The 476,830-nt window shown below is 45.3% G+C and overlaps 7 protein-coding genes across 14 annotated transcripts; 3 read left to right on the top strand and 4 right to left on the bottom strand.

Annotated features, from left to right (window-relative positions):
* Positions 1 to 28,898: 28,898 nt before the first annotated feature.
* LOC137353658 (cyclin-dependent kinase inhibitor 1B-like) lies at positions 28,899 to 34,453 on the bottom strand. The gene is made up of 3 exons (XM_068020011.1): positions 33,993 to 34,453; positions 33,375 to 33,508; positions 28,899 to 30,659 (listed from the first exon to the last, which is right to left on the bottom strand). The coding sequence occupies exons 1-2, from the start codon at positions 34,426 to 34,428 to the stop codon at positions 33,408 to 33,410; spliced, it is 537 nt and encodes a 178-aa protein (XP_067876112.1). The 5' UTR covers positions 34,429 to 34,453; the 3' UTR covers positions 28,899 to 30,659; positions 33,375 to 33,407.
* A 24,354-nt stretch (positions 34,454 to 58,807) lies between these two features.
* LOC137353657 (dual specificity protein phosphatase 8-like) lies at positions 58,808 to 71,826 on the top strand. The gene is made up of 7 exons (XM_068020010.1): positions 58,808 to 58,885; positions 61,989 to 62,210; positions 62,830 to 62,959; positions 64,998 to 65,164; positions 66,214 to 66,373; positions 68,632 to 68,755; positions 69,967 to 71,826. Exons 2-7 carry the CDS (start codon positions 61,995 to 61,997, stop codon positions 70,904 to 70,906), a joined length of 1,737 nt encoding a protein of 578 aa, XP_067876111.1. The 5' UTR covers positions 58,808 to 58,885; positions 61,989 to 61,994; the 3' UTR covers positions 70,907 to 71,826.
* Positions 71,827 to 78,490: 6,664 nt separating this feature from the next.
* On the top strand, positions 78,491 to 135,587 carry LOC137353390 (MOB kinase activator 2-like). 2 transcript variants are annotated; one of them, XM_068019613.1, is made up of 5 exons: positions 78,491 to 78,733; positions 125,697 to 125,860; positions 128,790 to 128,883; positions 130,513 to 130,637; positions 133,090 to 135,587. In XM_068019613.1, the coding sequence occupies exons 1-5, from the start codon at positions 78,717 to 78,719 to the stop codon at positions 133,356 to 133,358; spliced, it is 669 nt and encodes a 222-aa protein (XP_067875714.1). In that variant the 5' UTR covers positions 78,491 to 78,716; the 3' UTR covers positions 133,359 to 135,587. The 2 variants fall into 2 exon arrangements, with proteins under 2 accessions (XP_067875714.1, XP_067875713.1); XM_068019612.1 differs by lacking the exon at positions 78,491 to 78,733 and adding an exon at positions 112,409 to 112,604.
* Positions 135,588 to 145,796: 10,209 nt separating this feature from the next.
* LOC137353656 (serine/threonine-protein kinase BRSK2-like) lies at positions 145,797 to 332,385 on the bottom strand. Its single transcript, XM_068020009.1, has 19 exons — positions 332,301 to 332,385; positions 191,991 to 192,085; positions 187,706 to 187,791; positions 184,944 to 185,084; positions 177,330 to 177,446; positions 176,053 to 176,086; positions 174,736 to 174,804; positions 171,357 to 171,503; positions 170,773 to 170,804; positions 168,673 to 168,837; positions 165,638 to 165,735; positions 164,570 to 164,720; positions 162,403 to 162,463; positions 157,871 to 158,468; positions 154,423 to 154,468; positions 152,418 to 152,541; positions 151,232 to 151,412; positions 150,357 to 150,446; positions 145,797 to 145,981 (listed from the first exon to the last, which is right to left on the bottom strand). Exons 1-19 carry the CDS (start codon positions 332,383 to 332,385, stop codon positions 145,797 to 145,799), a joined length of 2,505 nt encoding a protein of 834 aa, XP_067876110.1.
* Positions 332,386 to 348,222: 15,837 nt separating this feature from the next.
* LOC137353386 (serine/threonine-protein phosphatase 6 regulatory subunit 3-like) lies at positions 348,223 to 447,255 on the bottom strand. Of its 3 annotated transcripts, none has more exons than XM_068019603.1 (23): positions 446,759 to 447,254; positions 430,905 to 431,137; positions 415,979 to 416,165; positions 410,066 to 410,203; positions 409,225 to 409,290; positions 402,681 to 402,793; positions 399,821 to 399,934; positions 394,815 to 394,980; positions 393,612 to 393,764; positions 392,896 to 393,063; positions 391,541 to 391,605; positions 389,511 to 389,626; positions 388,263 to 388,348; positions 387,081 to 387,170; positions 386,445 to 386,542; positions 384,178 to 384,235; positions 383,100 to 383,233; positions 382,525 to 382,643; positions 381,455 to 381,620; positions 379,346 to 379,458; positions 374,537 to 374,726; positions 372,181 to 372,303; positions 348,223 to 352,374 (listed from the first exon to the last, which is right to left on the bottom strand). In XM_068019603.1, the coding sequence occupies exons 2-23, from the start codon at positions 431,129 to 431,131 to the stop codon at positions 352,371 to 352,373; spliced, it is 2,694 nt and encodes an 897-aa protein (XP_067875704.1). In that variant the 5' UTR covers positions 431,132 to 431,137; positions 446,759 to 447,254; the 3' UTR covers positions 348,223 to 352,370. The 3 variants fall into 3 exon arrangements, with proteins under 3 accessions (XP_067875704.1, XP_067875705.1, XP_067875706.1); XM_068019604.1 differs by having other exon boundaries at positions 447,190 to 447,229; XM_068019605.1 differs by lacking the exon at positions 348,223 to 352,374 and having other exon boundaries at positions 372,279 to 372,362; positions 446,759 to 447,255.
* Positions 447,064 to 455,826, top strand: LOC137353387 (uncharacterized). 2 transcript variants are annotated; one of them, XR_010969845.1, is made up of 3 exons: positions 447,064 to 449,527; positions 453,429 to 453,572; positions 454,246 to 455,826. XR_010969845.1 is itself a non-coding variant. In XM_068019606.1 (2 exons), the coding sequence occupies exon 1, from the start codon at positions 447,522 to 447,524 to the stop codon at positions 449,520 to 449,522; it is 2,001 nt and encodes a 666-aa protein (XP_067875707.1). In that variant the 5' UTR covers positions 447,064 to 447,521; the 3' UTR covers positions 449,523 to 449,527; positions 453,429 to 455,826. The 2 variants fall into 2 exon arrangements, 1 of the variants encoding a protein (XP_067875707.1); XM_068019606.1 differs by having other exon boundaries at positions 453,429 to 455,826.
* On the bottom strand, positions 454,318 to 472,657 carry hspbp1 (HSPA (heat shock 70kDa) binding protein, cytoplasmic cochaperone 1). Of its 4 annotated transcripts, none has more exons than XM_068019607.1 (9): positions 472,528 to 472,657; positions 468,251 to 468,393; positions 465,332 to 465,518; positions 464,848 to 465,072; positions 462,535 to 462,690; positions 462,350 to 462,397; positions 460,402 to 460,498; positions 458,073 to 458,184; positions 454,318 to 455,687 (listed from the first exon to the last, which is right to left on the bottom strand). In XM_068019607.1, the coding sequence occupies exons 2-9, from the start codon at positions 468,374 to 468,376 to the stop codon at positions 455,613 to 455,615; spliced, it is 1,026 nt and encodes a 341-aa protein (XP_067875708.1). In that variant the 5' UTR covers positions 468,377 to 468,393; positions 472,528 to 472,657; the 3' UTR covers positions 454,318 to 455,612. The 4 variants fall into 4 exon arrangements, with proteins under 4 accessions (XP_067875708.1, XP_067875709.1, XP_067875710.1 ...); XM_068019608.1 differs by having other exon boundaries at positions 472,563 to 472,657; XM_068019609.1 differs by lacking the exon at positions 472,528 to 472,657 and adding an exon at positions 472,377 to 472,396.
* Positions 472,658 to 476,830: the final 4,173 nt, after the last annotated feature.

Below are 476,830 nucleotides of genomic sequence, written 5' to 3'. Positions count from 1 at the left end.
GTGTTACAATTACACGTAACACGCCTGCAATCAGCTGGAACCTCATTCCCTCTCAGTCTGACTCTGACTCTATCTCATTTTCCTCTGCTGACTCTGTCTAGTTTCCTGCTGCTGTCTTTATCCCCATCAAGCTCTTCATTGTCCTTTTATAGTTCCTTCAGTCTCTCTCTCTCTTTCTTTCTTTCTTTCTTCGCTTTCTGTCTGTTTTTCTCAGGCCCCTTGCTCACACATTTTCTCTCCTCTGTGTAAATCTTCCTTCTATCTCTCTTTCTGTTTCCCTGTTTTTCTCTCAGTCTTACTCTTTATATCTCCAGCCTTCTCTTTCTCTCTCTCTCTGTCTCATTTCATCTCTGCCCCTCTCGCTCTACCTCTCTCTCCTGATCACCCTTTCTGGAGCCTCTATCTCTAGCTCCCTGTCTATCTTTCTGCCTCAGTGTCTTTGTGTCTCTCGCTCTCTATCTCTCTCCTTTGTTTTTCTGACTCCCGCTCTCTGTGCTTTCAGTTCCTCTATGTCTGTCTCTCAGTCTGCCTGTTTCTCTGTAGTAATTGCTGCCAGTGTCCTTTCTTCAACAGATTGAGAGCAAGTTGCCTTCAAATGTCAGAGCTACTCCTGTCACTGCTGCTTCATCTGAAACCACAAGGTGGCAGCAGTGTACAACAGATCCCTGGCATTAACTCCTTACTGCCCCATCCAGAAACCTGTCGCCTCAGTGACTGAGGGAGTCGATGTTAACTGCAGAACACGCAGGGAATTTCTGAACTAAAGCAATAAGTCTTTTGAAATTAGTGCACAAATGTTTAATTCCCAAGCAGTTTTAAGTGCTGGCCTTTCATCTGAACTGATGCCTGAAGCTTTCCCTCTCTCTGCAAACACTGCCAAAGTTTTCCCAGCATTTTCAGTTTTTGTTTCGGATTTCTCGCCGTCTGCAGCATTTTGTTTCTCAGAGGAGTGGAGGGTCTGAGAGGGTGCACATGCCCCGAGAATGTGACTGAGCTGGGACAGGGGGAGGGTAGATCTGGGCCAGATTTTAACCTGGAGGTGTTAGGGTGCGTAAATATGTATGAGGGCAGCTGACATTAACCAGGGTGCTCGAGTTGGCCTCAGTACCCTAGTTAGGAAAAGTGGGGGCAGGGGGAGAAAAATTAGCCAGCGGCACCTGTGGGGAAGTGTGTGCAGGAGTCAGGATGAGGACAGGAATAGATAACTTCCCTCGTGACACCAGCTCAGTGAGAAATCTGTGAGTTCAAGTCCCACTCCATGTAGACTGACATATCCAGTGCCGCACTGAGGGAGTGCTGCACTGTTGGAGGTGCCTTCTTTTGGATGAGACGTTAAACCAAGGCCCCGTCTGCCCTCTCAGGTGGGCGTAAAGGATCTCACGGTACAATTTTGGAGTTTTCCCGGGGGCCCTGGCCAACGTTCATCCCTCAACCGACATCCCTATTATTGAGTAATTGTCACGCAGCTGTTTGTGGGATCTTGCTGTGCAGCAGCCGCATTTCCCACATTCCAACAGTGGACGTCAAAAGTACCTCATTGGCTTTGGGATGTCTTGAGGTTGTGAAAGGCACTATAGAAATGCAAGACTCTCTTGGCCACGAGCCCTGACTGTCTCCGTTCACCCACCATGTGCTGGGGGGGGGGGGGGGGGGGTGACACATGAGCGAGAGGGAACCACAAGAGGGTACATTCACAAGACATCGCCAAGGCACTGATAACAGACACTGTGGCGGGGTGGGGGGGGGGTAACGGGAGAGGATTTAACTGCAGGCGTCAGAGGCCGTTGTTGATGGAGTAGGTTTTATTGGAGGTTTTTGAAGGTCGGGAGGTAAAGAGAGAGAGAGGGGGGGAAAGGGTTTGGGAAAACAATTCCGGATATGTAGAAACAGGAAGCTGTAGACCATGCAACTAAAGGCAAAGAAGGGTATGAAGGGGAGGGAATGCACCAAGTTAGACTCACAGCGGGGGGGTGTAGGCTGGCAAGTAGGGCTGGAGGAAGTTGCAAGGGGAGGGGGGAGGGGGTGAGGCCATGGAGGGATTTGCAAACAACAAGAAGTTGCATTTATGTAGCTCCTTTAGCTTAGTTAACCGTCCCAAGATGCTTCACAGACAAAATTTGACAGCAAGTCACATAAGGAGATATCAGGTGATCGTCAAAGAGGTAGGTTTCAATAAATGCTGTAAAGGAGAGAGAGAGAGAGAGGTTTAGGGAGAGAATTCCAGAGCTTAGGGCCCAGGCAGCTGAAAGCACAGCCGCCAATGGTGAAGTGAAGGGAGAAGTTGATGAGCAAGGGGCCAGAGTTGGAGGGACGAGGCAAGAACAGGAACCTGCATTAGATATACCTTTTTTAAAAGTAATTTTTTTTAAATCAGTGCGGATGGAACAGGTTCTTGGAAAACAGAAGTGTGGTTTTCAGACATTGCTGTTGCTGTTGTCCGGGGAGGTGTAGTGGGAACGTCGCTGGACTAGTAATCTAGAGGCCTAGGATAATGCTCTGGGGTACAGGCCCTGTTCGGGGATAAAGTTCGAACCCGACCCGAATATCGCAATGAATTTAATGATATCAAACGTTATTGTGTTCCACCTTTTGTCCAAATGATTATTCCTGTTCATCCGTTCCGGCAGCAGATGGAGTTGTGGGGAAATCATGGGCAAGTCTGATCCCGTGAGTTCCCCGAGGCAGCGCTGTACAGCCCGACCCAACCCGAACCCGACACATGTCGTCTGGTCTAGTCGGGTTCGGGTCGGGTCGCCAGGCTTTACACTGGGGACATGGGTTCGAATCCCACCACGGCGGATGGTGAGATTTGAATTTCATTAATAAATCTGGAATTAAAAAGCTGGTCTAATAATGACCGTGAAACCATTGTCGATTGTTGTATAAACCCATCTGATTCACAAATGTCCTTTAGGGAAGGGAATATGCCGTCCTTACCTGGTCTGACCTTCAGCAATAAATGGCTTAGCAAAGCACTCAATTCCTTCACTGTCGCTGGGTCAAAATCCTGGAACTCCCTTCCTGACAGCACTGTGGGTGTACCTACCCCACACGGACTGCAGCTATTCAAGAAGGTGGCTCACCACCACCTTCTCAAGGGCATTTAGGGATGGGCAATAAATGCTGGCCTGGCCAGCGATGCCCATATGCCGTGAATGAATAAGAAAACAGAATACAGAGGCTGCAGCTGCCCATTGTATGTGGGGTGGGGTGGGGGGGGGGGGGGGGGGGGTGTGTAATGGTGAGGAGTGGCCACAGGAGGGTGACAGAGACTGCGACATGTTTAATGCCAATGGCAATGGTCACAGAGATGGGGAGCGAGTGAGGTTAAACAGGAGACAATGAATGGCACTTAGTGCGAGAGAGGATACAGGCTGCAAGGGTTTAGTTGAGCTGAAGCTTGTGGAAGGTGGGAGAGTGGCGAGGGGGGAATTGGAATAATCGAGACTGGAGGTAATATTGGCAGCATTTGGGGTTTCCGATATGCCTCAGAGTCCGAGCCCAGACGGTGTTATACTGAGGACACACAGCTCTCCTGCGACTAAACTGTTAGCGGAATAACCTGTTGCTACAGTGCAATGGATTAAATAACTCGTCTACAAAGGGAGATTCCCTACCTCTCAGCTACAGGTACTCAGTTAGATCCAAGAAAGGCCCAGATGGGGAGTTGAATGTCACCCAGAGTCTATGGGATGCCCCGCTCCCTGTGACAGCTGGTTGATGCACACTCAGTAATAGGCACAGCTCTCCAGGAGTCATAGAGTCTTTCAGCACAGAAGGAGGCCATTTGGCCCATCGTGCCCGTGCTGGCTGTTTGAAAGAGCTGCCCCGTTAGCAGCCTGGGCCCTAACTTCCCTCCCTAAACCTCTCCAGCTCTCTCTCTCCTCCTTAAAACCTCCCTCTTTGACCCAAGCTTTTGGTCACCGGTCCGAATATCTCCTTATGTGGCTCGGTGTCAAGTTTTGTTTGGTACCGCTGCTGCGAAGCGCCCTTGGGATGTTTCTGCGGCATTCCAGGCGCTATATGAATGCAGGTTGTTGCTGTCGCCCTGTAAATTTTTCCTTTTCGAGTGTTTATCCAATTCCCTTTTAAAAGTTATTGTTGAATCCGCTTTCAAGCAGCGAATTCCAGATCATTGTAACTTGCTGTGTAAAACAAAATGCCAAGGCATCTGCCCCTAGTCCTTTTACCAGTTACCTTCAGTCCATGTCCTCTGGTTTCTCACGCTCCTGTCGGTCGGAACATGTTTTTCCTTATTTCCTCTATCTAAAAAATAAATTAACCATTTCACACTATATCGCAACATCTGAAGAAAACGGTTAGGGCTCTTTTTATCTATATTAGGATTCCTGGTCTACAAACAGTGCTGGGGGATCTATAGATCAGCCCTCGGTTTAATGTCTCGTTCCAAAGACAGCACCTCTGACAGTGCAGCACTGCCTCAGTATTGTACTGGAGACTCAGCCTGATTTCCAATTTAAATCTCTGGTATGACACTTGAACCCACAACCTCCAGACTCCAAGCTGGGAGGGTACCCACTGAATCAAACCAGGGCCTCCGCAGGATTTACAACTGCCTAATCCAGAGGGTACTGAGGCCAAATGTAGACTCTCCTTCCGACTTGCTCCCAACCCCAGTTGAGATCTTAACCCGGTATTACGCTCGTGATCGTCGGCGAGCTGCTACTCCCTAAGCAGGCAGAAGGGGAGCCCTTGTCGGAGTTTTGAGCCATGCCCTAGATTTGCCATCTGGTCAGTGGGCGTTTTCACAGCTGTTTTAGGGAGTGGGTGGGGGTGTCGCTCGACCCCGCCCCCCCCCCGGTGCTTTTTCAGCTCCTCCACGGACCCCCTGCCCGGGTGCCACTATGAGGCGATGCTGGGGTGGTGATGGGATTTCACAGCTGATGGGGCAAATCTGTGCAGTTCCTCTGTCAACAACCAGCTCAAAACCACAAACATCCCGGTGAATATTGTTACGCTGGAGGGCTGGTGTTTATACTTAAATAAATAGCTGCCAAGTTCTGTCTGTGTTCACCATGTGTGTATTGTGTATGTTGTGTGAGTGTGTGCGCACACGTGTGCGTGTGTGTGTGAGTGAGTGAGTTAATGTTAGTGTGAGGGTGAATGAATGTGAGAGTGTGTGAGTGTGTTAGAGTGAGTATGTGTGTGAGTTTGTTAGTGTGCGTGAATGTACTGGTGTTAGTGTGAGGGTGAGTGAATCCAGGAATGTCTGAGTGTGTTAGTGTGACTGTCTGTGTGAAAATGTTTGGCAGCTCATCCAGTTTCATCCCGCCTATTCCTGCTCCCTGACTCCGAGCTGGAATACTCCGAGCTGGAATACCGCTGTCCCCCACCTACAGGAGGTCCCTGGACAGGTTTTTACAGTGAGCGTTGCTGCCTGTTCAACCATGGGGCTGTGGGGGAGGGGGTGCGCGTGAGGGCCAGAATCACTAACCCTCATTCTAGTCAAAATGCCAGAACTGAATATCCACCCTTTGTTCGAATGTGTCAGTAACGTGTGACCATCGCCAGGTCCCTCCCTCCCAAACCCCAGGGTGAGAACGTGCTCCGGTCCGAGGTATGCATGTTACACAGTCCGGCAATGCCTCGATTTTCAAATTCTCCATCCTTGTTTTCAAATCCCTCCCTGGCCTCGCCCCTCCCTATCTCTGTAACCTCCTCCAGCCCTACGACCCTCCGAGATCTCTGTGCTCCTCTCATTCTGGCCTCGTGCCAAACCCTGATTCCCATCGTTCCACCATTGGCGGCCGTGCCTTCAGCTGCCTGGGCCCTAAGCTCTGGAATTCCCTCCCTAAACCTCTCTCTCTCTCTCCTCGTTAAGACCGACCTCTTTGACCAAGCTTTTGATCCCCTGTCCGAATATCTCCTTATGTGGCTCGGTGTCAAACTTTTGTTTGATAACACTCCTGTGAAGCATCTTGGGACGTTATACGACGTTAAAGGTGCTATATAAATGCAAGTTATTGGCATTGTGTGTCTGCCTGAATATGTGTTACTCATGTTTGTGTGTGTGTTATATATGTGTTACCGATGTATGTATCTGGATACGTTATGTGTGCATCCCTTTTCCAGTCTCTTCCTTAGTGAATCCCAACAAAGTCAGAAGGGGCACTGAGCAGGTCCCACTCAGTATAATATCCTGGGTCCCAAAAACCTTCTCTAAAACAGCTGCAAGCGGAGGGGACCCAGGCGTAACCGAAACCTCCTCAGTGTCTCCGCTCGGGATTTGAAAAATTAGCATACAATCGGATCCCTGGCTGGAAAAGTGATTCAGTGCAGGTTTAGGTTCTGGCAGGCAAGTGCAGAAAGGCTGGGGGCGTCGATACTGACACATGCTTGGTCAAGGCTGGGTGGAGGTGTGAAAATGTCTTTGCATCCCAAATCCCCTCCCTCAAAACACGGCAAGGTTGCCTGAGCCTAGTTTAACAGCGTGAGGTAAACCCCACTGAATTTCACACATTTGCACAGTTCTTCTTTCTTTCTTTCTTTCGGGCCTCCTTATCTCGAGAGACAATGGATACGCGCCTGGAGGTGGTCAGTGGACATTTGCACAGTATCCATGGAAAAATTGCAGGTCCCCGTCTCCAGCTGTATAAAGTCCACAGCTGACTATAGCCAGCCTCTCTCACCTTCCACACACTCGAGCTCATCCAAAACTCTGTTAGCCGTATCCTAAATCGTACCAGGTCCCGGTCGTTCATCACCACCCCCACCCCCCCTCCCCCGCCACCACTGCGCTCGCTGACCTACACTGGCTCCCAGCCCAGCAACAGCTTGATTTTAACATTCTTAGCCGAGTGCTCAACACGGTCTCACCACCTATCTCTATAACTTCCTCCAGCCCGTCAACACTCCAGGATATCTGCACTCCACCAAATCGAGCCTCATGTGCATCCCTGCTTTTCATTGCTCCACCATCGGAGCTGCCGAGACCCTAACATCTGGAATTCCCTCCCTGAACCTCTTATCCACACTCTCACATCCTTTAAGACATTCCTTAAAACCTATCTCACCTGTCCTGTCCGTGGTTCTGTGTTGCAGGTTGCCTGATTTTCAATGGGTCAATGGCCTCCTTCTGGGAATTACTCTTGAACCCTCCTGTCTTGGGACATTTTACAATGTTAAGAACGTTTATTAATGTCTGTTGCTGTAATGCACCTTTTTTTTCCAAAAATATATTTTATTCATAAAATTTGTAAAAATACATAACAATAATTCAAATTGGGCATTTCATAAAGTGCAATAAAAATCGGTTTCTTTCAATACAATACCCAGGTTATGTTTGCAATTTATATTTGCATGACATACCAAAAACAGTCCCTGGTGCATACAGCCCAAGTGGATTTACACAGGTTGTATCCCCTCCGTATACCCTTTCCATTAGCACATCACTCCCTAGGACCCTGTAGGGTCACCAAGTTTGGTTGGACATATTCCTGGAAGTTTTATCACATGACCTCATGCCTCCAAGTGTCCTGCCATTGGTCGCCCAACTTGTCCATCCTCACATTGCCTTGCCTTCTCACAGCCAATTGGAAACCGAACAGATTCTGCATTATCCAATTGGATGATTTTTGACAGTCAATCAAACAGCTCTTCTCCCCACACCTCTTTCCCCCTCTCCCTTCCCCCTCCCCTTCCGCCTCCCCCTTCCGCCTTCCCTCTCCCCCTCCCTTCCACTTCTCCCTCCCCTACCCCTTTCCCTCACCCCCTCCCCCTCCCAATTCTCCCTACCCCTTCTCCCTCCCCTTCCCCTCCTCTTCCCCCTCCATCTCCCACTATCCCCTTCTCCCTTTCTCCCTCCCCTCCCCCACTTCCCTCTCCCCCTTCTCCTTCCCTTCCCTCTCCGTCTCCCCCTTCCCCCTTCTCCCTCCCCTCCCCCTTCTCCCTCCCCTTCCCTCTTCCCCTCCCTTTCTCCCTCCCCCTGCCCCTCCCTTTCTCCCCCACTTCCCTCTCCCCCTCCTCCTTCCCCTCCCCGTTCCGCCTACCCCCTCCTCTTCTCCCTCCCCTTCCCCCTCTCCCTCACCCCCTCCCCCTTCTCCCTACCCCTTCCCCCTCCCTTTCTCCCTCCCCTGCCCCTTCCCCCTCCCCTTCCCCCTCCTCCTTTTCCCCTCCTCTCCCCTTCCCCCTCCCTCTCCCCCGTCCCCCTCCCCCTTCCTCCTTCCCCTTCCCTCTCCTCCTACCCCCTTTCCCTCCCTCTCCCCTCCCTCCTTCCTCCTCCCCTCCCCTTCCCTGCCCCCTCCCTCTCCCCCCTTATCGCCAATATTTTTATTATAATAAGAAACAAAAGTGTTTAAAGAAAATTAAATGTGTCCAATGTCATTTTTCCCTTGGATGTTGTTCAGAGGTTAATGTCCTGGGGATTGATCTTTCACGGGAAGAAAGATTTGCATTTACATAGCAATTTTCACGACCACTGGACACCCAGACACATTTTTGCAGCCAATGAAGTACTTTTGAAGTGTAGTCACTGTTGTAATTTTGGGAAACGCAGCAGCCAATTTGTGCACAGCAAGATCCCATGAACGGCAATATTACAATGACCAGATAATTGGCCATTGGTTGCTAATTTAAGTGATACGTATTGGCCAGGGCACTGGGGAGAATTCCCCTGCTCTTCTTTGATATAGTGGGATGGTATCATTGACATCCACCCGCACAGGCAGATGGGACTTTATTTTAACATCTCATCGGAAAGACGGCGCCTCCGACAGTGCAGCACTCCCTCAGTACCGTAGTGGAATGGCAACCTTGATGTTTGTGTTTCAGCCCTGGAGTGGGACTTAAATTTGGAACCTTAGGACTCAGAGTGCTACCAACTGAGCCATGGTCGATACTCCCTGAATTCCTGGAGATTCCAGGGCAATCCTGGAGTGGGTCGGCAGCAGCAGACACGATGGGCTGAATAGCTTCTTTCTGCTGTGGTGACTGCCCTCGTGACTAAACTGCTATTTTTAACAGCAGGTTGCCTTTGCCCCAACAGCATTGTCAGCGGTTCAAAACCAGTCACGTCCTAACCTGAATCTGCAAGGCTCAGTTTGCAGAGTTAGGCCTGAGGGGATAGTTTATCTTCAAACTCTCTCTCTCTCTCTCTCTCGCGCTGCCAAACAGTGTCCTAAGAAATATGAACCAGCCTCTTTTGTACCCTAGAGGTTACACATCAGGGGCGGGGAGTGAGGGGGAGGGAGGGGGGGGGTGGGGGGTGGGGGGAAGGGAGCACAGGAAAGTACATAAACATCAGATTTCTTTCTCGATCTCATTTTTACTCTCTCAGCAAAAACAAGTTTGTTAACTCTAAGAGCTGGTGTGTTGCTTCAAGCTGTTTGGACTGCTGCCAACGTGTTTCTGGAATTTACTGTTACGCTGAATTGAGAACATTAATTCTCTCCACCCGCACTCCTCACCTCTGCTCCCCCCTCCCCAACCTCAACCTCATCCCCCCTCCCTAAAACATCCCATTGCACAGAATTTGTTTTTTCAACGTATTATATTTGGGAATAGTTTGCAGTCGTGACTCAGTCAGAAGGCTGTGGATTCAAATCCCACGCCACAAAATCCACTCCAATGCAGTACCGAGGGAGTGCTGCACTGTGTTACCAGAGTGCTACTAAGTTTTGTAAAATATGTTTTAAGGACTTATAGTTGAATTATAGACATTGAGTCATCTGGAAGCTTGAAGAGATGCTGAACTTTGTGTTTTTTTAAGAAGAGGTCACCAGAAGGCTTCGTTGACTTGGCTTGTAAACAAGCCCTTACTGGAAGGCACCTGTTTTCAGATAAAACACCAGCAGGGAGCTTGTTGTTTTGGAGAAGATGTTTACAGAGAAGTGACAGGTCAAGATTTATAGAAGTCAGGAGGCTTGATTTCTGGAATGATTTTGCTTTCACTTTGAATTGTTAAAAAAGAAGTTGGTTTTTGCCTGCCAAGAAAACATAGCTCATCTTTTTCTCTCTCTTGGAAAGAAACCCTGCATATCCAGTGTGTCAGTCTCCTCTTTCCTCCTGTATTGGAAGAAACCCTGCATATCGATTGTGTGGAAACTAAAACCCCTGTTGTTGCATTTCTGCTGTAAGGCCTATCTGAAACCTCTGTTGCTGCATTTCTTGGAAAGCCTACCCAAACTGATCTTCAACATCGCCTGGAAAGAATTGTTCTAGGAAGATTCCAGTGACAGCCATCTACACGCAATTGGGACGGCAAACTAAAACAAAAGACATCTTTCTATAGTGGGACTGGAATAAACAGTGCACTCCTCCCGCCTCAGTCGTAACAACTGTCAGAGGTGCTGTCTTTCGGATGAGATGTTAAACCAAGGCTGCTCTCTCAGGTGGGTGTAAAAGATCCCATGGCACTATTTTTGAAGAAGAGCAGTGGGTGTTATCCCTGGTGCCCAGGCCAATATTTATCCCTCAATCAACGCAACAAAAAAAACAGAATATCTGGTCATTGCTGTTTGTGGGAGCTTGCTGTGCGCAAATAGGCGGCCGTGTTTCCTACATTTTAACAGTGACTACACTTCAAAAAGTACCTCATTGGCAGCAAAGTGCCTTGGGACGTATTGAGGTTGTGAAAGGGGCTATATAAATGCAAGTCTTCCTTTTCTTTCTGAAATTGTTGATTGTTCTGCAGCTCAGCCTGGCGACAATACGTTGTTTTATAAGGGTAAGGTAATACCACGTGACATATAATGTGTTGATCTGTGTGAGTGGCCATGTCCTCTTAAGACCAGTTGACTAATTGCTGTTCCTTGCTGAGGTCAATTAATGCTTGATGGTTTTTAGATACGTGTTGGCTCTTTTCACCTGGGGATAATGGTCTCAGAAGGTGGGAGACCTCACCTCCCTATTAATACCTGCATTGTGGCTGGCGCCATTTTGAAAGGGGACTATCCCATCGGGTGTCCAAATAGTGACAGGACCCTTTTAATGTGCAAATCGGTGTCCTGCGACGTAAAAGGGAAGCCCCCCAACCATTTTAGTTCAGAAGCATTCATGACCAAAGAAGCAAGAGTGCATGTCTGGGCAGGGGGGGTCACAAAAATAATCTGGGCTTCTGCTGGTGACAGGACCCCCACCCTCTGTGATTGCACCCCAACCCATGATTAGCCTTGTCTCCAACACAATTTACTGTGTTCTGGCGAGTTCCCAAGACGCCTGCTTGGAAATCACAGAGAGGGCCTCAGGTGAACTTTAACCCTGTTAATTTGCACATAGCTCAGGTGAGCGATACAGACAGATTTGATGTGAAACTTATCCACCAATGAGATGACAGCAGTAGAAAAGAAACCCTCCAGCCACACAAAAAAAAAAATTCAAAGCAGGACTAGCTAAAGCTTAAGAAATAAATGCGTGAGTAGAATTCAATGGCCTGGGGGGGTCAAGGGTCAAACAGCCAGGGCTCAAGAGGTCATGAGGCCTAGGTGCCACTGTTTGGACACTCCTGAGCTTAATATCACTCAGAGTTTCTGACTTCACGCATTGAAATTATTTGCATGTCATTATCCTGTTATAAAAGCTGGCATTGATCTCTGTACCTCATTCTTGTGAATGAATTTGAGCTCTGTATTTGTGCTCACTCCTTATTTTGGGAGGAGGGGCCCGAGCTTAAAGTTTCTGTTTTCGGTGTCTGCTAATTCTCACTGGCTATTTCTCCCGGGCTTTCAAATCCATTGAAGCGTTCTCAGTTTTTTTTTAACTTGATGGTTTACTTAATTTCGGGTGGGGAGCCTAGGAAGGCATTTTGAAAATTCGGATGCAAGTAGTGCCTGGTTTTTTTTTGAACCAGACACCTCAACGAGTCAGAAAATTAAGGACTTAAACATAGAACAACATAGTATTTGCAGCACAGAAAAAGGCCATTCGGCCCAACTGGTCCATGCTGGTGTTTATGCTCCACACGAGCCTCCTCCCATCCCTACTTCATCTCACTCTATCAGCATATCCCTCTACTCCTTTCTCCCTCATGTGTTTATCCAGCTTCCCCTTAAATGAATCAACACTATAAAGCATCAACTACTCCCTGTGGTAGTGAGTTCCACATTCTCATCACTCTCTGGGTAGAGAGGTTTCTCCTGAATTCTCTGTTGGATTTATTAGTGACGATCTCATATTTAAGCCCAGATTGGGCCAGAACTCCCTTCCCCCCATTACCCCCAATTCTAGGATACTCCAGGACAGTCTGGGAGGATTGGGAGCCCAATCGCTCCCCCCATCGCTGCCCCCGCCACCCCCAGCCCCCTGAGAAATCTTGGGACGGATTGGCATTTTGCAGTGGTTGGAATATGAATTATGAGCCACAGTTTGAACATCCCCTTCTGATCTAAATTTCACCTCTACACTACCTGGTGTAATTCGAGGCAGAAATTCACGCAAATCCCTCTCTCCCTTCTCCCTCCCCGACTGCATGATCAGCTCACTGAACCAGTACGAGAAAACAGCTCTGTAAAATTAAAATATGAAAGCACACAAGATGGCCGCCTTCCCATGAAGGCTTCTCTATCTGCAGTAGGATTAACTGTCATGCACTGTGACCAACCACCACCCCTCTGCCCAACAAAAGAACTTCCTGCTAAGTCAAAATAAAACAGCTGCTGGCTTCGGTGCTCGTTACTATAGCAACCCAGATCTTCAGGCGCTACAGGGCCTACTAAAGCCCCAAAATGGTGGGCATCAAGTTGACCTCTGACTTCACAGGCTCTACTCCCACCCCCCACCTCCCCCCCTTGCCGTAACTACGAATACAAGACTTTAGTTACATGAATAGACTGGAGAAGCCAAGATTGTTCTCCTTACAGCAGAGAAGGCTAAGCGGAGATTTAATTGAGGCGTTCAAAATCATGCTTACTAAGATATCAGTAGGATGGGTGCCACATATCTAGGAAGGATTGCACATGTACTTCCTGTTCCCCATTTTGGGGCCTTAGCAGGTTGTGCACCGCCTGAAGAAGGGGCATTGCGTGGCCCATTCTAGGCCTACATCAGGCTTTTTTTCGTTAAGGTGAACTCCTTGCTGCCAGGTACCAAGTTCTTCCACTTAGGACGAAGGAGGCAAAAAGCTCCAACCTATTCAAGGAATAGTTGAATGGCCTGTTGAGAGGTAAGTTATGACATCATCTGGCCCTATCTAACGATCTTATCTTTTAACCCACAAACCCTATTAATCCTCCAGTAGCTCAGAAGGAACATATAACTGGGCTGTACAGATCAACAGGTCCCAGGTCCCGCTCCCATCAGTGTTATTCTCAGTAATGGCCTCAGAACTCATGTGTGCATGTGTGTGTGTGTGTGTGGTAGAGTAGGGTGGTCAGCCAGCTCTCCTATTCAGTGAGAACATGCTGGGGAGTTAGAATTGCCGGGCCAGGACAGTGTCAGGCTCTGCTGTGATGCCCCCCACCCCCCACCAAGGATGAATAAGCCGCTGATCCTCACTGTTGTTAAGAATGGGCCGATGGACGAGGTAATGGATGCCGACTGCACCCAGGGATCTGACCCTAGTGGGAGTCACTGCCTTCAGGACCCGTGCTCTTGTTGTCAGTACACTGGCCTTCTTCATACAAGGCTGTTGAGTGGGCAGGAAAGTTTTGGCAGGTAAGCCACAGAGACAGGCCATCAAGCCACTATAGTTGGGCTTTTCTCTTGCCCACACGTCCAGGCCTATCTTTTTTCAGTAGAAATCTCGGTGTATGTAATTACACAGGAAAAGAGCCCCTTCTGTGACATACAAAGGGTAGGAGAATGAACCATAGGTGTTGAGGCCTAGCAATGAATAAGCCTAATTCTGTTGTCACCATGGTTACCAGGCTTTCCAACCCCTCCCCCGCCCCTCACCACTCAGTACTTCCAATGGATGGGTATTTGATTGGCAGGATCTGTGTCATACACCAGATGGTCGTGTGGTGTATAGAGAGATTTACATTTGTTTAATTAACATCACTCCTGCTCTGTCCCCACATACACAATACCTTGTCCTAACCCTTTCAACAAGGCGACCCAACAATGATCCCATTTACGGGATATTTAGGAAGGCGGGAAGGATAAAACAATTCTTACCAAAAAATGTAATTTTCTTTCGATAAGAATGGAATGGTTTACAGCTTAAACCACAGCCGACGCTTGTAATTCTGTTCTGTGGAGCCCAGATTGTGGTTTTGTTATACAGCAATCCACCTTTGAACTAAAAGCCAACTCACATGAAAACCACTTTTGATAAACACATGGGGGAGGAGTTCCTTTGTGCATAAAGTGTATTGTAATCATGGAAAGAAAGAATTTCCATTTATATTTTACATACATTATGTGGAGTTACATGGAGTGTTCAGCACAGAAACAGGCTATTCGGCCCACTAGGCCCCGGCTGGTGTTTATTCGCCACACGAGCCTCCTCTCACCCCTCTTCATCTCAGCTTATCAACATATCCTTCTATTCCTTTCTCCCTCATGCATCTATGCTATTCGCCTCAACTACTCTGTCTGTTAATGAGTTCCACATTCTCACCACTTTCTGGGTAAAGAAGTTTCTCCCGAATTCCCTATTGGATTTATTACTGACTATCTTATGTTGATGGCCCCTAGTTCTGGTCTTGCCTGCAAGTGGAAGCACTTTCTCTATGTCTACCCTACTCTCTCAGTTATCATCCTTGTGAATCTCTTCTGCATATTCTATATTCCTTTTTACAATAGGGAGAGCAGACCTCCAAAGTAAAACATACAGTATCCTGGCCTTTATTAATAGGAGCATACAGTGCAAGAGCAAGGAGGTTATGTTGAACTTGTATAAGGCACTAGTTCGGCCTCATCTGGAGTATTGCGTCTAGTTCCGGGTGCCACGCTTTAGGAAGGACGTGAGGGCATTGGAGAGAGCACCGAAAAGATTCACGAGAATGGTTCCAGGGATGAGGAACTTTAGTTTTGAAGATAGATTGGAGAAGTTGGGACTGTTTTCCTTGGAGAAGAGAAGGCTGAGAGGTGATTTGATAGAAGTATTCAAAATCATGAGGGGTCTGGACAGAGTAGATAGAGGGGGACTGTTCCCACTCGTGAAAGGATTGAGAATGAGAGGGCACAGATTGGTGAAAGAAGCAAAAGTGACAGGAGGAAAAACTTTTTCACGCAGCGAGTGGTTAAGGTCTGGAATGCGCTGCCTGAGAACGTGGTGGAGGCAGGTTCAACTGAAGCATTCAAAAGGGAATTAGACAGTTATATGAAAAGGAAGAATGTGCAGTGTAATGGGGAGAAGGCAGGGGAATGGTACTAGGTGAATTGCTCAGAGAGCCGGTGCAGACATGATGGGCCGAATGGCCTCCTTCTGCACTGTAACAATTCTGTGATTCTGTGATATTGTTGTGTATCTGTACCTCCCAGATCTGTGCATTTTAGCACCTGCACAAATGCTTCACATTTCACTGAATTTCAATTGTATAGCAAAGAAGGCAATTATTTGCCACAAAGAATGATCCCAAAGACAGCAAATGAGATGAATTTTTTTTTTTCTGTCTGAGGGCGGAATGTTGGCCAGAACACCAGGAGGACCACTCGCTCCTTGAATCCTTCCCATGACATTTTCAGTAGCCTCTCGGACTGGTTAATTTGCCTCCACATTTCATCCAAAAGATGCCGCATGCAAGCTTTTGCTTTGAATGCCTTGGGCTATTTGACTGTAGAAGGCGTCACAGCCCAGCCAACGCTCGCCCATTTTCCCACTGGATTGCATTGGGTGAGGGTGTGTGGGAGTGAGGGAGCGTTGGGTCAAACCTCGGACCTTCTACTGGTCTCCAGTTCCTTGCAGACGCATTTGTTCTTCATGTGTGGATCGTCAGGCTATTTTGTTCCATGTAGAACATCACATTGCTCCTTTCCTGGGTCTGCTTCAGCACCAGTTGAGCTATTAGCCGAATATTTAATGCATCACTAGTCAGTCTCTGAGCCGCTCCTGCTTTCCACGTTGGAAAACTCACACTTGTCAAAAGGACCAAAAACGGAGCGAAGGTACATTTTTACAAAGTGTTCCATTTTGGGAACATTCTAAGACCCCTATTATCAAACGTTCAGCTTTCTGTCATTGAGACACGTAGAAGAACCCAACCTCAAAGGGCAGGAAACCATCCATGGTGAGAGAGAAAATGGGAACAATGAAGAGAGGGAAAGAAAGACTGACAGTCCTGCATTTATATAGCGGCTTTCATGACCTTGGGATATCCCAAAGCATTTTGCAACCAAAATAATTTTGAAATGTAGTCACTATTGTCATGTAGACAGAGGCAAGTCAGGTGAAGCACCATATCGTCTAGACTTCTAGTGCAGAGCTGGTTGTGTCTGGATCTGAGGGTTATCAAAGGTTCCCTCTGTATGGGACTGGGAGTGCCAGATACTCCTGCAGTGTCCAGGACTGGTACTGATTAGCAGTCCCTCTGTTTGATGGTCAGGGATCTCCCAGTGCAATCAGTACCTTTTTCTTTTGAGTTTTCTTGTCGTTTAGCCTCCCGCGAAATGGCGGGAAGATTATCGGCTTGTGTCCTGGACTCTGACACAGGGTAGAGGCACGTGCCACAGTGACACGTTGGCTTGGTGACGCAGGCATTGCGTATACCTCACCTGTTGAAAAGGTCACCAGCCGACGTAGGAAACGCGGCAGGCAATTTGCGCACAGCAAGATTCCACAGTCAGCTAAGTGATCAATTAAATTGTTTTGGGTGTTTGTTTGAGGGATCAACATTGAGGAGAACTCCCCCCCTCCCCTTCCACTTCAAAATGGTTGGTGCAGGATCTTTAGTGGCCACCTGAGAGGGCAGACGGGGGCCTGGGTTAACATCTCATCTGAAAGACGGCACCTCCAACACTGCAGCACTCCCTCAACAGTCAGCCTGGATTATGTATCAATCCAATTGTCTAAGCAACTGTATTCAGTGAATGAGGCGAGGTTTCTTGCTGTCAAACGCACGCATTGGGAACCGTGGGCACCATTCTCTCATCAAAGGCCGAAAGGAGTTCAAACACGCCAAGGTTTCTGGGCCTAATACTCTGGACCAGATGTCCAATGCAATTCTTTCAATCACCGCCCATCTGCTTGCTTAAATTAGATTAAGGGGAGGAGGGAAACAGCCCAGGAACATCCAACAAGGCTCCTTGTATGACTGGGGCCTGACCAGACAAGACAGCAATAACTTCACTCCTGCAACTGTGTAGATATTTCACCGAGGCCTCATGGAACAATCGCAAATGTGCACATGCATTTTCATGAGCGCACTGGGAGAATGCAATGGATTCTTCCTTTGTGCCTGTCACTGTGAGCTGGCTAAGGTCTCAATTTTACAGTTAAAACCTTTTTCTCTCTCTCGCTGTCTTTACACGATGGGTCCTTGCTCTTCTACACTCCTAAGATCTCAGGTAACAGCTGCAGCGATTCAGTCAGGTGCTAAAAATCTACCTGCACAAACCCTTCCCATCCCCCCCCCGGTGATCCAACTTGTTAAACATGCTGTCTGAAAAGATAAAAAGAAATAACTTGCATTTATATAGCGCCTTTCCCGACCTCAGGATGTCCCAAAGTGTTTGGCAGCCAACAAAGTACTTTTGAATTGTAGTCACTGTTGTACTGTGGGACGCATGGCGGCCAATTTGCATCAGGCAACATCTTAAGCACAAAATCTAGGCCGATGCTCCCGTGCAGTACGGAGGGAGTGCTGCACTGTCTTTCAGATGACACATTAAACAGAGGCCTCATCTGAGCTGTCAGGCCTGCGCGAAAGATTCTATGGCGCTATTTTGAAGAGAGGCAGGCCAATATGCATTCCTCATTCAACATTCACTAAAACAGATTATTTGGCTGGTATCACATTGCTGCTTGTGGGATCTTGCTGTGCCCAAATTGGCTGCCGTGTGTTTCCCTACATTGCAACAGTGACTAGGTTTCTTAAACGCACATCATTGGTTGTGAAGGACTCTGACACATACTGAGATGTGAAAAATGCCATATAATAGTCTTTCTTTCATTGTCAAGACTATAATATCTGTACAGAAAGACGATTTGCAATATTAATACGGTTAAATCACCTTTCCACTGCATTTCTCTAGGGTCTTTAACATAGTAATATCTCCCAAAACGCTTCACAGGAACGTTATCAAACAAAAATTGACACTAAGCTACATGTGGAGCTATCAGGACAGCACAGGTAGGTTTTAAGGAGCAACCGAAAGGAGAGGCAGGTAGAGAGGTGGAGAGGTTTAGGGAGAAAATTCCAGAGGTTGAGGCAGCTGATTAAAGCCTAAGGTGGAGTGATGAAAATCAGGGATGCGCAAGAGGCCAGAATTGCAGGAGCGCAGCCATCTCGGAGGGTTGTCGGGCTGGAGGAGGCTACAGAGGGGCCGAGGCCATGGAGAGAGAGAGATCTGAAAACAAGGATTAGATTTTTAAAATTGAGGCATGGCCAGACCAGGAGCTAGGTTAGTGAGTACTGGGTGAACAGGACTCAGTGCGAGTTAAGACGTGGGCAGTAGAGTTTTGGATGAGTTTCAGATTACCTCAGTATGAGTCCGTACCCTCACAAGCAACAGAGAGAGAGAGAGAGAGGGAATTTTTTTGTTGCATCCTGGAAGAAAGGGAAGGGCCCACGAAGACCTTGGAGGTTACCCAGCCATCTGTGCAACAAAGAGCGAATACTAACAAGCAGCATTGAACACTTTATGGTGTCTAAAGGAATGACAGCAAAAATGTTTGGAGGGAGGGAAAGGGCGACCAACATGCCATTTTGTTTGGTTCAATCCCCTTCTGTCTCAACAGAGCCTATTCTCCAATTCTATTGTCCCCCCTGTTTGCTTGGCCACTCGAAGGAATTTCGCGTTAAATAGATACAGCTCTGAAATCATTATTGCTGAGCGGAGTGCCTTTGTTATGAGTGATTTTATCCTGCTGTCTATTGTCCCTGTCTCCCTTTCTTTACCGTGACAGCATTCTCGGCCTACAAGAACAGGCCAAGTGATTGATAAACACTTTCTGAGGGACAATGCAACTTTTTTTGGGGGGGGGGAGGGAGCGGGGAAGTGGTGGTGGTGTTGGGCCGACGGATTGCTTCAGAGTATTCCGATGTTTTGGATATGTGGGGTCAGTGCACGTTGAGTGGCGGTGTCTTTTCTCTTGCTGTTGGCAGTGCCAGCCTGTTTCTTTCTTGTTCATCCGCTGTATCGCTTCACGGGCTGGCCTCAGTGATGTGAGAAATGGGTTGGGGAGGAGGTCGGTGGGGAGCGGGGGGTGCCGGGGGAATGACAGATCATTGACAACACTGACAGAACGGGACATATCTGCTCTGGCCCACTCGCGCGCTCCAAGACTGCTGAAGAAATGAGGTCAAACAGCAGCTAAGCAAGTGGTTCATTTGGTTAAAAAAAACTTACCCACCAGGAGACACTCATCCATTTCTTTCTCTCACTCTTTCCTGTTCCCGTTCTATCTTTCCTCAGTTTTTCACCCTCCCTCGTGTTTGCTGTCTCTCACATTCTGTCTTATCCACACTACCTCGCATTCTCAGTTTTCTGTTCTTTCTTTCATTCTATCCTTTCTCTCGTTCCCTTCTCCTTTGTGCCCTGTCTTTTACTCTCGTTTCTATTTTTTTTCCCTTTTGCTCCATTTCTTTCTGGGCCTTTTTTTCTCTCCTATCGTTTTTTCCTTCTGTACCAATTTCTCTTGTTTTCCCTCTGGCTCTCATCCTTTCCTTCTCTTTGTCTCTCTCTGTCATTTCCCTCTGCGTTTTGCCCTCTCTCTCTCTCTCACTTCCTCTCTCTTGCCTTCAGAGCCAGAGGGCTGCGTCATGTCTGATTGATTGCAGTCTCAAGTGGAACGCTCCTGAAACCCTTGCCTTACTTTCTGGAAATCTGGAAAAGACAAGCCATGAGCTGCTTTTCAATTTGGCCTCCCTGACTGCCGGTGCCTGTCAGAGACAGGAAAAGCACAAAGAGCACGGGGGTGGGGGGTGCGAGGCAGCATCTGTCCCATCTACACGCAACAAAGCACAGGGTTTACTACCTTGTGTTAAAGAACATCACTCCACCCAATGGAACAGGCTCAGTCAGGGCTTTCAGTTAATAGAGAAAGCCAAATGAAGAATAATTCAGAAAACAGAAACTTTACGAACCAAAGGCTTTCCAAGGAAGGTTCACAAATGATCAATTTAGGAAAGAGGACTGATATTTAGGAGGCTGGTTCTGAGAGATAGATAGATAGATAGATAGATAGATAGATAGATAGATAGATAGATGGATGGATAGATAATTGTTGATAGATGGATATATAGATAGATAGATAGATGGATAGAGAGATAAATAATTGATGATAGATATATAGATAGATCAGTTTAGGAAAGAGGACTGATACTTAGGAGGCTGGTTCTGAGGGATAGATAGATAGATAGACAGATAGGTAGATAGATGGACAGACAGAGAGACAGACAGACAGATAGATAGATAGATAGATAGATAGATAGATAGATAGATAATTGTTAATAGATGAATATATGGATGGATAGAGAGATAAATAATTGATGATAGATACATGGATAGATAGCTGATAGGTGGATAGATAATAGATTGATGATTGATAGAGATATTTAGTTATACAGAAGTAATTATCTAGAAATATAGATATTCACTGATAAAGATTGTTGGATATATCGAGATACAGAGCTAGGTACAGACATACTTATAGCGAGAAATGGAGATATAGGTCGCTCGACGATATATTAATGTATAAACTAGCCGGTACTGATTAGTGGAGCATGAGCAGGTGATTATCTCTCTCTTTCTCCGATTCCCTGTAAGTGGTGAAGCAGGTATTGTCCGAGGCCTCCTTTATTACCCCTTCTCTCCTCTGCCGTCCCTTTGTGCTCTCTCTAAAGTCCCCAGCATGGGTCCTGCTATTAGGGGCTGTGTCAGTGATCAGGGCTAATCTCAGTCAGACTAATTCATTTACAAACCCCTCATTTCCAAATGAAAGGCCTGGCACACTCTCTGCCACTAACCCTCGCTCAGCTATTGTCCTGCCTCTAAGAATGAGTCCGCTTAAAGAGAAAGCCTCTCCAGCCAGCTGCAGCCTCTCGGAATTGCTAATCCTCCTGATTTTCCCATTTGCGCCCTCCCCCACCCCCCCCCCACAACCTCCACCCCTTTAATCGCCAGCTCCTTCTTTTGACTGGGAGCAGGTGTAAGGAGATTCCCCCCCCCCCCCCCTCCCCCTCCTGCCTCTCCACAACCTCATCCCCCCTCTAGCCACACCCTGCCCCCACCCGAACACATCTCCCACATCAATAATTTCTTTATGGCAGTTAATGGGATGGAAATAAAGCATTCCAGCTGTGTGCATTCTCTAGACACACTTCTGGTTTTCCTTTGCATTTTTAAGGTGTGAGGGCTGAAATTCTAATCATCATTTGTCATTTTGAAGCTGGCTCGAGACATTTGGGGTTACATCCCCTTTAAAATTGCCATTGCAATTTTCTCCCCTCTTCAGTATTGACGTCTCGGGCACAAATTCTAGGCGGGCACCCCGCCCCCCACCCAGTGCAGTAATGAGGAAGTGCTGCACTGTCGCAGGTGCCGTCTGTTAGACAAGAATGTCCTCTCAAATGGATGTAAAAGATCGCATGGATCTATTTTGAAGAGCAGAGCAGTTCTTCCTGGTGTCCTGGCCAATATTTATCCCTCAGCTGACAACATTAAATAACAGATTATTATCTCATTGTTGTTCGTGGGAGCTTGCTGTGCGCAAATGGGCTGTTGTGTTTCCTACATTACAACAGTGACTTCAAAAGTACTTCATTGACTGTAAACCACTTTGGGATGTCCTGAGGCCGTGAAAGGCGCTATATAAATGCACAGTGCTGACCCATTGTGGGATATGGTTCCTGAGGCACTGGGTATCAAACATTTTCCGCTACCTTCATGCGCGAACCCAGACAGTGGGCTATCAATGAAAGAACGTGCATATTCCCAGCACCATATAGAACCTTCAGGACACGCCAAACATCAGGAGACATGACTACAAGCTCAGTCGAAAAGATGGGTTTTGATAGAGAGAGGAGAGAGAGAGTTTACCACCTAAGCCCTTGTGCTCGCTGACCTACATTAGCTGACAGCCTGGCAACACCTTGATTTCAAACTTCTCATCCTTATTTCCAGGTCCCTCCATAGCCTTGCCCCTCTCTACTTCTGCAATCTCCTCCAACCCTCTGCAGTCCTCCAATTCTAGCCTCTTGCGCATCCCTGGCTTTAATGGCTCCATCCTTGATGGCCGTGCCTCACCAGTTGAGGCCTCTCAACCTTTCTCCTCCTTGAAGATGCTCCTTGTAACTTACCTCATCAACTGCCCTAATATTGATCGGTGCCAATGATGTTTGATTCAGCTCCTGTGAGACGCCTTGGGAGTATGATAAAGGTGCTTTATAAGTGCAAGTTGCAGGTGCCGAAGGAGGCTGAGAGGTGTCACAGGTTTTGGTAACAGTGGAAGGGTAAAGGAGGACTGGGTATGGGCAGAGGTCAGAGACCCAAGGAGGAAACATCAGGCTGGAGGAGATGGCAAAGGAAGAGTGGGAAAGGTCATAGAGACCAATGAGCTAGGGTAGGTGAGTGAGGGAGAAGAGGACAAGTAGTACTTAGAGACAGCAAAGGACTTTGGTTTAACATTTATAGAGCATGGGAAGCGGGCAAGGATGATGTTGGTGAAATCAAGTCTAGAGTTAACAAAGGTTCAGCTAAGGGTTTCAGTTCTGGCAGCAGTGAGCTAAAGGCAGCACAATAAGCAATGTTCCCATATGGAAGTAAGCTGTGTCAGTGATGATATGGGGTTTGAAACTCTCACCTCAGTATTGAGGAGGGACAGTAAGTACTGATTTAACCTGACTGAGGGTGAGGATGCAGTCTTTTTGCAACAGTGCCATGGGATGTTTCCATCCACCACAGACAGGGCCTCAGTTTAACATTGCACCTGAAAGACAGCACCTCTGACAGTGCAGCACTCCCTCAGTACTACATTGGGACGTTCAGCCTAGATTTTGTACTCAGGTTGCTGGAGTGGGACTTGAACCCACAACCTTCTGGCTCAAAGAGGGCGAGTGCTACCCATTGAGCTATGAGTGACAGCATTCTGCCACTGGGCTGGCTGATGTCGGAGGGCTGAATGACATGGGAAGAGAGCAAGAAGATTCATAAACGTGTAAGGGGACAAAACCCCGAAACGCGGCAGCTTGCTTTTTGAGCCCTGGACTGACCTCACGTATTGAATGTTTGTCAACAAGTATTTCATGCTTGCAAGCAAACTAATTCCCGACAACACAAGAGGCATTAAAGGTATTATAAATGGGGTGCCCCGCTCTTTCAGGCATTGAGCTGGAGTAGTTCAATCAGCTCTGGCTCTAAGCCATCTGTCCATTTGCTTTCTAAATTAGCTGTATAGATAGATTGAGGCACACTTGAGTGATTCCTTTCTCACCCAAAGAGGTCTGTTCAGGATATGACAAGCCAGTAACAGTGGATAATGAAAGACTTTACCCATCTGCCCTGGCTTCCCGGGATGGGGGAGGGGCGCAAGAGAGCAGCCATCACCTGACTTGGCTTTTCTCAAAGTTGTATAGCTGTTGAAACTTTCAGCCCCAACCATGCGCCGTTGCCAGGGATACCGTGAATCCCCGTTCAGACTAAACACTCAAAAGCCCTCAGAGGCCAAAATTCGAAAACAGGCTGTGAATCTTTAAGACTGGTTTCACCCAGAGCCCTATCTCAAAGTGCTCCATGGACAGCGAGTGACTTTGGAGTGGAGGGAGTACTCTTATGCAGGTAAAGGAGGCAGCCATTTTATGCATGGGAAGCTCCCACAAACAGCAATGACCTGAATTATTAATGTCCATATTTGTGTTCAACCATGATAACTTCATCAATGACCTTCCCTCCATCTTAAGGTCAGAAATGGAGATGTTCAATGATAATCGCACAGTGTTCAGGATCACTTGTAACTCCTCAGATACTGAAGCAGTCCATGCCCGCACGCAGCAAGGCCTGGACAGCATTCAGGCTTGGGCTGATAAGAAGCAAGTAACATTTGCTCCACACAAGTGCCAGGCGATGACCATCTCCAGCAAGAAAGAGTCTAACCACCTCTCCTGACATTCAACCACATTACCATCACTGCATCCCCCACTACCAACAACCCGGGAGAGGGTCACCATTGAGCAGAAACTTACTGGACCAGCCACAAATTTACTGTGGTTACAAGAGTAGGTCAGAGACTGGGAACTCTGCAGTAACTCATCTCCTGACTCCCCAAAGCCTGTCCACCATCTACAAGGCACAAGTCAGGAGTGTGATGGAATACTCTCCACTTGCCTGGATGGGTGCAGCTCCAACAACACTCAAGAAGCTCGACACCATCCAGGACAAAGCGGCCCGCTTGATTGGCACCCCATCTACCACATTAAACATTCACTCCTTCCACCACCAGCACACAGTGGCAGCAGTGTGTATCATATACCAGAAACTCACCAAGCCTCCTTCGACAGCACCTTCCAAACGTGTAACCCCTATCACCTGGAAGGACAAGGGCAGCAGATGCACGGGAACACCACCACCCTCCAAGCCACACACCATCCTGACTTGGAACTATATCGCCGTTCCTTCACTGTCGCTGGGTCAAAACCCTGGAACTCCCTTCCTAATAACACTGTTGGTGTACCTACACTCCAAGGACTGCAGCCGTTCAAGAAGGCAGCTCACCACCACCTTCTCAAGTGATGGGCAATAAAAGCAAAATACTGCAGGTGCTGGAAATCTGAAATAAAAACAAGAAATGCTGGAAATACTCAGCAGGTCTGGCAGCATCTAACGGGCAATAAATGCCAGCCTAGCCAGCAATGCCGACATCCCATAAATGAATAATAAAGAAGTGGAAATCATGAAGGAAAGATAAATCTTTCCTCAAATTCACCTAGGTTTCAGTTGTGTCTCACTGGCTCTGAATCAGAAAGTTCACTCTAGCAACTTGAACACAAAAATCAAGGCTGACACTCCAGTGCAAACTGAGGGAGTGCTGCACTGTCAGCGGCGCTGTCTTTTGGATGAGAAACACGAACAAGGCCCTTCTGCTCCCTCAGTCGGATGTAAACGATCCCATGGTATTATTTGAAGAAAAGCAGTGGAGTTCTCCTTGGTGTCCTGGTCAACATTTGTCCCTCAACCCACTCAAACAGATGATCTGGTCATTTACAACATTGCTGTCTGTGGGATCTTGCTCTGCAGATTGGCTGCTGCATTTTTACATAAAAACATTGGGTATAACGTGCACACACACACACACATACCCACACACACATATACTGACCCAATTGCACTCTGGGCTGTAGCCTCACTTCAGAGCAATGGTGTGGGCTGATGGGCTGACACTTTAGTGCAGCACTGAGCTGAGTGCTACATTGTTGGAGGTGCCATCCTTCAGATGAGATGGTTAACCAAGCTGTTTTCACTCTGGGGGAATGTTAACGATCCCATCCCACTTTTCAAAGCAGAGCACGGAGTTCTCCTGGTGCCTCGGTTGTTGTTCACTGTTCAACCAATCCTGCCAGGAAGCGGACAAACTAACCATTTTGGTGTCTGTGAAATTTATTTACAGCCACCCAGTTAAGCAATTAAGGGGAGACCCATAAGTTCTGCTTTCAAGGTTCTTCAAGAGTTGGGGTAAAGTTCTTTTTCCCAAAATATACTTTATTCATAAAAATCTGTAAAAAAAATACATTACAAAACATTTCCAAACAGCATCAAGTCGACAATACAAACAGTGCAGAGGAGATCAGTTTCCTTCAATACAGGAGTGAGTTGCCTCACAGCCCTTCCATTTCATTTTACCTGCCATGTACATTTTACAGCAAATAAATATTTTCCCGATCCAGTTCGAGGGGTTTCCCATGGATCCAGCCCCTCAGTTCAGCTTGGTGGGGGGGGACCTTACACTGTGGTCTTTCCCCATTGAGCCTTTGCTGCGGCTGCCCCAAGCTTTAGTGCGTCCCTCAGCACGTAGTCCTGGACCTTGGAATGTGCCAGTCTGCAACATTCGGTGGTGGACAACTCTTTGCGCTGGAAAACCAGCAGGTTTCGGGCAGACCAAAGGGCGTCTTTCACTGAATTGATAGTCCTCCAGCAGCAGTTGATGTTTGTCTCGGTGTGCGTCCCTGGGAACAGCCCGTAGAGCACAGACTCCTGTGTTACAGAGCTGCTTGGGATGAACCTCGACAAAAACCACTGCATCTCTTTCCACACCTGCTTTGCAAAGACACATTCCAGGAGGAGGTGGGCAACCGTCTCTTCCCCACCACAGCCACCACGAGGGCATTGTGCGGAGGGGGCGAGACTTCGGGTGTGCAGGAAGGATCTGACGGGGGGGGGCCCTTCTCACCACCAGCCAAGCTACATCTTGGTGCTTGTTTGAAAGTTCTGGTGATGAGGCATTCCGCCAAATGACTTTGACGGTCTGCTCGGGGAACCATCCGACAGGATCCACCATCTCCTTTTCCCGTAGGGCCTTGAGGACATTCCATGTAGACCACTGCCTGATGAATTTGTGGTCAAAGGTGTTTTAGTGCAGAAACCTTTCCACGAAGGATAGGTGGTACGGCACGGTCCAACTGGATGGAGCATTCCGCGGCAATGTGACCAGACCCATCCTTTGCAACACTGAGGACAGATAGAACCTCAGTACGTAGTGACACTTGGAGTTTGCGTACTGGAGGTCTACACACAGCTTGATGCAGCCGCACACGATGGTAGTCATCAGGATGAGGGCGATGTTGGGTAAATTTTTCCCGCCCTTATCCAGAGGTTTGAACATCGTGTTCCTCTGGACCCGGTCCATTTTGGATCCCCAGATGAAGCAGAAAATGGCTCGGGTGACTGCCACAGCGTAGGAGTGGGGTATGGGCCGGACCTGCGCCACGTACAGCAACAACATGAGCGCCTCGCACCTGATGACCAGGTTCTTACCCACAATGGAGAGAGATCGCTGCTCCCACATGCTCAGCTTGTGTTGTACCTTGGCTACTCGCTCCTCCCAGGTTTTGGTGCACGCCCCGGCCCTTCCGAAACATATCCCCAGCACCTTCAGGTAGTCTGATCTGACGGTGAAGGGGACAAAGGATCGGTCAGCCCAGTTCCCAAAGAACATGGCCTCGCTCTTGCCGTGGTTAACTTTGGCTCCCGAGGCCAGTTCGAACTGGTCGCAGATACTCATCAGTCTGCGCACAGACAGAGGATCTGAGCAGAAGACGGCGACGTCATCCATGTACAGGGAGGTTTTACCTGGTTGCCTCCACTGCCTGGGATTGTCACCCCTCTTATGCTCGCATCCTTCCTAATGGACTCAGCAAAGTGTTCAATACAGCAAACAAACAAGACCGGGGACAGAGGACAGCCCTGTCTGACTCCAGATTGGATCGGGAAACTTTCTGATTCCCACCCATTGATTGAGACTGCGCTACTGATGTTTGTGTAAAGCAGTTTGATCCAATTGCAGATACCCGCCCCAAACCCCATTTTGGAAAGCATGTCCATCATGTAGGTGTGTGATATCCTGTCAAAAGCCTTCTCCTGGTCCAGGCTGATGAGGCAGGTGTTCACCCTCCTGTCCCGTACATAGGTAAGTACTGTGTATTCTTCTTCTTTGGCCTCCTTGTCTTGGGAGACAATGGGTAAGCACCTGGAGGTGGTCAGTGGTTTGTGGAGCAGCACCTGGAATGGCGATAAAGGCCAATACTACAGTGGCAGACTCTTCCACAGGTGCTGCAGAGAAAATTGGTTGTCAGGGCTGTTACACAGTTGGCTCTCCCCTTGCACTTCTGTCTTTTCTCCTGCCAACTGCTAAGTCTCTTTGACTCGCCATGCTTTAGCCCCGCCTTTATGGCTGCCTGCCAGCTCTGGCGATCGCTGGCAACTGACTCCCACGACTTGTGATCAATATCACAGGACTTCATGTCGCGTTTACAGACGTCTTTAAAGCGGAGACATGGACGGCCGGTGGGTCTGATACCAGTGGCGAGCTCGCTGTACAATGTGTCCTTGGGGATCCTGCCATCTTCCATGCTGCTCACATGGCCAAGCCATCTCAAGCGCCGCTGACTCAGTAGGGTGTTTAAGCTGGGGATGTTGGCCGCCTCGAGGACTTCTGTGTTGGAGGTACAGTCCTGCCACCTGATGCCAAGGATTCTCCAGAGGCAGCGAAGATGGAATGAATTGAGACGTCGCTCTTGGCTGACATACGTTGTCCAGGCCTCGCTGCCATAGAGCAGGGTACTGAGGACACAGGCTTGATACACTCGGTCTTTTGTGTTCCGTGTCAGTGCGCCATTTTCCCACACTCTCTTGGCCAGTCTGGACATAGCAGTGGAAGCCTTTCCCATGCGCTTTCCCATGGATAGTGAAGCTATTTTGACCAGGAAGGTCTTGGCTTTAATCCTGAGTCAACGCTGAGTTGGGTTAAGAATTAAGCAGTCAGTGTGATACTGAGCTATGTAGGACAAGAAGAAGTAAGGTTCAATCCTGGATGGGTACCATTAACTAATTTAATTAACTTATTTACTAACTGTGGTGTACTTTGTGCAGTGCCCCTGAGCTGAGGAAAAGGTTAGATGGGTGGGGTTACAAACAAAAGTTATTGGCAGGGTTTTGATTCCTGATTGTTATCCTGTGGCTCCTGGCAGGAAAGCCTGTGTGTATGCATATGTTGGGATTGGAGGACAAGATGGTGCCCGGCTAGCACTATTAAGCAATGGACACTTGGGTAAGTGTTCCGGAGGGCATCACTGATAAATGGGGAAGGATAAGAAAGCTCTACAAAAGCACCGTAGACAACTGGAGCAAGTTTAAAAAATGAATTTGTTTTATTTAATTACAATCCCATGCTAAACAAATTCTGTACAGGTTCAGCGATCCATTACCCTATCAATCCACATGCAAATAAAAAATAATCTAAATTATGCACAATTTCTTTAAACATTCTGCAACATCAGTTATTGTAGTTTTTAAATGAACTGTATGCAACTTTACACATAATATAACTTATAAAATCTTTTTTATCCCTATTTTACAGGAGTTTGTACAAAGATTCCTAATTGCTGAGGTTTAATTGTTGCTGAATTCTGGTGGTTTGGTGGTTTAAAAGGGTCTTTTTAATGTCATAGGGTTCATTATTTTTGGCTAATGTATTTTGCAAGGTCCATTGTCCCTCATTATCTGTAGGCCATGTCCCAAGTGGAACCTCGAGGGCTTTTAACATTGTTGCAGTCACAGAAATACCCAGCCTGATTTTGGTACCTGCAGAAGCAGTGCTGGGGCCTGTTGGGATTTTCCCAATGCTGTGGTGCTGCGGCCTGTTGGGATTTTACCAATGCTCTGGTGCTGGGGCCTGTTGGGATTTTCCCAATGCTCTGGTGCTGAGGTCTGTTGGGATTTTCCCAATGCTCTGGTGCTGGGGCCTGTCGGGATTTTCCCAATGCTCTGGTGCTGGGGCCTGTTGGGATTTTCCCAATGCTCTGGTGCTGAGGTCTGTTGGGATTTTCCCAATGCTTTGGTGCTGGGGCCTGTTGGGATTTTCCCAATGCTTTGGTGCTGGGATCTGTTGGAATTTGCCCAATGCTCTGTTGCTGGAGCCTGTTGGGATTTTCCCAATGCTGTGGTGCTGGGGCCTGTTGGGATTTTCCCAATAATTTGGTGCTGAGGCCTGTTGGGATTTGTCCAATGATCTGGTTCTGGGGCCTGTTGGGATGACCGAGTGGACTAAAGGCGAGGACCACAAGACCACCCCCCCCCCACCCACCTCCCAGCAAGCTAACTCACACAACTTGAAGCTCACAGTAGCTGCAGTATAACTCCAGTCCCAAGCAAAGTTCCATGCCTTGGGCATTTTTTTTGGGAACAATTTGACGTGGAACCTCTCTAACGTAGGACAAAACAGATGTAGCCTGGGGAGTGGAACACAGTTTGTGTCGTTAAGCACTCCTGCATAATGCTACTTAAGACTGAGGTTAGTCTGCCGACATATATTGCACCTGCCACATACCAATCACTACCTGCAGTATAACTGCAGCCCAGGATTCTCAGGTCAGGTACAGCATCAGGTGAGATGCAGAGTGATGCTCCCTCAATGTTAACTCTATGAGGTGCATCCCCTATTGCAGCATCTCTCCATTCCCCCCACACTAGCCATCTTGGAATATAGGTTCCCAATAGTTTTGTCCTGACATGTCAAGCTAACTTTCTGATTCCCAATTGCACAAAGGCCTGTTAATGGCCTCTTGGGTGTATTCATTGTGGACGCTGTAGTTAGGAGTTTCTCTGTGCCCTATACTTTGTGATAAAAAATGAATAGACAGGTAATTGTTATACAGTTTGAGTGCACACAGCATGTCCTGGATGTTTCTCTATACATGTACAGCACAGATGGAATGAATCCAGAATCCAGCAGCCTTATCAACTCCCAATACATTGGATCTGAAGCTGTCCTTTGCTTTTGGAGACTCCATTCGAGCTTTATCACATTCAGGATCTGATTAACTTTGATCTGGGTAGAAGGTGTCCAATTCTCAAAGCCGAGAGTTTATTGAAAAACCCAGTGCAAAAAGCATCTGAAAGACAGAAATGGAATGCCATTATTTACAAGCCCGAAAGTAGATTCTCCTGGTTTGTAGCTAGCAATACGCCACTGGGGAAGTCATGTAAGCCAACACGCTTTGATACTGTGCCATACACTTCTTGTGTGATGCTCATCCTTGTGTTCAAATCCCTTCATGGCCTCGTTCTCCACTGTCTCTGTAACATCCTCCAGCCCTACAACCCTCTGAGATCTCTTCGCTCCTCCAATTCTGGCCTCTTGCTCATCCCTGACTTCCTTCACCCCAGTATTAGTGGCCGTGTGTTCAGTCTTCTAAGTCCTAAGCTCTGGAATTCCCTCCCTAAACCTTTTCACCACCACCCACCGCCCCCCCCCACCTCCTCCCCACCCACTGCACTTCAAGTTGCTGCTTAAAACCTACCCCATTGACCTATCCTAATATCTTCTTCTTTAGTGTCAAATTTGTGTCTGGATTACATTCCTGTGAAGCACATCGGGATGTTTTATTACTAAATGCAGGTTGCTGCTTTTAATACATCCCCGATAATTGATTGCATCATCACCTCCAGCGGCCCATCTGTAACCACTAGAAAACTCAGACTCGTATTACACAACTCTCTCCGCGAACAGCCCACGTCAGATGGACAATGTGAGGCCTAGAACAAATATTCACACTGCTGCCCCTGCTCTCCATCCCCAGGCCAGTGACTGTGGGAGTCCGGGTAGCATCGAAGGCTATAACAGACCAAAAACAAATCCGCACCGGAATTTTCGGTTTGAATTTCACGTTTTAGTTTGAAGGCCCTCTATCCAAAGTTCTGCACCCTGGGTGCTGAGCTGTTTGCTCAGGATACTTTGATCGAGGTCAATTCTGGAGGTTTTTGCTACTGCCCATCACTGTTACCAATCATTCAGAGCCTGATCAGAGGGGGCAAGAGATTACTGACCAGTGACACTAGTGACTGTCTCACCAATGAGCAGGAAGGGAATGGGCAGCAGTCTGGGCAGGAACCAGTGAGGGACACATATCCCCCGCAAAATTAAATCATTTTCACTCATATTGGTGACAGAAAGCGAGAGTGTGTTTTTTGCAGTCTTTTGAATTTAAGAAACTCTGTCTTATCTTGTAGATGCAATACGGTCAAACTCTGGGTAACAGGAGAACAGCTGGGTGCTGTAAGGAGAGATGTTCTTTATTTAATCCTTTTTATTAAAATGTGCCTCCCTTCCTCACTGGGCTGCAGTTCCAGCCTCCATTCACCCCCTCCCCGCCCATACCTCACTCCAGCAGACGTGCATAAGTCTGGACGACTGACTATTTAACCATGGGGGGAGAACATTGCCACTTTACCTTATCCTCAACCCTCTGCCCACACCAGAGGGAGAACCTGTACAAAGAGTTTGGGGAGGGGGTTAATGAAGGGTCAGTTGCAGAATTTGAAGTGGGTACGGGGGTGAAATATTGAATAGTGGAGCAGGCTCGATGGGCTGAATGGCCTACTCCTGCTCCTATGTTCTTACGAAAGATAAACTGGGGAAAGGCGGAAAACGTCTATCCCCATTCCCCCACCACAAGTGGTCCCTACGCACATTCCAGTGGGAGATTGGGACTTGGGGTTGGCAGAGAGGATATTGGATAGGGATCAGGGGCAGGAACACCAGCTGCTCTCTCTCATTCATTTTGATGGCGGCCCGTCTCCCTCAATCCCAGGAACAGAACTATTGTCGGGTTTATCACAGCGCCGGTGGTCAGCTCCCAGATACCTGGGAGTCCACATGGAAACAGCCCAAGCGGACTTAAGAACAGCTGTTGGAGGTCGGAGGAGGGTGGGGGATGTCAGATGAGATACCTTTCAGAGCATTTTGACCGTCACAACTTTCCTGAACAAAATAAGTTGCCAAACTGTTTAAGGTGAAGCCACTTTAAAACAGGCAGACTTGGCTCAATAGGAAATATTGTATTTGGCAAACAAAGTGTCCTTTACAAAACACACGTGCACAAATGGGAGTACTGGTCTTGGGAGTAATGAGAACCTCAATAGCAAAAGCTCAGGATCCACTCCTGCCTGAATTCCTTAAAGACCCTGCCGTCCTCCCTCTCTCTCACTGACATTCCCCCCCACCCCAGACACCCCTATTTCCCCTCTTCCTGGAATTAGGCTGATTATTCCTGCCACTTTCCACCACTTTGAGAGCAAATCCCCAGAAAGGGGAGGAGGGATGACAATCTGATACCCGGGCGGACGGGGGTGGTGACCCAAACCACAACCTGATCTGGGGAGAGCGGGATATTAAATAACAGGTGATGTCAGGGGGCACAGCCCAGAATCAACCAGAGTTCAACCCAGAGGGCAGGGAAAAAACCACAGCTTCCAACACACTCAGAAAACACCCAGAAACCGACACTTAACAACAGAGATGTCTCAGTTTCAACCACTGTGGGAAAGGAATAATTCAGTCAGTTACTCTTTATTGCTGTAAAGTTGTTATTAATGAAGATAATTGAACTTTGCAAACCTGTTTCTTTTTTAATAAAGTCAAATTCAAACAGATTACCCCGGGGAAAAGGGGTTCACGTAATGAAGTTTGAAATAGATAAATTCATGTCTGAAAAATTTAAATTTTGCCCATGTCCCAGTGTCATCTGATGACAATTAGATTTGACATGAGCACTCCTCCAACATTTGTCACTTAATTTTGGATTTCTAGATTTTAAATCCACACCGACCTCTCTCACGTCCCAGCTGATCCTTGTTGATTTTTACCGAATCCTTTTCCTTGGAGTTCTCTCCCCGGGAATCACTGATGCTGTTTCCACACAGGACTTAGAACCCATAATGGTCTTGCGTTTTGGAAAGAAATCTGCAGCAAATAGAGGGAAGAGGTGGGTTGAAGGTACAGCAAATCTGTACACAAATACACACACGCATACAAAGAGCTGCACTGCAATTTTTCTTAAGGGGGTTTTAAAGGGTGGGGAGCTTTAAAAGGAGCAAAACAAGGCGTGTGAGTGGCAGCGTCATCTGCTGAATGTGAGGGAGTCACACCGCAAAAACTTCCAACTCACTCCCTCAAACACAAGTACTTTTTACAAATTGCAACTTCACTGGGCAAAAAAAGTTTGCAAACTGCAGATTCTTTAGGGGCCAAAAAAAAAACTTTTACAAAACTTTTCAAACTCTCAAGTGCAAAAAAAAAACTTTTCCACACCCTAAACCGGGGCAATACTTTGGACATATTGATCTAGATAAATATATATAGCCTGGGACTGTTTAGCACTAACTACTGTAAACACCATTCACGCTGACTGTTATTTTTTTTGAACTGGACTGATTTCACAATCTACCTGTTATGGGCGCTGGGCTTTCTCGCTTTCTCTCCCTGGAGGATTTGGATCCGCTTTTTTTGTTGTTTTCCCCGTTTTCCTTCGCCTTGCCGCTGTTCTCCGTGCCCTGTTTAAGGTTGGAGGTCTGCGGGTCGCTCCTGTTGTCGGCGACCGGGACGGGGAGGGAGGACGAGCCATCCCTGTAGAAACTGGGAAAATCCCGAGTGTCCAAAGCTTCCCAGATGTAATTGCCAGCGAGGGGGCTATGGTTCTCGAAATCAAAGTTCCACCTCTGGCAGTGAGAGTTTTTGATTTCCCGAAGCTGGTTTTTCAGGTCTCTCCTCAACTCTTCGTGATCCACTCTTCCAAATAAACTTCTACACACCGCCTTGTTCAGGTACCTCGGCTGCCTTCTTCGCTCAGACTCTACCATCGCCGAGCTGGACAAATCAGACATTGCAACAAACACACACAAAAGAAAAACAATCCCACCCCCCACCCCCCCCTCTCCCTCCCTCCTCCCCAAAATAATCTTCAATATTTGTGGGAAACGAGTGACAAAGATTATCTGCCCGAGCAGGGGATTCAGAATTCTGCGAAGACTCCCAAAACTTTACAAGAAAGTTTTTGTTCTTGCATCAGCAGATTGAAAATTCCTCCACACCAAGTTCCAGGAATCTCTCCTGCCTCTGGCACAGCTCTGTCGTGTTTTTCTCCACTTCTGTACGTATCCGAACTGAGCGCTGTCTATTTATTCAGCAGCGATTGAAAAACACAGCGGGATTCGAATCACAGGGCAAGCTCTGACGTTTGCACGGGGCTGTGTTTGTATGTAAATGTTGCAGGGGTGGGAGAGAGAAAAACAGAGAGGGAGAGAGAGAGACAAATACAGAAACAGAGACACACATAGAGACAGATAGAGACACAGAAACACAGAGAGGGAGAGAGATGCACAGAGACTACACACACATATTGAAACTGAGAGAGACACAGAGAGGGAGAGAGAGACACACAAACACAGGCAGAAAGACACAGAGTTACAGATAGAGACACAGAAACACAGAGAGGGAGACACAGAGACTACACACACATATTGAAACTGAGAGAGACACAGAGAGGGAGAGAGAGACACACAAACACAGGCAGAAAGACACAGAGTTACAGATAGAGACACAGAAACACAGAGAGGGAGAGGGAGACACAGAGACTACACACACATATTGAAACTGAGAGAGACACAGAGAGGGAGAGAGAGAGAGACACACACACAAAAACAGGCAGAAAGACACAGAGTGAGAGAGAGAGAGACGCACAGAGAAGGACACACACACGCACACAAAGAGAGACAGACAGATACACACACACAGAAACAGAGAGAGACACACAGAGAGAGAGAGAGAGAGAGAAGCAAGAAGAAAAATAAGGAAGTTATGACAAACCTGTATAAAACCCTGGTTTAGTCTCAACTGAAGTATTGTGTCCAGTTCTGGGCACCACACTTTAGGAAAGATGTTAAGGCAGACAGGGTGCAGAAAAGATTCACGAAAATGGTTCCCGGAATGAGGGACTTCAGTTATGTGGATAGGTTGGAGAAACTGGGAATGTTCTCCTTGGAGAAGAGAAGATTAAGAGGAGATTTGATAGAGGTGTTCAAAATCATGAAGGATCTGGGAAGAGTAGATAGGGAGAAACTGTTCCCATTGGTCGAAGGATCCAGAACCAGAGGACGCTGATTTAAGGTGATTGACAAAAGAAGCAATGGTGACATGAGGAAAAACCTCTTTCTGCAGCCAGCTGTTAGGATCTGGAATGCACTGACTGTGAGTGTGTTGGAAGCAGATTCAATAGAGGCCTTCAAAAGAGAACTGGATAATTATCTGAAGCAAAAAAATTGCAGGGCTACAGGGAAAAGGCAGGGGAGTGGGGCTGGGTGAGTTGTTCTTGCAGGGAGCCAGCATGGACACGAATGGCCAAACGGCCTCCTTTTCTGCTGTAACCATTGTATGATGCTATGAAAGAGAGAAACACAGAGACAGAGAGACATACACAGAGCGAGACAAAGACACAGAAAGAGTCAGACACACACACGGACACACACACACACACATACAGAGACACAGAGAGGGAGACAGTATTATTTTTCAATTAAGCAGGATTGTTGTTATCAATCAGTCAATCAGGATGATCGACTGCAACCAATATAGTGAATATGTTCAGTTTAATCAGAGTGTCAGATGGGATACAACACACTAGTTATTCAGCAAAAACATACAACCATGGTATGTAACAAGTACCGGTCCAGGTCGGGCAGGACAGCTTGTATGTGCAAGCAGCTCTTTTCTTTCTTTTCTTCTTGGCGCCTTGCTTCTTCTCGAAGACCCCATGAATAACCCAATAGCGTTAGACTGAAGTCAGCATAGATCCACTATTGGGAGTTCCTCACCACCGTCTACTGCATTGGAGCCTTCCAAAACTCTTTGCTTTATACCCTTTTTCAGAGTGCACCCTGTGCGTTATATTGGCCGGACATAATAGCCCTGTAAAAGTTCCCCTTTAATACAAGGTGCTCAATGGTATGTCAAGTTCTTTGTTTAAGCCATGAAGATGAGACCCCCCCCCCCCTTCCACTTAAGTTATCTTCCACCTTTCATCGATCTCTACAGCTCTTATATATATTTTCTGTTCTTAACCAACCAGGTTGCTACAGAAACCTCAGGACTGCTTTCTTTATCTCATTCTGTGCTGTTTTCCATGATCAAATTCATAACTCCCTGGAATACCGTCCTCAGCCTTCAAACCTACTTTCAGTCGTGGGCCTTATTGTTCAAATTTGCCTGTTGCCAGTTGTTCATGCTCAGAGCTGTTCATAAAGTCAGCCATCTAGGCTAACTGTTCTAAGTTCTTATCAGAATATTGAACCATAGGGTGATTCACTAAAGTAACTTCTATTCTACTTCAGCATACTAATTAACTTTCGCAGTTCAGCAAGCATCTTAATTAGGCAGGGCTAAGTGAAACACCAACACAAGTTTGTAATATGTTTATCTATTCATGCATCTACCCAGCAGTGGTTCCTTTTCTGGGCTAGGTGTTATCACTTAAGCATAATCATTCTACTAGTTTGTTTCTGGAGAAAATAAACTTAAGCAGTTTTTAGTAAAACAAAAAATGACAACACTAACCTAATCCTCTACCTGTTTCAGGCTGTTTATGTATACTATACATACTAGGCATTTTGCTAATTTCTAACAACAGAGAAGAGGGAGAAAGACAGAGAGAAACACACACAGAGGAACAGAAATAGACACACAGAGACAGAGACAGAGCGAGACAAACTGAGAGACAGAGACAGACAGCAAGAAACAGACACACAGAGACAGAGCGAGACAAACTCAGAGACAGAGACAGACAGCAAGAAACAGACACACACACATACACACACAGAAGGTTTGGGTTTTCCAAATTCCACTTTCCGCATATACACTCAGATACAAATACAGTCACATAAGCACACATACATAGATAGAGTCATACACACAAACACTCACACACAGACAGGTAAATAGGTTAACATTTAAAAACAACAATAAGCCCAAAGGTAATCAAGGAATGATCAGCCCTTGGGTCAGTCTGACATCCCATATCCTGTGTGTGGAATCATATTCCTAGCGAAAATTCAACTTTGCAGTAAAGAATAACAACAGCTTGCATTTCTATAGCCCCTTTAATGTAGTAAAATGTCCCAAGGCACCTCACAGGAGCTTAACTGAACTAAATTTGACACCAAGTCACAAAAGGAAAGATTAGGGCAGATGACCAAAAACTTGGTCAAAGAGGTAGATTTTAAGGCTCGCCCTAAAGGAGGAGAGAGAGAGGCAGAGAGGTTTAGGGAGGGAATTTCAGAGTTTAGGGCTTTGGCAACTGAAGGCACGGCTGCCAATAGTGGAGCGATTAAAATCAGGGATTGGCAGGAGGTCAGAATTGGAGGAGTGCAGACATTTCAGAGGGTTATAGGGCGGGAGGATACAGAGATAGGGAGGGGTGAGGCCATGGAGGGACTTGAAAACGAGGATGAGAATTTTAAAATCGAGGCATTGCTCAACCGGTAACCAGTAGGTCAGTGAGCACTGCGGTGCTTGGTGAACATAGGACCATCGGAGCAGGAGTAGGCCATTCAGCCCATCGAGCCTGCTCTGCCATTCAATACGATCATGGCTGATCATCCACTTCAATGCCTTTCTCCCACTCTATCCCCATATCCCTTTATGTCATTTGTATTTAGAAATCTGTCAATCTCTGCTTTAAAGATACTCAATGACTGAGCTCCCACAGCCCCCTGGGGTAGAGGATTACAAAGATTCACAACCCTCTGAGTAAAGACATTTCTCCTCAATGGCAAGTTGGGAGACAGGCAGCAGAGTTTTAGATGAGGTCAAGTTTATAGAGGTTGGAAGATTTGAGTCTAGCCAGGACTGCCTTGGAATGGTCAAGTCTAGAGACATATATGAGGGTATCAGCAGCAGAAAAGCTGAGGTAGGGGCACAGTTGGGCGATGTTACAGAGGTGCAAATAGGGGACCATGGTGATGGGTACAGATGTACGGTCAGAAGCTCATCTTTCAGTCAAATATGATACTGAGGTTGTGAACCGTCCAGATCAGCCTCAGACAGTTGCCAGGGAGAGACATGGATGTTTTACTCTGTCGCAGGCGCTATGTAAAGTTGTTGTTAGAATATTACAGAGCTAGGGAGGGTTGCGGCCACGGAGAGAGATTTGAATGCAAGGATGAGAATTTTGAAATCGAGGCATTGATGAACCAGGAGCCAATATAGGTCAGTGAGCGCCGGGGTGATGGGTGAACAGGACTTTGTGTGAGTTGGTATCTGCAGCAGCAGAGTTTTGGGTGAGCTGATGTTTACGATGGGAGAGGAGGTTGACCAGGAGTTCAGAGGTAAGAAAAGCATGGAAGGGAGTTGCAGCAGCAGATGAGCCGAGGCCTGCAGGGAGGTAGAAGTGGGTGGTGTTGGAAATGAAGAGGATATGGGGCCGGTAGCTAATCTCGGGTCAAATGGGACACCGTAGTTTCATATAATCTGGGTCAGCCTCAGAGAATAATAAAGCAAATCGTATCACAATTAGAACACGTTTAAATTAAACTGATCCAGCGGCCTTATGCAGTTGTTGCTGCGTTGTGGGGCGTTTTGTTAGCGTGGGGGCACTAGATTTGGTTGAGAACCCCAAGCACGAGTCTTGCAGACCCGTGCGATAATCTGTGTCCGATAGTGAGAAGCAGTCAGGGTCCAAATAGTCACGGAGAGCTTCATATGAGAAGGTCTCTCAAGGCCATTGAACTGGATTCCGTCCGTTCAATCCAGTTTCTCTGAGCAGCCTGGTTTGACCCGTGACAGCAGGAGACGTACAAGGGGACCTGCCACAATGTGTGGGACAAACAGGTGCTGCTTCAAGATACTGAGCACACAAAGCTGTATTTAACAAGCTCTCAACACGATGTATCAAACCAGTGGTGTGTCTCTGAACTGCACCTTTGAATAAATACCTTTACAGGCTCTGCCTCGGGCACTAGTCTGAGGACAGTGCTGTTTATTTTGGTAACTTAGTTTTAGTTTAGAGATACAGCACTGAAACAGGCCCTTCGGCCCACCGAGTCTGTGCCGACCATCAACCACCCACTTACACTAACCCGACACTAATTCCATATTCCTACCACATCCCCACCTGTCCCTGTATTTCCCTACCACCTACCTATACTGGGGGCAATTTATAATGGCCAATTAACCTATCAACCTGCAAGTCTTTGGCATGTGGGAGGAAACCGCAGCACCCGGAGGAAACCCACGCAGACACAGGGAGAACTTGCAAACTCCACACAGGCAGGACCCGGAATCGAACCCGGGTCGCTGGAGCTGTGAGGCCGCGGTGCTAACCACTGCGCCACTGTGCCGCCCTGCTCAGAGTCTTTGACTCTGCAGACCTTAAGAATAGCAATAGGCCCATCTCCCCCACCAACACCACCTCCCCAACCCCCCCCCCACCACACACACAGCTTCCTGAGACTGCTCCGCATATCAATACGATCATGGCTGTTCTTCTACTTCATCTTCGCTTTCCACCCAATCTCCGTTTCCCCTCGGGTTCTTATTGCCTAAAAACCTATCGATCTCATTCTTGAATATACTCAGCAACTCTGCGGTAGAGAATTCCAAAGATCCGTAGCCCTCTGAGCGAAGAAATTTCTCCTCACCTCAGTCCTAAATGGCCTGCCCCTTATTCTGAGACTGTGACCCCGGGTTCTAGACTCTACAGCCAGGGGGAAACAGGCCTCTTGGTATCTAACCTGTCAGGCCCTCTCAGAATTTTATACGTTTCAATTAGATCACATCTAATTCTTCGAAACGCCAGAGAATTGGGGCCCATTCTACTCCATATCTCTTCACAGGACAGCCCCGGATGATCCCGGGGATCTCGAAGCAAAGGAAACGGGGAGTGAGCCCCGCTTTGTGTGCGTCATCCATGCTCATGGCCCATTATAACGAGCCTGGAACTTTAGGGAGCAGCTGCAGCTCAGTCAGCACCACTCTAGAGCATAAAGGTCACGAGTTCAAGACCCCCACCAGTAGACTTGAGTGTAAAATCCAGGCTGACGCTGCCAATGCAGCACTGAGGGAGTGCTGCGCTGTTAGTGGGTGGTATCTTTTACGTGAGATGACAAGCTGTACATCATTCCATGCACTGGTCACTCCAGACCCACTGTGTAATATAACTCCCTGATTGTGGGTGCTCAGTGTTTAACCCTTTCCCAATAATTTCAGCTTATTTGCCTAGATAACAGCCCTCCATTCAATAAAGAGGCAGATGCAAGTTCTCTAGAATGATATCAGTGATGAAAGAGCTCATTGAAACATATAAAATTACGGGTTAGATACCGAGAAGCTGTTTCCCCCTTGGCTGTAGCGTCTGGAACTAGGGGTCACTGTCTCAGGATAAGGGGTTGGCCCTTTAGGACTGAGATGAGGAGAAATTTCTTCACTCAGAGAGTTGTGAATCTTCGGAATTCTCTACCCCAAAGCTGTTGAGTATATTCAAGAGTGAGATCGATAGAATGAGATCAAGGGGATTGGGTGGGAAAGTGGAGTTGAGATGGAAATCAACCATGATTGTATTGACAGGTGGGGTGAGGGTGAGGGTGAGGGGTCTGTTCATATTTCTTATGGTCTGCAGAGTAAAAGACTCTGAGATGTTACCAAAGTAAACAGCACTGTCCTCAGACTAGTGCCCGAGGCAGTGTCTGTAAAGGTATTTATTCAAGAAGTGCAGTCAGAGACACACCACTGGTTTGATACCACGAGATAAGAGCTTGTTAAAGAGAGCTTTGTGTGCTCAGTGTTTTTAAGTAGCACCTGTCTGTCCCACACATTGCAGGGCTATTGTGACAGGTCCTCTTGTACGTCTGGTGCTGTACATTGCAACAGGCGGGGGTCTCTCCAGACCCACTGTGTAATATAACACCCTTGATTGCATGTGTTCAGGGTTTAACCCTTTCCCAATTCAAAATCACAGCTCATTTTTATTCATTTCAGCTTATTTGCCTGGATAGCAACACTCCAAAGTAATTAAAGGGGTGATGCATATGCAACACAAAAGAGGTAACACTAAACACTTGCAAATCATTGGTTAGGTTGCAGTTAGAATAATGTGTCCAGTTTTGGAACCTTGTTTTAGGAAGGGTGTCAAGGCCATGGTGTATGTGCAAAAGGAATTCTCTAGAAGGATACCAGGGACGAGGGGATTTAGTCACAAGAAGAGCATGGGGCTCTTTTCATTACAAGGACAGGAAAGGAAATTTGATCGAGGTGTTCAGGGATTATAAAGAAAGATTTGTATTAATATCGCACTTTTCACAACCTCAGGATAACCCAACATGCTGCACAGTCAATGAATTACTTTTGGAGCGTAGTCACTGTTATAACGTAGGAAGTGCCGCAGCCAATTTGCGCACAGCAAGATCCCACCATAGTGGTGAGCTAATGAGCAGATAATATGTTTTTATTAGTGATGCTGGTTGAGAGACAGGATACTGGGGAGACGATTCCCCCCTGCTCTCCTTCAGAAATGATGTGATTTTTTTGACATGGATGTGTGCGTGAATGGTACAGAAGCAAGATAATCCCGACTCAGTGCATTTAGCTCGGTGCCAAACGAGTCAGAAATTCATAAACTTACCATGTGATGCATTTAAGGGAGCGCTCAATAAGTGCAGGAGCGAGAATGGAATAGAAGGTTATACTGATAGGGTGAGATGACGTCAGGTGGGAGGAGGCTCGTGTAGAGCATAAAAACGGTACAGTCTAGTGGGGCTGAAAGGCCTCGTCCTGTAAATCCGATGTAATTCTCTGCATTGGTCGGTGAGAGGACCACACGTCTACATGCCTGATGCACAGCTTTGATATAAAAAGCATGTTTACTTGTAGTCTCTGTGTTGCAAGATTATTTCTTGGTCATTAGGCGCTGGAGGGCTATTAATGTCTTTGAAAGAAGCACCAAACCCTTTTCTCATAAGCATGCATGAAGTCAACAGTGGTAGGATGCCATCTATACTGTGTGGTAATTGTGACATCTGCTGGCCAATTGGAGAAGTACAGCAGGAAGGTTGTGATGAGGATGAAAAAGGCACCTCCGGGCACTTGAGAATTTCAGCCAGTGGTGTCCCTGCAGGATACTCAAAGTCAAGTGGGATAACAGGTGAACCAACTCCAGCATCCTCACCGAAGCCAATTCTTCCAGCATCACAACCATGATTATGCGAAATCAGCTCCACCGGTCTGGACACTGCATCCACATGCCAAATAATGGGTTTCCAACACACAACTTAAGGATGGCACCCGATCTCCAGGCGGACAGAGAAAATGTTTTAAGGACACTCTGAACACCTCATCGAAAAGGGAACAAATTGACAACTGTACGTGGGAGGAACTTGCCACAAACCGTGCCGTGTGGTGATATCTCATTCAACAAGCTTCAACGTGGTCAGAAACTGACAGCGTAAACTCTGCTGCAGAGAAGTGACGAAAGTGGAAGGGGATAGAGCAGAAACCTTTATTGCAAGGGGACTGGAGTATGGGAATAAAGAAGTCTCGCTAAAATAGTACAGGGCTTTGGTGAGACCATACCTGGAATACTGTGTGCAGTTTTGGTCTGCACATTTAAGAAAAGATATACTTGCACTGGAGGCAGTGCAGTGAAGATTTACTAAATTGGTCCCTGGGATGAGGGGTTTGTCCTATGATGAGAGGCTGAGTAAATTGAGCCTGTATTCTCTGGAGTTTAGAAGAATGAGAGACGATCTAATTGAGACATACAAGATTCTGAAAGGGTTTGATAGGGTAGAAGCTGAGAGATTGTTCCCACTGGTCAGGGAATCTAGAACACAGGGACACAGTCTCAGGATAAGGGACCAATCATTCAGGACTGAGATGAGGAGAAATTACTTCACTCAAAGGATGGTGAATCTTTGGAATTCTCTACTCCAGAGGGTTGTGGATGCTCCATCGTTGAATATATTTACGGCTGGGATAGATAGATTTTTGGTCTCTCAGGGAATCAAGGGATATGGGAAATGGGCAGGAAAGTGGAATTAAAGCTCAAGGTCAACCATGATTGTATTGAATGGTGGAGCAGGCTCGATGGGCCGAATGGTCTACTCCTACTCCTATTTCTTGTGTTCTTGAGAACCTCCCATCCCACCACCCCGGTCTTCTCTGCATAAAGACCCGTGGCTCCAGGACTGGCCTGTTGAATCACCTGAGCACACAGACGTCACGCACATTTCGAGAGATTGACAACAGCAACAGCAACAAGTTGTGACACCCGCTGGCCAACCAGAGAAGTAATGGAGGAAGGTTGTGAAAAGGATTAAAAGGGCAGGTTTGCAGATCACAGGTTGGGCATGAGTATTACCCTGCAAAAAAAAAAAGTACGGGGCGTCCCACGACAGCTGGGAAACAACGTTGAAGAATTCGCCTCAGATATCCTGAGTTATGAAAAAATAATCAGCCAGTGCTCATAACCGTCAACTGGAAATTCCTTCCAGAAGTTACATGTATGTGGGCAGGGACAAATGTGGCCACAAATATGATGCCAATCATGGTTAAATAACCCCTTGCCATTCACTGTGTAGGGTCACACATGAAGACTTGTTGCTTGGGTAAGTTATTGAAACATAGAAACTGTACAGTACGGGAGGCCATTTGATCCATCGTCCCTGTGCCAGCCGAAAACGAGTTATCCAGGCTAATCCCACTTTCCCAGCTCTTTGTCCGTAGCTCTATAGGTTATGACACTTCAAATGCTTATCCAAGCATTTTTTAAATGTGATGAGGGTTTCTGCCTCTACCACCTGTATCAGCAGTGATTTCCAGACCCCCACTGGGTGAAAAGATTACTCCTCAACTCCCCTCTGATCTTTCCATCAATTGCTTTAAATCTATTCTCCCTGGTTATTGACCTCTCTGCTAAGGGGAATAGGTCCCTCCAATCCACTCTATCTAGGCCCCTCATAATTTTATACACCTCAGTTAAATCTCCCCTCAGCTTCCTCTGTTCCAAAAAAAAACTGAAGAGTGACTGACACCTGTGAAACAATACTCGAGCACATTCAGGAGACAAGCGGAAAAATGAGGAGGAATTTACTCTTGGGAGTCGAAGCAGGATCACAAATCTTGACAGCGATGTTCAAATATGAAAACTCCTTGATTAATCTGTGATCTCACATCGTTTAATATCACAAAGACTTGTTGGAACAAAAGCGTCTCTCGGAGACAGGCTCCATATTTCTGATAACACTGGAGATGCAAATGACTGTTTTTATGTAGGCAAATGAAGCAGCCATTTTCTGCCTAGCAACATGGTCCACGGTCCATTAATTTGTTTCTTTGATGGCAGCGGCTGAGGAAGGAAATTCGGCCTCAACTCACTGATCTTCTTCAAATAGTGCCTTCAGATTGGATCTTTAGTTGTCACATGACCTTTGTTTGCCTCTGACCTGAGAGACAGCACCTCCAACAATGCAGCAACTCCTCAGGGCTGCACTGAAATGTCAGCTCAGACTGGGCACTCAAGTCCAGCGGCAAGGCTTGAAGCTATAACCTTCTGAGTAACTCAACCGCATCCTCACCTCCACCTTTGATTCCATAGTTCCCATTACTCTCTCTCACTCTGCCCATTCACCCAGTACGGCCTTCAACTCCACTCACTTACGCCCAAGGGATACAAGGCTTGAATGCATATGGTTTAGCCATTCAAGGCCACATCTGGCTGGTCCACATAAAGTATTTTTGGATGCTGCCAAAACTCACCGGGCCAAACTTCCTCTAAAGCTCCCCCCCCCCACCCCTCCCCCACCGTGCTAGTCCTGAACCCACAACATTCTCTAGTTTCTCTCCTCTCCCCTCATGGCCTCTCCGAGCTCATCTTATCCATCAGACCCACCTCCTCTTCCCTTGACCCTATTCCAACACAGAAGTCCTCGAGGCGGCCAACATCCCCAGCTTGTACACACTACTGAGTCAGCGGCACTTGAGATGGCTTGGCCATGTGAGCCGCATGGAAGATGGCAGGATCCCCAAAGACACATTGTACAGCGAGCTCGCCACTGGTATCAGACCCACCAGCCGTCCATGTCTCCGCTTTAAAGATGTCTGCAAACGCGACATGAAATCCTGTGACATTGATCACAAGTCGTGGGAGTCAGTTACCAGCGTTCGCCAGAGCTGGCGGGCAGCCATAAAGACGGGGCTAAAATGTGGCGAGTCGAAGAGACTTAGTAGTTGGCAGGAAAAAAGACAGAGGCGCAAGGGGAGAGCCAACTGTGCAACAGCCCCGACAAACAAATTTCTCTGCAGCACCTGTGGAAGAGCCTGTCACTCCAGAATTGGCCTTTATAGCCACTCCAGACGCTGCTTCACAAACCACTGACCACCTCCAGGCGCTTACCCATTGTCTCTCGAGATAAGGAGGCCCAAAGGAATTCCCACTAACCTGCTGACCAACATACCCCCTAAATTATTTTTGGAGTATGCGGGCATTTTTTTCTGAGTGCGCAGCCCATCTAAATTTTTTTGTGCAGCCCTCACAATGCGGTAACTTAAGGGGGCCTCCGCAGAAAAGTTTGGATTGCTGCACGGCCGCACAGCTTAGAGAGAACATTACTACTGACCTAGTTCCCAAGTTAGCTGATATTGTTAACGGTTCTCTCTTCAGGTACTTGGGCGGCACAGTGGCACAGTGGCCTCCCAGCTCCAGCAACCCGGGTTTGGTTCTGGGTACTGTCTGTGCGGAGTTTGCAAGTTCTCCCTGTGACCGCGTGGGTTTCCTCCGGGTGCTCCAGTTTCCTCCCACAAGCCAAAGACTTGTGGGTTGATAGGTAAATTGCCCCCAGTGTAGGTAGGTGGTAGGAGAATTGAGGGAAGGTGGGATGTGAGAGGGAAAAATAGGATTAGTATAAATGGGTGGTTGATGGTCAGCACGGACTCGTTGGGCTGAAGGGCCTGTTTCGGTGCTGTATCTCTCTATGACTAACTCTGCCCTCTTCAAAAAAATCAACGCTTGACTCAATTGTCCTTGCAAACCACCGCCCACCTCCAAACTCCTTTTCCTCTCCAAAGTCCTTGAACATGTTGCTGTCTCCCACCTTTCCCGAAATTCCCTATTTTAATCCCTCCAGTCAGGTTTCTGCCACTGCAACAGCTCTTACCAAAATCACAAATGACATTCTATGTTACTGTGACAAAAGTAAACTTCCCCTCCCCGTCCTCCTCGACCTGTCTGCACCCTTTGACATGGTTGACCACACCATCCTCCTCCAACACCTCTCCACTGTCGTCCAGCTGGGTGGGACTGCTCTCACCTGGTTCCATTCTTATCTATCCAATTGTAGCTAGAGAATCACCTGCAATGGCTTCTCTCTCTGTTCCCGCACCTTTACCTCTGGTGTTCCCCAAGGATCTATCCTTGGCCCCCTGGTTACAACCGAGGTGGGAAGAATGCACTGTTAATTCAGTCCCACCTCTCCACGGTCACAACATATAATTAAATTTTCCCACTTACCGAAACAGTCAATCATACACTCTATTTTTTCCCAGAATAAAGCACGCCAACCAGGTTTCTTTAATAAGCAACAGAATTATCAGTTTATTATAAACCAAGTTTTAACCAGTAATGAAGTGAAACATATACACAAATTGAAATATTAAAGCTCCTTATTTATCCTAGCCCTCACACACACACATACATACACAACTGGTTAAGCAGGAAAAAATAAAAGGGATTTTTCTTTACCGCTGTTACAAAGAAATAGAAGGAGTTTAAAAAACATTTAGGCTGAAAAGAAGGTCTGGAAAGATGTCCTTTGTTTTGGTTTGGCGTCCCAAATGCGAATAGGCGGCTGTCACTAGGATCTTCGTTGCAGTCACAATGTTGGGGGTTTACTCCAGGCCTCCCAACAGCCAGCGGGAGACAGAGAAGCAGATATGTAGACAGATTTTGGAAAGATGTAAAAGCAACAGTGGTGGGTGATTTTAACTTCCCCTATATTGACTGGGACTCACTTAGTGCTCGGGGCTTGGATGGGGCAGAATTTGTAAGGAGCATCCAGGAGGGCTTCTTGAAACAATATGTAGATAGGCCAACCAGGGAAGGGGCCGTACTGGACCTGGTATTGGGGAATGAGCCCGGCCAGGTGGTCGAAGTTCCAGTAGGGGAGCATTTCGGGAACAGTGACCATAATTCCATAAGTTTTAAGGTACTTGTGGATAAGGATAAGAGTAGTCCTCGGGTGAAGGTGCTAAATTGGGGGAAGGCTAATTATAACAATATTAGGCAGGAACTGAAGAATTTAGACTGGGGGCGGCTGTTTGAGGGTAAATCAACATCTGAAATGTGGGAGACTTTCAAACGTCAGTTGATTAGAATCCAGGACCAGCATGTTCCTGTGAGGAAGAAGGATAGGTTTTGCAAATTTTGGGAACCTTGGATAACGAGGGATATTGTGAGCCTAGTCAAAAAGAAAAAGGAAGCATTCATAAGGGCTGGAAGGCTGGGAACAGACGAAGCCCTTGAAGAATATAAAGAAAGTAGGAAGGAACCTAAGCAAGGAGTCAGGAGGGCTAAAAGGGGTCATGAAAAGTCATTGGCAAACAGGATTAAGGAGAATCCCAAGGCTTTTTATACGTATATAAGGAGCAAGAGGGTAGCAGGAAAAGGGTTGGCCCGCTCAAGGACAGAGGAGGGAATCTATGCGTGGGGCCAGAGGAAATGGGTGAGGTACTAAATGAATACTTTGCATCAGTATTCACCAAAGAGAAGGACTTGGTGAATGATGAGTCTAGAGAAGGGAGTGTAGATAGTCTGGGTCATGTCGATATCAAAAAGGAGGAGGTGTTGGGCGTCTTGAAAAACATTAAGGTAGATAAGTCCCCAGGGCCTGTTAGGATCTACCCTAGAATACTGAGGGAGGCAAGGGAGGAAATTGCTGGGGCCTTGACAGAAATCTTTGTATCCTCATTGGCTACAGGTGAGGTCCCAGAGGACTGGAGAATAGCCTATGTTGTTCCTTTGTTTAAGAAGGGTAGCAAGGATAATCCAAGAAATTATAGGCCGGTGAACCTTACGTCAGTGGTAGGGAAATTATTGGAGAGGATTCTTCGGGACAGGATTTACTCCCATTTGGAAACAAATGAACTTATTAGCGAGAGGTAGCATGGTTTTGTGAAGGGGAGGTCGTGTCTCACTAACTTGATTGAAATTTTTGAGGAAGTGACGAAGATGATTGATGAAGGAAGGGCAGTGGATGTTGTCTACATGGACTTCAGTAAAACCTTTGACAAGGTCCCTCATGGCAGACTGGTACAAAAGGTGAAGTCACACGGGATCCGAGGTGAGCTGGCAAAACTGGCTCGGTCATAGAAGACAGAGGGTAGCAGTGAAAGGGTGCTTTTCTGAATGGAGGGATGTGACTAGTGGTGTTCCGCAGGGATCAGTGCTGGGACTTTTGCTGTTTGTAGTATATATAAATGATTTGGAGGAAAATGTAGCTGGTCTGATTAGTAAGTTTGCAGACGACACAAAGGTTGATGGAGTTGCGGATAGTGATGAGGATTGTCAGAGGATACAGCAGGATATAGATCGATTGGAGACTTGGACGGAGAAATGGCAGATGGAGTTTAATCCGGACAAATGTGAGGTAATGCATTTTGGAAGGTCTAATGCAGGTGGGAGGTATACAGTAAATGGCAGAACCCTTAGGAGTATTGACAGGCAGAGAGATCTGGGCGTACAGGTCCACAGATCACTGAAAGTGGCAACGCAGGTGGATAAGGTAGTCAAGAAGGCATACGGCATGCTTGCCTTCATTGGTCGGGGCATAGAGTATAAAAATTGGCAAGTCATGTTGCAGCTGTACAGAACCTTAGTTAGGCCACATTTAGAATATTGCGTGCAATTCTGGTCGCCACACTACCAGAAGGATGTGGAGGCTTTGGAGAGGGTACAGAAGAGGTTTACCAGGATGTTGCCTGGTCTGGAGGGCATTAGCTATGAGGAGAGGTTGGATAAACTCAGATTGTTTTCACTGGAATGACGGAGGTGGAGGGGCAACATGATAGAGGTTTACAAAGTTATGAGTGGCATGGACAGAGTGGATAGTCAGAAGCTTTTTCCCAGGGTGGAAGAGTCAGTTACTAGGGGACATAGGTTTAAGGTGAGAGGGGCAAAGTTTAGAGGGGATGTGCGAGACAAGTTCTTTACACAGAGGGTGGTGAGTACCTGGAACTTACTGCTGGGAGAGGTGGTGGAAGCAGGTACGATAGCGACGTTTAAGAGCCATCTTGACAAATACGTGAATAGGATGGGAGTAGAGGGATACAGACCTCGGAAGTGCAGAGATTTTAGTTTAGGCAGGCGTCAAGATCAGCGCAGGCTTGGAGGGCCGAAAATGACCTGGTCCTGTGGTGTACTGTTCTTTGTTCCCAACAGTTCCTCCCAAGTGATGTTGAAGATCTGTTTGGGTAGGCTTTCCAAGAGATGTGGTTACAGACTCCAAATTAGGTCTTACAGAAGGAATGCAGCAACAAGGATTTAGTTCCCACACACTCGATGCAAGATTTCTTCAGAGATGCAGGATTTCTTTTCAAGAGAAAGAGATGGGCTGTCTTTTCCTGGCAGGTTAATAAGAAAACTGGCTTTTTTAGCAGTCCAAATTGAAACTAATTTTTTTTTCAGAAACAAGTCTCCTGACAACCATAAATCTTGGCTTGTCACTTCTTTTGTAAACATCTCTCCAAGTCAAAAACAACCCCTGCTGAGATATTTGAAAATAGGTGCCTTCTAGTAACTGTTTTCAGGTCAAGCTCAGTCCTAACTTTCTGGTAACTTCTTTTTAAAAAAACCCCACAAAGTTCAGCCATCTCTTCCAGATGAATCAATGTTCATAAGTCAAATATAAGTCCTTAACAGATATTTTACAAAAGAAATAGAAGCAATCTCGTAACACCCTGCTATTTCTCATGTACGTTCTGCCCCTCAGCGACACCATCCAAAAGCACAGCTTTTGTTTTCACATGTACACTGATAATACCCAACTCTACTTCACCACCACCTTTCTTGACTCTTCCACTGTCTCTAACTTGTAAGGCTGTTTGTCTGACATCCAGTCCTGAGTGAGCAGAAATTTCCTACAATTAAATTTTGGGAAGACCGAAGCCATTATCTTCTGACCTTGTTACAAACTCCATTCCCTCGCCACCAACTCCATCCCCTTCCCTGGCAACTGTCTGAGGCTGAACCAGTTGTCTGCAACCTTGGTGTCATATTCAACACTGAGATGAGCTTCCGACCACATACACAATCCATCACTAAGACTGCCTATTTCCACCTCTGTAACATTGTCTGATTCCACCCCTGCCTCAGCTCATCTGCTGCTGAAATTCTCATCCATGCCTTTGTTCCTCTAAACTTGATTATTCCTACGCATTCCTGGCTGGTCTCCCACATTCTACCCTCTGTAAACTTGAGGTCATCCAAAACTCTGCTGCCCGTGTCCTAACTCGCACCAGGTGCTCTTCACCATCACCCCTGGGATCTCTGATCTACATTGGCTCCTTGCATGGCAACACCTTGATTTTAAAATTCTCATCCTTGTTTACAAATCCCTCCATGGCCTCGCCCCCTCCCTATCTCTGTAATCTTCTCCAACACCACAACCCTCCGAGATATCTGCACTCATCTAATTCTGGCCTCTTGAGCATCCCTGATTTTAATCGCTCCACCATTGGTGGCTGTGCCTTCAGTTGTCTAGGCCCCAAGCTCTGGAATTCCCTCCCTAAACCTTTCTACATCGCTTTCCTCCTTTAAGATGCTCCTTAAAACCAACCTCTTTGACCAAACGTTTAGAATATGGTGGTATAGTAATAATGCCACTGGATTGGCAAACTGGAAGTCCAGGCTAAAGTTCAAATCCCACCATAGCAGCTAATGGAATTTAACTTCAATTAATAAATTCAAAGAAAACAAAGACAACAAAGAACAGTACAGCACAGGAACAGGCCATTTGGCCCTCCAAGCCTGCGCCGATCTTGATGCCTGCCTAAACTAACACCTTCTGCACTTCCAGGGACCGTATCCCTCTATTCCCATCCTATTCATGTATTTGTCAAGATGCCTCTTAAATGTCTCTATGGCACCTGCTTCCACCACCTCCCCGGCAACAAGTTCCAGGCACTCACCACCTCTGTGTAAAGAACTTGCCTCGCACATCCCCTCTAAACTTTGCCTCTCGCACCTTAAACCTATGTCCCCTAGTAACTGACTCTTCCACCCTGGGAAAAAGCTTCTGACTATCCACTCTGTCCATGCCGCTTATAACTTTGTAAACCTCTATCATATCGCCCCCCCCACCTCCGTCGTTCCAGTGAAAACAATCCGAGTTTATCCAACCTCTCCTCATAGCTAATGCCCTCCAGACCAGGCAACATCCTGGTAAACCTCTTCTGTACCCGCTCCAAAGCCTCCACGTCCTTCTGGTAGTGTGGCGACCAGAATTGTACGCAATATTCTAAGTGTGGCCTAACTAAGGTTCTGTACAGCTGCAACATGACTTGCCAATTTTTATTCTCTATGCCCCGACCGATGAAGGCAAGCATGCCGTATGCCTTCTTGACTACCTTATCCACCTGCGTTGCCACTTTTAGTGACCTGTGGACCTGTACGTCCAGATCTCTCTGCCTGTCAATACTCCTAAGGGTTCTGCCATTTACTGTATACTTCCCACCTGTATTAGATCTTCCAAAATGCATTACCTCACATTTGTCCGGATTAAACTCCATCTGCCATTTTTCCGCCCAAGTCTCCAATCGATCTATATCCTGCTGTATCCTCTGACAATCCTCCTCACTATCCGCAACTCCACCAACCTTTGTGTCATCCGCAAACTTACTAATCAGACCAGCTACATTTACCTCCAAATCATTTATATATAATACAAACAGCAAAAGTCCCAGCACTGATCCCTGTGGAACACCACTAGTCACAGCCCTCCATTCAGAAAAGCACCCTTCCACTGCTACCCTCTGTCTTCTATGACCGAGCCAGTTCTGTATCCATCTTGCCAGCTCACCTCTGATTCCATATGACTTCACCTTTTGTACCAGTCTGCCATGAGGGACCTTGTCAAAGGCTTTACTGAAGTCCATATAGACAACATCCACTGCCCTTCCTTCATCAATCATCTTTGTCACTTCCTCAAAAAACTCAATCAAGTTAGCGAGACACGACTTCCCCTTCACAAAACCATGCTACCTTTGCTAATAAGTTCATTTGTTTCCAAATGGGAGTAAATCCTGTCCCGAAGAATCCTCTCTAATAATTTCCCTACCACTGACGTAAGGCTTAATGAAGTAATTCAATTAAGTAACAGAAATGTGGAATTGAAAGCTCATCTCGGTAATGGTGTTATGAAACTACCATTGATTGTTGTAAAAAAAACGCATCTGGTTCACTAATGTCCTTTAGGGAAGGAAATCTGCTGTCCTTACCTGGTCTGGCCTACATGTGACTCCAATCCCACAGAAATGTGGTTGATTCTTAACTGCCCTCTGAAATGGGCTAGCAAGCACTCAGTTGTCAAGGGCAGTTAGGGATGGGTGACAAATGCTGGCCTTCCCAGCGTTGCCCACATCCCATGAAAGCATTAAAAAACTGCCCGAATATCTCCCCATGTGGCTTGGTGTCAGATTTTGTTTTATATTGCTCCTGTGAAGCGCCCTGGGATGTTTTATTATGTTAAAGGCGCTATATAAATACCCAAGTTGTTGGTGTTTATTCACAAGCCAGACTATGACCAGCTGAGGCAAACTGGGACTAAAGGTTAAGGAGCGTTTTATGAGGATATTGCAGGATGTGGAGTTGGAAGTTCAGTCCCGGATCAAAAAGATGGAGATCCAGGAATCTGCTGCCAGGATAAGGGAGACAGATTGGAGCTGGGGATGCCGCTCTCTTGGAATCTGAACTACAGGAGCATTAGTGTAAGAGCAGAGATCATGTAGGCCGAAGGCCCTCAGTCATCCAAACCTACTTTGTAGCATCCTACACAAAACAAGCCACACAACCAAACACTCCAATGAGTGGGTCAATAACCAGATGGCACAAAATTATTGGCTATTATTAGAGAGGAGTTGAAGAGAAGTTATTTTAACTCAGAGAGTTGTTGGGATCTGGAACACTTGACCTGAAAAGGCGGTGGAAGCTGATTGCGTAAATAATTTTAAAACGGAGCTGGACAGGGTTACGGGGAAAAGAGAGGGGAAGTGGGACAAAGCACAACTGCTCTTTCGCAGAGCCAGCACAGGCACGACAGGACAAATGGCCTCCTTCTGTGCTGTAGGTTTCTACCATTCTAACCAGAAACTTGGCAATTTAACAAGCGGACTGTTTTCGGAACAATGTATAAAACACAAGATTGTAAGTGCACAAACTCATGGAAGTGCAGAATATTATCAAATAGCAAACTCAATTATTGGCATGGATGAACCATTACTGTGGTAATATAAATTTTAGGGAAAATTAATCTTGGGTGTGTTATAAAAAACACTGTTGACTTAACAACCCCCTTCAGTACTTTGAAAGTACCTACGTTACCTGCTGCTCATTCAAATTGGCAATATCGAACTCTTAGCAGGTGTGGAGAGCTTACAGTCCCACTCCAGCAAAAGCAAAACACAGCTCATGCTGCTGCCAGTTCTGACGAAAGGTCACTGACCTGAAACGTTAACTCCCTTTCTTTCTCCACAGAGGCTGCCAGACCTGCTGAGTATTTCCAGCGCTTTTTTGTTTTTATTTCAGCTTTCCAGCATCCGCAGTGTTTTGCTTTTATTTTAGCGCTACAAAACAAAATTAGACACCGAGCCATGTAAAGTGATATTAGGGCAGACGGCCAAAAGCTTGGTCAAAGAGGTAGGTTTTAAGGAGCATCTTAAAGGAAGAAAGAGAGGTAGAGAGGCGGAGAGGTGTAGGGAGGGAATTCCAGAGCTTTCCTCTCAGGAATTCATCCAATCCTTTTTAAGCAAGCAACCCAAAATCCCCCTGCTGATCTGTTCCACATTTCAATCACTCGCTTATTAGATTTCCTATTTTCCTTTGACCCCTTAACTTTAAACTGTCCTTGAATCCTTTGGCTGACAAAAATACTTCTTCCTGGATCTCCGTATTCTCCATAAACCTCTAGCAGGTCCCCACATCCTCCTTCTGGACAACATAATTCCTCATAATTCAGCCCTCCAAGTTCAGGAATCAGTCTTCTTCTGTAAACTCTATATTTTTTTTTGCAAACTGGAACTTCTTCTGCAAATGGCAATTGATGCTAGATCGACTGTTCATTTTAAATCTGAAATTGATAGCTTTTAGTTAACCAAAGGTACGAAGGGATATAGGGCAGAGACAGATATAAGGAGTTAGGTCACAGACCAGCCACGATCTCATTGAATGGCAGTGGAACAGGCAGGAGGGGCTGAATGGCCTCCTCTTGCTCCTATATTTCTGTAATATGAAGACCAAAATTGAATAAATGTATTTTTCAGATCCCAGCACAGTCACTTCCCAATCCCTTCGTGGGATTACGTCACTGATCCTAGCACAGTGCTGGGATTAGATACATGACACTCTGCTGGGATTGGATATGTGACACTCTGCTGGGATTCGATACATGACACTGTGCTGGGATTGCATACGTGACACTGTACTGGGTTTGGATGCATGACACCGTGCTGGGTTTGATACATGACACTGTGCTGGGATTGGATACATGATACTGTGCTGGGATTGCATACGTGACACTGTACTGGGTTTGGATGCATGACACTGTGCTGGGTTTGATACATGACACTGTGCTGGGATTGGATACATGACGTTGTGCTGGGATTGGTTACCTGACACTGTGCAGGGATTAGATACATGACACTGTATCCAATCCCAGCACAGTGTCATGTATCTAATCCAAGCACAGTGTCACGTATCCAATCCCAGCACAGTGTCATGTATCTAATCCCAGCACAGTGTCATGTATCCAATCCCAGCACAGTGCCATATCCTGAATCCCAGCAGAGTGCCATGTATCCAATCCCAGCACAGTGCCATACATCCAATCCCAGCACAGTGTCATGTATCCAATCCCAGCACAGTGCCATGCATCTAATCCCAGCACAGTGTAATGTATCTAATCCCATGACACAGTGTCACGTAGACAATCCCATGACACAGTGTCACGCATACAATCCCAGCACAGCGTCAGGTATCTAATCCCAGCACAGTGTCATGTATACAATCCCAGCACAGTGTCATATATCCAATCCCAGCACAGTGCTGTGTATCTAATCCCAGCAAAGGGCCATGTCCCGAAACCCAGCAGGATGTCATGTATCCAATCCCAACACAATGCTGTGTATCCAATCCCAGCACGGTGTCATGTATCCAATCCCAGCACGGTGTCATGTATCCAATCCCAGCACAGTGTCATGTATCCAATCCCAGCACAGTGCCAGGTATCTAATTCCAGCACAGCACCATGTGTCTAATCCCAGCACAGTGTTGTGTATCCAATCCCAAAACAATACCGTGTATCCAATCCCAGCACAGTGCCATATCCTGAATCCAAGCACAGTGCCATGTATCCAATCCCAGCACAGTGCCAGGATCCAATCCCAGCACAATGTTATGTACCCAATACCAGCACAATGTCACATATCTAATCCCAACAGAATGCCATATCCCGAATCCCAGAACAGTGTCAGGTATCCAATTCCAGCACAGTGTCATGTATCCAACCCCAGCACAGTGCCATGTATCTAATCCCAGCACAGTGCCACATATCCAATCCCAGCACAGTGCCATGTCCCGAATTTCAGCACAGGGTCATGTATCCAATCCCAGCACAGTGTAATATATCCAATCCCAGCACAGCACCAGTACCCAATCCCAGCACAGTGTCATGAATCCAATACCTGCACAGTATCATGTATCCAGTCCCAGCACAGTGTCATATATCTAATCCCAGCACAGTGTCATATATCCAATCCCAGCACAGCGCCACGTATCCAATCCCAGCACAGTGCCATGTATCCAATCCCAGCACAGCGCCATGTATCCAATCCCAGCACAGCGCCATGTAGCCAATCCCAGCACAGTACCACATATCCAATCCTAGCACAGTGCCATGTATTCAATACCAGCACAGTGTCATGTCCCGAATCCCAGCACAGTGTCGTGTATTCAATCCCAGCACAGTGCCATGTATCCAATCCCAGCACAGTGCCATGTCCCGAATCCCAGCACAGTGCCATGTATTCAATCCCAGCACAGGGCCACGTATCCAATCCCAGCACAGTGCCATGTATACAGTCTTGGTGGGGGGGTTTCCATGTTTGCCAGAGTTTATCATTTGCCCTGCACTGTGTAAACAGCCAGAGGGATCTGACATCATTCTGTGTGTTTGCTACAGAATATTACTTGTGAAAGCAGACTGTTAATTGTGAGCTGGTGATTTACTCAATGACCTAGTTTTTCTGTTTTCTTGACAACACTGCATGAGATAGGACCTTGGGGACATGGGATGCATGAAGTATTACCAGGATACTTTTCATAGTAAATTACACAATACAGGAATCGCTTTCTAAATACTCGCCTTAATGCCCACTGGGTAAAGGCACCATTACCTTGTACTAAAACACACAGATTAGGGGGAGTAATTTTAAACTATGTCACTAGGCAGGAATCCCATGGATCAGGTGCAATCCTGGTTTTACAATATTGCTCACCGCTGACATCATATACATGAGGTTAAAATTGCACCCCCCCCCCACCCCCCCCATTGCACTCTGGAGCTCTAAGTGTTAGTTTGTCCTGTGCTGCTCCTGGGCAGCACTTGGGATGCTCCTATTAATCTCAGCACCCAGGCCAGGTAGAAAGGGAAGAATCAGCCAGGACTCCCACTTGTGTTGGTCTGCTTCGAAATACGGACATCACCCAGACTGGAGGGAGCTGCTAGACCTCATCTTCAGCTTCATATCTTAAGATAAGTGAGGTCACAAAGGGCTGATGACACCTTGTAGGCTCAAACGCAGGCAAAGATTCATATAGCACAGAGGGAGGCCATTCAGCCCATCGTGCCTGTGCCAGCTGTCAATGAGCTATCCAATTAGTCCCACTCCCCTGCTCTTTCCTCATAGCCCTGAAAATTTTACCTTTGCATGTCATATTTCACACGTTGAAGGTGTAAAAAAAAACACAAAGCGAAAGCCTGTCATGTCCTACTGCCTTTTCTGATGATGATTATGAAGAAGAGAGAACTTGCATTTATATAGCACCTTTCACAACCCCACAGTGCTTCATGGCCAATGGAGTGTTTTTGAAGCCTAGTCTGACTCCAGAGCCTTGAGGCCAAATTTTAGGTGCTGCACTGTCAGGAGGGCCGTCTTTCAGATGAGACGTTAAACTGAGGCCCCCCGTCTGCTCTCTCAGGTAGATGTTAAAGATCCCACGGCACTGTTTTGAAGAAGAGCAGGGGAGTTCTCCCCGGTGTCCTGTCAACCGACATCATTAAAAAACAGACTATCTGGCCATTATCTCATTCCTGTTTGTGGGAGCTTGCTGTGCACAAATTGACTGCCACGTTTCCTACATTACAGCAGTCGGCTAAACATCAAAAGCTCTTCATTGGCTGGAAAGCATTTTGTGAACAGCCTGTGAGACCCATGAAGAGGCACAATCAAGATGGTCGGGTATCACTATTTAAACGATGCTTCGCAGACAATGAGAGGCAAGAACAGTCTTTTATAATTCAGAAAAGTGAATGAAAAATAGATCAGCCAGTAGTCACCACCCCCCACCCCAGCTTAAAGACTGATGTGAAATAAATGGTGAAGGGAAAATATGAGATGTATCCATTTTTTGGTACATTTTTCTTTTCTGATTGTGAATCTGCTGGATTGTGTTTTAAATCCATGTCTCTGTGGATGTCCCAGAGAGAGGAATCGACATTATAAAAACCCCTGACATCAGTGAGATAAAAAAAAAACAACCACAAGGGAAAGCCTGCCATTGGTCAGAGATGACATATTTTCTGTACCTGAACTATTTTTAACCGCATTACCTCATCGGGTTGAGAGAGGGAGGGGGGAATTGAGGCTATTTCACTGTGAGTTACAGAGAGAGACAGAGAGTGTGTGTGCATCCTGCATGCATGGTGCAGGAACCTGCAGACAGCGTCTGGATACACATCAAAGCAATTGCCGCCTGCAAGATTTTTTTTTCTCTCTATAAAAGCCAGCAACAATAGAGAAAGGTTTTAAACAAAGGTAAGTTTATCTTTGCAAGAGAAAGCATCTTATGATGGCACGTGTGGAAATGCATAAAAAAAAATGTGGATGCGTTTGTTTCAAGCCGAGGAAATTCTGTTAACCCTGGTGGACATGAAAGCAACACAATTAATTTGAGGATTGCATTAATTATGTGAGATGCAAATCCTAACAGTGAGATGGGGAGACACGCATTTTTGTTGTTGTTGCAGGGATTGTGGTATCAGCTGGTTTTTGAAACATGATCAATTGCCATGGCAACTCCTAAAATAATAATTCAGTCATAAATAATAAAACTTACGCGCATCAGTTTATTTTGTGAAATCAGCTCTGCAGGTAACCTCCGTGTTTTGAATATTTGATCGATTTGATGCAACTTACCCAGAGATCTTTAAGGTGTTTTGAGGCGATGAGGTGGGATCTGCATTTTGGAAAGTCTGCTTTAAGGGTTTATCCTTCCACTAATGCAGTCAAGGTAAGATCCAGGTAACAGCAGAAAACATTTTCATCTCTGAGTCGTTTAAAGGCGGACTGCAGGTGGAACAAGCAATCCAAAATAGTGGGATTTTTTTTTTATTGTTTGGGGGAGGGTCCCTGAATACAAAAGCAAGGAGATGGTGGTCCATTTGTGCAAGATATTGGTTTGACCATAGTTGCAATACTGCCTGCAAGGTTGAGGACCCCACTGCACAAAGGATGTCGAAAAGGTAAATTACAAGCGACACCATAGTTAAGAAGTTAAGAGACCAGATTTAAAATGCAAGGGCTGGATTCGCTGGAGTGGAGCAGGCTAAGGGCGAATGTTCGAAATCACGCAGGGGTCTGAGCAGGTTAGTGGTGAATGGGTAACAAGGGCACTTTAATTTAGGATTAGTACGCAAAGGGGAGATTAGAAGTCTTCTTGCACGGGGAATTATTATCTGTCTCGAGAGACATGTGCACATAATCCCGGCTGACACTTCAGTGCAGTACTGAGATGTTAATCCAAGACCCTGTCTGCCCTCGCAGGTGAACATAAAAGATCCCATGGCAGCTTTTTCGAAGAAGAGCTGGGGAGTTTCTCCCCGGTAGCCTGGCCAATATTTATTCTTCAGCCAGTATCACTGATACAGATTATCTAGTCATTACCACATTGCTGTTTGTGGGAGCTTACTGTGCGCAAATTGTTCGCCGAGTTTCCTTCAGAAGTACTGCAAAGGGCTTTCATCGTGAAAGGTGACAAATAAGTGCTTTTGCCTTATAAATATGGAGCAAGTGATCACAAGGGACCATTGAAGCCATCAATCAGACAGCATTTAAGAGGAAAATAGAGGAACACTTGGAGAGGGGAGATATTAAAAGGTGCGGGAAAACAGGAGGGGAAACTTGATTGAAACTGGAATGACGGAGTGAATTTTGTGCTGCATTTTCTGATCTGTAAAAGCCCAGGTCAGTCTCCTGTTTAAAATCACTACATTAATTTAAAAAATAAATAAATGTTTAACCTGGATAGAACTAGGCAGTGGGAGAATCCAGGTTTCTGAGGAGATTCTCATGGTAAGGAATGGAAGGTAGAGATACTATGGGTAGGGAGTTTCTGGAGTTCATATAATCATTCCACGCAGAGTAATGCACAGCGGGGAGTGTATTATGTACATATTATGTACATCACAACATCTGCACACGGGATGGTTTGTTTAACAGACCCCGGGGAGAACTCCCCTGCTCTTCTTCAAAATAGTGGCCATGGGATCTTTTACGTCCACCTGAGAGGGCAGACGGAGCCTCAGTTTAACATCTCATCCCAAAAGATGGCACCTCCAACAGTGCAGCACCCCCTCAGTACTGCACTGGGAGTGCCAGTCCACTACAGAGTGGGTCTTGAGTGCACGAGCTTCTGACTCAGAGATGAGGTTGCTACCCTTTGAGCCACAGCTAACCGCGGACCAGCGTATATTCAGGAGAACCAGCACAGGGTACGGGAGTGTTACACATCCTTGCGGTGACTGGAATAGCAATATCGTCCATTGTTGGAACATTCAACTCACTTTTGTTGGTGTTTATTTTAGCTTTCATTTTTTTTAATAGCCAAAAGCCACAGATAACAGTACCATGATCTACCCTGCCTGGACCGGCAGACCAGTGCTTTCTTGATGTGCAGTGTTGTCAGCACTTGTGATTCTCAAAGGAGGCTAAAATAAGGCATTCATGTGGGACTTATTCTCTTTGCTCCACTTTGACATCACCTTGAGATATCCACAAGGGGGATTTGAGTTGGGACTCCCTCTGTGAACTGCTGGTGTTAGCAGTGTGTCAGATGCAAGAGTACCTGTCAATCAAAAGCCAATGGTGTCCCCATCCCAGCTGGGAGTGCTCCCCAGTCAGCTGCAAAACAACCTGGCTGTTGTGCAGGAGAGTCGCTGAATCTTCAAGACAATAACAACAATTTGTACTTATATAGCACCTTTAAAACAACCTTAGGTGCGTCACAGGAGCATTATCAAACAAAATTTGATACCAAGCCAAATAAGGAGATATTAGGGCAGATGATCAAAAGCTCGGTCAAAGAGGTAGGTTTGAAAAAGCATCTCAAAGGAGAAAAGAGAGGTAGCGAGGCGGAGAGGATTAGAGAGGGAATTCCAGAGCTTAGGGCCGAAGGCACAGGCACTAATGGTGGAGTGGTGAAAATTGGGGATGTGCAAGAGCCCGGTATTGGAGGAAGATCTTGCGGGGGGGCAGGGATTGGTGGTTGTAGGGCTGAGTTTCCACTGCCGAGCCTTGAGCCAAAACCAGACAGGACACAGGAGGCAACTGCACAGCCAAGATACAGCCAGTCCCATCCTCTTAGCTGCAGCCGACATGTATCCATGCCTTCCAGTAGGGGGCGGGACTCTGGCTGTGTTGACATGCTCTAGCGAGGACAGAAGTGAGCTTGACGGTGATGCCCCACACAGTCGAATAGCCTGCCAGTGTTTTCTGCCTCGACTCACACGTGATGAATGAGTCAAGCTCTTCAGGAAAGGATGACGTGATAACTAGAAGTGGGCCAAGGGGTGGGGGGGGGGGTGGGTGGTGGCTGGGATAAAGAATTAATAAAACTATGCTTTTTTTCATTCTTCCCCAGAATCACATGGCAGGAGACAAGAAACCAGTGAAAGCCATCAAGGCCAATCAGTTGGCCGCGATGTTGCAAGGCCAGAAGGAGAAGGTGTTGATTATTGACTGTCGCCCTCTTGTTGACTACCACATTCTACACGTGTTAAACGCAGCCAGTGTCTGCACGTCGAAGATCATGGCTGAGAGAGAGTCACTCACTGAACCCCTGAAGCCTAGCCCGACAGTAATGGTTTGTTCTGGCCGATTTTCTCCATCTATTTTTGTCTCTTTCATTTCCTTTTTTGTTCTCTCTCTTTTCTTGATGGGGCTGCCTGTTGCAATGAACAAGACGTGTAAATGGTTGGGGTATAATTCATGGTAAAGTAATTCTTAGCATTGCCAATCCTCCAGTAGTTGCAGGAATTAAAGATTAATCTCCTCATCACTGCTCCAAGGCCACAGAAAAATCCAACAGGCATTAAAGAAATTATTCCCATTTACGTTGAGCGTTTCCATTTATGACCTGTATAAAATATTGGACATGGGGCAGAAAGGGGGAAAAGGCTGACTGACAGACAAGAATCGTCCAATCGCGTAATGGAAGAGTCTGTTCGCTTTCCGATTGGCTGTGAAGGTGGGGCATGGTGAGGAGGAGCCTGTTGGGTGACCAATGATGGGAGTATGGGGGCGGGGCTTATGGAGGCAGGAGGTCATGCGATGAAACCTCCAGGAATATGTCTGACCAATCCTAATGGGAGAGGTGCGGAGCAGTGACTAAATTGGGAAGGAGAGAATCAGGGTAGGTTAATAGGAAGAAAAAGGAAACTCTTAAGTTTGAGCCTTATTAATTGTCTTTCATGACTCCTCAGATAAAGGGCCTAGAGGCAAAGGAGCTGGTGCTGTATGACCAAGAAGCAAAGGATCCTCCAGCCAGTGACATCATTGCCATCCTCCTGCAAAAACTGGAGAAACAGTTCAACAATGTATATTTTCTTAAAGGTACAGTGTATGATTTAAAGGGAAAGTCTCAGTGTTGATACCTGTTTTATCACTGTTAAACAGGTCTGGTAGTGTAGTGGTTATGTTACTGGACTAGTAACCCAGAGGTGTTGACTAATAATGCAGAGACAGGAGTTCAAATTCCACCATGGTAGCTGGGGAATTTAAATTCAACTAAATAAGTCATACAGCATAGAAACAGGCCCTTCGGCCCACTGCGTCCATGCCGACCATAATGCCTATCTATACTAATCCCACCTGCCTGCATTAATTCCATATCCCTCTATGCCTTGCTCATTCAAGTACCTGTCCAGATGCCTCTTAAATGTCACTACTGTTCCTGCCTCCACCACCACCTCAGGCAGCTCATTCCCGATACCCACTATTCTTTCAGTGAAAAATTTACCCCTTTGATCCCCTTTAAACCTTCTCCCTCTCACCTTAAATCTATGCTCTCTAGTTTTAGTCACCCCTACCATGGGAAACAGACTCTGGCTATCTACCCGATATATGACTCTCATAATTTTATATACCTTTATCATGTCCCCTCTCAGCCTCCTTCGCTCCAGGGAAAACAGACCCAGCCTATCCAATCTCTCTTTATAACTCAAGCCCTCCAAACCAGGCAACATCCTTGTGAATCTTTTCTGCACCCTCTCTAGCTTAATCACATCTTTCCTGTTGTGCGGTGACCAGAACTGCACACAGTACTCCAAATGCAGCCTAACCATCGATATGTACAACTGTAACATGACATCCCAACTCTTGTACTCAGTGCCTCGGCCGATGAAGGCAAGCATGCCATACGCCTTCTTCACCACCCTGTCTACATGCGTTGCCACTTTCAGGGAACTATGTACTTGCACCCCAAAGTCTCTCTGCTCAACAACACTCCCCAGGGCCCTGCCATTCACTGTATATGTCCTGCCCTGGTTTAACTTCCCAAAATGCATCACTTCACACTTGTCTGCATTAAATTCCATTTGCCACTCCCTTGCCCACTTTCCCAGTTGATCTATATCCTGTTGTAAACTTAGACAACCTTCTTCACTGAAATTAAAAAGCCACTATCAGTAATAATGACTATGAAAGTCAGGATTGTTGTAAAAACCCAGCTGGTTCACTAATACCAAGGAAATCTGCTGTCCTTACCTGGTCTGGCCTGTATGTGACTCCAGACCCACAGTAATGTGGTTGACTCTTAACTACATTCTAAAGTGGCCTAGAAAGCCATTCAGTTGTATCAAGAAAGCAGCCCAGCACCACCTTCTCAAGAGAAATTAGGTATGGGTAATAAATGCTGGCCTTGTCAGCAATGCCCACAGGCTGTGAATGAGTATTAAAAAAAAAAGTCCCAAACTATCTTTCGTTCTTTCTTTTCCATCCCTACTTTCCAGCAGGTCTCACTGGAAGGTGATTAGGAGATGGGCCTATAGTTGAATTCCGCTTCAGCATGTAGCCCAGAGGTGTAAATCTCAACTGTAGTGCCCCTTACTGCCAGCCCAGTAGGATAAAATGTTAGCAATCCTTTTATAATAAGTTGCACCAGTTGGCCTCAGTGATCTTGGGCTAGAGGAGAAAAAGCAGCTAGGATTCCATCCCCTGACCTTGATCCCGTGACTCCCTGATTGGAAACTGCTTGTGCGTGGACGCAAACTGAGGACAGGATTGGGCTGAGTTGTGATGATTGCCATGGTGGAATAGCCTCTGGGGAGTTGCCGTTTAGGCTCAAAAGAAGAATCCCAGGGATACTGCTGGGCAGCATGGCACCTGTTGAACTGTACCGCAGCAAGGAGCCAACATCTTCGGTGTGGAGCGGGTGATGGTGGGGCAAATTTGGGCAAATAGAAACCATACTACCTTGCTTTGGGTTGACTGATTATAAAGGAGTCTTGGTTCTTTGCTTGTGGGTTTCGGGGGCATTGGCTTTCATGGGGAAGGGCTGTTTGAGAGCTTTGGGAGTGTAAAGTGTCCTTATCCTACCCTTCTGGTTCCACCCTGTGTTCCCTAAAACCCTATAATCCTTTTCTCTTTCCAGGGGGCTTTGTGGAGTTTTCCTCTTGCTTCCCGAGCTTGTGTGAAGGAAAGTCACACAGCTCCCTCCCCAACAGTATCTCACAGCCGTGCCTCTCCACCTGTGACATGGGACCCACTCAGATCCTCCCGTATTTCTACTTGGGCTCTCAGAATGATGTTCTAAATAAGGTTAGTATGGCACAGAGTTAGAGGTCATGGGCTTACAATGACCAGCCTCAGATGAGACCAGAGACTGGGAAAAACCCCTCCTCCCATCCCAACCACCTTCAAAAAGCATCTGGGAATAGAACCTCTGTGGGGTTCTCCTGGAACTTCAGCAGACGATTGGTGGAATTCTCGGAGAAAGGACGTGTGTTTATCCCACTTCTCTTGGGATTCTGCCAATCGTCTGCTGACAATACAGTGGGAGATCAGTTGGAGAAATCCTACCTCCAGCTGGAAATGGGATTGATACTGAATAATGGAGATCTTGGAGTTTTGTTTATTTACTCTTGGAGATTAAAGGAGCGTCTGTTGAGAATTTTCCCCAAGGAGATTAAACTGTTGCATTAGAGTCCACGTTAGGTCCTATTGCGCAGGTTCCGTGGAAGGTGATCGGTCTTGAGGAATCTTTTAAAGGCAGCGAGTGGAGTGGACCGCACAGGAGATTGCAGGGGCAACGTCAGTTGTGACTGAGAGACTGGAGGACACTCAAGACCGTCAAGCCTTATGTGTTATTCCAACAGAATCACCGACTTGAGGAATGGATCTCCTTTCGAGTTATTGAGCTTTAGGAAGGGATGATATGATTATCTGACAAGTAATGGGAATGGAAGTTATAGAGGTCGATGTAGGTATAGATGATTAAAAAACTCATGGAACACTTTGTTATTCAGTACATGACAAGAGTAGTTGATAGGAAACTTTGTTTGACCTGGTTTAAATTGCAGGGATCTTTTGGATTGAGGTAAAAACAGTGCAATGGTGCAGTGCATGGGACATTGGAAGAAATGTTTTTGATAAAGAGGAGGTGCTTAGTTGGGTTTTTAAAAGCCCGTAGATTAGAGGGGGAAGGTAAGGCTAAGAGAGTTGAGGAGCTCGGCAGTTTTGAACCTCTCGGAAAGAATGGTTTTGAGCAGGAGATGAATCTTCATTTCAGCGCGGTGATGGTACAAGGAGGAAGAAGGTAGCACAGGATGGTGGATGACTGTTGATTGCTGTGGGATTTTCTCTTGCAGGAAGTGATGGTTCAGAATGGGATCTCACACATCCTGAACGTGAGCAGTAACTGCCCAAAGCCTGCTTTCATCCCTGACAGTCATTTCCTGCGGATCCCAGTCAATGATAGCTACTGTGACAGTCTCTTACCTTGGCTGAACAAGTCCGTGGAATTCATAGGTATGGAGTTGACCTCACATTCAATGAGTGAAACGTAGACTAAGAGATGGAGGGTGCATATACATTCAGTAATCCACCCTGGGATCAGTGGATATCATAAACCACAGTTTACTCCCCCGGACTCACACTAAGTCCCATTCACATTGATCCACATTGACTCCCGGTCTAGCAATGGCTGAGATTTAAAGTTTTCATCTTTATGTTCAGATCCCTCTATGTAACCTCTGCAACCTACTCAAGCACTATAACCCTGCAAGAACTCTGTGCTCCTCCAATTTGGGCTTTTGCACAACCCCGATTCCCATTGCTTCACCATTGGTGGCCGTGCCCTCAGCTCCGAGGGCCTGCATTTAGGAATTCTCTCGCTGAACCTCTCCACCTTTCTACCTCACTTTCCTCTTTTAAGATACTCCTTAAAGCAACCTCTTCGGCCAAGCTTTTCGTCATCAGCTCTAATATCTCCTAACGTGGCTCAGTGTCAAATTTAGTCTGATAACTCACTTGTGAAGCACCTTGGGATGTTTTACTACATTAAAGGTGCTATATAAATGCAAGTTTTGTGCTTATTCTGCGCCCCCTCCCCAACCAAAGGAGCTGATCCTTCTTGGGTACCATGCCACAAGTACCCAGCAGCCATCCCATGCTTCACCCAAGTGGAAGTTATACTGTCATAGAGTTATACAGCACAGAAACAGGCCTTTTGGCCCAATGCGTTTGCTCCGACCATCGAGCACCCATCCAATCTAATCCCATTTTCCCATACTTGGCCCGTAACCTTATATGCTGTGGCGTTTCAAGTGCTCATCTAAATACTTCTTAAATGTGTTGAGGATTCCCACCTCTACAACCCCTTCAGGCAGATTCCAACCACCCTCTGGGTGAAAAGGTTTTTCCTCAAATCCTCTCTAACCTCCTGCTCCTTACCTTAAATCTATGCTCCCTGGTTATTGACACCTTCGCTAAGGGAAAAAGTTTCTTCCTATCTATCCTATCAATGCCCCTCATAATATTGTATACCTCAATCAGGTCCCGCCTCAGCCTTCTCCGTTCCAAGGAATACAACCCCAGCCTATCCAGTCTCTCTTCATAGCTGAAATGCTCCAGCCCAGGCAACATCTTGGTGAATCTCCTCTGCACCCTCTCCAGTGCAATCACATTCTTCCTATAGTGTGGTGACCAGAACTGTACACAGTACTCCAGCTGTGGCCTAACTAGCGTTTTATACAGCTCCATCATAACCTCCCTGTTCATAAATTCTGTGCCTTGGCTAATAAAGGCAAGTATCCCATATGCCTTCCTAACCACCTTATCTACCTGTGCTGCTGCCTTCAGTGATCTATGGACAAGTACACCAAGGTCCCTCTGACCCTCTGTACTTCCTAGGGTCCTACCATCCATTGTATATTCCCTTGCTATGTTAGTCCTCCCAAAATGCATCACCTCATTCTTCTACGGATTGAATTCCATCTGCCATTGCTCCGCCCATCTTACCAGCCCAACTGTATCGTCCTACAATCTAAGGCTTTCCTCCTCACTATTTACGACACCACCAATTTTTGTGTCATCTGCGAACTTATTGATCATACCTCCTATATTCACGCCTAAATCATTAATGTACACTACAAACAGTAAGGGTCCCAGCACCGATCCCTGTGGTACACCACTGTACAAGTTCTTCATGTCTGGTCCTGGATAGTGAGTGTCAGCTGTCTGTTCAGTAATGTAGGACGTCAGAGCTGAGCCTTGACAGAAATATTTCCTCTCCCTTGCTCAAAAGGGACGTGGCCAATTCTAGCACACCTCTTGCTGCCCACTGCTGAGGCCAGACTGGGAATCAAACCTGGGACTGCCTTTCTGTAGGATTCAGTACCACACCAGGGAGTCTTAACCAACTAGGTCATCAGACGAACAACAAACATCCTGACAGTCAAAGATTTTGCAGGTTCTCTCAGTGGTCTGGCGGATGGGAGAGAACCCATTGGACTTTTCAGAGATGAGTAGAGATTTATACCGGTGTGTCAACCAATGTCTGTCAGTCAACAGCACCAACACAGCCTTTTATCCCATTGTTGTTTGTGAGAGCTTGCTGTGCACAGAATTGCTGCCACTCTTCCCTAAATTTACAACTGTGACTGTCCTCTAAGAGTACTTGATTGTCTATGAAGCACTTTGGGACGTCTTGAGGACCTGAACGTCGTTATATAAACGCAAGTTAGTTCTTCCTTAATTATATTCCTGTTATTTTCTGTTCTATGCAGACACGGTGCGGTCAATGAAGTGTCGGGTTTTGGTTCACTGCTTGGCTGGGATCTCACGGTCTGCAGCGATCGCTATAGCTTATATCATGAGGACAATGGATTTCTCTTTGGATGATGCGTACAGGTACGATGGTGCATGTTCTAGGGGGATTCGGGAAAGAAAAGCTGCAAACATGGGTGTGGATTCTGAGCGACAAGAACAAGGCTTAGGGACTGAGCTGAGTGTGCGAAGTTTGCATCAGATCAGCTTTTGAAAAGTTAACTGAAAAGCAGCTGAAATTGTACCCAAGTAATTCAGAGGAGAGAGGGAGAGATGGGGAGAAAGAGTGACCAAGAGGGAGGGAGAAAGTTAAAGACTGGGAGATGGGGAATGAGAAAGGTGTAAAGGGAAGAGAGAGAGAGAGAGAGAGAAAGAAACAGGGATACAGATAGCCTGACAGGAAAATAAGATTAACAGAGACACACAGAGAAAAGAAACAATAGTGAGAGAGAGGGATGGAGAGATATATAATGAAGAGGAATGAGAGAGAGATAGAGGAAAAATAGTTGAGAGAGATGAAGAAACCGATAGAGGGAGAAAAAGGAAATGGAAAGACAATCAGGAGAAAAATCAGGAAGCATTTCCTCACAAACAAAAATAGTAGAAATCTGGAATTCTTTCTCCTAACAGATTCTGAGTCGAGTGGGAGCTTTCACAACTGAGATCAGTAGATTTTTTTTGTTAGTTAAGGGTATCCATGGTCAGAGGTGGTTGAATGGAGTTGTAGAGTCATAACTGCAGAAGGTGGCCATTTGGCCCATCATGTCCATGCCAGCTCTCTGCAGAGCAATCCAATAAGTCCCATCCCCTGGCTCTGGTGCAGATCAGCTGTGATCTAATTAAATGACGGAATAGGCCTGAGAGGCCGAATGGCCTTCCCTGTTTCTAATATTCCTGAAGGAACAGGCTTGATGGGCTGAATGGAATCTCTCCAATCTGTGTCTTTCCCCTCCCACACCCCCCCCACCCCCAAACATTCAGCATTCCGTCCTCAAGATGCTAACTCTTGTGGTGTGGTTACTTCTACCCCCCGGTACCTGACCCGTGTGAAAATGACTGTTCTCAGGCTGTTTGACTGAGATGGGTGTCACAGCCAAGTTGACTCTTGCCCTTCCCCAATATTCAGACTTCTGCACCAAGCAGGAGGAGTCCCTGGATAAAGATCAGGAATAGAAACCCTGGCTGCTTCCGCTCCACCTCCCAGTTTTGAAGGCCTAAATACTGTGGACAATTGGCTCTGCAGTTCTGATGCTTTTTTTTGGCTTGTGTAGAATAATATTGTTTGTCTCGATCAGGTTTGTAAAAGACCGAAGACCCTCAATATCTCCAAACTTCAACTTCCTGGGTCAGTTAGTGGAGTATGAAAAAGCCATCCGACGGATCCCGGCTTCGGCCTACCTGAAGCAAAGCCTCCTTCACCCTGAGAACACCCCAACAAAAGAAGGAATCTCCCAGCCAGAGAATTGTGAAGAGTCTGATGAAGATGTAGAAATATTTATCCCTCGTTTTTCCACACAGACCTTTCCAGAACATCCAGGTCTCCTGGATAAAGGAACTGGCAATGACACAGGCAGCATTCCCAGGAATCTTGGGAAGGGCCCTCCAGAGTTGGCAGACTTACAGCGCGGGCTTACCGATCTCCGCCTGTCACCTGAGCGAACATCGCACACCAGCTGCATGAAACGCTCTTTCTCGCTGGACGTGAAGTCGGCCTATTCTTCTACCCCGCGCTTCAGCTGCTGCCAGGCAGCGCAACCGGCGGAAACAGGGCCCGTCCCGAAGCTGCTGGGTTTCCAGAGCAAGTTAGTCGCCGGCACCTTCAACCCATTCACCCTCTTGTTCGGGAACGCCAGGAAAGGTCACTGGAAAGACGGTGCCACGTCCAACGGAGCCACGCGGACACTCAATTCCCAGCAGAAATGCAGCTGCCTCAAAACCGCTTCCCCTGTCGTTGGGATTGACCAAGGACCAATTCGTTCACCTTGCGTGATTGACAAAGAGGACAGCGTTCAGAACCATTCCACCACGGGGCTGACGCTGAGCCTGCCCGTTCCCAGGCAGCCATCATCGCCACTGCTTGATTACAGCGCGTGCCTCATAACGATGCATGGAAAGAGGACAGAATTATCGCTGTTTGAACACCCGTACAGTGGCCCCGCGGATTGCAAGTCCATCAAGCCCAGTCACGTAACGAGAAATGTGGGCCTCTACACTGACAACATGGTGAAATCGTAATCCTAGTTATGAAAATGAACAAAAGCATACTACGATCTGTTCAGATCAGATTTGCTCCTTTAAAGAGGAAGAGTAAACAGGCCAAAGGGCTGCCCTTTGACCTCTTAGCTTGTTCTTTCTCTCTTCGGCCACAGTGGCCTCTGCAGTAGGCCTCAGGCTGGTTACCTATTCCTCAGGCACAGGACATATTTCTCAGGCCTTTTATTGTCACACCCAACTTCAGGCCTTTCCTTAATCAATGAAACAATGCTAATACCGGAGCGCAGTTACACTCACAAACGGATGAACACCTCCGTAAAAATATTGCACACAGGAATATAATGAACGTGCGTTTAAGAATTCATAAATGAACTTCACTGGACGCTCGAATATTTTTGTTCCCCAAATGAAAATTTAAAACTTGGGAACAAAAGAGTAGATTGGAATTAAGACTGAATTTCTTAGAAAAACAGTTTTATTTTTTAGGATCAAGGTGACACTAATCCCTACTAATCTATGTTACATAGAGGTTCATGGTGCTAGGGGTTTATTAATAATGAAGGGTTTGCAGTTAGAGGTATGTGCGGATGCAAGTGATGCTGCATGGAATACGACGGTTTCTGTGCTGCTAAGGCCATCAGAATATTATGTGTGGCATTGGAATGGCTGTGAGTGAACAGTGGAAGTGGATATATATTCTTGAGTTTTAGGTGATTACTGTGTGTATGTGTGTATGTGTTGTGGAGGGAAGGGTTGGGAAGGAAGCTTTGCAGTAAGTCCCCTCCAGATATAAATAGAGTGGTTGATGTCCGTAGTAGGTTAGATTGCACGTGCTCTTTGGAGGGAAGAGGCTTGATGGGCCGAGTGGTCTTGTCTTGGTTCATGCTTTTATATAGGAGGAAACCTCTATCTGGTTTGTGTGTTACTGGTTGATGTGTGTTCTGAGTGGTCTGGGCAGTGATTATCAAATACCAGTTGCTTCAGATGATGCATTCTTATTTTGAGGTCTTGGTACCTCTGGTGTTTGGTCCTGAGTCCAGGATAGCACTCCTATTCAGAGGACCCTCGGCATGCTAACTCAACTTAGCTCTATAACTCAAAGCAGGAGTGCCACACGGAATGCTTTGGAGCCAGAGGGTATGCTGCTGTCTGACAGCTGTCAGAATGAAGGCCAAAAAAAAAGGAGAGAAAAACACATTTCCTTTTTAACACACAATGTTTCTTGACCACCCATATTTAAGTATATATACTTATATCATCAAACATTACCTGAGAGGACATGGGGGCCTCATTTTAACAGTCCAGCTGTAAGACATCACCTCTGACAGTGCAGCACTCCACCAGAGTGTCAGCCTAGATTTTATGCTCAAGTCTCTGTCGTGGGACTTGGACCCACAACCTTCTGACTCACAGGTGAGAAGCTACCAGCTGAGTTACAGCTGACATGTAGATAGCATGATGGCTAAGAAGATATCTAAGCTGTATGTCACATTGTACCATGGCAAAATACCCCCAAATCAGATACATTAAAAACAAAATGATCAATACCGTGGCTTGAGATTGAGACCAGGGTTATTGGAGGTGCACTGGATTAGCAACTGATGCTGTCACTTCTGGGACCTGGAGTTAAATTAACTTAGACCCGAAGCATGAACATCTCTCACTGAAGTGAAATGAATAATGACAGTCGCGCATTATTAAAATGCCCTCAAATAAATACTGTCAGGCTTGCTCAGGGAATTAAGAAGCTGGCTGATAAGGGAAATGGAAAATTCACATTGTTACTCTTCTGAAGGCACTTTATCAGGGCAGCGTAGAGGGAGCATAACTCCGCATCTAACCCTCGCTGTACCTGGCCTGAGAATGCTTGATGTGCCAGCGTAGAGTGAGCTTTACCCTGTATATGTTTTAAAGCAGCATGTTACCAGGCCTATGTTTTTTTTGCATGTAGATTGTTGACATGGTTTCTTACCTCAATGTTGATTAAAGATATTCTTGTTTAGTATTAATGTGTTTTCTTTGCGTTTTGGAGTGACACACTTGAATGAAAATCAGAACCATGAAACTACTTTCTCATGAAAAAATGTAATATATGGAGCTATTTCCTTGATGTGTTTTCTCCACGTTCACAGATAATAAAAGGGACGGTATACTTTATTATCCGCTACTCTAACTTGCCATTTTCCCAAAACCTCAAATCCGTGGAGCTCCTCACGTACTTCCCTTCCGCTCGCAGTCTACAGGCTTTTAAAACCTCTTGATCTTTCCTGTCTTTCTGAGTCGCTTTGAACCTTGCTGGGGTCCTCTGCTATGGGCTTTTCACCTGTTTCCTTACTTAAAAAAGCATACAGAGCCACTTCACTGCACAGGATGAATGTTTCACATTTAACGTTCGGTTCAAACAGAGTAAAAACAGTGAGGTTTATCCCCGCAGTAGAGAATGTGTTTTTTTTTTGTTGATAATTTGTATTTTGGCATTGAAGGTCTCCAATAGCTATTTTTAACTTCTTTTTAAGGATTATTCAAATAAAGTGGGCTTGTTTGAATTTGTGTCGTTCTCTTCATATTTTGTTATACCACACATCCCCAGGTGACACACAGAGAGGGATACAGTGATATCTACCTAAATTATGTGGAGAATTGCCCAGATATATCTTGTCCATAAAAAAAGCAGTACAAATCCAGCCCAGCCAATTACTGCCCCATTGCCCTAGACCCAATCAGCTGCAAAGTGCTTGAAGGAATTCATCTGCAGTTCTGTCAAGTGGCAATTACTCGTTGAAAACCTTCTCAGTTTGGGTTCCCCCAGATCACTTGGCTCCAGATCATGGGACATCATTGGTAATTGCATTCTCCCACCAAGTGGTGGAGCTGCAGCACCTCTGCTGGCAGGAGAAAGCAGTTACAGTGTGATGTTTACATAGGCAGTTTCCATTATAAGCATGGACATAGGAATTAATAATGGGAAACGTTGGCAGGAAGTACGCACAAATGTAAGATTTTTAAGATATAGTGAGGTTATGTCCATGCAATTCAAAAATGCCCTGCTGGTGTTTAGAGATTAGAGTCTCTCTCAGTTACCCTGTGCTCTGTACTTAGGTGTATTATTTTGCAGATTTACAGTCAAGCTTCATCCCTACATGGCTCAGAGGTAGCACTGAGACGTCAGAAGGCTGTAGACTCAAGTCACACTCCAAAATCTAGGCTGACCTTCCAGTGGAGTGCTGAAGGAGTGCTGCATTGTCAGAGGTGCCAACTATCAAATGAGACATTAAAGTGAGGCCCTCGCAGATGTATGTAAAAATCCTCCGGGATTGTTTTGAATAAGAGCAAGTTTGAAATGTTCCCTGTAAAATGTTGCTGTGCCTGGCCATGCGCACACAGTATTTAGCCCGGAACAAGGCCTGCTGACACCTTCTAGGCACAGCCGTACGCGCACACCTCAGCGGAAGCATTGAAGGAGAGTTATCTCCGGTGTCCTGGCCAATATTTATCCCTCACTCAACACCACTTAAAAGACGATCTGCTCATTATCACATTGCTGTCTCTAAAAGCTTGCTGTGTGTAAATTGGGTGCCTCATTTCCTACAAAACAACAGTGACTACATTTTAAAATACTCTGAAGTGACCTAAAGCCATGAATGGCATTGTATAAATGCAAATCTTTCTACTTTGAAAATGTAGAAACATGGGCGGATGATTTTGCATAGGCTTCCTTGCATTCAAAAATGCCCTCATCTCATGTCTGTGACCACAGGAAACGTCACTCTGCAGATTTTAGACTATGCCCACATGATCATGCACCCGCAATGTATCATACATCACAAATTGTCACACTCACACAGGAAGCTGCCCAATCCATGGGAGGATCTGTGGCTATTAAAGGAAGAGTGGTGACAGTTCGATGAAGATGGGGGAGAGGGAAATATGCCAGCGTCTGTTGCTTTGCAGTTAACGAGAACAAAGCCGCATTTAGGTAGAACCTTTAATGCCATAAAGCTTCCTGAAACATTTAGCACAGCGAGAAAGTGAACGGACAATGAGCCTTTGTAGGAGAGTGAAGAGGGGATCAAAAAGGTTTGTCCAAAAGATCTGCTTTGAGAAGCCTTTTAAAGATTGGAAGACAGAGGGGTTTAGGGAGAGTGATCCAGAGAGCAGAATTGGGAGAAGCTATGCCAATAATTGGCAGTGTAGAGGGAGGTGGAATGTACAGAGGACTAGAGTCACAGGAGAGAAGATTACAGGGGTGTGTAGGCCAAGTAATTTGTAGATGGGGGACAAAGATTTTAAATTCAATATTTAGAGCAAGAGAGAGCCTGTATAGACCAATGAAGACCAGGATGATGAGCAAGTGGAGTTTAGTGACAGACAGGTTAAAGGCAGAAGAGTTTTGTATGGAGTTTAATTAGGGTGGAGATTAGGACACCAGTGAGGAGACATTGGAAAAATTACGTCCGGACAGATAGAAGTATAGACAGGGATTGCAGGGTGATGAGGGAGGAGGTGTGTGAAGATGTGGAGGTTAAAGTGAGCAGTCTTGGTGTTGTAAGATGACAAGTTTAAAGGTCAGCTTGGGGTCAAGCAAGAAGGATGACAAGTAGAACAACCAAAAAGAGGGATTGAGGCAGTGGCAAAGAGTGGAAATTTGGTCGGGGTCAATTATATTAACTTCAAAAAGCACATATATAATTTTCACAATAGACAAACTATCTTAAGTGCTTTAAGCATAGAGATGTTCAGACTGAGCTCTGCCTGCAGATAATCTATCTGAAGCATCGTTCAATAACTTGCTGATATTCAATTTTGACCCAGCCACAGCTTATTGCCAAGCTGAGGTAGTTGTGGGACATTGGTGCAGAGGCAGAAATGCACGTTTCTCACATTAATGGAATTGTTGCACATATTCCAGGAGTATAATCCCCAAAACACCTGGAACACCTGGAAAATCCCATAATCAGCTTTAATCAAAAAAGATAAAAAGAAAAACACAGCTGGTGCTGGAAATCCGACACAAAGCCGGAAAATGCTGGAAGCGCATTGCAGGTCAGGCAGCATCTATCGCACATCAATATTTTGGGAAGTGAGCACTTCCTCAGAACTTGAAGATGTTACAGAAGGAACAGCATTTAATATGGAGTAAAACATTGGCAAGGGGAGTGAACAAAAATGAAAAACAACTATACGCACAGGGAAGGAAATAGAACAGTAACACAGTTGTTATGGTACTGGACTAGTAATCTAGAGGCCTGAACTAATGATCCAGAGACAGAGTTTAAATCCCACCACAGCTGCTGGGGAATTTAAATTCAGTTAATTTAATAAATCTGGAATAAAAAGCAAGTATCAGTAATCACCATACACTCTAATTTTTTTATTGGCGTCTGCGAAAGATTAAGTTTTGCGTGCGCAGAACTTCATGGGCCAAATTGTGCGTGGTCTGCGTGGAAACCTCGGAAACCTCCTGGTTGCTGTGCAGCCTTGCGGCTGTGCAGCTTAGAGGGAACGTTGGTGACCATGTAACTACTGGATTGTTGCAAAAATCCATCTGATTCACTATTATCCTTTAGGGAAGGAAATCTGCCATCCTTACCTGGTCTGGCCTATATGTGATTCCAGACCCACAGCAATGTTGGTTGACTCTTAGCTGCCTAGAAATGGCCTAGCAAGCCTCTCCGTTGTCAAGAAGGGGGCTCAGGACCACTCTCTCAAGGGCAATTATGGATGGGCAATAGATTCCGGCTGGCTTTGCCAGCAATGCCCACATCCCATGAATTAATAAAAAATACAACTGAAGGGGAACGAATACGGTAGAATGGGAAGCAGGAAAAACTGGCAGTTTTCCAGGGGCCCAGGAGTCTGGTAGAAGAAAAAAAAAACAGGTTTGCACTAAGGGTACAAACCACCCCATCAACAGTTCCAACATGGATCCCCACCACGATCTTCAGTCCCATCCCTGTCTTCCATCCCACCGGCACACCCATCCTATTTTGCCAGCACTGAATGCCAGAGAGAAATGGGAGTTGTGGTTAAAGTCTAAAGTTTTCCAAGTGAACATTAAAGCTAGTGAACGGCAAGGTGCCAAATTGGAAGAGGAGGTTCTGTTCCTTGAGATGGAGTTGAGCTTCATTAGAACAGTATAGGAGGCCAAGGTCAGAGTGGGGATTGGTAGAAAATTATATGGCAAGCAATGGCAAGCTTGGGATTGCATTTGCAGACAGAATAAAGGCACTTGGCGTTTGATCTCTCCGATGTAGAGGAGATTGCGCTGTGAGCGGCAAATACAAGTAAATTGCTATCACACTTGGGGACAGTGTTGGGGACCTGGACTGCGGCACGGAAGGATTTGATTGCTTTGTTGCTACATCTCCTGCACTTGCATGGAAGGCTGCTGGAGAAGAGGAATGCTGATGGAAGAGTGAACCAGGGTGCTATAGAGAAATTGGTCACTTTGAAATGCTGAAAGGAGAAAGGTGGGAAAGATGTATTTGAGAATTTAAAAATTCTCACACTAGTGTTCAAATCCCTCCATGGTCTTGCTCCTCCCCATCTTTGCAACCTCCTCCAGCTCCACAACCCTCCAAGATCTCTGCACTTCTCTAATTCGGGTCTCTTGCTAATCCCCTGTTTTAATCATTCCAGCGCGTCAACCCACATCGCTAAAACATCTAGTGATTATCTCACTTTCAGGTGAACTGTTAAACTGAGGCCCCATCAACCCTCTCAGTTGGACATAAAAGATCCCATGACACTATTTCAAAGAAAAGCACAGGAGTTATCCCTGGTGTCCTGGCTAATTTTTATCTCCCAATCAACATCGCAAAAATACAGATTATTGGGCTGTTAACCCATTGCCAAAATGTGGGCGCTTGCTGCTACATTTCCTACAACAGTCACTACACCTCAAAAGTACTTATTGGCTGTAAAGTGCTTTGAGACATCCTGAGGTTGTGAAAAGTGCTACACAAATGCAAGTCTTTCTTTTTTGCCTTGTTGTTTGTAGGACCATACTGTGGTCAAATTGGCAGCTGTATTTTTACAATAATAACTGCGACTATACTTCAAAAGTACTTCATCCAATAATGCTTTGTGCCATTCTGAAGTTGTGATAGGTGCTACAGAAATACATACAACATAGGGAATTGAGAGGCACAAAGCTTGTCTATCAAATCTTACCCACATAATGCAAGTCTTTTTTTCATAAGCCATTGCACGTAATGATAAACTGATAGAATGGTGGAATATGATCTCCAAAGCATTATTAAAAACCAGGAATCCATGCAACTAAAGCAAATTTGACTTGTTGGGCCATGGTAATATGTTGGACCTAATTTCCCCAAATGTTTGTTTTGGCCTATCTTTAATTCCCTGTGTTTGTGTATAAATAATAACTATGTATTCATGTAGTAAGTTGGGAAATGTCGGGGGGGGGGGAAGGGGGTAAATTGCAGTATCCCCAATTAACATAGAAAGCAGCAAGCAAAGAGGGGACCATGATCACGTGACAGTGGATGCCCTGGGACGCACGCCGGCTCCTGGCGCCGTCATGACATCACCGTACGTAACGCACGCCGGCGACACCTATAAAAGTCACGCCCAATGACGTCACGTGGCAGTGTTTACTTCCGGTCAGTTAGGGGGAAAAACTCCGATTAAATGTCAGATTTGAGCCTCCGATGCGTTTCCCCTTCAGCCTTGCGATCCATATAATTAAAGAAAACTAACGGTGTCACTTTTACTTTTAACAAACTGAGCCATATTTAAGTATTTGGTTGTCTTTGACGAGGTTTTATATATATATATATACAAGAGGCCACGAGGAGGTGCAGCGCAAATGGATTGGCTAATGGGGTAAGTCGAGGGATTCTTGGCTAATTTACTCCGTTTTGGCTTTTATTGAATTTAACAAGAAAATGTGTATATACTTAAATCGATATCAGGTGAGGGATTTATTACCGAGTGCGCATTCTCGCTGTCCGCGGTGTGTTGTGGGAGCTGTAGTTCACGGGTAAGCGGATGGACGGGAGGACGCGGGCAGAGGGACAACAGGTCCCAGTGTGCACCGCGCCAGCCCCGTGCGGGAGCTGTCAGCAGTCCGGCTGCGCGCGCGGCCTCTTTTCCCCCGCGAGCGTTACCCCGCCTCCCCGCCCCTCCCGCCCCTTCCCCCACCCTCCCGCCCCTCCCGCCCCTTCCCCCGCCCCCCCGCCCCTCCCCCCGCCCCTCCCCCCGCCCCTCCCGCCCCTTCCCCCGCCCCCCCGCCCCTCCCCCCGCCCCCCGCCCCTCCCCCCGCCCCCCGCCCCTCCCGCCCCTTCCCCCGCCCCCCCCGCCCCTTCCCCCGCGCCCCCCCGCCCCTTCCCCCGCGCCCCCCCGCCCCTTCCCCCGCGCCCCCCCGCCCCTTCCCCCGCGCCCCCCCGCCCCTTCCCCCGCGCCCCCCCGCCCCTTCCCCCGCGCCCCCCGCCCCTTCCCCCGCGCCCCCCTGCCCCTTCCCCCGCGCCCCCCCGCCCCTTCCCCCGCCCCTTCCCCCGCCCCTTCCCCCGCCCCTTCCCCCGCCCCTTCCCGCGCCTCCCCCGCCCCTTCCCGCGCCCTCCCCGCCCCTTCCCCCGCCCCTTCCCCCGCCCTCCCCGCCCCTTCCCCCGCCCTCCCCCGCCCCTTCCCCCGCCCCTTCCCCCGCCCTCCCCGCCCCTTCCCCCGCCCTCCCCCGCCCCCTCCCCCTCCCCCGCCCCCTCCCCCGCCCCCTCCCCCGCCCCTTCCCCCGCCCCTTCCCCCGCCCCTTCCCCCGCCCCTTCCCCCGCCCCTTCCCCCCGCCCTCCCCCGCCCCTTCCCCCCCCCCCCTTTCCCCGGCCCCTTCCCCCCCCCCCCCTTTCCCCGGCCCCATCCCCCCCCCCCCTTTCCCCGGCCCCTTCCCCCCCCCCCCTTCCCCCGGCCCCTTCCCCCCCCCCCCTTCCCCCGGCCCCTTCCCCCGGCCCCTTCCCCCGCTCCGCCCCCGGCCCCTTCCCCCGCTCCGCACCCGCCCCCCCCGCTCCGCACCCGCCCCCCCGCTCCGCACCCGCCCCCTCCCCCGCCCTCTCCCGCCCCCCCTCCTCTGCCCCCTCCCCCTCCTCTGCCCCCTCCCCCTCCTCTGCCCCGCCCCCCTCCTCTGCCCCCTCCCCCGCTCCCCCTCCTCTGCCCCCTCCCCCGCTCCCCCTCCTCTGCCCCCTCCCCCGCCCCCCCTCCTCTGCCCCCTCCCCCGCCCCCCCTCCTCTGCCCCCTCCCCCGCCCCCCCTCCTCTGCCCCCTCCCCCGCCCCCCCTCCTCTGCCCCCTCCCCCGCCCCCCCTCCTCTGCCCCCTCCCCCGCCCCCCCTCCTCTGCCCCCTCCCCCGCCCCCCCTCCTCTGCCCCCTCCCCCGCCCCCCCTCCTCTGCCCCCACCCCCGCCCCCCCCTCTGCCCCCACCCCCGCCCCCCCCCTCTGCCCCCACCCCCGCCCCCCCCCTCTGCCCCCACCCCCGCCCCCCCCCTCTGCCCCCTCCCCCGCCCCCCCCTCTGCCCCCTCCCCCGCCCCCCCCTCTGCCCCCTCCCCCGCCCCTCCCACTCTGCCCCCTCCCCCGCCCCTCCCACTCTGCCCCCTCCCCCATCCCCCCACTCTGCCCCCTCCCCCATCCCCCCACTCTGCCCCCCCCACTCTGCCCCCTCCCCCACCCCCCCACTCTGCCCACCCCCCCCCACTCTGCCCACCCCCCCCCACTCTGCCCACCCCCCCCCACTCTGCCCACCCCCCCCCACTCTGCCCACCCCCCCCCACTCTGCCCACCCCCCCCCACTCTGCCCACCCCCCCCCACTCTGCCCACCCCCCCCCACTCTGCCCACCCCCCCCACTCTGCCCACCCCCCCCACTCTGCCCACCCCCCCCACTCTGCCCACCCCCCCCCACTCTGCCCACCCCCCCCCACTCTGCCCACCCCCCCCCACTCTGCCCACCCCCCCCCACTCTGCCCACCCCCCCCCACTCTGCCCACCCCCCCCACTCTGCCCACCCCCCCCCCCACTCTGCCCACCCCCCCCCCCACTCTGCCCACCCCCCCCCCACTCTGCCCACCCCCCCCCACTCTGCCCACCCCCCCCCCACTCTGCCCACCCCCCCCCACTCTGCCCACCCCCCCCCACTCTGCCCACCCCCCCCCACTCTGCCCACCCCCCCCCCCACTCTGCCCACCCCCCCCCCACTCTGCCCACCCCCCCCCCACTCTGCCCACCCCCCCCCCACTCTGCCCACCCCCCCCCCCACTCTGCCCACCCCCCCCCCCACTCTGCCCACCCCCCCCCCACTCTGCCCACCCCCCCACTCTGCCCACCCCCCCACTCTGCCCACCCCCCCCACTCTGCCCACCCCCCCCAATCCCCCCCCCCCCACTCTGCCCACCCCCCCACTCTGCCCACCCCCCCCCACTCTGCCCACCCCCCCTCCTCTGCCCCCTCCTCTGCCCCCTCCCCCGCCCCCCCTCCTCTGCCCCCTCCTCTGCCCCCCCCTCCTCTGCCCCCTCCCCGCCCCCCTCCCCCGCCCCCCCCTCCTCTTCCCCCGCCCCCCCCTCCTCTTCCCCCGCCCCCCCCTCCTCTTCCCCCGCCCCCCCCTGCAGCCTACCAACCTCCCTTCCACCCCCCACCAACCATTGGGGTGTTGTGGGTCAGGATTATACCACAAGACGGCCAGTGGTGAGCCAGTGGCCAACTAGGGATAATCACTCATTTCGGCCATTGGGTGGGGAAAGAGCTAATAGTGCCCAAACCAACCAGGTGTATGTAGGATTGTGGCAAGCTTATCCAACCCAAACCTGAGTATGGGTGGGTGCAGATCAACCAAACCAGGGTATATAGGACATGGAGATCCCACTGCAATTGAAATCAAGATGTATCGGATGGGAGTAATCTAAACCCAATTTGAGTGATTGGGAGGCTCCACCTTACCTGGGAGCATAGCATAGGGCTTGACCCAAACCAATTTATGTGGAGGAGATCAAGCCAACCTGAATGCAAAATCATGGTACAGTGTAAAGTGTTCAGCCAAGCTGGGCACACAATACAGAAGTTAATCCAACCTGTTACTGGGCTCCAAGTTGTTAACATGCTAATAGGAGGAAAATGATTCAGACATGGTCAGTGGAAATGTCAATGCATTCTTCCCCCATGAGCTCATTAATTCCTTTGGGATTTTTTCTGTCTATAAATCTGCATTTCTGGCTCTGATCTTTTACCTAGGTTTTCAATTTAAGAAAAAAAAATTCAGATCCACGTGATGTGTAATGGGAGAGGGTCTAAGCAAACATATGCAGAGGGGATTGTGTAAAACCAATCCAGTGAGGTTTATGAGGGTTGTCAGAGAGACGAGCCTGGGCAAAGAGTGTATGTTTGATGATGAAATTCAATCTGAGGGAGAATTGTGTATAGTCAGTAATTTTAAAGGCGATAATCAAATGTTGCACTTATCAGAAAAGTTGAAGAGTAGAGGTTAGGAGAAAATCTTTGCTTCTGTATCTTTCATATCAAGGACCTGCTAAAACCCAGTGTCCATAAAATGGGCTCAGTATACTGAACTTGCGTAGGTGGATTAGTGGAGCTGACCCAGTTTTCAGTAGATGTCCTTGACAAGGCAGCTCACTTAGAACTGTGTTTTTCTGTTGCCTGCACACAGTTGGACACATGCACCTCAATAAAATAAAATTACATTATGGGCAAGTGTAAGAGAAGCCAAATCTAACATGGGTTAGATTGTGCGAAAATCAACATTGATTCAGATAATATTACACATTAGTATCATTACTGGTAGGAAACCAAGCCCTGAGGTAGATCTGGCCTAAAACATCAAAGATTCAGCATCTGTGTATCAGGCAGGTTATAAATAATGTTGGAAGTCAGAGCATGGTTGATTTCAAAATGTAATCAGAGAAAAGAAAAGGGGCTGTGCCTGTTTCTGAAAGACTGTCTGAAGAAATGGTCTCAGTATTTAAACACTAGTATGGGAGGTGAGGAGTGTAATATTTCCCAAAATTAGGCAGTATCTTCACAGTTTAATACACTATTTGTGCTTCTGTGCAATTGTCTCTAAGACAGTACCATCATCTGGAACTTTGTCCCATGTCTGGAGAAAGATCCAAGCTTATCTCTAGGCATCGGTGCTTATTGCTTGTTGCACTCTGCCTCGTATTCCAATCTTGACATTTCAAAGATTTCTCCACATCAGGAGGGACTTAACTGATCTTTTTCAGTTGATAGTTTTGTGTGTTGCTTACTTCTTATCTGCAAGTGCTTCTTGTCTGTGTTGATCAGGATTTCACATGTTTACAGCTGCAAGAATTTTGAAGAAAAATATGCTGGGGATGCATCATGGGCATCTGAAAGGAGGGAAAAAAGACAGGTTAACATTTTGGGTAGAACCCTTCATCAGAACCTGTGTGTGCTTACTACTGAACGATGCAGGCAGAAAAAAAAAACAACTGGGTGTTTATGGGTAGTTTTAGGGCCAAGTGGGAGAAAGAAAATCATTATATGGGAGATATAAGTTTATGGGTGTGTCATGCTAGGCCCCCACCTGCCAAGAATGAGGCACATTAATTTTGTCATGAACATTGGTTTTAAACTGTTGCTGGAGCGAGAAAATGACTTGTTAAACAGATTAGCCATGGCTGGAAAAGACATTTGCATATTGACAGTGCCTGGAAGGACAAAGGACCATTCTCTGACACATTCAACCCTCAATGGACCTTGATCACCAGGGATTGTGTGTAAGAAGAGAATTCCATAGACTAACTGGCTGCTCCAGAGTTTTCTGAACCGGTCACTGAGAGTTTGAACTCAGAGTGTCTGTTTGCTCCTGGACTGAGAAGATCTCTCCTGTCTGCTCCCATCTCTTTCTCAGAAGCCTCTGAATCCACTGAAGACACATGAACCCCATGAGAGAAAAGACTCCAACAGCAAACAAAGTTTAAGAAGAATACTGGGCCCCAACGAAAAACAAGATCTACCTACTAGGGCGTCACAGTGGTTAGTACCGCAGCCTCACAGCTCCAGCAACCCAGGTTCAGTTCTGGGTACTGCCTGTGCGGAGTTTGCAAGCTCTCCCTGTGACCACGTGGGTTTCCGCCAGGTGCTCTGGTTTCCTCCCACAGCCAAAGACTCGCAGGTTGATAGGTAAATTGGCCATTGTAAATTGCCCCTAGTGTAGGTAGGTGGTAGGAGAATTGAGGGAAGGTGGGGATGTGGTAGGGAATATGGGATTAATGTAGGATTAGTATAAATGGGTGGTTGATGGTTGGCACAGACTCAGTGGGCTGAAGGGCCTGTTTCAGTGCTGTATCTCTCTATATCTGTATCTACAATCAAGGACTCTACAGTGAGCTCGAAGAACCATAACAAAAACTCTTCAGATATTGCCTCAAACTTTTCCACTTTATTTTTCTTCTCTTTTCTGTCTCTATTTGCTTGTGTGTATCACATATGCATGCTTGCGTGGGCGCGTCGTGTATCCATAGGTGTCAACCGAATTGGAGTTTAAGTTCAAGTTTAGTAACTTTCAACTTTTCTTCTTTAAACCTAAGAAAACTTATTGGTGCTGGATTTTATAATTGAAAAGCGGTGGACAAGGATTCACTAAGGGGGACTCCCTGGTCCACTCCTCCATTAACCCCAGCACCTCGTCTCCTTCCCACGGCACCTTCCCATGCAATCGCAGGAGGTGTAATACCTGCCCTTTTACCTCCTCTCTCCTCACTATCCAAGGCCCCAAACCCTCCTTTCAGGTAAAGCAGTGATTTACTTGTACTTTCAATTTTGCATACTCTATTCGCTGCTCACAATGTGGTCTTTACTACATTGGGGAGACCAAATGCAGATTGGGTGACGCTTTGCAGAACACCACCTCATTCTGAAAACAGGACCCCAAGCTTCCGGTCGCTTGCCATTTCAACACATCCCCCTGCTCTCATGCCCACATCTCTGTCCTGGGCCTGCTGCAGTGTTCCAGTGAACATCAACGCAAGCTCGAGGAACAGCACCTTATTTTCCAATTAGGCACGCTACAGCCTATTGGACTGAACATTGAGTTCAATAATTTCAGACCATGACTGGCCCATTTTTTTATTTTATTTTATTTTGTTCCATCTTTTTCTTTCCATGTGCCTGCCTACTTTTTTTTTAATGTTTGTGCTTTTGGTTAGTGCTGCTCATTATTTTGTCAGTAATACTTCCTCTGCACTAATGCTTTTCTTTCATCACACCATTAGCACACTCTCTTTGCCTTTGTCCCATGACCCTGTCAGTTAATCTCTCTGGCTCTCTGTCCAATCACACATCTTCCCTTTTGTTCTCTTTCCCCCCCCCCCACCCCAACTTTAGTTGTTTAAAATCTATTACATTTCTAGCCTTTGCCAGTTGATGAAAGGCCACTGACCTGAAACGTTAACTCTGCTTCTCTCGCCACAGATGCTGCCAGACCTGCTGAGTTTTTCCAGTGCTTTCTGTTTTTATTTCAGATTTCTAGAATCCACAGTATTTTGCTCTTATATAAGAGAAGATTTGAGTAGTTTATGGTTATCATTGGAACACAAAAGCTGACTTTTTTTTATTCATTCATGGGATGTGGGCGCCATTGGCTAGGACAGCATTTATTGCCCATCCCTAATTACCCTCGAGAAGGTGGTGGTGAGCCACCTCTTGAGCCACTGCAGTCCACGTGGGGTAGGTACACCCACAGTGCTGTTAGGAAGGGAGTTCCAGGCTTTTGACCCAATGACAGTGAAGGAACAGCGATCTAGTTCCAGGTCTGGATGGTGTGTGGCTTAGAGGGGAACCTGCAGGTGGTGGTGTTCCTGTGCAACTGCTGCCCTTGTCCTTGTAGGTGGTAGAGGTCATGGGTTTGAAAGGTGCTGTCGAAGGAGTCTTGGTGTAGAGCATGGCTACCCGACGGGACCCGATAACGTGTTACGTTCGGGTCGGGTCGCTCTTCCAGGTCCGGCATTCGGGCTCGTGTCGGGTGGGCCAGGTCGGACACACTCTATCACCACCTCTGGTATGTGGCTCCAATGTTAATGTACTTTTTGGACTTGAAAGGTTGTTCAGTTACAGTTTTTTAAAGCTTGTGCAGATAAGCAACAAAGTGAAAAACGGAAGCTAGGTTAACTGATAGTCGGGTCGGGCGTGGGAAAAAATGAAAGGGCTTGGGTCGGGTGCGGTTCTGTCGGGCTCGGGTCAGGTTTAATTTGCAGACCCTAGCCGGCCTTTACCTTGGTGTATTGCTGCAGTGCATCTTGTAGATGGTACACACTGCTGCCACTGTGCATCGGTGGTGGTGGGAGTGAATATTTGTGGATGGGATGTCAATCAAGCGGGCTGCTTTGTCCTGGATGGTGTTGAGCTTCTTGAATGTTGGAGCTGCACCCATCCAGGCAATTGGAGAGTATTCCATCACACTCCTGACTTGTGCCTTGTAGATGGTGGACAGGCTTTGGGGAGTCAGGAGGTGAGTTACTCGCCACAGAATTCCTAGCTTCTGACCTGCTCTTGTAGCCACGGTATTTATATGACTACTCCAGTTCAGCTTCTGGTCAATGGTAAGCCCCCAGAATATTGATAGTGGTGGATTCAGCGATCATAATGCCATCGAATGTTAAGAGGAGATGGTTAGATTCTCTTTTGTTGAAGATAGTCATTGCCTGGAACTTGTGTGGTGTGCATGTTACTTGCTACTTATTAGCCCAAGCATGGATATTGTCCAGGTCTTGTTGCATTTCTACACGGACTGCTTCAGTGCCTGAGGAGTCGCGAATGGTGCTGAACGTTGTGCAATCATCAGCGAACATCCCCACTTCTGACCTTATGATTGAAGGAAGGTCATTGATGAAGCAGCTGAAGATGGTTGGGGCTAGGACACTACCCTGAGGAACTCCTGCAGTGATGTCCTGGAGCTGAATTATTGACCTCCAACAACCACAACCATCTTCCTTTGCACTAGGTATGACTCCAATCAGCAGAATGTTTTCCCCCGATTCCCATTGACTCCAGTTTTGCTAGGGCTCCTTGATGCCATACTCGGTCAAGTGCTGCCTTGTTGTCAAGGGCATTCACTCTCCCCATTCTTCTGGAGTTCAGCTCTTTTGTCCATTTTTGAACAAAGGCTGTAATGAGGTCAGGAGCTGAGTGGCCCAGGCGGAACCCCAACTGAGCGTCACTCAGCAGGTTATTGCTGAGCAGGTGCCGCTTGAAAGCATCGTCGACGACACTTTCCATCACTTTGCTGAAGTTCGAGAGTAGACTGATGGAGTGGTAATTGGCCAGGTTGGATTTATCCTGCTTTTTGTGTACAGGACATGCCTGGGTAATTTTCCATATTGTCGGGTAGATGCCAGCGTTGTAGCTGTACTGGAACAGCTTGATTAGGGACGCGGCAAATTCTGGAGCACAGATCTTCAGTACTATTGCCTGAATGTAACTACACCACCGGAGATATTTATGCTGTTATTGGGGTATGCTGTTTCTACTAGGGCAGTTTGGAGTGAACTTAACTCATATCTAATCAGAGACAGAGTGAGAGAGAGAGAGGAGTACGGCGGGAGCCGAGGTTTAAAAAGCGCGCCAAAAGCCCAGATTCGGAGACCGGAGACAGCGAGAGAGAGGAGCACGGTGGAAGCGGAGGTTTAAAAAGCATGCCAAAAACCCAGAGTCGGAGACCGGAGATAGAGACCGAGCGAGAGAGAGAGAGGCGCACGGCGGGAGTGGAGAGAGAGCGAGGAGCAGCAGGAGTGAAGCAGGGAAAAAAAAAATCGAAGAGTGACATCAGAGTGACGTCACAATCTACAGTGAGAGCAGGGAAACAGAGAGCCGCCAGGGTGACTATACAGGTAAGCTTTTAATTTAATTTAAATGAAACGTAACATCAAACATCAAAGGCAAGCAGGTAGGTGATTGGTTGGGAAGAAGCTACCTGTTTGGTGAGTATCTGGTAAGTGATTAAGGTCCATTCTAATCCTAACATTTAAAATAGTAAAGGAACTATTCAATTATTTATTTTATTTTCCTTTTTTATATATATTTTATTAAGTAGTTAATTAAAACACATTAAGGATGGCAGGACAGGTGATGTGTCATGGCTGCAGCATGTGGGAGCTCCTGGATGTCAGTGTGATCCGGGGCAACCACGTCTGCAGTAAGTGTTTGTGGCTCAAAGAGCTTCGGCTCAGAGTCATTGAACTGGAGTCCAAGCTCCTGGCACTGTGACACATCAGGGAGGGGGAACGTTACCTGGACATTTTGTACCAGGAGGCAGTCACACCCCTTAGGATAGGGTCTTCTGATTTGGTCAGTGGTCAGGGACAGGAGAGCGTGGCTGCGGCAGGTAAGGGGACCCAGAGGGCAGGAATGCAGGAGCCTCAGCCTTTGTGATTGTCCAACAGGTTTGAGGTTTTTTCCAGCTTGTTTGGATGAGAGTGGGGGCTGCAGGGTGGATGATCATGGCGCCATGGTTCAAAAAGCCATCAAGTGGAGGGAGAAAAACGGAATGTAGTGGTAGTAGGGGAAGTATAGATAGGGGGATTGACACTGTTCTCTGCAGCAAAGAGCGAGAGTCCAGATGACTGTTGCCTGCCCGGTGCCAGGGTTCTGGACATCTGTTCTGGGCTGGAGAGGAACTTACAGTGGGAGGGGGAGAATCTAATCGTCATAGTCCATGTAGGTACCAACGACATAGACAGGACAAGGAAAGAGGTTCTGTATAGTCAGTATGAGGAACTAGGTGCCAAATTAAGAAGCAGAACCTCAGACGTAATAATCTCTGGATTATTACCTGAGCCAAGTGCAAATTGGCATAGTGCAAATAAGATTAGAGAAATTAATGCGTGGCTCAAAGACTGGTGTGGTAGAAGTGAGTTCCGGTTCATGGGGCACTGGCACCAGTACTGGGGAAAGTGGTGGCTGTACCGTTGCGACAGTCTACACCTGAACTGTGCTGGCAGTGTTCCAGCAAACCACATAATTAGGGAAGCAGAGAGGGTTTTAAACTTGAATAGTGGGGACAAGGGATCAAATTTGTGAAGATATGGAAAATCAAGGAGTAGAGACAAGGCAAGAGAGAAAGGATAATATGGGAAATGATAAACAGACTGTGACATGAAGGGACAGAGCATACAAATCTAAGAGTAAATCAACAGATAAGACTAGAGATTACAAAAATAATAAAAGGACAAAACTAAAGGCTCTGCATCTGAATGCATGTAGCATTTGAAACAAAACAGATGAACTGAGCGCAAATAGAAATAAATAAGTACGATCTGATACCCATTACAGAGACATGGCTGCAGGACAACATAGATTGGGACCTGATATTGAAGGGTATATGGCATTTAGGAAGGACAGGAAACTAGGAAAAGGTGGAGGGGTAGCTTTGTTAATTAATGATGGTATTAGTGCAATAGAGAGGGATAACCTAAGTTCAGGAGATCAGAACGTAGAAGTAGTTTGGGTAGAGATGAGAAATCATAAAGGCAAGAACTCATTTGTGGGAGTGGTCTATAGGCCACCCAACATTAACCACACTGTAGGATGGGTATAAAGGAAGAAATAAAGGCAGCTTGTCAGAAAGGTACAGCGATAATTATTGGGGATTTTAACTTACATATAGACTGGAAAACTCAGATGGGCAGAGGTAGCCTAGATGAGGAGTACATAGAATGTTTTCGGGATAATTTCTTGGAACAGTACAATTTGGAGCCAACCTGAGAGCAGGCTATCAAAGACCTGGAATTGTGCGACGAGATAGGATTAATTAATGACCTCATAGTTAAGGCGCCCCTAGGTTGCAGCGATCATAAATTTACATTCAGTTTGAGGGAGAGAAGAGTGGGTCCAAGACTAGTATTTTAAACTTAAATAAGGGCAATTATGAGGGCATGAAAGCAGAGCTAGCTAAAGTGAACTGGCAAATCAGGTTAAGGAATGGGTCAATAGAGATGCAGTGGAAGACATTTAAGGGGATATTTCAGAATACACAGAATAGATACATTTCAACGAGAAAGAAAAATTCCAAGGGTGGGACCCGCCATCCGTGGTTAACTAAAACAGTTAAAGATAGTATCAAACTTAAAGAAAAAGCCTATAATTGCGCAAAGATGGGAGGCAGGTCAGAAGATTGGACACAATATAAAAAACAGCAAAGAATGAATAAACGATTGATAAGGAAGGCAAAATTAGAGTACGAGAGAAAGAGTTTCTATAGATATTTTAAAAAGAAAAGAGTTAAAGTGAGCGTTGGTCCTCTAGAAAGTGAGTCTGGGGAATTAATAATGGATAATACGGAGAAGGCAGGTGAACTGAACAGATACACAGCATCGGTCTGCACTGTTGAGGATACAAGTAACATCCCAGTATTAGCTGTAAGTTAGGAAATGAAAGAGAAGGAGGAGATTGCAGAGCCTTTGTCCTTGACCTTTATGTCGTCATTGTCGACAGGAATAGTGCCGGAAGACTGGAGGATAGCAAATGTTGTCCCCTTGTTCAAGAAGGGGAGTAGAGACAGCCCTGGTAATTATAGACCTGTGAGCCTTACTTCGGTTGTGGGTAAAATGTTGGAAAAGGTTATAAGAGACAGGATTTATAATCATCTTGAAAAGAATAAGTCCATTAGCGATAGTCAGCACGGTTTTGTGAAGGGTAGGTCGTGCCTCACAAACCTTATTGAGTTTTTCGAGAAGGTGACCAAACAGGTGGATGAGGGTAAAGCAGTGGATGTGGTGTATATGGATTTCAGTAAGGCGTTTGATAAGGTTCCCCACGGTAGGCTATTGCAGAAAATACGGAAGTATGGGGTTGAAGGTGATTTAGAGCTTTGGATCAGAAATTGGCTAGCTGAAAGAAGACAGAGGGTGGTGGTTGATGGCAAATGTTCATCCTGGAGTTTAGTTACTAGTGGTGTACCGCAAGGATCTGTTTTGGGGCCACTGCTGTTTGTCATTTTTATAAATGACCTGGAAGAGGGTGTAGAAGGGTGGGTTAGTAAATTTGCAGATGACACGAAGGTCGGTGGAGTTGTGGATAGTGCCGAAGGATGTTGTAGGTTACAGAGGGACATAGATAGGCTGCGGAGCTGGGCTGAGAGATGGCAAATGGAGTTTAATGCGGAAAAGTGTGAGGTGATTCACTTTGGAAGGAGTAACAGGAATGCAGAGTACTGGGCTAATGGGAAGATTCTTGGTAGTGTAGATGAACAGAGAGATCTTGGTGTCCAGGTACATAAATCCCTGAAAGTTGCTACCCAGGTTAATAGGGCTGTTAAGAAGGCATATGGTGTGTTAGCTTTTATTAGTAGGGGGATCGAGTTTCGGAGCCACGAGGTCATGCTGCAGCTGTACAAAACTCTGGTGAGGCCGCACCTGGAGTATTGCGTGCAGTTCTGGCCACCGCATTATAGGAAGGATGTGGAAGCTTTGGAAAGGGTGCAGAGGAGATTTACTAGGATGTTGCTGGTGAGATAGTTGATGCGTTAGTTTTAATTTTGCAAAATTCCCTGGATTCGGGGAAGGTTCTGTTAAATTGGAAAATAGCAAATGTAACTCCTTGATTCAAAAAGGGAGGAAGATAGAAAGCAGGAAACTAGAGGCCAGTTACCTTGACATCTGTCTTAGGGAAAATGTTAGAAGCTATTATTAAAGACGTTATAGCAGGGCATTTAGAAAAATTCAAGGTAATCGGGCATAGTCAACATGGTTTTGTGAAAGGGAAATCATGTTAACTAATTTACTGGAGTTCTTTGAGGGAGTTACATGTGCTGTGGATAAAGGGGAACTGGTGGATGTATTGTACTTGGATTTCCAGAAAGCATTTGATTAGGTCCCATATCAAAGGTTATTGCAGAAGATAGAAGTTCATGGTGTAGGTGGTAACATATTGGCATGGATAGAAGATTGGCTAGCTGACGGGAAACAGTAGGCATAAATGGGCCATTTTCTGGTTGGCAAGATGTAACGAGTGGTGTGCCACAGGGATGTGCTGCGGCCTTAACCTGTTACAATTTATATAAGCAACTTAGATGAAGTGACCGAAGGTATGGTTGCTAAGTTTGCTGTTGACACAAAGATAGATAGGAAAGTAACTTGTGAAGAGGACATAAGGAGGCTACAAAGGTTACTTAGGTTAAGTGAGTAGGCAAAGACCTGGCTAATGTGGGACAGTGGGAAATTGTCCACTTTGGCAGGAAGAATAAAAAAGAAGCATATTATCTAAATAGTGAGAGATTGCAGAGCGCTGAGATGCAGAGCATTCTGGCGTCCTAGTGCATGAATTGCAAAAGGTTAGTATGCAGGTACAGCACGTACTCAGGAAAGATAATAGAATGTTATCGTTTATCGTGAGGGGAATTGAATACAAAAGTAGGGAGGTTATGCTTCAGCTATACAGGGCATTGGTGAGACCACATCTGGAGTACTGTGTACAGTACTGGTCTCCTTATTTAAGGAAGGTTGTAAATGTGTTGGAGGCAGTACAGAGAAGGTTTACTAGACTAATATCTGGAATGGGCAGGCTGTCTTACGAGGAAAGACTGGACAGGCTAGGCATGTATCCGCTGGAGTTTAGAAGAGTAAGAGATGACTTGATTGAAACATCTAAGATCCTGAGGGGTCTTGACAAGTGGATGTAGAAAGGATGTTTCCCTTTGTGAGAGAATCTAGAACTAGGGGTCACCGTTTAAAAATAAGGGGTCGCCCATTTAAGACAGAGATGAGGAGAAATTTATTCTCAGAGAGTCGTGAGTCTTTGGAATTCTCTTCCTCAAAAGGCAGTGAAAGCGGAGTCTTTGAATATTTTTAAGGCAGAGGTAAATAGATTCTTCATAAGCAAGTGGGTGGAAGGTTATCGGGAGGGGTGGGGGGGGAAGGTGGAAATGGGGAGTAATCAGTTCAGCCATGAACTTATTGAATGACGGAGCAGACTCGAAGGGCCGAGTGGCCTACTCCTGCTTCTAATTCATATGTTCGTAACCTATATTATGCCTTCTTAGCTTAATTGGTAAATATAGAGATAGTTTGACTTGGCATCGAACCTGCCTTGATTGAACATTGTCTGAGAGTGCTTGCTGTGGATATTTATTACATGAGGTAGGTGATTCTGTTTCTCGGCACTGTTTCCACAATGAGCACAAAACACAAAGATCGCCCATGGTATAACTAATACATTTAAATTGTTTTTAACCTACGCAGTACTTGCTGCAAGTCTCTCGTTTGATGCAGTACTGTCTAGAGGCGATGCCTTTTGGATGAGATGAGGCATCCTATTCACCCTCACTGGGCATAAAAGATTCTCTGGCACTATTGAAAGAAAAGCAGGCAAATTCTCCCATTGTTCTGGTCGTTTATCTCTGATGTATACAAATTAGCTGTTGCGCTAACCTACAACAGCAACTACACCTCAAAAGTACTTCATCGGCTGCAAAGCACTTTGAGTCTTCCTGAGATTGTGGAAGATGCTATATAAATGCAAGTTACTTTTCTTTCTATACAAACTTGTCAGTACCTATTTGAACTTGTTTAGTACAGGATGTCCATGGGATTAAGTAACTAGCATTTTCATTTTTAAGGTAGCTCTTTTGGGCCTCCTTATCTCGAGAGACAATGGATACGCGCCTGGAGGTGGTCAGTGGTTTGTGAAGCAGCGCCTGGAGTGGCTATAAAGGCCAATTCTGGAGTGACAGGCTCTTCCACAGGTGCTGCAGAGAAATTTGTTTGTTGGGGCTGTTGCACAGTTGGCTCTCCCCTTGCGCCTCTGTCTTTTTTCCTGCCAACTACTAAGTCTCTTCGACTCGCCACAATTTAGCCCTGTCTTTATGGCTGCCCGCCAGCTCTGGCGAATGCTGGCAACTGACTCCCACGACTTGTGATCAATGTCACACGATTTCATGTCACGTTTGCAGACGTCTTTATAACGGAGACATGGACGGCCGGTGGGTCTGATACCAGTGGCGAGCTCGCTGTACAATGTGTCTTTGGGGATCCTGCCATCTTCCATGCGGCTCACATGGCCAAGCCATCTCAAGCGCCGCTGACTCAGTAGTGTGTATAAGCTGGGGGTGTTGGCCGCTTCAAGGACTTCTGTGTTGGAGATATAGTCCTGCCACCTGATGCCAAGTATTCTCCGAAGGCAGCGAAGATGGAATGAATTGAGACGTCGCTCTTGGCTGGCGTACGTTGTCCAGGCCTCGCTGCCGTAGAGCAAGGTACTGAGGACACAGGCCTGATACACTCGGACTTTTGTGTTCCGTGTCAGTGCGCCATTTTCCCACACTCTCTTGGCCAGTCTGAACATAGCAGTGGAAGCCTTACCCATGCGCTTGTTGATTTCTGCATCTAGAGACAGGTTACTGGTGATAGTTGAGCCTAGGTAGGTGAACTCTTGAACCACTTCCAGAGCGTGGTCGCCAATATTGATGGATGGAGCATTTCTGACATCCTGCCCCATGATGTTCGTTTTCTTGAGGCTGATGGTTAGGCCAAATTCATTGCAGGCAGACGCAAACCTGTCGATGAGACTCTGCAGGCATTCTTCAGTGTGAGATGTTAAAGCAGCATCGTCAGCAAAGAGGAGTTCTCTGATGAGGACTTTCCGTACTTTGGACTTCGCTCTTAGACGGGCAAGGTTGAACAACCTGCCCCCTGATCTTGTGTGGAGGAAAATTCCTTCTTCAGAGGATTTGAACGCATGTGAAAGCAGCAGGGAGAAGAAAATCCCAAAAAGTGTGGGTGCGAGAACACAGCCCTGTTTCACACCACTCAGGATAGGAAAGGGCTCTGATGAGGAGCCACCATGTTGAATTGTGCCTTTCATATTGTCATGGAATGAGGTGATGATACTAAGTAGCTTTGGTGGACATCCGATCTTTTCTAGTAGTCTGAAGAGACCACGTCTGCTGACGAGGTCAAAGGCTTTGGTGAGATCAATGAAAGCAATGTAGAGGGGCATCTGTTGTTCACGGCATTTCTCCTGTATCTGACGAAGGGAGAACAGCATGTCAATAGTCGATCTCTCTGCACGAAAGCCACACTGTGCCTCAGGGTAGACGCGCTCGGCCAGCTTCTGGAGCCTGTTCAGAGCGACTCGAGCAAAGACTTTCCCCACTATGCTGAGCAGGGAGATTCCACGGTAGTTGTTGCAGTCACCGCGGTCACCTTTGTTTTTATAGAGGGTGATGATGTTGGCATCGCGCATGTCCTGGGGTACTGCTCCCTCGTCCCAGCACAGGCATAGCAGTTCATGTAGTGCTGAGAGTATAGCAGGCTTGGCACTCTTGATTATTTCAGGGGTAATGCTGTCCTTCCCAGGGGCTTTTCCGCTGGCTAGGGAATCAATGGCATCACTGAGTTCCGATTTGGTTGGCTGTATGTCCAGCTCATCCATGACTGGTAGAGGCTGGGCTGCATTGAGGGCAGTCTCAGTGACAGCATTCTCCCTGGAGTACAGTTCTAGGTAGTGCTCAACCCAGCGGTCCATCTGTTTGCGTTGGTCAGTGATTATGTCCCCCGATTTAGATTTGAGGGGGGTGATCTTCTTGATGGTTGGCCCAAGAGCTCTCTTCATGCCATCATACATTCCTCTGATGTTTCCAGTGTCTGAGGCCAGCTGAATATGACTGCATAGGTGTTGCCAGTAGTCGTTTGCGCAACGCCTAGCTGTTCTTTGTGCAGTACTTCTGGCTGCTTTAAGTGCTGCGGATGTTAAATCGCTGGGGGCTTTCTTGTAGTTCAAAAGTGCAATGCGCTTAGCGGCTATGACAGGTTCCAGCTCTTCATTATGAGATTGAAACCAGTCTGCATTTCTCTTCGCACTTTTGCCGTAGGTGGTCAAAGCTGACTCATAGATGGCGTCTCTGATGTGGGCCCACTTGGTCTCAGCATCCCCTGTGGGAGTGTTTTGAAGGGCTGTTACAAGTGAATTTAGAAATTTTTGTAACAGCTGTGGGTGAGAAATTCTGCTCGTGTTGATGCGCGGGTGGCCCTTCTGCTTGGAATGATGCAACTTCTTTGGTCTGAGTCTAACCTTGCTGCACACCAGGGAGTGGTCGGTGTCGCAGTCCGCACTGTGGAAGCTGCGTGTGATTTGAACACTGTTTAAGGTGGCTCGCCTTGTGACAATGAGGTCTAGCTGGTGCCAACGACGTGATCTTGGGTGCCTCCATGAAACCTGGTGACAGGGTTTAGTGTGAAAGAACGAGTTGGTGATGCAGAGGTTATGATAGGTACACAACTCAAGCAGTCTCTGCCCGTTCTCATTCATCCTTCCAACGCCATAGCGCCCAAGGCAGGAGGGCCATGAGTCATGGTCGGCCCCAACCCTGGCATTAAAGTCCCCCAGCAGGAATAGGTGTTCGGTGTTGGGGATGCTGCTAATGATGTTATGGAGTTGTTCATAGAACTGGTCTTTAGCTTCAGGTGCGGAGCAGAGCGTTGGAGCATAGATGCTGAGTAGGTGTACTGGACCAGAGGTGGTGAGCAGTCGGATGGACAGTATGCGTTCCGAGCCATTTGAGGGAGGCTCTATCATGCTGAGCAAGGAGTTTCTGATGGCAAAGCCCACTCCATGCTGTCTTGGTTCTTCAGGATCCCTGCCCTGCCAGAAGAAGGTGTAGTCTTGCTCTGCTAGAGAGCCACTCGCGGGGAGGCGAGTCTCCTGAAGTGCTGCAATGTCCACATTGAATCTACTGAGCTCGTTGTTAATGATGGCGGTCTTCCGAGAATCGTTGATTTGTGTAAGGTCTTCCGACAGGCCAGGACACATAGTTCTGACGTTCCAGCTTGCAAAGCGAAGGGCTGGTACCTTCTTTCCTTTTTTCATGTTGTTTGGTGCGGTGTATCAGTCCACCTTTCGGGCAATGACCCTGAGCTCCAAGCACCCATTGAAGCAGGCAGACTGTGGCGGGACAGAACCTTAGCAGTTCAGTAACATTGATGTGCCAACTGGAAGGAAGCAAATTGCGGTCAGCTCCTCACCATTTGTTCCTTATTTGTCAGAGAGTAGAAATTTTCACAAAATTTTCCCCATCTTCCTTTAGATCTCAACCAGAAAACATTATGTGGAGACCTCAAACAAGGCTGCATTATTCCAGCTTTTGCCAGTAATACACTGAAGCTGCTTGTTAGCAGCTGCATGTGATCCCAGAGTAACCTTTCATCCTTTCCCTTCGTTTCAAGTTTTTATTCCTTCCACAATCTGGAACTTATTACTTAGGGACATAGGAACAGGAGTAGGCCATTCAGCCCATCGAGCCTGCTCTGCCATTCAATACAATCAATGCCTTTTTCCCACTCTATCCCCATATCCCTTTGTCATTGGCATTTAGAAATCTGTCAATCTCTGCTTTAAACATAATCAATGACTGAGCTTCCACAGCCCTCTGGGTCGAGAATTCCAAAGATTCACAATCCTCTGAGTAAAGAAATTTCTCCTCATCTCGGTCCTAAGTGACTTCTCCCTTATTTTGAAATGGTGTCCCCTGGTTCTAGACTTCCCAACCAGGGGAAACATCTTACCTGTATCTACCCTGTTTATCCCTTTAAGTATTTTGTAGGTTTCAATGAGATCACCTATCATTCTTCGAAACACTAGGGAATACAGGCCCAGTTTCCCCAATCTCTCTTCATTGGACAGTCCCGCCATCCCGGGAACAAGTCTGGTGAACCTTCGTTGCATTCCCTCTGTGATAATAATATCAGAGGGGGAACTGTTGGGGAGAAACTTGAGTCTTTTCACTCCACGGTACTAAGCATTAGTTTAGCCAAAATAACATCATATCCAAAGTGAAGACGAACCTAGTTATCTGTTCCTCCCCGCCCCAAAAATTTGTCTATCCACTTTTTCCTGTCTTATGAAGCTGTCTTGCATGGAGCAGTTTAGTTATAAAAACTTCCAAACCAAGATGCAAAACTTGCTTGTAACCAAATGCAGTACCTGAGTGCCAGCTTGACCCAGTGGTAGCACTCTCGGCTTTGAGTTGCAGGTTGTGTATTCAAGCTCACTGCAAGGACTTTAGGTAATTTAGGTTATGGGAGTACTCAATTGCTGGAAGGTGCCGACTTTTGGATGAGACATTAAACTGAGGCCTCATCTTCTTGTTCAACTGGACGTAAAGGATCCCACAACATGATTGAAAGAGCACAGCAGTTATTTCGGCGTAATAGGTAAAATTTATCTCTGAATCAACACCACTGAAAATGGATTAACTGGTTATTTATCTCCTTACTGTCTTTGGAACCTTGTTGTGCATAAATTGGCTGCCATACCTGCCTATCTAGCAACTTTACACTTCAAAAATAGCTTATGTGAAGTGCTTTGGGATGTCCTGAAGATGTGAAGACACTATATTAAAAAATGGCATGTTTCTGTGCTGTAGGTTCCATGTAAATCAATGTAAACACCAGCACCAGCCAATGTTCTGACCTTTCTGAATGATATTGCTGGTTAGTTTGAAATTGGAGACAGTTTTGTGCCTGTTAGAACTTGAGTTGAGACTGGCCAAACTCATTTCCCCTAGAAAAGAAAGTCTTGCATTTATATAGTCTTAACACATCTCTTGTAAACATTCCAAGCTCTGTACAGTTAGTGAGTTATTTGCGATGGAGTGCTTATGTACGCAAAATGCAGCAGTCATTTTGCACACAGCGAAATCCCACAAACAGTAGTGAAATTAATGGCCAATTATTTGACAATTGATTATGTTGAGTCAAGGAAGAATGTTGGCCATCATTAGGGTGGGCTAGATTTGAATCCAGGTCCCAGATTTGAAAGGACAGAGCGATTAAAAAAAAAACTGATTGCTAAAAGGTGTCATGGTACTGTATGTAATGCTGCAAAACATACTGTGCCATGGATTTGTGCTTGTGAGCTCCTAATCTCAGTTGTACGATGGTGCTGAGCTGGGTTCTTTTACATCTTCCCCTTGTTCCCAGAGGCATATTCAAAGGATGAATTGGCCTAATTGGTTGATTTTCATCCAGTCAGGCAGCTCAAAAAGAGAGGCCACCTGTCTGTTCTCTAACTGGTGAATGATACGTGGTGTGGAAGCTTGAGTGAAGAAAAATTCATTTTTGTTTATAACAAGATGAGCTTTTTCAAGCTGCCGTCTGGTGTGGTACTACGTCATACACGCCAGAAAGTCCTAAGTTGGATCCATGATCTATACAGGGTTAGCTCATCTCTTCAGGGCCAGCAATTAGTGAGCTACAGGTTTCCTTCGTAACCTGGGCTGGGAAGGGAAACCAGCCAAGGTTCACCCTACTGATTGTTGTCGAGTGACCCCTGTTGGAATGTACGTACATGTCGAATCATAGAAAGTTTAAGTCACAGAAAGAGGCCAATTGGCTCATTGTGTCTGTGCCGGCTGAAAAACGATCCACCTATTCTAATCCCACCTTCCAGCATTTGGTCCGTAGCCCTGCGGGTTGCAGCACTTGAGGTGCATATCCAGACTCCTTTTGAATGAAGTATTCAGTGAATGGCCTGACACTGGGAAGTTCCAAGGAACAAAGGGACCTTGGCGTGTTTGTCCATAGATCTCTGAAGGCAGAAGGGCAGGTTAATAGGGTGGCAAAAAAGGCATATGGGACACTTGCCTTTATCAATCGAGGTATAGATTACAAAAGCAGGGAGGTCATGTTGGAGTTGTATAGAACTTTGGTAAGACCACAGCTGTGTGCAATTCTGGTCGCCACATTATAGGAAGGATGTGATTGCACTGGAGGGGGTGCAGAGGCGATTCACCAGGATGTTGCCTGGGATGGAACATTTAAGCTATGAAGAGAGGTTGGATAGGCTTGGGTTGTTTTCACTGGAGCAGAGAAGACTGCAGGGTGACCTGATTGAAGTGTACAAGATTATGAGGGGCATGAACAGGGTGGATAAGGAGCGGCTGTTCCCCTTAGTTGAAGGGTCAGTTATGAGGGGACACAAGTTTAAGGTGAGGGGCAGGAGGTTTAAGGGGGATTTGAGGAAGAAATTTTTTACCCAGAGGGTGGTGACGGTCTGGAATGCACTGCCTGGGAGGGTGGTAGAGGCGGGTTGCCTCACATCCTTTAAAAAGTACCTGGATGAGCACTTGGCACGTCATAACATTCAAGGCTATGGGCCAAGTGCTGGCAAATGGGATTAGGTAGACAGGTCAGGTGTCTTTAATGCATCGGTGCAGACTCGATTTGCCGAAGGGCCTCTTCTGCACTGTATTATTCTGTGATTCTGTGAATGAGTTGAGGGTCTCTGCCTCAACTACCCTTTCAGGCAGTGAGTTCCAGACCTCCACCACCCTCTGGGTGAAAAAGCTTTTCCTCATCTCCCCTCTAATCTTTCTACCAATCACTTTAAATCTATGCCCCCTCGTCACAGACCTCTCTGCTAAGGTGAATGGATGCTTCACCTCCATTCTATCCAGGCCCCTCAAAATTTTGCACGTTTCAATCAGATCTCCCCTTGGTCTTCTCTGTTCCAAGAAAAACAACCCCATTCTATCCAATCTTTCCTCATATCTGCATTTTTCCTGCCCTGGCCTGTGGGGACTTTGTCAAAAGCCTTGCTAAAATCCATGTAGACCACATCAACTGCACTACACTCATCTATCTTCCTTGTTAGTACTTCAGAAAATTTGATCAAGTTGGTCAAATAATATCTTCCCTTAACAAATCAGCGCTGACTATCCTTGATTAACCTGTGCCAGTTTATCCTGACTCTCAGAATAAATTCCAATAATTTGTGTAGATGTTGGATGAATACAGGGTTGGGCTTGGCTGTGATTCTACCCACCCTCCTTCCTCTGCCCTTTCACAAATAGCCTGCTGTTGGACACTGTCTAGATTCGCATGTGAAAATGGCCACCGAGACTGGTGTCATGTTAGGCCCCCACCTGCCAAGAATGAGGCACATTAATTTTGTCATAAACATTGATTTTAAACTGTTACTGGAGTGAAAAAGACTTGTTAAACAGATCAGCTGTGGCTGGAAAAGACACTTGCATATTAACAGACAGTGTTTGGAAGGACAAAGCAGCCATTACCTGACATTCAACCCACAATGGACTTTTGATCACCAGGCATTGAAGGTGGGGGTGCTCGCATTCCAGGTTGACTGCTAAGATGGCCGATTACACAAACGGACATAACCTGCTGGGCAACTTGAGTTTTTTGAATTTGTACAAACAGTTTGGGCAGAAAGCTGTTTGCTCCTGGACTGAGAAAATCGCTCTCCTGTTTTCTCCCATCTCTTTCTCACAAGCCTCTGAAGACACGTGAACCCCAAGAGAGAAAAGTCTCCTACAGCGAACAAGGTTTAAGAAGAATACTGGGCCCCAATGAAAAGCAAGATCTATCTACAATCAAGGACTCTACAGTGAGCTCGAAGAACCGTAACAACAACTCTTCAGATATTGACTCAAACCTTTCCACTTTATTTTTCTTCTCTTTTCTGTCTCTATGTGCATGTGTGTATCGCGTATGCATGCTAGCGTGGGCGCGTTGTGTATCGGTAGGCCATAACCGAATTAGAGTTTAAGTTTAATAAATTTCAACTTTTCTTCTTTAAACCTGAGAAGGCCTGTTTGTGCTGGTTTCTTTGCCTTATAATTGGAAAGTGGTGAACAAGGATCTACCAAGGAGGAGCTAAAAAAACACGGTGTGTTTAAAATTAAACCTTGTTACAGTAAGACCAGGTGAAGGCTGAAAGGGACCCCAGATCTCTTTCTCACCTGGTCGTAACACTGGTATCCGTGGCATGACAGCACCCAAGAAACTATTCCTCAACAGGAAACAAAATGTTTGGCAGGTAAGGGACAGAAAATTATCAAATAATGTTATATATTCCGTATTAAAAGTTGAATTCCTTGAGAGAAGGTTTGGCTGTTGGGTTAAAAATAAAGTTTTTTCTTAGTGATGAGTCCAGGTAACATTTATCTAAGGGGAGCCCTTTCCTATCCTGAGTGGTGTGAAACAGGGCTGTGTTCTCGCACCCACACTTTTTGGGATTTTCTTCTCCCTGCTGCTTTCACATGCGTTCAAATCCTCTGAAGAAGGAATTTTCCTCCACACAAGATCAGGGGGCAGGTTGTTCAACCTTGCCCGTCTAAGAGCGAAGTCCAAAGTACGGAAAGTCCTCATCAGAGAACTCCTCTTTGCTGACGATGCTGCTTTAACATCTCACACTGAAGAATGCCTGCAGAGTCTCATCGACAGGTTTGCGTCTGCCTGCAATGAATTTGGCCTAACCATCAGCCTCAAGAAAACGAACATCATGGGGCAGGATGTCAGAAATGCTCCATCCATCAATATTGGCGACCACGCTCTGGAAGTGGTTCAAGAGTTCACCTACCTAGGCTCAACTATCACCAGTAACCTGTCTCTAGATGCAGAAATCAACAAGCGCATGGGTAAGGCTTCCACTGCTATGTTCAGACTGGCCAAGAGAGTGTGGGAAAATGGCGCACTGACACGGAACACAAAAGTCCGAGTGTATCAGGCCTGTGTCCTCAGTACCTTGCTCTACGGCAGCGAGGCCTGGACAACGTATGCCAGCCAAGAGCGACGTCTCAATTCATTCCATCTTCGCTGCCTTCGGAGAATACTTGGCATCAGGTGGCAGGACTATATCTCCAACACAGAAGTCCTTGAAGCGGCCAACATCCCCAGCTTATACACACTACTGAGTCAGCGGCGCTTGAGATGGCTTGGCCATGTGAGCCGCATGGAAGATGGCAGGATCCCCAAAGACACATTGTACAGCGAGCTCGCCACTGGTATCAGACCCACCGGCCGTCCATGTCTCCGTTATAAAGACGTCTGCAAACGCGACATGAAATCGTGTGACATTGATCACAAGTCGTGGGAGTCAGTTGCCAGCATTCACCAGAGCTGGCGGGCAGCCATAAAGACAGGGCTAAATTGTGGCGAGTCGAAGAGACTTAGTAGTTGGCAGGAAAAAAGACAGAGGCGCAAGGGGAGAGCCAACTGTGCAACAGCCCCAACAAACAAATTTCTCTGCAGCACCTGTGGAAGAGCCTGTCACTCCAGAATTGGCCTTTATAGCCACTCCAGGCGCTGCTTCACAAACCACTGACCACCTCCAGGCGCGTATCCATTGTCTCTCGAGATAAGGAGGCCCAAAAGAAAGAAAAGAAAGCCACCAACAGAATTTTAACACTTTAGTTTATGTAACCTGTGCCTCCTGCCTTCTGTAGAAAATCCAGATTATAGACCTATGATTTGAAGTTAGAAAAGTGTACAGAAAAAGTCTGATTCTATAGTAGTCTTTGAATAAATGTTTTATTTTTAAAGCGTGGTTTTCTTTGTTGTTCCAGCATTCACAGGGTTAATGCCTTGTATTTTTTTTTAAATTACAGAGCCTGCTCAGGCTTGTTGCATTGCAGTTTGTTTCAGTGAGATCATTTTCTTTTTTAGTTTACAGCACAGTTTTATCTACAGCTTTCACAACGTCTCCACCCTTTTACCCATCCCTGCGGACATCTTCCAAAAGAAAATTCCCATCTTACTCTTTACCTAGCAATCTGTCCATAAACAATTCCAATTGCAGCATCTCAACTGCTGTTCAGTTCAGATTAGCTGAAATAGAGTGCAGCTGATGTAAACGTGCTGCTTTCTTGCCATCGGCTAAATTGGTAATAAATATGACTTTATTGTTCCCGTAGCAGCGATGACCTTTTTTTTTCCCTGCATGTTGCAAACTTTAGCTGGACCAACAACAACACCAACTTATATTTATATAGTGCCTTTAACGTAATAAAACATCCCAAGGCGCTTCACAGGAGCATTGTAAAACAAGTATGACACAGATCCATATAAGGAGATATTAGGTCAGATGACCAAAGGCTTGGTCAAAGAGGTAGGTTTTAAGGAGTGTCTTAAAGGAAGAAAGTGAGGTAGACAGGTTGATGAGCTTAGGGAGGGTATTCCAGAATTTGGGGCATACCACCAATGGTGGAGTGATTAAAATCGGGGATGCTCAAGAGGCCAGAATTAGATGAGCGCAGATATCTCAGAGGGTTGTAGGGCTGGAGGAGATTACAGAGATAGGGAGGGATAGGCCATAGAGGGATTTGAAAACCAGGATGATAAATTCAAAATCAAGACATTGCTTGACTGGAACCTCCGTTTAGAATTAAAGTGTGGAGCTAGATCCCTCACTTTCAGTGTTAGGGATTGAGAGTCCCTGGCTCTCACCAGGCCTTTAATACTGTTCAACTCAATTTGTCCAATGTTTTTACAAAAGCAAATACTTTGGCTGCTGGAAATCTGAAATAAAAACAGAAAATGCTGGAAATACTCAGCAGGTCTGGCAGCATCTGTGGAGAGAGAAACTGTGTTAATGGCTGGGATTTTATTCTGACGGCGAGGATCTCGACGTCCGGAAAAAGTGATGCCGAGATACCCATATTGCATCTTCTCCAGAAGGCACACCGAATCTATAAGGCACTTAAGTAGACAGCGGCGGACCTTCCACAGGATCAAGAACCCTGTAGCCGGAAGTCCCGCCCTTGGATAGCTGCCAACCAATCAGAGGCCGTGAGCTTTTTTTTTTATTCATAAAAATCTGTTTAAAAAAAAAAATTGATTACCAAACAGTTTCAAACAGCACCAAGTCAAAATATACAAACAGTGCCAGGGAGATCAGTTTCCTTCAATACAATCATGCTTTGCTGCGGCTGCCCCAAGCTTTAGTGCGTCCCTCAGCACGTAGTCGTGGACCTTGGAATGTGCCAGTCTGCAACATTCGGTGATGGACAACTCTTTGCGCTGGAAGACCAGCAAGTTTCGGGCAGACCAAAGGGCGTCTTTCACCGAATTGACAGTCCTCCAGCACCAGTTGATGTTTGTCTCGGTGTGCGTCCCTGGGAACAGCCTGTAGAGCACAGACTCCTGTGTTACAGAGCTGCTTGGGATGAACCTCGACAAAAACCACTGCATCTCTTTCCACACCTGCTTTGCAAAGACACATTCCAGAAGGAGGTGGGCAACTGTCTCTTCCCCACCACAGCCACCGCGGGGGCATTGTGCGGAGGGGGTGAGACTTCAGGCGTGCAGGAAGGATCTGACGGGGAGGGCTCTTCTCACCACCAGCCAAGCTACATCTTGGTGCTTGTTTGAAAGTTCTGGTGATGAGGCATTCCGCCAAATGACTTTGACGGTCTGCTCGGGGAACCATCCAACAGGATCCACCGTCTCCTTTACCCATAGGGCCTTGAGGACATTCTGTGCAGACCACTGCCTGATGGATCGGTGGTCAAAGGTGTTTCCCCGCAGAAACTGCTCCGCGAAGGATAGGTGGTATGGCACGGTCCAACTGGATGGAGCGTTCCGCGGCAATGTGACCAGAGGCCGTGAGCTGCAGTGCCACCGCGGAGGTGGTGGCTGTTGCTGGAGGAGCACCTACCGGAGGCGACAGGACTGCCCGCTGCACAATTAATTGCAACTGCGGCAGGAAAAGGCCCTTAATTGGCGTTAATTGCCCACTTAAGGGCCTCAATTGGCCTTCCTGCCCCGGACTAAATTTTGGCTGAGGCAGGATGGTAGTGGGAACCCACCCTCCCTGCCTCCAATGTCTCCAAACCGCCGCGGGGGAGAGCATAAAATTCTGCCCCCCCCGCCCACCCCTTTCATCAGAATTTCTGGCCTCTGGCCAGCCTTCTGGACTCAACATTGAGTTTAACAATTTTAGATCATAACCTCTGCCCACATTTAGTTTAGTGTTTCTTTGCACGTTGATTTTTTTCCCCCTCTCATTTCTCTCATCTCCTTTTAATTTATGTTTGGACAGCAGCTATCCTGCCATTCAGATCTCCTCTAGACAAATCTTTTGTTTCTTTATTTGTCCCATTACCACTCCCTTTGGCCTTCCACCATGAAAACTTTTGTTATTTCATCTCTCCTGCCTCCACCCTATCACGGACCTTTTTGTTGTTCTTCCCATCCTCCCCCTTTTCACTTGCTCAAAACCTAGTCCAGTTCTGATTAAAAAGTCACGGACTTAAAATGTTAACTCTGTTTCTCTCTCCATAGATACTGCCTGACCGGAGTATTTCCAGCATTTTCTGTTTTATACCTTGTCCCTTCCACACCCAACAAACTGCAACTTATCCAGAAAGCCACAGCCAGTGCTACCAGCCACGTAGAGGCTCTTTGTCTTTGCCAACCTCTGCTGAATCCCTGTGCCCCACATAGTGGCAGTTTTGGGTAAAGTTGCAGTGCAAAAAATGATGGGTCTCTGAGTGCTGCTCCACCAAAGACCCTTAGCAAGTATTAAAGGAACCTTAACTCAGCACAGAGGAGAATCAAGTCTGGTACCTGCTGTCCTGTGAGCCTCAATGCTACAGAGGCAGTGTCTTTACCCACTATCCCATGGGGAAAGCTGTCGATTCCTCTTGTAAAATCTATAATTCATGCAGCAATCTTCTGGTGTATCCTGCCATTCAAACTATTCTATCAAAGAAGTGATAGGATTATGTCTGAATCCATTTCACAATGTTAGCTTTCTCGTCTAAATACAGTACATCATGCATTCAGTTCTGTTTGTAGCGGGATGGATAATTTCCAGCTCCTAGGCTGAACATCTGGTTTAAGCATTTACTGTAAGCTGCCCCCTACCTGGGGGATTACTAAAAAACTTAATGTTCTAAATCTGTTAAGAAAAAGGTAATCTTGGTACTATGAGTTCTTGCTGGTAACTGCCTCTTTGCTGGCCCATCCCCAGTGACATCCTCCTGTAACAGCAAAATAATTCATCAAGAACCTCATTAAAAAAAACCATGCTGGAAATACACAGCAGGTCTGTCAGTGACTGAAAAGAGAAAAGGCACATTTGTGTTTCAGGTGGAGACTCCCTTGTCAGAAAGTTGTGTATGTTGGGGAAGGATCTACCTCTGAAACGTTAATCTCCCACCTGCTGTGAATTTCTAGCAATTCTTTCTTTTATTTCCGATTTCCAGCATGTTCAAGTATTTCTTTTTACAAAGGCCGTTGGACCATTTTTCTTGCACGTCATAGTCATAGAGAGATACAGTACTGAAACAGGCCCTTCGGCCCACCGAGTCTGTGCCAACCATTTATACTAATCCTACATTAATCCCATGTCCCCTACCACATCCCGACCTTCCTTCAATTCTCCTACCACCTACCTACACTAGGGGCAATTTACCTATCAGCCTGCAAGTCTTTGGCTGTGGGAGGAAACCAGAGCATCCGACAAAAAACCACGCGGCCACAGGGAGAACTTGCAAACTCCACACAGGCAGTACCCAGAACCGAGCCCGGGTGGCTGGAGCTGTGAGGCTGCGGTGCTAACCACTGCGCCATCTCACCTTTGTTCTGATGCTGCTCTTAATATTGGCCTTCAACAGAATGAATGGCATTTTTCTGATTGAGCATTCTTTTGTAGCGCTGTTACTGTATCTTCTAACCTGCTTAAACCACATCAAACATTAGAGTTAGATGAACACTGAGTGACTCAGGTCTGGACCACACTGTGATTTATGTCATAATGTCCTGGATCACATTTGCCACCAATCGTCACGTAATTACTGCATGATGTTGCCACCACTTTTTGTATATGGCTGTAAAATACACTCTCTCGACAGATTATACTGCAGGTTACATCTGCTGTGTAATCCATTAAGAGACTGTTTTCTGCCAAGACTAATCTGTAGCTTTAGGAAAAATGGGGAATATGTGGCTTAGGTAGGATTGAATGCATTTAAGTTTTTAAGTGCTATCTCTCTTTCTCTCTTTAGGTCTCTAGTGCCCCATGTCAGTCTCCAGCTGAGCTGGCAGGTGGCCTCTGACAATTCTTTGTGACTAACCATTATGAAATTATGAATTTGGCTCAAAATCACTCACCTGCTTTCCCTGTGCAAAAACCACCTTACACACTCCCAGTGTAATTGTGGTACTGATTGAAGCCAGGATTCGGTGGCTCGCCTAGTGACACAGCTGGACAGAATTCACCTGGAAAAATTCGGGGAAGGGTGCCTGCTAATGTCACCAGTCTGCAGTGCACTGTATTGGAGTTCCACCACAATGCCCATAGGAAAACACTTTATGCAGGCTGCAGTAGGTTTACAGATGTAGGAGGAGTTAACTCTGAAGAGCTAATGTTCGTTTATTGAGATTTTTAGTACATGTATACTAGTATTAATTATTTTCTACCCCTTCCGCCCCAACATTTCAAATTTAAAGCAGTCTTGCAACTAATGTTATCCCTTAATCCTGCCAACAGTGTCCTTGTACACAAACTGAATGGCGTGTCTTCCTTTACTCCTGGTACTTGTAGTAATACTGTGCTTGGTTGTTACCATGTCAGATATGTAAAGATGCTTCAAGTTGTTCCTTAATTGGGGCACAGCTAGGGCAGCTACGATCAATCTCAGCATCACCGGGCTGAGAAGGGGTAACTCACTCACATCTCCTCATCAACTACTCAAGTGACTCTTGCGGAAGGGGCATGTGTGGAGGTCAGCTGACAACGAGATTGGGCGTGGCTGTGATGTCTCCCATATTCAACTGACCTGCTAAAACTCACTGTCAAGCTTTGCATCAAAAATGGCCACTTGAATGAGGTAGCAGAGCACTGCCAGTGCCTGAACTATCTCACCCCAGCAAGGGTTATCATCTTCAGCAGAGGAAAGGCTGAAATTCTGGAGAAAAATGCTGCTAATGTCAGCTGTCGTAGCTGGAGACATTCCCTAGTGGTTGAACTACTTTCTCCGATCCATGTTCACAACAAAGTTGGATTCTAAAGGCACAACCTCACCACGATTCTATTTTAAAAAGTTACAAAAAATAATGGTTAATTTTAGAATCCTTTTAGTGTTTACCTTTTCTATATTAAAAGTCACTGATGGTATCGTTGAGGAAACCTCGCTGTTAATGCAAAAGTCACATGGGCAGCATTATAGTTTTGGTGGGTTAGTTTGTCCAGAGCATTGGGTCACGGAAAGCTAAAACATCAGTTCCTGCCTATGCCTTTTGAGATGTGGCTCGAGGAGAAAATGAAATAGTGCTTTGAATAGCAGGCTCAAGTAAATGAAAAATCAGATTTAAAAAGATTCCTGTTACAACCTTGTGCATGTTGTTTTCCACAATTGGAAGGAAGTTAACTTGGAGTGCTCCCACTTGCCTGGTCTCAGCTTCCCCACATCTGATCTCCCCACACGAGGTGCAATTAAGTTGCTCTTTGCCGATGCTTCCCAAATGAGCAGACTCCCACAACAACATAAATGTACACTTGTCTGGAATGCTGTTTTCATCGAAGAGGAGAGAAAAAAGCTCTCTGCTGGGGCCAGAGGTGATCTGAGATGAGAATTAATTAAAGTTAGCTTTTTTTTTTAAAAAAAAGACTTTTGGCTTGTATCTGATTTTCAATCACTTTCCATGACCCATCCTACCAAAAGTACTGCAGCTCTTTATGTTTTTTGATTCTGTTTTTTTTTTAAAAAATGCTGTCTGACAAGCAATGTCTTTCAGAGAATTCAGAAAAATGTCCAAGCCCTTCAAGGCTTCCCACTTTTTTTTTGTTGTCTGTTGGCATGTTTGTCTGAAGCCCTGACATGCCCAGAGCTGTTCAATCATTGTTAGGTTTGAAGTTTTCAGTCTGTAATCGAGGATCTAGTCTCGTGCAAAATTGTTTGTTTTGGCTGGGATATCAAACATTATCTGATAAAGTTCAGGGCGTTCTATTTTTTTAGAAAATTCTGACCTGTTAAAAGCAACAGGAAAGTCTTGTTAGATAGCCATGGAAGAGAAGAGTAGTATGTTAACCGTCCCTTAGAAAATAAAAAATATTGGTACAAACTACTCTGCATATGTATGGATGGAAGCTGGCATTCATTCTTGTATGAACGCTAGTGCAAACTGAATCTACTATATTGTGTTGGCTGAACAATCAGTCGTCATTACCAGATAGTTGTGTCAAGACTTCGCCATCTTGTGGACCTCTGCACGTTTCTTCAGCTGCTTGCCTGCTGGAATCCTTACTCTCAGATCTTGTTGTATAAAGTTTCACCGCCTTGACATTAGCTTTCCATATCATCTTGTCTAGTCATTCCATTCTTTAAATACACTGAATTTAAGCCGTGTGTCATACAAGACCTGCCTATTACAATCTTCTCTCACTCATATTGTCTATGCGCAGACCGCTGCTCATCACTTCAGCATTAGTCACTTTGTCCTCCTAATATCCTTGTTGTTTAATTCATTCCAAAAGCAACCGGCCCCACTTCCAACATCATACAGATATCAAACTCTTTCTCTTGCTCTCTGTTTTAAATTTCATGCATTTAATCTTAAGTTTATGACTCTTAAACTACTGGAAATAGTCTGCCTCTACCAACACATTTTTATTTTTAAATACTTTAAATTCGCCCCATAATCTGAATTGTTCTAACAGAATAAACCCCAATTTTTCACATCCGTCTTCATTTTTGTACATATTCATACAGGCTGGGATCCAAGTGAATCTGTGTCGTACCCTCTATAAAGCCTCCATGTCCTTAATTATAAGTGTGGAGTCTAATACTGCATACAGTACTTTAACTGGGGTCTTGTTAAGATTTCATGTGGGCGGATCATTAATTTTTGGCTTTTATATCCTATCCCTCTTGTGATGAGGTCTAGAATTCCATTAGTTTTTTTTTACAGCCTTTGCTGCTTTTACTGTCCTGTAAATCTGTATCCCCATTCTTCTGCCCTTCCACAGCACCGAGCATACTTCTGTTAAGAATATAATTACTGTTTCTTTTAAGCAAAATGCATCACCTTGCATTTACAGGCATGGATTCCAGCTGCCGTTTAAAACAAAAAATTCTCCTTCTTAACAATATTCCGTTCCACTTCCTCCGATCCTCTAAAGAATGAACTATACCTCTTTTACTTTGGTATCCTCTGCAAATTTCAATGCTGATCCCTCTGGGCCTGTATCCAAATCATTGATAAACACAGCGAACAGAACGCTCTTTCTCTCTCCCTGTTCTTTTCTTCGTAAATGTGATGGCTACAACCAAAGATAAAGAAAATGACTAAATGATTACCTGAGTTTTTAATAAATAAAAGCAAAATACTGCGGATGCTGGAAATATGAAATAAAAATAGAAAGTGCTGGAAATACTCAGCAGGTCAGACAGAATCTGTGGAGAGAGAAACAGAGTTAACTTTTCAGGTCTGGGACCTTTCATCAGAACTAACCTGAGTATTTTATTTAAGCTCACTTTTGTATAGAGCTACAATTATAGTGACTTCCTTGAGGTTACTTTGAGCAGTGCTTCATTATGTACAGCGAGGGTTTTAAATTCAATAACGCCATAGTGAAGAGATACTTTTTCATTTGTTTGTGGATGTTTGTTTGGAAAGTCCTGCCTCTTAAGAGCATTCCCTTGCCTTCTCTCACCTGAGGAGAGTGTATTGAATCCCCAGTTGTCTCAAAAATGAGTTGAACATCATATTTACATATGGAAAGATTACAGATAAGCAAAGACTTAATGGTCCATCCAGCCTGTCCCATACAGTTCTCACTATCCTTTCCAGAGCCATAGAATCACCTGGGAGAGCTAGGAGAAAAACAGATTAAAAATCCAGGCCAATTAGGGAAGAGAGGGAACTGAAAATTTCTCCAGCCCTTTTAAGCAATCCAAGCTAATTCAAGATAACATTACAGGATGTATGAGGTGATCTCTACCCACGTCAGAAACTCTGCGAGTCAGCAATCTGTTCCACAGGCCCAGTATTCTCTGGGAAAAGAATAATTTCCAAACATCTCACATAGTTCCGGCCTTGCATAACTTCCAAGAGTGACCGCCCCCCTCCACCCTCCATCTTGGTTGTCTCGCTTTGGAGGAGAAATCCTGCAGCATGGTGAAGATTTGTTGACTCACAGTAGATTATTATTTGAGTTACATCAAATTGGTTCTTGCAGGTTTTGTGTCCTGGTTTTAGTCTCATCACTCGAGTTTCAGTAAAGCATAACAACGTGTTAAATTTTCACACAGCCATAGTGTAGGTGTTTTAACACCCAACAGTGCAATCTCTTCCCTTCCAAATTGGAGATTATTTTGAGTTGTATAGGATGAAGTGCTGGCGGGAGAAACCTATTGCTCTTTGTCGTGGTGCAAGCAATTTGAGCAGATGAACTAACACACAAGTGTTTAGCGCAACATTAAAGTATATTGGTTTAAGTGCAGTTTTTGTTCTCTTGTATTGGTACCAGTATGTTTAAAAAAAAAAGTTAGGTGGCAGCACTCAATTTTGTAACCGGAGAGAGGAGTGTGTCTCTGACACAATTGTTACTACTATATTGGTTCACTTTCTTTGCAGAGAGACCCTATGGAGATTAGGATCACTCCTTTGTGTTGGGTTCAACTTACAGACGCTCCCTAAGGTCTTTGCTTTGTGTTGTCGTGGCAGCAGCAACAGCTTGTCTTCCGATTGGCTCTCTTTGTAGCGAGCCCGGGGAGCCAGTCCTATAAGCACATCAAATGCAGTCAAACTAGTTTGCAGAGTGGCTTGAGCTTGCTGTGTTACAGAGTGGGGGGGAAACACTTTACGCATGCTATTGTGCGGTGTGGGGGTTTTTTTTTGGGTTTGTCTCAATTTCCTCCAGTCTGGCGGTTGAGTGAAATAACAGGGGGGCCCTGGAGCAGTGCAGGATGGTCCTACAGGCTGTAGGGAAGGCACTTGGCTACAAGAAAAGGTAAGAAAGTAAAATCGAAACGAAGGCATTGTTCCGGGGAGTGTAGAGCCGAGTTGGAAAGGGCAAGCGCACGATGTTGCGAACTTTGAATCGGACCGCAGATCTTTGGCGATCCAAATTTCTACCCCAACAACACCCCCCCCCCCCCCCCCCACTCATGCCTCAATATCTCTGTATTACAGTCTCCTAACCTTGAAATCTCAGTCATTTGATGTATAAATTATTTGTGTTCTCAGTTTTTTTTTAAACTACTTCAGCAAAAGGGAAGTATAATGAGGGGGTGGAGATAGTCCATTTCATTTCTGGCCATTTAACTGTAACATGCTGAATAAAACTTGCAATTTGGGGATAATCTGTTGAAAATGCAGTTTGAAAATTTGTGTAATGCTGGAAGAAGTGGTTAAATGGTCTGAGGTGTGTTTGCTGGTGGGTATTTTGAAATGGTTAACTATCAGGACAGCCCAAACAACAAGACCACGTCTTTTAGGTATGCAGAATGTGCTCGCTGATGCAGTAATGCTGACACCAGGTGAGTGCACCGTCTCACTGAGCATTTCATAGTCGTCTTTCAGCCATCTGAGTAAAGTTTGTTTTTTTTAAAAAAACAAGTTATTTTACCTGGGTGGGAGAAATCGTCTGGGGTGCTTGTTCCTGATCAACACTAAAGGTGTATGTATGTGCAAGGATGTCAGCTAAAGACTAAATTGGGCTGAATAGTTTTCTGACAGTCACTTTCAAGAATAACGCAAGTAGTGGCCACTTGGGCAAATACTGAAAGGTGGTCAGGACATCAAGAGTGGAGGGGACAACACTGTTTAAAATAATAATAAAATGTTCAGCGTTATGTCTGTAGGTTCACAGCTTCAGTTAGTGACTGGATTTGTGGCCGTTTGACACACAAAGATTATTTGAGCATTTTTCTTTTACCAGTCCAGTTTTCCCTGGTCTCCTGAAAACAGAAATTCTTGTAAGAATATAGATCCCATGGACATTAAGCCACTCTTCATTTATGAGCCTAGACAGCAAGTGTAGTCATGCTTTTTAACTATGCAGGGCATTGCAGCTTAGCCTCATTCTATCCTAATGTCCAATTACTAGACTTTTCGGCAAGTGGGGGTGGTCAATGGATAGGGACGAGGAATGGAAGCCTTAGCCAGCTATCCTGTTCCTAGACCAGAATTGCTGGGATCCAGCTGTAGGATCCACACTGCTATCCTGGCTGATATCAACTCAGACTTGCAGTGGAACCTGAGACCTTCTTGGTTTGTATGGCTCAGCTATTCTCCATAGTCACTAACTGAGTGTTGGAACATCTGGAAAAATGACTATTAATTGGCACTTTTTGAAGTATGCCAAATAGTTTTTAACGGGATATTTGTATACTGTTTCATATTGTACACAGTACTTCCTTTCTGCTGCCAATACTCCATTGTATGCTGTATGATATTGAATATTAGTTTGTAAAGTGCATGACATTGACCAGAGTCTGTGTTTCCAGAGTATACTATCCTGTGTTTTGTTGCTCTGCTCAAAGACATGAATTATTTTAGTAAAATTACAGGTTTACAAAGGGTGGGGAAAAGATAGTGAACAACTTTGGCAAATCTATGAGCATGTTGCTATGTGTAAGTAACATTTTAACAAGATTTTTATTAAATGATACTGTACACACTTTTTAAAAGAAGTTGCTAAGTGCAGGTCACATACCTTGTCGTATTGCTGAAAGTAATTTCTTACTTGATAGACACGTCTCTTTTATTCTAAAACTATTCTGCAAAACTCTCTTTTCCTGTTGGATAACTCAGTTAAACTGGCCGAATAAGGCCTTACATAAGAAATGGGAAAACCATTGGGCCCAATAAGCCTATCATTTTTTCAGTGATCAATCCCATCTACCTGCAATCTCACTATATCTGTCTGTCCCTTTGCTTTCCAGAACTTATCTAACTGTCTATGTTATCTACTGCAATGACCTTCCCTGGTAACTTATTCAATAATGCCATTATCTGTTGGCTGAAAAGTTCCACGTGATTTCCTTTCTTATTGTTCATTCGTGTTGTCTGGTATTTACTTCCTTCACCATAACTTGCCAGGATCAATTTCCTAATCATCTATTGGTTTAAAGCAGCTTAGCCATCCAGATTTTGTTCCTCCTAAGATGATAATGATGGTGGTAAAGAAAAATTGTAATGCCAGCTTGAATACTTGAAAATTTTGGAGGGATTCTGTTTGTGCTTCAATGCATTCACCAGCTTTACAACATAGACTAATCCCCTCCAGTGTGTTACATCTGTATAATGTATTTCATATGGGCTGTTAACCCAATAAAATGTGGAGTATATAAATCCCAAAATGAATATATTTCAAATCGCATGATACAATACTAACTTTTATTTGAAGTTATAGGATCCTGTCTGCTATGACATCTGCCAGAGGCAAAGAACAAATGTCCAAAACAACAGATTAAACCACCCTCCATTTTCAAATTTTACTCCGTATTACCAGTCTTATTTAACATATAGGAAAATGCAATATACGTTGTGTAATGTGCTTCTTCTGTGATATTCTCATCTTAGATTGTTCCCAACATCCATAATCACCAGTATGACACCCTAGTGTTATACAGCTCAAATACTCTCTCCACCCACAGCCTGCATTTGAATTGACTGAATCTATAATTGGTTACGTTTCCACAGTTGAAGAGGGCATATTGTGAATATTTCACACACCCTGTTATGCTTTAATGAAATCCTAGTGACGACAGGCCGTAATTTACCTATATTTAACTTATAAAGGATGACACAAACTGGAATATCTACCTCTTACGTTCCAGATATTTTGAGAAACTACTCAAACTAATTTATGTCAGCCTCCTTCCTCAAATGCAGTGTTGCCACCTAACATGCTGCAGCCAGCCTAGCTTGTATGTTCTCGAACCCATTGGAAACTATTTTTTAAAAACAGTTACAAAACTCCCTATTCTTCACCCTTTCTTCTGGTAGTTTATTTGTGACTTTTAATTTCTTCACTAATTTTCTTCCCTCTTTTCCTCTACTGAAATATTTTCTAGCTGCAGCCACTTGGGAATAGAAAATGTGTGTTGAATCCATCTTTCAGGCATAAAACCAGCACAAAGCGTATCTTTTTAGCTATGGGATGGCCAGTGCCTGATCTGCACAGGTGCTGATTCCACTGCTAAATTTGTGGGTCCATTTTTAGGTGCTCCTACGGCTGCCAACTAAAGGTCCGTTTTAATTTAAAAACCAATTAACGTAAAAGCATTTTCTTCGGAGCCAGTTGGGTTGTCTAAAATGAGCCTGTTTTCTTTGAAGTTTAGAAGAATGAGAGGTGATCTCCTTGAAACATATAAAATTCTAAGTGCTTGACAGGGTAGATGCTGAGTGACTGTTTCCCCTGCCTGAAGAGTCTAGGACTAGGGATCATAGTCTCAGGATGCAGGCCAGTTATGACTGCAATGGCAAGAAATTTCTTCACTCAGAGGGTTGTGAATTTTTGGAATTTTCTACTCCAGAAGGCTGTGGATGCTCAGTCGTTGAGTATATTGAAGATAGAGATTGATAAGTTCTTGGGCAGTAAGGGAATCAAAGGGATATGGGGATAGGGTGGGAATGTGGAGTTGATATAGAAGATCAGCCATGATCTTATTGAATGGTGGAACAGGCTCAAGAAACCGTATGGCCTACTCCTGCTTCTATTTCTTATGTCCATAGTTCTTGCGATCACCAACTGTCCCAGCTGTTGCCGCGCCAGCCCATTTCAGAACATATCCAGACGGCCCAAAATTGATTTTTCCCCTAGGGTGAGCTGCCTGTAGAAGTGCGGCATCTGCCAGCAACTTGCCCTGAACATTTAGTGGGCCTGGTGATCATCAGCCCATTTTTGGTCCTGGACTTGGAGTGGGCCATCCTGTCCATATAGACTTACCTTCAGCACAGAGTTACTGGACAGTAATCAGAAGCAGCAACCCTGGTTAATTCTCCCCTTCCTAGCCCAGCGGTACTGAGGCTAATTGTAATGTCTCTATCGTCATCCTAACTGAAATCAATTAACTCAGTGTAGACTGTGGCATCTCTGGCCGATATAGTTCAGCTACTTGCTGAGTTGTTTGTTTACCAGTGATTTCTGATGACATAATGAGGGAAACTAGCTGTGAGCTGGTGACCACATCTGGTATCCTCAATGCACGCAATTATCCCTTTCGACTGGACTGTTTTGTGTACAGCACCAACTTCTTCTTTGGCCTCCTTGTCTCGGGAGACGATGGGTAAGCACCTGGAGGTGGTCAGTGGTTTGTGGAGCAGCGCCTGGAGTGGCTATAAAGGCCAATACTAGAGTGACAGACTCTTCCACAGGTGCTGCAGATAAGATTGTTTGTCGGGGCTGTTACACAGTTGGCTCTCTCCTTGCGCCTCTGTCTTTTTTCCTGCCAACTGCTAAGTCTCTTCGACTCGCCACACTTTAGCCCCGCCTTTATGGCTGCCCGCCAGCTCTGGCGATCGCTGGCAACTGACTCCCACGACTTGTGATCAATGTCACAGGACTTCATGTCGCGTTTGCAGACGTCTTTAAAGCGGAGACATGGACGGCTGGTGGGTCTGATACCAGTGGCGAGCTCGCTGTACAATGTGTCCTTGGGGATCCTGCCATCTTCCATGCGGCTCACATGGCCAAGCCATCTCAAGCGCCGCTGACTCAGTAGGGTGTATAAACTGGGGATGTTGGCCGCCTCGAGGACCAACTAGTTTGCCAGATACTGCATTTTAAAAAAAATTTATGTCTCGATGCTTTAAAATGGTCCAGAGGCATACATGTACTTCTGTGTAATCTTCAGAATCGCTGAAGTAAGCAAAGTGTAAGACTCGGCATAGGATAGAATTTAGAATTAATGCTCTCATACGACTTCTCATCTTGTTCCCTCTTGCGTTATTTTAACACCAGTGTCAATCTGCTCTTCAGACATGCTTTATAATTCGATCCCCGTCTTTTCAGATGGCTGATCTCATTTGTGGTGGGGTTACAATTATCTCCCTCAACATTCTGAGTCAAGAGAAAAATCTGCCAGGGTTCCTACCCCTTATCATTATCTAGAAAGGCCTGGTAACAAGACAGAGTCTCACAGTGAAGCCTCCCCTCCCCCCCCCCACAACCCCTACCCCCCCACTCCCCTATATATGAACATACGAATTAGGAGCAGGAGTAGGCCACATGGCCCTTCGAGCCTACACCGCCATTCAATAATATTCAAGGCTGAACTGATTACTCCACATTTCCACCTATCCCCGATAACCTTCCACCCCTTTGCTTATGAAGAATCTATCTACCTCTGCCTTAAAAATATTCAAAGACTCTGCTTCCACCGCCTTCTGAGGAAGAGAATTCCAAAGACTCACGACCGCCTGAGAGAAAAAATTTCTCCTCATCTCTGTCTTAAATAAGCAACCCCTAATTTTTAAACAGTGACCCCTAGTTCTAGATTTTGCCACAAGGGGAAATATCCTTTCCACATCCACCCTGTCAAGACCCCTCAGGATCTTTTATGTTTCAATCAAGTTGCCTCTTACTATTCTAAACTCCAGCTGATACTGGCCTAGCCTGTCCAATCTTTCCTCGTAAGAAAGCCTACCCATTCCAGATATTAATCTAGTAAACCTTCTCTGTACTGCCTCCAATGCATTTACATCCTTCCTTAAATAAGGAGACCAGTACTGTACACAGTGCTCCAGATGTGGTCTCATCAATGCCCTGTATAGCTGAAGCATAACCTCCCTACTTTTGCATTCAATTCCCCTCGCGATAAACGATAACATTCTATTATCTTTCCTAATTACGTGCTGTATCCGCATACTAACCTTTTGCAATTCATGCACTAGGACACCCAGAACGCTCTGCATCTCACCATTTAGATAAGTGGACAATTTCCCACTGTCCCACATTATACTCCATTTGCCAGGTCCTTGCCCACTCACTTAACCTATCTATATCCCTTTGTAGCCTCGTTATGTCCTCTTCACAACTTACTTTCCTACCTATCTTTGTGTCATTAACAAATTTGGCAACCATACCTTTGATCCCTTCATCTAAGTCACTTATATAAATTGTAAAAAGTTGAGGCCCCAGCACAGATCCCTGTGGCACACCACTCGTTACATCTTGCCAACCAGAAAATGACCCATTATGCTCACTCTCTATTTCCTGTTAGCTAGCCAATCTTCTATCCATGCCAATATGTTACCACCTACACCATGAGCTTTAATTTTCTGCAATAACCTTTGATATGGCACCTTAGCAAATGCCTTCTGGAAATCTAAGTACAGTACATCCACCGGTTCTCCTTTATCCACAGCACATGTTACTCCCTCAAAAAACTCCAATAAATTGGTTTAACATGATTTCCCTTTCACAAAACCATGTTGGCTCTGCCTGATTACCTTGAATTATTCTAGATACCCTGCTGTAACATTTTCCCTTTGACAGATGTTAAGCTAACTGGCCTGTAGTTTCCTGCTTTCTGCCTCCCTCGCTTTTTGAATAAAGGAGTTACATTTGCTATTTTCCAATCTTCCCCCAAATCTAGGGAATTTTGGAAAATTACAATGAATGCATCAACTATCTCATTAGCTGCTTCTTTTAACACCCTAGGATGAAGTCCATCAGGACCCGGGGACTTGTCAGCCCACAGCTCCAACAATTTGTTCAGTACCACTTCCCTGGCGATTTAAATTTTCTTGACTTCCTCCCGCCCTTTCATTTCCTGGCTCACAGCTAATACAGGGATGTTACTTGTATCCTCAATAGTGAAGACCGATGCAAAATATCTGTTCCGTTCATCTGCCATCTCCTTCTTATCCATTATTAATTCCCCAGACACATTGTTAACTTTTCTTTTTTAACAATAGAAACTCTTACTATCCCTCTTTATATTTCTAGCTAGCTTTCTCTCGTACTCTAATTACCTTCCTTATTAATTTTCTTTGTCTACTTTACTGTTTTTTATATTCTGTCCAGTCTTCTGACCTTCCTCCCATCTTTGCGCAATTATAGGCTTTTTCTTTAAGTTTGATACTATCTTTAACTGTTTTAGTTTACCACGGATGGTGGGTCCCACCCTTGGAATTTTTCTTTCTCGTTGAAATGTATCTATTCTGTGTATTCTGAAATATCCCCTTAAATGTCTTCCACTGCATCTCTATTGACCTATTCCTTAACCTGATTTGCTAGTTTACTTTATCTAGCTCTGCTTTTATGCCCTCATAATTGCCCTTGCACCCACTCTTCTCTCCCTCAAACTGAAGGTAAAATTCAATCATATTATGGTTGCTACTACCTAGGGACACCTTAACTATGAGGTCATTAATTATTCCTATTTCATTGCACAATGCCAGGTCTAGTATAGCCTGTTCTCTGGCTCCAGAACGTATTGTGCCAAGAAATTATCCCGATAACATTCTGCACCCTGCAGTTAAATAGCTTGCCGATCCTCACTGTTTAGGTTCCCGTTAAGAATGGCCACTGGGTTAGGTACATGGAGCCTATGGAACCATATCCCATGACAAGTCATCACCTTCAAAGGAGATGAGTAAAAGAAAATTAATTTAAAAGATATTGTTGTGCATATCTCCACGTTCTAACAAGTTACTGGGAGGGTTTACTGTCCCATCTCCGGAACAGTGCCTTGCAATTGCAAATTTCAGTGACAAATGGTTTGAAATATGAACTTGTAAAAACATAAAAGGATTAATTCTTTTATATTAAACCAACCAAATTCCCTCAAGGTGGAGACCTTTGTAAGATGCAAAAGGTTTGATCTCCAGCTCTTCTTGCGATTCCTACAAAATTCCCTAACCCTCTGGGTAGTCAATAAATCCCTTTGCCCGAGGCAGTTATTGGCTGGTGAGGCAGGTTTGGACCAGGTGCTGTCTCGTAACTGATAGTAAGCAAGCAGTGGAGTAGACAAAAGAGGGGCTGTGAGTCAAACAGCGATGATTAATCGTGGAATGCAGCAAGTCTGAACTCGTACAGCAGCAACAGCCCCGGGGAAATCTGCACACTCTCTTGTGTTAGCGAGGTGAAAACAATTTGCTCTAGGTATCTGTCTCTTTGTCTTTATTCACTTTTGCTCATGCTTGCATACACACTTGTTCGCCCTCTTTTCCTTTTTTTTCCTCTTTTCTCTGTTGTCCTTTTTTTAATCTTTCCTCATTTTTTCCCTCTTTTTTTTTGTCCTCTTTAACTCAATTTAGCATTTTATTCTCAAAAAGTATATATTTTTTCACATGACATCAGTGTGTTTCTGGAGAAGATGACCGCATAGGAAAAAGCAATAACTGACAATTAAAGGGATTTGTCATTCAGGAGTGGAGAGATAATAGAAATGGCTCCGGATATTCAAGTTGTCAAACCTAGTCATCAAATTTTAATTGCTACCTCACTTTAAAGGAAAAACTCCTGTTGTGTTGCTCACAGAGAGTCAGGGTTACAGATCAGGGAGCATTGCAGTTGAATGGGAAATGGAGCAAAGGGAACTGAGCAGCCAGGTGAGAAATACAACACTGAGCCAGGAATGAGAAGTAGGACAAAACATGAGTTGAAGTATGGATGGAGAAGTGTGTGAGACCTGAACTGAAATTGATGAAATGGGTATGGTTTCCTATTTTCTTGGAATTGGGACGAGCAGAGTCCTAGGGCTGAGGCTGGAGCCTAGGCTAGAAGCAAAAGTTGGTTCGTCCTGTATAAAACGTCATCTGTTCCTATTATTTATTTTAAGCCATTGTGTATACCCAGTTACCTATCAAAGATTTTTTTTTAAAACCTTGAGATATGAGCAAGGCTGACATTTATTGCCCATCATTAGTTTCCCTTGGGAAGGTAGTGAGTTGCCTTCTTTAACCAATATAGTCCATGTGGTGAAGGCTGTGCTGTTAGGTAGGGAGTTCCAGGATTTTGACCCAGTGACAAATGAAGAAACAGCAAATATATGTCCAGTCAGGATGGTGTGTGACTTGGAGGGGAACTTTAGGTTATGGATTCTCAGGCACTTGCAGCCTATGAGGAAGTGGAAGGCTGGGTTAGCAAGTTTGCCGATGACACGAAGGTTGCTGGAGTTGTGGATAGTGTGGAAGGCTGTTGTAGGTTGCAACGGGACATTGACAGGATGCAGAGCTGGGCTGAGAAGTGGCAGATGGAGTTCAACCTGGAAAAGTGTGAAGTGATTCATTTTGGAAGGTTGAATTTGAATGCCGAATACAGGCTTAAAGACAGGATTCTTGGTAGTGTGGAGGAACAGAGGGATCTTGGGGTCCACGTCCATAGATTGCTCAAAGTTGCCACCCAAGTTGATAGGGTTGTTAAGAAGGCGTATGGTGTGTTGGCTTTCATTAACAGGGGGATTGAGTTTAACAGCTGCGAGGTTATGCTGCAGCTCAATAAGGCCCTGGTTTGACCACACTTGGAATATTGTGTTCAGTTCTGGTCGCCTCATTATGGGAAGGATGTGGAAGCTTTAGAGAGGGTGCAGAGGAGATTTACCAGGATGCTGCCTGGACTGGAGGGCAAGTCTTACGAAGAAAGATTGAGGAAGCTAGGGCTTTTCTCATTGGAGCGAAGAAAGATGAGAGGTGACTTGATAGAGGGGTACAAGATGATGAGAGGCATAGATAGAGTGGATAGCCAGAGACTTTTTCCCAGGGTGGAAAGGGCTATCACCAGGGGGCATAATTTTAGGGTGATTGGAGGAAGGTTTCGGGGAGATGTCAGAGGTAGGTTCTTTACACAGAGAGTGGTGGGTGCGTGGAATGCGCTGCCAGCGGTGGTAGTAGAAGCAGATACATTAGGGACATTTAAGCGACTCTTGGATAGGTGCATGGATGATAGTAGAATGAAGTGTAGGTAGTTAGTTTGATCTTAGAGTAGGTTAAAGGTTCGGCACAACATTGTCGGCCGAAGGGCCTGTACTGTGCTGTACTGTTCTGTGTTCTATGTTCCTTAAGGTAGTGGAGGCCTTGGCGACTTGCTGCAATGGACGCTGCAGCCATGGTATGCCAGTAATGGAAGAAGTGGATTTTTTAAGATGGTGAATGGGGTACCAATCAAGCAGATTGCTTTTTCCTGGATCGTGTTGATCTTCTTGATTACAAGCCCATAATTGTTTCCCTGGGTTTAGTTCTGTCAGTCTTTCTCCATCACCTGGAGTGGCAATGGGATTCTGTGAATGTGCAGTCCTGCTAGATGTGAAAAAGAAATGTTCTGGCACGTTTTCTCCCCTCCACTGCTCCCCTCTGCCCACCTCTTTTCCCCCCGCCCCCCCACCTCCCCTACCCCACAGCTCTACAGTGGGCTGATGGTCATTAGACTCTGAATAAGAACAGTAATGCGTGCACTCTGGGAATTAGAAACCATTCAAGTACTTTACAGGGTGACACTAGTAAATACCTGGATGACCCTCCATTCAGGGTAGCTGAGAGCTGATAGACTGATAGAATAATATTAATGATGTAACTTTGTGTGTGTTTTTAGTGCGAATAGAATAATATTAATGATGTAACTGGCAAATCAAATTGGTACCTGAAGGGATTTTGAGAACAGATTTTTTTTTATAGAGATTTCATTGTTTCGCTCTTTTCCTTGCTAATTGTTTTATTGGTTTTCGTAACTACTTGGTATATGCTTATTGATACCCCTTCCTGTTTGGGTGTCATTTGTTGCTGTTTTATGAAGATTGCATTTGACCCTATTGGGTGGAAGTGTATTAGATGTTTTGCCTCTGACATTGTGGCATTTTCAGTTTTGCTCAAAAAGCAGTTGATGTAAGAGTCTTAAAAGTAAATTTTAATTTGTTTTGTAAACCTGCGCTTTTGATTTCCGTCTTCTCCCAACCCCGCCACGTTATTTCCTGAGTGGCAGAGTGGAAAAGACTCCTGCTTATGCTGCTATAGCGACCTTGTGCAACGAAGTGAACAGAACAGCCGGAGTTTGTCCGTTTTGCTTTAAAGTGCATTTTTGTGCTTTTGCTTCAGGGAGCGCCAGTGCACGGCACCATGGAAAACAAAGATTTGGCTTCAAACACTGAACTCTCAATTTCAACAACATTGTTTTCACATGATCCCTTATTTATTTTTATATTGTGTAAAAAAAAAATGCATAGTTTTCAGAATTAGATATTTTCTGCTTCTGTATTTGTTTTTTTTGGAGTTGGAATGCTGTGCATGTAACATGTCTGACATGGGTCATTTTGGTTGTATGGAAAGTTTGCTTCTGTTTATGTGTAATCTCACATCAGGAATGGATTATTGTAATGGAGAGACGGTTGAGGAGGAACTAACTACGATAGAGGGAACTAATAATCGTAGGGGGAAAGTGGCTACAAAAGGGGACTGGATAAGGCAGTGGTTGCCAGCTCTATTGGACATGTTCCTGGAGGTGTCATCACATGATCTGCCAGCTCCAACTGCCCTGTCCTACATTCCTATCATTGGCCACCCCACACGCCCGTACTCGCGGCACATAACCTTCTCAAACGGAAAGCAAGTAGATTTTAGATTTCTTTTTAGATTTTTTAGATTTTAGAGATACAGCACTGAAACAGGCCCTTTGGCCCACCGAGTCTGTGCCGACCATTAACCACCCATTTATACTAATCCTACACTAATCCCATATTCCTACCACATCCCCACCTGTCCCGATATTCCCCTACCACCTACGTATACTAGGGGCAATTTATAATGGCCAATTTACCTGTCAACCTGCAAGTCTTTTGGCTGTGGGAGGAAACTGGAGCACCGGAGGAAACCCCCACGCAGACACAGGGAGAACTTGCAAACTCCACACAGGCAGTACCCAGAATTGAACCCGGGTCGCTGGAGCTGTGAGGCTGCGGTGCTAACCACTGCGCCACTGTGCCGCCCACAGTGCGGCAAATAGACTCTTCATTACCCGATTAGATGGTTTTTGAGTGTAACAGCCTTTTTCACCATCTCACATTTTTATTACTAATAAACAATACATTTTTTAAACCTAATTTTATTGCCCCTATGATTTTTTTTTTTTAATTTCCCTGGGTTTGCTCACAGCAGTGTCCTGGAGATTAATCTTTAATTCTTGGAGACTGTAGGCCAGTCCTGGAAGCTTGGCAACCCCTAGGTTAACTTAGCTGAACTTGGAGGATGGAAACAGTGAGATCAAGAAAATTACAATAAAATGGAGAAGCATATCCAAATGAAAGACACTGTGGCCATGACCAAGTTTGCAGAAAAGTATTCTCTCTGGTGACGAGAGAATCAAATGGTGCACCAGCTTTGTAAACCATTTGTGGAAAAAATCAAGTCTTTTGCTATTGAGATTCTAGAGTTCTAGATTCTAGAGCCCCTCGAGTTGGATACCGACAAGATTCAAAGGAGTGAAAAGAAAGATGGAGTAAAGCTGATGCTTTATGTGATGCCGCAATTGTCTTTAAAAGCCAGTAGATAGTAGGAAATTGGAAAGACAGAGGGAGGCAGTTCCACAGTTTTGAGAAGCTGAAAAAGAATGAGTTAGTGTAAGAGATGGAGTGACCAGTCTCGATTTCAACACGTTGAAGATGCGGAGGGGAGGATAACTGTATTTTAAGATGGTTCATTATGCAGCTTGGAAGGAACATGGGAATGTAAGCTGAGGAGCATAGGTAAATTGTTTTGAAGGGGAAAGGAAGGGCAGAAGATGGGGGCACGCAGGAGAGAATCCAGTCTTTTTCTTGTATCCTGTCTAAGAGTGAGAGATACTAATAGTGTTCCAGTGTTTGATAAACATTATAGTATGTCATGGTATAATAGGAAATTAATTGGAGTCCTGTTGGATGTCGTACTGACCTAACCAGCAAACTCTTGTACCACTGCTGGTGGCTTCTTATTTACACTATTAATGAGGTTGTGCAGTTGCACTGCTTATGGTGTTAAACTGAGTGAATGTACGAATGGTGGTAGACTAGGATAATAGAGAACACCACTGACTTATACCTACAATTAAAAGGAGCATGTTTTATGCAACTGTACTTGCAACTTATTTCTGGTTTTATTTATCATTTATCTTTGTCTCCCTCAGGAAGACTGCAAAGTCAAAGCCAGATGATAAGCTGCCTTCGACTGAGGAGAAGAAGTTGTATCTAGAGGCAGAGTACACCTCAGCCCGAGTGTCTGATGCTGATTTGCCCATGCTTGTGAGCTTGCCCAGGGAAATTGACCAGAATGAATGGTTGGCCAATAACAGTGAGTAAACTTCACAATAGGTCAAAGATTTCCAGCAAGAGAATACAATGGTGGCACCATTTGGGATAATGTTTGGTAGGGTGTGGAGTTTATTCTCCTCCAATTTTCCATTCAGTGATTTCCTAGGTTTGTCCAGGCAAAGGCTAGCCACTTCCTGTGGGGAAGGGGAGATAGGCGTGCATTGGGTGAGCCAGTCATCTTGTAGGCTGCTGTTACATATGGCCCAGTGGTCCTCCTAAGGAAGGTCATTTGCAAAGGCCAGGGAGAATGTCAGTTAGGTTTTTTTTTGTTCAGAATGTGATGCTTGATATAGAAAGCTGTAAAGGAAAGAGGGAAAATAAGTATAGATTAAATGCCTTCAGTAGTAGTTAACAATCTCACTTTGTGATGTGTTTGTAGCTTAGGCGTACAAAAAGGTTGAAAGAATTACTGATAGTATTTGGTAAAATAAAGAGATATGGAAAAGATTCAGACAGGGAGGGGATGGGACTGAAATCATTTATCAGTATTTGTACAATAAAACTCAAGACTTTTCACATCTTTCCAAAATGTCCAAAGTGTTTTCCATAGAGTAAGTTACTTTTCAACTACAATTACTTATTTTTAGTCTCTGGTACATGGGCAAATGTAGCAAACATATTGTGCATAGCAATAATATAAAAGCAAAATACTGCGGATGCTGGAAATCTGAAACAAAAACAAGAAATGCTGGAATCACTCAGCAGGTCTGGCAGCATCTGTGGAAAGAGAAGCAGAGTAACGTTTCGGGTCAGTGACCCTTCTTGTGCATAGCAAGATCCCTTAAGTAGCAAAGCAATGATTAGCCATTTATTTTGTTTTGGTGGTGTGCATACGGTTATCCAGGACACACCCTGCTGTTCTTTGAACACTGCTGTGAGGTCTTTAATGCCCACTTGAACTAGGTGAATTGGGTCTTACCTAAATGTCTCAGCTGAAAGTTGGCATCTCTAACATTGTAGCCCTTCCTCAGTACTGCACCAAAGTGTCTGCCTAGATTATCTGCAGGAGTTGGGCTTGAGCCCATACCGTTCTGTCTCTGGCAAGGGTGTAACCAGCTAATCCAAGCAGTGACACCTGTTGCTGTAAAGTACTTTTAACCCAATTTTTACCCTGCAAACATATACCATCATTTGCTGTTTCTGCTGTGTCCAAAAACATTGCAGGTGTTAAACAGTAAGAAAATGACATCCCAGCAAATTGTTCTTCCGTACTTCTTGTGGGTCTCCTCTTTGTCATGATGTTAAAATGAAATACAATAATAGAAATCAAAAAATGCAAACAGAAATGCTCATAATATATAGCATGTCTGTCTGCATCTGTAAGGAAAAAGACAGGTTAGTGTTTTGGAAGTACCACATTCAGTCACGTCTGATGGGAGATCTCCATCAAACACAACCGCCGCTCTTTTTTAGATGCTGACTGGCCTGCTGCGTATTTATAGAAGTTTTTTTTATTTTCCCCCTTTCACTTTTGTTTTCTTTTTCGCAAGCAATATCTTTCTTTCCTTTCTCATTTGTAACCCATACACACTTGTCATGAGCCGGGTGCTGGTTTATGGTGATTGAATGAGGCATATTTTGCTTCTGTTAATCCTATTAAAGTGGGTGTTGCAGATATTTTGGACATCGCATCCTATGGTTATACTTTTGCTTTACGTAAACCAAAAGTCAGTGGCCTTGACTGAGAGTCACTGGAGGACTCGGTAAAAGTATAACCGGTTTCTTGTGTAATCTGTTCTGGTAAATGCATTCTTTCTTCAATGATGGGACACTAATCAAGAACTGAACTGGAAACTCTCCAGCTCCCTCCTTCAGGCAATGAAGCCATTAAAATGCTGTATTGATTTCCCATTCTGTTGCTTTGTACCATTGTGAACACTCCCATTAAAGACTTGTTGTGCTTCTCTCTTGACTGCAACATAATAATTCAAATTAATTTCCAATAGGTTCTGTAGACTGTATTCACTGAGTTGTCAGTGGCATCGTAAATCTCTCTGGACTCTGAACACCTTTACATTAATATTTTTCTGGCCTGTGTACAACAGTTGATCTTGTGCTCCTTGGATGGCTTACTGGGTATAAATACACTGTATGGCGTGGCACTGAGCCATTCAGACCTGTAGGTGCCAGGTCTGATTCCTAGGATGTACAGAATTAGCTGATGTCAGCCTGGTTAGTGGTAGATTTACCAGTTGTTGATCTCAGCATCTTTGCATTAGGCTGAGGGAATTCAGCTCACCAGTGATCCCTGCTGGACTTTGGGAGAGGACAATATTTGAGTAAGCTGTGATTCCCTGCACAGTTGAATAGTCTGCAGGCGTTCCAGGCTCATGCATAGGATGATGTACTGAGGGGTATTGGTGCCCATAAACCATATTCTAGGAGGAAGAGAATGGTTTTTTATGGGAAGAGGTTTAGGAAAGAATTTTTTTTTGAAATTGAGATACTGACATCTGATGGAGAGGAGGAATCAGGCTTTCTGACTAGTATTATACGTAGTCAGTTATTTAAAGCAGGTAATCTGTTGGGGAATGGGGTGAGGGGGTGGGGGGAGCATAGTAAATTGGAGGCAAGATACTTCTCCACATGGAGGAAGGGAAAACAGAGGGGGGAAGCATCGGATACTGGTCTGTCAAACATTGAAAGTTCCTGAACAGAGTCATTGGAGCAGATTACTGTCTGATATGGAATAGTGCATGACGTGGAGAAATAGAGAGATCTAAAAGCCAGCAGAACCTTTTGATTATATTCTAGTGTGTAAGTGACTCCCAGGTACCAATATTCTTTATATCAATAGATGCTTTTTTTAAGTTCTGAGAGCTGTCATTGAGAGGAAGAAAATAGAGCAGAGCATTGTTATTACAAGAATTAATTTAGATTGTAACTCCTAATTATTTTTGTTTTGATAGCGATGACATTCTTCAATCATATAAACCTGCAGTACAGTGCGATCTCTGAGTTCTGCACAGCAGAGACTTGTCCAGTAATGAATGCATGTAATATGTAAGTACATTTTACTTGTTAGAGTTTTGTGCTACATATTTTTGTGTGCTTAAATTTTCTTTAACTCCCTATAGATTTGCAATTTGCTGATGTATTGCATTTAAGGAGTATTTAACAGCTAAAATCACAGATGAAGCCATTGCATAGGTTTCAAAGCGTCAATACACAGCTCCACATTGTGCTCAAAGAGAAAATGCGTAGGTCAGGCCCATTCCTACAGATAGAGCAGGAGAATTGAAGGGAAAAATCAGTTGATAAGGTTGAAACTGCCCAACTCATTTTACATGCAGCTTGCAGAGATGTAGATCTTTGTTCCTCTGGTCTGAACTGGATGAAGGCTTTGCATGAAACAGGGGACCTGAGGTGAAATCCCAGAGGTGAAAGAAAATGCTCAGAGAACTGTATCCAGTTCCTTGCATTTTACTGTTAAGGCTGATGGTAGCATCGCAGAGCAATATCAGAGCAGCCTCTGGGAAGCTAATCCGCCTGTCTTTTTTGGGCTTCATTTGGTGCAGGGAGATCCATAAAGGAGAAGGGGATAAAATACCTTTTTTTAAAAAAAAATGAACATCATGTCAGTAACAAAAAAGAATTTCATCTTCCCCAGTTGTGTGACAGACAATCTATCCCTGTCTCGGGCAACATTGCTGTTCAACCAGCAAATCAAAGCAGCCCAAAAGTACACTTCCAAAGCTGATTTAAAAAAACATCATTTGACATATAAAAGTATACATGGAGCATTCTCCCAGCACAGCAAACTACAGTTTTGCAGTTATTGCCTGATAATGATGCAATGCCATTGCGATTTGACTGACCTGAAACATTCAGACACTCCTGCAAGAATAACAATTTATTCTGTTACATTAACCTGGCTGTTAATATGGCCAGTATAGCACATGTTGGTGCTTTCTCATCTGTTCAATTATTAATGATTGTCGTTTAAATTCTGAGTGCTGCGCCTGCATCCTTGTCATCCCATTTGGCTGATAGAATACCATGTGGCGCTCCCCCAGTGCTTAGTGTCTACAAGCAGCACAAGCAATGATAGGTCCCCTGTTTCATGCATAGTCTGTTGATTTCAGCTGTTCAGTGGTTTGGGCACTACATTTGGTCTCCATGTTACTGGGTTCAAAAGGGATGAATTAGCCACATATCCGTTTCTGATAACCATCCAGCAGAGATCACTGAATAGTTATCTTAAAATTAGAGCTGAGCAATTTAGGAGTGAAATCCAGGAGCACTTTTTCTGTGCAAAGGGTTGTGGAAGTTCTCACTCTCCCAAAAGCTATTGATGCTGGGCTAATAGAAATTTTCATGACTAAGATCAACAGTTCTTTGTTAGCTAAGTGTATGGAGGGATCTGGAACAAATGCAGGTGAATAGAGTTGAGGTACACATCAGTTGTGTTCTGATAGAATCACAGGACAGGCTCAGGGGCTCGAATGGCCTACTATTTCTATGTTCCTAAATATGCTTTTTGTTGATGTCAGGATAGGATCAGGCTCGCTGTGATGCCCTTCAGTATTGAGTAGTCTACAGGTGCGCACTGATTCAGGCTAACATATGAAGATGAGTTATTGAGCTCTATGTTGCTCAGTCTGTCGCCAATAATTTGTTTTATTGTTACAGTCAGTATTTCTGGACAGATGAGCGAGGGAAGAAAATAAAGTGTACTGCACCACAATATATTGACCTAGTGATGACGCACATCCAAAAACTACTGACCGATGAGGAAATTTTCCCTACCAAGTATGGTAAGTTCTTTATTCTCATGAATTTAACTATTTTCATGTATGTTGGGTTTTCTGCCTGTTGCTCTGTCCAAAATCAAATAGGGCATTTGTATGCAAACACGGAACTGGTCTGCTTATACCTACCCACAATCCATATAAATGCATATGCTGTAAAGAACAAAGAACAGTACAGCACAGGAACAGGCCATTCGGCCCTCCAAGTCTGCGCCGATCTTGATGCCTGCCGAAACTAGCATCTTCTGCACTTCCGGGGCCCATATCCCTCTATTCCCTTCCTATTCATATATTTGTCAAGATGTCTCTTAAACGTCACTATCGTATCTGCTTCCACCACCTCCCCCGGCCGCAAGTTCCAGGCACTCACCACCCTCTGTGTAAAAAAAACCTGCCTCGCACACCCCCTCTAAACTTTGCCCCTCGAACCTTAAACCTATGTCCCCTAGTAACTGACTCTTCCACCCTGGGAAAAAGCTTCTGACTATCCACTCTGTCCATGCCACTCATAACTTTGTAAACCTCTATCATGTCGCCCCTCCACCTCCGTCATTCCAGTGAAAACAATCTGAGTTTTTCCAACCTCTCCTCATAGCTAATGCCCTCCAGACCAGGCAACATCCTGGTAAACCTCCTCTGTATGCTCTCCAAAGCCTCCACGTCCTTCTGGTAGTGTGGCGACCAGAATTGCACGCAATATTCTAAGTGTGGCCTAACTAAGGTTCTGTACAGCTGCAACATGACTTGCCAATTTTTATACTCTATGCCCCGACCGATGAAGGCAAGCATGCTGTATGCCTTCTTGACTACCTTATCCACCTGCGTTGCCACTTTCAGTGACCTGTGGACCTGTACGCCCAGATCTCTTTGCCTATCAATACTCCTAAGGGTTCTGCCATTTACTGTATACCTCCCACCTGCATTAGACCTTCCAAAATGCATTACCTCACATTTGTCCGGATTAAACTCCATCTGCCATTTCTCCGCCCAAGTCTCCAACCGATCTATATCCTGCTGTATCCTCTGACAATCCTCATCAATATCCGCAACTCCACCAACCTTTGTGTCGTCCGCAAACTTACTAATCAGACCAGCTGCATTTTCCTCCAAATCATTTATATATACTACAAACAGCAAAGGTCCCAGCACTGATCCCTGCGGAACACCACTAGTCACATCCCTCCATTCAGAAAAACACCCATCCGCTGTTACCCTCTGTCTTCTGTGACTGAGCCAGTTCTGTATCCATCTTGCCAGCTCACCTCTGATCCCGTGTGACTTCACCTTTTGCACCAGTCTGCCATGCGGGACCTTGTCAAAGGCTTTACTAAAGTCCATATAGACAACATCCACCACCCTTCCCTCATCAATCATCTTCTTCACTTCCTCAAAAAACTCAATCTTGACCTTTACTCTGGTTTTCATTCCCAAAATGGTTACTTGGCAAACGAATATTGTAGTGACCTGTATAAACCTATATGTATGTTGTGTATTGGTGCACTTTGGTGCACGTTTTGTTGGGGTGGCAGTGGTGCCGATGACAGGCCGGAAAACTGGAGACAATCCCGCCTTGGCCATTTCGGGGAGCACCGACTGGACTTTTATGTCTTGTCAGGGCAGCTCATTGGAGGGCCGGCAGCTCTTCAGTCCTAGCAACACCACCAGGAGTGGTGGCCACTGCTGGGACTGCACTCAACCGGGAGAAGCAGTATGGACGCTGCCCTCGGATCAAGGTAGGTGGGGTTGGGGGTCGCCGGGGCCAGTCAGGTAGGCCCTGGTGGGGTGGGGAGGAAGATCGTGGCGGGGGTTGGGTGCAGGTGTTGGTGGGGGGAGGGTAGTGTTGCTGCAGCAGTGGCCGTTGCTGCCTAGGCACCCAATTAGGAGCGCCCACCCCCTCCCCCACAGGGAGGCCACCAGTGTTTACCTGGCAGTCTCCCCATGCGGCAGAGGGCCCACCCATTGCTGGAAAAATGCCAGTGAAGCAGGGAAGAGGCTCCTAATTGGCCATTTAAGTTGCTCAGTTGGCCTTTGAGCAGGAGGGCCGTCCTCCATCTTCCCGGCCACTGTCAAAAATGCCATGACGGCGGGAAAGCAATGGTCACGCCACCGCCTGCCTCCTATCCTGCTTCTTCAGGCTCTGTAAAATCCCAGCCCTTGTGTGGTAATTCACTGTCTCGGATTGCAGATGGTGGATCAGTGATTGACCTGTAGCATTCAAAATTTACTGCGTTGACAGCTCTAAATGCTTTGTTAATTCACACCTGTTGAAAAGAGGATAAATTCTGCAATTGTTCTATTCCTCATACAACAATTGAATCTGGGACAAAATTTTCACACCCGCACCATCCAGCTGTTTTGTGTCTTTGTGCGCATGCTTGTCTGTGCATGTGATTGTCCATGCATATGTAAAAGAACTGTTGATTTTGTGAAGTTGACTGGTCTCCCATTCTGCCAACAGGTAAAGACTTCCCGAGCTCCTTTGAATCACTCGTTCAGAAAATCAGCCGCTACCTCTTCCACGTTCTTGCTCATATCTACTATGCCCACTTCAAGGAAGTTGTGGCCCTTGAACTGTACCCACACCTCAATACCTTGTACACGCACTTTCTGATCTTTGTCAGGGAGTTCAATCTCATTGACCCCAAGGAAACAGCCGTGATGAGGGACTTAACGGATGTTCTCCTCTCTGGTGCACCACAGCCCCAGAACCATGTTAACCACAGATGAGCCAGACGGCCAATGCACATCATGGATATTAGAAATATTTTCTTTAGTGGAAAGAGTAATAACTTAAGAGATCATGTTGCCCATGGCAACGTTGAAGTAACATGTGACCAACAAATCAGTGATTCCAAGTGGCCCAAAATGGTGACTGCGTTGAACCCCCAGTACTGCAGTTATCCTTTATGACAGCCTTACTGAATATCATCATTGTCTGCCAATGCTAAACTGTATAAGGTGTTATTTAGCCCCGTCCTCCTTCATGCTCAGTGACGGCAAGTAATGAGTTTTTTTTTCACTTTTGCAGAAGATTCCCATAACTTGTTTGCTGCTCGTTATGGATCTGTTGGCATTCATGAAATAACTGATGTCACTTGCTGTCACGGGTGAAGTATCCAGTTTCTTCAGGTCCTCCATTACTATTCTCCGGTTTGGCGTGGAATGTGGTGTGAATGCCACAAATCTGCAGGCAGAGCAATGAAATTGGAAAGATCCTTAGAGAAACATATATGGCTTGTAGTATAGAACAGATAAGGGCTTCCGTTGTATGCATATAGATTTTTTTGTTTTGGTTTTATTTGTTAACAATTCCTGGGTATATTTGTAACCAAACTGGAGACAGCTTTTGCTTCGAGGGGCATGCTGCTATTCCTGCTCCATTTTCCTAGTTCTATTATTGGTTGGTGCCAACAAGTGAACTCTATTGAAGTTAGCCCACATTTACTGATCCTAATGTTTCAGAAGGTCCTTTTGTGACTTGCAACTTATTTTATATCCTGCATGCAATCTTTGAGTTATCTATGAGCTTAGAAGTGGCACTGATGTCACATGAACTCAAAAGAAAACCTGTGGCCATCAATGTTCCATAAAACTGGTATATATTTGACTCTTCTTGGCATGAATTTCTGTGCTCATCGGAGTGAATGTAGCTTGTGCTGGGGAACAGAACACTTTCTGTTGTGAGCATCAGGCACTCAATTACAGCATGCATTATTTGCAGAGTAAAGTCCCAACAACGTGCCTCAGCTGTAGAGCCGTAGTCTCGGAAAAGCCTTGTCTTGCTGCGCCAGTATGGCATATTTCCGTTTCCACACCCTTGCCAGCTCCTGAGCGAGATTACCAGGCGGTGCCAGATCAGGGTTTAGTCTGCGTTGTAGTCCATTTTTGTGGGGCAGGATTACGACTGCTGAAAGTTCTATTTCTTTTATTTTTACATTAATGCATTACACTACTGACTTGGGAGTGGTGGGATAGATGAAAATAGTTCTGCTGATGACCTCAGAATCGTGGGTGTGAATCACCTCCCCCTTGTGCCTGTGGGTTTTAAGTTATTTGTATGAATTTTACTGCGCCTTGTCCTTTGGAACCAAATTAACTTTTAGCATGTTGGAATAAAAGCCAGCATCGCAGGTAAAGGTCCTAGCTCTCCCTCCTCTGCTTACAACTAGATTTATATAGTTTGAGAGGTGGTGGGAAACAATGGTTTAAGTCCTGAAATCATTTGGATTGTGTCTCATGCACTTTTTTTCTGCTTACTAATATTTTTAATCTTGTATATTGGGATAAGCTGCCATGACCCCGCTGTGGTCGCAGAAAAGTTGAGTTACGTGAGGTATCCTCAAGATCCCAATACTCATCCTATATTTTCCTGAGATCTTTGATTCCAGAGCAGATCTAAAGGTCTTTATCATAGTGGAAAGGTTTGTGTGACCCATTAGCGAGCCCCCCCCTTTTTTCCCCCTCCTTTCTCCATTCTCCTCTCAAGCAGAAGCTTTGACACAGCAATTTTTAAATTATTTTCTCTGCTCTCTTTAACACTATCTTTGTAAGAGCTGGAGGCCATTCCCACTGTTGCAGAATCACATAGAAAATACTGTGACATCAGAAGCATTATGATACCTTAGAGAGTCACTCCTTTTTTCTGTTAAATGTGAGTTAGGTAAATTATGGAACACAGAGATTAAGTAAAACACAGATCTTGTGTACTAGCAATAACTTGAGTCCAATGAACTCCTGTTAGATGTGCATTTTAAAAGTTTTGTTCATTCAGTAGAAACATACCCCAGCCAGGGCCAATCCCTCCAGGAAAGGAAGGAGTGGTTAGAAATGAGCAGCTCATGGACTTTGATCAGTAGAAAATCAGTTTTAATTTTAATCTCTGTTTTGGATTTTAGAGCATAGCTGGTAATAATTTGACTCTAAAGGGGTAATTTTACGGTGAAGGCCATGGTATGTGGGGTGGGAGGGGTGTGGGGGGGGGGGGGGGGGGTGGGGAGGAGAAATGTCTGCTTTTTAAACTGACCAGATTGGGTGGCCACAACTGGTATACTCTGTCAGTAACATCTGAAGTGGACTGGGTTTATGAGGTGCCAGTTTTATTTCCAGGTTTACTTTTTAAAGACCGTAACAATGCAATGTACTTCAATTTATTAACATTTATTAATCTGTTAATTTTATTAACCTTATCCTGATTTGCTCCATGATAAGGTCATCTTTGCAAAGGTTGTTATAAAATATTTAAGAATCTCAGCGGTGACTGGAAGGTTTGCTTTTTTTAATTTTTGTTTCTCCTGTCAAGTACAAATACTATTTATTTTGGCAGGATGTGTTCTTTTTGATTGGAGCAGAACACAGGCTGCATGATCACTTCACTTGGAGTGACTGGTGCGTAGATCACCTGCTAGCACCATGATACGTTTGCGTGTAAATGCATATTACAGTAGTTTTAATCCAGGATTTGTGGGTTTAAATTTGGCATGTTTACACGAAAGAAGTGCAGCTGGCAACAGATGTGTGGATTTCTCTCTCTCTCTCTCTCTCTGCTGCACTTTTTTGTGTAAGCAAACTCCCGTTCTAAGAACTGATGGCATTGTAGGTTCAGGAAGATGTGGTTCTACTGTTTAGAATAAGGACACTGGTTTTAGTTCTGTAACCACAGAGAGACCGACCCGATGCTTTTAACTCTCTGGATGCTGCACAGCTACAGAGACTGGCTCAGGGCAAATGTAGGCAAGCGGCACACGCGCGATCCCACTCCTGAAACATGAGGCAGTGGCAAGCTCAAGCGAGAAGCACCATAAAGGGAGGAGTTTGAAGAGGGAGGAACCGGCTGCTTCGGAATAGAAAATGACTTAGAGTGAGTAGCTACAACGCCAAATGTTGTTTAATTTTTTTTTTGTGTGGTGGAGGGGCCAGGAAATTAGAAAATGATGTGTCCCATGTCATTTGTAGAAACAGTGCCTACATGACTGGAAGTGAAGGGTTCGCAACCAAGGAGGTGGCTCCAGGCTGAATTCATGAGAATTGCAAGTATGAGTGAGTTATGTTGCCTGATGCCACTGAATGATTTTTGTTTTTAACAGTCTGAATGATTACTCCCTGCTGCATTCGCTGTACATTGTGTTAGCAAGTACAGGGCTTCCATTTTACTGTTTTTGACTTTTTTGTTTGTGTGGGAAGCAAAGACCTTGAAACGGGAACTTGTAGAAATGATGGTGTTTGATGACAGAACCCCTGGGTGTTTTTGGACGAGTAGCAAGAGGAGTCACACACATTGTTTAAATGTACATATCAGGGTTAAAGGCTATGTTGGACTGTGCTGATGTACTTGAGTGGCGATGAAGCCAGTCTCTGTCATTCTGAAGCTGTGACATCCTTTTTGGGTGCAATATGCAGTGTTTTAGTTTTTTAAAATTATAAAATTATTGAGCAGATGTATGTGTTCTCTCGATGCTTCACTCCTGGGCTAGTGGACTAGAACTCGTCTGCTTGACTTGAGATTTGAGCGTAGCCACTTAGTGTGATTACCAAGGTGGAACTTACCTCATTCCACAGAAAGCAAATTGGGTTGGGTTCACTCTTGGAGGAAGAATCATTCGTGATCTTGGTGGCTGGAGGTATGGAGGAGTGTTGGCAATGATTTCTGTTGCATCCTCTCATCTTTGAACTTGAATAATCATTGATTTTGATTTCTGCTGCTGACTACTTCTGAGATAGTGATGAGGGTGCCTGAAACATTGCCAGGTGTGGTGCATTGTAATGAGTCCCGGAGACAAATTGCACCCCAGTTATCTTTCATATAATTTTATTTGATTACTTGTAGACTTTTAATTTTATTTCTCTCTCATTGAAAGCCCTTGGGCTTGGAATGCGTGTGAAAGGATAGTGTGGTGTCCTCAGCTATTCACTGTTGGTGCACTCAATGATTGGCTAACAGGAAGGGGTGTGCTTACAAACTGACAGTACCAGATCAAAAGGGATGCTTTGGCTTCAACCCACAACTGCACTGATGGTGCCAGCTTGTTGTTACAATGAGTTGTTAATTTACAGGAAGCCTATAGTAGTCTATTAATACTGGATGTAATAAACTCTTAAGATCATACATTGCATCTCACAAGAAAACTGAAAAATAAAAAAATAACTTTAACATTCACTGAACATGTGTGGTTTCTGGCATTCTTTTAACTTTCCATATTTTTTAAACTCCAGTTATTCTATAGACTTGTATCTAGCAAATATTTGTCACATTTTAGGGTTACACTTGGTTACAGATGCAAAATAATGTAAATGAGCAAGTCAGTTATTGACTTCATCCTGTGTTTACTTAACAGCAATTCTACATAGTGGCCTTATAGGGATACAGCTTCACCTTAGTAACACTATCATCTAACGTACTGTTTACAATGTCATAGAGATCTACTAGTCGTTCTTAAAGTCTTAAAAAAAAAGTTTCCTTCGATATTAAGCTCTGATCTAAAGTTTCTGCTTTTAATGGTCACACCCTTTTGGCAAAGAAAGAAAAATAAAAATCTTGCTCCAGCTTCCCCCCTCCTGAATATATCACTGTTTTACAGGCACCAGTCCCTCCCCACTCTGGCCACTGAATGTTCTTAATGTGTAAATCTAGACAGTGGGGTGGCTGAACCAAATTCTATGCTCATCTCACAAAGGCATATACCCTTTCTGACTCCAGATCTCCCCTAATAGCCCAGTGGTGCAGAGGGCAATGGTAATGGCTCTATTGTTGCCCTGGCTGAAAGCACCTAATTTCTACACAGACTAAGGTACAAAATTTGGGACTTCCTAGTCTGCATCCATCTAACAATGGTGCAAAGACAAGGGTGCACATAGCTCTCACCCCAGATTCTTCCAAGCATTTGTATGGAGATTTTGTCTGATCTACCAAGAACCACAAGTGTGGGAGTCAGATCTTTCTATGACATAACTGTCAGCACCACTCCAAAGCAACACCGGTGCTTTGCATTCCCTTTATGGTATGGAGATTGTGTGTTTAAATTTGTACAGTTTGCATTAAAAAAAATTTCAAAGACTGATTTATTTCTCGTATATGACTTTATTTGTTAATTTAAACTAGCCCACTAAATTCATATACAAATTTACAGGTTTGTTCAGTTGATGAGGAAGTACTATATTGATGGCGTCAAAGAAAACATGTGGCGGACGGGGAGAAAAACCCCACCTTGCATGTAAGCATCCTGCTGCTTTTTGAATCATCCGTAGCAAACTTTTAATTCTTTGAGTTCTGTACTGTGTAATAATCTCTGACTTTGATATACAGCACATTCAGCTTTACTGCATCGTATTAACTTTTTAAAAAAAATACACACTTGGACATTGTGTACATACAGGAGTTTAACATACAGAACTATGATCAGGAAAGGTGCTAGGAAAGAAATATCAGTGGCAGAAACACAGGACAGGATGGATGCTTTGTCTGTCCAGCCTAGAATCCGAACCTCCACTATCAAATGTACAACCCTTGCCCTTGCTCAATCCAACCAAGGGGAACTAAAGTATTCAAACTGGGAGGGAGGTTCAGTGTTTATTTCTCCAAAAGCGAACTATGTTGTTAAATTTTGTTTTCACAATGGGAGATTGATATTGGTACAATGCAGAGTTTTGTGTCGTTTGATTCTGCCTACCCAGCTTTCCGAGGCTCTGCCAATAGGTGCAAAACACAGAGGGAGGAACAGAAGCTTTTTTTTTGTTATTGAGAGACTTGGGTCAAGGCCTAATTGCCCTAACCAGACCATTCTCTTTGGAGTTGCATAAAGGAGCGACAAACTCCAGTCATTCACAACGTAGTTAGATGCTGTGGTGGGATTGCAAGTTGCTATGGAAAAATGAGCTTGATGGACCAAATGGCCTCCTTCATTTGTAGTTGGTGATATTGGCTTATTTCGACATTGTGGAACATGAGCTTATTTAAGAAAAGCATTTTTTTTGTGTAATAGCATAGGCTCTAAATTCTGTAGGCAGTCTCCAGGTCTCACAAGAAAATCCACTGGAAACTCCCAGGCAAACAGCAGAGACCAGGAAGCTAGGAAAAGGTGGAGGGTTGGCTCTGTTAATTATCGATGGTATTAGCGCAATAGAGAGGGATGACCTAAGTTCAGGATGTAGAAGCAGTTTGGGTAGAGACGAGAAACAATAAAGGCAAGAAGTCACTCATGGGAGTGATGTACAGGCCCCCTAACAGTAATCACACATGGTAGGACAGAGTATCAAGGAAAACATAATGGGAGCTTGTCTGAAAGGTACGACAATAATCATGGGGGGATTTTAATCTACATATGGACTGGAAAAGTCAGACGGACAAAGGTAGCCTCGATGAGTTCATAGGATGTTTTCAGGATAGTTTCTTAGAACAGCATGTTCTGGAACCAACCAGAGAACAGGCTATACTAGACCTGGTATTGTGCAATGAGATGGTGGGGAAAACTTCTAGAAAATCAGGTTAATTAGGGAAAGCCAGCACAGATTTGTGAAGGGAAAATTGTGTTTAACTTGCTGGAGTTTTTTTGAGGAGTTAACAGAGAAAGTTGATCAGCGTAATGCTGTTGATATAGTGTATGTGGACTTCCAAAAAGTATTTGATAAAGTGCTGCACAACAGACTTGTGAGCGAAGTTATAACTCATGGAATAAAAGGGACAATAGCAACATGAATATGAAATTGGCAGGGTAACAGGAAACAGAGAGTAGTGATTGGATGGTTTTCAAGCTGGAGGAAGGTTGTAGTGGAGTTCCCCAGGGGTCAATGAAAACACTGAATATCAGATTGAGGACAGGGCTGAGTTTGAGGCTGACATCACCACCCAGGCTCCAGAAAGAAAGGGCACTTGAGTGAGATACCACGGGCTGCTGGCTCCTGATATATGTTAATGACCTAGACCCTTAGTGTACAGGGCACAATTTCAAAATTTGAGGATGATACAAAACTTGGAAACATTGTGAACTGTGAGGAGGATAGTGTAGAACTTTAAAAGGACAGAGACAGGTTGGTGGAATGGTGGACAAATGGTAGATGAAATTTAACGTCGAGAAGTGTGAAGTGATTCATTTTGGTAGGAAGAACATGGAGCGATAATATAAAATAAAGGGTGCAATTCTAAAGGGGAGTGCAGGAGCAGAGGGATCCGGGTGTATATGTGCATAAATCATTGACAGTCACAGGACAGGTTGAGAGAGCAGTTAATAGAGCATAACATCCTAGACTTCAATAATAGGGGCACAGAGTACAAAAGCAAGGAAGTAAACTTATATAGAACACTGGTTCAGACTCAACTGGAGTATTGTGTCCAGTCCTAGGTGCCACATGTTAGGAAAGATGTGAAGGCATTAGAGAGAGTGCAGAAAAGATTCACGAGAATCGTTCCAGAGATGAGGAACTTCAGTTACGTTGATAGATTGGGACTGTTTTCCTTGAAGAGAAGGCTGAGAGGAGATTTGATTGAGTAATTCAAAACCATGAGGTCCGGACCGAGTAGATAGGGAACAGCTATTCCCATTGGTGGAAAGATAGAGAACAATAGGGCACAGATTTAAGGTAATTGGCAGAAGAAGCAAAGGCGACATGGGGAAAAACTTTTTCACGCAGAGAGTGGTTAGGATCTTGAATGCACTGGAATGAGAGTGGTGGAGGCAGGTTCAATCGAGGCATTCAAGAGGGAATTGGACTTATTTGAAAAGGAAGGATGTGCAAGGTTACGGGGAGTAGGTGGGGGAGTGGCACTAGGTGAATAGCTCAGACAGCCAGCGCAGACACAATGGGCCAAATGGCCTCCTTCTGTTCTGTAACATTTTTGTGATTCTGAGATAGGATTAATTGGTGATTTCATAGTGAAGGTGCCCCTAGGTAGCAGCAATCATAATATTGAATTTTACCTTCAGTTTGAGGGAGAGAAGAGTGGGTCTACGACTAGTATTTTAAACTTAAATAAGGGTAATTATGAGGGTATGAAAGCAGAGCTGGCTAAAGAGAACTGGCAAATTAGTTTAATGGACATGTCAATAGAGATGCAGTGGCAGACTTTTAAGGGATATTTCAGAATACACAGAATAGTTACATTCCAACGAGCGAAAAATATTCCTTGGTTAACTAAAAAGGTTAAAGATAGAATCAAACTTAAGAAAGAGTATATAATTGTGCAAAGATGGAATATAAAAAACAGGAAAGAATAACTAAAAGTTTGATAAGGTGGGAAAGATTAGAGTACAAGAGAAAGCTAATGAGAAATATAAAAGCATAGTAAGAGTTTCTACAGATATTTTTAAAAAAGAGTTAAAGTGAGTGTTGGTCCTATAGAAAGTGAGTCTGGGGAATTAAGGGAAAGAAAGGAGATGGCAAATGAATTGAACAGGTATTTTGCATCGGTCTTCACCATAGAGGATACAATTAACATCCCTGAAATAGCTGTAATTCAGGAAATGGAAGGGTGGGAGGAACTCAAGAAAATTACAATCACCAGGGAAATCGTACTGAGCAAATTGTTGGATCTGGAGGCTGACAAGACCCCAGGTCCTGATGGACTTCATCCTAGGGTCCTAAAAGAAGTGGCTGGTGAGGTAGTTGATGCATTGGTTGTAATTTTCCAAAATTCCCTAGATTCAGGGAAGGTTCCATTAGATTGGAAAATAGCAACTGTAACTCCTTTATTCAAAAAGGGTGGGAGACAGAGAGCAGGAAACTACAGGCCAGTTAGCTTAACATCTGTCTTAGGGAAAATGTTGTAGCAGGGCACTTAGAAAAATTCAAGGTAATCAGGTAGAGTCAGCACAGTTTTGTGAAAGGGAAATCATGTTTAAGCAATTTATTGGAGTTCTTTGAAGAAGTAACATGCTGTGGATACAATTTTTACAATTTATATAAATGATTTGGATGAAGGGACCGAAGGTATGGTTGCTAAATTTGTTAATGACACAAAGATAGGTAGGAAAGTACGTTGTGAAAAGGACATAAGGAGGCTACAAAGGGATATAGATAGGTTAAGTGAGTGGGCAAGGGTCTGGCAAATGGAGTATAATGTGGGAAAATGTGAAATTATCCATTCTGGCAGGAAGAATAAAAAAAGCATATTATCGAAATGGTGAGAGATTGCTCAGAGAGAGCTCTGAGATGCACAGGGATCTGGGTGTCCTCATGCATGAATCACAAAAAGTATGCAGGTTCAGCAAGTAATTAGGAAAGCTAATGGAATGTTATTGTTTATTGCGAGGGGAATCAAATACAAAAGTAGGGTTATGCTTCAGGTATACAGATGAATTGAACAGGTATTTTGCATTGGCCTTCACTATAGAGGATACAAGTAACATCCCTGAAATAGTTGTAATTCAGGAAATGGAAGGGCATTGGTGAGACCACATCTGGAGTAGTGTACAGTAGTGGTCTCCTTATTTAAGGAACGATGTGAATGCGTTGCAAGCAGTTCAGAGAAGGTTTACTAGACTAATACCTGGAATTTGCAGATTGTCTTATGAGGAAAGGTTGGACAGGCTTGGCTTGTATCCACTGGAATTTAGAAGAGTAAGGCGACTTGATTGAAACACAAGATCCTGAGGGATCTTGACAGGGTGGATGTGGAAAGGATGTTCCCCTTTGTGGGAGAATCTGGAACTAGGGAGTCACTATTTAAAAATTAGGGGTTGTCCAATTAAGAGAGAGATGAGGAGAAACTTTTCTGAGGGTCGTGAGTCTTTGGAACTCTCTTCCTCAAAAGGTGGTGGAAGCAGAGTCTTTAAATATTTTTAAGGCAGAGGTAGATTCTTGATAAGCAAGGGGGTGAAAGGTTATTGGGAGTAGGAGGGAGTGTGGAGTTGCGGTTACAATCAGATCAGCCATGATTTTTTGATTGGCGGAGCAGGCTCGGGAGGCTAAGTGACATTCCTGCTCCTAGATTGTATGTATGTATAATATTGGGAGCGTGGGAGAATCTCATGGAAGTTCGGGGCCAATCTGAGTCCAAGACTGCCTCTCTGCACCCAACTCCACCATTCCTATGTCCTACTTATGGGTTATTAGTCAATCTCAAAATTCTGGATGTAGTAGTTTAATTAGCATTCCTGAGCTTTTGATAGCCAGCCTGTGACCCCCTTGCTGGATAGTGTAGGTGTGTGAATATCAGATTGAGGACAGGGCTGAGTTTGAGGCTGACTTCACCACCCAGGCTCCAGAAAGAAAGGGCACTTGAGTGAGGTACCATGGGCTGCTGGCTCTTGTAACCCCCAAAAATCAGCACCACTGGGGAGCAGTTTTTAAATTGTTTTATCTTTTCAATGGGTTAGTGCCCATTCAGTGAACCCTACTTGGTGAACAGAGGGGTACTGCCAGGTGATATCCTTTTTACATGCGAATGTACTATTGCTTTTGTGATAGTTTGTTTCTTTATTCCATCTGGCGGAAAGCTAGCCTCTTCTAATTCTGGTTGGAACAGAAATAACAAAGTCTTCCTGTGACAAGGGACTCTGACGCATGTTGGTCTCAAATAAGCCCCAACTATTCAAGTGGAGTATAGAGAAGGGTGGACTTGGCAGACAAACTAAGTATGTTAAAACTCTTGCTGCTGACTCATTTGGAATAGTTTCTGCGATTATTTTGGTCATTCCTGACTGTGTTTGTTGTTCTCTGGCTATTTCTGGTCCTGTATATCTGCTTCATCTTTCTTTAGGCCTGATGGACTCTAATTCTTTGTTGATATTTCTCTTCGCCTCCAACAATAAGAGTTGATTTTAATGGTTCATGCCTTGAAGTCAATGGGAAGGAAAATTAGTCGGGGTGTAAATCTGGCCTGCTGCTGCCCGTTTCCTGCTGGATGGGAAGAGTTAAAATCGACTCCTCTACCTCTACCTTCACTGTGTTTCTTCTGCTTGTCTAGGTCTAGGTGTCTACCTCACCACATCCCTGTCCATTTCTCTCTGTCCAGCTCTATCCCTGTAAGTTGAAGGGCCAAACATGTTAACCTCTTAGAACTCCCAAGTTTGAAGAGATCAGGTATGATCTAATTGAATGGCAGAACAGGCTTGAGGGGCTGAAAGGCCTGTTCCTGTGGTCTTAAGAGATGCACCAGAGCCAGACTCACTTCCAACCTCAGTTCCTGTGATTCATCATCATATCTTATATTCTGTTCTAAAACATAGATATCAGAGATGAGGCCCAATGTTCCAGTCTGTATTCTAACATCATCCCATTCAGAATGCCGAGTCGCAAAAAAAACCCTCCTAGCCATCACTATATTTCAAATAGCAGAGGCACCCCTGGATCGCTGTTAATGGGAAGCTTCTCCTCAATGACAGAAGCAGAGAAGAAAGTAAAGTGGCTGCCCGCATAATGATTTAAACACAACCTTCTGAGAGTGGTTTCTCTACAATCCTGCAGCCTGGAGCAAGGGATGGAGAAGACAGTTGACAATTGAAATGACTCACACGTTTTCAAATGGTAATTTTTTTGACCTTTCAAAGCCATTGACTTAATAACATCGAATGATGGTTTGTGCTTCAATGGCGCTCAGGCCTATAAGTCGCTGTTGAAGCCTCTTGCGTGGGCGAGATAGGCAACGTTTGCATAAAACAAGACTGGTTCTACCAGCCTGAAGTGTCAGCAATAAACTGGGAAAGAACTGTATAAAAGTACTTGCTTTTCCTTTGACTTTTATCTGAATCAATCCTATCCACATGGCTACAAAGTGCTGGATGCAAACAGGAAGAGGATTCTGCTAAATTTCCTGGCCGGAGTTGCCCAGGATAACTGCATGGATCTGGGATGTAAGCAGTTTTTGCTCCCGCCCAACCTACGTTCCCTTGTTTCAGCGGGAGGTTGCATGGAGGCTGCGAGGGGAAGGTTTGCAGGGCATAAGCCTCAAGACCCTCAATCCAACGATATACTGGGTTCTCAGTTGACAGGTTACTTTGGAAATGAGTCCCTTAATTTCCTGAAGCAGACGCGAGCATCATGGGTGCATCAACTCAGAAGGCAGAGGCTCCAACCTCGCGTGGTGGCCCGTACAATCCTTAAATAATAAAATGAAATGGGACTATAGAGGTTGTATTCAGTTCTGTTTTCTTCATGTTTAAAGATATTTACATCCTCACAAAGACCGCGTGAGATGCCTCGTTTTCAAATAGTTTTTTCTTTTTTTTTGCTCAACTTTTACGGTTGACTTTGTGTGCCATTGGAAGATAAAAGCTTGGGTTTCTCTTTCAAAGAAGACGAATGTTTGGAGTCTCCTCGTCTGAAGTGCTCCACGGACTCTGAATCATTCCATGCCCTGGGCATGCTCTGGGCCCCACGGATTGAAGTCCCTGAAGGATGGCTATACTGCCCGTTTTTTTCATCTAAAAAGAGGCAGAGAAAAAGGGTAAAATAAAGTGGCAAAATAAGAAGAACCTGGAAGTCTGAGAATTAAAGACGGAAAATTCTGGAAACACATATCTGGGTAGTTCAGCATCTGGGAAAAAACAAACCTTTGACCTGAAAGCACTTAAGTCTTGATGCAGGGTCCTCACCTGAAATATTAACTGTGTCTTATGCTTTTGTCAGTTGCTGTCAAACTGCTGTGCACTCCCAGCATTTTCTGTTTTTGTTTCAGTAAAATCAAATAATCTGTTTCAAATTATTGTCCTGTAATCACAGTATTTCGCATCATTCCACCATTTCTGATTCTTCCTCGAGGTAACTTATTCCAACGCACTCCTGGCTAGCTCGCCCACATTCTACCCTCCGTAAACTTGAAATCATCCAAAACTCTGGTGCCTATGTCTTAATTCGCACCAAGTCCCATTCCCCTATCACCCCTGTTCTCGCTGACCGACCTTGGCTCCCAGTCGAACAACGTCTCTTTTTTAAAATCCTCCTCCTCCTTTTCAAATCCCTCCATTGCCTCACCCCTCCCTATCCCTGTAATCTCCGACAACCCGCCAAGATATCTGCGCTACTCTTGAGCATCCCCGATATTAATTGCTCCACCATTGGTGGTCGTGCCTCCAGTTGTCTAGGCCCCAAGCTCTGGAATTTTCTTTTTTTAATTTCCAAAATATACTTTATTCATAAAAATCTGTAAAAATGACATTTCCAAACAGTTTAAAACAGCATCAAGTCAAAGAATACAAACAGTGCAAAGGTGATCAGTTACCTTCTATACAATCATGAGTTGCCTCACAACCCTTCCATTTCATTGTCATGCCATATACATTTTTACATTTACAGCACACAAAATTTCTCCGATACAGTTCGAGGGGCTTCCCATGGATCCAGCCCCTCAGTTCAGCTTGGTGGGGGAACCTTGCACTGTGGTCTTTCCCCATTGAGCCTTTGCTGCGGCTGCCCCAAGCTTTAGTGCGTCCCTCAGCACGTAGTCCTGGACCTTGGAATGTGCCAGTCTGCAACATTCAGTGGTGGACAACTCTTTGCGCTGGAAGACCAGCAAGTTTCGGGCAGACCAAAGGGCGTCTTTCACCGAATTGATAGTCCTCCAGCAGCAGTTGATGTTTGTCTCTGTGTGCGTCCCTGGGAACAGCCCGTAGAGCATAGACTCCTGTGTTACAGAGCTGCTTGGGATGAACCTCGACAAAAACCACTGCAACTCTTTCCACACCTGCTTTGCAAAGACACATTCCAGGAGGAGGTGGGCAACCGTCTCTTCCCCACCACAGCCAACGCGGGGGTACTGTGCGGAGGGGGTGAGACTTCGGGTGTGCATGAAGGATCTGACGGGGAGGGCCCTTCTCTCCACCAGCCAAGCTACGTCTTGGTGCTTGTTTGAAAGTTCTGGTGATGAGGCATTCCGCCAAATGACTTTGACGGTCTGCTCGTAGAACCATCCGACAGGATCCACCGTCTCCTTTTCCTGTAGGGCCTTGAGGATGTTCCGTGCAGACCACTGCCTGATGGACCGGTGGTCAAAGGTGTTTTCCCGCAGAAACTGCTCCACGAAGGATAGGTGGTATGGCACGGCCCAACTGCATGGAGCGTTCCGCGGCAATGTGCCCAGGCCCATCCTTCGCAACACCGGGACAGATAGAACCTCAGCACGTAGTGACACTTAGAGTTTGCGTACTGGAAATCTGCACACAGCTTGATGCAGCCGCACACGAAGGTAATCATCAGGATGAGGGCCACGTTGGGTACATTTTTCCCGCCCTTGTCCAGAGATTTGAACATCGTGTCCCTCCGGACCCGGTCCATTTTAGATCCCCAGACGAAGGGGAAAATGGCTCGGGTGACTGCCACGGCACAGGAGTGGGGTATGGGCCAGACCTGCGCCACGTGGAGCAACAACGTGAGCGCCTCGCACCTGATGACCAGGTTCTTACCCACAATGGAGAGAGATTGCTGCCCCCACATGCCCAACTTTTGTCGTACCTTGGCTACTCGCTCCTCCCATGTTTTGGTGCACGCCCCGGCCCTTCCGAACCATATCCCCAGCACCTTCAGGTAATCTGACCTGACGGTGAAGGGGACAAAGGATCGGTCAGCCCAGTTCCCAAAGAACATGGCCTCGCTCTTGCCGTGGTTAACTTTGGCTCCCGAGGCCAGTTCGAACTGGTCGCAGATGCTCATCAGTCTGCGCACGGACAGCAGATCCGAGCAGAAGACGGCAACGTCATCCATGTACAGGGAGGTTTTGACCTGAGTGCCTCCGCTGCCTGGGATTGTCACCCCTCTTATGCTCACATCCTTCCTAATAGACTCAGCAAAGGGTTCAATACAGCAAACAAACAAGACCGGGGAGAGAGGACAGCCCTGTCTGACTCCAGATTTGATCGGGAAACTTTCCGATTCCCACCCATTGATTGAGACTGTGCTACTGATGTTTGTGTAGAGCAGTTGGATCCAATTGCAGATTCCCTCCCCAAACCCCATTTTGGAAAGCACGTCCATCATGTAGGTGTGCGATATCCTGTCAAAAGCCTTCTCCTGGTCCGGGCTGATGAGGCAGGTGTCCACCCTCCTGTCCCGTACGTAGGCGATCGTATCCCTGAGTAGCGCGAGACTATCAGAGATCTTCCTGCCGGGTACAGTACAGGTCTGATCGGGGTGAATCACCAACTCCAGAGCAGATTTGACTCGACTGGCTATGACTTTGGACAGAATCTTGTAGTCAACATTAAGCAGTGAGATGGGCCGCCAATTTCTGATTTCTGCCCTCTCCCCCTTCTGCTTGTAAATGAGGGTGATGATGCCTTTCCTCATGGATTCTGACATGCTGCCGGCCAGGAGCATACTCTTGTATACTTCCAGCAGGTCCGGGCCGACCCAGTCCCACAGGGCCGAGTACAACTCGACCGGTAAGCCGTCGCTCCCGGGAGTCTTACTCGTCTCGAAGGACTCGACGGCCTTTGTCAGCTCATCCAGAGTTAGCGGCTTGTCCAATCTCTCCCTCCTGCTGTCATCTAAGACCTCTGTGATAGATGACAGGAAGGCGACGTCATCTATGTACTCCCTCCTGATATCTTTCCACCTTTCTACCTCACTTTCCTCCTTTAAGGCAATTCTTAAAGCCTCCCTCTTTGACCAACCTTTTGGTCACCTGACCTAATATCTTCTTATGTGGCTCAGATATATTTTGTTTTTAATGCTCCTTTCAAGCACTTTGGGACGTTTTATTTCCTTATTCCAACGCACTCCTGGTTGGCCTCCCACATTCTACCCTCAATAAATTTAAGCTCTTCCAAAACTCTGCTGCCTGTTTCCTAATTTGCATCAAGTCCCGATCACCCATCATCCCTCTGTTCGCTGACCAACACAGGCTCCTGGTTAAGCAATGCCTCAATTTGTTTTCAAATCCCTTCATGGCCTCACCTCTCCCTATCTCTGTAATCTCCTCCAGCCATACAACCCTCCGAGATCTTTGTATTCCTCTAGCCTCTTGAGCATCCCTGATTTTGACTGCTCCAACATTGGCGGCCATGCCTTCAGCTGCCTAGGCCCTAAGCTCTGGCATTCCCTCCCTAACCCTCTCTGCCTCTCTTTCCTCCTTTAAGATGCTTTGTAAAACCTACCTCTTTGACCAAGCTTTTGGCCATCTGCCTGTATAGCCCTTATTTGGCTTGGTGTCAAATTTTACTTTATAATACTCAAGCTTTTGGGACTTTGCATTACGTTAAAAGCGCTATATAAATACAAATTGTTCACTGAGTGGCCGAGAAACATGGGGTGGATGCAACTCGTCCAGGACATTTTGTAGATTGAATGCGGGGGTGGGTGTGGTTGGAGCTCTATTGAGGGCTGCTGTTCTGAGAGGGTGTCTTCTGCATCACTGAACAACGTCTGTAATCTGAACAATGGCTGTAATCTCTCCCTCAAATCCTGTTACGATCATCAGCCTATTGGGCCACAGCTAGATGAAATATGGATTCTACAAGCTGGCATCATCGAGCTCGCCCAGCTCCCCCAGTTGTCAATGTTTCCATTCAGTTCTCATAGTTTCTGTTCCATTTAGACTTTTCCCAGCTGGGACACAGTGGCTTATCCTTTGAGGGTAGTAAATCTTCAGCTGTGTAGTACGGCAACACATACTATTACTAGGATACTCCTCATTATCTCAGCATTGGTAACGCTGTCCTCCCAACTGATATCCAACAGTTCCTTTGCAGATCATATTCCAAAAGCAACTAGCTTACATACATTGGTCCATGGTTATACGAACATGCACGCTTATCACACGTACATACACAGACAATACACAGTACAATGGTATTGATTACATACCTGCAAGTGCCTGAACCAAGGGCTGATCATGTGCACTTAATAACTGTGCTTGGATTGTTTCCACAACTCTCTTAAACCTGCGGCTGGGCCCTGATGGAGACAAAGAACCTGTTAACGTTGAATGTTATATGCATAGTGATTATGGTACAGTTCTAGCAACAGATTGTATATTCACATTCCAACATTTGTGACTATTAGTGAATTGAGTAAATCTGGTCATTTGCAGGCTGACACCGGGGGAAAAAAAGGACAATGAAAACCTCCATTTGTTGCATTTAAAGTGGTTCTATTGTTCTTCAGAGAAGGGAACCTGGCCTCCCTATCTGATCTGGTCTACAGCTGATTCCAGTCCCTCATTTTGTGGTTGACTCCGAGGCTGACAGTTTTCTCAGAAAGCTCCAATTAGCCCCCAGTATCCACATCCTTTTAGGGTTCTCGATTTCTAGTGCCCTACGTTTGAGAAACTGCTTCCTGATCTCCCTCCTAAATTGTCAAGTTCCAATTTTAAAATTGTCTCCCCTTGTTCTTCATTCACCCACCAGGTGAAATAGTTTCTTTGCATCAACTCTATCAAACCTTTTTAACATTTTATACTCCTCAATCAGATCATCCCTCAATCTTCCATACTCAAGGGAACACAAGCTAAGTTTATGCAATCTGTCCTCGTCATTTAAATCTCTAGGGCCAGAGATGAAGCTGGTGAATCTGTGCTGCACTCCCTCCAATTCCAATATCTTTCTTGAGGTTTTTAATGTTTTTACAGGACTATACTGGCTCACACACAACAAAAGAAAATCTTTACAAGAGTTTCTCAGTAAAGTACAGAAATTACATTACCTGGGAGATGCTTCCAGTTCTCCCTGATTGTCTCTCACCTGACATTAGAGTGAACGTGACAGAATAAATCCCGTTCTCTTTCTGTGCCTCGCTCCCTTCTGCGTATGTGATGTCCACCTGGAACTTCACAGGTTTCTGGAAGACAGTTGGGCCTCCGACCGATTTGTACTCTGCACGGAAACTCGTCTGCGAGATAACGCTGTGACTCAAACTGGGAATCTGGAGGAAAGCAAAGGTTATTGGGACCTAAATTCCTTGCGTTCCCTGCTTTTATTCCTCTCCTCTCCTAAGGACTCTGACTCTTACTGGGATGAAGTTCCATAGGCACCAAGAGCTTCTTCGAGACTGAGAGGTGGCTATTCTTTATCTACGAGCCTAAACGGGAAGGCCTAGATTTTTCCTCCCTGAATTGGGTTGTACCGCTGGCCCTGAGAAACTTCCACCCCCATCCCTAACCCAGTCCCTAACATCAGCACCATGGTCAATGACATACAGGAGACATTCCAACCTCCGTCAAGGAGTTGGACCCGTCTTAGGGCTGCCAACAATGGTTGAATGTATTCTTGGAGGTTTCATGTCTCTGACCTCTCCACCCCTACATTCCCGCCACTGGTTGCCCAACACATCCATCCTGACAGCGCACGCCTTCCCACAGCCAATTGGAAAGCGAAATGACTCTTGGTCAATAATCATCTATTTGAATAACAATCAGTCCAACTGACTTTTGTCCAATCTCCAATATTTTTGTAACGAATAAAAAAAAAAGAGTATTCGGAGAAAATGAAAAAGAATAGTAATTTTATTTTAATTGCCCTGCGATTTTTCTCCTGGGTTTGTTTGCAGAATGCTCTAGAGACAAATCTTCAATTCCTGGAGACTCCAGGCTAACCCTGGAGAGTTGGCAACTGGAGCCTGCCTGGCCCGTCAGAGCGGGGAAGAGGAGATGGTTGGCAGGCTCCCTTAAAGAAATTTCTTCTTGTGGATGTTGAGGACTCTAGATGGCAGCTCACTGCTGGCACTTTTCTAGGCCCCTCTTTATGTGACCCAGGGCCAGTGCGCCCTCCCTCCCTCCCCGTGCCCCACTCCGAAAGCAAGGGTACTGAGGCTTGCTCAAGATCAGTTAACACAGCACAGGCCAGTGACTGAACCCGAGACTTCCCCAGGCTCTAACGCATCTTGAGAGAGAACAACTGATTTTGGCAAAAGGAATGGTTAGGCTCTCACTGAGAGGAAGGCGTGCACAATGTCTGCTTTGATGGAGCTCAGAGGCTTATCTCTGATGACAACAAATATCTGCTCTTCTTTGTCCAGGTTAATAAAGTTTCCAAACCATGACTTCTTAGCAAGTCTGCAAGGTAAAGAGAAAACAGGCGTTACTTAGCAGGAAATTGAGCATGAAAGCCGGAGTGCAGATGAGGAGGGCTGTGGAATTCAGATACAAGATCAAGTACTCTCTCGTCAGGTACAGCATGGGTTAGATGCCGAGTAAACTTCCTTTTGTACTGCCCCAATCACTACCAGTTCAGGTACAGCATGGCTTAGATAAAGTGTAAACTCTCCCTTGTACTGAACTGGGTTAGACAGTGTAAACTTCCCTCTACATTATCCAGTCAATCACTCCCAGGTCAAATGGAACACGGGTTAAAAGCACAGTTAAAGCTCTCCCTACGCTGTCCCATAAAGAGTTCCTAGATCAGCTACAGCAAGAGTCAGATACACAGTTAAAGCTGTTCCTACAATGACCCATCAAGTACTCCCAGCTCCAGTAGAGGACAGGTCAGATACAGAGTAAAGCAGCCTTTGTTCCTGCTCATCAATATGCTACACTCTCAGTCTCCCTTCCACACCAAGGTGACATCTTTCCGACAGTATGGTCACTCCAAATGAGATGACTAATTTAGTGCCATTAGTTGTGGTTTCATTCTGTGGCACAGTGCTCACTATAACTGCCCGCACTTATCCATGACTGAGGAAATTCACACCATCACTTTGAGCTGGATTTAATCTGGAATCTGAGAGACAGAGTCCAGTCATCCCACCCCCCCCCCCCCCCCCCCCACTTTAAATTATTTTAATATTATTTTTGCAGAAGTTATAATGAGATAATCCACAGATGAATAGAACCCCCAGCAGAAAGTGTTCAGGACCCCTCGCAACAACTGATTAAAATCATAGAATACAATCATAGAATGTTACAACACAGAAGGAGGCCATTTGGCCCATCACATCTGAGCCAGCTCTTTCGAAGAGCAATCTAGTGAGACCTGCCCTTTCCGCAAATCCCTGCACAGACCTCACAACCTGTATTTACTGTGAATTGGAACTGGCAGATGCTGAAGCAGCCAGTTCATTCATGTGTCTTGTCAGGCAGAGGTAAGTGCAAGGCAGCTAACATTGCTCAAATATCTCCAGCCATTTACCTTCCAATCCTCGGGGAAACACAGATGGCTCCCTCATGCTCCAGTACTCAAGCTCTCGGCCAATTCAGCCATGGAGGTGAAGAGTGCTGAAGGCTCTTCATGTGGTTAAAGGAGAGATTGGTTCTACTTGAAAATCTTGAGACCATTTGTACAATGTACAACAGCACTGAGGTGCCCAGCAAGTGATCATGGAAATGATGTCCAGAGATGGGTTAATGAAGGAGTCAGTTACTAGTAGATCTAGCATGAAGGGAAGACAATGACGAAGGTGGTGGCGGCGGGGGGGGGGGGGGCGGGTGGGGTTGTGTGTAGAACTTTGAAGTGTGAGGTTGGTGTACATTGTACTTACTGACTACTGAAGAATGTAAGAATTTTTAGTAAAGCCAAAGGCCCAACATGCTCCTCCCATTCTGGCATTAAAATACTCAATCAGAAAAAAGGAAAGGAGATAACGAGGTGAACAGAGAGAGAGAGAAACTAGAGATAAAATAGGTGAGCGAGGCAGTGAGAATGAGAGAGAAAGAGTGAACTATAAATAAGAAGAGAAACTAGAAGATGGAGAGTGAGATAAAGAGAGAAGTGGGAAAACCAAGATTAAAAAAAGGGGTCGGAACGAGATAAAGAGGAAGAAAGAGAAGGGGAAAACAGTGTGAGAAAATAGGGAAACAAAAAATGAAGGAGGCCAGGGAGAAAGTGAGATCGGAATAAGCCCAAAGTCGCAGATAAACTGGAGACTGTGTGAGCAGGGCAGGAGGCTATTCTCTACCCCCTGCTATTACTCTTGACATTACCCAAAGAGTTTAACTTACTCAGGTGATGACTCCGGTGTCAGGCTGGACATTTCCTCTGTCGGTACTGTCCGAGATGGGGGAGAAGGAAGAAACATGGTGTCAGTGTAGTCTGCAAGGAGAGCTTCCGCGGCAACAGTCTTCATTTTGTAATCACGCTTCCTGACTCTTCATTCATTATGTGGGAAAATGCCCAACCCGGTGACACAGTGGCAATTCTTGATGCTGCCTTGTGCCAGCAGCACCAAAAAAGCCATTCTGCATGTGGGAGAGCGTCTGCAGCCTGTTCAAATATAGAGGGCGTCACAAGCGAGGCCTGATCCTAGCCTCACCATCCTCCCAGCAGAGCTCACTAGATGGTGACTGGGAACGGGAACCTGGGCTGATTTTAACCCCCTCTCGCCTGGAAGGGAGGGTGCTGAGGCCAAATATGGCAAATAACCTGGAGGCGTTCTTCGCAACTTAACCAGTCAAGCAACAACAACAACAATGACATAGATGCTTTTTGTTTCAGAATCATAGAGTGGTAGGGCACAGGGGGAGGCCATTTGTTCCATCGTGTTCATGCTGGCTCTTTGAAAGAGCTAATAATTAGTCCCATTCCCCCACTCTTTCCCTGTAACCGTGCAAATTTTCCCTTTTATTTGCTGTCAATAGGCTGTTCCGCTGATGATGTCATGGGGGGAGGGGGGGGGGGGGTGACTCAGATTTTAGCAACAGTATGACGTTGCCAGGGATGGAGAATTTTAGCTTTGAGGAAAGATTGGATAGGCTGGGGTTATTTTCCTTGGTAAAGAGGAGGCTGAGGGGTGACTTAATTGAGGTGTATATAATTATGAGGGGCCTAGGTAGAGTAAATAGGGACGGTTTATTTACCGTAGCAGAGGGGTCAAAAACCAAGGGGTTATGGATTTAAAGTAATTGGTCGAAGGATAGAGGGGAGATGAGGAAACCTTTTTTCACCCAGAGGGTGGTAGGGATCTGGAACTCACTGCCTGAAAGGGTAGAGGCAGAAACTCTCATCACCCTTAAAAAGTACTTGGATGTCTAATTCAAGAGGCATGACCTGCAGGGTAGCTGGGTAGCTCTTTGTTGACCAGCATGGACACGATGGGCCGAATGGTGTTTGATCCAACTGTCTGGTATTTTTGTTGGACTAGTGGGAATTTTCCAAACTGTAGAACTTCAGTATTGTCCTAGTCATTCAGGTCTCCAATCAACAAAGCAAAGCCCAACATATCAAGCCATGATTCCCTGCCCACTTACTGATCTTCCTCCCTGTTTGGTGCTGAGCCTTATGAAACATGGCAACATCCCCCATTCAAGCGGAAATATTCTACCTTCAGAAAACTGCCGAGTTATTTATATTCGTCCGAGGAAAGGTTTATGGGGGCGGGGTCACAGGCATATGGTGGAAATTTCAAACTCTGCCTTTGCCACGCTCCCCGCATGGTATTCACCAGATTATTCACAGTGGGCAAGGGGTTCTCACGAGAAGTTTGAAAATATTCTTCCTCGAAAGAAAGTGACTCTACGAAACACCCCCAAATGTCCACCAACAAAACTCTACGGCTGTGGTTTTTGTGCTTGTCCGCTGCACCGTGCTTGATTATAACCCATTCACTTCAATGAGCGGATTAATCTACCAGCTGTTATCAGTCAATATACCCCCAGCAATTTGCCTCATCAATCCTACTCTATACCATCTCTATCAGTCTCTCCGCTCACCCACCTCTATCAGTCTCTCTGCCCACCCACCTCTATCAGTCTGTCCACCCACCCACCTCTATCAGTCTCTCCGCTCACCCACCTCTATCAGTCTCTCCGCTCACCCACCTCTATCAGTCTGTCCACCCACCCACCTCTATCAGTCTCTCCGCTCACCCACCTCTATCAGTCTCTCCGCCCACCCACCTCTATCAGTCTGTCCACCCACCCACCTCTATCAGTCTCTCCGCTCACCCACCTCTATCAGTCTCTCCGCTCACCCACCTCTATCAGTCTCTCCGCCCACCCACCTCTATCAGTCTCTCCGCCCACCCACCTCTATCAGTCTGTCCACCCACCCACCTCTATCAGTCTCTCCGCTCACCCACCTCTATCAGTCTGTCCACCCACCCACCTCTATCAGTCTCTCTGCCCACCCACCTCTATCAGTCTGTCCACCCACCCACCTCTATCAGTCTCTCCGCTCACCCACCTCTATCAGTCTGTCCACCCACCCACCTCTATCAGTCTCTCCGTTCACCCACCTCTATCAGTCTCTCCGCTCACCCACCTCTATCAGTCTGTCCACCCACCCACCTCTATCAGTCTCTCCGCTCACCCACCTCTATCAGTCTGTCCACCCACCCACCTCTATCAGTCTCTCCGCCCACCCACCTCTATCAGTCAGTCCACCCACCTTTATTAATCTATTCCTCTCAGTCTATGGAAGTGTACAAAATGATGACAGGCTTAGATAAGTTAGACAAGGAAAAGCTGTTCCCATTAACAAATAGTACAATACTAGGTGAGACTGATTGAGAGTTTTGGGCAAAAGATGCAGGGGGAATATGAGGAAGCACCTCTTATACGCAGTGAGTGTAATGACCTGGAACTCGCTGCCCACAAGGGTGGTGGAAGCGGAGACAATCCAATGCCTTCAGGAGGAAGTTGGATGACCACCTGAAGGAAATAGGGCTACGGGATCGAGCTGGGGAGTGGGACTGACAGCATAGCTCCGTGGAGAGCCGGCAGGGACTCGATGGTCCGAATGGCCTCCTTCTGTGCTGTGAATGACTCGATCATTCTAGTCCGTCAATAATATCTGCCCATGTGTCTCAGTCAGTCCATCCATCTCTATGGAGCCATATTTATCAATCTGCAACCTCAATCTATCCATCTTTCAGTCAATCCTACTCTATCAATTTATCCATTTCTATCTAACTATCAATTTATTAATCCATCTCCTTCAATACACCATCTCTACCTCCAACTCTATCAGACTCGCCATTTTGGTCTCTGTCTGTCCAGAGACACCCTGGTGCCCTGAACTGATATAGAGGGGCAGCCGGAGACGCTGAACAGTTCGCTTCACTTTAACATAGGCCGTGACTTCAGATCGAAGCTGGAGCAGACACAGAGTCACCTGACCTTGGGCTAGGTGCATCATGTGACTTTGCCAGTGGCTCTGAATCACATCCCAAGCGATTCAAACCTTGACAATCTGCCCCTCCCCCACCCCCCCAACCCTCCATCAAATGGAGTCAGGTGACCTCTTCAGTCAGTGATGTCAACAGAGTGGACCCACGGGACCAAAATGCTGTCCGGAAATAGGTGGAAGGCGGCAATTGTTTCATAACCGTGTGCACTGACATCGACAGTGGGGTGGGCGAAGAGGGGCTTAGACAGAAAACATATCCCTGGACTTGCCTTCCCCTTTAACTACCAAAGAACAGTCAGCTCTGACAGCCCGACCTGAGCTCACCTTGTAGCTTCCTTCGATGGAAGCGCGGAGACCCGAGGAAGCTGTTCTTGATTGAGTTGAGCCGAGTCCTCCAGGGCACTCCTCCGACCCCTGGGCTGGAAGGCGGTGTCGCGTTGGGCGTGCTGGTGGGGCTCTCCTTTGGCGTGTGGACGGGGGTTCCCAGCGGGGTGGGGAGGGGGCTGCCTCTAGGGGAGGGGTGAGGGGTCACCTGTGGGGCAGGGATAGATTTGGCGCTCGTTTTAGTACTTGGGAAAAATCGAGCGGGGGGAGACGGAATGAAGGAGGGTGAAGGGATGGAGTGGTGGGGTGGTGATGGCACAGAAGGGTGGTGGCACTGGGGGTTCGGGGAAGGAGAGGTAGCTGCAAGGTTGATAGGGAGAGGGTTGGATTTGATGGGTTGCAATGGCTTCTCGCTCAGGGTAGCCTTAGCCGGCAGCGTTTGTGTCTTGGGGTCAGGCTGGCGGTGGTGGTGTGCTAGTTTCGATTGCCACACGGTGCCGGGCTGGTGAGAGAAGTCCTTACAAGCGTGGCGCTCGGGTGAGGCGGGCGAGAAGCTAAAGACGGGGCTCTGAGGAGGGACAGAGAACTTACGAATGGGCTGAATGTCATGAGAGGAAAAGTCACGTGAAGTGAACAAGAACAACAAGAACAGCAGCATTCAGCAGGGTCGGACAAAAAGCACGAGGAGAAAGGATTGCAAACAGAAGAGAAAAACTGAAAAGTTTCATAAAATAATGGCAACACTTTGGGCGAGGAATGTCCCGCGATTTCGTGGTGGCAAGCCAATTATTCCCGGGACCACGGCACTTCCTCTTCCTCCTCTCCCAAATGAACCCACGGCCTGGATACAGTTCCATGGGTGCCCTCCTTGCAACCACGAGTGAGAGGAGGCTATTCAACTGCAGAAGGCATCGCAACCTGTCCCCAATTAATGTCCTCTTTCCTGTCAGGGGCAATCAGGAATGGGAACCCTGGATGATTTCATTTTCACTAGCCCCTCCCCCCACTGAATGCTGCCCAGAGTTGCTGAGGCCAACTGACCCCCTACCACTGCCCTGAGTTCAATCGCGGGTCAACACCAGGTGGGAATTGATGTCGAGGCCGTCTGGTGCGAGCAGGGCGGCTGCACACCACATACACAGCCATTCGGGGTATCGCCAAAGACACTCCCCAATGCGGCCACAATCCCAACAGATCAGAATACCTCAAATTCGGACATTATCCAAGAAAATGGAATGGTTCCTTTATTAGTTTATTGGTTTTATTAGACCCCCACCCTTTTACTGGCCCATCAAACCTGGGTTGATACTAATCGCCCAGATTTGGTGGGAGGAGGAAGAGGACCCCCAGATTACAAGGTGGTGGTGTACCCCAAAATACCGAGACAGCCCAGGCTCAGAGCGCACTCAAAAAGCACAACCAACAACCATGCACTGAGACTGATGGCACGTTCTTGCCACGTGTGAGTAGGATGTGTAGCGAGACTCTTAACACAGATTCACACTCGGGGAATTCTGGCCTATTGTACAACCCGCCCGCGTTTCAATCCTTTCCCTGCTCTGACTCCCTCACAGTTCTTGAAATACTGGGAAAGATTCTAAATGCAGGCATGGGGCCCGACACTCGAGGCATGGCACATTTTGTTTCCCAGTTTATTTTGGTTAGATTTGCATTCATTAAGCTGAGGGATGTGTGTGCTGTGGAATGTGCTCACCCACACACGGTCAGGTCCATTTTAAGCCAACCAGGATAGGGGTAGAAGCAGAGACAACAGCACAACCAAACTTGCATTTATATAGTGCCTTTGACATTGTAAAAAAAAAACCCAAGGCACTTCACAGGAGTGATTATCAAACAGAATTTGACACCGTGACACATTGGCAATATCAGGAGAGGTGGCCTAAAGCTTGGTCAAAGAAGTGAGTTTTAAGAGCCATCTTAAAGGAGGAGAGAGAGAGAGGTGGAAAGGTTTAGGGAGGGAATACCAGAGCTTAGGGCCCAGGCAGCTAAAGGCACAGCCACCAATGGTGGAGCGATTAAAATTGGGGATTCGACAGCAGCCATAGGTGGAGGAACGTAGAAATCTCAGATACAGCAGTGCTTAACCCTGAACACATTTCCTTTGTCTTGAGAAAATCGGAGGGGGGTGAAGGTATAACTTAACCCTGACGAACCTGCTGAGTATTTCCAGCGTGTTTAAGTCATTATGAAATGATTTGAAAAAAGATTTTTTGAAAATCCCTTCATACGAATTATTTTTACAAATGATGTAATGCTGTTGGCAATTACCGAAGGAAGCAAAACAAAAATAATTGGCAAAAAATGGTTAAATAAAGAATAGAAATTGCCCCAGAACACCACTGGAAAACCCCAGAGTAAAATACACTGGCGATTCCAGTGCTGCAGTGACACTGATCGCCTGCTGGTGTCGCCACAAAGCTCTGCAATGCGCCCCAGTGGGAAATAGGGGTTACTACAACCAGCAGCAAACAGGTCAAGTTTCTGTCAGAAATGTTCAAACATTCAGAGAAATGGGCTCTATCTGAAATAATAATCTAGTTTTTCCCTTTTCAGACAGGTCCGGCTATGCATTTGCAGCAATTTCTGTTTTTACCTTAGATTTCCAGGCATTCTCAGTTTGTGAAATGCCATGGGCAAAAAATTGTTTTTAACATGGAGAGGAACTTTTCAATCCCTTAAGGCAGGAATGCATGACTGACTAGAAAGTTTGCTGGGTAGACTGCTTTTTAAAAATAATTCAGTCAATCTCAGTGAATGTTGGAAGATTTAGTTGTGCATTGGTGAAAGAGATAAACCTTTTTGAAGGTCCTTTAAATTTTAGAGGGTAATTTCGTTGACCCAAAGGTTGGCGCCATCTCATGGAGGCACAGACTGGCAACATCTCGTTGACCCAAAGGTTGGCACCAACTCATTGAGGCAAAGGTTTGTGCTATTTTTGTTGACTCAAAGGCTGGTGCAGTCTTGTGGAGCAAAAATGCATCAAATGCAGCACAATGGCATCAGGCACAAGTGACATGGCGACTTGTTCTTTGCAGTGCAGTTGAGTTTCTGCGACGCAAATCACGGCACACCGTGCCGTTCCACAATTGCAACAAATGCTCCAGCACTTGCCTTTCCACAGGTAAGATGCACCTTTAATTGGACACAATTAAAGGGGTCATCCTCAGATGCCAGTCATGGCAAAGTTAAACTCAGGCGACCCACCCTGAGTAACGACTCTCCCGCCACTGAGTTAAACGTGAGTGGACTACAGCCCAGCAGTCAGCTGGGAGAAAAGTATTTGGTTTAGAAATGCCAAATTTTTGTTTTGTGGTTCCCAATGGTTTTTATTTTTGGCAAAATTTTTTTTTTTTAGAAAAGTCTGGTCATGTAAAAAAAAAAGTTGCTGAACTATGACCTCCTGTATCGCACCCAGTGAACATTCTTCATTTCTGAATCTAGAATTTAAGTGGCGACTGTCTATTCCACTGTTGTGGCATCACAGCCAATCCTAGTTCTTACTTGATAGCCACACATTTTCTGGAAGAGGCATCGATCGGGAGCAGGAATCCTCGATCGTTAAACACCCCATCCCCAGGCCAGAGGTCGGATGTCAAATATAATGTCCTGACAGCTAACTGACCATGGACAGAGGACCAAACCAGATCTTGTGATGCCTTTACCCCATTGATCCATTGGGATCAAGGACAGGGAGGCAGGGAGTGTCTGTGCTTTAACACGTGGTGTGTATAAATTTTACATTATTTCCATTTTTACTGAGGACTTGACTGTAAAACAGGGAGCCTCTTACGGATGGAATCTTTTCAGAGCTGTAAGGCCCCTCATGTTGTGTCCGAAAGCTCATTCGCACCGAGCTGTACTCACCCTGAATGCTTATCGCACGCATAAGGCAAGCGGCAGCCGCAAGGTGTTCCCTCGCAGAATTCTCAGGACCTCAAAGGCCAACTGGCTCTAAAGAGGTGCCCTGAAATTTGCCTACGTTTGAAGCTTTCAGTGAGGCCATGCGTGATGTCAGGCATCTGCCTATTAAGTGGATCTATGGCATTGGATACTGATCAGGAATGGGATCCATGGCTGCTTTTAACCCTCTGTGAGGCAGGGGAGACAATACCAATTGTAGCCCAAACCCCACCAACTGCTGTCCCAGTTATGACTGAACCTGGGACCTCTGGGCTTCTATGGCACATAAGGATATGTACGCATGAGTGTATATAGCATTGTCGGTATGTGTCTGTGCTTGTGTGCATTGTTGATATATGTGCCTGTGTCTATATGTGTGCCTGTTTGCTTCTATACATATCTGTGTACTTGTGAATGGCCTGTGTGTACCTGTATGTCTGTGGGCATGTATGTGTGATTGTGTGTACGCGCACGTGTGTGTGTGCGGACGTGTGTGTGTCTGGATATACACTGACCCATGCCGGTAAGCTTATGCATACATTAGCATAGCCATCACCTAGCGGAGCTATGCAAAGCTACACGAGGCTAGAACATGCTTGACACACACTTACCCTGGGACTGCTTAGGGGGCTGGAGGAGAGGCCACAGGAGGCTCCACTGACCGACCGAGACCTGGGCCAAAGAGAAAACAAACACGTTACTCGGATACACAGGTTAGGAGTCAGACAACAAAGAGAGAAAGGTCAAGAGACAGAAAGAAAGAGAGACAGACAGAGGGCAAAAGAAAGAGAAGTGAGAGGAAAAGAACAAAAGACTTGCATTTATATAGCGCCTTTCACGACCTCAGGACATCACAAAGTGCTTTACAGCCAGTGAAGTAGTTTCTAACTTCAGTCACTGTTGTAATGTAGGAAATGCAATAGCCAATTTTCACACAGCAAGATCCTACAGAGAGCAATGTGATAATTGACGGGATATTAAGGGATAAATATTGGCCAGGGCACCGGGGAGAACTCCCCTGCCCTTCTTCCAAATAGTGCCGAGGAATCTTTAATGTCCAGACGAGAGGGCCTCAGTTTGACGTCTCATCCGAAAGACAGTACCTCCAACAGTGCAGCACCCCCACTGGAGTGTCGGCCTGGATTTCGTGCTCAAGTCTCTGCAGCACTAGCTATGAAGTAACACTGCAGTGGGTCAGATGGAGGTCACTGACCTGGTCTGGTGAGATGGGGCCATCCTGGAACTAGCCCTAAAATCAAAGGCAGTCTTAGGATCTGCTGGACTCCCGGCAAAGATAGTCACAAGGGATGGGAGGAGGGGCAGCCCTTTGAACTCTGTCACCCAGTCTTATTTCAGTCCATCCACCACACAAATATGTTAGGTTTAAGACACTTTGGATTGATTATGATCTATAAATTATGAGGTACTGGATTATTTTCCCCACTTTTTTTACCTACAAGGCCAGCAGAGAGTAAGGTGTCTAATAATATTACTACACCAAACTCAATGGCCTGCTCATGTTGATGAAGATATCAGCCAGACCAGATCCCCCATTTCTAGCCAAACCAGAAGGTGTCAGTTGTGGTTTAGGGGGTTATTACTCTTCCCTTCAGTCAGAAGGTTGTGGGTTCAAGCCCCAATCCAGAGACTTGAGCACAGAATACAGGCAGACATTCCCAGTGCAGTACTGAGAGAGTGCTGCACTGTCAGAGGTGCTGTCTTTCAGATGAGATGTTAAACCAAGGCCCCTGTCTGCCCTCTCAGGTGGATGTGAACAGATTGCATGGAACCATTTGTAAAAGATCAGGGTAGTTCTCCTGGTTTAATACAGTCAACATCAATAAATCATGAAATGGGGTTGTGGTGATGTCATAGCAACGGTAGGATTTCCAGGCCGCAGCACCAATGGACTACTCCTATACTAGGCCCCGTTCACCTGCTTGTATGGAAACTGGGAAAACTCAGCTTCTGCAAAAATTCCTGGCTTTCTCTCGCTAGCAGGAGCCATACTAAATGCAGCTGTACCAATTTCTAGGTGAGGCAGGCTGTAAATGGAGGTGCAGCAAGTTTGTGAAAGCTGTGTAGGCCGCAGTGACCTCGTCAACCAGTGAAAATGAGCTCCAAATATATGCCCTAACACTGTAAACATGCAGCCATGATCTAATTGAATGATGGAGGAGGCTTGAGGGGCCTAGTCCTGTTCCTTTGCAGCAGGCTCGAGGGGGCTGAATGGCCTGCTCCTGTTCCTACGCATCACAGCACGTGAAGGCACGCTCGCAGCGGAACCTCCTCACTCCAAACGCTTACAATTCTTCCCCCGCAACTCCCTGCCACCCAATCTCATTCTTGCAGGGAGAGGGAATGATTTTTCTTTTTTGGTTAAGGAGTTGAGTGCATTCTCCACCGAAAGTTCCGGAAGCTTTTGCGTACAAAGCGCCTGAGTTTGAATTGTAAACATGTCTGTGATGTTTTTGACCCCACTGACATCAGGGACCAGGAGGGCGGGGGGGGCGCGTGTCCGTGCTTTGAACATCTGGTGTATAAGCCGCACCTTCATGTGCTGGGATTGTGAATTATATGTTATAACTGAGGATCGATGTGACTATAAAAAAGGGAGTCTCTTACAGGGGCGGGATTTAATTCAGAGTGTGGCTCACAGCCAGGGTGGTGGGGGGAGGGCTAATTCGAAAGGGCCGGAGGACGCCTCATGACGCTTAGGCCTCTGTCCGACAGGCCCCTCGCTGACTGGGATGGTGAGGTTGCCGGGAGAAGGCCTACCGCTGGCTGTGCTGGGCCACGTCAATGGCACGACGAGCAGGCACTGGAGATCCACCGTCCGTCACGCTCAGCACTTCCATCGACTTCCTCTCAGGCCGACGCTTGCCGTGGCGGTTCAGCATGGGCGAGTCAACCCGCTTCCGAGGCGGGTCTGAGGAGAAAGAAAAGAAAACAGAACAAACCAATCAAAAGACAATCATCAGTGCCAAGCCTGCGGACTAGGCCTCATTTTCTTCAGCGGTGGGGGGGGGGTTTCAGCTCTCGTTATTTCTCCACCTTTCCCTTTCTGTCGTCGGGGCCACTTCCCATCATGTGACCTCCTCCAGGCAGGGCCACCAAACGGTTTGGCTACTGAACCGTTTTCCCGGCCTCCGTCAGTGCCGTTCTCTGGTGACATGAGAAGAGAGCCTGCAGCCAACTCCCAAAATTGCTGCTACAACAACTTGCATTTATGTAGCCCCTGTCATATAGGAAAACATCCCGAGGCGCTTCACAGGAGCAGTATCAGACAAAAATTATCACCAACACAGGTGACGAGATATTAGAACAGGTAATCAAAGGCTCGGTCAAAGAGGTAGGTTTTAAGGAGCGTCTTAGAGGAGGAGAAAGCGATGGGATTAGGGAGAGAATTCCAGAGCTCAGGGCCCAAGCAGCTAAAGGCTGGTGGAGCGATGGAAAGTAGATGCGCAAGAGGCCAGACTTGGAGGAGCGCGGAGATCTCAGAGGGTTGTAGGGCTTGAGGAGGTTACAGAGGTAGGAAGGGGTGGAGGGAGGGGAGGCAGGGTCAACATCCTCAATCACTACCAGTTGGATTCCTGTAGGAACGTGCAAACGCGTGAATGTTGGGTGCGGACAGGATCAGGTTGGGATGCGATGCCCACCATGGAGGAACAGCCTCAGTGTTGAGGTTCACGGGCAAAGCATAGTCACCAGGGTGAGATACATCCCTTACCGCCATCCCAGAAGGTGGCAGGCACTCATGGAACGAGTACCTCATCAAGGGGTCAGCATTATCGGAAGAGTAGGGGCAAGAATTGGGGGAACAACAACGCAGACTCTGGGACTTACCAATGTCATTACGCGGTGGCAAATCCTCGTCCTCACAGCTCGGATACCGCTCTTTCCTGTCCAGTAACAAGAAGTAGATCATTTTCTCCTGATTTTCTCTGAAGAGGGAATGGTGAGAAACACTGATAAACGCATTAGTTAACAATCGGTTAATCAGATCGGCACAACAAAGCTCCCGTACTGCCATTCGCTGCTGTATTGATAGGTGAAAGGTCGAGGCCCTTGGAGCAGACACCAAGTAGGAGAGCAAATAAAAATTTAGTGCCGGGTTGAGGCCAGGCTTGAGTTTTCAAAGTTTGTGGATTGTTGGAGAAAGGTTGGAATAGGGGAGATGGTGGGGTAGTAGTAATGCAACTACTCTAGTGGCTTAGGCTGATGCCCTGGGGGACATGGGTTCAAATCCCACTACGGCAGCTGGTGGAATTTAAATTCAATTAATTAATAAAAGCCTGAAATTGAAAGCTGCTTTCAGTAATTGTACCACAAAATCATTGATTGTCATAAAAACCCATCCGGTTTACTAATGTCCTTTAGGACAGGCAATAAATGCTGACCTTGTCAGTGACACCCACATCCCATGAAAGAATTAAAAAACAAAGAGGAGTAAGGAATGGGACAATATTTTTGTCTATGTTGTACCATGGTGTTTATTGTGATATATGTTTAAGGGGCGTGTCTAAAACCGCTGTCTATCATCGGACAGGATATGACCTATATACCCATCCAATCATCAGCAGAGAGTCCTGACGTGTCAGTTAACCTCCCACTTATTGGTGTCCATTGCTTCATATCTTCAAATAAAGAACCCAATTATTTTAGTTGCCAATCCTCCTCGTGTGGTTGGTGTGTTTGTGTTTAAGAAAGAGGAACACACCAGCACTGGTTTGATCAAAGTACTTCATAAAACCAGGTTCACTTATTAATATGGCCCAGCTTGCAGACCCAGAAAATAGTCATTGTATCTGGTCAGACGCCAAGCCATTCCGTTCAAATATAAGTGTCTTCCTGGTTTTCTTTATTCCAGGGATGAGGGATTATAATTCCCTGGAGAGACTGGAGAAACTGGGCTTGTTCTCCTTACAGCAGAGAAGGTTAAGAGGAGATTTGATAGAGGGTGTTTAACATCATGAAGGGTTTAGATACAGTAAACAAAAAGAAACTGCTTCCATTGGCTGAAGGGCCAATAATCAGAGGGCACAGATTCAAGCTGATTGGCAAAAGAACCAGTGGCAACATGAAAAAAAAACTTATTCACGCAATGAGTGGCTCAGATCTGGAATGCACTGCCTGATAGAGTGAGAGAGTGAAACATTCAATGGTAGCTTTCAAAAGGGAGTAACTCATCTGACTCTCTAAAGCCTGTCCGCTATCTGCAAGGCACAAGTCAGGAGCGTGATGGAAAACTCTCCACTTGCCTGGATGGGCGCAGCTCCAACGACACTCAAGTCATTGACACCATCCAGGACAAAGCAGCCCGCTTGATCAGCACCCCATCCACCACCATAAACATTTACTCCCTCCACCACCGGTGTACAGTGGCAGCAATGTATATCATCTGCAAAGCTCTGCAGCAACTCACCAAGGCTCCTTAGACAGCACCTTCCAAACCCACGACCTCTACCTCCTAGAAGGACAAGGGCAGCAAATACATGGGAACACCACCACCTGCAGGTTCCCCTCCAAGTCACACACCATCCTGACTTGGAACTATATCGCCGTTCCTTCACTGTCGCTGGGCCAAAATCCTGGAACTCCCTTCCTAACAGCACTGTGGGTGTACCTACACCACATGGACTGCAGCTGTTCAAGAAGGCAGCTCACCGCCACCTTCACAAGGGCAATTAGTGATGGGCAAGTCTTTGACGGTGACGCCCACATCTCAGGAACGAATGAAAAAGATTGGATAAATACTTGAAGGAGAAAAAATTTGTAGGGATATGGGGAATGAGATGGGGAGTGGGACTGTTCCGTAAAATTCTATGATTCAATTCTGTGCCTACAGAAATAGGAACTGCCAGAAAAAACCCAGGGCCCCACCGTCTACCATCCTAGTAGTCACATGATACAACAATAACCCGTGGCATGGATCTCCGTCAATTCGTTGGATAGAAAGAAAAGACTTGCATTTATATAGCGCCTTTCACAACCTCAGGACACCTCAAAGCATTGTACAGCCAATGAGGTACTTTTTGAACTATAGGCACTGCTGTAATGCTGGAAAATCGGGAGCCAATTTGTGCATAGCAAGATCCCATAAAGAGCAATGTGATAATGAGCAAATAATCTGTATAATGATGGTGCTGAGGGATAAAGATTGGCCGAGCAGTTACGTCATTGAATTGAAAACCCACTGGGCTCTGCTGCACCTGATCAAATCCCATTCTCAAAGATATTGAGCAGTGGACTTGTTAGCATAGTGGTGATGTTACTGGAGTAGTAATCCAGAGGCCCAGACTAATGCTGTACAGACATGAGTTCAAATCCCACCACAGCAGCTGGGGGTGGGGGGGGGGGGATTTTAACTCAATGAATTAAGAACACAGCCCTACTGGCTTAATGAATAAGGCAACACTGTTTTTTTTTAAACCCAGGAGTTGTGGGTTCAAATCCCAGTGGGAGTGAAATAGGTTTTGGCCTGAATCCAATGCAAAGCCACCTTCTGTGAGAATTACCTGAGATTTCGACAGTCTGGTAGAATCAGGAAATGATCAATTTTGGCCGGGACGCTTGGGGAGGAGCTTCCCCCGCCCTCCCCACTCTTCAAAATAGTGTTATGGGATCATTTACAGGCAGAACGGGGCCTCAATTTAACATGTCATTCTGAAAACCGGCACCTCTGGCAATGCAGCACGCCCTCAGTACTGCACTGGGAGCGTCAGCCTTGCTCTTTGCGTCGAAGTCTCCAGAGTGGGACTTGAACCCACCGCCTAGTGACTCAGAGGTCAGAGTGCGACCTACTGAGTCACAGCTGACACCGATCTCTAACTTTGGCACAAAATCTTCACTGGGAATAAAAAGCAGAGGAAGTTACTTACTCCTCAAATAGAAGATCCTGTTTCAGTTTGTTCTTGTCCCGAAAACAGCCGAGTGAGTTCATACTGTCCAGGACGTCTGGGTCGATGTCACTCACTGACTGCAGCCTACGAATCATCACTTTCCTTGCTATCGGCTGCTCCGGTTCTGGCTCATTCTTTCCGCCTCTGAAACAACACACCGACACCCTCAGGGACACGCGAGAGGCACGCTTAGAAAGTTTTACTGCCACTCGCTCAACCGTGGAGACAGTCGTTACAACCAAAAAGATCACGAGATCAAACCCCACCATGGCAAGTTGACATTAGGAAAAAGGGACCACACAAACTAGCGTCAACCTGCCACTCGTTACCCCACCCCCCTCCCCCATCTGGCCCACGCATGCCCCGCACGTCCCATTCACCGTGGCCTTGGTGCTTACCGCCTAGCATGCTGCCACCTTCTCAGGACAATAAGGAGCGGCACACAAACCTGGCCCGCATGCTGAGAACAAATGAAATGAGCGCTGCTTCCCCAGGTGGCTCCTTGCTGTGCAAAGGTGTCCCACAAACCAGCTATGCTCACTTGGAGATCCTGCGCTATCCTAGATTTGCTGATCTTTCTGACGTCCATCAGCACGAAGCCGGGCCGAAGGACAAAAACTAGGGCTTAGCTGTGGTGCCCACCACAGCCGAATAGCTTGCTAACACACACTGTCTGCACTCACAGATGACAAAGAGCTGTGGAGTTTGGGGATGACGGTGGCACCAGATGATCTGTAATCTGCCAAGGAGTTAGGTGTCTGCACGAGAGAGGAGGAAAGAGAATACCAATATCAATTTTAGAGAGTTTAATTCCTCAGTTAAAGGAATGAATTATTACCTCCAGGGATAGGAAGAATAGGAGGTCAATTATCCCCATGAGCCTGTTCTGCCATTCAATTAGATCATGGCTGATCAGTGACCTAACTCCATATACCTGCCTTTGCCCCATATCCCTTCATACCTTTGGTTAATAAATCTCAGTTTTAAAATTAACAATTGATCTAGAATCAATCGCCATTTGTGGAAGAGAGTTCCAGACTTCTACCACCCTTTGTGTGTAGAAGTGTTTCCTAATTTCACTCCTGAAAGGGCTGGCTCTAATTTTTAGATTATGTTTCCTAGTCCTAGACTCCCCAACCAGCATTCTCTCTCTCTATCCTATCTGGGTGGGATATGAGCTCCTGCGACTTCACTCCATCCAGTCAAGGAGCATGTCTATCCTAAGATCCTAAGGCCCTGAGGCTTCCTCATAGCAGGAGAAGAGGAAGCAATGGGCTAACAAATGCCTCTCTCTCCGCTCGATTGGCACCCCATTCACAAACATTCACTCCCTCCACCACCGACGCACATTGGCAGCAGTGTGTACCATCTACAAGATGCACTGCAGCAACACACCAAGCCTCCTTCGACAGCACCTTCCAAACCCGCGACCTCTACCACCTAGAAGGACAAGGGCAGCAGATGCATGGGAACACCACCACCTGCAAGTTCCCCTCCAAGTCACACACCATCCTGACTTGGAACTATATCGCGGTTCCTTCACTGTCGCTGGGTCAAAATCCTGGAACTCCCTTCCGAACAGCACTGTGGGTGTACCTACCCCACATGGACTGCAGCGGTTCAAGAAGGCAGCTCACCACCACCTTCTCAAGGGCAATTAGGGATGGGCAATAAATGCTGGCCTAGCTAGTGATGCCCACTTCCCATGAATGAATAAAAAAAAAATGTCCTTGTGGCCGTTCGAAGGAAGCACCTATTATTCCAGCACACAACCAGAACACGATCAGAGATAGAAGAAAAATACTGTAAAGGAAGGAAGGAAATGGATTAGTCACTGACATTTGCTGCCAGGACAAATAGGATAAAAATCCAGCCTTAAGGTTCCAATGTGAAATGGGTTTGGCCAGTCTCAGCCTAGTTTATATTGGATGAGAGCCACAGGAATGCCCCTGGTTTAGTACTAATCGTCAAGGTAAGACAAAGAGAATGGGAATGAGGAAAACGTCACCCGGGTGAAGGCTGAGGCTTCAGCTGGGACACATTGCTGGTTCTAGGACCTATCGTGCAGTGTGTACTTACTGATACCAGGAGTGCTTCTGAATCTGTTCCAGCTATGGGCAGCGGGTAGGTTGTGGAGGAGAGAGAGAAAGGAAAGGTGTTTAATAAGAGAATTCTTTAAAGACATTTCCAGTCATAGAGAAAACGGAGATGGTGAATGTGGCAAACATCAGTCGTACATGAGAGAGGGAAAACCCGAAAATCGCAATAACCATCCCCTGGCGGGGTAACACTGATAACCATCCCCCACTGGGGTAACACTGATAACCATCCCGCGCTGGGGTAACACTGATAACCATCCTCTGACAGGGTAACACTGATAACCATCCCCTGATGGAGTAACATGGATAACTCTTCCCCCGACAGGGTAACAGTGATAACCATCCCCTGCTGGGGTAACATTGATAACCATCGCTGATGGGGGTAACACGGATAAACATCCCCCGCCAGGATAATACTGATAACCCACCCCTGATGGGGTAATATTGATAACTCTCCCCCAATCGGGTAACACTGATAACCCTCCTCTGGTGTTGATGGTGAACCCATTGCCATAGAATCAGAGACAGGGCATCATGGAGTGGGTGAGGGGCCAGGGTACTGACCGAGAGGCGTTTCTCTGCGTCCACTTCTATCATGCCCCGTAGTAAATTCTGGCAGTCAGGAGGAATAAAGTGCGGCATATGGAAGACACCTCGTTTCACCTTCTCTAACAGCTGTCGTAAGTTGTCATCATCGAACGGCAACGCTCCCTGCGAAGAATCAGAAGGAACGGTCATTCTACCCCACTCCTCACCACTGACCATCCCTCTGTACCCACTCCTCACCACTGACCATCTCTCTGTACCCACCCCCCACCACTGACCATCTCTCTGTACCCACTCCACACCACTGACCATCTCTCTGTACCCACTCCACACCATTGACCACCCCTCTCTGTACCCACTCCACACCACTGACCATCTCTCTGTACCCACCCCCCACCACTGACCATCTCTCTGTACCCACTCCACACCACTGACCATCTCTCTGTACCCACTCCACACCATTGACCACCCCTCTCTGTACCCACTCCACACCACTGACCATCTCTCTGTACCCACCCCCCACCACTGACCATCTCTCTGTACCCACTCCACACCACTGACCATCTCTCTGTACCCACTCCTCACCACTGACCATCTCTCTGTACCCACTCCTCACCGCTGACCATATCTCTGTACCCACTCCTCACCACTGACCATCTCTCGGTACCCAGTCCACACCACTCCACACCACTGACCACCCCTCTCTGTACCCACTCCACACCACTGACCATCTCTCTCTACCCCACTCCACACCCACTGACCATGTCTGTGCCTCTGCCCATAACCCATTTGTATTCCAGTTCAGTTATTAACCTAATGCCTCTCACTTGCATCCAACACTCCACCATCCGAGCAGTGGGCTATGTGAACTGCTGATTCCCCCTTCGCTGGTATCTGGGCCTTTGAGAGATGCTGTTTTTGCTTAGCCTGCAGCTTGGAGGCCCCTTCCCCCTCTCACGGCTTCGATTCCCTGTGTTGGTCTCTGTGTGGGTGGGTTGGGTCGGGGAGGGGAGCACATGATGCAGTCAAAGACTGAAACCCACCAAAATCGAGTGGGGGCATTGGGACAGCTTCGAGAAACCGACTGAGCTTCACCACCGTTTAACACTCGACTGCAGTTTCTCCAGGAACTCGTCAGGGCAGCAAAGGGACAGTTCAGAATTTGAAAATAAGGAATTTTTAAATCAAGGCAGTGCTGGACTGGGATCCAGTGTCGGTCAGCGAGCGCAGTGGGGCGACAGAGCTCACGGTTATGGAAGGTGGAAGCTGGGAGATCGGCCAGGGGTGTGTGGGAATAGTCAAGTCGAGAGGTAACAAAGGCAGAGATGAGGGTTTCAGCAGCTGATGAGCTGAAGCAGGGGCAGAGACGGGCGATGCTATAGAGGTGGAAATAGGCCGTCTTAGTGATGAAGAGGATGAGGGGATCAGAAGCTCAGCACAAAGTCAAACAGGAGGTTGAGGTAAGAAATTCTTGCCAAGTAAATATTGGTAGGCCAAGGCAGGGTGGCAGTTTCAATTCTTTAGCCAAACTTGAAAACTTATTGAAAACTCGGAATTTCCCTCTCACGCAGGGAAGAACAAAAGTGGATGTCCCTTTAGTTCAGTTTATATTTCAAAATCTGCAAGGGAACTGATCCTAACTGGAGTATTGCATCCAGTCTGGTCCCCACACTTCAGGAAGGATGTGAGGGTCCTTGAGAGGGTGCAGAGGAGATTTACCAGAATGGTTCCAGGGATGGGGGGATTTTAGTTACAAGGTTAGGTTGGAAAAGCTGGGTTTGTTCTCCTTTAAGCAAAGGAGATTGAGGGGAGATTTGATAGAGGTGTACAAGATTATGACTGCTTTGAACAGGGAAGATAAAAAAAATCTGTTCCCATTAAATGATGGTCTAAGGACTAGGGGACACAGATTGAAGGTTTTGGGCAAGAGATGCAGGGGGAATGTGAGGAAGAACTTACTTAAGTAGCGAGAGATAATGACCTGGAACACGCGGCCCACTCGGGCGGTGGAAGCGGAGATGATCAATGACTTCAACAGGAAATTGCACGGCCAGTTGGAGAAAATAATCTTGCAGGGCTACAGAGATAGAGAGGGGGAGTGGGACTGACAGAGAGCCAGCGTGGACTTGATGGGCTGAATGGCCTCCTTCTGGGCCATAAATGATGGTATGATTCAAACAAAACCAAAGCAGGTGGCAACAGGCGAGACCAAAGAGTTAAAATTGGATTCTTATGTTAGGCCTGCACTGAATGTAATACATTCACCCCCTCACGGTCAATCATTTGTTAATGTCTGAAGATTGGTTTCAAAGACACTCACTACTCAAGCTTGCTCTGTCTGGGGCTATCAGTGTACTGTATCTGTCTAACTAACTGAGGATTGAATTTGTACATATTCACACCTTAGCTATCTGAATACTGTATGTGGCAGTGAGGGCTGGAGGTTCAACCTCTCCTGCTGTTACAGCTCCGGTATACTCGAGTTTTAACACTGGCCTCAATGCTGGCCTCGAAACCATGTCCTAAGTTCACATCCAAGTAGGTTTGCGAACCCTCCAGGATTGTCCAGGAGTCTCGAGACATTAAATATGGGGTACGGTAGCATCATGGTTATGTTACTGGAGTAATAATCCAGGGGCTCGCGCTAATGATCCAGTGCAAATCCCACCATGGCAGCCGGTGGAATTTAAATTCAGTTAATTAAATAAATCTGGAATTAAAAGCTAGTATCAGTAATGGTAAAATACTGGATTATCATAAAAACCCAGCTGGTTCACTAATGTCCCTGTAGGGAAGGAAATCTGCCATCCTTACTTGGTCTGGCCTACATGTGACTCCAGGCCTACATGTGACTCCAGACCCACAGAAATGTGGTTGACACTTAACTGCCCCCTGAAATGGCCTAGCAATTGGCAACCAGACTGGTAAGATCAAAGTCTACCCTAATGGTTTGCTGTTGGGGAATGGATTTGGGGCCATCTCAAAGCCACAGCACAAATTTGGCCCAAATTTGGGGCTAGAAAGACCATCGCAGTCAGAAAAGGCCGCTGGATGGATGTGTGTGAGGGGATTGGAAGAATAGTGTATTAGGTATTTCTCTTCCGAGAGGGGGATTGAGACACGTTGCTAGGGAAAAGTGCGGGGTTAGTGGGGGGGGGGGGCGGGTGAAGGGGGGAATCTAACCATGCTACACCTGGCCTGGGAGCGCTCAATACTGTCACTGGATGACAAAGTGTTATATTTCTTGCCGTTGTCTCGATTAACCCACAAATAGCCACTGGTCAAGGTGGGAGGGAAGGGGTTCCTGCAACCAATGGCATCAGCTCCTGGCTGGCTTGTTGGGAAATGGGAGGAAGCCAGCAGGCTTGAGCTGGCATTTAAGGCCTTGATTTCTTACCACCAGAAGTGCAAAGAGTATCACACCGCAGCTCCATACATCCGCTCGACGACCATCGTACTTCTCTCCCTACAAGCAGGAAACACAGAGAAAGGTCAGCGTTACGTTTAAGTACTCCGGCAGTTGTGTCAGTTGCTTGCTCGTTAAACAAAAAAAAATAATCAGACACCAATTTTTCAACCTCACCCCCAATTTTATTCCTTCATGCCTGAGTCACAGGGTAGAGGAGGGTTCAAAACCTGCAGCTAACCTGGATGATTTTCCTCTCTTTAGCCCAGGAACTCTAAGGCCAGTTGTCATATCCCTCCCGTCCCCCTACCTCCAACTTTCTGCTTCTGTCTGAGGTTTCCTCAAGTGCCAATATGAATTAATAACAAGCTGAACTTCTGCGATGTTGTTCATTGCCATGTGAGAGAACGGTTGTGATGTTTAACTGGCGGAAGCCGTGTTTAACCTTAACTCCTGTGGAAGTGGTTGATTTTGTTTTGGTATATTTTTGGAAATATTGGTTAAAAACAAAAAAAAATCAATGCACAATAGAGTAAATTGTCGGGGGAAATTCTTCAGACAAGGTTCAATCTCTGGCTGATCTTCCAGCTGTCCTCATGCTCTCTCTAGGCTCATCTTGTTTTTGAAACCCATATCTCACTTCCTTCAGGCCGTTCTGCCTATCCAACTGCCCTTCCTGGCCCCCCGGTCTTGCTGATGTTACAGTTTGGCCACGATGGGATAAAATGGCGGAACAGGCTCAAGGGGCTGAATGGCCTCCTCCAGTTCCTATGACCAGCCAGCCAGAGGTCAGGAGCTCACGAGGTAAGGGGACTCCCTACCTCCAGAGGAGTGGATGGAAGGGGGAAGGGAACTGACAGCAAAGAATATATTGATTTGAGGCTTGGCAGTGGTTCCCTTCGGTCTCAGAACCCTGTGGGCTGGTGATCTCCCTTATTGAGTTCTGATATTAGAAAAGAGCATTGGATAATTTCTGTGTACCACCTATTAATGTAAATCCCAGTAAGGTGCCCTGACTAGGATTTCAATCAAAGATATAAGTGACAATATGAAAGTTCCATATTCTGTCCCCTTGAACTGTGGAAAAACACCCAGCAGAACATGTCGTCCCTTCAAAATCGGGTTGTGTCTGGTGAGTAGGCCTTTGCATTGAATTACTGATTGGTGGGAGTAATTTGAGAGGATGAATTAAGAGTAACATTTAGGAAGAACCCTTCAGGGGATAGGGCTGCATCAATTTTGTAAGCATCAGCACACTAAACAGAAGCTCATCAAAAAAACGTTATCTAATTTAAGAAATAAACTTACCCTGATGACCTCTGGACAGGCATAATGTGGAGAACTGCAAAAGGAAAAAAAGAAGGGTGTAGAGAATTGTTAAATGCATAGCAACGAGAGGCCTTCATTCACTTTTCTCCCTCCTAGCCAGGGCCTTCTGAAGTTTATATCCCTTTGCAGCCTGGAAATGTGCCTTTATAACCTAAGGCAGGTAGGAGAAACCTTTAGTGTTTTGCTTGGCCTTGAGCTGACCATCAAATACACACAACCATTCTGTCATCAAGACTGCCTCGATCTACGACAGCAACATCTCACTCCTTTCAATGCAGGAAAACATCGCAAGCTGCTTCACTGCTGTGGTTCAGTGGATAGCACTCTTACCTCAGAATCCAACAGTTGAAGGGTTCAAGTCCCACTCCAAAAACTTGAGCATGTATTTTTGGCTGACACTCCCAGTGCACTACTGAGGGTGTACTGCACTGTTGTAGGTGCTGCCTTTCAGCTGTGACCTTAAATCAAGGGCCCTGTCTGTCCTCTTGTAAAAGATCCCATGGCACTATTTCAAAGTAGAGCAAGGGAGTTATCCCCTGTGTCCTGGCCACTATTCATCCCACCACGAAAACAGAAAAATCTGGTTGTTTTTCTTTGATGTTTGTGGGAGCTTCCCGCGCAAAAATTGGCTGCCAAGTTTCCTACATTACAACAGTGACTACACTTTAGACACCACTTCATTGGCTGTAAAGTGCTTTGGGACATTCTTGGGAAAGCTGCTATACAACTACAAGAGCATCCACCATGTCAATGTGAGGAACTCCTCCAGACCTTGGACACTCCTGGAGATGAGCAGCAGAGATCACGGCCCCAAGTCCTCCTTGCAGTGTGGTTAAGGGGCTCCAACCTCTGGATCTGCAAGATTACAGATGATGAATGGTCACTTGGGGGAGATACTGAAGGGCATCCTGCACCCATAGAATTGTACCCCAGACCGAGCCCACACCGGTGTGGGGGTGAGTGGGGTGTGAAAATTGGAAGACAAAAAAGATCCACCACTGCACAGCAGACTGATGAGTTGTGCAGACATTCACAGATAAAAAGAAAGACTTACATTTATATATCACCTTTCATGACCTCAAGAAGTCCCAAAGAACGTTATATCCAATGAATGCCAATTTGGGCACAGCAAGCTCCCACAAATAGCTATGTGATAATGACCATATCATTGGTTTTAATGTTGGATGAGGGATAAATATTGGCCTCGGACCGGAGCTATGGAACAAAGTGAAAGGTATTTGCAGACTGGCTCGTACCCACAACTGGTCTCTAGTAGACTGTCGCCAACCTGCAGTGAAGCCATTCCAAAATCTGCAATACGGATGTTATTCTTCTCATCCAGGAGTAGGTTCTCTGGTTTCAGGTCTCTGTGGCTGCAAAGCAATGGAAGGCAAGTTAAAATCAATTATTGAGCTCTGTAGGGTATCAGAGTCAGGGGTCTCGGAGACTGGAAGGAGCTGACAATCTTGTATACTCGAGGTGTCCCAGTGCAGAGGTGGGGGAACGGGGTTGTAAGAATGCTCGAGTTCTGGGAGCTTGGGGAATCGGACAGTGTTCGAGTGCCAGGGTGGTGGGGGAATGAGAGCATTTGAGCTATCCTGGTTCCCTGGTAATGTATTACCACCACGAGCCAATAGGAGGTGCACAAGAGAACCTTTCCTGCTTGCCCATTACTCAGACAGCACAACATGACAGCAGGCAAGTGATCATAGAATGGAATCTTACAGCACAAAGGAGGCCATTTGTCCCATCGTACCTGTACCTTTGAAAGAGCCATCCAATTTAGTCCCACTTCCCCTGCTCTTCCCCCATAGCCCTGCAAAATTTTCATTTTCAAGTATTTATCCAATTCTCTTTTGAAAGTTACTATTGAATCTGCTTCCACCGCCCTTTCAGGCAGTGTATTGCAGATTATAACAACTCGCTGTGTAAAAAAGAAAACTTGCCTCATCTCCCCTCAGCTTCTTACACCAATTATCTTAAATCTGTGTCGCCTGCTTACAAAACCTCCTACCAGAGAGAACAGTTTCTCCCTATCTGTTCTCCTATCATAATTTCAGACACCTCTATTCAAATTGCAGCCAGTACTTCCAGGGTTAAGCCTGGCTGTTGCTGCCTCTCTGCTGGTGTTGATGTGAGATGAGATTGAATTAAAGCTGCTCACGGGGCTCCGAGCCTCCGGCCAGCACAGATGTGAAACAGATCCTCGATTAAAATATAGCCTACATTCATCACCCAGTCCTGCGCTGACACTTACATGCCATCAGAAATTTTATTACACTGCCCCTGCGACGTAATTACTACCGGGCTGTGCAGTCGTGATTTGAATAAAGGATTAATCTGACACTGCCTGCAGGGACTGATACAGCAGCAGCACATCACAGGATGTTGTTTACAATCCTGGCTACGGAGAACCCCAGGACATTGGGAGATTCCAAGAAATCCCAGCTTTTAAAGCTTAGATTCATAAGAACTGGGTTTAAAGGGAAAGACTAGATCATAGAGTCCATTCAGCCCATCATGTCGATGCTGGCTCTCTGTAAGAGCGACTCACCTAGTCCCATTCCCCCCGCCTTGCAAATCTTTTCTCCAGATAATTATTCAACTCCCTTTTGAAAGCCACAATTGAACCTGCCTCCACCGCATTCTCAGTCAGTGCATTCCAGATCCTAACCACTCGCAGCATAAAAAAGTTTTTCCTCATCTCGCCATTGGTTCTTTTGCCAATCACCTTAAATCAGTGTCCTCTGGTTCTCGACCCTTCCACCAATGGGAACAGTTTCTCCCCTATCTACTCTGTCCAGACCCCTCATGATTTTGAACACCTCTATCAAATCTCCTCTCACCTTTCTCTAAGGAGAACAGTCCCAGCTTCTCCAATCTATCCATGTAACTGAAGTCCTTCATCCCTGGAACCTTTCCCGTAAATTATTTATGCCATCTCGCCAATGCCTCCTAAAGTGCGGTGCCCAGAATTGGACACAATTCCAGTGTTTTATTGAGGTTCACCATAATTTCCTTGCTTTTATACTGTGTGCCACTGGATAAACATACAAGGGAGAAATGAATGGAGGGGTGTGCAGATAGGGTTAGATGAAGAGAGGTGGGGGAGGGCTTGTGCGGTGCATAAACACCAGCACAGGCCAGTTTGGCAAAAAGGCCTGCTCCTGAGCTGTAATTCTATGACATCTGTGTCGGACGCTATCTTTTCTCTTCTGGATCCCAGGTCCCACCTGAGACAGATGGGACAAAAGGTGTTTCCTTTCTGATGCGGAGTAGGATAGTGCAATGGGTTAAACTCTGTCCTGTTCTATGTAGAGCCTGGGCCCCAAGCCTGCACCAACAAGGTTGGGGCGGGGAGGTAGGGGAGGACTCCTCTTTGTTGTGGAGTGGGTGTTGCACGGGGATAGGCCCCACCCTGTCACTTGTGGGACACAGTTGCCACTCCTGCCCAAGTGGAGGGGATGAAGAATTCCATTTTCCGATGAGAGAGGAGTGAGGAGATTGTCGGTTTCTATGACACTGTTTAAGGTTTCACCTTAACCAAATGGCAAAAGTTACAATTTCCCACATGAGAAATTCAAAATCCCAGCCTTGTTATTGTAAGAAGAGGCGGAGGCTAAGGAAAGTTGGATCACCTCAGAACCACTGCTATAAGGCCTCACTGAGGCCTTGAAGCAGTCATTATGACTAAAGCAGAGTTTATCATACATTGCAGGGTGGGGTACGATGGGGTGGTATGAGAAAGAACCATAATCAGGAGAAAGAATGTCATTTGACCCCATACAGAAATGTTTATTCTTAATAATTGGCAACAATTTTCTCTTGCTTGTTGTCGGCCTTGTTATAGGGATTACTAGTCTGGTGTAGTAGAGGGTGTTGTTGTGAGGTTAATGTAATTTTTAAAATTCTTTCACAGGGTGTAGGCATCGCTGGCTAGGCCAGCATTTGTTGCCCATCCCTAATTGCCCTTGAGAAGGTGGTGGTGAGCTGCCTTCTTGAACAGCTGCAGTCCATGTGGGGTAGATACACCCACAATGCTGTTAGGAAGGGAGTTCCAGGAATTTGACCCACTGACAGTGAAGGAACGGCGATATAGTTCCAAGTCAGGATGGTGGGTGACTTGGAGGGGAATTTGCAGGTGGTGGTGTTCCCAGGCATCTGCTGTCCTTGTTCTTCTAGGTGGTAGAGGTCACGGGTTTGGAAGGTGCTGTCTAAGGAGTTTCGGTGAGTTGCTGCAGTGCATCTTGTAAATGGTGAAGGGACTGACTGTTGAAGGTGGTGGATGGGGTGCCAATCAAGTGGGCTGCTTTGTCCTGGATGGTGTCGAGTTTCTTCAGTGATGTTGGAGCTGTACTCATCCAAGCAAGTGGAGAGTATTCTATCGAACTCCTGAATTGTGCCTTGTAGATGGTGGACAGGCTTTGGGAAGTCAGGAGTGTGTTACTTGCCACAGAATTCCCAGCCTCTGACCTGTTCTTGTAGCCACAGTATTTATGTGCCTGCTCCAGTTCAGTTTCTGGCCAATGGTGGGGGATTCAGCGATGGTAACGCCATTGAATGTCAGAGGGAGATGATTACATTCTCTGTTATTGAAGATGGTCATTGCCTGGCACTTGTGTGGCATGAATGTTACTTGCCACTTATCAGCTCAAGCCTGGATATTGTCCAGGTCTTGCTGCAAAAGGACACAGACTGCTTCAGTATCTCTGGAGTCGCGAATGATACTGAACATTGTGCAATCATCATCAACATCTCCACCTCTGAACTTATGACCATTGATGAAGCAGCTGAAGATGGTTGGGCCTAGGACACTGCTCTCAGGAACTCCTGCAGTGATGTCCTGGGGCTGAGATAATTGGCCTCCAACAACCACAACCATCTTCCTTTGTGCTAGATATGCCACCAACCAGTGGAGAGTTTTCCCTTGATTCTCATTGACTTCAGTTTGGCTAAGGCTCCTTGATGTCATACTCAGTCAAGTGCTGCCTTGATGTCAAGGGCAGTCACTCTCACCTCACCTCTTGAGTTCAACTCTTTTGTCCATGTTTGGACCAAGGCTGTAATGAGGTCAGGAGCCAAGCGGCCCTGACAGAACCTAAACTGAGCATCACTGAGCAGGTTATTGCTGAGCAAGTGGCGCTTGATAGCACTGTCGACGACACCTTCCATCACTTTGCTGATGCTGTTGAGCATTAAGTAGAGGTGCACTGTTGGAGTAAAACAGGAGAAGCTCTGCTTTGGTATCTCTGCTATTAATTCTTGGGCTGCTGCTCACGACAGCCAGCCTCTCCTCCCCAGTCTAAGTCAATCTGCCTGCTTCCTTACATTGTCTACATCTCAGTGCAAAAACCTGGATCCTGCCCCCTCCCAATCTTCTTGTTAATTCACCGAGGCCTTGAAATTATTCTGGCGACTAACCAGGCTGTTTAAAATTGACCATCATCACAAAAAAAAGCAACTCCATTTTAACCAGTGCAAACAGACAAAGAGTCTAGTTGACCTAATAGTCACTTAGGAGACACAGGCTGGCCAGGACTACAAAAAGCACAGGAGCAAGAGGCACCTACAGCTTTATATGACACAAGTTTAAGACGAATGGGTTAACATCTCCACTAAAATAACCGGGAGAGGGACTTCAGGAGCCTCAAGCAGAATCGGAAATGAGAAGAAGCATGATGCCTAACTGCCCGCCACCATCCCCCATCCCATCCCACCCACCCCAGCAGAATGTGAAATGTGTGGAGAGAACGTGCTCGTCAAATATCTGGCAGGCACTGGGATTGTCGGAGAGGCAGAGAATCAGGTAGAGCACTTTACAGGACACAAGATAATTCTTGTGCTACTGGGGAAGTCAGCGAAGAGTCAATAGCAGAGATGTGGTGAACACTGGGGAGTCTCGGCAATCAGTGAGCATCAGTGAAGGAGCTTTTCCCAGGAGATTTAAGCAGGTGGAGCAGAGTCCACGATGGGATATGGGGATAGTGCGGGGAAAATGGTACTGAGGTAGATAATCAGCCATCATCCAGTTGAATGGCGGAACAGGCTCGAGGGGCCAAATGGCCTACTCCTGCTCCTATTTTCTATGTTCCTACAATAAAAGCAAAATACTGCAGATGCTGGAAATCTCAAATAAATACAAAAATTGCTGGAAATACGCAGCAGGTCTGGCAGCATCTGTGGAGAGAGAAGCAGAGTTAACATTTCAGGTCAGTGACCCTTCATCAGAACTGGGAAAAGTTAGAAATGTATTGGGTTTGAAGCAAATAAAGCGGTGGTGGGGCAAAAGAGAACACAAAGGAAGGTGTTGATAGGACAGAGGGTCACAGAGAGTAACTGACCAGAAGGTCATGGAGCAAAGGCAAAGGGTGCAGTGAAAGACAAAGCTTTAGCATAGAGAGCGTGTTCTCGTTTCTTTTGCACCACATCTGCTTTACTTGCTTAAAACCTTTTACATTTCTAACTTTTCCCAGTTCTGACGAAGGGTCACAGGCCTGAAACAGTAACTCTGCTTCTCTCTCCACAGATGCTGCCAGACCTGCTGAGTATTTCCAGCATTGTTTGTTTTTATTCCAATGTTGGTTTGTATATGGTCCCTGGAGAAAATGCATATGGTAGACTGTAACCTTTTCTCATTCTATATTATCGTAGGTTCTTCTGAATTGAACACTCAAACCCTTGTGTCAGATCCTTCTTTGTAAGACACGTTAGTCTCTTTGTACACAACACCAATCATGAAACACCTTCGACCGAGCAGAATGTCCCAAGTGGTTAGCACCGCAGCCAGGTTTGATTCTGGGTACTGCCTGTGCGGAGTTTGCAAGTTCTCCCTGTGACCGCATGGGTTTCCTCCAGGTGCTCCAGTTTCCTCCCACAGCCAAAAACTTGCAGGTCGATAGGTAAATTGACCCTAGTATAGGTAGGTGGTAGGGGAATTGAGGGAAGGTGGAGATGTGAGAGGGTAATGGGATTAATGTAGGATTAGTATAAATGGGTGGTTGATGGTCGGCACAGACTCGGTGGGCCGAAGGGCCTGTTTCAGTGCCGTATCTCTAAATTTAAAAAAAATAAAAAAAGTCACTTCACAGAGGTGTGGTCAACAAAAGCAGAGAGACAAACCATTGAAGATATTGGGAGGAGGGTGGGCTCAGTCAAAGAGGTGGGGAGGGAATTCCATTGTGTGGGGCGAGGTGCCTGGAGTCAAGGCCTCGAATGGTGGTGTGAAGGGGGTTGAGTACAGAAGATGGCAGAGTTCGAGGAAAGGAGACTTCGATGTCAGTCAATGCTTGATAAATGTTAGCAGATCTTCCTTGGTGTTTTAAAGAGCATTATAACCACACAATTCACATGGTATTATTTTGCTAAGATGGGGCTGTGCATAATCTGTCCTTTAATGACATCAGGTCAAACTGATGTAAATAGAGACTTTCTGAGCACAATTCCTCGGTCTTTTGGAGGCTAACTGGCTTCATTCAAGATCAAAAATCAGGATAAGGCGAGGGTTATTTTGCTTCTTTTAAGCGCCTGTAATGCGATGTTTAAAGTGTGGCAGGCTCAAAACATTTTCGATATAATAATCTCCCATGGTGCCATTCAGGGAGTGTTACAGTTTCCCTTTATTGCTTCTCTCTCTCTATTCCAATTTATTTTATTCATTTGTGGGGTGTGGGCGTCGCTGGCTAGACCAGCATTTATTGCCCATCTCTAATTGCCCTTGAACTGAGTGGCTTGCTAGGCCATTTCAGTTAAGAGTCAACCACATTGCTGTGGGCCTGGAGTCACATGTAGGCCAGACCAGGTAAGAATGGCAGATTCCCTTCCCTACAGGAAATCCCTACTGCCTTTCTCTGTAGCAGATAGTTAGCTGTTTCTCATTTTCCTCATCCACCTCATGCCCTCCCAGCCCATCTCACACACTCTCTCAACTCCTGTCTGCCATGCCCATTCTCTGCCCCTTCAGCCTCATTCTTCCCCCACTGCCCAAGTATAGGGATGAGAAGATGTGGGGGTGAGGGAAGGTGGTCATGGCAGATTGTCTGAAGTTTTCGAAGGGATCGTGAAAGTGATTCCTTGGAACCAGTAGGAAGGGCAGTAGATGGATGGGACAAAAAAGCAGGAAATAGCTGAGGCGGCAGAGGTGGGAGGGAGGGTAGAGAAGGCAGACGGCAACTGACGGAGTGGCCTATTGAGCATTTACTGTGGGACACTGGAGTTCGAGCCTGTAGAACAACACACCACATTAATCTACCCGGCCACAAGGTCTAAGGTCACAGCTTTAATCATCCGCTCTGGGTTGAGTTAGCGGATCTCACTCAGGGATGCAATGTAGGCACAGCAATTGGTCCCATTGCACCTGAGTGAATAGGCAAAAAAAACACAAGGGTTCCCATTCCTAATCATGCACCAGTGACTCTCAATGGGTACAGATGCTCAATGGCTGTGATACTAAACTAGCAACCGGACGGTCACAAGTTCAAATCCCACCACAGCCAATTGTGAAATCAGATTCAATAAATTTGAAAATTTATATGAGGAAAAATGACCATGAATTGTGTAGAAACACAATAGGTTCATTAATGTCTTTTCAGGAACAGATGCTAGCTTGGGTCTATATGATTCCAGTACGTGGTTGACTCTTAATGCCCTCAGGATGGGTAATAAATTCTACCTTGCTGATGTTGCCCACATGTGATGTTGGTGTGAGGAGACAACTGGGCTCGGAGAGACCACTGGCACTAACTGAGCTTCCATTCGAAGTAGGTAGCTGGGGCCTGTGTAATACTATGGCAGCCTAGTGTAGGTGCTTTCAAGAGAGGGGCACCTATCCCTCAGAGGGAGAAAGCTTTTCATCTATCCAAATGTTTCTTTACCATATGGAGTGACTGTGACAGAAGTCCAGTGCAGATGTGATTTGTCGGAAGAATTTGCGAGCTTCCTTCGGTGTCAATCTTCCCTTTTTGACAAGGTAATCAAACAGTTCCCCTCCGGATACGTGTTCTAACACTAAATACCTGAAAGAAGAAAGGAAAATTCAATGAAAGTGAAAACACTACAGAAGACTTCACAAAATTAGTCACCTCCATGGCAGGAATGTTTTACTAATTGAGAATTAATGAAGATCCTGAACAGTCTTGACAAGATGGACGTGGAGAGGATGTTTCCTCTTGTGGGTGAGTCCAGAACTAGGGGGCGCTGTTTTTAAATTAGAGGTCGCCCTTTTAGGATAGAGATGAGGAGAATTTTTTTTCTCTCGGAGGGTTGTGCGACTTTTGAACTCTCTGCCTCAGAGGGAGTGGAGGTGGAGTCATTGAATAGTTTTAAGGCGGAAGTAGATAGATTCTTGTTAGGCGAGGGAATCAAAGATTATCGGGGGTAGATGGGAGTGTGGAATTCGAGACATAAACAGATTAGCCATGATCTTATTGAATGGTGGAGCAGGCTCGAGGGGCCGAATGGCCTACTTCTGCTCCTAATTCGTATGTTTCTATGTCCATATGAAAGGCTCCAGGTCCTCACACACCTTGTACTAGTGGCCCTTAGCAACACAGAGTCCTGTAACTCCAGGCTCCTCTACCAGTGGCCCTTTAGCAAAACACTGAGAGGCTACTTCGCCATCCCCCTAATTTTCTTTCCTTTTCTCCCTCCTCTCTTAAAAGGGTTGACTCTTGCTGAGATATGGTGGCCACTCCAGTAAATCAGCCAAGTGGCCATCTTTCATGTGTGAGCCCTGAGATGCCAGAGTACCTGACAATGGAGGGTATCATGGCTGGGCCCGAACTTGTTCTAAACCCTAGTGCGCACGCACAGACATGTTATCCAACAGGACACACTGGATGCCAATCAGGAGCAGGAATCCTGATTGAATTTTCCCTTTTGACCCCAGGGATATCAACCATAGTTTCTCTACAGTTGCTCAAGCTGAATCCAGTCACCACAAGGATGGACTGCACAGATCAGTGTTGTATGAGGCCATTAGGGGAGACAGTTCCTGGTATACTGAGCAGTTAATGGCCAGTGACCCTTAAGAAAAGAATTGAGAGGCTATTGCCTTCAGGTGACCAACCATTGTGTGTGGACAGTAAAGATAGGGATTTGAACCCCGTGACATTCCTGCTTCGGATATTTAAACTGGGGTTCACTGTGCAGAACTTACATTTCATAGAAAAATTCACCAGAAATTGGAAATTTAACACAATTGAACCTTGTCATTTGATATCAAGTCCATCGGCCTACATTCCAGCCCTTAGTTTGATCCTGCAAGGGTGAGAGGGAGGGAGGAAGGGGAGAGAGGAAGGGGGAAAGGAGGGAGAGGGAGGAAAGAAGGAAGATAGGGAGGAAGAAAGGAAGGAAAAGTTCGGAAGGGAGGGAAGGAAAGAGGAAAAGAAGAGGATGGAAGGAAGGTAATTTCCTCTTAAATTACGGAGTTGCTGCTTTCAAAATATGAATCAATTTCAGACATATAAACCTGAGAGAAACAAACTGAAGGTGAGGCGGAAAAATGTGCAGAGTCTCAAGAACATTCAGAATGGATATTATTGTTAATATAAATGAAATATTTTACAAGTTAAACTGGAAGAGGAGAGGGTGGAGCGGTCTGAGACACCAGGCTGTCTCGCGGGGCCTAGTTGGTTAAATGCTGCCTGGGCTGCTGGGATGGAAAGCTCCTCTGTCTGCTGGCTGTAAAGGATTCTGTGTGAACTGGGGCTGACAGCAATGGACTCACAGCACAGCACATCATTGGGCAAAGGTGCTAATTTACAACACCCCCAAACCCCCGCTCCCCACCCGACCTAAATTGGCACTCTCACTCCAAGAGGCCACAGGATTTGGTAATGGGAAATCCTGGGTTTGGTAGCTGGGCTGGAAATCTCCTCAGAGCTGCTGCCAGTATACATGTACATATACATATACAGTATACATGGCTTCCATCACGTCTCTGGTGAGGCTATGGCAATGGAGAGGGAGCAGCACTGAGGATATTGCTGGCACATTGTAGATGGAGGTTTACTCCGTGTGGAACCGTGCTGTACCTGACTGGAAAGACAGAAAGTCTTGCATTTATATAGCGCCTTTCACAACTGCAGGACATCCCAAAGCACATTACAGCCAATGAAGTGTAGCCACTGTTGTCATGTAGGAAACATGGCAGCCAATTTGCGCACAGCAAGCTCCCTCAAACAGCAACGTGATAATTGGTGAAGCCAACGGAGGGATAAATATTGTCCAGAACACACTGCTCTTCTTCAAAATAGTTCCATGGGATCTATATACGGCCACCTGAGAGGGCAGATGGGGCCTTGGTATCACGGCTCGTTCAGAAAAACAGCACCTCCGACAGTGTAGCACACCCTCAGTATCACACTGGGAGCATTAGCCTAGACCTTCACCCTCAAGTCTCTGGAGTGGGACTTGAATTCACAACTGTCTGACTCAGAGGTGAGAGAAAGCTACCCGCTGAGCCACACTGACTGACAAGTGGCTGGCACATCACTGCCTGGCACCAACATCTCTCACCCAGATGAGCACCGAGCAAAACCAGAAACTCTATTTCCAACAGATGCGGAGATGTCCACTTGCCACATGACCAGCAGAAAGTGCACACAGTAAAACAAGGGAAAAATATAATACCTACAAATATTTCTTATTTTCATAGACGTCGTGGAGCTTCAGTACGTGAGGGTGCTCGATCAACTTCAAAATGGCAATCTCCCGCTCCACCTACAGCAAACCACAAAGGAAGAACCATTATACCAAATCCTGGCAGCAGGAGGCAGCGACAGTGCTGAGTGTTGGAGCACGAACATAAACAGGTGGAGGTCATTCAGCCCCTTGGGCTTGCTCCACCATTCAATTAGATCACGCCTGATAACCCTTGAGGCCACACCTGGACGACTGTCTGCAGTTTTGGTCTCCATATTTGAGGAAGGATATACTTGCATCGGAGGTGGTACAGTGAAGGTTATTTCGATTGGTCCCTGGGATGAGAGGATGAGTAAATTGGGCCTGTATTCCCTGAAGTTAAAAAGAATGAGAGGGGATGTCATTGAAACAGACAAGATTCTGAAGGGCTTTGACAGGGTAGATACTGAGACATTGTTTTCCCCTGGCTGAGGAATCTAAAACACGGGGACAGAGTCTCAGGATAAGGGGTCAATCATTTAGGACTGAGACGAGGAGCAACTTCTTCATTCAGAGGGTTATGAATCTTTCGAATTCTCTACCCCAGAGAGCTGTGGATGCTCCATCATCGAGTATATTCAAGACTGAGGTCGATAGATTTTTGATCTCTCAGGAAGTCAAGGGATATGGGGAGTGGGCAGGAAAGTGGAGTTGAGATAGATGTTCAGCCGTGATCGTATTGAATTGCGGAGCAGTCTCGAGGAGCTGAATAATCTACTGCTGCTCCTATTTCTCATGTTGATAACCTTGCCTAACAAAAATTTACATCTGGGTTTTAAAAGCTCCAATTAACACCTCCCCGCACCCACTCATTGTTCACAGCCTTTTGGAAGAGAGAGTTTTGGATTCCTTTGTTGCTTCTTCCTAAACAGCGTAGCATTAATTGTAAAATTATGTCCCCTTGTTCTGGGTTTCTACTGCAGGGGAAATAGTTTCTCCGTATTTACCCCATTGAATCTTTTCAACATCACCACAGTCAGATCACCCCTTTATATTCCAGGGACTACAGGCCAGGTTTAATGCAACATTGTCCTCCTAACTTAACCCTCAAAGACCCAGTGCCATTCTGGTGAATCTGTGCTGCACCCCCCCTCCCATGGCCAATCAATACTTCCCAAGGTATGGTTTCCTCGGAAATGAACCAGAACTCTAAATGGAGACAGCACAGGTTGCTCCGCCCACCCGCCTTCCACTTACAGCACTGGGTAAAGGGATCTTGAGCTGCAGTCAGGGAGAGTTGAAGAGGGTCAAGCCTCTCCTTTTTTTTCTCAGCTTCTTTGGTGTTATGAACCTTTAAGGCTTTCATAGGTTCGTCTTCCTGCCGCTGCGTGCGCCCATAAAATTTCCCTGCAGCCGCTGCAACCTGCTGACCCCTCCCTCTCTGATGAGCGTGTGCCTCCCCGGATTTACTGCCCTCCCCAAATCACTGAACTCGCTGTTGGTGCCATCAACCTTTTTAAAAAATTTGTTCATGGGATATTGTTGCCTGTTCTTCATTGCCCTTGAGAAGGTGGCGGTGAGCCGCCTTCTTGAACCGCTGCAGTCCTTGTGGGGCAGGTGCACCCACAGTGCTGTTAGGAAGGGAGTTCCAGGATTTTGACCCAGCGACAGTTAAGGAACGGCGATATAATTCCAAGTCAGGATGGTGTGTGGTTTGGAGGGGAACTTGCAGGTGGTGGTGTTCCCATGAATCTGCTGCCCTTGTCCTTCTAGGTGGTAGAGGTTGCAGGTTTGGAAGGTGCTGTCGAAGGAGCCTTGGTGAGTTGTTGCAGTGCATCCTGTAGATGGTACACACTGCTGCCACTGTGCTTCAGTGGTGGAGCGAGTGAATGTTTATGGATGGGGTGCCGATAAAGTGGGCTGCTTTGTCCTGGATGGTGTTGAGCTTCTTGAGTGTTGTTGAAGCTGCACTCACCCCATCACACTCCTGAATTGTGCCTTTTAGATGGTGGACAGGCTTTAGGGAGTCAGGAGGTGAGTTACTCGCCGCAGAATTCCCAGCCTCTGACCTGCTGTTGTAGCCCCAGTATTTATGTGGCTGATCCAGTTCAGTTTCTGGTCAATGGTAACCCCCAGGATGTTGATAGCGGGGGTTTCAGTGATGGAGACAGTCATTGCCTGGCACAAATGTTACTTGCCACTTATCAGCCCAAGCCTGAACGTTGTCCAGGTCTCACTGCATGCAGTGAGTGCTTTATCTAAGGAGTCGCAAACGTACTGAACATTGTGTGATCATCACCGAACAACCCCACTTCTGACCTTATGATGGAGGGAAGACCACTTTGGGAAATATCGGACCGGAATTGTCAATGCTTTTTTTTTTATTCTTTCATGGGATTTGGGCATCACTGGCAAGGCCAGCATTTGTTGTCCATCCCTAATTGCCCTTGACAACTGAGTAACTTGCCTAGTCCATTTCAGAGGGCTGTTAAGAGTCAACCACATTGCTGTGGGTCTGGAGTCACATGTAGGCCAGACCAGGTAAGGATGGCAGATTTCTTTCCCTATAGGATATTACTGAACCAGATGGGTTTTTACAACAATTGATGATAGTTTCATGGCACCATTACTGAGACTAGCTTTCAATTCCAGATTTTTATTAATGAATTGAATTTAAATTCCACCAGCTGCCATGGTGGGATTTGAACCCATGTCCCCAGGACATTAGCGTAGGCCTCTGGATGACTAATTCTGTGACTTTACCACTACGCCACTGTCTCCCCTTTAGTCTGCTGACTCCAGATCCAATATGAGAACTGGCAGAGGCCACCAGATGGCAGATGGTGTTGGGGTACAGAGAGCAATGGTAAAGCCTGGTCACCTGACCCGAACACGACTAGACCCCGACTCGGGTCTATATTCCGAGTCCAGCATTCGGGTTCGGGTCGGGTCGGGCTGGACAGCGCTGCCTCCGGGAAGTCACGGGATCAGGCTTACCCATGATTTCCCCACAACTCCATCTGCAGGAATTGCCTGCTGCCGGAACGGATGAACGATATTTGTGCTGGGTCGGGCGCGAGAAAAAACTAAAGGTCTCGGGCCCGGGTTGGCTGTGGTCGGGTTGGGCTTTAATTTTATTCCCGAGCCAGGCTTTAAGCCATAGTCTAATTGAATGATGGAACAGGCTTGAGGCCTACTCCTGTCACTATATAAGACAAATGCTACCAGTCAACATGATTAGTCAGGACTGAGTAGCACTGTAGAAGGGCAGGCTGTGTACTAGAGCAGGAGGCAAAGCATTGTCTACATGCAGAATTCCTAAAGTCAGCTGTGCTGCTACGGTGAGACAGAGGGTGAACGAGAAAGTGGCTAAATGCAGCCAGAACCACTCCCCTCAGGGTCTCCCTCTCATGAAGCAATTTGAATGTGACGCTGGCTGACGTCTGTATGGTGCCCACTTGCCCGCCAACTTGCCCATAGAAGGCGAGGGGGCCGAGCTGACCAGGAGAAGAGGTGAGTAAAGCTTCTGGCCATGTGTGGTATTGATCTATACTCATCAAATGGTCCCAGGGCTGTGCTAACCAGGCACAAGGGTTCAGCAATGTTGCTAAGATTGGCCTATATGCTCTTAGATTATGAAGCAAGATAATTAAAACAGCCATGGTGACCGCTCCTGATTACCATCCTGTAAGCCCTGCTATAAGCACAAGCTGCTTGGCCTTAGATCTGCCTTGACTGTGAAGTTGAATAACACTGTCAATGTTTGGGCTCACTCATGAAGAATGTCATTTGGCTGAGGCACTGGACCTGTGTGACCGAGGGGAATGACACTTTGCATAGAGAAAGATGGCTGCACTGAGAAGGAGGCCATTCAGCCCTTTGCATCTGTGATCGTTCTTTGTGCCAGCAATCGAAAACTAATCTGCCTTTCTCTGTTACAAATATTTATCTTATTTCCCTTTAAAAGATGTCTCTGCTTCAACTATTCCCTGTGGCTATACATTCCACACTCCAACAACCCTCTGAGCAAAGGCATTTTCCCATAACCTCTCCCCTGACTCTCAGTGATAATTTTAAATCGATGGCAGCTCACCACTAACTCTCCAATCAGAGGAAATGGCTTATTCACTCGATCAAATCCCTTCATAGTTTCAAAAACCTCTCTTAAATCTCTTAAGTCTCCTCCGTTCCAGTAGAAATAGAAGCAGGGATAAAACTGGAAGACCAGAAGAAATGAAAGCGGGTGAGCAACTTTGAAATGGGGAGGGTGTGGGATTTCTGTCCACGGTGATTCTCACCTTCATGAGGACGGACTCGGTCAACTTCTCCCGGTTCACAATCTTTATTGCAACCTTCTGTCCCGTAATACAGTGAATCCCAAGCTTTACCAGCCCTGTAATGAAAGACAAGGGAAACACACATTACAAATACACCTTGGTTATTTAGCTATTTGAGGATTCTGGTATAGAGGATGAGTCCTCCCAGTTCCCAAGAGGTTCTGGGCCTCATTGATGGACCTCCCCATTTTGAAGAGAACTTCTTAAATCTGCGTCAAAGTTAATTGAAGAACAACCGAATCTGTTACTGCAGGAAACTGGACATGTTCAAGAGTACAAGAGAAAACTATTCTCTAATGATTTGTTTACCTCTTCCCCACTTCTCTCCCCTCTTCTGAATGAGATTGGCCCCTGTGCTGTGCTAGAGATCCACAGGAGAGCTTTCCTCCTTTATTTCACTCAAATGGCCGTGGGCGAGTCAGTGGCTGTTGCCTTTGGGAGGACATCACTGTAAAGTCCAGCTCTGTGCCTGCCCAATGCTTGATCAGCATCTTCCAGAAGGGGTCGCTGGTTAGTGAACAAAATGTGGGGAGTCTCAGCTGGTTTCCCCCACCCAGTGCCCCTCCATAATCCAGGAACACTGAGGACAGTCGTAGCACCTTAACTAAACTCAGTGAACTCAGAGCAGACTGGGAATTGAACTGGGAATCTTCCTAATCTGCATGGCTCAGACTGACAGGCAGGGCAAGAGGGAGGGGGGGGTGGGGGTGGGGAGGGGGTAAGAGACAGAGAGGGAGGGAGGGAGAGAGAAAAAGGTAGTGTAAGAGAGAGAGAGAGAGGAAAGGTACAAGCCAGTGTAAGATGAAGAGAGCAGGAGGGCGAGATAAAGTGAGAGCCAGTGCAAGATAGAGAGGGAGGGAGAGAAGGGGGGAGAGAGAAAGAGAGAGAGTGGCAGTGTAAGAGGGAGGAGAGAGATGTCCCATTATGTCCCACTCTCTCTGACCCCTACTCTGGGCCTCTCTGTCTACCTGTCCCTATTTCTCCCCTTATACAGTGTTCCCCACTGTCTCGCCTTGTCTGTCTGATATTGGGTTTCTCTTTCATTCTCAAGTCTTGTAACGAATCACGCTCCTCCCCCTCTCTCTCTCTTTCACCTTCCCTCCATTCTAGTCACTTCCCTTCCTCCCTGTCACCCTGACTCTGCTAATAGTAACGTCAAACTGCTGGGAACAAGATACCCAAGAAAATGATTAATCTCTTGTGCTAGGCAACAGGGGGTGGAGGGTTAATCCCCTCTCATTGGTGCAATCTCTCCGAAGGACTAACATCAGCTGGGTAACAGGGTTAACATCCACCAGAGTCTATGTTTGGCTGTCAACAGCCATTTAAAATGAAATTACATGTAAAAGAATTGACTCGTCAACATCATCAGGAGAAGGAAAGGACCAATGAATGGCTTGTGGGCCCCGGCCTGCTGAAATATCTACTCCACATCCTTTCCAAATGAAATTAGTCTGCTCCCCAGATAGCTAAAAGCAGAGAGATTACAAGACAGCATTCCTTTCTTGTACACCAAAAATCAAATTTGGAGGCAAATAAATACACAAGCAGGACAAACGAAACAACCCGACAAGTTGTTGGCCCGTTTCAGTGAGATGCTTCTGGATGTTGCTTTACACTGTCATTGCTCCATGAACTTGTGCACGAAATCCAGGCCGCCGGCACTGAGGGAGTGCTGCACTGTCGGAGGTGCCATCTTTCAATGAGACCTTAAACCGAGGCCCCCGTCTGCCCTCTGAGGTTCAGGTAAAAGATCCCAGGGCACTGTTTCAAAGAAGAACAGCGGAGTTCTCCCCAGTGTCCCGGCCAATATTTATCCCTCAACAAACACCACTTAAAAAAAAAACAGGTCATATATTTAATTGCTGTTTGTGGGAGCTTGCTGTGCGCAAATTGGCTGTCACGATTTCTAAATTGCAACAGTGACCACACTTCAAATAAAGTATTTAATTGGCCGTAAAGCGCTTTGGGATGTCCTGAGGTTGTGACAGGTGCTATATAAATGCAAAATCCATCTGTCTTTATTTCTGTCTTTATTCTGGAACCAGGAGAAAGGGGCCTGGGTATTTCTGAAGTCTGTCTCCAAGATGAAAGCAAGAGAGAGAGAGAGAGAGAGAACCTAATGTGTGCTCAGCATGGTGAAGGATATCCTTAGGCTGAAGAGGGGACTTTGTCTCCACAAGGACTGTACTCTGGTAACTCCTACCAATACTGTCATGGACAGATGTATCGGTGGCAGGTACATTGGCGAGGACGAGGTCAAGTAGGCTTTTCCCTCATGTTGGTTCCTTCACCCCCTGCCACAGGCCCAGTCTGGCAGAAACTACCTTCAGGACTCGGCCAGCTCAGTCAGTAGCGGTGTTACCAAGTCACTCTTGGCGATGTGCAGTTCTCCCAAGTGAGCAGCATTGAAGATGAAATTGCTTTACCCCAATTTATATTAAGTGCTAATTCGATACTTTTTTTCCACAAACTGCTTTAGATTCTGGAAGTTGGGAACCGTCGTTTGTGGTAATGTTGTCTCATGGCATCAGGTCAAACATGGGCAAGGAAACCTCCTGCTGATTAACACCTACTGCCACCCCTTCCCCCTACCCCTTGGCTGATGAATCATTACTCCTCAATGTCAAAAGCCACTTGGAGGAAGCACTGAGGGTAGCAAGAGCACAGAATGTATTCTGGGTGGGGGACCTCAATGACCATTGCCAAGCGGGGCTCGGTAGTGCCACTACTGACCGAGCTGGCCAAATCCTAAAGGACATAGCTGCTAGACTAGGTCTGCGGCAGGTGGTGAGGAAACCAGCAAGAGGGAAAAACCTACCTGACCTCGTCCTCAGCAGTCTACCTGTCGCAGATGTATCTGTCCATGACAGTATTGGTAGGAGTGACCACTGCACAGTCCTTGTGGAGACTGAGAATATCCTCCATTGTGTTGTGTGGCACTACCATCAGGCTAAATGGGATAGATTCAGAACAGACCTAGCAGCTCAAAGCTGGGCTGTAAGCCATCAGCAGAAACTAAAATGTGTTCAACCACAATCTGTAACCTCATGGCCTGGTATATTCCCCACTCTACCATTACCATCAAGCCAGGGTCCAACCCAGGTTCAATGACGAGTGCAGGAGGGCATACCAGGAGCAGCACCAGGCATACCTAAAAATGAGGTGCCAACCTGGTGAAGCTACAACACAAGACTACTTGCATGCCAAACAGCAGAAGCAGCATGCAATAGACAGGACAAAGTGATCCCACAACCAACGGATCAGATCTGCAGTCCTGCCACATACAATCGTGAATGGTGGTGGACAATTAAACAACTACCAGGAGGAGGAGGATCCACAAATATCCCCATCCTCAGTGATGGGAGAGCCCAGCACATCACTGCAAAAGACAAGGCTGAATCATGTGTAGCATCTTCAGCCATAAGTTCCAAGTGGATGATTCATCTCGGCCTCCTCCTGAGGTCCCAAGCATCACAGATGCCAGACGTCAGCCAATCCGATTCACTCCATGTGATATCAAGAAATGGCTGCAGGCACTGGATACTGCAAAGTCTATGGGTCCTGACAATATTCCGGCAATATTACTGAAGATTTGTTCTCCTGAACTTGCCGCATCTCTAGCCAAGCTGTTCCAGTGCAGCTACAACACTGGCATCTACCCGGCAATGTGAAAAATTGCCCAGGTATGTCCTGTACACAAAAAGCATGACAAATTCAACCCGGCCAATTTCCGCCCTACCAGTCTACTCTCGATCATCAGTAAAGTGATGGAAGGGGTCGTCGACAATGCTATCAAGCGAAACTTGCTCAGCAATAACCTGCTCAGTGACGCTCAGTTTGGGTTCCGCCAGGGCCACTCAGCTCCTGACCTCATTACAGCCTTGGTTCAAACATGGACAAAAAAGCTGAATTCCAGAGGTGAGGTGAGAGTGGCTGCCCTTGACATAAAGGCAGCATTTGACTGAGTATGGCATCAAGGAGCCCGAGCAAAACTGGAGTCAATGGGAATCAGGGGGGAAACTCTCCACTGATTGGAGTCATACTTAACACAAAGCAGGAGTTCCTCGGGGTAGTGTCCTAAGCCCAAGCATCTTCAGATGCTTCATCAATGACCTTCCCTCAATCATAAGGTCAGAAGTGGGGATGTTCGCTGATGATTGCACAATATTCAGCACCATTCGTGACTCCTCAGATACTGAAGCAGTCCTTACCCACATGTAGCAAGACCTGTACAACATCCAGGCTTAGATTGATAAGGGGCTAGGAACAAGTGAGTGGCGCAGTGGCTAGCACCGCAGCCTCACAGCTCCAGCCATCCAGGTTCAATTCTGGGAACTGCCTGTGTGGAGTTTGCAAGTTCTCCCTGTGACTATGTGGGTTTCCGCCGGGTGCTCCGGTTTCCTCCCACAGCCAAAGACTTGCAGGTTGATAGGTAAATTGGCCATTGTAAATTGCCCCTAGTGTAGGTAGGTGGTAGGAGAATGGTGGGGATGCGGTAGGGAATATGGGATTGATTATAGGATTAGTATAAATGGGTGGTTGTTGGTCGGTACAGACTCGGTGGGCCGAAGGGCTGTTTCAGTGCTGTATAAATAAAATAAAAATAAACATTTGCACCACACAAGTGGTGGTAAATGACTATCTCCAACAAGAGAGAATCTAACCATCTTCCCTTGATGTTCAATGGCATTACCATCACTGAATCCCCCACTATCAACATCCTGGGGGTTACCATTGACCTGAAACTTAACTGGACCATCCACATAAATGCTGTGGCTGCAAGAGCAGGTCAGAGGCTGGGAATTCTGCATTGAGTAACTCAACTCCTGACTCCCCAATGCCTGCCCACCATCTACAAGGCACAAGTCAGGAGGTCGGCGCAACATCGAGGGCTGAAGGGCCTGTACTGCGCTGTAATGTTCTATGTTCTATGTTCTATGATGGAATACTCTCCACTTGCCTGGATGGGTGCAGCTCCAACAACACTCAAGAAGCTCGACACCGTCCAGGACAAAGCAGCCCGCTTTATCAGCACTCCATTCACTACATTAAACATTCACTCCGTCCACCACCAGTGCACAGTGGCAGCAGTGTGTACCATCTACAAGACGTACTGCAGCAACTCACCAGGGCTCCTTCGATAGCACCTTCCGAACCTGCAACCTCTACCACCTAGAAGAACAAGGGCAGCAGATGAATGGGAACACCATCACCTGCAAGTTCCCCTCCAAGCTACACACCATCCTGACTTGGAACTATATCACCGTTCCTTCACTGTCGCTGGGTCAAAATCTTGGAACTCCCTTCCTCCACAGCATCGTGGGAGTACCTACATCAGATGGACTGCAGCAGTTCAAGAAGGCGGCTCACCACCACTTTCTCAAGGTCAACTAGGAATGGGCAACAAATGCTGGCCTGGCCAGCGATGTCCACATACCAAGAACAAATAAGAAATAGTTTCTTGAAAGCTCACCCCGGGTCCAAGACAGCCAGCGGCGACCCGACTCTGCTATAATTAAAACAGAAGATGCTAGAAATACTCAGCAGGTCAGGCAGCATCTGTGGAGAGAGAAATAGAATTAGTGTTTCAGGTCGATGACCTTTCATCAGAACTGGAAAAAGTTAGAGATGTAACAGGCAAGTCCAGAGGCAGAGGAAGAGGGGAGGAAAGAAGGGCTTTGATGGCTGGCACGGACACGATAGGCCGAAGGGCCTGTTTCTGTGCTGTAGAGCTCTATGAAAGAACAAAAAGGAAAGGTCTGTGATAGGGTGGAAGACAGGAGCGATTAAATGGGAAAAGGAATGGAGATGCAAGGTGAAAGTAATGGGACAAGTAAAGAAACGAAAGACGGGTCTGGAGGAGGTGTAAATGGCAACAGCAGAATCATCATCGACAGTCACTGTCTGAAAAAATGGGAGCAGTGGTTATGATTTGTAGGAAATCAGGGATGTGCAAGAGACCAGAATTGGTGGAGTGCAGAAATCCTGGAGGGTTATACCTAGTGAGCAATGCAAAACAGGACATTCCCAGGTAGAATTGTGGTTAGGAAATTTACAATTGGTCTCAACTCTCCTGCCCTGGTAAGAAGCAAAATTGCCAGCTCAGGTTCCGTTTCCCGATCTTGGGAACCCCCACCCCACCTTTGGAAAGTGGATGTGTTTGGATATTAGGTGAGTGTAGCATTGAGCTCAGCTCAGATGCTCACATATAAAGAATGGCTGTCTGACCAATAACCAAGGTACTCGTCCCTGTGATAGAAACATAGAAAATAGGAGCAGGAGTAGGCCATTCGGCCATTCGAGCCTGCTCCGCCATTCATTATGATCAGGGATGGGCCGGGAGGGGGAGGTTGTGGTGGGGGTAGGGGAGTGAGAGGAAAATCTAAGGGGACAAAAAACAAGTTTTTAGCCATTTTAATAATGGCATAATCCCTATAAATTCATTTTACATCGCCTTAAAACACAGCCATGACAGAGACATGTGACATCCAACTGTGTACAGACAAATATGACGCTTGCTTCTGTTGGAAGCAGCCTTGTGACCTGACAGGTCATTCCTCTCTCACCTCGTAGCCTCTGGCCTATCTTCCTCCAGCTTTATTTTCTCTATATTACTATATTACACAACAACAGCTTACAATTACTGAACGGTCAAACGCGTCACCAGCCGTTCCACAAATAGGTGTCAGGAAACCAGATATCCAGTCAAGAGGGAATGACTGACTGCTCGGCAGAAAAGATGGGTTTGAAAGGTAGAGAGAGAGAGTGATGAAGTGGTGAAAGGATTTGTGAGGGAGAGAAGGGGTCAAGGGTTGTACAGAGAGAGGAAGTACTCAGAGGCAGACTATGAGAAATAGGAGCAGGAGTAGGCCGCACAACCTCACAAGCCTCCTCCACCATTCAGTGAGAGCGTGTCCGGTCCTGTACTTCAACCCCACTTACCCATCCTATCCCCATACCCCTTTGATTTCCGCACTGAGAGTACTGGATGAAATGGTGGGTTAGGCACGACCTGAAGGATCGGGGTTTAAATCCAATCTGGACTGATGGAGTGAGAGCTTTCTTCACACTGGCTGCGAGGGCCTGACAAGAGATGGGTTCAGGGAATCTCATCCAGCCCTGGGCCTGTCAACCGTTTTGACCTCTATATTGAAGAAATATCACAAGCTTTTTTCCTTCTTCAAAAAGGTTCTATAAATACCCTCCCCATCATATTAAAAGTGCAATGTACACACATCACACACAGTATTTATCTGGGTATCACCATCTGTGACGCTCTGTCACGCCTGCAGCTGCCATTTATATCACTAGATGGAGCTCCAATCCCCCACCTCGAGCATCACTCAGATACTCTCGAGGGCAATTCACTTTGTCCTGGCTTTCTGTGGGCAATGCAGGAAAAATCCATTAGCGAGGTCAGAGTTCTTCTTTCCAGCCTTCCAGAATGTTCTGCAGATTTTGCTGCAAGCCAATGGAGAAATGAAAGAAAAAAAGAATACAGAGAAAGCAGCTCGGGCGTTGGGCTCGAAATCAGGCCTTTGTGTGTATTTAATCTCAGTCTATCCAATGCGTGTTTCTGCTCCGAGGAATTTTGGGCAGTAGGGAGCATCCACTGATGGTGGAAATTGTAATTAGAGCAGCCCTGGCTGCGAACACAATCCCGTTTCCTGTCAGCCGATGATTGGAGACCCATGATTTAGGGCAGTGGAGGAGTTGGGTGGGGAGACAGTGACATCTGTAAGTTGAGATATCACCGAGGTCTCAATGGGTTAATCAGGTCTGTCACCATTGGAAGTGAGAGATCTTCAGTTGCAAGCTGTATACCTGCGGCATCGTCTGTCACACAGGCCTCAAGGGAGAGTCAAGAAACACTGATGTGTTCTCCTCTCCCGTCTGCTGTGCTTTCTTTTCACACTTCCTTTCCCTACCCCCATCCCTCATTCTCTCTATTCCTTCCCGTCTCTCTCTCTCCTGCTCCTGCCTGTCCATTGCATTTTCCTTCACCCTCCTGTGATGCAGAGTGACAGACCCTGTCACTCTAGAATTGGCCTTTATAGCCACTCCAGGCGCTGCTCCACAAACCACTGACCACCTCCAGGCGCTTACCCATTGTCGCTCGAGACAAGGAGGCCAAAGAAGAGAAGAAAACTGTGATGCAGTGGACACAAGCGTTGAGCTCCCAGACCGTACAGAAGGAGGGAGTCTCCCGGCCAGTACTGGGAAATTGATGCGCTTGGAATACAGCTGACTGCATATTACCAGGGCACAGGCAGAGCTCAGTCATATGCCAGGCCGTAGCATTAGTTAGTCAGCCCTTTCCAAAACCGTGACCTCAGCACGACCTTCCCAGAGGGTCCCTTTCCTAGACTGCATTTGCTCATTTGCTACGTGTAACCTCGCTCTGTCTATTAAACAGATCGGAAAAGCCTTTGAAGGGCAGAACAGCAATCCTGCCAACATTGGAACATAGGAGCAGGAGTAGGCCATTCAACCAGCTCCTGACTCACCGTGAACAGAACTGTGGCAAATGGAATTAGGAACTGCCTGTGATTTATTTTTTTCAAATGGCAGAATGATACAGGTCAAACACATTAAGGAGTGAGGTTGAGATTCTGTGAGGGGGAGTGCGGTGAGGCCAGGGGGAGGAGTGGGGGGAAAGGTGGAGCGTATGAGTGAGAGAGTGATGGAGAAATGAAGGAGTAGCACTGGGAGGTAGAAAGGAGGGGGAAGGGAAGCGGGAGCGAGAACAAATAGGAGGAAAGAGAAGGGTGGGAGAGAGAGAGGAAAAGGAAGAGGGAGAAGAAAAAAAAAGTGAGAATAGGAAAGAATATTGAGAGCAAGAGTTGAAAGAAAAAAAGATTAGGAGAGACACGTGAAAAATTAAAAGGAGAGCTCACTGAACATAATCACATTTTAATTAATTTTTTTTGCTTTCCCAGTCGAGCTGGCGGGTCACGACCCCACTGCAGGATACACGCCAGGGGATGAGAGCAACAAGTTGCCTATTCCCAGCTTCCACTGTGGTCCCAGGACAGTGTGGAGGAAGAGAGCCTGTGTTAGCTGCTCGGAGAAAGCTGCACACACACTTCTGAGGAATATTTAAAACCGGGGGCTCCTCTTTTTCCTCGCCGGCCCCCTCTCACTCTCGTGTGCACAATGCCCACAAAAGAGAAACACCCAGACACACGCCCAAAAGCAGCGATCCCCATCAGCTCAACTGTGAGGAAAACCCAGATCCAAACCCCTAAGAAGGTTGCCTTTTTTTGAGGTCACTTGCCGCAGTCTCAGCAGTGCAGCTGCTCCTGATCAGCATCCACCCGACAGGTGAGGGCAGGGCAGGGCCGTGCTGCCTTCCGTGGCCGAATAGCAGGTCCAGTAGTCACTGCCTGCGGATCGCACGGAAAGCTTTTGTCCGCTTGGACAAATAACGTCGTCCCCACAGCAACAAGTTGATAGATTTAATGCAGTAAAAACTGTCCCGTAGCAGTTAACAGGAGCGTTATCCAACAAAAAAACTGACACCGAGCCAAAGATTAGGAGGTGCCCAGAAGCTTTGCCAAAGAGGTAGGTTTTAAGGAGCGTGTTAAAGAGAGTGAGAGAGAGGCGGAGAGGTTTAGGGAGTGAATTCCAGAGTTTATGGCAGTCAGCTGGCAGCCACCAATGGGGGAGGTGATGTCAATCAGAGATGTGCAAGAGGCCAGAATTAGAGGAGTCACTGGAGGAACTCTGCGCCTTCCAGAAACCAAGTGACGAGGGGTGACAGAGGATACAAAATGTATTTATTCATGCTGTCCTTTCAGAAGAAACCACAATGAAACAGCGTGCGTCCCATCTGCTTTACACGGGTGCTCTTGTCCTGTAGCCCTGGAGATATCGCCTGCGCTGGTCCGGGTGTCACTGCTGCTGCCAGCCTCTCGTAACAGTTTCTGCCCAGATGTGCAGATTTGGCAGTGTCTGGCCCTGCGGATCTGATGGCAATCCATTGTTGCCAGGAATGACACGCCTGTGTGATCTCATGGGATTTAAGAGGGGGGGTGGGGGGGGAGAAGGGGGGATTGTGACTGGAATATTAATTGCTGCAAAAAAACAGTCTGCCCCGTGTTTAAGACATGCAGCTTGGTAAAAGGAGCCTCCCTTCAAAGCTGAGAGCCCCCGTTTCAAGGCCGGTAATCTCTTTAAAGCGGCGTTAACAGATACGAGGCTGCAAACTGTGTGTGACGCTTTCAGCACACTTGTTATCTTAACAGAAGTGTGAAAGTGTTCAAAATAGAAAGTGCCCTTTTCACACTGTTAACATGTACGGGTGACACCACAGTGACAACACTTCAAAAGAACCTCATTGGCTGTAAAGTGCTTTGGGATGTCCTCAGGGAGGGATGGGGGAGGTGAAAGGTGCCATATAAATGCAGGTTCTTTCTTGAAATATGAACAAAACTAGCACAATCGCCACATTCGTAAGACAAAGATTTCTGATCCACAGTTTCCCCCCACCCCCCGGGCTGCCGTCGTTAACATTCTGTAACTGGGCGTTGAGGAGGGGTTGCATTACCCAGCCAGACCCTCCCAGCTAACCCACTACCCCCTGCAAGACACCATCGCAAGTGGACCCATGCAGTGGCGATTCGACCGGGAGGGAGCCAGCTGCTCTGCTCGTCACCGAGCATTGGAGGTTTGCACAGAGGTTTGAAGTTGGGACGACTGGGGGTTAGGGAGAGAGGGTGGGGAGAAGCATTGGCCGAGTCGAACTGATTCTGGGGTTCCTCGGTGACTCCGTCAGGGGCGAGAAACCCCCACTTCCCCGGTGCATAAGATAAAAGGGATCGCTGCACTGAACAATAAAGTGAATGAAGGTTGATGAATATAGGCCAAGCCATGAAGCGCAAGGGGGGAATCCCTCTCTATTTACTGAAGGGAATCTGATTTAACTCTTCGAGGACTGCACCAGGTGAGAGAGATTCTGGGTCCAGCTTGAGCTTCCCCCAGACTGGCTCTCGCTGGGCCACAGCCCCACAGGCACGGGGCTGCACTTGAGCACCCTTCAAGCAGGAGTCTGGGCCAGTGATCAGTGGCAAGCTATTTGACTACAGGAGGAATCACTGCCAAAAGCCTTACAAACACACACACGTGCACATTCCCAATAGGAACTGGATGGTAATCAGGAGTGAAAGGTCAGATTTTCCCCGTTCCACCTATTCCCATACTCAGGGGCACTGCGATGAACTGTAGTACCTCAGCTCCCATTGGACAATGACCCCTGGCCCTTTCGGTGATGCGCCAGGCAGTGTATTTCCCAGTGGGCCATTGGGAACTTCTCGAGTGACCTGCAGCCTGCAGGTGGTGATCTGGGAGGCTGGACCCCACCCTACTTTACTTGGGTGAAGCGTAGTGGATCAGCGGACGGGGACCATGGCACAGAAACATCTGCGATGCAAAGGAATGGGCATTCAGACTCAACAGTTCCAGCCAATTGGTGACTCCCATAACCCAGTAAATCCGCCTGGGACTGTTTGGATTCTTGGTGCTGAGCTGGCGCACTGATAACCGGGCATGAATTCCAGAGTGAAATTCACAAGGGGTCACTGAAGTTTGCAGCCTCACCTGCTCAACCGAGCTGTCGGAATTCTATCCACAGAAGAGTGTAACCCATAATCTGCTGAACGAATAGGGACTCTGTCCAGTTACACAGAGTAATCCTTACCCTGCTGAATAAACAGGGACTCTGTACAGTTACAGTGTAACCCTTACCCTGCTGAATAAACAGGGACTCTGTACAGTTACACAGTGTAACCCTTACCCTGCTGAATAAACAGGGACTCTGTCCAGTTACACAGTGTAACCCTTACCCTGCTGAATAAACAGGGACTCTGTACAGTTACACAGTGTAACCCTTACCCTGCTGAATAAACAGGGACTCTGTACAGTTACACAGTGTAATCCTTAACCTGCTGAATAAACAGGGACTCTGTACAGTTACACAGTGTAATCCTTACCCTGCTGAATAAACAAGGACTCTGTACAGTTACACAGTGTAATCCTTAGCCTGCTGAATAAACAGGGACTCTGTCCAGTTAGAGAGTGTAATCCTTATCCTGTTGAACACAGGGACTCTGTCCAGTTACACAGTGTAATCCTTACCCTGCTGAATAAACAGGGACTCTGTCCAGTTAGACAGTGTAATACTTATCCTGTTGAATAAACAGGGACTCTGTCCAGTTACACAGTGTAACCCTTACCCTGCTGAATAAACAGAGACTCTGTACAGTTACAAAGTGTAATCCTTACCCTGCTGAATAAACAGGGACTCTGTACAGTTACATAGTGTAATCCTTACCCTGCTGAATAAACAGGGACTCTGTCCAGTTAGACAGTGCAATCCTTACCCTGCTGAATAAACAGGGACTCTGTCCAGTTAGACAGTGCAATCCTTACCCTGCTGAATAAACAGGGACTCTGTCCAGTTACACAGTGTGACCCTTACCCTGCTCAATAAACAGGGACTCTGTACAGTTACACAGTGTGACCCGTACCCAGCTCAATAAACAGGGACTCTGTACAGTTACACAGTGTGACCCTTACCCTGCTGAATAAACAGGGATACTGCACAGTGACACAGTGTAATCCTTACCATGCTGAATAAACATGGAATCTGCACAGTTACACAGTGTGACCATTACCCTGCTGAATAAGACAGGGTCTCTGTCCAGTTAGACTGTGTAACCCTTACCCTGCTGAATAAACACAGACTTTGTCCATTTACACAGTATAACCCTTACCGTGCTGAATCAACAGGGACTCTGTATAGTTACACAGTGTAACCCTTACCCTGCTGAATAAACAGGGACTCTGTACAGTTACACAGTGTAATCCTTATCCTGCTGAATAAACAAGGAATCTGTACAGTTAGACAGTGTAATCCGTACCCTGCTGAATAAAACACAGTCTCTGTCCAGTTAGACAGTGTAATCCTTATCCTGCTGAATAAAAGAGGGTCTCTGTCCAGTTAGACAGTGTAATCCTGACCCTGCTGAATAAACAGGGACTCTGTCCAGTTACACAGTGTAATCCTTAGCCTGATGAATAAAACAGGGTCTCTGTCCAGTTACACAGTGTAATCCTTACCCTGCTGAAAAAACAGGGACCCTGTCCAGTTCGACAGTGCAACCCTTACCCTGCTGAATAAAACAGGGTCTCTGTCCAGTTAGACAGTGCAATCCTTGCCCTGCTCAATAAACAGGGACTCTGTACAGTTACACAGTGTGACCCTTACCCTGCTGAATAAACAGGGATACTGTACAGTTACACAGTGTAATCCTTAGCCTGCTGAATAAAACAGGGTCTCTGTCTAGTTAGACAGTGTAATCCTTACCCTGCTGAATAAACACAGTCTCTGTCCAGTTGGACAGTGTAATCCTTACCCTGCTGAATAAACAAGGACGCTGTACATTTAGAGAGTGTAACCCTTACCCTGCTGAACATACAAGGAATCTGTACAGTTAGACAGTGTAACCCTTGCCGTGCTGAATGAACAGGGACTCTGTACAGTTAGACAGTGTAATCCTTACCGTGCTGAATAAACAGGGACTCTGTCCAGTTAGACAGTGTAATCCTTACCGTGCTGAATCAACAGGGACTCTGTACAGTTACACAGTGTAATCCTTACCCTGCTCAATAAACACAGTCTTTGTCCAGTTACACAGTGTAACCCTTACCCTGCTGAATAAACAGGGACTCTGTACAGTTACACAGAGTAATCCTAACCCTGCTAAATAAAACAGGGTCTCTGTCCAGTTAGACAGTGCAATCCTGATCCTGCTGAATAAACAGGAACTCTGTCCAGTTACACAGTGTAATCCTTACCCTGCTGAATAAAACAGCATCTCTGTCCTGTTAGACAGTGTAATCCTTCCCCTGCTGAATAAACAGTGACTCTGTACAGTTACACAGTGTAATCCTTAGCCTGCTGAATAAACAAGGAATCTGTACAGTTAGACAGTGTAATCCGTACCCTGCTGAATAAAACAGGGTCTCTGTCCAGTTAGACAGTGTAATCCGGACACTGCTGAATAAACACAGTCTCTGTCCAGTTAGACAGTGTAATCCTTACCCTGCTGAATAAAACAGGGTCTCTGTCCAGTTAGACAATGTAACCCTGACCCTGCTGAATAAACAGGGACTCTGTCCAGTTACACAGTGTAATCCTTACCCTGCTGAATAAACACAGTCTCTGTCCAGTTAGACAGTGTAACCCTTACCCTGCTGAATAAACAGGGATTCTGTACAGTTAGACATTGTAACCCTTACCCTGCTGAATAAACAAGGACTCTGTACAGTTACACAGTGTAATCCTTACCCTGCTGAATAAACAAGGACTCTGTACATTTAGAGAGTGTAACCCTTACCCTGCTGAAAAAACAGGGACTCTGTACAGTTACACAGCGTTATCCTTACCCTGCTGAATAAACAGGGACCCTGTCCAGTTCGACAGTGTAACCCTTACCCTGCTGAATAAAACAGGGTCTCTGTCCAGTTAGACAGTGCAATCCTTGCCCTGCTCAATAAACAGGGACTCTGTACAGTTACACAGTGTGACCCATACCCTGCTGAATAAACAGGGATACTGTACAGTTACACAGTGTAATCCTTAGCCTGCTGAATAAAACAGGGTCTCTGTCCAGTTAGACAGTGTAATCCTTACCCTGCTGAATAAACAAGGACGCTGTACATTTAGAGAGTGTAACCCTTACCCTGCTGAAAAAACAGGGACTCTGTACAGTTACACTGTGTAATCCTTACCCTGCTGAATAAAACAGGTTCTCTGTCCAGTTAGACAGTGTAATCCTTACCCTGCCGAATAAACAGGGACTCTGTACAGTTACACAGTGTAATCCTTACCATGCTGAATAAACACGGAATCTGCACAGTTACACAGTGTGACCATTACCCTGCTGAATAAAACAGGGTCTCTGTCCAGTTCGACAGTGTAATCCTTAACCTGCTGAATGAACACAGTCTCTGTCCAGTTAGACAGTGTAATCCTTACCCTGCTGAATAAACACAGTCTCTGTCCAGTTAGACAGTGTAATCCTTACCCTGCTGAATAAACACAGTCTCTGTCCAGTTAGACAGTGTAATCCTTACCCTGCTGAATAAACAGGGACTCTGTCCAGTTAGACAGTGTAATCCTTAACCTGCTGAATAAACACAGTCTCTGTCCAGTTAGACAGTGTAATCATTACCCTGCTGAATAAACACAGTCTCTGTCCAGTTACACACAGTAATCCTTACCCTGCTCAATAAACAGGGACTCTGCACAGTTCCACAGTGTAATCCTTATCCTGCTGAATAAACATGGACTCTGGCCAGTTACACAGTGCAATCCTTATCCAGCTGAACATACAAAGAATCTGTACAGTTCCACAGTGTAACCCTTGCCGTGCTGAATGAACAGGGACTCTGTACAGTTAGACAGTGTAATCCTGACCGTGCTGAATCAACAGGGACTCTGTACAGTTTCACAGTGTAATCCTTCCCCTGCTGAATAAAACACCGTCTCTGTCCTGTTGGACAGTGTAATGCTTACCCTGCTGAATAAACAGGGACTCTGTACAGTTACACAGTGTAATCCTTACCCTGCTGAATAAACGGGGACTCTGTCCAGTTACACAGTGTAACCCTTACCCTGCTGAATAAACAGGGACTCTGCACAGTTACACAGAGTAATCCTTACCCTGCTGAATAAACAGGGAGTCTGTACAGTTACACAGTGTAATCCTTACCCTGCTGAATAAACAGGGACTCTGTCCAGTTACACAGTGTAACCCTTACCCTGCTGAATAAACAGGGACTCTGTACAGTTACACAGTGTAACCCTTACCCTGCTGAACAAACACAGTCTCTGCGCAGTTAGACAGTGCAACCCTTACCCTGCTGAACAAACACAGTCTCTGCGCAGTTAGACAGTGCAACCCTTACCCTGCTGAATAAACAAGGACTCTGTACAGTTAGACAGTGTAATCCTTACCCTGCTGAATAAACACAGTCTCTGTCCAGTTAGACAGTGTAATCCTTACCCTGCTGAATAAACACAGTCTCTGTCCAGTTAGACAGTGTAACCCTTACCCTGCTGAATAAACAGGGACTCTGTCCAGTTACACAGTGTAATCCTTACCCTGCTGAACAGGGACATTATCCAGTTACACAGTGTAATCCTTACCCTGCTGAATAAACAGGGATACTGTACAGTTACACAGCGTTATCCTTACTCTGCTGGATAAACAGGGACCTTGTACATTTAGCGAGTGTAACCTTTATCCTGTTGAATAAACAGGGACTCTGTGCAGTTACACAGTGTAATCCTTACCCTGCTGAATAAACCAGGGTGTCTGTCCAGTTAGAAAGTGCAATCCTTCCCCTGCTGATTAAACACAGTCTCTGTCCAGTTAGACAGTGTAACACTTACCCTGCTGAATAAACAGGGTCTCTGTACAGATAGACAGTATAACCCTTAGCCTGCTGAATAAACAGGGTCTCTGTACAGATAGACAGTGTAACCCGTACCCTGCTGAATAAAACAGGGTCTCTGTCCAGTTAGAAAGTGCAATCCTTCCCCTGCTGATGAAACACAGTCTCTGTCCAGTTACACAGAGTAATCCTTACCCTGCTCAATAAACAGGGACTCTGTACAGTTACACAGTGTGACCCTTACCCTGCTGAATAAACAAGGACACTGTACCGTTAAACAGTGTAACCTTTAGCCTGTTGAATAAACAGGGACTCTGTACAGTTACACAGTGTGACCCATACCCTGCTGAAATAAACAGCGTCTCTGTCCTGTTAGACAGTGTAATCCTTACACTGCTGAATAAACACAGTCTCTGTCCAGTTAGACAGTGTACCCCTTACCCTGCTGAATGAACAAGGACTCTGTACAGATAGACAGTATAACCCTTAGCCTGCTGAATAAAGCAGGGTCTCTGTCCAGTTAGACAGTGTAATCCTTACCCTGCTGAATAAACAGGGACTCTGTCCAGTTACAGTGTAATCCTTACCCTGCTGAATAAATATGGACATTGTCCAGTTACATAGTGTAATCCTTACCCTGCTGAACAGGGACTCTGCACGGTTACACAGTGGAATCCTTATCCTGCTGAATAAACAAGGACTCTGTACAGTTAGACAGTGTAACCTTTACCCTGCTGAATAAACGGGTACTCTGGCAGTTACACAGTGTAATCCTCACCCAGCTGAATAAACACAGTCTCTGTGCAGGTACACAGTGTAATCCTTCCCCTGCTGAATAAAACACCGTCTCTGTCCTGTTGGACAGTGTAATGCTTACCCTGCTGAATAAACAGGGACTCTGTACAGTTACACAGTGTAATCCTTACCCTGCTGAATAAAACAGGGTCTCTGTCCAGTTCGACAGTTTATCCCTTACCCTGCTGAATAAACAGGGACTCTGTCCAGTTACACAGTGTAACCCTTACCCTGCTGAACAAACACAGTCTCTGCGCAGTTAGACAGTGCAATCCTTACCCTGCTGAATAAACAAGGAATCTGGACAGTTCGACAGTGTAATCCTTCCCCTGCTGAATAAAACACCGTCTCTGTCCTGTTGGACAGTGTAATGCTTAACCTGCTGAATAAACAAGGACTCTGTCCAGTTACACAGTGTAATCCTTATCCTGCTGAATAAACAGGGACTCTGTACAGTTACACAGTGTAATCCTTACCCTGCTGAATAAAACAGGGTCTCTGTCCAGTTAGACAATGTAATCCTGACCCTGCTGAATAATCAGGGACTCTGTACAGTTACACAGTGTAATCCTTATCCTGCTGAATAAAACAGGGTCTCTGTCCAGTTAGACAGTGCAATCCTTACCCTGCTGAATAAACAAGGAATCTGGACAGTTCGACAGTGTAATCCTTCCCCTGCTGAATAAAACACCGTCTCTATCCTGTTGGACAGTGTAATGCTTACCCTGCTGAATAAACAAGGACTCTGTTCAGTTACACAGTGCAATCCTTAGCCTGCTGAATAAACAGGGACTCTGTGCAGTTACACAGTGTAATCCTTACCCTGCTGAATAAACAGTGACTCTGTACAGTTACACAGTGTAATCCTTAGCCTGCTGAATAAACAAGGAATCTGTCCAGTTAGACAGTGTAATCCTTACCCTGCTGAATAAACACAGTCTCTGTCCAGTTAGACAGTGTAATCCTTACCCTGCTGAATAAACAGGGACTCTGTCCAGTTAGACAGTGTAATCCTTAACCTGCTGAATAAACACAGTCTCTGTCCAGTTAGACAGTGTAATCATTACCCTGCTGAATAAACACAGTCTCTGTCCAGTTACACACAGTAATCCTTACCCTGCTCAATAAACAGGGACTCTGCACAGTTCCACAGTGTAATCCTTATCCTGCTGAATAAACATGGACTCTGGCCAGTTACACAGTGCAATCCTTATCCTGCTGAACATACAAAGAATCTGTACAGTTCCACAGTGTAACCCTTGCCGTGCTGAATGAACAGGGACTCTGTACAGTTAGACAGTGTAATCCTGACCGTGCTGAATCAACAGGGACTCTGTACAGTTTCACAGTGTAATCCTTCCCCTGCTGAATAAAACACCGTCTCTGTCCTGTTGAACAGTGTAATGCTTACCCTGCTGAATAAACAGGGACTCTGTACAGTTACACAGTGTAATCCTTACCCTGCTGAATAAACAGGGACTCTGTCCAGTTACACAGTGTAACCCTTACCCTGCTGAATAAACAGGGACTCTGCACAGTTACACAGAGTAATCCTTACCCTGCTGAATAAACAGGGACTCTGTACAGTTACACAGTGTAATCCTTACCCTGCTGAATAAACAGGGACTCTGTCCAGTTACACAGTGTAACCCTTACCCTGCTGAATAAACAGGGACTCTGTACAGTTACACAGTGTAATCCTTACCCTGCTGAATAAACAGGGACTCTGTCCAGCTACACAGTGTAACCCTTACCCTGCTGAACAAACACAGTCTCTGCGCAGTTAGACAGTGCAACCCTTACCCTGCTGAACAAACACAGTCTCTGCGCAGTTAGACAGTGCAACCCTTACCCTGCTGAATAAACAAGGACTCTGTACAGTTAGACAGTGTAATCCTTACCCTGCTGAAGAAACACAGTCTCTGTCCAGTTAGACAGTGTAATCCTTACCCTGCTGAATAAACACAGTCTCTGTCCAGTTAGACAGTGTAACCCTTACCCTGCTGAATAAACAGGGACTCTGTCCAGTTACAGTGTAATCCTTACCCTGCTGAATAAATAGGGACATTATCCAGTTACACAGTGTAATCCTTACCCTGCTGAACAGGGACATTATCCAGTTACACAGTGTAATCCTTACCCTGCTGAATAAACAGGGATACTGTACAGTTACACAGCGTTATCCTTACTCTGCTGGATAAACAGGGACCTTGTACATTTAGCGAGTGTAACCTTTATCCTGTTGAATAAACAGGGACTCTGTGCAGTTACACAGTGTAATCCTTACCCTGCTGAATAAACCAGGGTCTCTGTCCAGTTAGAAAGTGCAATCCTTCCCCTGCTGATTAAACACAGTCTCTGTCCAGTTAGACAGTGTAACACTTACCCTGCTGAATAAACAGGGACTCTGTACAGATAGACAGTATAACCCTTAGCCTGCTGAATAAACAGGGTCTCTGTACAGATAGACAGTGTAACCCGTACCCTGCTGAATAAAACAGGGTCTCTGTCCAGTTAGAAAGTGCAATCCTTCCCCTGCTGATGAAACACAGTCTCTGTACAGCTACACAGTGTGACCCTTACCCTGCTGAATAAACAAGGACACTGTACCGTTAAACAGTGTAACCTTTATCCTGTTGAATAAACAGGGACTCTGTACAGTTACACAGTGTGACCCATACCCTGCTGAAATAAACAGCGTCTCTGTCCTGTTAGACAGTGTAATCCTTACACTGCTGAATAAACGCAGTCTCTGTCCAGTTAGACAGTGTACCGCTTACCCTGCTGAATGAACAAGGACTCTGTACAGATAGACAGTATAACCCTTAGCCTGCTGAATAAAGCAGGGTCTCTGTCCAGTTAGACAGTGTAATCCTTACCCTGCTGAATAAACAGGGACTCTGTCCAGTTACAGTGTAATCCTTACCCTGCTGAATAAATATGGACATTGTCCAGTTACATAGTGTAATCCTGACCCTGCTGAACAGGGACTCTGCACGGTTACACAGTGGAATCCTTATCCTGCTGAATAAACAAGGACTCTGTACAGTTAGACAGTGTAACCTTTACCCTGCTGAATAAACGGGTACTCTGGCAGTTACACAGTGTAATCCTCACCCAGCTGAATAAACACAGTCTCTGTGCAGGTACACAGTGTAATCCTTCCCCTGCTGAATAAAACACCGTCTCTGTCCTGTTGGACAGTGTAATGCTTACCCTGCTGAATAAACAGGGACTCTGTACAGTTACACAGTGTAATCCTTACCCTGCTGAATAAAACAGGGTCTCTGTCCAGTTCGACAGTTTATCCCTTACCCTGCTGAATAAACAGGGACTCTGTCCAGTTACACAGTGTAACCCTTACCCTGCTGAACAAACACAGTCTCTGCGCAGTTAGACAGTGCAATCCTTACCCTGCTGAATAAACAAGGAATCTGGACAGTTCGACAGTGTAATCCTTCCCCTGCTGAATAAAACACCGTCTCTGTCCTGTTGGACAGTGTAATGCTTAACCTGCTGAATAAACAAGGACTCTGTCCAGTTACACAGTGTAATCCTTATCCTGCTGAATAAACAGGGACTCTGTACAGTTACACAGTGTAATCCTTACCCTGCTGAATAAAACAGGGTCTCTGTCCAGTTAGACAATGTAATCCTGACCCTGCTGAATAATCAGGGACTCTGTACAGTTATACAGTGTAATCCTTACCCTGCTGAATAAAACAGGGTCTCTGTCCAGTTAGACAGTGCAATCCTTACCCTGCTGAATAAACAAGGAATCTGGACAGTTCGACAGTGTAATCCTTCCCCTGCTGAATAAAACACCGTCTCTGTCCTGTTGGACAGTGTAATGCTTACCCTGCTGAATAAACAAGGACTCTGTCCAGTTACACAGTGCAATCCTTAGCCTGCTGAATAAACAGGGACTCTGTGCAGTTACACAGTGTAATCCTTACCCTGCTGAATAAACAGTGACTCTGTACAGTTACACAGTGTAATCCTTAGCCTGCTGAATAAACAAGGAATCTGTACAGTTAGACAGTGTAATCCTTACCCTGCTGAATAAACACAGTCTCTGTCCAGTTAGACAGTGTAATCCTTACCCTGCTGAATAAACACAGTCTCTGTCCAGTTAGACAGTGTAATCCTTACCCTGCTGAATAAACAGGGACTCTGTCCAGTTAGACAGTGTAATCCTTAACCTGCTTAATAAACACAGTCACTGTCCAGTTAGACAGTGTCATCATTACCCTGCTGAATAAACACAGTCTCTGTCCAGTTACACACAGTAATCCTTACCCTGCTCAATAAACAGGGACTCTGCACAGTTCCACAGTGTAATCCTTATCCTGCTGAATAAACATGGACTCTGGCCAGTTACACAGTGCAATCCTTATCCTGCTGAACATACAAAGAATCTGTACAGTTCCACAGTGTAACCCTTGCCGTGCTGAATGAACAGGGACTCTGTACAGTTAGACAGTGTAATCCTGACCGTGCTGAATCAACAGGGACTCTGTACAGTTTCACAGTGTAATCCTTCCCCTGCTGAATAAAACACCGTCTCTGTCCTGTTGAACAGTGTAATGCTTACCCTGCTGAATAAACAGGGACTCTGTACAGTTACACAGTGTAACCCTTACCCTGCTGAATAAACAGGGACTCTGCACAGTTACACAGTGTAATCCTTACCCTGCTGAATAAACAGGGACTCTGTACAGTTAGACAGTGTAATCCGGACACTGCTGAATAAACACAGTCTCTGTCCAGTTAGACAGTGTAATCCTTACCCTGCTGAATAAAACAGGGTCTCTGACCAGTTAGACAATGTAATCCTGACCCTGCTGAATAAACAGGGACTCTGTCCAGTTACACAGTGTAATCCTTACCCTGCTGAATAAACACAGTCTCTGTCCAGTTAGACAGTGTAACCCTTACCCTGCTGAATAAACAGGGATTCTGTACAGTTAGACATTGTAACCCTTACCCTGCTGAATAAACAAGGACTCTGTACATTTAGAGAGTGTAACCCTTACCCTGCTGAAAAAACAGGGACTCTGTACAGTTACACAGCGTTATCCTTACCCTGCTGAATAAACAGGGACCCTGTCCAGTTCGAAAGTGTAACCCTTACCCGGCTGAATAAAACAGGGTCTCTGTCCAGTTAGACAGTTCAATCCTTGCACTGCTCAATAAACAGGGACTCTGTACAGTTACACAGTGTGACCCTTACCCTGCTGAATAAACAAGGACACTGTACCGTTAAACAGTGTAACCTTTATCCTGTTGAATAAACAGGGACTCTGTACAGTTACACAGTGTGACCCATACCCTGCTGAATAAACAGGGATACTGTACAGTTACACAGTGTAATCCTTAGCCTGCTGAATAAAACAGGGTCTCTGTCCAGTTAGACAGTGTAATCCTTACCCTGCTGAATAAACAAGGACGCTGTACATTTAGAGAGTGTAACCCTTACCCTGCTGAAAAAAACAGGGACTCTGTACAGTTACACTGTGTAATCCTTACCCTGCTGAATAAAACAGGTTCTCTGTCCAGTTAGACAGTGTAATCCTTACCCTGCTGAATAAACAAGGACTCTGTACAGTTACACAGTGTAATCCTTATCATGCTGAATAAACACGGAATCTGCACAGTTACACAGTGTGACCATTACCCTGCTGAATAAAACAGGGTCTCTGTCCAGTTCGACAGTGTAATCCTTAACCTGCTGAATAAACACAGTCTCTGTCCAGTTAGACAGTGTAATCCTTACCCTGCTGAATAAACACAGTCTCTGTCCAGTTAGACAGTGTAATCCTTACCCTGCTGAATAAACAGGGACTCTGTCCAGTTAGACAGTGTAATCCTTAACCTGCTGAATAAACACAGTCTCTGTCCAGTTAGACAGTGTAATCATTACCCTGCTGAATAAACACAGTCTCTGTCCAGTTACACACAGTAATCCTTACCCTGCTCAATAAACAGGGACTCTGCACAGTTCCACAGTGCAATCCTTATCCTGCTGAACAAACAAAGAATCTGTACAGTTAGACAGTGTAACCCTTGCCGTGCTGAATGAACAGGGACTCTGTACAGTTAGACAGTGTAATCCTGACCGTGCTGAATCAACAGGGACTCTGTACAGTTTCACAGTGTAATCCTTCCCCTGCTGAATAAAACACCGTCTCTGTCCTGTTGGACAGTGTAATGCTTACCCTGCTGAATAAACAGGGACTCTGTACAGTTACACAGTGTAATCCTTACCCTGCTGAATAAACAGGGACTCTGTCCAGTTACACAGTGTAACCCTTACCCTGCTGAATAAACAGGGACTCTGCACAGTTACACAGAGTAATCCTTACCCTGCTGAATAAACAGGGACTCTGTACAGTTACACAGTGTAATCCTTGCCCTGCTGAATAAACAGGGACTCTGTCCAGTTACACAGTGTAACCCTTACCCTGCTGAATAAACAGGGACTCTGTACAGTTACACAGTGTAATCCTTACCCTGCTGAATAAACAGGGACTCTGTCCAGCTACACAGTGTAACCCTTACCCTGCTGAACAAACACAGTCTCTGCGCAGTTAGACAGTGCAACCCTTACCCTGCTGAACAAACACAGTCTCTGCGCAGTTAGACAGTGCAACCCTTACCCTGCTGAACAAACATAGTCTCTGGGCAGTTAGACAGTGCAACCCTTACCCTGCTGAATAAACAAGGACTCTGTACAGTTAGACAGTGTAATCCTTACCCTGCTGAATAAACACAGTCTCTGTCCAGTTAGACAGTGTAATCCTTACCCTGCTGAATAAACACAGTCTCTGTCCAGTTAGACAGTGTAATCCTTACCCTGCTGAATAAACACAGTCTCTGTCCAGTTAGACAGTGTAACCTTTACCCTGCTGAATAAACAGGGACTCTGTCCAGTTACAGTGTAATCCTTACCCTGCTGAATAAATAGGGACATTATCCAGTTACACAGTGTAATCCTTACCCTGCTGAATAAACAGGGATACTGTACAGTTACACAGCGTTATCCTTACTCTGCTGGATAAAGAGGGACCTTGTACATTTAGCGAGTGTAACCTTTATCCTGTTGAATAAACAGGGACTCTGTGCAGTTACACAGTGTAATCCTTACCCTGCTGAATAAACCAGGGTCTCTGTCCAGTTAGAAAGTGCAATCCTTCCCCTGCTGATTAAACACAGTCTCTGTCCAGTTAGACAGTGTAACACTTACCCTGCTGAATAAACAGGGACTCTGTACAGATAGACAGTATAACCCTTAGCCTGCTGAATAAACAGGGTCTCTGTACAGATAGACAGTGTAACCCGTACCCTGCTGAATAAAACAGGGTCTCTGTCCAGTTAGAAAGTGCAATCCTTCCCCTGCTGATGAAACACAGTCTCTGTCCAGTTACACAGAGTAATCCTTACCCTGCTCAATAAACAGGGACTCTGTACAGTTACACAGTGTGACCCTTAGCCTGCTGAATAAAGCAGGGTCTCTGTCCAGTTAGACATTGTAATCCTTACCCTGCTGAATAAACAGGGACTCTGTCCAGTTACAGTGTAATCCTTACCCTGCTGAATAAATATGGACATTGTCCAGTTACACAGTGTAATCCTTACCCTGCTGAACAGGGACTCTGCACGGTTACACAGTGGAATCCTTATCCTGCTGAATAAACAAGGACTCTGTACAGTTAGACAGTGTAACCTTTACCCTGCTGAATAAACGGGTACTCTGGCAGTTACACAGTGTAATCCTCACCCAGCTGAATAAACACAGTCTCTGTGCAGGTACACAGTGTAATCCTTCCCCTGCTGAATAAAACACCGTCTCTGTCCTGTTGGACAGTGTAATGCTTACCCTGCTGAATAAACAGGGACTCTGTACAGTTACACAGTGTAATCCTTACCCTGCTGAATAAAACAGGGTCTCTGTCCAGTTCGACAGTTTATCCCTTACCCTGCTGAATAAACAGGGACTCTGTCCAGTTACACAGTGTAACCCTTACCCTGCTGAACAAACACAGTCTCTGCGCAGTTAGACAGTGCAATCCTTACCCTGCTGAATAAACAAGGAATCTGGACAGTTCGACAGTGTAATCCTTCCCCTGCTGAATAAAACACCGTCTCTGTCCTGTTGGACAGTGTAATGCTTACCCTGCTGAATAAACAAGGACTCTGTCCAGTTACACAGTGTAATCCTTATCCTGCTGAATAAACAGGGACTCTGCACAGTTACACAGTGTAATCCTTACCCTGCTGAATAAAACAGGGTCTCTGTCCAGTTAGACAATGTAATCCTGACCCTGCTGAATAATCAGGGACTCTGTACAGTTACACAGTGTAATCCTTACCCTGCTGAATAAAACAGGGTCTCTGTCCAGTTAGACAGTGCAATCCTTACCCTGCTGAATAAACAAGGAATCTGGACAGTTCGACAGTGTAATCCTTCCCCTGCTGAATAAAACACCGTCTCTGTCCTGTTGGACAGTGTAATGCTTACCCTGCTGAATAAACAAGGACCCTGTCCAGTTACACAGTGCAATCCTTATCCTGCTGAATAAACAGGGACTCTGTACAGTTACACAGTGTAATCCTTACCCTGCTGAATAAACAGGGATACTGTACAGTTACACAGTGTGACCCTTACCCTGCTGAATAAAACAGTGTCTCTGTCCAGTTTGACAGTGTAATCCTTACCCTGCTGATTAAACACAGTCTGTCTCCAGTCACACAGAATAAAGAGGGACTCTGTACAGTTACACAGTGTGACCCTTACCCTGCTGAATAAACAAGGAATCCGTACAGTTAGACTGTGTAATTCTTACCCTGCTGAATAAACAGGGACTCTGTACAGTTACACAGTGTGAGCCTTACCCTGCTGAATAAACAAGGAATCGGTACAGTTACACAGTGTGACCCTTACCCTGCTGAATAAACATGGACTCTGTACAGTTACACAGTGTAATCCTTACCCTGCTGAATAAACACAGTCTCTGTCCAGTTGGACAGTGTAACCCTTACCCTGCTGAATAGGGACTCAGTCCAGTTACACAGTGTAATCCTTACCCTGCTGAATAGGGACTCAGTCCAGTTACACAGTGTAATCCTTACCCTGCTGAATAAACAGGGCTACTGTACAGTTACACAGCGTTATCCTAACTCTGCTGAATAAACAGGGACCCTGTCCAGTTACACGGATTAATCCTTACCCTGCTCAAAAAACAGGGACTCAGTCCAGTTAGACAGTGTAATCCTTACATTGCTGAATAAAACAGGGACTCTGTCCAGTTAGACAGTGCAATCCTTGCCCTGCTCTTTAAACACAGTCTCTGTCCAGTTACACGGATTAATCCTTACCCTGCTCAATAAACAGGGACTCAGTCCAGTGAGACAGTGTAATCCTTACCCTGCTAAATAAACACAGTCTCTGTCCAGTTAGACAGTGTACCCCTAACCCTGCTGAATAAAACAGGGTCTCTGTCCAGTTAGACAGCGCAATCCTTGCCCTGCTGATTAAACACAGTCTCTGTCCAGTTACACAGAGTAATCCTTACCCTGCTGAACAGGGACTCTGTCCAGTTACAGAGTGTAATCCTTACCCTGCTGAATAAACAGGGATACTGTACAGTTACACAGTGTGACCCTTACCCTGCTGAATAAACAGGGAACCTGCCCAGTTAGACAGTGTAATCCTTACCCTGCTGAATAAAACAGTGTCTCTGTCGAGTTTGACAGTGTAATCCTTACCCTGCTGATTAAACACTGTCTGTCTACAGTCACACAGAGTAATCCTTACCCTGCTCAATAAACAGGGACTCTGTACAGTTACACAGTGTGACCCTTACCCTGCTGAATAAACAAGGAATCCGTACAGTTAGACAGTGTAACCCTTACCCTGCTGAATAAACATGGACTCTGTACAGTTCCACAGTGTAATCCTTACCCTGCTGAATAAACACAGTTTCTGTCCAGTTACACAGAGTAATCCTTACCCTGCTCAATAAACAGGGACTCAGTCCAGACAGACAGTGTGACCCTTACCCTGCTGAATAAACAGGGACTCTCGCCAGTTACACAGTGTAATCCTTACCCTGCTGAATAAAAAGGGATACTGCACAGTTACACAGCGTTATCCTTACTCTGCTGAATAAACAGGGACTCTGTACAGTTACACGGTGTGACCCTTACCCTGCTGAATAAACAGGGACTCTGGCCAGTTACACAGTGTAATCCTTACCCTGCTGAACGAAGCAGGGTCTCTGTCCAGTTAGACAGTGTAACCCTTACCCTGCTGAATAAACGAGGACACTGTACCGTTAAACAGTGTAACCTTTATCCTGTTGAATAAACAGGGACTCTGTACAGTTACACAGTGTGACCCATACCCTGCTGAAGAAACAGGGATACTGTACAGTTACACAGTGTAATCCTTACCCTGCTGAATATACAGGGACTCTGTACAGTTACACAGTGTTACCCTTACCCTGCTGAATGAAGCAGGGTCTCTGTCCAGTTAGACAGTGTAATCCTTCCCCTGCTGAATAAACAGGGACTCTGTACAGTCACACAGTGTAATCCTTACCCTGCTGAACAGGGACTTAGTCAAGTTACACAGTGTAATCCTTACCCTGCTGAATAAACAGGAATACTGTACAGTTACACAGTGCTACCCTTACCCTGCTGAATAAACAGGGACTCTGACCAGTTAGACAGTGTAATCCTTACCCTGCTGAATAAACAGGGACTCTGACCAGTTAGACAGTGTAATCCTTACCCTGCTGAATGAAGCAGGGTCTCTGTCCAGTTAGACAGTGTAATCCTTAACCTGCTGAACTGGGACACAGTCCAGTTACACAGTGTAATCCTTACCCTGCTGAATAAACAGGGACCCTGTCCAGTTTGACAGTGTAACCCTTACCCTGCTGAATAAAACAGGGTCTCTGTCCAGTTAGACAGTGCAATCCTTGCCCTGCTGATTAAACACAGTCTCTGTCCAGTTACACAGAGTAATCCTTACCCTGCTGAACAGGGACTCCGTCCAGTTACACAGTGTAATCCTTACCCTGCTCAATAAACAGGGACTCTGTACAGTTACACAGTGTGACCCTTACCCTGCTGAATAAACAGGGAACCTGCCCAGTTCGACAGTGTAATCCTTAACCTGCTGAATAAAACAGTGTCTCTGTCCAGTTTGACAGTGTAATCCTTACCCTGCTGATTAAACACAGTCTGTCTCCAGTCACACAGAGCAATCCTTACCCTGCTCAATAAACAGGGACTCTGTACAGTTACACAGTGTGACCCTTACCCTGCTGAATAAATAAGGAATCTGTACAGTTAGACAGTGTAACCCTTACCCTGCTGAATAAACAGGGACCCTGTCCAGTTCGACAGTGTTACCCTTACCCTGCTGAATAAACAGGGACTCTGTACAGTTACACAGTGTAATCCTTACACTGCTAAATAAACAGGCACTCTGTCCAGTTAGACAGTGTAATCCTTACCCTGCTGAATAAAACAGGGTCTCTGTCCAGTTAGACAGTGCAATCCTTGCCCTGCTCAATAAACAGGAACTCTGTACAGTTACACAGTGAGACCCTTATCCTGCTGAATAAACAAGGACACTGTACCGTTAAACAATGTAACCTTTATCCTGTTGAATAAACAGGGACTCTGTACAGTTACACAGTGTAACCCTTACCCTGCTGAACAGGGAGTCTGTCCAGTTACACAGTGTAATCCTTAACCTGCTGAACAGGGAGTCTGTCCAGTTACACAGTGTTACTCTTACCCTGCTGAATAAACAGGGACTCTGGCCAGTTAGACAGTGTAATCCTTACCCTGCTGAATAAATAGGGACATTGTCCAGTTACACAGTGTAATCCTTACCCTGCTGAACAGGGAGTCTGTCAAGTTACACAGTGTAATCCATACCCTGCTGAATAAACAGGGACTCTGTCCAGTTCCACAGTGTAATCCTAACCCTGCTGAATAAACAGGGACTCTGTCCAGTTACAGTGTAATCCTTACCCTGCTGAACAGGGAGTCTGGCCAGTTACACAGTGTAATCCATACCCTGCTGTATAAAACAGTGTCTCTGTCCAGTTTGACAGTGTAATCCTTCCCCTGCTGAATAAACACAGTCTCTGTCCAGTTAGACAGTGTAATCCTTACCCTGCTGAATAAACAGGGCTACTGTACAGTTACACAGCGTTATCCTTACTCTGCTGACTAAACAGGGACCCTGTCCAGTTCGACAGTGTAAACCTTACCCTGCTGAATAAAACAGGGTCTCTGTCCAGTTGGACAGTGCAATCCTTGCCCTGCTGAATAAACAGGGACTCTGTACAGTTACACAGTGTGACCCTTACCCTGCTGAATAAACAAGGACACTGTACCGTTAAACAGTGTAACCTTTATCCTGTTGAATAAACAGGGACTCTGTACAGTTACACAGTGTGACCCATACCCTGCTGACTAAACTGTAATCCTGATTAAACAGGGTAAGGGCGGCACAGTGGCGCAGTGGTTAGCACCGCAGCCTCACAGCTCCAGGGACCCGGGTTCGATTCCGGGTACTGCCTGTGTGGAGTTTGCAAGTTCTCCCTGTGTCTGCGTGGGTTTTCTCCGGGTGCTCCGGTTTCCTCCCACAAGCCAAACGACTTGCAGGTTGATAGGTAAATTGGCCATTATAAATTGTCACTAGTATAGGTAGGTGGTAGGGAAATATAGGGACAGGCGGGGATGTTTGGTAGGAATATGGGATTAGTGTAGGATTAGTATAAATGGGTGGTTGATGTTCGGCACAGATTCGGTGGGCCGAAGGGCCTGTTTCAGTGCTGTATCTCTAATCTAATCTAAATAAACAGGGACCCTGTCCAGTTCGACAGTGTGACCCATACCCTGCTGAATAAACAGGGACTCTGTACAGATAGACAGTATAACCCTTAGCCTGCTGAATAAATAGGGACATTGTCCAGTTTGACAGTGTAATCCTTACCCTGCTGAACAGGGACTCAGTCCAGTTACACAGTGTAATCCTTACCCTTCTGAATAAACAGGGATACTGCACAGTTACACAGCGTTATCCTTACCCTGCTGAATAAACAGGGACCCTGTCCAGTTCGACAGTGTAACCCTTACCCTGCTGAATAAAACAGGGTCTCTGTCCAGTTACACAGAGTAATACTTACCCTGCTGAATAAACAGGGACTCTGTACAGTTACACAGTGTAATCCTTACCCTGCTGAATAAACAGGGACCCTGTCCAGTTCAACAGTGTAACCCTTACCCTGCTGAATAAAACAGGGTCTCTGTCCAGTTACACAGAGTAATACTTACCCTGCTGAATAAACAGGGACTCTGTACAGTTACACAGTGTAATCCTTACCCTGCTGAATAAAACAGGGTCTCTGTCCAGTTACACAGAGTAATACTTACCCTGCTGAATAAACAGGGACCCTGTCCAGTTCGACAGTGTAACCCTTACCCTGCTGAATAAAACAGGGTCTCTGTCCAGTTACACAGAGTAATACTTACCCTGCTGAATAAACAGGGACTCTGTACAGTTACACAGTGTAACCCTTACCCTGCTGAATAAAACAGGGTCTCTGTCCAGTGACACAGAGTAATACTTACCCTGCTCAATAAACAGGGACTCTGTTCAGTTACACAGTGTAATCCTTACCCTGCTGAATAAAGCAGGGTCTCTGTTGAGTTAGACAGTGTAATCCTTACACTGCTGAATAAACAGGGACTCTGACCAGTTACAGTGTAATCCTTACCCAGCTGGATAAATCGGGACATTGTCCAGTTAGACAGTGTAACCCTTACCCTGCTGAATAAATAGAGTCTCTGTCCAGTTCGACAGTGTAATCCTTACCCTGCTGAATAAACACAGTCTCTGTCCAGTTTGACATTGTAATCCTTACCCTGCTGAATAAATAGAGACTCTGTCCAGTTAGACAGTGTTACCCTTACCCTGCTGAATAAAGCAGGGTCTCTGTCCAGTTAGACAGTGTAATCCTTACCCTGCTGAACTGGGACTCAGTCCAGTTACACAGTGTAATCCTTATCCTGCTGAACTGGGACTCAGTCCAGTTACACAGTGTAATCCTTACCCTGCTGAATAAACAGGGACCCTGTCCAGTTTGACAGTGTAACCCTTACCCCTGCTGAATAAAACAGGGTCTCTGTCCAGTTAGACAGTGCAATCCTTGCCCTGCTGATTAAACACAGTCTCTGTCCAGTTACACAGAGTAATCCTTACCCTGCTGAACAGGGACTCCGTCCAGTTACACAGTGTAATCCTTACCCTGCTGAATAAACAGGGACTCTGTACAGTTACACAGTGTGACCCTTACTCTGCTGAATAAACAGGGAACTTGCCCAGTTAGACAGTGTAATCCTTAACCTGCTGAATAAACACAGTCTGTCTCCAGTCACAAAGAGCAATCCTTACTCTGCTCAATAAACAGGGACTCTGTACAGTTACACAGTGTGACCCTTACCCTGCTGAATAAACAAGGAATCTGTACAGTTAGACAGTGTAACCCTTACCCTGATGAATAAACAGGGACTCTGTACAGTTCCAGTGTAATCCTTACCCTGCTGAATAAATAGGGACATTGTCCAGTTACACAGTGTAATCCTTACCCTGCTGAACAGGGACTCAGTCCAGTTCGACAGTGTGACCCATACCCTGCTGAAGAAACAGGGACTCTGTACAGTTACACAGTGTAACCCTTACCCTGCTGAATAAACAGGGACTCTGTACAGATAGACAGTATAACCCTTAGCCTGCTGAATAAACAGGGACTCAGTCCAGTTACAGTGTAATCCTTACCCTGCTGAATAAATAGGGACATTGTCCAGTTTGACAGTGTAATCCTTACCCTGCTGAACAGGGAATCAGTCCAGTTACACAGTGTAATCCTTACCCTGCTCAATAAACAGGGACTCTGTACAGTTACACAGTGTGACCCATACCCTGCTCAATAAACAGGGACTCTGTACAGTTACACAGTGTAATCCTTACCCTGCTGAATAAACAGGGACTCTGTACAGTTACACAGTGTTACCCTAACCCTGCTGAATAAACAGGGACTCTGACCAGCTACACAGTGTAATCCTTACACTGCTGAATAAACAGGGACTCTGACCAGTTACAGTGTAATCCTTACCCAGCTGAATAAATCAGGACATTGTCCAGTTACACAGCGTAATCCTTACCCTGCTGAATAAACACAGTCTCTGTCCAGTTAGACAGTGTAATCCTTACCCTGCTGAATAAACACAGTCTCTGTCCAGTTAGACAGTGTAATCCTTACCCTGCTGAATAAACACAATCTCTGTCCAGTTAGACAGTGTAATCCTTACCTTGTTGAATAAACAGGGACTCTGTACAGCTACACAGTGTAACCCTTACCCTGCTGAATAAACACAGTCTCTGTCCAGTTAGACAGTGTAATCCTTACCCTGCTGAATAAACAGGAACTCTGTACAGTTAGACAGTGTAACCCTTACCCTGCTGAATAAACACAGTCTCTGTCCAGTTAGACAGTGTAATCCTTACCTGCTGAATAAACACAGTCTCTTTTTCAGTTACACAGTGTAACCCTTACCCTGCTGAATAAATAGAGTCTCTGTCCAGTTTGACAGTATAATCCTTACCCTGCTGAATAAACACAGTCTCTGTCCAGTTAGACAGTGTAACCCTTACCCTGCTGAATAAATAGAGTCTCTGTCCAGTTTGACAGTATAATCCTTACCCTGCTGAATAAATAGAGACACTGTCCAGTTAGACAGTGTAATCCTTACCCTGCTGAATAAATCGAGACTCTGTCCAGTTAGACAGTGTTACCCTTACCCTGCTAAATAAACAGGGACTCTGACCAGTTACACAGTGTAATCCTTACCCTGCTGAATAAAGCAGGGTCTCTGTCCAGTTAGACAGTGTAATCCTTACTCTGCTGAATAAACAGGGACTCTGACCAGTTACAGTGTAATCCTTACACTGCTGAATAAATCGGGACATTGTCCAGTTAGACAGTGTAATCCTTATCCTGCTGAACAGGGACTCAGTCCAGTTACACAGTGGAATCCTTACCCTGCTGAATAAACAGGGATACTGTACAGTTACACAGCGTAATCCTTACCCTGCTGAATAAACAGTGTCTCTGTCCAGTTTGACAGTGTAATCCTTACCCTGCTGAATAAAACAGTGTCTCTGTCCAGTTTGACAGTGTAATGCTTACCCTGCAGATTAAACACAGTCTGTCTCCAGTTACACAGAGTAATCCTTACCCTGCTGAATAAACAGGGACTCTGTACAGTAACAGTGTAATCCTTACCCTCCTGAATAAACACAGTCTCTGTCCAGTTAGACAGTGTAATCCTTACCCTGCTGAATAAACAGGGACTCTGTCCAGTTACAGTGTAATCCTTACCCTGCTGAATAAATAGGGACATTGTCCAGTTACACAGTGTAATCCTTACCCTGCTGAATAAACAGGGCTACTGTACAGTTACACAGTGTTCCCCTTACTCTGCTGAATAAATAGGGACATTGTCCAGTTACACAGTGTGACCCTTACACTGCTGAATAAACAAGGACACTGTAGCGTTAAACAGTGTAACCGTTATCCTGTTGAATAAACAGGGACTCTGTACAGTTACACAGTGTGACCCATACCCTGCTGAATAATCAGGGATACTGTACAGTTACACAGTGTAATCCTTACCCTGCTGAATAAACAGGGACTCTGTACAGTTACACAGTGTAACCCTTACCCTGCTGAATAAACAGGGACTCTGGGCAGTTACACAGTGTAATCCTTACCATGCTGAATAAAGCAGGGTCTCTGTCCAGTTAGACAGTGCAATGCTAACCCTGCTGAATAAACAGGGACTCTGTCCAGTTACACAGTGTAACCCTTACCCTGCTGAATAAACACAGTCTCTGTACAGTTACACAGTGTAATCCTTACCCTGCTGAATAAACAGGGTCTCTGTACAGCTGCACAGTGTAATCCTTACCCTGCTGAATAAACACAGTCTCTGTCCAGTTAGACAGTGCAATGCTAACCCTGCTGAATAAACAGGGACTCTGTCCAGTTACACAGTGTAACCCTTACCCTGCTGAATAAACACAGTCTCTGTACAGTTACACAGTGTAATCCTTACCCTGCTGAATAAACAGGGTCTCTGCACAGCTGCACAGTGTAATCCTTAACCTGCTGAATAAACACAGTCTCTGTCCAGTTAGACAGTGTAATCCTTACCCTGCTGAATAAACAGGGACTCTGTACAGTTAGACAGTGTAACCCTTACCCTGCTGAATAAACACAGTCTCTGTACAGTTACACAGTGAAATCCTTACCCTGCTGAATAAACAGGGACTGTGTACAGTTAGACAGTGTAACCCTTACCCTGCTGAATAAACACAGTCTCTGTCCAGTTAGACACTGTAATCCTTACCCTGCTGAATAAACACAGTCTCTGTCCAGTTAGACAGTGTAATCCTTACCCTGCTGAATAAACAGGGACTCTGTACAGTTAGACAGTGTAACCCTTACCCTGCTGAATAAACACAGTCTCTGTCCAGTTAGACAGTGTAGTCCTTACCCTGCTGAATAAACACAGTCTCTGTCCAGTTACACAGTGTCGTCCTTACCCTGCTGAATAAACACAGTCTCTGTCCAGTTAGACAGTGTAATCCTTACCCTGCTGAATAAACACAGTCTCTGTACAGTTACACAGTGTCGTCCTTACCCTGCTGAATAAACACAGTTTCTGTCCAGTTAGACAGTGTAATCCTTACCCTGCTGAATAAATAGAGACTCTGTCCAGTTAGATAGTGTTACCCTTACCCTGCTGAATAAACAGGGACTCTGACCAGTTGCACAGTGTAATCCTTACCCTGCTGAATAAACAGGGACTCTGACCAGTTACACAGTGTAATCCTTACCCTGCTGAATAAACAGGGATACTGTACAGTTACACAGTGTAATCCTTACCCTGCTCAATAAACAGGGACTCTGTACAGTTACACAGTGTGACCCTTACCCTTCTGAATAAACAGGGAACTTGCCCAGTTAGACAGTGTAATCCTTAACCTGCTGAATAAACACAGTCTGTCTCCAGTCACACAGAGCAATCCTTACTCTGCTCAATAAACAGGGACTCTGTACAGTTACACAGTGTGACCCTTACCCTGATGAATAAACAGGGACTCTGTACAGTTCCAGTGTAATCCTTACCCTGCTGAATAAATAGGGACATTGTCCAGTTACACAGTGTAATCCTTACCCTGCTGAACAGGGACTCAGTCCAGTTCGACAGTGTGACCCATACCCTGCTGAAGAAACAGGGACTCTGTACAGTTACACAGTGTAACCCTTACCCTGCTGAATAAACAAGGACTCTGTACAGATAGACAGTATAACCCTTAGCCTGCTGAATAAACAGGGACTCAGTCCAGTTACAGTGTAATCCTTACCCTGCTGAATAAATAGAGTCTCTGTACAGTTACACAGTGTCGTCCTTACCCTGCTGAATAAACACAGTTTCTGTCCAGTTAGACAGTGTAATCCTTACCCTGCTGAATAAACACAGTCTCTGTCCAGTTAGACAGTGTAATCCTTACCCTGCTGAATAAATAGAGACTCTGTCCAGTTGGACAGTGTTACCCTTACCCTGCTGAATAAACAGGGACTCTGACCAGTTAGACAGTGTAATCCTTACCCTGCTGAATAAACAGGGACTCTGACCAGTTACAGTGTAATCCTTATCCTGCTGAACAGGGACTCAGTCCAGTTACACAGTGGAATCCTTAGCCTGCTGAATAAACAGCGATACTGTACAGTTACACAGCGTAATCTATACCCTGCTGAATAAACAGGGACTCTGTACAGTTAGACAGTGTAATCCTTACCCTGCTGAAGAAAACAGTGTCTCTGTCCAGTTTGACAGTGTAATGCTTACCCTGCTGATTAAACACAGTCTGTCTCCAGTTACAGAGTAATCCTTACGCTGCTCAATAAACAGGGACTCTGTACAGTTACACAGTGTAACCCTTACCCTGCAGAATAAACAAGGACTCTGTACAGTAACACAGTGTAATCCTTACCCTCTAGAATAAACACAGTCTCTGTACAGTTACACAGTGTAACCCTTACCCTGCTGAATAAACAAGGACTCTGTACAGTAACACAGTGTAATCCTTACCCTCCTGAATAAACACAGTCTCTGTCCAGTTACACAGTGTAACCCTTACCCTGCTGAATAAATAGGGACCTTGTCCAGTTACACAGTGTAACCCTTACCCTGCTGAATAAACAGGGTCTCTGTCCAGTTAGACAGTGCAATCCTTATCCTGCTCAATAAACAGGGACTCTGTACAGTTGCACAGTGTGACCCTTATCCTGCTGAATAAACAAGGACACTGTACCGTTAAACAGTGTAACCTTTATCCTGCTGAATAAACAGGGACTCTGTCCAGTTACACAGTGTTACCCTTACCCTGCTGAATAAACAGGGACTCTGTACAGTTACACAGTGTAATCCTTACCCTGCTGAATAAAGCAGGGTCTCTGTCCAGTTAGACAGTGCAATGCTAACCCTGCTGAACAGGGACTCAGTCCAGTTACACAGTGTAATCCTTACCCTGCTGAATAAACAGGGATACTGTCCAGTTTGACAGTGTAACCCTTCTTTTCTTTCTTTTGGGCCTCCTTATCTCGAGAGACAATGGATACGCGCCTGGAGGTGGTCAGTGGTTTGTGAAGCAGCGCCTGGAGTGGCTATAAAGGCCAATTCTGGAGTGACAGGCTCTTCCACAGGTGCTGCAGAGAAACTTGTTTGTTGGGGCTGTTGCACAGTTGCACAACCCTTACCCTGCTGAATAAAACAGGGTCTCTGTCCAGTTGGACAGTGCAATCCTTGACCTGCTGATTAAACACAGTCTCTGTCCAGTTACACAGAGTAATCCTTACCCTGCTCAATAAACAGGGACTCTGTACAGTTGCACAGTGTGACCCTTATCCTGCTGAATAAACAAGGACACTGTACCGTTAAACAGTGTAACCTTTATCCTGTTGAATAAACAGGGACTCTGTACAGTTACACAGTGTGACCCATACCCTGCTGAATAAACAGGGATACTGTACAGTTACACAGTGTAATCCTTACCCTGCTAAATAAACAGGGACTCTGTACAGTTACACTGTGTGACCCATACCCTGCTGAATAAACAGGGATACTGTACAGTTACACAGTGTAATCCTTACCCTGCTAAATAAACAGGGACTCTGTACAGTTACACTGTGTGACCCATACCCTGCTGAATAAACAGGGACTCTGTACAGTTACACTGTGTGACCCATACCCTGCTGAATAAACAGGGATACTGTCCAGTTAGACAGTGTAATCCTTACCCTGCTAAATAAACAGGGACTCTGTACAGTTACACAGTGTTACCCTTACCCTGCTGAATAAACAGGGACTCTGGCCGGTTACATAGTGTAATCCTTACCCTGCTGAATAAAGCAGGGTCTCTGTACAGTTAGACAGTATAACCCTTATCCTGCTGAATAAACAGGGACTCTGTACAGTTACACAGTGTAATCCTTCCCCTGCTGAATAAGCACAGTCTCAGTACAGTTACACAGTTTAGTCCTGACCCTGCTGAGTAAACACAGTCTCTGTCCAGTTAGACAGTGTAATCCTTACCCTGCTGAATAAATAGAGACTCTGTCCAGTTAGACAGTGTAACCCTTACCCTGCTGAATAAATAGAGACTCTGTCCAGTTGGACAGTGTTACCCTTACCCTGCTGAATAAACAGGGACTCTGTACAGTTACACAGTGTAATCCTTACCCTGCTGAATAAAACAGGGTCTCTGTCCAGTTAGACAGTGCAATCCTTGCCCTGCTCAATAAACAGGAACTCTGTACAGTTACACAGTGAGACCCTTATCCTGCTGAATAAACAAGGACACTGTACCGTTAAACAATGTAACCTTTATCCTGTTGAATAAACAGGGACTCTGTACAGTTACACAGTGTAATCCTTACCCTGCTGAACAGGGAGTCTGTCCAGTTACACAGTGTTACCCTTACCCTGCTGAATAAACAGGGACTCTGGCCAGTTAGACAGTGTAATCCTTACCCTGCTGAATAAACAGGGACATTGTCCAGTTACACAGTGTAATCCTTACCCTGCTGAACAGGGAGTCTGTCCAGTTACACAGTGTAATCCATACCCTGCTGAATAAACAGGGACTCTGTCCAGTTACACAGTGTAATCCTAACCCTGCTGAATAAACAGGGACTCTGTACAGTTACACAGTGTTACCCTTACCCTGCTGAATAAACAGGGACTCTGGCCGGTTACACAGTGTAATCCTTACCCTGCTGAATAAAGCAGGGTCTCTGTACAGTTAGACAGTATAACCCTTATCCTGCTGAATAAACAGGGACTCTGTACAGTTACACAGTGTAATCCTTACCCTGCTGAATAAGCACAGTCTCAGTACAGTTACACAGTTTAGTCCTGACCCTGCTGAGTAAACACCGTCTCTGTCCAGTTAGACAGTGTAATCCTTACCCTGCTGAATAAATAGAGACTCTGTCCAGTTAGACAGTGTAACCCTTACCCTGCTGAATAAATAGAGACTCTGTCCAGTTGGACAGTGTAATCCTTACCCTGCTAAATAAACAGGCACTCTGTCCAGTTAGACAGTGTAATCCTTACCCTGCTGAATAAATAGAGACTCTGTCCAGTTAGACAGTGTAACCCTTACCCTGCTGAATAAACAGGGACTCTGTACAGTTACACAGTGTAATCCTTACCCTGCTAAATAAACAGGCACTCTGTCCAGTTAGACAGTGTAATCCTTACCCTGCTGAATAAAACAGGGTCTCTGTCCAGTTAGACAGTGCAATCCTTGCCCTGCTCAATAAACAGGAACTCTGTACAGTTACACAGTGAGACCCTTATCCTGCTGAATAAACAAGGACACTGTACCGTTAAACAATGTAACCTTTATCCTGTTGAATAAACAGGGACTCTGTACAGTTACACAGTGTAATCCTTACCCTGCTGAACAGGGAGTCTGTCCAGTTACACAGTGTTACCCTTACCCTGCTGAATAAACAGGGACTCTGGCCAGTTAGACAGTGTAATCCTTACCCTGCTGAATAAATAGGGACATTGTCCAGTTACACAGTGTAATCCTTACCCTGCTGAACAGGGAGTCTGTCCAGTTACACAGTGTAATCCATACCCTGCTGAATAAACAGGGACTCTGTCCAGTTACACAGTGTAATCCTAACCCTGCTGAATAAACAGGGACTCTGTCCAGTTACAGTGTAATCCTTACCCTGCTGAATAAATAGGGACATTGTCCAGTTACACAGTGTAATCCTTACCCTGCTGAACAGGGACTCCGTCCAGTTACACAGTGTAATCCTTACCCTGCTGAATAAACAGGGACTCTGTACAGTTACACAGTGTAATCCTTACCCTGCTCAATAAACAGGGACTCTGTACAGTTACACAGTGTGACCCTTACCCTGCTGAATAAACAGGGAACTTGCCCAGTTAGACAGTGTAATCCTTAACCTGCTGAATAAACACAGTCTGTCTCCAGGTACACAGAGCAATCCTTACTCTGCTCAATAAACAGGGACTCTGTACAGTTACACAGTGTGACCCTTACCCTGCTGAATAAACAAGGAATCTGTACAGTTAGACAGTGTAACCCTTACCCTGATGAATAAACAGGGACTCTGTACAGTTCCAGTGTAATCCTTACCCTGCTGAATAAATAGGGACATTGTCCAGTTACACAGTGTAATCCTTACCCTGCTGAACAGGGACTCAGTCCAGTTCGACAGTGTGACCCATACCCTGCTGAAGAAACAGGGACTCTGTACAGTTACACAGTGTAACCCTTACCCTGCTGAATAAACAGGGACTCTGTACAGATAGACAGTATAACCCTTAGCCTGCTGAATAAACAGGGACTCAGTCCAGTTACAGTGTAATCCTTACCCTGCTGAATAAATAGGGACTTTGTCCAGTTTGACAGTGTAATCCTTACCCTGCTGAACAGGGAATCAGTCCAGTTACACAGTGTAATCCTTACCCTTCTGAATAAACAGGGATACTGCACAGTTACACAGCGTTATCCTTACCCTGCTGAATAAAACAGGGTCTCTGTCCAGTTACACAGAGTAATCCTTACCCTGCTCAATAAACAGGGACTCTGTACAGTTGCACAGTGTGACCCATACCCTGCTCAATAAACAGGGACTCTGTACAGTTACACAGTGTAATCCTTACCCTGCTGAATAAACAGGGACTCTGTACAGTTACACAGTGTTACCCTAACCCTGCTGAATAAACAGGGACTCTGAGCAGCTACACAGTGTAATCCTTACACTGCTGAATAAACAGGGACTCTGACCAGTTACAGTGTAATCCTTACCCAGCTGAATAAATCGGGACATTGTCCAGTTACACAGCGTAATCCTTACCCTGCTGAATAAACACAGTCTCTGTCCAGTTAGACAGTGTAATCCTTACCCTGCTGAATAAACACAGTCTCTGTCCAGTTAGACAGTGTAATCCTTACCCTGCTGAATAAACACAATCTCTGTCCAGTTCGACAGTGTAATCCTTACCTTGTTGAATAAACAGGGACTCTGTACAGCGACACAGTGTAACCCTTACCCTGCTGAATAAACACAGTCTCTGTCCAGTTAGACAGTGTAATCCTTACCCTGCTGAATAAACAGGAACTCTGTACAGTTAGACAGTGTAACCCTTACCCTGCTGAATAAACACAGTCTCTGTCCAGTTAGACAGTGTAATCCTTACCCTGCTGAATAAACACAGTCTCTGTCCAGTTACACAGTGTAACCCTTACCCTGCTGAATAAATAGAGTCTCTGTCCAGTTTGACAGTATAATCCTTACCCTGCTGAATAAACACAGTCTCTGTCCAGTTAGACAGTGTAACCCTTACCCTGCTGAATAAATAGAGTCTCTGTCCAGTTTGACAGTATAATCCTTACCCTGCTGAATAAATAGAGACACTGTCCAGTTAGACAGTGTAATCCTTACCCTGCTGAATAAATCGAGACTCTGTCCAGTTAGACAGTGTTACCCTTACCCTGCTAAATAAACAGGGACTCTGACCAGTTACACAGTGTAATCCTTACCCTGCTGAATAAAGCAGGGTCTCTGTCCAGTTAGACAGTGTAATCCTTACTCTGCTGAATAAACAGGGACTCTGACCAGTTACAGTGTAATCCTTACCCTGCTGAATAAATCGGGACATTGTCCAGTTAGACAGTGTAATCCTTATCCTGCTGAACAGGGACTCAGTCCAGTTACACAGTGGAATCCTTACCCTGCTGAATAAACAGGGATACTGTACAGTTCCACAGCGTAATCCTTACCCTGCTGAATAAACAGTGTCTCTGTCCAGTTTGACAGTGTAATCCTTACCCTGCTGAATAAAACAGTGTCTCTGTCCAGTTTGACAGTGTAATGCTTACCCTGCAGATTAAACACAGTCTGTCTCCAGTTACACAGAGTAATCCTTACCCTGCTCAATAAACAGGGACTCTGTACAGTTACACAGTGTAACCCTTACCCTGCTGAATAAACAGGGACTCTGTACAGTAACAGTGTAATCCTTACCCTCCTGAATAAACACAGTCTCTGTCCAGTTAGACAGTGTAATCCTTACCCTGCTGAATAAACAGGGACTCTGTCCAGTTACAGTGTAATCCTTACCCTGCTGAATAAATAGGGACATTGTCCAGTTACACAGTGTAATCCTTACCCTGCTGAATAAACAGGGCTACTGTACAGTTACACAGTGTTCCCCTTACTCTGCTGACTAAACAGGGACTCTGTACAGTTACACAGTGTGACTCTTACACTGCTGAATAAACAAGGACACTGTAGCGTTAAACAGTGTAACCGTTATCCTGTTGAATAAACAGGGACTCTGTACAGTTACACAGTGTGACCCATACCCTGCTGAATAATCAGGGATACTGTACAGTTACACAGTGTAATCCTTACCCTGCTGAATAAACAGGGACTCTGTACAGTTACACAGTGTAACCCTTACCCTGCTGAATAAACAGGGACTCTGGGCAGTTACACAGTGTAATCCTTACCATGCTGAATAAAGCAGGGTCTCTGTCCAGTTAGACAGTGCAATGCTAACCCTGCTGAATAAACAGGGACTCTGTCCAGTTACACAGTGTAACCTTTACCCTGCTGAATAAACACAGTCTCTGTACAGTTACACAGTGTAATCCTTACCCTGCTGAATAAACAGGGTCTCTGTACAGCTGCACAGTGTAATCCTTACCCTGCTGAATAAACACAGTCTCTGTCCAGTTAGACAGTGCAATGCTAACCCTGCTGAATAAACAGGGACTCTGTCCAGTTACACAGTGTAACCCTTACCCTGCTGAATAAACACAGTCTCTGTACAGTTACACAGTGTAATCCTTACTCTGCTGAATAAACAGGGTCTCTGCACAGCTGCACAGTGTAATCCTTACCCTGCTGAATAAACACAGTCTCTGTCCAGTTAGACAGTGTAATCCTTACCCTACTGAATAAACAGGGACTCTGTACAGTTAGACAGTGTAACCCTTACCCTGCTGAATAAACACAGTCTCTGTACAGTTACACAGTGAAATCCTTACCCTGCTGAATAAACAGGGACTCTGTACAGCTACACAGTGTAATCCTTACCCTGCTGAATAAACACAGTCTCTGTCCAGTTAGACAGTGTAATCCTTACCCTGCTGAATAAACAGGGACTCTGTACAGTTAGACAGTGTAACCCTTACCCTGCTGAATAAACACAGTCTCTGTCCAGTTACACAGTGTCGTCCTTACCCTGCTGAATAAACACAGTTTCTGTCCAGTTAGATAGTGTTACCCTTACCCTGCTGAATAAACAGGGACTCTGACCAGTTACACAGTGTAATCCTTACCCTGCTGAACAGGGACTCAGTCCAGTTACACAGTGGAATCCTTACCCTGCTGAATAAACAGGGACTCTGAACAGTTTCACAGTGTAATCCTTACCCTGCTGAATAAACAGGGACTCTGACCAGTTACAGTGTAATCCTTACCCTGCTGAATAAATCGGGACATTGTCCAGTTAGACAGTGTAATCCTTATCCTGCTGAACAGGGACTCAGTCCAGTTACACAGCGTAATCCTTACCCTGCTGAATAAACAGGGAACCTGCCCAGATAGACAGTGTAATCCTTACCCTGCTGAATAAAACAGTGTCTCTGTCCAGTTTGACAGTGTAATGCTTACCCTGCTGATTAAACACAGTCTGTCTCCAGTTACACAGAGTCATCCTTACCCTGCTCAATAAACAGGGACTCTGTACAGTTACACAGTGTAACCCTTACCCTGCTGAATAAACAAGGACTCTGTACAGTAACACAGTGTAATCCTTACCCTCCTGAATAAACACAGTCTCTGTACAGTTACACAGTGTAACCCTCACCCTGCTGAATAAACAAGGACTCTGTACAGTAACACAGTGTAATCCTTACCCTCCTGAATAAACACAGTCTCTGTCCAGTTAGACAGTGTAACCCTTGCCCGGCTGAATAAACAGGGACTCTGTCCAGTTACAGTGTAATCCTTACCCTGCTGAATAAATAGGGACATTGTCCAGTTACACAGTGTAACCCTTACCCTGCTGAATAAACAGGGTCTCTGTCCAGTTCGACAGTGCAATCCTTGCCCTGCTCAATAAACAGGGACTCTGTACAGTTCGACAGTGTAACCCTTAACCTGCTGAATAAAACAGGGTCTCTGTCCAGTTAGACAGTGCAATCCTTGCCCTGCTCAATAAACAGGGACTCTGTACAGTTACACAGTGTTACCCTTACCCTGCTGAATAAACAGGGACTCTGTACAGTTACACAGTGTAATCCTTACCCTGCTGAATAAAGCAGGGTCTCTGTCCAGTTAGACAGTGCAATGCTAACCCTGCTGAATAAACAGGGACTCTGTCCAGTTACAGTGTAATCTTTACCCTGCTGAATAAACAGGGATACTGTCCAGTTTGACAGTGTAACCCTTACCCTGCTGAATAAAACAGGGTCTCTGTCCAGTTGGACAGTGCAATCCTTGCCCTGCTGATTAAACACAGTCTCTGTCCAGTTACACAGAGTAATCCTTACCCTGCTCAATAAACAGGGACTCTGTACAGTTGCACAGTGTGACCCTTACCCTGCTGAATAAACAAGGACACTGTACCATTAAACAGTGTAACCTTTATCCTGTTGAATAAACAGGGACTCTGTACAGTTACATAGTGTGACCCATACCCTGCTGAATAAACAGGGATACTGTACAGTTACACAGTGTAATCCTTACCCTGCTAAATAAACAGGGACTCTGTACAGTTACACTGTGTGACCCATACCCTGCTGAATAAACAGGGATACTGTACAGTTACACAGTGTAATCCTTACCCTGCTAAATAAACAGGGACTCTGTACAGTTACACTGTGTGACCCATACCCTGCTGAATAAACAGGGATACTGTCCAGTTAGACAGTGTAATCCTTACCCTGCTAAATAAACAGGGACTCTGTACAGTTACACAGTGTTACCCTTACCCTGCTGAATAAACAGGGACTCTGGCCGGTTACACAGTGTAATCCTTACCCTGCTGAATAAATAGGGACCTTGTCCACTTCCACAGTGTAACCCTTACCCTGCTGAATAAACAGGGTCTCTGTCCAGTTAGACAGTGCAATCCTTACCCTGCTGAATAAACACTGTCTCTGTACAGTTACACAGTGTAATCCTTAACCTGCTGAATAAACACAGTCTCTGTCCAGTTAGACAGTGTAATCCTTACCCTGCTGAATAAATAGAGACTCTGTCCAGTGAGACAGTGTAATCCTTACCCTGCTGAATAAATAGAGACTCTGTCCAGTTACACAGTGTAATACTTACCCTGCTGAATAAACACAGTCTCTGTACAGTTACACAGTGTCGTCCTTACCCTGCTGAATAAACACAGTTTCTGTCCAGTTAGACAGTGTAATCCTTACCCTGCTGAATAAACAGGGACTCTGACCAGTTACAGTGTAATCCTTACCCTGCTGAATAAATCGGGATATTGTCCAGTTTGACAGTGTAATCCTTACCCTGCTGAACAGGGACTCAGTCCAGTTACACAGTGGAATCCTTAGCCTGCTGAATAAACAGCGATACTGTACAGTTACACAGCGTAATCTATACCCTGCTGAATAAACAGGGACTCTGTACAGTTAGACAGTGTAATCCTTACCCTGCTGAAGAAAACAGTGTCTCTGTCCAGTTTGACAGTGTAATGCTTACCCTGCTGATTAAACACAGTCTGTCTCCAGTTACACAGAGTAATCCTTACGCTGCTCAATAAACAGGGACTCTGTACAGTTACACAGTGTAATCCTTACCCTGCTGAACAGGGAGTCTGTCCAGTTACACAGTGTTACCCTTACCCTGCTGAATAAACAGGGACTCTGGCCAGTTAGACAGTGTAATCCTTACCCTGCTGAATAAATAGGGACATTGTCCAGTTACACAGTGTAATCCTTACCCTGCTGAACAGGGAGTCTGTCCAGTTACACAGTGTAATCCATACCCTGCTGAATAAACAGGGACTCTGTCCAGTTACACAGTGTAATCCTAACCCTGCTGAATAAACAGGGACTCTGTCCAGTTACAGTGTAATCCTTACCCTGCTGAATAAATAGGGACATTGTCCAGTTACACAGTGTAATCCTTACCCTGCTGAACAGGGACTCCGTCCAGTTACACAGTGTAATCCTTACCCTGCTGAATAAACAGGGACTCTGTACAGTTACACAGTGTAATCCTTACCCTGCTCAATAAACAGGGACTCTGTACAGTTACACAGTGTGACCCTTACCCTGCTGAATAAACAGGGAACTTGCCCAGTTAGACAGTGTAATCCTTAACCTGCTGAATAAACACAGTCTGTCTCCAGGTACACAGAGCAATCCTTACTCTGCTCAATAAACAGGGACTCTGTACAGTTACACAGTGTGACCCTTACCCTGCTGAATAAACAAGGAATCTGTACAGTTAGACAGTGTAACCCTTACCCTGATGAATAAACAGGGACTCTGTACAGTTCCAGTGTAATCCTTACCCTGCTGAATAAATAGGGACATTGTCCAGTTACACAGTGTAATCCTTACCCTGCTGAACAGGGACTCAGTCCAGTTCGACAGTGTGACCCATACCCTGCTGAAGAAACAGGGACTCTGTACAGTTACACAGTGTAACCCTTACCCTGCTGAATAAACAGGGACTCTGTACAGATAGACAGTATAACCCTTAGCCTGCTGAATAAACAGGGACTCAGTCCAGTTACAGTGTAATCCTTACCCTGCTGAATAAATAGGGACTTTGTCCAGTTTGACAGTGTAATCCTTACCCTGCTGAACAGGGAATCAGTCCAGTTACACAGTGTAATCCTTACCCTTCTGAATAAACAGGGATACTGCACAGTTACACAGCGTTATCCTTACCCTGCTGAATAAAACAGGGTCTCTGTCCAGTTACACAGAGTAATCCTTACCCTGCTCAATAAACAGGGACTCTGTACAGTTGCACAGTGTGACCCATACCCTGCTCAATAAACAGGGACTCTGTACAGTTACACAGTGTAATCCTTACCCTGCTGAATAAACAGGGACTCTGTACAGTTACACAGTGTTACCCTAACCCTGCTGAATAAACAGGGACTCTGAGCAGCTACACAGTGTAATCCTTACACTGCTGAATAAACAGGGACTCTGACCAGTTACAGTGTAATCCTTACCCAGCTGAATAAATCGGGACATTGTCCAGTTACACAGCGTAATCCTTACCCTGCTGAATAAACACAGTCTCTGTCCAGTTAGACAGTGTAATCCTTACCCTGCTGAATAAACACAGTCTCTGTCCAGTTAGACAGTGTAATCCTTACCCTGCTGAATAAACACAATCTCTGTCCAGTTCGACAGTGTAATCCTTACCTTGTTGAATAAACAGGGACTCTGTACAGCGACACAGTGTAACCCTTACCCTGCTGAATAAACACAGTCTCTGTCCAGTTAGACAGTGTAATCCTTACCCTGCTGAATAAACAGGAACTCTGTACAGTTAGACAGTGTAACCCTTACCCTGCTGAATAAACACAGTCTCTGTCCAGTTAGACAGTGTAATCCTTACCCTGCTGAATAAACACAGTCTCTGTCCAGTTACACAGTGTAACCCTTACCCTGCTGAATAAATAGAGTCTCTGTCCAGTTTGACAGTATAATCCTTACCCTGCTGAATAAACACAGTCTCTGTCCAGTTAGACAGTGTAACCCTTACCCTGCTGAATAAATAGAGTCTCTGTCCAGTTTGACAGTATAATCCTTACCCTGCTGAATAAATAGAGACACTGTCCAGTTAGACAGTGTAATCCTTACCCTGCTGAATAAATCGAGACTCTGTCCAGTTAGACAGTGTTACCCTTACCCTGCTAAATAAACAGGGACTCTGACCAGTTACACAGTGTAATCCTTACCCTGCTGAATAAAGCAGGGTCTCTGTCCAGTTAGACAGTGTAATCCTTACTCTGCTGAATAAACAGGGACTCTGACCAGTTACAGTGTAATCCTTACCCTGCTGAATAAATCGGGACATTGTCCAGTTAGACAGTGTAATCCTTATCCTGCTGAACAGGGACTCAGTCCAGTTACACAGTGGAATCCTTACCCTGCTGAATAAACAGGGATACTGTACAGTTCCACAGCGTAATCCTTACCCTGCTGAATAAACAGTGTCTCTGTCCAGTTTGACAGTGTAATCCTTACCCTGCTGAATAAAACAGTGTCTCTGTCCAGTTTGACAGTGTAATGCTTACCCTGCAGATTAAACACAGTCTGTCTCCAGTTACACAGAGTAATCCTTACCCTGCTCAATAAACAGGGACTCTGTACAGTTACACAGTGTAACCCTTACCCTGCTGAATAAACAGGGACTCTGTACAGTAACAGTGTAATCCTTACCCTCCTGAATAAACACAGTCTCTGTCCAGTTAGACAGTGTAATCCTTACCCTGCTGAATAAACAGGGACTCTGTCCAGTTACAGTGTAATCCTTACCCTGCTGAATAAATAGGGACATTGTCCAGTTACACAGTGTAATCCTTACCCTGCTGAATAAACAGGGCTACTGTACAGTTACACAGTGTTCCCCTTACTCTGCTGACTAAACAGGGACTCTGTACAGTTACACAGTGTGACTCTTACACTGCTGAATAAACAAGGACACTGTAGCGTTAAACAGTGTAACCGTTATCCTGTTGAATAAACAGGGACTCTGTACAGTTACACAGTGTGACCCATACCCTGCTGAATAATCAGGGATACTGTACAGTTACACAGTGTAATCCTTACCCTGCTGAATAAACAGGGACTCTGTACAGTTACACAGTGTAACCCTTACCCTGCTGAATAAATAGGGACTCTGGGCAGTTACACAGTGTAATCCTTACCATGCTGAATAAAGCAGGGTCTCTGTCCAGTTAGACAGTGCAATGCTAACCCTGCTGAATAAACAGGGACTCTGTCCAGTTACACAGTGTAACCTTTACCCTGCTGAATAAACACAGTCTCTGTACAGTTACACAGTGTAATCCTTACCCTGCTGAATAAACAGGGTCTCTGTACAGCTGCACAGTGTAATCCTTACCCTGCTGAATAAACACAGTCTCTGTCCAGTTAGACAGTGCAATGCTAACCCTGCTGAATAAACAGGGACTCTGTCCAGTTACACAGTGTAACCCTTACCCTGCTGAATAAACACAGTCTCTGTACAGTTACACAGTGTAATCCTTACTCTGCTGAATAAACAGGGTCTCTGCACAGCTGCACAGTGTAATCCTTACCCTGCTGAATAAACACAGTCTCTGTCCAGTTAGACAGTGTAATCCTTACCCTACTGAATAAACAGGGACTCTGTACAGTTAGACAGTGTAACCCTTACCCTGCTGAATAAACACAGTCTCTGTACAGTTACACAGTGAAATCCTTACCCTGCTGAATAAACAGGGACTCTGTACAGCTACACAGTGTAATCCTTACCCTGCTGAATAAACACAGTCTCTGTCCAGTTAGACAGTGTAATCCTTACCCTGCTGAATAAACAGGGACTCTGTACAGTTACACAGTGTAACCCTTACCCTGCTGAATAAACACAGTCTCTGTCCAGTTACACAGTGTCGTCCTTACCCTGCTGAATAAACACAGTTTCTGTCCAGTTAGACAGTGTAATCCTTACCCTGCTGAATAAATAGAGACTCTGTCCAGTTAGATAGTGTTACCCTTACCCTGCTGAATAAACAGGGACTCTGACCAGTTACACAGTGTAATCCTTACCCTGCTGAACAGGGACTCAGTCCAGTTACACAGTGGAATCCTTACCCTGCTGAATAAACAGGGACTCTGAACAGTTTCACAGTGTAATCCTTACCCTGCTGAATAAACAGGGACTCTGACCAGTTACAGTGTAATCCTTACCCTGCTGAATAAATCGGGACATTGTCCAGTTAGACAGTGTAATCCTTATCCTGCTCAACAGGGACTCAGTCCAGTTACACAGCGTAATCCTTACCCTGCTGAATAAACAGGGAACCTGCCCAGATAGACAGTGTAATCCTTACCCTGCTGAATAAAACAGTGTCTCTGTCCAGTTTGACAGTGTAATGCTTACCCTGCTGATTAAACACAGTCTGTCTCCAGTTACACAGAGTCATCCTTACCCTGCTCAATAAACAGGGACTCTGTACAGTTACACAGTGTAACCCTTACCCTGCTGAATAAACAAGGACTCTGTACAGTAACACAGTGTAATCCTTACCCTCCTGAATAAACACAGTCTCTGTACAGTTACACAGTGTAACCCTCACCCTGCTGAATAAACAAGGACTCTGTACAGTAACACAGTGTAATCCTTACCCTCCTGAATAAACACAGTCTCTGTCCAGTTAGACAGTGTAACCCTTGCCCGGCTGAATAAACAGGGACTCTGTCCAGTTACAGTGTAATCCTTACCCTGCTGAATAAATAGGGACATTGTCCAGTTACACAGTGTAACCCTTACCCTGCTGAATAAACAGGGTCTCTGTCCAGTTCGACAGTGCAATCCTTGCCCTGCTCAATAAACAGGGACTCTGTACAGTTCGACAGTGTAACCCTTAACCTGCTGAATAAAACAGGGTCTCTGTCCAGTTAGACAGTGCAATCCTTGCCCTGCTCAATAAACAGGGACTCTGTACAGTTACACAGTGTTACCCTTACCCTGCTGAATAAACAGGGACTCTGTACAGTTACACAGTGTAATCCTTACCCTGCTGAATAAAGCAGGGTCTCTGTCCAGTTAGACAGTGCAATGCTAACCCTGCTGAATAAACAGGGACTCTGTCCAGTTACAGTGTAATCTTTACCCTGCTGAATAAACAGGGATACTGTCCAGTTTGACAGTGTAACCCTTACCCTGCTGAATAAAACAGGGTCTCTGTCCAGTTGGACAGTGCAATCCTTGCCCTGCTGATTAAACACAGTCTCTGTCCAGTTACACAGAGTAATCCTTACCCTGCTCAATAAACAGGGACTCTGTACAGTTGCACAGTGTGACCCTTACCCTGCTGAATAAACAAGGACACTGTACCATTAAACAGTGTAACCTTTATCCTGTTGAATAAACAGGGACTCTGTACAGTTACATAGTGTGACCCATACCCTGCTGAATAAACAGGGATACTGTACAGTTACACAGTGTAATCCTTACCCTGCTAAATAAACAGGGACTCTGTACAGTTACACTGTGTGACCCATACCCTGCTGAATAAACAGGGATACTGTACAGTTACACAGTGTAATCCTTACCCTGCTAAATAAACAGGGACTCTGTACAGTTACACTGTGTGACCCATACCCTGCTGAATAAACAGGGATACTGTCCAGTTAGACAGTGTAATCCTTATCCTGCTAAATAAACAGGGACTCTGTACAGTTACACAGTGTTACCCTTACCCTGCTGAATAAACAGGGACTCTGGCCGGTTACACAGTGTAACCCTTACCCTGCTGAATAAACAGGGACTCTGTCCAGTTACACAGTGTAATCCTAACCCTGCTGAATAAACAGGGACTCTGTCCAGTTACAGTGTAATCCTTACCCTGCTGAATAAATAGGGACATTGTCCAGTTACACAGTGTAATCCTTACCCTGCTGAACAGGGAGTCTGGCCAGTTACACAGTCTAATCCATACTCTGCTGTATAAAACAGTGTCTCTGTCCAGTTTGACAGTGTAATCCTTCCCCTGCTGAATAAACACAGTCTCTGTCCAGTTAGACAGTGTAATCCTTACCCTGCTGAATAAACAGGGCTACTGTACAGTTACACAGCGTTATCCTTACTCTGCTGACTAAACAGGGACCCTGTCCAGTGCGACAGTGTAAACCTTACCCTGCTGAATAAAACAGGGTCTCTGTCCAGTTAGACAGTGCAATCCTTGCCCTGCTCAATAAACAGGAACTCTGTACAGTTACACAGTGAGACCCTTATCCGGCTGAATAAACAAGGACACTGTACCGTTAAACAGTGTAACCTTTATCCTGTTGAATAAACAGGGCTACTGTACAGTTACACAGCATTATCCTTACTCTGCTGACTAAACTGTAATCCTGATTAAACAGGGTAAGTGCGGCACAGTGGCGCAGTGGTTCGCACCGCAGCCTCACAGCTCCAGGGACCCGGGTTCGATTCCGGGTACTGCCTGTGTGGAGTTTGCAAGTTCTCCCTGTGTCTGCGTGGGTTTTCTCCGGGTGCTCCGGTTTCCTCCCACAAGCCAAAAGACTTGCAGGTTGATAGGTAAATTGGCCATTATAAATTGTCACTAGTATAGGCAGGTGGTAGGGAAATATAGGGACAGGTGGGGACGTTTGGTAGGAATATGGGATTAGTGTAGGATTAGTATAAATGGGTGGTTGATGTTCGGCACAGATTCGGTGGGCCGAAGGGCCTGTTTCAGTGCTGTATATCTAATCTAATCTAAATAAACAGGGACCCTGTCCAGTTCGACAGTGTGACCCATACCCTGCTGAAGAAACAGGGACTCTGTACAGTTACACAGTGTAACCCTTACCCTGCTGAATAAACAGGAACTCTGTACAGATAGACAGTATAACCATTAGCCTGCTGAATAAACAGGGACTCTGTACAGATAGACAGTATAACCCTTAGCCTGCTGAATAAACAGGGACTGAGTCCAGTTACAGTGTAATCCTTACCCTGCTGAATAAATAGGGACATTGTCCAGTTTGACAGTGTAATCCTTACCCTGCTGAACAGGGACTCAGTCCAGTTACACAGTGTAATCCTTACCCTTCTGAATAAACAGGGATACTGCACAGTTACACAGCGTTATCCTTACCCTGCTGAATAAAACAGGGTCTCTGTCCAGTTACACAGAGTAATCCTTACCCTGCTCAATAAACAGGGACTCTGTACAGTTACACAGTGTAATCCTTACCCTGCTCAATAAACAGGGACTCTGTACAGTTACACAGTGTAATCCTTGCCCTGCTGAATAAACAGGGACTCTGACCAGCTACACAGTGTAATCCTTACACTGCTCAATAAACAGGGACTCTGACCAGTTACAGTGTAATCCTTACCCAGCTGAATAAATCGGGACATTGTCCAGTTACACAGCGTAATCCTTATCCTGCTGAATAAACACAGTCTCTGTCCAGTTAGACAGTGTAATCCCTACCCTGCTGAATAAATAGAGACTCTGTCCAGTTAGACAGTGTAATCCTTACCCTGCTGAATAAACACAGTCTCTGTCCAGTTAGACAGTGTAATCCTTACCTTGTTGAATAAACAGGGACTCTGTACAGCTACACAGTGTAACCCTTACCCTGCTGAATAAACACAGTCTCTGTCCAGTTAGACAGTGTAATCCTTACCCTGCTGAATAAACACAGTCTCTGTCCAGTTTGACATTGTAATCCTTACCCTGCTGAATAAATAGAGACTCTGTCCAGTTAGACAGTGTTACCCTTTCCCTGCTGAATAAAGCAGGGTCTCTGTCCAGTTAGACAGTGTAATCCTTACCCTGCTGAATAAACACAGTCTCTGTCCAGTTTGACATTGTAATCCTTACCCTGCTGAATAAATAGAGACTCTGTCCAGTTAGACAGTGTTACCCTTTCCCTGCTGAATAAAGCAGGGTCTCTGTCCAGTTAGACAGTGTAATCCTTACCCTGCTGAACTGGGACTCAGTCCAGTTACACAGTGTAATCCTTACCCTGCTGAACTGGGACTCAGTCCAGTTAGACAGTGTAATCCTCACCCTGTTGAATAAACAGGGACCCTGTCCAGTTTGACAGTGTAACCCTTACCCCTGCTGAATAAAACAGGGTCTCCGTCCAGTTAGACAGTGCAATCCATGCCCTGCTGATTAAACACAGTCTCTGTCCAGTTACACAGAGTAATCCTTACCCTGCTGAATAAACAGGGATACTGTACAGTTAGACAGTGTAATCCTTACCCTGCTGAATAAACACAGTCTCTGTACAGTTACACAGTGTCGTCCTTAACCTGCTGAATAAACACAGTCTCTGTACAGTTACACAGTGTAACCCTTACCCTGCTGAATAAATAGAGACTCTGTCCAGTTAGACAGTGTAACCCTTACCCTGCTGAATAAATAGAGTCTCTGTCCAGTTCGACAGTGTAATCCTTACCCTGCTGAATAAACACAGTCTCTGTCCAGTTTGACATTGTAATCCTTACCCTGCTGAATAAATAGAGACTCTGTCCAGTTAGACAGTGTTACCCTTTCCCTGCTGAATAAAGCAGGGTCTCTGTCCAGTTACACAGAGTAATCCTTACGCTGCTCAACAAACAGGGACTCTGTACAGTTACACAGTGTAACCCTTACCCTGCAGAATAAACAAGGACTCTGTACAGTAACACAGTGTAATCCTTACCCTCCTGAATAAACACAGTCTCTGTACAGTTACACAGTGTAACCCTTACCCTGCTGAATAAACAAGGACTCTGTACAGTAACACAGTGTAATCCTTACCCTCCTGAATAAACACAGTCTCTGTCCAGTTACACAGTGTAACCCTTACCCTGCTGAATAAATAGGGACCTTGTCCAGTTACACAGTGGAACCCTTACCCTGCTGAATAAACAGGGTCTCTGTCCAGTTAGACAGTGTAACCCTTGCCCTGCTCAATAAACAGGGACTCTGTGCAGTTCGACAGTGTAACCCTTAACCTGCTGAATAAAACAGGGTCTATGTCCAGTTAGACAGTGCAATCCTTACCCTGCTCAATAAACAGGGACTCTGTACAGTTACACAGTGTTACCCTTACCCTGCTGAATAAACAGGGACTCTGTCCAGTTACACAGTGTTACCCTTACCCTGCTGAATAAACAGGGACTCTGTACAGTTACACAGTGTAATCCTTACCCTGCTGAATAAACAGGGACTCTGTACAGTTACACAGTGTTACCCTTACCCTGCTGAATAAACAGGGACTCTGTACAGTTACACAGTGTAATCCTTACCCTGCTGAATAAAGCAGGGTCTCTGTCCAGTTAGACAGTGCAATGCTAACCCTGCTGAACAGGGACTCAGTCCAGTTACACAGTGTAATCCTTACCCTGCTGAATAAACAGGGATACTGTCCAGTTTGACAGTGTAACCCTTACCCTGCTGAATAAAACAGGGTCTCTGTCCAGTTGGACAGTGCAATCCTTGACCTGCTGATTAAACACAGTCTCTGTCCAGTTACACAGAGTAATCCTTACCCTGCTCAATAAACAGGGACTCTGTACAGTTGCACAGTGTGACCCTTATCCTGCTGAATAAACAAGGACACTGTACCGTTAAACAGTGTAACCTTTATCCTGTTGAATAAACAGGGACTCTGTACAGTTACACAGTGTGACCCATACCCTGCTGAATAAACAGGGATACTGTACAGTTACACAGTGTAATCCTTACCCTGCTAAATAAACAGGGACTCTGTACAGTTACACTGTGTGACCCATACCCTGCTGAATAAACAGGGATACTGTACAGTTACACAGTGTAATCCTTACCCTGCTAAATAAACAGGGACTCTGTACAGTTACACTGTGTGACCCATACCCTGCTGAATAAACAGGGACTCTGTACAGTTACACTGTGTGACCCATACCCTGCTGAAGAAACAGGGATACTGTACAGTTACACAGTGTAATCCTTACCCTGCTAAATAAACAGGGACTCTGTACAGTTACACTGTGTGACCCATACCCTGCTGAATAAACAGGGATACTGTCCAGTTAGACAGTGTAATCCTTACCCTGCTAAATAAACAGGGACTCTGTACAGTTACACAGTGTTACCCTTACCCTGCTGAATAAACAGGGACTCTGGCCGGTTACACAGTGTAATCCTTACCCTGCTGAATAAAGCAGGGTCTCTGTCCAGTTAGACAGTATAACCCTTATCCTGCTGAATAAACAGGGACTCTGTACAGTTACACAGTGTAATCCTTACCCTGCTGAATAAGCACAGTCTCAGTACAGTTACACAGTTTAGTCCTGACCCTGCTGAGTAAACACAGTCTCTGTCCAGTTAGACAGTGTAATCCTTACCCTGCTGAATAAATAGAGACTCTGTCCAGTTAGACAGTGTAATCCTTACCCTGCTGAATAAATAGGGACATTGTCCAGTTTGACAGTGTAATCCTTACCCTGCTGAACAGGGACTCAGTCCAGTTACACAGTGTAATCCTTACCCTTCTGAATAAACAGGGATACTGCACAGTTACACAGCGTTATCCTTACCCTGCTGAATAAAACAGGGTCTCTGTCCAGTTACACAGAGTAATCCTTACCCTGCTCAATAAACAGGGACTCTGTACAGTTACACAGTGTAATCCTTACCCTTCTGAATAAACAGGGATACTGCACAGTTACACAGCGTTATCCTTACCCTGCTGAATAAAACAGGGTCTCTGTCCAGTTACACAGAGTAATCCTTACCCTGCTCAATAAACAGGGACTCTGTACAGTTACACAGTGTAATCCCTACCCTGCTCAATAAACAGGGACTCTGTACAGTTACACAGTGTAATCCTTATCCTGCTGAATAAACAGGGACTCTGACCAGCTACACAGTGTAATCCTTACACTGCTGAATAAACAGGGACTCTGACCAGTTACAGTGTAATCCTTACCCAGCTGAATAAATCGGGACATTGTCCAGTTACACAGCGTAATCCTTATCCTGCTGAATAAACACAGTCTCTGTTCAGTTAGACAGTGTAATCCCTACCCTGCTGAATAAATAGAGACTCTGTCCAGTTAGACAGTGTAATCCTTACCCTGCTGAATAAACACAGTCTCTGTCCAGTTTGACATTGTAATCCTTACCCTGCTGAATAAACACAGTCTCTGTCCAGTTTGACATTGTAATCCTTGTCCTGCTGAATAAATAGAGACTCTGTCCAGTTAGACAGTGTTACCCTTTCCCTGCTGAATAAAGCAGGGTCTCTGTCCAGTTAGACAGTGTAATCCTGACCCTGCTGAACTGGGACTCAGTCCAGTTACACAGTGTAATCCTTACCCTGCTGAACTGGGACTCAGTCCAGTTACACAGTGTAATCCTCACCCTGTTGAATAAACAGGGACCCTGTCCAGTTTGACAGTGTAACCCTTACCCCTGCTGAATAAAACAGGGTCTCTGTCCAGTTAGACAGTGCAATCCATGCCCTGCTGATTAAACACAGTCTCTGTCCAGTTACACAGAGTAATCCTTACCCTGCTGAATAAACAGGGATACTGTACAGTTACACAGTGTAATCCTTACCCTGCTGAATAAACGCAGTCTCTGTACAGTTACACAGTGTCGTCCTTAACCTGCTGAATAAACACAGTCTCTGTACAGTTACACAGTGTAACCCTTACTCTGCTGAATAAATAGAGACTCTGTCCAGTTAGACAGTGTAACCCTTACCCTGCTGAATAAATAGAGTCTCTGTCCAGTTCGACAGTGTAATCCTTACCCTGCTGAATAAACACAGTCTCTGTCCAGTTTGACATTGTAATCCTTACCCTGCTGAATAAATAGAGACTCTGTCCAGTTAGACAGTGTTACCCTTACCCTGCTGAATAAAGCAGGGTCTCTGTCCAGTTAGACAGTGTAATCCTTACCCTGCTGAACTGGGACTCAGTCCAGTTACACAGTGTAATCCTTACCCTGCTGAACTGGGACTCAGTCCAGTTACACAGTGTAATCCTTACCCTGCTGAATAAACAGGGACCCTGTCCAGTTTGACAGTGTAACCCTTACCCCTGCTGAATAAAACAGGGTCTCTGTCCAGTTAGACAGTGCAATCCTTGCCCTGCTGATTAAACACAGTCTCTGTCCAGTTACACAGAGTAATCCTTACCCTGCTGAACAGGGACTCCGTCCAGTTACACAGTGTAATCCTTACCCTGCTGAATAAACAGGGATACTGTACAGTTACACAGTGTAATCCTTACCCTGCTCAATAAACAGGGACTCTGTACAGTTACACAGTGTGACCCATACCCTGCTGAATAAACAAGGAATCTGTACAGTTAGACAGTGTAACCCTGACCCTGATGAATAAACAGGGACTCTGTACAGTTCCAGTGTAATCCTTACCCTGCTGAATAAATAGGGACATTGTCCAGTTACACAGTGTAATCCTTACCCTGCTGAACAGGGACTCAGTCCAGTTCGACAGTGTGACCCATACCCTGCTGAAGAAACAGGGACTCTGTACAGTTACACAGTGTAACCCTTACCCTGCTGAATAAACAGGGACTCTGTACAGATAGACAGTATAACCCTTAGCCTGCTGAATAAACAGGGACTCAGTCCAGTTACAGTGTAATCCTTACCCTGCTGAATAAATAGGGACATTGTCCAGTTTGACAGTGTAATCCTTACCCTGCTGAACAGGGAATCAGTCCAGTTACACAGTGTAATCCTTACCCTTCTGAATAAACAGGGATACTGCACAGTTACACAGCGTTATCCTTACCCTGCTGAATAAAACAGGGTCTCTGTCCAGTTACACAGAGTAATCCTTACCCTGCTCAATAAACAGGGACTCTGTACAGTTACACAGTGTGACCCATACCCTGCTCAATAAACAGGGACTCTGTACAGTTACACAGTGTGACCCATACCCTGCTCAATAAACAGGGACTCTGTACAGTTACACAGTGTTATCCTTACCCTGCTGAATAAACAGGGACTCTGTACAGTTACACAGTGTTACCCTAACCCTGCTGAATAAACAGGGACTCTGACCAGCTACACAGTGTAATCCTTACACTGCTGAATAAACAGGGACTCTGACCAGTTACAGTGTAATCCTTACCCAGCTGAATAAATCGGGACATTGTCCAGTTACACAGCGTAATCCTTACCCTGCTGAATAAACACAGTCTCTGTCCAGTTCGACAGTGTAATCCTTACCCTGCTGAATAAACACAATCTCTGTCCAGTTAGACAGTGTAATCCTTACCTTGTGGAATAAACAGGGACTCTGTACAGCTACACAGTGTAACCCTTACCCTACTGAATAAACACAGTCTCTGTCCAGTTAGACAGTGTAATCCTTACCCTGCTGAATAAACAGGAACTCTGTCCAGTTAGACAGTGTAACCCTTACCCTGCTGAATAAACACAGTCTCTGTCCAGTTAGACAGTGTAATCCTTACCCTGCTGAATAAACACAGTCTCTGTCCAGTTACACAGTGTAACCCTTACCCTGCTGAATAAATAGAGTCTCTGTCCAGTTTGACAGTATAATCCTTACCCTGCTGAATAAACACAGTCTCTGTCCAGTTAGACAGTGTAACCCTTACCCTGCTGAATAAATAGAGTCTCTGTCCAGTTTGACAGTATAATCCTTACCCTGCTGAATAAATAGAGACACTGTCCAGTTAGACAGTGTAATCCTTACCCTGCTGAATAAATCGAGACTCTGTCCAGTTAGACAGTGTTACCCTTACCCTGCTAAATAAACAGGGACTCTGACCAGTTACACAGTGTAATCCTTACCCTGCTGAATAAAGCAGGGTCTCTGTCCAGTTAGACAGTGTAATCCTTACTCTGCTGAATAAACAGGGACTCTGACCAGTTACAGTGTAATCCTTACCCTGCTGAATAAATCGGGACATTGTCCAGTTAGACAGTGTCATCCTTATCCTGCTGAACAGGGACTCAGTCCAGTTACACAGTGGAATCCTTTCCCTGCTGAATAAACAGGGATACTGTACAGTTACACAGCGTAATCCTTACCCTGCTGAATAAACAGTGTCTCTGTCCAGTTTGACAGTGTAATCCTTACCCTGCTGAATAAAACAGTGTCTCTGTCCAGTTTGACAGTGTAATGCTTACCCTGCAGATTAAACACAGTCTGTCTCCAGTTACACAGAGTAATCCTTACCCTGCTCAATAAACAGGGACTCTGTACAGTTACACAGTGTAACCCTTACCCTGCTGAATAAACAGGGACTCTGTACAGTAACAGTGTAATCCTTACCCTCCTGAATAAACACCGTCTCTGTCCAGTTAGACAGTGTAATCCTTACCCTGCTGAATAAACAGGGACTCTTTCCAGTTACAGTGTAATCCTTACCCTGCTGAATAAATAGGGACATTGTCCAGTTACACAGTGTAATCCTTACCCTGCTGAATAAACAGGGCTACTGTACAGTTACACAGTGTTCCCCTTACTCTGCTGAATAAACAGGGACTCTGTACAGTTACACAGTGTGACCCTTACACTGCTGAATAAACAAGGACACTGTAGCGTTAAACAGTGTAACCGTTATCCTGTTGAATAAACAGGGACTCTGTACAGTTACACAGTGTGACCCATACCCTGCTGAATAATCAGGGATACTGTACAGTTACACAGTGTAATCCTTACCCTGCTGAATAAACAGGGACTCTGTACAGTTACACAGTGTAACCCTTAACCTGCTGAATAAACAGGGACTCTGGGCAGTTACACAGTGTAATCCTTACCATGCTGAATAAAGCAGGGTCTCTGTCCAGTTAGACAGTGCAATGCTAACCCTGCTGAATAAACAGGGACTCTGTCCAGTTACACAGTGTAACCCTTACCCTGCTGAATAAACACAGTCTCTGTACAGTTACACAGTGTAATCCTTATCCTGCTGAATAAACAGGGTCTCTGTACAGCTGCACAGTGTAATCCTTACCCTGCTGAATAAACACAGTCTCTGTCCAGTTAGACAGTGCAATGCTAACCCTGCTGAATAAACAGGGACTCTGTCCAGTTACACAGTGTAACCCTTACCCTGCTGAATAAACACAGTCTCTGTACAGTTACACAGTGTAATCCTTACCCTGCTGAATAAACAGGGTCTCTGCACAGCTGCACAGTGTAATCCTTACCCTGCTGAATAAACACAGTCTCTGTCCAGTTAGACAGTGTAATCCTTACCCTGCTGAATAAACAGGGACTCTGTACAGTTAGACAGTGTAACCCTTACCCTGCTGAATAAACACAGTCTCTGTACAGTTACACAGTGAAATCCTTACCCTGCTGAATAAACAGGGACTCTGTACAGCTACACAGTGTAATCCTTACCCTGCTGAATAAACACAGTCTCTGTCCAGTTAGACAGTGTAATCCTTACCCTGCTGAATAAACAGGGACTCTGTACAGTTAGACAGTGTAACCCTTACCCTGCTGAATAAACACAGTCTCTGTCCAGTTAGACAGTGTAGTCCTTACCCTGCTGAATAAACACAGTCTCTGTCCAGTTACACAGTGTCGTCCTTACCCTGCTGAATAAACACAGTTTCTGTCCAGTTAGACAGTGTAATCCTTACCCTGCTGAATAAACACAGTCTCTGTACAGTTACACAGTGTCGTCCTTACCCTGCTGAATAAACACAGTTTCTGTCCAGTTAGACAGTGTAATCCTTACCCTGCTGAATAAATAGAGACTCTGTCCAGTTCGATAGTGTTACCCTTACCCTGCTGAATAAACAGGGACTCTGACCAGTTGCACAGTGTAATCCTTACCCTGCTGAACAGGGACTCAGTCCAGTTACACAGTGGAATCCTTACCCTGCTGAATAAACAGGGACTCTGACCAGTTACACAGTGTAATCCTTACCCTGCTGAATAAACAGGGACTCTGACCAGTTACAGTGTAATCCTTACCCTGCTGAATAAATCGGGACATTGTCCAGTTAGACAGTGTAATCCTTATCCTGCTGAACAGGGACTCAGTCCAGTTACACAGTGGAATCCTTACCCTGCTGAATAAACAGGGATACTGTGCAGTTACACAGCGTAATCCTTACCCTGCTGAATAAACAGGGAACCTGCCCAGATAGACAGTGTAATCCTTACCCTGCTGAATAAAACAGTGTCTCTGTCCAGTTTGACAGTGTAATGCTTACCCTGCTGATTAAACACAGTCTGTCTCCAGTTACACAGAGTAATCCTTACCCTGCTCAATAAACAGGGATTCTGTACAGTTACACAGTGTAACCCTTACCCTGCTGAATAAACAAGGACTCTGTACAGTAACACAGTGTAATCCTTACCCTCCTGAATAAACACAGTCTCTGTACAGTTACACAGTGTAACCCTTACCCTGCTGAATAAACAAGGACTCTGTACAGTAACACAGTGTAATCCTTACCCTCCTGAATAAACACAGTCTCTGTCCAGTTAGACAGTGTAACCCTTGCCCGGCTGAATAAACAGGGACTCTGTCCAGTTACAGTGTAATCCTTACCCTGCTGAATAAATAGGGACATTGTCCAGTTACACAGTGTAACCCTTACCCTGCTGAATAAACAGGGTCTCTGTCCAGTTCGACAGTGCAATCCTTGCCCTGCTCAATAAACAGGGACTCTGTACAGTTCGACAGTGTAACCCTTAACCTGCTGAATAAAACAGGGTCTCTGTCCAGTTAGACAGTGCAATCCTTGCCCTGCTCAATAAACAGGGACTCTGTACAGTTACACAGTGTTACCCTTACCCTGCTGAATAAACAGGGACTCTGTACAGTTACACAGTGTAATCCTTACCCTGCTGAATAAAGCAGGGTCTCTGTCCAGTTAGACAGTGCAATGCTAACCCTGCTGAATAAACAGGGACTCTGTCCAGTTACAGTGTAATCTTTACCCTGCTGAATAAACAGGGATACTGTCCAGTTTGACAGTGTAACCCTTACCCTGCTGAATAAAACAGGGTCTCTGTCCAGTTGGACAGTGCAATCCTTGCCCTGCTGATTAAACATAGTCTCTGTCCAGTTGCACAGTGTGACCCTTACCCTGCTGAATAAACAAGGACACTGTACCATTAAACAGTGTAACCTTTATCCTGTTGAATAAACAGGGACTCTGTACAGTTACACAGTGTGACCCATACCCTGCTGAATAAACAGGGATACTGTACAGTTACACAGTGTAATCCTTACCCTGCTAAATAAACAGGGACTCTGTACAGTTACACTGTGTGACCCATACCCTGCTGAATAAACAGGGATACTGTACAGTTACACAGTGGAATCCTTACCCTGCTAAATAAACAGGGACTCTGTACAGTTACACTGTGTGACCCATACCCTGCTGAATAAACAGGGATACTGTCCAGTTAGACAGTGTAATCCTTACCCTGCTAAATAAACAGGGACTCTGTACAGTTACACAGTGTTACCCTTACCCTGCTGAATAAACAGGGACTCTGGCCGGTTACACAGTGTAATCCTTACCCTGCTGAATAAATAGGGACCTTGTCCACTTACACAGTGTAACGCTTACCCTGCTGAATAAACAGGGTCTCTGTCCAGTTAGACAGTGCAATCCTTACCCTGCTGAATAAACACTGTCTCTGTACAGTTACACAGTGTAATCCTTACCCTGCTGAATAAACAAAGTCTCTGTCCAGTTAGACAGTGTAATCCTTACCCTGCTGAATAAATAGAGACTCTGTCCAGTGAGACAGTGTAATCCTTACCCTGCTGAATAAATAGGGACATTGTCCAGTTACACAGTGTAACCCTTACCCTGCTGAATAAACAGGGTCTCTGTCCAGTTAGACAGTGCAATCCTTGCCCTGCTCAATAAACAGGGACTCTGTACAGTTCGACAGTGTAACCCTTAACCTGCTGAATAAAACAGGGTCTCTGTCCAGTTAGACAGTGCAATCCTTGCCCTGCTCAATAAACAGGGACTCTGTACAGTTACACAGTGTTACCCTTACCCTGCTGAATAAACAGGGACTCTGTACAGTTACACAGTGTAATCCTTACCCTGCTGAATAAAGCAGGGTCTCTGTCCAGTTAGACAGTGCAATGCTAACCCTACTGAATAAACAGGGACTCTGTCCAGTTACAGTGTAATCTTTACCCTGCTGAATAAACAGGGATACTGTCCAGTTTGACAGTGTAACCCTTACCCTGCTGAATAAAACAGGGTCTCTGTCCAGTTGGACAGTGCAATCCTTGCCCTGCTGATTAAACACAGTCTCTGTCCAGTTACACAGAGTAATCCTTACCCTGCTCAATAAACAGGGACTCTGTACAGTTGCACAGTGTGACCCTTACCCTGCTGAATAAACAAGGACACTGTACCATTAAACAGTGTAACCTTTATCCTGTTGAATAAACAGGGACTCTGTACAGTTACACTGTGTGACCCATACCCTGCTGAATAAACAGGGATACTGTACAGTTACACAGTGTAATCCTTACCCTGCTAAATAAACAGGGACTCTGTACAGTTACACTGTGTGACCCATACCCTGCTGAATAAACAGGGATACTGTACAGTTACACAGTGTAATCCTTACCCTGCTAAATAAACAGGGACTCTGTACAGTTACACTGTGTGACCCATACCCTGCTGAATAAACAGGGATACTGTCCAGTTAGACAGTGTAATCCTTACCCTGCTAAATAAACAGGGACTCTGTACAGTTACACAGTGTTACCCTTACCCTGCTGAATAAACAGGGACTCTGGCCGGTTACACAGTGTAATCCTTACCCTGCTGAATAAATAGGGACCTTGTCCAGTTACACAGTGTAACCCTTACCCTGCTGAATAAACAGGGTCTCTGTCCAGTTAGACAGTGCAATCCTTACCCTGCTGAATAAACACTGTCTCTGTACAGTTACACAGTGTAATCCTTACCCTGCTGAATAAACACAGTCTCTGTCCAGTTAGACAGTGTAATCCTTACCCTGCTGAATAAATAGAGACTCTGTCCAGTGAGACAGTGTAATCCTTACCCTGCTGAATAAATAGAGACTCTGTCCAGTTACACAGTGTAATACTTACCCTGCTGAATAAACACAGTCTCTGTACAGTTACACAGTGTCGTCCTTACCCTGCTGAATAAACACAGTTTCTGTCCAGTTAGACAGTGTAATCCTTACCCTGCTGAATAAACACAGTCTCTGTCCAGTTAGACAGTGTAATCCTTACCCTGCTGAATAAATAGAGACTCTGTCCAGTTAGACAGTGTTACCCTTACCCTGCTGAATAAACAGGGACTCTGACCAGTTAGACAGTGTAATCCTTACCCTGCTGAATAAACAGGGACTCTGACCAGTTACAGTGTAATCCTTACCCTGCTGAATAAATCGGGATATTGTCCAGTTTGACAGTGTAATCCTTACCCTGCTGAACAGGGACTCAGTCCAGTTACACAGTGGAATCCTTAGCCTGCTGAATAAACAGCGATACTGTACAGTTACACAGCGTAATCTATACCCTGCTGAATAAACAGGGACTCTGTACAGTTAGACAGTGTAATCCTTACCCTGCTGAAGAAAACAGTGTCTCTGTCCAGTTTGACAGTGTAATGCTTACCCTGCTGATTAAACACAGTCTGTCTCCAGTTACACAGAGTAATCCTTACGCTGCTCAATAAACAGGGACTCTGTACAGTTACACAGTGTAACCCTTACCCTGCAGAATAAACAAGGACTCTGTACAGTAACACAGTGTAATCGTTACCCTCCTGAATAAATAGGGACCTTGTCCAGTTACACAGTGTAACCCTTACCCTGCTGAATAAACAGGGTCTCTGTACAGTTAGACAGTGCAATCCTTGCCCTGCTCAATAAACAGGGATTCTGTGCAGTTCGACAGTGTAACCCTTAACCTGCTGAATAAAACAGGGTCTATGTCCAGTTAGACAGTGCAATCCTTACCCTGCTCAATAAACAGGGACTCTGTACAGTTACACAGTGTTACCCTTACCCTGCTGAATAAACAGGGACTCTGTACAGTTACACAGTGTAATCCTTACCCTGCTGAATAAACAGGGACTCTGTCCAGTTACACAGTGTTACCCTTACCCTGCTGAATAAACAGGGACTCTGTACAGTTACACAGTGTAATCCTTACCCTGCTGAATAAAGCAGGGTCTCTGTCCAGTTAGACAGTGCAATGCTAACCCTGCTGAACAGGGACTCAGTCCAGTTACACAGTGTAATCCTTACCCTGCTGAATAAACAGGGATACTGTCCAGTTTGACAGTGTAACCCTTACCCTGCTGAATAAAACAGGGTCTCTGTCCAGTTGGACAGTGCAATCCTTGCCCTGCTGATTAAACACAGTCTCTGTCCAGTTACACAGAGTAATCCTTACCCTGCTCAATAAACAGGGACTCTGTACAGTTGCACAGTGTGACCCTTACCCTGCTGAATAAACAAGGACACTGTACCATTAAACAGTGTAACCTTTATCCTGTTGAATAAACAGGGACTCTGTACAGTTACACAGTGTGACCCATACCCTGCTGAATAAACAGGGACTCTGTACAGTTACACTGTGTGACCCATACCCTGCTGAATAAACAGGGACACTGTACAGTTACACAGTGTAATCCTTACCCTGCTAAATAAACAGGGACTCTGTACAGTTACACTGTGTGACCCATACCCTGCTGAATAAACAGGGATACTGTACAGTTACACAGTGTAATCCTTACCCTGCTAAATAAACAGGGACTCTGTACAGTTACACTGTGTGACCTATACCCTGCTGAATAAACAGGGATACTGTACAGTTACACAGTGTAATCCTTACCCTGCTAAATAAACAGGGACTCTGTACAGTTACACTGTGTGACCCATACCCTGCTGAATAAACAGGGATACTGTCCAGTTAGACAGTGTAATCCTTACCCTGCTAAATAAACAGGGACTCTGTACAGTTACACAGTGTTACCCTTACCCTGCTGAATAAACAGGGACTCTGGCCGGTTACACAGTGTAATCCTTACCCTGCTGAATAAATAGGGACCTTGTCCAGTTACACAGTGTAACCCTTACCCTGCTGAATAAACAGGGTCTCTGTCCAGTTAGACAGTGCAATCCTTACCCTGCTGAATAAACACTGTCTCTGTACAGTTACACAGTGTAATCCTTACCCTGCTGAATAAACACAGTCTCTGTCCAGTTAGACAGTGTAATCCTTACCCTGCTGAATAAATAGAGACTCTGTCCAGTGAGACAGTGTAATCCTTACCCTGCTGAATAAATAGAGACTCTGTCCAGTTACACAGTGTAATACTTACCCTGCTGAATAAACACAGTCTCTGTACAGTTACACAGTGTCGTCCTTACCCTGCTGAATAAACACAGTTTCTGTCCAGTTAGACAGTGTAATCCTTACCCTGCTGAATAAACACAGTCTCTGTCCAGTTAGACAGTGTAATCCTTACCCTGCTGAATAAATAGAGACTCTGTCCAGTTAGACAGTGTTACCCTTACCCTGCTGAATAAACAGGGACTCTGACCAGTTAGACAGTGTAATCCTTACCCTGCTGAATAAACAGGGACTCTGACCAGTTACAGTGTAATCCTTACCCTGCTGAATAAATCGGGATATTGTCCAGTTTGACAGTGTAATCCTTACCCTGCTGAACAGGGACTCAGTCCAGTTACACAGTGGAATCCTTAGCCTGCTGAATAAACAGCGATACTGTACAGTTACACAGCGTAATCTATACCCTGCTGAATAAACAGGGACTCTGTACAGTTAGACAGTGTAATCCTTACCCTGCTGAAGAAAACAGTGTCTCTGTCCAGTTTGACAGTGTAATGCTTACCCTGCTGATTAAACACAGTCTGTCTCCAGTTACACAGAGTAATCCTTACGCTGCTCAATAAACAGGGACTCTGTACAGTTACACAGTGTAACCCTTACCCTGCAGAATAAACAAGGACTCTGTACAGTAACACAGTGTAATCGTTACCCTCCTGAATAAACACAGTCTCTGTCCAGTTACACAGTGTAATCCTTACCCTGCTGAATAAATAGGGACCTTGTCCAGTTACACAGTGTAACCCTTACCCTGCTGAATAAACAGGGTCTCTGTCCAGTTAGACAGTGCAATCCTTGCCCTGCTCAATAAACAGGGATTCTGTGCAGTTCGACAGTGTAACCCTTAACCTGCTGAATAAAACAGGGTCTATGTCCAGTTAGACAGTGCAATCCTTACCCTGCTCAATAAACAGGGACTCTGTACAGTTACACAGTGTTACCCTTACCCTGCTGAATAAACAGGGACTCTGTACAGTTACACAGTGTAATCCTTACCCTGCTGAACAGGGACTCAGTCCAGTTACACAGTGTAATCCTTACCCTGCTGAATAAACAGGGATACTGTCCAGTTTGACAGTGTAACCCTTACCCTGCTGAATAAAACAGGGTCTCTGTCCAGTTGGACAGTGCAATCCTTGCCCTGCTGATTAAACACAGTCTCTGTCCAGTTACACAGAGTAATCCTTACCCTGCTCAATAAACAGGGACTCTGTACAGTTGCACAGTGTGACCCTTACCCTGCTGAATAAACAAGGACACTGTACTATTAAACAGTGTAACCTTTATCCTGTTGAATAAACAGGGACTCTGTACAGTTACACAGTGTGACCCATACCCTGCTGAATAAACAGGGACTCTGTACAGTTACACTGTGTGACCCAAACCCTGCTGAATAAACAGGGATACTGTACAGTTACACAGTGTAATCCTTACCCTGCTAAATAAACAGGGACTCTGTACAGTTACACTGTGTGACCCATACCCTGCTGAATAAACAGGGATACTGTACAGTTACACAGTGTAATCCTTACCCTGCTAAATAAACAGGGACTCTGTACAGTTACACTGTGTGACCCATACCCTGCTGAATAAACAGGGATACTGTACAGTTACACAGTGTAATCCTTACCCTGCTAAATAAACAGGGACTCTGTACAGTTACACTGTGTGACCCATACCCTGCTGAATAAACAGGGATACTGTCCAGTTAGACAGTGTAATCCTTACCCTGCTAAATAAACAGGGACTCTGTACAGTTACACAGTGTTACCCTTACCCTGCTGAATAAACAGGGACTCTGGCCGGTTACACAGTGTAATCCTTACCCTGCTGAATAAATAGGGACCTTGTCCAGTTACACAGTGTAACCCTTACCCTGCTGAATAAACAGGGTCTCTGTCCAGTTAGACAGTGCAATCCTTACCCTGCTGAATAAACACTGTCTCTGTACAGTTACACAGTGTAATCCTTACCCTGCTGAATAAACACAGTCTCTGTCCAGTTAGACAGTGTAATCCTTACCCTGCTGAATAAATAGAGACTCTGTCCAGTGAGACAGTGTAATCCTTACCCTGCTGAATAAATAGAGACTCTGTCCAGTTACACAGTGTAATACTTACCCTGCTGAATAAACACAGTCTCTGTACAGTTACACAGTGTCGTCCTTACCCTGCTGAATAAACACAGTTTCTGTCCAGTTAGACAGTGTAATCCTTACCCTGCTGAATAAACACAGTCTCTGTCCAGTTAGACAGTGTAATCCTTACCCTGCTGAATAAATAGAGACTCTGTCCAGTTAGACAGTGTTACCCTTACCCTGCTGAATAAACAGGGACTCTGACCAGTTAGACAGTGTAATCCTTACCCTGCTGAATAAACAGGGACTCTGACCAGTTACAGTGTAATCCTTACCCTGCTGAATAAATCGGGATATTGTCCAGTTTGACAGTGTAATCCTTACCCTGCTGAACAGGGACTCAGTCCAGTTACACAGTGGAATCCTTAGCCTGCTGAATAAACAGCGATACTGTACAGTTACACAGCGTAATCTATACCCTGCTGAATAAACAGGGACTCTGTACAGTTAGACAGTGTAATCCTTACCCTGCTGAAGAAAACAGTGTCTCTGTCCAGTTTGACAGTGTAATGCTTACCCTGCTGATTAAACACAGTCTGTCTCCAGTTACACAGAGTAATCCTTACGCTGCTCAATAAACAGGGACTCTGTACAGTTACACAGTGTAACCCTTACCCTGCAGAATAAACAAGGACTCTGTACAGTAACACAGTGTAATCGTTACCCTCCTGAATAAACACAGTCTCTGTCCAGTTACACAGTGTAATCCTTACCCTGCTGAATAAATAGGGACCTTGTCCAGTTACACAGTGTAACCCTTACCCTGCTGAATAAACAGGGTCTCTGTCCAGTTAGACAGTGCAATCCTTGCCCTGCTCAATAAACAGGGATTCTGTGCAGTTCGACAGTGTAACCCTTAACCTGCTGAATAAAACAGGGTCTATGTCCAGTTAGACAGTGCAATCCTTACCCTGCTCAATAAACAGGGACTCTGTACAGTTACACAGTGTTACCCTTACCCTGCTGAATAAACAGGGACTCTGTACAGTTACACAGTGTAATCCTTACCCTGCTGAATAAACAGGGACTCTGTCCAGTTACACAGTGTTACCCTTACCCTGCTGAATAAACAGGGACTCTGTACAGTTACACAGTGTAATCCTTACCCTGCTGAATAAAGCAGGGTCTCTGTCCAGTTAGACAGTGCAATGCTAACCCTGCTGAACAGGGACTCAGTCCAGTTACACAGTGTAATCCTTACCCTGCTGAATAAACAGGGATACTGTCCAGTTTGACAGTGTAACCCTTACCCTGCTGAATAAAACAGGGTCTCTGTCCAGTTGGACAGTGCAATCCTTGACCTGCTGATTAAACACAGTCTCTGTCCAGTTACACAGAGTAATCCTTACCCTGCTCAATAAACAGGGACTCTGTACAGTTGCACAGTGTGACCCTTATCCTGCTGAATAAACAAGGACACTGTACCGTTAAACAGTGTAACCTTTATCCTGTTGAATAAACAGGGACTCTGTACAGTTACACAGTGTGACCCATACCCTGCTGAATAAACAGGGACTCTGTACAGTTACACAGTGTAATCCTTACCCTGCTAAATAAACAGGGACTCTGTACAGTTACACTGTGTGACCCATACCCTGCTGAATAAACAGGGATACTGTACAGTTACACAGTGTAATCCTTACCCTGCTAAATAAACAGGGACTCTGTACAGTTACACTGTGTGACCCATACCCTGCTGAATAAACAGGGATACTGTCCAGTTAGACAGTGTAATCCTTACCCTGCTAAATAAACAGGGACTCTGTACAGTTACACAGTGTTACCCTTACCCTGCTGAATAAACAGGGACTCTGGCCGGTTACACAGTGTAATCCTTACCCTGCTGAATAAAGCAGGGTCTCTGTACAGTTAGACAGTATAACCCTTATCCTGCTGAATAAACAGGGACTCTGTACAGTTACACAGTGTAATCCTTCCCCTGCTGAATAAGCACAGTCTCAGTACAGTTACACAGTTTAGTCCTGACCCTGCTGAGTAAACACAGTCTCTGTCCAGTTAGACAGTGTAATCCTTACCCTGCTGAATAAATAGAGACTCTGTCCAGTTAGACAGTGTAACCCTTACCCTGCTGAATAAATAGAGACTCTGTCCAGTTGGACAGTGTTACCCTTACCCTGCTGAATAAACAGGGACTCTGTACAGTTACACAGTGTAATCCTTACCCTGCTAAATAAACAGGCACTCTGTCCAGTTAGACAGTGTAATCCTTACCCTGCTGAATAAATAGATACTCTGTCCAGTTCGACAGTGTTACCCTTACCCTGCTGAATAAACAGGGACTCTGACCAGTTACACAGTGTCGTCCTTACTCTGCTGAATAAACAGGGACTCTGACCAGTTACAGTGTAATCCTTACCCTGCTGAATAAATCGGGACATTGTCCAGTTAGACAGTGTAATCCTTACCCTGCTGAACAGGGACTCAGTCCAGTTACACAGTGGAATCCTTCCCCTGCTGAATAAACAGGGATACTGTACAGTTACACAGCGTAATCCTTACCCTGCTGAATAAACAGGGAACCTGCCCAGTTAGACAGTGTAATCCTTACCCTGCTGAAGAAAACAGTGTCTCTGTCCAGTTTGACAGTGGAATGCTTACCCTGCTGATTAAACACAGTCTGTCTCCAGTTACACAGAGTAATCCTTACCCTGCTGAATAAACAGGGCTACTGTACAGTTACACAGCGTTATCCTTACCCTGCTGAATAAGCAGGGACCCTGTCCAGTTCGACAGTGTAACCCTTAACCTGCTGAATAAAACAGCGTCTCTGTCCAGTTAGACAGTGCAATGCTAACCCTGCTGAATAAACAGGGACCCTGTCCAGTTCGACAGTGTAACCCTTACCCTGCTGAATAAAACAGGGTCTCTGTCCAGTTAGACAGTGTAACCCTTACCCTGCTGAATAAACAGGGACTCTGTCCAGTTACAGTGTAATCTTTACCCTGCTGAATAAATAGGGACATTGTCCAGTTACACAGTGTAATCCTTACCCTGCTGAACAGGGATACTGTCCAGTTTGACAGTGTAACCCTTACCCTGCTGAATAAAACAGGGTCTCTGTCCAGTTGGACAGTGCAATCCTTGCCCTGCTGATTAAACACAGTCTCTGTGCAGTTACACAGAGTAATCCTTGCACTGCTGAATAAACAAGGACACTGTACCGTTAAACAGTGTAACTTTTATCCTGTTGAATAAACAGGGTCTCTGTACAGTTACACAGTGTGACCCATACCCTGCTGAATAAACAGGGACTCTGTACAGTTACACTGTGTGACCCATACCCTGCTGAATAAACAGGGACACTGTACAGTTACACAGTGTAATCCTTACCCTGCTAAATAAACAGGGACTCTGTACAGTTACACTGTGTGACCCATACCCTGCTGAATAAACAGGGATACTGTACAGTTACACAGTGTAATCCTTACCCTGCTAAATAAACAGGGACTCTGTACAGTTACACTGTGTGACCTATACCCTGCTGAATAAACAGGGATACTGTACAGTTACACAGTGTAATCCTTACCCTGCTAAATAAACAGGGACTCTGTACAGTTACACTGTGTGACCCATACCCTGCTGAATAAACAGGGATACTGTCCAGTTAGACAGTGTAATCCTTACCCTGCTAAATAAACAGGGACTCTGTACAGTTACACAGTGTTACCCTTACCCTGCTGAATAAACAGGGACTCTGGCCGGTTACACAGTGTAATCCTTACCCTGCTGAATAAATAGGGACCTTGTCCAGTTACACAGTGTAACCCTTACCCTGCTGAATAAACAGGGTCTCTGTCCAGTTAGACAGTGCAATCCTTACCCTGCTGAATAAACACTGTCTCTGTACAGTTACACAGTGTAATCCTTACCCTGCTGAATAAACACAGTCTCTGTCCAGTTAGACAGTGTAATCCTTACCCTGCTGAATAAATAGAGACTCTGTCCAGTGAGACAGTGTAATCCTTACCCTGCTGAATAAATAGAGACTCTGTCCAGTTACACAGTGTAATACTTACCCTGCTGAATAAACACAGTCTCTGTACAGTTACACAGTGTCGTCCTTACCCTGCTGAATAAACACAGTTTCTGTCCAGTTAGACAGTGTAATCCTTACCCTGCTGAATAAACACAGTCTCTGTCCAGTTAGACAGTGTAATCCTTACCCTGCTGAATAAATAGAGACTCTGTCCAGTTAGACAGTGTTACCCTTACCCTGCTGAATAAACAGGGACTCTGACCAGTTAGACAGTGTAATCCTTACCCTGCTGAATAAACAGGGACTCTGACCAGTTACAGTGTAATCCTTACCCTGCTGAATAAATCGGGATATTGTCCAGTTTGACAGTGTAATCCTTACCCTGCTGAACAGGGACTCAGTCCAGTTACACAGTGGAATCCTTAGCCTGCTGAATAAACAGCGATACTGTACAGTTACACAGCGTAATCTATACCCTGCTGAATAAACAGGGACTCTGTACAGTTAGACAGTGTAATCCTTACCCTGCTGAAGAAAACAGTGTCTCTGTCCAGTTTGACAGTGTAATGCTTACCCTGCTGATTAAACACAGTCTGTCTCCAGTTACACAGAGTAATCCTTACGCTGCTCAATAAACAGGGACTCTGTACAGTTACACAGTGTAACCCTTACCCTGCAGAATAAACAAGGACTCTGTACAGTAACACAGTGTAATCGTTACCCTCCTGAATAAACACAGTCTCTGTCCAGTTACACAGTGTAATCCTTACCCTGCTGAATAAATAGGGACCTTGTCCAGTTACACAGTGTAACCCTTACCCTGCTGAATAAACAGGGTCTCTGTCCAGTTAGACAGTGCAATCCTTGCCCTGCTCAATAAACAGGGATTCTGTGCAGTTCGACAGTGTAACCCTTAACCTGCTGAATAAAACAGGGTCTATGTCCAGTTAGACAGTGCAATCCTTACCCTGCTCAATAAACAGGGACTCTGTACAGTTACACAGTGTTACCCTTACCCTGCTGAATAAACAGGGACTCTGTACAGTTACACAGTGTAATCCTTACCCTGCTGAACAGGGACTCAGTCCAGTTACACAGTGTAATCCTTACCCTGCTGAATAAACAGGGATACTGTCCAGTTTGACAGTGTAACCCTTACCCTGCTGAATAAAACAGGGTCTCTGTCCAGTTGGACAGTGCAATCCTTGCCCTGCTGATTAAACACAGTCTCTGTCCAGTTACACAGAGTAATCCTTACCCTGCTCAATAAACAGGGACTCTGTACAGTTGCACAGTGTGACCCTTACCCTGCTGAATAAACAAGGACACTGTACTATTAAACAGTGTAACCTTTATCCTGTTGAATAAACAGGGACTCTGTACAGTTACACAGTGTGACCCATACCCTGCTGAATAAACAGGGACTCTGTACAGTTACACTGTGTGACCCAAACCCTGCTGAATAAACAGGGATACTGTACAGTTACACAGTGTAATCCTTACCCTGCTAAATAAACAGGGACTCTGTACAGTTACACTGTGTGACCCATACCCTGCTGAATAAACAGGGATACTGTACAGTTACACAGTGTAATCCTTACCCTGCTAAATAAACAGGGACTCTGTACAGTTACACTGTGTGACCCATACCCTGCTGAATAAACAGGGATACTGTACAGTTACACAGTGTAATCCTTACCCTGCTAAATAAACAGGGACTCTGTACAGTTACACTGTGTGACCCATACCCTGCTGAATAAACAGGGATACTGTCCAGTTAGACAGTGTAATCCTTACCCTGCTAAATAAACAGGGACTCTGTACAGTTACACAGTGTTACCCTTACCCTGCTGAATAAACAGGGACTCTGGCCGGTTACACAGTGTAATCCTTACCCTGCTGAATAAATAGGGACCTTGTCCAGTTACACAGTGTAACCCTTACCCTGCTGAATAAACAGGGTCTCTGTCCAGTTAGACAGTGCAATCCTTACCCTGCTGAATAAACACTGTCTCTGTACAGTTACACAGTGTAATCCTTACCCTGCTGAATAAACACAGTCTCTGTCCAGTTAGACAGTGTAATCCTTACCCTGCTGAATAAATAGAGACTCTGTCCAGTGAGACAGTGTAATCCTTACCCTGCTGAATAAATAGAGACTCTGTCCAGTTACACAGTGTAATACTTACCCTGCTGAATAAACACAGTCTCTGTACAGTTACACAGTGTCGTCCTTACCCTGCTGAATAAACACAGTTTCTGTCCAGTTAGACAGTGTAATCCTTACCCTGCTGAATAAACACAGTCTCTGTCCAGTTAGACAGTGTAATCCTTACCCTGCTGAATAAATAGAGACTCTGTCCAGTTAGACAGTGTTACCCTTACCCTGCTGAATAAACAGGGACTCTGACCAGTTAGACAGTGTAATCCTTACCCTGCTGAATAAACAGGGACTCTGACCAGTTACAGTGTAATCCTTACCCTGCTGAATAAATCGGGATATTGTCCAGTTTGACAGTGTAATCCTTACCCTGCTGAACAGGGACTCAGTCCAGTTACACAGTGGAATCCTTAGCCTGCTGAATAAACAGCGATACTGTACAGTTACACAGCGTAATCTATACCCTGCTGAATAAACAGGGACTCTGTACAGTTAGACAGTGTAATCCTTACCCTGCTGAAGAAAACAGTGTCTCTGTCCAGTTTGACAGTGTAATGCTTACCCTGCTGATTAAACACAGTCTGTCTCCAGTTACACAGAGTAATCCTTACGCTGCTCAATAAACAGGGACTCTGTACAGTTACACAGTGTAACCCTTACCCTGCAGAATAAACAAGGACTCTGTACAGTAACACAGTGTAATCGTTACCCTCCTGAATAAACACAGTCTCTGTCCAGTTACACAGTGTAATCCTTACCCTGCTGAATAAATAGGGACCTTGTCCAGTTACACAGTGTAACCCTTACCCTGCTGAATAAACAGGGTCTCTGTCCAGTTAGACAGTGCAATCCTTGCCCTGCTCAATAAACAGGGATTCTGTGCAGTTCGACAGTGTAACCCTTAACCTGCTGAATAAAACAGGGTCTATGTCCAGTTAGACAGTGCAATCCTTACCCTGCTCAATAAACAGGGACTCTGTACAGTTACACAGTGTTACCCTTACCCTGCTGAATAAACAGGGACTCTGTACAGTTACACAGTGTAATCCTTACCCTGCTGAATAAACAGGGACTCTGTCCAGTTACACAGTGTTACCCTTACCCTGCTGAATAAACAGGGACTCTGTACAGTTACACAGTGTAATCCTTACCCTGCTGAATAAAGCAGGGTCTCTGTCCAGTTAGACAGTGCAATGCTAACCCTGCTGAACAGGGACTCAGTCCAGTTACACAGTGTAATCCTTACCCTGCTGAATAAACAGGGATACTGTCCAGTTTGACAGTGTAACCCTTACCCTGCTGAATAAAACAGGGTCTCTGTCCAGTTGGACAGTGCAATCCTTGACCTGCTGATTAAACACAGTCTCTGTCCAGTTACACAGAGTAATCCTTACCCTGCTCAATAAACAGGGACTCTGTACAGTTGCACAGTGTGACCCTTATCCTGCTGAATAAACAAGGACACTGTACCGTTAAACAGTGTAACCTTTATCCTGTTGAATAAACAGGGACTCTGTACAGTTACACAGTGTGACCCATACCCTGCTGAATAAACAGGGACTCTGTACAGTTACACAGTGTAATCCTTACCCTGCTAAATAAACAGGGACTCTGTACAGTTACACTGTGTGACCCATACCCTGCTGAATAAACAGGGATACTGTACAGTTACACAGTGTAATCCTTACCCTGCTAAATAAACAGGGACTCTGTACAGTTACACTGTGTGACCCATACCCTGCTGAATAAACAGGGATACTGTCCAGTTAGACAGTGTAATCCTTACCCTGCTAAATAAACAGGGACTCTGTACAGTTACACAGTGTTACCCTTACCCTGCTGAATAAACAGGGACTCTGGCCGGTTACACAGTGTAATCCTTACCCTGCTGAATAAAGCAGGGTCTCTGTACAGTTAGACAGTATAACCCTTATCCTGCTGAATAAACAGGGACTCTGTACAGTTACACAGTGTAATCCTTCCCCTGCTGAATAAGCACAGTCTCAGTACAGTTACACAGTTTAGTCCTGACCCTGCTGAGTAAACACAGTCTCTGTCCAGTTAGACAGTGTAATCCTTACCCTGCTGAATAAATAGAGACTCTGTCCAGTTAGACAGTGTAACCCTTACCCTGCTGAATAAATAGAGACTCTGTCCAGTTGGACAGTGTTACCCTTACCCTGCTGAATAAACAGGGACTCTGTACAGTTACACAGTGTAATCCTTACCCTGCTAAATAAACAGGCACTCTGTCCAGTTAGACAGTGTAATCCTTACCCTGCTGAATAAATAGATACTCTGTCCAGTTCGACAGTGTTACCCTTACCCTGCTGAATAAACAGGGACTCTGACCAGTTACACAGTGTCGTCCTTACTCTGCTGAATAAACAGGGACTCTGACCAGTTACAGTGTAATCCTTACCCTGCTGAATAAATCGGGACATTGTCCAGTTAGACAGTGTAATCCTTACCCTGCTGAACAGGGACTCAGTCCAGTTACACAGTGGAATCCTTCCCCTGCTGAATAAACAGGGATACTGTACAGTTACACAGCGTAATCCTTACCCTGCTGAATAAACAGGGAACCTGCCCAGTTAGACAGTGTAATCCTTACCCTGCTGAAGAAAACAGTGTCTCTGTCCAGTTTGACAGTGGAATGCTTACCCTGCTGATTAAACACAGTCTGTCTCCAGTTACACAGAGTAATCCTTACCCTGCTGAATAAACAGGGCTACTGTACAGTTACACAGCGTTATCCTTACCCTGCTGAATAAGCAGGGACCCTGTCCAGTTCGACAGTGTAACCCTTAACCTGCTGAATAAAACAGCGTCTCTGTCCAGTTAGACAGTGCAATGCTAACCCTGCTGAATAAACAGGGACCCTGTCCAGTTCGACAGTGTAACCCTTACCCTGCTGAATAAAACAGGGTCTCTGTCCAGTTAGACAGTGTAACCCTTACCCTGCTGAATAAACAGGGACTCTGTCCAGTTACAGTGTAATCTTTACCCTGCTGAATAAATAGGGACATTGTCCAGTTACACAGTGTAATCCTTACCCTGCTGAACAGGGATACTGTCCAGTTTGACAGTGTAACCCTTACCCTGCTGAATAAAACAGGGTCTCTGTCCAGTTGGACAGTGCAATCCTTGCCCTGCTGATTAAACACAGTCTCTGTGCAGTTACACAGAGTAATCCTTGCACTGCTGAATAAACAAGGACACTGTACCGTTAAACAGTGTAACTTTTATCCTGTTGAATAAACAGGGTCTCTGTACAGTTACACAGTGTGACCCATACCCTGCTGAATAAACAGGGACTCTGTATCGCTACACAGTGTAATCCTTACCCTGCTGAATAAACAGGGACTCTGTCCAGTTAGACAGTGTAATCCTTACCCTGCTGAATAAATAGAGACTCTGTCCAGTTACACAGTTTAACCCTTACCCTGCTGAATAAACAGTAGCTCCATATAATTCGCACATAACATGACGGTCATTGATTGGACGTTTCAGTTCATTGCTCAAACACAGTTTGGCAGGGGACACAGCATTGCCCTGCCTGACTGCAGTGCCGGCAGCACTCGTCTGTTAGTCGTTAATTACACTGTGAGGTTCACCAGATATTTTCTATTTTACCAGGAGTGAAAGAAGAATCCGTGAATATTTCTATTGCAACCAGACAGGGCACACACTGCCTACCAGTGATATTATTCTACTCAGAATGTCCCGCGATTGGCTACTGCACAATTACTCAACACACATTGATTTTACCCGGAACGCACTTTCAAAATGGAGGCAACAGCAACCATCGCCATTCGTGGTGATATGATGCACCATTACAACTGGTTAAAAGAAAACAGCTAAGGTTTATTATTTTTAAAAATATGCAATGAGAAACTAAGGTCCTGGAAACTCTCCCCAGCTATTGGCTATCTGCGGTCCAGGTTCACAGGCAACAGTGGACAATGTTTCTATTGTAAGCCTAAACACTGGTGTTTGGACAGCTATTTGGCCACATGTGGCATCACAGTTGAGCCCAATCCTGCCCTCACCCAGTATCTGCTTTGCATTCACTTTCCAGCAATGGACATTGAGCCAGTGATCAGATAGAAATCTTGTTTCATTTCTCCCTTCTATAAGATGCTGAGACCGGTATTCTGAACTTAGGGAATACTCAGAACCAGAATCTTCCGGTCTCAGTGTTGCGGCACATGGTGTCTTTATCCTCCGGGCCACTGAACGAGCTTCACTACTGCCCTTGGCCCCACTCTCGGCTGTGGCTCAGTGGGTCATGCTTTCACCTTTCAGGCAGATTGTTGTGGGTTCAAGTCCCACTCCAGAGACCTAACCATAAAACCTAGGCTGACACTGCAGTGCACTACTGAGGGAGAGCTGCACTGTCAGAGGTGTCCTCTTTTGGATGTAACAGCAACTTTTGTAGCACTGTTAACATAATACAACGTCGAAAGCACGTCACAGGAGTGATATTGAGCACAGTTTGGCACTGTTAGACCAAAACTCTCAGGCGAAGGTAAAATAATCACTAATTTGAAGAAGAGTAGGGGAGTTCTCTCGGTGTCCGGTATTTATCCCTCCAAAAACAGATGTTGTGGCCAATGTCACATTACTGTTTGTGGGATCTTGCTGTGCGCAAATTGGCTGCCGCGTTTCCTACGTTACAACAGTGACTACACTTCAAAAGTGCTCCATTGGCTGTAAAGTGCTTTGGGTTGCGAAAGGCGCCCAGTTATATCCTTTCCAACCAGCAGACAAAACAACAGGTCAGAAAGCCCCCGCTCTGTTGCATTGCCCTCTCCTGAAAGTATCGATTCTCTCTGGGACAGGGCCTCATGGGTGCTGTGCCAACCCCCGCCACCCCCCCGCCACCCCCCCCCCCCCCCCACACACTCCTGCCAGAGTGGCCAGCCTTGGATAGGTAAACATTGGCGCGGTAACCTGACATGGGTAGGAATCCCAGCTGTGGCCAACGCGTGCAGGAATCACTGGGAAACAATCATGGGCGGGAACCCCCTCACTAATTCATTCTTCTGTCCCAATAGCAGTACATCCTGTTAATGCCTCAATGGAGCTAAGCTTATGTAGCATCAGAACCCACCTGATCTGCACCATGGGGGAGGAGAGGAGAGGGCACTGAGTTTTAAAAAAAAATAACACTTTAAGATAATTGATGCAAAGAAATATTGAAAGGCTGTACTTGCTTGTGCTAATGGGAAGTTAAACAGCAGCATTGGGAGGGCTCCTAAAACAAATAATCATCAAACGGCTGCCTCTGCGCCCTCCGTTAACAACAGCTGCTGCCAGGCAGAACTGCTCAATTTATCTTGTCACCATAAGCGGTGCTGCTGAATGCAGAGAATTCCCCTCCTCCCCCTCAACATGGAGAAGAAGGAAATCACAGGCGGAATCGCTACCTGCTCAGGAGCTTGGAGTCTGTACAACACAATCAGCTATATTCAGGGTTCCAGTTCCCAGTCTCTCTCCTCAAACGAAATCTGTGTCTGTGATGAGCCCGGTAGCACACAACATACACACCATGCAGTCATCCAGCCCAGGAGCGTTACTGCTGTAGATTTCTGCATTCACCACAATCCCCTACACATCGTCCCACCTCAATTTGGAGATTAATACAGGGCCAAACACTGCATTTGCTCTGTCCCATCGAGCAGCACCCAGCTCAGTGATATGGTTCAGCTTAGATACTGGGTGAAGTGTGGGTGAGATACTGGGTGACATGTGGTCAGATAGTGGGTGAAGTGTGGGTCAGATACTGGGTGAAGTGTGGGTCAGATACTGGGTGGCTTGTGGGTGCGATACTAGGTGACGTGTGGGTGAGACACTGGGTGAAATGTGGGTGAAGTGTGGGTCAGATACTGGGTGAGATATGGGTGACATACTGGGTAATGTGTGGGTCAGATACTGGGTGATGTATGGGTGAGATACTGGATGGATTGTGGGTCAGATACTGCGTGATGTGTGGATCAGATACTGGGTGATGTGTGGGTGAGATACTGGGTAATGTGTGGGTGAGATACTGGGTGATGTGTGGGTGAGATACTGGGTGAAGTGTGGGTGAGATACTGGGTGATGTATGGGTGAGATACTGAGTGAAGTGTGGGTGAGATACTGGGTGAAGTGTGGGTCAGATACTGGGTGAACTGTGGGTGAAGTGTGGGTGAGACACTGGGTGAAATGTGGGTGAAGTGTGGGTCAGATACTGGGTGACGTGTGGGTCAGATACTGGGTGATGTGTGGGTAAGATACAGGTGACATGAGGGTGAGATACTGGGTGAAGTGTGGGTGAGAAACTGGGTGACGTGTGGGTCAGATACTGGTGACATGAGGGTGAGATACTGGGTGAAGTGTGGGTGAGAAACTGGGTGACGTGTGGGTGAGAAACTGGGTGACATGTGGGTCAGATACTGGGTGATGTGAGGGTGAAATACTGGGTGATGTATGGGTCAGATACTGGGTGAAGTGTGGGTGAGAAACTGGGTGACGTGTGGGTCAGATACTGGTGACATGAGGGTGAGATACTGGGTGAAGTGTGGGTGAGAAACTGGGTGACGTGTGGGTGAGAAACTGGGTGACATGTGGGTCAGATACTGGGTGATGTGAGGGTGAAATACTGGGTGATGTATGGGTCAGATACTGGGTGAAGTGTGGGTGAGAAACTGGGTGACGTGAGACTCAGAGTCAGCAGAATCCAGCACACAATCTAACAAATATGGAGCGCGCAGCATTAGCGAGATCAAACAAATGAAACATAAAACAAATGGTCCGGCGGTGGGGGGGAGGGGGGAGATGTTGTGATCTGGAATGTGCTGCCTGAATTGAATAAATACTTGAAAAGGAAAATTTCCCAGTGCTATGGGGAAAGAGCAGGGGGGAAGTGGGGCTAACTGGGTAGCTTTTGCAAAGAGCTAGCACTGGCACGATGGCTCGAATGGCCCCTTTCTTTGCTGTGTCATTCTACCACCCAACAACATCATGTCAGGGGCAACTAGCAATGGGCAATAAATGTGGCCTTGTCAGTTTCACCCACAACCCAAGAACAAATAGCAACAAAAAGCTTGGGCGTAACTGGCCATGCCCATGGAACCACACCAGAAGAATCATGGTCTGCAGGAGGGAGAGCAAAGGTTAAATAAAACAGCAGAATCACAGTTCAATATGGTGATCGGAGAGGGAGAAAATTACTCAGGCCTTTATCAATATTTTAATTAAATTCACGGGGGAGGCCAGGCTAATGAATCACACAAACCGCTGGCAACTGGCAAGCACTCGTTTGTTAATTTAAAAGGTTTCTAATCTCATCAGACACTGTTAATAAGGACAGGCTGCAAGTAAGGAAACAATCACATGCAGATACGAGCAGTGTGATGTCAAGTGATTCTTTTCGGGTGGGGAGTCAATCGATTATATTATCATTTACCCGGGTAATTAACTGATTATTCCAATCATTAAAACCCAGCTTGCTGCTGAAATGCATATCTGGTATTTTGTGATGCGATACAATTTTTGTTCTGTTGTGAAATCACAAATGGGCTTTAGGCCCCTATAAGCTTGTGATAGATCAACTCCACCTTCTTGGCATATCTCTGAATCCCTCTCCTCTCCCGAAATAGATCTACTTGCCTCTTGAACCTGTAACATTTGCTTCACTGACCTCCCTCGGTTACATATTCCTCAACCATTACTTGGGGCGAATGGTTTCCCCTGGGATTTGAACTCTTCACCACAGGGAACAATTTGCTCAGATGAATCTAACCATCTCCCCTTGATGTTCAACGACATCACCATCGCTAAATCCCCCACCATCAACATCCTGGGGGTTACCATTGGCCAGAAACTGGATCAGCCGCATAAATACTGTGGCTACAAAAGCAGGTCAGAGGCTGGGAATTCTGTGCTGAGTAACACACCTCCTGATAGAGGCCTGCTTTAGGTCGGGCAAAAGAACCCCACCCGACCACAGCGGGCACGAGCCCGACGCGGCCTGAGTCCCTCCGATTTTGCCCCGAGCCCGACCCAACCTGAACCCGCCACTCGTCGGCCCGACCCGAGCCCGACCCGTCCATCCGTTTACTTATGTTCCTGACATCGAACCTGTAAGAAGCTCCAGCACATGCGCGAGATGTCGTAGTGACGTCACTTGCTCACTGCGCAGACTCCGTTTCGTCCAGGACTCCCAGCTCAGGTAAGTTTTTAAAATTGCAATATTTACCAGCAGAGCACTTTCCGTGTGTGTCCGGCCCAACACGACCTGACTCGATCTTGACTGGGCCCGACCCAACCCAAACCCGACACATGTCGTCGGGTCCCGTCGGGTTTGGGTCGGGTAGCAGGCATTTACCTCCTGACTCCCCAAAGCCTGTCCACCATCTACAAGGCACAAGTCAGGAGTGTGATGGAATACTCTCCACTTGCCTGGATGGGTGCAGCTCCAACAACACTCAAGAAGCTTGACACCATCCAGGACAAAGCAGCCCGCTTAATTGGCACCCCATCCACAAACATTCACTCTCTCCACCACCGACGCACAGTGGCAGCACTGTGTACGATCTACAAGATGCACTGCAGCAACTCACCAAGGCTCCTTCGACAGCACCTTCCAAACCCGCGACCTCTACTATCTAGAAGGACAAGGACTGCAGACGTGTGGAACACCACCAAGTTCCTCTCCAAGACATGCACCATCCTGATGTGAAACCATATCGCCATTCCTTCACTGTCGCTGGGTCAAAGTCCTGGAGCTCTCTCCCTAACAGCACTGTGTGTGTACCTACACCACATGGACTACAGTGGTTCAAGAAGGCGGCTCACCACCACCTTCTCAAGGGCAATTAGGGATGGGCAACAAATGCTGGCCTAGCCAGCGATGTCCACATCCTATGAACAAATAAAAAAATCTCCAGAAGATGTCTGAACAACATATTATAAATAAAAGTCTTTGCATCTCATATGCTTCTGGTAAGAGTCATACTTACTTCCTGTTTCACTTTCCTCATCACATTGTGTTCAAGAAAAAGGTGCTTCTCCATGAGCAATGCCACAGGAGATCTGCTTGCATAATATTAAAAAAAAAGTACACATACAGGTAATCCTGAACATCATAATTCAGGTGTTCTAATTCATTTACCTGCGTTACTCTGGGAACTAAAAGTAGAAAGAAATAAGAGCAATGTTCAAAATATACAGACTCTCTAGCAATAGGGCACACTGGAGCCACAAAGTCTGCAGCCTCTTAATTAACCTGCATATCAACTCATATAGTGTTTACTTAACAGCAATTAAACTTTATAGCCTTAAAAATTCATCTAACAGCAGGATAAATTGTATTTCATGTGCTACAAGGTTCCTGTCCTTATAAAACACCATGCTCCATGATTTAATACAAGCAGTCCAATGAACACTGAGCTCTCCGTGTAGATAGAGTGGCAAGTTCATCAGTTTCAATCCCCCAAGAGGGAGCCATGCTCAATGGGTTGGAGACAGGGCTACTACACTAGAGGCCTGGCTTGCCAGCCTGGACCACATTTTGGAGACATCACCCAATGGGAGTATAATAATGCTGAATTTAGGCATTGACATTTACAGTTGTTTTTCCAAGAGTACACATCAGCAAAATGAGAGAGTAAAGTCTTGCATCAATTTTACAATTATCACAGCTCAAAGTGTCACACATGCAAAGTCTATGTCACTTGCAGCTGATTTGTGTTTACGTGTGAGTCTGTATGTATATGCATGCTTGTGTGTGCATGTATATATGTGTATGTCTGTATACATGTGTGTGTGTACGTTTGTGTATGTGCGTATGTATGTGTGAATGCATATATATTTGTATGTATGTCTGTGTATATACATGTTGTGACAAATGAAGTTGGAGGAATGCACTGTCTTTCTCTAGTTCCACAACACCACAACATGGTCACAACGTATGTTTAAATGTTTTACCCAGTTACCAATACGGTCAATTATATACTTTATATTAGTTTAAAATAAAAATCCGCCAACCGGGTTTCTTTGATAAATAACAAAATTATTGATTTATTATAAAAGACTTATTCAATAGAGATGCAAAGCTTATTAACACACAGTTTGAAATATGAAAGTATAAATACATACTAAAAGAACCTAACATACATGCACACACACAAAGGAAAAAAAAAGAAAATTGAAAAAAAAAACAGGCTCTGCAGAGATCAACTTTAAAAAAAAATACTTTGGCCAAGTAATTGTCAATTCTTGAAGAAAAAGGACAAGATATGGAATGCTCTAGCTGGCCTTTGGTTGGGCGTCCAGGTACACATAGACAGCGGTCACTGGAATCTTTCTGGAGCAGTTCTGTTCAGATGTCGAGGAGTAGTCTTGCAAGCTGTTCGAGAGAATTACTGCATGAGTGGTTTCAGCTGGATTCTCAGAAGATTTTCCAAAGCAGGTGGAAAAGGATGAGCTGGGTGGCTTCTCTCTTAGTAAGCTACACACCAACGGAGCATTCAAAGCCAAATCAAAAAGCCAAGACTCCTAGACATATGACTTTTCGGCAAACAATTCCAAACGCCAGCAAGGCTCCTTATGTTTATTTTAGCAACGTCTCTTCCAGTAAGCTTTTTTTTAAAATCCAAAGTGTCCTTCCAGTAACCTCTTAAAAAAAACACAAATCCAGGCATCTCCTCAGTCTTTCAGGTGAACCAATTTTCACAAACTTGTAAACACGAGTCCTCAAAAAATATTAAGAATGGAAGCACCCTCATGACAATGTGCGTGTGAGTGTATGTGTGTGTGTGCACATATCTAAGTGCATGTATGCATATGTATTTGTGTGTGTATCTATGTACGTACGTGTGCATGCGTCATCTTGAACTGCTGCAGTCCATGCGGTGAAGGTGATATTAGATAGGAAATTCCAGAGTTTTGACCCAGTGGTGATGAAGGAGGGCAACTTACAGGCGATGGTGTCCCCCTTGCACCTGTTGGCCTTGTCCTTCTAGGTGGTAGAGGTTGCGGGTTTGGTAGGTGCTATAAAGGTGCCTTGGCGAGTTGCTGCAGCCGTATGTACTGCAGCCACGGTACAATAGTGGCGTGAGCGAGTGTTTAAGGGTGGACGGGGTGCCAATCGAGCGGAATGCCTTATCCTGGATGGTGTCGAACTTCCCGAATAATGTTGGAGCTGAAGCTATTCAGACAAGTGGAGGTTATTTCATCACCCTCCTGACTCATGCCTTGAAGACAACGGAGAGGCTTTGAGGAATCAGGGGGCAAGTCGTGCCCCATGGAATGCCCAGCCTCTGACTTGCTCCGGTAGCCATGGCATTTATGTGCGATATTTGGGGGAAACACTAAAAAACGTTCAAAAGAGCTTCACAACGGCAGCGGGGAGGGAGAGATAACAAAAAAATGGACACCAAGCCAAAGGAGATAATATTCGGAGGGGTAACCAAAAGCTTTGTGGAATGGGTGGGGGGGGGGGGGGGGGGGGTAGGATTTTAAAGAAGGAGAGAAAGGTGGAGTAATGAAGGGGATTAGAGAGGGAATTTCAGAGTGAGGGTCCTAGGAGGCTGAAGGCACAGCCACCAGTAAGGGAATGAAGAGAAGGTGGGTGCTTCAAAGTCAAAGAAACAGAGAGTACAAGGGTGGGTGTTGTGGAGCTGGGACACAGTCTCCAATAATGTATTTGAGTTACAATTACCTAGCTCACAATTCTAATATAAGTTGCACCCCATGCAGTAAACGCTGTTTCATCCTCATCACGTTGCCGCAAATGTAAGTGGCAAATGAGGTCATGGTTGAAAGGTGACTGAGGTCAGGTCACAGCCAGTTTGTTTCGATAAAGATGCTTGCACAGCCACCTGAGGACTGCTGACAGTCTGGATCTCTGCATTCGGTCAATGCAGTAAGGCTGATGATGACAGGACCAATTTATCTGACTCTATACTGCACAGGTTGCCAGTCTGAGTAGAGAGTCTCTTCAAAGCATTGCAACAAGTCAGACTGCTACTGAAAGGGGTGGGACTTGGAGGAGGGCAGTATTAGTAACATCCCCTCACAACCACAACAACAACAATGTGAAATTATATAGCGCCTTTAACATAGTAAGACTTCCCATGGTGCTTACACAGGTGCGTTGTCAATTTGACACCGAGCCACAAAATGAGATATTCGGACAAGTGAACAAAAGCTCAAAGAGGCAGATTTTTAAGGAGTGTCTTAAAGGAGGAGAGGGAGCTTCACAAGTGGAGCAGTTTATGGAGCGAGTTCCAGAACTTAAGGCCTAGGCCGCTGAAGGCACAGCTGCCAATGGTGGAATGAGGGCAATCGGGGATGCTCAAGAGGCTAGAATTAGAGGAGGGTAAATATGTTGGATGGTTGTGAGGCTGGAGGCGGTTACAGAGATAGAGAGGGGAGAGGCCATGATGGTGGAGGTTGGGCGGAATTGAACACAGGGGCCGGGATGACCCTGGCGACAGAAGTCCCGCCCTCTGACAGCAATTGGCCAATCAGAGGCGGGCAGCTCTTTAACTGAGCAGCGCCACCACGGAGGCAGTGGCTGCTGCCGGTGGAGCACCCGCCCAAGGCCTGGGAGCGGCGCTGGACCAGGCCACAGGTAGGCGAGGGTGGGAGGGGTCTGGTGGGGTGGGGGTCGCAGGGGAGTGGGCTGTAGGGGGGTCGGCAGCAAGGGCAGGGGGATGGGCTCTCAGAGGGCCCCCCCCTTCCTGATGCCAGGTCCCTCATTTAATGAGGGGACACCCCCCCCTTCCCCCAGAGCCAGCAAGCAGCCCGCACAGTTTTTCCCGCCATGCTTTCCCGCCTCCAAATCTGCCTTGGGGGGAGTCCATAAAGTTCCCCCCAAGGATGAGAATTTTAAAATGAAGGCATCGCCGGATGAGGAACCAATGTAGGTCAGCGAGCACAGGGGGTGATGGGTGAACGGGACGGTGCAAGTTAGGACACAGGGCAACAGAGTTTTGGCTGAGCCCCAGTTTTTGAAGGTAGAAAGGTGGGACAGTACTGGAATAATTAAATCGAGAGGTAACAAAGGCAGAGATGAGGTCTTCAGCAGCTGGTGAGCTGAGGGCAAGCTTTTACAACCAACGTTTATCCATTCCAGGAGGAACTTTCATCTATTTCTTAAAGTCCTTCAAACACATCATCCAGTTGTTCCTTAAAGCAATGCCCAGTTGGCCGCTATAGTGTATCTACTCCAACTGTTTGCCCATTCGCCAATTCGCCAATGACTTACATCAATGGTCAGAATGACACGTGCTTCCGATCGAAGGGTGGAGGGGGCAGGTTTGGGAGGTGAACCCTTTATGAGGCATGAAATTCATGATCCTCTGGGAGGTCAACCCACATGATAACAGGCCAAGGATGGAGGAGGGGCTGGATCCCCCACCATTCCCGCTGACTGTGGCTGATGGAACAAGGCAACAAATTCACTGGGAATTTGATAAGTGGGTTTTTATTGATGCTGTCTTGCTGTTGCACAGACTGCGATATTAAGCCAATGACAGGTTGACTCATTCTAAATCCCATGGTTCATTTATTTTTTATCAACTGCTAAAATGGCACTGTCTTAACTGGTATAACTCCATCTAATGATTCGGTGAATGTATACGCTGTCTGATGTGGTGATGCCCCAAAGAGCGTACAGGGGCTGGGATATAAATCCAGCTAGCATTCCCATTCCTCATCGCCAACCAGCCACCACGGCATACCTCCAAGTCGGAAGGTTGTGGGTTTAAGCTCCACTCCAGACACTTAAGGCCGTAATCTAGCCTGACACTTGACTGCAGTACTGAGGGAGTGCTGCACTGTTGGAGGTGTTGTGGGATAACCGTAAGAGCGGACCTTAAGGAGCTGTAAGTGAAGATCACCGGAGGAAGTGACATCGTGTCACACATGACTAGTCAGTTGTGAGTGGAGCCTGACAAAGCAAGACGTGTTTCGATGTAACTCGTGCACTAACTGTTAGTATATATATGTTCCAGCTAAAGTATAATAAAACCCATGCTTATTTCGGATATTACTTGTTGTCCTGTGAGTCTTACTATAGATCATACAGTAAAGGAACAAACAATATTACAGGAGGTGCTGTCTTTCCGATGCGACATTAAACCGAGGCCCTGTCTGCCCTCTCTGGTTTGATGTAAAAGATCCCATGGCAACATTCTAAGAGCAGTAGTTATTCCCAGTGTTCTGGGAAAATCTATCCCTCAATCCCCATCACTAAAAACAGATTGGTCTGGTCATTTATCTCATTGCTGTTTGTGGGAGCTTGCTGTGCATCAATTGGCAGCCATGTTTCTGACATTACAACAGTGATTACACTTTGAAAAGTACTTCATTGGCTGTAAAGCGCTTTGGGATGTCCTGACAGTGTGAAAGGAGCTATATAAATGCAAGTCTTTTTTTCCTTTATCCCAGCAGTGAGAAAAATCTGGTACCACCTCCTCACCCTGTGCATTCACAATTCAGCTCAGACAAACTCCCGCTGGGTCTCATCACCTCAGATTTCAGATCGATGAAGCCTGAAATCTTTAAACCTGAAACGTTAACTCTGTTTCTCTCTCCACAGATGCTGCCTGACCTGCTGAGTGTTTTCCATTTTTTTGTCTTCATTTTAGATATGAAGACGACTGCTCGGATCATTTTCATCTCTCCCCTCCCCTCAGTTGCCTCCTCCCCTCTCCTGAAGGTGACCTCGCACGGAGGGGCAGCTCCACAGGTGGCTCTTTGGCCGGGCGGCCGTTGGTGAGCCGAGAGAGCTAGGCTATTCGACTACAGGGACAATCAGAGCCCAGCCCAACCCTCCGTTCTCAACTGAAATTTACATGCCCGCACTTTGCAGCAACATTCACCGACTAGAGATCAGTATCCAGAGGATGTTGAAGCTCATTGTGACACCTCTTACAAACCCAACTGAGCACAGGCAGCTCAGCAAAGGTTGAACCAGAGATCTTCCAGCTCTGTACACCGCACTGTGCATTATAAACTCATCCAAAACTAGCGGCCACAAATAAAGGATTGTCACTGATAAGTAATTCAGGAGAAACTTCTTTACCCAGAGCACGGTGAGAATGTGGAACTCGCTACCACAGGGAGTAACTGAGGTGAATAGCATAGATGCATTTAAAGGGAAACTTGATTAAGCATATGAGGGAGAAAGGAATGGAAGGTTATATTGATAAAGTGAGGTGAAGAGGGGTGGATGGGGGCTTGAGTGGAGCACAAACCCTGGCATGGACTAGTTGGGCCAACCATTCTGTGTCACTCACTGCGCCATTAAGTGTTCCCACGAGGAACTGATCGCATTTTGCGGGAAGCTTTCCTCCCTATTTTCTTCTGCAAGCTTTCCCCGCAGCCTTCCCACTTTGATCTTCTCCCACGCAAGGGAAGAAAGCTGACCCAGGGCAGGGAAGTTGTCACCCTGACTCAACTGTAGAGGGAGCAGCCCAACAGTTCCTTGCCCCGAGCGACCATTCTGTTGGCAGGCTGTGTTCTAATGCGGAAAGCCAGTTGGTGAAGGATCGAACTGGAGCCAATCTGTAATCTAACATTTATTGACAGAGTGAAATATTACAAGCATACACCTCCTAACTCAACCACAACACAGTTTCAGTAAGTGTCTCTTTAAATGTGCTCAAGTAGAACCCCAATTAATGCCCTGGACTTGCTTATAATTCAACAACTGAAAGACAATAAACAGGCATTCCACTGCAGAAGGCATCACAGCAGAGTCTGATCTTGCCCTCCTTTGATACCCAGTACACATCAAGGTGATGCCAGGCCAGGACAGGTTAAAATGGCCACTATGTCTTCAAAAATCATTTTCCAAATGTGGAACTCACTACCACAAGGAGTATTTGAGGTATAGCTGCATTTAAGGTGAAGCTAAATAAACACGTGAGGAATGAAGGAATAGATGTCCTGCTGATTGGGTTAAATGAAGGAGGGCGTGCAGCATAAACACTAGCATGGACCAGATGGGCCAAATGGCCTGTTTCTGTGCTGTCCATTCCATTTAATACTATTTGGTTTGTTTATCCATACTTAATATAATCAGGAAAAGATTATTGAAATACATCATATTGTCTCTGGTTTGTGATATAAATGAGATGCTAATTGCACAGGTTTGCTAAACATTTCTTCCCACTGTACTCCTCCTCTCCTGAAGGCAGTGTCTCGTGCTAGTTTACTGCACTTTTAATACAGGGCTTTCACGATTGATGTGAATTTTGCAATTCCATCTCCATAACCTTAAATCTCCTTAAAATGAACTGATTTTGCAACACAGCCTGCATGTAGTGGGGATTGTGTTCTTCAAGTGGGATGGCAGGAGACTGTGATCACTGCATAAGACCGCTCCTAAATACACAAGGGTTAATAGGCCTGTGCACTGCACAGAGACATCTACACAATGCACAGATAGCCCAGTAGACCTCAAAAACAGACCGACAAGCTTACGCATTGGACAGAGACATCCGTGCATTACACAGACAGGCCTGCATATTACAAGGACATCAATACACTGCACAGAGGAGCCTGTATGTGACACAGATTACACAAACAGCCCAGTACACTAAAGAGACAGTCCACTACACTACACAGACAGGCTTGTACACTATACAGATGACCTGCATACTACAGGGAGGTACTGCACATTAAGAAAATGGTCATTATCTGGGTTCCAACACATTGGGGTTTAAGGCTGCCTACTCAGCAGCTTTGACATCAGAAAACCTGACAACAATTGGTTGGTATTGATTATGCTCCTGGACGATCAACTCTAAGGTTACAAGTTCTATTCCTAGGTAGCAAATTGAATTCAATAAATCTGGCAATATCTGGAGTGTTATTGAAAAAATAAAATGACCATGAATGCTGTTGAATTGTAAAAACCCAGCTTAGGAGGGGATATCTAATCTCATACCTGGTCAGATCTGCACATGACTCCAATTTACATTGTGCAGTCGACTCAATGTTCTCGGAAATCACTCGGCTAATTAAAGCGACAGCAGGTTGGTATGATGTCAACCGTGGCTCAGCGGGTAGCACTCTTGCTGCTAAATCAGAAGGTTTTGGGTTCAAGTCCCACTCCAGGATTTAAGTACAAAAATCTAGGTTGACGTTCTGAGGGAGTGCTGCACTGTCAGAGATGCTGTTTTTGACACTTGAAACTGAAAACCTGCCTTCCCTCCCAAGTGGGCATAAAAGATCTCAGAAGATAATATAGAAGAGGAGAGGTTCTTCCTGATGTCCTGGTCAATAATTACCCCCCTAACCAACGTCACTAAAATATACTGGGTGTGAAATTCATTGCAGGAGCACTGGTACTGGGGTGTGATGTGTCTCAGGTGCTGCCCATGTGGCTTCTCATCAGGAAAATGGCACGTGTGGGAATGTTCTGTATTGTAACCTCTATGTATGTGAATACAAATAAGGGTTTAAACTTTATATGTGGTTCCCAAGGTATAATGTGCATCTATACTCTTCAACACAAAATTTTGGACACCCCTGGTTTATGTGCAAGTAAAATGATATATGAAAGCAAAAAGGCATTGAAAATCTTCAACCACATGATGCAAGAGTTGGAAGACAAGCATTTACCTTTATAGATCATCTTTCACAGCATCAGAAATTCTCTGGGTCGTTTACAGCCAATTAAATACTTTATTGTAGGAAATGGGGCAGCCAGTTTGCACACAGGAAGCTCCCACAGTCAGCAATGTGATAATGACTCGATAACCTGTTTTAATGATGTTGTCTGAGGGATTAAATATTGCCCAGGATACCAGGGCGAACTCTCTTCCTCTTCTTCAGAATAGCATCATGGAGAGACGGTGGTGTAGCATCTCATCTGAAAAATGGCACCTCCGACAGTGCAGCACTCCCTCATTACTGCACTAGAGTGTCAGATGTAGTGTTTTGAGAATTACATTGTTCACTTGAGGCTACCATGCCCACATGAGCCAGCAGAGGGAGCTGGAAGGGAAAGTGAAAGTAAAACAGAATAAAGAAGACTCCATTATGTTCAACGTTGTGCTGCTTCTGTCTCAGTTCTTGCCTCATATTTCTTACGAAACTCTGCTAAACTTCACTCCAGTTCCGAGGACATCACAGCCTACAATAGTTACAGAAATCTAGAACTGTCTACCTCTGAAAGGTTGTGGATTGTAGGACAATTGCAGCTTTCAAGACTAAGATTGACAGACTCTTACTAGGTAAAGGTATTAGGGGATTGGGAGCTAAGGCAAGTGGGTGTGCCGATCAGTCACAATCTAACTGAATGTCAGCACATGCTTGAGGGGCTGAATGGTTACAGGTTGATTTTATGCTCTGGAGGGGGACTTGAACACCCAACCATCTTCTTCGGAGGCAAAAGTGCTAGTACAGCAAATTCACAGAGGAGTGAGCCACCTTTTCTCAGAAGGCTCAAGCTGTCATATTTTATTGGAAGCTAACACTTGCTAGGGAGAAATCAACCAGCCAGACCATAGTTTTATGGATAAGATGTTGAGAACATCAGTCATGAGCACATCAATGGAGTCTCTCAGTCATTGTCAGATCTAAAAGCTAGCAGGCAGGATGATGATCCTTATTCGAGAGACTGATAAGGTTAGATGAATAGAGTGAAAGGAGGTTCTTGTGAAGTACAAACACCAACATAGACCTGTTGGGCCAAATGGCCTGTTTCCATGCTGTAAATTCGATGTTAAGCTCCATGGAACCTCTTTGTTGCAAAGCCATTTATTTTGAAGTAGTCAAGCAAGCAATCAGCCTTCTCAATCTGTCATCATTTCCAGCTTCGGTTTTGTTTATCTAACAAAAGAAAAGGGCAACATTACAAAATGGAGGCTGTCCTCTTTCACCGGGTTTCAAAATGGCGGACAGGTGCTCTGGTCAACCCAGCCTGCAAGAAAAGGGCAAGGTGCCTTCATGTTCGAAAATCAATTAAGAGATGGTGCGATGCTTTGATGATCATCGAGTGCTGCATTTTGTCAGGTGAGAAAATGTAATTTCCAAGTTGCTGTCAGATGTCAAAGTAAGCAGGCCCTTATACGGCACGATCTGACAGCGAGAAGCTATTAACACTTTGTCTGCAAAGGTGCAAAGACCCATATTTTCATGGAACGGAGACTGGAACCTGCAATTAAACTTAAAAGCAAGACTCCATTCTAGACGTTCCATTCCGATCCATTCTATTCCATACCATTCCATTTTGGTTTGAGGAATGGCTCCCCAATGGGATTAGGGCAGAGGTAGGGAGTGAAGGAAATTAAGGCAGGCCACAAGTGTAGATGGCAAGCCTCCAGCTCCCCCAGTGTCTGTTTGACCCTTGAACCCCTTAAAAAAAAACTTGCATTTATATAGAGCCTTTCACGACCACCGGACATCCTGGAACTTTGTGACCTAGTGGCAAGGCTGCGTGCCACCGAGCCAGGGCAGACAGAGAACTGGCTTCCCAGCACCGGTCAGATTTTTCCAATTGTCTGCTGGTGTCAATGCACGAGACACGTCCAGTGGCAACACTGATTCCCCCCCACTCTCCCCTCAACTGCAAACGAAGTCCAACCACCTCCAGCAACCTCGTGATTCTACTCTGGCTATGGACTGATGGATGCTAACCTTTCAGGATTGCCTGCATTTTATTCGTATTTGTGAACATGTTGCCCAGTTGTTGTAAAAGGAATGGAAATGGGGAAAAGGCTGCTTGACCAGACGGGATGGTTGGAGGTCATGTGTTGAAACCTCCAGGGATACATCCAGAGCCAGAATTGGCAACACAACTCAGAGCCGATCATAGAGTCTCTCAGTCTCACAGTTCCCTTCTGTCCAACTTGTCAAACCGAGATTCAAGTGGGCCATTTGCAGATGGGGCCTTTCCGGCTGAGTTCTGTTGGTAGCACCCTCACCCCAGGTTCTGGGTTAAAGCCCCACTCCAGACACTTGAGCACAAAAATCAAGGCTGACCCTCCCAGTGCAGCACTGAGGGAGTGCTGCACTGCTGAAGGTGCCTTCTTTTGGATGAGACGTTAAACCGAGGACCTTGTCGGCCCTTTCAGATGGATGCAAAAGTTCCAAGGAATTTTTTCAAAGAAGAGTACATGAGTTCTCCCTGGTGGCCTGGCCAATATTTGTCCCTCAATCAACATCATAAAAACAGGTCATTATATTACTGTTTGTGGGAGCTTGCTGTGCGCTAATTGGCTGCTGCATTTCCTACATTACAACAGTGACTACACTTCAAAAAGTACTTCAATGGCTGTAAAGTGCTTTGAGATGTCCGGTGGTTGTGAAAGGCGCTATATAAATGCGAGTCTTTCTTTAAACAGCTTTTGTTATTGGAACTGAATCCCTGACTCCACCTACATTTACGAGGATGATGATATCTGAACTGAGAGTTCTACCTATCAGGAAAGGCCAGACAGGCTGGGCTGTAACCTGAGAGAGGTCTATAAGATTATGAAAAGGTTTGATGGGGTAGGTGTCGAGAGGACGTTTCCACTTTTGAGGAAGACCAAAACTAGGAGGACCTAAATCCACGATAGTCACTAATAAATCCAATAGGGAATTCAGGAGAAAATTCTTTATTCCCATAATGAACGTATCAGGACTTTTTCGATAAGACAGTTGGGCTTCAATGTCCTTTAGGGAAGGAAATCCACCGTCCTTCTTGGCCTGGGCCTACATGTGACTCCAGTCCTACACACAAGTGGTTGACTCTTAACTGCCATCTAGTGGCCTAGCAAGCCACTCAGTTGTATCAAACCACGACAGCGGGTCAAGGGGAATGACAACTCTAGGCAGCGATGCCCATGCCCAGAGAATTAATAAGAAGTGTGGGGGGGGAGTAAGATGGGCAGGCGAGGCCCTGCATCAGAAAGTCTGCCCTTTGGAGGTCAGTTTAGGAATAAATTTTCCTGAGAGCCGGAGTTAAAACTGGGCCGCTTGATTGAAAGCCTACAGGGTGACACAACAACTTACATTTATATAGCGCCTCTAACATAGTAAAATATCCCAAGTTACGTCCCGAGGAGCGATTATCAAACAAGATCTGACACCAAGTCACATGAGGAGCGATTAGGACAGGTGATGAAAAGCTTGGTCAAAGGTGTAGGTTTTAAGATATATCTTAAAGGAGGAGAGTGAGGTAGAGAGGCGGAGAGGGTTAGGGAAGGAATTCCAGAGCTTAAGGCTTAGGCACAGCCACCGATGGTGCAGTGAAGAAAATTGGGGAGGCACAGGAGTGCGATGGAATACTACCCACTTGCCTGGATGGGTGCAGCTCCAACAACACTCAAGAAGCTCGACACCATCCAGAACAAAGCACCCTGCTTGACCGGCACCACATCCACCAACTTAAACATTCACTCCTTCGACAGCATCTTCCAAATCCATGATTTCTACCACGTATCTACAAGGACAAGGGCAGCAGGCACATGGGAAAACCATCGCCTGCAAGTTCCCCTCCAAGTCACACATCATCCTGACTTGGAACTATATCGCCGTTCCTTCACTGTCTCCGGGTCAAAATCCTGGAACTCCCTTCCTAACAGCACTGTAGGTGTACCTACAGCACAGGGACTGCAGCGGTTCAAGAAGGCAGCTCACCACCACCTTCTCAAGGGTAATTAGAGATGGGCAAAAAATGCTGGGCTAACCAGCGACGCCCACATCCCGTGTAAGAATTAAAAAAAACACCAACAGGCTTCGTCTGTGAGCAGCATGTTGTGGAGAATTGTGGGGGGGGGGGTGGAATTAAGAAGTGGAACAAATACAGTGAGCGGGTGGGGGGGTGGGGAGATTGAAATTAGCTAATAAATGCATGGGGAGGGACAGGAACATCAGTGAAAACAAAGTCAATTCCCCTTTAAGGTGGCCTCAGGCTCAGGCTTGTGTTTGTGCCTGAGTAAATGGATTAATTTGAAGTCACATGGGACCTCCAGATGGTGGGTGTTAGCTATGGGGGTGGGGAAGGGGGATTTGGGGGAGGAGCAGGGGTGGGAGTGAGGGGAGGTCACAGTGGGACGCAGCAGCTGTCAGAGGGACGATCCCCGCAGTAGGTGACAGATTGCGGGCAGGGCTATTGGGAGAGAGGTAAAGGACGCAGCATTGGTGAAAAGGGCGGTGCGACTTTGGAAACAGTGAGATAAGTAGAGACAAAAGAAACTAGACCAGAGCAGCAAACAAAAGGAGGGCTGGGGTTGGGAGGAAGGATAGAAAAAAAATTTAAACAGGATGTGGTAGAGGTCATGAGGGGAGAAAGGCAGAGCTGAACGGTAACGAGCAGCCCGTCACCTCCACAACACAAAACTCTTGGTGATTTTTGTTTTCAGTTTAATTATCCTCTTATGCCACCCACCACCCCCCCCCCTACTTCTGACCCAAAGGATTGCCAAGTGACTCACTTCCTGCCTCTGCCCATGTCACTCAAAGACGGATCAAATGGGGCATTCACTTGTCCACCCAGTTTCACTCACTCTTGTCGGAGAATCTCATTTGACAGCTGGCTGCGAAGATTTACCGAAATTGCAACACAGGCGAGCAGTCCATTTGGCCCAAACAGTCCATACTGGTATTTATCCCAACATGTGCACTATAGTCCTAATCCCATGTTCCCTCTTTTCTTCAGCCACATATCTAACTTATTCTTGAAAACTGCTGCATTTACTAACTGCAGTCTTTCACAACCTTACAACACTCAGTTGAAAAAACCTCTGACCTAACTCTCTTACATTTAATCTTGCATCGATGTCCACTCATTCTTGACCCCTTAATCACTGGAAACAATCTCTTTCTATCTGCTCTGTTCAATCCCTTCATAATTTAAAATATCTCTGCCAAGTCACCTCTTAATCTCTATTTGTGTGAAAGCCGTCCCAATTTTATGAGGTTTAATCTGCTGCCTCTTGACTTCACGGCCTAGAGATTTAGGCATGGGGGCGCGAGGGTTAAGGGGTAAGGCTCAAAGCCGGTGTGTGTGCAGTGAGGCCTGAGCGGCCCACGATATTGAGCCTCAGGCCCCGCTGCCATCGCGTCAGTGAGCTGCGGAGAGTAACAGGCAGCAGGTGCCCCCTGGGCAAGTCATCCCAACATCAGGCCCCTCCTTAGGCCTCATCATACACACACACACACAGGGTTTGAGCCCTGTGCTAATCCTTCCCACCCTTTGCACACCCACACTTCTAGGACATAGACTCATGAGGCAGTGGGATCGTAGGGTAGGGCAGGACAACCGAGAAGAGGTTGATCAGAGTGGGAAGTGAGCAACTGGTTTAGTTGTTATCAGAGACTGTGGGAATCCTGGGGTGGGGGTTAGTAGCAGTGATGGGGGTGGGGGGGGGGGTGGTGGTGGGATAAGGGGCCCCATGTTCTTTTACGTGGGGGCAAGAGGAGCACAATTGCTTCTCCAGCCTTCACATTCAGGTAAGTATATTTTAAAATCTTAACCTTAGTGATAGTGGCTCAATAGGTGGTGCCTGCAATGTCTAATAGGAAGAGCAAGTCTACATGAGGCTTGACTGCAGCTGACTGCCTCCGGGTAAACCAATCTTGCAGCTGGGGGTCCTAAACGGGCATTAGGCCCTTATGCAAATAAGGGACCCAACGCCTATTTCACAGATCTCCCGTGGCATTGCTCCCAGTGAATAACATCTCCTGCAGCATTGCTCCTGGTTAGTAAGATCTCATGTTGCATTGTCAAGGGTAAGACAGACCACCTTGGCATTGCTCACCTGAAGACCTCCTGTGGCATTGTACCTGGTTAGCAAGCCCACCTGTGGCATTGCTCCCGGTCAGCAAGACCTCCTGTGCCATTGCTCACAGCGCGTCTTAATTCAGGACCTCTCAGAGCCTGGTGTGTGTGGGGAATATCCTGCAGTATTTATCCAGGGTGGCTCACGGAGCCTGGTGAATGGGGAATATCCTGCATTAATTATTCAAGGTCTTTTCGCAGAACCTGGTGAGTTGAGATATTTTGCTCTAATTGCTTCTGCCAGCAGATAGGAACAGTAATGTTCCCTTTAGTGAGAGAGAGCATCAGCAGGCTCAAGTCCGCGTGACAAATTGTTAAAGAGCAGAGGAGCTGAGTGAGAAGTCACTCAATTTGCTCGATTCAGTGCGGGATGAGAGATTATTCTCTCGTTCACACTCTCTCTCTTTCTCTCTCTGCACCAGTGCAGTGTTCGCTCTCTCGCACTCCTTCCATTGTAGTCTTAATGTCTTACAACAACAGGATGTTCCAGGATGGTAATCGGCTACAACCTGCTGACACTGCTATTTGAAATGACAGCGCTCTGTACAGGATAGGACTGCAGAGGTGACACAGATTCTTTCTTCTTTCTTTCTTTTGGGCCTCCTTATCTCGGGGGTCCAAAGGAGTGCAGGACACGACGTTTGGCACCAGTATGGCTGCAGGAACTGCCGGAAACATGCCAAAGGTGACACATGACCGCCTACGGGGTTCCGCTCCGGATACTGCTTACCTAATGAAAAAAGTACAGCAATCTGACTCTGGGGCTCAGCAGGCACTATACAGCGAACCCTCTCGTGGTTTATACTGTCATCCGAACCCAGAATTTAAGGTCACCGACCATGATGGTCGTGCACTGGGCTTTCCGGCAATTTCTGAAATGCAAGACAAATTTCTGGATGTTGAAATAAAATTGGACTGACTGGATTGGTCTTTGAAAGAGCCAGTCCTGACTCAATGGGCTGAATGGCCTCATAGAATGGCTGTAACACAGCAGAAGGCTATTCGGCCCCGCAAGTCCATGGCAGCTCTCTGCAAGAGCCATTTAGCTCGTCCCACTCCTGTGCTTTCTCCATATCCTGTAAATCTTTTATCTTCAGCTGTTTATCCAATTTCCCCTTTGAAATTCACACTCTCTTCCAGATTGTAACACTCGCTGCGTAGAAAAAGGTTTTTCCTCATGTTGCCTTTGGTTCATTTGCCAACATTGGAATTCAAGCAGTCACACTGCGCCTATCCCACCCAGTTAAAAGATACAAACAGTACCAAATGGATTGGGCAATCTCACCAAGCAGGGCCCATTATTGCTTAGAATTGCTGGAATGCGGAAGAAGAGAAGGCCTGTTACAAGTGATGCCAGACACTTAGCTGAAATATATTTGCATACTAACAGACAGTGCTTGTGGAGACAAAAGTACCATTCCCTGACACATTCAACCCACAATGGATTTTGATCACCAGACATTGAAGGTGTAAGGAAGAGCATTCCAGAGACTGCTGAGGTGATACAATCCACAAAAGACAGGACTGGTTAAACCAGCTGGTCACATGACTAACTGGCTGGTCCAGGGTTTGTTGAACTAGCCACAGAGTTTTTGAACTGAGGAAAGACTGTTTGCTCCTGGAGTGAGAAGACCTCTCCTGTCTGCTCCCATCTCTTTCTCACAAGCCTCTGGACCTACTGAGGACACATGAACTTCAAGAGAGAAAGGTCTCCTACATTGAGCAAGATTTAAGAAGAATACTGGGCCCCAATGAAAAGCAAGACGTACCTACAAATCAAGGACTTTACAGTGAGCTCGAAGAACAATAACTAAAACCATCTTCAGATATTGCTTCAAACTTTACTTCTTTTGCTCTTTTCTGACTCTATCAGCATGTGTATATCGCGTATGCATACTAGCGTGGGCAAGTCACGTCTCCGTAGGCGTTAACCGAACTACAGTAAGTTTAATAAAGTTCAACCATTTTTCCTTAAACCTAAGAAAACCTGCTTGGCTAGTTTTTTTGCCTTATAATTGGAAGTTAGTGAACAAGGATTCACTAAGGGTGAGCAAAAAAAAACTGGTATGTTTAAAATTAAATCCTGTAATGGTAAGACCTTTTGAGGGCTGAGAGGGAACCCTAGACCCCTTTCACACCGGGTTGTAAAACTTCCTCTTGAGGTGGTCCACAACGTACCTGATGGCTTGCATCCCAGGGTCTTAAAAGAAGCGTCAGCAGAGATAGTATATGCATTGCTTGTAATCTTCTGAAATTCCCGAGATCCTGGAAAGGTACCAGTGGATTGGAAAACCGCAAATGTAACACCTCTATTCAAGAGAGGTTGTGGGGGGGGGGGGGGGGGGGGGGTGACAGAAAGCAAGAAACTGTGGTCCACTTGGCCTAACATCTGCCATTGGGACAATGCTGGAACCCATTATTAAAGATGTAGTAGCAGAACATTTAGAAAATCATAATGCAATCAAACAGAGTCAACCTACATGGTTTTATGAAAGGGAAATGTTGTTCGACAAATTATTAGAGTTCTTTGAAGATGTTACAAGCAGGGTGGGTAAAGGGGAACCAATCGATGTAGTGCATTTGGATTTCTGAAAGGTATTCAATAAGGTGCCACATAAAAGGTAATTACACAAGGAAAGAGCTCATGGTGTTGGGGGTAATATATTAGCATGGATAGAGGATTGGCTAACTAACAGGAAACAGAGAGTTGGGATAAATGGGGCATTTTCAGGTTGGCAAACTGTAACTACTGGAATGCCACAGGTATCGGTGCTGGGGCCTCAACTATTTACCATCTATATTAATGACTTGGATGAAGGGACTGATTGTATTGTAGCCAAATTTGCAGACGATACAAAGATAGGTAGGAAAGTAAGTTGGGAGGAGGACACAAGCTATAGATAGGTTAAAATGAGTGGGCAAAAATTTGGCAGATGGAGTATAATGTGGTAAAATGTGAGGTTGTCCACTTTGGCAGGAAAAATAGAACAGAATATTATTTACTTGGAGAGAGACTGCCAAATGCTGCGGTACAGAGGGATCCCACTGCTGCTGGCGACGTCCAGGCCGGTCATCCTAGGCGGTGACTTCAACTGCATCATCGATGCGGCTGGACGATCCGGCAGTGACGACAGCAAACTGGACGCTACGTCCAGATTCCTAATAGAAACAGTTAAGGATGCCAAACTGCACGACGTCTTCAGCAAACCTGCAGACGGAGCGCAGCGCAGATACACATGGTCAAGATCGGACGGGTCTGCCCGTTCCAGGATTGACTTCCTGTTTGTGTCCCGTGCTGTCACGGTCGGATCCACCGACGTCAAGCCGGTGTTCTTCTCCGACCACTGCCTCTTACTGGCCGACTGTCACTTACAGGACGACCAGCGGGTTGGCAGAGGGACGTGGAAGCTCAATGCGACACTGCTGACCCCAGAGAATGTTGAGGAACTCAAAAGGGATTACAAAGGTTGGAGGACCGTGAAACCCCTCTGAGTCTCCAGTTCACTGTTGGAAGCGATCAAGGAGATCAAGAGGTTCTTTATCTTCAAAGGTGTTCAGAGGGCGAGAGAGAGACAGAGGGAAATGTCCCAACTCCAGAAAAGTATGCAAAATCTGCTCCGGCTGCAGTCGATGGGGGTCGAGGTCAAGGAGGACCTCCATGAGGTGAAGAGCCAGCAGGTCTCGCTCTTCGCCACGGAGGCCTCCAAGATCATCTTCCAGTCCAGAGTCCGCTCCATTGAGCGGGATGAGACGTGCTCGCGTTACTTCTTCCAAAAGGTACAGAGAGAGAGCTCTGTTATCAGCAGCCTGAAGGAAGAAGATGGCTCGGTAAAGTCTTCGCAGTCCGACATACTAAGGATCAGCAAATCCTTTTATGCTGGGCTGTATGATGCGAAGCCCACAGACAGCAGAGCCTCCCAGTCCTTCCTGTCATCTAGCACAGAGGTCGTAGATGACAGCAGGAGGGAGAGACTGGACAAGTCGCTAACTCTGGACGAGCTGACAAAGGCTGTCCAGTCCTTCGAGACGAGTAAAACTCCCGGGAGCGACGGCTTACCAGTTGAGTTGCATTCGGCCCTGTGGGACTGGGTCGGCCCGGACCTGCTGGAAGTATACGAGAGTATGATCCTGGCCGGCAGCATGTCAGAATCCATGAGGAAAGTCATCATCACCCTCATTTACAAGCAGAAGGGGGAGAGGGCAGAAATCAGAAATTGGCGGCCCATCTCACTGCTTAATGTTGACTACAAGATTCTGTCAAAAGTCATAACCAGTCGAGTCAAGTCTGCTCTGGAGTTGGTGATTCAACCCCGATCAGACCTGTACTGTACCCGGCAGGAAGATCTCTGATAGTCTCGCGCTACTCAGGGATACGATCGCCTATGTACGGGACAGGAGGGTGGACACCTGCCTCATCAGCCTGGACCAGGAGAAGGACGTGCTTTCCAAAATGGGGTTTGGGGAGGGAATCTGCAATTGGATCCAACTGCTCTACACAAACATCAGTAGCGCAGTCTCAATCAACGGGTGGGAATCGGAAAGTTTCCCGATCAAATCTGGAGTCAGACAGGGCTGTCCTCTGTCCCCGGTCTTGTTTGTTTGCTGTATTGAACCCTTTGCTGAGTCTATTAGGAAGGATGCGAGCATAAGAGGGGTGACAATCCCAGGCAGCGGAGGCACTCAGGTTAAAACCTCCCCATGGATGACGTCGCCGTCTTCTGCTTGGATCCGCTGTCTGTGCGCAGACTGATGAGCATCTGTGACCAGTTCGAACTGGCCTCGGGAGCCAAAGTTAACCACGGCAAGAGCGAGGCCATGTTCTTTGGGAACTGGGCTGACCGTTCCTTTGTCCCCTTCACCGTCAGGTCAGACTACCTGAAGGTGCTGGGGATATGGTTCGGAAGGGCCGGGGCGTGCACCAAAACCTGGGAGGAGCGAGTAGCCAAGGTACAACAAAAGTTGAGCATGTGGGGGCAGCGATCTCTCTCCATTGTGGGTAAGAACCTGGTCATCAGGTACGAGGCGCTCACGTTGTTGCTGTACGTGGCGCAGGTCTGGCCCATACCCCACTCCTACGCTGTGGCGGTCACCCGAGCCATTTTCTGCTTCATCTGGGGATCCAAAATGGACCGGGTCCAGAGGGACACGATGTTCAAACCTCTGGATAAGGGCAGGAAAAATGTACCCAACATCGCCCTCATCCTGATGACTAACATCGTGTGCGGCTGCATCAAGCTGTGTGTAGACCTCCAGTACGCAAACTGCAAGTATCACTACGTGCTGAGGTTCTATCTGTTCTCGGTGTTGCGAAGGATGGGCCTGGTCACATTGCCGCAGAACGTTCCATCCAGTTGGACCGTGCCATCCTTCGTGGAAAAGTTTCTGCGGAAAAACACCTTTGACCACAAATCCATCAGGCAGTGGTCTGCACGGAATGTCCTCAAGGCCCTACGGGAAAAGGAGACGGTGGATCCTGTCGGATGGTTCTCTGAGCAGACCGCCAAAGTCATTTGGCGGAATGCCTCATCACCAGAACTTTCAAACAAGCACCAAGATGTCGCTTGGCTTTTGGTGAGAAGGGCCCTCCCCGTCAGATCCTTCCTGCACGCCTGAAGTCTCACCCCCTCCGCACAATGCCCTCGAGGTGGCTGTAGTGAGAAAGAGACGGTTGCCCACCTCCTTCTGGAATGTGTCTTTGCAAAGCAGGTGTGGAAAGAGATGCAGTGGTTTTTGTCGAGGTTCATCCCAAGCAGCTCTGTAACACAGGAGTCTGTGCTCTACGGGCTGTTCCCAGGGACGCACACCGAGATAAACATCAACTGCTGCTGGAGGACTATCAATGCGGTGAAAGACGCCCTTTGGTCTGCCCGAAACTCGCTGGTCTTCCAGCGCAAAGAGTTGTCCACGACCGAATGTTGCAGACTGGCACATTCCAAGGTCCAGGACTACGTGCTGAGGGACGCACTAAAGCTTGGGGCAGCCGCAGCAAAGGCTCAATGGGGAAAGACCACAGTGTAAGATCCCCCCACCAAGCTGAACTGAGGGGCTGGATCCATGGGAAACCCCTCGAACTGTATCTGGGAAATATTTGTGTGCTGTAAAATGTACATGGCATGAAAAATGAAATGGAAGGGCTGTGAGGCAACTCACTCCTGTATTGAAGGAAACTCATCTCCTTTGCACTCTTTGTATTTTTTGACTTGGTGCCGTTTTGAACTGTTTTGTAATGAATTTTTTTTAAACAGATTTTTATGAATAAAGTATATTTTGGAAATATTTTTTGAAAAGCGGTACAGAGGGATCTGGGTGTCCTTGTACATGAATCACAAAAAGTTAGCATGCAGGTACAGCAAGTAATTAGGAAGGAAAATGGAATGTTGCCATTTATTGCAAGGGGGATGGAGTATAAAAGTAGGGAAGTCTTGCTTCAACTATACAGACTGCACCTGGAGTAAGACTGCACCTAGAGTACTGCATACAGTTTTTGGTCCCCTTACTAAAGGAGGGATATACTTGCAATGGAAGCAGTTCAGAGAAGGTTCACTCGGCTGATTCCTGGGAGGAAGGGGTTGTCCTATGAGGAAAGGCTGAGTAGATTAGGCCTATACTCACTGGACTTTGGAAGAATGAGAGGTGACCTTGTTGAAACATACGATTCTGAGGGGGCTTGACAGGGTAGATGCTGAGAGGATGTTTCCCCTCATGAGGGAATCTCGAACTAGGGGGCACAGTTTCAGAATAAGGGATAAAAGCAAAATAGTTCAGATGTTGGAAATCTGAAATAAAAACAAGAAATGCTGGAAATACTCAGCAGTTCTGGCAGCATCTGTGGAGAGAGAAGCAGAGTTAATGTTTCAGGTCAGTGACCCTTCTTCAGCAGGTCGCTGACCTGAAACATTAACTCTGCTTCTCTCTCCACAGATGCTGCCAGACCTGCTGAGTATTTCCAGCATTTCTTGTTTTTATTTCATAATAAGGGATCCCTTTTAAGACGGAGATGAGGAGGAATTCCTTCTCTAAGAGGGTTGTTAATCTTTGGAATTCTCTTCCCCAGAGAGCAGTGGAGGCTGGGTCATTGAATATATTTGCAGCTGAACTAGACAGATTTTTGATCTACAAGGGAGTCAAAGGTTATGGGGGGGTGGTGGGGGGCAAACAGTAAAGTGGAGTTAAGGCCACAATCAGACCAATCATGATCTTATTAAATGGTGGAGCAGGGTAGAGGGGCCGAATGGCCTACTCCTGCTCCTCTTATGTTCTTAATAGTTTCCCAAGATTCAGATGGATGAGGGAGGCCAGTCTAAATTCATCCACCCGAAAGCACTTTATGCGCTTCTCATCGCTAAATCTAGTTGTTCCAGGGATTTTGCCTCCACTGCTCTCCCTGAAGTCCATTTGATGTGTTCATCACATTCTGCATGAAGGAGAATCTTCTGGTATGAGCCCTGAAACTGTGCCTCTGAGGCACGAGCTCATGGGTTCAAGTTCCACTCCTGAGACTTGAGTACATAACCCAGGCTGGCACTCCCAGTGGCACTCTGTCGGAGGTGCCGTTTTTCAGATGAGATGCTAAACTAAGGCCCTGTCCGCCCTCTCAGGTGGACGCAAAAGATCCCATGGCACTATTACAAAGAAGAGCAGGGCAGTTATCCCCGGTGTCTTTGACTGATATTTATCCCTCAACCAACATCACGGAAACAGATAACACTTCAAAACTTTCTGACTTTTTGTAAAGCAATTTAGGATGTTCTGAAATTGTTTAAGGTGCTATATAAATGCAAGTCTTTAAGCTGGCCTCACGGGACACCTCTATTCGCTCTATATTCTCCTACAGCTCAACTACTGACATCAATTTATCAGGAAGTCCTTCATCGCTCGGAGAGCGATGAACGTTTTTGGCAACACAGAGGAGATGGTGGCCGTGGTAATGTCACTGCAGTAGTAATCCAGAGGGCCAGGCTAATGACCTGGGGACAGGGGTTCAAATCCCTGGTGGAATTTAAATTCAATTAGTTAATCAAAATCTGGAATTGAAAGCTAGTCTCAGTAATGGTGCCCTGAAACCATCAATTGTTGTAAAAACCCATGTGGTTCACTAAAGTTCTTTAGGGAAGGAAATCTGCTGTCCTTACCTGGTCTGGCCTACATGTGACTGCAGACCCGCTGCTGTGTGGCTGACCCTTAGCTGCCCTCTGAAACAGCCGAGCAAGTTGTCGCCACAAACTTCTCAAGGGCAATAAGGGATGGACAACAAATGCTGGCCTTGCCAGCAACATCCCATGAAAGAATTTTTTTTAAAAGTCGACGTTGGGCAGACTGCTGGAGAAGGGGAAATAATTAGATGCAGTAATGGGAGTGGGGAGGGGGGGGGGGTGTTGCTGTGGTGGATGAATTAAAATCGGCCTGCCCAAAGCTGTAAGTATCTCGTGATGAGACCATCTTAATATTTGTAGAAACAGGTAAGAGATATTAAACATCTTGTCTAATTAGCATTAATGCATGTTGTATAATCACGGATTAATGGCCAATGCTCGGGTGAGGTCAAGCTTTTATGTTGAACATGTTATCAGTAACAGAAGGGCTGTACTCACCATTCAGGTGCTCTATAATACAAGTTAACTGAACACTCTGCCTCCGATAGTGACTTAGACTTAATTTTTCATATGTTCCAATAGCAGGGATTAGAGACTCAGAAAAATAGGCCTCCTTTTGTTGGCTTGTCAACAATGACCACGTTGGTATGTCAGTGCAGTAGGAAGAGGGAGTGCAGTGATCAAAAACCACAGTTATGGAATCCCAAAACAGGCCCTTCGGCCCACTAAGTCCATGGCAACCATCAACCACCCATTTATACTAATCCTATATTAATCCCATTTTTCCCTCTCACATCCTCACAATTCTCCTACCACCTACCTACACTAGGGGCAATTTTTATTTTTTACAATGGCCAATTTACCCATCAACCCGCAAGTCTTTGGCATGTGGGAGGAAACCGGAGCACCCGGAGGAAACCCACGCGGTCACAGGGAGAACTTGCAAACTCCGCGCAGGCAGTACCCAGAACTGAACCCGGGTTGCTGGAGCTGTGAGGCTGCGGTGCTAACCACTGCACCACCCCTTGAGTATCATCCTCCTGGAGTCCACGTACCAATTTAAGGACAGCTTTAGTTGATCTGGTAGGACCTTTCCACAAGAGAATTAGGTACGAGGGAGTTTATACAATTCATCATGTGCTCATCCATCCCGTGAGAAAACAGTGTCACTTGGTCGTATCCAAAACTCTGCTGCCCGTACCCGAACTCGCATCAAGTCTCGTTCTCCAATCCCCCACTGTGCTCGCTGACCCACACTGGCTCCTGGTCCGGCAACAGCTCAATTTTAAAATTTTAATCCTTTCGTTCAAATCCCTCCATGGTCTCATTCCTCCTTATTTATAACCTCTTTCAGCCACACAGCCATCCGAGATCTCTACACTCCTCCAATTCTGACCTCTTGGGTGTCCCCGATGTTAATCACTCCACCATTGGCTGCTATGCCTTCAGCTGCCTAGGCCTATAGCTCTGGAAATCCCTACATAAACCTCTCCACATCTCTTATCTCACTCTCTCTTAAGACACTCCTTCAAACCTTTAGCCAAACTTCTGATCGCCTGCCCCTCACATCTCTTTATGTGGCTTGGTGTCAAATTTTGTCTGAAACATTGCTCCTGCGGAGCACCTTGGGATGTTTTACAATGTTAAAGGTGCCACATAAATGCAACTTGGTGTTGGTGGTGCATCTAGACTTTGCCCTCCTTTATGCCACCTGAAACACCATCCCGAGTATTAACCACTCACTGTGTGAATTGGTTTTTCCTCTCATCTGCCCTGAGTTGTCCAGTTTTAGGCTGTGCTCCTTCTCTGTCCTATTGGCTTAATGGGTAATACTCTCATCTTGGAGTCACAAGGTTGCATGTCCAAGCCTCACACCCAGAGACTTGAGCACAAAATCCCGTGCAGTACTGAAGGAGTGCTGCACTGTCAGAGGTGCTGTCTTTCGGATGAGACGTTAAACGGAAGCCCTGACCTGCCCTCTCAGCTGGAACATCAAAGATCCCATGGCACGATTTCAAAGCAGGGCAGGAGAGTTATCCTCAGTGTCCTGGCCAATTATTTGCCCCTCCGTTAAGATCACCCAAACAGATCATCCAGTCACGATCACATTGCTGTTTGTGGGAGCTTGCTGTGTGCAAATTGGTTGCAGTGTTTCCTATATTCCAACTTCAAAAGTACTTCATTGGCTGTGAAGCTCTTTGGGATATCCTGAGATGGTGAAAGGCTCTATTTAAATGCAATGCTCTGTTTAGGATTTACCTTATCTGTTACCGTTGAATATCTTATCTCAGGTTCCTTTTCACTCACCTCTTCTTAAGACTAAAGGGCCCTAGTTTCTCAATATTTCCTCATAACTCACTCCTCTTGATGTTGGGGATAAGATCTCTATATTAGCGCACAACTCAAATCTTTCCTTTATTCAACGCACAGTCTGGTCAGGTCACCACACGACTGTAGGCCTCAAAGCCTCTACCACTGCTCCAAAATGGTGTGACACATCAAATACTAAGTCTCTCACATCCAGATCTTTTCAGCATTACCCGTAGCGACGTGTACAGCATCCACAGCGTAGGCACAGTGACCATTTTAGTTGCCGGTAGGGACAATCAAGCCCCAAACACCATTTGACCAACCTCAGAGCAGGACATGATGTATTTGCCTCCCTATGGCACTTAAAATGGATTGTATAACACTCAGCGAGTCTCACTCGTCAATTACGCATGACCAGATAGCTGGCGAACAGATGAGATATGTTGAAAAACGACAGCCTGCAAGGCTTACATTGCCAGGAGAGTTAGTTTTTACAACTTAAGCATTAAGAGTCTCAAAATGGGTTTGGTAGCCATTTTGAAAGCGGCTTACCAACAACAACTTATATTACTTTAAGGGCACTATATAAATTAAACACCGCAAGCTGCTTGACAGGGACATTACACAACGAAGCACGACCCTGAGCCACAAAAGGAGACATTAGGTCAGATGACCAAAAGGTTGGTCAAAGAGGGCGTTTTAAGGAGCATCTTAAAGGAGGAGAGTAAGGGAGAAGGGAGAGAGGCGGAGAGGTGTCGGGAGGGTATTCTAGAGCGTGGGGCCTGGGCAACTGAAGGCATGGCCACCAATGGTGCAGCAATTAAAATCAGAGATGCACAAGAGGCCAGAATTAGAGGAGCGCAGATATTTTGGAGGGTTGTGGGGCTGGAGGAGATTACAGAGATAGGGAGGGGTGAGGCCATGGAGGGATTTGAAAACAAGGATGAGAATTTTTAAATCAACACATTGCTTGACTGGAAGGCAATGTAGGTCAGTGAGCACAGGGGTGATAGGGGAACGGGACTTGCTGCGAGTTAGGACAGGGGCAGCAGAGTTTTGGATGACCTCAAGTTTATGGAGGGTAGAATGTGGGAGACCAGCCAGGAGTGTGTTGGAATAGTCAAGTCTAGAGGTAACGAAGGTATGAATGACGGCTTCAGCAGCAGATGAGCTGAGATGAGGTGAAGTCGGGCGATGTTACCTCGGTAACCACCAGGTATGAAGCTGTTTCAAGTGATTAGTCTCTTTTAATGTGGCAACTGGGTCCAATAATATAAATCGGATCCAAATTGCCATTTTTGGCTGGAACTATTTGGAGCCTGTGCAGTGGCAAACCCCATGCAGTACCACTGGTGAGAGAACTGAAGAGGCCTGGGCCAAAGGCAAGTGTTGAATTATTGTTGTGGCCCACAGAGGAGCTGGAGTGCCCCACGAAAAGAATCTGGGCCACTGCTGACCTTAGGACGCTGACTCTCAGTGATCGCAATCCCCAACCCCTGCCCCGCTGTGAATGTCCTCACTGGCTGGCCTGATCCTGAGGCCTCAATCTGATGAGCTGCACCGTGAGGCCTGTTTGGTGCTTGGCTGCCAATTTAACCGAGGCCAGGCCTCTTCGCTGCCGGAACGGGTGGCAACTGTCAAATCCGACGTGTGCATGAGGGGCAGTTCCCAGGAACGATTCTTTACATGGATGGAGTAAGGAGGAAGCAGGGAAGGTAATTTTTCAACCGGTACAAGATTCCACCTTCCTACCAGACACCATGCCCCAGACCAAAACTCCATTTGATAAGAGAAATGTTAATTGTCCTCTCCGCGTGAGCAGAGACAGTTCTCCACTACTTGGTGCAAATGCCCATTGTTCGCACAAGAGCCTAGATTGTGGCTGCTGCCAACTGTAGGCCCCAACTCCTGCCTTCAGTTTGATCAAACTGGCGACAGTCTGTGTGACGGTTACTAAACCCCAGTTGGTGTCTCTACCCACTGGGGCCATGGGTAGAGCCAGCTTAACGACCTACGATCAATTCCATCCTACTGGCGATACATTCTAAACCTGCAATATATCCTATTACACCATTCATATTGAATTAACTTTGTTGAAAGGAAGTATTTGATTTCTGCGCCATCGGGACCTCCCAAATCACTTTACAGCCAATGAAGTACTTTTTGAATTGTAGTCACTGTTGTAATATAGGAAAGGCGGCAGCCAATTTGTGCACAGCAAGCTCCCACAAACAATAAGGCGACAATGAACAAGTACTCTCTTTCATTGACGTTGGTTGAGGGATATATATTGGCCAGAACACTGGGGAAAACTCCCCTGCTTTGAGTCATGGGACCTTTTATAGTCATCTAAGAGGGCAGACAGGGCCTCGGTTTAACGTTATATCTCAAAGACAGCACATTCAACAGTGCAGCACTCCCTCAGTAGAGCACTAGGAATGCCAGCCCAGTTTTTCCTGTGCACAAGTCTCCAGAGTAGGCCTTGAACCCATAACTTTCTGACTCAGGGGAAAGTGCTACCAACTGAGCCAAGGGGCTGATATGTTCCTGTCATCTGGTATTTAATGCTCTTCTTGCTAAATGCAATGAATCACTGTCAATCATCACTGGGCAATGCCAGCACAGTCAAGAAACCAAATCACTTTACTATAAAATCTCCTTGTCCCCATTGTTTTCGGAGTGAATTTGTCAGCATCTGGTGAAACAAGGCCATGGTGCAAAGCTTTGCAAATTGGTATTTCTATCCAGAGCTGCAGCAAACATTGATCGAGACATAATCCTCCAGCATGCAACAATCTTTCGGGAAGCTGGTTCAGTGTTTATCAGCACTCAACAGTGCTAGGACAATGAGAAGCCATCCTGTGGGATGGGAAGGACACAATCTGATTCCTCAACAGTGTGGCGCGGCATTCGGACATCGCTGCTCTGGGAAAACACAGGTTCAATCCCACCCCTTCCCCCAACCACATCCCACCCTCACTCAGCTTTAAGACTGGGGCCTCATTTAAAAAGGAATGCAACTGGAATTCAATCCCTGAAAAGGGCGGTGGAAGCAGATTCAAAGGGGAATTGGATGAATAATTTAAAAGTAACAATTTGCAGGCCTATAGGAAAGAGGAAGTGGAACTAAGTAGAAAGCCCTGGACTCGCCAACTCCCTAGAACGGACCTGGAGTTTCCAGGAATTGAATCCTTAGCTCTGGGACACTTCAGTGAGCAACACTTGGGAGAGAAAGTCAAAGAGGTATTAAATAAAATTGTGTTGTTTTCCCATTTTCTTTGAACACTTTTGTTTATTAGTTAGAAAAATCTTGGTGATGACAGAAGACTTTTCGACTGACAGTCAATATCATCCAATTGAGCTACGAAGGACCTGATTTTTTAGGCACCGCCGGGGCCAGGATCGGAGGTGGTTGGCGCCAGAAATAGCACCACCAGCCTGCAGGATGCTTCCTCGGCTCCATCCCATCCCCGAGCCATTTTAACGGAGGCAGGATGGGCATGCAACAGGGCTACCCCTGCACACGGTGGGCGGGTGGCCGATTCAGCTTAAGGGCCACTTCAGGCCAATTAAAGGAGGAAAACTGGGATTTTCCAGTCGGCCTCCAGGTCCCTGCAGGCGGTGGGGGTCAGTTCTACTGCTTGGAGGTGGCATCCCAGCAGCAGGTCAGGGGAGGGGGTGTGGGGCCAGAGCTCCCAGGTACGCCTGGAGGCACTCCCTGCCTGCCTGGGTGGTGCAGCAGCCCCAGGCCGACCTGCACAGGGGCTCCCCTCACTACCCCCAACAATGGTGGCTTGGCTGCAAAACCATCTAAACTTTAAAAGAAGTTGGAGAGAAGGTGCTTCCATTTTAAATGAAGCCCCTCTCCCTTACTTACCTTCCATTGTAGCCTGCTGCTCCTTTCAAGCTGGAAAGCCTCTGATTGGCCCTCCAGCTTTGGGAGCCTGCACATCATCCCTAATTGGATGGCAAGCCTGTCCTCTGGCCATTAATTGGCCGCTCCAGTGAAAATCACAAGTGACTGTTACCCACACAGTGCAGGCTTCTGACCTACATTTCAGCCTGACAGTGGGGTTCAGAAAGCAGCAGGGAACGTCCGTACTGAAGATTCTGCTTGCTTTCCAATTGGCTATGAGAAGGCAGGACATCATACAGTAGCCTCATGAATAAGGTCAGAACACATGGAGTTGAGGGGCTTAAAAAAAAGACTTGCATTTATATAGTACCTTTCACGACCACTGGACATCTCAAAGCACTTCACAACCAATGAAGTATTTTTTGAAGTGTTGTAATGTAGGAAACGTGGCAGCCAAATTGCGCACAGCAAGCTCCCACAAACAGCAATGTGATCATGACCAGATAATCTGATTTTTGTGATGTTGATTGAGGGATAAATATTGGCCGGGACACCAGGGAGAACTCCCCTGCTCTTTGTCGTGCCGTGGGATCTTTTACATCTACCTGAGCAAGAAAATGGAGCCTCACTTTAATGTCTCATCCAAAAGACGGCACCTCTGACAGTGCAGCACTCCCTCAGTACTGCACTGGAGTATCAGCCTTGATTTTCGTGCTCAGGACCTGGAGTGGGACTTGAACCCAGAATCTTTGTGACTCAGGGGCTACAAAACATAAAACAAAGGGGGTGAAAGGTAGTTATTCAGAGAGCTGGAAGGTGGGAAATGATATCCTACAGGGATCAAATACTTGGCAATGACTGCAATATAGATAAGTGTGAGGTGGTGCATTTGGGTACGAGGAATAAGGCCACATACTCCCTGGGAAAGAAGTCTCTAAATGGGGTAGAGGCACAAAGGAATCATAGAAACATAGAAAATAGGAGCAGGAGTAGGCCATTCGGCCCTGCTCCGCCATTCAAAAAAGATAATGGCTGATCGTCTAATTCAGTACCCTGTTCCCGCTTTCTCCCCATATCCCTTGATCCCTTTGGCATTAAGAAATATATCTATCTCCTTCTTGAATATATTTAAATGACTTGGCCCCCACTGCCTTCTGCCGTAGAGAATTCCACAGGTTCCCCACCCTCTGAATGAAGAAATTTCTCATCATCTCGGTTCTAAATGGCATACCCCGTATCCTGAGACTGTGACCCCTGGTTCTGGACTCCCCAGCCATCAGGAACATCCTCCCTGCATCTAGCCTGTCTAGTCCTGTTAGAATTTTATAGGTTTCTATGAGTTCCCCTCTCATTCTTCTAAACTCTAGTGAATGTAGGCCTAATCGACCCAATCTCTCCTCATATGTCAATCCTGCCATCCCAGGAATCAGCCTAGTAAACCTTCTTTGTACTCCCTCCATGGCAAGAACATCCTTCCGCAGAGAAAGAGACCAAAATTGCACACAATACTCCAGATGTGGTCTCACCAAGGACCTGTATAACTGCAGTATGACATCCTTGCTCCTGCACTCAAATCTGCTTGCAATGAAGGCCAACATACCATTCACCTTCCTAACTGCTTGCTGCACCTGAATACTTTCTTTCAGCGACTGGTGTACAAGGACATTCAGGTCTCGTTGCACCTCCCCCTTTCCCAATCTATCACCATTCAGATAATAATCAGCCATTCTGGTGATAGATTGGGAAAGTGGGAGGTGCAACAAGACCTGGGTGTCCCTGTACACCAGTCGCTGAAAGAAAGCATTCAGGTGCAGCAAGCAGGCGAATGGTATGTTGGCCTTCATTGCAAGATGATTTGAGTACAGGAGCAAGGATGTCTTACTGCAGTTATACAGGGCTTTGGTGAGACCACATCTGGAGAATCAAGGAATAGAGATTGACAAATCATTCAAAGTAGCAATGTAGCTTAACAAAGCCATAAGAAGTGCAAACAATGCAGGGGGTTCATTTCCAGAGGAATAGAACCCAAAAACAGAGAAGTCTTGTTAAACATATCTAGAAGTATAGTCAGGACCATGGAGAGTTCAGTGTGCAGTCCTGGCCTCCATATTACAAAAAGATATGGAAGTACGTGAATAAGTGCAAAAAAGATTAAGAATAATGATACTGGATCTGATGGGAAATAATAAGCAAAGATTAAAGAGGCTAGGGCTCTTTTCATTAGAAAAAGGAAGACTGAGGTGTGACCTGTTTGGGGGGGGGGGGGGGGGGGGCTTTAAAATTATGAAAGGGTTCATCAGGGTAGACGTAGAGATCTTTCTACTTGTGGGGGAGTCCGAAACTAGGGGCTATAAATATGAGATAGTCACCAATAAATCCAGTAGGGAATACAGGAAAAACTTCTTTATCCAGAGAGTTGATAGGTAAATTGGCCATTAGCAATTGCCCCTAGTATAGGTAGGTGGTAGGGAAATATAGGGACAGGTGGGGATGTGGTAGGAATATGGAATTAGTGTAGGATTAGTATAAATGGGTGGTTGATGGTCAGCACAGACTCGGTGGGCCGAAGGGCCTGTTTCAGTGCTGTATCTCTTAACTAAACTAAACTAAGTGGTGAGAATGCAGAACTCGTTCCCACAGGGAGTGGTTGAGGTGAATAGTGTTGATGTATTTAAGGGGAAGCTGGATAAACACATGAGGGATAAAGGAATAGAAGGATATGCTGATAGGCTGAGATGAAGAGAGGTGCGAGGAGGCTCATGTGGAGCATAAAGACCGGCATGGACCTGTTGGGTCAAATGGCCTGTGTCTATACTGTAAATGTGATGTAATCTCATACCAACAGAAGCACAAATCGAGCACGTATTCATTGGATAGGAGAACATAGCAGAAGCAGTCTGGGAATACATTTTTTAAAAGATACACAATTTGACTTTTGCAAACGCCTATTTTATCTTTAAAAATCTCATTTTCTCCCATGCTCTTGTGAAGACATTTGCACAGGTTATACCAGCCCTCTGGTATCATAGCCCAGTAGCCAATCTTTCTGTGTGACTGTACGGTGAGTGGAGCAGTCCTTCAGACCATGAAGCTTGAGGAATGGTGGGAGGAAGTTGGGGTGAGAGGGAGATACCCACAGGCTGATCCTGGGCTCACCGAATTTGGCATGCAATGAGAAGCTACGGCTGCCACCATGTAATGAGAAGCTTTTTATGTTGTCTGATGCAACACAAATGGGATGCGTGGAGTTCAGTTGATTGGAGATCTCAGACAGGTTTATTAACAGCTAAGGACAGAGCTATCAATTTGCAGGTCTTGCCTCTTAGTGTTACAGTTACAGAATGAGACTGGCACGTAGTCACACGACTGCATCCTGGCACTCAGCTCATTAGGATACTAAGATCTTAAAGGGACATCACTCTTAAAGGTAATCACACAACTCTACACATACCCACTTTCCAGCATAGAACGTTAACCTCCAAGTCAGAAGGTCTGAGGTTCAAGTCCAACTCCAGGGAATTGAGTCCTTAATCTAGTCTGACACTCCCAATACAGCATTGAGGGAGTGCTGCCTTGTCCGAGGTGTTGTCTTTCAGGTGAGTGACATTGTTTCGTTTCAGTAGCATTGTAACATCGACATCGCTTATCATATCAGAAACAACTTGCATTTATATAGCGACTTTAATGTAGTAAGACATCACAAGGCGCTGCACAGGAGCAATTAACAATCAAAATTGGACACTGAGCCACATAAGATGATTTTAGGGCAGGTGACCAACAGCTTGGTCAAAGAGGTAGGTTTTCAGGTGTGACTCAAAGAAGGAGAGAGTGGCAGAGAGGTTTAAGGAGGGAATTCCAGAGCTAAGAGATTAGGCAACTGAAGGTGGAGCAATCAAAATCAGGGATGCGCAAGCAGCCAGAATTGGGAGAGAGATCGAAGGGTTGTAGGGCTGGAGGAGGTTACAGAGATCAGCTAACTTGGTGCAGAACAAACTGGAAATTTCCCTAACAATAGGTAGCTCACTATCACACAGTACAATCTATATACCGACAGGGATATAGGGAGGTCTCGAATTAATTTTACATCAAAAATTCCACACAAACAGTAGAACTTAACTTGGCATGTTTTCTTGCACGCCTCAACTTACTCATTAAAACCCAGACTTTTTGACCTTTCCTGGTGCAATTTTCAAATATGACCAAGCTCAGACAGGAAGGAAGCAGCTAGGATCAGAGTACCACTCTCACAATCACAGGTTTAATTAAGAGAGGGGAAAAGGTGAATCCTATTCAGCCCCTGTGTGCAGAGATAATGGGAATGTTAGTTAGGCCTCAGGCTGAAGGATCATCTCTCACATGTTTTGTTCAACTGAGGTTAGCATTCGAGCTCCAAATGAATTATCAGTAATGGATCAGTGGGTAGCACTTTCTCCTCTGATCCAGAACGTTGTGGGTTTAAGTCCCACTTGAGCACCTAATCTAGGCCAATACTCCAAGGCACTATTTAAAGAAGAGCAGGGTGGGTCTCACCATTGTCCTTCACACATCACCAAAACAGATTACCACATCAAACTTGACAGCACAGAAAGAGACCAATCAACCCAAAGGCTCAATGTTTAAACTCCACACAAGCCTCCTTGGATCCCATCAACATATCCTTCCATTTCATTCTCCCTTGTGTACTTATCCAGCTTCCCCTTAAATGCATCTATGCTGTTTTGCCTCAGGGTAGTGCTTTTTTTTTTAGAGATACAGCACTGAAACAGGCCCTTCGGCCCACCGAGTCTGTGCCGACCATCAACCACCCATTTATACTAATCCTGCACTAATCCCATATTCCTACCACATCCCCACCTGTCCCTATATTTCCCTATCACCTACCTATACTAGGGGCAATTTATAATGGCCAATTTACCTATCAAACTGCAAGTCTTTTGGCTGTGGGAGGAAACCGGAGCACCCGGAGGAAACCCACGCAGACACAGGGAGAACTTGCAAACTCCACACAGGCAGTACCCGGAATTGAACCCGGGTCCCTGGAGCTGTGAGGCTGCGGTGCTAACCACTGCGCCACTGTGCCGCATTCTAGCCACTCTCTGGATAAAGAAGTTCTGGTCTGTCCATCATCACATTGCTGTTAGTGGGAGCTTGCTGTGTGCAAAATGGCTGCTGTGTAATTCGGCCAAGGTAGACAGCATTCTCGGGAGGTGGGAAATAGAAAAATAATATTAAAGATAACTCCTCACGTGCGGAGACGTCCGGTGTTCAGATGAACTGTTTGTTTTGGCCTGTCTCTCGTATATAGTCAGCTTTAATCTTCTTTGTGAACTTAATTTCGGCCAGTGGAATTTTTGGGAGGGTGGCCATTAATTTGAGCAAAGATTTGCGATTTCTTTTCTGTTTGGCTGGCGTGACGCAGATCACAACCAAAAAACACGCGCTAACTGGTGTCAGTCGTGGCTCAGTTGCCAGCATTCTCACCTCTGGGCCAGAAAATTGTGGGTTCAAGCCCCGTCCCAAAGACTTGAGCATATTATTTAGGCTGACACTCCAGTGCAGTACTGAGGGAGTACTGCACTGTCGGAGGTGCCTTCTTTTGGTTAAACCAAGGACCCATCTGCCCTCTCAGGTGGGTGTAAAAAAAAAACCCACGGCAACCATTGCAAATAAGAGCAAGGGATGATGGTGGAGGGAGTAGTTATCCCTGGTGTTTGTCCAATAATAATCAACAAACATCACAAAGAAACAGATGATCTGGTCATCATCTCACTGCTGTTTGTGGGGGCTTGCTGTGCGCACATTGGCTGCTGTGTTTCCTACATTACAAGAGTGACTACACTTAGTCAGTATTTCATTGGGTGTAAAGGGCTTTGGGACAACCTGAGGTCAGGAAAGGTGCAATACAAATGCAAGTCTTTGGTGCCCTTTGGGTTAGATACAGGGTAAAGCGTTTCTCTATCCGGATGAGTTTGGTAAAGGTTACAGAAAGAAATAGCTTTCATTTATATCGTCCCTTTCACAACATCAGGACATCCCCAAGCACTTTATCCTCATTCAGCAATACCAAGTGCACCATTTCTTCGGATCAAAAGATTCAGATCATATGAACCAGATGGATGGAATTCATCTCATCATATTGTTATGTACAGTTGCCATTCAGGCCGTGTTCATTTCCTCCTGTGCTACCACCAAGCCTGGTTCTCTCTATTTTATGTTAAATCCATCCATTTCTCTTCGGACAGCTTTGTCAGGGAGGAATAGGAGGAACAAAGAAGAAAAATCATCTCGGTTTCTTGCTTCTGAAAGCCATCCAGTGGGCCCCAGAAGGAAATGGTACTTTGTATGGGTGTCAGGCGAGGGCAGGGTCAGGTTGAGCTGTGAGGCCTACCACGGTCAGCAGCCTGTTGCCTGTTTCCATCACAGTCTGTCATGAAGAATGGCCTGTTGGAATTGTAAAATGAGGACTGTGCATTACTGTTACCCAAGCAACGGGCATCACCTTCATCATTAACAACTTGCATAGCATTTTTAACATAGTTAAACTCCAAAGGTGCTTCACAGAAGTGTGGGCAAACAAAATTTGACACCGAGCCACATAAGGAGACATTAGGGCAGGTGACCAAAGGTTTGGTCGAAGGATTAGGTTTTAAGGAGAAGGAGAGAGAGAGGTGGAGAGTTTTAGGGAGGGAATTTCAGAGCTTAGGGCCCTGGTAGCTGAAGGCATGGTCGCGAATGGTGAAGCGATTAAAATAGGAGATGCGCGAGAGGCCAAAATTGGAGAACCGCAGAGATCGCAGAAGGTTGTGGGGCTGGAGGAGAGGGGGAAGGGAGTATCGAGGATGACCCGTGGTGTGGGACACAACCAAGACTGCAAGGTGTGGGACAGCACATCATTGCCTACACCTAAACTGCGGAACTCCTCACTTCCCTCATTCCTCTGACAGTCTACGGACTTTTAAAACCCAAGCTGTCCTATGCACCTTTAAATCCTTTATTGGGGTTGCTACTGATTTCAGTTTTGGTACCAGGGTTGCTATTGATTCGAGGTCCAGTATCAATGTTGTCTTTGCATTAAGGCTAGGTCCAAAGGTAACCATTGAGGTCTGGCACCCTGAGTTGCTACTGATGGGTCCCAGCTGGGGAATTGTGTCCAACTCCTGGCACCACATTTTAGGAAAGATGTCGAGGCCTTAGAGAGGGTGCAGAAGAGATTTACTAGAATGGTACCAGGGACGTGGGATTCCTTACGTGGAGAAGCTGGGGATGTTCTCCTTAGACTAGGAAGGTCAAGGGGAGATTTAAGAGGTGTTCAGAATCATGAAGGGTTTTAATAGATTAAACAAGGAGAAACTGTTTCCAGTGGCAAAAGAGTCGATAACCAGAGGACACAGATTAAAGTGATTGACAAAATAACCAGAGGGAAGATGATGAAAATTTCTTTTCCGCAGCGATCTGAAAGGGGGAGGAAGCAAATTCAGTAATAACATTCAAAAGGGAATTGGATAAATCCTTGGAAAGGAAAAACTTGCAGGAGTGTGGGACTAATTGGATAGCTCTTTCAAAGAGCCAGCACAGGCACGATGGGCCAAATGGCCTCTCTGAGCTGTATCAATCTATGATTTTGTTGTTGAAAATCAGTGTCAAGTCTCTTTTCAAAGCCTGATAGGTTTGTAGCCATTGGACTGGTTTTGATAGCTTACTGCCATAAAACCATAGAGAAATTACAGCACAGAAGGAGGCCATTCAGCCCATCGTGTCCGTGCTGGCCGAAAAAACTAGCCACCCAATACAATCCCACCTTCCAGCACCTGGTCCATAGCCCCGCAGGTTACAGCACTTTAGGTGCAGGTCCAGGTACCTTTTAAAAGAATTGAGGGTTTCTACCTCCACCACCAATCCGGGCAGTGAATTCCAGACACCCACCATCCTCTGGGTGAAAAAGTTTTTCCTCATGTCCCCTCTAATCCTTCTACCAATCACCTTAAATCCGTGCCCCCTGGTAATTGACCTCTCTGCTAGGGGAAACAGGTCCTTCCTGTCTACTTTATCTAGGCCCCTCATAGTTTTGTACACCTCAATTAAGTCACCCCTCAACCTCCTCTGTTCTAAGGAAAACAATCCTAGCCGATCCAATCTTTCTTCATAGCGTCAACTTTCAAGCCCTGGTAACATTCTTGTAAATCTCCTCTGTACTCTCTCCAGAGAAATTATGTCCTTCCTGTAATGTGGCGACCAGAACTGTACGCAATACTCCAACTGTGGCCTAACCAGCATTTTACACAGTTCCAGCATTACATCCCTGCTTTTGTATTTTATACCTCGGCCAATAAAGGAAAGCATTCCATATGCCTTCTTCACCACTCTATCTACCTGTCCTGCCACCTTCAGGGACCTGTGGACATGCACTCTAAGGTCTCTCACTTCTTCCACCCCTCTCAATATCCTCCTGTTTATTGTGTATTCCCTCACTTTATTTGCCCTCCCCAAATGCATTACCTCACACTTTTCTGGATTGAATTCCATTTGCCACTTTTCTGCCCACTCATTGATATCTTTCTGGAGTCTAAGGCTATCCTCTTCGCTATCGACTACACGGACAATTTTTGCATCATTAGCAAATTTCCCAATCATGCCTCCTACATTTAAGTCCAAATCTTTAAGCCCGCAAAAAACAGATATTTCCTTCCCAATTTTGATTAAAAATAAACAGACAGCCTACTCAATAAAATGAACCATCCAGCCCAAGCACATTTAAGTTCTCCTCCATTCACCTTTTATCGCAAGTCTCAGTTCAGTAGCTGAATGAGGTGAAGTAGAACTATAGAACAGTTGTTTACACTGGGCTTTGGAGGTAAAATAAAACTACATCCAGCGACTGGTGTTGCTTTGAAACGAAGGCATCAGGTTGGTGCAAAGTGGATGTAGAACTCCTGCTAATTTCTCCATTAAGGGGAAAACGTGATGAACGTATTGTGCAGGCAATGTTATTGTACTCAGTATAAAGGCTGAATTCAGATATTTTTGGAGAAATTTTTATGCTCTTTGGGTCATCCTGAGGTGAAGAAAAATTGATCTGTGCAGATTCTGCAGAACCAATAGCCTGGAGTACCAGTCAGGCCTATAGATTCTATGCACCACTAATAGGATCTTCTAATCAGGCCTACAGCACCACTAATATCTATAGGGCCTTCTACTCAGGCCTACAGCACTGTTAATATTAATAGGGCCTACAAATCAGGCCTACAGCACCACTAATATCAATAGGGCTTACTAAATCAGGCCTACAGCACCACTAATATCAATAGGGCCTACTAAATCAGGCCTACAGCACTATTAAAATCAATACGGCCTTCTAATCAGGCCTACAGCACCACTAATATCAATAGGGCCTACTAAATCAGGCCTACAACACTATTAAAATCAATACGGCCTTCTAATCAGGCCTACAGCACCACTAATATCAATAGGGCCTACTAAATCAGGCCGACAGCACTATTAAAATCAATACGGCCTTCTAATCAGGCCTACAGCACCACAAATATCAATAGGGCCTAGTAAATCAGGCCTGCAGTACTATTATCAATAGGGCCTTCTAATCAGGCCTACAGCACCATTAATATCAATAGCACCTTCTAATCAGCCTATAGCACCATTAATATTAATACGACCTACTAAACCAGGCCAACAAAATGTACAAAGCCTGCAGTGCCAATACTACAATCTAGAGATCTTAATGGATCTTAACATCTGGAGCTTGTAATGAGTCCACAATATCACAGTTCTTGTGATGGTTACAGTATCTCAGTAGCACTGAGGCCTAATTGTCTATAATACCAATGAGACAGCAGTGTGAAGGGGGTCTGCTACAGTATCAATAGATTCTACAGTAAAAGGATTCAAGAAGACCTCTAAAGGAGGGGAATGGTAGTTTAGTAGTTGTGCTACTAGACTAATAATAAGAATGTGCATCCAATCCCACCAACACAATTTTAAAATTTGAATTCAGTTCTTTTTTAAAACCTAGAAATAAAAAGCTGGTGTTTTTAAAGTGACCATGTAGTTGTTGGATTGTAATTAAAACCGATTGACTAATGTCCTTTAGGGAAGGAAAGCTGCCATCGTTACCCACTCTGGTCTTAACGTGACACTTAACTCGTCACTGAATTGGCCTAGTAAGCCACTCATGCGGTGGCTCAAGAAGGCGGTCCACCTTAAGTGGAACTGGGGATGGGTAATAAATGTCTTCCTTGGCAGCAATGCCCACAATGTGAGAATGATTAAAAATGAACACTGGAAATCAGAACACATTATAGTCTTTTTAAGCTGTTCTCCTTTTACAAGGAGCTTGCCACCAAGTCACCAAGGTCCAGTCTGGAAGACGGCACCGGAGCTGACCTGCCCCACTAAGTAAAGTTTACATCAGGGGGAATAACATAATCATCAGTTCCCCTCCTTCCCCCATTCCAGCGGCTGCAAAAACCTCTATTGCCATCCTGTCTGAGATTAGCCGAGTCAGCCCAGCCTGGAGTCTGAATTTGGAGCATTCCAAACCATAAAGCTCAATTACACATAGCTCAGTGATCAGAGACTGCACTCCACAGTCTAAATAATGGATAGGATGTTGTCCTGCACTCCTAGACAGGATACAAGAAGCAACCTGTCATCTGATAGGTGCTCCTTACCTCACCTCTAATCTCCAACTTCTCTCTTTACCACAGTCTTAGCTGCATTACCATTTCACTGATGCTCACTGACCTACATTGGTTCCCAGTCTGACAACGCCTCGATTTGAACATTCTCAGTCTGGACTTCAAATCCCTCCACGGCCTTGCTCTCTTCCCCATCTTTAACTTCCTCCAGCCCTAAAACTTTCTAAGATCTCGGCATTCCTCCGATTCCGGCCTCTTGAGCATCCCCAATTTTCCCCATTGGTGACCGTGCCTTCAGTTGCTTAGGCCCCAAGCTCGGAATTCCCTCCTTAAACCTCTCGGTCTCTCTCTCCTCCTTGAATACTCTCCTTAAATGTACCACTTTGACCAGCTTTTGGTTATCTGTCCTAATATCTCCTTATGTGGCTCGGTGTCAAATTGTTTGATATCACTCCTGCGAAGCACCTCGAGATGGTTTACTACCTTAAAGGTGCTATATAAAGGCAAATTGTTGTGTTGCTAACATGGGCTGTGCTCTGAAAATTTCCTCCCATGTTCTTCCTAAACTGCAAATGCCTCGTCCCTTTCCCTCGGCCCCACCCCCTCACCCCACACCCCTGTATCATCACTGCACCATAATCCCTCTCACTGTCTCCCGCTCATTCTTTACTCAGACCTCAAACCCAGAACACCCTGCCTCCCTTTCGGTTTTCCTTCAGGCTTTTCAAACCTCAGCTTGCGATCACCTAACTCTCTAAGTCAGAAGGTCTCCGGAGACTTGCGCACATAATACAGGCTGACGCTCCAGAGCAGTACTGAGGGAGCGCGACATCGTCAGGGATGCCGTCTTTCAGATGAGATGTTAAACCAAGACCCTGTCTGCTCTCAAGTGAACGTGAACAAGCTCACCAGCACTAATCCCACAAAGTCTCTCCCCGGTGTCCTGTCCAATATTTATCCCTCAACCAATATCACTAAAAACATATTATCTGGTATCACTTTGCTGTTTCTGGGAGCTTGCTGTGCGCAAATTGGCTGTCACATTTCCTGCATTATAACACTTCAAAAGTAAATCATTGGCTGTAAAGCACTTAATTTGATGCATTTAAGAGGAAGTTAGTTAAGTACGAGGGAGAAAGGAATAGAAAGATATGCAAATAGGTTGAGCGAGGCTCGCGTGGAGCATAAACACCAGCATGGACCAGTTGGACCGAATGGCCTGTTTCTGTGCTGTGAATTTTATGGAACTAATTGGCTGTAAAGTGCTTTGGCACATGCTGGGTTTGTGAAAGGTGCTATATGAATGAAAGTTCTTTCTTTAACCATCAATTGTTGATTTACCTCCTCGTTTCTTGGCCTCAGTTTAATGTTGGTGGCATTGGGAACTAATTGGCTCTTCAAAAAGAGCGATTTAAAGGACAAAGGCAAAGTTAATCACTGTTGATAAAAATACAAGGATCCTCCATAACCCAACCAGCTGGGCTTCCTTTCATCAGCTGTGCTAATAGTCATGGTGGCCCAAGCAACCTTCTCTCTATTCCATATGGTTTCTGTTAACGATAATTAGTTTGAGGCATATGACATAAAACTTGGAAATATCGTGAACTGTCAGGGGGATAGTGATAAACCTCAAGAGGGCATAGACAGGCTGGTGGAATGGGCAGACACGCGGCAGATGAAATTTAATGCAGAGAAGGGTGAAGTGATACATTTTGACCGGAAGAGAGAGGTGAGGCAATACAAAATAAGGGGTACAATTCTAAAGGGGGTGCAGGAGCAGAGGGACCTGGGGGTATGTGTTCACAAATCGTCGAAGGTGGAAGGGCAGGTTAGGAAAGTGGTTAAAAAGGCATTTGGGATTCCTGGGCTTTATAAATAGAGGCATAGAGTATAAAAGCAAGGAAGTTACGGTGAACCTTTATAAACCACTGGTTGGCCTCAACTGGAGTATTATGTCCAAATAGTAGGAGAGCACATTAGAAAGGATGTGACGGCATCAAAGAGGGTGCAGAAGAAATTTGCTAGAATTCTTCCAGGGATGAGGGTGTTCAGTTATGAGGATGGAGTGAAGAAGTTGGGGTTCTTCTCCTGAATGAGAAAGTTGAGCAGATATTTGATAGCGGTGTTCAAAACCATGAGGGATCTCGGCGGAGTAGATAGTCATTGGCGGAAGGATCGAGAACCAGAGGATACCAGTTTAGGGTTAAAGGCAGAACAACCAGAGGCGACATGAGGAAAACTTTTTTTTTTTTAAAACACAGCGAGTGGTTAGGATCTGGAATGCACTGCCTGAGTGTGTGGTGGAGGCAGGTTCAATCGAGGCCTTCAAAAGGGAATCGGATAAGTAATGAAAGGGAAAATATTTGTAGTGCTACGGGGAACAGGCAGAGGGGTGGGACTAGCTGGATTGGTCTTGCAGAGAGCCAGCAAGGACTTGATGGGCCGAATGGCCTCTTTCTGTGCTGTAACCATTCTATGATTCCAGTTGATTGCAGTCAGGCCTATGGGAGGCTGGTGAGGATCAGCAGGAAACTTTACTCTGGAGTTAACACTGATTATGCCAACTCCCCCGATGGCTCATTTGGTAAAGGTAGCTGGGCCACAGGGACCTGAAGGCCCCAAGTTTCATTCCTCATTTGTGTTGATTGTCCGATCTCCGCCAAGCTGGCAGACAGCTCTCTATGCAATTAGCCTCTGCATCTTCTGGGCAAGTGAGGCTCCTGCTCCCGGTCCCCATCCAACACTACCCACTGGAGCGCGGGCATATATTGATGGTGGGTGAGGCAGAATTGATTTCCGCTACCATGTCCCAATAGCCTGGCCCCATACATGAGAAACAACTGACTGGATGAAATAATGCAAATAGCAAAGCAAAATCCCACAAGATTCAGGAGAGAAGGGGAGAAAACTGGGAGGAGGAAGAAAAAAAATTAACAGAGATTCCGTGACAGTGTTGGTTATAGAGTGATGACATGACCCGAAAACGTGTTTTAAAGGAGGACAGAGAGAGGCAGAGGGGTTTAGGAAAGGAATCCAGAGCTTAGGGCCCAGGCAGTTGAAGGCACGGCCGCCAATGGTGGAACGATTAAAATCGGGGATGTGCAAGATGCCAGAATTGGAGGAGCGTAGATATCTCGGAGGGTGGCAGTGCTGGAGGAGGTTACAGAGATAGGGAGGGGGCAGAAGCCAGTGATTTTGAAAACAAGGCCGAGGATTTTCAATTTGAGAAATCGCCAGAGCAGAAGCCAATGTAGGTCAGTGAGCAGAAGGAGCGATAGGTGAACGGGGCTTGGTGTGAGTTGGGACACAGACAGCAGAGTGTTGAATGAGCTCCAGTTTATGGTGGGGGGTAGAATGTGGGAATTGCTTTGAGCCATGCCAAGATTGTGAAAGGAGCTATATAAAGGCAAGTTCTTTTATCTGCTCCACATGAGGCTAGGGAAAGATTAAACCAAAAAGATCAGCCTCCCGATTGTCTCCTCCAACTGGCTTATGCACTCCATTCATTGGCTCAGTACAGTCAGCGTCCACTTTCAGAATTCAGACACAATTTCTACTCCCATCTCAGCCATGACCTTGCATTTTATTTATTCTTTGGCTCCTTTCCAGTTTTTTTTTTAAAAGATACTTGTCTGGGAGTGGAGCTCTCATCACTTCCAACACTCAAGTCAGGTGTAGCAGAGTTAAACACAGAATAAAGCTTCCTCTCTTCTGTCATGGTGTGTCTTGGCGCCAATCCTGGAAGAACAACCCCCTATTTCACTAACATGACATTTTCCATTCCTCTTCGAGGTGAAAATCTCCCTTTTAATGCTGAATATGGAGAATTACTGTCTTACTGGCTTCATGCTCCTGAAGACCCTGGGTTAAAATTCCAATGCTTTCCTGGCCAGCCTCTCACCTTGCATCCTCCAAAATTCTGCTGTCCGTATCCCAACTCGCACCGAGTCCTGTTCGCCCATCATCTTCCGTGTTCGCTGACATAAAGTGGCTTCCAGCCCCACAACACCTCGTTTATTAAATTCTTATACTTGTTTTCAAATTCCTTCATGGCCTCATCCCTATTTCTGCAACCTCCTCCAGGCCAACGAGCCTCCAAGGTCTCTGCGCTTCCCCAATTCTGGCCTCTTGTGTATCCCCAATTTTCATCGCTCCACCATTGGCGCCGTGCCTTCAGCTACAGAAGCTTCAGCTCTGGCATTCCCTCTCTAAGCCTCTACACTTTATTACCTCTCCCTCCACCTTTAAGGTGCTCCTTAAAACTTACCTCTTTGACCAAGCATCTGTCCCAATAGCTCCTTATATAGCTCAGTATCAAAGTTTGTTTGGTAACGCTCCTGTGAAGCATCTTGGTTATTACACTAAAGCCGCTACATAAATGCAAGTTGTTGTTGCTGGATATGGGGAATTATTGTGTGAGTGGCCCCATGTCCCCTAAAATCTAGTTTAAGGCAGTAACAAACTCATTTCATGTAGGGCTCATAACCAGCTAATAAAAGAAACCTGCATCACATCAGTCTGACCTGTCTGAACCTAGCTCCCGAGGCAAAAGGTTCACATTAAACCCACTGCACCATCCGGTCCCTCATTCCAGTGTTCCAAGAATGGAGGTACAAAACTCTCTTGATCTGATACATCAAAAAGGGGGTGATAGTGCACACGATGCAGTGCTTCAATAAAGCATTCTCAATTTAAGCCAATTATCCTCAATTGAGTTCAAACACAGGCTGTTCACACTGAGACTTTATACAGTCCAAGTAGAGTATGGGTGACAATTTTTGAAGAGAAAGGTTTGACAATATGGAATCAGCATTCTGTATTTTCAAACCTTTCTCAGCAATATGTAATATATTTAAAGCTTTAAATGTGTGATCCATGTTCATGTAATTACCTATGTATACGTTTGTGATGTGTGTATTTTCATTTAACCTCTGTGAGACACGTGGACATACTGTACCTGTACACTGTACACACCGACATCACAAAACAGAATGTAAAGCCACTGAAAGTTGGTTTGTGTACATCTTTACAAAGGGGCTCACATAGCACACTGACTGAGCCTCCACTTTTATGTATACTCCGATATGCCACAGATGGCGCCCAATCTGTGCGTATTACATGTACATGTTCCAATTTGGAAAATACTGCAATGTGTGTGTAGGAACCTTGTCAGCTGGCCCATGGCCATTTCCTCAGACAGGGTGGCTCTCTCTTGAATCCCAATTTCTTGACCTTGCTCTACTCTTCCTTCCCAAGTGTGCATCTATCCCTGAAAGCACCTCAGTTACATACATGTTCTTCCACACAGCAAAGCATTCCACATTCTCTGAGAGACAATTCCCTTTTAATCGCCTCAGTTTTAATTTTGAGATGATGTCCCCTTGTCCTGGATTCCTCTACAGGAGGAAGAGTCAGTCCCTCTCTAACCTATTATTTGCCTTCATTATTCTAATATCCGCGGCCAGGTTGCCCATTAACCTTCTCACCTCTGGGGAATACAATTCATGTTCACCCAGTCTCTCCCCATTGTAAAATCTTTCATTTCAGCTACCCTCCTGCTGAGTTGCCAATGGACTCCATTGTAAGGTCAGTGTAACCTTCCTGAATGCCTAAAAGTGAACACAATCCGAGCGCTAAAGTCTGGCCAGCACTTTGTATAAACGGCTCCCTGCTTTTATTTTCGATGCCTCTTGTAATGAAGCCCAGCGCCCTATTGGTTCACTTTTTACACCTGAGAGATAGCCATCAATGGCTTGTGACTAGATTTCTTAATCATCTTCCTCGTGGTCACACCCTAATCCTTCTTCATTTAAACTGTATTCCCATCTGCCATTCTGATGTCCTAAAGTGTACCGACTCACACTCATTATATTAAATTGCGTCTGCTATCGTTCTCACCTATTCCTGTATGCCCATTTTTCGACTTTCTGTTCTCTTCTTCGCACATCACTCTTCTCAAGTTACCTTCTAGCTGTAAACTTCAAACGTACTCCCCTCGATTTCTAAATCCAGAGTCATTGGCATATAAAGAGTTGCATCTTCAGCAATAATCATTGGGAACCACCACATCATGCCCGCCGATCTGAAAATGACCTTTTGTATTTAAATCAAATTCCTCTGCCTCCTAGCTCCCAACTAATTCTCTATTCATTCGAGGCAGTTGTGGTCAGTCCCTTCATTCTAGCTAATAATTTTATCAAACAACTTCTGAAAGTCCATGAATCAGACACCTGTCGATACTTCTCTATCTGTCAGAGTCATTTATGGCACAGAACGAGGCCATTCAGCCCATTGAGTCCATCCCGACTCTCCATGAAGCTCTTGACAGTCCCGCTCCCCGTACCCCTGCAAGTCTATTTATCTCAGGTGACCATCCAACTTCCTCTTGAAGTCATTGATTGTCTCCACTTGCGCCACCCTTGAGGGCTGAGTTTTCCAGGTCATTACCACCCATTGTGTAAAAAAAAGTGCTTCCTCATCTTCCCTTTGCATCTTTTACCCAAAACTTTAATCTGTGTTCTCTAGTCCTTGTACCATTAGTTAATGGAACAGTTTTTCCTCGTCTAACTTATCTAAGCCTGTCATAATCTTGTCAACCTCTATTAAATCTCCTCTCAATCTCCTTTGTTCTAAGGAGAACAAACCCAACCTAACCTTGCAACTAAAATCCCCCCATCCCTGGAACCATTCTGGTAAATCTCCTCTGCACCCTCTCAATGACCCTCACTTCATTCCTGAAGTGTTGGGGCCAGAACTGGATGCTATACTCCAGCTGGGATCTAACCAGAGCTTTATAAAGGCTCAGGATAACTTCCCTGCTTTTGTACCCAATGCATCTATTTATGAAGCCCAAGATCCCATATGCTTTACTAACCACTCTCTCAATATGTCCTGACATCTTCAAAGATCGATGCACATGCACCCCCAGGTCCCTCTGTTCCTGCACACTCTTTAGAACAATGCCATTACGGATATATTGCCTCTCCCTATTCCTTCTGCCAAAATGCACCTCACAATTGTCAGTATTAAATTCCACCTGCCACATATCTTCCCATTCTGTTGCAGGCAGTTCACATCATCCTCACTGTTTGCCGCACCTCCGAGTTTGGTGTCGTCAGCAAATTTTAAGATTCCACCCTGCATTCCAAGATCCAAGTCATTTACTTATCACAAAAAAGCACTGATCCCAGCACTGACCCTTGGGGAACACCACTGTCTATCATCCTCCAGTCTGAAAAGCAACCATTTACTACGACTCGCAGTTTTCTGTCCTTAAGTCAATTTTTTATCCAATGTGACACTGATCCTTCTATTCCATGAATCTCAATTTTGATATGCAGCCTTGTGTGGTATCTTATCAAATGCTTTCTTAAAATCCATATAAATAACATCCACCACATTCCCTTCATGAACCTTCTCTGTTACTTCATCAAAAAATTCAATTAGTCAAGCATGATCTGCCTTTGACATGTTGGCTATCCTTAACTAACTCAAACCCCTCTAAGTGTCCGTTGATATCTTCCTTGATTATTGTTTCTAAAGCCTTACCCACCACAGATGTTAAACTAAGAGGCCTGTAGTTGCTAGGACTGTCCTTACACCCTTTCTTGAATAAGGGTGTCGCATTTGCCACTCTCTAATGCCCTGGCACCTCCCCCATGTCCAGGGACGATTGGAAGATTACGGCAAGCCCTTCCACTATTTCCACCACCTCCTTCAGCAACCTGGGATGCAAGCCAACTGGACCAGGTGACTTATCTACCCTAAACATAGCCAGCCTTTTTAGTACCCCACCCCCCCTCAATTTTTATCCTATCCATTGCCTGTACTCTCTCTGCTTCTACTGATATTTTGTCAGTTTCCATTTTCTTAGTGAACAGGTACAAAGTACTCATTAAGTATATTAGTCTTGTCATGTGCCTCTAAGCTTATATTACCCTGTCTGCCCCCAATAGGCCCCACTCCACCTCTTACTACTCGCTTACTATTTACATTCGGTAGAAAATTTTTGGGTTCCCTTTTACGTTGACTGCCATTCTATTCTCATAGTCTGTCTTTTCCTGTCTTATTTTCTTCTTCACCTCCCCTCTCAACTTATTGTACTTGGCCTGGTTCTCACTTGAGTTCACTTGACATTTATCATGGAATGTTCCTAGCCTGTATCTGAAGCATCACTTACTTAAAGATAACACACTGTTCCGATACAGCTCTTCTGGTCAGTCTTTAGTTCCATTTTACCCTGGCTAGATCCCTTGTCTCCACATTAAAATTAGCTGTCTTCCAATCTAGACATTTTACCTTATTTTGTTCCTTGCTTTTCTGCATTACTAGTCTAAACCTTATGATCACTCTTACCCAAGTGCTCCCTCACAGACACTTGGTCCACCTCATTTCCCAGCACCAGATCCAGCAATGCCTCTTTCCATAGTTGGGCCGAGAACATACTGATCAAGGAAGTTCTCCTGAACACATTTCAGAAATTCCTCCCCCTCCTTACCCTTTACTCTAAAATTATCCCAATCGATACTTGGAGAGGGATCTGTGTGTCCCAGTGCATGAATCACAAAAGGTTAGTATGCAGGTACAGCACAAAATTAGGAAAGCTAATAGAATGTTATTGTTTATCGTGAGGGGAATTGAATACAAAAGTAGGGAGGTTATGCTTCAGCTATACAGGGCATTGGTGAGACCACATCTGGAGTACTGTGTACAGTACTGGTCTCCTTATTTAAGGAAGGATGTAAATGCGTTGGAGACAGTTCAGAGAAGGTTTATTAGACTAATATCTGGAATGGGAGGGTTGTCTTATGAGGAAAGATTGGACAGGCTCGGCTTGTATCTGCTGGAATTTAGAAGAGTAAGAGGTGACTTGATTGAAACATATAAGATCCTGAGGGGTCTTGACAGGGTGGATGTGGAAAGGATGTTTCCCCTTGTGGGAGAATCCCGAACTGGGGGTCACCGTTTAAAAATAAGGGGTCGTCCATTTAAGACAGAGATGAGGAGAAATTCTCTCAGAGGGTCATGAATCTTTGGAATTCTCTTCCTCAAAAAACAGTGGAAGCAGAGTCTTGGAATATTTTTAAGGCAGAGGTAGATAGATTCTTGATAAACAAGGTGGTGGAAGTTTATCGGGGGTAGGTGAAAATGTGGAGTAGTCAGTTCAGCCATGAACTTATTGAATGGCGGAGCAGACTCGAAGGGCCGAGTGGCCTACTCCTGCTTCTAATTCGTATGTAATTAAATTCCCCCAAATTCACTATTCTATAGTTCTTGAACATCTCTGCGATTTCCCTGCAGATTTGCTCCACTATCTCTCTCTCACACTATTGGGAGGCCTATAGAATACCCCTAAGTAGTGTGATCATCCCCTTTTTGCTCCTCAACTCTAATCAAATGGATTCTGTCCTTGCCCCTTCAAGAACATCCTCCCTTTCCAACACTGCAATGTCTTCCCTAATCAGGACTGCCACCCCACCTCCCTTTTTTCCTTCTCTATCTTTTCTGAACACTTTATATTCTTGTATGTTAAATGTTTAGTCCTCGCCATTTTAAACCCATGGTTCCATTATTGCCACTACATCATATTCCCACACTGCTATTTGTGCTTGCAGCTCACCAACCTTATTTACCACATTTTGCATTTACACACATCCAATGTAATCCTTTCTTTGCATTCCTCGTAGTCCTTCTCAGTCCATTCCCATCTAATACAGAACTACCCCTTTCTCCAATACCGTCTAACACTGTCACACTGACCCCATCGAATACTTTGCTATTTCCTTCTCTAGTGCTATCTGTCTCTTTCAATTCTCTGTGCACCTTGGTGTTCCTCTCTTGTATTATTTCCTGATTCCCACACCCCTGCCAAGTTAGTTTAAACCCTCCCCAATAGCACTAGCAAATTGCCCCACAAGGAAATTTGTCCCAGCTCTGCTCAGCTGCAACCTGTCCAGGTCCCACCCTTCTCCAGAACTGGTCCCAGTGCTCCAGGAATCTAAAGCCCTCCCTCCTGCACTACCTTTCCAGCCACACATTCATCTGCACTATCATCCTATATCTATACTCATTTGCACATGCTTCTGGGAGTAATCCGGAGATTACTACTTTTGAGGCCCTACTTGCTAATTTCTTACCTAGCTCCCTAAACGCTTTCTGCAGGACCACGTCCCACTTCCTACCTATGTCATTGGTACCACGACTGCTGGCTGTTTAACCTCCCCACTCAGGGTGCTCTGCAGCCATTCAGTGACATCCTTGACCCTGGCACCATGGAGGCAACACACCATCCTGCATTAATGTCTGCAGCCACAGAAATGCCTGTCTGTTCCCCTGACTATTGAATCTCCTATCACTATTGCTCTTACAGTCTTCCTTGCGCCCCCCTATACAGCTGAGCCACCCATGGTGCCATGGCCTTGGCTCTGGCTGCACTCCCCATCACCATCACCTTCCTCAGTATTCAGAACTGAATACCTGCTGCAGTGTGAGATGCTCTCAGGGGTCTCCTGCACTACCTGCCTGTTTCTTCTTGGCTGCCTGGCAGTCACCCATTCCCTCTCTCCCTGCATACTCTTAAGTTGCTGGGCGATCACATCTATAACGTGCTAGCCACAAAGCTCTCAACATCATTGCGGATGAACCGCAGTGACGCTAGCTGCTACTCAAGCTCTGAAACCCAGAGCACAGGCTGCTGCAACCGGCGACACTTCCTGCACATATGGTTATCCAAGAGATGAGAAGTGTCCTGGAGCTCCCACATAGCATAGGATGTGCACTTCAGAAGTTGGAGCAGCCCTGCCATTCCTCTATCTATTGGATAATAAACCTTGGTACTACAAATAAACCCTGCTACTACGAATACTAATACCCCTACCAATAGTAATAAATTTTACCAATAGCGATAATAAACTTTGCTAACGCTAATCTAACTTACCACTATCAATACACCCTACCAATATTAAAACAATACCAATAGTAGCAATAACCTCACCAATAGTAATAAAACTTACCAATAGTAATAAATAAGAAATACTCTCCGGCCAATCTAATAAGCTTTACTGTTCGTAACCCTTGCTACTACTAATAATACCTTACAATTACTAAAATTAACCGAGTTTTGAAAGATAAAATGAGAAAAATACTCACCAACCAATCAACTACCTGTTTTCCTGTGACATCACACTATGCTATTTATACATGAAGGAATAGAGTAAAAAAGTAAGGAAGTTATGCTAAACCTTTATAAATCACTGGTAAGGCCTCAGCCAGAGTATTGTGTCCAATTCTGGGTACTACACTTTAGGAAGGATGGTGCAGAAGAGATTTACTTAGAATGATGCCATGGCCAAGGGACTTCAGTTATGTGGAGAGACTGGAGAAGGTGGGATTGTTTTCCTTAGGCCATAGAAGGTTAAGGGGAAATTTAATGGAGGTGTTTGAAATTACAAAGGGTTTTGATAGAATAAATAGGGAGAAACTGTTTCCAGTGGCAGCAGGGTTGGTTAAAAATGGTAAAAGGTTTAGAGGGGAAATGAGGAGATTTTTTTTTTTTAAAGTGTAGGGAATTACTTGAAAAGGAGAACTTTGCAGAGCCATGAGGAAAGAGCAGGGGAGTGGGGCTAATTGCTTAGCTCTTTCAAAGAGACAGCACAGACACAATGGACCAAACGGCCTCCTTCTGTGCTGTATGATAACATGATAATTCAGAGATTCTATCAAAGAACATTTATAACTTCACAGTGCTCAACTGGTTTCTTAAATGCTGATTTAACTTGTTCCAATGCTGCTTTCTAACAATGTTCCTGTTACTGACATTAACACACATTAACCTGCAGATGCTCACTTTATCTCTACCTCTCCTTTTGAGTAACAATGTAAGGAATACCATGTGCCTTTAGGAGTAATCCCAATTTAATTTAAAGCTGAACCAATGGAAGTTTATCCCCAATGCCTTCGCAAGTGCCTTGTCTATTTCTGTCAATATCTTATGGTCAACACTCTCAGAGTCCAAAGATTGTGAAGTCTCCATTTGTAAATTTGGCCATTGGAAGGTTTGTAAACCCCAATATTCTTTCCCCTTCACTAATCTCAAGTTTACCCTGCATCTCTGGCATCATATCCATTGTGGAAACTGAAGCAAAGCATTCATTTAGCCATTCTGCTGTGCCATTATCCTCTAAACCTGTCATACGATTGTGATGTTTAGCTTGAAAGCCACTGCCAAAATATTCCTTATGCACAATGGTCTAAATAGGCACATTCTGAGGTTAATTGCAGACTAATTGCTGTCACTGTCGCTAGCGTGCTCTATAATATTAGCTGCTTGACTCTTTCACTTGGGGAAAGGCCAAGTTATGTGAAGGTCAGAATAACAACAGCAAATGACTGTTAAAAGAACGTTACTTATGATTTATAAAGCGTGAGGTTTGATGTGTTACAGATGATCTAGATACAAAATTTTATATATATGTGTGAGAGAGAGAGAGAGAGGGGGGAAGGGGCAAAGATAGAGATTGAGAGTGAGATGTACCTTTAATCACTCTGAGTACACATATGTACTCTGATATCACGCTGAGAGCCTGGACTCTGTAATACACCAACACTTCACCCAGTCGGCTGTGCAAGGTGTCAGGTGTGGCGGTTGTCAGTTCAAATCCCACTCCAGAAATATGAGTAGAAAGTCCGCATTGACTCTCCAATGTAACATGGAGGGAGGGTTTGGAGGTGCTGCCTTTTGGATGATACTTTAAGCTGAGGCCCCAGCTGCCCTTTCGAGTGGATGTAACAGGTCCCATGGCACTGTTTTGAAGAGGAAGAAGGGAGTTCTCCCTGGTGTCCTACCCCAGCTAACATCACTAAAATAGATTATTCATTATCTCATTGCTGTTTGTGGGAGCTTGCTGTGTACAAATTGGTTGCCGCATTTCCTACACTACAGCAGCAGTGACTACACTTCAAAAGTACTTCATTGGCTAAAGTGTTTGGGACATCCTGAGGTTATGGTGCTATATAAATGCAAGTCTTTTTCTCCCCCCAGGTCAATCAAGGGGATTATTTATAACAGGGGTGTTGTGAATGAAGTGTGACAGTGAAAGTGTTACAGGAGGTCAGTGAGACAGCTATAGGAATACATGCTTTCAGAATACTTTAAAATATATCGTAGAAACAGTAAAATATCACACTTCAGCACAGCGAACAGGTTTTTTTAAAAAAAGAAGGGATCTTCCATCCACCCAAAGTGGACAGATGGGGCCTCAGTTTAACATTTCATTTTGAAAGATGGCACCTCCGACAGTGCAGCACTCCCTCAGTACAGCACTGGGAATGTCAGCTTATGTGCTCAGGTCTCCGAAATGGGGCTCAAACCGCAATCTGCCGACTCAGAGGTGAGAGTGCCCCCGAGCCATGGCTGACCCTGGTAATTAAGCTCAAACCTGAGGTCAATTAAAGTTTAATTGCTGTTGGTCAAATGAGGTTTGCTAAATGCTACAAGCTTTGGAAATCTTTGGCTGCCGGTCCATCTACTAATTTCCCCACACTGACCCCAACAACAAACAACCTGCAATTGACGTCAGCGTGAAATGACTACTCCTCTTTTCCTTTTTGTTTATATCTCTGGAACTCGCTGCCTACGAGGGTGCTGGAAGCGGAGATGATCAATGATTTCGAAAGGAAGTTGGATGGACACTGGAGAGAAATAAACTCGTGGAGCTACGGGATAGAGTGGGGGAATGGGACTGACTGGATTGCTCGACAGAGAGCCAGCATGGACGATGGGCCGAATAGCCTCCTTCTGTGCTGTTATGACTTACGACTCTGTGCAGTCCGAAATTGGGATGGATGCTCTCAAAATGTTTACAAATACTAGCGAAACTCCAGTATTACTGCTCATGATAAACTAGAGGGTGTATGTTTAGTAAGGGCAGAAATATGTAACACAGCATATTATAATGTTGTTAAACCAGTGGTGTATGTCCCTTTAAATGCTGCAACAAAAAAAAAAGTTGACCTGAGGTTAGGCAAAACCTGGGTGAGTTCAAGCATAAGTCGGACATGTGCCTTTGATGAGACATTAAATGAGGCCCCGTCTGCTCTCTCCGGTGGACATAAAACATCCCACGGCACTATTTTGAAGAAGAGCAGGGGAGTATTCCCTGGTGTCTTGACCAATATTTATTCCCCCAAGCGATTATCTTCTCATAATCACATTGCTCTCTGTGGGAGCTTGCTGTGTGCACAAATTGGTTGCTGTGTTTCCTACATTTCAGCAGTGACTGCACTTCAGAAAGTACTTCATTGGCTGTAAAGCACTTTGGGGCATTGTGAGGTTGTGAAAGGCGCTATATAAATGCAGAACATTTTTTCTTTAGGTCAGTCAAGAGGTTGGAGACATTGTGACTCCAGTCTGGTACTAAACAGCCTGTCTGTACATTCCAAATGACCTTTATTTTGTAACACATTCTCTGTCCCCCCATCCCCACTCAAGTGTAACTGAGAAATTAGTGTATGACATCTGAATCGTGACAGACAAGTACTTATAAATTTTCGATATAATTGATAGTTGCTCGATATCCCATTAACAGAGTTCGCATTCTACATAATATATATAAAACTCAATATTACAATGACAGAAGTTCCATTATATATTCTAGATGCACTTTTGTGTCACATTGACAGATCCTGCACTCGCCTGCAGAACCATGTAATATAAAAATATCACATGGTGTTGCTCATGGCTAAAGTAAAGCTCAAGTTGTGATCCCCCAGTTGCCAAGCTGGAGCTGTGTAAAAACCATCCTGTGCCTTTAAGTCCTCTGCTTCAATACATTTTATGGGAGAAAGAGGTTGGAGAAGGCAAACCTAGAAGATGATGATTGCAAACTCTTGGCCTCAATTAAAGGGCGATTATAGTTCTTTGTACATCTTTGGGCCCACATCAGAAAGACCCAGCGTGAAAAAAAGACTTGCTCGCTTTTAAAATCTTTGGGTGTCTATATAGGTGCAACACTTTGCTGTTGTATCCCACTGATAGATACAGCATAGCATGTTATATATATATCCCATAGGCACATCCTGCCACTCTGCATAGTGTATTTTTATGGTCCATATTTCACAGATGATCATTATATAGCAATACTGCCTGTTAGTCTCCTGCTCTCTCTATTCACTGTGCTACATGCATTTTCCTACATTCCGTTGACTGAGGCTGCACTGAGTGCCTTTCCTTCTGGTGTAATGCAGCGTCTCGAAACATCCCCTGTTCAGTCTCTCACCACTGCAACCAAGTTCCAATCAATGCTCACAACCCACAATAGCACCAGACAATCCCACTCCAGGCAAGCAAGAGGAGGAGAAAGCATCAGTGCCAGCACATTCCACTGGCCGAAACTGTTTCCTAAAGGCATATATAATAATTGAAATGAAAAAAAGCATTCGGGTTCCCTGCACTAACTTGCTGAGATGGTTCAAAGGAGTATTTCTAAACAAACTACAATCTGATTTCCTGCATTTCATTTACGTTTGACTCTCTCGTGTGTAAGCAACCAGCACCAGATTAATTTCATGAAACAGCAGAATATAGTAAGCTACAGATCTGAATCCAATTTTACTTTGCTATTTATGCATTTTAAGATTAAAAATCCTAAATCCTTTCAGCTGGGCACTCAAATATTTAAAACACATAAAATTATGCACACTACTTTAACCAAAAAAAAAACGTAAAGCCAAAAAAAAATTCACCCTGAGCCTCTTTAAAGTTCTATTTAAAAACATGCACGCTTTAAAACCCTCCCTTTCTGAGACAGTATCCCTGCAAGGCTCGTTTGTGTGAGGGAGAGGGACAGGCTGTCACAGCTTCTTGCATGTCAAATCAAAAACAGGCAGATTCAAAAGATGGGATGAAAACTGCAAGCACAAAAGCCTCTTTTTTTTTGTTCCATTCTGTAATCAATCCTTGGGATTAATGCAAATATATACATCATTCCAGTTCTGCAAGTCAATAGTCACAAGCCACCAGCAGACCCTGCCTTTCCACAGATATAAAAATAAATAAATTTTACGCTGCAGCAACACAATGAAGGCTCAATGCAAAACATTAGATTCATTGATTTTTTTCTGCAGCTCCACGCATCCCAAACAAAAGCACTGTCTTGCATTTAGATATATATGTAGCATTATCCTGTGTATAACATCAAATAGACTGGATAAAATGGTTCCAAACCTGTCTGTCCTTTCCCCAGTGTCTTCTCTAGTCGGTATGGTCCCACATATTGAGCAGAACCTGCTTCCTTTGTGGATGTTGTCATTGTCTTGGTTTCACCTCCTTTTTCCTCAGGTTATAAATTATGATTTGAAATTGAAGAGAAAAAAAATACTCCTTTTTTTTATTTCTTGCCTCCACCCCCCCCCTCCCACCCTCCCCAAGACCCTTGGGTTGGTAAGACAAGAGATGGAGGTTGCCCTAGGAACCTGGTACCAGCATTATTCTCTCTCTCTCTCTCCTCTCTACTGCTCCCCCTCTCTGTGAATCCTGCCTCAGCTCTTAGCTAATCCTGCAACCTGCTCCTTTTTTTTCTTATTAAGCTTCCATCCGGGAACCCTCAGTGACACCCAGTCCCTTTTTAACCCTCTGCCTCCCTGGGAACAATTAGATTTAAAAATATATATGTACATATAATCATTAAAGAAGAGAACTGTTATAGAAACAGATAAACATTCATTGTTAAAACATATTATTCTTTCATTACTTTGTAAAAGATGTGTGATAAGTTTTGAAAATAAAATGTGATTCAAATAAAAGATTTAGCCCACTGAATTAGATCAATGTATACTCCCCATGATTTTATTCTAAAATTCCCAATATTTTAAGTTGTGTTTGTATATATGTATTTGTGCACTGTCTATGCAATGACCTCATGTGGTGTTGGAAAGTATATACGTGCATATTGCACACAATACTGGAACAAGCATGCATTATAGTGGCTCAGTTGGTAGCACGCTTGTTGCTGAGTTAAAAGGTCAGAGACTCAGGTCCCAATCCAATAACCTAAGCACATATGTCAGGCTGAGACTCCCAGTGCAGTACTGAGGGAGTGCTGCACTGTTGAGATGCTGACTTTTGGATGAGACCTTGAGCCAAGGCCTCTTCTGGCCACTCAGGTGGATGTATAAGATTCCATGGCACGAACTGAAGAGCAGGGGAGTTCTCCTCGGTATCCTGGGGCCAATATTTATCCCTCAACCAATATCACTTAAACAGATTATCTGGTCATTATCACATTGCTGTTTGTGGGAGCTTGCTGTGCACAATTGGCGGCTGCGTTTCCTACAATACAACAGTAAGCACACTTCATAAAAGTACTTCATTGGCTGTAAAGCATTTTTGGATGTCTGGAGGTTGCGAAAGGCGCTATATAAATGCAAGTCCTTTCTTTTGCCCTCTGTTGTTGATTTAACTACATGTTTCTCCTACTTAGGTTAATGTTGGTGGTGTTGGGTACTATGGGTCTTGGTTCTTCACCTATGTTTAATTAACATTTTTGCAGATTTAAGGTTTTGGGCAAGGGGTGGGGTGAGGGGGCGAATATGAGGACGAACTTTTTTTTTTAATGCAGCGAGTGGTAATGACCTGGAACTTCCTGCCTACGGAAGGTGGAAAAAGTGGAGACAATGAATGATTTCAAAGAGAAAGCAGGGATGGGCACTTGAGGGAAATAAACTTGAAGGGCTACGGGGATAGAGCAGGTGAATGGGACAGACTGGATTGTTCGACAGAGAGCTGGCATGGACTCGATGGGCTGAATGGCCTCTCTCTGTGCCGTAATGACTCATTTATCAGAAATAAAGTTCGAGCTGATGGACAAAGTGAAAAGAAAGATGAATTTCTATAGCGTCACAATTTCAGGACTTCCCAAAGCACTTTACAGCCAATGAAATGCAGTTACTGTTACATCACAACAGTGACTACACTTCATGGGTACTTCATAAGCAGTAAAGTGCGTTGGGACATCTTGAGATTTTGAGAAGTTTTTTCTCTCTGAGGGTTGTGCGACTTTGGAACTCTCTGCCTCAGAAGATGGTGGAGGCGGGGTTATTGAATATTTTTAAGGCGGGGCTAGATAGGGAATCAAAGGTTATCTGGGATAGATGGAGTGTGGAATTCTAGACACATACAGATCAGCCATGATCTTATTGAATGGTGGAGCAGGCTCAAGGGGCTGAATGGCCTACTCCTGCTCCTAATTTGTATCTTCGTATGAGATCACGAAAGGTGCTATATAAATGCAAGTTCTTTTTTTAACTGCTTCTGATACACCACAAGCACAGTACAAGATAGAAAAGTAAATCTTTATCGTTGCATGAATGTTACTTCAGTTTGGTGTGCTGTAAGGAAGCACACCCTCACTTTATGTAGCCTAGTATCTTCTCTCCCTTGACTGGTTTTACACACACACACAGACATGCAGTAAGGGCAATCTGTTGCATTTAAAGCAGCTCACGCCTTTCTGAAACAAACATGGGGGTTTTGGCTAAAGTTTAGTTTAGTTTAGTGATACAGCACTGAAACAGGCCCTTCGGCCCACCGAGTCTGTGCCGACCATCAACCACCCATTTATACTAATCCTACCCTAATTCCATATTCCTACCACATCCCCACCTGTCCCTATATTCCCCTACCACCTACCTATACTAGGGGCAATTTATAATGGCCAATTAACCTATCACCCTGCAAGTCTTTGGCATGTGGGAGGAAACCGGAGCAAACCCATGCAGACACAGGGAGAACTTGCAAACTCCACACAGGCAGTACCCAGAATTGAACCCGGGTCGCTGGAGCTGTGAGGCTGCGATGCTAACCACTGCGCCACTGTGCCAGTGGTCCTGGTAAAACCAGAAACTTGTGAAGAGCTGACAAACAAACCCAACCTCACTGGGCAGGGGCGCCCAAGGTTTTGTCTTCAGAGGTTGTGTAGGTGCATCCCAAAGAGTTTTTTTTTTAAGGGGTGGGCACACCAAGTAAAACAGATGGGCAGCTGCAGAAGCTTTGTCTACACTGAGGTTTCTGTGAGGCTGTGGAATGCACAGTCGGAGTTAGTAGCTGAAGCAGAGACCACGTCAACATGTAAGAACAGGTTAGATGGACGACTGAAGGGTAAAGGATATGAGGACATGGTGGACACATGAGATTAGGACTACTGCTGCCACGGTGGATAAACAATATTGTGATTTCTAAGTGAATTCCATGTTTCTATGAATTTGCATATATCTCATGCTGCTCATGGTTCAGAATTTGATCATGAGGAAACATGACTATAAACCAAACCTCCGGGACCGCAAAACACAAACAGGACAACCCTGCGCATGAGAAATATAAGCATTGGCAGGACTCAGCTGCTTGGAATGTGAGGGCCAGATTGTTAGGGGAGGACATGCGAGACCAAAGCCATATCCCTATCACAGGAGCTGGACTTTGCTATGAAGTGAACTATCTGTTCCTTGGAGCTTTTCAAGCAGGGGGCTGCACGTTTATAGCAATGGGAAAATATGGAGGCGGCTGTGACAGGTATGAGCTTTCTGAAGAATTTCTATTAGATTTTCCAGCCATCCACCCCTCGCTTGCCCCAGCATATTTTGAATGTGATTGAGAAGGCAAAGTGCTAGATGTGGCTGAAGGAAGCTTGCTACCTTTAGAGCTGCGTTGCTCACCAATTCTCTGCAGGACAGGTGTTGGTGGGGGTGGGCCATGATCTCAAACTATATCCGGGCCATTCCCTACGAAGGGGCAACCAGGGACGATCGGGTGCATGTTGCTCTCCAATGAAGCTCAGCAGGAAGAGAGGGAAAAAAAAACACCTAAAGAACTTAAAAGACCCATTCAAACCGTGTCTAGAAAAGGTAGTTAACGACGTCCTCCCAAATTACTTTCCCTCGCCACCTTTTGCTGGATTTTAAACAAAACAGCAGGATCAGTGCATGGCACAAATGGCACATGAAGCAGCCGCCAAAAGGCCCTTGGGCTGCGTTATAAGTCCCAGTGTGTTATCGAGTGGAGGCAAGTGGACAATTATATCCAATCTTTCTCAACAGCATTGTTGGCTTGATCAATAAAAATAATATAATGTGCACTATTTTTCCAATCCCATCTCTGCCTACAGCAGATCAGTCGCTACTCATCTCTCAAATGGAGAGTTAATCACTGTAATAGTCAAGAAATCATCACTTCTGACAGTCAGCATTCTGTCACGGAACCAGAATTGGGACCAAGGATAATTCAAATGTTGCCATAAGATTAACATCCATTTACCACTGCTTCCCAACTTGGAAGTCATATATCCATTCCATTAGCATATTTAGATAGGCCACAGTGGTTCACTGAAGACAGAATGTCATTGCAAAAGGTGCAATGAATGTTGTGTTGGTTCCCAAGAGAATCACTCAATTTCCAAACCATTGTGATGAGTCTGACACAAATTGGCCAATTTGCTAAAGGAATCGTGAGCCCTGAGATGTTACAACAGATGAAGTGGGGATTGGAGGAGGCTCGTGTACAGCATTGCCTGATTGGGCGTTGGATACAGAGTCAATTGGATCCTTCAAAAGGGAATTGAACAAATAAGGAGAAAAAAAGAATTGCAGGGATATGGGGAGAGAGCAGGGGATTTGGGGCTAACTCTGAAAGAGGCGGCACAGACTCGATGGGCCAAAAGGCCGTATGTTCTGTGCTGCACATTCTAGATCATTCTATGCAAGTGTCCCATTGACAGGTTTGCACCATTGGAAGTAGGAATACCGGGCTACATGATTGATGGACATGATTTATCGGATTTTCCATGCCTCCTTTCCCCTCATTTATTCTGTTAGAACCACTCACTGCTCCTCCAGACCTGTCTTTTGCTTCTTGACTTGTCCCATTACCACTTTTGCCTTGCACCAACATCCCTTTTGTCATTTAATGTTTCCTGCTTTCCACCCATCACAAACCTTTCCTCCCCAAACCCTCTGTACTTGGTTAAATATGGTTAATCTTGAACATCGCCCGGTCCTGATGAAAGGTCATGGATCTCAGGTGTTAACTCTGGTTCTCTCTCCAGAGATGCTGGCTGGTCTGCTTACTTTTTCCTGGTTTTATTTAATATTTGAGGTCTGATTTCGATTCACCATGTCAGTGCTCATCATATTTGCTGCTTCCCATTGGCTGAAACAGATGGGCTAAGACAGCAGCCACCTCCTGCAATAAAGCTTCAACAATGCAGGCCAACATTCCCCGAAGTCAGATGGGATTAAGATTGCTAAAATAAAAGCAAAATACTGCGGATGCTGGAAATCTGAAATAAAAACAGAAAGGGCTGGAAATACTCAGCAGGGCGGGCAGCATCTGTGGAGGGAGAAACAGAGTTAACATTTCAGGTCTGTGACCTTTCATCAGAACAGTATTAGGATGACTGTCAGATTAGGAATACTCTGTGTGGAGGATAGGTACCAATATGGACTCTATGGGCTGGACGGCCGGTTTCAGTGTTGTAATTTTTATATAATTCTATGTAAATTCCATGTTTCTATTAATTTGCATTTACTGTTAATGCCGATTCATTTACAGCACAAAAATAGGCCATTCAGCCCAACTGACCCATGCTGGTGTTTATGCTCCACACGAGCCTCCTTCCACTCTACCTTGTCTAACCCCATCAATATAACCTTTCCCTTTCGCCATCATTCATTATCTAACTTGCCCTTAAATGCATCTATACTGTTCGTCTCAACTACCTTTTATTTTAATTCATTCATGGGATGTGGGCGTCGCTGGCCAGGCCAGCATTTTTTGCCCAACCCCTAATTGCCCTTGGGAAGGTGGTGGTGAGCTGCCTTCTTGAACCACTGCAGTCCATGTGCTGATTGTACTCCTGTTTGGGAGGGAGTTCCAGGATTTTGACTCAGCGACAGTGAAGGCACGGCGATATATTTTCAAATCAGCATGGTGTGTGACACAGAGGGGAGCTTGCACATGTTAGTGTCCCCATCCTTGTGGTAGCAAGTTCCACATTCTATCACTCTCTGGTGAAAGAAATTTCTCCTAAATTCCCTATTGGATTTATTAGTGACTATCTTATATTGATGACCCCTAGAGTTGATCTCCCCCATCAAATCCTTTCATAATTTTAAAGCCTTTTTTAAAGTCATCCCTCAGCCTTGCCTTTCCTGGTAGTTACAACCTCTCATTCTGGGTTTAGTTCTGATCTAGATTTGGGCCATGGGCTTGATGCATTTTGTACAAGTGCACCTGACCTTGGATTACAGATGGAACGTCTGTAAATCTTTTGTTCAACTAACTGTTCCATTCAGAAGTTTAGGAAGTGATTCTGCCTCTTGAAAAGAGGTACAGTGGCCCAATCAGTCTGCGTCCTACAACGTGAGAAAACAGCGCTGATCACATTTGTCCATCTAGTTCCAGTATCCCTGCAATTCCTTTTTCCTCATCCACCCATTCAACCTAACCTTGAATATTGATGCAGTTTCTGCCTCATGCACTAAGCCTCGCAATGAATTCCACAGAACTTGGTGTGTAAAAAAAAAAAAATTGCTCCGGCCTCTTACATTTAATCTGGTGTCTACGACTCCTCATTTCTGACCCCTCAACCTGCTGGGTTGAAAAATGTTGAAGTATATGATGAATAAGAACAGAGAAATCAGACTTACCCCAGTTCACATTTGCACAGGTATCCTTACCAGATCTGGCTTCATCCCACATCTAATCTGCCTCTCTTCCTTCATGTTCTATCCCAGAAGGGCAGATTCATTTACGCTCCCAACTATGTTAATATAAAAAAGGCAGCTGCAAACAGAGACTCAAATGCACCATAAGGAGCTAATCTGCTAAGAGGCACAGGTGGACGGGAGGATGGGCACTAGGGGCCTTGTCCCATACAATTAGCCGCACCAATGTCCTCTTAAATGGTGTCTTTGTACCATTAGCACTGCCCACATTCCTGACCATAACTGAGTATAAGGGGCTTAGCATAAAGCATTGTTACATCGCAAACATATCCAGTCCTGGTTTGGTCAATGCAAAGGGCTGCTGTCTGCAAATGCGTTTAAACCTCATGCTACCAATATTCAGAAGAGGTTAAAAGTTCCATCTCTTATCCCAGCCATTTGTGGCTCTGTTAGCGTCAAAACGCGAGATGGAATTAACGAGTTTCCTTTGTTATGAGGCACAATAATACTCTGCCTTGATGTGGGAGGCCCAGTCACTTCCAGTGAATTTCAGTCAAATAGTCCCATTCAGTGTATCATAACATAGAAAAAAAAGCTGAAGGGGGGAGGCAGGCAAAAGGAAAGGAAGTGAAGGAGAGGGCAGTGGTGGGGAAAGAGAATGGGGAGAAAACAGTGAGGAGAGTTAGAAAGATTAAAAAGGCTAGTGTAAAAAGTACAAAGGGAGAGAGTTGGGTGAAAGTAGGGAAATCAAAAAGAATTGAGGAGAGAAGGAGGGTGACATCCTCTTTATCAATCACCTGCGCTTTATATGCAGAATATACACAATTTATCTCATTACTTAGCTTACTGGTGTAACTTGTCTCAAGCAGACTGAATTAAATTTGCAATAACTTGAAGCTTCCGATCACTGAGAGGCGCTCGGAAACCAGACGTCACATTTTTCCCACTTGCCGGAATCTTTAATCTCAAGTATCAGTTTGGTTCAGTTGGTAGGAATCTTACCTTTGAGTCAAACAGTCATGAGTTCAAGCTTCACTCCACTGATTTAAACACGTAATCTAAACTGACACTTCGGTGCACAACTGAGGGAGTGCTATGTTGTCACATGTACCATCTTTAAGCTGCTAAAGCACTGTCTGTGTATCAGGTAGCTGTAAAAGATCCCATGGTCCTATTTGAGGAACAGAAGGGAAATCATTCTGTTAACGGAGTTAACAGAGTTAACGTTTCAGGTCTGTGACCTTTCATCAGAACTGGCAAAAGTTTGAAATGTAACAGTCTTTGAGCAAGTGAGGGGGGTGGGGGGTGGTGCAGCGGTGGGGAAGGAGAACAAGGAGGAAGGACTGTGATAGGATGGAGGTGGGGGGGGGGAAAGAGATTAAATGACAGGTGTCATGGAACAGAATGCAAATGGAGTGCTAAATAGTTGTAACAAAAGACAAAGCACGAGTCCAGAGAGAGTGCTAATGGTAGAATAATGAACAGCTCTGTACGAAAGCAAAAACATGAAAACTAAGTTAAAGATTAGCACAGGGTTTAAAAAAAATAACATTAAAAAGGAATAAATATATTTTAAAAAATAAAATAAAAATAAACAAAAAATAAAGGGGCTCATGTCTGAAATTACTGAACTCAATATTGAGTCCGGAAGGCTGTATAGTGCCTAATCGGACAACGGGGTGCTGTTCCTCGAGCTTGCGTTGATGTTCACTGGAACACTGCAGCAGGCCGAGGACAGAAATGCGGGCATGCGAACAAGGTGGAGAATTAAAATGGCAAGGAACCAGATGCACGGGCTCATGCTTGTGGACCGAGCGGAGGTATTCTGCAAAGCTGTCACCCAATCTGTGTTTGGTCCCCCCAGTGTAGAGGAGACCGCGTTGTGAGCAGCATATACAGTATACTAAATTGAAAGAAGTACTAGTAAATCGCGGCTTCGCCTGGAAAGGAGTGTTTGGGGCCTTGGATGGCGAGGAGAGAGGAGGTAAAAGGGCAGGTATTACACCTCCTGCGATTGCATGGGAAGATGCCATGGGTAAGGGAAGAGGTATCAGGGGGTGATGGAGGAGTGGACCAGGGTGTCGTGGAGGGAAAGATCTCTTCAGAATGCTGTCAGGGGAGGGGAGTTGAAGATGCGTTTGGTGGTGGCATCACGCTGGAGGTTGCGGAAATGCCGGAGGTTGACCCTTTGGATGTGCAGGCTGATGGGGTGGAAAGTGAGGGCAAGGGGAACCCTGTCACGGCAGGGAGGGAGGGGAAGGGGTGAGGGCAGAAGTGTGGGAAATGGGTCGGACATGTTTGAGAGCCCTGTTAACCACAATGGGGGAGAATCCTTGGTTGAGGAAAAAGGAAGACATATCAGAGACACTGTTGCATCATCGGAACAGTTGCATCGGAGATGGAGAAATTGGGAGAATGGAATGGAATCCTTACAGGAGGCTGGGTGTGAGGAGATATAGTTAGGGTAGCTGTGGGAGTCAGTGGGCTTATAATAAATACTAGCGGACAGCCTATCCCCAGAGATGGAGGCAGAGAAGTGGAGGAAGGGAAGGGAAGTGTCGGAGATGGACCACGTGAAGGTGAGAGAAGGGTGGAAATTGGAAGCAAAGTTGATGACGTTTTCCAGTTCAGGGTGAGAGGAGGAAGCGACACCGATACAGTCATCAATGTGCCGGGAAAAGAGTTGGGGACGGAGGCCTGAGTAGGACTGGAACAAGAAATGTTCGACATATCCCACAAAAAGACCGGCATAGATAGGACCTATGCGGGTACCCACAGTTACACCTTTTATTTGGAGGAAGTGAGTGGAGTTGAAAGAGAAGTTTCTCGATGGAGTGTAGTGATGGATGGGGACTGGTTGGGCCTCTGTTCAAGGAAGAAGCGGAGAGCCCTCAGACTGTCCTGGTGGGGGATGGAGGTGTAGAGAGATTGGACGTCCATAGTGAAGAGGAGACGGTTAGGACCAGGAAACTGGAAACTGTCCAAATGACACAGGGCGTCAGAAGAGTCACAGATGTAAGTGGGAACAGACTGGACAAGGGGAGAAAAAACAGAATCAAGACAGGAGGAAATAAGTTCAGTGGGGTGGGAACAGGCTGAAATGATGGGTCTACCAGGACAGTCCTGTTTGTAGATTTTGGGAAGGGGGTAGAAGCTGGGGTTGCGGAACTATGAGATTGGAAGATGTAGAGGGAAGATTTCCAAAGGGGATGAGGTCAGTGACAGTACTAGAGACAGTGGCATAATGTTCTGTGGTGGGATCATGGCCCAGGGGGAGGTAGGAAGAGAGTTGGTGCTCAGCCTCTGTAAGGTTATATAATATATACATAGTCATAGAGAGATACAGCATCGAAACAGGCCCTTCGGCCCACAGAGTCCGTGCTGACCATCAACCACCCATTTATACTAATCCTACATTAATCCCATTTTCCCTCTCACATCCCCATCTTCCCTCAATTCTCCTACCACCTACCTACACTAGGGGCAATTTTTACAATGGCCAATTTACCTATCAACCCGCAAGTCTTTGGCATGTGGGAGGAAACCAGAGCACCCGGCGGAAACCCACGCAGACACAGGGAGAACTTGCAAACTCCGCACAGGCAGTACCCAGAACCGAACCTGGGTCGCTGGAGCTGTGAGGCTGCGGTGCTAACCACTGTACATATATATTTATATTATTTATATAAATTAAGGAAATAATTCTGGTCAACATTTATCCTAAAAAAAAACTGGCGAATTCTCTCACTTAAGGTTCGTGGGATCTTGCTTTGTGCAAATTGGCTACCATCTTTTGGATGTAATTCACTAACTGTGAACAGCTTTGGGGGATCCTGAGGTCACGAAAAGTGCCAAACAAGTTCAAATATTTTTCAGGATGAAAAGAAGGTCCAGGGCTAATGAGAAAGGTGGAATGGAATATAGGCAGAGTGAGAAACAGTGAAATTTGTTTGTGTACCAGGAGAAAGAGGAGAGAGGGAACACAAAGGGAGGTAGAAAGAGATAGACCGAGATATATTTACAGTAATTAGTAAAAGAACCTGGAGCGAGAGTTGGAAATGTTGTTATGACCTGGAATGCACTGTCTAAAAGGGTGGTGAAAGAAAGGCTTGCACTTGCATAGCACCTTTCACGACCTCAAGACGTCCCAAAGCGCTTTACAGCCAATGATGTTGTTACAACATATATTTTTTTGAAATGTTTACCCAGTTACCAATGCAGTCAATCATATACTCTACTCTTTATCCCAGAATAAAATACACCAAACGGGTTTCTTTAATAAACAACAAAATTATCAGTTTATTATAAGACAAGGCTTAACCAGTAACAAAGCAAAGCATTAATACACAGATTGAAATATGAAAGTTTCCCTTTTTAAATGCCCCACAATCTCACACACGCACTGGAAAAAAAAAAACAGAAATTCTCTTTGCAGAGGTCTGATACAAAGAAAGGACAAAAAATACTTTGACCAAATACTTGCGAATTCTTGAAGAAAGAAAAGATATTGAAAGATGCATGTTGTTCCTTTTTGGTCTGGCATCCCAAATATGCGTAGACGGCTGTCACTGGGATCTTTCTAGAGCAGTTCTTTTCAGGCTATGTTGAGGATCAGTTTTTGACAGGCTTTCCAAGAGAAATGCAGCATCAGTTTCTCTATTTCTTCAACTTGATTCTTAGGAAGTTCTCAAAGGGATGGAAGAGGATGAGCTGATGGGGGCTGCTCTCTTGGCTGGTTTTCTCCAATTGTCTTCAAATCAGTTCACACCCCAACACACTGTCCAAAGGAAAACCAAAAAACAATATCTCAAGAGTCAAGCCTCCTGACCCCTATAAATCTTGACCTGTCACTTCTCTGGAAACATCTACCCCAGGTCACCAAGGTTTCTGTTGTCTATTGTTTAAAGCATATGACTTCCAGCAAGGCTGTTTTTAAACAACATCTCTGTCCTTTCAATGAACTGCCAACAACAAAGCAAAGTCCAGCTTCCATGAAATCTTCCAATGAATCCATCTCCACAATTTAAATATAAGTCCTCATAAACATATACTTAAAATATAGAAGTACTTTCATAAAAAGGTAATTTTCAAGTGCAGTTAATGTTATTATGTAAGAAATGCAGCAGCCAATTTGCATACAGCAAGTTTCCACAAGCAGCAACTTGATAATGACCAGATAATCTGCATTTTTGGGATGTTGTTTGAGGGATAAATATTAGTCATGCCACTGGGGATAACTCCCCCGCTCTTCTTTGAAATAGTGGCCATGAGATCTTTTAGGCCCACCCGAGAGGGCAGATGGGGCCTTTGTTTAACATCTCTTCTAAAAGATAGTACTTCTGACGGTGCAGCATTCCCTCAGTACTGCACTGGAGTGTCGCCTAGATTTTTCGAAGCAAATTCAATAATAACCTTCAAAGAGGAATTGAATAAATATCTTAAGGGGTAGAATTGGCAGGCCTATGGGTAAAGAGCAGGGTAATGGGATTTATTGGTTAGCTGTTTCAAAGAGCCAGTACTGGCATAATGGGCTGAATGGCCTCCTTCTGTGTTGTATAATTCTATAATAAAGGGTTCCCCAAGTGGAAATAATTTAATTTGACATTTTTCAGTATATAGATCCATATTAAGATAGAAGCCAACAGGTACTTTTACTCGAAACTCAGCTACAGATTTCCCCCTCGCCCATTAGTAAACAATGGTGGGATCATTAAGTAGCACAGCAGTTCATTTTAGTTCTAATTAGAAGCATCAAATCATGCTCACCAGACAGAGCCAATGTGCCACAAGGTTAATCCTGCTGTTCAACCACCGAACCTGGAAGCAGAAGGGATTGTTTTCGGTAATCACACTTCCCATTTGTAAAGAGATCCTTGTACGAGCCTGTCCACATCAGCAGCTGAGTATCAGGGCTTGAGCAACAGGAGTTTCAATTGAAAGATCTGGAGATGTATTCTACAGCCAATGCTGGTTCTGAAGCAGTTTCTTTCACCTTATCTTCACTTGTGCACAGCTCACTGTGCAAGTTAAGGACAAGGGGGAGAAAGAGATGGCTCAGTGAATAACGTATTGAGCCATGCAGAGCAGGAACGTCCAGATTCAATACCTGGCTTGTGCTGAGACAACATATTTCAAACAGGACTTCAGACATCGATGCCATGCAACTGAGCTAGAAAAGGGTGGGGAGGGAAGTCAGTCAGTTTTCTTATTCCTGATCATTAGTGCGCATTGCCAACTATAGAGCCCCCAAGTAACTTAGATCAGTTTACTCACACATTACCAAGGGGTTAAAAAGGAACAGACATGTGGATAAAGGAAAATGAGGATCACATAGGATATACCACACAGAAACAGGCCAATCAGCCCCATCAGTCTATTCTGGAGTTTATGCTCCACTCAAGCCTTCTCCCAGCTTTCCTCATCATAACCCTCTATTTCCTTCTCCCCCAGGTACTGCTCTAGCCTCCCCTTAAATGCATCTATCATTCAACCACTCCCTGTGGTAGCGAGTTCCAATTCTCACCATTCCGGGTAAAAAAGTTTCTTCTGAATTCTGTATTTGATTTCTTGGTAATTATCTTATATTGATCGTCTTCCCCACAAGAGGAAACATTCGCTCTGTATCCACTCTGTTAAAACCTTTTATAATTTTTAAGATCTCCATTAGATCATCCCTCTACCCTTCTGAAAAAAGGCCGAGACCCAGCCTGTTCATCCTTTCTGGATAGGTTTAGCCTTGCATTTTGGTTACCATCCTTGTAAGTCTTCGCTGCACCCTCTCCAGTGCCTCTATCATTATATGGTGACCAGAACAGCATGCAGTACTCCAAGGTTCGATACAGGCTTCGCATAACTTCTCTATTTATCAATTCTATCCCTCTAGAGATAAAGCTTAATGCTTGGTTTGCTTTTTTTAATGACCTCAACGTGTGGCACAACTTTTAGTGATTGGTCTATCTGTACTCCGAGATCCCTTTGTTCCTCCACCCCACCTGGACTCTCACCTTCCAAGTAATACATGACCTCCCTATTCTTCCTACCAAAATATACTACCTCATATTTACCTGTATTGAACTTCATTTGACAATTATTTGCTCATTCGGCAAATTCTCCTCCTGTAATTTGTTGCAGTCCTCCTCAGTATTATCTCCCTCAATTCGGTGTCACCTGCAAATTTAGAAATTGTGCTTTGAATTCCAAAGTGCATATTGTTAATGTGAACTGTGAAAAGCGATGGTCCCAGTACTGATCCTTGTGGAAAACTACTTCCCACCTTCTGCCACTCTGAATAACTACCCTTTACTCCCACTCTGACTTGAAACTAGCGAGAAATCCATTCTGACTCTGTATTTTCTAACCTTATTGAAGACCTTTAGAAAACCCAATTAATTAGGGTCTACTGCATTGCCATCATCTACTCTGTTACCTCCACAAAAAATTCAATAAAGTTGGGCAAGCAAAATTTTCCCTTTTGAAATTCATGTTATTCATTATTATATTTTTCTTTTCTAGATGTTCTTCTATTTTCTCCTTTCGTCGGATTCCTTTATTTTTGTCCTACAACGATAAGGTGACTGGTCTAAAATTCCCTGGGCACGTTCTGTCCCTCTTATATACAAATTATATTAGCTATCCGCCAGTCCTCTGGTACTGTACCTTTTTCTAACATTATTAAATATGTGTAGCAATGCCTCTGCTATCTCTTCTCTAGATTCTTACTTTCAATGCATGGATGCAATCCATCTGGACCAGGGCCTTTATCCTCTTTGAATTTGATTAGTTTATTCAATACATCCCCCTTGTTTCACTTTAAATGCACTAATCACAATACTGAGCTTATCATTCAATGTCATGTCTACCTGTTCCATCTCCCTTGTAAATACCAAAGCGAGATAATTATTTAATATTTCTGCCAACTCCCCTATCCCTTAATGGGTCCTCTTCCTTTCACAGCCTTCCTTTCTTAGTGATGTGCCTGTAAAATATTTTATGTTCCTTGATAATTTAATTTTATAAGTTCCTCTTTGCCTTCTTGTTTTTTGTCTCTCTTAATCCCTTCATATTCTCATCATGCACTCTACTCCTGTGCACATAACGTATGCTTCTTCCCTAACCCTCAATTGTTCCCTTACGTCTTTATTCATCCATGGAGTCTCACTAGTATTTAGTTTGTTCTTTCCTTTTGGGGAAATATATTTTTCCTGCACTGTTGATTAGTTTTAAATGTTTCCCATTGTTGTTTGCCAATATTGTTGCCCATTTTATTTTCCCAAGTTCTATTCTGTCCTTCAAAATCAGCTTTTCTCCAATCTACTAACCTGGTTTTCGTCATACTTGTGTCCTTCTCTATTATCACCTTAAAGCCTAGATGTACCCCTATTTTTACTTCAATCCCCATTACTACATCCAATAGTAAAAATCTTCCCTCATTGGGCTTTTTACTTATTAGGTTGGGCTATTGCTCAGCTAACCCAGGACCTTGTACCACATGTTTACCAACATCTTGGTTGAAGACGAAAATTAAGATGAAGTCACATCAGAGGTGCCAACTTAGAGAGGAGATATTCAACCTAAAGTTGAGCTTGCCTCGAGGTGGATTGAAAAGATCCCATGGCACTACTCGAAGTGTAGCATGAGAGATCCCTCCCAAATACCACTACCCACCGCCCAAATCTCATTGCCAACATTTATTCCCCAACTAACACCAACACAACAGAAAAGTCATTCATCTTGTTGCTACCTGAGGAATCTTAGTGTGCACAAATTGGCTGTTCCATTTGCCTAAAGAGCACTGATTACCCTTCACTATGCAGCATTTTGGGATGTTCCAGCATGTGAAATATAAATAAAAGCAAAATACTGCGGATGCTGGAAATCTGAAACAAAAACAAGAAATGCTGGAATCACTCAGCAGGTCTGGCAGCATCTGTGGAAAGAGAAGCAGAGTTAACGTTTCGGGTCAGTGACCCTTCTTCGGAACAGTTCCGAAGAAGGGTCACTGACCCGAAACGTTAACTCTGCTTCTCTTTCCACAGATGCTGCCAGACCTGCTGAGTGATTCCAGCATTTCTTGTGTTTGTGTGAAATATAAATGTTTGTTCTACCCAAGTCCCTTTTTCTCCCCACCCCCACCATCCTATGTTAGTATATGTGCCAGGGACAGATAAGCAAGGTTAGAGATTTTTTAAAAATCAGTAAGCATTCCAAAACCCAAGCCACCCACCCACAGTGCAACCTTCCATTTGGCTAAACCACTACCACAGGAGTCACTGACACATGCACAAGTACCAGTGAGCAGTGAAACTTGAACACTTGATTCACCCACTCCTACCAACACTCTTCAACGTAGCATAATATGCTTAACCAAACTGTCTCTAGTGATAACTTTATCAACATTCAGTATTTAAATCGTGATTAAATATTCAATAATCTTTTGAAATTGATAGAATATTTTATTACAACAGTCAGGTTTGTACAGCCCTACTAACGTGTTCAAGTCTGTACAATTCTGGTATATAAACAATAACATTTCTCCTAGAATATACGTTTACTTTTACAACAAAAAAATGCTTTAATAGATCTTTTTTTCTCTCGCTCCTCAGAATCTCCTTTTTATTTCAGTGTTCGTTACCGAAGGGAACAGTAATCAGCCAGACAGACACCTGCTGCGGTTTAAATTTTATTACGATTTTGCTGCACACTTCAAACATCAATAATCTTAAAAGAGACGGGATTTCCCCTCACTTCAACCCACTTTGGCTGGATTTCAAAACTGTTTGCATTTGAGCTGATTACAGATGCTGACTTGTGTTATGATCCAATGCCCACTTGCCTATCTGTGCCATTGGGTAATTTTCAGCTGGTTGAACTGCCAATTCCTCATCAATAATCCCACAATGATTACAATTCTTCATCGAGGCAGTCAGAAGCAGAGTGCCCCAGACTGACAATGTCTTCCCACGTGCTCTGCCTCTGATAAAGGGGAAAACCAAGAGAGGATTTCCCAGAAACCCTGGCTGGAATTTTGCTCTTTGGAGTGCCCGTCCTGCTGCCCTGACTGAGCTCAGTTAACACAGACCAGGGATCAAACCTGGGCCCCTCTGGCCTAACAATTTGTATAGGTTACTTAAGAGTAATGGATTGGTGATTTCACCAACCTCACTGTGGGGGTTTGGACACCCAACATGCTAAAGCTTCTTTCTCATGGCTTAAGACATCATTTGAAACCCTTGTGGAGTCACAATCTGGTACCCATTATCTGTTATGCTATTAATATTTGTCACCATAGTCTTTGTTATGAGAGCTACAGCAGGGCAAGAAAATTGTGTTTTAAAGCAAAAGAACACCGCTCCAAAGATTGTGTTTATTTGTTTTTGGGCAGTGGCAGAGTGAAGGTAGGTTGGTAATGGGTGGCAGTAGTGATTGATGGCTGGACTGGCAGAAGAAAGACAAAGCATTGAATAAACTGGTGGGACATGGCTGAGGGATCTGATTGCTGCCATTATATCACATACACAGCTCGCTGACTGCCTCTTGTGGAAGGAACGGAGTTCTGCAGCAGCACAGCAAGCGGCTGCAATGTAGAATTACAATGATCCAAGCTCAGTCTCCCAGAGCTGGAGACTTACTGGCCAATTAAGGAGCATACTGCTTCAGGCACACAACACCCAGGTTCTAGGGCAAAACATCTACAGTGGAGGATTGAAATATTGCCCCCACGTTGGGATGAGGTTGTTGCTGCTTAAGTTGTACCCATTTCCTGAACCTCTGCAGCACACCATTCCCAAGGCAGTTTCAAACATCCGGCTACAAGTTAATGTGAAACTCAAGAACAATGCGAACAGATTCTAACTAAAGGAAACTGAAAATATCCTCATATTACTGGCTTCAGCTAGCCCCCACACATAGGCCTCTGAAACAATGAAGGGGATATTCTAAGGCAATGTGCCAAAGAGACCTACTCTTTTAGAGTAATTTGCAATAAATGCCACTAAAACCCCCATTGCACAAGAGCAATGCAGAGCTCCAGGCTACTGTATCTTTTGGGTGGGCTACCAAAATGACCATCTACACCATTCTAAGTGAACTTCCACTTCCTTGCTGCTTGCTTTCAGAGACATTCCTTCCCCATCCACTCCATCAACTCAGCACCTCCTCTCCTACAATGAAATACAAGCTGCTAACATGTTTGCAGTTAGCTGGAAAAGACAATGGCTCACATATCACCTGCACTACAGATGGGTGCAGGTTTGCAGGATAGGCACAGGCAATTTCTCCATGGTTCAGGTCCAGATCGTTTTGGTTTCAGGCCATTTTAGCACGAGAAAAACCATCTCGCCCTCGAGAAGAGTTCTTAAAGTTTGCAATCCTGCTCCCACTTGGGTGGGACGCTTGTCGCTCATCATTTTCCCCCATCCCTCAGCTGCAATGCTCCCCCAGTCAGGACTGTACGGACTGGTCTGTCCACTCTCGTTGCCAGCACATGGCGAGTAAAATGTCATGGCGGACACCCAAGTTGCCCTGCCCTTTCCCCAAGTTACGAAAACCTCAGCGCCACACCCAAAAACTTCCTAAGCTCACTAACCGTAGTGATCAATTCTGAGCAACACGATGCCCCGAGACTGGAGCTGGAATCAGGCACCCAACGATGCCTAAACTTCTGGGCCAATCGGGAAACACTCCCTGCCATTTGCTCTTCAGATCTTTTGGAATCCAGCCAATCTCGGACTGTGGAAGGTTGGCCCATCTCTTCCTAAAACATCATTTTGCACAAAAAAGTTTTCTCCATATGAAAATATAGATAACTCACCATTTAATATTTAACACTGATCAGCTCATGGCATCAAAGACCCCAAAGGTTTTGAAACAGTCGCACGAAAAAGAAACTGTCTGAATAACGTGAAGCGGTTTTTTAAAAAAAGTGAACTATCAATCTTGATTACAGCTACATTTTGGGCAGGGGGTGCGGGGGGTTTAAAGGTGTTTGCACTGCTGTTACTCACTGAAGTACTTCCAGGTCAGTTTCTGAACAAGATTTTGCAGGGTTCCACGCCTGTGTCATTTACAGGCCTACACCACAACCCCCACCCCACCACTGCAGGAGGTTACAGATGGCTAAACCAGACGAACACCAATCATTAATGGCCACCTGCCTCTCTCCCACAGAAAGTGTAGTTGAGCAGCAAAGGACATCAGCAGCTTTTATTGCTCCTCGGTTTGCTTTTCAAATATCACTGGACTTGCAAGAGCTTCACGTGAACAGAAGGAAAATTAAAACTATGCGTCACAGCTGGGATCGTTCTGCCTCAAACCCAACTTAGGACAGGTCCCGAACTGCAGTCGCCGTAGAGTTCATAGAACCAAATGGGCAGAGGAGCAGCTTGGATTAGCATCACACTCACTCACATGACAACGGCTGGAAATTTCTGCAAGCTGCAGCATCTGGTTTGCAAGGCAAGAATTCCTGATGATGCTGCGTGTATACTCAGATTTTAAATACAAACAATTTTGCTGATTCAATTCAATAGCTTATTTTGTAGCACGTACAGAAGTGACTTTTTTTTTTTGGGAGGGGTGGGTCCCCCATTTTCATTTCAATGACTTAACATAAAATGTACATTGTGGTAAGACTAAGGAAGCCCACATTGCTCATTGTTTGCGAGTGCAATTCTGTCCCCATTATATTCTGTGAAGTCCCAGAGTACTAGAATCTGTCCAGCATTTAATGCCACTGTTCCCGAACAGATCCCTTTTGCGGTGAATAAAAAACCTGGGGCTTTGTGGTTTATGGAGTTCGATCTTCCAGGCACGTCTCAATGAAACAAAGAATGAAAGAAAAGAAATCCCATTAACCGTTAGATTGAGACCCCACCAGATTCACGTATCTTTGGGGCCCTTAACGGATTACAGAATAGAAATCCTTATCCCCATTAATCTGGTTCGGACTTGGATCTGAAAGGAAGTTGTAACAGTTGCTATTTGATTCTCACTACAGTTTTCATTTAAATAATTGTATGTGTGTTTGTGGCGTGAGGGAGGAAGTGGGGCATTAATATGTTGAGACCTATAACATATTGAGACTAAGAGCTCACCTTTACTGTGCAAGATAAATTCAAAGAAAAATATTTAATCACACTACCCACCCACATCCCCCCCAATATTAGAGAGAGAACATATCTATCATCCCCTCTTTTCAAACTTGTCTTTCACACCACAGTTGCAGCATTAGAGCACACTGCTCCATCCATGCACACTCTGTCATAAAGCAACATTTCCTTGGATTCCATGAGCTGATTTAGACACATTGTATTGCTGGTTTATAATAACCCTCTTCCCTCCCTCCCTCCCTCTCCACGCCGCCACCACCCCCCCCCACCCCGCCCCCACAATGTTTGTCCAATCAGTGCAGCCAAGAGGTTGCCTCGGGAAGGTGACGTCTTGATGGCTTTCACGGCAACTACCCGCCGAGTGGCGGAGTGTGAAGAGACCAGCTCCCAAACCGGAGCGGAGGATGTCTGGCAGGGGCGGGGTTCATTCAGGGACGCACCGAGAAGCACCTTCCTCGTCGCACTCCGCCGTGTTACCTAAGCAAAGAAAAGAAAAACAATTTGAACAGAAAGACACAAACTCCCCAGAAGTAGATTAATTCCCCAATAATCTCTCCTCGACATACTGACTTTGCTGGGATAAGGGTCCGTGAGAACAGGTCACTCTCTAGTACCTTGTCCAATTGGCTACTCTTAAATGTGAGCCTAGGCCAAGGATGTTGGCAGACCATTTGAACTAGGCCATTCAGGGTGACATCAGCAAACAATTCTTCACACAGAGGGTAATGGAATCTATGAACTCTTGCTTAAAAAAGCTGTTGAGGTTGGGGGTCAATGGAAAATTTCAAAACTGTAGGTTTTTACAAAAGCAAAACACTACAGATACTGGAACTCAAATTAAAACAGAAAATGCTGGAAACACCCAGTAGGTTTGGCAGCATCTGTGGAGACAGAAACAGAGCTAATGCTTCAGGTTGATAATCTTTCCATGAACTCCAATTTTCTCATCGACCTGAAACGCCAGCTCTTTTTCTCTCTCTACAGATGCTCCCTGATCTTGGTAGGTTTTGTTAGGCAAGGGTATTAGGGAACCCAGGTGGGTAAGATGGAGTGGAGATACAGATCAGCCATGATCTACTTGAATGGTGGAACAGGCTCAAGGGGCTGAATGGCCTACTCCTGTTCCTAGGACTGTGGCGGTATCAACACGAATCATGTCCTCACTTGACATCCAGACACACTTTTCAGTAAAGGGAATATTTCCTTTCTGTATTACATGGACAGTACAGAGAATGGTAGCAGCTTTACAATAATCCCAGATGAGAGCAGCAAACCTAGCACAGACTGGAAATTGCTGAGACTTTCTGATCTGCGCAGCTCATTAAGATGCAGGCTTTCCTAATTGAACCATCGGAGGGAGCTGCATTTCCAACATTTCTACAGGTAATCAACAATTATGTGATTCTGTAATCAATTAAAAAAAAAATCAACTTGCCAAAGCCCATTTTCTACAGCTGCTCCCAGCTCTGAGCAGCCAGCAGGAAGTGACATTGAACCAGTTCAGAGTTGAAGCACAGAAGGTGGTCATTTGGTCCATCGAGTCTATGCTGGCTCTCTCTATAGCAATCCAGTCAGTCCCCTTCCACTGCTCTATCTCTGTAGCCCCACAGGTCTATTTCCCTAAAGTGCCGATCCAATTTTCCTTTGAAATCATTGACTGTCTCCGCTTCCACCATCCTCATAGGCAGCAAGCTCCAGGTCAGCACCACTTGCTGCGTAAAAACGTTCCTCCTCACCTTTTTCCACCCTATCTAAACCTGTGACAATCCTGTACACCTGTCAGGTCTCCTCTTAACCTCACCTGCTACAAGGAGCACACCAGCTTCTCCAAACTAACCTTAAGGCTATATTTCCTCAGCCCTGGAGCTTTTCTGGTAAATCTCCTCTGCACCCTCTCAAGGACCCTCACATCCTTCCTAAAGCTGTGATGACCCTCTGTTCCTGCATACTCTTTTGAACTATGCCATTAAGTCTAGCTTACCTCACCCTATCCCTTCTGCCATAATTCAACTCCTCACATTTCTCTGTTAAATTCCTTGCTGCCCATTCTGTTAGCCTATGTCCTGTTGTAGCTGACTGATATCATCCTCACTGTTTGCCACACCTCCAAGTTTGATATCAAATTTTGAAATTTTACTTTGTATTCTAATATCCAAGTCATTTATATACATCAATAAAGCAGTGGTTTTAGCACTGACCTTTGAGGAATATCACTGTTTACTATCCTCCAGTCTGAAAAACAACCATTTACCATGACTTGCAGTTTTCTGTCCTTAGGCCAACTTTTTATCCAACCTGACACTGACCCTCCTATTCCATGAGCCTCCATTTTGTCAACCAGCATTTTATGTGGTACTTTGTCAAACGCTTTCTTAAAATCCATATCGACAACATCCATTGCTTTCCCTTCATCAACCTATTACGTCATCAATTAGATTAGTCAAACACGATCTGATTTTTACAAATCTGTGTTGGCTCTCCTTAGTCAAAGAATATCAGAAATAGAAGCAGCCAACACCTGACCACTGTGGAAAGCCACACCTTTCCATTTAGAGAAAAAACACTCTTCTACCTTTTTTCCTGTTTTGTGGCTGTGCACCATTATTTTTGCCTGTCTTCTGAGACGACCCCTCACACTTGTCACCCTCCTTTTCATAGAACTGTAGAAAATTATAGCCCAAGTCTGCACTATTTCTTCTCCAGATTCCTTCAGGATCCTAATAGCATGTTGGCAGAGAGATTACTCAACTATCTCCATTCTGGCGCACTCGCACTACTGCAACCCACATCGATTAATCAACCTGATGAGTCAACCAGGTTTAGAAGATGTTGGGCACAGGTTATATTCTAGTTGACAGTTAGTTACAAGTAAATAGATTAGGGAGGACCAGGGGTCACAATTTTAAGTTGCGTATGGCCAGATCTAGGTTAGATGTCAGGAGGTGGTTCCCTGTACTCCTAACAGAAATAGTGGACTCCAGGCACAGGCTGTCATTTTTTATGGTGGAAGCCAATTGACTCCTTCAAACGAGAGCTGGACATGTCTCTGGTTGGGATGAACATCACCTCTTACAAAATGTAGATACTTCAGGGAATTCAGGGCCAGAGTGATCTGGATTAGTTTCATTACCTAGTTGGGTTGGAGAGAAATTTCCCAAATGCTTTTCCCCTGAATTGGCCTGGGTTTTTAAACTAGTTTTTCACGTCTCCCAGGAGATCACATGGTTTTAGGCGGGATGAAGAGTGTCTATATTGTGAGACACACGGTACAACAATTGCGTGGGACAGACAAGACAGACCAGAGGTCTTCATCGGTCTCTCTTGTTCGTATTATGTCCCCTTGCAGCAAGGTGCAGTCAAGAGGTGAGCAGACGGAGACTCTGAATGGGAACAGATCCATCTCTACAGTCAATGCTGCTCCTTTGACAAAGCAACAGAAGGGCTACAATCTCAACCAATGTCTAGCTCAAGGGCCACTCTCAGAAATGCTAAAACAAACTGCACAAGAACATGCTTGAATGGTTGGATAATTGAGATAATGTATATCAGTCAGTGATTCCCCTCAAAAATGCAGTTGTGTCCAATTCTTCTCTTACAAGAGGATCCTACACTTGGCAGGTGCAGCTGAAAGCTTGCTGAGGGCAAATAGTGGGAAAGAAGAAATGGGCCAGGCAGGCCACGAATAGTCCTGGATTGTGTTACGAGCACTGTTGGTATTTGGGAAGCCTAAATACAGGCTATCAGTTGACTGTAGATTAAAACTAGAGTAACCAGAGTTGTCAGTCCACTGCTTTAAGCATACGGCCACTCCAAACAAAGGAAACTGGATTTTAGCACTCTGACTGGTTAGAACTTTGTCAGCACTGGAGAGGGTGCGGCGGCCCTGCCCCGCAGCAGGAGGGGGTGCAGTGTCTCCCTATTGAGGAACATGAAGCTTCAACACTGCAGAGTGGCTGGCTGTAGGTTTGAAGCCCACTTTTTCCAATCACAGCCTTGTCATGCAGGGATTTATCAAGGGTGAATGAACGAACTTGCATTTACATAGCGCCTTCCATGACCTCAGGTCATCCCAAAGCACCTTACAACCAACTGAAGTGTTGTAAAGTAGGAAACACAGCAGTCAATTTGTGCACAGCAAGCTCCCACAAAAATATCAATTTTAGGTGCTGCTGGTTGTGGAATAAATTAGCCAGGACACCAGGACTATTCTCCAAAATAGTTCATCTGAGAGGGCAGACACTCGGTTAAACAGATGGCACCTCCGACCATGCAGCACTTAGTACTGCACTGGAGCATCAGCCTGGATTATGTGCTCAAGCGCTCTGGAGTGGGGCTTGAATCCACCACAACCTGCTGACTCAGAGGCGAGAGTGCTACCAGCAAGTCAAACCTGATGCACACAAGCCACTCGTTTCTCCTTACTTAGGGAGGTGCATACTTGCATTTCAGTAAAGGTTCACTAGGTTGATTCCTGGGATGAAGGGGATGTCTAATGAGGAAAGGTTGAGCAGGTTTGGCCTACACTCATTGGAGTTTAGAAGAATGAGAGGTGACCTTATTGAAATATAAGATTCTGAGGGGTCTTGATAGGGTAGATGCTGAGAGGATGTTTCCCCTTGTAGAGGAATCTAGAACAAGGGGGCACAGTTTCAAATTATGGGGTCGCACTTTTAAGACAGAGATGAGGCTGCATTTCTTCTCTGAGGGGGTTGTTAATCTTTGGAATTCTCATCCCCAGAGAGCAGTGGAAGCTGACTGAATATATTCAAGGTTGAGCTAGACAGAGTTTTGATTTACAAGGAAGTCTAGGGTCATGTGCTGGGGGTGGGGGGCGGTGGTAGGTAGGTTCCGGCCCCACTGAACTTATTTCTTCCTATCTTGACTCTATCTTTTCTCCCCTGGTCCAGTCTCTTCCCACCTACATCCATGACTCTTCTGACAGCTTATATCATTTTGACAATTTCCAGTTTCCTGGCCGCCTCCTCTTCACTATCGACGTCCAATCTCTCCACCTCCATCCCTCACCAGGACGGTTTGAGGGCTCTCCGCTTATTCCTTGAACAGAGGCCCAACCAGACCCCATCCACTACCACCCTCCTCCACCTGGCTGAACTTGTTCTCACATTGAACAACTTCTCCTTCAACTCCACTCACTTCCTTCAAGTAAAAGGTGTTGCTATGGGTAGCCGCATGGGTCCTAGTTATGCCTGTCTTTTTGTGGGACATGTCGAACATTACTTGTTCCAGTCCTACTCAGGCCCCCTCCCCCACCTCTTTTTCCAGTACATTGAAGACTGTATCAGTGCCATTTCCTGCTCCCGTCCCGACCTGGAAAACTTTATCAACTTTGCTTCCAATTACCACCCTTCTCTCACCTTCACATGGTCTACCTTCGACACCTCCCTTCCTCGACCTCTCTGTCTTCATCTCTGGGAATAGGCTGTCCACTAGTATATATTATAAACCCAATGATACCCACAGCTATCCTGACTATACTTTCTCACACCCAGCCTCCTGTAAGGACTCCATTCCATTCTCCCAGTTTCTCCGTCTCCAAAGCATCTGCTCTGATGATGCAACCTTCCATGACAGTGCATCTGATATGTCTTCCTTTTTCCTCAAACGAGGTCCCCGTCCCCCCCAACCACTGTGGTTGACAGGGCCGTTAACTGTGCCTGGCCCATTTCCCACACCTCTACCCTCACCCCGTCCCCTCCCTCCCAGAACCGTAACAGGGTCCCCCTTGTCCTCACTTTGCACCCCACCAGCCTCTACATCCAAAGGATTATCCTCCGCCATTTCCGCCACCTCCAGCATGATGCCACTACCAAACGCATCTTTCCCTCCCCTATCAGCATTCCTAAGGGATCGTTCCCTCTGACACCCTGGTCCACCCCTCCATTACCCCCAACACCTCATTCCCTTCCCAATCGCAGCAGGTGTAATACCTGCACTGTTACCTCCTCTCTCCTCACTATCCAAGGCCCAAACACTCGTTTTAGATGAAGCAGCAATTTACTTGTATTTCTTTCAATTTAGTATACTGTACTCGCTGCTCACAATGTGGTCTCCTCTAAAATGGGGAGACCAAACGCAGATCGGGTGACCGCTTTGCGGAACACCTCCGCTCAGTCCAAAAACATGAACTCTCTGCTCTCTTGCCCACAAATCTGTCCTGCGCTTGCTGTAGTGTTCCAGTGAACATCAACTCAAGCTCGAGGAACAGCATCTCATTTACTTATTAGGCACATTACAGCCTGCCAGACAGAACATTGAGTTCAATAATTTCAGAGCATGATAGGCCCCCACCTTTTTATTTTCAGTTTTTTTTTCTTTTTATTTTATTTTAGTTTGTTTCATCATGCATTTTTCTTACCAGGTGCCTGCCCACTCTTTTTTTCATGTTTGTGCTTTGGGCCAGGGCTCCATTTTTCTGCCCATTAACACCCTCTCTGCACTAACGCTTTGTCTTTCAACACACCATTAACATACCGTTTGCCTTTGCTCCATGACCTTCTGGTCAGTTATTCTCTGTACCCTGTCCTATCTACCCTTGCCTTTTGTTCTCTCTTGCCCCACGCTTTATTTGCTTAAAACCTATTACATCTCTCACCGTTGCCAGTTCTGATGAAGGGTCACTGACCTGAAGTTAACTCTGCTTCTCTCTCCACAGATGCTACCGGACCTGCTGTGTATTTCCAACATTTCTTGTTTTTGTTTGTGACAGAGTAGGGCATGCCCAATCCCACGCTCTTAAATCATGCACAATGAACTGTGGACAACAGACAGTTCTCCACAAGGAACATGGCAAAGAAACTGTAGTTAATCGACAGTGGCTGCAGGCATAAACCTCCAAGCAACTAATTGAAAAGCAGAACTGACAGGGCCAGGAGCAGACCATTAGCTGGAGATAGAATAGTGAAACGTGCATGGCAAAAGAGAATTCACACATTTAAAAGGTGGTCACTGGGTTAATGTTTTTAGAGATTTCTAATCATTTTCACCCCCCTGCGCTGGCATACTGTTTTATAGGTCTAAGCAGCACTCTTAACCCCTTCCTGACATCCCATACACATGGTCATTCTTCCTCTGCAAGATTAGACAGTAAACTTCTGGGAGGGAGGGGAAGGGATGAGGGTAGAGTTGTGGGAAATGGGACAGGCACGTATATTGGACCATGAGCAGCATCACATCAAGCCATCTACCATCCAAACATGGGTACGGATAGTGCACAACATTCAGGAGCAAGCATCCTGGCAAATCCTTCCCTTTAACCCAGCTGCTAAGACTCATATCAGCTGATTCAGCAGATGCCATGAATCAAAGCTAGAACACTGGTGATCTACGCAGCTACGCATTTCTTTTACCCTCCAAGCTGCTAGGGGAACAAAGGAGGAGCTTCCAGTAACATTTAGATACCTTTTATATTACATTTGTCTATTCATTTCAGTCTTTTGCCTCTTTGGCTGCAGTACCAAGTGTAGTTGAGAAACTGAGTCCATCTCCTGAGCGAGGTGGAGCAGGGGTTAAAACTCACAGAGAAAACTTACAGAGAAGCATTTGGACTGCTATGTAACAGTCCTCCTCTCCCATTTTGAAGCAGCTCAGACTGGAAGACACATTATAAATCCATGCAGGTACCACAACACTACTACAGGTTGGTGTGGTAATGCACTCTGCCCTGTTTCAAATCAACCGTCACTTCCTCTTGCAGTCCACCAGCCAACAACAGCTCCAGTAGTGAGCACAGGAAAGACCGTCTAGACTTTAGCGGAAACATGAAAATCTCTCTTCTATAAGGTTCAACCTAGCAGATTATTCCAAGCAGAGAAAATTCAACCAGTTAAGATCGGGCTTTGGTTGGTATCTGGGCTGGAACCTTTTATAAGGTTTAAAGCAAAGAGCAAGAGCGCTCTATCACTTCAACTTTGGCCTTCTGTATATTTAAGGTGAAAAACAAGCTTTGACCATTCTCAAAAGACAAATTCTAAAATATTAACAGCAATTTTGGCTGGGACCACATCCAAGATTTACTGGGATGCTTCCCCATGCCACAGCAGAGTCCTAAGGCAGCTTCCTTCCTGGATATCAGGTGGGAGTCACTGATGTGGGAAGATTCTCCTGACAGGAACCTTGAGGCAGATACTACACAGAAATAAGTGGACATTAACTATCGATTCAATTCAAATGGTAGTTTCAATACTTGCCACTGAAGCAACACTGAATGCAGCCAAGAGCCCATGTACTAGTATGTGGAAGGTGATGGATCCCTCTGCTGTGCATGAATCTGTTTCAAGTTATCAGTGGGGAGATGGAAAAGTTATAAAGTGGCCCCTTGGCTGCCTGGTATACTAGCTGAGGAGGAGGATGCTAGACCTCAAGAGTCGTCATCAATAATAGCACCTTCCAGGAAATTTGGCAGCTTGTCCAATCTTGACTGGCTCTGGGGAAATCGTACAATTACACATCCTTTTCCTTGCTCATGACATGACCTGATTGGGACTGCACCACTCAGCCCAGGACCTTTACAACAGCACTTTATTTAATTTTTTTTTTTAAGGTGTACAAATTTCACTACCAATGCCCTAACTAAAAAAAAACTATGTAAAATCACAGGACCGGAAGAGAGCGTTGGCAGGGATTGTGTTGTGTGAAAGATGCCATCACTCAGAGTGAAGATGTCTCTAAAAAGGTAGGTAACTAAACTTTCTTCTTCATTCTGTATCCTTCACACCCTAGAGAGACCGTGCCAAAAGGGAAGCGATTTAGGAGAAGGGATGACCCAGTTAAGGTGCTGAAACTCTGCTGTCAAACCAGATCTGCCAAAAGCATCTTCTCAAGTGCTAGCCAAACCTGAACAATTATGTTGGGTGCATGCGAGATCATGTCTTACCGACAGTACCAATGGAGAACTAATCAACAATTAACAGTGAAACAAATAAAATGGCCCTCAACTATTCCACTGTCTCTCAGGACAGGTCCGCAGTGAATAAATTTTGAATCGTAAACACTGCTTTCAGTGCGGCCACCATGCCTGGTGTACACATAATTTGGGTATATGGGATTACTCCACAAAATGTATTAAAAATGGTGCATTTTAAAATGCATTAACTTGACAATTAACAAAACTTGGAAAATCCAGGTGACATTTGGGTTAATTTAAATTCAGATCAATCTGATTACATCCTTAAAAGTTAACCGAACAGCCAGTCTCCATTTCAGAGGTTTTCTGTGTCTTTAATCTCAGTCCTGACTTAGATGCCCTTCCTCCCACCTCTTTCCCTTAAACTCTTCAGTTTAAGCAGGCATTTATTATCACCCCCAATTGATTTTCTCCCTATTGGGTGCATCTGCCGCTTCTCCCCTGATGACACTGCATCTCTGAGAGAGCAGATTCTGCGCAATGGAAGAGAAATCCTGCCAAGGAGCAATGCCAAGTACAAGTTTCAGTGGGAAGGTTTAGGACTGGGGCGACAGGAATTTTGCAGTCTGATCCCTTGGGGCCTACATGGCATGTATATTCTCCATGGTGACACGCTAGATGTCCACTGACTGCTTTGCTACAAATTGCTTTGTCTTTGAAGTTACCTAAAGCCATTCTGCTGTAGGATATAAACAGTCGTGACTTAGGAGTTTGGGTGAATATAAAAACACAATACATTATGAGCATTTTCAGAATGAAATCAGCGTCCTCCTTAAAGGAATGGGATGTTGGGTAAAATGAGAGCACAGCTTCAACGTCCAAACTAGCCTTGGAGCATCTCGGCGAAAGACTATGATGTAGCTATCCGTTGGTTAGGAAACAGTCTGACTTGTGGAATAAATCACATGTAGACAGATTACTGGCCAGCACAAGTAGTTCCAACAAGGTCCTTGATCTGCTCCTCCCCCATAAAATGGGGGCACCCAAGGCCAACCCCAGAGCATGTGAAGAGTGCAGCACTGGAGAGTTCAGTGAGGAGAACAGATAAGAAATCCACAGAATCTTCCAAAGCGAGCACTTCCAAGGTGAAAGGAGCTGATAGACACTACCTGGACTGACTTGAACAGCCCACAGAATGGAGACTGGGGAGGGAGGGTGGAGAGAGAAAGTCTCCTGATGCAATATGATTTACAGGTTTCTGCCAGCACCTCAGCTTCTCTCTTCAGAGTGGGGGAAAAGGAGGCTAGGAGCACATTAGTCATAAGACCAAGCAATACATGCTTACTGCAGCATGGTATTTAGCAGATGTCGATGCAGATAGGACAATCCGACTTTGGACACAGTTTGTTGCCTGCACTCCTACATCATAGTCACTGATGCACTTCAGGTAGCTCCTGGAAGATATACCCGGGAACAACACTCTCGCTTGGATATTCCCTGCTTGTGATTTCCCATCGCACGGGAGCTCAGATTGGGAATTCGGTGAGGAGGTCCCCACCATTACGCTGTGCCAACATTCCTCCTCAAAAGTATCATCCTACTCTGTTACTTCTCCACACGGCATGGCTGAGACTGGGAACACTATGGAGTATGAGATTGAGCCTGCATGACATTGTTTTCTGGCAATGGATGATCCCTCCATTGAACTGGCAATGCATTTTTCTTTAAAAAGAGAATTTGGTGTTTGACTTTTGTTGTTCTAAAGGTTCCAGGATACCGTATCCTTGAAATTCTTCTACTGGAATTTCAAATTGAAGGCAGTTTTGGTAATGTGCATTTGTGTCCACTGGATTCAGACAAGGTAGAAGGTTCACTCTTGAAGTACATTCATTATTTCGAAACAACCAATACATATTTCAATGATAGAAATCTAGAGCCAGGTTAACAGAAAAGGAAGGTCTTTAATTAAAAATAGCCTCCACTTAGTGGGGGAAAGCATCACTCAGTATAGTAATGGGCCACACACTCCCAGGCTGGGTTTTGGTCCGCACTGAGTTAGTTAACTGGGGAAATGGAGGCAGCAATACAATTGTGCACAATGCTTCTAAGATGCAGGGTGGTGGGGGACAGAGAGGGGAGAAAACTAGTTATAGCTCCTGATCGCTTTAAATGATCCCAATAATGAAATCTGCATGTAATGGCGCCAGCTAAGGGTGAGATCAGGTTTTGCTGTGACATTCTTCACAGTTCAACAGCCATAAGCACTCGAATATGATCACTAAAAGTCATATGGGCAAGTTACCAGGGAGCGGATGGTAACTGTAGATCCTAGTCTCAAAAAGAAGTCAACCCCTTTACGAAGAGGGGGTAAAATTGGAAAAAAAAACCCTGCAATGTAAAACATCTGCGAAAATACAAGCTCTGATAGAGTGAAATGAGATGGGCACTTCAGTGTAGACATTCCAGATGTGGTATACAGGACCTCTACTGTCAAGACAATTGGTCGGTAAAAGAAATTTAAATTATGCTGCTTGGGGACGAGCAACAGTGCAAACTTCTTCGCCCCAAACTCACTTGTTCTCCAGATGGCTCATCCACACCTCCATTTAAAACTCAAGAGAGCATCTTCTGATTCGTTGCCTCGTCATCAGATGCCTTTGATGTGCCAAAACAACAGAAACCAAGTCATTATGTTGTGGGGTTAAAAGAAACTTTCTCCTCTCCTTCCCCATTACTCAGCCCACGTTCGTTGACACGTGCTCATCAAGTAAATAACCGCGTGGAGGGAAGGAGTATGGCAGCATAATAGCCTTCTACTCACTCTACCTTCACCTGAATGGCCTGAAGCTCTGAAAGGCAAGCTATGATACAGGTACTACTATGATACTGCTCTGGCAACATACCACCGTCTCAGAAATTAATCTTAGTAATGAGTGCGAGGCGGTCATCCTGACATTTCAAACTTGAAGGCACTAGTTTCACGAGAAAAAAGCTGTAATCTCAATGTGATTCCCAAGAACACTGCAAAAATCCCATAATCTCAGGATATGAAGGCAGAATGTGACTTATGCAATCGCCCATGAACCAGTGCTCTCATTATCAATAGGTGCAATGCAATCCTCAAAACTCTGGTAAAAAGCCTCAATTCCCATGTAATAAGAAAGGAATTTAACTTATTCAGTCACAGTAAACCAAGAGCTCCACTCGTACTCTCTTGTGCCTCTTGGTGGTGCTCTGAAAGAGATTGATGACCCAGCACCAGTAGAGACTCTACATTCAGATGGCGCAAAATAGCTTGGCTTAGAATACATAACATTTCACAGTGGCGGGATCTTCAGGCCCTCCTCTCGCTGCGCTGAGTTGAATCAAGGTGCCAGAGGTGAAATGACAAAGTTCTAACCTAAATATTTAGCAAAGGGTGAAATAAGACAAAGGTCAGAATATAAAAGGTAAAGATTTATACAAATACTCTGGGAACAGGAAAGGTTACATAGGAAGTAAGAAAATATGTTAAAAATAAAGAAGTGATAAAAATATATTAAATAACTAGGGTAACACTGTACAGAGCAACAAAAGGTCATAAACTATGAGAAATGCATCATCAGTAAAATATATAGGGTGGGGACAGTCACCCAAACAGAATAATTCATGCACACAAAAGCAGGAGCATAAGAAATAATATAAGCAAGTTAGAAGCAGAAATTTAGCTTAAAGGATATGATTTAGTAACCATTATAGAGACCTGGCTACAAGCTGGGTATGATTGGGAGCTAAATATTGCAGGCTACAGGATCTTCAGAAAGGACAGGGAAAATTGGGAAAGCAGGAGGAATAGCAATATTGATATAAGCACAATAACAGCAAAGGGGAGAAAGGACTTCAGTAGGGGTGAACAGGCAGTGGAAAGAGTATGGGCAGAACTAAGGAACAGTAAAGGATGTAAGACTCTGGAGGGAGCTGTATATAGACTCCTGACAATAATGATATCGAGGGAATAGAGAAATTGCAGAGCTGAGGGAAGCATGCAGAAGAGTGGAAGAGCTATAGTGATGGTATGTTGCCTCCCTGGTGCTAGGGTCAAGGATGACACGGAGTGGCTGCAACACATTCTGCAGGAAGGGTGAACAGTCAGACATCGTGGTACACATTGGTACCAAAGACATAGGTAGAAAGCGGGATGAGGTCCTGCATCAAGAATTTAGGGAGCTAGGTAGCAGATTAAAAAGCAGGACCTCAAAGGTTGTAATCTCGGGATTACTCCCGGTGCCACGTGCTAGCGAGTATAGGAATAGGAGGATAGAGCAGATGAATATGGGGCTGAGGAGATGGTGCAGGAGGGAGGGCTTTAGTTTCCTGGATCACTGGGTCTGTTTCTGGCAAAGGTGGGACCTGTACAAGTTGGACGGGTTGCACCTGAACCGGACCAACAGCCTTGCTAGAAGGTTTGCCAGTGCTGTTGGGGGGGGGGGGGGGTTTAAACTAATTTGGCAGGGGGGTGGGATACAGAATGGAGGTACAGTAGGGGGTGATGCTCAGTCAGACATAAAAGAGAAACTGAGTCAGTCTGGAAGGCAGAGCAAATATAAACCTGTTAAGGCACAAGTGAAAAATGCAAGGCTGGAGAGCATCTATTTTAATGCAAGGAGTCTTACTCATAAGGCAAATGAATCGAGGGCAATGATTAGCACATGGGATTATGATATTATTGCTATCACTGAGATATGGTTGAGGGAGGGGCAGGACTGGCAGCTCAATATTCCAGGGTATAGAATCAACGGTGGGAACAGGGGAGGGAGTAAAAGAGGAGGTGGCATTGCACTGTTGATCAAGGAGTCAATTACTGCAGTAAGGAGGGATGATATCTTACAAGGTTCCTCAAATGAGGCCATATGGGTAGAACTCAAAAACTGGGAATGTACTACAGGCCTCCAAACAGTCAGGGAGAGATATAGGAGCAGATATGTAGGCAAATCTCAGAGAGGTGTAAAAATAATAGGGTAATAATAGTAGGGGATTTCAACTTCCCCAATATTAACTGGGATAGTCTTAGTGCAAAACACTTGAAGGGGCGGAATTCTTAAAATGCATACAGGAAAGCTTTTTGAGCCAGTATGTAGAAAGTCCTAAAAGAGAAGGGGCAATACTGGACCTAACCCTAGGGATTGAAGCTGGACAAGTGGTAGAAGTGTCAGTTGGGGGGCATTTCGGGGATACTGACCATAGACCTAGAGTCCATTATCAAAGATTTTATAGCAGAGCGTTTGGAGAACAGTGGTAGAATCAGGCAGAGTCAGCATGGATTTACGAAAGGGAAATCATGCTGGACAAATCTACTAGAATTCTTCGAGGATGTAACTAGTAGAGTTGATGAGGGGGAGCCAGTGGATGTGGTTTATTTGGACTTCCAGAAAGCTTTTGACAAAGTCCCACATAAGAGATTAGCATGTAAATTTAAAGCGCATGGGATTGGGGGTAGTGTATTGCGATGGATAGAAAATTGGTTGGCAGACAGGAAACAAAGAGTAGGGATAAATGCGTCTTTTTCCGAATGGCAGGCAGTGACTAGTGGGGTATCGCAGGGATTGGTGCTAGGACTCCAGCTATTCACAATATATGTTAATGATTTAAATGAGGGAACTAAATGTAATATCTCCAAATTTGCAGATGACACAAAACTGGGTGGGAGGGTGAGTTGTGAGCAGGATGCAGAGAGGCTTCAGGGTGATTTGGACAAGTTGAGTGAGTGGGCAAATGCATGGCAGATGCAGTATAATGTGGATAATTGTGAGGTTATCCACTTTGGTAACAAAAACAGGAAGGCAGATTATCTGAACGGCTATAAACTAAGAGGGGAATATGCAGCAAGACCTGGGTGTTCTCGTTCACCAGTCGCTGAAGGTAAGCACGCAGGTGCAACAGGCAGTAAAAAAGGCAAATGGTATGTTGGCCTTCATAGCGAGAGGATTCCAGTACAGGAGCAGGGATGGCTTGCTGCAATTATACAGGGCCTTGGTGAGGCCACACCTGGAATATTGTGTGCAGTTTTGGTCTCCTTATCTGAGGAAGGATGTTCTTGCTATAGAGGGAGTGCAGCGAAGGTTTACCAGACTGATTCCTGGGATGGCGGGACTGACGTATGAGGAGAGACTGAGTCGGTTAGGATTATATTGGCTGGAGTTCGGAAGAGTGACAGGGGATCTCATAGAAACCTAGAAAATTCTAACAGGACTTGACAGGGTAGATGCAGGAAGGATGTTCCCGATGGTGGGGGAGTCCAGAACCAGGGGTCATAGTCTGATATGGGGCAAATCTTTCAGGACTGAGACGAGGAGAAATGTCTTCACCCCGAGAGCAGTGAGCCTGTGGAATTCGCTACCACAGAAAGCAGTTGAGGCCAAAACATTTTATATTTTCAAGAAGGAGTTAGATATAGCTCTTGGGTCTAAAAGGATCAAAGGGTATGGGGCGAAAGCAGGAACAGGTTACTGAGCTGGATGATCAGCCATGAGCATAATGAATGGCGGAGCAGGCCCGAAGGGCTAAAAGGCCTACTCCTGCCCTTATTTTCTATGCTTCTACGCTAAGATTTAAAGTAGTTATGGAAAAGGACAAAGATGGACCGGAAAACTCCACCAACACAAAGGTTGGCGGAGTTGCGGATAGTGATGAGGATTGTCAGAGGATACAGCAGGATATAGATCGGTTGGAGACTTCAGTGGAGAAATGGCAGATGGAGTTTAATCCGGACAAATGTGAGGTAATGCATTTTGGAAGGTCTAATGCAGGTGGGAAGTATACAGTAAATGGCAGAACCCTTAGGAGCATTGACAGGCAGAGAGATCTGGTCGTACAGGTCCACAGGTCACTGAAAGTGACAACGCAGGTGGATAAGGTAGTCAAGAAGGCATACGGCATGCTTGTCTTCATCGGTCGGGGCATAGAGTATAAAAATTGGCAAGTCATGCTGCAGCTGTACAGAACTTTAGTTAGGCCACACTTAGAATATTGCATGCAATTCTGGTTGCCACACTACCAGAAGGACGTGGAGGCTTTGGAGAGGGTACAGAAGAGGTTTACCAGGATGTTGCCTGGTCTGGAGGGCATTAGCTATGAGGAGAGGTTGGATAAACTCGGATTGTTTTCACCGGAACGACGGAGGTGGAGGGGCGACATGACAGAGGTTTACAAAGTTATGAGCGGCATGGACAGAGTGAATAGTTAGAAGCTTTTTCCCAGGGTGGAAGAGTCAGTTACTAGGGGACATAGGTTTAAGGTGAGAGGGGCAAAGTTTAGAGGGGATGTGCGAGGCAAGTTCTTTACACAGAGGGTGGTGAGTGCCTGGAACTTGCTGCCGGGGGAGGTGGTGGAAGCAGGTACGATAACGACGTTTAAGAGGCATCTTGACAAATACATGAATAGGATGGGAATAGAGGGATACAGTCCCCGAAAGTGCAGAAGGTTTTAGTTTAGGCAGGCATCAAGATCGGTGCAGGCTTGGAGGGCCGAATGGCCTGTTCATGTGCTGTACTGTTCTTTGTTCTTTGGAAATAAAGATACTGAATTGGGGGAAGGCCGATTTCAATATGATAAAGCAGGATCTGGCCAAAGTGGACTGGGAACAGCTACTTGTAGGAAAGTCTACATCAGACCAGTGGGAATTATTCAAAGAGGAAACAGTGAGAGTTCGGAGCCAACATATACCCGTTAAGGTGAAGGGTAGGACCAACAAGTCCAGGGAACCCTGGATGTCAAGGGATATAGAGGATTGGATCAGGGGAAAAAAAAGGCTAATGGCAAATTCAGTGTGCTGAAAACAACAGAGGCACTAGAGGAGTATAGAAAGTGTAGGGGGATACTTAAAAAAGTAATTAGGAGAGCGAAGAGCGGACATGAAAAAACACTGGCGAGCAAGATAAAGCAAAATCCTAAGGTGTTTTCTAAGTGTATATATATATATTATCCATAGATCACTGAAGGAAGCAGCACAGGTAGATAAGGTGGTTAGGAAGGCATATGGGATGCTTGCCTTTATTAGCCGAGGCACAGAATATAAGAGCAGGTAGGTTATGATGGAGCTGTATAAAACGCTAGTTAGGCCACAGCCGGAGTACTGTGTACAGTTCTGGGCACCACACTATAGGAAGGATGTGATTGCACAGGAGAGGGTGCTGAGGAGATTCACCAGGATGTTGCCTGGGCTGGAGCATTTCAGCTATGAAGAGAGACTGAACAGGCTAGGGCTGTTTTCCTTAGAGCAGAGAAGGCTGAGGGAGACATGATTGAGGTGTACAAAATTATGAGGGGGCATTGATAGGATAGATAGGAAGAAACTTTTTCCCTTAGCGGAGGGGTCAATAACTAGGGGGCATAGATTTAAGAGAAGGGGCAGGAGGTTTAGAGAGGATTTGAGGAAAATTTTTTTCAGAGGGTGGTTGGAATCTGGAACGCACTGCCTGAAGAGTTGGTAGAGGCAGGAGCCCTCAACATTTAAGAAGTATTTAAGATGAGCACTTGAAACGTCATGGCAAACAAGGCTACGGGCCAAGTGCTGGAAAATGGGATTAGAATAGTTAGGTGCTTGATGGCCGGCACAGACACGATGGGCCAAAGGGCCTGTTTCTGTGCTGTATAACTCTATGACTCGAAACAATATGGTTAACATTGATGATTTGAATTTTCAGACAGAGAGAAGCAGAATAGCTCAAAAGCAATGAAGCTTTGGAAATTATTGGGCACGGTTTCCGGGAGCAATATGTTTTAGACCCGACAAGGGATAAAGTTTGTATTAGATTTGGTGATGAGTAATAAATCAGTCTTAATTAACAACTTAACTGCGAGGGACTATTCTTGCAAATAGAGACCACAATATGAATGAATTTGGTAGTCCGTTTGAGAGGGATAAAGAATAATCAAAAAACAGATTTTTGTTAAGCAAGGGTATCTGGGGATATAGATCAAAGGCAAGAAGGTGGATTTGAGACATTGATCAGCCATTATCTAATTGAATGGCAGTCCAGGCTCAAGGGGCTGAATGGTCTATTCCTGTTCCCATTTTTACAAAAAACTGTTGGACAATAAATTATCTTCACTTTCTACACAGGCTACAGGTCCATAAGGTATTCGGAGTGTTTAATCTTGGGACCGGCAAGTAGAACCTTACAGCACAAAAGTGTAGATTCACCTCAATTTCTATAGTCAAGGTTGAGAGCGAGTACAACAAAGTGTTTAAAATGCTGTAAAACGTCCACTCAGTCCTTCCAATTCAGGTGAGTAATTTATTTTTCCTCCCTCCTCAGTGTTGACACTTGCTGGGCAGCAAAGGTGATACGAGATTCTCAAGTATTTCAGACAATGGTTATTTATAAGAACATAAGAAACAGAAGGAGGAGCAGGCTATACGGCCCCTTGAGCCTGCTCCGCCAATCCATAAGATCATGGCTGATCATCTGCCTCAAGTCCACTTTCCCACCCTATCCCTCCATTCCCATTATTTCAGCCCAGTTATAAATCCACAGGCTATTTGGCTGTGGAGGAAAGCATAGCTTAGCTCACCCTAACGTTTGACATTCAATGCTGGTACCAAAACCACCTGCCATTGAGCCACTTGACTGAACTGCTGCCCTGATGGAGATCCTCCACCACAAACACAATCCTCAATGCATCTCTTCTTGGCACAGCGATACTCTCTGGTATGCCTTCACTTAATGTTTAAACACATTCAAATATGATCCTTTCCATCTCAACACACACCAAAATTAGCTCTGAACTCTCAAATAGAAAGATGCCCGATTCCCAATCTCAGCTGACATACTTTGGGGTCAGGGAGATTGAGCACTTCATATTCAATGAAGCACTTTTGAAGCGTAGCCGCTGTTATAAGATACACAAATTCAGCAGCCAATTACCGTACAACAAAGCCCCACAAACAGCAATGAGATAAATGATCATTTTTTAAAATCTGAAAATGATAGGTAAAAATGTTGGATGGGACACTGGGAGAATTCCTCTGCTGCTATTCAATTAGTGCAATGGGATCTTTATGTCTATATGAGGGGATAGGTGAGACCCTCAGTGCTACCTCAGTACAGTACCAATGGGTCAGCCTAGATTATGTGCTCAAGTCTCTGGTCTGGGGCTTGAACACATTTATCCAATTTTCTTTTAAAAGATATGATAGTTGCCTCAGCCACTTCCTCTGATAAAACATTCCATGCTCCAACATTCCCCTGTGGAAAGAAATTTATTGTAATCCTGCTTCTCACTCAGAGCTGATTTTACTTTGAAGATCCTTTGCCACTGACATTCCAACCTGAGGAAATACACATCGACTTATTCACTGCATTAAAACGCTGCACAATTTTAAAAATAGCTACTGAATCTCCTCTTAGCCTTCTATGCTCCAGCAAAAATAGTCACAGCATTGAGTGTCTCAACTATATTTTCACATTCATGGCATTATTCCAATGAATATATGCTGCATGGCTTCTGTTCAAATTTCAAGATTGTGCTCCTTGTGCCCAATTCTAAATCATGCACAAGGGGTTTATTAAGTTCTCGTGCAACTTTAAAAATTTTGGATGGATAGAAGCAAACTATAAGCGGCATTTGAAAACATAATCCATAAAGTTTTTTCAAATGTTAATGCCGTGTTAATAATGATTGCTCTGAAGTCTCTGTTCAAGTCCAGCAGCAACCAGGGAATGTTTTCAATGGGTTGGAAAATGGGATTGAGCGATAGATCACAAAGATAATGGTTATGTTGAAGCCTAGAAAATATGAATTGTATTGTCTTAAAACTTTATGAATTATGCTTTGATGTGCCATTTAGAGCTTGCTTCTCTCATGTGGAAGTTATTAAAATTCAAAGTTGCACAAAAAGCACAAACACCTGGCATATAGTATATGCAATACTAATACCCTCATTCTTCGAGTCCTGCCCAATCAATGTTCCATTTGTACTGATAAATTTCCTCTTTAACAAAATGCCTGAATTTTTCCAGTAAGCCTCGTGAGAAATCTTATCAAACGCCATCTGAAAATCTGTAAGTATACATCTACTGCAACGTCCTAATCTAGAAAATCAGTCACTTCTTTAAAAAAAAAATCTATTAAATTAGTTTAACATGGGTTGCCTTTAATGCACCTGTGTTAGCTGCATTTGATTAACCCATGCATTTCTAAATACTCACTGTGTCTGGAATTAGGGAATCAAAGAGCTTGCCCACAACTGACAGACTGACTAGTTTATAATCCTTTAAGCCTTTCTTGACCAACAGTGTTACATTGGTATCTCGCCAGTCCCATGGCAGAATTTGCATATTTAAGGAAGATTGAAAGATTGTAGCTTGAGCCTTTGCAATCTCTTCCGATTTCTTTCAGCAGCCTACAGTGCATGCCATGATCTTTTCCCTTACTCATACCTCTGTTCTTGCCGTGCAGGTTCTGAAGTTTGGGGAACTGGACTGGCTTTTGGGGCCTCAGAGACTTCCTGTACATTTCCTGTAGTAGGTCCAACTTCGGAGGTAGTTAAGGGTTCTTCCTCGCTGCACCAGAGATTTAGACAATGGAGCTTCATTAGTGAGGAAATGTCACCTCCCCAATCCTTTTTAGAAACCAGTTAAAACATTTATCAAATGCTAATGATCCACACAACATTTGTAGTCAAATTAGTCTTTATTGCAACAGTACATTTTAAAATCCCCATCCCGTGCCATAACTATCCCATTCTGCCCATCCCTCTCATCATCCCAACCCGACCTCCATTCCATAATTCCCATGCAAACCCCCATGCCACCACCTACCCCACCTCCCCCCCATGCAGTTTCTCCCCTCGCTCCTGCATTATTACAGATTAGGGGTGCATAGCAGGGTCTTCAGCACTTGAAAGAAAAAAAAGTTGAAGTTTCAGGTGGAGACACTGGTTTAGGAATGGTCTTCAAACTGGAGTGTTTCCCTATCAAATGCTGTCAGATCTGCTGCTCCTTTCCTGCAATGCTTTTTAAAAAATCTAAGCCAGATTAACAGCATTTGCTTATCTTTTTATATTAGTTGAATGAATCCTGATTTTGAGATCAGGGACACTAATTTGGAGTTGTTTTTTGGCGAGGGTGAGAATTCCCTGATATTTTTTCTGGCTTAATTTTTTTTTGTTGAGTTGGGTCTCTGCACCAGGAACCACTGCCAGCTAGGGGGCGGAGGCTGCTGTACCAGTGGGTTGTGAATCTTTATCCCACCACTCTAGTGAAGCTCATGGATCACATGGTCACTGGGTCAACCTCCAACAGTGTGACCACAGACACAAACGGCTAATTCACTACTCTGCATCAGCCACGCGAGGACAAAAATTCAGAACATTCCGACTGAAAGTCTCTTAACCATACCATCAATATACAAGGTGTAAATCTGTCTCAGATGTGAAAAAAATTAAGCGCATTCCAAATTTTATGAAGAGACTCCCTTTTACTTGTCATTTTCTTAGTTTCACGCAGGTTTGCATTAAAAGGAACGAACTCGACATTGATTAACAAGCAGGATGTCCTGTTCTCAAGCTTCCAGCTATTATAGCTACCAGGTGAAGCATAGGAATGACTAGGGTGGCTCTCCGAATTTCCTTCCCTTCTATAGATATCTTCCCACAGTGATACTGCAACTTTGGAAAGCTGAGCTTGCACTCCATCATTCTGTAATTCAACACATTGCACTGCCAAATGCTTCACCATACATACTGCCTCCCCAAAAATATGGCTTCCATTTATAACTCCACTCATCGCCCACATCCCAAAGAGTTCAACTAGCTTCTGCAACTAAAAGCATGAATGACCTCCGGCTCTAAATGCATCTACAAGCACTTGAGATGGTGCCATAGTCAACTCTGTTGACCAGTTAACAGCTCAGGGACCCAAATCCATCATGTCTCCGATGGGCTCCAAGTAACTGCTCTACCTTCCAGCCTTGCTAAACATGAACAAAGGCCATCTCGTGACCTGTGGATTCCAGTCAAGTCGAACCCTGGGCTGCATTTTAAAAGCCCGACACCTATTTTGGCGTGGAGGGGGCAGGCGAGCTGTCGCCTGCAATGGCATCCGGCGCCCAGGCGCCATTTTTAAAGGGCTTAGAGAGCCCTGAGTATTTAAATTCGAAAGGGGCAGTGACATTAAAGATTATAAAAATGAATGATATAACCTTTCCATGCATTCTCCCAATGGCATTACACTTCGTTCCTGCCCTTTTCCCCCCTCTGGAATACCTACCGTGAAAATTTGACCTTTCCCCCCACAAAGTTCGGAACCTTTGTCCTTCATCCCTTCCCATCATCCCCCCAACCAATCCGAAGCTTTATAACCCCACTCCACCACCCCCCACACCCCTCCCCGCACAGAGAAAACCCCCTCCTCCCCCCTCCCCACAGGTGTCATGCCACGTTTCCCCAAACGGGGATTCGAAGGCATGGCATTGCTGCCCGCCAGAATGAAGATACCACATGCTGGCAGAATCTTTGCGGCCTGCATGATAAGTAGCCATTAACATGTTTGAATGCGGGTCCCGTTGCCGAGCGGTGGGGCGGCTGCCACGAGGCCTCGCTGCCGAGATCAGTGCAGGGCCTCCCAGCATCGGGGTCAGTGACAGACTTCCTCCTTTCCTATCTTGATTGCTCCCCCACCACCACCCCCCCCCCACACCCTCACCACCATCCCAGCATCGGAGGGGCTTTAAAATCCAGCCCCCAATGTCTGACTTCTTCCGACACGGCTCTCCAAACACAACTTTAATAAATACCTTGTGCGTGTTTTAGTTTCTGGGCTTTTCACCTCGCAGGGACAGACAGCTTCTGGCACGGAGCCATTGAGAACCGTCATGCTTTCCACCGCATCTACGTTTTCTGTGCCCACGTGCGGTGTGGTACCCGTCTTTGAGTTGGCATCCAGAACCTTTTCGTTCTCTTCACTGCTCGGTGTGATGGAAGCCTCTGCACAGCCATTGAAGAAATGGAGTTTTAATAATGCTGGACATATTCTATGCACTCACCTTTCCCCTTCCCTCCAATTTTCTCTTTGCCACCTTGTAAGTAATGACATGCTGGGCTCAGGTCCTAAAAGCAGTGGCTGCTCCCCAGCATCATTCTCATTCAGCCAACTTCATCTGAGAGTTCAAACAGCACATAGAGACAGTGCTATTTGATCATGGAGTGCATTACAGCTGAACACGATCCCATCCTCACAGACAGACGTGCACATTCCAGCGGGGAGTTAGTGGATACGGATCAAGAGCAGAGACCCTGATTGGTTTATCACCCTCCTGGCCCAGGAAGTCTAGGTTAATCTTTAAAACCTCTACTATCGCTCTAACTGAGGTCATTTAATTGAGCAGCTACTGGGCTGTGTGGCCAAGTAACTGCTTCTAACAACTGAGCCAAGAATGGAGATCTTTTAAATTAGTCAGACTGGTAAGTCCTGCTAGATTTTAAAGGCAAATTATCCTTCCTTTGTATTTATTCTCATGCCTCAGGGAACAATTCTTCTAATTAATATATATTACATCCATAGTTGTAAAGGTGTTCCTCCACTTTTCCTCCCGCACCCAATAATCAACCCCCAGAACGCTCCACAATCCCAAATAGTGACAGGTGGATCTCAGGTCAGTGCATTTGTATTTGCAGAATTGTACCTGGGCTGTGAAAGAGACAAGACTTAAAACTAAATCATCACTGACCCCAGTAGCAGTCGTTCAGTCAAGCATTTTTTAAAAATTGAGAAACCTACGTTCAACGCCAAGGGCCAGAATATCAAAGATTAGAAGAGACTGAGGTAAAGCAAGGTGGGACACCAAGCTTGGGTTGAATAGTGTGGGAAAGAAGAGTGGAGTTCAGGCAAGATAAAACCCACTTAGAGCAAACAGCAACAACTGACATAGAGGGAGGGTTTTGTACTTGGTTTGAACCAGACCCCAGAGGTCAAAGGATGCAAATGATCCCATTTTTCAGAAATTCATTTCCTTTTAATTCCAAAAGCAGTGAAAGAAAACGGTTTACAAAAATTATCTCAAGAGCTGAAAGCTTACAAAGAATCCCCTGCTTTGGTCTGCTTCTCCCACAGGTGCAGCTCTTCTCAACTGAAATAGCAGTAGAGGCGGACTTGGCTGTGTGTTTGTGGGGCGCTAACAGTGCTGTGAGTCACAAGGCGAATCAACTCAGTGTTTTGATTTGATTGCCACAGCGGTCTAATTAAACTGCTGTGGAAGAAGCTGTGTGTGAGATTGGAGCCCAAAACTCAATTGTCTTATTACTTTTAATTGTATTCATTTTACCACCTCAAAGCAAAAGACAGAAAATTGCACCACTATTCATTGTCTTGAAATAAGATATTGCTGCAAATAAGTGTATAGCTTCTGCTCAAATATCACTCCAGGTTTGAGTGGAGCTTTGCACACATCCAGTTTGTGTCTTAGTAGCCCGAGCCTTTCTATTTTGAAAAATATAAAGACATATCTCCATGTGCTGTATGCAAGATTAGAATACGTATTCAAGGAGACTTCTCAAACTCTCAGATAGGAAGCATGAGAAAAAGCTTATCCGATGTGAGAGTCTTCCTCACTCTCTAAAGAACACGATCCGCTTCAACCTTTGACCTCTGGGGTCTGATTCAAACAGAGTACAAATGCCTCCCTCCAAGCAAGTTGTTGCTGTTTGCCCTAAGTGGATTTTATCTTGCCTGAACTCCACTCTTCTTTCGCAGAGTCTTCAGGTTTTTAAAACCCAAGCTTGGTGTCACCACCTTGCTTTACCTCAGTCTCTTATAATCATTGATATTATGAACCTTAACATTTCACATAGGTTTCTCAATCCTCCAATCTCACTCTGAAATCTCTATGGCCTTACTCTGTTTTCAGAGTGAACAAGCATCACTTTGAAATGAGAGTTTCTATAATACTGTAGGACCACCAGTAATTGAGGGCTGGGTCTGGAAAGCTCATTGCTTGCAGAAAGGATGGAAATACTGGAATTGAATTGTTGTGAGGTGCTGGGAAAGAACAAGTTACTATAGGGAATGTTGCAATGAGTGTTGTCGCCAACACAGGGAACGGAAAGAGGATAAGTAGTATGGACGACAGCACAGCTACAGCCTACAACAGTGACTGCACTTCAGAAGTACCTCATTGGCTATAATGCGCTTTGGGATCTCCTGAGATTGTGAAAGGTGCGATATAAATGTAAGTCCTTCTTTCTAGGTTAGAGAATAAAGTTGGAGGAGTACTGACTAACAGTATTGATAGAGAAAAAAAACCAAAAAGCAGGTTAAAAAGAAAATGAGATTGTGGTGGAGTGAGGCTGGAGTGAATTATGTCAGGGTAAGCCTTCTTTATAGGTCCTATTTGGGAGCACGAGAGGGATGCTAGAAGAGTCTCCTTGGCTAAGGGAGCAGTATTCAAATCTTGTACGTGTACCCAAGTGCTCCTTTTTTTTTTACATAAAGGTTAATAGACTAAGGATAATATGGCACAAACTAGATGCAAAGCTCCACCCAAACCTGAAGTGTTATTTACATATTTGGGCACAAGCAGTTTAACTATTTGCAGCGGTATCTTATTCAAAACAATTAAAGGCACATTTTTCTAGCTTTTACCTTAAGGCAGCAAAATTAAGACAATTAAAGTAAAAACAAAGCATTGCAGTTTTCGTCATATTTACACTCTCGGCAATTTAAAAGTGCTCAGTGCAGCCATCAAATAATAATGCTTCTGATTTGTGGTGCAGAAGTACCCAGAGACGTGCAGCAAAGGACAATTAATGGTTCAGTCAGAAGAATGAATGTTTGGCAACAGACTGGGTAACACAAACATGTTTACAAAACAAAGCAGAATAAAACTGTACAACTGGGCTAAAAGGGTTAAATTAGCAGGACAGGTTGCATAGCTTTTATTCCCTCGAGTGTAGAAAATGTTGAGCTAATTGAGGTCTATAAGACGATTCAAGGAGTTGACGGGGTAGATGGAAGGATACTATTTCTTTTGGTAGGAGAGTCCAGAACAAGAGCTTAAACTGAGAGCTAAACTGTTCAGGGATGATGTCAAGAAGCACTGATTCACACAAAGGGCAGTGGAAATCTGGAACTCTCCCCCCCACCACCCCCTCCCCACTGGCGAAGCTGAGGGTCAATTGAAATTTTCAAAAATGAGATTGCTAGATTCTTCCGTTTTTTTTTCATGTTTGCACTTGCTGCTGTTCAATATTCAGTCCGTTAACACCTTTTCTGTATTAATGCTTTGTCTTTCAACACACCATTAACATATTGTTTGCCTTTGTTCCATGACCTTTTGGTCAGCTATGTGGCCTTGTCCAATGTTATCTCTTGCCCCACCCCCACCTCACTTGCTTATAACCTGTGACATTTTTAATATTTGTCAGTTCCGAAGAAGGGTCACTGACCCGAAACGTTAACTCTGCTTCTCTTTCCACAGATGCTGCCAGACCTGCTGAGTGGTTCCAGCATTTCTTGTTTTTATTGCTAGATTTTTGTTAGGCAAGAGTATTAAGGACATGCACCTAAAGTGCTGCAAGCTGGAAGGCTATGGACCAGGTGCTGGAAGATGGGATTAAATTGGGTGGCTAGTTTCTATTTTTTTTTTCTTCTCGGCCGGCATGGACACGACAGGCTAAATGGCCTCCTTCTGTGCCGTTATTTTTCTATGGTTCTACTACTGAACCAAGGCGGGTAAATGGAGTTTAGTTTAGTTTAGAGATACAGCACTGAAACAGGCCCTTCGGCCCACCGAGTCTGTGCCGACCATCAACCACCCATTTATACTAATGCTACACTAATCCCATATTCCTACCACATCCCCACCTGTCCCTATATTTCCCTACCACCTACCTACACTTAGTAGTTGGCAGGAAAAAAGACAGAGGCGCAAAGGGAGAGCCAACTGTGCAACAGCCCCGACAAACAAATTTCTCTGCAGCACCTGTGGAAGAGCCTGTCACTCTGGAATTGGCCTTTATAGCCACTCCAGGCGCTGCTTCACAAACCACTGACCACCTCCAGGCGCGTATCCATTGTCTCTCGAGATAAGGAGGCCCAAAAGAAACCTACACTAGGGGCAATTGCTACTGGCCAATTTACATATCAACCTGCAAGTCTTTGGCATGTGGGAGGAAACCTGAGCACCCGGAGGAAACCCACGCAAACACAGAGAGAACTTGCAAACTCCACACAGGCAGTACCCAGAATTGAACCCGGGTTAAGAGTTAAGATACAGATCAGCCATGATATAAATGAATGGCAGAACAGGCTCGTGGGGCTGAATGGCCTCCTCCTGTTCCTATTCCTATCCAACTGCCCTAATGTTCCAACAACAGGCCCTACAGTTTGTTGCTGACTGTTTCTGTTATCCTGTATGGAAGATGACAGAATGGGAATGTGTATGCTCCACTGGAACCCTACACATTGGAAACTAATGGGAAGAGGAGCTTGCTTGACTGCAATTCTATATATAATGATTAGGAAAAGGATCCAATTTGGTTGATGGAAATTCTAAGTTGTTTGCAAATCTTGAACCATGCAGTATTGAATATCTCTGCACAACACTCACTTGTTTCTACTGTTGTTTTGCTGTGTCCGTCACCACTACTCTGGAGCTCATCCACAGGAGCAGAATTGGTTTCCATAGATACGGGAGAGTTCGTTCGCAAGCGTCCAGAGGGGCTGAAAGAAATTACATTCCAATTAACTGAAGCTCGGGTAAGCACTACTGTTGCTACTTCTCCTGAAAATTCCTTTCAGGGCTCCCATTTTATTCGGCTGCTCTTCTGCTTCAGACGTAGGGATGTACAGACATTCTGGTTGATCCTAGACTATTGAGGTAATGCCACAAAGCTTAAAATTGGCACGGTCTCATGCCCTGAGTAGGTGCTCACACAGACCCACTTAGTTAGTTTTCTAGTCTTATCTTGCAAAAGTTTTAAACATTTCTTTTTCTCCCTTACACCACCACTCCCCAACACCACTTTTTCTTCCCTCCTCACCCAAAGACAGACTCATGCTGGACATCAGGTCCATAGCCAGAGAAAAACCCTTCAGTAACTTCACTCGAATGGGCCATTCCATTATGTGCAAATCCAGACAGTGACTGTAGGGAAGCTATTTTACCATGCAGAGCTTTGTTGCTAACCCAATCCCATTCTCAACTATCAGCCATAGAAGCAGACTTTCTAGGAGAGTTTAGTGAATAGTGATCAGGATTGAGCACCCTGATTGACTATTCCCCTTCTACTCTGCAGCACAGAAGCCTGTTGCCATTCTACAACTGATCTTCTCTGGCCCATTCTGTAGATTTCTATTAAATATAAAATTCCATGAGTTATTTATCGCTAATGCATTTTCAAACTCACCTTCCCTAATTAGTCATAACATCTGCTAATTAAACATGGTCTTTGAGTCTACACAGTGCTTCAACAACTCTAACAGCGCATATTGTAATCAGCATCCTGCTTTTAAGTTGTGCTGTTTTGCCAATGACACTGGTGCTGGTTGCAGGGTGTACATAAGTGTGCCTGGATCTCCTCCCTCCCCACAGCAGCCTGTCTGAAATGGAATAAATGTCTCATTCACAACTTGAATTTATGTTGTAAAATGTCCCAAGGCACTTCACAGGAGCATAAATCAGACAAAAACTGACTGAATCCAAGGAGACATCAGGATAGGTGACCAAACATTTGTCAAACAGGGAGGTTTTAATCAATCTTAAAAGTGGAGAGAAAGGTTTAGGGACTCAATCCAGCACTTAGCATCTCGACAGACCCTGAGACACAGCCGCCAATGGTGGAACATAGGGAGCAGGAGTGCACAAGAGGCCAGAATTGGAGGAACGTTGAGCTCTCAGTGAGTTGTATGGCTGGCAAAGTTTCCAGAGATTGAATGAGGCAAGGCCATGGAGGGATTTGAATATGAGGAGGAGAATCTTTAAAATCAAAACATTGGTGGACCAGAAGCCAACGTAGGTCAGCGAGCATAGGGGTGATGGGCGAAAGGGACGGTGCGAGTTTGGACATGGGAAACAGAGTTTTGGATGAGCTCAAGTTTATGGAGGGTGGAAGATGGGGGGTCAGCTAGGAAAGCATGGGAAGATTTGAGCCTGGAGACAACAAAAGCATGAATGAGGAAATTAGCAGGGATGGAGGTGGGTGACATTACAGGAGATGGAAGTAGGTAGTCTTGGGGATGGAGAAGTTGTGGGGTTGGAAACTTGGCTCAGTTACTCTGCATTGTGGAATGCACTGTACCACCTCACTATTCATCAAGAAAATGTTCTTTTCCAGGAGTTCAACCAAAGGCATAAAGACAATGACTGGCTACAGCATCGAGACTTACAAGACTAGGTTAGATCTCCAGTCTTAGCAGTTGATGAGATGAAAGAGAAAGGGAACTGATGCGCTCAGAATTTACCCATTTGGAAAGTGCATGTGTAGACATTGGGGGAGGGAAGACTCTGGCTTTGCTGTGATGCACTCCACAGTCAATCAGCCAATGATACGAACTAGGTTCACATATAAAGAACTACTACTTGGAGGTGGCGACATTGATCATCAGTACCAGGGTCACTGTGCCTCAGCATGTACCAGTCCCTTCATGAAGGAAGAGAATGGAGAAAAGGGGAAACAAGGAAACAACTGAAAGAATATTTCCTTCTTGTGTAACTTACCCTGCCTGGGAGGCAAAGCTGGCAAATACTGCCCATCCTTCTATCGGAGGTGGCGATGCTGCTGGCTCTGTGTTGTCCCATGCGCTAAATCCAGCATCTGCCACACTCTGGCTGGCACTCGTATTTGTCATAGGCACAGCATCGAAGTTCGCCGTCCAACCGGCTTCTGAAAACCAAATTAACACTTCAATAGTAACAGATCTACGTTAGACATAGTCCCCCTACTTAAAAAGCAGTGGCTAACTTAATCAGAATTTTCCATGCTCAATTCCTCATCTCTGCTGAGTTAACTGCGGCAGTGAGAAGGGTAGGATAACCGTCTCAAGCTCGCCCTATGTGTGCCCATAATATATGAATGTGCACGTAATAATTTATGAAATAAATATATGAACATACACCTGTATTTATAATAGCTTCATGAAATACATGCATGACTGCATATGTAGCTTGTACCTTCCCGAGAACCCTAATTTGTCTGCATGTATGTGTGCGCATATCAGTTGAGGTCTCTACTGAGCTTAGATGTGGCCTAAGTAAAAGATCTCTTTTGACAATGCAGAGCTCCCTCCAAACTGCACTGAAGCATCAGCTTCGATGATCTTGAAATTAGCCTTCTGACCTCAGACTTCATTCTGCATCCTGATATTCTCTACCTAACCTGGGAGCTTTTGAAGCAGATACCAGGCCTCTGAAATGAAAGGGTTCCATTCACCAGCACAACCATTCCTCAACTTGGTGAGTGCAAACAATGTACAACAAAAGAAACCGCAACAGCTTTCTCACAGAATAGGGACAGGTACAGGTGACTTTCGCTGAATGGGGAAAAGTCCAAACGGTTGAAAATCCCCATGGTTCTGTAGCACTGTTCCTAAAGAAACTGAATCAGTGTCTCTCACTCACTTCTCTATATAAATGGCCATATAAGACAAGGTGACCACAAACAGTACTCATTCGCAATTCACAATGGCTTCCTCGCACTGGCTGCATATAGCCACAACAAAGCTTTCGATCGACGGGCACAGATAAGAAGTTGTCACTTTAAATAGTCTGACAAGCTCACCAATACTCACCTTTATGAGGATCTAACTCCACCTTCTCATCTGTGGACTTTATAGTGCTCTGTCCCCCTTCGTCATCATCGTCCTCTTCAGAGTCTCTGCTTCCTTCACTGTCGGTACTTCCAGAGCTTCTGCAACAAGCACATAAGAAATTAAGATGTTTGTCTGCACATGCCATTTTTTTTCATTTTAGGCTACAATAATGGATTAGATGCAGATAAATGTGTAGTTTCTACTGTCCAGGTGGTTCAAACAGATGATAAACGCACTGCCGTGTGGAGTGGAGTCATAGACTGGGAAGATCCCAAGGTTGATCGCTATCTGTGTTGAAAAATCAGTTGCGTAGTGTCCCTGTGCTGGGGCCTCTTGCCACTCAAGGACCATACTAGAAAGGGACTATGAGCAAATATCGGGTGAGGACAGGCTCCGGCTTAGCCAAGATGCACCCCTGCAGCAAAACAACCACTCACTGTCTAAGTTCACTTGAGTTTGGTGAGTTTATCAAAACGCAGCTTGTGGAACTGTACCACACCGTGCTCAGGAACAGAGGGTAGGAAAATCTCTCTGTTACAAACCCCATCCCGTACTTTGGTGCATGCGGTGCATCTGCTGCAAAATGCAGATCCTTTTCTTGCCACACATCATCTTCATCTGAGCCTTCGTCATCGTTGAACTGTCGTATTCGCTCCTTCCAACACTCCTCAAACAGATTTGTGTTTGGCTGAGAAGCAAAAAGGACAGAAGAAAATTACACTTGCACCCGAGTTTTGAAATCAGTCTGGTTACATAAATATTTAAATTGAGATATAAGCAGGGAGTATTTGCAATTTCTGCCACCAGTTTAAAATAGAAATCTGATTCTGCAGTTTCTTAAGTGGATTCGCTGTTAATTGAAATACTGTAATGCATTTCATGAGTCTCATCTCCAGTACTGGCCATACATAGCCAAAGATTAAAGCTTCTGGCTTGCTCCACTGGTGAATCAGAATGCAAAGACACCCTGTACAACCGTATAGGCTGAGAAGGCTCCTGGTTTAATCTTCAGTATTTGCCAAGTTAGGATGGCAGAAGAGGTGCTAGAACCAGTCAGAAGGCTACTCGGATTATGAGGGTAGGGGATAAATCATCTCAGGTTTATGCTCTTGATTGCCACCCAGTGAAGCCTGTTAGAAAATACATGCAATACATGTTTGGCTTGGCTAAGATGCCTTTATGGTTGAATAGCCCCAAATGCTACCTGCTGTCAGCACTTGCACACGAATAGTAGTCATTTGCTTCAGTTACAGAAGGATTACTGGCTTCTTCAAAATTGTACCCAGCCTCTTAGTGTTGGAGAGCATGGGAGGTTAGAAAAGGGGGTAAAAACTGGAGCTAATGTTTTCCCTGTTAAATTGTAGGAAATACAAACGCTAGACAAGTAAGGACCAGAAGGCAATTAGGAAAAAGACAGTGCAATTAAGGATCATTAAAGCCAGATTTCATTATTTCTCACATTTTTCTGTGCTGGTGGAGTTTTAAAAAAAAAACCACACAATTCTCCCCTGATTCTGTCTCTTAAAAACCCCGAATTCACCCAGGTCTGAACACAGAATATCTGGGCCACAGACAAGTGCACATAATGTCAGTGGTATCATTAAAGCATTAAGAAGCACCAGCTATACTCACACTGTCACTGTTGGCATCGAACACAAAGCTGATGTTAGCTGCTCTCTCAAACGGGGAACTGTTAACAGAATAGGAAACAAATAGTTAATATTTATCTTTTTGAAAGGGGAAGTGGCCCTTGTCAGCTCTGCACAAGAAGTTACCTCAGGTAAAAATAATTTTGAAAACCTTTGACTGGAAGGAGAGATGGAAAAACAGAAACCTTACAACTGTTAGTAATTCCTAAAAGGTGACACCACATTTAAATATGCACCACTGGAAAGTCATATAATCACAGAATCTTACTGCAAAGGAAGAGCCCACTGTGCCCGAGGTCAGAGGTTATGGGTTTATTGCTCTGCCCTTTCCCCATATCCTTCCTACATTTTGATCAAAATATTTATCCACTTCCTTCTCAATTATGGACTCTATTTTCACTGTTTCTGCTAGGGCATTCCATGCCCTTATAACAGAGTCATAGAGAGATACAGCACTGAAACAGGCCCGTCGGCTCACCGACTCTGTGCCCACCAACAACCACCCATTTATACTAAATCCTACATTAATCCCATATTCCCTACCACATCCCCACCTTCCCTCAATTCTCCTACCAACTACCTACACTAGGGGCAATTTACAATGGCCAATTTACCTATCAACCTGCAAGTCTTTGGCTGTGGGAGGAAACCGGAGCACCCGGCGGAAACCCACGCGGTCACAGGGAGAACTTGCAAACTCCACACAGGAAGTAGTGCATAACAAATTCTTCTCACCTCTTCCCTTTGTTGTTTTGATTTTAAATTTATGCCCTCTAGTTACCACTCACTGACCAGTGGAAATAATAATTCTCAGTTTACCCCTCCTAAGTCTGAACATCTCTTTGGATCTCCTCTTAACCTTCCCTCTTTGTTTAAAAAAAAAAGCTCCACTTTCTCCCACCCTCCTCATAACTAAAGTTTCCCACCCCGGCTATCATTATAATTCATGTCTTCTGCACTTCAGCATGCTTGCCTTGGTGTGCAAAGGAGGTCAAATGCAAAGTAATATTTATACCCATTTAGAGCGTAGAACCATTTGCACTGGAAAGGGTTCTGTAATATGTGGCAGCCCCCTTGCGGCTAGATTGTCCCAGTTTGTATTGTGGTTAAAGAAAGTATGGTGTACGAGAGATTCGCACAGGCTCAGTTGTTTCAAAGACAATGGCAGGAATTGTACGCCGCCCCAGTGAGTCGGATGGTGGCGTGGGGGCAGCGTAAAATTGAGCGGCAGGCTTCGGAAGGCATATCCGCCCCGATCCGCCTCCGACCACGTTTACGGAGGTCCGCCTGGGAGTGAGAAGCGGCCCGCCCGCCCGAGGCCAATCAAGACCCTTAAGCGGCCACTTAATGGCCCTCGCCCACCTCCATGGGTATTTTACCCGTGGCAAGCGGTTGTGCCGGGGACGTGAAAGGCCGCCCAGCTATAGCTGCCAGCCTTTCCACACCCCGGAGGGGCGGGGGGGGCCTGGCAATCGGGCACAGACCGCCTCCCAACCCAATCCCGGGATCCAAGGCGCCCCCCCTCCCCCCAAATGACCACCCCAGCCTCACCAGAGCACGACCGATTCCCCTGGTGAGGCAACCCAAACACCCTCAGTCCTGGCTCCTTGGTATCGTCCTCGGTCGGCTGGGCTACAGTCCCAGCAGTGGCCACCGCTCCTGGTGGCGCTGCTGAGACTAAGAGCTGCCGGCCTGCTGATTGGGTGGAAGTCCCGCCTCGGGCCAATAAAAGCCTAGGGATCCGTAAAATATGGGACGGATCCCCAGGCTGGGTGGAAGCAGGTTCGGCACTGACATTTACGTCGGAGTCCGGCTCCCATCCCCCCACTGTAAAATTCCGGCCAATGTGAGCATGAGTTAGCATTTACAAATAGTATGGGAAGAAAATGGGAAAAACACACATTCAACGAAAATTAACACTGTCCACGTTTCTCAAGATTCCAAGTAGCCACTTATGTAGATGATCCATCACGTGTTATTTAACCTCCTGTTCTCCCCACTACCACCCCCGATAGAAGTACCCTCTAAACGTCCTCTGTAATTGCCTGCGAAGCATCACCTTAACTGCCATTCTTCTCTACCTGCCCATTCGGAAGTCCAGACTTTCAGTCTGCTTCTTCTAACAATATGCTGCGTGCAGTACCCACCATCCCCCTCACCCCATTGACCTTTTCCTGCTGTAATCTGCCAATCCCAAACCCAGTTTTCCCTCTTGTGGAAATAGTTACACCACCAGTGAACAGAACTCACTTCACACTTCCCTCCTGCTCAGCAAACTCCTCATCATTGAAACCAAACTGATCGATGAAGGTGGACGTCATCTGTTGAATCTGATAGTCGGAGAATGCCTGAAAAAAGTGATACATCCAATCAGAATAATGGGCAGGAGACAGTCATCGATACCAATCAGAGCTCCAAAATAGAGGCAGTCATAGACTCACCAATGAGAACAGAATAGAGGCAAGCAACGGTAAATCTTGTGGCTTATGTTACTTTATAATGAAATTATTATAGAACGAATTCTTAACTGAGCCATTTGTCCTACCATCCACCCTGTCTCCATGGAGTGCCCAACTTAACAGTGAGACCATCTACTCCATCAATACATATCACTTGAGTACTCGAACAACTATGTGGACTGGACAAGGCTCAAGGAAATTTGTACAGCCCACAGCTGACAATAATTCACCCTTCTGGAGATCAAGTTTTTTGTGTAACAAAAAATACTCCACCCGCCTTCCCCCCACCCCCATGACCAGACAGAGGGTGTGCGAGAATGAGCCCGGGGGGTGGGCAGGAAGTGAGAGTGTAAAAGGTCCAGAGAAACAAAAAGAGAAAAGACATAATCTAGGGTTTTCAGACCAATGTGCTGCTTCCAATTCATACCTGCTGTAAAACGGCCTCCTGTGGGAAACTGAACTCTTTTAGATCATTCTCATCGTCATCACTTGAGGAATGCAGGTTCCGCATGTTCACCTGAGCCACAAACATCAAACATTACTTACTGCAAAACCAATATAGCAAAGCTTTTAGAACAATGTCAAAACCGCTCCCAAAAAGATCAACATATTAAATAGCCAATTGTTGTAAAAACACAAGACCATCATAATGACTCAGTATTTGACTTCCAAAGGCAGTGAATGCCTGAAGCTACTGCCGATGTCAGACAGAAGGACACTCAACCATGGGAAGCCAAAATTAAAAGGAAATGCTGAAACGCCAGAGGGGGAGTTACACCTTTTAAACCGTGATCGAAAACAGCAAAAGCCAACTGAAAAAAACACAGGCACAGAAACTTGTCGACACCTCGCCTGTTCTACGCCTAAAATTTAATATGGCGGATGGCATGTACACACACATTACTCGCCTCTGCCATACTGGCAAAGGCTTCGTTGTCGTGCCCCTCTCGACCACCTTCTGCTGTCCTCCCCCACCCCCCCCCCCACCACACCACCCCATTCCCAGGAATTTCCCCAGGCCTGCTGCCAGGAGAGCAGCTGGCACAACCTTGCCCTCATGGAACCAATGAGCTGCTTCAAGACACCTATTGCTCGCTGGCAATATACTGATAGTGCCAGAGGTCCAATGTCAGCAGAGCTTTTACTGCATGCCCACGAAGTGCTCTATTTCGGGCCTGAAAACAGACCAAAATTAATCTATATCCCTTAATGTTAGGCTTTAATATCAGTCTTCAATTTACTTTTGGCCAGCGGGAACCATAAAATAGAATCAGGTAGGGTTCCTGCTCCTCATTACGATCCAGTGAGCTAGTTGGAAGGTCACATCTGTATACACAATTGGGCTTGCCTGCAATTCTCTCCAGGGCGACACTTGTCTGAGTTCACATGGTAAGAATGGTCACGTGAGTGTCGTAGTGGAGGGTTTCTTGCGGTACTGGGTCCCAGCAAGTTGTTGCTTTCAGCAGAGGTGGGCAGAAAGCTGATAGAAAAACAATTCTTGTGGAACATCAAGGCATCTTCGGAGAAGTTGAAACCCGTGATAATATTCAGTCAAAAGAGGCAATGATTGGATACTCGTAAGTGGCTCCCAGTCACAATGCAAACTTACCAAATCAACGGTATTTTTCTTGTTCATTTCAGAGAGTGATCCCAGCACAAATTTGTCCCACCGCTCCCGCTCTTCATCTGGAAGTTCTGAAACAAGGCCAAAAATGGGTTACATGAGCTCTGCGCACCATTAGTTGTCACAGAAATGTCCAGGGTCAGGGAAACACGGTCAACTCTGTTTCCCTTAAACTCTTCTCTTTTAAGAATCTCATCAAAATATCCTTTGAACCCATCAACATGGGTTTCTTTCACAATCTGCAAGTCTGCCAACCTTTGAACAAAGCCCTAAATTTCCTTCATACTCCCAACATCTTCCTTCAGTGGCCTGATAGCGACGTTTAAGAGGCATCTTGACAAATACATGAATAGGATGGGAATAGAGGGATACGGTCCACGGAAGTGCAGAAGGTTTTAGTTTAGTTTAGAGATACAGCACTGAAACAGGCCCTTCGGCCCACCAAGTCTGTGCTGACCATCAACCACCCATTTATACTAATCCTACACTAATCCCATATTCCTACCACATCCCCACCTGTCCCTATATTTTCCCTACCACCTACCTATACTAGGGGCAATTTCTAATGGCCAATTTACCTATCAACCTGCAAGTCTTTGGCATGTGGGAGGAAACCGGAGCACCCGGAGGAAACCCACGCAGACACAGGGAGAACTTGCAAACTCCACACAGGCAGTACCCGGAATTGAACCCGGGTCGCTGGAACTGTGAGGCTGCGGTGCTAACCACTGCGCCACTGTGCCGCCCAGCATCAAGATCGGCGCAGGCTTGGAGGGCCGAATGGCCTGTTCCTGTGCTGTACTGTTCTTTGTTCTTTGATATTTAACCCCTTAACCATCATGAGCAATTCACAATTTTTGTCAGTTCCAAGATCACGACTATCCACAATGTCACTGTCATCCAATATGCAGTTAATTCTAGTCTTTCACTGGTCTTGCTATCCATCAAGAACACTACCTGATACCAAGGTATCCAGCTGCAGAGAAACTGGCACTTTTCCAGCAGGCGTGAGTAATGCTAAAATACAGGGATGGACAATAGGAACTGTTTTCAATCCTGAATAATCCATGTTTTAGAGTGAAAGCAGTCATCCTAACTTGACAGCTCAGTTGATACAAGACATTTTTAAACTGAGAAGCACAGAGCAGGTCTGTATTCAACAAGGTGAATCACAGTCTGATATTCAAAATGAGTCTTTTTATTTCACATCCTTCTGGCTAAATAACAAATTACCTTTAATCATCTGTGCTATCGAAGTGTGGTTAGGACCATTTTCTGAATTTTGTGCCATGGCATTTGCTATTCTCGTTAAATGACCCATGTAGCCTTTCCTCCTGCCACCTTCCGACCTAAAGAGAATGAGGGAAAAAAAACACAACACACAAATAAGCCAGACTCTCAAGTCACAAACACTTCTATTAAGCAACAAAAATTCTTGGTTTCTTCCATGATATATGGGAAAGGCAAATGGTGTAATGTCAAACCACACAAAGCAGAAAGTCCCAAGTCCCAATCTGTACCAAGGTAGCTGATCTCAGCGTGGCCAGCAGTTGGGAGTGCTCCAATTGCTCTCACCTGAACTCTGGAAGGGTAAAGCAGCCTCGGACTCCTCTGTTGATCTCTACTTAGTGATATCTGTTGCTAAGTGCCCGACAGAACAGGAACAGGCTTGGCTGTGAAGGCCCAACTGTCAGTTATTATTCAATGTCCAGGTTCACACATCAAGGACTTACTAGCATTCTACCAGTTGTGTAGAGAGACTAAAGAAGCTGGGGTTGTTCTCCTTAGAGTAGAGAAGATTAGGCAGAGATTTAATATCAGTGTTCAAAATTATGAAGGGCTTTGATAGCATAGATAGGGAGAAACTGCTTTCAGTAGCCAGAAAACACAGATTTAAGATAACTGGGAAAAGAACCAGGAAGCGATAAGGAGAAATGTATTTTACACGGCGAGTTATGATGATCCAGAATGCACTGCTTGAAAGGGTAGCAGATTTAAGAGGAACTTTCAAAGGGGAGTTGGATGTCAACTTAAAAAGGAAAAATTTGAAAGAACACTGGGAAACTGCAGGAGCGTGGGATTAATTAGACAGCCCTTCAAAGAACTAGCACAGGCACAATGAGCCGAATTGCCTTCAGTGATATACGATTCCATGAAGAAAGGAAAAGAACTGGGGCGGAAATAATTAAAGAACCCTGAATGGACAGATGGGTTGTGGGAATTCAAACTCGAGCAGCTTAATCTGTCTGTCACGGGGCTCAAAATAACAGTTACTGTTTTACGATTCACGCATTGAAATACGGACATACTCAGTACTTTCTAGATCTACATCGTTTAAGTACGATTCCATCTGTACATAGAGGTGGGACTGAATGCAATGGATAATGTTTCTCCAAGGCCCTATTTTTAGCTTTTCTTACAAAACAGGTGCAAAAGCAATTAATTATTTGTTCAGAGAATTTGCATCTTTACTCATGGTTTTATTTAATTTACACATTTAGAAAAATAAGTCAGTGATTTTATATTTTCCTCACTCTTCAGATCTCTCCTGTACCACTCGCAAGCTGAGGGGATGACAATGTAACCAGCCTTTGCCATGTTCAGTAACCAGAAGCTAGGGAAAAAGTGGAGCAGCTCAAGACGGCAATTTCTCTTACTGCCCGATGAATAGACGTGGGGCATTCCAAACCACTAAAGTAATGGACTCCTGAGTATTATATTAATGTTACAGTGAGGAACATTGAAGGTATTTGCCCAATGTTTGATGTAGCACAAGGCCATACAGAGGTCTCCAGGTTCCAGATTGAATCCACAGACTGTACTGATTTAACTGACCTCAGCCAGCAGCATCACTATCAGAACATAGGGTGAAAGAGCGATAAGGTGGAAGACATAGATACTTGTTCTGTTAGGGATAGGACGAGCTTCCTTCCTCTTTAACTTGCTTTAAATCCAGCACACATCCCCATGGCTTGCCACAGGGAGGCAACTGAGAGGATATGAACAGACTGAAACACTTTTCTGGCCAAGGCTCCCCAAAATAGCTGAACTAAGTTCAAAAAATATGAAAAATGGTGACTCCTCAGCAGCATTCCAAAGGTAAATGTGTGGCAGAGGCAGGAGAGTGTGGCACGTTTGGTTTTGAGTCATTTCCCTCAGACAACTGCTGGTTGAGGGGCTGTAAAGATTACCCCATACATTAATTTCTGCTGCTTCCCCTTGTCGCCTTGGCCTGTGTACTGTCAGTTTTCCTGAATACTTACTGTATTTTTTCATTTTCCTCCCATGCCGACACTACTCTGTGCATCAACCGGCACTTCTGGAACAGCTGATAGGAAAAAGAACACAAGAATGATACCGAGGACATTACTTCAGGTTCCACATGTACACTGATGACACCCAGCTTTACTTCACTATCACTGCCTCTGTGTTGTCAGCCTGCTTATCCAACCAGCAGTCCTGGATGAACTGCAATTTTCTCAAATTAATCACTGAGAAGACTGGAGCCATCATTTGTGACACCAACTACCTCAACCCTTACTGTTGATTCCATCCTTCTCCCTGGCCACGGTCTCAGGTTGGAAACAACCTCAGCATCCTATCTGACTGGTAACTGAGCTACCAAGCCATATCCTTGCAAACATAATGAGCACCTTTCACCTCTAACATCAGCTGTCTCAGACCCTGCCTCAGCTTACCTGCTGCTAAAACCTTCATTCATGCACTTATTACATCCAGACTTGACTATTCCAATGATCTGATGGCTGGTATCTCATCTTCCACCCTCCGTAAACTTGAGCTCACTTAAAACTCTGCTGCCCGTATTCTAACTAGCGCCATCCCGTTCAACCATCAAACCTGGCTTGCTGACCTTCATTGGCTCCTGGCCGAGCAACGCCTCAATATTAAAGTTCTCCGCTTTGTACTCAAATCCATCCAGGGCCTCAGCATTCCCTATCTCTGTAACCTCCTCCATCCTTAAATCTTACAAGTACTCTGCATTTGTCCAACTCAGACCTCGTGCATATCCCGGTCTCTTCACCACCACCCCATCCCAGCCAATCCCCACACCATCATTTGCAACCTGATGCTGGACAACTCGATGGACAAGATATCCCTTTATAGGGAATATACATGCCCTCTTCCCCCTCCAATGCAAATGTTACAGGTACAGAGCTTACTCAATTGCAGACAAGCCTGGAAGTGGCAATGATGGTCAGCAAAGAAAGGGTGCAAGTACATTCAGCGCATGGGCTGCAACAGTTTAAGAAGGAGGCTCACCACCACCTTCTCAGGGACAATTAGGGATGGGCAATAAATGTCCACATCCCATAAATGAATAGAAAAGAATTTTTGTAAGATGCCAATTACACTAACACATTAGGATTAATTTTGCACTATATTTATCTGCCTTACTAGGTTAAGCCGATAACTCAAAATCATTTCACATTCGGACCCTCACAGGCGGCAGGCAAAGGAAGTTTTCATTGTGTCCTGTCTGGCTTGGCTTGATTACAAACCTCAGAAATGAAATGTCGGTGTCTAACCCACTGCATCTTAATCCCACACATGTATTCTAAAAAATGGACATCTCTTCAATAATACCAGGTTTACATACGTGTTTGATGAGTGGATTCTCTCGGGTGGGCTCTGTATTGTTTTCGGTGTGATTTTCCACTTTGGTTTCAGTGCAATCTTCTGCTGGAGGGTTCCCCAGTGCCGTGCTAATACACAACTCCACTTGCAAATGGAGGAAATTATTCCACACATACTTGAAGTAGAGATCCTGGTGAGGCAGACCCATAAAAAAAAATTGGCATGGAACACTAAGAAATCGTACACAAATCAGGATATTGTGCCAGCTGATCAGTTGTAAATTTTTTGTCAAAAATTGACCAAGGGGCTCAACCATGATCTGCTGTTAACATATAAGAGGAGAAAAGGCTATCTGTGGCTTAGAGTCTGGCTGATAACCTTATCCACTAAGCTGTTAGGGGACCTCCAGAGATGATCCAGTGTTATAGAATCATACAACATAGAAGGAGGCCATTCGGCCCATCAAGCCTGTGCCGGCTCTTTGAAAGAGCTATCCATTAGTCCCAGTCCCCTGCTCTTATCCCTTCAAGTACTTATCCAATTCACTGTTTCAAGCTACCATTTAATTTTCTGCCACTACCCTTCAGACATTGCAGCCAATTTTCCTCAGTGCAAAGAGCTGGTATCGCAGAGGAGGCTGCACAGAATACTTTCAGCATGCTTCAGAAGCAACAGGGATTAGCTTTACACAATTATCTTCTTCCCTACTGGGTACAGGACAGTCCACCTCATACTCACCAGAAGAATGTCCAGTGTGTTTAACTCCATCAACTCCTGATTCACATCACTATTGTTCACCTGCAAGACACTAGTGACGAGTTTGACCACATGAACCCGAGTGTTCCCCAGTGGCGGGTCCAGGGTACCCCAGGTAGTCACCATTTTATTCTTCTGCAGTAAGAGAAACAAAAAGAAACTAGAGGGGCAAGAGTGAAAAGTCTCAAAATAATGTGTACATTACCTTCAACTGTAGATAATTTCTAGAGTCCTGCAATAATTATGAAATGCTTGTTAGTGTAACCCTCTGAATGGGACATAAGAACTAGGACCAGTGTAGGTCTTACAGCCCCTCAAGCCTGCTCCGCACTTCAATAAGATCATGGCGGATCTTCTACATCGACTCCACTTTCCCTCCCTATCCCCACATCCCTTAGTGCCCAAAAATCTATCAATCTCAGACATGAATATACTCTGACTATAGATCCACAGCCCTCTGGTTAGAGAATTCCGAACATTCACTACCCTGAGTAAAGACATTTCTCATCTCACTCCTAAGTGGCTGACCCCTTACCCTCAGACTAAGACCCCACTTCTCAGCATCTTGATGTAACTCGGAGCACAATCACGACTGCACGACAAAATCTGTGCCAAAAGCAGAACGTTTAAACAGATTATAAGCAGTTGACATCAGCCTTACAGTCACTCCATAGAATCTACTCAAGGCATCTGAACTCAGTTGAGTTCCAGCCTACCCCTCAATCCCTGGTATCAGTTATTCTATCCAAACCCCTCGATTAAATTCCAACTGATAACTCACAACTGGATGCCCGGATATATACATATATAAAAATATAAATAAAATATATGCAATATAAACCATTTGAACCCCACAATTAGGTTCCAACTCACTCGCAAGGATATAGGCTATCTGAAACCCTCAATTAAATCCCAATCTGTAACTCACTCTCTGGGATATAAATAAAGCTGATTAGTCCAATGTGAAATGTTAACTTGTATTTTCTCTATCAAGTGCTCAATGTCTTGCTGTGCCTTTCCAACATTTGCTACTTTAATTTCAGACTTATAGTAAATGACTTTTTTGCAAAATCCATTGATTTTTCTTTTAAGCAGTGTCAGTAAAATCTCCTGCACCCTTTTCCAGACCTATGGAACTTATTTCAGAAAGAAACGGTAATAAATTGAACTTTATTTCGGACTTGCCTTTGGTGGGTCAAGGAGCAGCTGGTGGAAATCTTGCAGTCTTAATTTGATGGCAAGTAGCGTTCCTGCGCTGACCTGACTACACGCATGATCCATTCCAGGGGGGCACAGATCCAGCTGGCCATCAAGGTTACAGAAAAGTCCACCCATACCACCCAGATCAGACCTGCACAAAAACACAAACGAGAGAAAACCAAGTGATTAGTCCAGTCGTTAGCAGTGACAATTTGCTGAGTAGGATTGGTTGAGCCATCAAAAACTGTCAAGCAAGAATGCTAATGAAATCTTGACAGGATGGATCTTTGCTTTCAGACAGCTGTTACAGGAGAGAAGTGACATCGGTTTGCAAATAATGCCAATTGGGTGAGCACTCACCCAGTTTTGAACTAAGCACAGTGATTATGGCGATCAGATCTGGTAATTTTGATTTTTTTAAAAGTACCAGTTAGTTTTCAACAGTTTCAAAAATGTGATTTTTGGTGTGAAAGTTCACAGACCTGAATGTTAACTCTGCTTCTCTCTCCACAGATGCTGCCTGACCTGCTGAGTATTTCCAGTACTTTCTGTTTTTATTTCAGATTTCCAACATCTGCAGTATTTTACTTTTCCATATTTATTTAACTAATTGAATTTAAATTCCACAGCTGCTGTGGTGGTATTTGAACAATGTCTCCGTATCATTAGTCCGTGCTTCTGGATTGCTCATCCATTAACATAACCACTCTGCTACCGTACCTCTGAAATTACATTTTAGGTGGACACAGCACAAAAAAGTTCAGGGATGACAGATTTTGGATAATTGCCACAGACTGCGTAACTTCATTCAGAGAGCAGACAGGAATAGTTCCAGACAAGACATCCGCTGCTTTCAGACCTGGAACCCACTTTATTTTTGGAAGAGAAGGGATATTTAAGAGAGAATCAAGCCTGGATCAACAGAAGATCAAGCTGCTGTGTTCAAAAACATTTGTGCAGGTCCATAGAGCCTGCAGGTGGAGAAACAGATTACGATAGCCAACCCTGCAGAGTTTGCCTTGACCCTGGCTCCTGCACCAGTGGGCCAATTTTTAAAAAATGTATAATAATTTTCCATGATGTGCTAGAAAAGATCCGAAACATAATGATGCATTTTGGGAGGACTAACAAGGACGTCAGAAATGCTCCATCCATCAATATTGGCGACCACGCTCTGGAAGTGGTTCAAGAGTTCACCTACCTAGGCTCAACTATCACCAGTAACCTGTCTCTAGATGCAGAAATCAACAAGCGCATGGGTAAGGCTTCCACTGCTATGTCCAGACTGGCCAAGAGAGTGTGGGAAAATGGCGCACTGACACGGAACACAAAAGTCCTAGTGTATCAGGCCTGTGTCCTCAGTACCTTGCTCTACGGCAGCGAGGCCTGGACAACGTATGCCATACAAAAGCGACGTCTCAATTCATTCCATCTTCGCTGCCTTCGGAGAATACTTGGCATCAGGTGGCAGGACTATATCTCCAACACAGAAGTCCTTGAAGCGGCCAACACCCCCAGCTTATACACACTACTGAGTCAGCGGCGCTTGAGATGGCTTGGCCATGTGAGCCGCATGGAAGATGGCAGGACCCCCAAAGACACATTGTACAGCGAGCTCGCCACTGGTATCAGACCCACCGGCCGTCCATGTCTCCGCTATAAAGACGTCTGCAAACGCGACATGAAATCGTGTGACATTGATCACAAGTCGTGGGAGTCAGTTGCCAGCATTCGCCAGAGCTGGCGGGCAGCCATAAAGACAGGGCTATATTGTGGCGAGTCGAAGAGACTTAGTAGTTGGCAGGAAAAAAGACAGAGGCGCAAGGGGAGAGCCAACTGTGCAACAGCCCCGACAAACAAATTTCTCTGCAGCACCTGTGGAAGAGCCTGTCACTCCAGAATTGGCCTTTATAGCCACTCCAGGCGCTGCTTCACAAACCACTGACCACCTCCAGGCGCGTATCCATTGTCTCTCGAGATAAGGAGGCCCAAAAGAAAAGAAGAAAAAGAAGAAAAAAAGAACAAGGCAAGGCAATATACAATGGATGGTAGGACCATAGTAAGTACAGAGGTTCAGAGGGACCTTGGTGTACTTGTCCATAAATCACTGAAGGCAGCAGCACAGGTAGATTAGATGGTTAGGAAGGCATATGGGATTTATTCGAGGCATAAAATATAAGAGGCGGGAGGTTATGATGGAGCTGTATAAAACGCTAATTAGGCCACAGCTGGAGTACTGTGTACAGTTCTGGGCACCACACAGTAGGAAGGATGTGATTGCACTGGAGAGGGTGCAGAGGAGATTCACCAGGATGTTGCCTGGGCTGGAGCATTTCAGCTATGAAGAGAGACTGAACAGTCTAGAGTTGTTTTCCTTAGAGCAGAGAAGGCTGAGGGGAGGACATGATTGAGGTATACAAAATTATGAGGGGCATAGATAGGAAGAAACCTTTTCCCTTAGTGGAGGGGTCAATAACCAGAGGGCATAGATTTAAGGTAAGGGGCAAGAGGTTTAGAGGGAATTTGAGGAAAAATGTTTTCACCCAGAGGGTGGTTGGAATCTGGAACATACTGCCTGAAGGGGTGGTAGAGGCAGGAACCCTCAACATTTAAGAAGTATTTAGATGAGCACTTGAAACGCCATAGCACACAAGGCTACGGGCCAGAGTGCTGGAAAATGGAATTAGAATAGATAGGCTTGATGGCCGGCACGGACACAATGGGCCAAAGGGCATGTTTCTGTAGTGTATAACTCTATGACTATAATTGGGGTTTCTCTGAATAAAGAACATTGATGTTCAAGCAGTATTTCAAGGCACTTTTTCTACTGGTATGTTTTGTAAGTTAACTATTTTTTCCAAGCTATGCTGCTGTCTTCTCCTTTCCAGACTACTCAAGCCTTATACCTCCTGCAGCCAACCTGCTCCCAGCTCCCCACCTCTGCTGCATTATGAAGTAGGCCTGTAGAGGTGCATCAGCCTAGGCCGCAAACACAGCACCACACCACCCTCCCCCACCCCCTCTAGGGCAATACCCAATCTCCCTCCAGCAGTAATGTAATTGAGAACAGAGGCCCAACATGTGAAGGAATCAAACCTACAACACTTCGCACTGGCAGTCTGATGTGTCAATCAAAACTATTACACTAAGGCGAGTGAGGCCATCTAACTTCCTTTTCCTTCAATGAGGATACCTATAAGGTGGTTTCTGTTGGGTCAGGTAAATTGCCAGAGCAAGGGAATTTTCAAAAGCTCACTCACTAGCAGTTAGCTTCCTCAACAGGGATACTCAAGATAGATGAACTCGTCAATGTGGTTCAGTTACTAGCACTCTCTTCAAGTCCTACATCAGAGGTTTGAGTGAATAACGTGGACTCTAGTGCAGCGCTGAAGGAGGTGCCGTTCCTTGGGCGAGATGCTAAACCAAATTCTATTTCTGGCGGACACAGAAGATCCCATGGCAATAATGGAGAAACAGACATCTTGCTTGCTGACGTAACTACTGTCACTTCACTTTAACAAGTAGTTCACTGAATACAAAACATTCAGTCTGAAGTATTATGACCCGGTGAGAAAGGTGTCTAGGGGTTCCTCTCAGCCTTCACCTGGTCTTACCACAACGGGGTTTAATTTTTAAAACACTGTTTTGAGCTAACCCTTGGTGAATCCTTATTCATTGCTTTCCAATTATAAGGTAAAAAAAAAAGCACAAACAGGTTTTCTTAGGTTTAAAGAAAAGGCAAAATTTATTAAATTTGAACTGAAACTCTAATTCCATTGACGCCCAAGGAATACACGATGTGCCCACTCCAGCATGCATACGCGATAATAGCATGCAGATAGAGACAGAAAGAAAACAGAATAAAGTGGAAGTGTTTGAGGCAATATCTGAGGTGGTTTTTTTGTGTTACTGTTCTTCAAGTTCACTGTAGAGTCCTTGATTAAAGGTAGATCTTGCTTTTTGTTGGGGCCCAGTATTTTTCTTCAACCTTGTTCGCTGTAGGAAACTTTTTTCTCGAGTTCATCTGTCTTCAGTGGATTCAGAGGCTTATGAGAAAGAGATGGGAACAGACGGGAGAGATCTTCTCAGTCCAGGAGCAAACAGTCTTTCTGCGTCCAAACTCTGTGGCCAGTTCAACAGAAAACCCTGGAACAGCCAGTTAGTCATGTGACCAGCTGGTCTAACTAGTCCTGGATTGTATCACCTTAGCTGTCTCTGGAATGCTCCTCTTACATACAATACCTGGTGATCAAGGTCCATTGTGGGTTGAATGCATCAGGGAATGGTCCTTTGTCCTTCCAAGCACTGTCTGTTAATATGCAAATGTCTTTTCCAGCCACAACTCATCTGTTTAACAAGTTATTTCCTCGCTCCAGTAAACCATTTAAAATCAATGTTCATGACAAAATTAATGTGCCTCATTCTTGGTAGGTGGGGCCTAGCACGACAGAAGAGCTCTTTCAATGCAAGTATCATGATCATAAGAAGCGAAGTCTATCAACCATCTTACAAATCAAGACAGGCAGCCTCTCAAAGAAATCACTGTAATCAATAGCCAGAGAGACCAACTGGGTCCTGCATTTGATTTAGCATGTCTGCTGTGTTAACCAGTTACCTGTCACATCAGTCGAGACAATGCAAGTGGCGTAAACTGCTTCCATCATCCCATGCACCTCCTCCCGCTCCAGGTTAGGGAGGAGAAATCAACCAGGGCTCTTTCTCCCGATCGTATATGTGATGCTATATGCGTATAAAAGTATTCTCAAACCAAACTGACAACCTTCAGTGGTCAAATCCGATGATTCTGTGCTTAAGGATATCTTTTTATCAAGTGATTTAGCATGCTGTAACATGCCACATATTTCTGCATTTATTTCATGTAGTGAGTTTACTGTCCAAGCGCTGCATTAAAAATCCTGGAGACAGCGAAAATGCTGGTTTCAGAACAAGAAGATGTCATATGCCATGCTTTCTATTTTTAACAAACTTACCGGGGCCTGCGTGTTTCCAACAGCGTCAGCAGTACCTGGATCCCGTTAACGATCACCGACTCATCCTTCTCGTCCTCGAACATGTTATTAAGAAGCTGTTCGATGGTCTCCTGTCTAGAAGTGGATCAAATGGAGATTGTGATCAGAAAACAAACATCCTTAGCAGCAAACTGGAAGTATCCTGGAAAAGTCTGCTCCAAATCTGTGGTACATGCTCAAACATCCAACTCTCAATTAATAGGAGGGACAGAAAGCAGGATAGAAGTTTGGAACTCTCTTCTGCAAACGGCAATTGATGCGAGATTATCACTTTTAAAACAGAAATTGATAGATTTTTGTTAGCCAAAGTTATCAAAGGATATGGGACAAACATGTTAGGTCGCAGATCAGCCATGACCTCACAAAGGCAGAAGAAGCTAGAGGGGCTAAATAGTCTACTCCTGTTCTTATAGAGTCATAGAGTCGTACAGCATAGAAACAGGCCCTTCGGCCCACCGCGTCCAAGCCGACCATAATACCTATCTACACTAATCCCACCTGCCTGCATTAATTCCATATCCCTCTATGCCTTGCTCATTCAAGTACCTGTCCAAATGCCTCTTAAATATTGCTACTGTTCCTGCCTCCACCACCTCCTCAGGCAGCTCATTCCAGATACCCACTATTCTTTGTGAAAATTTTACCCCTTTGATCCCCTTTAAATCTCCTCCCTCTCATCTTAAATCTATGCCTTCTAGTTTTAATCACCCCTACCATGGGAAACAGACTCTGTCTGTCTACCCTATCTATGCCCCTCAATTTTATATACCTCTATCATGTCCCCTCTCAGCCTCCTTCGCTCCAGGGAAAACAGACCCAGACTATCCAATCTCTCTTTTTCACTCAAGCCCTCCAAACCAGGCAACATCCTTGTGAATCTTTTCTGCACCGTCTCTCGCTTAATCACATCTTTCCTGTAGCGCAGCGACCAGAACTGCACACAGTACCCCAAATGCGGCCTAACCATAGTTATGTACTGTAACATGACGTCCCAACTCTTGTACTCGATGCCTCGGCCGATGAAGGCAAGCATGCCATACGCCTTCTTCACCACCCTGTCTACCTGTGTTGCCACTTTCAGGGAACTATGTACTTGTACCCCAAGGTCTCTCTGCTCAACAACACTTCCCAGGGCCCTGCCATGCACTGTATATGTCCTCCCCTGGTTTAACTTTCCAAAATGCATCACTTCGCACTTGTTTGTGTTAAATTCCATTTGCCAATCCCTTGCCCACTTTCCAAGTTTATCTATATCCTGTTGTAACCTTAGACAACCTTCTTCACTGTCCACTATACCACCAATTTTGGTGTCATCTGTAAACTTACTAATCATGCCCCCTACATTCACATCCAACTCATTAATATATATGACAAACAGAGGGCCCAGCACTGATCCCTGCGGCACACCACTAGTCGCCAACCTCCAATCTGCCTTCCATCTAACAGGAACATGCCAGCCCTGAACTCTTCCTATCTCACTTTTAAAAGCCCCCTACTTGCCAGACGTCCTTTTACCTGTAAACAGCCTCTCCCATTCAACCTTTGAGTGATCCTGTCTGATGCCATCGAAATTCGCCTTCCCCCAATTTAGGACTTCAACCTGGGGACCAGTCCTATCCTTTTCCATAAACCTATGGAGGTTCCAATCCCACTCTGACTTGCCTGAATGCATTTCAAACAGGATAACCCATGAGAACTACACCTCCTGCAAACCAATTGCTCTATGGTTTGGATGGCAGGCAGAACCAGTTATATAAATACATGGTCCAAAGCATTCAGTGCCTGTGACATTGCGAACTTGCTTAAGTGCTAAAGTAGCTTTTCTTGTCAAGATACAGTATCACATCACAATCTGTGCGATGCAACTAAAATCAGCAACTCTCAGATGGTGTGAAACCAAAATTCTTTAGAAGAAGACCAGCACACCAACATCCTCATAGAAGGAAAGAATGCAGAGAAGTGAACAGTAATCAAGAGGAGAACAAGGGTAGGTAACAGAAGAAACAATACTCAAGTCCAGAAAGCACCAGATCCTCGTTCCTCAAGTATCTTCATTTCCAAATCACTAGTTTTACTTAGACACTACAGCTACTGACACACAATTAAAAATGCTGCTGAAAGTTGTCACTGTGTACAACCTAAGGGACATTCAGCAACAGCTTGGAGTTACAAATAGCTCACACGTGACGTAATTTATTGTAAAATTCAAGTATATTTTCAGTTGACCCATGTGCAGAGCCAGGGTGCAGTGGAACACATTTGTGTGCCAAGATTCTCGAACAGAGAGAAGCCTGAGCCCTAGAATTATGCTGCAGTGGCGGGTGGATGTCAGACATTCATCCTACTGTAAAGGGAAAACTTCAGGAAAAGGAAAGTTATTGCGAGTGCAGTATTGTTAGAAGCCTGGCAACAGGCCACTCTCTCAGCCACAGGTAGCAAGACCTAACAAGGTAATGGGGCAAGAGAAAGATACCTTGATTGCTCGGAGGTTAAATGTACCACCAGGTGCAGCAGCGAACCATACAGGGCAGGAGCATCTTGAGTTTAATCTTTGTGTCTGTAGACTGCTGACATCTACAGCCTGGGCTCAGCCATGAAGAATGGGCACTTGGCTAGGTAGTCGAGGACTGGAGACACTCGGAACTGTAGCTCAGCACATCCAAGGAAGTAGAATAATGCACGCTGGTAATTACCCCAATTGCTGAGATTTCAAATTTAGCCATCCTTACTTTGGGATTATGGCAAGCACAGGACATACATTCCTGGGGAGAAAATTAAATACCCCAGCCACAAATTCAAAGAAAGAAATTGCTAAACTTACTTCTCAAGTGTGGCCAGCAGCTGGTCTGGTTCGGGACTGTCCTGAATCTGAATCATTTGTTCTCGACTGAGCCGGATGATGTCACACAGAGACTGAGATGCATTAGAGTGTTGCTAAGATGAGGAGAGTGGAAAAAAAAATGCTATTCAAACGTTAAAAATCATGGTATTCTACAGTAGTTACCAAGGTCGCATTATATACTGCCTATAGTCCTCAGGACGTCCCAAAAGGCTTCACAACCAATGGCACACTTTTGAAGTGAAGTCACTGTTGGATAGTTAAATAAATGCAGTAACCAATTTGCACACAAGATGAATGACTGGCTTTTTTTTTTTAATTGTTTGGTGAATAAGGGAGGAATTCTAGGCCAGGAGAACTGCCTGCTCTTCTCCCAACTGTGTAGTGGGATCTTTTAACACGGAGCTAAATAGGCAGGTCAGACTTTAGGGCTTCAATTGAACATCTGATCTAATAGGCCTTTGGCAATGCAGCATGTCCTCAGCACTGTACTGAAGTGTCAGCCTAGATTACATGCTCAAATCTACAGTAGGCCTTGAGTCTATGGCCTTCTGACTCGGTGGTAAGAGTGCTACCAAGGTAGAGAGAGTTTAGCATCACTGAAGGTGACGCTCCAGTGGGCACTGGATCCTTTGTGTAACACAGCTCAAAATATCCTTCAGACAGTCCAAGTTTTGGACAAAATCCCATTTCTCCTCACAGTTGAAATAAACATAGTATTAAACTTATCACACAATTGTTATACTTTAGTAACTCTGTAAAACTAGGTCACTGGAAGGAAAAAATTTAAACTAATCAGGAGGCATAATTTATAGTGTTATTTGATCATGAAAAACACTAACTTATTTTTCCTAAATAAAAATGGGTGAATTTCAGAATACATATTTGAGATACACACTGCTGCCAAGATGGCGCCTCCAGATTAGCCCTTTGATTTTCAGATATCAGGCCTCTGGCCTCAGAACAAGGGAATTACGATCACACCGCATACTTAATTTTACCGAGACACTGCTTTGTTACAAGTATCACCCCATCTTTTCCCCATTTCTTTGACCTAAAACACTGAACAAGAGGCACATCTGGCCAGAACCAGTGGTAAACCTGCAGAGAATTTGTATATCTGGCCGTGGTGTTTAGCAGATGAGATCAAGATATTCCCCCCTCTCCCAAACTGTTACAGAAACATGTGAACCAGTCACAATTATCTTGCAGGAAATGATAATTCCAGACAGATGAATAATGCACCATCACATTTTCAGGTCACTAAAAACAGTGTATAAGGTGCTTTGTTCACTGTATTTTACAGTCAACAAGTCTGATTAATAAAACCAAGCTCAATTCTTGATTCTTATCGGTGTTCAGTTACTTGAATTCAGTTGAAAGCACTTATATAGCACCTTTCACAACTTCAGAATGTCCGAAAGTGCTGTACAGCCAATGAAGAACTTTTGAAGTTTAGTCACTGTTGTAATGTAGGAAACATGGCAGCCAAAGTGCACAAAGCTAGATCCCACAAACAATGTGATAATGGCCAGACAATCTGTTTATAGTGATGTTAATTGAGGGATAAATGCTAGCCAGGACTCCAGTAATTTGAGCATAAAAATCAAGACACTCCAGTACAGTGTCTTTCAGAGGAGACGCCCCGGCTGACCTCTCAGGTGAACGTAACAGATCCCATGGCACTATTTCGAAGATGACCAGGAATTCTCTCAGGTGTCCTGGCCAATATTTATCCCTCAATCAATATCACCAGAAACATATTATCTGGTCATGATCACATTGCTGCTTGTGGGATCTTACTGCACAAATTGGCTGCCGTGTTTCCTACAGTACATGCTTCAAAAGTACTTCACTGGCTGTGAAGTGCTTTGGAATGTCTGGAGGTCATAAAAGGTGCTATATCAATGCAAGCCTTTCTTACAGAACTCTTGCCTTTTCTTCCAGCAGTGCCACTGGATCTTTTACATCCACCAGAGAGGACAGGAGGGGCCCCGGATTAACATCTCACCCGAAAAGAGAGATCTTCAAAAGTGCATAACTCCTTCAGTACTGCACTGTAGTGTCTGTCTGGATTATATGCACACGTTTTTGAGAGTGGGGCTTGAACCCACAACCATCTGACCTAGAGGGAGAGAGCGTAACCCACTAAGCCTCTGCTGACAATGGAGCGTCACATTTTACTTCAGTGCCTTTGGGCTGTGGGGTGGAAGGGGAAAAAAGCCCACTGGAGGTGCTTGGTTGTTTTTACTCTTTGGTGGGATGTGGGAGTCGCTGGCTGGGCCTGCATTTATTGCCCATCTCTAACTGCCCTTGAGAAAGTGGTGGAAGCTGCCTTCCTGAACCACTGCAGTCCATGTGGGGTCGTACACCAACAGTGGTGTTAGGAAGGGAGTGTCAGGATTTTGAACCAGCGATAGCAAAGGAACAGCGATATACTTCCAAGTCATGATGGTGTGTGGCTTGCAGCGGAACTTGCAGGTGGTGGTGTTCCCATGCACCTGCTGCCCTTGTCCTTCTAGGTGGTAGAGATCACGGGTTTGAAAGGTGCTGTCAAAGGAACCTTGGTGAGTTGTTGCAGTGCATCTTGTAGATGGTACACACTGTGCAACAGTGGTGAAGGGTGTGAATGCTGAAGGTGGTGGATGGGGTGCCAATCACGTGGGCTGCTTTGTCCTGGATGGTGTCGAGCTTCTTGAGTGTTGTTGGAGCTGCACCCATCCAGGCAAGTGGAGAGTATTCCATCACACTCCTGACTTGTGCCTTGTAGATGGTGAACAGGGATTGGGGAGACAAGAGGCGAGTTACTCGCCTCAGAATTCCCAGCCTCTGACCTACTCTTGTTTTTTTTTTTTAAAGAGATACAGCACTGAAACAGGCCCTTCGGCCCACCGAGTCTGTGCCGACCATCAACCACCCATTTATACTAATCCTACACTAATCCCATATTCCTACCACATCCCCACCTGTCCCTATATTTCCCTACCACCTACCTATACTAGGGGCAATTTATAATGGCCAATTAACCTATCAACCTGCAAGTCTTTGGCATGTGGGAGGAAACCGGAACACCCGGAGGAAACCCACGCAGACACAGGGAGAACTTGCAAACTCCACACAGGCAGTACCCAGAATTGAACCCGGGTCGCTGGAACTGTGAGGCTGCGGTGCTAACCACTGCACCACTTGTAGCCACAGCATTTCGGTGGCTGATCCACTTCAGTTTCTGGTCAATGGTAACCCTCAGGATGTTGTTGGTGGGGGTTTCAGCAATAGTAATACCATTGAAAATCAAGGGGAGATGGTTAGATTCTCTCTTGTTTGAGACAGTCATTGCATGGCACTTGTGGGTGTAGTGAAAATATTACTTGCCAATCATCAGCCCAAGCTTGGTCTTGCTGCATCTGGATATGGGCTGCTTCAGTATCTGAGGAGTCGCAAATGGTGCTGGACATTGCACAATCAGCTAATATCCCCACTTCTGACCTTATGATGGAGTGGAGGTCATTGATGAAGCAGCTGAAGATGGTTGGGCCTATGACACTACCCTGAGGAATTCCTACAGTGATATCCTGGGACTGAGATGATTGACCTCCAACAACCACAATCATCTTCCTTTGTGCAAGGTATGACTCCAACCAGAAGAGTTTTCCAATTCCCATTGACTCCAGTTTTGCTAGGGCTCCTTGATGCCATATTCGGTCAAATACTACCTTTATGTCAAGGGCAGTCACCCTCACCTCACCTCTGGAGTTCAGCTCTTTTGTCCATGTTTGGACCAAGGCTCTAATGAAGTCAGGAGCTGAGTGGCCCAGGCAGAACCCAAACTAAGTGTCACTGAGCAGGTTATTGGTGAGCAAGTGCCGCTTGATAACACTGTCGACTACCCCTTTCATCACTTTGCTGAGAGTAGACTGATGGGGCCATAACTGGCAGGATTGGATGTGGGCAATTTTCCACATTGCCGGGTAGATGCCAGTGTTGTAGCTGTACTGCAACAGCTCGGCTAGGGGCATGGCTAGTTCTGGAGCACGCCTTCAATACTATTGGCAGAATGTTGTCAGGGCTCATAGCCTTTGCAGTATCCAGTGCCACAGCTGTTTCTCGATATCCAGTGATCCTGTAGGAAGGCAGAGAGACAGCTCAAGAATGACTTGGACATCAAGGAAGGGCTGACCAAACATGGACTTTCTAGGTATGGTGGAGACTGGAGTTTAAATTCCAGTTCACACTGATCTACATACACCTGAAGTTGCTGATAACAACGGATCTTGGTGTTCAGGTTGAGGATTTATACATCAATGAAGCACACGCACCAACAAACTGCTCTTTCCAGAAAGGTCAAGCCAGTAGGCACGAAATATGTACAGGATAGAATCAGGGCTTCATACCACAAGTTGGACAACATGACCCCACTACATCATTAACCTGCTTTGCAACTGCCTTCAGGGCCTCAAGATACATACAAACATAAGAATCAGAAGTAGGCCATTCGGCCCCTCTAGCCTGCTCCGCCATTCAATAAGATCATGGCCGATCTGTTTGTGTCGCGAATTCCACACTCCCATCTACCCCCAATAACCTTTGATTCCCTTGCCAAACAAGAATCTATCTGCTCCTGCCTTAAAATTATTCAATGACCCTGCCTCCACAACCTTCTGGGACAGCGTGTTCCAAAGTCGCACAACCCTCCGAAAAAATATTTCTCCTCCTCTCTGTCTGAAAAGGACGACCCCTAATTTTACAACTGACCCTTAGTTCTGGACTCCCCCATAACAGTAATCATCCTTTCCACATCCACCTCATCAAGGCCATTCAGGATCTTATATACTTCAATCATGTCTCCCCTCACTCTTCTAAACTCCAGTGAAAACAAGCCCAGTCTGTCCAACCTTTCCTCACAGACAACCCGCTCATTCCAGGTATCAATCTAGTAAACCTCCTCTGAACCACCTCCAACGCATTCGCATCCTTCTTTAAATAAGGAGACCAAAACTGCACACAGTATTCAAAGTGTGGTCTCACCAATGCCCTGTATAACTGAAGCATCACATCCTTTGAGGATCTCTTTGGGTATCTGAAAAAGTTGGTTTTTAAGTGGCAGGTTCACCATTCTCAATGAAAGACAATTACTGTATCTGTGTGGGATGTTCCAATAAGGCTCCCTTAAATAGCTTAGTGGAACAGCACTGCTTGGTGCAGCTTTAAGCTACATAGACCAGTTGTCAGGCTCAGTAACATATCTGTGCTGAGTTGGCAATCTAACCTGGAAAAGCACACAGGACAATGCAGTACGCTCAGTGGCCTGCCTCTTGTAGAAGGGGAAAAATGAGCAGCTGGAACTCCTGAGATTGCATTCCTCATCCTGCGATTCCCTCACCCCTCCAAATGAAACAGCCTGGTAACAGTGAAATCTCTGGGCTCAGACTGAAGAGCAGCCTCTTCGGTGATGTACAGGAGGCTTACCAGTGTTTGTGGAACTAGGCACAAGTCATGCCTTCAGTAGAGGAGGAGGGTGACTGAAAATAAAACAGAATCTGAAACTATTCACCACGCCTGCATCTTCCTCCTTCCTACCTCGCCTGAGGGCATTTAATTCCTGCTGTACCTCAAATTAAATGGCAATTAGTCATCAGTAAGCCTCAACAGCGATTGCCAGGTTATTCAATCCCGGAGAGCATCACAGTGAAGTCCGCCCATGCTCTGATTTGACATCAATACATACTTTCCAGATGAAAAGTAATCCCGACAGAGAATAGCTAACTTAGAACAGACCAGGAATCAAATGCTGAAACAAGAAGGGTCTATCAACTGAGCAATTGAGACGCGCCCACTGGAAAGCTGAGAACTTGAGTGGTAGCAAATTCAGCAGAAACTTTTAATTACACAGGATCCCTACATTATTTTTAAGTAAGGGTTCCTAACGTTGCTGAAAAATATCAGATCTACTGTCAGACAATGTGACGGGTTAGCTTTTAATCTATTCCTTTGGACAAAAAAGCTTAGTCATCTGTGAACCTTGCATCTTTATGCAAGATTTCATGCTGATTATCACCAGCATTGGTAGCTTTGCATGCACTTGGCAATTTACGATAATATTTTTACTTCTCTGATTTGCATGGTATAATCATCCTTGGATTTCAAAACAAAAACAAGGTGAGAAAGTTCAGCTTTTGTTAGATATTATGCAGCCCCTTTAAAAATAGAAAGTCCTGTCCACAGAACTTTCTGCAGAATGAACCTTTCGTGACCAGCTTCAAACTCAGGCAAATGCCAATGTTTTGAGACAGGCGGCACTTTGAGCTGGATGATCAATTCCCAGTCAGACAGGAAACCAACATCATTTCTAAAATGCAGCGTGCTCCAAAGACAACACTCACTTCAAAATATTGATGCCATAATGGGCTTATCAGTAAAATGGTTCTGTGCAAATTAGCAGAAAGTCGACATGAGCTAAGTCAATTGAAGGAATTAGCTGGTCAGCTTATACTGCATTTCCTGGCTTTTACGGGATGGTTGCACTTACATCCTCATCTTTGGAACAGTGGATCATCTCAATGAGTCTCTGGATGATTTTCTCTTCGTTCAGCCACTGTTGGGACACAGAAACAGTTAGCGAAAAAGCGTTGAGTACAGCTCATGGCACAGGACAAAAAACGAATTTACCCCTGCGGACAACCAAAGAAGAAACATGCTGTGCCACAGATTGCTAGAAGCATTCTCAAAATGAGCAGCTCCTGGTCACAGAATCATACATCACAGGAGGCAGCCATTCGGCCCACTGGGCCTGTACCAGCTCTTTGGAAGAGCTGTCAAATTAATTCCACTCCCCAAACTCTTTTCCCAGAATCCTGCTTCCCCTCCCCCCACCCCCATTCTCCTTTTTGCAAGCCACGATTGAGGCTGCTTCCACTGCCTTTTCCCACACTGCAGTCCAGATCATCTCTCAATAAAGTAAACCTGGGCCAGTCTGTGCTTAATTCTTGTCAAGTTAAATTTTTATTTGTTAATTAGACTATTTAATCAGGAAGTGCCTTTATCTAAATTGTGATATCATACTAAATGTTCAAAATATGTTGTGCCTCGGTATTTCCCTTGAAGAGAAATCGGTATAATGACTGATATTTCACTCCCTTCCTCAGGAGGATATTTTCATGTTACAAATGTTTCAGTCCTCTCTCTCTATGAGAAATCTGTTCACTGACTAGGGTGTCTCAGTCCCCAACCTCGAAGAGATATCTGTGCATCGACTGGTGTTTCTCAGTCCCTCTTTCAGGGAGATCATTTGTTTCATTGTTTTCTTTGCAACGGTATTTAAAAATTACTTTTCATTCCAGAAATGAAGAGGGACAACAAAGGCAACTTACATTCAGTACGTCCTGCCTGAGTTGGGGCTGCTCCACGCACGTGAGAAGCCGGAGTAGGAGGTCCATAATGGCCGAGGTTCCTATGTGTTTCAACAACAAGCTTACAAAATCAGCCTTCTTTCGTAGAAAATCCACTATCTGCCAAAAAAAAAGCAAACATGTGGGAAATTGCTTTTAAATGGCAGCCTAGCAAGTGTGTTATCATTTTAGTTTGGGCTATAACAAATACGTCCCTGCAATGTATTTATCACAAATAGAGTCCAGTTTCTATCTCCACCCATACCTAATTTTCAAGTGATTTGGAGAGTTTGTGGTGAATAAGGAAATGGCGGAGAGACTAAACAATTACTTTGTGTCACGGAGGAAGATACAGAAAATCTCCCAGAAATACTAGGGAACCAAGGGACTTGTAAAAATGAGGAACTGAAAGTAATTAGTATCAATAGAGGTAGTACTTGAAAAATTAATTGGATTGAAATTTGATAAATCCCCTGGACCAGATGAGCTACGTCCCAGTGTATTGAAGGAGCTGGTTATAAAGATAGTGGATGCATTGGTGGCATCTTTCAAAATTCTACAGATTCTGGACACTGGAAAATAGCAAATGTAACCCCACTATTTGAAAACAGAGATCTACAGACTGATGTTAGTTTGACATCAGTAGTAGGAGAAATGTTAGAATCTATTATAAAAGATGAGATAACTGGACACTTGGAAAATAATATGATTGGGCAGAGCCTATATGGATTTTTAAAAGGGAAATCATGCTTGACAAACCTGTTGGAGTTTTTTGAAGATGTTACTTGTAGCATAGATAAAAGAGAACCAGTGGATTCGGAGGGGTATTTGGATTTTCAGAAGACTTTTGATAAGGTCCTATACAGGATGTTCATAAACAAAATTAGAGCACATGGGATTGGGGGTGGGGGGGGGGGCACGGGCGAATATACTACAATGGATTGAGAATTGGTTAACAGACAGAAGCAGAGAGTAGGGACAAAAGGGCCATTCTCAGGATGGCAGGCTGTTACTAGTGGGACACGCATGGATCACTGCTTGGGCCACCAGCTGTTAACATTCCATATAAATGATTTGGATATGTGACCAATTGTAATATTTACAAATTTGCAGATGACACAAAACTAGGAGGGTGTGTAAACTGAGGAGGAGGATGCAAGGAGGCTCCAAGGGGATTTGGACAGGCTAAGTGAATGGGCAAGAACATGGCAGATAGAATATATTGTGAATAAGTGTGAAGTGATCCACTTTAGTAGAAAAAAACCAGAAAGGCAGAGTATTTCTTCAATGGTGAGAAGTTACGAAGCATCGATGTCCAAAGAGACCAGGGTGTTGTTCGTGAGTCACTAAACGCTAGTATGCAGGTGCAGCAAGATAGTAAGAAGGCAAACGGTATGTTGGCCTTTACTGCAAGGGGATTTGATTACAGGAGTAAAGACCTATTGCTGCAATTGTATAAAGCCTTGGTAAGACTGCACCTGCAGCATTGTGTACAGTTTTGTCTCCTTATTTAAGGAAGGATATACTTGCCATAGAGGGAGTGCAGTAGAGGTTCACCAGACTAATCCCTGGGGAGGCAGGACTTATGAGTAGAGACTGCAGAAACTGGGCCTGTATTCTTATAGAGTTTTGAAGAATGAGAGGTGATCTCATTGAAACTTACAAAATTCTTACAGGGAGTGACAGGGTTGATGTGGATAGGATGTTTCCTCTGGCGGGTGAGTCTAGAACAGTCTCAGACTAAGGGGCAGGCCATTTGAGACTGAGATGAGGAGAAATTTCTTTACTCAGAGGGTGGTGAATCTGTGGAATTCTCTACCCCTGAGGGCTGTGGAAGCTCAATCATTGAGCATGTCCAAGACAGAAATCGATAGCTTGCTGGATACTAATGACTTCAAGGGATTTGGGAATAGTGGGGAAAATGATGTAGAGGTAGATGATCAACCATGATCTGTTTGAATGGCAGAGCAGGCACGACGGGCCGAATAGCCTACTCTTGCTATTTCCTATGATCCTACGAATTGGAGCTTGTCTTAGTCGATTGGAGTTTACATTTCTTTTGCGGTTAATATTGAAACAAATATTAGTACAGACAGGGTTCAAGAGGTTATGATTACTAAAATAATTCTGAAATGGACTTGTTTTGCAGCCATAGTCAATTTTATTGTAAAATGGCAGAGGTCTGAACAGTTCAAAGGTTTTCCTAATTCATTAAAGAACTTTAAAACCTACAGCAAGCTAAAAACTTCTCATTATGATAAAGGAATTTTAATTGTAAAGACTACGTTTTATGCATGCCTTCTGATGTTTATTTCATTAAAACCAGAGTCTCTAATTGGAAGCATTATACTGCGCTGACGCAGTAATACGATGATATGCATCTTGTAAGCACAGGGCACTCATCAGGAAATACAAAACTAAACAGACAGTAATTGTTTTCCTTCAGCTCATGGCATTCGCTGCGTCGGTATAACACTGTCAAAGTTCAAGACATGTCATCCTATTTTAAGTGACCTGAGAACGAGAGATAATAAAAATGCACACGTCGACACAAACAATAACCTTTCATGATGGGTTAATATTTAACCACAAAACATCTGCCATTGTTTGTTGCCAAGCAAAAACTCAGCAAGTGTCAAGCCAGTAACCAAACACGTGTCAGAATAATGAAAATGTTGCTTTCCCGGATTCATAATCCTGATTAATTCATCCCGCTCCCTTTTCAATGTCTCAATCCCACATCAGTCATTTGGATGCTCCTCAGTGACAACGTGCCGACTGCAATCCCGATTCCCAGCTCACAGCCTACTACAAGTCCTCAGAGTGGTGCGTTGTGAGGTGGCATACTACCACCACACTGCACAGTAACACAAAGAACCTGGGGTTTGTGCGCACTGTTCCCAATTTTAAACAGGCGTATGGGTGGGATACAGAATTGTATGTGATACGTTAGACACACATAGAATAAGGCTTTAGCTGTAACACCTTAGCAGGCTTAATCATCAGATTAAAAAAAAATCTGTCTTCAGTTAACAAAGGATGGCTACTTGAGCAAGGCAGCTGAGGAACTACAGCATGATTAAGTCCTTCAGGAAGAAGCGAGCAACAAAACAAAGAACCAAAGAAATGTTGGTTCTCTTTGTCTCAAGCCTGCTTTGCTGCCCTAAATCTTCACTGCTATTCTCTCTCTCCTGGGGGCTTAGTGTATGATGCACCATCTCCAGTCAAGATGGCAGGTGGACAACCTACTCTATACTTCCACCAATCCACTTGTGAAACTAAACTGCATAGTAAAGCCTGGCTACCTGACCTGAACCCGACTAGACCTGACTACATGTCGGGTTCAGGTCGAAATTGCGAGTCCAGCATTTGGGCTCGGGTCAAGTCGGACTGGACACTGCTGCGGGTAAGTCACGGCATCAGGCTTACCCATGAATCCCCACAACTCCAGCTGCAGCAATAGCCTGCTGCCAGAATGGATGAACGGGATTTGTGTCGGGTCGGGCATGAAAAAAAATTAAAGGGCTCGGTCTCGTGTTGGTTGTGGTCGGATAGGGTTTGGTTTTAATTTTATACCCGAGCCAGGCTTAACTGCATAGTTTCCCCTCCCTGTAGCCTCACCATAGCCAACATCAGTAATTTGTGAAGGCACCTCTCTTTTTTTGATAACTGTTTGTTCTCATCAAGATTAGTATAAGAGAATGGAGCACATTCCATATAAGCTACTCAGGAGCAGCAATTCTGAGTCAGGTATTGCAGACTTAGATGTAACTATCCCTGTCTCAATGTTCCTCAGTCACAACCTTAGGTGAGCACCTCAATTATGAAGGCACAACATTTTTCCATTCCTTACTCATCATCCTGTGCTCTATGAGATTGTCAACTTGGTCAAATTAGGCAGTGTTTGGTTTTATGGTCTTATTCCCACGAGGAACTAGGTTGAGACTAAACACATTTCACACAGGATCATTGGTCAGCAGACTCCCATCTCATCAGTCTAGAATGGTGCTCAATCCAGATCCCAGTGGTGTCTGCCTGCTTCCTGCCTCTTTCCCCAGAAACTCCCCCTCTCACAGGAAGACTATAGAAAGAAACACAATCCATATAACACTTTAAATGGCTTCAAATTACACTACTCTTTCCACTAATTGACTCTTCAAATCCTCTCCTGGCTGGCCTCCCACCTTCTACCCTCCATTTACGCTGCTGCCTGAACCTCAAGTCGCACTTGTCCCTTTCACCCATCGTCCTCATGCCTGCAAATCTACAAAGGCTTCCAGATCACAATATATTAATTTTAAAATTCTCATCCTCGTGTTCAAATCCCTCCATGGCCTCGCTGCTCCCCATCTCTAACCTCCTCCAGTCCTACAACCCTCTGAGAACTCTGTGTTCCTCCAACTCTGGAGTCTTATGCATCGCCAACTTCCTTCATTCCATGATTACCTTCAGCTGTCTAGGCCCTAAGCTGTGGAATTCCACCCCAAACCTCTGTGACTCAGAAATTCTCTCTCCTCTGCTTAAAACCCATCTCTTTGGCCAAGCAGTCAGTGTCCACGTGCAGCAAGACCTGGACAACACCCAGGCTTGGACTGATAAGGGGCACATAGCACTCGCCCCACAGAAGTGCCAAGCAATGACCGCCTCCAATTAGAGAGAATCTAACCATCTCTCCTTGACATTCAATGGCATTACCATCGCTGAATCCCCTGCTGTCAACATCCTGGGGGTTACCATTGACTAGAAACTTAACTGGACAAGCCATATAAATACCGTGGCTATAAGAACAGCTAAGAGGCCAGGAATTCTGGGGCAGGTAACTCACCTCCTGACTGGACAAAGCCTGTCTGCCATCTCCAAGACACAAGTCAGGAGTGTGATGGAATACTCTCCACTTGCCTGGATGAATGCAGCTACAACAACACTCAAGCAGCTCGACACCTTCCAGCAGTGGTTAGCATTGCAGCCTCACAGCTCCAGCGACCCGGGTTCGGTTCTGGGTACTGCCTGTGTGGAGTTTGCAAGTTCTCCCTGTGACCGCGTGGGTTTCCGCTGGTAACTCCGGTTTCCTCCCACAGCCAAAGACTTGCAGGTTGATAGGTAAATTGGCCATTGTAAATTGCCCCTCGTGCAAGTAAGTGGTAGGAGAATTGAGGGAAGGTGGGGATGTGGTAGGGGACATGGGATTAATGTAGGATTAGTATAAAATGGGTGGTAGATGTTCGGCACAGACTCGGTGGGCTGAAGGGCCCGTTTCAGTGCTGTGTCTCTCTATGACTCTATGACAAAGCAGCCTGCTTGATCAGCACCCCATCCACCACTGACACACAGTGGTAGCAGTGTGCACCATATACAAGATGCACTTCAGCAGCACTTTCCTAACCTGCACCATCTACCACCCAGAGGGTCAAGGGCAGCAGACGGATGGGAACAGCACCACCTGCAAGTTCCCCTCCAAGTAACACACCATCCTGATTTGGAAATATATTGCCATTCCTTCACTGTTGCTGGGTCAAAAACCTAGAACTTCCTCCCTTACAGCACTGTGGGTGTATCTACACCATATGGACAGCAGCGGTTCAAAGCGGTGGCTCATCACCACCTTCTGAAGGGCAATTAGGGATGGGCAACAAATGCTGGCCTTGCCAGCGACACTCACATCCCATGAAAGAATTTTAAAAAGTCCTAATATTTCCTTCTTTGGCTCAATGTTAGTGTGTTCTAATATGCTCATATGAAGTGCCCTGGGATGTTTCGCTACATTAAAGGTGCCTAATAAATGGAAGCATTTATTCTTGATCTGGACACAATACAACCATCTTCAAACCCTGCAACTCCCAGTAAAACAAACAGGACAACACTGCGCTCAAATAAACAAAAAATCCAGTCACGTACCTGTTCGCTCTTCCTATTGATGAGGATGCCCATTACTTTACTGAAGAAGCTTGCCAACAAAGGGTTAAGTACATTGTCGTTTTGCAGGAAGGCATAGAGACGGCTCAGCAGAGACTCATCCTCGCCCAGTGCATCATTAACCTGTGTCACATCAGCTGTCAGGATCTCACAGGATATATTAGGGTACCTGGAATGAGATATTTTAACTTATAGATTAAACATTCCCAGTGAAAGCCATTTACTGTATTATAAAAAGGCCCTTTCAGGGAAACTAGTCCATTTGCGTTACTAGGATTTCAGTACAGGGTGTGTGACATTTTCATACTGAACACACCCAGCAGTACAATTATACGTCTCATCCTTCCAAACTAGGGTTTGTCTGGAGAGAGCATTTTGAGCTACATAACACCAGGGCGAAGTTCTGGTGATTACAAGTCTGCAAATGGCAGCAGCAGAGATGGTAACAATTTAACACAGTAAAGGATCAGATCAGAAGGGTATTGCACAAAACTGCAGTGTACTGGCTTAAGTGCAACTTCCCCAATCCCCAGAGCACATTGGTACTAATATGATGGATAAGCTGGCAACAACACAAATGGTTCCGGTGAATCCAAAACTTTACAAAGGATCTCAATATCCTCCCTGTTGATATTATACGTGCCCTGCACTAAGATACAAGAATGCTAAGGAATCAGGATAACAGAAGTGAGGAACAGTGAATATTTTTCTCTTTTCAGCACTGCAATGGGTGTGCGCATGGGAGCAAGAGAGAAAGCCCGAGCGCCAAGCTTGAGAGCTCCTTTTAAAAAAAAATCACATCTGAATCAACATTTTAGGTTAATTTTGTGTTCATGAGGGACAGCAATGGAACACTTCCCACTATAATTAGCGTCAGCATCAAGCACTCTACATCAAGTTGGCCAAATGATATTACATGCAACATAAAGCCCTCTTTGCACTGGTCCATCAAGCACTCCCAGGTTAAGCACAACACCGATTACATGCAGCGTAAATCATGCTCTCCAACTCCATGAAGCACTTGGAAGCCAGAAGTATGCAAGGTTCCTCTACACTGTTCCAGTGGCCTGCTTTAACCACAGCTATCCACACTACAGCACCAATGCGAGACTCCCAACTAGGCTGAAAGAAGTATTTTTCTACCAATTTTGATGTTTAAACAACAGTTGCAGAAAAAAAAAAGCAGAAGCCCTTTTTTGTGGCAAAGCAAATTAAACTGAACTCTGAATTCTGGAGCTAAATTTCCTCCCTGATGGTTTAGTGGGTGATGGTCTCACTCACTGTCATACTGAGTCACGCAGAACAGGAAGGCCCAGGGTTTGACTGCTGCTCTATGCCGAGTTTTCTCACTTCAGACAGGTAAACAATTGGGCCAGCAAGATCCCAGTAGGGAGAGGAATGGGGCAAGAGGTGGGGGTGCGGGAGGAGGGAACGGAAATCATCTTGGAGCTCCCCCTCTCCCTGGTCATAATCCATGTGAACCCTGACAGAAAATGCAGTCAAGCAGATGCCAGGTCGAAATATTATTGGGCTCGGTTCTGATCTCCCACACACAGTCACACAGCTTGCAGACACTCTGGTGTGCAGGTTTACAGAATTACACAGTACAGGAGGAGGCCGTTTGTCCCATTGTGCCTGTGCCAGCTCTTTGAAAGAGCGATCCAATTAGTCCCACTTCCCTGCTCTTTCCTATTAGCCCCTTCCTTTCAAATTTTTATCCAATTCCCTTTTGAAAGTTACTATTGAATCTGGTTCCGCTAGCCTTTCAGCCAATGCATTCCAGATCATGACTTGCATGTAAAGATTTACCACTTTGGGAAAGTCAAAGATGAAAGGCAGAAACCAAACCAGACCTGTTCCTTTCCTCAGTTGGATGCACCAGAAGTCATGCCAGAATGCAAAGGCCTAATTATTCCTATATGCTTGCAGTAACCAATATCTACCACTATACCAATATGAAAACAGAAAATGCTGTAAATATTCAGCAGGTCTGGTAGCATCTGTGGAGACAGAAACAGATTTCACATTTCAGGGTTAAGACCTTTCATCAGAACTGGAAGAGGTTAAGAAATGTAACAGGTTTTAAGTGTGTACAGAGACAGGGAAATGTTGGGGAGAACAAAAGGGAAGGTCTGAGATAGTGTGGAAGGCAGGAGAGATTAAGTGACAAAAGAGCTGATGATGTGAGGCAAAAAGGGATGGTAATCACACAGAATAATAGTGAAGAGGCCCTTCGGCCCATCGAGTCAGCACAGATGCATTAAAGACACCTGACCTGTCCACCTAATCCCATTTGCCAGCACTTGGCCCATAGCCTTGAATGTTATGACGTGCCAAGTGCTCATCCAGGTACTTTTTAAAGGATGTGAGGCAACACACCTCGACCACCCTTCCAGGCAGTGCATTCCAGACCGTCACCACCCTCTGGGTAAAAATGTTCTTCCTCAAATCCTCCTTAAACCTCCCGCCCCTCACCTTAAACTTGTGACCCCTCGTAACTGACCCTTCAACTGGGAACAGCTGCTCCCTATCCACCCTGTTCATGCCCCTCAATCTTGTACACCTCGATCAGGTCACCCCTCAGTCTTCATGTTTAACCTCACGTTTATCCACAATATACTGCATCTGTCATGTATTTGCCCACTCACTCAACCTGTCCAAATCACATTGGAGCTTCTCTGCATCCTCCTCACAGCTCACACTTCCACCCAGCTTTGTGTCATCTGCTCTTCTTCTTTGGCCTCCTTGTCTCGGGAGACAATGGAGAAGCGCCTGGAGGTGGTCAGTGGTTTGTGGAGCAGCGCCTGGAGTGGCTATAAAGGCCAATACTAGAGTGACAAACTCTTCCACAGGTGCTGCAGAAAAAATTGGTTGCCGGGGCTGTTGCGCAGTTGGCTCTCCCCTGCGCTTCTGTCTTTTTTCCTGCCAACTGCTAAGTCTCTTCGACTTGCCACACTTTAGCCCCGCCTTTATGGCTGCCTGCCAGCTCTGGCGATCGCTGGTAACTGACTCCCACGACTTGTGATCAATGTTACAGGACTTCATGTCGCGTTTGCAGACGTCTTTAAAGCGGAGACATGGACGGCCGGTAGGTCTGATACCAGTGGCGAGTTCGCTGTACAATGTGTCCTTGGGGATCCTGCCATCTTCCATGGGGCTCACATGGCCAAGCCATCTCAAGTGCCGCTGACTCAGTAGTGTGTATAAGCTGTGGATGTTGGCCGCCTCGAGGACTTCTGTGTTGGAGATGCGGTCCTGCCACCTGACGCCAAGGATTCTCCTGAGGCAGCGAAGATGGAATGAATTGAGACGTCGCTCTTGGCTGACATACGTTGTCCAGGCCTCGCTGCCGTAGAGCAAGGTACTGAGGACACAGGCTTGATACACTCGGACCTTTGTGTTCTGTGTCAGTGCGACATTTTCCCACACTCTCTTGGCCTGTCTGGACATAGCAGTGGAAGCCTTTCCCATGCCCTTGTTGATTTCTGCATCTAGAGACAGGTTACTGGTGATAGTTGAGCCTAGGTAGGTGAACTCTTGAACCACTTCCAGAGCGTGGTCGCCGATATTGATGGATGGAGCATTTCTGACGCCCTGTCCCACGATGTTCGTTTTCTTGAGGCTGATGGTTATGCCAAATTCGTTGCAGGCAGCCGCAAACCTGCCGATGAGACTCTGCAGACACTCTTCAGTGTGAGATGCTAATGCAGCATCATCAGCAAAGAGGAGTTCCCTGATGAGGACTTTCTGTGCTTTGGTCTTCGCTCTTAGGCGGGCAAGGTTGAACAACCTGCCACCTGATCTTGTGTGGAGGAAAATTTCTTCTTCTGAAGACTTGAACGCATGTGAGAGCAGCAGGGAGAAGAAAATGCCAAACAGTGTAGGTGCAAACTTGGATATATTACATTTAATTCCCTCATCTGGATCATTAATATATATTGTGAATAGCTGGGATCCTAGCACTAATCCCTGCAGTACCCCACTAGTCACTGCCTGCCGCTCGGGGAAAAAACCCGTTTATTCCTACTCGTTGTTTCCTGTCTGCCAACCAATTCTCTATCCATGTCAGTACCTTACCCCCAATCCCATGTGCTTTAATTTTGCATGCTAATCTCTTATGTGGGACCTTATCGAAAGCCTTCTGAAAGTCCAAATACACCACACCACTGGTTCTCTCTTATCTATTATACTAGTTAAATCCTCAAAAAATTGCAGTAGATTTGTCAAGCATGATTTCCCTTTCGTAAATCCATGCTGACTTTGTCCGATCATGTCACTGCGTTCCAAATGCTCTGCTATTACATCTTTTATAATGGACTGTAGCACTTTCCCCACTACTGATGTCAGCCTAACCGGTCTATAATCCCGTTTTCTCTCTGCCTCCTTTTTTAAATAATGGGGTTACATTAGCTACCCTCCAATCTGTTGGAACTGTTCCAGAGTCTATATAATTTTGAAAAATGACCAACAATGCATTTACTATTTGAAGAACCACTTCCTTAAGTACTCTGGGATGTAGATTATCAGGCCCTGGGGATTTATTGGCCTTCACTCCCATCAATTTCCCTACTAATACTCATTTCATACAGTTCCTCCTTCTCACTAGACCACATGTTCCCCAACATTTCTGGGAGGTAATTTGCGTCCTGCTTTGTGAAGACAAAACCAAAGTATGTATTTAATTGGTCTGCCATTTCTTTTGTTTTTTTAAAAAACTTGCCCCATTACCAGCCCCTTTTGCCTTGCACTATCATCCTTTTTTGTTATTTAATCTCTCCTGCCCTCCACCCTATCACAGACATTTGCTCTTTCTTCCTCTACCCCACTTTCCCTGCCTCTGTACTTGTTTAAAGCCCATTACATCTCTAACTTTCTTCAGTTCTGGCGAAAGCTCATCAACCTGAAACTTTGCTAACTCTGTTTCTCTCTCCACAGACACTGCCTGACCTGCTGAGTGGTTCCAGCAGTTGCTGTTTTTATTTCAGATTTCCAGGATCCACAGCATTTTGCTTCTGCCGCTACAACGTTGACCAATTACTCTTATTATATCAGGTAGATGCAGATATTAGCAACAGCTGACAACTGTTCTGCAACCACCTGAGTTTTTTGTGACCTGTGTGCCATTTGGGAATGAATGGACAAGCCTCCCCCTGCACTAAAAATACAGCTCTTTTAATTCAATGCTGCACTTCATTGTTGTCTGCCCATGATCCTGGCAGTGATGCAACAGGTAAAAGGAGGGTCAATTATTGTGAAACCGTTAATTGCACAATATTGTTAGTCATACATTGTTTCAATTTGCCACAGTTGCAATGGACTCTGCATTTGTAGTATAGAAGCAGGGTCTGGGCTTCAGATCATCTGAGTTTTTCACCTTAGAATACATTTGTACAGTGCGCTTTGGAGGGTATGAAACTTCTCCATTTTCTACCCAAGTTGTGCTCTTCCCAGTTATAAAAAAAGCTTCCTTTCTTCACCACTGCCCCCTCCCCGCTTTTATGGGAATGAATATTATTGGAAGGGATTCTGAGAGACAGGATTTATATGCATTTGGAAAGGCAAGGTCTGATTAGGGATAGTCAGCATGGCTTTGTGCGTGGGAAATCATGTCTCACGAATTTGAGGTGAGGAGGTGATCAAGAGGATTGACGAGGGCAGGGTGATGGACGTTGTCGACATGGACTTTAGCAAGGCCTTTGACAAGGTCCCGCATGGTAGGCTGGTCCGGAAGGTTCAAACATTTGAGATCCAGGGTGAGCTAGCCAATTGGATACAAAATTGGCTTGGTGACAGGAGGCAGAGGGTGGCAGTGGAAAGTTGTTTTTCAGATTGGAGGCCGGTGACCAGTGGTGTGCTGCAGGGATCGGTACTGGGCCCTTTGTTGTTTGTCATATATATTAATGAGTTGGATGTGAATGTAGGGAGCATGATTAGTAAGTGTGCAGATGACACCAAAATTGGTGGTATAGTGGACAGTGAAGAAGGTTGTCTAAGGTTACAACAGAATATAGATAAACTGGGAAAGTGGGCAAGGGATTGGCAAATGGAATTTAACACAGACAAGTGCGAAGTGATGCATTTTGGGAAGTTAAACCGGGGAGGACATATACAGTGAATGGCAGGGCCCTGGGGGGTGTTGTTGAGCAGAGAGACCTTGGGGTACAAGTACATAGTTCCCTGAAAGTGGCAACACAGGTAGACAGGGTGGTGAAGAAGGCTTATGGCATGCTTATGGCATGAGTTGGGATGTCATGTTACAGTTGTACATAACGTTGGTTAGGCTGCATTTGGAGTACTGTGTGCAGTTCTGGTCGCTGCGCTACAGGAAAGATGTGATTAAGCTAGAGAGGGTGCAGAAAAGATCCACAAGGATGTTGCCTGGTTTGGAGGGCTTGAGTTATAAAGAGAGATTGGATAGGCTGGGTCTGTTTTCCCTGGAGGGAAGGAGGCTAAGAGGGGACATGATAGAGGTATATAAAATTATGAGGGGCACAGATAGGATAGATAGCCAAAGTCTGTTTCCCATGGTGGGACTAAAACTAGAGGGCATAGATTTAAGGTGAGAGGGAGGAGGTTTAAAGAGCATCAAAGGGGTAAACTTTTCCACACAAAGAATAGTGGGTATCGGGAATGAGCTGCCGGAGGTGGTGGTGGAGGCAGGAACAGTAGCAACATTTAAGAGGCATCTGGACAGGTACTTGAATGAGAAAGGCATAGAGGGATATGGAATTAATGCAGGCAGGTGGGATTAGTATAGATAGGCATTATGGTCGGCATGGATGCGGTGGGCCAAAGGGCCTGTTTCTATGCTGTACGACTATGTAACTAGCTCTAAGGCCTGTGCCAATACCCTCTAAATGCAAAGAACAGAAGACAACTTTCTCTCAATCCCCTTGTTCTCCTCCCTCTTCCACTAGGGAGGAGCCTCTCGCAGCACAGTTGCAATTATGAATGTGGCCTACATCAGGATATGTTAAGATATATGTTGGAAAACTGTTGCTACCAAAACCAACAAAAATTGCTACTGATGCGTTATGAGTCACTGGGTAGAACTTTCGCTGCTGAGTCACATGGTCATGGGTTCAAGTTCCACTCCAAGGTCATACTTCAGCGCCGTATTGAGTAAGTCTTACATTATTGGAGGCACTACCTCTCAGACTTAACCCAAGGCACTGTCTACTTGCTCAAGTGGATGTAAAAGATAAATGGCAATACCTGAAGAACAGTAGGGAGTTTGCTCACCAACCTGGACAACATTCATCTCTTAACCAACAGCTTAACTGGCTGTACATCTCACTGCTGTGTGGGGGATAGCGCTGTGCTCAAATTGGCTGGCATGTCTATCTATATAATAATGACTGCACTTCAAAAGTAATCCATTGATTATAAAGAGGTCGAAGTGATGAGGTGTTGCAGACTTTGGGAAAGTCTTGGTCTCAAGCGTTCAAATATGACACTGTGTGCCTGCAGGGGGAATGCAAGGTTGTTGTGTAGGTTAAGCTCAATTTCCACATAACCTACATGATGAACATTTAACATACAGATAAAAGCTCTCAAAGTTGGCAGCCTTGGCTTAATGAGTAGTATGCTCACCCAAGTCAGAAGGTTATGGGTTCAAGTCACCCCAGAGACACAAGCACTTAATCTAAGGTGACACTTCAGTGCAGTACTGAGAGAGTGCTGCACTGTTAGAAGTGCAGCCTTTCAGGGTGAAACGTTAAACTAAGGCCCCATCTATTCTCTCAAGCGGATGTAAAATGACATGATTCGAAGAGGAGCAGGGAAGTTTTCCTCAGTGCTCTGACTAATGTTTATCCCACAACTATCACAAAAAAGCAGATTACCTGGTCATTATTTCACTGTTGTTCATGGGACCTTGCTATGCACAAATTTATTGATAAGTTTTCTACATTACAACAGTGACTACACTTCAAAAGTGCTTAATTGGCTGTAAAGCGCTTTGGGATGCTCCGAGGTGGTAAAATGAGTTAAATAAATGCAAGTTTTTCTTTCAAATGGGCATGAATTTTTATTTAAAAGGCTATTTATTGTAATCAATAGTATTTTCTGTTTATTTCATAAACTATGATTCATATGTCATATTAATAAGGTTCAAGATGCTTCACCCAATTAATTACTTTTGTTGTGCTTTTATTTTAAAGTGAACATGGCAACTATTCTGCATCAGGAACAGCCACAAGATGAACCCGTCTGTACTTTTTTTGATGGTGTTAGTTGGGGGAGGAATGTTTGCAAAGACACTAGAAGCCCCAGCTCTGTGAACAGTACCATCAGATGCAATAATGTCTCTGATTCACAGGAACAGGCACGCAGAACCTCAGGTTTAATGTTTCAACTGCGGATGACATTTCCAACGATTCAGCTCACCCTCATTGCAGCATTGGAATATCAATCTGGATTATGAGCTGAAACCATGGTGTGCTGCACAAACCCATAATCGTCTGACCCAGATGCACAATTGCTGACAATTGACACACAACATTATAAATTTCATAAAATCAACATCAGAAGCATTAGCCTGATGTTATTTTATAACTTGCTTTGGTGCATACTTAAATCAAATTTTTCTGCAGGGGGCGAGATGAGGAACAAAGAAAATTAAATGTAAATTTAGGAGTGATATCTTCAATTACGAGGATTATTGCTTTTGCATGATCGAAAAACTAAAATTACATTTTTATTACAGGATTTTTACCAGTGTTTTGGGATCTCATTCTGTAATGCTGCCCATTTATAATTAGGTTTCAGTAGTTTATGGTGTTTGAATAAGTAAATTTAGTTTTTATTGCGAGGGATTTTGTATTTTTACTGGTGCTTTGAGGATCCTAATCTGCAGCTCTACCCCTTTCTGCAGAAAGTGCAAATTAGCAGAGTTGATCACGTGAGGTAACTTAATGGATACAAAACAGGCCATACAAATACTCAGGCCAACGATAATATTTACCCAAATACATTTCTCATCTTCCCATTAACAAAACATTATCCCAGCAATTAAATTCAGAAACACATAATCACAGGTAATGAAAGGAACATTGCTGGGTAGCAAGGGGGGAGGAGTGGTTGGTAGTGATGTAAAAGGAATGTGTAAGAGTTTGGTTTTGAAATGGCAATTTCACCTGAATAAATCACAGAGTGGCTCCTTTGAGAAGTGGAAAAATACCACACTGGTTCAATAAGGGGTTCTCTAAGGATGGGACTGAAGCAACACAGAGGAAGAGGAGCTTTACTCTGAGTATAGCTAATCTCAGAATGCTTGATGGTGACAGTGAATTGGTAAGTGGTCCACTTCCCAATTTTAATAGCCTTCACCAGGATCCGCATTAAAGAGCTTAAAAATAAAGCAAGAATAATGCAACAAAAGGAATGACTGTGCCATTTGGTTTCATCCTTCTTTACATGCTATCAACACGTTACCCCCTTTAATTCAAAGTCATAGCCCAAATTGTCTGATCAAATTTCTTTAGCACGAAACCTCCCCCACCGTCAGCTGTGGTTCAGTGGGTAGCACTTTTGTCTGAGTCAGAAGAAGGTGGGTTCATGTCCCACTCCAGAGCACAAAGCTCAAGGTTGACACTCCAGTGCAGTATTGAGGGAGTGCTTTCAGATGGGACGTTAAACAAAGGTTCAGACTGCCCTCTCGGGTGGATGCAAAAGATCCCAGGGTACTACTTCGAAGAGGAGCAGGGAGTTCTCCCCAGTGCCCTAAGCCAGTATTTATTCCTCAACCAGTATGGTGTCATTTACAGTGCAGAAGGAGCCATTCAACCCATCAGGTCTCTCTTCATGGAGCTATGCTGTCAGTTTCACTCCCCGGCTTGATCCCCATAGTCCAGTAAGTCTATCTCTGTCAGGTGGCCATCCAACTTCCTCTAGAAGTCAGTGATTGTCTGCTCTTCCACTGCCCTTGTGGGTATCAAGTTCCAAGTCATTACCACCCAATGCGTAAAAAAATGCGCCTTCATATTCCCCCTGCATCTTTTGCCCAAAGTTTTCAGTGTCACTAAAAGAAAAATCTAGTCATTAGCGCATTGCTGTTTGTGGGAACTTGCTTTGTGTAAATTGGCTATCGTGTTTCCTACATTCCTTCATTGGCTGCAAAGCACTTTGGGATGCCCTGTGGTTCTGACAGGCGCTAAATAAATGCAAGTTTTTTTTTGCTGTGCTGCTTAATTCAAATAATTGGAGAATTTAGAGTTTTTTTTAAGCATAAAATTGACTGTAAATTCTCACTATAACTAGGGGAGACTCAATGTGACTGGCAGGCCAACTGTGGTTTGAGGGATGCTGTTCCAGCTCCCCAATTGGATCTGACCCAATCTCATTTGCTACAAATGATCCTGCTGCACTCCCAATCCCAGATTGTCATATGGGAGCTTAGGCATCTAAATAATCACAAAGTTGACAAAATATCAGCAGCTATTTTACTGACCACTCAGCCCAGGACATGGTAGGATATTTAGCCAGTATCATTTCATGGAAGTCCACCAAATTAAACACTTGTATTGAGCAGAACATTGAGCTGAGAGAAGCTGAATCCACAGTGCACACTGCACATGTGGGAAAGGCTGTCTGATAGCAATTGAAGGTGATAAAATATACAGTTGTACCTTTGAAGATTGACGCAATATAATGACTTGCATTTATATAGCATCTTTAACACAGTAAAACATTCCAAGGCATTTCACATGACCGCTATCAGGCAGAATTGACATAAATCCAAAGAAGGAAACATTAGGATGGTTATCTAAAAGCTTGGTCACAGAGGTAAGTTTTAAGGAGCATCTTAAAGGAGGAGAGGCAGAGAGTATTAGGAAATTCCACAGCTTAGGGACTAGACAGCTAAGTTCTTGCAGGACATGCATTCATGCCTTTGCTACCTCCAGACTCCGCTATTCCAATGGCCTCTTGACCGCCCTCCTACCTACCACCCTCTGTAAACTTGAACAAAACTCTGCTACCTAACTCGCACCAAGTCCTGTTCCCCTCTGTTCGTTGGCCTATATTGGCTCCCCGACCAGCAATGCCTCGATTTTAAAATTCTCATTATGTTCAAATTCCTCCCTATCTCTTTCGATCACCTGTACAAACACCTCTCTTATATGGCTCGATCCCAAAATTCTGATGCACAAAGTAAACGTGCATTGTTGTTGATGACCGAAGGGTCAAGGGTGGGTTTTCTGAAGAGGGGGATGTTAATGGTAGATTTGAAAAGGAGGTGGAGAGCATCAGAACAGAAAGAACCATTTACAACATCACCTAGCATTTCCCAAGGAAAAAAAAACTGAGTGGTCCTCAATTTAGGGGAATAGGGTTGAGAGCGCTGAAGGTGGGTCTCATGAACAAGATAAGCTTGGAGAGGGCATTAGGGGAGATAGGAGAGAAAATAGAGAAAGATGCAAGTTCAGGGCTAGGGCAAGGGAAGGATGCAGCAGAGGCAGGTGAACAGATGGTTTCAATCTTAGTGACAAAGTTGTCCACGACCTCCTTGTGACAACAGTTTAATATTCATGGTTTATGTATTAAAAAGAAAAATTTGGGGAAGAGGCACTGTTATATGATCACTACCAACTTGGCTCATTTAGCAGCATCTCGCTTGAGACATGGCTGACTCGAGCACACAACCAGGCAGATACTGGTGCACTGGCAACTATTGCAGTACTGAAGGAGTACTGGGGTGTTGAAAATGTGTTTTATGGATGAGATGTTAAACCAAGGCAATGCCTGTCCAGGTAAAATATATTATAGCACTATTTGTGGAGCAGCAGGGATCTCTCCTGATGTACTGCCAGTGTTCTTCTCAATGAATCAACATCAGGAACAAATTATCTGGTCATCCATGCATTTGCTATTCACAGCAGATAGCTCCATGCAAAATGACTGCTGCATTTGTCTATGTTGCAAAATTTCTGAAAGTAATCCCTTAGTTGAAAAATGAGATGTTCTACTTCTGGACAAGATGGCTAAATGCTCCACATCAGCAGCTAAGAACCTTGTCACCCTTGGTTACTATACTCCCTACAATTGAAGTGGGTACCAACACTTGCCCGTCTAGAGTTGGCAGCCCTTAGGTAGGGTACCCAAGGGCTGCAGGCACCCATGGAACTGTGTCAATGGGTCTGTGCTTTCAGACAGCAGGAGAGAAAATGCAAGTATTCTTGAATGCTCCTCAAAGGCTGCTTTCACTCGCACATGGGGGCAGAACACTGTGAGATTGGGAAGATGGAGATAGAAAAACGCCTCAAATACAAATTTGGACACACAATATTTATCCAATAGGTGTACTCGACATATAACCAATAATACAGTTACGATCTACTTAGATCCACCCATCCACTGAATAAACATCGATTCCAAAAGGCAACAAACGTATCTTTGGCTAGTTTAGTTTAGAGATACAGCACTGAAACAGGCCCTTCGGCCCACCGAGTCTGTGCCGACCATCAACCGCCCATTTATACTAATCCTACACTATTCCCATAGTCCTACCACATCCCCACCTGTCCCTATATTTCCCTACCACCTACCTATACTAGGGGCAATTTATAATGGCCAATTTACCTACCAACCTGCAAGTCTTTTGGCTTGTGGGAGGAAACCGAAGCACCCGGAGAAAACCCACACAGACAGAGGGAGAACTTGCAAACCCCACACAGGCAGTACCCAGAATTGAACCCGGGTCGCTGGAGCTGTGAGGCTGCGGTGCTAAGCACTGCACCACTGTTAGAATTATGCAAATCGAAACCAAGGAAAATAAAGTCATATTTTATAATGCATTACATCAGTGACAAAAATAATCACTTGTTTCCTCTAAATTCATTCTTGTAGGGGGAGCAAAAAGAGAATAAAGTAAGCTCATTATTAATGGTAAGGAGGAATAAACCTCTACGCATAGTCACAGAGAACATTGTTAGTGGCTCTGGTTAGGGCTGGGTCAGTGATGTGGGAGGGTGGAAACAGATAGCAAAGATTCAAACGGAGTTGTGGGAAAGATGGGCACTGATCTGGAAGAGAACACCTGGAAGGATTTGAGGGCGTAAAGGGAGCTTGTAGATGGAGCAGTTATCATCAAAGAAAGGGGTTAAGGGCAGATTTTTTTGATGGTGAGGAAATTAATGACAGGGATTTTGAAAGGGAGGTGAATAGTAGTTGAGGAGCAGGGACCATTTACAATGTCAGCTAGCATGGATAAGTAATCAGTGACTTCCTGTTTGAAATTGCCAGTGGGGCAGGATTGAGCTTGGGCTAAGCGGTCATATCTTTCTGGTCAAGCACCCTACTGATGCTCATAGTCCAGAGTCACATGTGAAACAGCAGGCACGTGGACGAAACATGAGAGTTTGCCTGGTGGCTGTGAAGTCATACTTAGCAACAACCAGTTACTACAGGAGAAAAAAGGATTAAAATTTAGGGAGAAAATACATTAAAACTGCTCAGATGATTTCAAATCATAAGAACAAAGATGTATTCAGACTGAATGTTAAGGCTGTTTTTTTACTGTCTACAATCCTCGGGCGAACAGTTAGCAGTTCTGGGGTTTTCTTTCAAAAGAAAAATGCAGGCCTGTTCTAATATTGCTGGTTACTGCTATAATGTAGAGCTCGCAGGATACTGGGTTATTTTAAGAAACTGAGTTAGACAGGAATTCACCACTCAACAGACATCATGGCAATGTAACCTCTTTTTTTAAAAAAAAAGAGGCAACGTTAACCACAGAACAGTCAACTTCGAACAGCAGACGAATTTCATGCTACCTCACTACTGGCTGCGACTTGCCCCAATATATGCACGAATGTGCTAACGCTGGAGATCTGATATTTGCATATGCACAAGCTGTGGGCGGACAAGGTCTTTTGTTTATTGAGACTCAAGAGCAAGGCGCTGGGGTCCATTTTGCACGGCATCTGCTAGGTTTAAAAGAGAACCAGAATCTATGGATGTTAAGGTCGTGGTGAAAACAAGGCAAGCTTAAGGGAGGTCGGCAAGGAAGCCTGACAATTGGGAAACCGGAGGGAGATGCCACCTCCTGAAAAGGAGTATAATGCAGAGAAAATTGGCAGTAAAGAGGGGAAAGCAAAAAAACTCTGAAAACAGTGATAGCAGGCGCAGGATTTAAAAGTCTGTACATTGCCAGAGTGAGGTGGTAGTGGGGTGGAGGAGAGTTAGAAGCTACATAATTGAGATCCTAGAAATGAACAACAGAGATGGTGCAATGTGTTGACTTCAAGACAGCCTATATAGAATCAAACTAGGTCACATATTAAAATTGTTTTCTTTAATATAAAGACTCATGCGTAGATATGAATGCAAATCCATACTTCCCTCAGCTGCTGTGCTCTCACTCTCAGTTTGAGTGGGAAAGCAATCCTCGTATGTGAGGAGGAAAAATAACTGCACTCTTCACCACCTTACTCAGTCAGTAAATGTACTGCCTAGTGTGGATTAGAGACACATAGACCAAGGTAGACCAAGATCTGATCCCCTCTGTGTGTGGAGCCAGCAGATTCCACTTCAAATAATGGTATAGCTGTGGGCTGGGAGAGAAAAAACATAAGGCTCCAATTAGTACCGCTTAACACCTGCTATAAAATGAATTAGTGTGGATACTGGATGAAGAGGGATATCAGTTATGATACAGTTGGACAGCCTGCCATCATGCTCTGTAGAAGCTAATAAATGAAAAATGGTCCAGTGAATGACGTACTGAAGGGTTGCCAGTACTTGTGGAATGCACCCCATCAGGTCTCAACATCTTCAACAAAGGAGGGGAGATTTAAAAAAAAAAATAGGGAACACCTCTTCCAATCCAGAGCTAAATTTCACAAAATGATTAACTCTTTATCAAACATATATTTCCTCTAGGATCAGGCCCTGTGGAACAACTCCTTACTTGTATCGAACTTTCTCGTCCATATCATCAGATGGCTCCATGGTAATGCAGGTAACAAGTGTCTCCATGTTGTTCGGCCGTGTCAGGAACTCCACCAGCTTGCGGTTGTTAGCCTTGCACTCTTGTAGGACGTCCTCCTCGTCCATAAGCTCAAAGAGCGTGACATCCTCACGTTCCAGGAGCGTGTCAATGTGCGATGTCGTGTGAAGGTCAAACTTCCAAAACATGATGTGCTATAGAACATCAAGAGTAGAGACAATAAAATCATGTACCTTAGCGAACTCTAAATACAATTATAACCAATCAGATATGAAACATATAACAAATCCTCATGTGTATCATAATTGGACTGCACCCCTAATACTGTGTCTCAGGGTTGTTCAACAGTGCTTCCCAAACCCGCAACCATCACCACCTAGAAGGACAGGGGTAGCAGGTTCAGGGCAATACCACCACCTCCAAGTCAAAGTCCTAGAGCTCCCTACCTAATGGCACTACGAATGTACTTTCAGCACATGGACTACAGTGGTTCAAGATGGCTCACCACCACCTACAGAAGGGCAAATAGAGATGGGTGATAAATGCTGGCCTTGCCAGAAAATCCTATAATTTATGAATAAAAGGGAGGAAGTAAGATTAAGATTGTATCAACTGTGTAGAGAGCAGAAAATGCAGAGGCCTATGGGCAGAAAATTGGCATGGAAGGGAAATCCTGGATGGACAGAATAATTTGGAAAATGGGGGTGCTTTCCTGATGACTCAGTTGGTGAACTAAGCATGTAACTGAACCACGCAGAGGTGCCCTTGGGATACAAAAGGGACAACTGCCACTGTTTCTGCGTGTATGTAGTTACTGGGCAAGGTAGGAACAGGCTTGGTTAGTCAACCATGCTCTCGCCATTGTCAAGAAACCCCAAGTTCAGACTCACAAATGAAACACTGCCAACGTGGGCAAGAGAACCCAAAAAAATTCTGGTATCCATGGAAGTACCCACGAGCACAAGTCAAGGCCTTCAAGAGAAGAGAGCTGAGAAAGTGCAGTGGGAAAACAAAATTAAGGGGGAAAAAAAAACTAAAACTAGGAACAGAGAAGCCAGAAATAAATCCCACTGTATGGAGCAAATATTTCATAATCTGAAAACTGCATGAACAAGTAACGATAGATGGGAAAAGGAGGGGACAGGATATAATCAAGTGGCCTAGTCAGGCTGGCACCATCAGCAACAAACACAGGATGGCCAATTAATACAGACCAGTATTCGCAACACAACTGTTGTTTATAGGTGTTAATTCAGCAAAGTGAGGATAACACTCAGTTTACAATTACTACACATGGTGCAGTAGATTTTTCTGTTTCTGCACCTGAGGCATTGGATTACCTGGGTGCAAAGACAGGAAAATCTGGCAGGAAAGAGTGTAGGCCCTTGAAAGGAGACTGCCCAATTTCTATCCATCAATTTAAAAAGAGTGATAAAATCAGGCAGGCTCCCCTTGCGGATATACATTCCTCCCTGCCTGGTTTTCCAGCATCCAGGCTCAGAAACAGGAAAATTTTCACTTAAATGTTTGCGGCATAATTAAACCCGTGTACATCTCACACAAGTACTGAATGGCATTGGTCAGGAGCAATGTCAAAGAAACACATATTTAACTACTTCAGAATTTCTTGCAGAAACTCTTTTCAATAAACTGCCGAAGTGTACATGCGACAAACTTTTTCATCTCATTTAAAAGTGGTGACTTTAAGAGAAACATAACATTCCCATTCTTCTCCTCCCTGCCCACCCAAAGAAACCAGGTTCAAACATCAAAGGTCAAAGACTCAGCTGCAGTGGAGCTCAATTTTCATTGTATTCATTGTCGAGAACATTAGTACAGACCCAGCTACAAACTGCATCACCACTGGATGCCCACTTCAATTTTTTCCAACACAGCACTGCCCAACTTTTCAATGTGGAAATATAATACATAAGTTAGCAGGTTCAAGGTTCTGATCGCAAACCTGTGTTGAACTGGGTGATTTCATTTCAGTTAGCAGTGAGGTGCGAGAATTGGCCTCAGAATTACTGGGTTAGAAGGCAGTGGAGAAAAGCATCAGGCAAGGCTCCCATTCCTGATCACTCCCAAGTCAGAAAGCTGTAGTGGATTCAAGTCCCACTCCAGAGACTCGAGTACAAAAGCTAGTCCTACACTTTTGTGCAGTGCCGAGGGACTGTCGCATTGTCGGAGGTGCCGTCTTTCGGATGAGACGTTAAACCAAGGCTCCTTCTGCCTACTCAGATGGATGGGAAAAAAACCCCGATATGCTACTTCAGAGAAGTACAGGGGAGTTTTCCTATCGAATATTTATCCTTTAAGCAACAGCACTAAAACAAATTATCTATCTGCTTATGATCACTTTGCTGCTTGTGGGAGCTTGCTGTGCACAAACTGGCTGCACATTACAAGAGTTACCACAATATAAGTACCATTGTAAAGCACCTGGGAATGCACAGAGGTTGTATATAAACACAAATCTTTTTTTCCCTGCTGCAAAGCACATATTTGGCTATTGGATAATGCCTGAATTAAATTCAGCTACAATTTCCTCCTAACCAATGATCAATACTTTGCCAGTATTCACTGCCTATCTCATGTATCAGAAATAGACAATCAAACTAGGTAGCTGAGTGCTACAGGGAGTGGCAGAACTACACCCTGGGATGAGTCACTGCCTTCAGCAAGAAGAAAAATTATGAGACATCATAGAAGGATGGAAAAGACATGCACAAATAAAATCAGGGGGTATTACAACCACTGGGTCAGGGCAAGGAAAAATGGAAATAAAAAATATTTGAATGAATATACAAACACAGGCATGAGGAAACCATGACTGAGCCTTAGTTTCAAACAACCTAATTCTCATTATCTAGCCTCATCCATAAAGAAAGGCCAATTGGCTAGAGTTGCCAGCAATTGAACTGCAGTATGAGCCAACACCTGTAAGAAACTGGAGATGGACAAGGGTAAAAGGGTCTAATCTGGATAGGTTAGCAGGCTGTATGTGTGGCTCAAAATGAGTTCTAAAATTTGTAAAGACTGCTATATAAAGCAAGAGTCATAAACAACTCTGCAATTCATCTGAAAATAATGCTGGTTTTGAAATGAGTAGTTGTGCTGCAGCGTACAGGATTGATTAAACTCAAGGATGGATCTGTACGAGTTTAAAAGATTGTGCTCTCTAGTTTCAAGGCAGATGTGGTGGATCGTATAGCCCACTGGAATAGGTCAACGATTCAAAACTAAAAATTGCACTGCAGTGCATCCATTTTGAGGCCTGTGAACTCTTTAAATTACATTTCACTTGCTCCAACCCCTTTAACCAAAATAGGATTTTAATTCAAGTATTCATTTACTCAATAACTGTTTCCTTCCCCTCCTCTTCCACATTAACAACTGTTAAAACATTTCAGTTGTTAGTCTTCTGAAGGCATTGACCGAGTTCTTGCTGGGTGCGGTTCCACAATTGCCCTGTTACCTCACAGCAGATTGGACCATTGACACAGAATGCTGACAGTCTATTCAACCAAGGGGAGCATCATAATTAAGCTCAAATTTTGTTCGGTAAACCCCATTCTGCTTATTGGAGGATCAAAGCTAGACACTTCCTGCACTCATTCTCAAATTGCTACAGCACTTTAATGACCTCAGCCATCTACATCCACCCACATTTGAGCTGCCCACATACTCCAATCCAAAAGCGACACCCAGTTCAGTACTTCCAAACATCAGCCCTGACGGCAAATACAATATTGCGCTGTAAACCTATTCAGCAGATTTGTACCAAGATGTTGTACAGGAAATCAAAGCCAGAGTGGGATGGAAAATTGATGTCTGAGCCAATGTATTTTAATATTAATCAAAGAATCACACAGCTCAGAAGGCCATTTCAACTGGTATATTCATTCTCTCAAACTGCTCCCCATTGCCATAAGCAGTATTTTATCCGAGCTAAAAATACTCTCCAGATCCAATCCAAGTTTGGAAGCGCACAAATCTATAAACAAATCATACTGAATACTGTTTATACTTTATGTGGACATAAAGCGTCACATGATCATTAATGCACTCTACAAAAGAACCTGTGACCCTTTGACGATTTTGTGATAAAACTGTATCCTGTCCTTGCAGCGTGCCGTGCTTTACACATTCCAGTTACCACCATCTGTCACATCTAAAGCTAGTGAGCAGAATCAACGTTGCACTGAGATCTGCGTTTCTGGCAAATATATAATTAAAACCCTCAGTAATTCTCTCACACCATGAGACGACAGTAAATGGAGATAAAATTCTCAAACAGATAATTACACTTTAGAGGTCTCCAGACATTGTGCGCAACAATGAGATGAGTGGTTACCTTGCGTAGATGCAGACTCGTATACCTAAATACGAGGCCTCTGCTGGAGTTTAAAAAAAAATATTATAGTACTTTATTTTAAGAGACAAGGTACTTGGGGGGAGGGGGAGGGGGAGGTCACAGCTATGGTATTTGCCAGCATTCCCTAGAGTTTTTCTTTAAAGATGGATTTAGTTAGTCTTATTATATTAGAAAATTACTGCAATCCCAGTAGGTCCACAGCTTTTGACGGGCATGTTAAAACAAGCTTTTTTTTTCACATCTCCTATTTTTAACACCATATACTGTGTTTTTTCTGTTCCTTCCCAGTTTTTCCACTCCCCGTTCTATTATTAAGAAACTGACTGCTTGCAAGAGCATCGCATGCAAGTGGTACCGTTCGTGAGATCTAAAGTGAGTGTAGACAAGTCATTCAATGACACGGGATAGCATGCCCAAGCCCCAACCTTTCTCCAGTTGGATGCTTATCTGTGCATTTGCCAGTATTAAGGGTCACAATCCCTCACTTCACTGAGCTTGTTCCTCCCAAAAACACAAAGCTGGGTGTTCAGTCAGCCATTCTGATGTGGGTAGGTTTTATGTGCTGCATCAGACTCGTTGCACTGCACTCAAATTCAAAACAAAGGGGACAACACACAGCTCCCCTGATGGTACAATACTGAGCCACACAGATGACAAACTCCCAAGTTTGGTCTTTGATTTGTGCTGATTTAGCTAATTTAGCTAGGATAGTAGTTACAGCATGGAGGCTAGAGATGAAGGAAAAGAAATCACCCACTTTTCCAACTTTTGGTATCCAATACAAAATGTGGATTCAACTGTGACGCCCATCACAGTCGAATAGCCTGTCAAAATTTGCTGTCTTTGCTTATGAAGGATGAAAACCAGAGTCAGGAAGCCCAGAATGAGCAGGCCACAAATCAGCTTTTCCTGGCACTCAGATGAGGTGATGCAGGATGGAAAATGGGTGTAGTTTCCTCTTAAAATGAATAAAATGTTATTTGTACCCAGTGAATCTCCCATGGCAATGCTCATGGATTCAGCACTTGCCTCTCCCTGTGGATGCTGGTACGAGGCACTGTAGTATATAGTGATTGGAACTGAAGTCCTAGCTCTCCTAACTCCATTCCTTTCTTTTCCCTCTGATGACATTCCACAACCCCTGAATAGCTGAGTTTATAATTCATTGTCTACGGTTGCTTTATGGCAAGATCAGCTGCACCCATGTATTTTACTGGTTGCTATTCTGTTTCTTTTCCTCAACCAGATGCCTCAAGAAATAATTAAAAGGGGTGAAATTCAACTGTAACCTGCTCCTGCTTTTTTTTTTAAACCAGCAAACTTTTAACTTCAATTATTTTTGTTCAAAATAGCAGGCAACATGGCAATGTGGGTATTGATTGGTCCACAGTGTCACGTGATGTATCACTAACATTACAAGCTCTCAATAGTATTAGAGAAGAGTTTTTTCAGACTGAACTGCAAACTACTTGAGTAGAATAAATATAAATACCCAGCCCAACAGATAACATCGGTCTCCAAGGACAGTACAAATGCTCCAATAAGATTCAAACTACACTCTTGCACTTCCACCACAGATAATCCAGAAAATAGAAAATAAAAAAAGTGCTTTGGACTACCCTGACCCAATATACCATCTGTATAGTTGCTCTATGTTCCCTGAAGCAACATTAAGAGGCAAATGCAATGCTTTCAAATTTTCTTCACAAATACGCTCCCTTAACCACATCTCTCCTGGAAGTGGTGGTTCACGTCAGGATAAAGAGGCAGTGGTATTCTTCCAGTAAGTCACTCTAATGATCAATCATCATTAGTAAACCGACATTATGAATTTCAAATGGGGAAGAGAGAGGAAGACTGAGAGACAGGGTAAATTAACAGTCAAAATTCTGCTTTCACCCTGAATAACAATTGACCAGAAATGCTCGTTGGTTAACATATCCACGTTTGCCATGGACAACGAATGCAATCTTGCTCGGTCCAGTATCGCATAATTAGTAGGGGTCTATCATTAGTGTTTCAAGCTAACAGTATTAGACGAGCTATGAAGGACAGAACCACAAACTGCGATAAAGCATCTAGTAGAATAAATATGGGTTGACAGTGCTGCAGACAACAGATGTGCATAATTACTTATTTACCTATCCTCAACAGGATTGGAAAATATTTGGAAGCTAGTTTGTTACTCCAACACTTTTATCCTTTACCATTATGTCGATTAAACATATTTTGTATCAAAATAAATTTTTGCAAGCATTTCATCTAACCTGAAAATCAGCAGCAAGCAAACCACACCTGTTCTCAAAATCATAACAGCACAGAAGGAGGCCATTCGACCTATCAAGTCCATGCCGGCTCTCTGTAGAGCAATCCAATCAGTTCTACTCCCGGGCTCCATCCCTGCAAGTTTATTTCCCTCGAGCATCCATACAATTTCTTTTAAAAATCATTCAGTGCCCCTGCTTCCACCACTCTCGTAGACAGCAAGTTCCAGGTCATTGCCACTCACTGTGTTAAAAAAAAGTTCTTCCTCACATCCGCTGTATCTCTTGCCCTAAAACCTTAAATCTGTGTTCCCTAGTCCTTGTACCATCAGCTCATGGGAACAGCTTTTCTTTATCTACCCTATCCAAACCTAATCTTGTACACAGCGATCAAATCTCCTCTCAATTTCCTATGCTCCAAGGAGAACAACCCCAGCTTCACCAACCTAACCTTGTAGCTAAAACCCTTATCCAGAGAGGGATTCTGGTAGATCCTCTCAAGAAGCTCTATATGTCTCATGGCAACAAAGTCCCTTTCTCTCTGCACATCCTTGTTCAACATCTTCACTTGCTCACTTTTAACTGCCTCCTCCCACACCTGACTTCAAACACGAATGCTATGAGCTTCTTTAGTACCTGGCCCACCCGCTCCATTATCAATTAGCTTATCCACTCCATCAACCTTTCCAGTACAAGCACTTAATTGGCAAAAATCCATCAACCTACTAACAATACAGAAAAACTTCACAAAACAGCAGTCAAACACTCAAGATCTTAGGGGTCTTTAGAGTTGATCCATAATACTTGTCTTACACAGAGTTCAAAGCAGTTTCCAAAATAGGAAATATTGCTCCGGAACAATTTACTGTGTCTTACCTCAGCTCAAGCCCTCTGCAACCCAACAGTATGAGTAGGGACATGGCTGAACATAGCTGCTAAGCTTGTGCAGGCACTCGAAGCTAAGGATCAAGGATTTTGAAACTAATAAACAATTACATAGCGAGCCAAGCAAAAACCATGGTGATGGAAGAGCAAGGGGCTGAATGGTTAAGGTTTGTGAAGGTTGTCCGAATGTGTTCTAATTTATCATTTGGGGGGGGGGGGGGGGGGGGGGGGTGGCTTTCTCGAAGAACCCTGAAGAAGCATGACTCAAGGTGACAACAGTTAAGGGTCTTGTCAGTAACGCGGAAGGAAGGGAAGGTGTTGAGGATGTTTCAACGGTAGAAGGCAGCAGTGATGGAACTGACATGAAGAAGCAATATGTCACGGTTTTGTACCACTCGACTAAGTCCAAGTGCAATTGGGGAGGGTGAAATTGAAAAGAGCCATATGTAAGAGCTGATGGGATTTTAAAATTCTGGTTTCAATTTTGCTGGAAGTTTCGATTCATCTAAGACTTGGAGTGGGCAGTTAGAGTTAGAATCAACAGGCGGCAGAACGGTAAAGCCATCAATATACATATGGAACCTGACCTTGTGCACCCAACTGATGTCACTATAAAGGCAGCATATAGGTGATGGAAAGGACCAAGGATTTAACCCTGGATACAGCTCTTGGGAGAATCCATTGAAAGATATTTAATGCTGCCTTTGATACAAGTATGAAAGGACCCAAGGATGAGTAGTGTCATGAAGGTATACCGTCAAGAAGACACATTGCAGGAGGCAGAATGATCAATGGTACCAAAGCAGCAGAGTGATTGTGGAGGATAAGGGGATAATAGCCATAGTGATCACCAAAGAGATGATCACGAGTGACTTTAACCAGATCAGTCTTTGTGTTGAGGGAAGAAACAATACTGCAGAATCCCAAACAAGGAGCAATGGGAGCAGTGGGCACATAGTTGCAAGGCAATAGTTCTGAAACTTTGGACCGGAAGGGAAGATTTTAGATAGAGCATAACTGAAGAGGATGGTTTAAGATTAGTTTTAAATTAGTTGCTTTGATGGAAGTAGGGATGTTGCTAAAGATAGGTTGATATCACTACACTGAAGGCTAGGAAAGGGAACCTGGGCAGTAAGGAGCAGGGAGAGCAGAACAAGACAACAGGACTTTAAGCAATAAAATTAGATTGGTGAGAGCAACAGAAGAAGGAAGAAAAATTATGGAAGCAGAATAGGGTGGAAAAAGGAAGGGGTTAGAGTCAGGGCGTGGGTGCAGATGACTGGCCGTGACTTTCCATACAAAAAAGCCAAAAGTTCTCCCATTTAGAATGGTAAGAAATGGCAGTGGGAGCAGAGGGGGAGCATGGAGTTGGGCAGTGCAGAATCTAAGCTTACAATCGGTAGTGCAGCATGAAACTGGGGTAAGGGACAGCATACATCTTCAACAAGGAATAATTGTTATTAGAATTACAAGTCTCTGCAAGGCTGAGAAAGTCACCAATGCCTCTCCAATGATGCTACAAAAATAACAGAGTTTACTAGCTAAGGAAGCACTCATTTCAAAGATAATGCAAAGGAAGGGGTGTCAATTTTGATTTGTCTGAGAGGAGAGAGATGGTGGAAGGAGACATGGGGGCACTGGATACAAGGAAAAAGTAAAACCAACAGAGTTTCGTCATCAAACCACTCATTCTCAAGACTTCCAGCAATGAAAGTGTCTCTTTGTGCCAACTCAGCCACAATTCAATGTGGACAGCTCAGGGGGAAGATGAAAGTTTCCTTCACAGGTAAAAATCATTTTATCCAAGTTTTAATAGGAAGTTGGCATCATTCCTTTCAGGAAATTTGACTACAGCAATATATAGCAAGCGTTACTCGCTCGCAAACACCATGCAGATGTGGGAGCAACCAAAATTTTTGGCCATTCAGACAATTCTTTTTCCTGAGCCTTCTTAGATTGCTGTATTAAGCACGATTACCCAGCCAAGGAAGCAGCCATGCAATGTGCTCCCAGGCCTCTGTTCAAGACAGTTTCCCGCAGCTGACAAACATAAGACAAGTCAGGGTCCACTCAATCCTCTGACGCTATATACTCTTAATACATTAATTCTCCCATTCTTGCCGTGAATTTTGAATAACTGCAATATTATTCCCTATGAGTGAGATTATTCCAAATATTTAGTGCTGAGCTGACAATTTCCTGTTATCGCCTTGAAAATCCAATTTACCCCGTTCCACCTGACTTTCTTTTCATTGTTCTGAAGTAATGATCTGGCTTTACTTTATCTACACCATTTAATATTTTAGGTACATCTACAGGTCTACTTAGTTGACGTCGCTCTCGATTGTAAAACTTAAGCTTCGCTGACCTTAACTCCCTTTCCACCTGGAATCTGTATTGGTGCTTTTCTATCTTTTTAATGTGAGGTTATGTTTGCAGAACTGCATTCTAAGCATGGCTGACCAATGCCTTGCATAACTGCTATTTAACTCTCCTGACGATATAATGACATTTCTTAAAAGCTTTTGAAATTGCTTCACCACATTGTCTCGATATTGAAAATGACGTGTCCACAGCTACTCCCAGCTTCCTTTTTAACTCTTCTCGAGCCAATTCAATGTTATGCATTGTAAGCTACGTCCCATATTCTATGTAGAACACTTCACAATTTTCACTGTTAAAGATAGTTTGCCTAGCTCAATAACCAGTCGAAATTCCTTTGCAAATCTTAAGTTACATCCTCCTTCCTGCACACGCCACTCCTCTATCTTTGCATCATTGGTAAACCTAAACTGCTCAGCACATAGCAGCAACCCCTCCCATTCTGCCCTCTTCAGAGGAAAGTGCCTACCTCTGTTCAACACATTGCCCAACAGGTCTGCTCAGACAGCACTCATTGTGGGGGCTACATTGCAGGCCCAAACGCCTAAGCAGCTCAGGAAGCACTTGTACTTTAATATAGTTACCAATTCTGGCAAGGTGCCTGACAACAGCAGTGCACTGCGCCAACAATGTTCTAATTTAGATATAGTGGATGTTGCAAGAAGTACACGATTACATATTGTTACCATGGTAGTTTTTTTGTAACATTTCATAAACAAAGTGAGCAGGACAAAACTGTTCAAGCAAGAGAGTTTGAGGAACTAGTGGTTAGTCTGTGAAGCAGGTAAGGTAAAATTTATTTCAGCTTATTTGCTCCCTTGCTCTCCTGTAAGTGCGGAAGTTTGCTGGAGTATAGTCACCTTCTGGGGGTAACTCGCTCAAGTCTTTCTGCACAATAGGTTATTCAACCACACTGAATCACAAGCTCATCCAATGCTCACACAGGTACACTTTCGACAAGAATCACTGGATGCAGTTAGAAGGACCCAGTCTGATTTCCCCCCGTCTTGCCACAGAAGTGCTGATGCCAGCTATACTACCCCTACTGCCACACATTGGACTGGGAGTCAAACCTGGGATCTTCTAGTCTCTATGGTTCAAGTTAAAAAGTGCCATCAGGTGAGACCAGTTTTAGGAGCATATGCACAGCCCGGCAAAGCTATACACCTATTCCCCAACAACTCCCTTCAGCTGGCCACATCCGGCATCAGCAAAGATGGGATGTAACTAAAGCTTCATAGAAGAGGATTTGGCAGTTCAGTGTACCAATAAACTCTGCAATGGGTGTTTCGGCTCAAATTCGCAGCCATAATTCCTCAGGCACGATGAGTTTCCAGTCTTAGCTAGATGAGACACAGTAACAGCAAGTCAATGCTTCATGCTAGAGGTCCAAATATCAGGGAAACAATCAACTAAGGGAAGCTTGGATGATTTATTTTCACACACAGACACACACAAAGGGTTACAGTGTTGTGGAATAAGTTACCAAAGAAATTCCGTCAAACGGTATAAACAGGTTCAGGAGACATTCAGAGCAGGGATTAAGTGATGGAGGGCAGGTGGGGTTGACATCTTTCCAAATGGGATGGGCTTAGTAGCTTTAATTGTTGCTTCCTAAAGGTTCTTGTAAGAGAAGCTTGTTAAGTAACAGCACTGGGCAGGCACTTTCCTAAGGTACACAGGAAAGAAAAGCAAAGAAAGCGACAGCAGGGTAAGCAATTTAGGCAATACACAGTCTATAATTCAGATTGCTGCTGAGCTATCTTTAGTTCTTCAAGAGATTTCAGATCAAAGCAGTTCCTTCTTCAACTGAGCAAAAGAATGACTATCTTGCAGGAGGTATAACCAGGTCACTGTGAATTAGACAAAACCATTTCTCGCTAGATAAAAGGGAGCCACTGTACATGAGGTAAATTAGGAGATGGCAAACCTTTATGTAATATTCCCACCTCTCCTCTCCAGAGCAGCACAGTCGGTTCAGGTTCCACAGGTAGCCCTTCAGTACCTCAGCCAAATGGTCATTTCTTTTGTGTAAAACTGCTCAAACTGCACACTATCCGACTGTACAAGACATCGCAGCCAAGCTCAATTATGTCTTTACAACATCCACATGCAGAACATTTTTCACAGTGATCCTTAGCGCCAATCTGTTTTAAGCTCCGAGGTCAAATGCAACATCCCAAATAATGCTGTAATCCTGCATTTACCTGTTACCTAGGTGAATAGTCTGATACAAGAGTTAAAGTTGTGCAATGGGACCATTAGACATCACTATAATCAGCAGGGAGAACAGGAGGAAACTACACAACCATTCAACAATTATAAATAATCCACAATATAAAATGGAATTAGCCACATCAAAAAAACTTCCCTTAGTAAATCAGGCCAATCCAATTTAGAATATGGAACACTGAATGAATCGCATACCATTCCTCAACAAAGTAATAGTATTATTCTGTCTGACATTGCTGTGGCAAGTAAAATCAGAGTTAGAGCCCAATTAATGCAGCATCCTGTCAATACTGGTCAGAGACTGCAGTACATTGGAAGCAGGCGTTAAGCCGACTCTCTCCAATTTACTTACAAAGCTGCAAAGTTAAGCTACACTCAGGCCAAACCATGCTTTTAATTGGCCCAGCTTTTCCACCACCCCTGTCCACAAATCAAACTTTTGCTTCACCACAACCTCATCGCCCGCTCCCTGTCCCCGATCAACGCACATACGCACTTGAGATTTCCTTGCCCACATCAACATAGTCATCTTAGTCATTGGCATTTTATAGTTCACACTTCCTGATTAAACATACTCAGCATCTCACATAGGCACGCACCTATGTGCCTCTCTGGGAATGACATCTCAGTTGAACTACACTTGTCAAACAATAGATGGAATATTTTCCACCTGGTGACTCAAATAACCGATAAGGATTTTTATCTTTCTAGTCATAGCAAAGTCAACAAATACACCACAAATCACCAACACGTTATGCAGCATAACCGAAACTACACTGGTGTACATAAGAGTCATACATATATAGCCCAGATAAATTCTTTCCAAACTTCATGCACAGCTTTATGGTGCACTTATGCACCTACACTTACATAGGCAAACTTGATAGCCATTCTACACCTGGAACAGCCCATCACCAACAATATAAATGACCAGTTAATAGGATTTCTGTGGCGCTGACTGGATAAGAATACTCCCTGCACGCTTGCTAAAAGACTGCCACGGAATCTTTAACATCTACCGGAATAAGAAAATAGGAGATCGGTTTGAAGTCTCAGCTAAAGGAAAGCACCTCCGACAATGCAGCACTCCCTCAGTATGACATTGTTTGCCTGCTTCAGAACGTCCAAGTCTTTTGTCTGTGTAGCCCGTGAAGTCTCTTAGGCCACAAATAAAGTTAAAAGGAATCTTCCTGTAATCTTGCATGTACCTACACCTGCTGATACTAAATGATCTGACATTTTTTTGGTGCACACTATGCCACGATAATGCTAAGACACAAAACAATTTTGAAGTGCTTCAAATAATCTGTCACATTACATCACTCAAGTCCAATGGCTTGCCTCACTGCAAAGCCTCAGCGCTATGAAGAACACAGCGGCGGCTGGGCGGCACAGTGGTTAGCACTGCAGCCTCACAGCTCCAGGGGCCCGGGTTCGATTCTGGGTACTGCCTGTGCGGAGTTTGCAAGTTCTCCCTGTGTCTGCGTGGGTTTCCTCCGGGTGCTCCAGTTTCCTCCCACATGCCAAAGACTTGCAGGTTGATAGGTTAATTGGCCATTATAAATTGCCCCTAGTATAGGTAGGTGGTAGGGAAATATATAGGGACAGGTGGGGATGTGATAGGAATACGGGATTAGTGTAGGATTAGTATAAATGGGTGGTTGATGGTCGGCACAGACTCGGTGGGCCGAAGGGCCTGTTTCAGTGCTGTATCTCTAAACATACTTCAGTATGCATTGTTCCAAATTTTCCCGTTTTGGTGCTTTCTTTCCTTCAGCAACTTTCTCCCCAGATATTGCATCCTTGCGAGGATACACCTTAGTGCCCTCCAGTAACTTAGCCAAGTAATTGTTATCTATGTGTTTAGAAAGCAAGAATCAAGCTATCCATCCAAGACAAACAGTAGCCCCCTTTGCCACTGCCTCGTCTGAGACCAGCTGACTCAGCAGAGACTGGGAATCGACCTCAGACCTTCCTCATTCAACTAGCTCACTGGATAAATCCTCCAAGGACTCAGGAGTCCTTTTCTCTCCTGTAGGTGGTGACTTGCTAGAGAGATAGCAACAGGTGCTGTCACCCTATGCTACCTTGTCCAAGCGAGCCTGTTGGGGCTACATCACTGCCAAGTCTGAACCTATTCCCACATATAAACAGGCTGTTTTCAGCAGAAATCATTGGATGGTGGTTAGGAATGGGAAAATAAAACATATACGAGCAATGACATGCAGTTATATTCCTATCCCCCACAATACCGACACTTTAACCAAACCAGATTCCATTATACTGAACAAACAGGGCCCAGCAACCAAAGAACATTACGTTTTAAAGATTAGACATTTTAAATTACTTAAACTATAAAGAGGCTGTAAGCTGCCTCCTCAGCAGGACAGCAGATTGACAAATCACTGCAAAGTTTACATACATGAGGAAAACCTCTCTTACTCACTGATAAATGTTTGGAATAATTTGTTGAGTAAAGCAATAGAGACAAAAACATTCAGGTTATTCAAAATACAACTAGATTTCAGGACGGAGGAACTCATGTACTAGAGCGAGGAGTTTTGATGGACTGAACGGCCTTTTCTAATTATTAACTTTTGACGTTTCTCTATTCCATCAAGGAATTTATCTCCCCCATTCTATGAATAGACTAACTCCCACTGAGGTGCAATTCCACAGACACCAGTTATCCTCGAGTACCTCACTGTTCATTCTGTGTACAATTCTAGACACTAAGTATTGGCGGGCTATTTAATCATGGATGGCATCATAGTCTAGCCTGATTCCTCTACTCAACCAACATCCATACAGCCAATTTTTTAAAAAAAAGCAGAATAGTACCACTGGATAGTGATCAAGAGGATCCCTGCTTGATTTCTTCTTATCATGCCTCACCCGAGGTACATTGAGACCAATCTGTATCACTCCTGCCACTGACCTCAGGGACCGAGCTAACATTAGCAACAGATAATTTAAGGCACAAAACGAGGCTATTCAGCCCATTTTGTCAGTGCTGGTCATAAAAGAACTATTCCAGCCTAATTCCACCTTCCAACTCTTGGTCCACAGTCCTGTAATTTACAGTACTTCAAGTGCATATCCAAGTTTTTTTCAAAATGTGATGAGGGTTTGTGCCTCAACCACTCTTTCAGGCAGTGAGTGCCAGACACCCCCCACCACCCTCTGGCTAAAAACATTTCTCAACCCCCCCCCCCCCCCCCGGAAAATCCATCTACCAATTACTTCAAATCTTTGCCTCCTGGTTATTGACCTCGCTGTCGAGGAAAGTAGTTTCGCTCTATAGAGGCCCCTTAGAATTTTGTAAACCTCAATAAAATCTTCTCTCAACCTCCTATGTCCCAAAGAAAATCTGAATTTACACAGCACATTAATTCTTTTCCACTACTTTTGGAGTGCAATTACTTTTATTACACAGGGACCTTTGCAATCTGTACAGCTCAGCAATTCACTGAACCATTGAGTTGTGGTAAGTGCATCATACAATCATTTTTATATTTTTTAAAAAGCCCTCTTCCCCCTCCTCCAACCACTTCTAACAGTTAATACTACAGCTGGCACAGACACACAAGTGAAAGTATCTACAGGTTGACAATAATGGGGTTTTCACAGGAGTGAAGTGGTCAATATAACAAAGTTATGAGGCAGAGACTTACTTTTAAATCAGTGTGAGTGGGTAAATTCCCACCGCCAAACGATAATGGAGGTGCTTCTGGTTGGATGGAGATGGTGAAATGCGAAGCAATCGGCTGCCGAGAAGCTGCATTGGGCGCCTGTCTGATCCCCCTCCAGCCTCAACCTCAGCAACCCCGGCTTACCCCCTCAGCTGGCCCGGCTACGCTCTCCAGGAAAGCCCGGGGATTGACCTATTTCCGCTAGGCCTCACAAAGAGAGCGAGGGAGCGGGAGCAAGTTTTTTTTTGGTAAGGGGGGGGGGGGTAAAATAAGATGGAGAAGGAAGGAGGTGAGAGTGCGAGCAAACCGAGGAGGGGAAGCTGGAGTAGCGAAAAGGCGGGATAAGTGTCTGTCTGCCCGAAGCTCCGTGTCCGCCTCTCACTCGCCGTTGCTATTTACTATCGCTCACTCACTCCGGCTCCCTCCGCACAACATGTCCGCCCGCCTCGGTCCTCCCGTATCCTACAGTGCACCGCGCCGCCGCCAGGGCAGGGGACGGGGCCAGACCATCTTGCGGCCTCTGCACCTTCCTTAGCAATAGCATTGCTCCAGAACAAAATTAGCGCCCGACCGCATTCAGCGCCGTGAAAAATGCGTCAGGGACCATGAAATCTCACGTCCTCCGTCAAATGGGCCCGCTTGCCTAAAATGATGTTTTAGTGATTGACATAACTCGCCGACTGGCAGCTAAGGGAGGGCCTCCAACTGCATTGTCAAGTGTTAGCAGAGGAGAGGGAAAGGCAGGATGAGCAAATCTAAAAAGGCCACAACCATTACTGCAGCACATCGAGTGAAGGAATTTGGAAGCCAAATTTTGCATGCTGCTGGTGGAATACTGTTTTGTACGAGTTGCAATGTTTCGCTGGATCACACACGGCGGGCAACGGTTCAGCGGCATTTAGAGTCCGAAAGTCATCGCAGCAGAAAGAGAGCATCGGACACGGCACTGCTGGAAAACGAACACGCAAAGAAACAAGCACCGGATTCATCTCTTAAGAAGTCGACAGAGAGCTCAGAAAACAGTCAGTGCGTTCCCCTGGAACTTGTGGATGCTTTTGCAAGCGCCAACATACCGTTGGATAAACTTGATCAACCAAAGCTGCGGCTATTCATTCAACGCAATGTGCAAAACAGGGGTTGCGGGAAGAGAGCATCTGACACCGCACGGCTGCAAAACAAACATGCAAAAAAACAAACTGTTTCATCTCTTTTTAAGAAGTCGACTGAAAGCTCAGAAAATCGTCAGCTGCTTACAATGGAACTTGTGGATGCTTTTGCAAGCGCCAACATACCATTGGAAAAACTTGATCACCCAAAGCTGCGGGTATTCATTCAACGTAATGTGCAAAATGGTGGTTGCTTGCCAAGTGCAAATAAACTACGACAAGACTACCTACCGAAGGTTTTTGCTACACATTGTGAGGAGATGAAGTCTCAGATTAACGCATGTGAGTCTTTTGCAATTGTTTGTAATGAGTCCACCAATGAGCAAAACAACTATGTGCTGCATGTTTTATTTGATTTTATGTCTGACAAAGCTGAAGATGTACAATCAGGAAAGCTAACAACAGTGCTTGCAAACTGCGTCTACTTAGAAGCTGTTAATTCCACCACAGTTTCCCAAGCGATACTCAAAACCGTTTCAAAATATGGTGCAGATTTCAACAAAGTGTCTGCTTTCGTTAGTGACAATGCAACTTATTTAACAAAATCTTTCAAATCTGTGCTCCAAGGTGTAATGCCTAATGTTGTCCATATTATATGTAATGCACATATAATTTCTCTTATTAGTGAGCTGTGGAAAAGCGAGTTTGGTAATGTCGACAAACTGGTCAGCTACATTAAAGAGATCTTCAAACACTGCCCTAGTCGCAAGCTTCGATACAGGCAACATATTGCAAATGCAGTTGAAATTGGGGAACAAAACATAGCCCTTCCTCCAGAGCCAGTAATTACACATTGCAATTCTTGGTTTCGGGCAGTACAATATCATGCAGCTCACCTGAAATACTACTCAGACTTCATCTCAGAAGAGCTCACACTGACACCAAAAATACAGGTTTTAACAGACATTGTAACCCTTCTAAACGATGCTCAGCTTAATGAGGAGGTTCAGTTTGTTGCCAAGAATGTTACACAACTGATGGATTTAATCACTTGGTTTGAATCTCGACATGTCACAATCCACAAAGCTTACAATAAAGTAATGGATGTACTGTTCTGGGCTGAAGCACAGTCAAATCAACAACACTCTGATGAAACTGAATTAAATGCCTGTGCTCAACAAGTGTTTTCTTGCATGGCAAAGAAGCTCAAACGATATTACTGCTACGGGGAACAGTCAAGCAGTGAAGAAAATGTGGCTCAGAAGTTTCAACAACCTTCTGCAGCATTCCTGAAAGCTGTGCGTATCTTTGACCCTGCACAAATAAACCTGTTGATGGTGGATTTAAACTTGTTTCATGCAATTCCTGGCTTTGATAAGAACTGTAGGTTGGAGATTCCTGCTTATAAAAGCATTGCAAAGGAAGCGGATTCTACTTTGCCTGTGCTGCAGTTTTGGAACTCTGTGGAATGCAGAATCCCCCACCTTGCAAGGCTAGCACGGCGCTGTCTGACAATTCCGACAAACTCAGCGAATGTGGAGAGAGCTGTGTCTAAACGTGGACAGGTGTTCACAGCGCAGAGACAGGGAATGAAGAAAGAGACAGTTGCAGGTTGCTCCATGCTCACATTCAACCACTGATTTCAGTGAGTAAAGAACATGAACTGTTTATAGTTAACATTTTACAATAGTTTTTGAATATACAATAAATGCCATTTGAAACCAGAAACCTCCTTGGACTTTTTTTGTTTTAAATAGATAATTTTCATGGCTTGTTGCAACTCTGAAATTTATAATTTAAATATTTGAAATCGTGAAATTCATGATTCTTAAAATACCGTGCCCGTATAATTTGTAAAATTTGACTAAATTTGTAGGGCCCTATCTATATTGCTCTATAATATATAAAAATATATATGTATCAATGTACAATATATCTATCATATCCACACACAAATATATATGTATCTACATATATCTATAATAGACACACAAACATATATATTCTAATATAAAAGCAAAATATTGCAGATGCTGGAAATCTGAAATAAAAATAAGAAGTGCTGGAAATACTCATGTCTGTGGAGAGAGAAGCAGAGATAACGTTTCAGATCAGTGACCTTTCATCAGAACATATATATTCTAATTGAGGTCTAACAGTGATCTAAAAAAAAAGACTTGCATTCATGTCTTGCATTTATGAATTTATTTCGCCTCTCTCAACAACCGGACACCTCAAAATGCTTTACAGCCAATGAAGTACTTTTTGTACTGTTGTAGTGCAGAGAAAATGGCAGCGAGTATACACACAGCAAGCTCCCACAAACAGCAATATGATAATAACCAGGTATTAGCCAGGGTTGGGGCCGACCATGACTCATGGCCCTCCTGCCTTGGGCGCTATGGCGTTGGAAGGATGAATGAGAACGGGCAGAGACTGCTTGAGTTGTGTACCTATCATAACCTCTGCATCACCAACTCGTTCTTTCACACTAAACCCTGTCACCAGGTTTCATGGAGGCACCCAAGATCACGTCGTTGGCACCAGCTAGACCTCATTGTCACAAGGCGAGCCGCCTTAAACAGTGTTCAAATCACACGCAGCTTCCACAGTGCGGACTGCGACACCGACCACTCCCTGGTGTGCAGCAAGGTTAGACTCAGACCAAAGAAGTTGCATCATTCCAAGCAGAAGGGCCACCCGCGCATCAACACGAGCAGAATTTCTCACCCACAGCTGTTACAAAAATTTCTAAATTCACTTGTAACAGCCCTTCAAAACACTCCCACAGGGGATGCTGAGACCAAGTGGGCCCACATCAGAGACGCCATCTATGAGTCAGCTTTGACCACCTACGGCAAAAGTGCGAAGAGAAATGCAGACTGGTTTCAATCTCATAATGAAGAGCTGGAACCTGTCATAGCCGCTAAGCGCATTGCACTTTTGAACTACAAGAAAGCCCCCAGCGATTTAACATCCGCAGCACTTAAAGCAGCCAGAAGTACTGCACAAAGAACAGCTAGGCGTTGCGCAAACGACTACTGGCAACACCTATGCAGTCATATTCAGCTGGCCTCAGACACCGGAAACATCAGAGGAATGTATGATGGCATGAAGAGAGCTCTTGGGCCAACCATCAAGAAGATCACCCCCCTCAAATCTAAATCGGGGGACATAATCACTGACCAACGCAAACAGATGGACCGCTGGGTTGAGCACTACCTAGAACTGTACTCCAGGGAGAATGCTGTCACTGAGACTGCCCTCAATGCAGCCCAGCCTCTACCAGTCATGGATGAGCTGGACATACAGCCAACCAAATCGGAACTCAGTGATGCCATTGATTCCCTAGCCAGCGGAAAAGCCCCTGGGAAGGACAGCATTACCCCTGAAATAATCAAGAGTGCCAAGCCTGCTATACTCTCAGCACTACATGAACTGCTATGCCTGTGCTGGGACGAGGGAGCAGTACCCCAGGACATGCGCGATGCCAACATCATCACCCTCTATAAAAACAAAGGTGACCGCGGTGACTGCAACAACTACCGTGGAATCTCCCTGCTCAGCATAGTGGGGAAAGTCTTTGCTCGAGTCGCTCTGAACAGGCTCCAGAAGCTGGCTGAGCGCGTCTACCCTGAGGCACAGTGTGGCTTTCGTGCAGAGAGATCGACTATTGACATGCTGTTCTCCCTTCGTCAGATACAGGAGAAATGCCGTGAACAACAGATGCCCCTCTACATTGCTTTCATTGATCTCACCAAAGCCTTTGACCTCGTCAGCAGACGTGGTCTCTTCAGACTACTAGAAAAGATCGGATGTCCACCAAAGCTACTAAGTATCATCACCTCATTCCATGACAATATGAAAGGCACAATTCAACATGGTGGCTCCTCATCAGAGCCCTTTCCTATCCTGAGTGGTGTGAAACAGGGCTGTGTTCTCGCACCCACACTTTTTGGGATTTTCTTCTTCCTGCTGCTTTCACATGCGTTCAAATCCTCTGAAGAAGGAATTTTCCTCCACACAAGATCAGGGGGCAGGTTGTTCAACCTTGCCCGTCTAAGAGCGAAGTCCAAAGTACGGAAAGTCCTCATCAGAGAACTCCTCTTTGCTGACGATGCTGCTTTAACATCTCACACTGAAGAATGCCTGCAGAGTCTCATCGACAGGTTTGCGTCTGCCTGCAATGAATTTGGCCTAACCATCAGCCTCAAGAAAACGAACATCATGGGGCAGGATGTCAGAAATGCTCCATCCATCAATATTGGCGACCACGCTCTGGAAGTGGTTCAAGAGTTCACCTACCTAGGCTCAACTATCACCAGTAACCTGTCTCTAGATGCAGAAATCAACAAGCGCATGGGTAAGGCTTCCACTGCTATGTCCAGACTGGCCAAGAGAGTGTGGGAAAATGGCGCACTGACACGGAACACAAAAGTCCGAGTGTATCAGGCCTGTGTCCTCAGTACCTTGCTCTACGACAGCGAGGCCTGGACAATGTATGCCAGCCAAGAGCGACGTCTCAATTCATTCCATCTTCGCTGCCTTCGGAGAATACTTGGCATCAGGTGGCAGGACTATATCTCCAACACAGAAGTCCTTGAAGCGGCCAACACCCCCAGCTTATACACACTACTGAGTCAGCGGCGCTTGAGATGGCTTGGCCATGTGAGCCGCATGGAAGATGGCAGGATCCCCAAAGACACATTGTACAGCGAGCTCGCCACTGGTATCAGACCCACCGGCCGTCCATGTCTCCGTTATAAAGACGTCTGCAAACGCGACATGAAATCGTGTGACATTGATCACAAGTCGTGGGAGTCAGTTGCCAGCATTCGCCAGAGCTGGCGGGCAGCCATAAAGACAGGGCTAAATTGTGGCGAGTCGAAGAGACTTAGTAGTTGGCAGGAAAAAAGACAGAGGCGCAAGGGGAGAGCCAACTGTGCAACAGCCCCAACAAACAAATTTCTCTGCAGCACCTGTGGAAGAGCCTGTCACTCCAGAATTGGCCTTTATAGCCACTCCAGGCGCTGCTTCACAAACCACTGACCACCTCCAGGCGCGTATCCATTGTCTCTCGAGATAAGGAGGCCCAAAAGAAGTGCAGAGAAAATGGCAGCGAGTATACACACAGCAAGCTCCCACAAACAGCAATATGATAATAACCAGGTAATCTGTTTTCTATTACGTTGATGGAGGGATAAATATTTTTCGCCTGAGTCACAAGGTTCAGAGTTCAAATTTCATTCCTGGGCTTCAGCACAAAAATCAAAGCTGACACTACAGTGCAGTACTAAGTACTACACTGTCAGAGGTGCTGTCTTTCAGATGAGACGTTAAACCAAGGTCCCATCTTTCTTGGGTGGATGTAAAAGATCCCATTGCACGATTTTCAAGGAGAACAGGGGCGTTCTCCCCGGTGTCCTGGCCAATACTTATCCCTCAAGCAACATCACAAAAAACAGATTATCTCCCTGTCAAGCCAAGAATGTTATACATTTCAATGAGTTTACCTCTTATTCTCTGAACTCAATCTCTCTTCATAGGACAGTCCTCTCATCCTTCCTGGTGGAGGTCAGCCAAGCACAGACCAGTCACAATCCTTGGCACCTTTCTGGTATGCAGTTCCACACCAGGCGGTGGTCTCAGCGAGAGTTTGGCTTGGAGACTCTTTAAATGGCTAATCAGAGGTAAAGAATTCTAAGCAATAGAACAGTTATTGCAGACTGAAGACCCACAACAGTCTTGCAGTAACCTCCAGCTCCCATGTTATGCTGTGAGGAATATATATGTATACTGGAAATTATTTCTGCTACATGCAGGAAAAAAGTGATGACTCCCGTCAAAAAGCAGTGACTGTTGTTAATGGAATATAAAAAATGGCTAAATATCTGGTTAGGAATGAAATTGAAGGTTAGAATCTTGACAGCTCGGAAAGCAAGCTATTTGGCCCATCCTGACTGTGCTGGAGACACAGATCAGCCAATGTGGGAATCGAACCCACGACCTAAGTTTAGGAGTCGTCTGCTCTACCAACTGAGTTAGCCGGGTCTCTGGCATGATAGAGATAATCAACTAGATGGTTTCACGGCTGCTTGAACTGCTGTGCTAACTATGAAATGAAGAAAATGTAGCTAAATAGCATGGAGTGATGGGCAACTCCAGTTGGAGCTGAGAGAAACTTGGAATTATTTCTTTCCCAGTGGGTTTCTCAACAAATGTCAAATTTTCTTGATAATGATCCTGTGAAGCACCTTGGGACATTTTATGTTAAAAGGCGCTATATAAATGCAAGTTGTTGTTTGTTTATAGAGTTGGTGGTCTTTTATTGAAGAGTGTAACCAACATAATTGTCCATTTTAGAGACAGATGAAGAGAAACACAAAAGGAAGACAGTCAAACGTTGACACTAAAGTACAAAGAAAAACCCACAGATCAGAACATGTTCAAATGCCATTTTAATTTTTTTCACAGAAACTGAATCTAACATTTTGCAGCAAAAACAAATGGCTTAACAAAATGACACCAGGTTATTACAGTCATAGCCCGTCCTTCAGTTTTTAAACACGTATAACTGCTTCTGAATTTAAAATGCTACGTAGAGCAATCAATATTACTCTTGGTGCTGTGTACCTTCCAGGGTCAGCACTGGGACCACCTTGCAGCCACAGAGGAGACCTGCAGCCCCCCCCGCCCCCCCCTCCTACCAGAGCTGCATCTGACCCTCAGAGCTTCAGGTAAAAAGTCATTTTGCAACCCCTCATTACAAGCAGGGCAGGTCAGCAACCCTTGTGGTCAACACTTGAATGATTCAGATCACCCTGACATTCTATAAGGTCTCTCAATTAATGGTTTCAGTTTTCCAGAACATCTTGAAGGTTAAAATGCTTTTGCAAGATAACAGGGTTTAAAAATACCCCTCCCTCAAATTAAAATTCAATTTCTTTTTCATTAACCACTCGAATAATTGCTACTGTGAGCACTTCAAATTACAGACCCAGCGTGCAGAAAAAGGTGTTCAGATATCAGACAGTGGGGTAATTATTCAGCAGCTTCACCACTTTGTAGTCACTCATCTGGGTTTGTATGTCACATAAGCAGCCACAGGATCAATGACCCGAGAACACAAACAGTCACTCAGAAACAAACTGCACATCCCTCTGGGGGAGGGGGAGAGGAAAAAAAAAAGAGGTGGCTGATGCAGGCAAATTGCCACAACACATTTGCTCATTGCTGTTCTATGGGGTCAGTGATTCTGCAAAAATAGCCGACTGCGAATTTCTAGCTTGCGTACCCTTTCAACGACTTATTCTATAAAGTAAAAACATGTGCACCGAAACAGATTTTAAATAGCAAGTGACAGAATTTGTAAAATGATCTGGTCACTGCTTGCGAACTGTAATTATTCTACCACTGACCATTAAAGGGAAATGAATGGAGAAAATTCTGCGCCGAGCAGAAATTCATTGCGAAAGGTAATTGGGAAATGCTCTGGTTGGATGGGTGCTCAAATGTTTGGGATCAGGTATGTCTCTACCATAAATTGACATTAAAAGATTAAATAAATGGTTGTTAAACAGTCCTTTTTTTTTAATAAGTGTAATATATAGGCTGATATAAAACACACCAAGATTCCAGGCCTTTACAGATCCCAGTTAGCCGTTTGAAAATCAGGGAACCTCTCTCTGACAATGCAGCATCAACTACTGAAGAGCAACTTCTGCCGGTGATCACCGATCCATCCCATTCTCCTCTGGCTGGCTGAAGCAAATTCGTAGTAGTTGCTCACAGAACTCCAACTCTTCCTGTTAAAATTTAAGTCAGATAGAATTTATTCTTTTCATCCTCCAATTTCCATCTGTTATTACCCCCTTCCTCCCCTGATGGGAATAGATCCTGCTACAGCGCTGTTCCAGAGGCACCTGCCCTCTGGTATCTCATCGAAATGACCATTTGGCACTGGTGAGGCTTCAGAAGTATTATCAGGCCATTCAACTACAGAAGGCATCACATTAAAGCCCAATCCCAACTTCGGATGATAGGCACAAACGCACCAGTTTTCCAACTAGGGCCAACAGAATAGTTTCTGATGAAGGGTCACTGACCTGAAATCTTAACTCTGCTGCTCTCTCCACAGATGCTGCCAGACCCGCTGTTTATTTCCAGCACTTTGTTTTTATTCCAACAGAATAGTAACTGAAAGCTGGAATCCAATTGAATTTCCCTCCTGAGTTTTGTGGTGCTGAATCCAACTTTAGTGATCTAATGCTATCCCTGGCTAAGGCCAAATAACTCAGCACAGACAGAAAATGGTAGAGGCATCAAGGCTGTTGGCCATGCCCATGGTTAAGTGTGGTGTGGAGTTGCAAATATTGAAATGAATGCAGGATTAGAGTTACTTAAGATAATTATTAATCTTGTGCAAACACATCCAGCTTCTTCAATGAGGCACCATACGTACACTATTTACATACAAATGGGTCTTGGGACCATGGAAAGGCAGCAAGGGTGATGTGAGCCATGTGACAGAATCTATACACCTATAACATGCATTTTCACTTTTCGGGATGCTGAACAACCTGTTGTGATGTCACTAATAGGGGCCTTCTGGTACTGCAGACGCCTGTAAAACTTTTAGAACAAAACTAATAAAAACATTTTTAAATGGTCAGAAAAGTTATTTTTGAAAGTTAGATGAATAGGAAGAATTTGCTGCTGACTCAGAGAATTCCACAGGCCAATGAAAGCAACAGGTATTAGCTTTCAAATAAACAAAAATGCAAAAAAAATCCCCATCACACATTAGATATAGAGGCACCGGTGAAAGTACTGAAGGTTTACAAATATACTAGAACTGACAGGAAAGATGGAACAGGCTGGAGCTCTTTTCTCTAGAAAATTGAAGGCTGAGTGGCTGACCTGATAAGGGCTCTTTAAAATTATAAGGGGGGTTTGTTAGAGTAGACGTGAAGATGTCTCAAAAGCAGGGGCCATAAATAAAAGATAGTTAAGAATTCATGAGAAACTGCTCTAGCAAGAGAATGGTTAGAATATATAACTCACTGCCATAGGTAGATATGACATGAGGAAGAAAATATTAGAAGGGTTAGATCAAGTACGGAGAAGGCTCGTGTGTAGCATTAAAACCAGGTTAGACCATTTGGGCTAAAAAGGTCTGTGGCTGTGCAGTAAATTATATACAAATTCTAAGTAAAAACATGGAGGGCCCATCAGTATCTGTAAAGGGAAAATGCAGGTTAATATTTCAGGAGTGGACTCTTCGCCTGAACTGGAAGAGGGGAAGGTCCCTTAAGTAGGACAGGACAAAATAAAGAGACAGAGAACAGAATATAAATGAACAGACAGGAATGCCGACTTGCATCACTGAGAAGGGTAAACGGCTGTCAAACAGATTTCTTTGAAAAGCTGGAGGTGGTGAAAACTGATGGATGATCCACAAAGACTATCTCTGAGACAATGACAAGGCAAAGAATCTACCCCAGAAGTATTAACCTGGCCCTTTTCACTTTCTGACTGGCCGGCCGATTGCATTGTCTGGTTCCAGGCTGGGTATTGTTAGATCGATAAAGTGCTGGTGTTGTTTCTGTGCACTGCTGTTGGGAATTCGAACATTTCCATCTGAACATTTCCTCACCCCTGTCTTCTCCTGAAGCAGCTGAATGCTGCCAGGGTCCAGAATCATCCAGGCTTCAAATCTGCCACTATCCTGCCTAAGTGGCTCGTGGGAAGCAGAATGGGCCCCGACCATGGAGATATTCCATTGTTTTTGGGAGGGGTGGGGGGGGCGGTGGACACTACAACCGAGCCAGAAATTAGGCCTCAAGCAGAAGCTATTAGATTGCAACCAGCTCAGCACCCTGAGATTATTTGTAACCAGTCTGCCGCATAGATCAAGGACCTTCCTGGCTGGTGTTGCTCAGTTCAATACTGGATACAACTAAATGGAGTGTCAGCTCTGCCTCAGTGAGTAGATACACTCATTGCAGGTTCCAGTCCCACTCCAGAGACTAGAGCACAAAAATCAGAGCTGACGCTCTAGTCTCCAAAGGTTTTACAAATCAAGTTACAAGTATTATATGTCTGTTGGGAGCTATTCTCCCTTGTAAGAATATAATAATGACCCAGCTTATGTTTCTGACACTGGGCTGTCCCCAAAATATTTTATGCACCTGAAATTCCTCCTGATCTTTCAGCATCTGTGATCTCTCGATCAGAATATCCTCCAGACCCAGCTCCAGTTCTTGACACTGCTTCACTCCACGAGGGAAATCCGTTACCAGGCTGCAGAGGCAAGAAATATTCAGAGCCACTCAAGCAGAGAAACCAGCTCAAAGGCCCTGTCACGTACAGGACCTTACCTTCCCTTCCCCACTGTGGGAATAGATTTTTCCTTACTTTGGATTTTTGAACTTGTATTTTGTATTGCTGGAAACAGCATGCAATGGTTTAACACCCAGGGTGTCTTGGAATATTTCTCAACAGAAAGGCCATAAACTCAAACCAGGGAAGCTAGATGCAGAAGGCTCTGCAAGTTTAATTGACCCGAGCCAATACATTCTAGGCTGCGTTTGCTGACAACGCAGCCACCAGGTGGCACTGCACTGGCACATGCGCAAATGCAGCCTGTTCAACTAAAACGTCACAGCCAGCGACATTCAGGCAGCTGCCAGGACTAAAAATGGCACTGCTCAAATAATCACACAAAGGCAACGTAAACATATGGCAGCACACAATGGCTGGAGAGATCGGCTGGCTGGGGAATGACAGGAGAGAACGGGGTGAGGGGTGAATGGCCGGAGAGAGCGGGCGGGGGGAATGTCTGGACAGCGCGGGCAGGGGTGGGGGGCAGGAGAAGAGCACACCCGCCTCGCCCGCACCACCGCCACTCTCTCCCCACTTCTCCACTTGCTCTCTCTCCCGCATTATGCAATGACGTCATCTGGGCATGCGTGTACCAGTCCTGGCAATTTACATGATGACGTCGTCCGCGCATGTGCCAACCGGTCCTGACAATTTGGAATGCAGGTTGGCACAGTTGGATGACGTCCCCGCCGGCTGCGTTGTCAAGAATCACTTTGTACATTCTATCACACATATCTTTGCCACTGTAAAAAGTCAGGTATCTATTCTATAATGATGGATGGCCGTTGACCCCTGCTAACTATGAGAGGTGCAATCAAGTACCCTTTCAGAAGGGTTGGGTCACTGTCACTCGGCAAGTGAATGAGTCCAAGAAAATATCTAGCATAAATCACGCCCCATACCCACAAAAGGCATGACAGAAGGCTCCAACAAGACAACTTGGAATCACAGGCTTTCAAACTGGGGCTCCTCTGGGGAGCAGATGTTTGCTGTGACTATTTATCGCTTCTGCGATACCCCAGGTTTGACCTGTCACTAAGTTCACCATCTTCCACTTCTGCAACACTGCTCGTTTACACCCGTACTGCACCCTTCATCTGCTGCCAAAATCCTCACCCATACCTTTACTTCTTGAGGATTATCTCTTAAATGCCTTTTCCTTGGCTTCCTTCTTAACCCTTTGTCCAATTCCTCTCCCACAAACCTCATAAACCTGTCCTCAGGTTATGGACTTCAGGATCCCTATTCTCACTTTCATGTTGCTTACCAGCCTCTCCCATCCTACTTCATAAGAGTTTTACAGACCATTCGGGCCATTGTGCCTGTGCCAACTCTGTCCACAATTAGTTCCACTCCCTTGCTCTTTCCCCACAGCCCTTATTTGGGAATTCTTTTCCAACCACCCACTGTGGCTCAAACCCAGTTTCTCCAACTCTGGATAATTAGTAGTCCCCAGCTCCTCCATCTGGGACCAATCCTTCAACTACTATGTTCCTTCCTCTCGACTCTCTTCCCAAGTCATTTTCCCCTGCTTCCTCTCTCTGCCTTCAAAAGTCCCTTTATAAACCCCTTGGACTTTAACTATACCAACAGTCTCACCTGACCAAGTGCCTTTACTTCCAGCTTAGCACCCACCTCCAGGTTATGAGAAGCACTGTATAAACATAGACTGTTGCTGTAAATATAAGCCTGGAACGGCCCAACCATCTCTACCAGCAAAGCACTGATGAAGGGACAGAGTACAACTGGATTCCATACTACTGGGTTTGGGGGAGATGGGGTCTTGTTTTCTCCACTTGTAGAAAATATCTTACAGACTTGCTCCAACCTGCATCCTTACTGTATTTAAATAAATAAAATAAAAATCAAGACTCAATGCACCAGCTCCCACTTGAACTCCTTTACCTCCAGTTAATAAGGGCCTCAGCTGGAAAGTGCATGGACGGTGAACCAGAACAGGATCCGGTTCGGATGTGTTGCCCTCCATGGTTAAACAGCCTGCCAACACACACCATGTGAAGAGTAGATGCTCGAGTGGGTAGCTGGAGGGACAATACGCAATGCCAACAGTGGAGGAGAAAATAAAAGCAGGTAATAGGGACAAAGTGAAATTGGACAAAGGTTTGTTCCACTTACCTGCACAATGCACCCAGAACATGCTCATGAAAGGGATCATGTTCTGTCTGAATGAGCGATACTAACTGCTGGACCATCCCCATTGAGCAAAGAACATCTGTAGGAAGGAAAAACAGTTGGACTTTGGATTGAAAATTTCAATGTCCTCTTGACATTTTCTTTACATGTCTTCCATTTTTTTGTTAATGCAATACTCCTGTCATTCTACAGTTAAGTTATTGTCCAGGGATCTGCAAGTCGCCAGGACTGCTTGGAGCATGGGAAATTTGAACTGTTTGAGAACTCCCACATTGCACCTGTGTAGTGCACCTCAGTCTTGCTCTCTCAATGTTTCCATCAAGACGCTTTCTTCACTCCTCCCCTCCTGAAGCACTGGCTTTTTTCCACATGTCAGCTCCCTCCCAAATCTCACAACCAAATAGGCATCATTCCCATCCAAGCGTTGGCAGGCTATTCTAACACAGAGGGCATCGCAAACAAGCTCGATACTGCCTTTACTTGAGGTCCATGCAAATGTACTTCCAAAAGGGGTGGAGGGAGGGGGTGGGAGGAGACAGGAGAAAAGCAAAGCAGATGAGGTTCTTTCCAACACAACAGTCAGCACACAAAGGAACAGAAACCTGTAACCTCGTGGTCTGTAAAGCAGAATAACACCGAGGAGTTTACCTTTACCCAGTGCCCATTTCATGAGGAACTGGTTAAGCTTTACTGGACCCATACTCTTAATGGCACGAGAAGAATAAAACTACAGGCTCACTGCGCTGCTGGTCCAGCTCTCATCCAAGGAAACATCGCACATTCGTGGACCAGGATCAAATGCAACCCGGCATCAAATTACATTATTTCTAGCTCCCCGCTGACTACAAGTGTAGCATCAATACAAAGTCTCTGCACCGATGCTAAAGCTGTGGAGCATAAATCATGAGTTAAAACCTAAATTTCACTCCTTTGTCAGGTCAAGCCCAGGTCACATTTTAACTAGAATGAGAGTGGGCAAAGTATAACTTGCTCTGTTGCCTATTTCTACCTCTGCAGCATCACCTGACTCCACCCCTGCCTCAGCTCATCTTCTGCCGAAATGCTCATCCATGCCTTTGTTACCTCCAGACTATTGACTCTTTCAACACACTCCTGACCAGCCTCCCATAGGCTACCTTCCGTAAACTTGATGTCATCCAAAACTCAGCTGCCCGTGTCCCAGCTCGTATCAAGTCCCGTTCACTCATCACCCCTGAGCTCGCTGACCAAGATTAGCTTCTGGTTAACCAAAGCCTCAATTTTAAAATTCTCATCCTCGTTTTTAAATCCCTTCATGGCCTCACCCCTGGCTGTCTCTGTAACCTCTGCCAGCCCCACAACCCTCTGAATTATCTACACTCTTCCAATTCTGGCCTGGTGCAGACCCCTCCCCCGATTTTAATCACTCCACCATTGGTGGCTGTGCCTTTAGCTCTGGAATTCCCTCCCTGCCTTTCTACCGCTCTTTCCTCCTTTAAGGCGTTCTTTCAATTTTACCCCTTAAACCAAACTTTTGGTCATCTTCCCCAACATCTCCTTATGCGGCTTGGTGTCATTTTCTTCTTAACGTTAAGTGCCTTGGGATGTTTTATTACACTAAAGGCGCTATATAAATACAAGGTCTTGTTGTTGATGCTATAGTGAGTGTGCAATCTGAGCGGCTAAATGTACTGATTGTTGTGCTCCAAAGCCATTTAGAGCAGGAGGACCCAAATATGAAATCTGGTTTTCTTTGCTCCAGCTGAACTCAGGCTGGAGAGCAAGCATGAACTTCAGTGGACCTGAAGGAGAGCCAAAATGCAAATAGGGCTCCTAAACTGGTGTTCAGCGACACTGGCTGGTAAACTGTGTGTTCGTGCATATCAAATTAGGGCAAAATCGAGCCAAGCTGAGAAGGTTCCCCATGATTGAATAGCCAGCCAATACTTACTGGGGACAACCGGCCGGCGTGGAACTGCCTCCCAGCACGAGTCAGGACCTTCAGCAGAGGAGGGGAGAAAAAAACGGGAAAAGGAAAAAAAAAAATTAAAAACCCATCACACCACATTATTAGTCTGGGCAAGGAAGATGTGGCCCCACCCTCTTCTCCACACCTTTATTTTGGCAAATTCTGACCTTTGTGTTCAGGGCTGCTGATGAGCAGGTTCTGCAACAGGAAGGCAGCTTTCACCTTCAGCTTCTCAATGCCACTCTGCATGGCTCTCATCAACACCGAGAAACCGTCATGGTCGACAAACTCAAGTAAGCCAGCCTCCTGTTCGCGCACCAAACCTGAAAGCGGTGGGAGGAAAGTGTGTTAAATTAACATCTAGTCAACTTTCAAAAGCTAATCAGCGTTACAAACACCCACTGCTGTATTAATACATTGAGCATAGCAGTTACTTGTATCTGAGCTTCAGCCCAATTCTTCAGCTATGAATATTAGGTGGCTATTTGACTATAGATGGCATCACAGTGTCTTAAGGGAATCAGAACTGGGAGTTTCTGGTCTGTATGGTTCAGTGTTAATATCTACACCAACAAAAGGTATTAGTTGGGATGTTTCCCCCACCCTCTGTGCTCTGTGGTATTCGAGAGGTGGAACAGGTTTAATGCCAACCCATCTGATGCAGTGAATCTTTTGAACATAGACTGTGGCTACAAGTCGGGTATTCTGCAGTGACTCATCTTCTGACTTCCCAAAAATCTTTCCATCACCTGCAAGGTACAGTCAGGAGTGTGATGGAATACTTTGCAATTGCCTGGATGACTGTGGCTCCAGCACCACTCAAGAATCTCGACACCATTCAGCCTATCCTCCACCATCTTAGACATTCAATCTTTCCAACATCGGTGTAACATGGCTGCAGTGTGTACCATCTACAAGATGCACTGCAGCAACTCGCCAAGGTCCCTTCAACAGCACCTTTCAAACTTGTAAGCTTGACCACCTAGAAGCACAAGGGCAGCAGGCGCACGGGAACACCACCAGCTGCAATTTCCCCTCCAGCCACGTACCATCCTAACTTGGAAATATATCATCGTACCTTCACTGTCACTGTACCAAAATTGTGAAACTCCCTATCTAACAGCACTTGGGTGTACCTACACCACTTGGGACCGCAGCGGTTCAAAGTGGCAGCTCACAACCACCTTCTCAAATAGAAATGACCAACAAATGCTGGCCAAACGTGGCCAGCAATGCCCACGCCCCATGAATGAATTCTAAAAAAAATTTTTTAATCCTCTTGGAAAGCTAATAGAATGTTATCGTTTATCGTGAAGGGAATTGAATACAAAAGTAGGGAGGTTATGCTTCAGCTATATAGGGCATTGGTGAGACCACATCTGGTGTACTTATTTAAGGAAGGATATAAATGCATTGGAGGCAGTACAGAGAAGGTTTACTAGACTAATACCTGGAATGGGCAGGCTGTCTTATGAGGAAAGATTGGACAGGCTAGGCTTGTATCCCCTGGAATTTAGAAGAGTAAGGGGCGACTTGATTGAAACATATAAGATCCTAAGGGGTCTTGACAGGGTGGATGTGGAAAGGATGTTTCCTCTTGTGGGAGAATCAAGAACAAGGCGTCACTGTTTAAAAATAAGGGGTCGCCTATTTAAGACAGAAATGAGCAGAATTTTCTCTCAATAGGCGGTGGAAGCAGTCTTTGAATATTTTTAAGGCAGAGGTAGATAGATTCTCGATAAGCAAGCGGGTGAAAGGTTATCAGAGTTAAGTGGAAATGTGGAGTAAGTAGTTCAGCCACAAGCTTATTGAATAGCGGAGCAGGCCCGAGGGGCCGAGTGGCCTACTCCTGCTCTTAATTCCTATGTTCGTATTTACATTTTTTTTTTAAGTGGGCTCCTAGTATTATACCTACCTGTACTTTGGAACCCACCTCTTGGTTGGGATAGAGCACAAACTGGTATTTCTGCAGGATTCTTCCTTGTGTCCAATACCTCCTCCAGCCCTACAACCACACACCCTTCCATGGTCCCCCACTTCACCCTCAAACTGTCCTTATGCCTGACTCCAGCCTCCTGTGCATGCCCCCACCTTTTGTGTCACCATTGGCGGTCATGCCATCAACTGCCTAGGCCCATGCTTTGACGTTACCTCTCTAAACCTCCTCTCCACCTTTAAGATCCTGTTTTATTACCCATCCTATCAACAAAGCCTTTGCTTCTCCCTCGTATCTCTCTTTTGATCGGTGTATAGTTCTTCCTTGGGGGCTCCATTTCTACCTTATAGGTGCTATATAAATGCAAGTCATCATTGTTGTAAGGACCCAGTTTTCTGCACCATGAACCCAAACATGGCTGAAGCCCCCATCTGCCCTCTCAGGTGGGCATAAAAGATCTCATGGCACTATTTCGAAGAAAAGTAGGGAAGTTATCCCTTGTATCCTGGCCAATATTTTGCCCTCAATCAACCATTACACTTACATGATACAGCAAAGAGAGCCTTGATTCGAACCATGTCGCTGTTGTCACTGTTCAGAAGTTCCAGGAGTTTGGGCATCGTGCCCAGGTTCAGCACGTGCTCCTGGACAAAGGGGTTATTCTGGCTACACGTGCCAATGAGGTGTGCCGTTCGCCAACGCAGCTCAGGGTCCGGGCATTCCAGGAAGTTCTCCACCACCATCTGCATGCCAGCCAGTTTACAGAAATCTAAAGAAAGCGAAGAGGGTATTAATAAACCTGCCTCAGTTGAATCGGGGCTAACGAGTGGAGAATATCAGCCACAGTTTTCACTCCCAATCATTTCCTATTACATCAGTGACTTCACTTCAAAGAACTTAATTGGCTTCAAAGCACTTTGGGACATCCTGAGGTTGTGAAAGGCGCTAGTCAAATGCAAGTCTTTTTTTTTTTAAAGTTTGAATAAAATCAGAAAATGACCCCAAGCCTCACGGACAACATCAATTACCTCCTGCATTGTCAAGGTTTTCGCACAAATCCGCTACAGTATCGAGTGCATTGCACCTCCTCCCATCTTCATTTGTGTCGCCCTCAGATGTTGCATTCAGGATCTGGAGGCATTCTTTAATCTGTTTCAGTTCATCCAACTGTCCATGAAACACATCCGACAGCGCATCCTGCAGCCACTGTCTGCGCTGGGGGGGGGGGGGGGGAGGAGGGAGGGAAGGAGAGAGAGAGAGAGAGAGAGAGAGAAATGAACCATTATTAAATGGCAGTAAAACATGCACCACACGGAGAAGCAGGCAACCTCTGCATCATTGGGCTAGGGAAAGAGGAAAATGGCGTGACATCCCACACCACCCCCACCTTCCCCTGCCAGCTGCTTAGTTGGCAAAGCAGGATTTAACTCAGCAACATAATCCAGAAGCTCACTGGCCCGATTCCTAGTCTGTGCTGATCTCGGGTGAAGATAAAACAAATAGATTGCAGACGTTGGAATTTATTCAAGGCTCAGATAGATAGATTTTTGATAGACAAGGGAGTCAATGGTTATGGGGAGCAGATAGAAAAGCAGAGCTGAGACCACAACCAGATCAGCCATGATCTTAGTGAATGGCAGAGCAGGCTCAAAGGACCGAATGGCCTACTCCTGCTAAGTCCTATGAAATTTGGAAACTGGAAATGGACAGCAAGTCTGTCAGCATTTGGAAAGACAAGTTAATGATTCAGGCAGAGACCCTTCCTTAGAGTAATGGAGACAACCCTTGCAAATCATCTAATAACTCACTTTTTTTCCCCCCAGGTTTTAAAATCCATTCACGGGTAACTAAACTCAATACGTGCTGCTTCTCGGACTTGGTACCTGTTTTTGTCAGCCATGCCTCAGTTGGTACCAGTCTTGCCTCAGAGCCAGAAGGTTGTGGGTTCAAGTCCCACTCCAAAGACTTGAGCACAAAAAACTAGACTGACACCGCCAGTGCAGTACTGAGGGACTGCTGCACCATCGGAGGTGTTGTTTACAGATGAGGCATTAAGCTGAGACCCTTTCAGCCCTCTCAGGTGGATGTAAAAGATCCCATGGCGCTATTTTGAAGAGGAGCGGGGAAATCATCCTGGCCAATATTTATCCCTCAGTCAACATCACAAAAACATATTATCTAGTCATTATCACATAGCTGATTGTAGCATCTTGTTGTGTGCCGCATTTCCTACACTATAACATTACAAACTTCAAACAGTACTTTCCATGACAGTGCTTCTGATATGTCTTCCCTTTTCCTCAACCGAGGATTCCCCCCCCTCACTGTGGTTGACAGAGCCCCCAACCTTGTCTGGCCCATTTCCTGCACCTCTGCCCTCACCCCTTCCCCTCCCTCCCAGAACTGCGACAGTCCTCACTTTCCACCCCATCAGCCTTCACATCCAAAGGATCATCCTCCGCCATTTCTGCCACCTCCAGCACGATGCCACTACCAAACGCATCTTCATCTTCCCTCCCGTCAGCATTCCGAAGGGATTGTTCCCTCCGCGACACCCTGGTCCATTCCTCCATTATCCCCACCACCTCGTCCCCTTCCCACGGCACCTTCCACTGCAGTCACAGAAGGTGTAATACCTGCCCATTTACCTGCTCTCTCCTCACTATCCAAGGCCCCAAACGCTCTTTTCAGGTGAAGCAGTGATTTACTTGTACTTCTTTCAATGTAGTATACTGTATTCACTGCTCACAGTGTGGTCTCCTCTACACTGGGGCGACCAAACGCAGACCGGGTGACCGCTTTGCGGAACACCTCCACTCAGTCTGAAAACATGACCCTGAGCTTCCGGTTGCTTGGCATTTCAACACTTCCCCCTGCTCTCATGCTCACATCTCTGTCTTGGGATTGCTGCAGTGTTCCAGTAAACATCAACGCAAGCTCGAGGAACAGCACCTCATTTACTGATTAGGCACGCTAAAGCCTGCCGGACTGAGCATTGAGTTCAATAATTGCAGAGCATGATGGGCCCCCCTTTTTATTTTCAGTTATTTTTTTACTTTTTTATGCGTTTATTTTATTTTAGTTTGTTAATTTGTTTCTACTGTACCTACCCACTGTTTTTTTCATGTTTGTGCTTGGGGCCAGGCTGTTCAGTTTTCTGTCCATCAACACCCTCTCTGTACTAACGCATTGTCTTTCACCACACCATTAACATACCATTTGATTTTGCTCCATGACCTTCTGGTCAGTTATTCTCTGTGATCTTGTCCTATCAACACCTCCTCTCTTTTGTTATCTCTTGCCCCACCCCTACACTACTTGCTTAAAACCAAAATATTTCTAATATTTGCCAGTTCTGTTGAAGGGTCACTGACCTGAAACATTAATTCTGCTTCTCTCTCCACAGATGCTGCCAGACCTGCTGACTATTTCCAGCATTCCTTGCTTTTAATTTAAAGAGTACTTCATTGGCTGTAAAGGGCTTTGGGACGTCCCAAGTTTGTGAAATGCACTATATAAATGTAAGTCTTTCTTTTTCTTTTGTTTCAGTTATGATCACATCCACACTGCATATGCATTTTCCAGCAGGACTCACTCATTACACTTATGCTAATTAATGTAATCCTACTAAGACACAGAAAAAAACCCAGTAAATCCTGGAAACACTCAGTAAGTAAGGGTTCCAATGATGGGTTATGCCTGAAAGGATAACTTGCCATTTCTTGCCATAGATGCAGTGTCTGTCTTGCTGCATTTGCAGCATTTTCTGTTTGTGTTGCAGGTTTCAGCACTGCTTTTCGTTTTACTGCTACCCAGGGACACAGCAGCTAGCTCCATAAAGAGTAGTGAATGCCAAACCATCTGATCTGTCTAGCTTTGCAATGCCTTTCAACAGTGGGCCATTGAGTAGAGCATGGAAGAGGGTGGCCAAGTAGAATCATACTTACTTCTTCTGGCATAGGCTGTATTTCAGGAGCTGTGTCACCCACAGACCCTGCCTCCACTGCAAGTCTCAACAGACCCTGCAAATTGTTGGGATGTTGCCTGTTTCTCTCAGGTCCACCTTCCGCCATTTTAAAGAAACCTCAATCTGGAAGAAAATAAAAACAAAAAAAAAAATCAACCTTTTATTTATTAAAGCAAAACGGAAAATGCTAGAAATACTCAGGATGTATAAATAACAAAAGAACTGTGCAGAGTATTTCTTAAATGATCAGAGATTAGAAAGTGTAGATGTACAAAGGGACCTGGGTGCCCTTGTCAATAAGTCACTGAAAGCTAACATGCAGGTGCAGCAAGCAATTAAGAAGCTAATGGTATGTTAGCCTTTATCACAAGAGAATTTGGAGTATATGGGTAGTGAAGCCTTGCTTCAATCGTATAGAACCTTGGTTAAACCACACTTGGAGTACCGAATGCGGTTTTGGTCCCCTTACCTTAGGAAGGATATTATTGCCATAGAAGGAGTGCAACAAAGGTTCACCAGACTTGTTCCAGGGATGACAGGACTGTCCTATGAAGAGAGATTGGGGAAACTGGACCTGTATTCTCTAGAGATTCAAAGAATGAGAGGTGATCTCATTGAAACCTACAAAATACTTAAAGGGATAGACAGGGTAGATGAAGCTAAGATGTTTCCCCTGGTTCGGGAGTCTCGAACCAAGGGACACAATTTTAAAATAAGGGGGAAGTCACTGAGGACCGAGATGAGGAGAAATTTCTTTACTCAGAGGATTGTGAATCTTTGGAATTCTCTACCCCAGAGGGCTGTGGAAGCTCAGTCATCGAGTATGTTTAAAGCAGAGATTGACAGATTTCTAAATACAAATGACATAAGGGGATATGAGGATAGTGTGGGAAAAAGGCATTGAAATGGAAGATCAGCCATGACTGCATTGAATGGCAGGGCAGACTCGTTCTGCTGAATGGCCTACTCCTATGTTCCCATGTCCCAATACCATCTCATTTTGCTTTGCACCATCATCTCTGTTGTCGTTTAATCGCTCCTGCCTCCCACCCTATCACAGACATTCCCTTTTGTTCTCTCTCCCCTCCTTCCCACTTTCCCTGCCTCTGTACTTGTGTAAAATCTGTTACATCTCTAACGAAAGATCATCGACCTAAAGTATTAACCAATTCTCTTTCAACAGATGCTGCCTGAGTTGCTGAGTGCTTCCAGCATAGCAATTTCTGATTTTTATTTCCAGATTTCCAGCATCCTTTTTATTTCATTTCTGTTTTTCATTAAAGCAACTAGTGTGCATGAGGAAAATCTGCACCAAATTCTTTCCACCACTCCACTGAGGTGGAGTGCCCCATTGCTTTTGTGTTGGAATTGTCTCACGAGTTTTCATTACTGAGTTTGTGTTAGTGGCAGACAGGGAGCGTGCTGCATGAGAGCTGTGCTGGCAAGTGGACACAGTGACTGCAGATGGACCTGATGGTGTTGCCCCATCTCTACTTTCCCAAGCCCAGATACCCAAACAAACATTTACCCAAACATTGCAAGTAAAACAGAGATACACAGCAGGTCAGTCAGCAAATGTGAAGGGAACAGGCAGGTTACAGGTGTGCCCCCTACATTGAAACGGCAACACGCATCTACAATATCACAACTTGTCTCTCCTTTTTATAGTTGCCAATTGGCCTGTTGTGTGTTTCCAGCATTTTATTTTAACCCACATATGAAATGCTGCACATGAAAAAATGCAACACCACATAACTCAGGGGTGGTCAAGCCACCGGATACGCCATACAGGTTTCCTCCAATGATGGAACTGAACTGGTTTTGACAGCTTTGTGTGCCATACTCTAAGTTTAAGGAATTGTGAGGAGAAATACCACAAAAAATATATTTCCATGGGCATAAATTCTAGAAGTCTCCCATCAAGGCACAGTAGATAAATTGCATGATATTACAGATCAGGTGGGTTCCAGGTCTGATCCCTTAATTGCACCGAGTTAGCTAATGTCAGAATGGTATGAAAGGCACTAAAATAGTCTGGCGAGGCAGAAAGGAAACAGAGGGGACGAAACAATGTTTGCAAATGTGAGTGGGACCATTCTGCAATCTGGATGTCAGTGCAGTTCACATCAAAGCAGTGATGCTGTTGAAAAGTGCACGTATAACTTGAGATCAGAAGGTTTCTCAGTGCTGCTAACTTGATCAAACAGCTTGCCAATGCTGATAGGCTGGGCTCATAACTGCCACTTGGGCAAAGTATCAGAGGGCAACTGGTTTGTGTGGGGGGGGCATTACTCCAGTAGGGAAATGGAGAAAATTTGCAAATAAAAATCATTTTCAACGTGAACTGTACTGATGCCCAGATTTCAGAATGGTCCCGGCTCACATTCGCCTTTCTGTTTTTAACTAAAAAAAAAAAACCCCAAAATTTAAAGATGACACAAGAACATGCAGTATGAAGAATATTCCCATTCTTATGCCTTCAGGTTAAAAAAAAAGTCCCAACAAATGAAACCGCATGCAGAGAAATAAGAACATGTCAAATGTAATTCCCACCATTGCAATGCTGAGCTCTCATTCAGCTTGACTCAGTTGGTAACACTAAAGTCAGAAGGTTGTGGTCCAAGCCCCAGTCTGAGACTTGATAACATAATTTAGGCTGATATTTCAGTGGAGTTCTCAGAGGTTAGACACCAAACCAAGGCTCCATTTGTCTCGCCAACTCATTCACTGTTAGACGTTTACTGCACACAAATAGGCTGCTCCATTTTCCTGCACAAAATTACTTCAAAAGTAATTGATTGTCATGTACTTTGGGTGCCTGTGGACATGACATGGGGCTATATAAATGTGAACTTTTCCTTTCTTATTATGGAGTGAATAATTTAAAACACGGGTTTTCAAACTGTGATGCCTGGAGTCCACAAGGGTCATTGAGCTTCCTATACATGTAACATTACTATCACATCATTTCTGTTGCTTTATGCCAATACAAACAAATAGCAGAACTGTTACCTTTGAACACAGGAACAGGAATAAGCCATTCAGCTCCTCAAGCCTGCTCCAACAGTCAATTAGATCATGGTTGATCTGTATCTCAAATCAATTTACCCTTCATTCCTCCATTTCCCTTTATACCCTTACACAAAATAAAAATCTATCGATCTCAGCCTTAATCACTCTAATTGCCCCGTAGTATCCACAGCTTTTTAGGGGGACAGTGTTCCAGATTTTCTACTACCTTCCGAGCTTTCTCCTAAATGGCCTAGCTCCTGTTTTACAATTATAGCCCCTTGTTTTAGATTTCCCAGATAAAAGTTTCTCTCTATCGACCCAATCAAATCCTTTTGACATCTTATCACCTCAACCAGATCACCCTTCAATCTCCTAATGAAAAACCCAATTTCTCAGAATTCTTTTGCTTGCTCCTTCTCAGGTCCAGATACCCAGTCCTACACTGAATTGCCCTCACTGAATCCTCATCGGTCAAATCATGGGATAGATTTTCATCTGTATTGCCTGGGCCTTTAGTAACCCATGGATGGAGCACAAGAAAGGAAAATATACCTACTACCTCGTGAGAAAAAGTGTTCCCTGATTTCAAACAATGATAGTCATCCATTCAGGCCAGTCTCAGCCAATTGTGATACCTAGCCTCCTGAATGGAATAACTCTAGCTTTAAGGTTAGTTCCCCCAAATCCATTCAGCTCAGTTTGAACACTCCTCAGTGTGGAGGCGATGTGCTACTTTGATGCTTCTGACAGATCAACCTGTCAGAATACACCTTTAACTTGCCCCCCTCTTTGTCACAAGCCTCCCCATGAGGCTGGCACCTCTGTGTAAACAGCACTTCCAGTGATAGTTCCCCCACCCAGGCCGTTAGGAAGCTGAATTACCAGCACACAGGGCTGAAATACCGGCTACTCACATTCACACCTGCCATCAACAACATGCCTCAAAATGGCCGCCCCTCCCCCAAACAATTACAGGCCATAATAAACTAAAATAAAAGCAAAATACTGCAGATGCTGGAAATAGGCAGCAGGTATGGCAGCATCTGTGGAGAGAGAAACAGAGTTAACGTTTCAGGTCAGTGCTCATTTCTAACCTTTGCCAGTTCTGATGAAGAGTCGCAGGCCTGAAACATTAACTCTGCTTCTCTCTCCACAGATGCTGCCAGACCTGCTGAGAATTTCCAACACTTTCTCTTATTAATTATAGGCCGCACTCCCGTTACAGGTTATCACGGCGCCCCTTACCCACTGTCCCCGACCCCCTCACACAGTCTCCGTACGGGTATTTCCCCGCTAGCGCCCACACCGAAGCTTCTCCACTTTTCCAGATCCTTCCAGCGTTTTCAGTCCATGGGCGCCACCATCTTTCCGGAAGTTGCGTTGCAGAGGGGGCCGTTGTGGCATCAGGTGAACGGAAGTGACGCCATTGCGGGGCAATTGTGTGCTTGTGTTGCCACGGCCGCGCCGCCATCTTTGACACCCACAACCCCCTCCCATCCTTGCCCCTCAGGCCTATTCCTGTCTTTCTTTCAGGAGACAGCTGGGCTGGTTGCCAGTGTCATCAGATAAAAGCAAGAAAGTGCGTCCCTTTATAGATGGGCAAAAGTAATAAATAAATAAACTACAAAAAGATTTTCATTTATTTAGCGACTTTCACAACCTCAGAATGTCCCAAATCACTTTACCAACCAAGTACTTTTCAGGTGCAGTCAATGGTGTAAAGTAGGAAACAGACACCTTGTAAAATTAAATATTATTCATTCTTGTCAGAACAATCTCCAGTCCCCAAAGTGCCCAGCAGATGCAAAAGGTCTCAATTGTAGTGGCTATCAGTTTCCAGGAACTGAAGATTAATCATCAGGACACTGTTGTGGGAAAATACTTGCAAGAAAAATCATAGGGAAAACATTAAATAAAATCGTACCTTTTTCATCTATTAATTGTAGAAATATTGGAGATGAGGGAAAAAGGCTGTTTCACTAATAGTCAAGATAAATTCAATTGAATAATAAAGCAAAATACTGCAGATGCTGGAAATCTGAAATAAAAACAAGAAATGCTGGAACCACTCAGCAGGTCTGGCAGCATCTGCGAAAAGAGAAGCAGAGTTAACGTTTCGGGTCAGTGACCCTTCTTCGGAACTGACAAATATTAGAAATGTCACAGGTTATAAGCAAGTGAGGTGGGGGTGGGGCAAGAGATAACAAAGGAGAAGGTGTAGATTGGACAAGGCCACATAGCTGACCAAAAGGTCATGGAGCAAAGGCAAACAATATGTTAATGGTGTGTTGAAAGACAAAGCATTAGTACAGAAAAGGTGTTAATGGACTGAATATTGAACAGCAGCAAGTGCAAACAGTGGGTAAGCAAACTGAACAAACTAAGATGAAATGAAATAAATGCAAAAAAATTGTAAAAAAGAAAAAATAACTAAAAATGGAAGTAAAATGGGGGGCTGTCATGCTCTGAAATTATTGAACTCAATGTTCAGTCCGGCAGGCTGTAGTGTGCCTAATCGGTAGGTGCGATGCTGTTCCTCGAGCTTGCGTTGATTGAATAATAGTTTCTTCTCTTTTCAATTGGCCATGGGAAGGCAGAGCACCTAGAGAATGGACCAATGTTGGGAGTGTGGGGTGGAGTAGTTCACGGCAGGAGGTCATGTGATGAAATCTCCAGGAATGACCATCTACAAAATGCACTGCAGCATCTTGCCAAGGCTCCTTCAACAGCACCTTCCAAACTTCGACCAACTGGGACAAGGGCACCAGAGGCACAGGCACCTGCAGTTTCCCCGCAAGCCACGCAGCATCCTAACTTGGAATTATATCACCGTTCCTTCACTGTAGCTGGGTCAAAATCCTGGAACTCCCTTCCAAACAGGACTGTGGGTGTATCTACATCAGATGGATTGCAGCAGTTCAAAAAGGTAGCTCACCACCACGTTCTCGAGGGTGATTAGGGGTGGGCAACAAATGCTGGCCTTGCCCACACTTTCATATCTCACAAGTAAATAAAAAAAAGACCCAAGGAAACCCAGTATAGGTAGACAACATGTACTCCTTCTTCAGGATAGGATTGCTATGTAATTGACCTTTCCTCTCCAGACATTCAATTTTTCCTGGATCCTCTCTCTGCTGAAGGCATAGGCTTTTTTCTCACATATTGTTTCACAGGAAGTACCTTGCCTCCAGTTCCCCAAATGGCCATTACCTAGGATTGCCAACCTTCCAGGAATTTAATTTCATGGACACTGCTGAGAACAACCTGGGAGAAAAATCATAGGGGTGTTTAAAAAATGTGGCTATTTTCCATTTTCTTTGAACAATTTTCTGAAAAAGATTAATGCTGCCAGGGCTTGAAACATGCAGCTATGAGGAAAGATTGGATCGGCAAGGGTTGTTTTGCTTAGAAGAGGGGTGACTTAATTGAGGTGTACAGAATTATGAGGGGCCTAGATAGACAAGACAGGAAGGACCTGCTGGAAGGTGAAATTAGATTGGGTGGCTAGTTTTTCTGGCTGGCACAGACACGATGGGCTGAATGGCCTCCTTCTGTGCCATAATTTTTCTATGGTTCTATGAAATGGGTAGGGAAAGGCTGTTCAGCGAATGGGAGGTCATGTGATGAAACCTCTGGGAACACATCCAACCATAGTTGGCAACCTTTTAAGTGCATGTGAGCAGAGCATTCAATTGTGAGACAGGCCAGCACAATCAAACCAGGGTCCAGACTCACCAAACGCACACTCAGCATGTTCTAGCAAGGAATAGTGTTCAGAAATAGGAATAAAGTAGAGTTGCTAACCGTGGTTGGATGTGCTCTTGGAGACTTTACCACAAGGCCGCCATCCCCCATACATCCCATTTAGTCAACAGCCCTTTATCCCCCATCTCCAATATTTTTAGAACTAATAAACATAGCCTTCAAACAAAAAAAAATTAATGCCATAATGATTTTTCTGCTGGTGTAAGAAATGGGGCCTTTAATAACTGATACTTCTCAATCATATAGAATTCTTATAGAAATAGTTCTCTTTCTTATTAAGATTCTATAGCAGACAGCTAGGACAGCGTAGGTCTGTTATCTCTGCCAAGGACATAACTAACAGGCTCTGAAACAAGGCATTCCTAAAGCGGATAAGATGGAGCCTCGTACCCTCTCTAGACAAGTGTCTGGCCGAAGTTTACAAACACTATCAAGCACGAGGTAAGGTGAAAGATGACTTTGGGGGTGGTGGGGGGGGGTGCAGAATAATGGACAAGAGGGGATGATGACCCAACTCCTCGGATATCTGTCCTGTATTTATTGTCTCCGCTTTAAAGACGTCTGCAAACGCGACATGAAGTCCTGTGACATTGATCACAAGTCGTGGGAGTCAGTTGCCAGCGATCGCCAGAGCTGGCGGGCAGCCATAAAAGGCGGGGCTAAAGTGTGGCGAGTCGAAGAGACTTAGCAGTTGGCAGGAAAAAAGACAAAAGAGCAAGGGGAGAGCCAACTGTGTAACAGCCCCGACAACCAATTTTTGCTGCAGCACCTGTGGAAGAGTCTGTCACTCTAGTATTGGCCTTTATAGCCACTCCAGACGCTTACCCATTGTCTCCCGAGTCAAGGAGGCCAAAGAAGATTTATTGGTTAGAAGGGTTCGAACAAGCAATTGACATAGGGTGAATTACCAGCCCCCAAAAATAAGGTACATCAATGGATGCTTGGAGGAGCAGAGATGACAGTCCCCATCTGGCAGAAGATAGAGAGCTTCCTGACACCTCAGATAACAGGAGGAGGCGAAAAGACAGAGGGAGAGAGAGAGAGGGAAGACTGACCTTCCAGCTGCAGAGATCGGCTGCAAAAAATCATTTTTCACGGGTCGTATACTTCTTTTGTTGATTTACCTTACGCATATTTAAACTACTACTTCTTAATATTCATTATATTTAAATAGTTGCTTAATAAACTACTTTAAAATTACTTGAGTTTTCAACCCCTTTCTTTGGGTATTTGTGACGCCCGAACCTAAATCTTACACCGGTTTGCTCACTGCAGTGTCCAAAGATTAATCTCCAATACTTGGAGACTCCAGAAGATATGAACATAGGAATTAGGAGCAGGAGCAGGCCATTCTCACCCTCGAGCGTGCTCTGCCATTCAATAAGATCATGGCTGATCTGATTTTAACTTCGACTCCATATTCCCACCTACCCCTGATAACCTTTCACCCCCTTGTCAAGAATCTATCTACCTCTGCCTTAAAAATATTGAAAGACTGCTTCAACCGCCTTTTGAGGAAGGGAGTTCCAAAGACTCACGAGCATCTGAGAGAAAAAAATTCTCATCTGTCGTAAATGGGCAACCTCTTATTTTTAAACAGTGACGCCCAGTTCTAGATTCTCCTACTAAAGGAAACATCCTTTCCACATCCACCCTGTCAAGATCCCTCAGATTCTTATGTTTCAATCACGTCGCTTCTTACTCTTCTAAACTCCAGTGGATACAAGCCTAGCCTGTTCAACGTTTCCTCATAAGTCAACCCACCCATTCCAGGTATTAGCCT

This window comes from Heterodontus francisci, chromosome 41, assembly GCF_036365525.1.
Source record: "Heterodontus francisci isolate sHetFra1 chromosome 41, sHetFra1.hap1, whole genome shotgun sequence".
Taxonomy (NCBI): domain Eukaryota; kingdom Metazoa; phylum Chordata; class Chondrichthyes; order Heterodontiformes; family Heterodontidae; genus Heterodontus; species Heterodontus francisci.
Note: the sequence above shows the minus strand (reverse complement) of the source record. Positions and strands in the feature narration are given on the sequence as shown.

What these genes read in the sequence shown, in the direction of transcription:
- LOC137353657 (XM_068020010.1), top strand. Translation starts at nt 61,995, where the DNA reads ATGGCAGGAGACAAGAAACCAGTGAAAGCCATCAAGGCCAATCAGTTG. An exon ending in CAAGTCCGTGGAATTCATAG is followed by an intron (nt 66,374 to 68,631) that starts GTATGGAGTTGA and finishes TGTTCTATGCAG; the next exon opens with ACACGGTGCGGTCAATGAAG. An exon ending in TCTTTGGATGATGCGTACAG is followed by an intron (nt 68,756 to 69,966) that starts GTACGATGGTGC and finishes TGTCTCGATCAG; the next exon opens with GTTTGTAAAAGACCGAAGAC.
- LOC137353390 (XM_068019612.1), top strand. Translation starts at nt 112,561, where the DNA reads ATGGTCCTACAGGCTGTAGGGAAGGCACTTGGCTACAAGAAAAG. An exon ending in TGAATGGTTGGCCAATAACA is followed by an intron (nt 125,861 to 128,789) that starts GTGAGTAAACTT and finishes TTGTTTTGATAG; the next exon opens with CGATGACATTCTTCAATCAT. An exon ending in AATTTTCCCTACCAAGTATG is followed by an intron (nt 130,638 to 133,089) that starts GTAAGTTCTTTA and finishes TTCTGCCAACAG; the next exon opens with GTAAAGACTTCCCGAGCTCC.
- hspbp1 (XM_068019607.1), bottom strand. Translation starts at nt 468,376, where the DNA reads ATGGCGGAAGGTGGACCTGAGAGAAACAGGCAACATCCCAACAATTTG. An exon ending in TACAGCCTATGCCAGAAGAA is followed by an intron (nt 465,519 to 468,250) that starts GTAAGTATGATT and finishes CCCCCCCCCCAG; the next exon opens with CGCAGACAGTGGCTGCAGGA. An exon ending in GGCTCTCTTTGCTGTATCAT is followed by an intron (nt 462,691 to 464,847) that starts GTAAGTGTAATG and finishes CACCGCTTTCAG; the next exon opens with GTTTGGTGCGCGAACAGGAG.
- LOC137353656 (XM_068020009.1), bottom strand. Translation starts at nt 332,385, where the DNA reads ATGACAACATCCACAAAGGAAGCAGGTTCTGCTCAATATGTGGGACCA. An exon ending in TATGAAAATAAGAAATATTT is followed by an intron (nt 185,085 to 187,705) that starts GTAGGTATTATA and finishes TTCTTCTTTCAG; the next exon opens with GTATTTAGTGTTAGAACACG. An exon ending in GTGGCCCAGCACAGCCAGCG is followed by an intron (nt 162,464 to 164,569) that starts GTAGGCCTTCTC and finishes TCTTTGGCCCAG; the next exon opens with GTCTCGGTCGGTCAGTGGAG.
- LOC137353658 (XM_068020011.1), bottom strand. Translation starts at nt 34,428, where the DNA reads ATGTCTGATTTGTCCAGCTCGGCGATGGTAGAGTCTGAGCGAAGAAGG. An exon ending in AAGCCCAGCGCCCATAACAG is followed by an intron (nt 33,509 to 33,992) that starts GTAGATTGTGAA and finishes TATTTGCTGCAG; the next exon opens with ATTTCTTTCCAAAACGCAAG.
- LOC137353387 (XM_068019606.1), top strand. Translation starts at nt 447,522, where the DNA reads ATGAGCAAATCTAAAAAGGCCACAACCATTACTGCAGCACATCGAGTG.
- LOC137353386 (XM_068019603.1), bottom strand. Translation starts at nt 431,131, where the DNA reads ATGTTTTGGAAGTTTGACCTTCACACGACATCGCACATTGACACGCTC. An exon ending in TGCTCCTTGACCCACCAAAG is followed by an intron (nt 393,765 to 394,814) that starts GCAAGTCCGAAA and finishes CTCTTACTGCAG; the next exon opens with AAGAATAAAATGGTGACTAC. An exon ending in GATGCACCGCATGCACCAAA is followed by an intron (nt 382,644 to 383,099) that starts GTACGGGATGGG and finishes TGCTTGTTGCAG; the next exon opens with AAGCTCTGGAAGTACCGACA.